Source organism: Lagenorhynchus albirostris, chromosome 5 (assembly GCF_949774975.1).
Source record: "Lagenorhynchus albirostris chromosome 5, mLagAlb1.1, whole genome shotgun sequence".
Lineage (NCBI taxonomy): Eukaryota > Metazoa > Chordata > Mammalia > Artiodactyla > Delphinidae > Lagenorhynchus > Lagenorhynchus albirostris.
The window spans coordinates 78,622,450-79,127,555 of record NC_083099.1 but is presented as its reverse complement, the minus strand read 5'-3'; the positions used below and the strand labels follow the sequence as shown (position 1 = coordinate 79,127,555).

Genomic DNA, 505,106 nt, shown 5'->3' with positions numbered 1-505,106 from the left:
TTAAGCAGTTGCTCCCCATTCTCCTTTCCCCCCAGCCCTTGGCAACTACCAGTCTTCTTTCTGTCTATGCATTTACCTATTCTGGATATTTCATATAAATGGAATCACTCAATATGTGACCCTTTGTATCTGGCCTCTTTCACTTATCATAATATTTTGGAGGTTCACCCATGTTGTAGCATGTGTCAGTACTTCATTCCTTTTTATGACTGAGTTGTATTCTGTTTTGCGTATTTCTACAATTTGTTTATCCATTCATTGTTGATGGACATTTGGGTTGTTTCTACATTCTAGCTATTGTGAATAATAATGCTGCTATGAACATTCATGTACAAGTATTTGAGTACCTATTTTCAGTTTGGGGGGGTATATAACTAAGAGTGGAATTGCTGGGTTTGTGATAATTTATATCTATGTGCTATTTCTTTTTAAAGTAATACCTCTCCCAGCACTGTGTGCAGTAATTACTATCAATCACTGGGGAGAAGACAGGGCCTTGTAACCAAGATGTGAGAGTCAACAGAAAATGTCAGAACTCTAGGGTTTGTGACCAGAGAGCCTTTCCTGGCAACAGCTACAGAGGACAGAGTAATAGGAGATATGCATATGAGGTAAGAATTCAAGCATCCTTGATTTTTTTTTTAACACCTTTATTGGAGTATAATTGCTTTACAATGGTGTGTTAGTTTCTGCTCTATAACAAAGTGAATCAGCTATACATATACATATATCCCCATATCTCCTTCCTCTAGTGTCTCCTCTTACCCTCCCTATCCCACCACTCTAGGTAGTCACAGAGCAGCTAGCTGATCTCACTATGCTATGTGGCTGCTTTCCACTAGCTGTTTTACATTTGGTAGTGTATATATGTCCATGCCACTCTCTCACTTCATCCCAGCTTACCCTTCCCCCTCCCCGTGTCCTCAAGTCCATTCTCTACGTCTGCATCTTTATTCCTGTCTTGCCCCTAGGTTCTTCAGAACCATTTTTTTTTTTTAGATTCCATATATATGTGTTAGCATATGGTATTTGTTTTTCTCTTTCTGACTTATTTAACTCTGTATGACAGACTCTAGGTCCATCCACCTCACTACAAATAACTCAATTTCGTTTCTTTTTATGGCTGAGTAATATTCCATTGTATATATGTGCCACATCTTCTTTATCTATTCATCTGTCAGTGGACACTTAGGTTACTTCCATGTCCAGGCTATTGTAAATAGAGCTGCAATGAACATTGTGGTACATGACTCTTTTTGAATTATGGTTTTCTCAGGGTATATGCCCAGCAGTGAGATTGCTAGAAAATATGGTCGTATTTTATAAGGAACCTCCATACTGTTCTCCATAGTGGCTGTATCAGTTTACATTGTCACCAACAGTGCAAGAGTTTTCCCTTTTCTCCACACCATCTCCAGCATTTATTGTTTCTAGATTTTTCAATTATGGCCATTATGACTGGTGTGAGGTGATACCTCATCATGGTTTTGATTCACATTTCTCTAATGATTAGTGATGTTGAGCAGCTTTTCATGTGTTTGTTGGCAATCTGCATATCTTCTTTGGAGAAATGTCTGTTTAGGTCTTCTGCCCATTTTTGGATTGGGTTGTTTGTTTCTTTGGTATTGAGCTGCATGAGCTGCTTGTAAATTTTGGAGATTAATCCTTTGTCAGTTGCTTCATTTGCAAATATTTTATCCCATTATGAGGGTTGTCTTATTCATGGTTTCCTTTGCTATGCAAAAGCTTTTAAGTTTCATTAGGTCCCATTTGTTTATTTTTGTTTTTATTTCCATTTCTCTAGGAGGTGGGTCAGAAAGGATCTTGCTGTGATTTATGTCATAGAGTTTTCTGCCTATGTTATCCTCTAAGAGTTTGATGGTGTCTGGCCTTACATTTAGGTCTTTAATCCATTTTGAGTTTATTTTTGTGTATGGTGTTAGGGAGTGTTCTAATTTCATTCTTTTACATGTAGCTGTCCAGTTTTCCCAGCACCACTTATTGAAGAGACTCTCTTTTGTCCATTGTATACTCTTGCTTCCTTGATCAAAAATAAGGTGACCATATGTGCATGGGTTTATCTCTGGGCTTTCTATCCTGTTCCATTGATCTATATTTCTGTTTCTGTGCCAGTACCATACTGTCTTGATTACCGTAGCTTTGTAGTATAGTCTGAAGTCAGGGAGCCTGATTCCTCCAGCTCTGTTTTTCTTTCTCAAAATCACTTTGGCTATTTGGGGTCTTTTGTGTTTCCATACAAATTGTGAATTTTTTTGTTCTAGTTCTGTGAAAAATGCCATTGGTAGTTTGATAGGGATTGCATTGAATCTGTGGATTGCTTTGGATAGTATAGTCATTTTCACAGTGTTGATTCTTCCAATCCAAGAACATGGTATATCTCTCCATCTGTTTGTATCATCTTTAATTTCTTTCATCAGTGTCTTATAATTTTCTGTATACAGGTCTTTTGTCTCCTTAGGTAGGTTTATTCCTAGGTTTTTTATTCTTTTTGTTACAGTGGTAAATGGGAGTGTTTCCTTAATTTCTCTTTCAGATTTTTCATCATTAGTGTATAGGAATGCAAGAGATTTCTGTGCATTAATTTTGTATCCTGCTACTTTACCAAATTCATTGATTAGCTCTAGTAGTTTTCTGGTAGCATCTTTAGGATTCTCTATGTATAGTATCATGTCATCTGCAAACAGTGACAGTTTTACATCTTCTTTTCCAATTTGGATTCCTTTTATTTCTTTTTCTTCTCTGATTGCTGTGACTAAAACTTCCCAAACTATATTGAATAATAGTGGTGAGAGCGGACAACCTTGTCTTGTTCCTGATCTTAGTGGAAATGGTTTCAGTTTTTCACCACTGAGGACGATGTTGGCTGTGGGTTTGTCATACATGGCCTTTATTATGTTGAGGAAAGTTCCCTCTATGCCTACTTTCTGGAGAGTTTTTATCATAAATGGGTGTTGAATTTTGTTGAAAGTTTTTTCTGCATGTATTGAGATTATCATATGGTTTTTCACCTTCAATTTGTTAATATGGTGTATCACATTGATTGATTTGGGTATATTGAAGAATCCTTGTATTCCTGGGATAAACCCCACTTGTTCACGGTGTATGGTCCTTTTAATGTGATGTTGGATTCTGTTTGCTAGTATTTTGTTGAATATTTTTGCATCTATGTTCATCAGTGATATTGGCCTGTAGTTTTCTTTCTTTGTCTGGTTTTGATGTCAGGGTGTTGGTGGCCTCATAGAATGAGTTTTGCTGTGTTCCTCCCTCTGCTCTATTTTGGAAGAGTTTGAGAAGGATAGCTGTTAGCTCTTCTCTAAATGTTTGATAGAATTCGCCTGTGAAGCCATCTGGTCCTGGGCTTTTGTTTGCTGGAAGATTTTTAATTACAGTCTCAATTTCAGTGCTTGTGATTGGTCTTTTTATATTTTCCGGTTCAGTCTCGGAAGGTTGTGCTTTTCTAAGAATTTGTCCCTTTCTTCCAGGTTGTCCATTTTATTGGCATAGAGTTGCTTGTAGTAATCTCTCATGATCCTTTGTATTTCTGCAGTGTCAGTTGTTACTTCTCCTTTTTCATTTCTAATTCTATTGATTTGAGTCTTCTCCCTTTTTTTCTTGATGAGTCTGGCTAATGGTTTGTCAATTTTGTTTATCTTCTCAAAGAACCAGCTTTTAGTTTTATTGATCTTCGCTATCATTTCCTTCATTTCTTTTTCATTTATTTCTGATCTGATCTTTATGATTTCTTTCCTTCTGCTAACTTTGGGGTTTCTTGTTCTTCTTTCTCTAATTGATTTAGGTGTAAGGTTAGGTTGTTTATTTGAGATTTTTCTTGTTTCTTGAGGTAGGATTGTATTGCTATAAACTTCCCTCTTAGAACTGCTTTTGCTGCATCCCATAGGTTTGGGTCATCATGTTTTCATTGTCATTTATTTCTAGGTATTTTTTGATTTCCTCTTTGATTTCTTCAGTGATCTCTTGGTTATTTAGTAGTGTATTGTTTCACTTCCATGTGTTTGTATTTTTTACAGATTTTTTTCCTGTAATTTATATCTAGTCTCACAGCGTTATGGTCGTAAAAGATACTTGATACAATTTCAATTTTCTTAAATTTACCAAGGCTTGATTTGTGACCCAAGATATGATCTATCCTGGAGAATGTTCCATGAGCACTTGAGAAGAAAGTGTATTCTGTTGTTTTGGGGTGGAATGTCCTATAAATATCAATTAAGTCCATCTTGTTTAATGTATCATTTAAAGCTTGTGTTTCCTTATTTATTTTCATTTTGGATGATCTGTCCATTGGTGAAAGTGGGGTGTTAAATTCCCCTACTATGATTGCGTTACTGTTGATTTCCCCTTTTATGGCTGTTAGCATTTTCCTTATGTATTGAGGTGCTCTTATGTTGGGTGCATAAATATTTACAATTGTTATATCTTCTTCTTGGATTGATCCCTTGAACATTATGTAGTGTCCTTCTTTATCTCTTGTAATAGTCTTTATTTTAAAGTCTATTTTGTGTGATATGAGAATTGCTACACCAGCTTTCTTATGGTTTCCATTTGCATGGATTATCTTTTTCCATCCCCTCACTTTCAGTCTGTATGTGTCCCTAGTTCTGAAGTAGGTCTCTTGTAGACAGCATATATACGGGTTTTGTTTTTGTATCCATTTACCCAGTTTGTGTCTTTGGTTGGATCATTTAATCCATTTATTTTTAAGTTAGTTATCGATATGTATGTTTCTATTACCATTTTCTTAATTGTTTTGGGTTTATTTTTGTAGGTCTTTTCCTTCTCTTGTGTTTCCTGCCTAGAGAAGTTCCTTTAGCATTTGTTGTAATGTTTGTTTGGTGGTGCTGAATTCTCTTAGCTTTTGCTTGTCTGTAAAGCTTTTAATTTCTCCATCGAATCTGAATGAGATCCTTGCTGGGTAGAGTAATCTTGGTTGTAGGTTTTTCCCTTTCGTCACTTTAAATATGTCCTGCCCTTTCCTTCTGGCTTGCAAAGTTTCTGCTGAAAGATCAGCTGTTAACCTTATGGGCATTCCCTTGTATGTTATTTGTTGTTTTGCCTTGCTGCTTTTAATATTTTTTCTTTGTATTTAATTTTTGATAGTTTGATTAATATATGTCTTGGCATGTTTCTCCTTGGATTTATCCTGTATGGGCCTCTTTGTGCTTCCTGAACTTGATTGACTATTTCCTTTCCCATATTAGGGAAGTTTTCAACTATAATCTTTTCAAATATTTTCTCAGTCCCTTTCTTTTTCTCTTCTTCTTCTGGGACCCCTAAAATTCGAATGTTGGTGCATTTAATGTTGTCCCAGTGTTCTCTGAGACTGTCCTCAGTTCTTTTCCTTCTTTTCTCTTTGTTCTGCTCTGTGGTAGTTATTTTCACTATTTTATCTTCCAAGTCACTTATCTGTTCTTCTGCCTCAGGTATTCTGCTATTGATTCGTTCTAGAGAATTTAAATTTCATTTATTGTGTTGTTCATCACTGTTTGTTTGCTCTTTATTTCTCCTAGGTCCTTGTTAAAAGTTTCTTGTTTTTTCTCCATTCTATTTCCAAGATTTGGATCATCTTTACTATAATTACTCTGAATTCTTTTTCTGGTGGACTGCCTATTTCCTCTTCATTTGTTAGGTCAGGTGGGTTTTTGCCTTGCTCCTTCATCTGCTGTGTGTTTCTCTGTCTTCTCATTTTGCTTAACTTACTGTGTTTGGGGTCTCTTTTTCACAGGCTGCATGTTCATAGTTCCCGTTGTTTTTGGTGTCTGCCCACAGTGGCTAAGGTTGGTTCAGTGGGTTGTGTAGGATTCCTGGTGGAGGGGACTGGTGCCTGTTTTCTGGTGGATGAGGCTGGATCTTGTCTTTCTGGTGGGCAGGACTGCATCCGGTGGTGTGTTTTGGGGTGTCTGCGCTCTTATGATTTTAGGCAGCCTTTCTGCTAATGGGTGGGATTGTGTTCCTGTCTTGCTATTTGTTTTGCATAGGGTATCCAGCACTGTAGCTTGCTGGTCGTTGAGTGGAGCTGGGTCTTAGTGTTGAGATGGAGATCTCTGGGAGGTCTTTCGCCATTTGATATGTGGAGCTGGGAGGTCTCTGGTAGACCAATGTGCTGAACTCGGCTCTCCCACCTCAGAAGCACAGGCCTGCCAGCCGGCTGGAGCACCAAGACCCTGTCAGCCACATGGCTCAGAAGAAAAGGGAGAAAAAAAGAAAGAAAGAATAAAATAAAGTTATTAAAATTTTTTTAAAAATTATTAAAAATAAAAAAATTAAAAAGTAATAAGGAAAGGAAGAAAGAAGAGGGCAGCCAAACCAAAAAAGAAATCCACCAATGATAATAAGCACTAAAAACTATACTAAAAAAACAAAAACAGACAGACAGAACCCTAGGACAAATGGTAAAAGCAAAGCTACACAGACAAAATCACACAAAGAAGCTTACACATCCACACTCAAAAAAGAGAGAAAGGAAAAAAATATATATATATATTTAAAAAAAAAAGGATGAGAGCAACGAAATCAATCAACAAATCTACCAATGATAATAAACTCTAAATACTAAACTAAGATAAACATAAAACAGAAACAGAAACAATTTAGATACAGAACACAAACCCCAAGTCTACATTTGCTCCCAAAGTCCACTGCCTCAATTTTGTGATGATTTGTTGTCTATTCAGGTATTCCAGAGATTCAGGGTACATCAAGTTGTCTGTGGAGATTTAATCCACTGCTCCTGAGGGTGCTGGGAGAGATTTCCCTTTCTCTTCTTCGTTCGCACAGCTCCTGGGGTTCAGCTTTGGATTTAGCCCCGCCTCTGCATGTAGGTGGCCTGAGGGCATCTGTTCTTTGCTCAGATAGGACGGGGTTAAAGTAGCAGCTGTTTAGGGGGCTCTGGCTCACTCAGGCGGGGGGAGGGGAGGGGTACAGAGTGTGGGGCGAGCCTGCGGCAGCAGAGGCCAGCATGACGTTGCACCAGCCTGAGGTGCCCCGTGTGTTCTCCCGGGGAAGTTGTCCCTGGATCATGGGTCCCTGGCAGTGATGGGCTGCACAGGCTTCCAGGAGGGGAGGTATGGATAGTGACCTGTGCTCGCACACAGGCTTCTTGGTGGCGGCAGCAACAGCCTTAGCGTCTCATGCCGGTCTCTGGGTCCACACTGATAACCACAGCTCCTGCCCGTCTCTGGAGCTCGTTTAGGTGGTGCTCTGTGTCCCCTCTCCTTGTGAACCCTGAAACAATGGTCTCTTGCCACTTCGGCAGGTCAGACTTCTTCCCGGACTCCCTCCCGGCTAGCTGTGGTGCACTAGCCCCCTTCAGGCTGTGTTCACGCAGCCAACCCCAGTCCTCTCCCTGGGATCCGACTGAAGCCCGAGCCTCAGCCCCCAGCCCCCGCCCGCCCTGGCGGGTGACCAGACAAGCCTCTCAGGCTGGTGAGTGCTGGTCGGCACTGATCCTCTGTGCGGGAATCTCTCCACTTTGCCCTCTGCACCCCTGTGGCTGTGCTCTCCTCCTTGGTTCTGAAGTTTCCCCCCCCACCCACCCCCTACCCGTCTCCACCAGTGAAGAACTTCCTAGTGTGTGGAAACTTTTCCTCCTTTCCCCTACCCAGGTATGTGGGGAGTTTCTTGCCTTTTGGGAAGTCTGAGGTCTTCTGCCAGCATTCAGTAGGTGTTCTGTAGGAGTTGTTCTACATGTAAATGTATTTCTGATATATTTGTGGGGAGGAAGGTGATCTCCACATCTTACTCCTCTGCCATCTTGAAGGTCTCTCTGGATTTTCTTTTCTGAAGGAATTAGCTTCTCTGCATTGCCCTTTATATCCATTCCTGGGATTTAGACTCTAAGTCCTAACATAGATTCATTCTGGCCATCTGAGTACTAACCTGTGACTGTGATATCTGTGCTCCAGTTCTCTGTCACAGAGTCAAGCCTTTAAGTCCAGGGTCATAGTGGGCTAATGTCTTCTTTTGGTTAAGTATGAGGTGAAGCCCTTCTGTTTGAACATGCTTGGGAGGGTACCAATATCAGGGGTGGAGGTGATGGTAATTGTTAAGATCCAGAGGATGGATCCAGAACTAAGCATTTTCTCAGTATGAAGTCAACTTTGATCAGCCCTTTTCTACCAGATTCAAAAACGGGAGGCTGGCAGCTTTTCCTTTCAGGGTAGTGACATACCTGGGAGGTCTAATGAATGATTCTGAGAATGTTCCAAGAGAATCCTTCCCTGCTTTTATGTGCCTGTGTGCAGGTATAATGTGTATGTAGGAGGGTGGAAAAAAGGCAAGACGGGTGGGCCTTTATGTTTAGTTGGTGGGTGGAGAGGACCTAGCATGCTGTTTATGTCACATTTCACATCTCTTTGACAGGCTCTAACTGTAGTAAATTTATGGATAATTTCTTTGCTGCTTTTTCCACTGAGACTCATTAAGCTATAAAATTATGGCAGTGATATGGAGACCTCTCTCCATGTCTCCTGCATTAGTCTAGTTCCTTCAAGACTGACACAGTCTTTTTCCTCCTTCCCCCACCCCAGCAGTTAAGAACAAAAACACCTAACAAGCAAAAAACTAATTGAAAGTCTGTGACAGTGGCTGCTTTTGCCTCCTAAACTACTATTTCTCAAAGAGTGCATTGAGCTACTTTGGGGATTCTTAAACATATCCTCACAGTGTTTTGAGCAACAGATATCTTCATTTCAGCATCTGTCACATTATACCACCTCCCTATCTCCCAAAGTGCACTTGGTAAATCCCTTTTTTAAACTTGCTTTTCTCCAATAAGTGGTACTTTCCCTCTGCTGCAAATCCTCCCTTGATGTTCTTCCCTCCTGTGTCCTGTGTCCTCTTCTCCACAATCATCACTTCAGGAACAAGCCTCTTAAGCCTACTTCCTATGGTGGACGTGGGTGGTTTTCATTTGTTCTCCCACAGTTTGCATTTCTCCCCCATTCTCCATCCTTATGATTCAGCTGGGATTGATGCCAGTCATAGTGATTGATTCAGAGAGGAGCATATGATCCAGGCCAGATAATGAGAGTTACTTCAGGACTTTTGTTGAAATGAGAAAAAGGTACTGCCTTTTTCTACTAGGGTTACTCAACTGGTAGAGCATAACTGGTAGCTGCTGGGGCAATCTTTGTCACCATTTGAGGACAACCTGCCTGAAAATGAAACCAACACAGAGGAAGGCAGACACTGGAGATGGAGAGAGCGATTTCCAACCACAGCACTTGAGCACCTGAATCCTGCCATACTTGAAGCCATTTTTACCCTTGTAATTATTTCTATTATGTGGGTCAATACATTTAATTTTATTCTTATACCAGTTTGAGTTGGGTTTCTGTCTCTTGCAATTGAAAAAGTCTTGACTTATTAGACAATGCCTATCAGCCCACTGATATCTCCACTTCATCTTCACTCTGTCTTTCACTCTGGGCTCTGTTCAGTTGGAGATAGTCTCACCTATATCCTAACCACCCTCAACTCTTCCCACTGATCCACATCTCTGTTATAATCCCACACATACATTTATCTAAGGCTTTGTAGTCTACCAAGGGGCTTTCCTATCTCATTTGATTCACATAAATCACTGAGGAAGGTAGAGGAGGCATGATTATCCCCTTTCTTCAGCTGAGGAAACAAGTTGAAAGAAGTTTATGATGATTTGCCTGTATCATATTTATAGTCATTGCTGGGACTCAAATACAAGTTCCCTGACTGCTGATCTAGAAGAGTTCTTTTTTCTATATTGTGTTTCCTCCCCTGAGTAGAAACATGGCTCTAATGTAAACTCACACTCTCCTCTCCCATGGAGACCTCCTTTTTCTAACATGTATAGACTCGGTGGACAGAAGGCCTTATCTTTGTATCAGTATCTCATATTGGCTGTCCTCTGTTTTCCATCATTTGGATTCCATTTTATCTGTCTGCACCAGCTGTCACAAGTCTTTGTTGTAGGTTATTTCTCAAGGACTTAACCTAGTTTAAGAATATGACTGGTTCTGGGTTATATTATGACTTTGGCCCCACTACCCATTTGAGGACCCCTTGACTTCTTCAACTCTTCAACTTCTTTAACAACCCAAGACCTCACACAAATCCCCTCAAATCATCCACCATCCCTGCATACCTTCCTGATATACTTTTTATGTTCCCATGCCTGGGCTGGGAAGTGCAGCAGCAAAGATGCTAACTCATGCCCTGGCCCTGCTGCCTATTTTCATCTGGGCTCTTCCTGCTGTGCAGATCTCTAGATGGCTACAGTCCTACAGTGGTTCTCTCTCCCTCAACCTTTGCCAATCTGTTCATGATCTTCCTTTCTCCATTTCTGTGATGTCTGAGATCATTTTGCCTTCATATAACTTCTATAATAAACATTATTGATTGCCTATTTAGCATCCATTGCTCCCTTCCTAGTAGTACCTAATTTTTGCTAAGGGATCCCTTTCCCAAGGAAGTACATGTGCTTCAGGAGAAGTCATCTATACAGCTGGTCCTGACTGGGCCAAGAGCAATTGCAGTAGTGATTGTAGCTATTCTCAGATATTCTCATTCTCCTAGATACATAATAGAATTGCATTTCATAACTTGTTGAATGTAGGTGTGGCCATGTGACTTGCTTTGGCTAATAAGATGTGAATAGAAGTGATATATGTCATTTCCAGGTAGAAGCCTTTAAGGGCTAGTGTATGATTCACCGGGTCCCCTTCCCCTTGATACAGTGATTGCTAAAGCATATGTCAAGATGAAGCCTCCATCAGCCTGGGTCCCAGAGTGACTATAATGGTAGAGCTCCCCCTGCCAACCTATACCAGCATATAGTAAGAGCAAGACAAATTTTTGCAGTATTAAGCCACTGAGATTTGGGAGTTGGTTGTTACTGCAGTATAAGCAGGCCATTCTAACTGATATAGTAATCTCATCCTCTTAACAGTGCCTGGGTCAGAAACCTAGTCCAAGCCAAGTAGTCATGGCATTTCTTGGTCAAGGAATTGGTTGAGAAAAAGGTTGTGACTCACTTGGTACACTGAAATGAGAACGGAGATTTGCTGGGGCCTTGAGGAAAGATCTTTCCTCACTTTTAAGAGAGCCGCCAGAAGAGGTGAATTCTCTCTTTCTCTGGATGCTGTGTATAAATGTGAAGCCTACAGTTACTACAATCATCTTGCTACCAGCCTGAGGATAAAGCCAAAACAGGGGAGTGGCACCAAAAGAATCACAAAGAAATGGAGACAAAACCCTGACTGGATCATAACCACTTATTACCCTTCCTCTGGAATTTCTCAGATAAGCCAGTAAGTCCCCTTTATTGCTTAAGTCATTTGAGTTGGGTTTCCTGTTACATACCTCCAAAAGTAACCTAATAGTTATGACTTCCCTTCTTAGTTCTTATCTCTACTTCTCACTCTTTTATCCACTATCACAGAAATAATAGCTAATGATAGTTCACTTATAGAAGACTTACTATGTGTCTGGAACTGTGCTAAGTGTTTTCCAGACGGATTCTGATTCCATTTTAGAATAGAAAGTGTATGTGTGAGCTCCTTGAGAGTTCTTTTCTTATTTATATGTTTCCCTGACAGTGGTGATTTGGTGCAAAGTAGATGCTTACCAGATACTGAATAACTGAACAAATATAAATTGAGTTTTACTCTTAAAGAGCTTATAGTATTATTGACTATCCAAGTCTCACAAACCTCAAAGATTGAGACTAATACAAAACATTATGAATGCCTTTAGGTACTAAACTGAAGTTCCAAAAGGCAGGTTAAAGGCTATGAAGAAAAGATATCATTATTGGGTGAAGGCTGGGAGTGAAAAGCTTTTGGAGAAAGTCAGATCTGTTCTTTTTTTAAAAAAAAAAGGATCAGATATGGATAAGCATAGCAGAGTGGGAGAGTGATATTACTTAAAGTTAGGGCAATAACAAGCAACAGCATGGTATCAAGAAGGAACATGGTGTACTGAAGACCATTCAATACATTCAATTTAGGTGCTCAGTAAATGTTAGATCTTTTTTTTTTTTCATTTTTCTCACCATGAGACAATAGAGAGCCACTTTCCCTTGCAATGTTTGACGTAGACTTGATACAAAAGGGATGTTATGGACACTACTCTGACTACTTAGCTCCTTACCTGCTCAAACCCCTTGCACATAGTAAGCAGTCATAGATGTTTGTAAAATTACAAAGACATCCATCAATGCACTATTTCTCCATAGAGAAAGAAGTTTTTGAGGGCTTGTCTGCCAAGCATTCTACTTTTATGGCTCTTAACTCAATGCTGGGCACACACCGTTGCACAGTAGGCCCTTAGTGAAGTACTTGATTGAATGGATTCAAATTATCTGGCTTGGGAAGAAGTTCTTTACCTAGTGAGCCTGGTTTTTCAGTACATCAACGCTTCACCAAACCTCTGTCAGATCAGATTCTCAATAGGGTATCTTAAATACATGCTATTAAAATACCTAAATAGAAGTCCCATCTGTTTGAATAGACTGAGCCTGATGAATCAGCCAGAGAGGTGGGAGGTTTATCCAGCCAGACATGAACTGATCGGGCTGGGAACAGGCAGCTCTCTCTCCCTTTGCCACCCCAGAGTGCTCACATCAGAATGTACAGATTTATAAAGAGAAACCAGTTTGCAAAATATGAGGACTGAAGCATGCCACTGGGCAGGGTCTGTGGGCTAATCAACAGAGAGGTCTGGCTGGAGCCCTTTGTCGCAGCTGCAGATCATGCTGAAGAGCATGTCAGAGCAGGAGAAAGAGGAGCACAGGGACTTGCCCCTTTCATAATTCTTGCTCCTCTGGAATCTAGATTTTGTTTTCATGCAATTGCAAAAAACAGGTTTATTTTGGGAACTGTCACTGGTGAAGTCAGCAAAGACTTAAAGACCTAAGGTAAAATACAATGATGGAAAAATGTTGAGGAAGCTGCAGTCTTTTTTATTCCCCAAGAAGCATTTTGCACAAACATCCATCCCTGATGAGATGTCATCAAGACCTCATTTCCAAATGGTCTTGGCTGCCAGAGTCCTAATCAAAGTCAGCTTCTCAACTACCACAGTCTCCCTTTCCACCTCCCGAAATACACTGGGTGTGGATTATACTCTTTGGTGCTGCATTAAAGAAGGAAGAAGATTTGGGGGTGGGGTGTCACTCTTTGCCACACCAAAATACATGCTTAAAAATATTCTTTCTGAAGCTCTCCTCCTCTTGATAACACTCAGCACATGAGGGCTTGTGCACAATAGGTACTCAATTCAACTGAACCATTCCTCAGTTGTCTGGGCTAAGAAGAAAGAAAATGTGATGTGCTTTCTTATTATCCCCACTGATCTGATTTCTCTTCTGCTCTGCTGTCTACCCCTCCATACCCATGTCCTTAACCTAATCTCCCATACACATGTGCAAACACAGTCCCACTCTATCTCATTCAGGTGATTCTATTGCTTCTTTAGGGTTTTGTTTAGAGTATTTTTTAAATTAAATTAGAGGAGAAGTGAAGGGAATAATGTATAAGAGCCAAAAGATCTGGATTCTGGTCCTAACTGGGCCATTTACTTTGGATCTAAGGTAAGTGACTATGTGCTCAGATTCCTCATCTCAGGAATAATAATAATAATAATATAGGCCTGACTCACCTCACAGGTTGGTTCAAATGTCAAATGAGCTAATACATTTGAAAGCCCTTTGAGAAGAGAAAAAGCAATTTAAATGACTCTTCTTATTAGGTTAGGTTCTTACAACATAACCCCTTCTGAGCTAATGTACCCAATAACACACATGTAGTATCTAGAAAATCTAGGGAATTCCCTGGTGGCCCAGTTGTTGGGACTCCATGCTTCCACTGCAGGGGGCCCGGGTTCGATTCCTCGTCGGGGAACTAAGATCCCACAGGCCACGTGGCATGGCCAAAAAAAAGAAAAGGATAAAAGAAAATCTTCCATAGTGTGTCTCCCTGGGAAATGGGCTCCTTCTCATTTTCCTTCTCCAAGAGAGGTTAACTGGCTGGTTTCCTGGGGCCTGCATGGCATGCTTTTACTCTGATGAATTCACTGGGACCTAGGGTCAGGCCCTCAGCTTTGCAGCACCAGAATTCAATTTCTGCAGAACCTCTGAGTTGATCAGACTCAAGGATGCTGACTCATACTAACTCACAAGAGACAGATATATAACCAGAATGCCAGTTTATTAATTTACAATAGGAAACATTTGGCCTGATCTGCACCTTTTCTCCCTATAGACTAGTTGCAAGGGAAGAGAAATCATTAGAAAGTTGCTCAGTGAGCAAGGAACTTTGATAAGGGGAGTCAGTCGATTCAAATGTTTAATAACATCAGGCTCTGCTCATTTGGCTTTGCTATCTTCTCAAAAGGAATCCACCCTCCAAATAGTCTGGATGTTTCTGGAACCCTGGCAGGGCACCCAATTCTAGAATTTTGCTTACTTGAGCCAGAATGTGCCAGTTGTGCCCTTTTCTCCACATTCCCTTTGCTGACCAGCCCTCTTCAGACCTACACATTGTTCTTTATATATGTTAATCCTTTTCAGACCTCTTGCAGTGGTTCCCAAAGCCAGTCTGCTGGCTAGGCTGGGGTTTATTGCCACAAGATCACCTGGAGGGTTTGCAAAGAAAGATATTTTTTGGCTCAACTAGAAATTCTAATTTATTGGGTCTGTGGAAAGGCTTAGGCATCTGAATGTTTACAGGGATCCCAAGTGACTCTGATCATTAGCCAGGTTGGGGAACCACTTATTTGGCTAAGAATCTGTACTGTCCCTTTAAGATGACTTTGCATATTCTGATTTGATCCATTATGAATTGGTTGTATAGATTAACTCTCAGAACAAAATTTTATTTCCTAGTTCTCAAGGACCAATCACAGTTGCATCCTTGAACCAATCTTCCTGCCTCCTGCCTTCCTTCCTACCTTCCTTCCTGCCTTCTTGCCTTCTTTCTTCCCATAAATATTTATAAATATCCAATGCATAAGGAAGCTTACTAAGAGAAGATTGTGGCAATCAACCCTTCAAGTGCCAAAAGCAAAAGCTGCTTTTAGGTGATAACAGACTGTGAGGATTGGGATATATAATCCCAGTGCATAGACAGCTCTAAGGCCAGCCAATAAAAACCAAGGCCTGACATTAAACAATCTAGAGACAATTTCCCTGTGATAAGTAATCCTGGGTCTTGGTATACTTCCTGAGCTGATGTCCTCTAGGAAACAACCTTGTACCCACAAGTAGCCTTGATGGAAACTCCAAGTACCATGTCCCCATCCCACCCATGACAAAGAAAACAGGTCAGTGTCTTTCCTCTCAAACGTGGTTCTCATCTCACTAGCACCTGGCAGTGGCTTGCTCCTAGCAAAGCACCAAAATCAGGGGAATCAAGTGAGCATCATCTAAGGAGGGGTGCCAGCATGTGATGGGTATCTCAATATTCCAGGCATTGTGTCTCCATACTTGGATGAGCCTTGTGCTTCCCAAAAGCCACTGATAGGGGGTAATATTCCTGTCTTGATTAAATGACTTGCTAAAGGTCATATAAGCAGTAAGTGTTGGAATTGGGATTTGGATCCAGGCCCACTCAGTTTTCAAGTTCTATGCCCTTTCCCCATGACCCCATGCTGCTTAGTAAAGAGGTGGTTTTAAAGTAGGAGTTTTGAGCATAAGATTCATTGTGCTATAGGTAATATTTAAAATTTCTCTCTACATAATAATATATATGTATACCAATTACATATAGATATATATATTAGCATCTAAATCTGCATTTGGTTATATAGCTGATTCTGATTCCTTTCTGCTATAACTGGGGACAGGATTGAGAATCAGGATACTTGGTTTGTAGTCCTGGCTCAGCCATGCACTCACTGTGTGCCTTAAGAAGCTCCTTTTTCCTACCTGGACCTCAATTTCTTCATCTGCAAAAGGACAGGTCAGACTAGATCTCTAATATGCTAGGATTCTAAGAATCTGGTGACAACAGTTACCAACTTTCTTAATTGTTTTAGATCAAAGCATAGCAATTGAATACCAGAAAAAGTGAAAGCTGAATATATATATTAGAAAACTATTTTAAAATAACATATTTATTAAGAACTATATAGATGCCAGGGACCATAATAACTAATTTAAGACTTGATTAATTCTTATCACATCAACTCTACTTTTATGTACCCATCTCTGAGGAGCAGAAAGATAAGTAATTTGCCCAGGACCACATGGCTGATAGGTAAAGAATCCAATACTGAAATCTAGGACTGATTTTAGAGCCAGGTCCCAAGTACGGTCCTACTCTCTATTCTCTTGTTTTATGGCTCCCACTCTGACGACTGTGTAGGACATTTCTTAAAGTTCCATCTGAGATTACCTGACCTTGAAATATGAGGAAAAAGCAGCCCATATAATCCTATGTAAGGGAATCTCCTGGAGACTTTTGTTACGATTATCTCCCTTTGGGAGGGGAGATATAAAAGTCAGATTGAATATGTTTGGGTTCAGAGAAAACATTATACTGGTGAGCAGACCCTGGCCATAAAATTGTTTCTATTTGTTAGTTTTATTAGTAAACTTTGTTTTCCTAATATTAAGCTCATAAAAGTTAGCCCCAGTTCCTCTGACTGGCTCTAAATAGTAGGAACTGAATCAATGAGGGAAAAACTCCTTTTCTGTCTGGTACTGATCCTGTGGAGGTGAAGGGAAGAGGGAGGAAGAGCTGGTTGCTGGTGGGAAGATAGAGAATTATCAACAGGCTGGGTCTTGTACAGACTGGGGCTGCTGCATCTGACTTCCATCCTCTTCAAATGTTGCCTCGATACCAACCTGTTGCCTCTGATCTTCCTGGACAGGGAAGTTGGGTGGCTAGGCTGAGCACTGGTCTAGAAAGAGCTATAAACACATTGTCAGCCTCATTTACCCCAAGGGATGATGCCTGAATCAGAGCACAAGAGTGTACAATCCTGGGACTAGGGATAGGAGAATAGGGAAGATGGAGGTAGTGTCACTACTTCTTTCCTTTTTCTTTCTTGCTCACTACCCACGGGAAAGAGGCCTCTTTTTCTTCTTTGTGTGCCTTGCATTACATGTCATGCGGGTGGGTTGGAGAGAATTGAAAAATGCTGTCTATAAATTGCTCAAGCTAATTTAGAAGTCATTCTGCAACATGTACCCAAGCCTACACTTCCAATAATGTCAGAAAAGTTTGCTTTACTTTTGCAATGCATTAATAGGTTATGGCATTTTTACTAAACCTACGAGTGACACAAAGCTAGAAAGTATAGCCACAGAACTAAATCAGAATGCAAAATTGTCTAGACAGTCTGGAGTGTCTTGTCTAACTCAATAAGATAAAATGTATCAGAAATAATTGCAGAATTCTACATTTAAGGTAAAAAAGAAACACAGCTATTAAGGATGGACGAGATTACCTAGACAGTGTTTATTCATATGAAAGAACTGGGAATTTTAATTAACCACAAGTTGAATATTTGCCAAGACTATGATGTGTCTGCTGAAAAAAACCAACCCAACCTTTGACTGCATGAAGGGAAGTGAGGTGGAGATCACAGGCAACCCTGGTCCTATTGCAGTGGGCTGTGGTCAGACCACACTGAAGTACTGGGTTCCGTGGTAGGTACCACAATTCTTGGGGGATATTGACCAACTAGAGCAAGGCAAATTGAATGGTGAGAGTCAGGAAGTCAGAGATAGTTGATAAAAATGGTCACATTTAGCCTGGAGAAGAAAAAAAAGTCAACCAAAGGAACAGCAGATTGTTGTCTGCAAATGTTTCAAAGGCTCTTATGTGACAGGCAGAATAAATTTGTTCTTCCCTATCAAGATGTAGAACTAGATCAAGGAGTAGAAATTAAAAGGCAGATTTCAGTTCAGCATGAAAGCTGTTCAACAGCTGAGCCATTGCCCTAGAGAGAGGGAGCTCCCAGATTCCAGAAGTACTATGGCTAAGGCTATCTTGGAGGAGAATTTTACACTGGGCAGTGGTGAGGTGAGAAGTGAGGAAGCATTATTTGTTTGACTTATGTTCCCTACACCAAAGAGACCACCATTTTCTCTGTTTTCCTCCAGTTGGATTCACTTCTCTGATTTCACCTGATACGTATTTCATAGTTTTTCTTCGGCCTTAATTTGGGAGCCACTGACATCTGCTGGAGGTCCAGGATTCAAGGCCCGTGACTTCCTGAGGAGGGACCACCATTCTGGAAAACCTGAGTGCCTTAGGAATTCTCCCCACAGTGAAACTTAAGTTCTTGTACTCATCCATTAGCTTAATAAGAGAAAGACTCACTTTACTTTTTGAGCATATATTAGGCAATTATTTTTTCTGCTGGAGAAATATTTTTATTATTTCATATATTGTACTTTTATTTATTTGAGTTTCATTAGGTAATTCTTAGACACTTTTTCCCCTGCTTTTAAAAATGATGAACAGACCTTTGATAATACAATAATTTTAATTGATTACACGAAGGAAAAAGAAGATGAACAGGAAATTTCTGCTCTGAGTGTTCACTGTGTAGTTAAAATGATACCAGGAGACTTCTCTCTGCAAAGTGCATCCATTCAGCCCCAAAAAAGATTGACCACCATGCCCCCTTCATCCCTTACCTCACAGCTATCCCGCTAGGAAAGGTCAGGCAGTCTCATTCTTAAAATCCTTGATCCAGGAGCTTAGGAGAATTATAGCCCAGATTTCTTTTCAGGAGGATACAAGCCTGGCTTCAAAATATCTTGGAATAAAATAATAATAATAATAACAATAAGGACAGCAATACTTTCATAGTACTTACTATGTGCCAGGCACTACTTAAGCATTTTATGTAATATAACAGATTTAATCTTCACAATAACCCCATAGTAGGTGCTATTATCTCCATTATGTGGATGGAGAAAATATGGCATGGAGAAGTTATGTAACTTGCCCAGGGTCATGGAGGTAGCAAGACTGTACACTGAGAGTTGAACTCGTGAGTTCTGGCTCCAAAATCCAGGCTCTTAACCACCATGCTATATATACTACCATGCCATGTACCCTCTCGTTTTTAGAACAGTACAATTCCTTGAGATAAATCCATGACTAAATTTCTAGTTTCAACATCTTATAGTCTTTTTTTAATGTGTACTTTTTCCGTTATAAAAATAATATTGTGGTAGCTAAGAGTCCTGACTTTAATGTCAGCTAGACCTGGACTTAGATGCAGGCTACTCACTGATAAGTTACTTAATTTCTTTAGTTTCCTTATATGTAAATCCATAGATTTTTAAAGAGGATTAAGTGAGATAAAATATGTAATGTGCTTAGCAGAGTGCCTGGCCCAGAGTCAGTACTCAGGAAATGTTAATGTTTATTAATATGTATTATAATCAAAGAAAGTATGGGAAGACTGCAAGTAGAAAGAAGAAAAAAATAAACCACCCAGAATTCTACCACCTGAACTGAGCTATTTTCATTTTGTCTTTTATCTATGTGTAAAAGAAATTAATGTTTTGTTGTTTATAATTCTGAGAGGAGGTCCTGGTAGCTAGAATACTGTCTGTTTGCCAAGTCATCATGGGTGGTGGGGAGAAAATTTGGAGGTAGAAGTTGGGCTGTATGTGTGTGTAGAATTGCTCTGCATAACACAGAAGGTAAATGAGATTTCCTAGGGAAGAAATAATTTAATCTCTGGATTAGATCTTATAAGCAGCCTCTATTAAGATAGAGAAGGAAGCTATTGAGGGTCCCAAGTTTTAGAACTGCCCCTGTCAGAATGGACTTCCTTTGTAATGTCTTTATAGCAGTTCTTTTTTTTAATTTTTATTTCTTTTTTATACAGCAGATTCTTATTAGTTATCCATTTTATACATATTAGTGTATATATATATAGCAGTTCTTAATTCATTGAGAGTAATATGACTCTCTGAAAACCAAGCCTCAGATACTCATGCCCAGAGATGTTTATCTAGCCTTCCATCTCTGCCAAGTCATTCTTCTCTGACCCATTCCTCCCAGGGCCAGCCAAGCAGGTCTCTTCTGTGTTTTCCTATCTCAAACCAGGCTCTTATGCAAGTGGGAGCACACATGAGCCAAGTTAAATCACATTAGTCAATAGTCCTGTGAATGCTTTATTAGTAGGGAATCTGGACCAGGAAGATTGCTTCCCTGAGGGTTTGGGTTAAGGATAGCCATGAGAATCCAAGGAGAAAATACTTGACCAGACTAATTTATAGTCACAAGCTAATGTTGCTGAGTGATAGTTTAGGATAGAATTGTACTTACCACTAAAATCCAGGCACCGAGTTACTATTTAATAATTTACTTTGCTTATTTTTATCCACAAGTTGGATATTTTAGATTGGCTTAAAAGTTATCACTTATCCATTAAGTAAATCTACATCTTAAAAATTTCAGATCCTGTGTGTTGCTAGAATAATAACTCAAGGAGAAAGATAAGGGGTAAAAATAATATCATGGAACAAGGGCCTCTCTAGTTCTATGGCTAAACTTTGGGGGGAAATTTTCCCCCAAAAGCTTCTTCATTAGCCACCTATGGATAGATTTTTTTTCAGCTGGGTCTAATCAGCAATGATCACCCCTTGCTGGAACTATGGGGACTAGTCACTCGATTTGATAGAGACTGTTAGGAAGGGAAAATATATATCTGGAAATAGATAAAATTTAAGCACATCTTAGGTGATGTTCTACAAAGAAATATTACATGTAAATCTTCTGTTAAGCATTTAGTATAAAATTGTCTAGGCTGACCCCCAGCAGGTGCAGACACTAAATTGAGGAGGGGGTGGAATGAGGAGGGGCGGGTTTAGAAGGAGCAGCAGCTTCCCAGGCAAAGCCAGGCCTTTTCAGCAAATGCAACGGGAAACGGGCAAAGGTAAGAGGAAAAGAACCTAGCCCTGGGTGTCAAGAGAGTCAAGTCTAAAGAGTCCAAAGGGTGAGGTTGTGGCCTTGCCAAGGCACCAATGTGGGAGGCGGAGGTGTGTAGAGAGGACTGAGAAACCCCAAGTAACCAAAGGATCCAGACTTAGAGGAACCATTAGGGCATTCAAAGAGAGCATTCAAGGGAAGCTATCTGAAAGCATTTCAGAGTTGTTTGGCTCTTGTGTCAGTAATTTTTGGCTTCAAGTAAAAAAAAATTCTGATAAAAACATAGCTTAAACAAGATGGACATATACTTTTCTGTCAAAGAACATAAAGTTGGAAAGTTGGTAGTCCAGAGCTGGTATAGCAGCACCACAATGCCAAGGTTGGCCTTATTCCTTAGCCTGTAGTTTTCATCTTCAGGATTGCCTTATGGTCACAGTTGGTTTCTGCAGCTCCAGCCATCACATCTACCATACAGGTAGGAAGAGGGAGGAATTGGGGAGAACAAAACAAATGTTTATCAACTGAGTCAGCCAGTCCCCTTTAAAGAGCATTCCCTGCACTATTCCCCCCTGTGACTGCTGATTACATCTTTTCACCAGGTCTGTTTCATTTGACCAATCCTAACTAAAAGAGAGGCTGCAGAAATATAGTTTTTTAAGCTTGGTATTAAGTTGCTTTAAATAAAATTGGGGTTCTCTTAGTAAGATAAAAGGGGATTATGGATATTCAATAGAAAATTAGCAGGCTATACCACAAACCCCAACCATATAATGACAGAAAATTGATAACTCCCAGTTATGTGCTGGGTGAAGCTCTAAGATTTATTCGTGTTCTGTGGATGTCCTTTCACTGATTCTGAGGAAGAACAAGACAGTTTGTAGACAGCTTATTCCAGCACCAATTTAGAGCTAAGTCAGATTAAGGACATATAACAATGATATGAAAAAGAGATGCCTATGAGAACAGCCCGGAGGAAGTACATCATAGTGATTACAATGGTGGGTAAAGTGATAGGATCACGACTTTCCCAGTTTTCTGTTATGCATTTGTTGTATTTTCCATTTTCTTTAAAAAGAAAAAGAGAGGATTTTCTGTTGAGTTCTTTTTTCCTGTTTTAAGACTCCTTTTAGAAAGAAGGAATTTGGGCCAGCCTACTTAAAGTGAAACATATGTCCAATGTGCAAAGTAAGCCAAAAGGCCACAAAATGTGTTTAGGAAACAAACCAGGGCATTTGAGATCGCCCTTGCATAAACATATTGTGTGTGTGTCATACTGAGCTCCCTGTCATCTATAAAGATGCTATAAAGAGCTGTCAAAGGCCCCCAGGAGGGAAAATTAGAAGATAGAGAGCTGCCCAAGGAAAGCTACTGAAGACCAGGCATGACAGTAGGAGGCCTGTGGGAGGGGGACCTGGGTTCTATGTCTTTCCCCACCCCTGCCTTTAACTGGCTATATGATCCTGGGAAAATTAACCTATCTTGTCCTGGTTTCCTTATCTAAAAAATGAGAGAAGGGGCTTCCCTGGTGGTGCAGTGGTTAAGAATCCGCCTGCCATTGCAGGGGACATGGGTTCGAGCCCTGGTCCGGGAAGATCCCACATGCCACGGAGCAACCAAGCCTGTGTGCCACAACTACTGAGCCTGTGCTCTAGAGCCCACGTGCCACAACTACTGAGCCTGCGTGCCACAACTACTGAACCCTGAATGCCTAGAGCCCGTGCTCTACAACAAGAGAAGCCACCGCAATGAGAAGCCCGCACACTGCAATGAAGAGTAGCCCCTGCTTGATGCAACTACAGAAGGCCTGCATGCAGCAACGAAGACCCAACACAGCCAAATTAATTAATTAATTTAAAAGAGAAAAGAAAATGAGAGAATAGGACAAGATGATCATTAAGGATCCTTGCAGTCCTAAATAGTTTATCTTCTGTAATTGTGCAACCAAGAGAGAAAACAGAAATATTTTGTAAGGTAAGTGTAAGGGGGAATGAAAGTAAGCAAGTTGCCTAACATGTGAGCATGTTTAGCCAAAAGTAAGGACTTGGAAGTGGAACACGAAAGCAAGGAAACCATTTGGGGGTGGTTTTAGGTACGTGGTAGCTATATGGAACCCCTTTGAATTGGGGGATTTACCATCCCCCATTGATGAATTGAACATGCTGACTGCAATTCTAGCACTAGGAGGGGTTCCCCATGTGTATACGGTTGTAGCCACCCAATTAAAATTCCTGAAAAAAGGGATTACTTTTGTAATCACCTAAGTCCGTGAAATGGACTAATTCCCTGAGAAAGATTTTTAACACAATTATTTTTAAACAGCATTAATTCCACAGTTCTCTTAAACTTGTCATATAGCTTTCCTTAATGTCTGTTCATCCAAACTCCCAGTCCTTTTCTCTCTAAACTTCCACGGGTCTTTCCGCCTTAAATTTAGGAACATCTAGTGATCAGTTTATATTACTTTCTGGTTGCTTTTTAACTTGAAAAGTATGTATGTACTTTTAATTGGAAAATTAAGGGTATATGTCTGTGTCTGTTTGTGTGTGTACATGCAAGGCATCGCTATGGTTCTTCTGAAATGTTTTCCTGGAAAATATCTTATAATCTAATACACTGTTCTAATGAGATTGTTTTTCAAATGCAAATAAGGCCCTGAATTCAGCAGAAGAAATGGAGCTTCTCTCCCTGCACTACCACGCTAATTATAGTTATTTTGTTATAATAGCTCTTCCTTGAGCAAAGCTTTGCTCGTTCTTCTTGCCACCAGCAACTTGGGGATCAGGACATAAAGTCTGTTCTTGGGTGGGTGGGTAAGTCAATGAGCTGAATGTTAAGGAAGAGGAAGCAGAACAGTGCCGATTTAGCTACAATTTGCTGGAAATTAAGGCTTTTCACCTTCACTGTGGCCTCAGTGTAGACTCCACTCCTTGGCTCTCCTGAGCCTTCGGGACTACTTTGATCAACATGGGAATTCTAAAGCTTCTGCACAAAGTCCCTGCTTTCATTTCCTTGGCACCGACATTCCATGAAACTACTCTTTCAAAATTGCCCTTCACTGTGACAGAGAAAACCCTTCCCAACTGTGTTCCCTCATCCTACCCTCCAGATCTAGAGAAAGAGGTGCCTCTCCATTTAAAGTTAATGTCTGTAATGTACACTTCTCCAGAGTTCCCAGAGACCATACCTTTAGGGAAATCTGAAGGAGCTGGGCTATCTAGCTTTCATCAAGGCCAGACTTGGCACATTATTGAAGACTAAAAAAACCTGAGGTAGAAAATTCTAAAGGGCAATGTAGATCTTCATTAAAAATTCTTGAGGACGTTGAGAAGGGATATGCAAAACTTCCTTAAAGTATCTTGTAAACTTTTCACCTTTCCAAATCACACTTCCTTCTTCCTTGCCTCTCCTCCCTCTACTTCCCACTACCCAGTCTTTCCCTCTGGGGGTCAACTTCATCTTCTAAGCCATTTGGCTTCTATCAGCTTTTCCAGTGACCCTCTCCCCTCCGACCACATGACATAACTAAGGCTCAAAAATTAGCTGCCCAGGAAAATGTTCTTTCTCTTTAGAGCTCAGGGGACTGGGTGATGCTCATCATTCAACATTACAAAATAGGGGTAAGAATCATACTTCATACAGTTGTTGTGAAAATTAAATGAGATAATATATATTAAGTTCTTTGGACAGTAACTGATACAATGTAAGTGCTAAATACATTTTAGTTCCTATTACTACTAGCTGTCTTTTCCTAGCACATCGCATTTATTTTTTTCCTTTTCTAGCAGTTTTCCCATTTGCTCCTGTTCTCCATCGTAAACAATCTATATTGACCATTTCTGACTATTTTTTTAAACAATAAGTTTTTGGGAAATATAAGCTATTCCTCTACATTTTCATTTTCTAAGTGCCTGTTACTCCTCAAGCCCTTGATTTCTACAAGTCAAAAGAGGGGAAAATACCATGAAAAGAACACATTGCAATACATACCTCTGCCTTACAAAGTTTTTAGTGCCAGAAGGAGGATGGGATGGAGGGCATATTAGGCTAAGTGGAGTGGTCTGGGACAACTTTAGCAGGGTTTGAGAAGAGGGGAAGATAATTTTTGCAGAGGGTGGGGAAGGGCATCCAGATGGGCATGAACTGTGGTTTGGAGCAGAAATGTATAAAGTGTTCAGGGAATAGTAAGGTTGTTATGATGAAGTAAAATGTCTGAAACAGAGCAATGGGATGTGAGCTTATTGAACAGTATAATTTGTGATGAATGAAGACTAGGCTGGAGGTAATTGGTAGAGAGCTTAAAGCAAATGCAAAAGTGTCTAGATTTAATACAAAGAGCAAGAGTAAGAGTACATAATTCAGGCTTGTAAGTATTAATAATAACGATGATTGGTCTTATATTTGGAGGGCTTTCTGTGTCCAAGTCATTGTGCAAGAACCTCCTAAATGGTCTCCGTGCACTTTTTCTTGTTCTTCTGTTAATTCTTGCCTCAACAGAGCAGCCACAGTAATTTAAAAAAACTGCAAATCTGATCGTGTTGTTGACTTCTCCCTCACCCTTCTTAAAATTCTTCACCAGCTTCTCTTTGCTCTTCTGAAAAAGACCAAAATCCTTTTTCATGGCCTACTAGGTCCTGCCAGATCTGGCTCCAGCTTCTTCAGCTTCAAATCTTGTTCTCTTTTGGTTCCTTAACCCAAATCCTCCCTCTCCTGGCAGAGTGCTTTCACAGATGCTCTTTCTTACCCTGGACAGCTCCTGCTGGTACCTCTTGGTCTGGTTAACACTACTTTATCCTCTACATCTCCATGTAAATGATACATTGTCAGGGAAGCCTAGGTTAGGTTCTGCATTAACCTCTCTTAGAGTTTTCCTTCATAGCATGGACAACCATGGAGGTACACCAAGTGGATCTTCCTTCAAGAATTTGCTATGCAGCTGCAAAGAGTACAGATGACTGAATGCCTTGTTTTAGTGACTTCAGGACTTGCCCCAGCTTTCTAGCCACGGCCACACTCTTCCAGGAAGCCCCAGTCTAATGAGTGGACATAGCAGATAGTCCTACTGCCTGGTCATTTCTATCCAATGTGGGATTCCTCTAATGGACAATCTTTTTTCCTAAGTCCCTCTTGACCTGGCCGAGCCTTTGGCAGATCTGCATTTCAGTCTGAGACTCTTCTGCCCTATTCTGCTTTCTCTGCCCTTAATGTTTCTCAGGCATTAACCTCCCCCCAAAATCTCTTTTGCTTATAATTCTGTCTTTGCATCTGTTCCCTGGAGGGTCCAAATGACACATAGCACTTATCGCTTTTTAAACTATATATTTACTTGTATGACATCTAATTAATGTTTGCACCACTGAAAAATTCATGAGGGGCACTTCTGCACTCAAAACTGTATCCTTAGTTATCTTCCAAAATATATAAAAACCCTCAAAAACTATTTATGACAAGAAAGTAAAGAACTTTTACTTGCATTATTATCTCACTAATCCTTTGAGAGAGGTTCTATTTTTGTGATATTTTGAAGATGAGGAAACTAAATGGGAGAGATTAATTTGCCCAAATTTGAATCCAGGTGTGTCTGATGTCAAAGATCTTCTGAACCACTACTTAATTCCCTTCCTGAGCAGGTGAAAAAGAGGATCAGAATGATTCTTCAAGTAGGATCCTTGGGTTTTTGCCTTGCTGGGTCCTTGCGCTCCTACCAAATATTGTAAGCTTGATTTGAAAGGAATCTTGCCAAATTAATTTTTATATTTCTAATAGTGCCTGACATAGAAAAGTACTCGCTCCATGTGTAGTAAGCTGGATGGGCAGTGGAGGACAGGGATGATGCTTAAAGAAGATGATTCTTGCTGCCTCTGTAGATGCCAGTAGAGGAATGTGTGTCAACTCTATGAATTCTCAAGAGGAATCGATGCCCAGGACTCTGGAGCACAATTTTCTTTGCTCACAACTCTCCTCCCCCCATGTCTAAGGCAGTATGGCAGTGTCCTCAGTAAATTTTCCATTCATGCTGCAAAGAGAAATCAGTGCATCTGAGAGCCAGTCATTTCTCTCTTGCCTTCAGAGTTGTGATGCACTTGACGCAGTTAAGAATGAATTATTGCAGCAGAGCCTGGAAGGAATCTTAGAGAAAGACTTAGCCTACTTATTTTGTATGGAGAAGAAATCGAGGGCCAGAGAGGTGAAGAAACTTGCTCAAGTAGCTGAGGTAGAACTGAAACCAAATCACATGTTTCTCCATTCCTGACTTCCAGCTTGCAGAAGAATCTACGGATCTTCATTTTTCTTCCTAGCAAGAAAGCTAAACTTTGCTTCAGAGAGAGTCACACAACTCCCTTTTGCTAGGATGTGGCCCAGGGGGAGAGGAATGGGGGTAAATAAAGGATTCTAGAACAGCAATACTATGCAAGAATCAGTATTTCCAAGTCTGACTTCTGAAAATAAGATATATTTGCTGGAAAGAGAAGTGTAATTGCTTGACTACAGAGCTAATCTAGTTTGGATCTTATTGTTGGAAAGTCTGAGCAAATTTGAGTTCTCCTGTACTGCTTTCTCAAATCTTTAATAGTTCTAGCCTAAAGCAATCACTGCTTTCTTTCAAGGAGCTCTTGCCACTGCTCTGACATTGAGTGTCTCTGTGTGAAGATTTGTGACTTCTGGTGTTGTTTTCATCTTATAAATAAAAAAGGAGACAAGAATAGATCCTGCCAAAGGTCACACCACCTCAATATTAGGACCAGTCTCTCTTCATTTACAAAGGGATTCTCAGACTAGGAGGGATGGACCAGGTAGCCTTGGTTCTTTTCCAGCTGCTGGTCCTCTCTGGTGCCTGTCAGCCTGCCAAGAACCAGTGCTGCAAGGCTCTTACTGCTCATGATTATCCTGGTTGGTGAGGAGGCCCTGCTAGGTTTGGAGAGGGTCAGGGCACAGGGCCAGCCAAGATGAGAGGCCAGAGAGAAAAAATGAGGGGGAAAATCCTGGAGAAATGCATTAAAACAATGCTGAGAGCACAACTCTGGCTATGGACTGAGGACTGGCAAGAAACTGAAATAGCCTTGTTCAAGGTCGGAGCAGTGAGGACATTCTGTAGCTGGAAACTGAAATCAATTCTTCTTTCCTTTCAGCCTGGCAGCTGAATCTGGTGGGTGCCTAGGAAGCTGGAACACTAAGAGGCAGCACTGGCAGCAGCACAAGTAAAAGGTAAAAGGCTCACAAATACAAGGCTGGGCCAGAAAGGATCCCTTCTTTGACCCTTTTCATGGGTCCCTTGCTAATAAAGGCAGAGCTACTCCATGGCCTGTGAAGGGCATCAGGGGAGTATCTATTCTTGTGGGCTCCCATTTTCATCACAATTAGTTTTTCATAAGTTTGTTTTTAAAATACAGGAATCATATGTCCTTGTAGCTAAGGCCATGTTTTGATAAGAGTGGGGGTGGGAAGAGGCTCTTCCTTTCTCATGAGTTTTAAAATTCAGGGCAGGCTAGAACAAAAAATTTTACAATTTGTATGGAAACACAAAAGACCCCAAATAGCCAAAACAATCTTGAGAAAGAAAAACAGAGCTGGAGGAATCAGGCCCCCTGACTTCAGACTATACTGCAAAGCTACAGTAATCAAGATAGTATGGTATTGGCACAAAAACAGAAATATGAATAAATGGAACAGGATAGAAAGCCCAGAGATTAACCCACGCACATATGGTCACCTTATCTTTGATAAAGGAGGCAAGAATATACAGTGGAGAAAAGACAGCCTCTTCAATAAGTGGTGCTGGGAAAACTGGACAGCTACATGTAAAAGAATGAAATTAGAACACTCTCTAACACCATACACAAAAATAAACTCAAAATGGGTTAAAGACCTAAATGTAAGGCCATACATTATCAAACTCTTAGAGGAAAACATAGGCAGAACACTCTATGACATAAATCACAGCAAGATCCTTTTTGACCCACCTCCTAGAGAAATGGAGATAAAAACAAAAATAAACAAATGGGACCTAATGAAACTTCAAAGCTTTTGCACAGCAAAGGAAACCATAAATAAGACAAAAAGACAACCCACAGAATGGGAGAGAATATTTGCAAATGAAGCAACTGACAAAGGATTAATCTCCAAAATTTACAAGCAGCTCATGCAGCTCAATATCAAAAAAACAAACAACCCAATCCAAAAATGGGCAGAAGACCTAAATAGACATTTCTCCAAGGAAGATATACAGGTTGCCAACAAACACATGAAAGAATGCTCAACATCATTAATCATTAGAGAAATGCAAATCAAAACTACAATGTGATATCATCTCACACCGGTCAGAATGGTCATCATCAAAAAATATACAAACAATAAATGCTGGAAAGGGTGTGGAGAAAAGGGAGCCCTCTGCACTGTTGGTGAGAATGTAAATTGATACAGCCACTATGGAGAACAGTATGGAGGTTCCTTAAAAAACTAAAAAAAGGAATTACCATATGACCCAGCAATCCCACTCCTGGGCATATACCCAGAGAAAACCATAATTCAGAAAGGCACATGCATCCCAATGTTCATTGCAGCACTATTTACAATAGCCAGGTTGTGGAAGCAACCTAAATGCCCATCGACAGACGAATGGATAAAGAAGATGTGGCACATATATACAATGGAATATTACTCAGCCATAAAAAGAAACGAAATTGAGTTATTTGTAGTGAGGTGGATGGTCCTAGAGTCTGTCATACAGAGTGAAGTAAGTCAGAAAGAGAAAAACAAATACCGTATGCTAATACATATATATGGAATCTAAAAAAAAAAAATGAAGAACCTAGGGGCAAGATGGGAATAAAGATGCAGACCTAGTAGAGAATGGACTTGAGGACACGGGGAGGGGGAAGGGTAAGCTGGGACAAAGTGAGAGAGTGGCATGGACATATATACACTACCAAACGTAAAATAAATAGCTAGTGAGAAGCAGCCTCATAGCACAGGGAGATCAGCTCGGTGCTTTGTGTCCACCTAGAGGGGTGGGATAGGGAGGGTGGGAGGGAGGGAGAAGCAAGAGGGAAGAGATATGGGGACATATGTATATGTATAACTGATTCACTTTGTTATAAAACAGAAACTAACACACCATTATAAAGCAATTATACTCCAATAAAGATGTTAAAAAAGTAAAATAAAGTTCAGGGCAGGAAAGCTGCTGCACTTCTTACCAGAGTCAATTCTTGCCAAGACAGGTTCAAGTGTTTTGGGTTAGTGGAGCAAGAGTAAGGGAGGTGGCGGAATATAGAAAAAGCAAGCCCCTTTTCTCTCTCTTCTGCTTCACTGCTTAGTGGGTGCATAAAGGAGGATATAATTTAGGAGTGGAGAAGGGGTTGAGGGAAAATAATGTCCAGAGGAAAAAAGTATCACAGAACGAGAATTTTTAGAGAAAGAAGAAAATCCATATTTGGAGAATTTCAGCATGAAAGACACATTTTCCACACACAAACAGTTTATGTAGATCTGTAATTGAGCAAATAAACTAAGAAGGGAAAGGGAAAGACAATACAGTGGCCAGAACAAGGTGGGCTGGTGGCAGGTCTGCCAGCCTCTGTAATGGAGAAGAAAGAGAAAAGATGTGGTGGTGAGAGCACATTTTCACGTTTCAATTCAACATTTACTGAGCACATATTAGGTGCCAGGCAATGTGCTGGACGCTGGGTGTTCACAAACTAACAAGATAAAAGTTATACCCCTAAGGATTTCACATTCTAGAAGAGGAGAGAGATCTGTTCACAGACAATCTCAAAACAAGGCATAATGTGACAGATTCAATAGAGCTACACACTGCTTGCTACAGAAGACAGATGAGGCTGACAATAATTCCATCTAGCAGAGCACGGATACCATCACAGAGGAAGTAACATTTGCTCTGGAATGTGAAAGATGATTTTATTTTTCCTTTTCACTGTGCTTTGATGCTTTCCTTATATGTAAAGGTAAAGTTATTACCTTAAGAAAATTATATCTCTCCATTTTGCATTATAACAACAGCAGGGACAATATGTGAGATGACTCCTTGGGGATGTTATCATTATCTATCAAAGGGAAGGTCCACATTCAGTTGCTCCAGTAGCCAGGCAAAAGGTCTTATGGAAACAAAAGAATGCAGAATCCAGAGAGAACTCAACTAGCTACAATAAGAAATAGGAATTTCTCCAAGGCAAAGACAACTCATTATTTAAGACAAGCAATATTGCCCCTCCCTCAATAATATCCAGCTATTACATTCTTGTAATTACGTCTCAGATCATATTTACAATCCACTATTATTTTTACATGTGAAATTGCTTTAAGAACATAGCCAAGTATTAAAGTCAGGGACTGGACTGCCTTACGCAGGTGATTTAACCAGAGGTCAGCAAACGTTTTCTGTAAAGGCCCAGATAGCAAATATTTTCAGCTTTGCAGGTCGCATGGTCTCTGTTGCAACTACAGGGCTCTACCCTTATAAGCATGAAGACAGCCATAGGCAGTATGTAAATGAATGAACATGATTGGTTTCTAATAAAACTTTATTTACAAAAAGAGTGAGCTGCATTTAGTCCTAAGGCCATAGTTTGTCAACTTCAGCTTTTAACCCTCAGTTTAACACGACTCTCCACAAACCCTCCCACGTCTGTAGCATGAAGGGCAGAGGAGGTATCCATTAAAAGCATAACCACCTTTCCAGCCCCTCATCAGTATTTTCTAATCAATAATTTATTTTTATATTTTAAAATCAAAGCATTCTATACCTACTTTTTCACCTAAATTTCCACCTCCATTTTTTCTACCTCTAGCCAGGCATATCTTAATAGCTACATGGATTAATCTTCTCATCCCTAGCAACAACTGTGGCTAAGCTGCTCTAGAATCAGAATTTCCAGAGCTCTATCCTGAAATGTGGCATAGATTGCCAGTTGTTAGCCTCAATATTTATTCTTCTCTTTCCTTAGTAATATAACCCCCAATATTTACCTAGGCATATAGCCTCCCAGAATATAGACATTTTCCAGTTTCCTTGTAGCTGACCCCCAGGACAAGGTAATTATGATCTTGCTAATATGAGGTAAACAGAAATATTGTTCAGCACCTTTCAGGAAACCATTTTAAAAAGCAGCTGATGGGTATCTTCTGCCCTTCTCCTTCATCCCTTTCTCTATTATTCTGCCTGGAAATATGATGTGATGACTGAATTCTAGCTATCCTCTTGGACCATGAGGACAAAGACTTTGTCATAGAATGTCAAAGCAGTGATCTGGAAAAAGCATTAATACTTGAAGACTGTGGATTCTCATACAAGCCCTGGGCCACCTTACTTTTACCTGATAGAGAAATAAACTTCTACCTTGTTTAAGTCACTGTTACTTGCAGCCATACCTAATTATAATGAATACGTTCCGTTGCTTTAAATTTTTAAATAAGGAAAAAATTTTTTGAAACAACTGAGATGAGCTTCACTGTAGTTCTTAAAATGACTATTTTTTTTAAAAAATGATAATTTTAAGTCTTAAATCACCGAATATTTATGATTGTTAATTGTGGCAGAAGAGAGCACAGATGACTATTTGAATTTATTGCAAGTTTGTACTATAGCCTGTAAACTTTTTGCTTCTTACGAATTCAGATAACAAATAGAGGCAATGGAGAAACATTTACTAATACATTAAGTAATCCTGGGATCTGGAGCCTGCCTGGATCTCTCAGCAACAGGGCAAAGGTTATGCTATGTAACCAGGTTAAATTGACACCATCAGAGTGCTGAATAGAGCTGAGAGTGTACATCTACAGTTCCCTGTTGCCTACTTGCACTCCACACTTGCAATCTGCAGCAAAGCCTGTCCCCTCCCACCCCAAACTTGTATTCTAAGGGCAGTTTGTTGGAGGAGGTAATCAAAAGGACATGCCCTAGCACAAGGAGATCAGCTGGATGCTTTGTGACCACCTAGAGGGGTGGGATAGGGAGGGTGGGAGGGAGACGCAAGAAGGAGGGGATATGGGGATATATGTATACGTATAGCTGATTCACTTTGCTATATAGCAGAAACTAACACAACATTGTAAAGCAATTATACTCCAATAAAGATGTTTAAAAGAAAAGAAAAGAATGTGCTTGGCCAGCGAGAGGATCAACATGGAAATTAGCTGTGGCTGGAGTGAGGGGAGCAGGGGAAGAATTCACAGAAAAAAAGGGTTGAAACTACAAAGCTACACTAATCAAGACAGTATGGTACTGGCATAAAAACAGAAATATATATCAATGGAACAGGATAGAAAGCCCAGAGATAAACCCACGCACATATGGTCACCTTATCTTTGATAAAGGAGGCAAGAATATACAGTGGAGAAAAGACAGCCTCTTCAATAAGTGGTGCTGGGAAAACTGGACAGCTACATATAAAAGTATGAGATTAGAACACTCCCTAACACCATATACAAAAATAAGCTCAAAATGGATTAAAGATCTAAATGTAAGGCCATACACTATCAAACTCTTAGAGGAAAACATAGGCAGAACACTCTATGACATAAATCACAGCAAGATCCTTTCTGACCCACCTCCTAGAGAAATGGAAATAAAAACAAAAATAAACAAATGAGACCTAATGAAACTTAAAAGCTTTTGCATAGCAAAGGAAACCATAAACAAGACCAAAAGACAACCCTCAGAATGGGAGAAAATATTTGCCAATGAATCAACTGACAAAGGATTAATCTCCAAAATTTACAAGCAGCTCATGCAGCTCAATATCAAAAAAACAACCCAGTCCAAAAATGAGCAGAAGACCTAAATAGACATTTCTCCAAGGAAGATATACAGATTGCCAACAAACACATGAAAGAATGCTCAACATCATTAATCATTAGAGAAATGCAAATCAAAATTACAATGAGGTATCATTTCACACCAGTCAGAATGGCCATCCTCAAAAAATCTAAAAACAATAAATGCTGGAGAGGGTGTGGAGAAAAGGGAACCCTCTTGCACTGTTGGTGACAATGTAAACTGATACAGCCACTATGGAGAACAATATGGAGGTTCCTAAAAAACTAAAAATAAAACTACCATATGACCCAGCAATCCCACTCTTGGGCATATACCCTGAGAAAACCATAATTCAAAAATTGTCATGTACCAAAATGTTCATTGCAGTTCTATTTACAATAGCCAGGACATGGAAGCAACCTAAGTGTCCATTGACAGATAAATGGATAAAGAAGATGTGGCACATATATACAGTGGAATATTACTCAGCCATAAAAAGGAACGAAACTGAGTTATTTGTAATGAGGTGGATGCACCTAGAGACTGTCATTCAGAGTGAAGTAAGTCAGAAAGAGTGAAACAAATACTGTATGCTAACACGTATATATGGAATCTAAGAAAAAAAAAAAGGTCATGAAGAACCTAGGGGTAAGACAGGAATAAAGACACAGACCTACTAGAGAATGGACTTGAGGATATGGGGAGGGGGAAGGGTAAGCTGTGATAAAGTGAGAGAGTGGCATGGACATATATACACTACCAAACATAAAACAGATAGCTAGTGGGCAGTAGCTGCATAGCACAGGGAGATCAGCTCCGTGCTTTGTGACCACCTAGGGGGGTGGGACAGGGAAGGTTGGAGGGAGGGAGATGCAAGAGGGAAGAGATATGGGAACATATGTATATGTATAACTGATTCACTTTGTTATAAAGCAGAAACTAACACACAATTGTAAAGCAATTATACTGCAAAAAAGATGTTAAAAAAAAAGGTGGTGTCCTGGGGCCAGATTATGTAGGGCCCTGTAAGGCATGGAATAAACAGTCGTGATCTGATTTACAGTTTTAAAGTGTTGTTCTGGCTGTTGTGTGGAGACTAGACTGTAGAGGAGCAGGAGTGAAATGCCAGTCAGGTGGTGAGTACGTATAGTAATCCAAAGAGGGGTGATGACAGCTCAGACTAACATGCTACTGCTGGGAAGGTAGGAAGTGGATGGATTGGGATAAATTTTGAAGAATTTGCTTTTGCACTGGATATTGAATATGAGGGGGAAAAGAAAGCAAGGTTGACTTAAATCTTTTTTTGGCCTGAGAAACTGGGTTTTGTCATTTTCTGAGAAGGAAAACATTGGAGGATGAATAGGTTTAAGTAGGGGATATCAAGATTTTGATTATGGTAAACTTTTTTCTTAGATTGATGAGTTTATTTTAATCTCTGAAAGCATCTGTTAATTCTCAACATCATTTCTATAACATATAGTAAGTAAGTAAGTAAGTAAGATAGTAAATTAAGTATGTCAGTTTATATACTTGTTGCACAGCAGCAAATATAATTTGGAGTTAGATAAGTCATAATTTTCATGATCTTTAATAAATTTAGTAATAAAAAATAGTAAAATAATAACAACAGAAAGTACTTGACTAGCACTTACTATGTATCAGACACTATTCTAAGTGCTTTACATTCTACTAACTTAATCCTCAAAATAACCGAGGGGGAAACAGGCATAGAAAATTTCTGACTTGCCCTAGATCACACAACTAGCTAGTGGTGGAGCTACTATAGAAACCTATATAGCTGGTTCCAGGGACTGCGCTCTTAGCCATTATGCTCTACTACCTCATGTGGTTTTGTTTCTTGGTCTATTAATATGGTGTATTACATTGATTTTCATATGTCAAGCTACCTATACATTCCTCGGATGGATCCCACTTAGTTGTGACATATGATTCTGCTTTCTGGTATTTTGTTGAAGAGTTTTGCTTCTGTATTCGTAAGGGATATTAGTCCCTAGTTTTCTTTCTTGGGATTTCTTTGTCTCCTTTTGATATTACGGGCCTCATAGAATTAGTCAGGAAGTATTTCTCCCTGTTTTATTTTTTGGGAGAATTTGTGAAGTGTTGACAACCTGGGCTTTTCTTTTGGGAATTCTGTCAATTACTAATTCAATTTCTCTACTTATTATAGGTCTATTCAAATTTTCTACTTCTTCTTGAGTGAGTTTTGGTAGTTTGTGTCTTTCTAGGGCTTTGTCCATTTTCATCTATATTATGTATTTTACTGGCATACAATTGTTCATAGTATTTCTTTATAATCCTTTTTATTTCTGTAAGTTTGGTAGTAATGCTCCCTCTTTTACTCCTGATTTTAGAAATTTAGATATTTTTTTCTTGATAAATAAATACTTGTCAATTTGTTGAATTTTTCAAAGACTCAACTTTTAATTTTGTTAATTTTCTGTATTGTTTTTCTATTACCTATTCCATTTATTTCTACTATGATATTTATTATTTCCTTCCTTTTACTTGCCTTAGGTTGAGTTTCTTTAGTTTCTTAAGGTGGAAGTTTAGATTACTGATTTGTGATCTTTTATCCTTTTTTCCCCAGCTTTATTAAGGTATAATTGACAAATAAAATTGTATTATACCTAAAGTATACAATGTGATGATTTGATTCATGTATATGTATGAAAGAACTCACACTATCAAGTTAACTAACACATTCATCATCTCATGTGTTTAATTTTTTTGATGAGAACACTTAAGATCTACTCTCTTAGCAAATTTCAATTATACAATAAAGTATTATCAACTATAGTCACCATGTTATGTATTAGATTCTCAGACCTTATTCATCTTATAGATTAAAGTTTGCACCCTTTTACCATCTTTCCCCATTTCATCCATGCCAAGCCCATGGCAACATTCACTCTACCATCTCTTTCTATGAGTTAAAAAAATTTTTTTAAAGATTCTACATATTGTGATACCATGCAGTATTTGTCTTTATCTGTCTGATTTAGTTCATTTATCATAATGCCCTCCAGGTTAATTCATGTTATTGAAGATGGCAGGATTTCCTTCTTTTTGGGTCTGAATAATATTCCATTGTATATATATACCACATTTTCCTTATCCATTCACCCATTGATGGACACTTAGGTTGTTTCCATACCTTGACTATTGAGAATAATACTGCAATGAACAGGGAGTGCTGATATCTCTTCAATATCCTATTTTCACTTCCTTTGGATATATCCCCAGAAGTGGGATTGGTGAATCATATGGTAGTTCTAATTTTTCATTTTGTGAGGAACCACCATACTGGATTTCCAGGTTTTCTAACACCGTTTACTGAAGAGATTATTCTTTCCCCATTGTACGTTCTTGGCACCTTTTTTGAAAATTGACCATATCTGTGTGGGTTTATTTATGGGCTTTGCATTCTGTTCTATTAGTCTATGTGTCTGTTTATATGCTAATACTGTACCATTTTGATTACTATGGCTTTATAATATAGTTTGAAATCAGGAATTGTGATACCTCCTGCTTTGTTCTTCTTTCTCAAGATTGCTTTGGCTATTTGGAGTCTTTTGTGGTTCCATAAGAATTTTAGGGTTATTTTTCCTTTTTCTGTGAAACAGGCACTGGAATTTTGAAGGAGCTTGCATTGAATTTGTGGATTGCTTTGTGTAGAATGTATATTTTAACAATAGTAATTCTTCAAATCCATGAACATGAAATATCATTCCTTTATTTGTGTCTTCCTAAATTTCCTTCATCAATGTTTTATAGTTTTCAATGTACAGATTTTTCATCTCCTTGATTAAATTTATGCCTGAGTACTTTATTCTTTTTGATGTTATTTTAAATGGGATTGTTTTCTTAAAATTTCTCTTTCCAGTAGTTTGTTTGTGTATACAAACACAACTGAGTTTTGCATAATGATTTTACATCTGCAACTTTACTGAATTCATTTATTAGTTCTAACAATGTTTTTTTTTGGTGGAGTCTTTTGAATGTTCCATATATAATAGCATGTCTTTCTGGGACATCTATAATACATATATTGGCCTTCATGATGTTGTCCCATAAGTTATTTAAGTTATCTTCACTCTTTTTTATTCTTTTTTCTTTTTGGTCTTCTGATTGGATGATTTCTACTGCCCTGTCTTTGAGTTTGCTATTTTTTTCTTCCACTTGATCTAGTATGTTGTTGAACCCCTCTATTGAATTCTTTAGTTCAATTATTGTATTCTTGAGCTCTATGATTTGTGTTTGATAGTTTTCAATATTTTCTATCTTTGTGGAAATTATCACTTTGTTCGTGCATTCTTCTCCCGACCTCAGTGAGCTTCTTTATCATCAATAGTTTCAACTCTCTATCATATAAATCACTTATCTCTGTTTTATTAAGGTCAGTTTCTGGAGATCTATCTTGTTCTTTTGTTTGGAATGTGTTCCTATTTCTTCATTTTCCTTGACTCTACGTGTTGTTTTCTGCACATTAGATAAAACCACCTCTTCTAGTCTTGACAGACTGGTCTTGTGTAGGAGAAGAAGCTCATCAATCAACCCGGCTAGAATTCCTGCTTACCTATCAAACTTTTGTCAAAATTGCTATCTTTGTTCTTAGTGGCTGTCTGTAGTTGAGGTTTTGCCAGGACCTGTCAGTGTCCGAACAGCATGGAGAATGCCCATACTTATGCCTGTTCAGACTCCCAGAGGACTACAAATTGCCTGCACCTTCAGCTCCATGATGCAAGAAACCTGACCTTCAGGCAGTGTCTAGGAAAGTCAGCACATTAGATATGTACTTTAGGCCCTATCAAGGAGAAACTGGGAGCAGCATTTTCTTTGCTACTCATTCTGTGCTGAACCAGAAGGAATAGTTTCTGGGAGTGCTTACAAACCAAATAGAATCACCTCTTTGTTTTGTGTGGCTCTGGGAGACTGTGAATGCTGAGCCTTGATAGCTCTCAGAGCTAAGTGATTTGGGAGTCAGTACCTTGGGTGACAGCCATAAAAGTTGGGGTCCTAGATATGCGGACAAGCTTCTCTCAGGGAGAAGATAGTGGCTTGATTTTATTACTGGAGTGAGCCAGGGGGTGACAGCAGGAACATGCCTACTCAGACTCCTTGAAGGAGTCTAGTCAGCTTCCATAGGCAGGCTGATTAGAAACCAGGACTTCAAGAAGCATCTGGTGAAGTGTGCAGTCAAACTCCTTCCAGGGAAAAACTGGGAGATGGGCTTTTTTGCTTGTTTCCTCTGTGTTGAGCCTGGTGAGGGAATAGCTGCATCAAGTGTTTCTGTGCCTCTTTGAAAACTCCTTTTTAAAAATTAATATGGTTCTGTGGGACTTGTGAAGGCCAAGCCCTTTTGGCAATCAGAACTAGGTGATTTGAAGGCCCATATCTCAGATGGCACACAAAATTTGGGGTGCTAGGTATGTGGACAAGCTTTTACCAGGTAGAAGCTGGAGACTTGGTTCTTTTGTTGGAATGAGCAAGAGGGAGAATGTGGGGTAAGTGACTACTAGCCCACCAGTTCTTTTTGGTTCCTGGGAGGATTCCAGTCCTTGCCTAGGTGCAGACTGATTAGAAGCTAGCCCCTCAGGCAGCAGCTAGTAAAGTGTAAGTAAACTTCTTCTGGGGAGAAACTGGGAGATGAACAATTTTGCCTGCTCCTTCTACACTGAGCCTACGTATATAGCTGCAGACAGGGCTCACATGCCTGTTTAAATACTGCTTCTTTGGGAATTTCCTGGTGGTGCAGTAGTTGGGACTCTGTGCTTTCACTGACAAGGGCCCGGGCTCAGCCCCTGGCCAAGGAACTAAGATCCTGCAGACCATGTGGTACAGCCCAAACAAACAAACAAAACAAAACAAAACAAAAAAACCCACCTGCTTCTTTGTTGGCTAAAGTCCTGTGGAACTCATGAATGAATGCAAGCCAGACTGGTTATCACAGCTAGGTGATTTGAGGGTCTGACACTTAGGTGGCAACCATAAAAGTTGGGGTGCTAAATGTATGGACACGTTTCTTCCAGGTAGATCCTGGTGAATTGGTTTTACCATTGGAGTTAGCCACAGAGAGAAGGTGGGAGAAGGTACCCACTGGCTGTTTTGGGGTCTGGGCACGATCTCAGTCAGCATACAGATGTGAGCTTATTAGAAGCTGGACCCTCAGATAGCAGCTGATAATCAGATAGGAGAAGAGAAGTGTTATAATTCTTTTTAAAATTTTTAAATTAAATTTAATTTATTTTTTAATACAGCAGGTTCTTATTAGTCATCAGTTTTATACACATCAGTGTATACATGTCAATCCCAATCGCCCAATTCATCACACCACCATCCCCTCCCACCCGCAGCTTTCCCCCCTTGGTGTCCATATGTTTGTTCTCTACATCTGTGTCTGAACTTCTGCCCTGCAAACGAGTTCATCTGTACCATTTTTCTAGGTTCCACTTACATGCGTTAATATACGGTATTTGTTTTTCTCTTTCTGACTTACTTTACTCTGTATGACAGTCTCTAGATCCATCCACATCTCAACAAATGACCCAATTTCGTTCCTTTTTATGGCTGAGTAATATTCCATTGTATATATGTATCACATCTTCTTTATCCATTCGTCTGTTGATGGGCATTTAGGTTACTTCCATGACCTGGCTACTGTAAATAGTGCTGCAATGGACATTGGGGTGCATATGTCTTTTTGAATAATGGTTTTCTTTGGGTATATGCCCAGGAGTGGGATTGCTGGGTCATACGGTAATTCCTTTTTTTTAGTTTTTTAAGGAACCTCCATACTGTTCTCCATAGTGGCTGTATCAATTTACATTCCCACCAACAGTGCAAGAGGTTTCCCTTTTCTCCACACCCTCTCCAGCATTTGTTGTTTGTAGATTTTCTGATGATGCCCATTCTAACTGGTGTGAGGTAATACCTCACTGTAGTTTTGATTTGCATTTCTCTAATAATTAGTGATGTTGAGCAGCTTTTCATGTGCTTCTTGGCCATCTGTATGTCTTCTTTGGAGAAATGTCTATTTAGATCTTCTGCCCATTTTTGGATTGGGTTGTTTGTTTCTTTAATATTGAGGTGCATGAGCTGTTTATATATTTTGGAGAATAATCCTTTGTCCGTTGATTCACTTGCAAATATTTTATTCCATTCTGAGGGTTGTCTTTTTGTCTTGTTTATGGTTTCCTTTGCTGTGCAGAAGGTTTGAACTTTCATTAGGTGCCATTTGTTTATTTTTGTTTTTATTTCCATTACTGTAGGAAGTGTATCAAAAAAGATCTTGCTGTGATTTATGTCAAAGAGTGTTCTTCCTATGATTTCCTCCAAGAGTTTTATAGTGTCCGGTCTTACATTTAGGTCTCTAATCCATTTTTTTTTTTTTTTTGTGGTACGCGGACCTCTCATTGTTGTGGTCTCTCCTGTTGCGGCCTCTCCCGTTGCAGAGCACAGGTTCCGGACGTGCAGGCTCAGTGGCCATGGCTCATGGCCTTAGCCACTCCGTGGCATGCAGGATCTTCCCAGACTGGGGCATGAACCCGTGTCCCCTGCATTGTCAGGCGGACGCTCAACCACTGCGCCACTAGGGAAGCCCCTCTAATCCATTTTGAGTTTATTTTTGTGTATGGTGTTAGGGAGTGTTTTAATTTCATTCTTTTACGTGTAGCTGTCCAGTTTTCTCAGCACCACTTATTGAAGGGACTGTCTTTTCTCCATTGTATATCCTTACCTCCTTTGTCATAGATTAGTTGACCACAGGTGCATGGGTTTATCTCTGGGCTTTCTATCTTGTTCCATTGATCTATGTTTCTGTTTTTGTGCCAGTACCATATTGTCTTGATTACTGTAGCTTTGTAGTATAGTCTGAAGTCAGGGAGACTGATTCCTCCAGCTCCGTTTTTTCCCCTCAAGACCGCTTTGGCTATTTGGGGTCTTTTGCGTCTCCATACAAATTTTAAGATTTTTTGTTCTAGTTCCATAAAAAATGCCATTGACAATTTGATAGGGATTGCATTGAACCTGTAGATTGCTTTGGATAGTATAGTCATTTTCACAATGTTGATTCTTCCAATCCAAGAACATGGTATATATCTCCATCTGTTGGTATCATGTTTAATTTCTTTCATCAGTGTCTTATAGTTTTCTGCATACAGGTCTTTTGTCTCCCTAAGTAAGTTTATTCCTAGGTATTTTATAAGTTTATTCCTAGGTATTTTATTCTTTTTGTTGCAGTGGTAAATGGGAGTGTTTCCTTAATTTCTCTTTCAGATTTTTCATCTTTAGTGTATAGGAATGCCAGAGATTTCTGTGTATTGATTTTGTATCCTGCAACTTTACCAAATTCATTGATGAGCTGTAGTAGTTTTCTGGTAGCATTTTTAGGATTCTGTATGTATAGTATCATGTCATCTGCAAACAGAAGACAGTTTTACTTCTTCTTGTCCAATTTGTATTCCTTTTATTTCTTTTTCTTCTCTGATTGCCATGGCTAGGACTTCTAAAACTGTGTTGAATAATAATGGTGAGAGAGGACATCCTTGTCTTGTTACTGATCTTAGAGGAAATGCTTTCAGTTTTTCACCATTGAGAATGATGTTTGCTGTGGGTTTGTCATCTATGGCCTTTATTATGTTGATGTAGGTTCCCTCTGTGCCCACTTTCTGGAGAGTTTTTATCATAAATGGGTGTTGAATTTTGTCAAAAGCTTTTTCTGCATCTATTGAGATGATCATATGGTTTTTATTCTTCAATTTGTTAATATGGTGTATCACATTGATTGATTTGCATATACTGAAGAATCCTTGTATCCCTGGGATAAATCCCACTTGATTATGGTGTATGATCCTTTTAATGTGTTGTTGGATTCTGTTTGCTAGTATTTTGTTGAGGATTTTTGCATCTATATTCATCAGTTATATTGGTCTGTAATTTTCTTTTCTTGAAGTATCTTTGTCTGGTTTTGGTATCAGGGTAATGGTGGCCTCATAGAATGAGTTTGGGAATGTTCCTCCCTCTGCAATATTTTTGGAAGAATTTGAGAAGGATGGGTGTTAGCTCTTGTCTAAATGTTTGATAGAATTCACCTGTGAAGCCATCTGGTTCTGGACTTTTGCTTGTTGGAAAATTTTTAATCACAGTTTCAACTTCATTACTTGTGATTTGTCTGTTCATAGTTTCTATTTCTTCCTGGTTCAGTCTTGGAAGGTAATACCTTTCTAAGAATTTGTCCATTTCTTCCAGGTTGTCCATTTTATTGGCATAGGATTGCTTGTAGTAGTCTCTTAGGATGCTTTGTATTTCTGTGGTGTCTGTTGTAACTTCTCCTTTTTCATTTCTAATTTTATTGATTTGAGTCCTCTCCCTCTTTTTCTTGATGAGTCTGGCTAATGGTTTTTCAATTTTGTTTATCTTCTCAAAGAACCAGCTTTTAGTTTTATTGATCTTTGCTACTGTTTTCTTTGTTTCTATTTCATTTATTTCTGCTCTGATCTTTATGATTTCTTTCCTTCTGCTAATTTTGGGTTTTGTTTGTTCTTCTTTCTCTAGTTCCTTTAGGTGTAAGTTTAGATTGTTTATTTGAGTTTTTTCTTGTTTCTTGAGGTAGGCTTGTATAGCTATAAACTTCCCTCTTAGAACTGCTTTTGCTGCATCCCATGGGTTTTGGATTGTCGTTTTTTCATTGTCATTTGTCTCTAGGTATGTTTTGATTTCCTCTTTGATTTCTTCAGTGATCTCTTGGTTATTTAGTAACGTATTGTTTAGTCTCCATGTGTTTGTGTTTTTCACATTTTTTCCCTTGTAATCCATTTCTAATCTCATAGCATTGTGGTCAGAAAAGATGCTTGATATGATTTCAATTTTCTTAAATTTACTGAGGCTTGATTTGTGACCCAAGATGTGATCTATCCTGGAGAATGTTCCGTGTGCACTTGAGAAGAAAGTATAATCTGCTGTTTTGGGATGGAATGTCCTATAAATATCAATTAAATCTATATGGTCTATTGTGTCATTTAAAACTTCTGTTTCCTTATTTATTTTCATTTTTGATGATCTGTCCATTGGTATAAGTGAGGTGTTAATGTCCCCCACTATTATTTTGTTACTGTCAGTTTCCTCTTTTATAGCTGTTAGCAGTTGCCATATGTATTGAGGTCCCCCTATGTTGGGTGCATTTATATTTATAATTGTTATATCTTCTTCTTGGATTGATCCCTTGATCATTAAGAGTGTCCTTCCTTGTCTCTTGTAACATTCTTTATTTTAAAGTCTATTTTATCTGATATGAGTATTGCTAGTACACCTGTCTTTTGATTTCCATTTGCATGGAATATCTTTTCAATTCCCTCACTTTCAGTCTGTATGTGTCCCTAAGTCTGAAGTGGGTCTTTTGTACACAGCCTATATATGGGTCTTGTTTTTGTATCCATTCCGCAAGCCTTTGTCTTTTGGGTGGAGCATTTAATTCATTCACGTTTAAGGTAATTATTGATATGTATGTTCCTATGACCATTTTCTTAATTGTTTTGGGTTTGTTTTTGTAGGTCCTTTTCTTCTCTTGTGTTTCCCACTAAGAGAAGTTCCTTTAACATTTGTTGTAGAGCTGGTTTGGTGGTGCTGAATTCTCTTAGCTTTTGCTTGTCTGTAAAGCTTTTGATTTCTCCATCGAATCTGAATGAGATCTTTGCCACATAGAGTAATCTTGGTTGTAGGTTCTTCCCTTTCATCACTTTAGGTATATCATGCCACTCCCTTCTGGCTTGTAGAGTTTCTGCTGAGAAATCAGCTGTTAACCTTATGGGCGTTCCCTTGTATGTTACTTGTTGTTTTTCCCTTGCTGCTTTCAATAATTTTTCTTTGTCTCTAATTTTTGCCAATTTGATTACTATGTGTCTCGGCATGTTTCTCCTTGGGTTTATCCTGTAAGGAACTCACTGTACTTCCTGGACTTGGGTGGTTATTTCCTTTCCCATGTTAGGGAAGTTTTCGACTATAATCTCTTCAAATATTTCTCGGGTCCTTTCTCTCTCTCTTGTCCTTCTTGGACCCCTATAATGTGAATGTTGTTGCGTTTAATGTTGTCCCAGAGGTCTCTAAGGCTGTCTTCATTTCTTTTCATTCTTTTTTCTTTAGTCTGTTCTGCAGCAGTGAATTCCACCATTCTGTCTTCCAGGTCACTTATCCTTCTTCTGCCTCAGTTATTCTGCTATTGATTCCTTCTAGTGTAGTTTTCATTTCTGTTATTGTATTGTTCATCTCTGTTTGTTTGTTCTTTAATTCTTCTAGGTCTTCGTTAAACATTTCTTGCATCTTCTCGATCTTTGCCTCCATTCTTTTCCCAAGGTCCTGGATCATCTTCACTATCATTCTGAATTCCTTTTCTGGAAGGTTGCCTATCTCCACATCATTTAGTTGTTTTTCTGAGGTTTTATCTTGTTCCTTCATCTGGTACATAGCCCTCTGCCTTTTCATCTTGTCTATCTTTCTGTGAAGGTGGTTTTTGTTCCACAGGCTGCAGGATTGTAGTTCTTCTTGCTTCTGCTCTCTGCCTTCTGGTGGATGAGGCTACCTAAGAGGGTTAAGCAAGCTTCCTGATGGGAGGGACTGGTGGTGGGTAGAGCTGTGTGTTGCTCTGGTGGGCAGAGCTCAGTAAAACTTTAATCCGCTTGACTGCTTATGGGTGGGGCTGGTTTCCCTCCCTGTTGGTTGTTTGGCTTGAGGCAACCCAACACTGGCACCTACCTGGGTTCTTTGGTGGGGCTAATTTCAGTCTCTGGGAAGGCTCACGCCAAGGAGTACTTCCCAGAACTTCTGCTGCCATTGTCCTTGTCCTCACTGTGAGCCACAGCCACCCCTCACCTCTGCAGGAGACCCTCCAACACTAGCCGGTGGGTCTGGTTCAGTCTCCCCTGGGGTCACTGCTCTTTCCCCTGGGTCCCGATGTGCACAGTACTTTGTGTGCGCCCTCCAAGAGTGGAGTCTCTGTTTCCCCCAGTCCTGTCAGAGTCCTGCAGTCCAATCCTACTAGCCTTCAAATTCTGATTCTCTAGGAATTCCTCCTTCCGTTGCCGGACCCCAGGTTGGGAAGCCTGACGTGGGGCTCAGAACCTTCACTCCAGTGGGTGGACTTCTGTGATATAAGTGTTCTCCAGTGTGTGAGTCACCCACCAAGCAGTTATGGGATTTGATTTTACTGTGATTGTGCCCCTCCTACCATCTCATTGTGGCTTCTCCTTTGTCTTTGGATGTGGGGTATCTTTTTTGGCGAGTTCCAGTGTCTTCCTGTGGATAATTGTCCAGCAGCTAGTTGTGATTCTGGTGTTCTCACAAGAGGGAGTTAGAGCATGTCCTTCTACTCTGCCATCTTGGTTCTTCTCCAAGTGTTATAATTTTTAAATATATTTATAATTTTTATAATTACCTAAATAATTAATGTTACTGGTTCTCTTTATTTTTTATGTGGATTTGAGTTATTTTCTTGTATCCTTCACTTTAGCCTAAAGGTCTCCCTTTAGTATTTCTTGTAAGGTAGGTCTGTTAGTGATGCATTTTCTCAGTTTTTTGTTTATCTGGACTTTCTTTATTTCACTGTTTCTGAAAGAAAATTTTGCTGGGTGTAGAATTCTTGGGTGACTGTGGTTTTCTTTTAGTCCTTTGAGTATATCAACTCACTGTCTTCTGGCCTCCACAGTTTCTGATAAGAAATCAGTTGTTAATTTTATTACAGCTTCCTTGTACATGATAAATTGCTTGCCTTACTGATTTCAAGATTCATTATCTTTGGCTTCCAACAGTTTGATTACAATGTGTTTCAGTATGGATCTCTTTGAGTTTATCCTACTTGGACTTTTTTGAGTTTGATTATGGATATGTTGATTAATGTTTTTCATCAAATTTTGGAAATTTCCAGCAAATATTTCTTCAAATATTCTTTCTGCCCTTTCTCTCTCTGTCTCTGTCTCTCGCGCGTGCACGCTCTCCCTCACTCCCTCCCTCCTACCCTTCCTCCTTCCTGGGACTCCTGTTGTGCCCATGTTGATATTTTTGATGTGTCCTACAGGTTTCTGACACTCTGTTCATTTACTTCTACTTCTAGAAGCATGTATACATTCTATTTTCTCTGCAAACTGGATAATCTTGATCTATCTTCAAGTTCATTGATAATTTTTCTTCTGCCATCTCAAATCAGCTGTTGAGTCAGTAACAGCTGAGGTAGTAAATTTTTTATTTCAGTACTGTACTTTTCAACTCTAGAATTTATATTTGCTTTTTAGAAAATCATAATTTCTATCTCTTGATAGTTCTTATTTGGTAAGACATTCTTCTTTTATTTTCCTTTAGTTATTTGAACATATTTCTACTAGGTTATATAAAGTCTTTGTTTAGAAAGTCCAATGCAGTATTCATAGATTGCTTTTCTTGTTTCTTTGTATGTATCTTAATTTTTTTTGTTCATAACTAGGCATTTAAAATAATGTGTCAACTTTGCACATCAGATTGCCCCTCTTTCCTGGGGTTTGTTGTTTTTCCCCTTATTGTTGTTATTGCTTCTTATTTGTTTAGTAACTTTTATAAACTAATTCTGTAAATTTTGCACATGTTCCATTACTAAACTCTCTACTTGATTATCTTAGTGGTCAGCTAATAATTGCACAGTGATTTTCTTAAATGCTTTGAACTAATATGTCTCCTATCCTTTGCTAATGAGCTCTGTGTGTGTGTTGGGGCACACCTTCAGTTCTCTGGTAGTTCACAACTCTGCTTTATCCCTCACTACCTGTTTATGTAGAACCTCAGTGTCACCCAGAGTCAAGAATTTAGGAGCTTCTCAATTCTTTCCTGGGCATGTTCACAGCCTTGCACATGTGTGTAGCCTTCTAGATTTCTAAGAATATTATGGAGCTTTTCAAAGCCCCCTAATGATATCTTATTCCCCAGCTTTTCTTCTTAGGTTTTTTTGATAACCTCTTATTTGTCCCAACAATTATCTTCCTTGCAGGCATTTGTGACATTAAACAACTACCACAAATTGTTTTTGACAGATGCCTCAGGGAAAAGACTATATAAACTGAATGAGTTCTGGGCCAGATCAAATAAAGCCCTGTGAGTTGGGGCTTCCAGGGAGCTGTCAAACAAGTAAGATAATGGTAATTCTCTGATAAGGTGGTGTTCCAAACCAATTTTGTCTCCTACCAGTGGCTTCTAGGCTGATATTCACAGCTATGTATTCACAAGGTTGTTAATATTCAAGGCTACTGAGGAGCTGGGAAGAGTGGGGTGGGAATAGGACAACTTAAACACTAAAAAACCTCACCTGTTTTTTGACCACTTTTCTTAAATAAATGCCTCTCAGATTATAGCAAGTCTTTGGTTAATTTCCAGAGTTCTGAAACAGTTGATTTTGACTATTTTTTTTGCTAGTGTTCTCTTTGCTTTTATGGAGGAAAGGAATTTTACTCTACCATTTCTTATACCACCATTCCATAAGGGCTCTCTTGAATATGTTAAATTTGAATTATTTATTAGCATAAGGCAAGATTGCAAAATTAACAGCATGTAATCTAGAACCAGATTTGCTTGGTCTGCTGATTTCTAGCTGTGATAATTTTGCCTTAGTTTCCTCTTCTATGAAGGGAACATATTAATAGTAACTATCTCATAGGTTTGTTGAGAGTATTACAAGAGTTAATTGCAAGTACAGTATGTAGACTAGTAGTTGGCAAACCATCGTTTGTAGGCCAGTCTTGCTATTTTGCTTTTTAAGGTCCATAAACTAAGAATATTTTTTTCATTTTTAAATGGTTTTAAAATCAAAAGAATATTTCCTGACACATGAACATATGAAATTCAAATTTCAGTGTCCATAAATAAAGTTTTGTTGATACACAGCCACACTCATTCATTTACATATTGTCTATGTCATCTTTTGCACGAAAAAAGCAGGGTTGAGTAGTTGTGACCAAGGCTGTATGGCCTACAAAGTCTCAAATACTTACTATATGGCTATTTGTAGGAAAAGTTTGCTGGCCTCTAATATAGTACACTAAAAGGCATCAAAGAACTCAATAATTGTTAGCTATGATTTTTTACTAGACAGCTCATAGTTACTGCTCAGTCTCTGCTCTTTTTTAAAGGTATCTTTCACTTAGTCCACAGAGGTCTCAACTTTGTTTCATTAGGTCACATTGTACTCACCATGGCCTCCCAATCTCAGCATGGTCTGGCTCCTGTCTCCCTCTCTGGGCTCATCTTTCTGTCTTTCTCACTCTGATCTAGTTGCCCTGGCCGTCTGTCAGTTCTGGGAATGTGCCAAGCAATTTCCTTCCTCAGGGTCTTTGCATTTGCTTTTATCTATGTTTGGAACATTCTCTCCCTGACTCTTCACAAATCTGGATCTATGTCATTTTTCAGGTCTCAGTTTAAAAATCACACATCAACAAGTCCTTCCCAGACCCTAGAGTAGGGTCTCTCTCCCTTGCTATTCCTTATTCAAATATTCTATTCACTTTCTTTGTGGCAATAATAATACTCTGTCATTATCTTATTTATTTATTTATTTTTAACTGCTTTTTGTCTGCTTCCCCACTAGAACATTAGCTCCTTGAGAACAAGGACTTCATATTTCTTATTCCTTATTATAGCGTGGTAGTGCCCTCGCAAAATATTTGTTCAATGAATGAATGATATTTTAGCTCCAACTCCCATGGTTAAGTATATTCATTCTCTCCTTTTTCTTATATTCACATGCCAAGGAAACTGATAGCCCTTACATATCTTTTTGCTCAAGGGCATGTCATAGTCTCTGGCTGAGCTATTGTTTGGCTGACTGCTGCTGAAGGTTGTCTTGTTCCTCACAGAAAACCCTCCTCGGCACTGTTCTAACCAGTTCCAGGTCAATAGCCTCTTTCCTGTGTTGTCCACAACTGACTCACAGCAAACAAGCACCTTGGCTATGCTGTCAGTGGGGATGTAGTTACCTACCAGCTGCAGTGCTCTATTCTCTGCCTCAGGGTACTTCCGTCAGTCTCTAACCCTTTAGATACCTCACCGTTGACCTGGAGATGCATTCTGAACTCTGGTGTTCTCCCTGATACTCCTCTCACTGGGCTTGAGGTGGAATAGAGGGTTCCATGTTGGTGCGAGGTGGGCATGATGGGGAAGGAGAATGTCATCCCACTTCCACAGCTCATTCTAGAAGAAATCTTTTTCTCAGTCTCCAAAAACTCTCTCAGCATCTCCAGCCTTATTTTCCTAGGTAGGGAATGGGTGATCAACTAATGGTTACAAAACAGCAAGCCCTGCTTAGGGGATCTAGCACCTCACGTTGGAATATGGGAGTGGTTGGTGTTCGTTATCCTTGGAACTTTGGCCAAAGGCCGAGTCTTATTTTAACATCTCATTACACATGTCTGGTACCCTCTGAAACATTACGTCTCATGCATGAAACATTCACTTAACTTGTGTGAGTGTATGTTTTGTGTGTGTATGTGTGTGTGGCAGTTTTTATTAATTCTAAAGTTTGCACCATATGCTTTTCAATCTGCTCTGGAGGGTTTGCAAAGGTCTGTGGCCAAAATGTTTTAGCCTCATTTATGATCTAACTTAGACTATTGAGTTAATATTTTAAAAATCATGAGCAAAAATTAATTTTTTTTTTTTTTGCAGTACATGAGCCTCTCACTGTTGTGGCCTCTCCTGTTGCGGAGCATGCACAGCCTCAGCGGCCATGGCTCATGGGCCTAGCCACTCCGTGGCATGTGGGATCCTCCCGGACCAGGGCACGAACCCGTGTCCCCTGCATTGGCAGGCGGACTCTCAGCCACTGCGCCACCAGGGAAGCCCCCCAAAATTAAATATTTTAAAAATAGTTTCAGGTGTGTTAGGTGGGGTGGTAGAGTTTTACTGCATGGCAGATTCTACTTGTATCCCTTGAGGCATCTTTTCTGTAACACAGTTTATAAAGGCAGCAGAAGGTAGTTCTGCGTTTATTACTTATGTGTTGGTGGAGTGAGAAAGAACAATTTCTAATTTCTGCCAGTGAAATTCTTTTCTGTTCCTGTCTGTTGAGCTTGTTCTGGCAGTAATCATATTCTCCCTCCCGTTTTCTCCCCCTAGCCTTAACAGAGATACATTTGTGCTCATGCTGGATTGATGTAGGAAAAGTGGAAAAACTCTTCTTTTTTGGAACCATTAATTTCTTCTTGAATTCAGAAATTAGGATTGAGCAGCCTACACATCTAATTGTCTTCTCTGCTATAAAGTAGAGAGAGCTTATGAAGACAGATGAAGAGTTAAATGCTTTGCGTCATCTTATTAGCAGCCTGTATCTCTTTAGCTCTTACTAATTATTTTCTTTCCACTTCCTTGTCTATTCAGTGACTTACCCCTTCTTAGAACCTTCTTTTTTTGAATGTGGATGACATTGGGCCTGGATCAGAGTCGGTACTCAATATACGTTAACAAATGGATAAATGATTTTCTAGGAGTAACTCGCTATATGGGTACCATGGGTACTATGGCATTTAAGACGTCTCATGTTAGGGCTGCTTGACTAGAGAGCTGTCCAGGTACAGAGTGCTGAGGTCAAGTGGCCATAAAGTTGGAGGAGCACTACAAAGTGGAAGTCCCTGTTCCATTTGATGCTAACTGCCCTTGGACTTAACTCAAGCAAGAATAATTTGTGCAGGCTTCCCTGGTGGCGCAGTGGTTGAGAGTCTGCCTGCCGATGCAGGGGACACAGGTTCATGCCCTGGTCCAGGAAGATCCCACATGCCGCGGAGTGGCTAGGCCCATGAGCCATGGCCGCTAAGCCTGCGCGTCTGGAGCCTGTGCTCCGCAACGGGAAAGGCCACAGCAGTGAGAGGCCTGCATACCGCAAAAAAAAAAAAAAAAAAAAAAGTTTGTGGCCCCAAGGTTGATCTTAACTGGCTAGGAGAATAATAATGGTAGACTCAAACTCTGGCTTAAAAAAAATATCTGTGGGTCATATTTTACATCACTTCCAGTTAATGCCTGAATGAACAATTACTACTTCTCTCAGGAATTCAACCCACCAACAATATTAGCTGTTAATATTCAGCTCTTTCCTATAGTTCGTAAGGAGTTTTGTGAAAGATGATTCTCAGGAGCCCTGGGGCATCCTTGCACTGAAGGCTGACTCCCTTACCATGGAGACTGCACTCTCTAATCAGATAGGGGAGCTGCTGTGGTTTACCATGCATGCCTCTCTCCTTTGAAAGCTCCTTGTCTGCCTTATCTTTTAAATCTGTGTTCTTAACTATAGTAAAAGCTGCCATTTATTGATCTCTTACTATATGCCTGCCACTTTACATACATAATCGTATTTAATCCGCCAGTGTTCCATCTTAAATCCTGAGTTATGCTCTGTCTTTCTCTATTCACCAGGAGAGCTTATCTGTTCCAATGGCTTCAACTATCATCGTCATACTTAATCTGGATATAGCCACATCACTGGGTCCACACATGAAAACCTCAATCAATGTTTCCCCATGGATGACTCGCCATCACCATTCTAATTCAACATTTTGGAAACCCTTTCATTTTCCTCCCCCATCTTCTTTTTCTGTGTGTGGAATCATCATCTTTGCTATCACCCAGACTTAAAACTTGTAGTCATCCTTGACTCATCCTTCTCCTCCTTTCATTCATGTATGTATATATATATGTGTATATATATATATATATATATATATATATATAAAAAAGAGACTCACCAAGTCCTACTGATTTTCTTCCCTCCATTCCCTCTACCAGAATGTTACTTCAGATCTCCTCACCTCGCAGATGAATTATTGCAGATCACTTTTGGGGGCCTTCCCAATTCCAGGTACTTTGCTCTTTGATGCATACTGCTACCACACTTGGCCAATCTTTACACACTGTTTTCTCACATTACTCTGGTTGCCAGTGGCCCCCTGAGTGAAGTTCACACCCTTATTCTGACCCTATTTATCTAACTTTATCCATGGCACCTTCTTCTTTTATTTACAATATGTAGTCTCTGCCTCAGTCAAGCCCAAGATCTTCTATGACTTTCACCTCCAGGTCTCTGGTCATAAGGTTCCCTTCATCTAGAATTTTCTCCCTTCCCTCACTTGGGATAAAAAATCCAAGGCTCAAAGAAGTTGAATGATTTTCCTGAGCTTGTATTGCAAGTGACTGAGCTGGATTTAAATCTATTCTTCTGACTCTCAAGACAGTGCTTTCTTTCCTTAGCCACACTGCTTGTTTCAGAATCAGATTAATATAGGATGGAACCATAAATGGAAACTCAAATTGCATTTTTATAGCACCTGCCTGACAATAAAATACAGGAAAACATTAGCCTCTGAAGACTCTCTCCCTTATACTGGACCCTAGTCCTGGCAAATGAAGATATTTTAACATATCCAGCCAAATTACTCTGTAAAATATGGCTTAATTTTTATGGCTTTTCAATCTGTAATCCTTAAAGAAAACTTAAAATTCAAAAAAATGATAGTGGGATGCCCACAATTTGTTTTAAAATTACTAAAAATTCTCTATTCAAATTCAATTACAGAGGCATTGCTCCGAGTTGTCCTGGGTTTGTACTTTAAGATGCACCCAAAGTTCCAGCACTGTTTTTTTTTTTTATGATTCTAAAAAAGGATCAGATAGCACATGTTCAAGCTGAGCAAGCTACTAGGATGCCAATAGTATGTTTCTGTAAACTTTTGATTGTGGATTTCCTATGCAAATGGGATTTCTCAGGGTCCTGGCTAGTATTGCTTTTAAATGAGGATATGACCTTCAGTTCAAACGGATATCAAAGATCACTGGACGCTTATTCAAAGTCTTTCTTAGGTGTCCTTAGAATGCAGAGATTTGGATTTGTGATCTGGCTGCTAACTTGCTGAATAACCAACAGATATCTTTCTTCATCTCTGTTTCCTTCTCTAGGGAAGAAAGGTAACAACTGTCTCTTTCTATTCTCCCAGGGGTATCAAGGATTAAGGATGTTGTGAACATTCTTAAAAGAGAGGTTGTATTTTATTGCATAAAAATATCATAAATGTAATCACATCATGACAATAGCTAAGTTTTATTACAGGTACATACAAAGGGCAGTTCTTGTTGCTCATTTATTCAGCTTCATTATTTACCATCACCACATTGATTTCCATCTAAAAAGCCAGAATCTCAGGAACATACATAAAATTTGATTCAAACTATCAACACTTATGCAAATGTCAGATCTTTAGAGAGAATTAGAAACTAGACATTGTTAAAATCTGCCTCCGAGTCACCTTCTTTTTTCTTAGATTTTAGTGGTTCAGCTACACAGGCTAGTTGCTGATAGTAGCAGAAGATATGTCAGCCTCATCCTGAGCTCTCCAAGCCATGATGAAAAGCTAGTAACTTTCTGTGGTGAACACAGCAACTTCTCTCTACTGCTTTCCCAATAAAAGAAAACCACACATTATACAACAAACCAGATACCACTGACCGCTAATTCTGTTATTAATTCAGTACCTACAATGTATAAAACATTCTTTGCAATGATGGGGCTGGGGAAGAGGTTCAATGCTGAATAAGAACACAGTCTCTGCCTTCTAGGAACCCATAATCCAATGCAAATTTGTTGCACTAGCAATACTGTTAATTTGTAATTCATATCTAATAACTGAATTATTTTTCTGCGTTTCTTTTTATACATGGAGTGGTGTAAAAAGCTTCATATGAGTGGTTCAAAAGCTTGGGTCTTAGGACTGGCTCTGCCATTGACCAGCTTATTTGACCTCGACAAGTCACTTTACTTCTCTGGACCCCAATGTCTTTAAAATCCAAGCTTTAAAGTTCTGCTCATTCCTCCAACATTCATCAGAACCTACTATATGCCAGGCACTGGTCCAGTTACTTGGGTTACCTTAGTGACCTAAACAGACGTATATCCTGCCCTCTCTTCTCTTATATTCTATAGGGGAGGAAGACAGACAATGAACAACATGATAATAAATATATAATATAATATATTAGAAGGTTATAGTGCTATGGAATAAAGAGCATAATGAAGAGGGAGTGTGGTGTGGGGAAGAGTTGCAATTTTATATAGAGTGATCAGGTGGGACTGAGAAAGTACCATTTAAGCAAAGATGTGGCAATGTCCTGTCCAATGCCCTCTCAAAGTATTTTTTCCTATATGGTAAGAGGGAAAAGAATTAGTGAAGTGCTAGGGCAAATACCACAGAGCAGGTCCACCCTTTCCTTGCTTTGCTCTTTCCTTTCCTTGCAGCTGAAGTTAGATATATGATCTAGAACTTCTCTGACCAACATAGTAGCTGCTAGATATATGTGGCTATTGAGCTCTGGAAATGTGGCTAGTCCAAATTGGGATATTCTGTACGTGTGAAATGCACACCAGATTTCAAAGAATGTAGAATACCTCATTAATGCTTTTACATCGATTGCATGTTGAAATGATAATATTGTGTGTATACTGGGTTAAATAAAATATATTTTAGTGTAGCTACCAGAAAATTTAAAGTTATCCATGTAGTTCACATGATATTTCTCTTGGGTAGCTCATACCTAGAACTTGAAATGGGGGGTTTGCTATTAGAGTGAATGTCATTCTTGCTTTGCTAGGTAAGTCATCTCTCATTTTGTTGAATGTCTTCCCTTCGGTGTCTCCTCACCCCCACCACCGTGGCCTCTGGGTCAATAAATGCAATCACAGGGTTCACATTTCTAGAACTCAGGATACTTCAGAGCTACAATTAAGATGTGGTAGGACCAGGGAAGGAAAAGGAATTTAGGTTCCAGAATAGAACATAGATTCACAAGGGCATGTTTTAGAAACTATAAGACAGAACATTTTTATTTAGTTATTATGCTAATTAGACTGAATTATTTCTATCTTTAATATTCATTCTGAACTTGATGACAGTTGAAAATGTTAGTGGTCACAAGTGGTAAATGAGGGCAAAACTGGTATAAAATAGGAACCATTTCTCCAAACCGCAACTAGTCATGGAAGTCAACAAACTTTGGAAAGTCAAATTTAAAATTAAGAGAAGGGCCCATATAAAATACAGATACCTCTTTTTGTTTTTTATTTTAGAAAGTCAGGTTATAGCATGGGATCAATTCAGCATACAGCTCTAAACAATTCACTTTCTAGAATCCTGAATTCCCCTGAATCATGTTTTTGGAAGTATTCTAAAGTCAGGCAGAATCTGAAAGATTGTTCAGCTACCTTTCTTTAAGAAGGCAAAGAATTAAATCTTCCAGCTCAGGGAGTTGTCTGTCCTCTTTATGATGATTCCCTAAGGATAGCAATAAATATTTATTGAATAATTAGAGATTTTACAGTCCCCTTAGGAGCCTGTTTCAGTATTTTATCCATCTGAGAGTAAGGAAAGCTTTGCTGGTATACAACTAAAAATAATATTCTTTATTCTAAGCCAATTTCTTTCCTTTCCCTTCCTTTTTTTTCCTGTCCCTGGAGAATGCCTGACGAGCACTAGTCTCTTAAAATTTTTCCAGTATGTAAGAAGTCTATGCAGTTCATCCCTCTCTTTTTCCCTTTGCAAATCATTCTATTAGCTGAAAAGCTCTACACAGTTGCACAGTATTGTTCCCTACCTTGTATTTATATATTTGTGCCTCTGTCTATAAATCAACTACTTTGAATTTTCTTTATTGAATTTCATTTTATTGTTCTATTTTCACATTTATCAGAGTCATTATCAACGTTTTTTTCCTTTCACCTCATCTTACCAAATAGATGTATTTCTGAACCTGCAGTATCAGAATGCCATGAACCATGACACTCACACTCCTAAAATATATGTTCCAACAGGGAATCAAGACAAACCAGTTTCCACTGAAGATCATAGAAGAGAAGGAACAAAGAATATGAGATTATGAGGAAGTCAATAACTGAAAATCAGATAGGAGTCACTTACCACAGAACACCAGGGAAGAGGAAAAGACAGAACTTGTTGAAAATAAAATGATTCCTGGATATCTCAATTTAAATTACATAATTTGGATCATCTCAAGAAATAGGCTATTTAGAAGTCCCCAGCCCATTCAGTTTAGAACAATTCAGTTTGGGCTCTTTTATTCAGAGCACGTTTCCTTGAGAAAAACAGAGAGTAAATCTTGTTCAGGTCCCAAAGTTTCTTCTAGTCATTTTTTTTAGACCAGTATCACCACTGGTGAGTTAGTCAATCTAACTGCTGTTGTCTTGCTGGGCACCAAATACAACTCTGACTGAATGATATATAACTTTTTACTGCTGGACTTAAGAATCATTTCTTCAATAAAAATGTAAAATACTCACGAGATAATTGCTTACTAGGGTAGGGTAATACTGCCTTTTGTGACTATGTGGGTCAGGGAGGGGAATTCCTAGAAAAGTAGCTGACAATTCCAGGTGTCTGATATAATTGCAATTATCTAGTTTTTTCTCTGTCTCCTCACTGGTCTGTAAGCTCCTTGAGCGTATTGATAGTGTCTTATTCATCTTGGGATCTCCAGATCACACTTCAGTTTCAGAACAATAGGTGCTCAATAAGTAAGTAGTTGATCAGTGAATGAATGAATCTGTAGATGTATGGATCAAGTAATCTATTTATGAAGAAAAACAAATGGCAACAGCAATATTTCAAAGCAAAATTATTCATTTATTTCCTCTAAAATCATTAGTAATAATCTAGTTTCTGTATAATTCTACGTTAAAACATTAAAGTAATAAAGTCCCTTAATTTTATATAAATTAGTTTGGTTGATAAAATAAGCAATATTAATATATAAAAAGAATTATATACATAATTTATGTGTATATATATATATATGAAAGTACTTGGAAATGAAAATCAAGGTGATTATCAGTGTAACCTAAGCTTAACCAAAGAAGGTAGCAAGTCAGTCTTGAATCTGACTTCAATTGAATGCTGGTCATGAATTGATGGAGAGATGTTGAGAGCCATGCAGGCAAAGAGAAAAATCATTAAAAAATGAACAAAAATGGGAATTATCAAGAGTTGGTAGGGGGGAATGGTAAGAATATCAGTTTGACTTATACCATGCAGAGATACTAAGAAATGAGGAAATATTAATACATAAACATCTATCTACCTGTCTATTTATATTTGAGTCAATAGACAAGTGGAAGAAATTGGTTGTTCTTAAGAGAATGACAAGATGAAAACTTTTTTTGAAAGCTTTTCTGGGAAGAGTTGGAGACCAGAGGAAGAAAGTCCAGTCAGGGGGATATTATGATGATATGATAGTGAAATGATTAGTGTTTGTACAAGAATGACAACTATGGGATAAGATAGGAAAGAAGAGATATGAAAGACATTCAGTAAAACAAACCACAGAACTTTGTACAAGGATGTACATGGAACAAAGAAAAGAAAGTAAATTTGAGATTGTGAGTAAGGGGAAACTGAAGATACATGTGTCATCAATAATAACGGAGAATTTAGGAAGGTATAATATTTTGAAGGGGATAATTTTTGACCTGTTAAGTTTGTGTCATTAAAATAGGTACCTCTGGAAGTAGCTGGAAATTTAGGACTAACAAGAGGAAGTCAGGGCTGATTTTTGCATATTCCTTCCTCTCAGCCTGATTGTTTCTCTGCTCCAGGGATGATTTTCTATTTATTTGTTTGTTTATATGTTTTATTTACTGGCTTTGGACCAATTTGGAGACTGATATTTGCCTTTACAGGAAGCCTGTGTGAGCCTCTGAGCCAAGACAAATCTTTCATTTATTCATTCTTCCAAGTGATATGAACTGAGTACTTTCTCTGTGTTAGGAACAAAGCTGAGTGCTGTAGACACAAAGACAAAAAGATGATCTCTTAGTAGTCAACCAAACAAATAATTATAAAAATATAATAATCACCAGTGAAACCCAGGTTACTTATTCATCCTTGCTTGAGGGTAAAATTCAGAGTACAAAATTCATCATGAAACTAAGTCCCTAGTTTTGTCCCTAACATGCTCAGCAGAAAATCTGGCCTTTTCAAAAGCCTTTATAATAGTTTAGGATTCCTTATTAGTGTCACACGTTTTCCCTTACCTACCACATGGCATCTCCTTTACACACTAAGGTGTGTGGAAATTTCTGGATCTAAACCCACCTCAGTATTGCTAGAATATAAAGTATGAAGTGAAGCCTAGTAGGATATGAGGCTGCACAAGTAGGGATGGTCAGATATCCACCTGGACTTCTCTGACTTCATAGTTTGCTTTTATGAAATGGTACCTAGTCTTCATAGGAATATTCCACAGGACTGCTGTTTGTTCAGAGGAACAAAGAAAAGCAAACAGATTTCTTTGTTTTGCATACTTGGAAATCTTTTGGTGTGAGTTGGGCTTGCTTCCTCTGATGGAATGCAGCCATTTGCCTCCTTTGGATGCTCCATCTCTCTTTTTCTCTTCTTTTTTTGTCTTATAACAGAGTCTGTTACCAAATTAATCCCTGGCTCTTCATGGCTAAGTATCTTCTCCCAGTCATCTAGAACTTTCTCCTGAGAGGATCTTTAGAGTTGCCTGATATTTTTTAAACTCTTACCTGCTTTGCTGGCCAAGGAAAGGAATCTGTTCACTCACCAAGAGGTTTCACCCTTCCCCCTACAGTAGTGCTGTGCTGGGCCTTCCCTCTCGGATTTTTCCCAGTCTAGCTTTGGTTCAAACTGCAATTCATCATCTGTCTCCAGTTCCACAGATGAGCTTCTTCCTCCTGTCCTCTCTTTATATAGTCTGTAATGCTCTTTTGGATTCTCCAAGGATGTCCTAGACCAGTATTTTTCAAGCTTTAAATTACATAGAAATCACCTGTAATTTAAAATGCAGATTCTAATTTAGTAGGTCTGGGCTGGAGCCTGAGATTCTGAATCTCTAATAGTATCCTTAGGTGAAACTGATGCTGCTGGTCTATGCATCAGACTCTAAGTAGCAAGGTTCTGAAGATTGTCTTCTTGGGGGTCTATCCTAGCTCAGGTTTAAGTAAGCCACCTCAACTGAAGATGAGATGGTGGCCACCACTACATCTGCCTGGCTGAATTATGCTTTCATTCACCTGCATTCCTGGGTCCCTGAGTTTCCAACCAGGCCTCATGAGATTCAGCATGAGTCCAAGTGGAATTAACCTCATATCTGGTCACCAAATGTCAGGGAACCTCATATAGGCCCTTCTACCACTCAGCCCCAAGGTTTCCAAAGCAGCTCTCTGTGCTCTCCTGTTTTTCTTTCTGTAGCTATTGCCATCTCTGGAGATCTGTCCCCCTACCCACCCCAGTCTGGCTACAGAGACACAGACTCCTTAGCTCCCCAGTCTCTTGAGGATCACAGGCTGTGTAGGTTTTAAGGGTGTTCCTTCTAATTGTTTTGAAAATAGTTTTTTACTACATTTATAGTAAAAAGTATAAACATAAAGAAGTTACAGAGATTAAAGCTCTTAAAATCCTGGTCCCTGTTTTGCAACAGCAGCTATCTTCCTCTGAGATGGTGAAATGGATGCCTAAAATCCCTTCTCTCTGTTATCAAAGTCCTGCATTCCTCTGGTTGCCTCATACCTGTCTTTTGGTTTCTCCCTGTTTCTCTGTTTATGTGACTTTCTTCCTTAGTTGCTGTCCAATATCTGACCCACTGTCTCATGACCCTCTCACTTCTTGTACATTCCAACTCTAACTTCCTACTTCTGGTCCCTTGCCTGCTCCAGCCTGTCCAACTCGCCATTTTGCTTCCTCCAAGGAGGCAAGGGACCAGGAAACCCTGTTGGTTTGAGAGCAATCTTTTAGATGTTTTAGAATGCTGGCTCTGCCAATATTACTTGACTTTGTTCCCTTAGACTGAAGCTCTGGCTCCTGACAAACACTTTGAACCTCAGCTGTGTTAGCGCTATGCCTTTGTCAACTGCCCTGGTGTTCCATTATTTCTGCCACTGATTATTTTCTGTCACTTAATTTGGACTCCTTGTTCCTATCCCCATTTTCCAGTTCTAATCCACACACCTGCTGCCAAACTACAAGTATTTAGCATAGAGCAATTAGGGCTATCTCTCACATTTATACAAGATTTACTATTAACAAATTGACTGTCCTTGCTACATTTTAAACGAGTTGGAAAATCCAAAGTTTGTATCATAAATTCAAAATAAATTCAGAGGGAATATGCATTTCTTTAAAAGTTGACCAGCCATTCCTCAGCTGCACTGGCCTTTTTGCATATGCTGTTCCCTTCCAACACTTCCTCCCATGGGTCTGTAAGTGGCTGGTTCCTTCTCATCATTTACATTTTTGTTTAAATATTACCTTCCATAGACCCAAATGTCCTTCTTGTTTCATTATGCTTGGATACTTTATTCTGTTTATTTTCTTCTTAGGCTAATCACAAGCTGTGCTTATATATTTACTCATCTCCATTTTTTAAAACTATTCACTAGGCTATAAATTCTACAAGGACACATGAACTATATCTGATTAGTCCAATATTAAATCAGCAGCAGGCTGATTTAAATAAATATATAAATGAGCATGCTATGTTGCAGGTGTTCAATAACTACTTGGAGAATGGATACTCGAATTGGATCTAACCTTGGTTGGGGGCAAATATGCCAGCATTATGTTATCTACCAAAAGAGTGTTTTAAGGCTTCTCAGTGATGGTGGAGGTCCAAAACTTTGAGTTGAAACAGACTGAATGGGAAGCCTGAAGAATCATGGGAGTTCTGTAATTCCAGAAACCTCACAAAGGTTTCAAGGCTAATCAGCAATTGAGCATAGTTCATCCCTTGACCTACTTTTTGCTGAAATCCTTCCTGAGACCATCAAACAATTATTGGATTAATAGACAAAGGATTAATGGGGCCTCTTGTTCAAATGGTTTGAAAAGCTGATATAAGGCATTCATATTCTCTTAGTCTGTCCCTTGAAAGATTATCTTTTTTCTCTGTCCTTAAATTATTTGCTGTAGCTCCTATATATAGTTCAGTATAGTTAAAAAACAGATGTGATGTCTCTAGGTGAATCAAGAGGTGAGTGGAGAGAAGTACAAACTGGTATGATTAGGGAATGGAACTATGCATGATTTCAGAAAATTTAAATATATGGTTAGAGCTCCTGAAAATAGCGCTGAAGAAAATTAAAATAATTTTCTGCCATGGTTGTGAAAAGGGCAAACAGGAGCACAGTGAAGAGTTTTATACAACATTCTCAGTCTCTCTTCTCAGAAGAAGGCTCTGTTAACCTTAGACTATCCAACTTTTATTAAATCTAGGAAAAGCAAATAAGCTTCATGTAAAAGAATAAAACATATATGAATGCAGGGAAGTTTAACTATAAGAGGGAAGGAAGAGGAAAGTTATTCTTTGTGTGCAAAGCAAAAACCAAATTCTTTCCCTGAAGTGTGAAACCATTATATCCCCAAAAGTACTTGGTAGAACTGAAGCCAAAAATGTGCATATGACTCAGCAATTCCAGTCCCAGGATATAACCAATAGAAAGGCATACACATATTCACCAAAAAAACACGCACTTGAATGTATATAGAAACACTATTTATAATAGCCTCAAACTGGAAACTACCCAAATGTCCAACAAAAATAGAAAGGAAAAATAAATTGTGGCATATTCACACAATGGAATACTATCTTGCCATGGAGAATTAAGATCTAAAACTGAACACAACAATATGAATAAACTTCACAAATGTAGCATTGAGCAAAAGAAAACAGTCACAAAGAATATATATGATATGATTCAAATGATATAAAATATGAATACAGGCAAATCTCTGCTATTAGGAAATAGGATAGCAGTTACCTTTGAAGAGGAAAATAAGGACTAGAAGGGGCCTTGGGGTTTAGGCTTTCTGGAATGCTGCTAATATTCTGTTTCTTGATCAGAGTATTGGTTAAATGGTTGTATTCAATTTGTGAAAATTAATCAAGCTATATGCTTATCACATATGCATTTTTCTATAGGTATACATTACGTATTAATTTTTAAAAAGATAGTTCTCCTTTGGAGCTAAGTTTTTTTTTCTCCCCAGCTATCAGATAGTTACACTTTCCCCCCTGCTTTCATCCTTTTTGGTTGGCATCTTGAAAATTTAAAAGAGGAACAAGAAGCAGTGATTTAAATGGCTAAGCCCAAGTGAAAGGAATGATAATCAAAGAAAGCTTTTTCAAAAAGGAGAAGGAAAGAAAGCAAGATTAAAAAAAGAAAGAAAAGCAATCCCATCACCTAGTGTCAGCCCCTATAACTCCCTTTTTGTGACTGGGCTACTAGATCTCCCATAAACAGCTGCCATCTTCCTGTAGCCTCTCCATCACAGAGAAGCCAAGTCCTACACAGTCTGGGGGCTTGTCAGGAAGACATGGCTGAATGGAGAAAGGAGAAAGAAAAAAAGGGGAGGAAAGGATAGAAGGAAAAGGAGTCACCATCTTCAGTGAGGCTCTTTATAAATCACTACCTGCACAATGTTTTGAAAATTTTACTTATTTTCTTGTCATTTAACTATCCAATGGACACTTTGAAAAATACACTCAGTAAAAAACATTAGATTGTGGTTTTCAAATCAAACACATTTAAGCTAGATATAAATTCTCCACTTATTCCTAAATATAACAAAAATACAAAACTTACTTCGCCTTTCAATACCATGATCAAATTTTATTTTTTATCTATTTCAAACTGTATTTCTGGAAGTAAATTGCTTTCATTCTCAAAAATGTCAATGGCGGGCTTCCCTGGTGGCACAGTGGTTGAGAGTTCGCCTGCCAATGCAGGGGACACGGGTTCGTGACCCGGTCCGGGAAGATCCCACATACTGCGGAGTGGCTGGGCCCGTGAGCCATGGCCGCTGGGCCTGTGCGTCCGGAGCCTGTGCTCCGCAACGGGAGAGGCCACAACAGTGAGAGGCCCGCGTACTGCAAAAAAAAAAAAAAAATGTCAATGGCCTACAGGAGATAAAACTAAAAATTACTTTCTGACAAGATTCTTTTGAGCGACTAAAACTTGATCTGGCTGAGGCTGAGTTAAGCAACAGAGTAAAAAGACAAGAGTCAGTTTGATCCCAGATATTACTGATGTATATGGTAATTTGTGATGGCTCTTACCTGTTCCTGAATTGTTTACATATTAACTTCTATATGAAAAAGCCCAGTTGGCTCTTTTGTCTTCACAATACCAAAACTTCAGGAACATCTCAATGATCTCTTTTCCATCCAGAAATAAAGCATTAACATAAACATTGTTACTGTTCTCCAATAAACTGGAAAACAAACTCTCAGAAGTCAAAAGAAGTCCCATGGCCTGGAGTCCTAGGTAAAGAAACTCCAGTGATTACCAGGTGCCAATTCCTCATTTTTATAGATGAGGAGGCAGAGGTGAAATAGCTCACTTAAGGTTAGACAGGAGTTGGTAACTGGAACCCAGGCCAATCCAGTCGTGGCATCCCTGGATAATATGTGATGCATGCTATCAAATATTGTTTTTCAGAATCTGGTTTCAGTTCAGGGCACAGGAGAGAATTAAACTACTTTCAGTTTTTAAACTTTAGATACAATTATCATGGAACTAGGAGTATAGATTATAGAATAAATGTCCCCCTAAAACTTCTTTTAAAAAATGTGTTCCTACAAGGATATTTTCTCTGTGTGTCATCTTTTCTTCCATAATATTTTTTCTGCCCTTTTCCCAAATCACTCAGTCTTGCCTTATCTATTTTTATTCATTCATTCTTCTCATTTCTGGGTTCAACTGGGAGATGATTTAAAAATAAATATATGGTTGAAATGTTCACGTATAGACCTTTCACTAGTTTAAAGGGCCTACTTATAAGAATATTGAAGTAGAAATAAAAGTTTATCTTACATAAAATTTTACTCAAATTCTATTTCCTTTTGAAAAATATTTTGATACAGAACATCATTCTGAATTTTTTTTTCATTCTGAATTTTTAAAAATAAATTATTCTCCTCCTTAATCTAGAATAATTGTGGAAATTTAAAGAATATTGGGTAGTAAATAAATATTTTGTTATGTAAGTAAATTTTTTACAAAGCCTTTAAAAGAAGAAAGCATTTATTTTTCTCCTTTGGGAAAAAAGAGTTTAAAAGAGTTGTCTTAGACACTAGGGTATCATGAGATGAGGATGTAATCTTTTACAGTTTACAGAGTATTTTAACACATATTAAACTTGCTTGATCCTTGTTAAAGTATGAGAAATAAGCAAGAGAAACATTATTATTACCGTTTCACAGATGAGGAAACTAAGACCAGGAGAAGTGAAGAGATTTTTGCACAGTCAACTAGCAATTTAGTGGCAAGAAACAATTTGAAACTAGATTTTTGATCTCTTAGGTTCTGTGTTCTGTGACACATGGCTGCTGCCCCTTTTCCCCCTCACCTCCCCCGTACCCCTCCACCTTGTCAACTGCCCTTCCCATAGTGCTTATAAGGTGGCCAGTTCAGAGAATATACTCAGGAAGATATATTGAATTAAGAATTCTGGCTGTACAAGCCTCCACCCTCCTACCCAAGTGAAAAAATTCTGGATGGCCATCTGTTTAGTCAAGCATGTGCCTGATGGCTGTGGGAGGATCGACAACTGTACCACCATGGATTCAGGCCCCAGAGAGTAAATATTGAAACATGTGTTTGTTTCTGTACATGTGTCTCAGGGCTCAGTGATGGGCACATTTCAAAGATCTAAATAATAATAGTGATGGTGATGCTTCCAGCCCCAGTACTATTGCAGTATCTGAGCTTCACTTGAAGAGCTGTGGCCATTTTGCTGATTACACAGTCTCTCTCCCTTTCATGCTATATCTCCAAAAATCCCTGCTGTTCCCATACTTGCCTTGGTTCTCTTCTTCCTACTCTCACAGCCATATTTTCTCTTTTGAAGGGGCCACTGTGTATTCCCAAGGATTCTTGACAATTGATTTCTTCCAAGGAGATGCCTAAATTCCCATTTTTTCTCCTCTATATGTTGGGCTACCTCACTCCATGTATCAGTTAGAATCAAATAACACATCATCAGGATTTTATGAGTATGGTATGTATCGGGTGTTATGGGAGTATGCAAAACAAATGGAAAGCTGTATCTTCCCTCATTACAACTGGTTTAGAAAGTAAAGGATGAGATCACCTAAGAAAAGCAACATTTAAATGGGTGCCAAGTGTTATATGTGATGGCACTTGTAGGAGAATCAAGGGAATTCTGAGTAAAGGTATCAAGTGGGGTTACACAGGGGTAGATTTAAGGAAGAAGAGAAAAGAGTGTCAAGTAGTGATTTAAGTGTGCTTAGACTCAATAATTTCCATGAGCACTCATTCCCAAACTACCCCAAATAAACATACTATCCAAGCTAAGAAAAACAAGTTTCCTATACAATTTCAGCAGTAAAATAAGACCCGTAACTACTCCCCTCAGATCAGGTTGCCATATAACCTGAGTTCCTCAAATTTAAAAGTCCTGGAGGTATACTGAGAAGAAATGAATTTCAAAGAAAATGATGCATGTAGAATTTTATTTATTTATTTATTATTTATTTAAGCAGCAAAAGGTAGATTATTAAATTATGTAACTGAAAAGTCCAGGGGATGTTGTTGTTGTGTGTTTGTTTTTCGTTTTGATGCATGTAGAATTTTAGAAAAAAGGTTAAGGAAGATTTTTCCATTTGGAGATAGAGGTTTGTACAAAGCCAGTAACAAGCATGGAGAAAGGAGATATGGCTAAAGCAAAAAGAAAGCCATGTCAGGTTGTAGGGAGAAAAAAAATGGAGATTGGAAAAGGGTAAACTGATGGAGGTTCCTGAAAGCCAGATAAATGATAACAAAGGCTAACACTTCTCAAGCCTCAGTTATATACTGGGCTCCATGTTACGTATCACAATAAGATAGGGTACTATCTTAGCTCTACAACAATCCTACTGTTTTGCCGAAAGATTTATGTTCTGCTGGAAGACTTACTTTCGGTTTTAGGTTTAGAGGATTTACCGGCAAAATAACCACTCCACACTGCAATAAGCAAGAAATAAGGAAATTTATTATATTAGTAGTAGGTTACAGTATAAGGACAAGCTATATATATATATATATATATATATATATATATATATATATATATACATACATCATTGACTTGGGAGCACTTACATCGCCACATACATTACTAGTTTGAGAGAACTTTCATCACCAAATTGAGAGAAAAAGCATCATCATCAACCTGGGAGAATTTGCATCACCAGGTTGGGAGAACAAGCAATATATAAAGAGACAGAAGCGCATACATCAGCAATTTGGGAGAACTTCATCCAGATCCAAGCAATGCTGGGGAGTCCCTGGAATAGCAATCTGAAGTCACAGTTGGGAAGGTCCTGGGTGGTGCTTCCACCCAAAGGGTGAGACTCTAGAGTGTCGTCCAAAGGAATCCTGCTTTTATCGCCAATCTGCAAACTGATAATCATCAGCTTACATGCAAATGTGTAGCTCTGGCTATTATGTTAAATGCTTGTATTTCTAATCATAAGTCTCAGAATGTTCACTGATCCCCAGGAACTGGCCAGATTCCCAGGGCCCAGGAAGCTTTGTGACTTACTCCCTTTGCTGGTTCTCAAAACCTGCCAGACTTACTCCCTCCCCTATCTGTTGGTTCTCAAGACCTACTTTCGTGGCTTCTGCTGGTCAGCAGTTTGGCATGTAACTCTTTTAAGGTCTCTGTTCAGTCAAAGGCCTATTATTGCCTATGAAGCCTAAACAAGACTATTTTTATTAACTTCCCTTACACCTACCAGAAAGTATTATGAATCCTGTTTTAGATGATGCAATAAAAGGCTTAAAAAGGGTGACCAAAGTCACACAGCTAAAAAGTGACACATCTGTCTGAATCTGCAGTTCATGTTCTTTCCCCTTTTCAAAATTTGAGTGACAAGTAGTTTAGATTGACTATGCTAGGAAGCTGGGGGTATTTACAGGTTTTATTTTTCAATTCAATTTTACTTTTGTCAGAATAATATGTGCAAATTGTTTTGAAAGTCAAATATAAGACATAACAAAATTTATCAGTTCCCTGTCCACTTCTCCCTCCCTGCCTCTGGTACTGCTCCTCAAAGGCAACCATGCCCATTTCTTTTAGTTTTTTTTCATTCTATTCTGTTTCCTATATTTCAAAATGAAATACTTGACTGCTGTTTATTGTTTCATCATTTTAAAACATTATCTATCGATATCTTGTTTTTGTAGATGAGGATTTATCTTTTATATACCTCTACCTCTTCTTCCTCTGTCTACTCCATCCTCTCAACAATCATATAATTTGGGAGGGGTAAATTAATACTTAATGTTTACATTATGATGATGATATAAATAATGTTTACTGCTTAGCTAGGTATTGTACCCTGATTATGTTTCCTTCTTGTATACCTCTTTGCCTTTTTTTTTTTGAGTAAGAAATTTCCTTGTTTTTTTAATGACTTTGTTTCTTATCCACTTACTGCTAATTCTTTCTAAATGAACCATAGATATTTAGAAACATCTCACAGTACTATTTCTATATGGTCAATTTCATCAGATAACCTATCAGTTCCCCACCCCCCCTTTTTGTGGTCTTTGAGAACCTTCTTTCTGCCCCCATCTCTGCTCAAATCTGGACTTGTTATCCTACTATCATCTTTCACTGCTCCCTTGTGTTAGAGTTCATGTTTCCTGAATTATGTAACTCTTTATTTCTCAGTTTACTCTGTTGCTTTTAGTGGTGCACATCTCCCAGAAGCGTCCTAAGAAAGGGTATATGGAAGGTCCAGTTTTGAGTCCTTGAATGCCTAAAAACATCATTAGTCTGTTCTTATAATTGATTGATAATTTAATTTAGCATAGAATTAAGGTTAAAATTTCCCTTAGACTTTTGAAGGTATTTCTCCAGTATCTTACAGCTTTTGGTGTTGATGTTGAAAAGTCCAGTCATTTCCAATCCTTTCTTTGTGATTTGTTTTTTTCATCACAATTTTCTCTTTATCTCTTATGCTATCATTTTCTATGAGCCTTGGTACTTGGCTCTTTTCTTTTTAATCTTTTCCCTTCTATTATTCATCTTTGTCATTTATTCTATATTTGAGCGCTTTCCACATCTTTGTCTTCCAAGCCTTTTATTGCATTTTTATTTTTATCATATTTTTGTTTATCAAAAGTTCTTAGCCTCTAATTGTTCTTCCCTTCCCATTTTTGCTTCATAAGTGCAATAACTTTTCCTTTTTTCCCACAGATATTAAATCATGAGTATTTTGTTCTTGGAAATTTTTTTCTTTTCCTTGCATTTTCTTCTATGCTCTTTTTTTTCCTGTTTGTTTTGGTCTATTTTTCATGTTGAAGGCTTTCTTTACATGTCTGGTCACCCTAGCCTGACCATTCATATTTAAGAATGACATACTATAAAACTGGAAACTCCATAAGTGGGGGCAGTGTAGGGTGATAGAGCAGTCAGATAGCTTCTTCATTGAGGACCTTCAAATGCCAGTATTGAGTAATTATGTTTTTTCTGAAGTCATTCAGTTTCTACAGAGAAAAATCCCCAATCTGTTTTTTGAGGTCAACACTCCAGCCTTTGTGAAGAGAACTTATAGGAGTAAGCAGAGGGGAGGGGAGCAGTCTTCCTATTCAACATTCAAATTTTCATTTGTTTCCAATATTTTCAGCTCTGAACCTCACTCCTCCTCTAGTGATCCTAGGATTCACAAATTCAGAGTCTCCCTACTCTGTTTTTTCTAGGAAATAAATCTCTAGTCTTAAGCAAAGATAAAAGAAGAAGCCTAGGAGCTGTAAGCATTTGGCATATTGATTTCAATCAGTCCCCTCTTGTCAACGTCGTTTTTGCATCTGCATCCAGAGGCTCCTGTCCTTCCAAGTCCTGAAACTTTCAGCGGTCTTCTGGAAGAAATCGTCCAAATTCTCATTGGTATCCCACTCTACAAGCATTTTTACTGCTTCCTCTTTTCTGCTAAAACAACTGTTATCCCTTCATAGACAGAGCTTCTTTTCTTTTCACCTGAGTTAAAAACAAGACCAATATTACTTTACCTTCATTTTAATGGAGTTTCTGAGATATAGAATACATATGTGTATGCCTAATCTGTCATGTTTAACATAGTCACAGTTTGGTTTCCCTGGAAACAGATGCTGAGTTAGTTTGAGGTTCAAGGTTAGAGATCAATACTTGTGAAAGGAAAGAGGAGGAAGCAGGATTGAGCAGAGGGAGAAGTCAAACCATGATGCAGGTCTGACAAAGCCTCAGACAACCCAGCAAGGAGCTCTGTAGTGAGCACTGCTAGTCAGAACTGTTCTTGATCCAGTGGCAATAGCTGGGTCTTTATACTCCTGCCTTACTGGAATGTGGGCTGCCCTGGGAAGGGTGGGACCTTGGATGTAAAGGAAAAGCTCATTTTTCCACCTGTGCTTTTCTCCTGTGAGTCTCCTTTACTACTCACACAGAACACTTCACTTCTGACACTTCTGGTCACCGAATGTGTGGAAGTTTACTCCCACAGCAAGCAAGTCTCTGCAACACCAGCTGGGCGTCCCACAATTTAACTCAATTATGACACTATCTACCGAAGATAGTGCCAGATCCCACAGGATAAGGGCTCAGACCCACCACCTCCTACCTTACTTTAGATGCCTACTCACAGGGAGTAGGCCCCCAGGTTACCCACAGCTTCTGTCCAATTTGGCTACAAATCAGAAGTTCCCACGACCCCCTCCTCCACTTCAGTTAATTTCCTAGAGTGGCTTGCAGAACTCAGGGAAACATTTATATTTAACAGTTTATTAAAGGATATGATAAAGGACACAGATGTACAGCCAAATGAAGAGATATATAGGGTGTGGTCTGGGAAGGTCTGCAGCACAGGAGCTGTGGTCTCCATGGAGGTGGGGTGTGTCACCCTCTCAGTAGGTGGATGTGTTCACCAACCTGGAAGCTCTCCAAACCCGGTGCTATTGGGATTTTTATGGAGGTTTCCTCATGCACTCATGGTCAATTACTAACTCCATTTCCAGCTTCTCTCCCCTCTCTGGAGAAAGGGAGCAGGGGGATGGGGCTGAAAATTCCAAGCTTCTAATCATGGCTTAGTTTTTCTGGTTACCAGCCCCCATCCAGGAGCCACCCAGAGTCACCTCATTAGAACAAAAAATACTCCTAGTGCTCTTTTCACTTAGGAATTTACAAGAGTTTTAGGAGCCCTGTGTTAGGGATGGGGTCAAAGAACAAGAGGCGCTCCAGGTGTTCTTACCACTTAAAAAATTACAAGGGTTTTAGGAGCTTTGTGCCAGGAACCAGGGGCAGAGACCAATGTATATATTTTCTATCATCTCACATTGGGCAAGGCAGCTCCCTAAATCTGAGGGTAACCCTGAAGGACCTGATAGCTGTAGGCTCTCTGCTGACTATGCCCCTCACAGCTGGGCAGCAAGTCCTTCCTTGAAGGGGGATGTGGGTAATGTATCTCCATGTCTATGATAAACAGGAGGCCCACAATAGGTTTTCTTTTAAAACAGCTTAATAGAGGTATAATCCACATACTAAGTGATTCACCTACGTAAAGTATACAATTCAATGGCTTTTAGTATATTCACAGAGTTGTGCATCCATTACCATAATTTTAGAACATTCTCTTTACTACAAAAAGAAACACTGCTTCCCTTATCTGTTACCCTTCAGTCCTCCTGTCATCTCCAGCCCTAGGCAACCACTAACCTACTTTCAATTTCTATACATCTGCCTATACTGGACATTTCATATAAATGGAATCATACAATATGTAGTTCTTTGTGACTGGCTTCTTTCACACAACATAATGTTTTCAAGGTTCATCAATGTTATAGCATACATCAGTTCTCAGTTCTTTTTATTGCTGAAGAATATTCCATTGTATGGATATTATTTATCCATTTATCAGTTGATGGACATTTCACTTATTTTCACTTTTTGGCTATTGTGAATAATGCTGCTATAAATATTCATGTACAATTTTTGGTGTGGACATATGTTTTCATTTCTCTTAGATATATACCTAGGAGTAGAATTGCTGGATCATATGGTAACTCTATGTTTAACCGTTTGGGGACCCGCCAAACTATTTTCCAAAGTGGCTACACCATTTTCATTCCCACCAGCTGTTTATAAGGGTTCCAACTTCTCTATATCATTGCTAACATTTGTTATTGTCTATCTTTTTAAAATTATAGTCATTCTAACGGTGTGAAGTGGTATCTCCTTGTAGTTTTGTCTGGCATTTCCTTGATGGCTAATAATGTTGAGCTTCTTTTCATGTGTTTATGGGCCATTTATACAACTCTTTGGAGAAATGTCTATTCAAAGTCTTTGCCCATTTTAAATTGAATTATTTGTCCTCCTGTTATTGAGTTGTAGTAGTTCTTTATAGACTCTAGATACAAGTCCTTTGTCAGATATATGACAAGCAAATATTTTCTCTCATTCCATAGTTGTCTTTTCACTTCCTTTATGATGTCCACTGAAGTACAAATGTTTTAAAATTTTGGTGGTGTCCAGTTTAATGTATTTTTTCTTTTGTTGTTCATGCTTTTGGTGTTATATATAAGAAACCATTCTGTAATCCAAGGTCATGAACATTTACATCTTTGTTTTCTTCTATGAGTTTTATAGTTTTAGCTCTCACATGCAGGCCTTTGACCCATTTTGAGTAATTTTCGAATATTGTGTGAGATAGGGGGGCCAAATGTGGATATCTACTTGTCCCAACCACCATAAATGTTAAAGCTTGAGAATGGCATGATTAATTTTTTAAAAAGTTAAGAAAATAGCTATTGAACACCTATTCTGTATGCGGCACTATAATAGACATTATGAGATATAGGACCACAATCCTCTTTCTGGTTATGAGTTTCTGATTCTTATGCACTAGACGACTTGCCTTTAAAATTTTACTTGTTGATTGCTAGTATGAGAGTGTTGAAAAGGATAATGGTCATGCACAGGGCATTTAAAACATGCCACTTAATAATTCTGCTGTGGTTGACCTCTATCTGTTCTGCTGTGGTTGACCTCTATCTGTTAAAAAGTTCATTTTGAGTAGACTTGTTTAAGTGCCTATGAATTCAGGAAAAATGGCTTGGGTACTTAGTATTTGTCAAGCATTGAATTAAGTACCGGTGATACAAAGACATATGAAATATGTTCCATTCTGTCATTGCGCTCACAGTACAGTGGGAGAGAGTGACACATTCTGAAGAAATTTCAACCCACTGTAAACCATCATCCTATCTCACAACAAATCATCTTGTCCATGACAGTCTAAAAGCCTTACTGAAATCATAATTTGTCTTTAGAATTTCTTTTATTTAGCAAACCTCTAATCTTAATGAAAGAAAATAATTTTTTTTTTAAGATCCCATACTGGGTCCTGATGGTCACTACTTCTTTATCTATGTGCTTATTCACCATTGTAAATAAATCTGTTTGTAATTTCATACTTGTTTGTCCATAGTTCCAAGTCATAGAAAAAGTTGTTCTCTTTTACCTTGCCACTTTTGTTAATTAGGTAAAGTTATCTTTTTCTAATCTCTAGGCTTCTTTACTATCTTCTATGATTACTAAACATTAATCTGTAATGGTTCTGTAAAATTGACTTTTCTTGCTAATTTAGTTAGGAAAAAATTTCAACCTTACGTATGACTTTTTACATAAGAGTCTTCTTTTCCATTTTAGTAAATGCAGTCACTTCATAGTGGACCAAGTAGGGCAGGGAGATATAGTCCAAAATCAAGAGCTATAATGAACAAGAATTTACCTTATATGAGGTAGGAAAAACAATTTAAAAAAATAATGGATGATGGTGACTCTGTAATTTAATGGAATGGAAAAATAAATAAGAATGAGTATAAAGACATTTACAATGTTCTAATTTTTAAAGCACAGCATATATTTTTGGTGCTAAGGATCCTAGTAAAGGTAGCAAAAGCTTATCTGAGCCTCAAATCTCCTTATCCTAAAATAAACATACTTTGGTCTGAAGACATGGTGCAAGTTCATAAGTGTCTTTCCTACCATTTCTCTCAAATTCCGGCCTCGCCTTGGCTATATGGATTCTGGGAGTCTGATTATAACCTGTTTCCTAGGAACTGGCCTAACTGGCTTTCTCAATCCCTCTCAGAGCAAATTTCTTTTCTTCTGGCTCAAAAGTCCCAGAATTGTTTGAGTTCTTGCATTTAACTTGGATTTCTCATCCCAGAGATGTGCTTTATTTACAGGCATGGCAAAAGTAATTGACATGAGTTCCCCTCTTGAGCTCAGGTTATTGATTCTCACAACTCTGGGTAATTTGAAGACATGGAATTACCAGAGAACGTAATGTTTCTTCAAAGTTTGAGGATTTTGTAGAATGAGTGAATCTTCCTGACTGTCTATCACCTATTATTGCAGATGATGTACCCAGCAGAGGTTTATAAGATTGCACCAATTCATTATGGACTTCCGAACATGCTTTAAAGTTAGTCTTTTAAAAAAATTAAATCCATGATGTCTAATTTTTTCTTGTACTTGGTCTCCTTCTAAAAATATAAAGCTATAGTAAATATCCGCAAGTGAACTCAGTCTCAGTAGCTGGGTTCCTATTAACAAAGATTTTACTATAAGAATACTCATGAAGTAGAAAATGTTATTTTTTTAAAAAAGTGATTATAAGCCAAACTCTACCAGTGCTCCCAACTCATGATTAGAAGTGAAATATCTTGTCTTTCCCCTGATTTTCATGTGCAAACAAAGAATTGTGTAAGCAGTATTTTCTGTTTATCATTTTTATTATAATTTCACTGTTTATGCTGCACCATGTTGAGAGGAGCATTATATGTGAAATCACTATGAATTATTGTTGGCAGAAAGAAGAACAGCCAGAATAAATGATTAGAAAAAGAATGAGGCAAGGGTCTGGTGGAGATAGGTTGCAGTGCTGCAGCTGCTACCTCAGCATGAGAACAGAGACGTGTTATGCACGTGGTGGGGAACACATGGTCTGCTTCCATCCTTGCAGAGTTCCTATTTCCGCTGAGTTCTCTGCTGACCCTAGTTCTCAGCCCAGAAAGAACTGGCACAATGTTTACTGCCTGGAGGGATCAGAAATAAAGACCAAGGCCCCCATGGTGCCTTTGAATAAGTAAGCTTAGAAAGCCACAGAAGGGTGGACAGATTGCTAATAGCAGTGGGAGGTGGGTGTGCCTTCTATAGTATGGTCCTAAGTGAGTACTGTCTATGGGCAACCAGAAAGAAGAGTCAGATCTCTGCTAGAAAAAAAAATTTCATTGCCTGGGTAGGGACTGATCAGAGACACTGGCCCTCTGTATATGTACTGTTGAGAGGACTGCTTAGGAAGAATGAGCACACATAAGCAGCCATTCCCCTGTTGGAAATTGCCTCTTGGCATGGTGAGCTCCTCATTTTTCGCATATAACATGTTGGCACCTAGACACAAAGCTCCTTGGAAATTCTTCAAGTGCACTTTCTGGGACATGCCAGGTTCATAGCAGTCACTTGGGATCACAGAATCTTAGAATTTAAAAGTCAGAAGGGACCTTAGAGGTCATCCAGTTAGCTGTGTATGCCCAACAGACATGGAGTGAATCATGAGTTTTCATCAAGTTTGGCATCTGCTTGTGAATTTACATGATGTCACTTCAATGCTGACAAAAGAACAGCCCAGCTAGAGCCAACACTTGTGTGGGATGCTTCATCCACAGGCGTTAGCTGGTTAATTTGATGAGAAATCAGTTCTTTTTGACTCAATGGACTGCAGCATCAGACTGTTGCCTGGTCTGGGCTTCATTTTCCTGTCACTGTCACCATGATTGCTGGGGCTCTGATCCTATCCTTTCTCCACTCTCCTGCTGACTTTCTGGTGGCTAGCTAATTGGCTCACTCTTCTCTCCTCTGTCCAGCTCCCCTTGCACTCTGTATTCTCAAATTTCTCCTCTCAAATCAGGGAGAAAGAGGGGCATAGATCAGGCCTCCTGTCTCAGGATGAAGGTTGATTGTCCATCTTCCCTCAACCTGAAGTTCCTCCCTTCTCTTCCCCTCATTCTCTCCCTCATCAGCACACTGGGAGGATTAGGCAATGGGAACACCTACACTGATCCTGATTTCAGCCTGTGGGTCAGGGCCTGAGACCAGGCCAGACATGGAGAGGGAACTGCAGAGATTTAGTTCCAAAGAAGACCTTTGAGTAGGGTAAAGACACAGGAGTCTGCAACCTTAAATTAAGGGGACCTGCAGCTATAGCAACAATGAACCAGAGGTGGGATAAGCTGCAGACCTTTCTCTTAAAATCACTTGGCCAAAACCTGTCTCCTCACCTGAGGCCATGAGCCCGAGAGAAAGATACATACACATCAGAGAGATGAACATTAAGGTCAAAACCAGAGAGACAAGTGTGACTGAGATAAACTAAAACAGGGAGACAAATTTTACCTTGGGGATGAATAAAAGCAACGTTCGTCCATTCCATTTCTAAATGAATAAGTAATCCTAATCTTGTTGGAGAAGCTTGAGAGTTATGATAGTTAAACATTTGTACTAAGGGGGAAAATCCCCATAAATTCTGAATCTGTGATTTTCAACCTTGGCTGCACATTGGAATCATCTGGGGAGCTTTAAAAATACTGATGTCTGGGTCCTAGTCTCAGAAATTCTGATTTATTTGGTCTGGGGTGCTGCCTGAGCCTTGGAATCTTTAAAATCTGTCTAGGTAAATCTAACTTAACAGTCAGGGATGAGAACCAATGTTCTGAAAAGGAATGATGATAAGTAGCAGGGAAACTTTCCAGAGATTAAGTTTTTTTTTCTTTATTCTAGGAAGAGAGATACAATGAAGCATCTTGGAAATTACTTCAGGACTCTTTTAGAAGGCAAATTACCTTGGAATCTGAAGTTGGTTCCTTTCAGACTGGCAGGTGTATAGGAGCCCTGGAGTCTGAACTCAGCAGTCACTGTCTAGATAAAAGGGGATATGACATTAGATGCTTTAGGTTTTGAAAGTTCAAAAGAAAAGTCTACTCAATCCTCAGTTTCAGATCCTCAGAGAAAAGAGATAGTGGTTCAGGGTTGACTGATGTCCTGGCAGGTGTCTGTATATGATTTGCTTTTGCTGCTCTGTGCCTGAAATTCCATTCTCTCTCTTATCAAGTTCCCAGCTCAAATATCAACTCTCCTCCCTGTAGTTTTCCCTGACCACCTCAGGGAAAATTAATCTACCTTGCATTCCTAGAGTACCATATGCATATTTCTATTCACGTACTTGTCACATTGTATTACAGTTATTTCTTTACCTGCCTGTCCTCTTTCCCAGCTAGACTGTGAACTTCCTAAACTCAGTGACCTTTTCATCTTTATGTAATAAATGTTGAGAGTACCTGACATATGATAGGTGCCTCACAAATATTTTAGAAACTAATCAGAACAACAGATTATGTTCCTAGACTAGTTCAAAATCCTGTTTCACTTACAATGTAATTGAAATAGATATACATTAACAATAGAATGGTAGAAAGCAATCATATGAAATCATCTCCATATTTAAAGTACTATGACATTGGTTTAAATACACAGAATAAATAAGAACATAAAATATAGAATATATAAATTTCTCAGCATGTTACCAGTCAGTGGTCCAGGCATCATGTGGAGTGGCTGGAGGTGAGGCTGGGAAGACTGACTGCAGCCTACTGTGAGAAGCTGTGTGTGCTGTAGGAAGCATTTGGAATTTACACCAAAGTGTTAAGGAGCCAGAGAAGTCCTCCAAGCAGGAAATAACAAAATCAGATTAGTAATTTAGAAAAGGATCAATGAGTTTAGAAAAGGGTCAGTCTCATGGCTTTCTGACAGATTTAAAATAGTGCAGCAAAGTGTGATATCAGGTAGGAGGCTACTGTCCAATTAAGAGATGGCAAAACGTGTCCTCTATTCTTAGTTCCAAATAATAGACTTACCAGTTGTTATGGGCTGAATTGTGTACACCCCAAAATTCATATGTTGAAGTCCTAACCACCCTCCTCTACTACTTCAGCATGTGATTATGTTAGGAGATAGTGTCTTCAAAGTGGTACTTAAAAAAAAATGAGGTTATTAGGTTAGGCCTTAACCGATGTGACTGGTGTCCTTATAAGAAGAGGACATAAGAACACATACATACACACAGAGGGGAGACCATGTGAAAATACAGGGAGAAAACAGCCATCTGCAGCCAAGGAGAAAGGCCATAAGAAACCAATTCTCATGACAACTTAATCTCAGACTTCTAGCCTCTAAAATTGTGAGAAAATAAATTTCTGTAGTTTAAACCACCCAGTCTATGTTATGTGTTATGGCAGCCCTAGAAAACTAATACACCAATAAACTCTTAGGACACAACCCATTGGTAAGTTGTATACTGCTGTTATGTATTATTTTTCATGATTGGCTGCTCTAGGGCTTGGTACAGTTTAGGGGCTGGAGAACAGAAATTTTAACATACAGTGTGTGACTAAATTGTAAGATAAGAACATCCTAGAAACCTAGGGTTTGAAAGCACAATATGAACCTTTCAAAATCCTTGAATAAAGATATTTTTCATCCATTTTAGCTTTCCCTCAATGAATATATTAGAAATTGATATTTTTCACTTTCTCTCCCCCTCCCCTCCCATTCAACTTCAAACATGCACTCACATCCACTTAAATGTATAACCTATTGAGAGGATCTGCAGTATGACTCTGTTGGTAGCAAGTAACCCTGTCCCACCATGGCTACAGTGACCACAGGAGAAGTAGTCATCTGACTCAAAGAGATCTAATGTATAGGCAAGGCTGACCAATCAGCCTCTCTGTCTCTCTCTCTCACACACACATGCATTAAGAACCAAGAAGCCTAGAAGTTGAGGGCATTGGCAGCTGAATACTGTTTATGGTGGAATCCTAGACTGAAAACTAGGAATGACTGTTACTGAGGTTGATTTGACTTTTCTGAGGCCTCTAGGTTTGTAAGAGATCTGTATCATTATAATAAACTCCAAATCCCCCCTATTTTTAAAAATTTAAGTATAGTTGATTTCTAATGTTTTGGGTGTACAGCAAAGTGATTCAGTAAGAATATATATATATATATATATATATTCTTTTTCAGATTCTTTTCCATTATAGGTTATTACAAAATATTGAGTATAGTTCCCTGTGCTATACAGTAGGTCCTTGTTGTTTACCTATTTTATATATAGTAGTGTGTATCTGTTAATCCCAAATTCCCGATTTATCCCTCCCCCCCCTTTCCCCTTTGGTAACCATAAGTTTATTTTCTATGTCTGTGAGTCTATTTCTGTTTTGTAAATAAGTTCATTTGTATCATTTTTTTCAGATTCCACATATAAGTGATATCATATGATATTTGTCTTTCTCTGACTTACTTCATTTTGTATGATAATCTCTATGTCCATCCATGTTACTGCAAATGGCATTATTTCATTCTTTTTATGGCTGAATAATATTCCACTGTGTGTGTGTTTGTGTATGTGTGTATATATATATATACCTTATCTTCTTTATCCATTCATCTGTCAGTGGACATTTAGGTTGCTTCCATGTCTTGGCTATTGTAAACAGTGCTGGTATGAATTGGGGTGCATGTACCTTTTCAAATTAGAGTTTTCGGCTTTTCCAGTTGTATGCTCAGAAGATTACTTGAGTCATTTTAAGAAGCCTTCTCTTCCCTGCAACCACATGTGACCTAATACAAAGGATAAAATTACTTCTGTGGATGAGATTAAGCTTTAGAGACCAAAACCATGAATAACTATTGATATATGCCAAAATGTGTGTAATTCTACATATCCTTTTATTCTTTAGAATAGAGGACAAAGTTCATACCATATAGAGGGGGCAGAGTAGAGAAAGAAAAACAAAGGTGGTTAAATAGCTGCTTCCATGATTCATGTAAACTTTCTTTTGAATCTTTTAAAAATAGTATTTTCGGGCTTCCCTGGTGGTGCAGCAGTTGGGGGTCCGCCTGCCGATGCAGGGGACACGGGTTCGTGCCACAGTCTGGGAAGATCTCACATTGCTGTGGAGCGGCTGGACCTGTGAGCCATGGCTGCTGAGCCTGCACATCCGGAGCCTGTGCTCCACAACGGGAGAGGCCACAACAGTGAGAAGTCTGCATACCGCAGAAAAAAAAACCATAGTATTTTCATTTATACATGAAAGAGCACATATGTATGCATATATGCATATGCCAAATTTACCAGAATACTGGATAGAGTGTTACTTAGAAAAGAAAGAAGGCAGAAGATATGGAATTGAAGCATGAAGTTCCATGATATATATAGAAAGCAAACAATTTAAAATCTATTCCTATAAATACTAAAATGTACATGTGAAACATGAGCATAGTCTAAATTTTTTTTCAAGAAACTCTAAACAGATGCCTGAAGTTTTCATTTTCTTCAGCAATTTTAAGTGTTATGACTAATCAATTGAAAGGCTTTATCTAAACCCATGTATTATTTTAATCAAGGAAAATTTAGTAAATTTCTGAATTATAATTGAATTCCTGTACATGAGTATTTAAGTCATCCTTAATTCTCTGAAAATACCTGGTGGGATGATTCTGGAGTGTGATTCATTTTCCTCTTCTCTCTGACTCAGTTCTGCCACAGGAGCATTGCTTTCTATGGGCATTGCCATAGATTCTGACTAATGGCCCAGCTTCCTTTTCCTTCTAAGAGGGTTTGGGGAAGCTTTCTGGACTTAGTGGAACATTTCTGGCAGGGTTCTGCATTCAAGGTTAGGATCTGAAAATGGGATTCTAAGCTGATGAGGTGTGGCTCTCCAGGAAGAGGCCTGAGTGCTTCATCCCTCACTGACCCAGGACCCGCTGCGCCTCAGGGTGGCCCTCCAACTGGCTCTCATTACGAGCAGAGAGAAGCCAAATGAAGTGAATCTGACCTTCCCTTCTCAGCATCTGTGACAGAGGAAATAATTGGAAATCAAAGATTAAGTGATCAGTCCAGGGTCAGAAACATGGAGGCCAGGCTGGCTCAGAGAACAGAAGCAGCAAAGCAAATGTCCATGTAAGGACAGGATAGGATGGTCTAGCAGTTAAGTGCACAGATACTGAAGTCAGGCTACTGAGGCTTGCACTCCAGCCTGCCATTTATTTACTGAGTCTCTTGACGTCCCCAAGTCCTAATGCCCCCATCTGAATAGACATATGGTAATCATAGAACACACCTCATAAAGTTACTTTCAGTACTAAATGTGATAATATATGTAAAATGAGTTGAGTCTATCTCATGTGTGACAAATGTTTTATGCTAGTAATATAAGGCTTGCCAACCTAGAGGAGAGACACACCATGAGGCGGAAGGGCCAGGGGCCGTAGCACAGAGGGGATACAGGATAGGTATAGGCTGCAGGTCATACCACCTTGCTCTCTACCTGTCATAGGTGTAGCCTGTGCTCTTCTTGTCTGGGCAGCTGCACCAACACAGAATAAAATAAAAGGTGTGTAAACTCCTCAGAAAGGAAAGAACAGCTGTGATTTTCTCCTCAACTCAGCTTATTTTTGTTCCCATGAAGGCCATTATAGCTACTGAGATTAAAAACAACCCCCCTCCCCACAAAAAAGCCTCTCTCCAGTGAACCAAGAGATTTAAGTGGCAGCACCAGTGACAGAATATTTGGTTGTTTGGCTCCTGTGTGCTGGCGTTTCTCCACCCCACCCATCTCCATCCTAGTTTTGGCTTCCTTAGTCAGACTTCTCTGCATAGCAGCAGAGGGTATGTGCAGCAGCTTTGTCCAATGACTGATGGACCTGCTGCAGCCCCCGCTGGGGAGGCCAGGCTGAGATTCAGACTTCAGAGCACATTTGGAGGGTATTGCTTCTCAGCTGCCAGTAACAGTATTAGATGTTGTGTTCTGTTTGTGATGGGCACTCCGTGGTCATTTTTCTTTTCTTTTTAATATTTACTTATTTATTTTTGGCTGTGTTGGGTCTTCATTGCTGCATGTGGCTTTTCTTTAGTTGTGGTGAGCGGGGGCTACTCTGCTGTGGTGCGCGGGCTTCTCATTGCGGTGGCTTCTCTTGTTGTGGAGCATGGGCTCTAGGCACATGGGCTTCAGTAGTTGTGGCACACGGGCTCAGTAGTTGTGGCTCACGGGCTCTAGAGTGCAGGCTCAGTAGTTGCCGCGCACGGGCTTAGTTGCTCTATGGCATGTGGGATCTTCTGGGACCAGGGCTCGAACCCGTGTCCTCTGCATTGGCAGGTGGATTCTTAACCACCAGGGAAGCCCTGTGGTCATTTTTCTGATTAATCACTTCTCTTGTCTACCTAACCCTCTTCCCAATGACCCTGTATCTTTACCCCATCTCCCTTTTCTTTCACCTCCTTATTTGCCCTTGTGAACAACTACGCATTTCAGTGTATTTGGATATAAAGTTCTCTCTCTAATCAGATGGACAATGAAACTTAAATGTGAATCACTTTGGAAGGGTTCTACTTAAAGACAAATGAGGCTACTCAAAAGAAGCCCCTTAGCCTACAACCAAAGCCCGTCCAGGGGTATATGAGTTTCTTCAGCTGGAGGACCTATAGACATTTCATTGAGCCCTCAGGTTCCCAGATTCGTGGGCCCCTCAGAATGATCATGTGTGTAATCAGACTATTCTTTTCAGAGCCTGGGACCCTGAACCTTCAGAGACATGTCTGGTGCCCCTCATCATCCTATGGTAAGTCCAAGTTATCTTATTCACATGCATATTGTATTTTTGCAAAGCACACAGACCTGTTGTTTATTGTGACTAAGGTATTTATAACATAAGTAGTAGACCAGAACACTGGGGTTTGACAAAGGTGCCCTAGAGATTGCTGTGGTCACAATGAGCAAGATTAGAGAGAGGCAAGCTGGCAGACCGCCCTCCCCCACCCCGCCACCACCCAATTCAACAAGAGTAGCTCTGCTTTATGAGTTTTGCATATTTGGTTTTGCACTGGATATTCTCTGTTTGCCTGTTTAAATCCATTCTCTGCCCTTCTCCATTTTGCTCTTTGCCCCCAAGAAGCTGACTTCCATGGATTGCATCATCTGGTCTTCCTTGCCCTCAAGCTGGGTTCAGCCAAAGGGAGGAGCAGTAGGAGACTGTAGGGCAGAGGAGAGAGAATCAGGGGTGTTTATTTCCCTGACTCCTTCCCTTCTAGGTTGTGGTTTGGCAATGGCTACATTCCTCTATAAAAGTCCACAGCTCCTATCTGCTGGTGCCTTCCTATAGCTACAATTCTTGCCAGATTCTGGTAACCATTCTATCTCCTCCTTTGCCCCTTCAAGCCTAGGGGTGGCCATTGCATTCCACTGTGGTTAGTCCTGTGTTATTTTTACCATCCCTTGCTGGTTTCTCTTTACCCTATCCAGTCTTTCGTGAATAGTCCATTCATTAAACCCTTTTCAGTCACCCTTTTTGAGTTTTCCATCTGTGTTTGAATTTTCCATGCTAGGACTATGACTGATTCAGTCTTCTATTGTAAGATCTTGTTTAGTAGAGGATTCTACTGCTAAATAAAACCACAAAATTCTACTGCAAAATAAAACCACTTGGAGAACCACAACACTGGATCAATCAGAAGCATTGTAAGAACAAATGTCACATTCTTTGTGAATGTGAATTACCCAAGATGGAGCAAAGTCTTCAAAAAACTGTTGAATTAGATAATCTTTACCATACATTTTAAAGTTTCTATTGAAGAATACATTTAATTCAGTACTAAATTTAGTTACTAAATAGAGGCTAAAATGACTCTGGAGTCAGACAGACTGAATCCTGACTCTGGCACTTATCATCTGTATGATTTTGAGTAAGTTATTTAACCTCGCTAAGCCTCCGCTTTCTCATCTGTAAAATGGAAGTAATAACATTCTCTATCTCATGGAATTGTTGTGAGAATTAAGTTAGATACTATATATACAGTGCTCAATACTAAGCTTGATACTTAGCTTGATACCCAATAAACTTTAACTCTTGCTACTATGATTTATAATAATAAAATACAGAAGAATATATCAAACTAGTATAAGTCAACAGTTTGAAGAAACAATAGTTTGAAAATCTAAAAGTCTGGACAGGGAAGCAACAAGTGCTTCACTCACAAAAATGCCAGACCTGTTTCTTCCTGGAGCTTGTAGGAGTTTAAATCAGTCTTCCTGTTCAAAGACCCATGGTGAACCAACATGCATCCTGGGCCAGCAGAGATTCACTGGTGCCATCAGTAAATTCAGCCAGGCGTACAAAAGGCAGTGAAAGTAGAAGTTACCTGAGGAAGTTACCAATGTTGGAGATCCTTCTTCAAATCTTGGCTCAAATGTTGCCAATCTGTTTATTTATTACATTTTTGGTTTACTGTCTGTCTCTTCCAGTTGGAATATAAACTGTGTAAAGGCAGGTTTTTTTTGTCTTATACACTGATGTTTGCCAGCTTGGTACTCGGTAAATATTTGGTGAATGTGGTTGAGTCATCTCTGCATTACACTGTGTGTGAGATTTGGCTAACGCAGTATGCTAAATGATAACCTCTGGGTAATTATTTAATTGTATTCAATAGATGTTTACACCAGTTTAACAGGTCAGTTGTCATTTATCGCTTGTGTCTGGCCTGTACTTGAACTGTTTCTGTTTAGCCGTCTCGCACAAAGTAGACACTCAGGTGTGTTAGTCCCCTTGTGTGTTTAACTTTTTGTTGGATATAGCTTTTTTTTTTTTTTAAAGATTATTCTTTGTGTACATGTATCATTGCAGGTGGGTATACCTCAAGGTGCATCTGTGCTTGAGAGCAGTGTTAAAAGTCCTCAGCTATCTATTTGCAGCTTAGCAGAGAGAAGACATTAATTACCTCTTTAGTATTCCCTCTAACTTTGAGTGTTCCCCCTCATTTCCTTCTTCTCCACAAGAGTGACACATTTAGTTTTCTAAATTTTAACCATTTAGGTTTTTTTCCTCATTGAATGCTTGATAGGACAGAAGCAAGCAAAGTCCAGCATAATTTTTCTTTGTCAGTCTGGGGACTGTTTGTACTGTCCCACCCACTGTTAGAAAACCCTGTGATTCCTGTCCAAATTATCTTCTAGGGGTAGCAGATACCCCTTCACTGCTTTCTTCTGATCAAAGGTGAGATTGGAAATTAACTTGATAGTTCACATATTCAGTCCAAAGGCATAGTACAAAAAGCTGGATCTAAGTCCAAGACAAAGGACATGAGATGGAGAATACATGATACTGAGTAGAAGCATCTTGGAAGGAGAAACCAGAAGTTTTGTGAATCAAAGGGAGGAGAGCTTTTATAGGATACCTGTAATATGAACTGTTAAGGGTTCTCATCTGCTCTGGAGAGCAGTTACCTGTTTTCTGAAGACCCATGGGGATAAGGTATCCTAACAAGTGATAGCAAATAGGGTCCGTCTTAGGGCCAACTGTGTTCAGTTATGGTAGTAACTGACTGAAGTAGTGTTTCTCACAGTGTGGCCCACCAACCAGCAACATTAGTATCACCTGGCAACTTGTTAGAAATGCAAATACTTGGTCCTTACCCCAGACCTACTGCCTCAGAAACTCTGAGGTAATCTCTATTTTAATAAGTCATCTAGATGATTCTGATGCACATCAGTGTTTGAGAACAACTGGTCTGGAGTAGTGTGTTGAGCTCAGGGGAGAAAAAAATGCAGTAATCCACTGGTGATGTTACCACGAACGTGGGTGGGAGGGGTAACAGTGAGTAGACCATGTAATTTGTGATCTCATTTCTAGACAGAGTTTATAAATATAATGCAAATGAGTGATCTAAACAAGCCACCAAACTTTGACAACCCAAAAGTTCTGAAGAACTAAAAGAACAATTGGTCAAAGTAAATAACAAATGCAGATGGAATGGTGGCAGTGGACTGAAGGAGAGTCACATGACTCCTCATCTATGAACATCTATAAACAGGTAAGAGAAGATGGTTATTGGGCGGATAACATAATAGGCCAGAAAGTGAAAGGAGTAAGAACCAGAATGGGCTGGTTTGGGAAAAAGATTTATTCTGAGTTTTTAAAGCAGTTTGGAGATAGAATTGAGGGAGGTGAAAAGTACATATAGAGAGAGATGGAGAGAGAAAACTTAAAGAAATTTTGCTATGTGTTAGGATAAAATTGATATTTTTGAGAGACTTCTGTAAAGATTTAAATTTTTTAAAATTATTATTATCACAATAATTTCTATTTTGGTTGTTGAACTGTTGTTTTTTTCTGAGTGATACCATATTAAAACTGAGCTTTATTGGATTAAGTATTTGTATATTTATTTGTTACTTTGTTTTTCCTCTGTCTTCCTCTAAAAATACTTTATTTAAGGTAGCTTATAGACAACAGTAGTGCTAATAACTTGCATTTGCTTAAAGTTTTGTAATTATAAAACTTTATAATCTTTGATTATCTTTTTGGTAGAACATTATGATGAGGCAGGTGGTGAGGGGACATTATTATCCCCATTCTCCAGATGAGGACACTGAAACTTAGTGAAGTTATGTACCTTGTTCTGAGTGAAACAACTAATAAATGATGGATTTGGGATTCAAACTTGGGTCTCCTAACTCCAGATTTGGCATTCTGTTTATTACCTCATATAGTAACAAAGAGTAGTGTAAAGAAACGTCTCCTGTTGGGAAGGGTAATTTGTTTTAAACTTTAAATTTACACCATGTCTCATAAAATATGGTTCTACTTTTAAAGCTTTTTTTTTTTTTTGGCCATGTCGTTCGGCTTGTGGGATCTTAGTTCTCTGACCAGGGATCAAACCCGGGCCCTCGGCAGTGAAAGCGTGGAGCCCTAATCACTGGACCGCCAGGGAATTCCCTTGGTTATACTTTTAGTCACACCTTGTAAGGAATTAGGGTCTCATTTGAAAGGTGAGATTACTGCAGGTTTTTGTAATGGGAACAAGGAAAGTTTTTCATTACCAGAACTGGAGCAATGACAGTTTGAAAGCAGAAGGCACTCAGTCTAGCTTAGTCTAGTTTACAGAGGATTAAAATGACCTCTTGGTGAGAGTTATTAAGAGAGGGCTTTGAGGCTCAGTATATGTCTTAATAGAGAGGGTACAGATGGAATAGGATAGAAAGCAAGCTGGCTACAAGACTGTCAGAAACTGCTGCATTGTTTTTATCCTTTTGTACTCTGCTTATTTTCTTTTTCTTCTTCTCTTCCTATTTAATAGAGTTGTGTTGAAGGTTCCATCCTGCCTAGCCAAGCCAAAGGGAACCAAGGAAAGGGATTTGGTCTTACTGGGTTGGATCTTTACCTGCAGACCTCTGAGAATTCAAAATGGTGGTGTGGATGGAAAGGTCAATTTCTAGGATTTAGAGTTGGGGTGATGTGGTCAGTTGGCTCTTCTTACATAGAGATACCCCTTCCTTGGATAAAATGTTGGAGGAATGTGGTCTTTTAATTTTTATCTGTTATTTCCCCCTTAAGAGAGAGAGAATCTTCACATGATTTGATGAGAATTGAAACAGCGTAAAGGAGTGGGTGGGAGGAAAAATTAATAATTATCTTATAAACTCAGGAATTTTTAAAATGTTCTTTTAAAAGAAAACTGACGCTAAAACTGTTTTAAAAAATAAATGTTTAGAATGAGGCTTTTTTCTATTGATGGCTGGTCTTTGTGCATTCCAAATTCAAAAGGAATATTTTAAAAATGTAAACCTCTGTACAGTGTCAGGTGACAAGTAATACAGCACAGCTCTCAAAAGCAAAAATAAAATAAATTTCAGAATATCTTTCTATTTTTCCAAGCTGAAGAGAACAAAGAATTAAGGGCTTTCTTTGCTTATAGTCTTCTAATTTAAAAGTTGGGGAGCTTTCCTATTCTGCTGATTAGGCTTTGAAGTCTAGAGTGAAACAGTGATTACAACAAACATCTACCCGCTTAGAGACTGGAATCAAGAAGCATATTGCCCTAATTCTTCAAAGACTATTGAGGAAGAGAGAAAGTGAAAAAGAGAGAGAGAGAGGGAGAGGGAGAAAGAAAGAGAGAGAGAGAGGAAGGTGAATAAATAAATCTAAAGATATAATAATTGGAATATGGCTTTTCCTGATCCACCAAGGAGTTGAAAGATCACCACTGACAAATAAAGAGTTCAAATATACACAAATGGGAATACTAGACTATATTTTAACAACATTAGCATATTTTCCTAGCCTTAAAAATTGTCATTGAAGTTCTGTTTACCAAGTGTTATTGCATAATCACCTACTCAAACTTGGCAGTGAAATGAAGCCTAGACTTCATTTGTTTACATTTAACTTTGTGGGGACCCATCCCTATATTGGCACATGCTGTAGGTTGGCATTTACATGCAAATTAGCCAATTATTTATATATTTTTTTGTTACCCCCACAGCAGAATGGTGAAACCAATTCCTTGGATGTATAATTCTAAGAAGAAATGTAATTCTAATGAAAAAAAATTCACAAATGCTGTCCAATAAAATGTACAATTCCAATGCTACCAGGATGACCAAGCACATTTTTATATATAGGAAGTGTACTGCCGTTTTTTTTTTTTAAAGGAATCCTTCATGGATATAGGAGAGAAAGAGTCATAAAGAAGAGAGACAAGTTGCTTTGCCACTATTCTATCACCACATGTTCTGTTGCTACTTTTGCAAAATGAATAGAGAGGTACCCAATTAACTTCCTTGAGTAATCAAATATTTAAAACAAGTGAATACACAAAAACCTTTCAGTGACCTTCATTTGTAGGCAAGGTAACCACAGAGAATCAATAAATATATTGACCAAACACTTGTAAGAAGAATGAATTTGTCACAGGGCAGTGTTGTTTACTGACAGTACACCTGACTTTCTTCCTGCCCCCAGATTCCCCTCACCTAAATCTACCTGGAGGCTTTGCTTCCTCTCAGATCTTGGAATGAGTTTATCCAACTCATTGATTTGAGATCAAGTCAGGTTTGTTGATGGCCCCTCTCTAACCCTAGTGTCTGTTCTAACTGTTCCGGGTTAGGTTCATTTCCTATTTCCTAATTACACAAGTGACTGAGCTTCTTGTCAATTTCTCCATATCTCATGTTTTTCTGTTCTCTGAAGCTTATATATTAGTTTGCTAGGGCTGCTGTAACAAAGTACCACCAACTAGGTGGCTTAAACAACAGAAATTTATTCTCTCACAGTTTTCTGGAAGCTAGAAGTCCAAGATCAAAGTGTCAGCAGTGTTGGTTTCTTCTGAGGGCTGTGAGAGAGAATGTTCCATGCCTCCTAGCTTCTGGTGGGTTGTTGGAAATCTTTGGTGGTCCTTGGCTTGTGGAGGTATCACCCCAATCTCTGCCTTTATGTTCACATGGTGTTCTCCTTGTGTGTGTATGTCTATCTCTTCATATGGCATTCTTTTTATAGGGACAACAGTCTTATTGGATTAGGAGCCCAACCTACTTCAGTATGACCTCATCTTAACTAGTTGTATCTGCTGTATCTTTCTGGGCTTCAACTACCTTTCCCTTATCTACAAAAGGGAGGTAAAAAGGCATACCTTTTACTATGAGGATTAGTAATAATATCTGTAAATGCAACTAACACAATGAATTGTACATTCATTGTACAATTAGGTACATTGTACATTAGGTACTCAGAATGTGGTAGTTATTATTATGGCATTTTAACTTCTTAAGACCACTCTTCCATTTTTCTACTGCATGCTCTATTTAATCAAGGCACATCTTGGAGTCAGAATATAAACAGGTCATGGGATCTTGAAAGGAAGAATCAGTGAGGAATTGTATCTTCTATGAATCCTAGCCTTTGAGAGTTTTAAAAAACTTCAAAAAATAGCATTAGTTATTAATAATCTTACCGTACTCAGAAAAACAGGGGCAAATCACCTAAGGCAGTATTTTGAGTTTAACTACAAAATTTAGCTACGAACTACAGAATATTTTAAAACCACAGTATTTAGTAATCATTGCCTCTGAATCAAGTAGCAGTTTTGTTAGGTACTTGTCAACTAAATTATGGGTAAAGTCAACTTAAAATATATTTGGGATTCAAAATGTGTTTCTAATTTTAAGAACCAAAGAACATAAATAATAGACTTTTATTAAGAAACAGGAGTAATTGTTGTTAGTTAATTCCTGCTGCTGCAAGTTTCTTAAATCCCAGATTCAAAAAAGAAATATGGAGCCACCTCTATGATCACATTTTACAAGACTAGAAAGCAAGTGGTATCACTCTTGGAGGAACAGATGGGATCCAATGGGTAATTCCAGTTGCAGAGAGCAAGCGCAATGACTGGAGTGAAGCCAGAATAACAGTTGTAAGAAAGAGGCTCTCCAGAATTTAGGGGAAGCTCCAGGATGGAAGTGGAGTACCTGGAAGAAATACACACCTTCCACCTGGGGAGGAGCCAGATGCCCTGTTCAGACAGGTTGAAGATCAAAGTATGACACCAGAACGTGTGTAATGCACAAGGAAGTAAGTGGGATTTATGAGGAAGTAGAAAGTTTCTGGGTGTGTCTAGAGGAGAGAGGACTGAAAAAACAGAGTCAGGAACAGCATGACATCACTCAGGATCACTGATCAAGAGCAAAGTAGGGGATACACAAGGGGACTTCAGAATCCAGCAGGCAGTTACTTCTAAAGATGAGCTTGTAGGCATGGCCTAATTTCCACACTGTCAACCAGGACCTTCTGCCCACTATTCTCAATTCTTAAAGTGGTCAGGCCTGGCCAGGTGGACAACAGTGTGAGTCTTGGCAAGCAGCATCCTTATGATTTGATACTGCAAAGACAGAATATCTTCAGGTGGTAGGTCCCAGAATACAGGCTAGGATTCTGCTAAACCAATATGTCCTGAAATATGCTGAAAAGGCCTTTGCACAGCAAGGCTGTTGGCATCTCCTGCTTCTTGTCTGACTAAGATGTCCCTGACTTCTTCATCCAGTGACAAAATTAAATGTTCACTCCAAACCAAGCTATAACCTGGCTTGCCATGAAGCAGAAAATTGTTTCAATTTGAGCAATCCTGTAATTTTTAGAAGTCTATAAAATGAGAAAAGTGAGATATCAGATGACCAGAGTCAATTGGAAACTTCCTAATTCATCTCAGTTATTGATTTATGTAATGATTTCAGTCAATTGGCCTTGCACGAGAAGTAAAGTCCTCAACTGCATTTATAATTCTAAATGTAATATATTGGTGTGATACCTTGCTCTTTGAGTTGGGAATACCCCAACCTCATTCCAGGGTTGATAAATGGTTGTGATATGAACTAGGAGTGTTTGCTGTATCTTACCTAGATGAATAAGTAAGTATACCTAGATAAAATACAGAAAAATATCTGAAACGTTGCAGGTTGCTGCTACATGCAACCCACATTTAATTAGAAACCATATTGTTTCAATTCTGCCTCCTAAATATCTCCCAAAACAATCCACATTTTTTCGAGGACTTTTAGTCACATTATCCTAGTTTAGAGTCCATCATCTGGATTATTGAAACAGCTTCTTAATTAACCTCCAGTCTTGCTCTCTCTCATTTATTCCAATTCTTTTCACACTACAGGAATTATGGTTTTTCTAAATATTTGGTCTAGTCATTTCACTTCCTTGGGTAACACATTTAATGGAACTTCACTTTTCTTGGGATAAAATATTCTTTTCTCCTATATTTCTTAAAGTGGTCTGCAAAGATGTTCATGACCTGCCCATCATTCACTTCACCAATTTGAATTCCATAATCCAGCCCTAATGGACAACTTTCAAGTCCCACATGCTAAGCTCTCTCACCTCCGTGTTTTCTATTTTATGTTCTCTCACCCTATAACGTGCTTCATTACCTCTCGCCCAGTCCTCTTCCCCTTCAACTTTCACAGCTACTGCTACTCTCCCTTCAGATGTGGTAGGCACTACCTGTGCTCACCAGCATCGACCTTTCCCTCTTCATCCTTGGCTCATGGCTACACTACATTCCTAGCCTCCATTGCAGTTAAATGTGACCATGTAACTTAATAAAATGTGGTGGAAGTGATGTGCCACTGTCAGGACTGGTCCATAAAACCCTGCCACAAGCAAACCTTGTTCTATTTTGCCATCCACCATCTGACTGAAAAGGATTCAGAGAACTTGGAAGAGGACAGAGGCCAAAGATGAAGGTGCCTGGGACTTTCATTTGGCTGTAACATGAACAAGGGTAAATCACTAGTGTATTAAATTGCCCAGAAATTGGGGTTTGTTTCAGCAGCTGGTATTACTTTCCTAAGCAATACAAGGTTTTAGCTTAGTTTTAAATTTCCTTGATAAACCTTCTTTGACCGACAATGTCTGTTTCTCCACTCTACTGTAAGCTCGGTAAGAGTAAGGGCAGAGTCCATTATTTTATTCACTATTGTAGCTTCAGTTCTTATTACAGTGTCTGTATACAATGCATGAACAAACAAAAATATCTGTTGAAACTTTAACGAATTGGCTTTATATTGAAGCTTAGAAAATTCAAATTTGAGTTTTCAGAGGTTAAACATGTATGATTAAATTTGGAAAAGTACATTTAATTTCTTTACAGAACAAAGAGAAAACTATGAAACACTGGAAAATTCTTACATACTTGCAAACAAATAACTTAAAAGACCAAATCAGCATGTTGGGGACAAGAACTTTAATACAAAGTGCCTCACTTTGCCACTCTAGCTTGTCTGATTTTTTATTTTACTTAGAAGAGAAAACCATGATAAGGATATCTGTCACCTAGAGTGTCAAGAAGCTTTTGAAAAGCTGAAATAAGCTCTGATTTTTCTTATCAGTTTTTAGAGCTCCAGGCATTTCAAACCTGTTCAAACTGGCAGTTGACATGTCTGATAATGGTTGGAGCACTTTATTACAAGACCACAAAGTAATAATCATCTACTTATGAGAAAAAAGTTGCCAAGAGAAGGAAACTTGTTTTCTCTATAGCATTAATATGAAGCAATTTCTACTTGGACAAACCAAATCTCTAAATTTGGCCAAGATTTTTTTGTGTGTGTTAAGTGATTGTTAGGCTCTCTCTTAATTAGGATGTGCTGGGCTTAACAGTGGCATATAAAAAATATTCTGGAATGACAGTGTGAATGATTTTCAGAGAGGGAAAGAAGAGAGAGAGAGAGGGAGAGAACATACTAGAAAATTCTCTGTGTGACTAGAAAGCCTAAGGTTTTCATGTTTCCTAGAACTCCTTCAGCTAATAGAAGTTATACAATTGAGCGTCGAGGGACATATGGCCAAGATGGCAGAGTAAGAAGACCCTGCACTCACCTCCACCCACCGGCACACCGAAGTTACAACTATCTGCAGAGCAGCTATCTATGAGAACAACCTGAAGACTAACAGAAAAGTTTTCCCACAATTAAAGATGTAAGGAAGGAACCACAAGATGGGTAGGAGGGGTGGAGATGCAGTATAGTAAAAACCACACCCTTAGCTAGATGACCTACAAACAGGAGGATAATCACAACTGCAGAGGTTCTCCCCAAGGAGTGAAGGGGTTTGAGCCCCACATCGGGTTCCCCAGCCTGGGGGTCTTGCATTGGGAAGACAAGCCTCAGAACACCAGGCTTTGAAGAACAATGGGGCTTGTGTACAGGAGGACTGGAGGGCTGTTAGAAACAGAGATTCCACTCTTAAAGGGTTTGCACAAAATCTCATGTGATCTGAGTATCAGCACAGAATTAGTAATTTGAAAGGAGACTGGGTCAGACCTATTTGCTGATTTTGGAGAGCTGCCTGGAGAGACAAGAGGCAACTGAGATCCACCTGGGGACATAAATGTTGGTGGCAGCCATTTTGGGGAGCTTGTTCTACCAGGACACTGATGCTGGAAAGCACCATTTTTTTTAAAAAAAGACTTTTATTTATTTATACAATTAATTAATTAATAATCGAAATAGTTTACTTACAATATTATATTAGTCTCAGGTGTACAACATAATGATTCAATATTTTTATAGATTATACTCCATTTAAAGTTATAAAATGTTGGCTATATTCCCTGTGTTATACAATATATCCTTCTAATTTATTTTATGCATAATAGTTTGTACCTCTTAAACCCATACCCCTATCCTGCCCCTCCCCCATTCCTTTTCCCACTGGTAATCACTAGTTTGTTCTCTTTATATGTGGGTCTGTTTTGTTATATTAACTTGTTTTATTTTTTTATATTCCACTCATAAGAGACAACATATAGTATTTATCTTTCCTGTCTCACTTATTTTGCTAATTATAATGCCCTCCAGGCCCATCATGTTGCTGCAAATGGCAAAATTTTGTTCATTTTTATGGCTGAGTAATATTCCATTGTGTATGTATACCACATCTCCTTTATCTATTCATCTGTTGATGGATGTTAATGTTGCTTCCATACCTTCGCTATTGTAAATAATGCTGCTATAAACATTGGTGTGCATATATTTTTTCAAATCAGTGTTTTCATTTTCCTGGGATTTACTCCCAGACATGGAATTGCTGGATCATATGGCAGTTCTATTTTTAGTTTTTTTGAGGAAACTCTGTACTGTTTTCCATAAGGGCTGTACTAGTTTACATTCCCACCAACAGTGCACTAGTGTTCTCTTTTCTCCACATCTTTATCCACACTTGTTATTTGTGGTCTTTTTGACAATAGCCATTCTGACCAGTGTGAGGAGATATCACATTGTTGTTTTGATTTGTATTTCCCTGATGATTAGTGATGTTGAACATCTTTTAATGTACCTGTTGACCAACGGTATGTCTTCTTTGGAAAAATATCTATTCAGGTTTTCTGCCCCTTGTTTAATTGGGTTGTTTGTTTTTTTAATATTGCGTGATACTGAGTTGTATAAGCTGTTTATGTATTTTGGATATTAACCCCTTGTCAGTCATATCATTTCCAAATATTGATTTATTAGTTCTAATAATTTTTTGATGGTGACTTTAGGGTTTTCTATATATAGTATTATGTCATCTACAGTTAGTGAGAGTTTTACTTCTTCCCTTTCAATTTGAATTCCTTTCATTTCTTTTCCTTGTCTGATTGGTGTAGGTAGGACTTCCAATACTATGTTAAATAGAAGTGATGAGAGTAGGCAACCTTGTTTTGTTCCTGATATTAGGGAAAAGCTTTCAGTTTCTCACTATTGAGTATGATGTTAACAGTAGGTTTGTCATAAATGGGCTTTATTATGTTGAGATATGTTCCCTCTATACAAACTTTGATGAGAGTTTTTACCATGAATGGATGTTGAATTTTATCAAATGCTTTTTCTGTGTCTATGAGATAATCATTGACTTTTATCCTTCTTTTTGTTAATGTGGTGTATCACATTATTGATTTGAGGATATTGAACCATCCTTTCATTCCTGGAATAAAATACCAAGATACATTATAATTAAAAATGATAAAATTTATAGATAGAGAATCTTAAAAGCAACAGGAGAAAAGTAACTGGTTACATACAAAGGGACTCCTATATGTATCTCTGCCGACTTTTCAGCAGAAACTTTGCAAGATAGAAGGGAGTGGCATGATATATTCAAAGTGATGAAAGGAAAAAACCTACAACCAAGAGTATGCTACCCAGCTAGGCTATCATTCATATTTGAAGAAGAGATAGTCAAAAGCTAAGAGTTGGCAACACTAAACCAGCTTTACAAGAAGTCCCTTTAGGGACTTCTCTAAGAAGAAAAGATCACAACTAGAAATATGAAAATTATGAAAGGAAAAGTCTCATTGGTGAAGGCAAACACACAGTAAAAGTGGTAGATTGTACAAAGAACTCATACAACTCAATATCAAAAAAACAAACAACCTGATTTTAAAAATGGATAGAGGACCTGAATAGACATTTTTCTAAAGGAGACATACAGATGGTCAACAGTCATATGAAAAGATGCTCAACATCATTAATCATCAGGGTAATGCAAATCAAAATCACAATGAGATATCACCTTACACCTGTTAGAATGACTTTTATAAAAAAGACAAGAGATAAAAAATGTTATCAAGGATGTAGAGAAAAGGGAACTTTTATACACTGTTGGTGGAAAAGTAAATTGGTATAGCCATTAAGGAAAACAGTATGGAGGCTATTCAAAAACTGAAAAATAGAACTGCCGGGCTTCCCTGGTGGCACAGTGGTTGAAAATCTGCCTGCTAATGCAGGGGACACAGGTTTGAGCCCTGGTCTGGGAGGATCCCACATGCCGTGGAGCAACTAGGCCCGTGAGCCACAACTACTGAGCCTGCGCGTCTGGAGCCTGTGCTCCGCAACAAGAGAGGCTGCGATAGTGAGAGGCCTGCGCACTGTGATGAAGAGTGGCCCCCACTTGCCACAACTAGAGAAAGCCCTCACACAGAAACAAAGACCCAACACAGCCAAAAGTAAATAAATAAATAAATAAATTAAAAAAAAATAGAACTGCCATATAATTCAGCAATTTTACTTCTGGGTATTTACCCAAATATACCAAAAACATTATTTTGAAAAGAGATATGTACTTCAATGTTCATTGCAGCATTATTTACAATAGCCAAGATATGGAAGCAACTGGTAGATAAAGTGTCTACTGGTAGATAAAGGGATAAAGAGTATGTGGTATAAATATACAATGGAATATTACTTAGCCATAAAAAAGAAAAAGCAAAAATAAACGAGTAGGAGTACATCAAATTAAAAAGCTTCTGTATAGCAAAAGAAATAATCGGCAAATTGAGAAAGCAACCTATGCAATGGGAGAAAATACCTGCAAATCATCTATCTGATAAGGGGTTAATAACGAAAATATATAACAAACTCATACAACTCAATAGCAAGAAAATAAACAATCTGATCAAAAAATGGGCAGAGGACTTGAATAGACTTTTCTCTATAGAAGACATACAAAGTGCCAACAGGTATATGAAAAGATGCTCAACGTCAGGAAAATGCAAATCAAAACTACACTGAGATATCACCTCACACTTGTTAAAATGACTGTCATTAAGAAGATAAGAGATAACAATTGCTGGTGAGTATGTGGAGAAAAGGGAATGCTTGTGCACTATTGGTGAGAATGTAAACAGTATAGAGGTTCCTCAAAAGATTAAAAATAGAACTACATATAATCCAGCAATACCACTTCTGGGTATTGATCTGGAGAAATTAAAATCACTATCTTGAAGAGATATCTGCACCTCTATGTTCATTGCAGGATTATTTACAAACACATTGATAATGAATAAAGAAGTTATGGTATATATGGTATATGTATATTATATATATATGGCATATATATGATATATATATATCATATATATATATGGTGGAATATTACTGAGTCATGAGAAAGAAGAGAATCCTGCCATTTGTGACAACATGGGTGCACCTTGAGGGTGTTATGCTAAGTGAATAAGTCAGACAAAGACAGATACTCTATGTTCTCACTTATATATGGAATCTGAAAATGTCAAACTCATAGAAATAGAGAGTAGAATGGTATTTGTCATGGGCTTGGGATTGGGGGTAATGGGGCGATGTTGGTCAAAGGGTACAACCAGCTATAAGATGAATAAGTCCTGGGGATATAATGTACAGCATGATGACTGTAATTCACAACACTGTATTATACACTTTAAAGTTATTAAAAGAGTAGATCCTAAATGTTCTAACCACACACAAAAATAATGTGAGAGGATAGAAGTTATAACCTTATGTGGTAATCATTTCACAACATATTCACGTATCAAATCATGTTGTACACCTTAAACTTATATATGTTATATGTCTACAGTATCTCAAAAAACTAGAAAACACACACTCTCTCCCTCAGAGAGGAGAAGCAGGTACATACTTCCTCAAGCTGCTAGTGAAGTTCCTCATCACACCAGAAGCATCTTAATGAGGATTCACTGAGGAACCCCTGCTAGTCAGGAACATGTCAAGGTTGCCCCCTGTAACCACTACTAGTTAATGTTTCACTGGAGGTATTACTCATTTCAACTATATAAGAGAAAAAAACTAGTGATATAAAATCTGAGAGAATATGTAAAATTATGACTATTTACAGAGGATATCATTGTATGATTGTAAAACACATGAGAATCAAATGACAAAAACCACTACAAATAAGAAGGTAAGTATGTTGCTGGGATATAGAATTAAAACAAAAATAAATAATTTGTAAAAAAAACCAAGTCTTATAGTTATAAGAACATGGGCACCATATTAGATGGGACTAGCAGTTAGACAGATAATACTGGAATGGTAAGATATTATTCTCACATGTAAGAATTTTTTTTAAATTACCCATGATAAGAACAGGACTGGTCATCAAGTCTGGGGCATGGCCAAACATTTGGTCCAAGCCAGGTAGGTAGACTCAAATTGTGGCATTAGGGAAAATGAGTCACTGGTAGGCAATTGTGTAGAAAGAGTTTTGATAAAGTTATGGCTATAGATCTCTATTAACCTATTATGGGGACTAGAGATGTTTGATTAATTATGTTTTGAGGGTTAGAATCTCAGGACCTCCTTATCAAATACCTCTCAGTATCAGAAGTTAGGCGAGCTCAACCATTCAGCTGACCCAGAGCATAGTAAGAAAAAATAAATGCTTGGAATCAGAAAATCTGGATTTGAGTTCAGTGTTGTGACACTTAATAGCTCATTGACCTTGGAAAAATTACTCTGTTACTCAGTTTTCTCCATGAATGTAATACTCCTTTTCCTCAGTTCCTTCCAGGGTTTTTGCTAGGCTCAGATAATATAATGTATATAAGATCTTTTTGTATACTTTTAAATGCTACATGAATGTTGCTTGTCATGATGATGGTGATGATGATAGCAATTCATATGCCCACTGTGGTGCCTGGATATTACTCAGGAATTACTAATCTCAATTACCTCCTTCTAAAAACCACAGCAGGCTCTTCAGCACTGTCATTCATAAACATCTCTGTCTGGATTCAGACAGCAAACAGATATCTAGGGTCTAATTGCTGGAGTCATGGCTGGGCTATTGGCTAGCACATTTCTGGTAAACTCTCAATGTTACTGCCAACCTGAGGTGTGTTTTTCAGCTCACAGACTCCTGTCATCTGTCAGAGGCTGAGAGATTTTTAGTGAGGGAAGAAAAGTCTAAGGGCCATTTGCCTTCTTGCCCTTGAAAAGAAAATATAATTGTTTGGTAGAAAAAACATTCAGAGGTCTGACAAAGGCCTAACGTTCTTTCAAAATGTGCTTATTATGAAATAGTTCAGACATATAGGAATTCATACCAATTTATAGTGGACATTCACAAACCTACTGCCCATTTTAAGAAATAAAACGCCAGCAATACAATTAAAGCCCTCTGGTACCCCTCTCAGATTGCATCTCAGGTAACTAGTATCTTGAATTATTTTGTTGTTTATCATAGAGGGAATTTCTCTATATTTTTGCTACTAACCAACCTCAATTCTTTATAAGCACAGCTCTTACTAGATTTATCACAGTTGTATATCCCAATATTCTTCTTTATCTTCTTTATCTCAAGAACTCAGTTTGGTGGAATATATATATTTTGGTAAAAAGTAAAGCATCAATACTTATTATCTTTATACAGTGCAGAATGTTTCCCCCACTCACCTCCCTCTTCCCGAACCTCTTCTCCCTTCTTTATTTGCATTGGCATGTGGACTTCTTGTTCCCACCAGATGAGTCAGTCAAGATAGAACGGATGTCAATGTCTCCTGAAAAAAAGATGCCATACTTTCTTGTAAAGTCACGAAAAAGCATTAGTTTGAGCCAACGCTGAAAACAATTGGGAGAGCTCACATAAAAGTCTGGATTTCTGGCTTCTTTTGAAAAATTGAAAAGACTGATAACATAGTGCCCATGTTCCTAAGTGGCAATAATCCACCTGAGCCAAAGAGCAGCTGCCTCTTTTAGATGGGGCCCTCTTCATTTTGCCATATTCCTGTCACTCCTTTTTGATCCCTGAGACTAAGACCAATAACATTTGCCATTTATTATCCTACACGGACTGCTGATGATCCACATGGTAGAGAAAAAATTTTTCCTTTACCCATATCAGTACTATCAAAAGTGGTGAAACAAAAAAATCTATCAAAAAGGCCACCTCTACTCTCACTCTACCCTTAAATAAACACAGGTGCCTAGAAAAAACAGTGTTCCTTTCACAATCACAATGTTAAGAGAAGTCCCCTTATCATTCAGATGGTTGCCTCTGAGGTCCTCTGCTGTAAAAATGTACTCTGGTCATTCCCTTCCCCTGCCCTGCCCCCGCACACACAATCACCAGCCTCTTCTCTTGTCTAGATTCATATGTAGTTTTCATAGACTTGAGGCAATGGGTGTGGAAAATGAGGCAAGAGAAATATAAGAAGAAGATAAATGTCAAAACACTCCCAATGTAAGCTAGAGCTTTAAATTTAGGAGTGAGACACAGGAATCAACACTTGGTAGATAGCACTCTTTGCAAAACAATTTCACAGGGGAGACCCACTTTAAATATCATTTATAAAGTGTTGCTGGTGAGATTAAGGTGTCCGGTCTCCTAACGTCTCATCAGGAAGCCAGTCTAAAATGTGATGATGAAGGCTAAGCTCTAACCTTGGAAATTATATTGAGAAGTAAGGCTGTAATGACTGAAGCACTTTATGGACTAATAGGGAATATTAAAAAGGAAGAGAAGGAAAGTGAAAAAAAAATGATGAGTCTTCAGCTAGTTGTGTCCAAGGGCAAAAAGCACTGTCTGTCTGGCAGGTAGACATAAGAATTCTAGTCTCTAGCAAGGTTTTCTCTGGGCAGAGCAGGTATAAATCTTTTGGCTTTTGCACAAATTATTCAGATACCTTCTCTCTGGCTTCAGGTTTAAGAAAAATCTTATAATTATTATTTTGGGAAGAATATGTCTTAACTAATAGATATGAGATCAAGTACTCCCAGATCTGAGAATATCTGATTTACAAACAACTGGAACCTTTGGAATATTTTCTCAATATTACTCACAACCCTGTTTCATGTACCATCCTTCCCATCTCTGATACCCCTGCTATTTGTTCTCCTATTGTAGAGCACATGAGAAGTGAGGTGTAGGTGGGAAATTAAACGTTATGTGTGTCTAGAAGTATCAACCTAGCATCGGGTGACTGCTCCTATGTCACTTCTCCTCCTTCCACTTCTTCCCTAGGTCCCTGTACCATCTCTGTCATGGGAGGGGGAGTGTCACGGAAAAGCTGCTGTCACAGGATAAATGTATTCTTGGTGTCTTTATGTAGAATTCAGAATGTCTTTTTGTCTATAAATAATATTATAAACTGTGGCTAAGTGTAGTCAAAATAATATGGAAAGCACCATACTCAAGCATGTTTTGGGGTGGATCAATCTTTTAAAATTAGCCTGGGACTTCAAGTATTATTGAAAAACATACCCCACACTTAAAAAAATAAGATCTATGTACACATGAGATTTGGGGAACAACCAGTTTCGGAATTTGGGAAATGTCTTTGCTCTATCACTATTATAAATTACTGCTCATCATTAATTTATAATAACCCTATTTTCATTATTTTTGATTTTTTAAACAAATGAATGTAATTAGGAGACCTGACATCCTCCAGGAGTTAGGGAAGACTAAGGAGGGCTAATTGGGGACCTGAAAGATGTGAGGAGTTAGCCACTTAACCAAATAGAGAACAGGTATCCCCATTAAAGGAGCAAGTATCTGCAAAGAATCTGAAGTGAGGAGGAGCTTGAGGTACTGGAAGGACCGAAAGGAGGCCAGTGTGGCTAAAGTATATGAGCTAAGGCTGGAAGGTAGGCAAGGACTAGATCAGACAGGATGTTGCAGGCCTTGTCACAGATTTTAGACTTCACTCTAAGATCCATGGAAAACCACTGGAGTATGTTAGTCAGGAGAATGACACGACGACATGACTAGATTTAGGTTTAGATCCAGTATCAGGTCTACAGTGACCCCACGAAGGTTTAGCTGTCCCCCTAATTTAGCCTGTAGCAAATAGCTGCCTCAGTCCACTATACTGCAACCAGTAGCATTCTGTATAATGCATTTTTATAGTGTAACCAGTAGCATTGTATATAATGCATTTCTTAGTCCATTCTTGGAGTAAGTCCTTAAAATTTAAGATCACTGTGCTGCACATTGCTTCTTAGAAAAATTGACTTTAACTTCTTGGCCTAAGGCATGAATGCAGGGACTAATGTTTTCTTTATTTCATCTTTAGTCTTTTAAAATCTAAATAATTTATCATTTTTTTCCTACTAGCCTCTAAGTTCCTTTCCTAGAAGTCTGACAGGGTTTAGAGTCAATGTCAACTCTTTTAGGCCACTAGGAATTCATTTAGGGAACTGAAGAGGCAATTTATTAGCAAACTGGCAGGGAAGCCCGTTTCTTTACTTTATATTTGTTTCTGCATTTGGGCCATTCTGCAAAGTAGCAGTTACTTAAGGTCTGAGAGATCACGTGCAGCAACCAGATTGCTTAATTTATGACTAGTGAGATATTCTACTGGGAGAATTTGGTTCATTATAAAATGCTTTATAAGCATATCTAGAGACTCTTTGGCATCAGTCTCCTTAAAAAGATTAAATAAATAAAAGTAACTAAATATAACCCACCCCAGACTTGAGCTATTGTCTTTTTCTCACATGTGCAGAACTATCTCTGATTATGCAGAGAGTTCAGCCTGCAGAAGCAGTGTGGCAGGGGGGCTGGGCGGACAGAATGAAGTCTTGGCCCTCCATTGCAAACTGTTGCCTTTCCAAATGATGCACACATGCTTGGTCCATCTGTCTTCAAGGACTCGGCAGAGTAGTCAGTAAAACTTTCTATTTAGTGTTTGAAGCTGCATTGCCAAATATTAATAACTCATTTTATTTATAACTGAGTCTCGAGAGTAGGAAAAACAGGTGGTACTCATGGAAAACTCAATAGTAGCCAAATTTCAAAGGTCAGATGCTGCAAGTGTGGAACGAGAGAAAGAATTTTGTGTTCATTCTCTTCCTGTAAAAATGTTTCCTGTGGTTCCTTTTCCCAATCATAAAACTTGTACTTAAGACTGCCCAGGACTTCTCTCTAGAACTGCCCCCCACCCCCAAATCATCATTCTCAAGAAGTTCCCCAGAATGCAGACTTTTAAAAATGTCCCCATCATCCTTCATTTCCTTCCCACATGGTCTTGCTCTGAAAAATTATGGCCATCTAATCTCACAAATTTATCCATAAATTGTTTTAGTGATGATTGATGTTAAACCCCTCCTGGAGATGATGACTGTACAACACAATGTCTATAGTGGTGAAAGATTTCAGCTATGTGGCATGTCAGTAGGAAAGATAATTGTGGGCAGACAGGATCTTTCTCTTAGTCTCCCATCCTATGACCATGAGAATATTAATAAACTTCTGAGGGATCAAGAACTGAAGGGATGCCAGGAGACAGCATAATGAAGCTCAGATTTTCAACAGGGAAAAAAAGGTTACTTTTTGGTTTTCCAGTGTCCCTCTATCCTTCTTTTCATTAAAACACTGATACTTCTTTTGAGAAATTACCTCTTTCCCCACTGACATGGGATATTAGGGGTACTTGATGTCCCCTAGCCATGGGGTGGGCATGTAACTGATTATAACCAAGCTATTCCCAACCCCTGGATGAGCATCAAAAACACTGAATTTGTGTGGATTTCATTCACCCTAATAGGGACACCTTGAAGAGGCCGTTCATTTATTTTTACTACTGAGACACCCAGAATGGCTCTGATTTTCTATCTTTCTGAACCTGGTTATTTAATCTTCTCTTTTTAGTCCTTTCTATGAATTCCTTTTTGTTGCTTAAGATAGCTAGAGTCAATTTCTGTTGTTTGCAACTAAAGAACTCTGATTGACACAAATGTTAATTCTAAACTGGTGAATATGGTATTCATCCTGTAAGACTCTAGGGATGTGGACAGTCATTAGTATTATCTTTCCATTTCCCCTGCTACTTACTTGGTAGGACTGGCCTTCCTCGTCTCCTTAGAAGGAAAGTCATATGACTTTTTTTTCATTTTGGCCAATGAAACATGATTGGAAACGATATGGAGCATTTCCAGGTGGAAACTTTAAAGAGCCTGTGTGCAATTTGCCACTGTTCTGGTGATCAGGGAAGCTCCTGTCCAGATGAAGTCTGTTAGCTTGGGTGTCTGAGTGACTATGATGAGGAGAGATTCTCTCCTGTTCTACATGAGACTTGTAGTGTGAGGAACATAGAAACTTTTGTTATGTTAAGTTATTGAGATTAAGGAGTGGGGAGTGTTACTGACAATACTACAAGAGTGACTTTATAGGATGTAGAAAAGTGGATAGTTTTCTGGTTGCCAGCATGGGGTGATAAAGGACATGTCTCTCACTTTTTAAAATCAGAGTCATTAGACTAGAAATATAAGGAAAATGGAAAAGACTGGTGTTTCTCCAACTTTAGTAATAATTAAATCTAAATTATTTTTATTTTAATGATAATCAAATATAGATAAGACTATATACCAAGATCATCCAATGTGAATCTAATAAAGCTACAAAACCAGAATTATTTAAATTCATCCCATTAATTTCATGTGGCAGTTGGCATTGTTTAGATGAGCTAAAATCACTGTTTAGCAATGTGAATGTGGTACTAACTTCCATGGGTTTGATCTTCCAATCCTACCACATGCCATGTGATGATTCAGGTCACCCACGTCTTTTCTTTATTTGAAACACTGCAGAATCATCACTTACAGAGGACACAATGATGTCATTTGGCCTGCTTTTTGTGTGCATGCGTCATTTAAGTATTAGGGCATCCTCTGTGTTTTTTTTTTTAAACTAACAATTAAAGTAGTACTTCTTGGTATCAATGTGAGGATAAATGCAGACCCAGAAACAGAAGTGTAGCAGTCTTAACTTATAAAGAGGTCATCCAAATTATATTGAATATGTCTGTATTAATTTAAAAAATTTAAATAAAAGGACACTAGAATAGTTCCCATATGGAACTTGAGGACCTCTGAGGATATATCTGCGGACTACTAGGGGCAGCATATGCTAAGCTGAGAAACACTGAACTTGATATAAAATATCAAAATTTCAATAAGGCATGCCTTGTCTCACAATACTGGACATCCTTATGGATGCACAAGATACTTATATTATTAAACCATAGCAATAATTAGTTGGATGTTTATTAATGGGTCAGTATCAACCTGGAGGGAGGTTTCTAGTGGCATGGTTTGGAGCTCTATCCTTAGATTTATTTTGTTCTATCATTTCATCTAAGTCACAAATAAAAATGTAGAATATGTGTTAAACAAAGATCAATGATAATCTGAAGATGAAAACAAGTATGTTGCGTACAGAAATATCCAAAACAACCTCTAAACCATCTCCTCTTAAGATTTGATTTTTATGTCATCAGATGTCTATTCCACCCACTACCCCACCTGTTTGCAGTCATGTACTGACCCCCGGTAGATCACTCCTCCTCATTTTTGTCACTCTTTCCAGTAACACTGCTGTCTTGATTCTTCGTAATTTCTTTGTACACATAGATGATCCTTCCAGTTGCCTGATTTTTCAGTTTCTCAACTTCCTCTCTTCCAATGACCTTGTCTTTCACCTTACCTCACTCACCCCATAGGTCACAACTTAAACCCTGTGCTTGTCAATAACTGAAACCTCTGCATGATTTCAATGTCAAACTTTACACACCGACTACCTCTTTCTCTAACCTTTCTAGTTCATTTCTTTTAGTACCTCAATTCCAACAATCCCTTGAACTCACCAAGACCAATAAAGTATCTAGCCTGTTTCCTTTTCACTATCTCATCATTTATGTCTTCACTTCCTTAGTTATTCAGCTTGAATTCTATAGTCAATCACTATACTAACTCCTTGCCTATACTCTCAGCCTCTTTCTACTTTCTCACTAAGTTGTTTTCACTTGTCTTCAGTCCTAGTTAAATCCAATTTTATGCTTCTTGCATGCCTGTACTTGTGTAGTTGATATGTCTAAAGAAAAACACACAACCAAGCTGGCCAGTCTCCATTAATATTCATTACCATTAATCTTAAATGGGCCCTTAATGTTGCCTAGCAATTATACTCCCACTCTGTTAGACTTAGATAATTATTTCATACTTCTTTCTTGTTAAACCTCCAACACTTCTTCCTTCATCCTCGCTTTTAGTTTATGATCTTTCTTCCTCTTTTCCTGAGAAAATAGAAGCAATAATTAAAGAACTTTCAAAAGCAACACCACCTTTTCTATCTACCCTCACGCGTCTGTAACCATATACTCTGCTTTCTCCCCTGTTATTATGGATAAATTCTATGTACTTCTAGATAAGATCAGGCCCTCAACCTGTGTTCTCAATGTTTTCCCTTCTCTCCCACTCAAGGATATTCTCCAACTACTCTCCCCACTTTTCATGCATCATTGATTTCCTCCTCTCTAATGGATTTTTCCTAATGGTAAACAAACATGCTGTTTTTATTCTATCTCAAAAAAAAATCACTCTTCTCTCAATCTCAGTTTCTTCCAGCTCCATGCTACTTCTCTTCTTCTTTTTGCAGAAAACCCAAAGAAAAAGTATTTATACACTTGATCTCCAATTCCTCTATTCCCATTCTTTGTTGAATCTGCTCTAAATAAGCTTTTGCTCTTGACACTGCATCACAACCACCCTTGTCAATGTCATTCATGACCTCAAGTCTTCATCTTACAGACTTTCAGCAGTATTTGACATACTTGAGCACACTGGCATGCAGAACACACTCTTATCAGTTTTTCAGCTATCTCATTGCTCCTTTTCATTCTTGTTTCCTGGTTATTACCTACTACTTTATGTCAGAATGCCCTAGGGCTCAGTCTTTGCATCTCTTCTCTTTTCTATCTATACTCATTCCCTTAGTGGTCTCATCCAAAATCATGTCTTGAAATGCCATCTAAACACTGGTGACTCACAAATTTATATCTTTCTACTACTCATAGCTCAGACCTCTTCCTTGAATACCTGACTTAAATATCCAACTACCAACTAACAGGGACCAAAATAGTAACAGGTCCAAAATTAAGTCCTGTTCTGCCCTTCCTTCAAAACTTTCTCCTTCCTAAGTTTTTCCCTGACTAGTTAATGGCAACTCTATTCTTTTAATTGTTCAGGCCTGAGACTATAGCCTTTCATTCATAGTATACCATTATATACTAGAGGAGTATCACTTATTTAATGGTTCTTCATATTACTAAACTTTTTAAATTGTTGATCAACTACTTATCTTAATACTTTAAGTAAGATGACCTTTATTTTATGGTATCTAGGATCAAGAAGATAATCTCCATATTTCTGGGAACAATAATTTAAGAGGGCTACAGGTATTTGGAAAGTAATAGGAGTAAAATGACCAAGATATTGAAGGAAAGTAACATGTTTTATGAGGAATAGTTGAAGAATTTGAGGGTATATTTAACCTAGAAAAGAAATTGAATAAGAAGTGGTATCTATTATTAAATATTTCTAGAGTCCTTCGTGTGAAAATGTGATTACCATACTTGGACTGTCCATTTTGGTTCACTTAGATCATTAAAGATGTGACAATGCTTTCTTCTTCTGAGAATGGATGGACTTGATAATCAGGAGAACACGATACTGTAAGACTTAGGTCATTTAGTTCCCAAGATATCTTTTATATACTTATAACAAAAAAGGAAGTAAACAATACCTTGAGATGTTTTACAGTCTTAATATCTTGCTCTATGTTCTAAGGATTTTTGTATGGTTGTTACTTTGCAATATCTCTGCTAGGTACAGAGGAAGCCCATCATTCGTTGTCCTAAAAGAAAATGTTTACTTGGATGTTATCACATCTCACATGAGAAAGAGATGGGCAGGCATCTCATGGGTAGAGAAGCAGTGACAGGGTCATGTCCATGGACCCAGACTCTACATGAAATTTTTCTGTCTAATCCTCTTTAGACAGGGGCTTCTCTTCCACTCAAATATGCAAAAGTTTAAGGAAAGAGATATTTCCTTCAAGGGCTAAAAACAAATGGGTATCAATGTGATGTCTTCACTTATAGTTTTGAAACTTTCACTCATGCTTATAAATATAACCTATTATTTAATTTTTGATCTGACAAGGAGATGAGAGTCTTTCCCTGCACTTCAGCTGAGAATTCTCAAGAAAGCTGCTTTTAGGACCAGTAGGCGAAAGTTGCAGCGTGACCAACTTTGGCTTCCAGTAAAAATCTTACCATTTTCAGGACGTATTGCCTCTAGAGAGGTGATTCTCAACCTTGGCTGCATTTGGAATCACTTGGGAAGTATTAAAAAATTTTGATTTCTGGGTCCCATCCCCAGAGGTTGATTTAGTTGACCTGGTCTGTAGCCTCAGTGTGGAGATTTTAACAATCTCCCATGGATGTTCCATTGTGCAGCCAAGGTTGAAAACCTCTTCTCTAGACATGTTTTACTCCTTCTTGCTGTTGCAGGGGATAGGTAAGGGTAGGATACTGGGAAGAGGAGGGTAACGTTTCAGATACCTGCTGGAAGACCACTTGGAGCAAATATTGTTGAGATAGTTTAAATAATAAACAGTTGATTGCAGTAGATGACCTTTTATATCTTTCCCAACCTTGAGATTCTATTATTTTATATCAGCCCACCACAATGCATGTATATGGAATCAAAGAATTATACACAAGGACACAAATTCCACTGAGCTATATTAATGAGGATGATTTTGCTAGTATAGCTGTGTTCCTAGTTGCTGCCTCTTTGGGTGGGTGAGCTATTCTTTTATTCTGGCTGCTTTTCAGTGTACATGACACCATTTTATTAGATTACGTTATGCACAGCATCCCTGAGTCAAATAGATGTTATTAGCTTGCTAGAAGAAGCTTCTTAACCAGCTGTGAGGGCTTGTTAATATACATTATGATGTTAATAGTGCACATGAATATATGTGAGTAGGTGGTAGGGGACAGAAATTTAAACCAAATAAAAAATGTGAGAGACTGCAGCACATGGGAAATAAATGCTCATTGCCACGAGTCTCAATTATTTTTCATTATTTTCAAGGTCAAGTTGGCAATTTTTCACTTCTACCCACAAATGCCCTTCCCGATTGATTGACTCTTACAGCTAGAAGCTCTCCTTACACCCAGGAAGCAAGCCTGCTTTCTTATTGTATAAAAAAATCTAAATGCCAAAGCAAAAAGAATACTGGGCTTCTGTTTATTTTTATCTGAATATCAAAACACCATGCAAATTCTAAAGCAATTAATTTAGTAGTAATCTGGGATTTTAAAAAAAGTTTCAATGATTTAAAAAATAATATGTTGAGGAAATTGTTATTCTTACTGAGAAGCCGAATAAAGCCTATTATAATCCTCCTAGGTAGGAATCTTCTAAATCTTCCTTCCCATGCTCCCTGGCATTGCAAAAGAAAATCTTTCCTTCACCATTACTTCACCATTTCTACTGTAGAATGAAGAAATATCTTATGTTCACTTATAACTGTGTAGGACTTTTTCTCATGAATATTTTTGTCCTAAAAATCAACCATAACTTGGAAAATTAGGGTAAATGATCTTTTTTTTTTTTTTTTTTTTTTTTTTTTTTTTTTTTTTTTTTGCGGTACGCGGACCTCTCACTGTTGTGGCTTCTCCCGTTGCGGAGCACAGGCTCCGGACACGCAGGCTCAGCGGCCATGGCTCATGGGCCCAGCTGCTCCGCGGCATGTGGGATCTTCTCAGACCGGGACACGAACCCGTGTCCCCTGCATCGGCAGGCGGCCTCTCAACCACTGCGCCACCAGGGAAGCCCTGATCATACTTTTGCATGTAGAGAAGGCGCGAGGTTCCCAGGGATTCTTAATTGTCATACTGATAAACAAAGAGAAAGACATATGTGAAGCTTGGTAGAAGCAGGAGAGTGTAGCTAAATGTGAGAAGGAGGGAACAAGGTGGGAGGTAAGGGCTGTTAGTAGGAGAATTCCCTCTTCAATTAACAAAGGGGTGGGATGAGAGTGTGAAGGCACAGAGGGTGCTGATGTTATTATCTATTATTGCCTTGAAGATGATGGTAGGAGGACGAGAATATTCTCATTTAATGGCTTCCATTTTCTCTGTTAAGGGCAAAACCATCTGCTAAGGTTGTAATGAGAGGGGAGAAGTTGGAGGGTTGGGGAAAGTACAAAGATTATGAAATTGTTGTTATGGACTATGACCTTGTTTCACTGGTTATCTTATTTTACTCTTGAATCTTTAATATTTTTCTTTCTGGTTTTACCTCTCTGTCCAAGAATATTCTTCATTTCTATCCCCTCCAGCCCCTCTCTTTTCACTTTTAAATTTTCTCTACTTTCTTCTTTTCCCTTACTACCAAACTTCTTGAAATAGTAATTTATGATAACTACCAATTCTTGCTCATATTCCATTTGCTCCTTAAATCCTTAGGGGTTGGGAAAAGATGACTCAGTGAAGGAGGTGAAAAACACCTCAAAGCAGTAGAAGGAAAATCAACATAGACCTGTGTTGAGGAAGCTAAGTATACAAAAAGATTCAGGGAGAGCTAAAATCAACCTTCTCAATTCTTTCAGCTCTTCTTCACTGAGGCACCTGTAAGAAATAATTGTTTATTCTTTCAATGCAATCACAGGGCTCTGCTTATACCATTCACATTACTCTCAAAATTCTGTTTATAAGTAATTGTTTGCATGTCTGTCACTTTCCATACTCAATTATTGTAGGTCTTTTGAGTCAGTATTACTCTTTCTCTTTCTTTTGTGCCCTATAACATCCAGCATTCTACCTAGTGCAAAATAGGCATGCGACACATACTTGTTAAATAACTGAAGCCTTTTATCTAATTTGTGGCTTAATTACATTTTCAAAAAATTCAGACCTGAAATTCTTGCATGGAGCATGAATATCATACACTAGTATTCATTTGTTCAGCAAATCTAAACACCTACCACGTGCCAGCCACTACTGTAAGTGCCAAGGATATAACCATGAACAAAATAGACAAAATTGATGTTTGTAAGCCATTTTACAGATTATAAAACTGACTCATATCTATTCTTGGTATTTTTCCTCTTTTCTCATCCTGTACTATAAAAGGCTAAGGCCTTCAATAGGCCTGGTATATATAAGGGAAATTAAGCTCCTTCCTCATTCTCTGCTTTGCTTCTCACATCCTTTGGAACATATGCTTTTGTAGCTACCACCCTTGATTCCTTTAGCTTCTTTCTTTCTTGGATTGTGGAAATCTCTGTAAGAGTTGATGAATTATAAATATGGTAACCACATTTTAAGATTTATAAATAAGGGCATATATTCTTACAAAAGGTTTATTTTTTCTTATTTGTAAACAAATTGACATCAAAAGTCTTACAGTGGCGTAAGTCTTTATATCACATTAGATTATACATATAATGTATAACTTTCATTTAAAAAGTATACAATTACGTGAAGAGAAATTTAAAAATTCAGCCAAAAGATAATATTAGTTAATACAATATTTGCATTGTCAGTTTCATCATCTGCTGTTGAAATGATGGCACATTATTTTCCTCATACTTGTTTAAAGAACTCAGTTTGCTTAATAATTATTTATTCTTTCCAGTTTTTTTCCAGCATTTCTTGGCAAGTCTCTGAGTACTTCATGTGGATTATCAGGAAAGAGTTTATAATACCCAGTGGCTGCCAATGGTTATTCCAATTTCCAAAAGTTGTTAATGAGGAAAAAAAGACAAAGCACAAAACAACAACAAAGAGTAAGCAAGTAAACAATTACAGCAACAACTTTTCTCCATCTGGAGTTTGGACAAAGAGAGACTGAGTTTATACATTTTCTTTCTGTTTAGAGGAACAATGTTTCCTTGTTGAAAACCTTTAAACATATTCAACCATCTTTGATCTATAGATACATTTTCCTTCCCATATTTCACTAGCAAGTTCTCATTAAGATGTGACTTAAGGATACAGTGTTCATTAAAAAGATAATATGACTAAATTAATTGCCTATTTTCCAAGATTTACCATTCTGGGCCTCCCCAACTGAACCCAGCCAAGCTTATAGCTTCTACGAAGATTTCCTTTTCAAAGGGCTAGTTAATTATTAATCTACAAATACCCAGCTGCCTACTTCCCAAGGTCCTAATCACAACAAATGGCATTTTAGTAGTTTTCATGTTAAGATATTTTACTTTAGCAGTAGAATTAAATTTTTTTCTTACAATTCTTTTATGATCACTAATATTCATATGAGACTTCTGGTGCTGAAAAAATAATAGCTAACATGTATAGAGGGTTTCCTATGTGCCAGGCAGTGTGCTGAGTGCCAGCATGAATTCTCTCACTTAATCTTTACAACCATCCTATGAGGTTGGTAATTTTATCTTCCTTTTATAGATAAGAAAATTGAAACACAGAAAAGATAAATAACTTGTCCAAGGTCTCATGCTGAATAACTAGCAGACCTGATTTCAGGTCTGTCTGAAATCAGAGTTCCTGCTCTTAAAAATATATTATTGTGTATCCTCCTTCTCCACAGGTTTTGCCAAATTTTAAAATGGCATCATGGAAAACAGTGGTATTTGTTGAGTAGCTGGAAAGTTTTTTGAAGTGGTTTTAATGGTTTGTGAGAAGAGTGGCATAGAATATTTTAAATAGAAACTGTTCCAGAAAATCCAAGAAATTTGGTCTCCATAATTAAAGAACATTAGATAGACACAGACATGCTTGAAAAACTACGCAAAACAAAGTAATATTTGCATTAAATAAAGGATTATGGCTGAAGACAATAGAGAGTGTGATAATGGGGAGGAAGGAGTGATGCAGAGAAATAAAATTTGTTTTTCTAACTGAGGAGAGCTAGAAGAAGCCATAAATCACTCTGGATGTTACTGAAAAAATACTTGTAAGTTTCCTCTACTTTGTAAAAGTTAAGAGAACAACAATGTTTTGTCAGCCCAAGCTAGCCAAGGAGCTGATTGAAAGGGAAAGCTTATCCTGCAGGGCCAGAGAGGACACACAGGGTTTTCTCTTGTCTTAGAGTCTGCAACTGGGCAGACAAGAAGTCACTCATCCTTCTACACTCCTCTCTTTGGGAACTTTTGTTTATGGGAAAGCAAAGTCAGGCTGGCACCCTGGCTTATACTCTGAAATTCTAGGGTGCCAATTTTTGCAGAGCTAATAACTAATATGGACATTTTATTGTCCATATTATAAAAATCTTATCTTAACCCTTTGTTAGCCATTATAAAAAATTAGGTAATGGCATTATTAAATTTTGTGATTGCCATCACAAAAACAAATGCATATTCCTACTTAAATTGGTCCAAGCATCATGAGTCATGGTGAATCAAAGCTTCAGGAAACAAGAGGCTGGTCATAAAAGAAACTGTTTCCACTTATCTCCATATTCCAAACCCAGGAAAGGCTGTCAACACTTTATAGTTGTTATCATCTACATTAGGGACAGAGCATCTATGGTCTGTGGTCTGAATCTTTTTCTCCTGTTCAATTTGTATAACAAATTCCAAGAGTTCGCATCTCTATTTAGTCTATAGTGGCAAAAATCCAACCTATTTTTAAAAGCCTTAAATATTCTTTTAAGATTTGGTTGTTTTCCTGTGAATTTATGATTCTGTAGGTCTATCTGTATTTCTTTTTTATCCTTTAAGCTCTCCCTGTGCTTATTTTCTCATTTTCCTCCTCAAATAACAATAGCATATGACAAAATTATAATTTTAATTTGTTGATATAACTGAATGGAAGTTTATGTTATTTCTTTTTTTTTTTAAATTAATTAATTTATTTTTGGCTGCGTCGGGTCTTTGCTGCTGTGTGTGGGCTTTCTTTAGTTGTGGCGAGCAGGGGCTACTTTTCATTGCGGTGCATGGGCTTCTCATTGCTGTGGCTTCTCTTGTTGCAGAGCATGGGCTCTAGGCGTGCAGGCTTCAGTAGTTGTGGTACGTGGGTTGCAGTAGTCGTGGCTCAAGGGCTCTAGAGCGCAGGCTCAGTAGCTGTGGTGCACGGGCTTAGTTGCCTCCTGGCATGTGGGATCTTCCCAGACCAGGGCTGAAACCTGTGTCCCGTGCATTGGCAAGTGGATTCTTAACCACTGTGCCACCAGGGAAGCCCCTGTGTTATTATTTCTTAAATTTCAAAATCAAACATGTGAATTACTGTTTCTTTCTAAGTTTAAAGTTCTATGAAAACTTTTATATTTTCTTCCTCCAAACTGAAATTACAAGCATTACTCAAATTATATGTTTTACCTTGTCATATTTTTCTGCTCTGTTTAGTTGATTATGCTTACCAAGTCTTATAATTTTAAAACCTTATTAATTTTTTTCAACATCTAAACAAAAATGTCAATGTAGCTGGTATGGGATATCACTTTACAAAAATGTTTATTGTAACTTGAGTTCTCCACAGGAACATAAGCTCATAATGAGGGTATAATGACGGTGCAACCTTTTAAAAATAAAATGTAGAAATAAGTTTGAAGACATATTATTTTGACACAGTAATATTCCCTAAAAAAATCTGATTGAAGAGTTCCTGTCTGAGGAATTAATATCATGCAAAAATTTAATATACAAGGCACATTTATGAAAAAATGATCTGAAACTTTGCCAAAGATCTAGTATAAAAGTCTTCTCACCATTATCATTTATAATAGTGTAAAATTAGAAATAAATGAAATATCCAAGAATGTGGAAATGATTAAACACATTGTATAAATATCTGTATGACTGAATGTATACTGACATTCAAAACAGTATTTCTGAAGAATATTTAATGAAATACAGAACACAAAATTTTGAGTTCACAACAAAATGTTTAGTTAAAAAACCCCCAAAATCAAAGTGGTATATACTGGACACTTCCAATTTGTTCAAAAATGTCCTGAAATGGACTAGAAATAAATGCTTAAATTTTGTAAAGTTTCTATAACAAGCACACCTTACTTTTATAATCATATATATGAGACATTCATATTAATAGAAATATTAATAAAAAATGTGATCTCCAAGTATGTCTAACTGGTAGACAGAAGGTTTTTAGGATTCCTGTGTTTTTTTGCCTACTGTAGGCTGCAGTTCAACTCTGTTGGCCTGTACCTAAATGGATATCTTTTAAATTACTTTTTCAGTGATGCTTTATAGTATTTAGGAAGAGAATGCAGTGAACCTTGACTAAATAAATTATATAAAGACAGAATTCTGGATTGGAAAGAACCTTAAAGATCATCTAGTCCAAACCTCTCCTTCAATTTCAGCAACAGTAAATCCAGAGATGCTAGCATCTTTTATATTAATAATAATGGGAAAATAAATTCAACTCTAAAGTAAGTTCCTGTGAACTATTTCACTAAAGCAAAAGAATAATGAAAATAATAACAATATATTTGTATAGTGGTTTGCATTCTACAAATTCATACATAATCCCATTTTTTTCTTAAAATAACCTACATATATAAAGGAAAAACCGAGGGTAGGAGGCTGAAAGGAATTTTTAGTGCTTCAGTTAGTAAACTTAGTCCTGTCTCAAGACTAAATCCCTTTCTCTTACCACATCCCAACGTGATGGATGGATATGTGAAAATCTATTTTTAAATATGCACGAAGAGCTGACTTTAATTACATGTTTAATGGCAAATATTTGCGTTTTGCCCTAGAAGGCATGAGTTCTGTTTGCAATTCTGTCATTGATTGTGTGCTGAGCCATACTTTGTATGTTTTGGGTCTATCCTAATGACACTTGTCTGTTTATCTAAAACCCATGAGGGCTATGACATTATTTAATTAACCCTGTGGTTTCTCCCTTTGTGGGCTTGGAGTAGGCTGAATAAGGGATTTTAATGCCGGTTGCTATTTCCTGCCATATGACAGAAAGCTGACAATTACCAATCAGTACCCCTCCTGAAGGATATATAATAAAGTCAGAAAAAAGTCAGACGAAGATTTAGGAAGGAAATATAATTCCTAATTCTTTTGGAAGTTTTGCCAGAAAGGCTATAGGTGGAACCTGCTTTTCAACTGTGTTCTCTTAATGAAATTCTAATTCTTAGACTGGCAAATACTAAAGGATGGTGCTATAACTTGACTGAGGAGTCAGAAACGGGTGATAAGTTAAGTTGCTCAGTCCAAAAGCCAGTATCTCTAGTAAGCAGATTGGAAACGTTCACACTTGCTAATGTAAATAATTCCCAGCCTGGCCTTATGGTAAGTCTTGCGTCATCATCCAGCTGTTATGATATTTCTGAGACTACGGCCTCTCTGAGCAATGTCTAATTAGTTACAGAATAACTGATTTTCTTTGGTGGGAATACTCCCCTGGGACTCTTAATATACTTCAAATTATACTGAGATTTATTGTGAGATAAGACTTCCTATTATCTTGCCATCCCAAATGTTCTCTGCTGCTAGTTCTCACTCCCCCGCCAACTCTCAAATGTCTTTTTAGGTCTAGTATCCAAACTCCTTAGCATATATTTTTCCTTTCTTTTATCTCTTCTGTCTGTTTTATCCTAATATTTATATTCTATAATAATTTCATTTTCTGATATCAAATATCTATATAATGGGATTTCTTTTTTTTCTCTAAAGAAAGCTAATAGCATGAGGAAAGAGCTTTGAGGTATGATTTATAGGAGTCCAAATTCCTATTTCACAACCTACTAAATGTATGATATTGGACATACTACTTAACCCTTCTTTGCTTCCATTTTCTCACCTGTAAAATAGAGTTATCAATAGCTACCATACATGACTGTGTGAGAATTAAATAAGAAATGAAATGTAAAATTGTTTACACAGTCCCAGGTCATAATAGATGCTCTCCTCAAAGAACCTTGAATTTGATTGCCACATTATTGTGGGCTGAATTGTTTCCCTCCTACCCCCAAATTCTTATTTGAAGCCCTAACACCCAGTACCTCATAATGTGACTGTATTTGGAGATAGGGCATTTAAGAGAGTAAGTTAAAATGAGACCATTAGGGTGGGCCTTAATCCAATCTGAATGGTGTCCTTATAGAAGAAAATTTGGACACACAGAGACACCAGTGATGCACACCACAGAAGAAAGACCATGTGAGGATACAGTAAGAAGGAAGTAATATACAAGCCAAGGACAGAGGCCTCAGAAGAAACCAACCCTGCTGACACTTTGATCTCGGACTTCTAGCCTACAGAACTGTGAGATACTTAGTTTCTGTGTTTTAAGCCACCCAGTCTGTAGTATTTTGTTATGGCAGCCCTAGCAAACTAGTACACATATATTCACTATTTCAGAGGAATTGACCCCCACACTTCTCCTGTTCCTGTTTTTATTTAATCCTCCACTTAGTGATAGGGCAGTGATTAAGAGCATAATCTTAGAAGTTAGCCTTGAATTTGAAGACTGGGTTATATACATAAGTGAACTCAGGTGAACTTCTCAAATGTTTTTGAGTCGCAAATTTCTTCACGTGTGAAATGGGGATAATACCTATCTCATAGAGTTATAGTAAGGATGAAGTTTAAAAAGATGTTTATAAATTTCATAGTGTACTGTCTGGCATACAAGTGCTAAATAAGTGGTAGAATTTATCAACTTTATGTATGATGGACCATTTGCCTGCGTTTTGTCAATTTGGCTTAGTTTTCTCCAAGCCTGGTCAGTTTAGTAAATCTTCTCTTTATGAAGTGCCACACACATACATACTTTCTACGATTATTTGATTATTTTTGGGGTGTAGAAAAGCAGCATCTGTTAGCTTCCTTGTTGGCTTGAAGCCAAGATCACAAACCCATAAAGTGAGTTGTAATATATTTTAAACATATATCCGAAAAATCCTTCTAATGTATTAGACTTGTTTAAATTATCTGATAACTTTTCTCCAAGGACCAAGTTAGGCTATTTTTCTTTCTTGAAGTTCTTCAAACTTTTCATTTTAGGAAAACATCATGGCTTATCAGAAACTCCACTCCATGAGGTATTCTAGTTTGCAGTAGAAAGAACATAGTTCTACAATTTCAGTATCTGACTCAATTCTAAAGTTCTCTATATTATTTATAAGGTATATTTCATAGTCTGGTCTCATTCCCTTTACCAGATGGTTTATAGAATAACATCTTATTTCTCTTTAATTAATTAAGAATGGAATTTGCTTCCATAGATATTTCACTATGCTTCTCTTACCTAGTAAGAATTTTAGGCTGTAAATGTTTATGCTGTCTCTTCATGTACATAATTCACCCTATCTCTTGCTCATTTCTATCTTTTGCTCACAGTTTGTAAACTGGCATCATAATATCCTTTGTCCCCAGTGTCTCTCTCTCTCTCTCTCTGTGAGACTGCAATTATGTGAAGATTTTTACTTGCTATAATTTATTCAAATTAATATTTACTGAGCACTTACTATGTATAAGACACTGTGTTACGTATCTACTGTGGAGGAAGAAGAATATTTAGAATAGCCTCAAAGAGTCCACAGTCTCATTCTAATCATATTTTTTAGGCTTCTAATATTTGTTTGAAAACATTTATATATTCTGATGACTTTTCTTCCACTTCCCATTCCTATTTGTTGTCCCATCTGAAGAGATATCTACTCTGTCACCTCTTTTTTTTTTTTTGTGGTACGCGGGCCTCTCAGTGTTGTGGCCTCTCCCGTTGTGGAGCACAGGCTCCGGACACGCAGGCTCAGCGGGCATGGCTCATGGGCCCAGCCGCTCCGTGGCATGTGGGATCTTCCCGGACCGGGGCACGAACCCGTGTCCCTTGCATCGGCAGGCGGACTCTCAACCACTGCGCCACCAGGGAAGCCCTGTCACCTCTTTTTAACTCAAGAAAGCCAATGAATTCCCTCCAGGTCCTCAAGCAGAGTCTTTGTCTATCTGTTTTGTGTGCTTTTTCATTCTCAGTTCTCCCATAATATTTAGAATAAAACCACCACTTAGTTTGCTAAGATAGTATAGTGTTAGTGATTAGCAGCTTAGGGGGTTTTCTTGCAAACGTTACCTGTCACTTTGCTGACTTAGGATATCTTCTTTCTTCATTCTCATCAAAAGACCAAACGATCACTTGCTATAGGTTTGTTTCCCTTTATTTGAAAATTAAGGAGTTGCCAATAGATTTTCTGATGAAGGAGAGGAGGGCATCTAAATCCATTATTTTAGACCACAATGCCTACTTCTCAAAGAGTTGAAGCAATTCCCCTCTCCCCTTTTTAAAAGAAAAGCAAGACATAAAAAAGAGGAAAGCAAACTCTTCAGCCTCAATAGGCACCCATGCTTAGAGGTGAAATGGGCCAGGAAGAAGAGAAGAAAAAGAAGAAAAAGAGAGTAAGGACAGATACACATTGTTAGGAATCCAATATAAAATTTGGAACCCTACTAAAATGAGTTTACATCAGACATGGCATTTGCTTCACCCTTATTTTTACCCCTCCAAAACCAGATATAATTGGGTGCCATCTCATAAATCTTTTACTAACGACTGTCAATAACCCAATTGTTCAAAACCCTTTAAGCACCTCTTATGTGTGAAACATTGTGTCAGGTGCTGAATAAGATAGGAGAAATATACAATACCATGTCTGACTACAAGAGCATTACTTTCTAACTGTGGCAATAAGAGACTACTAGGCAGTATTGGAGGGGTCCTTGGGAGGTCTCCAAAGGAGTAAAATAGTACTAAAAAAATAAAAAAGAACATGAGCATTGAGCTGAGGATCCAAAAAAACTGTGCTCTATTCTATCTCTGCCATTTCCTTGCTATGTGACCTTGGGCAACTCATTTCTCTTTCAGGTCTCCCCTTTCATCCCTCATCCCTTCCATTCCCTTCCTCCAAAGGAAAAAAAAAGAGAGAAAAGAAAAGAAAGAAAAAGAAGAGGTTATCCTAGAAGATCGCTAAAATGTAAGAATATATGGGATGATTACTAATAAGCTCTGTTGCATTGCCCAGATTGTAGTCTACAGCTTGCTATGGTCCCCTGAGCTGCCCTTCATTTTCGGAGATGAAGAAATCGAGGTCCAAAACTCCCCAAATTCAGTAGCAAGTTAGGACTCAGAACCACATCTTCCCATGCATCTTTCAAAATGATTATAGTGACTCATAGAAAAAGCTTAAAAAATATTTTTGACATGGCTTACTAAGTGAGAGAGATGTTTCTTAAAAAATTTTTTTTGTATATATGAAAATGGGAGGAAGGGACAAGTCTACGTATTGGAACAAGGTGAGCGATTCATTCCTCAGGATCTGAAAGGCTGTATATTCCAAAACTCTATTGCAATAACATTCCATTTGGCAGATGTGACCTGTTAAGCAATTATACAAGTAGCACGGCAGTGAGGGAAGCCCATAGATGCACCTGGAGAGCGGGAAGAGGCTCAGAGGTGGTAAACTGCAAAATAGTTGCCCAAATCACAATATTGTCCAGAGTCAGACCTAGGGAAACCCTTCCTGTAGCCTTGAAGGCGCCCAAGTTCTCACGCTTCCTGGCATTCTATTGATTCACACTTGCGTCCTTCAACAGGTAGCGCCAATTACAGCCCACAAAGCACGGCCCCCCAGCATAGTGGCCAATACCGCTGTCAATCAAATACTTCACCTGCCTTTCTAAATTTTCCCCTCCCCCTTTCATTGGCGCTTCTTTCGACCTATCCACAAATTTCTTCCGCGCCTCGCACCGCGGAACTTGGCTATTTGGAGCCTAGGATTGGAGCCGAGGCTACTCCCGCCCTTTGACGTACCGGAGCTCTCCGCCCCTTTCGCGGGCCCCTAGCAGCCAGGGGAGAAAGGGCGGGCGAGCGAGGGGGTGGTTTGGGGGCGGGGCTTGCCTCCCACGGCGGGAGGGCGGAGCCTGCGGTGGAGACTGCCTGCTCCGGTAGGACCTCGGAGAGCGCCGGACGCCGCTACCAGAGGGACTGGAGAAGCGGCCGGAGCCGGGCCGGACCGACGCCTGCGAGCCCGCATCCCTCCGCACCCACAGCTTTCCGGGCTGGCAGGCGGATAGTAGCGGCTGAGTAAGGTGCCTAAGTCGGGAGTCAGTCATCCCTCTGGGACGCCGACGCCGCCGTCCAACCTTGGCTCCCTCACACCTGTGTGTGTGTCTGTGCGCGTGAGCGCCCGCGCGCGTATGTCTGCGTGAGGGTGTTTGCGTGTGCTCCGGCTGGGCGCGCGAATGTCTGTGTGAGGGTGTTTGCGTGTTAGCGCGCCCGCGGGCGAGAGCCCGGCGCCTAGGCGCTCGGTCCGGGGAGGGACCGCGGGAGCGGCGGCTCTCCTTGCCCAGCAGGCTGTGGCGGGACTCGGGCCGCAACCGTCGTCACCACTGCCTCATGTCCCCCAAGAGCCACCAACGTGCTGCGGGGAGAGCGGACGGGCGGGCTAGCGAGGCGGCGGCTGCGGGCAGAGCGGGGCGGGGGTGGTGGTGGTGGTGGTGGTGGTGTGGAGGGTGAGAGCAGCGGGGTGGGGGCAGAGACTCGGGGAGGGAAGGGGGAGACGGAGGGGGAAGCGGAGGCAGTCGGCGCCGCTGCTGGCCCCTCCCGTCGGCTGTTGCTGTGGGTCACCTGCAAGTGTTTTGGGGTCCGGGCTGTACCGGGTGGAAATGGTAAAAGGCACCCTCACCACCCCGCGTTTCCTGTTGAGAAAAAGGGAGCGTTGAAGATGATGAGGGAAAGCCCAGAAGGTGGTGGCAGAATAAATACGAGCTCTTCCCCACCACCATTTTTCTGAAAATAAAATACTGAGCTCAACCTTTAGGAGGAAAGCCCACCTTTAAGAAAGAGAGTCTTGGTCTGATGGACTCTGATTTGATTGTATAATAATGATGATATAATGCTAATGACGATGATGACACTGCCTTTTATTTTTACCCCGGTGCTGATAAAGCGTAGCTACAGCTGGGGATAAAGCCCTTGAAAATTTGGTGTCTGAGGAGGGAATACTGGTGCTTTTGGAGTTGTGTTTTCTTTTTCTTTTTCAAGGATATGCATTTTAGAATTAAAATTTGACCAAAGGTTGATTTTTTTCCTTTTTTTTTTACTCATTGAAAGCCAATGCTCGTAAAATGCGGACTGGCTACTGCCATGACTGATGAAAAGCTAAACACTTTTACCCACGTATAATTCCATGTGTTAAGTCACCCTTTCCTTTGAATTTCTCAACAGTTTTTAAAATGAAGAAGTTTAATTTCCGAAAAGTTTTGGATGGCTTAACTGCCTCCTCCCCTGGCAGTAGTAGCAGCAGTGGCAGTAACAGTGGTGGCGGGGCTGGAAGTGGTTCCATGCATCCAGGAGGGACTGCAGGGGTTCTCAGAGAGGAGATTCAGGAAACCTTGACTTCAGACTATTTCCAGATTTGTAAGGTAAGTTTTGAATTGGCTTAAAGCTTATTATTTCTTTATTTTACTACTGTGAGGAAAGAATTAAAACACTCCAGGGACTGGAAATTGTTGAGATGCCAGTATCAGAGAGTCTGGTGCAGAGAATTTTGTGGGTAGGTCAGTTTGAATTAAGATATTCCAAGCATCAACTTAAAAAGCAATGATAGTTTAAGAGGGAAACAAGCAAACATAAAAAGTAGACTCTGCAAGATAATATTAAGGCCCATTAATGGACTACTTTTTAAATTTAATATTTATGTATAAATAGTTAATCCCATTCTGTCATTCAGAGAAACTAATTTTATTTCACTGTTCAGTATAAAATGATTAAAGCTATTAAGATGTTGCTAGAATTAAGTGGATAAGAGCTAGATGAATATGTCCATTTTAAAATATCTAGTGGCAGTGTTTAAAATTCTGAATAAAAACACACCCAGATTCTTAAATTCTTAATAAACAAACAAACAAACGCTATGGGCTTAATACTTGTAAGAACGCAAAAATAGCCTGTGTTCTGGTTTAGTGAGGAAGCATTTTCGGTAATTATACTTTAATATTGAACTTCTAATAAATAAGCAAAAGAAAGAGTTTCTGATGGGGAGAGATGAGAATTTACAAAACAAGCATTGTGTTAATATATAGAGATAATTGTTTTATTTTCTGACATCAAGTGATTTATAATTTGTATTGTCCTTTTTTGGGGGGTGGCCTAAGAATGTGCTTTTGACGTGTCATGTGCAGTAAGAAAGTTACCAAGTCATTCATATGATGCAGATGAATATAGTTTTATAAATGTGTTTGAATACATGAGAAGAAATAGTAAATTTTTGAAATTAAGTATTAAATTTTTCAGTAATTCAACACAAATTTTTTTGAAATTATTAAAATTATTTTTGTAGTAAACAGATTATGTGTCATGGGATAAGTTTCAATTATTCCCTTAATTTCTGTTCCCAGTAGGGTCATTATAAAAACAAATCTATAATTACTAAAATATTATAGATTACATAAAAGCAAGTTTATTTAGAATTAGGTTAAACAGATTTAATTCTAATCTACCCTGTGAAATTTGTATACAATACAATTTTGTATACAAAGTTGTATACAATTTTGTCCTCACTTTGAAATAATAGATATTTTGTCAGATTAGGGAGGAGCTTAACAGTGGTCATGAGGCAAATATGTGAAAGGGTCCTAAAGGCCAAATTTGAACTGCTAAGCAGGGAACTTAGGCCCTGATTCTCTAATCTTTGATGTATTACTATTACCATTCCAAGAATCTTAAAAAATTTCCAAAGTCTCTCAGTTCGTGAATATGATAGTAATGCAGGATAGTTTTAGTAGAGGTAAACTTGATATAGAAAAGATAAATTTCTGAAACAGAATGGCATTGGACTGTTGATGGTATAAACTGGTAGAGAAGGTTTTAAGTAAAACATTTCAGGGGAAATGGGTGAATGCAAGAGAGGAAAATGGGATAGATAATCACCTTCCTATTTATTTAGGCAAGACAGTCATGCAAAGTGGCTGAAGTTAAATATGTATTACTTCAAAAACATATGGGATGGTAGGTAGAGCACTGGCCTAGGAATCAGAAAATTTATATTTTATTTAAAGCTCTGCCACTTGCCAGCCACATATTCTTTGGAAAGCCATTTATCTGCCTTGTGACTTGATTTTCTCATCTGTAGTATGGTAATAAGTATTTCTGCTCTTCTTACCTAAGAGGGTAGTTGGGAAGATCAAACAAGACAATTAGGTGAAGGCAATGTATAAGTTGGAAAAGGCAGTGAAACGCATATTTATATGATTGTTAAAGTTTTAAAATCACCTTGTTCTTGGTGGAATGACTATAACCAGTGGGTTATAAAATATTAGGTAACAATATTCAAAGAAATTATAAGGATAGAAAGCTATGTGAGCTGAACACTAATAGTATTGAAATCTCACTAAATGGGGAAAGTTCTGTGACATCTTTAGATAGGAATATAGTTAATTTTAAAAAGTGGTTATATGACTTTAGGTTACCTGGACTGTAATAAAATGTGTAAAGATGCATTAAAGAAACTCCAAAATTAAAACTGTTACTAAAATGGGGAATTAATTTGGACTCACTGATTAGATGTGCAAAGAACATTCTATTCTGAGTACTAAGCAGTTGGTACCTTCTGAGTACTTCTACCTTTTTAATATGGCCAAAATTAAAGTACAAATCAAGAATCTGCTCTTTTGAAAACTATCTTCCTCTCTATTATTTGATTGGTTGTCAAATTCTGTCCTATTTCCTTAGTATTTTTACAATTTATTTCCTTCTCACCATCTCCAGTACTTGTTCATTCCACCATATTTTCTTGCCTGGTCTCTTCTTTTTTGTGTGTGTGTATGTAAAATTTATTTTGGATCTATAACATGTTTACTGATTTGAATAAGGCTTATTTCATTAACATGTAATTTCCCCCCTGTAACTGTTACTAACAATGCACTCTGTTGAATCTCTCTCTGGTATCAGGTTCTCTTTAACAATTCAGTCCAATTTCATAACCTTAAAAAACACCTTTATTGTGAAAAGGAGGGATAAAGTGTTTAAAAAGCTTCTCTGACTGCACCTTGTTTTATAGTTTTGATTTTGGAACAAGTGAACATTTCATATAATTAAAAAATTTGGATCAAAAAGGAAAAAAACTCCTACAAATCTGAAACAAATGGATACAAATGAACCTAGGAGTATATAAAATCGATAGTATATACCACAACCTAGGAGTATATAAAATTGATAGTATAAACCACACAGAAAAAAAGTTATTTCAAATGACATTAAAACTCAAACTTTTGGGCTTCCCTGGTGGCGCAGTGGTTGAGAGTCCGCCTGCCGGTGCAGGGGACACGGGTTCGTGCCCTGGTCCGGGAAGATCCCACATTTCACGGAGCGGCTGGGCCCGTGAGCCATGGCTGCTGAGCCTGCGCGTCCGGAGCCTGTGCTCTGCAACGGGAGAGGCCACAACAGTGAGAGGCCTGCGTACTGCAAAAAAAAACCAAAAAACAAAAAACTCAAACTTTTAATGGACCTCCATGGTGAGGTATATCCTAAAGAGCAAAAAGAACCACAATGAAATATTCAGTTGCAATTCATAGTTCTTTTTTTTTTTTTTGACCACACAGCTTGTGCAAGTGAAAGCATGCAAGTGAAAGCTTGAAGTCCTAACCACTGGACCACCAGGGAAGTCCCACAATTGATAGTTCTGTTGTTAGTAGTAATACTAGTCTTGTAGCTTTGAAACTATTTTATGCATAATATACATTATATATGTATATGTTATGTATATGCATAAGCAAATACGCAATCATGTTAATGTCATTAAAACCAAGATTTTCAGTGTGAAAGCAAAGGGATACAAATATAATAATTGATGATTTAATTGTTCACTTAAATTGGAAATATCCATATGAATGCATGATTTAGTTTTCTTTCTGAAATTCACATATTTCCTAGCTTTATTTACTGAGAGGGCATAGAAATAATAATGACAGTCTGGTAGAAGTGAGCATCCCCAGTGCTGATCATAGTCTCTGAAAGCCATTTACCAACAAAAGGAAGAAGGGCTCCTTGAAAAGAATGGCTGATTCTAGGTCCAGGGCAGGAAATGTACCAGATGAGCTTGATACCTCTTGCTATGCCAGAAAGCAGGAATGCTTTCAATACCACTGGGGTTGTGTGGATACAGGGGTCAACTTCAAGGAGTTCACATTGGCCAAATTTGGGACAATTTGAGCCTTGAATACTGCAGTGTATAAAGCATAACGTATACAGGCATACCTCATTTTATTGTGCTTTGCTTAATTGCGCTTTGCAGATACTGTGCTTTTTACAAATTGAAAGTTTGTGGCAGCCCTGCGTCAAGTAATTCTATTGGAACAATTTTTCCAACAGCATTTGCTCATTCCATGTCTCTGTGTCACGTTTAGGTAATTCTCACAATAATTCAAACTTTTTCATTATAATTATATTTGTTGTGATCTGTGATCTTTGATGTTACTATTGTAATTGTTTTGGGGCACCACGAACCTGTGCCCATTTTTTTTAACATCTTTATTGGAGTATAATTGTTTAATGGTGTGTTAGTTTCTGCTGTCTAACAAAGTGAATCAGCTGTACATATACATATATCCCCATATCTCTTCCTTCTTGTGTCTCCCTCCCTCCCACCCTCCCTATCCCATCCCTCTAGGTGGTCACAAAGCACAGAGCTGATCTCCCTGTGCTATGCGGCTGCTTCCCACTAGCTATCGATTTTACACTTGGTAGCGTATATATGTCCATGCCACTCTCTCACTTTGTCCCAGCTTACCCTTCCCCCTCCCCGTGTCCTCAAGTCCATTCTCTAGTAGGTCTGTGTCTTTATTTCCGTCCTGCCTCTAGGTTCTTTATGACCATTTTTTTTTTTTTTAGATTCCATATATATGTGTTAGCATACGGTATTTGTTTTTCTCTTTCTGACTTACTTCACTCTGTATGACAGACTCTAGGTCCATCCACCTCACTACAAATAACTCGATTTCATTTCTTTTTATGGCTGAGTAATATTCCATTGTATATATGTGCCACATCTTTTTTATCCATTCATCTGTCGATGGACACTTAGGTTGCTTCCATGTCCTGGCTATTGTAAATAGAGCTGCAATGAACATTGTGGTGCATGACTCCTTTTGAATTATGGTTTTCTCAGGGTATGTGCCCAGTAGTGGGATTGCTGGGTCATATGGTAGTTCTATTTTTAGTTTTTTAAGGAACCTCCATACTGTTCTCCATAGTGGCTGTATCAATTTACATTCCCACCAACAGTGCAAGAGGGTTCCCTTTTCTCCACACTCTCTCCAGCATTTATTGTTTGTAGATTTTTTGATGATGGCCATTCTGACCCGTGTGAGGTGATACCTCATTGTAGTTTTTATTTTCATTTCTCTAATTAATGATGTTGAGTATTCTTTCATGTGTTTGTTTTGCCTGGTCTCTTGAAATCACTTCCTAACTGATTTTGTCACCTCTTGTTTTACCCTATTCCAATTCATTTTGTTATAATAATGGTTATTTCTGAATTATAATGTAATTATGTCATTTTCCCTGCTAAAAATTCTATGTTGGTTTCCCTAGAGCAGTGGTGATCTAGAAACAAGGGTCTTATGTGAAATCCAAGCAAAATAACACCTATTAAAACAAATAAATATGGTACTTTATTGGTGTACATTAAAAAAATAAATTATAATAAATTATTCAGCCAATAAATAAAAAACTGTTTTTTTATATTTGGTTTTGTTGTATGATATTATCCATAGACAGGTCGTAGGATATTTGCTAACCTTAAAAAAGTAAAAGTACAGCCTTTATAATCAGTGACACATCTATATGAAGTTCAAAAAGAGAAATGGTAGAAGAAATTTTTGTTCAAGGTCAGCAAAAAACAGGTTAATGGCATCGGTTTACTGCAATGTTTTAAGTTCAGTATGTATGCATTTGAATGCCCATGATGTTTGGCAGTAATGAACTGCCTTTTCCAAACTTGAATTCCATGAACACAATTTGAAACCACTGCTCTATACACTAAACTTCAAACTGTTTAATTGATCTTTATATAGTTCCTTTCAGAAGGGGCTCATGTTTACCTTTCCATCCTCATTTCCTTGATACCCTAAATATATTGTATTCCCTGAAAGCACCATATTTTCTCATATCTCAACGCCTTTTCTTAGCTTATTGCTACAGATTAGAATATCTCTTCCAGCTTTAATATAATTAGAGAATTCCAGTTACTTTTCATTACTTTGTAGTTGAAACACCATCTATATGAAACCAGCTCTGACCACTGCCTTCCTCATCTACCCACCCCAGGCAGAGTTAGGTTTTTTTTCCTCCTCTTCTCTGTTTGCTTATAGGATCTGCTATAGTGTGAATTTAGCAACTTATTGTGGTTAAAAAAGATTTTTTTGTCACTACTATTATACTATGAACTCTGGGAGACAATTATATTTTATTTTCTTATTATTGTTAGGGTGCTCACTACCTGTTAGGCCACTGGTTCTTAACTCTGTCTAAAAGAAAGATTTCTAGCTCTACCCAGTCTTAGAAAATCAGAGTTTCTAGGAATTGGGCCTAGGCACATGCATTTTTAAAAAAGACCCCACAGGAGATTCTGATGCACAGTCAATATTGAGAACCAGTATAGCAGGCACTTGATATACTTTATAAATGAAGTAGCATATACATGGTTGGTTGATTAATTGAAAAGAGATTAAAGCATAAAGTCATTAATAATGATATATGTCTTAAACATTTTATTTTAAATGAAAACATTTAAATATGCATCAATTTACAAATCACTTGATAAATGACCAAAATTATTTTGTTGCACACTGGTTCTCTGATTAGAGTTCTATGTGAACTTCTCATCCATAAACCGTCCCAAATTCATTACGTGCAATTTTCAGTTTTTGTTTGTTTAAAGTAGAATAAGGAGGAAACTTCAGTGTCAGATGAGATATATATTTCAACAAGCAAATAAATTATATATATATATATATATACACACGTATATATATCAGCTGACAGTTTATACACATGGGTGTATAATCTAGATGAATATATATGTATATATATATACACATATATATACACAGACCTATATACAAAGTATAGATGAACATACATATGTGTGTGTGTATATATATATACATATATTTTTTTTCTAGATTTATTTTGTGTTCATCCCTATAGCTACCTGGCCCACACCTAGTTAGTCTGGGAGCAGGAGGGTGTGAGTATTCTAGCTACAAGTTTACTAGTTTCAAGCATTTAATGAACCATTAGTATCAATCTGTGTTTTACAAAGAGAATGGAGAGTTTTTGTTAATCTAGTAATTTGCTTAAGTTAAAATTAGAAAGCTTCATCTGCAAAATATCCCATCTGACCTTCGTAACAGTCCTATAAAGAAGCCAAGGATAGTGTTAATATTTTCCTTTTACTGAGAAGATATCTGAGACCAGAGAATTTAAGTGGTATCCTTACATCTCCAAGTTGGTAAGAGACATAGATAAGTTTAATGCTCTGGTTTTTGATTCTCAAATCCAGTACTTTTTCTGCTTCATTTTTCTTACTTATTAGAAAAGGCAACATGATTAATTCCTTAGGAAACATAGAGACTTTGAGAAGATAAAGACTATTCTGTTGCCTCTCCCTTAAAAATACATCTCAAATCTGACCATGTCTCTTCCACCACATGTCTTGCCTGGGCTACTATTTTATGGCCTTTTCGGGTTTCCCCTGCTTTCACTCAGTCTTCACCACAGTCTCATAATAGGTAGAAGAATCCTTTTAAAATTTAAATCATATCATGTCATTCCTGCTCAGAGTTCTTCAATGGCTTTTCATTTCTCTTAAAAATAAAATCAAAAGTCCTGTTATGTCTTACAAAGCTCTAAATGATCTGGCCCCTGACAAGACATGATTTTCAACTGTTTTCTGTTACTTATTCTGCACCAGCTACACTTGCTTTCTTACTGTTTCTCAGACATGATTCCTGCCTCAGGGCTTTTTGCATTTGCTATTTCCTTTACATGGAACATTTTCCCCCCAAATAATTATATTACTTGTTCCCTTTACATCATTTAATTCTTAGTTCAACTATTAACTTCTCCGAGAGATCTTCATTGACCACTGCTCATCCCCTTTACTCTCTACCCTTATCCTGATATTTTTTCTTGATAACACTTATAACTACCTGTTATTAAATTATATATTATTTGCTTGGTTTTTTGCTTCTCCTATTATAATGTAATTCCATGAGGACAACTATCTCTAATTCCTAGAGCAGAGCTTGCCACATAGAAGGCAGTCAAATATTTGTTGAGTGAATAAATGAGAGCAAGGAATCTGATAGAGTGATGTATTAAGAGCAAAATAGATATATTTTGAACAATTTTTTGGAAAAGGCTTTTATTAAATACATTTTATATTACATAAACACAAGGAAACCACTGAGCAAAAGAGTGACACCACTTTAGGAACATGGTATATATTTTTTAGAAAGATATGGAAAAGAAGATTGTAGAAAGATTCAGTTAAATTTATTTCAATTTTATTTTTGTTTCCAAATGATCTTTTTAGGGGAACAATTCAGAAATATTAGACTGACAGTGACAAACATACAGGATGTTCTAGACCTAATTAACAAAATAGACAAAATAAATACATCACTAGAACCAGATGGCATAATAGCTGAAGTTTGAATAAACTCTTAAATTAACCAACTCACTATTCATCAACATTTATAAGTTGAATTTATAAATGGTCATGGTGTCAGAGACAATGTGTAGATAACTAGTGTAACTTCTTACATGGAAATGGATTTGTAATCATGATATTCATACCAAACATAATATCAGATCTTTCCAGATAAACTGGTGTAAGCTCAGAAACATGGTCGTGGACTGTGGAGAGTTGGGCTTTCCAGGACCCTGGAAAGCTGAAAGGAGATTAATTGCCTAGATATCCCTTCCTCAGGTTTTTCATTGTCCCATATTCTTCCAATTTCATATCATTTTACTTGGGAGATTCTGTACCTGAGATTGGCACAAGACCATGATCATAGTTCCACATTTCTGCAGTTTTCATTCATTAAAAGAACTATACAAGATTCCCTGAGATGTGTGGACTTGTCTCATTCTATACTTATAAATGGGTTGAATAAAACATAGTACAGTTGATACTGCAGGATAACTTATTATGGATAAAGCATCTGACAAAGACTTCATGCTCCCGTCACTAGAATGTACAGTAGCGAATAGACATCTTTAAGAACAGTAATGGAGGCAAACCAGAAGAATTAAGCTCTCTTGTTAGGATTGAGGTGTTAACAAATTTAAGAACCAAAAAGAATTAAAATAAAATTTTTTTAAGAGCTAGAAAAACCAAAGCCAAGTTATTCAGTACTCTAGGCTCTCTACTTTGCCTATCCTGAGAGCATAAGGGTGCAGGGGCAGGCTTGAGTAAGAAATTATAGATTTGTGGGAAGTATGATTACAAATTTTTTAGGTTACCATAGAGAACAATTATGTTTTCTCACAAAAGGTCCTTTGGTACTAGTATATTTTCAGCAAATTGAGCTGTTGGTCTCATTTAGTATGGCAGTTCTTATGTCCTTAAAAACAAACGGTGTCGTGCTTTGTGTATGTCTCAATATAGAACTGATTTAAAATCTTATGTAATTTCTGACTTTGGCTATCTGTAGGATTCTCAGTAATGATTAGAGTAGATTCCTATCTCTTGAAGTTTAGTGCATTTCTGTAGACCCCTTCCGACTTTACTTGAAGATATGCCTGTGAAAAACCATAGTTAAGTTTCATAGTTTACTTGTAATGATAGAATGATTATATTGATTTCCTACATTATGGTTCCATGAACCATTTACATATTAGTTTAATAGCAATAACTTTGTATCCATTAAAGGTTTCAAGTACAATAGAAGTCCTGTTCTAAGCTTTTAAATTGAGTTTTTCTTCAGAGAAAATTGAGTTTTTGTTCCTAATTAATTGTCAAAATAATAATCTTTATAAAAGATCTTAGTTATAGCAAGAGTTCTTTTCTTTTTTAATTTAAAAAAGAAGACAACTTTTCTTCTTTTTATTATTTGAAGGCTAATCTTTTGATGTGTGTTAAACACAAGTGTTTTTATTTAAAAATATATATTAAGCATACCGGGGAATCATTTCTACTTATCTAAGTAAAGCTAAAAGTTATTTATAAGGACTGGTAGAAAATCAGTGATTAAGTTTTAGAAAAAAAAAATAGAAATTGTATTTAAAGGATTTATAGAAGGTAGTTGTAAACAATAGAATATAAGACTTCCAAAAAGTGCATAATAGGCCTACTGTGATACATGTAGAGAGGCTTGGTTAAATGGAGCATTCATAGTCACTGAAGGAATACAAGAAGATATTTTGACAAGTTTATTATTCAAAAAATATTTATTATACAGAGTTAAAAATGATTAGGTCATAAACCATTCTCAGCCAACTGACTCTAATGAGTGAAATAGTGTGTTTTGGTTGACTTATCAGAGAAATCACTTATGGTACTTTCTGGACTTACGTAAGATATTAGAAAGAAAGTATGATTTTAGTTCTATTGGAGGCCCCAAATTACCAATTGTTGTTGATGGTGTAGAGAATGACTTTGAGTATATTATGTAATGATGATATATTATCAATATAATGAATTTTAATTAAAATATATAATATTTAATGTATTAATTTTAGTTGTGTCTTATAATTGGATTATGTATATACAGTAAGTATCTCTTGGATTGAAAATAGCATAAAAGCAACAAATAATGGTGGTTTTAGATGTAGGTTTAATACCTGGATTTAAAAGGTAGGGTAGCTAGAGAAAACTGTTATATTTCTTCAGTTTTTCTCCTCTGTTAATCACCTATAGATTTCAGTCACATTAGAAATCTAGTACTTTACCTAAATGAACACAATAACATTAGACTGTCATGAAAATTTATTGGATGGCTTAATGTTCAGTCTAATTTGTTCATTATAAATTGACTAAAAACCTGTCTATAAGTCTGCAAACCAAAGAAAGTTTGAAAATAAGCAGTACAGTATTGAGAAGTTAGGTTGAGTCTGGGGGAAATGCTTAGTTTGTCAACATTTAAGTAGATGGAAAATGTAAAGCTAGCAAAGGAGACATAGGAGAACTGAGCAGAATGATATGAGGAAAACTCAAAAGTAGAAGCAGATAATCTGAAGCTTTCTTAAGAAAGATTATTAAGAGACAAATTCAAGAGTATCTCAGCATTGTAAAGAGATCAAGGATGGTGAAAACGAAACAAATGAAAAACAAGCAAACAAACCAAGAACTACCAAGAGACAGCTGAATTAGACCAAGAGGAAGTTGATTAGGGTAAAAATATTTATGGTAAAATGATGGACAGAATTAAGGTCACACTATAATAGAGAGTAGAATTGATAGGATTAGTACTTTTAAGAGTAAGCGTGTAAATTGATTTTAAATAAGAGAAAAGTGTTGGGAAAGTAGCAGAGATGGTAGATTCTGATAGCATTTTGGTATATTGTAGGGGGGTAATGCAGTCTATCCACAGAAGAGAAATTGAGGCTACCAGAAAAGGAAGAGTAGGGTGGGAAATAGAGGTATGATTTGCCCTTTAAAGTAGTAAGGGTATCTTCCTAACAGAGTTTACTGTTGTTTAGAAATTTGCAAGGGCTTCTTTTCCACAATGCCACCAGCAGATTATACTTTTGTCAGCAGTGCTCTGTTTTCTCCTTTTAGTACCACCAAACTTAGACCTGCATCATTCATGGTATAAATTTTACTCTTGCAAGATAATTCCCTCTCTCTCTTAAGACAAGACAAGGTTAGCATGATATAAAAGCCTTGTTATTTTGTTTTTCAAGACAAAGGCAAGCTTCCCTAATTGAATTTATAGTTATTAAAAAAGAAAACAAAAACAAACAAAATAAGACACAAGAAAAAGAAATATCCTGAGCAGTAAAATATTATTTTAAACGAAAAAAACAACAAAAAAAGTAAGGGTATCTGATTTGGAAATTTTTCTTTACTTGAGGAGAATACATATTTCATTTGAATTCTCAGTAAACTCTGTGCTTTATCTCCATATAAAAATATGTGGTTCTACTAGAAGATTGTATTAGTTTCTATCTCTGCTGCAACAAAGTACCAAAAACTTAGTGGCTTAAAACAACACAAATTTATTATCTTATAGTTCAGGAGGTAAGAAGTTTGAAATGGGCATCACTGGGCTAAGATCCAGGCATTGGTAGGACTGCATCCCTTTCTGGAGGGTCTAGGAGAGAGTGTTTTCTTTCCTTTTCCAGCTTTTATAGGCTGCTCACAATTCCTTGACTGGTGGCCCCCTTCTGTAGTCAAAGCCAACAATGGCCAGTTGAATCTTTCTCGCATTGTATCACTTTACCTCTCCTGCTTTCCTCTTCCACGTTTAAAGACAGTCGTGATTACATTGGGCCCACCAGGATAATCCAGATTAATTTCCCCATCTCAAGGTCCACTGATTAGCAGTCTTCATTCCATCTGCAACCCTTAACTCCCCTTTGCCATATAACCTAACATATTCACAGGTTCTTTGGGGAGCCATTATTCTGCCTTTCACAAAGATGCTCATTACTTTCACCTGTCTTTTGTTTTCAGTTACTTTATGGAAAACAAAATAACAACAGAGACAATAGTATAATAAACTCTTAGCTTCAACGATTATCAACTTTGTAAATCTTCATCTCCCATTTCATTATTTTAATGCAAACCCCAGACATTATACCATTTTATCTGTAAAAACTTCAGAGATCAGATAAGGGCTCCCTCTCTCTTTTAAAAGCTATGAACCCCAAACCATTGTCACATCTAAAAACATTAACAAAATTTCTTTATATAATCTAATATGCAGTTAATGTTTAAACTTCCTAAATTGTTCCATAGTATCATTTTATAATTGAATTGTTTGGATTGGGATCCAAACAAGGTCCACATTTCATTTTCATCTGACTTTAACTTATCTTTAGTTCAATTTGTGTGCTGTTAGAGTCTGTTGGTTTGTTTTGAGATCAGCTATCCTGTGCTTTTGTGTGTGTTGTTGAGAACAAAGCTCTCTGATTCATTTCTGAACTGGATGACTATATGTGAGGAAGTGGGTGGGCTGTGCAGTGTACCACAAGATGAAAAGTAGACTTAAAAGTTATTTTCTAGAGATGGTCACATCTTTTAAGGAATTGGAAAATAATATTTTAAGTCAGCCTGAGCTATTCCTACTGTTTGTTGCTACTGTGGGGTATATTTCCCTGAGAATATTAGAAAAGAGGAAAATATTAAAGACATAGGATATATCAAGGTGAATAAGAGTGGAGTAGATTTTTTAGGTTGCACTCAACAGTATTAATTTTTATCTATGAAATAACTTACTGGAGGGATAGGATGGGATCCCGTTGCACGTCTCTTTTTTTAAGTGAATATTTAAAAGACAGGTGAAAAAAGAAAACATTTGCAAGGACTCACGCTACTTAGAATTATGTAGCAAGAAGCTGAAAGTGCATTGGTTAAGTCTATTAATGTAGATTTCTTCTACATTATAGGATATCAGATTAATAGACTAAATATACTTGAAGAACTGAATTAGAGTGCATTAAGAGGAGGAGCAGAATACTGATGAGGAACGTACTTTGATTTATTGAGAAATCCATTTATAAATAATTTGTACACTATTTTTATTGGTTACTTATATAATTCAAAAGCCTCCTGGTAGTTTATTTATTATAGGATCTTTCTTTGCTTTTTCCAGTTCTATCTTAACCAAAATTCCGTTGCTATTTGAGGTAATATTCAATACTCTTTTTTTAAATTCTGGTTTTAATGAGATATAATTGACATGCAGCACTGTATAAGTTTAAAGTGTACAACATAATGATGCGATTTACATCTATTATTGATTAGCACAGTAAGTTTAGTGAATATCCATCGTCTCATATAGGTTCAAAATTAAAGAAATAAAAAATTTTTTCTTATGATGACAACTTTTAGGATTTACTATTAACAACTTTCACATATAATTAGCAGTGTTAATTATATTTATCATTTTGTACATTACATCCCTGGTACTTATTTATTTTATAACCAGAAGTTTGTACCTTTTGACTGCCTTCATCCAACGTCCACCCCCCACCCCACCTCTGGTAACCACAAATCTGATCTCTTTTTCTATGAGTTTGTTTGTTGGTTTGTTTGTTTTTGAAGTATAACTGACCTACAACACTATGTTAGTTCCTGTTACACAACATAGTGATTCAGTATTTCTCTACATTTCAAACTGATCAATATTCAGTACTCCTTTGTTCTGACACAGGTATTAGTATTAGCCTAGGCATTAGGTGAATTCATTTACTTATTATGTATATTACTTATTATGTACTTATTTATTAAAGACCTATATTATGTATAACTCTATATTAGGCACTTTTTAACTAGGTCATCATTTTTTTGGAATGAGTTTGCAAGGCCAGCACACACTATATGAACCATTTATATTTTTATGGGATTAATGATTTGCATCATGTGTACTTCATTTTTTTGGCAAGTTTTATAAAACTTCCTCTTTTATTTTCTTTAATGAAATTTAAAAAAATGGCTTAAATTCTTTGCTTCTTCCCTCCTCTTTATTTGTACTTCTACTATTTTTGCATCATTTTTAACATATGTATTGTCTTTCTCTTTCTCTTTCTATTCTCTTGACTAAAAGCTCTTTTATTCTAAAATGAAAGAACCTGGAAAATGTTAAAAACATATTTCTTTTGCCACAATTTTCATTCTCCTAACAAGTCTAATGGTTTTATTGGGACTATTAATATACCAAAATAGCTGTTTAAATCACAGATTCTCTTTTATTTATCAGTATTCTCTTTAAAGGATTGAAAGGTGTTTAAACTTGGTATGCTCAGTGTAATCCTCAAAGAATTATCTTCAAATCATGCTATTTGATAACTAACCTGATTTCTGTCTTCATACAAAGCACGATTATACATTTATGATAAAAATTTTATTTAATTTAAACATTTTTCACATGCCCATGTATTTTATTCTGAGGAGAGCTATAGGTTTAAGAAGCTTGGAGTAAAAGATAAATATTGAGAGGATTGGATACTAGGAGCAGAACACTCGAGAGCTGACAGCTGAAAGCAACATAAGAAAGAGCAGGGAAGCAATAATTTGAGGTATAATTTACACATCATAAAATTAACAGATTTTAAGTGCTCAATTCAATGAGTTTTCAGTTATAAACACTATGTAACCATCAGTCAAATTTTATATATTTTATATTTATAAAATATATAAAATTTATAAATTTATAAATTTATTTTATATTTATAAATTTTATATATCTTAAATTTTTAAAAAGTTTCTTCCTGCCCCTTTCCAGTCAGTTTCTACTTCCACCACTTTCCAGAGGCAATGAATTCTTAACTTTTATCACCATAGCTTAGTTTTGCCTGTTTTTGGACTTCATATAAATAGAATCACACAGTATGTATTGTGTGTATGTGTCTACGTGTGTGTGTATGTCTTCTTTCATGCAACATAATGTTTTTGATATATGTCTGTGTTGTTGAATCTATCAGCAATTTTTCTCTTTTTTATTGCTGAGTAATAGTCCATCAGATATTTTTATTGAAAAATTACATTTCTATTACAAATATAAACATGCTCATAACAGAAAATACAACAGGTAGAGAGAAAACACTCCTAAATTATTCAAATTTGTAGTTTGAATACTCAGATACAGATAATGATTAGTGATTTCTTTGAGGTACATTTTATATCAGAATTTTTTGTTTAGTTTTTTGTTATGTGGAAATAAATGACCACCCATATGAGAAGAGATGTTGTTTTTTCAAAGCTTGCTATAGCAAGGGAGTCAGTGACCATTACTTGCTTTTGGCAAAGACTCAAAGACCAGCAAGGGAGTGGGGAAAGCTTTATACTGAAAAAAAGGGTAGGCTTCAGGTATGCTCCTTTTTTTTTTTTTAAACTGAAGTACAGTTGATTTACCATGTTGTGTTAGTTTCAGGTATACAACAAAGTGATTCAGTTATATATATGTATATGTATATACATATGTTCTTTTTTCAGATTCTTTTCCATTATAGGTTATTATAAGATACTGAGTATAGTTTCCTATGATATACTTGTTTATTTTATACATAGTAGTATGTATCTGTTGATCCCCAACTCCTAATTTATCCCTCCCCCCCTTCCCCTTTGGTAAGCGTAAGTTTGCTTTCTACGTCTGTGAGTCTATTTCTGATCTGTAAATATGTTCATTTGAATCATTTTTTTAGATTCCACATATAAGTGGTATCATATGATATTTGTCTTTCTCTGTTTGAGCTACTTCACCTAGTATGATAATCTCTAGGTCCATCCGTGTTGCTTCAAATGGCATTATTTCACTCTTTTTTATGGCTGAGTAAGGTCTGCTCTTATTGGAGGTTGTTGGCATGAGAAGCTGGAGGCAGACTAACTATAAGTAGGGCATCCTATATGATGGGTTTGGGAATCATATTTGCCTTTCTTATTAGTACTGAGTTTGAAGTGTTGTGGAGGAGGGGTCTGCAAAAATTAGGAAGCCCAGCAGTCATTGACCAAATCTTAATGTTCTGGGCTGATAGCTGCAGACGTTGTGGTTTGGCTCCCTGGAATGATTGCTGCAGGGATTGTGGTTTGGTTTTCTGAGCTTACTTGCTGCTGCAGAGTTGTGGACCAGAGCTCTGTTGTCATACCTGGTCCAGCATTATATATTGTATTGTATGTTCAGTCTCTCAGTTGTATTTTGGTTTGTGTTGTGGATCCTATATAGAATTCTACATCCTAGGATTTTTTTGCTTATTATTAAACATTAATATTTTTTTCATGTTGTTAAGATTTTTTTCTTTGCATAAGTTTAATGGCTTTAGAACAGTCCATCTAGTGGATGCACTCTTCCTTTATTATTGGAAATTCAGGTTGTTTCAGTTTTCCATTCTTTTAATAATGCTGTTATGAATGTCTGTGAGCATTAAACCTTCAGCATATTTATTATTATTTCTTCAGACTAGATTCCTAGAGGTAAAATAGTTGGGTTATATAGACATATATATATATATATATATATATATGAGTTGGGTTATATATCTTGCTGAATTACTTTCCAAAAGGATTCACCAATTTAAACTCACTTTAGTAATATATAACTGACAGTTAAATAATAGTCACCAGCTTTAGATATTTTAAAATATTTTTTCTAATTCAGTAGATGAAAAATAGAATTTATTTTAATTTGTATTTTTTGATTATTAGTGACCGTGATTATTTTTCCATATATTTATTAACCAGTTGAGTTTCTTCTTTCATGAATTATTTTTTCATATCCTTTACCCTCTTATCTATTTGTTCTTAGTAATTTTCTATTAGTTTGTATAACATTTTTATAAAGCATACTAATCAATTGTCTTATATTTTTGTGAAAATATTCCCTAGTTCATGATTTTCATTTATATATATACATATATATATTTACATGTATTTATTGATTTATTTTTTGTATGGTTAAATCTATTGGTCCCTTTTTTTTTTTATCTCCTAAGCAAGGAAGTGCCTCTAAAATTCAGAGTTTTGGTTAAATACCTATTTCTATTTTTTTTCTGGTGCTTTGATATTCTATATTTTAATGTTTTTATCCAAACAGAATTTGGCTGCATAGTGTGACTCTAAAATGATTTTTCCTCCAAATAGACAGTCAGTTTTAACATACCACTTAATAACTGATTCTTCCTTTTTCTACTGTTTGTGATACTCCTTTGTCATATATTAACATTTGATATGTATTAGGATTTGTATCTGGGATTACAATGTTTTTACATCTTTCTGCCTGTTCTTATACCAATACCATACTGACAATTTTCAGGCAAAAGACTGATCAAAATAATGTGTAGGCTGGGTTTTGGAATATTTGAAAGGAAATGCAGTGTCTGTGCCCATCAACCAAAGACTGTATAAATATGATCAAACAAATCTGGGTTTATTACAACAAAGGAGATTGCATACCATAGGGAGCCATGAGACATCCCAGTAAGAGGATGTTAGGAAGGGCTTGTTATAGGATAACGGGCTTGGGTCAGGTGATTTTAGCAAAGTTCAAAGAAACATGAATTGAGTGTTGTTAGAAAGTTGGGGACATTTCTGTCATTTGGTATCCTAAGAATTTTTATCCAGGAAGCAAGAGGAATGGCATAAAACTATAATTGCTAAAGAGCAGCAGTTGCTTGTGTTAGCTAGATGAGGGGAACGTTTAATCATTAGTGTGGTTTGCGCAATGTTCTTGTATTTATCTGACCTAGACATGGTTCTGCAGTGGTTTTGTTTTTATCTTGCTTCATAGAGTGGCCTTGTTTGATATCTGTTCTGTGAAATTGTACATGTTCAACAGGAGAACACCATGGCCTGCCTAGCTGTTAGTGCCAGGCAAGCTCCAGCTGACAGCTGTTAGAGGCTGCTTTTTTTCTCTTTTAGCAATTTATTACTTTAAAAGTAGCTTTTGTAGCTAAAGTTCCTACAATATGTTGCTAAGCAGGCCTGGTTCAATACTTAGACAAGAGAAATTTTTCTTATTGACAACCAACAATCCATGTTGGTTGATTTGAGTTTGTTATATAATTGTTGGACAACAGCTATTGTTTAGTATAATTATATAGTTGAAATAGTGTACTTGAAAACAACTATCCTAAATAAGTATAATTTCTTGTTTTCTTTTCATTTGCACTATTTCTCCATTTATTCACATTTTCTTTTCCTCTCCATTTTGAGAAAATAACGCAGATTTTATTTCCTCTGTAAAATGCTCCCTGGCAGGCAGCCAGGTAACTCTCTTTTTAGGTTTTTTTTAAAAAAATAATTAATTTATTTTTGGCTGCGTTGGGTCTTCATTGCTGTGCATGGACTTTCTCTAGTTGTGGTGAGCAGGGGCTACTCTTCGTTGAGGTAGCTTCTCTAGTTGCAGAGCGTGGGCTCTAGGCATGCGGGCTCCAGTAGTTGTGGCTTTCAGGCTCTAGAGCACAGGCTCAGTAGTTGTGGCACATGGGCTTCGTTGATCTGTGGCATTTGGGATCTTCCCGGACCAGGGATTGAACCTGTGTCCCCTGCATTGGCAGGTGTTTCTTAACCACTGTACCACCAGGGAAGTCCTCTTTTTAGTTTTTTAAGGAACTTCTATACTGTTCTCCATGGTGGCTGTACCAATTTACATTCCCACCAACAGCGTAGGAGGGTTTCTTTTTTTTCCACACCCTCTTCAGCATTTATTATTTGTAGACTTTTTGATGATGGCCATTCTGACCAGAGTGAGGTGGTACCGCATTGTAGTTTTGATTTGCGTTTCTCTAATAGCGATGTTGAGCATTTTTTCATGTGCCTTTTGACCATCTGTATGTTTTCCTTGGAGAAATGTCTATGTAGGTCTTCTGCCTATTTTTTGATTGGGTTGTTTGTTTTTTTGTTATTGAGTTATATGGGCTGTTTGTATATTTTGGAGATTAAACCTCATTTGCAAACATTTTCTCCCATTCTGAGGGTTGTCTTTTCGTCTTGTGTATGGTTTCCTTTGCTGTACAAAGCTTTTGAGTTTAATTAGATCCCATTTGTTTATTTTTGTTTTTATTTTCATTACTCTAGGAGACGGATCCAAAAAGATATTCCTGTGATTTATGTAAAAGAGTGTTCTGCCTTTGTTTTCTTTTAGGACTTTTATAGTATCTGGTCTTACATTTAGGTCTTTAATCCATTTTGAGTTTATTTTGGTGTATGGTGTTGGAGAATGTTCTAATTTCATTCTTTTACATGTAGCTGTTCAGTTTTCCCAGCACCACTTATTGAAGAGACTGTCTTTTCTCCATTGTATATTCTTGCTTCCTTTGTCACAGATTAATTGACCATAGGTGCATGGGTTTATTTCTGGGCTTTCTATCCTGTTCCATTGATCTATATTTCTGTTTTTGTGCCAGTACCATACTATTTTGATGACTGTAGCTTTGTAATGTAGTCTGAAGCTAGGGACCCTGATTCCTCCAGCTCCATTTTTCTTTCTCAAGATTGCTTTGGCTATTCGGGGTCCTTGTGTTTCCATACAAATTAAATTTTTTTTGTTCTAGTTCTGTGAAAAATGCCATTGATAATTTGATAGGGATTGCATTGAATCTGTAGATTGCCTTGGGTAGTATAGTAACTTTAACAATATTGTTTCTTCCAATCTGAGAACACAGTATTTCTTTCCATCTGTTTGTGTCATTTTCAGTTTCTTTCATCAGTGTCTTACAGTTTTCTGAGTACAGTTCTTTTGCCTCCTTAGGTAGATTTATTCCTAGGTATTTTATTCCTTTTGATGTGATGGTTACTAGGGTTATTTCCTTAATTTCTCTTTCTGATTTTTCATTGTTAGTGTATATAAATGCAACACATTTCTGTGTATTAATTTTATATCCTGCAACTTTACCAAGTTCACTGATGAGCTCTAGTAGTTTTCTGGTAGCATCTTTAGGATTTTCTACGTGGAGTATCATGTCATCTGTAGGCAGTGGAAGTTTTACCTCTTCTTTTCCAACTTGGGTTCCTTTTATTTCTTTTTCTTCTTAGATAGCTGTGGCTATCACTTCCAAAACTATGTTGAATAAAAATGATAAGAATGGGCATCCTTGTCTTGGTTCTGATCTTGGAGGAAATGCTTTCAGCTTTCACTGTTGAATATGATATTAGCTGTATGTTTGTCATATATGGCTTTTATTATGCTGAGGTATGTTCCCTCTATGCCCAGGAGAGTTTTTATCATAAATGGATGTTGAATTTTATCAAAAGCTTTTTCCACATCTATTGAGATGCAGCCATTTTTAAGTTCCAGCAGGTTAAAAAGAAGATTTGAAGTAACTCTTGCTTTTCTGAGAGTTCAACCCAGCAAATTAATTTAGTATTTTTGTATAGCTGGGTGGATATGCAAAATTCCATTTACTGTGGAAATAAAACTGATTTTCAAAAATACACTATTTATAGAAATAAAGCTAATTTTTGAAAATCCTTTGGGAAGCTCTGTTGTGTATGAGTGAAGTAAGCTGTCTATAATACTCTGATTTTTCTTCTGAACTCTGTGACATCAGCTAAACTAGTTATTTTAACTAAGTTCCAGAGAGAAATTATTATCTGTCCTACATCACTGCAAACATTTTACAATGCTGAAACAGTCTCACTTCTATTTTTCGAACCCTTTCTTTTTAGTCACTCCTATACTGGCAAACATAGATTATTTGATAAAAGAAAATTATGTAAGGTAAAATAATATCCTTAGCAATTATGTATTTTGAGGATAGAATTGTATTTGGGAACAGGATGGCCAGGCTGTTGAATGAATCATACTCAAAAACTTAACTTACTGAGTCTGGTGGAGATGCAGGCAAGGAAGTGCATAGGGCATAGTCACAGAAAGCAGTTAATTTGTCTAAAGATTGTATTTGCTAGCTTTAGTGTGATCATATATAGTTAGAGATTAAGATTCAAGATGAAGGCTTGGAGGGAAGAGTGATGCAGGAGAACTGTGATATCACTTGGTACCTTTCTCCATTCATTTATTTTTAATTGATCGGTGTCTTTACAAATAAAGTAGGTTACTTGTGGAAAAAGTATAGTTGAGCTCTTATTTTCTTTTAATCCACTTTGACAGTCTCTGTCTTTTAATTGGTATTTTGTCTACTGATATTTAAAATCGTTATTAATGTAGTTGGATTAACATATACTTGTTACTGTTTTCTATTTGTTGCTCTTGTTCTTTGGTCATTTTTTTTTTTTTGTCTTAGACTTTTTCCCTACCTTTCCTGGTTTTAACTGAGCATTTTATATGATTCAATTTTCTCTCTTTAACTTATCAATTATACTTCTTTTTATGCTTCTTTAGTGATTGTCCTTGAGTTTGCAGTATACATTTACAACTAATCCAAGTCCTCTTTTAAATAACACTCTGTCACTTCATGGGTAGTACAAGTTCCTTATAACAGTGTATTGCAAATTTCTCCCTCCTGTCCTTTATAACATTGCTCTTGTTCATTTCACTTATCTGTAGGTTATAATCACCGAATTCATTGTCGCTATTATTATTTTGAACAAACTATCATCTGTTAGATCGATTAAGAATAAGAAAAATAAAAGTATTTTTTAACCTCTATTTATTCCTTCTCTTACACATTACTTTTCTATATGTAGATTTAAGTTTCTGACCATTTTCCTTCTTTCTGAAGAAATTCTTTTAACATTTCTTGCGAGGTGACAAATTCACTCAGTTTTTGTTTGTCTTAGAAAAATTTTATTTCTCATTCACTTTTGAAGAATAATTTCACAGGATACAGAATTACAGGCTGGTGGTTTTTTTCTTTAAACACTTTAAATATTTTACTCCACTAATGGTTTCTGAAGAGAAGTCTGATATAGTTCTTATCCTTGATTCTTTACAGGTAAGGTTTTGTTTCTCTGGCTTCTTTCAAGATTTTTCTCCTGGTCTTTGACTTTCCACAGTTTTAATATGATATGCCTATGTGTAGATTGTTTTGGTATTTATCCTGCTTAGAATTCTCTAAGTTTCCTGGAACTATGATTTGGTGTCTGTCATTAATTTTTGGAAATTTTCAGTCATTGTTGTTTCAAGTATTTGTTCTGTTTCTTTCTCTCTTCTCTTTCTCATATTCTCATTACATGTATTACACCTTCTGTAATTGTTCCATAGTTCTTGGATATTCTATTCTGATTTCTTCATTCCTTCTTCTCTTTGTATTTCAGCTTTGGAAGTTTCTGTTGACATTTCTTCAAGCTCACTTATTCAGTTCTCAGCTGTGTCCAGTTTATTGATGAACCCACCAAAAGTGTTCTTCCTTTTCATTTTATAGTGTGCTTTATTTCTAGCATTTTTTTTATTCTTAGAGTTTCAATTGTTATACTTACATTACCCACCTATTCTTGTGTACTATTTTTCTTTTAGAGCCCTTAGCATATTATCATAGTTGTTTTACATTCCTGGACTGATAGTTACAAAATTTCTGCCATATCTGAAACTGGTTCTGATGTTTGTTGTCTCTTCAAACTGTGGTTTTTTTGGTTTTTAAGTATGTCTTATAATTCTTGTTAAGGGCCAGACATGATATACAGTGTGTTTTCCCCATGATTAGGTAACCTCCTTATATAATACATTATGGAATATAGGAATACACAGATTGAATTCAGGACTATTTTACTTGGCTCATGCAACTGGGATGCAGATTGAAGACTTCCAAATCTTGGGGAAACCATTGAATCCCTTGGAGATAATTTGAAATCATCACAAGATTTTAGACATGGAAGAGAATTTAGAGATAATAAAGTTGAATGTATGCCTTTTACAAGTGCAGAAATCAAGTTCAAAGACATTAAGATTACATTAAAGTAACATTAAGGTTAGACAGTGTTGACTATTGTTATATTTTTGCCAAGTTTTTTGCAAAGGAAAATAACCCATTCTGTGCTCTTGAACTAGAGATATAGTTTGAACTCTATTTTAATAAACACCTCATAATGTTTTATTCAGTATAACACATCTATTCCCATATTTCATTAATGTCTTTTTATTAATGTTAATCTCTTGAATGCCAGTTCTTATTCAAATAATGCTTTCATATGTCTCTTTGCCTTTAACAAGCTGTTCAATAAAGCTGTACTTTTTTTTTTTTTTTTTTTTTGCGGTACATGGGCCTCTCACTGTTGTGGCCTCTCCCGTTGCGGAGCACAGGCTCCGGACGCGCAGGCTCAGCGGCCATGGCTCACGGGTCTAGCCGCTCCACGGCATGTGGGATCTTCCTGGACCGGGGCACGAACCCGTGTCCCCTGCATCGACAGGCGGACTCTCACCCACTGCGCCACCTTAATTTTCATAGTAAATTAGCAACGGATAACTACTTTGCAAACAACTCAATGTTTACTTCATTTTTATATTTGAAATTTGTTCTGAAAGGAAAGCTAGATAGCCTCCTTACTCTCCTTAACAAAATAAATAAAAAGAATTTAAGTCTTAGGAATTAAGATTCTGTGCATATTTGGTGAATGAACTCCACCGCTTTTTATGAGATGGAAATAGTAAGAGAACTTTATGGGCAAACCCAGCCAGCCTACAAGGACTATGGGTGAGGAATTGGGTAAACTAAAGTTATATTTTGGGGAAATACCGGTGTTTTTGAGCTCTTGATGTAAATTTTATTTTTGTTTTCTTGGAATTGTTCCTCATTGTCTCTGTGATAAAAGTGGTGCTCAAGAATGTGAGCAGGTCTTTGTTTTGGATGAAACAATAGCACTATAACACAATAGTTACTATAGCACTGTTTGCTAATAGGAAACACTATGGATACATGATGTGGTAATTTACAAAGTAATTTGGGTGAGTTTTAGTTGTTTTTTATCTTGCTGAACCCACAATTGCTACCTGAAAGCTGACCAATGCCACCTTCAGTTTTAGCTTTTGTTGGTATTGAGTTAAAACAATTTCTAAAAGCAAAATACCCTGTATTAAACCCTAAGATAGTGTTGTGAAATTAATTAAATAGTGTTGTGAAAAGTACGCAGGGGGGAATACACCCCTGCTATAGGAACACCCCTTTATACAATATCCTTCTTACCCCTACTTATTTGAAGATATGTGGTATATTTGATGTTTTCCTTATGGAAACCAATACTAATAAGAAGCATATGAATCTATTCTACATAGTATAGTGCTGGACAACTATTTTTAGTAAGACTTTTGAAGTTTCTTTGAATTCTTAAAAGGTATTTCAATTTTTTTCAGATTTCTCTAAAAGACAGTACTAATCTGGCTGGTCGAATAGTATATATGCCAGAGGATTCTTGAGACAGATAAAGAAATTGAAAGACAGGGAAAGCTTATTTACCCTCTGATCTATCTATTTGGCCAGCTGAGCATTCTTTTTTTTTTTTTTTTTTTGCTGTACGCGGGCCTCTCACTGTTGTAGCCTCTCCCGTTAGGGAACACAGGCTCCGGACGCGCAGGCTCAGCGGCCATGGCTCAAGGGCCCAGCCGCTCCACGGCATGTGGGATCTTTCCGGACTGGGGCATGAACCTGCGTCCCCTGCATCGGCAGGCAGACTCTCAACCACTGTGCCACCAGGGAAGCCCTAGCTGAGCATTCTTTAACAAAAATATTATAGGGAAGAATTTTAATATAGACAAAAATAGAAGAATATAAAAAACTATATGTATCCCTCACTCAGTTTCAATAGTTATCACATTTTGCTGTTATTATTTTGTCTATTACCCCTTTCCTCAAACACACGACTTTTTTGTTGGAATATTTTATTTTATTAAATTTCATTTAAGTATAATTTCAGATATACAGAAAGATTGCAAAAGTAGTACAAAGAATTCCATATATCTTCACCCAGATTCCACAAATATTATTTTATCACATTTGAGTTACTATTCTTTCTCATTTTCTGTACTGTTTGAAAGTATGTTACAGACATGATGCCCCTTTGTCCCTAAATACATAAGCTTTTATTTTCTTGAAATAAAGACTTAAAAAAACCAACACAGTACAATTATCAAAATCAGGACATCTGCATTGGTATAATATTACTATCTAATCTATAGACTTTATCCAAATTTTGCCGGTTGTCTCACTAATGTCTTTTATGACAAGATAAAAATAAATTTATTTCTGAGCCAGGATCTAATCCAAGATCATATGTTATATTTAGCTGTCATGTCTTTTTAGTTTCCTTTAAAATGGGGCAATTACTCAGTCTTTGACTTCTCTCATCTTGATATTTTTGAAGAGATCAGGTCAGTTATTCTGTAGAACTTAGAAACAATTTACTGGAGTTATTGGTTTACTGGAGTAATTTAAAACAAATCCTAGAGCCTTTGTGGAGCATCTGCCCTGCTCCTTCCCCATCTTCAGCAGTCAGAGCTCCCCACCCTTCACCCCTAGCAGCCTCCCAGAGAGAGGACTACAGAGGCAGAAGCCCTTCTGCATGTTTTTAGTCCCTGCCTTTCCCCTGGAATCTGGGAAGTGCTTTTGTTTGTACTTTTATAGGTCAGCATTGTATTCAAGACAGAAGCTGTGACTGACTGTCAATGCCAAGGAAAGGGGTTTCCTGTGTGTCCCTGGGGTTTTGGGCTCTTCCCAGAGAGAGAGGTGTTCAGTGTCCCCCACTGTCACACCCCACACAGCTCATGAGATGTGTGACCTGTGTTGGATGTTCAGTGTTTGGTAGCAAAGAGGTGGGGGATGGTGGCAAGGAGGTGGCACCCTCTTGGGAAGCCAGGCAGTGTCCCCTGTGGGTAACACCATGAGTCTGCCAGAGAAGCCCACCACGCTGGCATGTAGTGTTTCTCATTGAAAGCTGTTTCTCAGGCATTCTTTCTAGCCCTTTTTCCCCTTCAGTGTGCCTCAATTGTCTCCTTCACAGAGTGAGAGGGCTGTGACCCTCCCTCTACTGGACTAATTAAAGAAAGACACTTGTGTTCCCAAGTGGTGGTTTTATTTTTTTTAGTTCTTATGTTTGTGTGGGAAATTGTGGATAAAGTGAAAGAATTGTAAATAAATAATGTATTTCCTCCTCCAAAAAGTAAAAATAAAACAAGTCCTAGATATTTATTATTTCACCCAATAGTACTTAAGTATATATTACTAACATGTAAGGATTTAAAAGAAGCAACCATAGTGATACTATCTTAGCAAAATTAATTCCTTAATATTATTTAATATCTAATACTTGTTTAGTTTTTCCCGATTGTCTCAAAAATGTCTTTTTATAATAGATTTGTTAGTATAATGATACAAAGGCCATGCGTCCTTTTTCTTTGCATATGTCCCTTAAGATTATTTTAATTTATAATAGTTCCCTTTCCTTTTCTTCCATGCTATTGATAGTTGAAGAAACCAGGTCATTTGTCTTAGAATTTCCCACATTCTGTATTTCGCTGGTTGCTCAACTGAGTGCTCTTAACCTCAGACTTTTTAAAAAGGTGAGCAGTGGCTTAAGAAGGAAATATTGGTGCAAACCACTTCCCCTTGGTCAGCTCTCTTGGTTCCAGAGCATGTTGTTTTCATGGTGGAGGCATTCTTCTTTATAATTGTTATAATGTTGATGATGACTCTTGAATCATGATTTGGCTCTGCTCTTCAGTGTCTGCCTAAGGTGCTCTTTTTACAGTCAGGCATAGGGATCAAGTCCAGTCTAAAAGTATCAACTGAACTAGCATGATGGTCACTGTAAGAATTTTAGTATATGATCAGGGCTTATTTTGTCTCATAATTCTATTTCACTCCATCTAATACAAATATGACTTGCTTTGTTCCTAGTCCTAAAATTGTTACAACAAAAATGAAGGCTTATTTTTCATTAGCTTGTTCTACTTCTGAGACTAATTTATTTAGAAGCAGGGGCCTGATTCTTATTGACTCATCTGCTTTATCTTGCCTAGGGAAAGACAGTTGAATAAAGTAGAACATAAACTATTTTTGCCAGTACTGACCAGTTCAAGCTAATGCCTTTCTGCCACTCCATAGGATTTAGGTAACTTGGCATTTAAATATTTTTTCATCATTTTTTTTCATGTTTCATCACACACACAGACATAAATATACCCACATTTTCCACTAACTAGACTAAATCATCAGCCTGTCAGGAGGAGAAGGTAACAGTAAATTTAGAGATGCTAAACATAGAGTAAGTGGATTTTAAGGACCTGACAAAGCCAAGGATAGTCAAAATGAATATCTGGTATCATTTTTAACATTAAATTATAAAAGAAGGCAATGATAATAGTTAAAATTTATTTAGTGCCTACTTCTGGTCATGCACCAGAAATACAGTAAGTATGCAGAAAGTATGAAGCACTTTGGAGGGATTACGTCTTTTGGTTGTCATCATAACAACCCTATGAAGTAAGAATTGTTCTTATTCTCATGAATCAGATAAGAAAATTAAAGTTTAGAGAGGTTATATGAATTGTCTAAAGTCACATGACTAATAAGTGTAGGGCTATGATTCAAAATCCAGTCTGTTTAACCTGAGAGTTACACTCTAAGCCAGGTCAGATTTGCCAGTTTTTATGAGTTGTTTCACTATTGCCAAGTCATTTATCACTAGTAGTTCTCTTAATTTCTGCTTATTTATCTGAAAATAACCTCCAACCACTTAAATACTTGAATACTATCTTGGGTGTTTTCAGACAGACCTGCCTAGTAACAAAGGCAGTCCTGTCTGTAAAATAGGCAGGTCTATCTACAAAATCTTGTTACTGACAATCCAAAGGCTTTGTTTCCTTTTTTCTTTTCCTTTTCTGGCTTTACAAATAATCTTTTACTTTGCTCATGATTCTGTGAGTTAGCTGGGCAGGTTTTCTGCTGTGGACCCACCAGCTAACCACAGACACAGGCTCAGCTCTCTCCCATGTTTGGGATCAGCTGTTGGGTTGGCTGGTGGATTAATGATCTAGCATGGCCTCACTCATATGTCTGGAGTTTGTGCTGGCTGTCAACTATGATTGGTTTTCCTCCCTGTGGCTGCTCATTCTCCATTAAGCTAGTTTGGGCTGGATCACATGATGATCTTGAGGTTCTAAGAGCAGCAAAAGACCAGTTCCCAGTGCACAACACTTTTCAAATGTTGGGTCATATGTACTGTTGTCCTATTGGTCAAAGCAAATCACATGACTAAGATAGAGAGGAGGGGAGGATATAGGCTCTACTCATTGATTGGAGGGAAAGAATTTTTGGTCATTTTTCCATCTATCAAAGAACTCCAGGGTGAGAAATACAGTGGCACTTTTGAAACATTTTAGCCAAGACTTAGAGTTCAATCAAACATCAAGACTTTGTGTGGTGTGATTGAGAACCTAAAATTATTTTTCTGAGTAGTTATTTAATTTCCTGAATTCCAATTCCTGAATAATTAATTCCCTTCCTAGTAATTCTTGATGTTTTCTTTATCATATGTTAAATTCAACCAAAAATCATGGTCTGCTTCTGAGATATCAATTCTATTTCATTCATTGGTATCTAGTCCTACCCTAGTAGCATATGGATTTATTTAATCATTACACATTTAGAACATGTTTTATTAAGTGGTAGACCTAGTTTTTTCTTACTACACTTTTTAAAAGTGTATATATTTCTTGCTAAACTTAAGAATCTTAATCTACCTCCTCCAGTACATGTAAAATGCATTGAGATTTTGATTTTAAAAATATATTAAATCCATAAGTTAATTTGAGAAATAAGTAGTACCTTAATATTTTTCCTATCCATGCAGGTATGTGGATCTCTTTCTGCATTTGTTCAAATCTTTTATCTTGGTCTTTTTATCCCATATATTTCTTGTTATAATGAATCCTGATTCCGATATTATGCATTGTTAGTTTTTGCTACTATGAATAAGCATATTTATCCTGAATCCAGATCCTTTAATGAAATTGATGAGTAGATTTAAAAATTTTATTTCTTTCTTTCTTTTTGAAAAATAAAAATTGTATATAAGATATACAACATGATGTTTTGATATATGTGTGCATTGTGAAATGATTACTACAAACAAACTGATACATCACTTCCCATAGTTGCCATTTTGTGTGTGAGTGTGATGAGAATCCTTGAGAATTACTCCCTTAGCAAATTTCAGAGATACATATATTATCATTAATTATAGTCACCATGTTGTATATTAGGTCTCCAGACCTTATTCGTCTTATAATTGAAAGTTTGTACCATTAAATATCTCCCCTTTTTCCCCATCCCACCAGCCTCCTGTAACCACTGTTCTACTCTCTGTTTCTATGGGTTTGACTTCTTTTAGATTCCACATATATGTAAGATCATGTAATATTTGTCTTCTGTGTTTGGCTTATTTCACTTAGTATAATGTCCTCCAGGTTCATCCATGTTGTCACATATGGCAGAATTTCCTTCCTCTTAAAGGCCAAATAATATTCCATCGTGTGTGTGCACATGTGTGTGTGTGTACATAGTATTTTCTTTATCCATTCATCCATCAACAGACACTTAGGTTGTTTCTGTATCTCGTGAATAATGCTGCAGTGAATATGGGAGTGCATATAACTCTTTGAGATAATGTTTTTATTTTCTTTGGATATATACCCAGAAGTAGGATTGCTGAGTCATATCATAGTTCTATTTTTTTTTTTTTTTTTTTTTTTTTTTTTGCGGTACATGGGCCTCTCACTGTTGTGGCCTCTCCCGTTGCAGAGCACAGGCTCCGGACGCGCAGGCTCAGCAGCCATGGTTCACGGGGCCTAGCTGCTCCACGGCATGTGGGATCTTCCCGGACCGGGGCACGAACCCGTGTCCCCTGCATCGGCGGGCGGACTCTCAACCACTGCACCACCAGGGAAGCCCCCTTAGCCCATTTTGTTTAGCTGGGTTATTAGTTTAGTTTTGTTTTTTTGCTCTTGAGTTATATGAATTCCTTATATATTCTGGATATTAACCCCTTATCAGATAGATGGTTTGCAAATATTTTCTCCCATTTTGTAGATTGCCTGTCAATGGCTTTCTTTGCAGTGCAGAGGCTTTTTAGTTTGATGTAGTCCCACTTGTTTATTTTTGGTTTTGTTGCTTGTGCTTTTGGTGTCAATTCCAAACAATTGTTGCCAAGACTAATGTCAAGGAGCTTTTCCTGTATCTTTTCTTTTAGGAGTTTTATGGTTTCAGGTCTTATGTTTAAGCCTTTAATCCATTTTGAGTTGATTTTTGTATATGGTATGAGATAAAGGTCTAGTTTCATACTTTTGCATGTGACTATCCAGTTTTCCCAATACCGTTTATTGAAGAGACTATTCTTTCCCTATTGAACATTCTTGGCACCTATGTTGAAAATTGATTATATATGCATGGGTTTATTTTTGGACTCTCTATTCTGTTCCATTGGTCTATGTGTCTGTTTTTATGCCTGTACCATACTGTTTTGATTACTACAGACTTGTAATATAGTTTGAAATCAGGAATTGTGACACCTCCCACTTAGTTCTTCTCTCTCAAGATTGCTTTGGCTATTTGGAGTCTTTTGTGATTCCATATAAATTTTAGGATTTTTAAAATTTTTGTGAAAATGCAATTGGAATTTTGATGGGAAATTGACTTGAATCTGTAGATCATTTTGTGAAGAATGGACATTTTAACAATATTAATTATTCCAATCCATGAACACAGGATATCTCTCCATTTATTTGTGTCTTCTTTGATTTCTTTCACCAGTGTTTTAAGAGAATTATGAGCCAATATCCATGATGAACATAGATGCAAAAATTCTCAACATAATAGAATCAAACAGAATTCAACAGTACGTTAAAAGGATTATATACCATGGTCAAGTCAGATGATAAATCCCTAGTAAGCAAGGATGCTTAACATACACAAAGCAATAAATGTGATACACCACATTAACAAATTGAAGGATGTAAATGATATGATCATTTCAATAGATGCAGAAAAAGCATTTGACAACATTTAATATACTCTCATGATAAAAACTCTCAACAAATTAGGTATAGAAGAGTGTACCTCAGTATAATAAAAGCCATATATGACAAGCCCACAGCTAACATTGTACTCAATGGTGAAAAGCTAAAATCTTTTCCTCTAAGATTAGAATGAGACAAGGGTACCCACTCTCACCTCTTCTCTTCAACATAATACTGGAAGTCCTAGCCAGACTAATTAGGAAAGAAAAAGAAAGAAAAGGCATTCAAGTTGGAAAGGAGGAAGTAAAATTGTCTCTGTTTGTAGGTGACATGATCTTATTATATATAGAAAACCCTGAAGACTCTCCTAAAAATCCTGTTCAAACTAATAAATTCAGTGAAGTTGCAGCATAAAAAAAAACAACATATAAAAACCAGTTGCATTTCTATATGCTAACAATGAACTATCTGAAAAAGACATTAAGAAAACAATCCTGTTTAGAATAGCAAGAAAAAGAATAAAATACTTAGGGATGAATTTGATCAAGGAAGTGAAAGATCTGTACACCAAAGGTGTTTGTTCTTAAGGTTTCTTTTTCTTCATCTTTCTACTGCTACTACCCAAGGATCAGGGATTATAAATCTTTAAGTATTACCTTTGGGATTAATGTTTTTCAACATGAAAACATCTTTCATAGCTTCTATTTCAGTAGATGAGGTTGGTATTCAGCTTCCAGTCTTCTCTTTCTTAACTTTTTCCCTACTATTATCTTGACATCCCTCCCACACTTTAGGAGTATAAACACTGCTATCATTATGATAGTCCCATTGTGAAAAGGTGTTTAGTCAATGTGTTGTTTTATAAAATGTGTCTCCCAGGTGTTGTCTTTACTAGGTATTTGTCTTTTGAGTTTTTGTTGCTGTGGTATTAAAAAATGTGTTGACCTTCTGAGAGTTATATTTTGGGCAGCGGACTAAATTAATGGAAATTATGGGGGTATATGGAGCCAAAAAATATTTACACTGCTTCTGAAATTCTGCTTTGGTGGGTAGAACTCTTAGAGTCAGCATAAATAGCTCACATTTTGCCCTCTCAAGCATCCACCTGTTTCTCAGTTTTTACCTAATGGACTGACTGCTGGCTATAGTTGAGGCCTATTACCAGCAGCAACTTGAGGTGGAGGCCTGACAGAGCGCAGGGTCACTGGCCTATATTTTTTCCCTTTGGTGATCTCTGCCAGCCTTTTTCTTTCCCCTTTGAGTGTGGACCTTGTTCTCCTATTCCTTCTTTTTTTTTTAAACCATTAAAAAAAAATTTAAGTATAATTAATGTACAATGTTTTGTTAGTTTCAGGTGTACAGCAAAGTGATTCAATTATACATATACATATATATCTATTTTTTCACATTCTTTTCCATTAGAGATTATTACAAGATATTGAATAGAGTTCCCTGTGCTATACAGTAGGTCCTTGTTGTTTATTGCATATACAGTAGTGTGTATATATTAATCCCAAACTCCTAATTTATCTCTCCCCCTCTGCCCCTGCTATCCCTTTTTGTTCTCCCATTCTTAATTATAAATTTCTGAGTTCTTGTATCCATTTTTACTGTACCCTGAACCACCATACTTTTGCTATCACCATGCTCTTGTTTTTTTCTGCCCTATTTTTTTGTAAAATGAACTGTTTTTACACATTCCAAGAAAATTAATAAGCTAACACTTTAGATTTTTATAAGTACCTTGAGGTATAAAGCCATAAGAACTTAAAGGTTGGCATGGATCAGTTTCTTCTTAACATGAAATAGCTTATTCCAGAATGGCTCTGAGTAGTGGGAGGAAAAAAAAAACATTTTTAGCATTTTGGGGACTTCCCTGGTGATGCAGTGGTTAAGAATCCACCTGCCAATGCAAGGGACACGGGTTTGAGCTCTGGTCCGGGAAGATCCCACATGCTGTGGAGCAACTAAGCCCGTGCGCCACAACTACTGAGCCTGCGCTCTAGAGCTCGTGAGCCACAACTGCTGAGCCTGTGTGCCACAACTACTGAAACCCGGACGCCTAGAGCCTGTGCTCCACAACAAGAGAAGCATCACGCACCACAACAAAGAGTAGCCCCCGCTCGCTGCAACTAGAGAAAGCCCACGCGCAGCAACAAAGATGAAGACTAAATAAATGAATAAAAAGGGGGAAAAAAACATTTTGCTGGTTTGTAATGCCCCTTTTTCCATACCCTATGACTCAAAGATCAGGGGTGACCACAGCTCCTCCTTTTTTTGATACAATCTTAATATTTTCTTGATTGAAGCATGAAGCATCCTTCACTTGATTTTATTTACACAACTTAGTGAAGTTAGGAGCAGAAGTGTTTGGTTATTGTCTTTGTGGTTTCCCTTGATATTGATTCTACCCCAAGTTGAAACTCTGATATTTCTTATGATCCTTTTGAAAGGCATTTCTTGTTCTGATTTTAAATTCTTATCATGCAAATCAGAAGGTTACATTCTTTCATCCTGAGATAAGATTAGAGTACCAAAAAGCTACATGGCTCTCATTTCCAAAGCTATCAATCGAACTGTTTATCCATTAGCTTGGTGACTTTGGATAGGTTGATTAACTTTACTAAGCCTCAATTTCTTCCTCTGTAATGACACCACCTACCTCATGGGGCTACAGAAATAAATGCAAATTGTAAAGTGTTCTTCACTATATCCTGTACATAGTAAACAAATGGTGGTGACAGCGACCCTGGGGGCAAGGACTGTATACATATAGTCTTCATTGTCTATTTCTAATGTAGCAAGAGGAAAATTTTCATTTTCACATTCTTTGCAATTGACAGTAAATAGGCTGAGGAAAGAAAGACATCAGCTCTGCATTACTTCTTTGGTAGAGAGCAAAATGCTGTTTCTGCAAGTAGATTGTAAATTTAGATCTTATTTTATTTGTAATGGAGGCTCAAAATGTCTACCCTTCCTATTATTGGAAATTTAAGAAGGTGCCATCTGAGGAAGAGAGGTGGCCCTCAAATACTTAAAGACTATTTATACTAATAGAAATAACAATAGTATCAGCTATCTCAGTGGACTGTTTGAAATCCAAGTATGTAGCTCACAAGGGAATCAAACTAAATAAACAGCAAATCATTTTTAATAGTCTAACACAGTAACTAAGTAGATAATTAGTCCTTTTGAATCAGGGAATATGCCACTAAATATAAGCCCATTGTTTGTTTCTTTTAAGGAATACATTCTTTGTGAGAAATATCTATTGGTCTATCATGTGTCTTTAAGTCTGCCATTGTTTCTAGTACAAGTATTTGTATTAGGAGTATAGTATGGAATTGGAAAACACCTTGAAATAATTTAGTTCATTCCCTTTATTTTATAGATGAAGAAACTGAGAACTTAAGTAATGTGTACAGGTTAGATAGTCAGTGACAGAGTTAGGACCTGGACTAGCTCTTCTAACTCCTAGTGCAATATTCTTCCACATCATCCTACCTGTAATTTTGCTTCACAAGATTTTTATTTTCTTTTCTTTTAAAAGTGATTTTTATTTTACCCCTAGTCCAAATTATTTTTCTATGACTACTGATTTCCATTTTTCTTATTTATCAATGGGAAAAGATCTTTAAGTTCCCAGAAATTTGTTTGATAGCTATATAGACATATAAAATAGTTTCAAAAAAGATGTATATATTTCCTTTAAGCATGATACAGAATTAAGTTGAAATGTTAAATAAGTTGGGAATAGACACTAGTGTAGCCAGAAAGAAAATAAGGGTATCAAATAAGTAGGGTTTAAGCGGAAATACTAGGATAGTAAGAAAGATGGAATAGAAGTGATGACAGGAAAGGTACTGTGAGTGAATATAGAGAATGCCAAATCTGGGTTCTTGAAAGAGGTCTGGAAGTCTATGATGATGAGGCTGTGTTCATTTGAGGCTGGTGATGTTAATTGTGGTGCTCAGTTGAATTTAAAGGGAAGGAAGAATGATGTAGTCAAGGTGTATGATAGATTGAAGCAAGGATATTGAAGACATAAGGCTGTTAATAGGGCTCAGAGTAGAAAGAAAATATATAAGCCAGATGGTAAAATCACCTAGAAGATAAAAATGAGTCCTGTGGATGGAAGAAACAAAACATAAACGGTGGAAGTACTTTGGAGAGAACAATCTGGCCACATTGAAGACATTCTATCCTTCAGTTGTGTCCTTTATTAAATAGTAAAGATGATAGATTTGGATACCTTTGGGTATACCCATGGTTACTTGTTATTAGTGTGCTCGTATTCATATTACTTATGTCAATACATATTTGTATATATATCTCTATACGTTTCTGTAGTGAGAATTAGGCCTGTTCATGTTACTTGGTGTGTTTTTTTGAAGGTATATTTTAGCATACCTACGTGATATTATGAGAGACCGTGATGATATGAGAGATAATGAGATAGTATTAGAGAAGATAAATTCATTTAATTTGAACGTGATTCCCTCATGTTTTGAAAGGACACCTTTCTATTAAGTTTAAATACTATAAACATATATTTACATAGTATGCTCAATTTATAAAGCACATTTACATGCATTACCTCATTTATGAGTCAGATTTTTTTGGTAAGATTAACAGTGTGAATTATAGAGTCCAAGTTACTCACTATATGTGTTAAACTGTTGTAATAAAAATCAGTAGTTTTTTGAATGCCTGTAAGGCTGTTAAGCTTGAAACAACAATCTCTAACCTCAAGTAGTTTGTAATACAATATGGTAGGAAGAAACACAATTAGGTAGTAAAGAATAACCTACTTTTACATTAGATTTAAGGATACATTAGTATCTATAACATATTCCCAATTAAATATATATAAAATATATTATCCAAGTGTGGGTTCTTTTTCTGTTCTAACACCTTAGCATTATGTAATTGCATGTGGTTATAATAATTCACGAAGGTGCTCAGAGGGAAAAGGGTGAGAATGATAACTATTGAACATTTAAAGTAAAATCTCAAGTGTGCTTTCATTACTATGGAAAGTTGAGACAATAGCTCCAGATACAGAGATATTCTAGATAAAGATTTTATTTCAATACTTATAAAATATTTGGTTGTAATTATTCATCTTTCTTAAAAATATAAGAGAATAGTTTTTGCAGGAACTACTGCTTACATGGACAAATCATATTGATGAACTTTAAAAAGCCTAACTATTTAATCATAGCACTAAACTTAGTGAAGGGGACACATTAAAGGCATGGTCCCTGCTCACAAAGGAGTTAGAACTTATTTGGGGAGATCAAAGGGCAATAATCATTCTTCAATAAGTGCTACACTGTGGTGTTGGTTTAGAATTTTAGTAAATATTTCATGTAGGAGTGAGAACTTGACTTGGAATTTGAGAGATAAGTAGGTAAATACTTTATTTTTGAAAAACACTAATAATTAGGACCTCATTTGTTTATTACTATGTATAAATAAAATTTCCAGTTTTTCCTATGTGTAAATATATTTTCCTACAAAAAACTAGGTTTTTGTAGATACTTTGGAAAGAGATGCTTTTAGCAGCTTAAATCACACAACAATAATGAAAAAGTTTCTGAAGTATATAAACAAATAATTGCTTCTTGAATACTAAATCCTGATGGGATTTTGTTGTCCTAGCTACAACAGAAACTACATCAACTCTGCATTTCTAATAGAATTTTAACAGTTGTGTTGTAACTTCTGTAGTATTAAATAAACATTGATACATATGAATATAATTCTATTATTAATCACTAAGTTCTAGTCTAGTGAAAAATATTTTGTCTCCCTAACCATTTTATATATTAGAAAATATATTATTCAATGCTACTGAATAAAACATTTATTTTTAGACTTTTAAAAAATTTGACAGACTTCAAATTAACAACCAAAAATAAAAATGGGTATTTCTCCCCCAATTTTATTGGTAATTGGTTACTTTTAGTGGAGGGAAAAGTTGCTGATTTTTGTCTGCTTATCATGTATCTAGACGACTTACCAGATTCTTTTTCTTCCAAAAAATTTTAGTAATTTGTTTTTTACTTTCCTATATTTATATATTATTTCAATTTCTTGTCTTACTAAATTAGCTTGAATCTCTAAAACAAAGCTGAACAATAATGGGAATAATGAACATGTATTTCTTCTTCCTGACTTTACTGGGAATACTATACCTTTCTGCCGTTTAGTATTTTATTTGTTGTTATTTTTGTTATTGTTAATATTTATCGTATATAAGTAGTTTTCCTCTAATCCTATTTTACATAAGATGTTTACTTGGATTGACTGCTGAAGTTTATCAAATGTCTTTCCAGAACGTACTGATATAATCATGAGGTTTTATCTTTTTATTTGTTGATTTAATGAATGTCAGTATATATCCTCATATTGAGCTGTCTTTGTGTTAATTTAAATGAGATTAGGCAACCAAACTCTATCTAAACCCAACAGAGACATACTTTAAAATTTTATTTTTTCTTCCATCCTTATGAAAGAAAAAGTACTAACGATCTTCTTATGGCTTTTTCAAGAAAACTCACATGTATTTATATTTTTCTGAAAATGCTATGTCAATTTAAATATTATTGTCAGGGGAACACATTAATAAATAAAACAACCAATCAGAATTAGAGACTGCTTAAAAACTAAAGATTGCATTCACAAGAGGTAGCATCAATTTGTAGGGTATAGGCTCCTTTTTAGAAATGGCATTTGCAAAGACATTTATATGATGAAGAATATTATTTGCTTTTCTGTGTCTGTATCTTGTCAAGGTTTATTTTGTAAGCCGAAGTGCCCCCAGTTTCAAGGCTAAGGCCTGAAAAACTTAAAATTTAAATTAAGGAAAAGAAAAGGATGAAATATGTTAGTAACAAATGAAATATGAGGTATATATACTTACTTAAATTTTTGGGATAAACAATAATTTGGTCTTGGTTTATCATTGTTAGTATACATTACTGGATTGGATTTACTAGTATCTTATTTAGTATTTTGTACCTATATTCATAAGTATTTACTTTATAATGCTTAAAACAGTCTGAAATTATGTATACTGTACTATGTGATGTGTTTCCTGTGAAATCACTAGGACAGACATTTTCATCACTTGTGGCCTTTGCAGCAGCCCATCCCTTTCTGTTCCTGGACCCAGGCAACAGCTGATTTGCTTTTAAGTCATTAGGAATTGTTTGAATTTTATGTAAATAGTCTGTCCCTTTCTCTCTCTTTCCCTCTCTGTCTCTTTCTCCTTCCTCTCTCTGAATCTATATACCTGTTGTGTTTAACATATTGAAAGATAATGTGGGCAATTGGGGAAAAGTTTGGGGTTGAATTAGTGACAAAAGCACATAAAAACTTAGCAAATGCAACTTAAAAAAATGTAACCTCAGGGAATAAAACATTTGTGAGGCAAAATAAGAGAGCAGTATTAATAGAGTGTTAACACTAACTGCTATGATTTATTGAGAAGATAGGGATATGGCAAGTGTGCTTTTATGTGTAATGAGGAGGTGGGAGAAAAGAGAGAGAATTTTTTGAAGTCAGTGAATAGCAATATAAAAATGTTATTTTCAGGGCTTCCCTGGTGGCGCAGTGGTTGAGAGTCCGCCTGCTGATGCAGGGGACATGGGTTCGTGCCCTGGTCCGGGAAGATCCCACATGCTGCGCAGTGGCTGGGCCCGAGAGCCATGGCCGCTGAGCCTGCGCGTCTGGAGCCTGTGCTCCGCAACGGGAGAGGCCACAACAGTGAGAGGCCCGCCTACCGAAATGTTATTTTCAGACTCATTAGGTAAATGCCAAAACAAATAGCAAAAAGATCCTCTAGAAAGCAGGAAATGGGCGAGGGAAGGGGACAGATTATTTCTAACTTTCGTGACATGTCCTATAGAATTATCTGACTTTTTAAATTATGTGGCGTGATTGAGTTTGATGAAAATAAAACTAAAATGAATATAAAATTTTAAAATATTAATGATAAAATCACATTTCTGTTATATCTACTTCCAAATATCTTATCAAATGGGGGTATATTTGGGCATTATTCTAATTTAATTTTTTTTTTTAATTTTTTGGCCACGCTACACAGCATGTGGGATCTCAGTTCCCCAACCAAGGATAGAACCCGCGCCCCCTGCATTGGAAGGGTGGAGTCTTAACTACTGTACCGCCAGGGAAGTCCCTCTCCTTTAATTTTAATATCAACCGCCTTTTAGATCTTTGAGCATGGTGGTTTTCTCAATCTTTCAAGAGATTTAAAAGTCTTAATGAGAAACTGGTACCAATACATCAATTGCCAAGGGCATTTGCATGAGTAGGTATTTTGCCATACTTGTGCATATAGCACAATCTTACCTTTCTATCGCAAAGTGACAGGGTTTCATAGGAACTTGTTATTTTTGTTACCATTATGCCACTCCATGGTGTCATATGCCTATCATAGTTCTCTTAGTCTTATTCTTCATCTAAGGGAGCAGGAAATCATTCAGCAATATTTTCAGGGATCTAAGATGACATCACATCTAGAGAAGAGCTATGGACATACACACATATCCCTAAAAACCCTCAAAGTTCAAGTAATTTGGCTGTTATTGGAAACAAATATCATTGAAATTGAGGGACTTTTCCCATCAATGGGAGTTGCTCCAGTTACAGTAATAATTGGTTTTTGCTTACCAAAATATGTGTGTCCATGTGAACGTTCTTTTTTGTAGTAGAACAGCCCAGATATTTTATCTCAGATTATATGACTTTATGACTTACTGAACAAATTTTGAGACTGTGGTTAATTTCCAGTTTCTGGATCCAAGATCAGGAATGATTTACCCCACTCTACCCTTTGCCAAGATTGTAACATTTGTAGACCTAACCAGGCAAGTGAACTTATATCAGAAAAAGTACATATTATGTAATCATAAATATTGAGAGGCAAATTGTCTATCTAGAGGAAGTTTAAATAGAATTAATTTATTTCATAATTGTAATATTCTATCTTCTGTAATCTATAGGTAGTTTTATTTTCTATATATGGTAGTTTTCAATTGTTGCATTCATGTTATTAGATGAAAACTGGTATATGATATTAGGAATTCTATGCTCAGATTATAGAAATGATAGCTTTGGCATATCAGTAGTATAGAGATGATAAGTATAAGCATGAATCACCAATACAGTAGCAAGTTGGAATCCTAGTAGTATACAATCAAAAGCCATATTTGTATCTTTTTAAAAATTAATTTATTTAGTTTTGGCTGCCTTGGGTCTTTGTTGCTGTGTGTGGGCTTTTTCTAGTTGTGGTGAGCGGGGGCTACTCTTCATTGTGGTGCACAGGCTTCTTATTGAGGTGGCTTCTCTTGTTGCAGAGCACCGGCTCTAGGTGTGAGGGCTTCAGTAGTTGTGGCACGTGGGCTCAGTAGTTGTGGCTCGCAAGCTCTAGAGCACAGGTTCAGTAGTTGTGGCACATGGGCTTAGTTGCTCCCCGGCATGTGGGATCTTCCCGGACCATGGCTCGAACCCGTGTCCCCTGCATTGGCATGTGGATTCTTAACTACTGGGCCACCAGGGAAGTCCCATATTTGCTTCTTTCATTTTTCACACTAATGAGCAATACTAGGGAACATTCCCCATAAACTAACTTGTTGGTTTAAAAAATATTTACTTCTTTTTAGGAATGAATGGTTGGTATGGGTGTTAGGATGACAGTTAAGATGTTTTAACAGGCCATAATAACTGCAGCTTAAACAATGTAGAAGTTTATTTCTCTTTCGTGAAATCTGTCTAATTTTAAGCAACCAAGGACTGATTCAATGGCTTTATGGTATCTAGAACCCAACAAGGTCTTTCTATCTTGGTGCTCTACTGTCCTTGACATATGGCTTTCATCTCATGTTCTAAGTTGGCTGATCCAATTCCTGCCATTGAATCCATTTTCCAGTTAGTAGAAAGGTGAGAAAAATAAGTTGTATTTGCCCTTATGTTTATGGGTTTATATCATTTCTGCTCTCACTCCTTTGTTTAGAATCTAATCTCGGCTGTGGAGGCTGGGAACTGTAGTGTGAACTGGATTGCCATGTGCTGAACTCAAAATTTTAGTACTATAGAAAAAGGGGAGAAGAAGATAGTGGGAAGCAACAGACAGTCTCTGTCATAGGTGGTTTTGAGGCTGTTTTGAAATATTATGATAATATTAAGCCCAGTCAGCCAGGCCTAATATGAGTTCTTCTTTGTCTCATACTGCCCTTGTTCCATACTGGCCCTTCGGTGTTCTCATTTGTATACTGAGGAAATTAAAATGAAAACTAAACTAAAGCTAAATGTTCAGAATTCCTTCCTAGCTGTGTTGTGGTTAGATTCTGCCAATGGAAGGTGCCAGATTAAAAGACACGAAGAAAGTAAGTCATTTTATTTCTGCTAGTGCCTTTTGCAGTGTCAGCAATGAGTACAAGTTTGTGTCTTTCATTTCAGAGATAGTAACAGCTTCCTAACTCAGGGTGACATGACCAGCATTTCCACCTATTTGTAACCATCTTTTTTTGCTCCAGATATCTAGAGAGATTTGTGTAACTTTTGGTACAGTTGGCCACCTTACCTCATCCCCTGTAATGTTTTGAAGGGAGAATGCTATGGACTGAATTGTGTTCTCCCAAAATTCATATGTTGAAACCCTAACCCCCAGGGTGATAGTATTTGGATATGGGGCCTTTGGGAGTTAATTAGAATTAGATGAGGTCATAAGGATAAGGCCTCATGATGAGATTTGTGGCTTTGTAAGAGGAAGAGACAGAGATGCTTATCTCCCCATCATATGAGGACACAGTGAGAAGGTGGCCATCTGCAACCCAGGAAGAGGGCTCTTACCAGCAACTGAATTGGCTAGTAACTTGATCTTGACTTCCTAGCCTTGGGAACTGTGAGAAATAAACATCTTGTTTAAGCTACCCAGTATTTTGTTATAGCAGCCTGAGCAGACAAATAGAGAGCAAAACAAAGCAAGAGAAACAAAATAATATTAGGAAAAATTAGATATTTAAGAACCTCATTTTATTTGTTGCTTATCAGCTTTGCTTATTTCACCAGCTGAACATAAACTATAGTATTTCAACAACCCTTTCTGACTCTGTCTAAAATTGAGAATTTTTCACCTTGACAAGTTGTCTTCAGTTGTCCTACATTTTTCTCTGCTTCAATTTTTTTTTTTTTTACCACATCTATGCCATTCCAATTGATAGCCTTGATTCTTTTGAAATCAGCCAGGTATCCCAACTGATCCTAACTTCTTATTGTATACATTGTCTGATGATGCAATATCAGAATATTTGATATTCTTGAGGAGAACAGTATTTTTTCTTTCAAATTACAATAAAATTCACCCAGTTAAAGCATACATTTCACTAGTTTTTAGTATATTCACAGTTATGTAACAACTACCATAATCAGTTTTAGAACATTTCATCACACCCAAAACAACTCTGTACTCATTAGCAGTAAATGCCCATTATCCAGAGCCCCTCTCCCCCATTCCTAGGCAACCAGTAATATATGGGTTGGCCAAAAAGTGCCTTCAGTTTTTAAGTAAAAATAAAAGATACATTTTCATTTTCAACAAGAACTTTATGGAACAACCTATTCACCCTTTTGTTCCCCTACCTTCTGCCATTTTTCAGGCAACTTCATAATTCCATCTTCCCAAAACTTTTTATCTTTTTGAGCAAAGAACTTTTCCAGGTGCCTTTTACAGTCTTCCAGGGAATTGAAATTTCTTCTATTAAGAGAATTTTGTAAAGACCTAAATAAATGGAAATCTGAAGGTGCAATGTCTGGTGAATATGGTGGATGAATCAGAACTTCCCAGCCAAGCTGTAACAGTTTTTGCCTAGTTGTCAAAGAAACATGCAGCCTTGCATTATCCTGATGAAAGATTGTGCGTTTTCTGTTGACTAATTCTAGATGCTTTTCATCAAGTGCTTCTTTCAGTTGGTCTGACTGGGAGCAGTACTTGTTGGAACTGTTTCATTTTCCAGAAGGAGCTCATAATAGAGGACTCCCTTCCAATCCCACCATATAAACAACATCAACTTCTTTGGATGAAGACTGGCCTTTGGTGTGGTTGGTGGTGGTTCATTTCATTTGCCCCAGGATCTCTTCCATTCCACATTATTGTACAGTACCCACTTTTCATCACCCGTCATAATTTGTTTGTTTGTTTGTTTTTGCGGTATGTGGGCCTCTCACTGTTGTGGCCTCTCCCGTTGCGGAGCACAGACTCCAGACACGCAGGCTCAGCGGCCATGGCTCACGGGCCCAGCCGCTCCGCGGCATGCGGGATCTTCCCGGACCCGGGCACGAACCCATGTCCCCTGCATCGGCAGGCGGACTCTCAACTACTGCACCACCAGGGAAGCCCCATAATTTGTTTTAAAAACGGAAGTTTTCATTATGTTTAAGTAGAGAATCGCATGGGAAATATGGTCAAGAAGTTTTTTTTCACTTAACTTATGTGGCACCCAAACATCAAAGCAATTAACATAACCAAGCTGGTGCAAATGATTTTCAACACTTGATTTGGATATTTTGAGTATGTCGGCTATCTCCAGAGGGGTATAACGTTGATTGTTCTCAATTAATGTCTTGATTTGATTGCTGTCACCTTCAACTGGTCTAATGACTGTGGAGCATCGTCCAGTGAGAAATCTCCAGCATAAAACTTCGCAAACCACTTTTGACACATTTGATCAGTCACAGCACCTTCTCCGTACACTGCACAAATCTTTTTTGCGTTTCAGTTGCGTTTTTACCTTTCTTGAAATAATGCAGCGTAATATGCTGAAAATGTTGCTTTCTTTCTTCCATCTTCAATTTTAAAATGGCTACACAAAAATTCACCAATTTTGGGCTTCCCTGGTGGCGCAGTGGTTGAGAGTCTGCCTGCCGGTGTAGGGGACACGGGTTCGTGCCCTGGTCTGGGAAGATTCCACATGCCGCGGAGCGGCTGGGCCCGTGAGCCATGGCCGCTGAGCCTGTGTGTCCGGAGCCTGTGCTCTGCAACGGGAGAGGCCACAACAGTGAGAGGCCCGCATACAGCAAAAAAAAAAAAAAAAAAAAAATTCACCAATTTTGTTGGCTTTTTTTAAATGCACACTGATATGACAGCTGTCACATACAATCTAACAAAATTGTTTTGAATGGAGTTAAAGATGACTAAGAGCTATTAGAGCCATCTTACAGAAAAAACTGAATGAACCTTTTGGCCAACCCAATAATTTCTGTCTCTATAGATTTTTCTATTCTGTACATTCCACGTAAATGGAATTATACAATATATGACTGGCTTCTTTCATCTTCAAGGTACATCCCTGTTGTAGCATGTATCATACTTCAGTTGCTTTTATTGATGAATAATATTCCATTGTACAGACATACAAATTTCATCTACTCATTCATCAGTTGATGAATGTTTGAGTTGTTTCTACTTTTTGAATATTTTGAGTCATGTTGCTATGAATATTTGTATAAAAGTTTTATATGGATTTCTTTTTTATTTTCCTTGGTTATATACCCAGGAGTGGAATCCCTGGGTTATAGTGTAACTCTATTTCACATTTTGAGGAAATGCCGAACTATTTTCTAAAGAAACTACATGATTTTACATTTCTACCAGTAATGTATTAAGGCTCCAATTTCTCTACATCTTAGTCAGCCTGTATTAATATCTTTTTTTGTATCCATCCTAGTGAGTATGCCGTTATAGCTCATTGTGGATACGATTTGCAGTTTACTAATGGCTAATGATGTTGAGCATCTTACCATGTGCTTATTGGTCATTTATATATATATTTTTGGATAAGTGTCTATTAAGATCCTTTGCCCATTTTTTCAATTGAGTTATTTGTCTTTTTATTATTGAGTTGTAAGAGTTCTTTATTTATTCTGGATATAAATTCCTTATCAGATATATGCTTTGCAAATATTTTCTCCCATTCTTTGGGTTGTCTTTTTACTTTCTTGATAGTATCCTCTACAGCACAAAAGTTTTTAAGTCTCACGAGGTTCAATTTATCTATTTTTAATTTTATTGCTTGTGCCTTTTGGGTCATATGTAAGAAACCATTGCCTAATCCTAAGTCACTAAGATTTAAGCATATGTTTTCTTCTAAAATTTTTATAGTTTTGGTCCTTACATTTAGGTCTATGATCCATTTTGAGTTAGTTTGTATATATTAGTCCAACTTGATTCTTTTGCATGTTGATATCCAGTTGTTGCAGTATCATTTGTTAAAAGACTGTTCATTTCTCATTGAATTGTCTTAGCACCCTTGGCAGTAATCGACTGAAAATGTGAACATTTATTTGTGGAATCTCAATGCTGTTCCATTGATCTAAATGTTTATCCTATGCCAGTGCCTCATTGTCTTGATTACTGTAGATTTGTCTAAATTTAAAAAATGTGAATGCTCCAACTTTGTTCTTCTTTTTCAAGATCATTTTGGTGTTCTGGGCCTCTTGAATACCCATATGAATCTTAGGGTCGACTTGTCAATTTCTGCAAAAAAAAGCCAGCTGGGGTTTTGTTAGGGATTGCATTGATTCTGAAGATCAATCTGTGGAGTATTGTCACCTTAACAATAGTATTTTAATCCATGGGTATGAGAAGCCTTTCTTTTTATTTAGGTTGTCTTAAATTTTTTTCAAAAGTGTTTTGTAGTTTTTAGCATGTAAGTTTTGTACTTCTTTTGTTCATTTTATTACTGAATATTTTATTCCTTTGGCTGCTATTGTAAATGAAATTGTTCTCTTAATTTCATTTTTGGATAGTGCATTGCTAGTATATAGAAATATAATTGATTTGTACATTAATTTTGTAATCTTGCTTAACTTCTTTATTAGTTCTAATAATTTTTCAGTGTATTTCTTAGGCTTATATACACAAGATCATGTCATCTGCAGATAGTTTTAGTTCTTTTTTCAAAAAAATCTGATGTCTTTCTTTTTTTCTTGCCTAATCGCCCTGGATAGGATGTAGAAGTGGCAAGAGCGGACATACTTGTTTCATTCCTGATCTTAGAGGGAAAGCACTTATTCTTTCACTAATTAGTATGATGTTAGCTGTAGGTTTTTTGTACATGCCATTTATCAGATTGAGGAAGTTCTCTACAGTTCTGTTTATTCAGTGCTTTTTAACATGAGCGGGTGTTGGATTTTCTGAAATAATTTTTCTGCATCTATTGAGGTGACCATGTGATTTTTGTCCTATGTTCTATTGAGATAGGATATTACATTAATTTTTTGATGTTAAACCAACCTTGCATTCCTGGCTACCAAGTCACATTGTATTTCCTTTTTATATGTTGCTGGAATTGGTTTGCTAATATTTTATTGGGGATTTTTATACCTATATTAATTAAGAATTAGTGGTATTTAGTTTTCTTTTCTTGTGATGATTTTGTTTCTGGGATCAGGGTAATACTGGCCATAGAGTGAGTTGGGAAGTGTTCCCACCTGTTCTGTTTTTTTTTGAGAGAAACTATATTCGATTATTGTTATCCACATTGATCTGCATGAAGATTATGAATATCTTCCTGTTGACAATTCTGTTTATAAGTCAAAATAAGAAGGACAGTTCAGAATCAAAGGGAAACACCTCAGTTAAAGATCATGAATAGAAAATGGGTCTTCTTAGTAATAATTTTTTAACCAACTTAGTTGAGAATTCTTTGGAGGCTATAGAACAGTAGTTGGTTGGTTAAAGACATTGTGGTATATTCATACTATAATAAGCTCTGCAACTTTTAAATAGGTTGAAGCATTATACATCTAAACATATTTTTTTGTGGAAATATTTCTATGATATACTGCTAAGGGAGAAAACCAGATTACAGATCTGGTTATATATTAGTTAATATGCATATGCATATATGTTCATATATGCTTTAAAAGAAAATGAGGAGTTTATGCAATGAACTCCTTACCGTGTTTTCTCTGGGGAATGAGTTTTAGATAAACTACATGCTATAGTTAATCTTTTCATCTTCAAATGTTTACAAAAGCCATATTTTATTATAAAGATATTTCCATTAAAAATAGTTTTTGGAGCACTAAATATGTGGCTGAACAAGGTATAGAATCCCTTTTATCCTGACCTATGTGGGTCCTCTATTTTTTTGGAAAAGTTATAGCACATTTCATATTGAAATTAGCTCCTGTCTAATATTGCATATTCCTTTTTTACATGTTAGTCTTATCTCTTTTGTGATATTATGAACTATTTATATTTTCTTTCCTTTCTTTCCCGCTGTGTTATTATGAAAGCTTTCAAACATACAGAGGAGTTGAAAGAATTATACTGGAACACTCATATATGTATTTATATGTTGTCACAATTTTATTGTACTGTTTGATGAGTTTTGACTAAAGTATACATGTTTGTAATTCAAACCTTGTCAAAATAAAGTTCCTTCATACCCCTTCCAGTCAGTTCTCCTCAAATCAACCACTGTTCTGATTTTTTTCACCATAGGTTAGTTTTACTTGTTTAGAATTTAATATAAATGTAATCATACTATATGTACTCTTTGTGTATTGCTTCTTTTACTTAGCATAATATATTTGAGAATCATCCATGTTTTGGCTTCTGTCATTAGTTTATCTTTTAGTTGTTGAGTAGTATTCTATTGTATGCATATACCACAGTTTTGTTTTTGAATTCTCTTGTTGATTGTCACCTGGGCTGTTTCTAGGTTGTTATGTATAAAGCTGTTAGGGACATATACAAATTATTATGTGGGTATATGCTCTTCATTTCCTTGGGTACATACACAGGAGTGGAATTTCTAGGTCATAGGACAGGTATATGTTTAAAGAACTACAGCACATTTTTCTAAAGTGGTTGTGTCATTTTACACTTCTACCAACAATACTTGGTAGTAGTTTTTAAAAAATAAATAATTATTTTAGTCATTCTGGTGGTTGGATAGTGGTATCTTGTTGTGATTTTAATTTTTATTTCCCTGATGACTATTTTCACTGTTTTCTCTCTTTCAGACAGTTCGGCATGGTTTTCCTTATCAGCCCACAGCATTAGCCTTTGATCCAGTTCAGAAAATCTTGGCTATTGGGACAAGAACTGGTGCTATACGAATGTATCCTTATTTTTTGGTTCATTATTTGCTATATTAATACGAATTACATTTCCTTAAATATTTAGGTAAGTGAAATATTTATGACCAAATAAAGTTTACTGTTTCTTTAGCAATGAGTAACCCACATCATCAAATTTATTGGCATATATTTAATGTCTGTGAGATAAGTATTGATGCTCCTTTTAAAATCCCTGATATTGGTGATTTGTGTCTTCTACTTTTTCCTGATTAGTCTGGCTAGAAGCTTATCAGCTGCACTGATTTTCATAAGAACCAACTTTTGGTTTCATTGCTTTTCTGTATTGTTTTCCTATATTTTATTTCATTGATTCCTGGTTTGATTTTTTTTATTTCCCCTCTTTTGATTAATTTTGGGTTTCATTTTATCTTTTTCTAGTGTTTTAAGGTGGAAACTGAAGTCACAGATTTGAGAACTTTCTTCTTTTCTAATATATGCCTGTAGGGCTCTGAATTTCCTCCCAAATTTTGTTTTAGTGTCATCCCGTTTCTGTAAATGTTTTCCTCTAAAAGTTTTATAGTGTCTGGCCTTACATTTAGGTCTTTAATCCATTTTGAGTTTATTTTGGTGTATGGTGTTAGGAAGTGTCCTAATTTCATTCTTTTACATGTAGCTGTCCAGTTTTCCCAGCACCACTTATTGAAGAGGCTGTATTTTCTACATTGTATATTCTTGCCTCCTTTATCAAAGATAAGGTGACCCTATGTGCATGTGTTTATCTCTGGGCTTTCTCTCCTGTTCCATTGATCAATATTTCTGTTTTTGTGCCAGTACCATACTGTCTTGATTACTGTAGCTTTGTAGTTTAGTCTGAAGTCAGGGAGCCTGATTCCTCCAGCTCCGTTTTTCTTTCTCAAGACTGCTTTGGCTATGCGGGGTCTTTTGTGTTTCTATACAAATAGTGAAATTTTTTGTTCTAGTTCTGTGAAAAATGCCATTGGTAGTTTGATAGGGATTGCATTGAATCTGTAGATTGCTTTAGGTAGTAGAGTCATTTTCACAATATTGATTCTTCCAATTCAAGAACATGGTATATCTCTGCATCTGTTGGTATCATTTTTAATTTCTTTCATCAGTGTCTTATAATTTTCTGCATACAGGTCTTTTGTATCTTTAGGTAGGTTAATCCCTAGGTATTTTATTCTTTTTGTTACAGTGGTAAATGGGAGTGTTTCTTTAATTTCTCTTTCATATTTTTCATCATTAGTGTATAGGAATGCAAGAGATTTCTGTGCATTAATTTTGTATCCTGCTACTTTACTAAATTCATTGATTAGCTCTAGTAGTTTTCTGGTAGCATCTTTAGGATTCTCTACGTAAAGTACATCATCTGCAAACAGTGACAATTTTACTTCTTCTTTTTCGATTTGTATTCCTTTTATTTCTTTTTCTTCTCTGATTGCTGTGGCTAAAACTTCCAAAACTATGTTGAATAATAGTGGTGACAGTGGACATTCTTGTCTTGTTCCTGATTTTAGAGGAAATGGTTTCAGTTTTTCACCATTGAGAATGATGTTGGCTGTGGGTTTGTCATATATGGCATTTATTATGTTGACGTAAGTTCCCTCTATGCCTACTTTCTGGAGAGTTTTTATCATAAATGGGTGTTGAATTTTGTCGAAAGCTTTTTCTGCACCTATTGAGATAATCATATGGCTTTTATCCTTCAGTTTGTTATTGTGGTGTATCACATTGATTGAATTGCGTATATTGAAGAATCATTGCATTCCTGGGATAAACCCCACTTGATCATGGTGTATGATCCTTTTAATGTGTTGTTGGATTCTGTTTGCTAGTATTTTGTTGAGGATTTTTGCATCTATGTTCATTAGGGATATTGGTATGTAGTTTTCTTTTTTTGTGACATCTTTGTCTCGTTTTGGTATCAGGGTGGTGGCCTCGTAGAATGAGTTTGGGAGTGTTCCTCCCTCTACTATTTTTTGGAAGAGTTTGAGAAGGATAGGTGTTAGCTCTTCTCTAAATGTTTGATAGAATTTGCCTGTGAAGCCATCTGGTCCTGGGCTTTTGTTTGAAGATTTTTAATCGCAGTTTCAATTTCAGTGCTTGTGATTGGTCTGTTTATATTTTCTGTTTCTTCCTGGTTCAATTTCGGAAGGTTGTGCTTTTCTACAAATTTGTCTATTTCTTCCAGGTTGTCCATTTTACTGGCATATAGTTGCTTGTAGTAATCTCTCATGATTCTATGTATTTCTTTTTTTTAAAAAAAACATCATTATTGGCGTATAATTGCTCTACAATGGTGTGTTAGTTTCTGCTTTATAGCAAAGTGAATCAGCCATACATATACATATATCCCCATATATCCTCCCTCTTGTGTCTCCCCCCACCCTCCCTATCCCACCCCTCTAGGTGGTCACAAACCTTTATGTATTTCTGCACTGTCAGTTTTCACTTCTTTTTCATTTCTAATTCTGTTGATTTGAGTCTTCTCCCTTTTTTCTTGATGAGTCTGGCTAATGGTTTATCAATTTTGTTTATCTTCTCAAAGAACCAGCTTTTTGTTTTCTTGATCTTTGCTATTGTTTCCTTCATTTATTTTTTATTTTTTTTTGCTCTCATTTATGATTTCTTTCCTTCTGCCAACTTTGCTTTTTTTTTTTGTTCTTCTCTAATTGCTTTAGGAATAAGGTTAGGTTGTTTGAGATTGTTCTTGTTTCTTGAGGTAGGATCGTATTGCTATAAACTTCCGTCTTAGAACTGCTTTTGCTGCATCACATAGATTTTGAGTCATTGTGTTTTCATTTTCATTTGTTTCTAGATATTTTTGATTTCCTCTCTGATTTCTTCAGTGATCACTTGGTTATTTAGTAGCGTATTGTTTAGCCTCCATGTGTTTGTATTTTTTACATTTTTTTTCCTGTAATTGATATCTAGTCTCATAGCGTTGTGGTCAGGAAAGATAATTGATATGATATCAATTTTCTTAAATTTACAAAGGCTTAACTTGTGACCCAAGATATGGTCTATCCTGGAGAATGTTCCATAAGCACTTGAGAAGAAAGTGTGTTCTGTTGTTTTTGGATGGAATGTCCTATAAATATCAATTAAGTCCATCTTGTTTAATGTGTCATTTAAAGCTTGTGTGTCCTTATTTATTTTTATTTTGGATGATCTGTCCATTGGTGAAAGTGGGATGTTAAAATCCCCTACTATTATTGTGTTTCTGTCGATTTCCCCTTTTCTGGCTGTTAGCATTTGCCTTATGTACTGAGGTGCTCCTGTGCTGGGTGCATAAATATTTGCATTTGTTATATCTTCTTTGATTGATCCCTTGATCATTATGTAGTGTCTTTCTTTGTTTCTTGTAATAGTCTTTATTTTAAAGTCTTTTTTGTCTGATATGAGAATTGCTACTCCAGCTTTCTTTTGATTTCCATTTGCATGGAATATCTTTTTCCATCCCCTCACTTTCAGTCTGTATGTGTCCCTAGGTCTGAAGTGGGTCTCTTGTAGACAACATATATATGGGTCTTGTTTTTGTATCCATTTAGCCTGTCTATGTCTTTCGGTTGGAGCATTTAATTCATTTACATTTTAGGTAATTATTTATATGTATGTTCCTATTACCAGTTTCTTAATTGTTTTGGCTTTGTTTCTGTAGGTCTTTTCCTTCTCTTGTGTTTCCTGCCTAGAGAAGTTCCTTTAGCATTTGTTGTAAAGCTGGTTTGGTGGTGCTGAATTCCCTTAACTTTTGCTTATTTGTAAAGGTTTTAATTTCTCCATCGAATCTGAATGGCATCCTTGCTGGCTAATCTTTTTTGTAGATTTTTCCCTTTCATCACTTAAAATATGTCCTGCCACTTCCTCTGGCTTGCAGAGTTTCTGCTGAAAGATCAGCTGTTAACCTTATGGGGATTCCCTTGTATGTTATTTGTTGTTTTTCCCTTGCTGTTTTTAATATTCTTTCTTTGTATTTAATTTTGATAGTTTGATTAATTTGTGTCTTGGTGTGTTTCTCCTTGGATTTATCCTGTATGAGACTCTCTGTGCTTTCTGGACTTCATTGAGTATTTCCTTTCCCATGTTAAGGAAATTTTCAACTATAATCTCTTCAAATATTTTCTCAGTCCCTTTCTTTTTCTCTTCTTCTTCTGGAACCCCTATAATTCGAATGTTGGTGCATTTAATGTTGTCCCAGAGGTCTCTGAGACTGTCCTCAATTCTTTTCATTCTTTTTTTCTTTATTCTGCTCTGCAGTAGTTATTTCCACTATTTTATCTTCCAGGTTACCTATCCGTTCTTCTGCCTCAGTTATTCTGCTATTGAAACCTTCTAGAGAATTTTTGTTGTTGTTGTTGTTGTTGTTGTACACGGGCCTCTTACTGTTGTGGCCTCTCCCATTGCAGAGCACAGGCTCTGGACACACAGGCCCAGCGGCCATGGCTCACGGGCCCAGTCTCTCCGTGGCATGTGGGATCTTCTCGGACTGGGGCACGAACCCATGTCCCCTGCATTGGCAGGCGGACTCTCAGCCACTGTAGCACCTGGGAAGCCCCCTTCTAGAGAATTTTAAATTTCATTATTGTGTTCATCATTGTTTCTTTGCCCTTTAGTTCTCCTACATCCTTGTTAAACATTTCTTGTATTTTCTCCATTCTATTTCCAAGATTTTGTATTATCTTTACTATCATTACTCTGAATTCTTTTTCAGGTAGACTGCCTATTTCCTCTCATTTGTTTGGTCTGGTTGTTTTTTACCTTGCTCCCTCATCTGTTGCCTATTTTCTGTCTTCTCATTTTGCTTAACTTACTGTGTTTGGAGTCTCCTTTCACAGGCTGCAGATTTGTAGTTCCCGTTGTTTTTGGTGTCTGCCCCCAATGGGTAAGGTTGGTTCAGTGGCTTGTGTAGGCTTCCTGGTGGAGGACACTGGTGACTGTGTCCTGGTGGCTGTGGCTGGATATTGTCTTTCTGGTGGGCAGTGCTGAATCCAGTGGTGTGTTTTGCAGTGTCTGTGAACTTAGTATTAGTTTAGGCATCCTCTCTGCTAATGGGTGGGATTGTGTTCCTGTCTTGGTAGTTGTTTGCCATGGGGCGTCCAGCACTGGAGCTTGCCTGCCATTGGGTGGAGCTGGGTCTTAGTGCTGAGATGGAGATCTCTGGGAGAGCTCTCGCCGATTGATATTACATGGGGCTCGAGGTCTCTGGTGGTCCAATGTCCTGAACACAGCTCTCCTCAGAAGCTCAGGCCTGACACCAGCCTGGAGTACCAAGATCCTGTCAGCCACACGACTCAGAAGAAAAGGAAGAAAAAAAGAGAAATATAATAATTAATAATAAATAAAGAAATAAACTTAAATAACATTAAAAATTATTAAAATAAAAAAAAAGTAATGAAAAAAGAAGAGAGCAACCAAACCAATAAAAAAAAATCCACTAATGGTAACAAGCGCTTAAAACTATACTGAGATAAACATAAAAATCAGAAACAAGTCAGTCACAGACAGCAAACCCCAAGTCTGCAGTTGCTACCAAAGTCCACTGCCTCAATTTTGGATTGATTTGTTGTTTATTCAGGTATTCCACAGATGCAGCGTACCTCAAGTTGATTGGGGACAATTAATCCACTGCTCCTGAGGCTGCATGGAGAAATTTCCCTTTCTCTTCTTTGTTCCCACAGCTCCTGGGGTTCAGCTTTGGTTTGGGCCCCACCTCTGTGTATAGGTTGCCCTCAGGCTTCTATTCCCACCCAGACAAGATGGGGTTAAAGCACCAGCTGATTAGGGGGCTCTGACTCACTCATGCAGTTTGGAGGGAGGGGTACGGTTATTATAATTGGAATGCGGGGTGAGCCTGCAGCAGCAGAGGCCACTGTGACACTTCAACAGCCTGAGGCGTGCCGTGTGTTCTCCTGGGAAATTTGTCCCTGGATCATGGGACCCTGGCAGTGGCAGGCTGCACAGGCTCCCGGAGAGTGGGTGGGTGGGGAGGGCATGTAGATAGTGATCTGTGCTTGCCCACAGGATTCTTGATGGCTGCAGCAGCAGTGTTAGTGTTTCATGCCAGTCTCTGGTGTCCGAGCTGATAGCTGCAGCTCATGCCCATGTCTGGAGCTCGTTTAGGCGGTGCTCTGCCTTCTGTGGGCAGACAGGGAAGGAATCCCCTCTCCTCGCACACCCCGAAACAATGGTCTCTTGCCTCTTAGGCTGGTCCAGAGTTTTTCCTGGACTCCCTCCCAGCTAGCTGTGGTGCACTAGCCCCCTTCAGGCTGTATTCATGCAGCCAACCCCAGTCCTCTTCCTGGGGTCTGACTTCCAAAGCCCGAGTCTCAGCTCCCAGCCCCCACCCGCCCCGGTGGGTGAGCAGACAAATTTCTCAGGGTGGTGAGTGCTGGCCGGCACTGATCCTTTGTGTTGGAATCTCTCTGCTTCGCCCTCTGCACCCCTGTTGCTGCCCACTCCTCCGTGGCTCTGGAGCTTCCCCCGCCCACTCCCTGTCTCCGCCAGTGAAGGGGTTTCCTATTGAGTGGAAACTTTTCCTCCTTCACAGCTCCCTCCCAGAGGTGCAGGTCCCATCCCTATTCTTTTGTCTCTGTTAACTTCTTTTTTTCTTTTGCCCTACCCAGGTACGTGGGGATTTTCTTGCCTTTTGGGAAGTCTGAGGTCTTCTGCCAGCATTCAGTAGGTGTTCTACAGGAGTTCTTCCACATGTAGATGTATTTCTGATATATTTGTGGGTAGGAAGGTGATCGTCACGTCTTACTCCTCCGCCATCTTGAAGGTCCCTTGTTTATCTATTTTATATATGCTAGTTTATATCTGCTAATCCCAAACTCCTAATTTATCCCTCCCTCTCTTTTCCCCTTTGGTAACCATGTTTGTTTTCTATGTCTGTGAGTCTGTTTCTGTTTTGTAAATAAATCCATTTGTATCATATTTTAGATTCCACATATAAGTGATAATATGATATTTGTCTTCTTTGTCTTTAACTTGTCTTTTCACCCTCTTAACAGGGCCTTTCAGAGTTCAGTTTATCAGTTTTTCCTTTATAGGTGCTGGGAGCTGAGGCTAGGGCTTCAGAGGTCAGACCCCAGGGATAGGACTGGGGTTGGCTGCGTGAACACAGCCTGAAGGGGGCTAGTGCACTACAGCTAGCCGGGAGGGAGTCCAGGAAAAACTCTGGACCTGCCTAAGAGGCAAGAGACCTTTGTTTCGGGGTGCGTGAGGGGAGGGGATTCCTTCCCTGTCTGCCCACAGAAGGCAGAGCACCGCCTAAATGAGCTCCAGAGATGGGCGTGACCCATGGCTATCAGCTCGGACACCAGAGACTGGCATGTGCTCTTTTGGAATCACCTTTTAGAACTCTTTGTCTAACCTTGGATCTTAATTATTTTCTTTCATTTTTTTCTAAAAATTTTATAGTTAAACATTTTATATTTAAATACAGGTTCCATTTTGAGTTAACTTTTTATTTCTATTGTCTTTATCTGCTTTTGGTATTAGGGTAATACTGGGTTCATAAAATGAATTGAGAAGTGTTCCCTCTGCTTCTGTTTTCTGTAATAGTTTGTATAAAATTGGTGTTAATTCTTTAAGTGTTTGGAAGAGTTTTCTAATGAGAGTACCTGGGCCTAGAGATTGTGAGATTTTTTTTATTACAGATTCACTTTTAAAAATTAGTTTTAGGACTATTTTAGCTTTCTCTTTTATCTTGTTAAATTTGCATAGTTTGTAGTCTTACTAGTGGTTTTTAAATTTTACTGATTTTTTGTTTTTGAGGAGCTAGGCTTTTGTTTAATTGATTTTTCTCTGTTTTATTCTTTTCAATTTTTTTCTGAATTATCTTTATTATTTCCTTTCTTTACTTTTCTTTGAGATTATTTTGCTCTTTTTTCCTAGTTTTTTGAAGTAGGAACCTACGTTACTGATTTGTTCCCTTTCTCTTTTCTAAGGTATACATTTAGTGTTATTAATTCTCCTCTCAGCATGGCTTTAACTGGATTCCACAGATTTTGATATGTGCATTTGAATTTTCATTCAATCATATGTAGTTTTAAAAATTGCCTTTGAGACTCCTTTGAACCATCAGTTACTTAGAAGTATTTTAATTAATTGGCAACTGTTTGGAAGTTTTCTTGTTATTGATTTTTAGTTTTGATATCATTATGGTCAGAAAACACACTCTTTATGATTTCAGTTCTTTTAAATTTGTTAAGATTTGTTTTGTGGCCTAGGATATGATCTGTCTTGGTGGATACTCTATGGACTAAGGAAAAACATGTGCATTCTTTTCTTGTTGAGTGGAATGTTTTCTATTTGTCAACTAGATATTGTTGGTTGATTGTGTTGTTGAGTTCCATATTCTTGCTAATTTTTTGTCTGAAAATTCCTGTCAAATTCTGAAAGTAGAGTGAATTAGTTCTCCAGACTCTAATTTTGGATATATTTATCTCTTTCTAACTTCATTAGTTTTTGCTTTCTGTATTTTGAGACTCTGTGGTTTGGTGTGCACACATTTAGGATTGTTATATCTTCCATGGATTGATCCCTTTACCATTATGTAATGTCTTTACTTATCTCCAGTAATTCTCTTTGCTCTATAATTGACTTTATGTGATCTTAGTATAACCACTCCTACTTTTTAAAAACAAGTTAATGTTTACATGTTATATCTATTTCCATTCTTTTACTGTAAATTTATGTCATTGTACTTGAAGTGAGTTTATTGTATACAGCATATTGCTGGATCATTTTCTTTCTTTTTTTATTGAGGTGTAATTGACATATAACATTATCTTAAGTTCAGGTGTACAACATAATGATTTGGTATCTGTACATATTGTGAAATAATCACCACAATAAGTCTAGTTAACATGCATCACCACACATAGTTACAAACATTTTTTTTCTTCTGATGAGAACTTTAAAGATCTACTCTCTTAGTAACTTTCAAATATACAATAGAGTATTATTAACTATAATCACCACGCTATGCATTATGTCCTCAGATCTTATTTGTTTTACAATGGAAGTTTGACCTTTTGACCACCTTCATTGATTCTGCCCACCCCACACCTCCCACCTTTGGCAACCACCAATCTGTTCTCTATATCTACGTGTTCAGTATTTCTGTTTGTTTGTTTTTTAGATTCCACTACAAATGAGATTGTACAGTATTTGTCTTTCTCTGTCTGACTTATTTCAGTCAGCATTTGCCTTTAGTGTCCATCCATGTTATCACAAATGGCTAGATTTCATTCTTTTAATATGGCTGAATAACACTCTGTTCTCTATGTATACCACATTTCTTTGTCTATTCATCCATCATTGGACACTTAGGCTGTTTCCATATCTTGGCTATTGTAAATAATGCTGCAATGAATATGGGAGTATAGATATCTTTTTAAGTTAGGTTTTCATTTCCTTCTGATAAATACCCCAAAGTGGAATTGCTGGATTGTATGGTAGTTCTATTTTATTTTATTCTTAAAAAAATTATTTTATTTTATATTGGAGTATAGTTGATTAACAATGATGTGTTAGTTTCAGGTGTACAGCACAGTGATTCAGTTATACACATGCAAGTATCCATTCTTTTTCACATTCTTTTCCCATTTTGATTATTAAAGAATACTGAGCCGAGTTCGCTGTGCTATACAGTAGGTCCTTGTTGGTTAACTATTTTAAATATAGTAGTGTTTACATGTCAATTGCAAACTTCCATACTGTTTTTCATAGTGCCTGCACCAATTTACAGTCTCACTAACAGTGCACAAGGGTTCTCTTTTCTCTACATCCTTGCTAACACTTGTTATTCCTTGTCTTTCTGGTAATAGCCATTTTAACAGGTGTGAGCTGGTTTCCCATTGTGGTTTTAAGTTGCATTTCCCTGATGATTAGTGATGTTGAATACCTTTTCATGTACCTCTTGGCCATCTGTATATCTTCTTTGGAAAAATGTCCATTCAGCTCCTCTGCCAATTTTTTAATTGAATTGTTTGGGTTTTTTTTGCTATTGAGTCATATGAATTCTTTATATATTTTGGATATTAATCCCTTATCAGACATGATTTGCAAATATTTTCTCCCATATGATAGGTTTCTTTTTCATTTTGTTGACAGTTTGCTTTGCTGTGCCGGAGCTTTTTAGTTTGATGTAGTCCCACTTAGTTTTGTATTTTGTTGTTGTTTTTTTGCTTTTGGTGTCAACTCTAAAAAATCATTGCCAATAATGATTTACAGGAGCTTACTGCTTATATTTTCTTCTAGGAGTTTTATGGTTTCAGGTCTTTTGTTCAAGTTCTTAATCCATTTTGAGTTAGTTTTTGTGTGTAGTGTAAGATAATGTCCAGCTTCATTCTTTTGCATATGGCTGTCCAGTTTTCCCAGCATCATTTATTGAAGAGACTGCCTTTTCCCCATTAAGTATTCTTGGCTTCCTTGTCAAATATTAGTTGACCATATATGCATGGGTGTATTTCTGGAATCTTGATTCTGTTCCATTGGTTTATGTGTCTGCTTTTATGCCAGTATCGTATTGTTTTGATTACTTATAGCTTTGTAATATAGTCTGAAACCAGGGAGCATGACACCTCCAGCTTTGCTCTTCTTTCTCAAGATTGCTTTCACTATTTGAGGTCTTCTGTGGTTCCGTACAAATTTTAGGATTATTTGTTCTAGTTCTGTGAAAAATGCCATGGGTATTTTGATAGGGATTGCATTGAATCTTTAGATTGCTTTGGATAGTATGGACATTTTAGCAGTATTAATTCTTCCACCCAAGAGTATAGTATATCTATCCATTTATTTCTGTTTTCAGTTTCTTCCATCAATGTCTTATAGTTTCCAGTATATAAGTGTTTTACCTCCTTGGGTAAACTTATTCCTAGATCTTTTATTCTTTTTGATGCAATTGCAAATGGGATTGTCTTCTTAATTTCTCTTTCTGGTAGTGTATAGAGATGTAACAGATTCCTGTATATTAATTTTGTATCCTGCAACTTTACTGAATTTATTTATTAGTTCTAGTAGTTTTCTGATAGAGACTTTAGGATGTTATACATTTAGTATCATGTCATCTGCAAATAGTGACAGTTTTACTTCTTCATTTGCAGTTTGAGTGCCAGGTGGGTGTGCATGTTCAGTTACTTGGTGAGCCCTGTCAACATACCCCCAGAAAAAGGATAGTGACTGACACTGCCTCACTTAAAATGGATGGGGTGGAAGTTCATCTTCCCACCGTGCTCCAGTGACATCAGGAGATATAAGAAGCATAGCATCAATCACTTCTCCCTGCACCACCTTGTTTTGCCTCATCAATGTGAATAGAGGTTCAGCTCCTACTAGGATTCTCTGATACAGTGTGGTTGCTGACTAGCCCTGCTTCACCCACCTTGTTCAGTCTTGTTGCTGTCAGGTGGAAGTGAGGATTCTGGTTCTGAATGACCACCTTGCTGACTTGGAGTGCTAGGAGGGTGTGAGTGAAGGCTAATGATGACTAGCCCCACCTTATACTACCTCATTCAATCTTGTTGCCCCTGGACTCCACTGATGCTATCTTGGTGGGGGAATTAGAACAACTTTTCCTTATGCTTGTAAGGGGATGGAAGATCAACTGCTAATTTAGACTCACTACTACTACTGCGTCAGGACTGGATTGCTGCCACCTGCCTCCGCTTGTATGGAGATGGGTGATCAGCATCCTGCTGAGTGCACTGATACAACCTGGCAGTGGAACAAAGTGCTACCTGCTTCTTCCAGGCAGGGGATGGGTGATTAGCAACCTGCTTGTGACCTTAAATACTACCTTCTGGGGGAGTTGAAGTGTGCTCTCTGCAGCGTGGGAGTGAGATGAGGTAGAAGATCAGCTCTGCAGTCAGCTCTGTTGAACTCCCATGGAGTGGGAAAGAGAAGAGTATGGTTTTCTCATTGTTGTTTGGCTAGAGTATGGTTTTCTCATTGTTTGGCTAGAATTGTGGGTAATGCCACAATTTGCTTTTAGCCTACCCTCTTCTCTGTCCTTTGACTGGGAGAACAGCCTTTTCTTGGATTGTTTTTTGTTTTTGTCTTTATTTTTTGCTTGTGCTAGTTGGTGGTCCTGGGTTGGAAACTTCTGCAGCGTCCTGTCCAGGACATATAGGACACAATAAGGAAACTCAAGGAACTCACTGCTGTGTCACTCCCCATTTCCTGAGATGCCTAGGCATTTCTCCCTTCTACCTCAGAGTTTCCTTTCACTTGTTTATAATATTATCTCCAGGGCAGGGTTTTTATTTTTGTTTTCAGTTGTGAAAGACAGAAACTGGGAGGAATAGGGCTCTTCCATCTTGGCAGAATTGTAATTCTCCATCCCCAGATTTTAACATGTTGTTTTTTCCTTCCATTTAACTTAAAATATTTTCTAATTTCTGCTTGATTTCTTTTCTTTATGTGTAGGTTATTTATAAGTGTTTTATTTAGTTTCTAAACATTAGAGATTTTTTCAGAGATCTTTCTGTTATTGATTTCTAATTTAATTCAATTGTGGTCAGACAATATACTTTATATGACCTGAATACTTTTAAATTAATTGAAGCTTGGTTTATGGCCCTGTCTGTGGTCTATCATGACAAATGTTAAATATGCATTTGAAATGAATGTGTATTCTGCTATTGTTGGGTGGATTTATCTGTAAGTATTAATCAGGTAAAATTGATAGTGTTCCCTAATACCATACACAAAAATAAGCTCAAAATGGATTAACGACCTAAATGTAAGGCCAGAAACTATCAAACTCTTAGAGGAAAACATAGGCAGAACACTCTATGACATAAATCACAGCAAGATCCTTTTTGACCCACCTCCCAGAGAAATGGAAATAAAAACAAAAATAAACAAATGGGACCTAATGAAACTTCAAAGCTTTTGCACAGCAAAGGAAACCATAAACAAGACCAAAAGAAAACCCTAAGAATGGGAGAAAATATTTGCAAATGAAGCAACTGACAAAGGATTAATTTCCAAAATTTACAAGCAGCTCATGCAGCTCAATAACAAAAAAACAAACAACCCAATCCAAAAATGGGCAGAAGACCTAAATAGACATTTCTCCAAAGAAGATATACAGATTGCTAACAAACACATGAAAGAATGCTCAACATCATTATCATTAGAGAAATGCAAATCAAAACTACAATGAGGTATCATCTCACACCAGTCAGAATGGCCATCATCAAAAAATCTAGAAACAATAAATGCTGGAGAGGGTGTGGAGAAAAGGGAACACTCTTGCACTGCTGGTGGGAATGTGAATTGGTTCAGCCACTATGGAGAACAGTATGGAGGTTCCTTAAAAAACTACAAATAGGGGCTTCCCTGGTGGCGCAGTGGTTCAGAGTCCGCCTGCCCGACGCAGGGGACACGGGTTCGTGCCCCGGTCTGGGAAGATCCCACATGCCGCGGAGTGGCTGGGCCCGTGAGCCATGGCCACTGAGCCTGCGCGTCCGGAGCCTGTGCTCCGCAACGGGAGAGGCCACAACAGTGAGAGGCCCTCATACCACAAAAAAAAAAAAAAAAAAAAAAAAAAAAAACTACAAATAGAACTACCATATGACCCAGCAATCCCACTACTGGGCATATACCCTGAGAAAACCAAAATTCAAAAAGAGTCATGTACCAAAATGTTCATTGCAGCTCTATTTACAATAGCCCGGAGATGGAAACAACCTAAGTGCCCATCATCGGATGAATGGATAAAGAAGATGTGGCACATATATACAATGGAATATTACTCAGCCATAAAAAGAAACGAAATTGAGCTATTTGTAATGAGGTGGATAGACCTAGAGTCTGTCATACAGAGTGAAGTAAGTCAGAAAGAGAAAGACAAATACCGTATGCTAACACATATATACGGAATTTAAGAAAAAAAAATGCCATGAAGAACCTAGGGGTAAGACAGGAATAAAGACACAGACCTACTGGAGAATGGACTTGAGGATATGGGGAGGGGGAAGGGTGAGCTGTGACAGGGCGAGAGGGAGGCATGGACATATATACACTAACAAACGTAAGGTAGATAGCTAGTGGGAAGCAGCCGCATGGCACAGGGATATCGGCTCGGTGCTTTGTGACTGCCTGGAGGGGTGGGATAGGGAGGGTGGGAGGGAGGGAGACGCAAGAGGGAAGAGATATGGGAACATATGTATACGTATAACTGATTCACTTTGTTATAAAGCAGAAACTAACACACCATTGTAAAGCAATTATACCCCAATAAAGATGTTAAAAAAATTGATAGTGTTATTCAAATCTATATTTATGCTGGTTTTTTATCCACTTCTATCTATTACTGAGACAGAGGTATTGAAATCTCCCACTATCATTTTAGAATGATCTGTTTATCATTGAAGTTCTATCAGTTTTGTTTTATTTCATGTATTTTGAAGCTCTGTTTTTAGCTGTCTGAACAGTTAGGAGTATTAAGTTATTTTGTTGAGTTAACTCTTTTAACATTATGAAATGACCTTCTTTGTCTTTGGTAATATTCTTTGATCTGAAATTTACTTTGTCTGATATGGATATAGCCGCTGAAGCTTTCTTTTGATTATTCTTAGCATGGTGCATCTTTTTCCGTCTCTTTTACTTTAACCTATTTGTGTCTTCATATTTAGTGTGTTCTTGTAGGCAGCATATAGTTGGGTATTGCTTTTCTGCCTAATTTGACAGTCTCTGTCCTTTATAATTTTTTGATTCATTTTTATATTAAAGATAGATTTATGTTTTAACATAATAGTTATTTTTAAGAGATGTTACTTTTCTTGTTAGAGAATACATTAATCAATTTAAATTTCATCTTTTAATATTATCATATAGTAAATTTGACTTTTCTTTTAATAATATACAGTTCTATGAATTAAGTACAGGTATACCTCATTTTATTTTGCTTTGCAGGTATTCGTTTTTTATAAATTGAAGGTTTGTGGCAACCCTGTGTCTTCAGGTCTATCAGCACCATTTTTCCAACAGGATTTGTTCACTTACTGTCTCTGTGTCACTTTTTGGTAATTTTCTCAATATTTCAAGTCCTCCACCAGCAAGAAGAGTGCGACTCACTGAAGGCTCAGATGATGGTTAGCACTTCCTAGCAATAAAATATTTTTAATTAAGGTATGTACATTTTTTTAGACATAATGCTATTGCACACTTAATAGACTACAGTATAGTGTAAACAACATTTATACACACTGGAAAATCAGAAAGTTCGTGTGACTCCCTTTACTGTGACTGCCTTCCTCTATTAGTTTTATAGTTTTAGCTTTTTAATTTAAGCTGTGATTCATTTTGAGTTAATTTTTGTATATGGTATTAGGATGGGATCTACATCCTTTCGCATGTGGATATTCAGTTGTTGTAGCACTATTTCCTAAAAACAAATAATCTGTCTCCATTAAATTGTCTTGATATCCTTGTTGAGAATCAGTTGACTAAGTATGTGAGGGTTTATTTCTAGAATCTCAATTCTGTTCCAATTAACTCTATGTCTGCCTTATTCCAGTACCTTATTGTTTTGATTACTGTAGCTTTCTATACAATTTTAAGTTAGAATCTTCCAACTTTATTCTTGTTTTTTAAGATTATTTTTATATTCTGTGTCTCTTAAATATCCATATGAATCTTTGGATCATCTTGTCTGTTGCTGCAAAAATGCAGCTGGGATTTTGATAGGGATTGAACTGATTCTGAATTTGGGGAGTACTACCACCTTAATAATATTGTCTTTTGATCTATAGGTATGAGATGTCTTTCCATTTATTAGGTCTTTAATTATTTTCATCAATGTTTATAGTTTTTAGAATATAAGTTTTATACTTTTGTTCAGTTTATTCCTATTTTATTACTTTGGATGCTACTATAAATGGTATTATTTTCTTAATTTAATTTTTGGATAGTGCTTTGCTAGTATATAGAGAAACATAATTGATTTTTGTACATTGATTTTGTTACCTGCAGCCTTAATGAACTCTTTTATTAGTTGTAATAATTTTTCAGTATATTTCTTAGGATTGTGTACAGACATACCTTGGATATACTGTGGGCTCAGTTCCAGACCATTGCAATAAAGCAAATATTGCAATAAAGTGTCACATGAATATTTTGGTTTCCCAATGGATATAAAAGTTATGTTTACACTCTGCTATTGCCTATGAAGTATGCAATAGCATTATATCTAAAAAAATAATGTGTATGCCTTAATTGAAAAACATGTGTACATGCCTTTATTGCTAAAAAGGCTAATCATCATCTGACAATGCAGGGTTGCCATAAACCTTACATTTGTAAAAAAAAACTCAGTATCTGAGAAGTGCAATAAAGCAAAGCACAATAAAAGAAGGTATTCATGTGTGTACAAGATCATGTTACCTACAAGTAATTTTAGTTCTTCCTTTGTAATCTGGGTGTCCTTTATTTCTCTTGTTTAATTGCCATTGATAAAACCTTTAGTATATATTTGTCTCATTTCTGATCTTAGAAGGAAAGCATTCATTGTTTCACTAGTATGACATTAGCTAGCAATGGGTTTTTTGTACACACCCTTTATCAGATTGAAGAAATTTCTTTCTATTGTTAATTCATTGAGAGTTTTTTATCATGAAGGTGTACAAAATTTTCTCAAATACTTTTTCTGCACCTACTGAGATGACCAGGTGACTTTTGTTCTTTATTCTATTGATATGGTATATTACATTAATTGATTTTTTAATGTTAAACCAGTGTTGGAATCCTGGAATAAATCTCACCGGGTCATGATAAATGACCCTTTTTAGATGTTGCTGTATTCAGTTTGCTTATATTTTGCTGAGAATTTTTGTGTCTATATTAATAAATTATTGGTCTTAAGTTTTCTTTCTTTGTAATATCTTTGTCTGTTTCTGATTTCAGGGTAGTCTGGCCTAATAGAATAAGTTGGAAAGTGTTTTCTCTTCTGATTTTTAAGAGAGTTAATGAAGAATAAGTATTAATCTTAACTTTTTGGTAGAATTCACCAATGAAGCCATCTGGGCTTTTCATCCTGAGAAGTTATTTGATTACTAAATCAATCGCTTTAAAGGTCTATTCAGATTTTTAAACTTCTTTTCTAATCAATTAGCTTATGTCTTTCTAGGAATTTTTTCATTTTATCTATATTATCTAATTTGTTGGCATATAATTGTTTATAGTATCCCCTTATAATCTTTATTTTTGTAAGATTTGTAGTCTGTCCCATTTTTTACTTCCTGATTTTAATTATTTGTGTGTTTTCTTTATGGTTGATCTAGATGAATGTTTGTAAATTTTGATGTTTTTTTAAAGAACCAACTTTTGGTTTCATTGATTTTCTTTATTTTTGTTTTATACTCCATTTTAGTAATATCAGCTCATCTTTTTCATTTCCTTTCTTCTGATTGCTTGGGTTTAGTTTACTCTGCTTTTGTTGTTTCTTATGGTGCAATTTTAGGTTATTAAATTGAGATCTTTTTTTTGTATAGATGCTTAATTTCCATCTAAGAACTTCTTTAGCTGTATCCCCTAAGTTTTATTATGTTGTGTTTTCATTTTTATTCATCTAAAATTATTTTAAAGTTTCCCTTGTGACTCTTTGACCTGTTGGTTATTTAGGGATATGCTCTTTAATTTCCACATATTTGTGAATTTCCCAAATTTCTTTCTGTAACTGATTTCTAACTTCACTCCATTGTGGCCAGAGAACATAATTTATATGATTTCAATCCTTTTAAATGTATTAAGGCTTGTTTTATGGCCTATCTGGTTTCAACTTCTATATGTGAAGAGCTTGGAAGTTGTCAAATGAAATAAAATGAAGTTAAAATGTTGGTCAAACCTAAAATCAACAACCTTTCCTGAACCTGTTAGAGAAATAAGGTTGCAGGGCATACTTCCACCCCAAAATCTGAAGAGAACAGCAAATCTAGAGAGTCACAGACATTTCAGAAGCCGCTGGAACCATAAGCTGGTAGGAACACTCAAATAGTAATTTTTTTTCCAAATTGTTAGATGCTGAATGTGTGATTAGCATGAAAACATGAAACTCCTGAGGGCCAAAGTGTTAGGGGAGCCCCCATACTTTCATGTCTGACTTTCAACAAAAAATTGTAAGCCATTCCAACAATAAGACATGCCGTCTAAACAGCAATAAGAAATGCAATCTAAATAGATAAAGCAAGCATCATAACCAGACTCAGCTATGACACAGATTATAGAATTATTAGATAAGAAATTAAAAATAACTATGATTAATATGCTAAGAGTTCTAATGTAAACATTAGACAATGTGTCTAAAAGTTAACCACATGTAAGATGGGTAATCTAAGCAGGGAGATGGAAACTCTAAGAAATAGTCCAAAGGAAATGCCAGAAATCAAAAACACTGTACAGAAATGAAGAGAATACCTTTGATGAACTTATCAATGGACAAGACTCAGGCAAAGAAAGAATCATTGAGTTTGAACGTGGGTCAATAGAAATTAAAGAGTAAAGAGAGAAAATAATTGAAGAAAAAGCATGGTAGAATATCCAAGAGCTGTGTGCCAGTTTCAAAAGGTGTAAAGTAAATGTTCTTGGACTACCAGAAAGAGAAGAAAGAGTGAGAAGAACAGAAGAACTATATTTGAAGTAAACTATGGCTGAGAACTTTTCAGAATTAATAACATACACCAAATCACAGATTGAGGAATCTCAGGGAACAACAAACAGGATAAATACAAAAAAGAAAACTGCATGAGGCATGTAATATTCACTTTAGATAAGAAAATACAGAAAATCTTGAAGGAAGCCAGAGGAAGGAAACTGCCTTACTAGTAGAGGAACAAGGATAAGAGTGAAATATATAAAGTGTTGAAAGGAAAAGCCAGCAACATATAATTCTGTATCTAGGAAATTATATTTCACAAGTGAAGTGGAAACCGTGAAAATTAAAAAGAAATGTTAGAACTAATAAATAAATCCAGCAGAGCTTCAGGATACAAAATCAACACCAAAAAATCAGTTTTTTCTATATACTAACAATGAATAATCTGAAAAGGAAATTAAGAAGACAATTCCAATTACAGTAGCATCAAAAAGAATAAAATATTTGGGAATAAATTTAACCAAGGAGACAAAAGACTTGTACACTGAAAACTACAAAATGTTTCTGAAATAAGTTTAAGAAGATCTAAATAAATGGAAAGAAATCCTGTGTTCTTGGGTTAGAAGGCTTAATATTGTTAAGATGTCAGTACTACCCAAAGTGATCTACAGATTCAGTGTAATCCCTATCAACTCAATATGTTTTTCAGAAAGAGAAAAATTCATCCTAAATTTCATATGGAATTTCCAGGGACTCCAAATAGCTAAAACAATCTTGAAAGAGGACAAAGTTGGAGGTCTCAAACTTCCTGATTTTGAAACTTATTACAAAGCTATGGTCATCAAAGCAGTGTGGTAATAGTGCAAAGACAGACATATAGACCAATGGAATAGAATAGAGAGCCTACAAATAAACCCTTGAATACATGGTCAAATGATTTTTGGTAAGAGTGCCAATACCATTCAATTGGAAAAGGACAGTCCTCTCAACAAGTGGTTCTGGGAAAACTGGATATCCACATACAAATAATAGAGTTGGAATCTTACCTTAAACCATATACAAAAATTAAGTCAATATGGATCAAAGACCTAAAAGCTAAACCTATAAAACTCTTAGAAAGAAATAAAGGAAAAATTCATGACAATGGATTTAGCAATGATTTTTGCTTATGGTGTCCAAAGCATAGGCAACCAAAGAAAAAAATAGATGTATTAGACTTCTTCAATATTAAAAACTTTTGTGCATCAAAGGACACTATTAAGAGAGTGAAAAGGCAACCCGTGGAATGGGAGAAAATATTGGCAAATCATATATTTGATAAGGGATTGATATCAGAATATGTGAAGAACGCTTACAACTTAACAGCAAGAAACCAAACCCAGCTAAAAATGGGCAAAGGACTGGAATAGACATTTCTCCAAAGAAGATATACAGATGGCCATTAAATATATGAAAACATGCTCAATATTAGGGAAATGCAAATCAAAACCACAATGAAATACCACTTCACACTTACTAGGAAAGATATTATTTAAAAAAATTTAAAACGTGGATGGATGAGCAGAAAGTAGTACATATACATGGTGGAATATTATTCAGCCTTGAAAAGAAAGGAAATTTTGATACATGCTACAACATGAATGGACCTTAAAGACATTATGTTAAGTGAAAGAAGCCAGTCACAAAAGGACATGTATTGTCATTATATGAAGTTCTTTGAGTAATGAAATTCATAAAGACAGAAACTAGAATGGTAACTTCCAAGGCTAGGAATGGAGAGCGTAATGGGGAGTTATTGTTTAATAGGTACAGAGTTTCAGTTGGGGAAGAACAAAAAAGTTCTGGTGATGGATGGTGGTGATGGTTCCCAACAATGTGATTGTACTTAATGCCACAGAACTGTGTACTTGATAATGGTTAAAATGGTAAATTTTATGTTATATATATTTTATCACAATGAAAAAATAAAATAAGAAAATAATTAAAATTTTTCAAAAAGAAATAAAATTTGGGGAGAGAAGTAAGTAGAAATAAAGAGTTCCTCAGACAAACAAAAAATTAGAGAATTCACTGCCATCAGAGCTGCACCTAAAAATGTTAAAAAGAAGTGTTTTAGGGAAGAAGAAAATGATATGTCAGAAATGTAAATCTATGTAAAGGAAGAGTGTTGGGGAAGGAATAAATGAAGGTAAAGCAGAATCTCCTATTTTTTCTTCTTATTTTTTTATTGAGATATAATCAGAGTATAACATTGTATAAATTTAAGGTATACAGTATGTTTGATACATTTACATATTGCAATATGATTACAATGTAGTATTAGGTATTGTTCCCAAACTCAGGAGCACCCCAGGTGAAATTCAAAACTGGGTTCCATACACAGAGGGCAAAGAGAGGCCAAAGAAAGAGGCAGACCAGTCCAGATTGGTAGGTGGTAGTTTTAATCAGCAAGGCAATTTGCATACAAGGCTTGTCCTGAAAGACTGCAAGATGAATAGATGACCACTCTGGCCCACCAGAATCCCGAAAGTTTATATAGAGGGCTTAACTGGGTTCAGCCATGTATTCAATCTGGATGGTCTCAATAATACATTACTCTCTCAAAGCTGCATCTTTGAAATGGCTACTAGTATGAGAATAGCAGTTGGGTGGACCTTACATTCCAAGGACAATGGAGGGTGTGTGGAGCCTCTAATTGCCTGGATAGACTGGTGGTTTTATCTTCTTGATGATATCCTCCAACATACCTTCATCATATCCCATAATTATCTTTTTATTTTTGTGATCTAGTTTCTTTATAACTTTGTAAAGAGTTTCTTTACAACTTTGAAGTATATAATACAGTATTTTTAACTATAATGACAGTGTTATACATTAGATCTCCAGAACTTATTCATCTTCTAACTGCAAGTTTGTACCTCTTGATCAACATCTCCCCAATTCCTCCACCTCCTCAGACCCTGGTAACAACCATTCTAAGTTTCTACAAGTTCAGGTTTATTAGAGTCTACATATAAGTGATAATATACAGTATTTTTCCTTCTCTGTCTGACTTATTTCACTTAGCATAATGCCAACAAAGTCCATTCATGTTGTTGCAAATGGTAGGATTTCCTTCTTTCTCATGGCTGAATGATATTCTATTGTGTGTGTGTGTATGTGTATACATGCATTACATATATATGTATATATGTACATATATTTATACACACATATATAAAAAATGTTTTCTTTATCCATTCATCTGTTGATGGACACATAGTTTGTTTCCATGTCTTGGCTGTTGTGAATAATGCTGCAGAGCATGGGGCATGGGGATACTGATATCATTTTGAGAGAGTGATTTCATTTCCTTAGTATATATATACACCCAGAAGTGGAATTGCTGGATCATATGGTATCTCTATTTTTATCTTTTGAGGAACCTCCAAACTGTTTTCCATAATAGCTGTACCAATTTACATTTCCAGCAACAGTGCACAAGGGTTCCCTTTTCTCCACATCCTTGCCAATGCTTTTTGATTACAGTCATTCTGACAGATGTGAGATGATAGCTCATTGTGGTTTAGATTTGCATTTCCTTGATGATTAGTGATGTTGAGCATGTTTTCATGCTGTTGGCCATTTGTATGTCTTTTCTGGAAAAATGTCAGAAAAAATTCAGGTCCTTTGCCCCTCCCCTCCTCTTGTGGCTGTTGATTTCTATGAATATTTTGGTACATTTTGGATATTAACCTCTTACCTGATATATGGCATGCAAGTATGTTCTCTAGTTCTGTAGGTTTCTTCTTCATTCTGTTGATTACATCTTTTGCTGTACAGAAGCTTTTTTGTTTGCTGTAGTGCCACTTGTTTATTTTTGCTTTTGTTGCTTGTGCTTTTGGTGGTATCCAAAAAATCATTGCCAAAACCAATGTCAAGGAGATTGTGGTGTATATTTTCTTCCAGGAGTTTTATAGTTCCAGGTCTTACGTTGAAATCATTAATTCATTTCAAGTTACTTTCTGTGAATGATATAAGATAGGGATCCATTTCACTCTCTTGCATCAGAATATTTATTTCTATGTATAGAAAACACCCAATGTCATTTTTTGAAAATACTATCCTTTCTTCATGGTGTATTCTAGGCTCCCTTGTCAAATATTAGTTGACTGTATGTGTGTGGGCTTATTTCTAGGCTCTTGATTCTGTTTCATTGGTCTCTGTGTCTGTTTCTGCACCAGTATCATACTGTTTTGGTTACTGTAGCTTTGTAATATAGTTTGAAATCAAGAAGTGTGGTGGCTGCAGCTTTGTTCTTTTTTTTAGGGGGTTTGAAAAATGTAATAGTTGAAATAAAATTCTTTTTTTATACATCTTTATTGGAGTATAATTGCTTCACAGTGCTGTGCTGGTTTCTGTTGTACAGCAAAGTGAATCAGCCATATGCATACATATATCCCCATATCCCCTCCCTCTTGAGCCTCCCTCCCACCCTCCCTATCCCACCCCTCTAGGTTGTCGCAAAGCATTGAGCTGATCTCTCTGTACTCTGCTGCTTTCCACTAGCTATCTGTTTTACATTTGGTAGTGTATATATGTTGATGCTTCTCTCACTTTGCCCCAGCTTCCCCCTCCCCCACCATGTCCTCAAGTCCATTCTCTATATCTCCATCTTTATTCCTGCTCTGCCACTAGGTTCATCAGTACCATTTTTTTAAGATTCCATTTATATGCATTAGCATATGGTATTTGTTCTCTCTTTCTGACTTACTTCACTCTATGACAGACTCTAGGTCCATCCACCTCATTAAAAATTACTCAATTTCGTTTATTTTTATGGCTGAGTAATATTCCATTGTATATATGTGCCACATCTTCTTTCTCCATTCATCTGTTGATAGACATTTAGATTGCTTCCATGTCCTGGCTACTGTAAATAGTGCTGCAGTGAACGTTGTGGTACATGTCCCTTTTTGAATTATGGTTTTCTCAGGGTATATGCCAAGTAGTGGGATTGCTTGGTCATATGGTAGTTATATTTTTAGTTTTTTAAGGAACCTCCATACTGTTTTCCATAGTGGTTGTATCACTTTACATTCCCACCAACAGTGCAGGAGGGTTCCCTTTTCACACACGCTATTCAGCATTTATTGTTTCTAGATTTTTTGATAATGGCCTTTTTGACCAGTGTGAGGTGATACCTCATTCTAGTTTTGATATGCATTGCTCTAATAATTAGTGATGTTGAGCATCTTTTCATGTGCCTCTTGGCCATCTGTATGTATTCTTTGGTGAAATGTCTATTTAGGTCTTCCACCCATTTTTTAATTGGATTGTTTGTTTTTTTGAGGTTGAGCTCCATGAGCTGTTTGTATATATTGGAGGTTAATCCTTTGTCCGTTGGAGATTAATCCTTAGTCCATTGTTTCATTTGCAAATATTTTCTCCCATTCTGAGGGTTGTCTTTACATTTTGTTTATGGTTTCCTTTGCTGTGCAAAAACTTTTAAGTTTAATTAGGTCCCATTTGTTTATTTTTGTTTTTATTTACATTACTTTAGGAGGTGGGTCAAAAAAAGATCTTGCTGTGGTTTTATGTCAAAGAATGTTTTTCCTATGTTTTCCTCTACGAGTTTTATAGTGTCCAGTCTTACATTTAAGTCCTTGATCCATTTTGAGTTTATTTTTGTGTATGGTTTCTAATTCTAATTTCATTTCATTCTTGTACATGTAGCTGTCCAGTTTTCCCAGCACCACTTATTGAAGAGGCTTTCTTTACTCCATTGTATGTTCTTGCTTCCTTTGTCGTAAATTAGGTGACCATATGTGCATGGTTTATCTCTGGGCTTTCTGTCCTATACCATTGATCTATATTCCTGTTTTTGTGCCAGTACCATACTTTCTTGATTACTGTAACTTTGTAGTATAGTTTGAAGTTGGGGAGCCTGATTCCTCTGGCTCCATTTTTCTTTCACAAGATTGCTTTTCCTTTTCAGGGTCTTTTGTGTTTCCATACAAATTGTAAAATTTTTTGTTCTAATTCTGTGAAGAATGCCATTTTCTCCACATCCTTGCCAACACATTATTTGTGGTCTTTTTGAAGATAGCTATTCTGACAGGTGTGAGGTGATATCTCATTGTGGTTTTAATTTGCATTTCCCTGATGATTAGCAATGTTGAGCATCTTTTTTTTTTTTTTTTTTTTTTGTGATACGTGGGCCTCTCACTGTTGTGGCCTCTCCCGTTGTGGAGCACAGGCTCCAGACGCGCAGGCTCAGCAGCCATGGCTCACGGGCCCAGCTGCTCCGTGGCATGTGGGATCTTCCTGGCCTGGGGCACGAACCCGTCTCCCCTGCATCGGCAGGCGGATTCTCAACCACTGCGCCACCAGGGAAGCCCGAGCATCTTTTTATGTGCCTGTTGGCCATCTGTGTGTCTTCTTTGGAAAAATGTCTATTCAGGTCTTCTGACATTTTTAATTGGGTTGTTTGTTTTTTTGATATTGCATTGTATGACCTTTTTATATATTTGGAATATTAACCCTTATTGGTCATATTTTCAGTTTTTTCTCCCATTAAGTAGGTTATCATTTCCTTTTGCCAATGGTTCCCTTTGCTATGCAAAAGCTTTTAAGTTTAATTAGGTCCCATTTGTTATTTTTCCTTTGTTTCCTTTGCCTGAGGAGATTGATCCAAAAAAATATTGCTATGACTTATGTCAAAGAATGTCCTGCCTGTCTTTTTTTTTTTTTTTTTTTTTTTGTTTTGTGGTACACGGGCCTCTCACTGTTGTGGCCTCTTTCGTTGCAGAGCACAGGCTCCGGACGCGCAGGATCAGTGGCCATGGCTCACGGGTCTAGCCGCTCTGCGGCATGTGGGATCTTCCCGGACCGGGGCACAAACCCGTGTCCCCTGCAATGGCAGGCGGACTCTCAACCACTGCGCCACCAGGGAAGCCCCCTGCCTGTCTTTTATACTAGGAATTTTATGGTTTCTGGTCTTATATTTATATATTTAATCCATTTTGAGTTTATTTTTGTATAAGGTGTGAGAAAATGTTCTGATTTATTTCTTTTACATGTAGCTATCCAGTTTTCCCAGCACCACTTTTTGAAGGGACTTTTTTCCTATTGCATATTTTTGCCATATTTCTCATAGATTAATTGATCATATGTACATGGGTTTATTTCTGGCCTTTCTCTTCTGTTCCATTGATCTGTGCACCTGTTTTTATGCCAGTGCCATATTGTTTTGATGACTGTAGTTTTGTAGTGTGTCTAAAGTAAGGGGGTGTGATACCTCTAGCTTTGTTTTCTTTTTTTTTCCCTCAAGATTGCTTTAGCTATTTGGGGTCTTTAGTGGTTCCATATAAATTTTAGAATGATTTATTCTAGATCTGTGAAAAACTTCATGGGTATTTTGATAGGGATTGCATTAAATCTGTAGATTACTTTGAGTAGTATGGATACTTTATCAATATCAATTATTCCAGCCCATGAACACAGGATATCTTTTCTTTGTATCAGCCTCAACTTGCTTCGTGTTTTATAATTTTCAGAGTATAGGTCTTTTACCTCCTTGGTTAAGTTTATTCTAAGGTATTTTGTTTTTCTTGATATGATTTCAAATGGAATTGTTTCCTTACTTTCACTTTCTGTTATTTCATTCTTAGTGTATAGAAAAGCAACAGATTTCTGTATGTTAATCTTGTATCCTACAACTTAAGTGAATTAGTCTGTAAGTTCTAATAGTTCTTTTTTTTTTTGGTGGGCGACACTTTAGGGTTTTCTCTATATTGTCTCATGTCTTCTGCAAATAGTGACAGTTTTGTTTCTTCCCTTCCAATTTGGATGCCTTTTTCTTTCTTTTCTTTTTTTTTTGTCTGATTGCTGTTGCTAGGAATTCCAATACTATGTTAAATAGAAGTGGTGAGAGTGGGCATCCTTGTCTTGTTCCTGATTTTAAAGGAAAAGCTTTCAGCTTTTCAACATTGAGTATGGTGTTAGCTGTGGGTTTGTCATAAATGGACTTTATTATGTGGATATATCTTCCCTCCATACCAACTTTGATGAGAGTTTTTATCATGAATGGATGTTGCATTTTGTCAAATGCTTTTCTGCACCTATTGAGATGATTATGTGATTTTTATTCTTTAATTTGTTAACATGGTGTATTACATTGATTGATTTGTGGATATTGTAACCTTCCTTGCATCCCTGGAATAAATCCTATTGATCACAGTATATTGTCCTTTTTATATATTAAGTTTGGTTTGTTAATATTTTTGAGGATTTTTATATACACATTCATCAGAGATATTGGCCTATAATTTTCTTTTTTAGTTTCATTTTAGAGTATACTTCTTTAACAATGTTGTGTTAGTTTTAGGTGTACAGTGAACTGTAACTGATTCAGTTATACACATACAAGTATCCATTCTTTTTCAAATTCTTTTCCCATTTAGGTTATTACAGAATATTGAGCCAAGTTCCCTGTGCTATACAGTAGGTCCTTGTTGGTTAACTATTTTAAATATAGTAGTGTGTACATGTCAACCCCAAACTACCAATCTATCCTTGCCACCACCACCTGTTCCCCCTGGAAACCATAAGTTCATTGTCTAAGTCTGTGAGTATTTCTGTTTCATAAATTAGTTCATTTGTATCATTTTTTTTAGATTCCACATATAAGCAATATCATATGATACTTGTCTTTCTCTGTCTGACTTAACTTCACTTAGTATGATAATCTCCAGGTCCATCCATGTTGCTGCAAATGGCAGTATTTTATTCTTTTTAATGGTTTAATCATACTCCATTGTATATATGTACCACATCTTCTTTATCCATTCATCTGTCAGTGGATATTTAGGTTGCTTCCATGTCTTGGCTATTGTAAACAGTGCTGCAGTGAACATTGGGGTATGTGTATCCTTTCGAACCATGTTTTTCTCCAGGTATATGCCCAGGAGTGGGATTGCTGAATCATATGGTAGCTGTATTTGTAGTTTTTGGAGGAACCTTCATACTGTTCTCCATAGTGGCTGTACCAATTTACATTCCCAGTGGTGTAGGAGGGTTCCTTTTTTTCCCACACTCTCTCCAGCATTCATTGTTTGTAGACTTTTTGATGATGGCCATTCTGAGTGGAGTGAGCTGGTACCTCATTGTAGTCCTGATTTGCATTTCTCTAATAATTCGTGATGTTCAGCATCTTTTCATGTGCTTCTTGGCCATCTGTACATTTCTTTAGCGAAATGTATATTTAGATCCTCTGCCCATTTTTTGATTGGTTTGTCTGTTTTTTTCTTTTTTTTTTAATATATTGAGCTCATGAGCTGTTTGTAGATTTTGGAGATTAATGCCTTGTTGGTTGCATGGTTTGCAAATATTTTCTCCCAACCTGTGGGTTGTCTTTTTGTTTCGTTTATGGTTTCCTTTGCTGTGCAAAGGCTTTTGAGCTTAATTAGTCCCATTTGTTTATTTTTATTTCCATTACTCTTGAGAAAGATATTGCTGTGATTTATGTCAAAAAGTGTTCTGCCTATGTTTTCCTCTAAGAGTTTTATAGTATGTGGTCTTACAATTAGGGCTTTAATCCATTTTATTTTTGTGTATCATCTTAAAGAATGTTCTAATTTCATTCTTTTACATGTAGCTGTCCAGTTTTCCCTGCACAATTTGTTGTAGAGACTGTCTTTTCTGTTTGTATACTCTTGCCTCCTTTGTTGTGGATTAATTGACCATAGGTGCATGGGTTTATTTCTAGGCTTTCTATCCTGTTCTATTGATCTATATTTCAGTTTTGTGCCAGTGCCATACTGTTGTGATGACTGTAGCTTTGTAGTGTAGTCTGAAGTGAGGGGAACTGATTCCTCCAGCTCGGTTTTTCTTTCTCAAGTTTGCTTTGGTTATTTGGGCTCTTTTGTGTCTCCATACAAATTTTAAGATTTTTTGTTCCAGTTCTGTAAAAATTGTCACTGGTAATTTGATAGGGATTGCATTGAATCTGTACATTGCCTTGGGTAGTGTAGTCATTTTCACAATGTTGATTCTTCCAATCCAAGAACATGGATATCGTTCCATCTGTTTGTGTCATCTTCAATTTCTTTCATCAGCATCTTATAGTTTTCTGTGTACAGGTCTTCTGCCTCCTTAGGTAAGTTTATTCCTAGGTATTTTATTCTTTTTTATGCAGTGGTAAATGGGAGTGTTTCTTTAATTTCTTTATCTGATCTTTTATTGTTAGTGTATAAAATGCAACAGATTTCTGTGTATTAATTTTGTATCCTGCAACTTTACAGAATTCATTGATGAGCTCTAGTAGTTTTCTGGTAGCTGCTTTGGGATTTTCTACGTATAGGATCATGTCATCTGCAAACAGTGAGTTTTACTTCTTCTTTTCCAGTTTGGATTCCTTTTATTTTTCTTCTCTGATTGCCATGGCTAGGACTTCTAAAACTATGTTGAATAAAGGTGGCGAGAGTGGACATCCTTCTATTGTTCCTGAACTTAGGTAAAATGCTTTTAGCTTTTTGCCTTTGACTGTGATGTTAGCTGTAGGTTTGTCATATATGGCCTTTATTATGTTGAGATATGTTCCTCAGTGCCCACGTTCTGGAGAGTTTTTATCATAAATGGGTGTTGGATTTTGTTAAAATCTTTTTCTGCATCTATTGAGATGATCATATGGTTTCTATTCTTTAATTTGTTGATGTGGTGTATCACACTAATGGCTTTGCAGATATTGAAAAACCCTTGCATCTCTGGGATAAATCCCACTTGATCATGGGGTATGATCCTTTTAATGTATTGTTAGATTCAGTTTGCTAGTATTTTGTTGAGGATTTTTGCATGTATGTTCATCAGTGATATTGGCCTATAGTTTTCTTTTTTTGTGACATCTTTGTCTGGTTTTGGTATCAGAGTGATGGTGGCCTCATAGAATGAGTTTGCGAGTGTTCCTTCCTCTGCATTTTTTGGAAGAGTTTCAGAAGGATAGGTGTTAACTCTTCTCTAAATGTTTGATAGAATTCACCTGTGAAGCCATATGGTCCTGGTCTTTTGTTTGCTAGGAGTTTTTAAATCACAGTTTCAATTTCAGTACTTGTGATTGGTGTGTTCTTATTTTCTGTTTCTTCCTGGTTCAGTCTTGGAAGGTTGTGGCTTTCTAAAAATTTGTCCATTTCTTCTAGGTTGTCCATTTTGTTGGCATATAGTTGCTTATAGTAGTCTCTTAGGATGCTTTGTATTTCTGTGGTGTCCATTTTAACTTCTTTTTCATTTCTCATTGTATTGATTTGAACTCTATCCCTTTTTATCTTCATGAGTCTGGCTAAAGGTTTATCAATTTTGCTTATATTCTCAAAGAACCAGCTTTTAGTTTCATTGATCTTTTCTATTGTTTTATTTGTCTCTATTTCACTTATTTCTCCTCTGATCCTTATGATCTCTTTCCTTCTACTAACTTTGGGTTTTGTTTGTTCTTCTTTCTCTAGTTGCTTCAGGTGTAAGGTTAGGTTATTCATTTGAGATTTTCCTTGTTTCGTTAGGTAGGATTGTATTGCTATAAACTTCCCTCTTAGAACTGCTTTTGCTGTGTCTCATAGGTTTTGGATCATCATGCTTTCATTTTCATTTGTCTCTAGGTATTTTTTGATTTCCTCTTTGATTTCTTTAGTGATCCATTGATTTTTTAGTAGCATATTGTTCAGCCTTCACGTGCTTTGTTTTTTACAATTTTTTTTTATTGTAGTTGATATTTAATCTCTTAGCATTGTGGTCAGTAAAAATGCTTGGTATGATTTCAGTTTTCTTAAATTTTCCATTGCTTGCTTTGTGGTCCAGCATGTGATCTATCCTGAACAACGTTCCATGTGCATTTGAAAAGAATGTGTATTCTGCTGCTTTTGGATGGAATGCTCTATAACTATCAGTTAAGTCCATCTGGTTTAACGTGTCATTTAAGGCCTGTGTTTCCTTACTGGTTTTCTTTCTGGATGATCTGGCCATTGATGAAAGTGGGGTGTTAAACTCCCCCACTATTATTGTGTTACTGTTGATTTCTCCTTTTATGGCTGTTAGCATTTGCCTTATATATTGAGGTGCTCCTATGTTGGGTGCATATATATTTTCCACTGTTATATCTTCTTCTTGGATTGATCCCTTGATTTTTATGTAGTGTCCTTCTTTGTCTCTGTTTCAGTCTTTGTTTTAATGTTTTTTTGTCTTATATGAGTATTGCTACTCTGGCTTTCTTTTGATTTCCATTTTTATGGAATACCTTTCCATTCCCTCACTTTCAGTCTGTATGTGTCCCTAGATCTGAAGTTTGTCTCTTGTAGACAGCATATATATGGGTCTTGTTTTTGTATCCATTCAACAAGTATATGTCTTTTCATTGGGGCATTTAATCCGTTTACGTTTGAGGTAATTACTGATATGTATGTTCTTATTGCCATTTTGTTAATTGTTTAGGATTTGTTTTTGTAGGTCTTTTTTCTTCCCTTACTCTTTTATTCTCTTCTTTTGTGATTTGATGACTAATTTTAACATTGTATTTGGGTTTCTTTTTCTTTTTTGCATGTGTATCGTAGATTTTTCGGTTTGGGGTTACCATGAGGTCTTTTTTTTTTTACCATGAGGTTTTGATATAAGTCTATATAGGAACAATATTGTTTTACGTTGCTGGTCTTTTGATTTCAAATGCATTTTCAATATCCTGCATTTGTGCTTTCCTCTTCTCACGAATGCTGGTTTTGATATCTTATTTGTTAGTGGATGATTTCCTACCTTTACTGTGTGTTTTTCTTTACCAGAGAGGTTTTCCATTCGTAATTTTTTTGTGTCTAGTTTTGGTCTCTTCTTTTCCCTATAGAGAAGTTCCTTAAGCATCTGTTGCAGAGCTGTTCTGGTGGTGCTGAATTCTCTTAGCTTTTGCTTTTCTATAAAGCTTTCATTTCTCTGTGGAATCTGAATGAGAGCCTTGCTGGGTAGAGTATTCTTGGTTGTAGGTTCTTTCCTTTCATCACTTTAAATATATCATGCCACTCCCTTCTGGCCTGCAGAGCTTCTCCTGAGAAACAGCTGATAACCTTTTGGGATTCCTTGTAAGTTATTTGTTGCTTTTCCCTTGATGCTTTTAATATGTTTTCTTTGTCTTTAATTTTTGTAATTTGATTACTATGTGTCTCGGCATGTTCCTCCTTGGGTTTATCCTGCCTTTGACTCACTGCGCTTCTTGGGCTTGGGTGACTGTTTCCTTTCCCATGTCAGGGAAGTTTTCACCTGTTATCTCTTTAAATATTTTCTGACGGCCTTTTTCTCTCTCTTCTCCCTCTGGGACCCCTGTAATGCAAATGTTGGTGCATTTTATGTTGTCCCAGAAGTCTCTTAGACTGTCCTTGTTTCTTTTCATTCTTTTTACTTTATTCTGTTCTGCAGCAGTGATTTCCACCACTCTGTCTTCCAGTTCACTTATCTGTTCTGCCTCAGTTATTCTGTTATTGATTCCTTCTAGTGTATTTTTCATTTCAGTTATCATGTTGTTCATCTCTGTTTGTTTATTCTTTAGTTCTTCTAGATCTTTTTTAAACATTTCTTGTGTCTTCTCGAGCTATGCCTCCACTCCCTTTCTGAGATCTTGGATCATCTTTACTGTTATTACTGTGAATTCATTTTTGGGTAGATTGCCTATCTCCACCTTGCTTTGTTGTTCTGGGGTTTTATCTTGTTCCTTCATCTGGGACTTATTCTTCTGCCATATATCATTTTGTCTAACTTTCTGTGATTGTGGTTTCCTTTACATTGGCTGCAGGGTTTTACATTGGCTGCTGTAGTTTTTCTTGCTTCTGCTGTCTGCTCCCTAGTGGATGAGGCTGTCTAAGAGGCTTATGCAGGACACTGGTTCTTGCCCACTGGTGGGTGGAGCTGTGCCTTGTCCCTCTGGTGGGTAGGGCTGTGCCAAGGGATGTGTCTAGAGAGCTGTGGGTTCAGGAAGACTTTATGCACCCTGTCTGCTGATGGGTGGAGCTGTTTTCCCATCTTGTTGGTTGTTTGGCCTGGGTATTCCAGCACTGGAGGCTGCAGGCTATAAGGTGGGGCCAGGTGTTAAGAAAATGACAGTCTCTAGGAGGGCTCACACCAATGAGTACTCTCCAGAACTGCCATCGCCAGTGTCTTTGTCCCTGTAATGAGCACAGCCTTCTCCCACCTCCACAGGAGACCCTCCAATACCAGAAGATAGGTCTGGCACAGTCTTTTATGAGATCACTGCTTTTTCCATGCGTTCTGATGCACACGAGACCTTGCATGCACCCTCCAAGAGTGGTGTTTGTGTTTCCCCCAGTCCTGGAATTCCTGTGATCAAACCCTGATGGCCTTCAAAGCCAGATTCTCTGGGGGCTCCTCCTCCCCTTGCCACCATTGTCAGACCCCCAGGCTGGGGAGCCTGATGTGGGGCTCAGAACTTTCACTTCTGTGGTAAAATTATTTTCCAGTTTGTGGGTCACCCACCTGGTGGGTATGGGATTTGATTTTATAGCAGTTGCACCACTCTTACTGTCTCATGGTGGCTTCTTCTTTGTCTTTGGATATAGGCGATTTTTTTGGTAGGTTCCAGCTTTTTTTGTTTATTTTGTTTTGTTTTTTGTCGATAGTTGTTTAGCAGTTAGTTGTGATTTTGGTGTTTTCATAAGAGCAGTAAGCTCATGTCCCTCTACACCATCTTGTCTCCGTCCTTTGTAATTTTCTTTTTTTTTCTTTGCGGTGTCTTTGGTTTAGGTATTAGGATAACAATGGCCTCATAGAGTGAACTTGGAAGTGTTCCCTCTTCTTGACTATTTTGGAATAGTTTTTGAAGGACAGGTATTGATATTAGTTCTTCTTTTTATGTTTGTAGAATTTCCTGGTGAAGTGGTTTGGTCCTGGAGCCTTGTTTGCTGGGAGCTTTTAAAAATTATAAATTCAATTTCACTACAAGTGATAGTTTGTTCAGATTGTCTGTCTCTTCCTGAATCAGTCTTGGAAGGATATGGTTCTAAGAATTTATTTATTTTATCTAGGTTGTTCAATTTATTGGCATATAACTGTAGTATTCTCTTATGTTTTTTTGTACCTTTGTGATATGAATTATAAATTTTCCTGTTTCTTATGTTGTTAATTTGGATCTTGTCTTTTTTTTTTCTTGATGAGCCTAGCTATAAACTTATCAATTTTGTTTATCTTTTCAAAAAATAAGTTCTTGGTTTTATTGATTTTTCTGGTTTTTCTTTGGGGGGGGTCACTATTTTATTTATTTCCTTTCTGATCTTTATTATCTCCTTCCTTCTCCTGACTTTGGGCTTTGTTCCTTTTTTTTTTTTTTTAATTCTTTCAGATGGTACATTAGGTTGTTCATGTGAGATTTTTCTTATTTCTTGATGAAGGCCTATATCACTGTAAACTTCCCTCTTAAAACGGCTTTTTTTGTGTGTGTGTCCCATAGATTTGGAAAGTTGAATTTTTAGTTTTATTTGTCTTGAGGTATTTTACGATTTCTTCATTGATCTATTGGCTTTTTAGTTGCATGTTGTTTAGTCTCCATTTTTTTTTTTTTACCTATTTTTCTTTCTGTGATTGATCTCTAGTTTTGTATTAGTTTCTAGTTTTGTTTTTTTTTTCAGAAAAAATGCTTGATGTCTTTTTATCCTTTTAAATTTGTTTAAACATGTTTTGTGGCATAGCGTGTAATATGTCCTGGAGAACATTCCATGCGCCCTTGAAAAGAATGTGTAGTCTGCTGTTTGGTGATGTAAAGTCCTTTAGATACCTATTAAGTCCAGTTGGTCTAATGTGTCATTTAAGACTACTGTTTCTTAATTTTTTTTCTGGATAATCTGTTTATTGATGTAAGAAGATGTTAAAGTACCCTACTATTATTGTATTATTGTCAATTTCTCCCTTTACGTCTGTTAAAATTTGCTTCATTTACTTATGTGCTCCTATATTAGCTGTATATATGCTAACGAGTCTTATATCCTCTACTTGTATTGATCCCTTTATCATTATATGATGCCCTTCTTTTTCTTCTGTGGTTGATTTTGTCTGATGAGAGTATTGCTACTCCATCTTTCCTGTCGTTTGCATTTGCATGAAATATCGTTTTCTATTCCCTCGCTTTTAGTCTGAGTGCCTTTAGCTTTGAAGTGAGTCTCTTATAGCCAGGATATAGATGTGTCCTGGGTTTTTTTTAAGTACAATCAGCACTTTATGTCTTTTGATTTGAGCATTTAATCCATTGACATATAAAGAGAGCATTGATTGGTATGTACTTATTTCCATTTTGTTACTTGTTTTTTGTTACTTGTTTGTTGTTTTTGTTCTTTTCTGTTCTTTTCTTCTTCTTTTAATTTCTTCTCCTGTGGTTTGATGGGTGTGTGTGGTATGCTTGTGTTCCTTTCTCTCTAGTTTTTGTGTACCTATTGCCTATTGTATGGTTTTGATTTGTGGTTAACATGGAGTTTATATATGTTGACCTATAACTATGTCTACTTCTTCCAAAGCAGTAGTCATTTAAGTTTAAACACATTCTAAAAGATCTACATCTTTTACTCCCCTCCCCCGTGTTTTTTGTTTTTGATGTCATATTTTACATCTTCATATTTATCCCTTAACTGTTTATTGCAGTTATAGTTGATTTTGCAATTTTTGTCTTTTAATCTTCACATTAGCTTATTTAAGTGGTTGATCCACAGTCTTTACTATATATTTGCCTTTACTAGTGGGATTTTTCCTTTCCTATAAATTCTTACTTGTTGTAGCCATTTCTTTTCCATTTAGGGAAGATGCTTTAACATTTCTTTTAGGGTCAATTTAGTTAGTATTGATGAACTCTTTTAGTTTTTGCTTGTCTGAGAAATTTTTTTCTCTCCTTCATTTATGAATGATAATCTTGTGGGACAGAGTATCTCAGGTTGTAGGTTTCCCCTTTCAGCACTTTAAATATATCATGCCACTCCCTTCTGGCCTGCAAAATCTGTAGAATAATAAGCTGATAGCCTTATGGGTATTCCCTTGTATGTGACTCTTTGTTTTTCATTTGCTGCCTTTAGAATTCTCTATCTTTAACTTTTTCCATTTTAATTATGATATCTCTTGGTGTGGGTCTCTTCAGTTCATTTTGTTTGGGACCCTCTGTGCTTCCTGTATCTGGATGTCTGTTTCCTTCTTCAGGCTTGAAAATTTTTTAGCCATAATTTCATCAAACACATTTTCAACCCCTTTCTCTATCGCTCCTTCTTGAACCCCTATAATGCAAATGTTAGTATGCTTGATGTTGCCTCAGTGATCCCTTAAACTATCCTTACCTTTTTTTTTTTTTTTTTTTTGTGGTATGAGGGCCTCTCACTGCTGTGGCCTCTCCCGCTGCGGAGCACAGGCTCCAGACGCGCAGGCCCAGCGGCCATGGCTCATGGGCCCAGCCGCTTCGTGGCACGTGGGATCCTCCCAGACCGGGACACAAACCCACGTCCCCTGCATCTGCAGGCGGACTCTCAACCACTGCGCCAAAGGATAGGTAAGCCCTATCCTTACCTTTTAAAATTTATTTTTCTTTTTACTGTTATGATTGGGTGATTTCCATTATTCTTTCTTACAGATTGCTTATGCATTCTTCTGCATCACCTAGTCTGCTGTTAAATCCTTCTAGTATGTTTTTCATTCCAGTTATTTTATTCTTTTTCTCTGACTGGTTCTTTTTTATATTTTCTAGTTCCCTGTTAAAATTCTCATTGTGTTCATCTATTCTCTTCCCAAGTTCAGTTAGCATTCTTATTACTAATGCTTTGAACTCTTTATCTGGCAAATTATTTATCTCTGTTTCATTAGTTGTTTTTTCAGGGCTTTGTTTCTTGTTCTTTTGCTTGAAACAAATTCCTTTGTCTTCTCATTTTACTTAACTTTCTTTGTCTTTACAAAATTAGGTGAAACATTTACCTATTTCAGTCTTGCAGGGGTGTCCTGTGTGACAGCATCCCCATGCAGTCTTCACATGCTGAGTGGCTTTCTTGGGATTGCTAATCTGAAGTGAGCACAGGTCACATCTTCCCTTTGGGTGTGCTGGCAGCTACCACCTTGCTGGGAGGCAGGGGTGGACGTGGAGGGGCTAGAGCCAGAGCCAGGTGTGAGCCTGGGTTTCTTCTATGCTCAGTGGCTGTCACCACCCTATGGGAGTGGGTTTGGGGCCCAAGATGCTGGAGCTGAAGTCCCATGTGTCGATTGGAGCTGGTTCCATTCCCTGTAAGTGTGCACTCTCCCCTGCCCTCGGTGTTGGCACCTCCATCCCAGTGGAAGGGAACATAAGAGGAAGAGGGGCTTGAGCGGCCCCCAGTGGGGCTGGGTTATGCCCTGGTATGGTCCCAGCAAGCCAGTCAGAGCCCCAGGCCATTTCTGATCCGCTGCCTTCATGTGCTCACCAGAAACATTCTCCCTTGCCCTGTTTAGAAGCGGGGCCTGGCCCTAGCTGGCTCTGCTTCCTCCAAATGTGTGTACCTTCACCCTAGTGGAGAGCAGCTCTGGAGCAAGAGGAGCTGGAGCAACTGCCTGCCGTGGGCCAGGATGCCTGCTGGGTTGATTCCCATACAGGAGTCAGAGCCCCAGGCTGCTCCCAAACTGCTTCCTTCCCACACACCAGCAGTGGCCGCCCTCACCCTGTTCAGATTCAGGGCTGGTTGCACACCAGCTCCATCACCTCCAAGTATGTTATTCCTTAGCAGTGGCAGCCTTTGCCCTAGTGGAGAGGTGTGCTGGAGCAAGAGGGGCTGCAGCAGTCTCCAGATGCAGGCTGGGGTGCACTGGGGCAGTAGTGGGAAACTGGCATGAGCCCTGGGGCGTTTTCAGCCTACTTTCTCCACCTTGTTCCTGGGAGTAAGCAAGCATGTGTGAGTGGAGTCTCAGTTTCTTTCAACTCTCTGGTACATCCCACTGGTTTTTAAACCTGCTCAGGGGACTCATCTACCTGATGTCCAACCCAGTGGCTGGGGTGCCCAATATGTAGTTCAAACCCCTCAGTCCCCAGGGAGGATCTCCCAACCTGTGATATCTCCTTCCTCTTGTCTGTTTCCTGCTACAAGAACTGGTCCCAGCCTGATCCCCTCTCCTCCCTTCCTACCTGACTCCATGTGGGTCTTTCTTTATAGCCTTGGTTGTAAAAGAGCCTTTCTGCCAGTCTCTAGTTTGTTTTCAGCTAGAGTTGCCCCACACATAGATCTGTTTTTGATGCATTCATTGGGGGAGGTGAGCCCAATGTCCTACTCCACCATCTTGATTTCTCCATTTCTTTATTAAATGCATTTAGTTCATGAATTGTTTTCCTGATTTTGCTTAGTTGTATATCTGTGTTTTCTTGCATTTCATACAGTTTAAGATGATGATTTTACATTCTTTGTCAGGGAAATCATAAATTTCCATTTCCTTGGGGTCAGTTGCTGGAGCTCTATTACTTTCCTTTGGTGGCATCATATTTGTATAATTCTTTGTTGTCTATGTAGCCTTATATTAGTGTCTGTGCATTTGTGAAGCAAGCACCTCTTCCAGTCTTTACAGACTGGTTTCAGAAGATAAAGACGTTCTGTTTGTTTCCCGAGCTGATAGGATTACTTCCATAATTGCAGTTGTGCTGCACTGGAGCCAGTTGTGAGGCTTTTGCTGGGTCTGCAGTAGCATCTATGATTTGTGGGCTTGCTACTGGGTCTTATGCTGGTGTGGATCCCTTCCAGTCCCCAGGTAGATGTGACTACCTGCAGTACCTTGTTCAGTAGGGTGGGACTGGGACAAGGGTCTGCTTTGGGGTCCACGTGTGGGTCCCCAGGTAGCAAGCCTATTACCAGGTAAATGGTGGGTGTGCCTCCTGCCAGATCTTGGGTGGACTGCTGCCTGGTCACTGGATGGGTCCCTGGATGGACAGGACTGACCCTGGACTGTAGCTGAGAGGTACTGGAACTGAGCCTCAATGCTGTTTCAGATTCCACAGCCAAGATTTGCTCTGCAGTCATGGATGGGTATGTCTCCCTCCAGATCACTGGATGGGCTGAATTGGTCCCTGACTGTGGCCAGAGGGGCTGGAGTTGAGTATAGGGCCCTTCCAGGATCTCTTGGAGTGCAGTTATGTTTTCTGACAGGTTCCTGTGCCAGGACTGCTTGGGGATTGTGGTTGGGAGTATTAGGCCCTTTCAGGATCTCTGGGAGTACATACAGGAGTGTGTCCTGTTGGGTACCTGTGGCAGCAGAACTGTTCACAGCCTCCAGTTGGAAGGGGCTAGGACTCAGTGTAGGGCCCTTTCAGTTCTCCAGGGTTGCAGCCAGGTGTGTTTCCTACTGAGACCTTGGACCCTCAGGACTGCTGTAGACTGGCAGACTGTAGTTATGAGGAAGCTGGAGTCACATACAGGGCCTTTTCAGGAACTCCAGGGGACAGAGACAGGAGTGTCTCCTGCCTGGTCTTTGTGCAAGCAGAAATTCTAGAAGACTGTCAGTGAGGGGGCTTGAGCTGAGTATAAACCCCTTTTAGGATCTTAGAGGGTACAGACAAGCGTGTTTCCTATAGGGTTCCTTTGCCAGCATGATTGTTCCTAGACTGTGGCTGGGACTTGCTGGAGCCCTGTTACAGGCTGCTTCAGAATCCACAGTCTGACGGACTGTACCTCACTTCCAGGGGCTTACCTTCAGGGGTTCCCACACCGCAGCCTAGTGAGACTGGAGCTGGTTCAAAGGTCACTTCCTGTTCTACAGCCAGGAACAAGTTCTTTAAGTTCTTTATTATGCCTGTTACCTGATACATGAATGAGTGTGACTCCTTTGGGTCCCTTGACATGTGGCATATACTGGTGACAGACCCAGAGCCAAATGGAGCTGTAGCTAAGTTCTCAGGGGTACAGAGCTATTTCTGTTTCTATAGCTGAGACCACAGTCAGTGAGTCAGCTGCCTAAGTGCAAGCCTGTCTCCTCAAAATGGCTGTCTTCATTCTTGGACTGCACCAGGGTTTCACAATCTCCAACCTGGATCCTGAAGCTCCTGTGAAGACACTTTTGTCTGTGAGTGTAGATGCAAAATTACTGTTCTTGAGGGGGGTTGATTATGTACGAGGGACATTTTTCTGACAAGCAATGCTATATAATGTAATTTCCATCAACTAAGACCAAGATTTTTCAACTCTTTATTTACAAAAATAAAGATAACTAGTAAGCCAAATGTCAGTTGCTAAGTAAGTTAGTTTTTTCTTTACACATTAGTATTAATGCTAATTAAAATGTTAGAATCCTTGACTTTTATTATTTTAGACTTGGGAGACCTGGCGTTGATTGTTATTGTCAACATGAAAGTGGTGCAGCTGTTCTGCAGCTCCAATTCTTGATCAATGAGGTAAGGATTTTCTTAGATATTTCTATCTCACACACACATTGTGTAATCTTTTTAATATTATTTTTCTACATGCTTAAAGATATATACGTATGCAATATTGTTCATGGTCACAGTTTTCATAAAAGACTGTACTCCTGTATTTGTCAGTTTATTAAATTTTAAAGGAAAAATTTTGTATGTACCAGAAGATCCTGTTATTGTGATTGTGTAGTATAATTTATAGATTAATTGTTTAAATGGTTTTTAAAAAATTACTAAAATCCTTTGATTGCTACACTGACCATTAAACTCTCCCTCTACACACTCTCCTCCCACCAATTTGTTTTCTAATCCAGCATTAATTTTCATGTTTTGTCTTTATCTTCCATTAAATAATCTTTTCAGTTATCTACTTTGGGCTTCTTTGTCTGTATATATCTCCATATTCATTTGTTGGTATACATATGCATAGCTTTATAACAATTGGCTGCCTACCCTACTCCTATTTTTATAGACCTATGGTGATGAGGAACTCCCTAAAGACAAAGTTTGTAAAGCTCAGAAAGTTTGCAGATCTTGCAGTAGTTGAAGCCTACTTAAGGCCTTCTTTTTTTTTTTTTTTTTTTGCGGTACGCGGGCCTCTCACTGTTGTGGCCTCTCCCGTTGCGGAGCACAGGCTCCGGACGCACAGGCTCCGGACGCACAGGCTCAGCGGCAACGGCTCACGGGCCCAGCCGCTCTGCGGCATGTGGGATCTTCCCGGACCGGGGCACGAACCTGTGTCCCCTGCATCGGCAGGCGGACTCTCAACCACTGCACCACCAGGGAAGTCCCTTAAGGCCTTCTTGACTCATATTTTTACAATGGATCCTTGAGTCTTTTGAACTCTTTTATATTAAGTGATTCAGTCAATGCAAAAATGTTTTAAGAGTTTATGCCATACCAAATTTGGGCACTTAGGAGATTGAACTCAGTGTATTGAAAGAAAAAAAAAAGAGGTATCACTGGTTGTTTCTTGTGGCATGAATGGTGATCTTTTATTCAGTATCTCTATATATTTGCATATATATATTCTAAGAACTTTTACTCATAAACATGGGTGAAATGTTTCATATAACTTTACACCAGAGATACCTGAGGCATGAAAAATTTGTGATACTGGGAAATGTCCACTTTTTACTTCTCTTAGCTCAAAAATCTTTCTCATAAGGCTGTGAGATTCTCCTTGTTGACCAGCCTAGCATATTTCATGTTGTAGGCATACTTGCTGTGGGGTACCAAAACAAGAGAGGGAAATAAGGAAGAGCAGGGGAAACATTAAAAAAATATTTTATCGTAATAACTAGTCTTTAGTATCTAGACTGACAACCTTTTTGAAGTCTCAGTGTTACTCTATAGCTCCTAGTTGAGAGATCTCAGCCTTTTGCCTTCTGCATGGATGTTTACTGGCAGGCATAAATTGTTCCCAGGTGATTTTCTGTGTGTCCTGTCCTCTGAGAATTGTCTTCAAGGCCATAAGTTTGCCTCTGTGCTGTTACATAACTAAGAAGAAATAAAAGCAAGCCTTCAACATCTTTCCAGTGTTTACATTGTCTGTCCTGAACTGCTCACCTCGATCTGCCTTATACTCAACTTCTGTACCTTTTTCCAAACTTCCCAGCTTCTGACCTCTTGACCTGTGTTTTTATTCAGTTTTTAATCTTTTCACAGATCTTCATTAGTAGTGCTTTTTATGGATTTGCTTTTGTAAATGAGCCCTAGACACCCTGCCAATGTGCTTACTTTCATGTGTCTTATGTTTCTGTTGGTGTTGTTCAGTGGTTCTGTTCACCTCCCTCAAATGCTAAGTTATCTCCTAGTTTTATCATAGAATTATTAATACTGACTTCCTTCCTAGATTTATTCAGCTATTACACTAAGATATTATTGAACATCTGCTGATTTATTTTACTTTCATTGCCGTTGGCATATTATATTATATCTTTTGTATAACACATAACTATTTACTGTAGACAATGTTTTATTTTATATATCATAGTCTATCTTCACCCTATCCCAAATGAGTTTCCACTTTCCTGAGAAATGAGATCACTATTCTATATCTCAAAAAAAAAAATTGTAGTTCATCAAGTACTTCCAAGCAGTCCTAATAATTTTCTAATTTGAATATGTAGAACACTTGAGAACAGTTTACAAAAAAAAGCAGACAAACACAAAAATCCTCAAGGCATGTGTAGGATACATTTTATTGCATGAATGTAATTATCTATGAGTTCATTTTAAAATATATATATCAATGTATACCTCTTTGAATATGTGTATTAACATTTATATACAAATATGCAATTTGTACACATTTTAAAACATTTTAATGGTTATACTCTCTGGTTATGATTATTGTTTTAAAAGTTATTTTTCTTTGAGACTAAAATCATAGGTATATAATATCGAGAACCATCATAGGCAACATGAGCATATGTTTGTTGTAGGAATTGTTATGGAAGAGCATTTAGATTCCTATATTCTCTCTAATTCCTAAAGAAGAAGTAAATTCTAGGAATTTCAGTATAGTTCTTCCTAACATCTACATGGTTTATCATTTTTATATCTGTGATTGATTTAATAAACTGTGAAAGCTTACTTGTAACCGAGTACTTTGTAAAGTATGAAAAGAATTTTAGGTATCTCCAGACTACCATAATTGTGCAAGATCACTTTTACAGAACACATTCAATACTCTAGAGTAGCTTCAGGCTCTGACAGGGCAAGCATTGATGTTTTTTTGCTGGGAAACTCAATGGCAAAAGTTCTGACATAGTTTAAGATGATCTTAACTCAGTAAAATAAATAGTTTATAATAGTTTAAGATGATCTTACTTAACTCAGTAAAATAAATAATTTAAAATATGTATATGAAGTCATACATGGCAGCTAATTTTCTGCCCATATGGTGTCTGCCATACTAATAGGTAGAACCCATCCTATTGTATTTGAAGTAGGATCCATTTTTATTTGGAGGCTTTGTATAAAAAGGATCTTAGTATTATTTTTGTAGTTATACTGAATTCTAGTTGGAGAAATGTTTTCTTTTATTACAGATGTTTTCTTTTGTCATAGATGAAGCTTTTTGAAGTAAGAAAACAAATTAAATTATGTCAAATATACTATATAGGAAGACTATATACTTCTTAACTATACAGAAAATTTTAAGGAAGACTATATACTTCTTTTAGGAAGACTATACACTTCTTAACTATACAGAAAATGTTTACAAACAGTGTATTTTTATATGACCAGATTGCAATTTAAAACTGGGTTGGATATTTGCTTTTCTGTAGAGCTACATGGTATATGTATAAATAGTAAAAACAACAAAAAAATTAAACTTAGTTTTTCCCAAAGAAAATATAAGAAATCTTTAATAGTCACAATGATTCTTATAATAATAATCCCTCTATTGATAAATGCATATTCCTTGAACTAATCATTCTCACCAATCCATATACAGTAGTTTACCTGCTTCTTCTACTGTTAGCATTCTTAGGCTTCCTGACTGAAGTATGTGCATTGTCCTTCCTTGTATTTCTACATTATATAAATACAAATAACATTAAAAGCAGTGAAAAATTCAGTAAATTAGCTTGTTTTTGCTTCGCAAAAAACCCCCCATAAATTAGTAAATCGCTCACTTTGTCTTCATTTTGTTCCAGGGTGCTTTGGTCAGTGCAGGTTCAGATGATACACTTCATTTGTGGAACCTTAGACAAAAAAGGCCAGCAGTTCTTCATTCTCTTAAATTTAACAGAGAACGGTAAGAATGTAAGAGTTAAACAATTTTTTAACGTGTAAGAAAATTATTTCCCGATCAAGTTTCAGGTTAATTTTTGAAAGAATTAAAAAAATAATATTAATAGCTAGAAATAATATTTATGCTTACTTTTATAATAGTTTATTTTCATAGAAAATTCATAATTGATATAGATTCAGTCCTTTTCTAATGGGAACTCCTAGCATCCTTGTTCTCCTTGCTATAAACTAGGACTTCACCAATGATGTGTTCTTTTCCTTAGGTCAAGGTGCTGAAAAGCCAGACCTAAAATTTAAAAGTCAAGTAAATACTAAATGTATTTCCACACCTTTTGATCATGGAAGTTACATCCTACACTTTCACCCTTTTGCTTAAATATTTTTTACCTTAAAAAAATATGAGACAGAGGTTTTAGACATCCAAAAATGTTGGTACTAAATGTTGCGCAACATTGCACATCCAAGATTGATATTTTCAAAGATGGTGAATTGATCAGAATTCAAATTCTCCCATTTTAGAATGAAATAATAATTAGAAAAAGAAAATTTTATGAATGGATATGGAAAATGTTACTAGATTTTATTTGTAACAAATTGTCCCAAATTTTAATGTTTCTAGTGTTGGTTTCAACCAGAGCTAGAATATAACAGACATCTACTTAGCTGATAATCCACCTTGAGATGAAGTAAAATTTGTATTTTATTATCTGTATCTGTTATTTAACTATTAAATGATCTGATATTTGTTTATTATTTGGGAAACAGTCAAACTTTTTGGTGTGATTGAGAAGGGCTATCACAGGAAAAATTGATATTAATGAAAGAAAAAGAAACCTCTGAGAAGTAAATTTACACAGATTAGCAAGTACTAGTCAAAACTGAGTTAGGTAGATGATAGAGACAGGCAGCCACTGCTGAGAGCTCAAGAAAGTGCTTATTTTATTTTGTTGAATGGTAATAGTTCATAAGGAATCATCACTGTATGGGCAGAGCTTAATGAAGTAAACCTGTTTTTATAGGTTTGTTGAGAAAAAAGGATGGCAGCTATAGACATTCTTCCTTTTTCTATTTGGAGCGTTTTCTTTTTCTTCTTATATGTGTACTGTAATATTTGAATCATTAACCTTCAATATTCTGAGTAGTATTCATGAGTATTATGTCCACAGTATTTTGGGATTCAGCATCAATGGAAGTTTTTGTTAATCCAGTATTTTTTTGAGAGGAGGAAATTTATATTTTAGCTATTTGCTAAAACTAGATAGGACTTCTTTCTTTATATTATATCTAATTTTGGTTATTTTATCTTAAATTTTAAAATAAGTAATGTAGCAAATATTTCAGGATATAAAAAGTTGAAAGATCAGTCAAGAGTTGTTATACTGTTCCTTGTACCTTTACCACTAAAAATATTACCTACCTCAGATATTGCCATATTGATTTTATCTCTTTCTCTACTTGTAAGATTTTTTGTTTGTCAATGTTTTGAGTAGATCTGGCCCTACCCTTTTGTGTAGATGGGCAGAATGAGTTTTTTTCCCCTCACAATTGGAATGTTGAAGGAAATGTTCTGGCCTCTTTTATAGCCATTTTGGGGAGAAGAAATGATTGATGGTGATGATTTCCAGTTATAATTTTATTAACTCATTTGAGGTATATTTAACTGGTAGGAACGTAAAAGACCAAGCTGACAGATTTTGGACAAGTTTAAATCTTAGGAACTTTGCAGGCACTGCCTATTTTTTTAAATTAATTTTTATTGGAGTATAGTTGCTTTACAATGTTTTGTTAGTTTCTGCTGTACAGGAAAGTGAATCAGTCTTACGTATACATATATCCCCTCTTTTTTAGATTTCTTTCCCATTTAGGTCACCACAGAGCATTGAGTAGAGTTCCCTGTGCTATACAGTAGGTTCTCATTAGTTACCTATTTTATACCTAGTAGTGTATATATGTCAATCCCAATCTCCTACTTCATCCCACCCACCCACCTTGGTATCCATAAGTTTGTTCTCTACATCTGTGTCTCTATTTCTTCTTTGCAAATAAGTTCATCTATACCATTTTTCTAGATTCCACATGTAAGTGATATTATACGGTGTTTGTTTTTCTCCTTCTGACTTATTTCACCCTGTATGACAGTCTCTGGGTCTGTCCACATCTCTGCAAATGGCACTATTTCATTCCTTTTATGGCTGAGTAATATTCCACTGTATATATGTAGCACATCTTCTTTATTCATTCTTCTGTTGATGGACATTTAGGTTGCTTTCATGTCCTAGCTATTGTAAATAGTGCTGTAATGAACATTGGGGTGCATGTATCTTTTTGAATTATGGTTTTCTCTGGGTATATGCCCAGGAGTGGGATTACTGAGTCAAATGTAGTTCTGTTTTTAGTTTTTTGAGGAATCTCTGTACTGTTCTCCATAGTGGCTGTGCCAATTTGCATTCCCACCAACAGTATAGGAGAGTTCCCTTTTCTCTACACACTCTCCAGCGTTTATTGTTTGTAGGTTTTTTTGATAATGGCCATTCTGACCAGTGTGAGGTGATACCTCATTGTAGTTTTGATTTGCATTTTTCTAACAATTAGTGATGTTGAGCATCTTTTCATGTGCCTCTTGGCCATCTGTATGTCTATCTAGGTCTTCCGCCCATTTTTTCTTTGGGCTATTTGTTTTTTTGATATTGAGCTGCATGAGCTGTTTGTAGACTTTGGAGATTAATCCCTTGTCAGTTGCTTCGTTTGCAAATATTTTCTCCAATTTTGAGGGTTGTCTTTTCATTTTTTTAATGGTTTCCTTTGCTGTGCAAAAGCTTTTAAGTTTAATTAGGTCCCATTTGTTTATTTTTGTTTTTATTTTCATTACTTTAGGAGATGGTTCAAAAAAGATCTTGCTGCGATTTATATCAAAGAGTGTTCTGCTTATGTTTTCCTCTAAGAGCTTTATAGTGTCTGGTCTTACATTTAGGTCTTTAATCCATTTGGAGTTTATTTTTGTGTATGGTGTTAGGGAGTGTTCTAATTTTATTCTTTCACATGAAATTAAAAGACAGTGCTGTCTGACATTGCCTGTTTTAATGCTTACAAAAATGTGATATTTATCTTTTTGTGAAAGTTTAATTATCTTGAACTTGAGAATAATAATTAATATCACAATTTATTGTGGAGCAGAAAATATCTTTAAATGTATCATGAATGCAAGGCTTAAGTCAATGAAGGAGAATTTAACCAAGTGTCTTTGGGAACTCTAAGCCCTCTTAAATCGGCCATTTAACTGTATACATTTCTATATACTTGTCAACTGGAAGAAAGACACACAATATGAGAGTTGGGAGTGAAGTTTTATTGAGGGTCTTACTGAGGACTATAGCTGGGAGATAGCCTCTCAGATAGCTCTGAGGAACTGCTCCAAAACCACAGGGGAGGAGCCAGTATATAAATTTTTTGGCTGGGAAATACAAGTAGCAAGCATAAAAGATTACTGCTAATCACAAGGAACAGACATCTCAAGTTAATGATTTAAGTGCTTTTCTATGTATGGGAAGATGCAAGAATCTGGGGTCATTCAAATTCTTCCTTAGATATGAATCTTAACTGTCTAGGGACCATATATCTAAAACACAGAATGTTCCATCCTGTTTTTCTCTGTCCTGAATTCCCCTCTGGGGGCCCTGTCAGTGGGTGACTGCAGTGGGTTGTAACTTAATCCTTGTAGAACTGGAATGTTGGGCAATATTCTTTGTTTATGTATCCTTGTGCTTATGCCATATACATATTTAGTTTATATAGTCTGTAAATTTTAGGTTTTTTTAATTAGGGCAACTTCAGTCTTTGGTTTTATAGTCTTTGAAGGTAGCAACCAGGCTTAGATTGTTGAGAAGTAGGTTTAGATATTCCAGCTGCTTCTGGTGGATGATCTTTGGGTTCCTCTCATATCAGAGTTTATAAACTTAAATATGGAAGAAAAACTTTTGATTTCTGTGGTACATGATCTGAAAAATGAATAAAATCAAGCATTTACATTTCAGGCATATTAACAGTCCTTGTTATCACTGATCATAAATCATGTAATGTTGGGGAAAGCCTAGAATTGTTCTATATGGTTTTCAAGTAAAATTCAACAGATAGGCTATAATATACAGATCATAAAGTATTTGTACTAATTATATCAGAGTTTATTTTTTCTGTCAGTGGTGTTCTGCTAATTAATATTGTCAAAATACTTCTAAGGAATATTAGCTAAACCGCCAGGAAGGAATATGTTATTAAGAACCTTATTTCTGAAATCTCTAGCAAACTTGACCCATCAGAGTTGGCTTTGGGGGACACTATTTATAACCCAAATTTAAAATATTTTATTGCTTTATAAAGATAATCTGAATTACTTTTCTTTTAAAATTTTCTTAAGTAATTAGCATATTTGCCTGGTTTGACAGTCAAAAGATAAAAGTTGTATGTACAGTGAAGGATCTTTCTTCCCCTCCTGTCCCCTGGACACTCTGTCTATCCGCAGAGCCAAGCAGTGTTATTAATTTCTTGTGTCTTTCTAGAGATTCATTCTGTACACATATAAGCAAATATTATATGTAACATAATTTTCTTCTTTATGTATTTATAGACAAATATGAAAGTATCATATATTTCTGTTACATAAGTTGTAGCACATTATACAAACAGTTTTGTACCTTGTTTTTTTCCCTTTACATGTTCTCAAGATCATTCCTTATTAGTACATAAAAAGTTTCCTTATTCTTTTTTTGGTGTGTGTGCAAATGTTACCAAACTGCCAAGAAACTGTGTAAATATTAAAGTGTATGCCTTGAAATAATTTTACATCCATGTAACAAATGCACAATTCAAGAAACAGAAAATTGCTAAAGCCACAGAAATCCCTCTGTGTTACCTTCTAATCACTACCTAACCCCCAAGTGTGACACTATTCTGATTTCAAACATTATAGATTAGTTTTGCCTGTTGTTTTTCACAGTTATAGGAATGGAATTGTACATATCTACTTACTTGTATTTGGCTTCTTTTTTTAAAAATAAATTTAATTAATTAATTAATTAGGCTGCATTGGGTCTTTGTTGCTCTGCGTGGGCTTTCTCTAGTTGTGGCGAGTGGGGGCTACTCTTCATTGCTGTGCGTGGGCTTCTCACTGAAGTGGCTTCTCTTGTTGCGGAGCATGGGCTCTAGGCACGTGGGCTTCAGTAGTTGTGGCTCGTGGGCTCTAGAGCACAGGCTCAGTAGTTGTGGCACACGGGCTTAGTTGCTCCCCGGCATGTGGGATCTTCCCGGACCAGGGCTCGAACCTGTGTCCCCTGCATTGGCAGGTGGATTCTTAACCACTGTGCCATCAGGGAAGTCCCTATTTGGCTTCTTTTGCTCAACATTATATTTGTAAGTTTCATTCATGTTGCATGTAGCCATAGTTTATTATTTTCATTGTTATGTAGTATTCAATTTAATGGATATTCTTTAATTTGATTCTTTAATTTTAAAAATTTAATTCTTTAATTTAAAAACTTTTAAAATTTTGTAAATTTTAGAAATAACTTGTCAAATTCCACAAACACATCTGAGATTTTGATTAGAAATATCTTGAATCTGTAGATCAATTTGGGGAGAACTGACATTCCCCGTGATGATGGGGAATGGCAATATCGATTGATTGTCATTAACAATGATGACATATTGATTCATTGCCTGAATCACACACAGTCAGGGAATCAAACATGGTATATATCCCACCACTTACTTAGGTATTCTTTGATTTCTCTAAATGACATTTATGGATTTCTCGGTAGAGGTCTTCTATATTTTTATGTTTAGTCATAAATATTTGATAATTTTAAATGCTATTGAAAATTGTACATAATGATAAAAGGATAATATATTGTAAATTGTATGTAATGATAATTATATTACAGTATATTATTTTTAATATTTTTGTTGGAATATGAAAATATAATTTATTTTTATATGTTGACTTTGTGTCCAATGACTTTACTTAAATTCAAATTGCTTATCTATTGTAGATTTTCCTATGTACACAGTCATGCCATCTTCAAATAATGACAGTTTTATTTCCTTCTTTAGTTTTATGTCTTTATATTTATTTTTTTATTATTGCACTGGGGTTAGGACCTTCTATTAGTTTTTTTTTTTTGCACTGTTGGAGTACTGAAGCATTTATTTATTTATTATTATTAATTTTTTTTACATCTTTATTGGAGTATAATTGCTTTACAGTGTTGTTAGTTGCTGTTGTACAACAAAGTGAGTCAGCTATATGTATACATATATCCCCGTATCCCTTCCCTCTTGAGCCTCACTCCCACCCTCCCTATCCCACCCCTCTAGGTCGTCACAAAGCATCGAGCTGATCTCCCTGTGCTATGCAGTGGCTTCCCACTAGCCTTCCATTTTACATTTGGTAGTGTATATGTGTCAATGCTACTCTCTCACTTCGTCGCAGCTTCCCCTTCCCCCGCCTGTTGTATTAGTTATTTATTGCTGTGTGACAAAATTACACAAACTTAGTGGCTTAAAACAACATGCATTTCTTATCTCAGAGTTTGTAGGTCAGGAAACCAGGTGTGGCTTAGATGAGTTTCTGTTTCAGGATCTCACAAACTACAGTTAAGGTGACTGCCAGGGCTGTGACCTCATCTGAGGCTTGATTGGGAAAGGATCCATTTTCAAAACTTATTTGGTTGTTGGCAGCATTCTGTTCCCTAACAAGTTGATGCATCGAGAGCCTTAGTTTTTACTGGCTGTTGACCAGAGACCACTGTCAATTGCTTCCAATATGCCTTTCTCCATAGGACATCTGACAACCTGGCAGCTTCCTTCTTCAGAGTCAATAAGGGAGAGAGTCTTCTCACAAGATGAATGTTACAATCACATGTGATTTAGTAATGAAAGTGGCATCTCATGACCCTTGCTATATTCCGTTGGTTATAAGCAAATCACAGGTCCTGTGCACACAGAAGGGGAAGGGGATTATGCAAGGGCAAGGATATCAGGAGGTGGTGATTGTGGGGACTACCTTGGAATCTGTCCATCATAGACTTCCAGTACAATATTGAATAAAATGTCCAAGGACAATGCTTTTCTTGTCTACTTACTGATCTTAGGGAAAATATTTTTATTATTTCACCTTTAAGTGTATGTTTGCTGCACGTTTTTAAATAGATATTCTTCATTAGTTTAAGAAAGTTTCTTGTGCTCCTAATTTGTTATAAGCATATATATTTTAAAATTATGAATGGTGTTAAATTTTATCACATAGTTCTTATGCATCTTTTGTGATGATCATATTATTTTTTTCTTTTTTATCTATTAATGTGGTAAATAACATCACTTGATTTTTGCGTGTTAAATGACCCTTGTATTCCCAGAATAAATACAACTTTTGTGATGTATTAGCATTAATATATGTGCTGAATTTGCTAATATTTTGCTAATAAGTTGGTTAAGAGTTTTATATTTATGTTAAAAAGACCTTTGCATGTAAGTTTCCTTTCTTTTGAATTCCCTGCTAGGTTCTTAAGTCATAGTTATTTTGACCTTATAAAATGGAGGGGAATGAGGGAATGTTTCCTCTTTTCTATACTCTACAAATACTTGTGAAAGATTGGTATTATTTCTTCCTTAAAATTTGAAAAAAACTTCATCAGTAAAGCAATCTGGGCCTGGGTTTTTCTCTGTGGGAAGATTTTAAATGGCATATTCATTTCTTTAATAGGTTTAGGAATATTCAGATATTCTTTTTTTCCTTGAGTCAGTTTTGGTAAGTTATGTTTTGATAGAAATTTATCCTGTTCATCAAAACTTTTAAATTTATTGGCCTTAACAGTAGTGTCTATAGTAATTTTCTGTTTTTCATTCATTTTTTTCTCTCTTTTAAATTGAGGTATAGCTGATTTAAAATATTGTGTTAGTTTCAGGTATAAAGCAAAGTGATTCAGTTATATATTTCAGATTATTTTCCATTATAGGTTATTATAAGATATTGAATATTGTTCCCTGAGTTATACAGTAAATCCATATTGCTTATCTGTTTTATATATAGTAGTGTATATTCATTAATCCCATACTCCTAATTTATCCCTCCCCTCTTCCCTTTCCCCTTTGGTAACCCATAAATTTGTTTTTTAAGTCTGTTAGTCTGTTTTGTAAATAAGTTCATTTATATCATTTTTTTTAGATTCCACATATAAGTGATATTATATGATATTTTTCTTTCTCTGTCTGACTTACTTCACGTAGTATGATAATCTCCAGTCCATCCATGTTGCTGCAAATGGCATTATTTCATTCTTTTTAATTCCATTGTATATATGTACCACATCTTCTTTTTCCATTCTTGTCGATGGACATTTAGGTTGCTTCCATGTCTTGGCTATTGTAAACAGTGCTGCAGTGAACATTGGGGGTGCATGTATCCTTTCGAACCATGGTTTTCACTTTTCTCCACACCGTTTCCAGCATTTGTTGTTTGTAGACTTTTTGATGATGGCCATTCTGACCAGTGTGAGGTGATATCTCGTGGTTTTGATTTGCTTTTCTCTGATAATTAGTGATGTTGAGCATCTTTTCATGTGCCTCTTGGTCATCTGTATGTCTTCTTTGGAGAAATGTCTATTTAGGTCTTCTGCCCATTTTTGCATTGGGTTGTTTGTGGTTTTTTTGGTATTGAACTGCATGAGCTGTTTGTAGATTTTGGAGAGTAATCCCTTGTCAGTTGATTCATTTGCAAATATTTTCTCCCATTCTGTGGGTTGTCTTTTCATTTTGTTTATGATTTCCTTTGCTGTGCCAAAGTTTTTGAGTTTAATTACGTCCCATTTGTTTACTTTTGTTTTATTTCCATTACTCTAGGAGATGGATCGAAAAAGATATTGCTACGATTTATGTCAAAGGCTGTTCTTCTGTTTTCCTCTGAGAGTTTTATAGTATCAGTCTTAAATTAGGTCTTTAATCCATTTTTAGTTTATTTTTGTGTATGGTGTTAAAGAATGTTCTAATTTCATTCTTTTTTATAGCTGAGTAATATCCCATTGTGTGTGTGTGTGTATATATATATATATATATATATATATACATGCACCACATGTTCTTTATAGATGGCCAACAGGCACATGAAAAGATGCTCAGCATCGCTAATTATTAGAGAAAAGCAAGTCAAAACCACAATGAGGTATCACCTCACACTGGTCAGAATGCCATCATCAAAAAGTCTACAAATAATAAATGCTGCAGAGGGTATGGAGAAAAGCAAACCCTCCTACACTGTTGGTGGGACTGTAAATTGGTGCAGCCACTATGAAAAATCAGTATGGAGGTTCCTTAAAAAAGTAAAAACAGAGCTATTATATGATCTAGCAATTCCACTCTGGGCATATACCCAGAAAAGCTGAAAACTCGATTCAAAAAGATACATGCACCCCAATGTTCATAGCAGCGCTATTTACAATAGCCAAGACATGAAAGCAACCTAAGTGTCCATCAACTGATGAATGGATAGAGAAGATCTGTTCTTCATTCTTGATATTGGTGATTTTTGAGTTATCATTTTTCATGATCAATCTGCATATTTATCATTTTTGTGATTTTGATAGATTTATCATTTTGATGGATTTGTTGACTTCCTCAGTTGAACAACGTATGTTACTCTAGTTCATTGATGACTACTCTTTGCAACTTTTGTTGTGTCTGATTAACTATCTTTTAACTAGATTCTTGAGATGGAATCTCATGTAATTAATTTAATATTTCTTCATTATAACAAATGAATTTAAGGCTAAAATTTTTCCTGTAAATTATACTGTTTTAGCTGTATTTGGAGATTGTAGGTATGTCTTATCCTTATTAATGTGAAGCTAAAATCTGTTATAATTTCTCCATGATTTCTTGTGTTATTTATAAATGACTTAATTTCCAAGCAGTTGGAGGTTTTCTATTTATCTTTTTATTGTTAGTAAACAATGAAATACTACTGTGGAGAGATTATAGTCTATATGATTTTAGTTCTTTTTTCATTTGTTAAGACTTGTTTTATGATTCTGAATATAGACAATTTTGGTAAATGTGCACAAAAACTGAATTTTTACTCATCTGTTATTGGGTGCATGTTATATATGTAAATTAGACCAGGTTTGTTAATTGTGTTGTTTGGATTTTTAAATTATTACTGGCTTCTATTTGTATTTGTTCCAGGTAGTATTGAGGAGTGTTAAAATATCCCACTATGATTATAGATCTGACTACCTCTCTTTCTCTCTCTTTTTTTTAGTTGGGGTATAGTTGTTTACAATGTTGTTAGTTTCTGCTGCACAGGGAAGTGTAGGGATACTTCTCTTTTTAATGCTAACAATTTATATGTTTTGAAGCTAAATTGTTGGATGCATACAGATTTGGAATTGTTATATATATTTATTTATTCCTTTATCAGTATGAAATATCCCCTTTCTCTTTAGTAATGTATCTTGTTTTAAAATATACATTGTTGATATTTATATAGCTATACCAGCTTTCTTTGGTTAGTTTTTGCATGGTGTGTATTTTTCTATTTTTTTACTGTCAATTTCTCTATGTTCTTTTTTGTAAACATATACTTTAAAAAATTAGTCTGACAATCTTGGTCTTGTACTTGGTATATTTACATTTAATATAGTTTACTGATATATCTGGGTTTATATCTACTATCTTAATGTTTTTTATTTCACTCTAATTTTTATATTTCTTTTTAATTTCCCTTGCTTTCGATTTAAACTTTTGATTATCCTATTTTCTCTATGTGAAGTTAATATGTATTTTTTCCCTTTTGTTTGAGGGTTTAACTTAGAGGTTTCAACATAGAAGCTTCACTTATTTCAGTCTAAAACAGTATTTCTTTTGTCACTTCTTTGATAATGACAGTAACTTAACGTTTATCTCCATTTACCATCCCTCTTGCCTTTTGCATAATTGATACCATGTGTTTTATTTCTAGATTCACTTTAAACTCCATAATGTATTGCTAATATAGTTTATAATCTCAATATTCAGTTTATATTAATATATTTTTAGCATTATATGTTTATTCTTTCTTCTGATCCTTATCTCTTTCTGTAATTCTGTTTGGATTCATTTTCTTCTTCTTAAGAATATTCTTTATTCTTTATTTTACTGTAGGTTTATTGGGATGAATTCTCTCAGGCTTTGTTTGTTGTTATTTCACTTTTTAGAAAACTTATTTTGAAATAATTGTATATTTGCAGCAAGTTGCAAAAATAGTACAGAGAGGTTCTGTGTTCCCTTCACCCAGTTTTCTCCAATTATAATATCTTATATAACTATAGTACAATATTAACCAAGAGATCAACATTGTACTACTCACAGTTTCAGATTTCACTCACTTTACATGTACTCATTTGTGTGTGTGTGTGTGTGTTTGTAGTTGAGTCTGCCCTAAATAATGCAATTTTATCATATGTGGACACTCATGTAAACACCACTACAATCAAAATAAGAAACTGTTCTATTATTTCAGAGATCTTTTTTGTGCTGTACCTTTGTAGTTACACTCACTCTCCTCCCTCCCTGTCCCATTACTAATCCATGGAAATTTTCTGCATATAGATCTTGTACATATGTTGTTAGAATTATATCCATGCATCTCATTTTTTGGTGCTATTATAGATGATATTGTGTTTTTAAATTTAAATTTCATTTGTTTATTTCTGGTACATAGTAAAGCAATTGACAGCAATTGTCCTGTATCCTGAAACCTTACTAAAATTGCTTATTAGTTTTAGGAGGTTGTTTTTGTCAGTTCTTTGGAATTTTCTACATAGAGAATCATGTCTTCTATGAACGTAGACATTTTTATTTCTTTTTTCCCAATCTATATATCATTTATTTCTTTTTAATTTTCATATTACATTAGCTACGTCATCTAATACAATGTTGAATAGGAGTGATGAGAGGGGACATCATTCCCTTGTTTCTGATCTTAGGGGACAAGCATGTATTCTCACCATTAAGTGTGATGTTGAAGCATTTTTGTAGCTATTCTTTTTTTTTTTTTTTGCTGTACGCGGGCCTCTCACTGTTGTGGCCTCTCCTGTTGCGGAGCACAGGCTCCGGAAGCACAGACTCAGCAGCCATGGCTCACGAGCCTAGCCGCTCCGTGGCATGTGGGATCTTCCCGGACCGGGGCACGAACCCGTGTCCCCTGCATCGGCAGGTGGACTCTCAACCACTGCGCCACCAGGGAAGCCCCTGTAGCTATTCTTTATCAAGTTGAAGAAGTTCCTTTTTATTCCTAGTTTATTGAGAGTTTTTGTTATTGAGCAAGGGCTCGTGTGCCCACGGCGCAGAAAGCCAAACTCTGACAGTGGTTGTTTGAAGCCAAGTTAGGGCTTATTTGTAGGGCGGCAAGCAAGGAAGTGGGAGACGTGTCTCAGATTTACTCCAACTTGGTCTTTGAATTAGAGTTTTTTTTATAAGGGGGAAGAACATAGAGGCTGGATTAATCATCATCTCGTGACATTTCTTAATCTTTGTTTCAGGAGAAAGGATGTCTCTAGTTTATGATTCTCAGGCCACGTGGTCCATGGCTCAGGGGTCTGTTAGCTCATCTTGCCCTGGAGAAACAACCTCAGTTTGTACGTTAATGATGATATCTATAGTAGCAATTTTAGTATATTAATGATGTCATCAACAATAGCAATTTTAGTCATTTGACTCTGGTTGATTAGTTTTCAGTTAGCACCAAATTGATGTCAGAGGGGACAAGAAAGGGAATAATGTTTTTGATGGAGAGGTTAATCATAAACTCAGTAAGGGAACTCAGATTTAGCAAGAGTTGGTTTCATTTTTGTTATGAATGAGCGCTGGATTTTTTCAAATGTTTTTCCTGCATCTATTGACAATATCCTTCTTCTTTCGACTGGTGGTATAATTCATTACATTAATTGATTTTCAAATACTGAACTAGCCTTGCATACCTAGAATAAATCACGTTGAGTTGTAGTGTAGAATTATTTTTATACAGTTTAAAAATTTTATTTGTTAATATTTTGTTGAAGACTTTTGCAGGTATGCTCATGAGAATCATTGGTCTATTGTTTTCCTTTCTTGTGATGTCTTTGTCTGGTTTTGGTATTAGGCTAATGTTAGCCTCATAGCATGAGTTAGAAAGTGTTACCTCCGCTTCTATTTTCTGGAAGAGATTATAGATAATTGGTATTTTCTTTTCCTTAAATGTTTAGTGGAGTTCACTGATGAACCCATCTGGGCCTGTTGCTTTCTTTTATTTTTTTAAAGGTTATTAATTCATTCAGTTTCTTTAATAGGTATAGTCCTACCGTGTGACTGAACCACACAGATTCCATTTTGTTAGCTCCATCTTAGGCCTGAAGTCCTAATTCTTCCTCTTTCTGTGGGACTGAGCTTTAGCCTACTCACAAGGAATATGCCCAAACCAGATAAGTCCCCAATCAACTTCTACCCTTATACCCTTATGAAAACTAGGAGAATGCCTTTTGCTGATACAGATGCTTAATGGTCATGAGGCCCCCGGGGTGGGGGCAAACCCTTGTTCCTGTTGGTACGGACATGCTTCTCACTTGGTAGGCAGATTCTATTCTTACCTTTGGCCCTTTTATATCTCTAGGCACCCCTTTCATCCTCTTGGAGTGCAGCTGCAAATGCCTCTGAATCATTGTCCACCCAGTCCTGCCTTTGTGTAAGATAACTACAGTAAACTTCATAATTACACTTTCTGGAGATGCCTGCTTCATTTTTTGGTCCTAAAGTTCCCTCTCAGTTCAAAGGATATTATTCAATATCTCCACCTCCCAACACCTATTCAGATTATCTACTTTTCTTTGTGTGAGTTTTAGTAGTTTGTGTCTTTCAAGGACTCAGGCCATTTCTTATAGGTTATAAAACTTGTGGACATAGAATTTTTCATAGTATTCCTTAATGATCCTTTTAATATTCATGGGAGTAGCATGATGATCCTCCTTTGTTTCTGACATTGGTAATTTGTGTTTTCTCTCTTTTGCTCTTGATTAGCCTGGCTAGAGGTTTATCAATTTTATTAATCTTTTTAAAGAACAATATTTTGGTTTTGTTGATTTTCTCTATTTTTTACTTTTTTTACTTTTGCTCTAATTTTTTACTCTTTCCTTTATTCTTCTTGCTTTAATATTAAATTGCTCTTCTTTCTCTAGTTTCCCAAAGTGTAATATTAGATTATTGGTTTTAAAACTCTTTTTTTTAAGTTTTATTTTAAATTGAGGTATAGTTGATTTACAGCATATTATGTTGTGTTAGTTTCAGGTGTACAGCAAAGTGGTTCAGTTATATATATATATATACACACACATATATTCATCCTTTTTCAGATTCTTTTCCCATATAGGTTATTACACAATATTGAGTATAGTTCCTTGTGCTATACAGTAGGTACTTGTTGATTATCTATTTTGTGTATACTAGTATGTATATGTTAATCCCAAATTCTTAATTTATCCCCGCACCACCACCTTTCCCCTTTGGTAACCATGTGTTTGTTTTATTTTCTCAAATATTCACTTTGGTGCTATAAATTTTCCTCTTAGCCCTGCTTTCACTGTGTCCTATAAATTTTGAGTAGTTCTGCTTTCATTTAGTTAAAATATATAAAAAAATCTTCTTGAGATGTCTTCTTTGAACCATGCTTTATTTAGATATGTATCTGTAAATGTGTGGGAATTTCCCAGCTATCTTTCTGTATTTGATTTCTAGTTCAGTTCCATCATATTTTGAAAACACACTTTATGTAATTCCTACTTTTAGAATTTGTTAAGGTGTGTTTTATTCCAGAATGTGTTTGTCTTAGTGAATATTTCATGTGAGCCTAAACAGAATATAATTTTGCTGTTTTTATTTGGAGTAATATATAAATGTCAATTACATCAAGTTGATTGATGCTGCTATTCTGGTCACCTGTATTCTGACTTTCTGCCTCGGTGTTAGAGTCTCCAGCTATATTAATAAATTCTTCTCTTCATACTTGCATTTCTATCAGTTTTTTTCATGTATTTTAATGTTTGTTGTTAATTAATTAATTTATTTTTGCTGTGTTGGGTCTTTGTTTCTGTGCGAGGACTTTCTCCAGTTATGGCAAGCGGAGGCCGCTCTTCATCGTGGTGCACGGGCCTCTCACTATGGCAGCCTCTCTTGTTGCGGAGCACAGGCTCCAGACGTGCAGGCTCAGTAGTTGTGGGTCACGGGCCTAGTTGCTCCGCGGCATGTGGGATCCTCCCAGACCAGGGCTCCAACCCGTGTCCCCTGCATTAGCAGGCAGATTCTCAACCACTGCGCCACCAGGGAAGCCCTTAATGTCTGTTGTTACGTGCATATACATTAAGATGTTACATCTTCTTGGAGAATTGACCTTTTTATCATTATCTTATGCCCATCCTTATCCCTGATAATATTTATTGTTCTGATGTCTGCTTTGTCTTAAGTTAATATAGCTACTTCAGCTTTCTTTTGATTAGTGTTAGCATCATATGTATATCTTTCTCCTTTCACATATAAGTGAAAACATGCAGTATTTGTCTTTCTCTGACTTCACTAAATATAGTACCCTCCAGGTCCATCCATGTTGTCACAAATGACAAAATTTCATTCTTTCTATGGCTGAGTAATATTCCATTGTATATATCTCCCACATCTTTATTTACTCATCCGTTGTTGGGCACTTAGGTTGCTTCCGTATCTTGGCTGTTGTAAGTAATGTTGTTATGAACCTTGAGGTGTGTATATTTTTTGAATTAGTGTTTTCATTTTCTTTGGATAAATATCACAGAGTGGAACACTGTCAGTATTTTTAAGAGTTTTTGTTTCAATAACCCATAGTTATTTTTCTTATCTACTTTGAAAATCTCTATCTTTTAATTTGTCAACAAAGACATTTACATGTAATTGTTGAATAGTTGAATTAATATCTACCATATTTGTAACTGTTTTCTAAACATTGCACTTATTCTTTAAATCTTTTCTTCCCCCTTTTCTACCTTTTCTGGTTTTAATTGGGCATTTTGTATGATTTTGTTTTCTCTCTTCTCCTAGCATATCAGTTATACTTCTTTAGAAAGTTTGTAGTGGTTTTTCAATATGCATTTACAATGCATGTAAGTCTGCTTTCCAATACCATACACTAAGGACACTAACAGGTTGTAAGTGAAGGGATGGAAAAAGATATGTCAAGAAAATGGAAACCAAAAAAGAGCAAGGGTAGCTATACCTGTATCAGCAAAATATACTTTAAGTCCAACACTAACAAAAGACAAATAGTTCATTATATAATGATAAAGGGGTCAATTTATCAAGAGGATATAACAGTTGTAAACATATACATATTAAATACTGGAGCAGTTAAGTATATTAAGCAATTGTTAACAGATATGAAGGGAAAAATAGCAATTCAATAATAGTAGGGGACTTCAGTACCTACTTTTTTAGCAATGAGTAAATCATTCAGACAGAAGATCATTGCAGAAATAATGGACCTGAATGACACTTTAGACTAAATGGATCTAACAGACATACACAGAACATTCCACCCAACAGGAGCAGAATATACATTCTTCTCAAGTGCACATGGAACATACATACTTTAGGAGAGATCACATGATACATCACAAAACATGTCTTAGCATTTAAGAAGATTGAAATCATACCAAATATCTCCTGACCACAACAGTATGAAACTAAAAATCAATAACAAGAGGAAAGCTGGAAAATTCACAAATATGTGGAGATTAAACAACATGATCTTGAACAGCCAATGGGTTGAAGAAGAAATCAATAGAGAAATCAAGAAATATCTTGAAACAAATGAAATTGGAAACATAATATATCAAAACTTATGAAAGTCTGCAAAAGCAGTTCTAAGAGGGAAGTTTGTAGTGATAAATGCCTACATTACAAAATGAGACAGACCTTAATAATTTCACTTTACACTTCAAGGAACTAGAAATAGAAGAACTTGCCTTGTTCTTGATCTTAGAGGGAAAGCATTCATTCTTTCACCATTAAGTATAATGTTTCTGTAGGCTTTTTGTAGCTGATCTTTATGAAGTTGAGAGAATACTCTCTAATACTATTTTTGATAGCTTTTATCATGAGTGCATGTTGAATTTTGTCAAATGCTATTTCTGCATCAATTGATATGATCATATTTTCTGTTTTAGCCTGTTACTATGGTGAATTACATTGACCGATTTCCAAATATTGAGCTAGCCTTGCATTCCTGGAATAAGCTTCTCTTGGTCTTTTTATATATTGCTGAATTCTATTTGCTAATCTTTTGTTAAGGATTTTTACATCAGTATTCATGAGGAGTATTGGTGCATACTTTTTCCCCCTTCCAGCTTTATTGAGTTAAAATGACAAGTAAAAGTTATATATTTTTAGGGTATACACTTTGTGGGTTTCTTTATTGTATTGTCTTTATCTGATTTCACTCTCAGGTAATCCTATCTTTATAGAATGAATTGGGAAGATTTCCCTCTTGTATTTTCTGGAAGAGATTGTTAGAATTGGTGATATTTTTTCTTTAAATATTTGATAGAATTCTCTTGTGAAACCATATGGACCTGAAGATTTCTTTTCTGGAAATTTTTAAATTACTAATTAAATTTTCTTACTAGTTATAGAACTATTCAATCTACTTCAGATTTGGGGAATTGCTCTAATTTGTGCTTTTTTTTGGTTTGTTTTTTGTTTGCTTTTTTTTTGCGGTATGTGGGCCTCTCACTGTTGTGGCCTCTCCCATTGTGGAGCACAGGCTCCTGACGCGCAGGCTCAGCGGCCATGGCTCACAGGCGCAGCTGCTCCACGGCATGTGGGATCTTCCCGGACCAGGGCACGAACCCGTGTCCCCTGCATCAGCAGGCGGACTCTCAACCACTGCGCCACCAGGGAAGCCCTCTAATTTGTGCTTTTTGAGGAATCAGTTCATTTCATAAGTTGTCAGAATTACTTGTGTAAAATTGTTACTGTCATATTTAAGTTTGCATGATCTGTAGTGATATTCCTTTTTAATTCCTAATATTGCTAAATGGTCTTCCCTTTTTTTTTCTTGTCAGTTTTGCTGGAGATTTTTCAGTTTTATTGACCGTTTCAAGGAAACTGCTTTTTGTTTCATTGATTATTTCCATTGCTTTACTGTTTTCAATTTCATTAATTTCTGCTTTTTATTATTATTTTTTTTTGTCTACTTGGTTTAGATTTATTTTGCTCTTATTTCTCTAGGTTCTTGAGAGTGGGAACTTAGACATAGATTCGAAACTTTTCCTTTTTTCTAGTGTAAGTATTTAGTGCTATAAATTCCCTTTTGGCATTGCTTTAGGAAAAGTTTCAAATCAATGTCTAAGCTCCCACATATTTTGATTAATTGTATTTCCAGTGTCATTCAGTTCAGTGTATTTTTTGAATTCCCTTGTGATGACTTCTTAGGCCCATGGATTAGAAGTGTGTTGCTTAATTCTAAGTATTTGGAGATTTTTTTCCTATTATCTTTCTTTTATTGATTTCTAGTTTGATTCCATTGTGTTTAGAGAACACATTGTATATGATCTGAATTATTTTAAATTTACTGAGGTTTTTTAGCCCAGGATATCATCTATCTTAGTATATGTTTTATGGCTGCTAGGAAAGAATGCCTATTTTGTTGTTGTTTAGCAGATTATTCTATAAATGTTGATTAGTTTCTGTTGGCTGATGGTTGTGTTGAGTTCTTCTGTATCCTTACTGATTTGCTAGAGACAGGTGTTGAAATCTACTAGCATCATGGAGTCTCTCTTTTTTTCTTTTCAGTTTTATCAGTTTTTGCTTCATGTATTTTGCAACCTGTTGTTTGGTGCATGCACATTTGGGATTGCTCTGTCTTCTTGGTGGACTGACCTTTTATCTTTACATAATGTCCTTCTCTGTCTCTGGTTATCTGAACTCTTTTTTATCTGAACTCTTTTTTTAATCTGATATTAATATAACCTCTTCTGCTTTCTTTTGATTAATGTTTGCATGATATATCTTGTCATTCTTGTTACTTTCAGCTTTTCCATGTCATATAATTGAAGTAAGTTTCTTGTAGACAGTGTATAGTTTGGTTATGTTTTTTCAATTCACTCTGTCAATCTGTGTATTTTAATTGGTGTTTACATTTTCTGTAATTATTGATATCTCAGGACTTAAGATCTCATTTTATTTTTTGTTGTCTGCTTGATCTCTCTGTTTTTAACCTACTTGGTATTTTTTTCTTGCCATCCTGTTTTTACTTGAACATTTTTTTAGAATTTCATTTTGATTTATCTTTATTATTTAGTGTCTTTTTGTATCACTTCACTTCTTTAGAGGTTGCTGTAGACATTTCATTATACATAAACAATTTACCACAGTCTTTTGCTATTGCATTTTCCCAGTTTGAATGAAGTATAAAGACCTTTTCTTTTTTATTTCCCTCATTTATAATAAATTTTCCTCTCTCTATATTTAGAACCAAATCAGACTGTGTTATAATTTTTCCTTCAACTGTCAAACATAATTTAGGAAATTATGAGAAGGAAAATATATTGTATTTACCCATAGTTTTACGTTTTGTTGTTTTTTATTCACACTTGATATTCAAATATTCCTATTTTAAAAAAAATTATTCCTTTTTGTTTAGTAAACTCCCTTTAACCATTCTCTTAGAGTTGATCTTTTAGTGACAAATTCTTGGCTTTCCTTCATCTAATAAAAGCAGAAATATATTTGGCATGTATAGAATTCTGGGTTGACAGTTCTTTTCTTTAAGCCCTTGAGTAATGTTCTACTTCCTTTTGGTCCCCTGTTTTCTGATGAGAAATCTGCTATCATCGGAATTTTTCCCCTGTAGTTAAAGTGTTGTTGCTCTCTTGCCACGTTCAAGATTTTTTTCTTTTCATTTTTAGTTTTCAGATATGTGGTTGTGATCTGTCTTGGTTTTATTTCTTTGGGTTTATCCTTTTCAGTTTTTTCAGCTTCTTGAATCCTTTGTTTTGCCTTTTACCAATTTGGGAAGATTTTGGACATTATTTTTTTGACTCCTTTTTCAGTCCCATCCTTTTCCTTCTGGGACCCTGATAACATGATTGTTATCACATGTTTTGTTTTTGTCCCACAGGTTTCTGAGTCTCTGATTTTTTTTTTTTACATCTGTTTTCTGTCTGTTTTACAGATTGGATAATTTATATTGCTTTATATTTGAGTTTACTGCCTCTTCTGTTTCCTCCATTATGCTATTCAGTTTATCCGTAGGTTTTAAAATTTTCTTTATTGTACTTTTTAGTAGTAAAATTTGCATTTGATTCTTCTTTTTATCTTCTGTTTCTTTGCTGAGACTTTCTGGTTTTTGTTTTTTTTTCATTTTATTCATAATTGCTTGTTCCATTTTATGATAGCTTCTTTTAAATATTTTTCAGTGAATTTTAACATCTGTATCATCTTGATATTGGTATCTATTTTTTAATTCAAACTGTGATTTTTCTATTTCTTGGTATGAGTGATTTTTTAATACAAACTGAACACTTTCAGTATAATGTTATGGCACCCTAGGTCTTATTTAAACCTCCTGTTTTGGGTGGGTTGTTTTGACCTTGCTCTGGCAACAGAAGGGCAGATGACCTCTTGTTGCTAACTGGTGGGAATAGAAGTTCAGGTTCCCTATTTGGCCTTCAACTAACACCTGAGGTTGGGAGAGGCATCTTACTGGGGTGGGGTTATGGCTCCCCATCATACTTCTACTTTTATCACCCTGACCAGAAGACCTGTGATTCATTCCTGCTCCCCACGTGGCCTCCACTAATTCAGTTCTCCCGTTCAGAAATTGAAATATTCTATGAATTTAAATGATGATAGAAAATGTTATTTCTTTCACTGTAGGAGAATGAAAATAAGCTTCTCAGAATTGCATTTGCCAAAAATCATTGTTATTCCCTATGCAAATGCAGATTTGACTTATTTTTAAAATTTGACTTACATTTGTTAGTTTTTCAACTAATTATGGGCAATAAAATTCAGTGAATTTTTTACTGTCTGGTTAATTAGAGCCCATTAAGACAATGAATGAAATTTAACTAAAATGTCACTACCTATTTAATTTTATCTCTTGTATTATAATTCAGCTAGATATAGGTTGTCTAAAATTATCAGATTCTTTTTCATAAAGAAAATTTAATTCCTTATTTTTGCTTTTTATATGATTTGAGTTTTTCCACTAAAACTCCTAAATATCAGCCTTTGACTTAAGATGTTGAGGGAATCTTTCCCTAGCTGTTGTTGTGCTTCACCTTATCATCATTATTATAACCATCATTAGCTGTTTGGGGGGTACTACATAGCTTTATCCCTACTACTAACTTAGTAATTTAGGTTCTTATCCTAAAACTTGAAGAGTAAGTAAGCAGCAGTCATTCAGCCACAGAACTACATTTCTTAAAATGTAGTTCATGAATTGTCTGTATCAGAATCACCTAGAGAAGTGCTTCCTAAACTTTCATGTGTGTGTGACTCACCTGGGGGTTCTTCATAAAATTCAAATTCTAATTCTGGGATTGGGCCTGAGATTCTGAATTTCTACTAAGCTTCCAGGTAACATCCATGCTGCTGGTCTATGGACTTCATTTTGAATAGCAAAATATTTGTTAAAATATCAGTCATATGTTCCATCCCAAGTCCAAGGAGTCACAGTTTGTGTGACTGGAATCTGGGATATGCATTTTAATGAGATATTTATCTATACTAAAAATTTAAGGTTGTTGTTATAATTTAGTAGTTCTTAACTGTGGTTATGTATCAGAACCACCCAGAAAGAGTTTTAAAACAGTATTCCTAGATATTACTCCAGAACTATTGAATCGTCATCTCTGGTTTGTATTTTTAATATGCAGAATCATATACCTGATTCTGAGTATAACCAGGTTATAAAGAATGATTATAAATATTATAGAAGGGACTGGTGCCAGAGTCATCATGCCCGGTACTAGAAGTTTCACCTGGAATCCAGACAAAAAATAAGATTAAAATTGAACTATGTTAGAACTTAGTGGGGGGGAAGGTTTCAAAACTGAAATCTTCCACTAAATTTTATACAGCATAATTTTTGTAATTTTAAGCCATTTTCCTTTTTACAGTATATTTTTGGCTTGTGTATTGACAGTGTTTCTCAAAATAGGATTTATAGTCTTGGGGTTGTGAATTATCCACAGTAATTTATAATCAGACTAATGGAAATATTCTGAATGATTTGAATAAACCCTCTTATGTAAAAATACTGCCATACAATTTCAATATGTGAAGTTATATTTGCATTTATGGTTGTGTTGATACCAAGTAGTATTACTTTAATTGTTATGGGTTAATAAAAAATCAAAGTGGACTATGCACATGTATTATGTATTCATACCAAATGATTATAAAATTATGTGATGGTATACTATGGAACAGAATTCAAAGGTATTCAAGTAGAGGCAAGTGGTGAAAGAGAGACACAGAGTAAGTATAGACATAAAAGAACCTGTGGAGTCAGAATCATATCCATATTGTGAGATTGTTTTATTTTTGTAAAAAAAAATTCATATGTCATGTAAATTAATTGTCATTTGAATTCTAGTTTTATTTGTATTTAATTTGTTTTTTGTTTTATGTATATATGAGTCATAAGTATGAGGAATTTCTTATTTTTATATATAAGTTAAAGAAGTTATAAAAGTAAGTCAAAGTGAGGATCAGCAAAAATTTTTTTAAAGATCTGTATATTATTCAAGCTTGAGAAACATGTATTTTGTTTATTTAATATGCTTATGTAAAAAATATATCAAATTACAGAGTCCTTTGGCCCAATTCAAATACTGTACAGTTTTCTACCTTAGCTTTCCTTGATTTCCCTTGAATTAATCCCTCCCTCCTTTGAACTCTTTATAGCAATTAACACATTTTACTTTTATTTTTCTTGTCAACTTGTCTTATCTCTCCTGTTAGATGTTATATTTTTTTAAGGAAAAAGATTAGGTATGTTGTAATCAAGGACAGTACTTTTTATAAAGAATTATTCAGTGAAGCTTGAATAAATGGATGAATGGAAGGAAGACAATGTGTTAGATGATTTACTACGAAAGAATGAGTGAATATGGATATAGGAACAATATTATTTTTCCAAGGCCCACATATAATAGAAAATCCTTCATCTTGCAGGTGGTGGTGGTAGAAATACATTATAAATGAAAATGTAGCTATTAAGTACAGTAAATTAAGTTCTATAAGGATATTGATTAGTCACTTATGGTTATCAAACACACAGCACAAGTTTAATGATGCCCTCTCCTTCACCTATGTCAATCATCTTAAATAAATCACATTACTTTTTTTTTTAATTTTAAGAGTTAATTTGAGCGAAAATCAATTTGAATTGGGCAGAGCCAACAGAGGTGGTTAAGAGTGCTCCACAGATAGCTAGGGGCAAGACTTTTATAGATAAGACATGAAAGCAAAGCAAAGGATTATGGGATTGGCTATAGCTTAAGTAGTTGCTTTATTTAGGAAAGCATAGCTGGCTTTTTCGAGTGGTTGTCCTTAGGTTTCAGTTTCTTTTTTTTCCTTGCAGTTTTATTGCGATAAAATGGACATACGGCACTGTGTAACTTTAAGGTATACAGCATAATGACTTGACTTACATACATCATGAAGTGATTATGACAATAAGAAGAGTGAACATCCATAATTTCATATAGATACTAAATAAAAGAAAAAGTATAATTGACCTACAACCCAATGTTAGTTCCAGGTGCACAACATAGTGATTTGATATTTCTATATATAATGATCACCACGATAAGTTTAGGTATCATCTGTCACCATACAGAGATATTACATTGTTGACTCTATTTACCATGCTATACATTTCATCCCTATGACTCATATGTTTTGTAACTAGAAGTTTGTACCTCTTAATTTTCTTCACCTATTTCACTCATCCTCCCATCTTCCTCCCCTCTGGCAACCACCTGTTTGTTCTCTGTATCTATAACTGTGTTTCTGTTTTGTTATGTTCATTTGTTTTTTAGATACCACATATAAGTGAAATCATATAATAGTTGTATTTCTGTCTGACTTATTTCACTTAGCAAAAGTCCATCCATGTTGTCACAAATGGCAAGATTTCATCCATTTTGTAGCTGAGTAATATTCCATTGTACATGTATATACCACATGTTCTCTATCCATTCATCTACTGATGGGCACTTACATTGCTCCTGTATCTTGGCTATTGTCAGTAATGCTGCAGTGAACATAGGGGTGCATATATCTTTTCAAATTAGTGTTTTTATTGTTTTATTGTTCTACTTTTCAAACTGGGTTCAGATTAATTCTGGGAATCTCTTACTTGTTTAACCATGACCCATCAGTTGGACTTTGGACATAAGATGAAACCCTTTTGTCATAAAGGGTCTAGTTTCTTATCAATAAGAATGAGGAATACAGTAGTGTTGGTCCAAGGAATATTTATATTTCTGTTTGGATCTTCATGTATTCCACTGTTCTTGTACTTAACTGTAAAGTCTGTCTATATTGGAATTTTGCTGCTTGCTTCAGGTCTCATTACTGAAACCTGGCAGTTCTTAGACTTTTCTTCTTAACCTTATAAATGACCATGTAATATTTAAGTTTGCTCCTTTTCTATCTGAACTCCTGTATTTGTGTCTACTTTAATGGGATTGGTGTTTTTTCTACTCTCCCAGTATTCAGAAAGGGTGATCATAGATCCTTTTTAAAATGAGCTTCCTCTTTCTACATGGATTGAATTGAAAATTGATTGTTCATTGCCTAGAAACATGACTATCAAGTTATTTTCTGTGGAACATTATTGAGTATCTCTTGGCAACAGCAATTCTAGACTTTAGGTTTTAATCAAAATTGTCCAATGTCATATATGTTATACTTTAATTAGATTGTCAATTGACTCTGTAAATGTGTATGTAATAACAAGGCTTCTAGTTTTTTGGATTGTAGTGTGCAAGGTGCCTTCAACAGAATACTTTTGAATAGATAAAGTTTGGTGTAGAGAAAGTCAATGAACCAGATTGAAAATATAAATTTGACATACTGCATGTTCACTCTTATATAAAGAGGTACAAGATGGAATCCTTTTTGGAATTTACCATTCATTTTCCTTTTTTTTTTCCATAGTTGTGTGTCTGCTTGGTGTCAGAATTCTGTTTTGCTCTGCTAACAATTTACCAGCTCCTTTTCTAAATAAACTCTAGGAAATATTATGATTTAGTAACAAGTTCAGATAAGGAATAACTGTGAACTTATCCCCCCATGTCTTTTTAAGAGTGGTTAGGGAGCCTAAGTAGGCCCAACTAGAAAAAGTGATGATGCTGTGGATAGAAGACTCTGATAAATTCCCAAATTTCATATATAGGAGTCATGGTTGCTTTGGCTGTGGAACAGTTTCCCAGAATTGGTCAGAAAGCCCATTGTGAAGATGAAGGCAGAACAAAAGAATAAGGGAATAGTATAATGGATCTCTGACCTTATAAGTTTTCGTTATACTACTTAGATGCCAAACATCAGAATAAAAAGTAAATAATTCATCACCTCATGTAGACAAAGCTACAGACTCTCTGACCTCTGAAATTTATGTTTCATATATACCTAATTTTTATTTCAAGTGAAAAAAAGCAAACAGTGTAGCATTGTAGAAATATGGCAGTTTTTCAACCAAACAGGAATGGATTTGAATCCCAGTTTTGCCACTTATTAGCTGTCAGTCCTAGGCAAGTAAAAGCAAATATTTTTGTGAAACAGAAATATATATATGTCTTGAAGTGCTATTTTCAGTTAGAAATAATATATATCAATGCCCATGTTAGATACTTAATAGTGGTTGTTTTATCATTATTATTTTTAATGACATACTATTGTTATTTATCCTATAAACTCTAACTAATAACTAAGGGCTACTGAGTATATGGTAAATTTTATTGTTTATATAGGTATCGCTATGTTATAAGCATAAGGAAAATATAATGCTGACCAGATATAAAATTTAGATATTTTAATTGTAATTTTCTTTCTTTCAGAATTACTTACTGTCATCTACCTTTCCAGAGTAAATGGCTCTATGTTGGAACAGAAAGAGGAAATACACATATTGTAAATATTGAATCTTTCATTCTTTCTGGATATGTTATCATGTGGAACAAGGCAATTGAACTGTAAGTTTGAACTTGAATACCACTTTATTTGGATTAAATATATCTTATGGTTATGCAGTATATATATCAAATTGCAGAGTTATTTGAAACATCAATGGCTAATTTATGATGACTTTGAGTGAAAAGTTCATCTAAAATAATTTAAAACTCGAAAGGCTTTTAAAAATAGATATTGTAGTATTAACATATGCTAATTTTAGACTTTCCAAATACTGTAAATAATTAAGGGTTATTATGTATACAAAATTTGATGGCAAAATATTAAAGCTCATTCTAAAACTTATACATGAAAATCATCTCATTTCTTTATAGTCAACCTTAGTATAGCCACTTCCAGTGGGAATGGCAAGTGGATTATGACCACATTTAGCTTTATGTAAAAATAATTATGATCAGTTCACATATTTTTAAATGCTGGTAGCTTATTCTTCACTTGCCTCATTAACATATTGTTCTGAGTTCCAAGAAGAATCAGTTCATCAGTATCTTTCATGTTGTGATGTATACAGCTCTTTGGGTATGTGGCTGATGGCAATTACCACTTTCATTTGGCACTGATATTTACGTTTCTACACATGTGAAATGTGAAATCCCTCGAATGTGAAATTTCATGGAATTCCAAGCCATCTTTTGTAGCATATACAGAGACAATTTTCCTGGTCAATGTGTTAATTGGAAAAACAATTTTTCTTTAATAAATGTTTGTGCTCTGTACATATTAGGTCCTTAATAAGGTACGTTTGACTTGAGGTTGGCTCATTCTCTCACGTATATATACATTCTAAATTGCATAATTAGTTTTCTCTAAAACTCTGATTAAAACAGCCTATTTTCGTGAAACTTGACTGTGGTCTTTAAAATAAATCTACTGTTCCCTATTCCCAATGTTTCAATGTTCATGTATATTACTTGATAGGGAAGGTTGTTACTAGTTATATTCTTATTAAAATATTCCTCTTATATTATGTCCTAATGAGTTTTTTTAATTAATGATAATTCTTCCTCATTAGATTAAGAACTGCTCCAGGGAAGAATCCTTTGTTCATTGCTCTTTTTTTCTTCATATTTGGCTTATTTTGGTGCTTTCCACAGAGTGGCTACTAAATAACTAATGACAGTGAAAATTAGTATGATAAATAGATACAAGTGCTGTTGACTTACAGCTTTCATTTATAATTATAATTGGTGTGAGCTATTTTGCTCATATATATTTTAATATTCTATGTGTATATTTTTAAAAACACTTGTCCGGTAGACAATTATGTGTCTCCCAAAAAGTTACCTATTTTTTCAGCTATTTGGGAAAGGCTTTTCCCCCTATAATCTTAGTTCTATAAAAGCACTAAATAGGGCTGAACTTAATATTTGTTTTCATAATATTGTTTTGGGATATTGATAAAGTAAACTTGAGAGATCAAACATAGAGATTTTATATAAATTTAATATTAGTACAGATAGTAATAGGTGTATCATTTGTGGTCAATTCAATGCTGATAAAGTAATTAAGAAGAGTTTTTTATCTAAACAGATCAAATATTTCACCACATTTGCAATGTTGTTTCTATATTCATTTACTTAACAAATCCTTTTCATAGTTCAGATTAATACGACCTGAACTATGACTTACACCCTATATGTATTTACATAGTCCATACTTTATGATTTCAGAACTAATGAAAATTTTAAAATGTATATTATAAAGGAGGGTAAAATTAGGAGAAATTAAAGAAATAAAATAAGGCATTTTATTTTTTCATAATATTTTCTTATGCATGTGATTCTGAATAGAATCTCACATTTATATAAATCCGGTGTTTTATAGAGTTGTATGTGCCTCTGAAAATGACTTTGAAATATCCTCAAGAAATCATTAGTAGCCACCTTATCTCCTGACTGTTTCTTGCTTTATTTACACCAGATTTCCAGAAGTCTTTTCCATGAAATTATAGTCCCACTGTGATAGATATAATTTTAAATGCTAACTTCCAGTCTCCCTGAGCAGTCAGTCTTTTAATTGCTCTCTACCTCTTGAGATACATTAGAAAATGCATGCCACTTATTAATATGTGTTAAGGGTATGGGATAATAATAAAATACATATTTAATTAAGAAGAATCATTTTATAATTAGAAATTTAAACAAATTTTAACAGTACATGTTTTAAGTGTGAGAAATGCAGAATTATCTTTGAGCTATATGAGATTATTTCTGTTTTAAGTTCTTACATGAAATACTTTTCATTCAATGTTTGTTATTTTTTTAGCTTGTTTGTGTTTTTAGTGAAGTCTCCTAATTGTAATTGTAGGCAGTTCCCATAATTATAAATAGCTTGTGTTCTCATAATGTGTATATTGGTTATTTGGAAACTGGAAGCCATTTTTGTGATGTTTGTAGAAACGGTAATGTTTGTAGAATACCTTATAAAATAGTAGTATAGAACAAAAATGACATTAAAAAATTTTATATGGGAAAATATGTTCCAGGTTATAGCACAGAAATAGCTGTTTCTGAAGGACAGCCCTAGCTTTAAAAGAAAAAAAAATAACCAGTTTTTTCTACATGTGATTAAAAATTTGAGCATGAAATTTAGAACTAAATCATAGATGTAAGGCATACAGACTTCAAATATATTTATTGAGCACTATGATATACTAGCTCCTGGAAACAAGTATAAACTGAGAAGACATAGTTTCTCTCCTCTCGGGATTCCAGTGTAATAAAGGTGAGATTAAGTAAAAAGGCAATTACAATATATTGGAAATATAAAGTGAAAATTCTATAAGAAGGATACCTAATATAGACATGAAGTCTCAGAGAAGTATCTGTGAAGGAAGTTACATCCATGAGATCTGAAGGATGAGTTTCAGTTAGGTGAGTGGAGAACTGGAGGAGAGGGCTTCCAGGAAGAGGGAACAGAAGTTTTAAAGGATAGAATGTGAGAGTTTTTGTTCCATGCACAGAAATTTTAAGTAGTTTAGTTGGTTGGAAAGGCTGGGGGAAAGGATGGCAAGAGATAAGGTTGAGAAGATAATAAAAATATATAGTATGAAAGGCTTGTAAGCCAGTTTGAGCATTTAGACTTTATCTAAGGTCGGGAGCTAGATTTTGAAGAGTTTTAAGCAAAGAATTGACTTGACCAAATTTGCATTTAGGAAGTCCACTCTGAATGCAGGTATGGAGAAATCATTGAAAAGAGAAAAGACTGTATTCTTGGTAAAAATTAGGGTGGATTTAGGAGTGAAGATAAGCTGACATATTAAACAAATAGTTAGAAGATAGAAGAGGCAATACTTGGGTATTGTGGGAAGATGTAAGAATAATATATTAAGAATTAAGAGTGACCCAAAGCGTTTGACCTGAGTAACTGTGTTGATAAGGGTGCCATTTAGTGAAAGAATGCAGGAGATGGAGTAGGTTGGGAGTAAAATAATGAGTTCAATTTTAGGTAGGTTGAGTTGTATGTGTTTTTAAGTTATTCAAATGGAATTGGTATGGGAGAATGGTAGGATGTAGGATATATGAATCTGAACCTAATGAGATCAGAATTTACATGGTCATTGAAATTATAAGAATATTTGAGATTGTGCATGAAAAGTGTATATAAATGAGGTAGCAAACTTGTAGACAGTGAACCAATTCTGACTCACAGATATGTTTTGTTTGCCCATCAGAGTATTTAAATATATTCTGAATTATTAGTTTCCAATATTTAAGAACTGGTAGAGTAGAGATAAAAATTCGGATTTCCATCTTTTCATGAAAAAATTCCTGATGAAACAATCCCAGTCCAGTATTCTTGCATGGAAGTCAGTAATCAACAGGAACTGACAACTTTCGTTTTGTAGGTGGGTAATGTGCTATCCAGTTTGGCACAGTTCTTATTCAGCCTGTTGAACTCATTTGCAGTACCTGCCTGGCTCCTGTGGGCTCTTGAATTCATGACCATATATAATATGGGAATACATTGCAGTCTAGGACAGAATACAAAGGAATACCAGTATTTAAGATAAGGGAAGAGTAAGTCCACAAAGAAAACTATCGAGAAGCCATTCTGGTGAATGGGAGGGAGAGAAATAAATAGGGATATTAGAAAAATTGTTTAGATGACTATCCCATGAAGTTAATTTCATTGATAATTCTATCTAAAGTAATTTTTATGGGATTTATAGAATCCAGGGTACACAGTTGCTTTTTAAAGTCAATTTCTAATGGCCGTAAATTTTGCAAGTAATGCTTGGTAGTTTTTGGAAATTTAATATTAGGGAAAAAGTCAGAAAAAATATCAAAATGTTAACAGTCATATCTAGGCAGTGAAATAATATGAGAGATTTTTTCTCTTAAATTTTGTTATCTTCTGAGTTTCAGGGTTTTTTTTTTTTACAATTAAAAAGAAGTCTCTTCTATAGTCTGAAAAAGTTATTACAAATACCTGAAGATTAATTGTAGATTTTTTTCCTGAACTTGAGTGTTTTATAGAGTCATAAGCTAAATGGAAGAGTCTTTCATATGGTCTAAGTAGTGTTTCTCAACGTGTATTTCAGTGATTCCCTCAATAGAGGATCAATGAAAAAGGATTCTATGGACCAAAATTTTGGAAAATATTGAAGATTTGCAATGGTGATTTGCATATTATGGCTCTAAGAAGTTCTGTAAAAGAACTTTAATATTATTAAATAAAAATATTTAATTTTAATTCAAGGTTTCCCAAACTTTTTTTTTTTTGATATGGGACAGTCTTTATGTGAAACACCTTATATATATTCACTAGTTTATCATGGTGTACACTTTGGGTATTTGTTGTTCCAATCAAACCCAAAAGACAGATAGGGTTTTTGGTTTGTTGGATACTATTAGTTTCCAAAAGATAATTGAAAAACATTGTCTTTTATCAGAGGCATTTATACTGTAATAAAGCACTGCATTTATATGTGAATAATATATTACATATAAACATAAAAGAAATGCAAAAAACCCTGTAAACGTTTTATGAAGCCTTTTCTTCCTGCACATATCCCAGAATGCAAATAGTAACTCTAATTTCTAATTATTCCAATGATTTACAACAATCATAATACATACTATTTATTGAGTACTATGTTTTGGCATTATGTTAGATGCTATATGTATATTTTAACCCTCACAGTTATTCAGTAGGTACACTGCTATCATCTCCATTTTTTTTTTTTTTTTTTTTTTTTTTGTGGTATGAGGGCCTCTCACTGTTGTGGCCTCTCCCGTTGCGGAGCACAGGCTCCGGACGCGCAGGCTCAGTGGTCATGGCTCACAGGCCCAGCTGCTCTGCAGCATGTGGGATCCTCCCGGACCAGGGCACGAACCCGTGTCCCCTGCATCAGCAGGCAGACTCTCAACCACTGCGCCACCAGGGAAGCCCTATCATCTCCATTTTTAAGTGAGAAAATTTAGGATAAAGCCACTAACAAAATATCTAAAAAAGATGTATTTTTCTGAGTTACTCTGGTGAGTCAGTATCTAGGGAACCTGGAGTTACTTAATTTGTCACTTTTGTCTGAGTCCAAAGAATTTCTAAAATTTAAATCTTCATTATTTTTTTGTGCAGAATATTTGATGATTTTCATGTGTGCTTAAGAAATAAATTATAAATATGTCAATATACTTATACTAGGGTTAATCTGGCACAATTAGGTCATTGAAGAAAGGATTTGGAAAAAAGCAATAATAAATCTATGTCATATCCGTTCATGTCATATTTAACCATGACATATTCATACTCAACGGTGACATCAGTTAAAGTAGGAAATATAAAAGAAACATGCCAGATATTAGAATAGAATAAATTTAAAGTCAGATTAACAGAGCAAAGATCCCTTTAACAATACGCTGTTACACTATTATTGATTACCCTAGTTAACCAGATAAATGAGACAGAACCAGTGAACTAGGTTTCCCTAGTTGCTCAGTTTTCTGTAAGATGGCTATCACTAGAAAGGGTCTATTTGTAAATAAAAGGAGCCACTGTACTTTCCTTTAGGAGCAAAATCAGAGATTTCATGTCAAAGGAAATTTTAAATTTGGTATGTAATTTGCAGTTTGGTTGAAACAGGTTTGCAGCATTAGCCTTGTGGCTGTATAAGTAAAACTTCATTGTCAAATTTTCAGAGAACCAGATCTGGCAACAAACATATAAGCATATAAGATAATAAAGAATCCCATTGTTATGTGGATCTATGTCCTTAAACCTGATTTTTAAAAATAGACCTACTTTAATAGAGTTAGTAGGAGAAAAAAAAGTAGTCTTAAAGAAAAACAACCAAAGACTCAAATCAGTCTAAGCTAAACTCTAGAATATTGGGAGTGTATTCCAGTATAATCTTAATTTCTTTGTTTCAGTTTCTAACGGTAAGGTGTTTTAATGTTTTTTTTTTAATTACTCTTTTGAATTGATTTAACAGATCCACAAAGACTCATCCAGGTCCAGTTGTACATTTAAGTGATAGCCCAAGAGATGAAGGGAAAGTGAGTATTACAATACCACTATTCTTGAATTTATTTTCCTTATTCTTGAATAAAGGTGTTTCTTACTATTATTTTATACCTAACATCTACCACAGTGCATTCAGTGTAATCTAAAATTAAAATATGTTGAATGAATGAATGAGCAAATAAATGAACATATTATTTACACTAATAATGGTCCCAAATTGAGTCTTTAGTTTCACCTAAAGTTGATATTTAATTCTAGAATTTTGAGGAAGGCATGTAACACATAGAACAACTTTAATTTTCAAATATTCAATGCCTGAAGTTAAAAATATTGTCAATATCATTAATCATTGGTCCCTGATATTCAGTAATGGTAATGATAAACAACCAATATTTAATAATCATAAATTAGCTAATCTTAATTTTATAAATAGGTAATAATATAGAAAATGTTCTAAGATTACAGAAATAATCCTTATTAATTTTGATTATTCATAATTTTCCTTTAATTATGAGAAACAAAGTTGATAATGTGAAAATCTCTAGAGTGTCACTTTCATTATAAATATCCCTTCAAGTATATAATTTTTGCTAAGTACTATATAAAACACCTAAATAAATTATTTAGTATGGGTTTGGTTCTTTATTTTTAAATGATAGAAACTGAATTAGCCTAATAAATATTGAACCTGAAAGACAAGTCCCCTGATGGTGAGAGAAAAAACATTGAATTTCTTTAAACTGATTTATAAATACAGTGTAATTCCAATCAGATGTCATTAGAATTTACTTTTTTAATTGAATTATAGTTGATTTACATTATTATATTACTTTCAGGTGTACAACATAGTGATTAAGTATGTTTACAGATTATACTCCATTCAAAGTTATTGAAAGATAATGGCTCTAATTCCCTGTGCTATACAATATATCCCTGTTGCTTATCTATTTTATACATAGCAGTTTGTATCTCTTAATCCCATACCCCTAACTTGCCCCTCTGCCCTTCCCGCTCCCATCTGGTAATCACTAGTTTATTCTCTATATCTGTGCATCTGTTTCTGTTTTGCTATACACACTCATTTGTATTATTTTTTAGATTCCAAATATAAGTAATATATATTTTTGTTTGTTTGAATAATTTCACTAAGCATAATATTCTGTAGGTCCATCCATGTTGCTGAAAATGGCAGGATTTCATTCCTTTCTATGGCTGAATAATATTTCATTGTGCATATATGTATATATACCACATCATTTTTATCTGTTCATCTGTTCATGGGCACTTGGGTTGCTTCCATATCTTAGCTATTGTAAATAATGCTGCTATGAAGATTGGGGTACATGTATTTTTTTGAGTTAGTGTTTTCATTTTCTTAAGATATATACCCAGGAGTGGAATTGCTGGATGATATGGTTGTTCTATTTTTAGTTTTTTGAGAAACCTCCTTACTGTTTTCCATAGTGGCTACACCAATTTACATTCCCACCAACAATATACAAGAGTTCCATTTTTTCCATATCCTCTCCAACATTTGTTATTTATGGACTTTTTTTTAATAGCTTTTAAAAAAATTTATTTAATTTACTATTTATTTATTTTTGGCTGCTTTGGGTCTTCATTGCTGCGCGCGGGCTTTCTCTAGTCGCGGTGAACAGGGGCTACTCTTGATTGCCGTGCATGGGCTTCTCATTGTGGTGACTTCTCTTGTTGCGGGGCACAGGCTCTAGGCGATGGACTTCAGTAGTTGTGGCTCATGGGCTCAGTAGTTGTGGCTCATGGGCTCTGTAGTTGTGGCTCATGGGCTCTAGAGCCCAGGCTCAGTAGTTGTGGCACACGGGCTTAGTTGCTCTGCTGCAGGTAGGATCTTCCTGGACCAGGGCTCGAACCCGCATCCTCTGCATTGGCAGGCAGATTCTTAACCACTGTACCACCAGGGAAGCCCTATTTATGGACTTTTTTTTTTTTTTTTTTGCGGTATACGGGCCTCTCACTGTTGTGGCCTCTCCTGTTGCGGAGCACAGGCTCCAGACACGCAGGCCTAGTGGCCATGGCTCACGGGCCTCGCCGCTCCGCGGCATGTGCGATCTTCCCGGACCGGGGCATGAACCCGTGACCCCTGCATCGGCAGGCGGACTCTCAACCACTGCGCCACCAGGGAAGCCCTTTTTATGGACTTTTTGATGGACAACCTAGATGAAATGGACAAATTTCTAGAAACATACAACCTACCAGGACCGGATCAAGAAGAAACATAATTTGAACAGACCAATCACTAGGAGTGAAGTTGCATTTGTAATTAAAAATAAAGAAACCGTGCAGCAAAAATGTCTAGGATTGTACAGCTTCATAGGAAAATTCTGACAGACATATAAAGAAGAACTTATACCTATCATTCCCAAACTATTGCAAAAAAATTGAAGAGGACAGAACACTCCAAAAATCATTCTACTAGTCTAGCACTACCCTGATACCAAAAACCATAAAAAGACATTACAAAAAAAAGAAAATTACAGGCCAATATCTCTGATGGATATACATGTAAAAATCCTCAACAAAATGTTAGGAAGCGGAATCCAACAGTGTGCAAAAAAAATCATGCACTATGATCAAATGGGATTTATTCCAGGAATGCAAGGATGGTTCAACATTTGCAAATCAATTGATGTGATACACAACATTAACAAAAGGAAAAATAAAAATCACATGATCATCTCAATAGATGCAGAAAAAAGCATTTGGCAAAATTCAACATCCTTTCATGAAAAAAACTCTCATCAAAGTGGATATAGAGAATTTACTTACATTTTTAAAGAATTTACAAGCTGATTTTAAAATTCATAAGAAAAATGAAATGTTTAAGAATAGGCAAAACATTTTTTCAGAATGAATAACATTGTGATATTGGTACAGGGGAATATAAGAAGACCAATAGATCTAAACAGATATTCCAGAAATGGTTCAGGTGTTTGGGAGGATTTTGTATATTTTGAGAAGATGTTTCAGGGTATGATAAACTATTGAATAAATGGCTTTGGCCAATTAGTATCCATTTTGGAAAAAATATAAGACCTCTACCTTATACCATTCACAGAAGTAAATTCCAGATGGAGAAAATACACAGATATTCAAATAGCAACTCAGAGAGTTTTAGAAGAAACAATAAGAAACAGGTTGTTACTGTGGAGTAGGGACCTCTTTAGGAAAGCTTTAAGGAATATGCCATAAGATAAGAGACAGGCAACAAACTGGGAGACAGTGTTTTCTAGATATATAGCAGGCAAATAATGAATATGCAAAATCTATAAAGATCTTTTGCTAAATCCTCATCTTTCATAATAAGAAATCAATAGATAATGTCTAATTAATAAATCAAGAAATGGCATTATAAATATAATTAGAAATATGAAACTAAGTCTACTAGAAAAGATGATTTTAAGAGTTGAAGGTGTGGTTGCCTCTTACCTCTGAAGATAAGGGTTTGGCAGTGAGGAGGAACCAGCCTCATTAGTAATCACTAGGGAAATGCAGTATGCCCCTTGTCCCCCATTAGACTGGCAAAATATTAAAAGTTGAAAATATTAAAATATCAGGTAATGGAAAAGGCATTGAAAAATGGGCATCTAGATGCAGCAATCATGGGTATACATACCAGTATGGGCAATTTGTTATCAACATTTACAACATGTTGATAGATAGAAAATCCATTTCAGATATCTATCCTGTTTATATGACCAAAGGTCAAAATACTGAAAACAGCCTAAAGATCTATTAATAGAAAATTGAATAAATGAATGATGATGTATACTTACTGTGGAAGGCAGTGATGATAAGGAAAGTTCTTCAAACCACATTTTTAAAAGAAAAGATGTAGAATACTAAGTGTAGTATAAAACCACTTGAATAATGAATTTATGTTTTTACTTATATATTCAGATACTCAAGGAAAAAAGCCTAAAAGGAAATGTATAAATCTGGGGAGGATACTAGTGATTAGAATTGCGGAAAATGGTCAAAGTTATTCTTATTTTACTTGTGTTCAAATTTTTATGAAAGAATATAATATGTGTTAATTATGTAATTAAAAATTAAAAGGAATGCAAAATAAATTAGTATTACAGGCAGAAGACTGTGTTTGAATTGTGGCTCCACTGCTTATTAGCATATAACCTTAAATAAATCACTTGACTTCCTGTTGACTAGTTTTTCCATCCGTAGCCTTTTGTCACATACAAATTCTTGATTTGAATGTACTCAGCCTTTTCAGTCTTTTTATTTGACTCCTGCATTTTGTTTGTTACCCAGTAGATCTTTCCCTTCCTGAGGGAAAATATAATTCTATTTTTTCTATCAGTTTTAAGGCTTTCCATTTCACAATTCGATTTTAATCTATGTGTAATTTATTTTATGTTGGTTTGAAATAAGGGTATACTTTCATTTTTACATATGAATAATTCATTTATTGAATAGTCAGTTCAGTTTCCACTGATTTATAAGGACATCTCACTTATATATCAAGTTCCCATATTTGGGTGGGTCTTTTTCTGGATTTTTTTCCTCTATTGCACTGATATATTTATCTATTATTCTACTAATAGCACACTTTATTAATTATAATAACTTTACAAAATATCTTGATATTTGGTAGGTCTCCTCTTCTCCCTCTCTCATCTTGGCTTTTTATGACCATTTATTCTGCTATATGAATTTTAGGATTAGCTTATCAAGCTCTGTGTAAATCCTTGTTGGGATTTTGTTTGAAACTTGAACATATTGACGTATTTAGAGAAGATTTACATAGTTAAGACATGAGTGTTCCATCTTTCCATCTTATAAACACGGTATATTTACTTTGGCTTTCTTTTATGTTTTTTATATGGCTTCATAACTTGTTCACGAAAGTCATACATATCTTTTGTTACCTTAAATTTAAGTATCTTATAGATTTTATTGCTCTTATGAATTAGTTTTCTTAAAATCAGTTTCATAATTAATTGTTAGTATATAATATATTGTTCATTTTTGTTATTTTATATTTGACTACATCACGGAATGTTTTGTTTTTAGTAGCTGTCTTTAGATTATCTGAAATATTTTGTGTATAAAAGCATAGCAATTGTAGACAAATTTTGTTTCATATATATGTTGATGGAAAATTAACCAATAGTCAATTTTTGAAAGAGATGGAAAATATTATTCGAGGCAAATTGAAGATTATAACCTGGGAACAGCTTCTCAGAAAACTCTGAGAACTGTTCTACCCATTAGAGGTCAAAGCACAGTTGTATAGGTTTTTGAGACAGAGGGCTATACACTTAATGATGTAGATAGTTTACACAATCCAGATCTGCAAGTACAAAGTGATGGGTCATTGTGACCCCTTACAAGATTAAAAAAGAATGTTATCTTTTAAGGAGTTGTCTAGTTGGTGCTAGGAGAATGTTGCTCTTTATCGTTGAGCAGGTATTTCTGCCGATGCGGTGAGGGGGGGCGTTGGTCAATGCGTAATGCAGGTGCACAAAGTACAGTAGAGGGGAGAGAGGAGGCCAAAGGGCAGGAAAAATTTTTGTGTTTAAATTTTCCTTGACTTGCCTTAAAATATATGTATTATATATATATTTGTTTTGTTGGATAGGAACCCAGTGTAGTGCTGAATATAAATTGTTTTAATGGGAACTGTCTTTTGTTTCTAATTGCAAAGCAAATGCCTCCAAGGTTTCAACTTTAAGATGTTTGCTGCAGGCCTTTGATTGATGAAGTTAGAAAGTTTCCACCTCTTTCCAGTATTCCAAGGGCTTTACATTATGAATGGTGTGGAATTTTATTTAATGCTTTTTCTATAGTATCAAGATGTGTTTTGTACCAGTCTCAGCCTATTGATAAAGATGGTATTGACAGTGATAGTAGAAATGCCTGGTGATACTCAATTGGGTGAGTCTTCACAAATGTTAACCCTTTTGAAGCCAGTGTTGAGGCTGGAACAGCCCTTGTGATTCTTACTATGATTGCAAGACACACCTCAGCAACAACTATCTGAGAACTTTGAAAAACATGGTTTATTACTCATAGCTCCTGGAGAGTACATGGCATGCCTGGGGCCACACAGGGATGTCGTGGTCAGGGAGAGAGGGAAATAGGGAGGGGGAGACAGAGAGAGAGAGAGAGAGAGAGAGAGAGAGAGAGAGAGAGGGAAAGAGAGAGAGAGAGAGAGAGAGAGAGAGAGAGAGAGAGAGAGAGAGGGAGGGAGGGAGGGAGGGAGGGAGGGAGGGAGGGAGAGAGGGAGGGAGGGAGGGAACATGGACCTGGAGTTTTATTGAGATCGGGGTGGGATACCTATGGTTTCACAGGTTCACTTTATTGGTGAATTTAAAACAAGAGGAGGAATTAAAGTGCAAGAAGGGAAATGCAAGCAGTCAGTCAAATGGCCAGTTTATCTAAGTCAACCAGAGCTTTCTTAAGGAAAAAAAAAGGAAACTTCCTGGGTGGCTCATCCTGGCTCTTTATCTAGTAGTGTAGCTGGCAATGGGTTTATTTCAGATGGAGGTCTTTGCAATAGATGCCTCAGTAATCAAAAGCTTAGTGTCAGGCACTTACATTGCAATTTAAAAAGCTAACTGTCAGGTACTTACACTACAAAATGACTGTTCCTTAATTATTTGTTGAAATATGTAAATAGATTTTCTAATGTAAATATTTTTGCATTTCTGGGATAAATTCAACCTGGAAGGGGAAAACTTTCATGGAGGCTTGTTGGTACAGTGAAAGAAGAAACAAATTACTTATGTTAAGGTTCCTGCTGAAACAAAATAGTATCATAAAATCAGAAAATAGAACCCCCTGTCCCTGAGACACCATTTACTAAAGAAACTGCATATTAGCCTATCAAATACAAGAAGGTGCTCTTGGACTGAGAGGTACCTGTATTGGGCATGTTACTGTGTACATCTCCTTAGATTCTCTCAGCTTTGCATATCTCTCAAACCCTTGGCTGCTTACTTCATCTCAGTTTTGTCAGGGTTAATCAGCTTCATGCAGTACTACTTTTTGAAGCTGACTGGCTATACCCAGAGTCTTTGGCTCCTCTCTTTAATTCTGGATTTAGATAATGTGCCATACTGTAAGGCATGAGATCTGGCTTCCCTAACAGATGCCAAAGGGGTCAAATGACACAGCCCTGGAGTGAAGGGGTGTTAATTTCCCATGGAGAAAACCTTGACCAATATTATTAGATAAGACACAAGAAATAAATTCTCCCTCCCTGCCTTCCTATGGTTGGGCTATTCTGAATCATGGTTTTTCCCTGTAAGCTGTTAGAGACATCCTGCAAGCCAAGTAAATACACCTGCTGGGTTATTGGCTATGTCTCTTCTGCTTCTCCCCAAGAAATAGTGGTTAGTATGATAATGAATCATCTTTTACTTCTTTGCTTTACTTCACTTTTCCTTTATTATTGCAGCCCTGAGATTATACTTCTTAGTGAAACATTAGCACTTAGGCCTTGCCTCAGTCTATTTTCTATAGAACCCCAGTTAAGATAATAGTATCAGAATTGTTCTAGATCAGGGATAGGAAACTGTAGCCCATGGGACAAATCTAGTGTACTGCCTGTTTTTGTAAAATGATTTCTTGGAACACAGCCATGCTCATGCATTAACATGTTTTTCTGTGGTTGTTTTCTTACTACAAAAGCAAAGCTGAACAGTTGTGACAGAACTATATGCCTGCAAAGCCTAACATATTTGCTGTCTCTCCCTGCATAAAAAGTTTGTTGACCCCTGTTCTAGACTGTAGACCTTCAGGATGGGATTTTAGAGTTGGGTTATCTCCTACCTAAAATCAAAGGACCCAGTGAAGGTGTCAAGTGAAGTATTAAACCCTATCATGTGGTGACATCAAAATTACTCAAACATTCTCCTTTGATTAATTAGGATGAGGGGCTAATGGAAAGGCAAGCCAACAGGAGATTGAATATTTGTGGTGCTTAATTCATAAAGGGCAATGATAATTATAATGATGATGGAATAAAATAGCTTGCTTTGATGCCATTTGTGTTATTTTCTATTCCAATTTAAATTATGACAAATTTGGTAGTTTGAAACAACACAAATGTATTGTCTTACAGTTCTGTAGGCCAGAAGTCCAACACAGGTCTCACTAGGATAAAATCAAAATATTACAGGGTTGCATTACTTTCTGGTAGCTCTAGAGGAGAACTTTTCTTGCCTTTTTCAGATTTTATAGGCTTTACACATTTCTAAGCTTGTAGCCACCTTCCTCCATCTATAAAGACAATAATTTAGCATCTCTTTGACTTCCTTCCATCATCAAACCTCTTTCTAACCACAGCTGGGAAAGGTTCATCACTCTTAAGGACTCGTATGTTCAGATTGGGCCCACTTGGATAATCCAGGATACTCTCTCCATCTCAACAAACCTTAATTACATCTAAAGTCTTTTTTTGTAATATCAGGTAATATATTTATGGGTTCTGAGGATTAAGGCATAGACAGTTTTGGAGGGAGCATTATTTCACCTACCAAAACACAGAGACTGTATGAAAATAAAATGATCAACTTAGAACAGTTCATTACTGATTTAAGGCATTCCAGAGGCCCTCTAAAACAACTTAAAGGAACTCTTAGCTTCTGCAGCTCTAGGGCAGACTGTGCTAAAAATAGGCCCAGGATCTTTTTATAAGGAGACTGAACACATAGTTTGAAAGGTCTTATTTGTTAAAGTCAAAGCCCTGATAGGAAAGAGTATGACCCTGACACCTGGTATAGCTTTCTAGGGCTGCCATAACAACGTTGTATAAACTGGGTAGCTTAAAACAACAGAAATTTACTAATTCACAGTTTGCACGCCAGAAGTCTTGGTTGGGCCATTCTCTCTCTGAAGGCTCTGGAAGAGAATCCTTCTTTGCCTTTTCCAGCTTCCGGTGCCGCCTAATGTTCCTTGATTTTTGGCAGGATAACTCCAATCTCTTTCTCTGTCTTTACATGGCCTTTTCCTCTGTGTCTCTGTATCCTCTCTTCTTCTTTTATAAGGACACCAGTCATTTGATTTTAGGGCCCACCCTAAATTAAGGATGATTTTGTTGCAAAATTCTTAACTAATTACATCTTCAAAGACCCTATTTCCAAGTAAGGACACTTTCTGAGGTCTTCCAACTCTCATCTGGTGAGCAGAAGTGGCAAGTAGCTATATAGCTCATAAGATTCATATGTCAGAGACTCATGTGTCCTAAGGCTTTATCCCATAAATATCTAGGACCTGGCCCTATATGTGATGATTTTGAAGGTCTAATGGTCTGGGGATGGAGGGGCATCTCCTCTAAGGTAAAATGTAAGCTTTTGTATTTCTCCTTATTAAGAAAGTGTCATGTCACTTGGTGGGTGCTTTTGGATTTAGATAATAGTATATAAGGCCCTAGAAATTACTGTTCCAAATCAGTTTTTTAGGTTATCCAAAATTCTGCCACTTTTGAGTAGAGCCTAGAGAAAAAAAGGTCTCTTCCCTAAGTCCAAGTGCAGCCTACCCTACCATTTGGTATCTATGATCTGCTAGAGCTTAATGTATTTGGTAGTTAAGAACACTCTATTGGAAAGCCCCATAAGAGAGGAACAACAGTTGCTCTCCATTTTCAAAGTAACTTCTGGTATGCTAATGGGCCCTTGTGGAGACTGAACACCTAACGATGGGACACCAAGTGACTGTGACTTGACCTGTCCAGCATGAGTTGGATGTCATCATATTCATTGATTCCTAGGATTGGGTGAGGGATGTGACAGTCCATTTTACAATGGAAGAGGTATATTTGGGAAATCAACCTTGAACTGTCCAAAAGGCCTAAGTGAATTGGATAAATGGGGAACCAAGAATTCCTATGTTGCAACAATGCCTTTCTCTCAACCCACATATATGGTCTTATGGAGTAGGAGGGGAATATCTAAAACAAACTAATGGAGTAGGACAGAATTCAGGCCTGGTTCATAGACAGGGTCAGATGATTGGTTGGTACTATCTGGGCAAGGAGTACTGCTCAATTATGTCTCCACTTAGGGGGTGACATGGAGTGACCTGATGAAGAAAAATTCTTACAGTGCATAGATCCCCACACACTATACTTGATTGTGCATTTCGTATTGAGAATGAAACACAATAATAAAAAAATCCAGAAACAAAAATTTCTTTCCATTCGATGGGAATGTACATTGATGCAGCCACTATGGAAGGCATAGTGGTTTTCCACTATGAAGGCGCCTCAAAAAATTAAAAATAAATTGATCTTGTAATTCCACTCCTGGATATTTATCCAAAGAAAGCATAGACACTAATTAGAAAGGATATGTGCACCTCTATGTTTATTGCAGCATTATTTACAATAGGCAAGGTTTGGAAGCAACCTAAGTGCCCATTAATAGATGAAAGGATTAAGATGTGGTACACACACACACACACACACACACACACACACACACACAGAGGAATATTTTTCAGTAATGAAAAGAATGAAATCTTGTCATTTGCAACAACATGGGTAGACCTAAAGTGTATCATGCTAAATAAAATAAGTCAGACAGAGAAAGACAAATATTGTTGTGAATCACTTATATGTGGAATCTAAAATACAAAACAAATGAACAAATATAACAAAACAGAAACAGAGTTACAAATACAGAGAACAAACAAGTGGTTGCAAGAGAGGAGAGTTTGGCGTGAGGAAAGAAATAGGTGGGGGAGATTAAGCTTAACAAACCTCCAGTTGCAAAATAAATGAGTCATGTGAGGAATACAGTCAATAACTATGACTCATTGTGGTGATCATTTTGAAATGTATAGAAATACCAAATCACTATGTTGTGTAATAGGAACTAACAAAATGTGGTAGGTCAATTATACTTCAAAATAACAAAAAACTCATAGAAAAAATGATCAAATTTATGGTTACCAGAGACAGGGAGTGGAAGGAGGGGGAATTGGATGAAGGCTGTCAAAAGGTAGAACCATCCAGTTATAAGATAAATAAGTACTAGGGATGTAATGTACAACATAATAAATATAATTAACACTGTTGTATGTTATATATGAAAGTTGTTAAATAAGCAAAACCTAAGAGGTCTCATCAAAAGAAAAAAATTTTTCTATTTTATTTTATATCTGTATGAGATGATGGATGTTCACTAAACTTATTTGATGAACATTTCATGATGTATCTAAGTCAAGTCATTATGTGGTACACCTGAAACTTATACAGTGCTCTATGTCAATTATGTCTCAAAATTGGAAGAAAAAAATTAAATGTCATTACTAAAGAAAGACACAGCTGTAATTTGTGTACTTTTCTATATGTATATTTCAATAAAAATATTAAAAAATTAAACATCTATTCCTGATAAAATAAATTTATAAAATATTGAATGAATTCATACTTCTTTAATGATATATGTTATATATATTATATATGTATGTATAATTATATAATAATAATATATATATATATAAAATCTGGGATTTTATTTAATAGGGAAACACCAAGAGACATTGTCACTAAAGTTAGGAAGAAAGCAAGGATGCTCATCCCCTCCACTATTTTTAACACTATAGGATGTTTTAGTAATGCAGTTAGACAAGTACAAACAATTAGAGGTATAAAAATTGGAAAGGAAGAAGTAAAATAGTCTCTATTTTAGATTATATGATAATATAACCTGGAATGCCTAAGAAAATCAACATTAAATTTAATACAAAGAATAAAATAATTTAGAAGGTAGCATACTAAAATCCAACTATAGAAACAGTACCCTCTTAGAAAACATAATAAAGAGAAGATCCTGTACAAAATAGCAACAAAAGTTTTAAAAATAATTTGCTATAAGATTAACAAGAAAATCTATATGTGGAAAACTCAAAATTCCTGAAAACTTGAATAAGTGAAAGGTATGCTTTGCTCCTAGATAAGATGACTCATTTTTTCTTCTATTTGTTGGACTTTATTCTTTTTCTTGACATTCTACTGTTAAATGCTTATATTTATTAAAAATTTATACTTTTCTCCTTTTAATATGTACAGGCATGCCTCGATTTATTGTGCTTCACTTAATTGCACTTCACAGATATTGCATTTTTTTCAAATTGAAGATTTGTGGCAACCATGAGTCGAGCAAGTCTATTGACACCATTTTCCCAACAGCATTTGCTCACTTTATGTCTCTGTGTCACATTTTGGTAATTCTCACAGTATTTCAAACTTTTTCGTTATTATATTTCTTAAGGTGGTCTGTCATCAGTGATTATTTTTAATTGAAATATAGTTTACTTATATTAATTTCAGCTGTACAACATAGCGATTTGATACTTTTATAGATTATGCACCATACAAAGTTACTACGATATTATTGACTGTGTTCCCTGTGCTGTATATCACATGCCTATGACTTATTTTAAAACTGGTAGTTTGTGCCTCTTAATCCCCTTCACCTATTTTGCAACCCTTCCCTCTGGCAACCACTAGTTTGTTCTCTGTTGTGAGTCTGTTTCTGTTTTGTTGTATTTGATTGTTTTGTTTTTTAGATTCCACATATATAAGTAAAAACATATACTATTTGTCTTTCTTAGTCTGACTTATTTCACTTAGCATACTACCCTCCAGGTCCATTCATGCTGTCACAGATGGCATTATTTCATTCCTTTTTATGGCTGAGAAATATTGCAGTGTGTGTGTGTATATGTGTGTGTGTGTGTGTGTGTGTGTGTGTGTGTGTGTGTACCACATCTTTATCCATTCATCTGTTTATGGACATTTAAGTTGCTTCATATCTTGGCTATTGTATATAATGCTACAGTGAACATTGGGGTGCATATATGTTTTTGAATTAGTGTTTTCCTTTTCTTTAAATAAATACCCAGGAGTGGAATTGCTGGATTGTATGGTAGTTCAATTTTTAATTTTTTTGAGGAACCTCCATACTGCTTTCCATAGCGGCTGCACCAGTTTATGTTCTCCCCAACAATGCACGAGTGTTCCCTTTTCTCCACATCCTTGCCAACACTTGTTAATTATTTGTTGTCTTTTTGATGATAGCCATTTTGACAGGTTGAGGTGATATCTCATTGTGGTTGTGACTTGCATTTTCCTGTTGATTAGTGATGTTGAGCGTCTTTTCATGTGCCTGTTGGACATCTGTATAGCTTCTTTGGAAAAATGCCATTTTTTAATCGGATAGTTTGTTTTTTTGATATTGAGTTGTATGAGTTCTTTATATATTTTGAATGTCAGTCACATCATTTGCAAATATTTTCTCCTATTCCGTACTTGTCTTTTAATTTTGTTGATGCTTTCCTTAACTGTGCAAAAGATTTTTAGTTTGATGTGGTCCTGTTTGCTTATTTTTGCTTTTGTTGTCCTTGCCTGAGGAGACAGATCCAAATAAATATTGCTAAGACTGATTTCAAAGAACATACTGCCTATGTTTTCTTCTAGGAGTTTTGTTGTTTCAGGTCTTATATTTAAGTCTTTTGTACATTTATTTATTTATTTTTTAATGGTATGCCCATTGCTATGGCTTTTTAAAAAAAATATTTATTGGGCTGCATCAGGTCTTTGTTGTGGCACATGGGATCTTCATTGCGGCATGTGGGATCTTTCGTTGCAGTGCTCATTGTGGTGCATGGGCTCTTCATTGCAGCACGTGGGCTTCTCTCTAGTAGTGGCATGAGGGTTTTCTCTCTCTAGTTTTGGCATGCAGGCTCCAGGGTGAGTGGGCTCTGTAGTTGTGGTGCACGGGTTCCAGAGCATCTGGGCTCTGTAGTTTGCAGCATGCAGGCTCTCCCGTTGAGGTGCATGAGCTTAATAGTTGTGGCGTGCAGGCTTAGTTGCCCCACAGCATGTGGGATCTTAGTTCCCCGACCAGAGATTGAACCCCCGTCCCCTGCATTGGAAGGCAGATTCTTTACCACTGGACCACCAGGGAAGTCCTCTTTTGTCCATTTAGAGTTTATTTTTTTATATGTTGTGAGAAAATGGTCTAGTTTCATTCTTTTACATGTAGCTGTCCAGTTTTCCCCAAACCACTTATGTGAAGAAACTGTCTTTTTCCCATTGTATATTGTTGCCTCCTTTGTTGTTGATTAATTGACCATATGTGTGTGAGTTTATTTCTAGGCTCTCTATTCTGTTCCATTGATCTATGTGTCTGTTTTTGTGCAGTGTCATACTGTTTTGATTACTTTAGCTTTATAGTATATTTTGAAGTCAGGGAGTGTGTGTGATACCTCCAGCTTTGTTCTCCTTTCTCAAGATGGCTTTGATTATTCAGGGTCTTTTATGGTTCATTGAAATTTTAGGATTATTTGTTCTAGTTCTGTGAGAAATGCCATCAGTATTTTGATAGGGATTTCATTGAATATGTAGATTGCTTTGGGTGGTATAGACTTTTTTTTTTTTTTGCGGTATGCGGGCCTCTCACTGATGTGGCCTCTCCCACCACGGAGCACAGGCTCCAGATGTGCAGGCCCAGTGGCCATGGCTCACGGGCCCAGCCGCTCCATGGCACGTGGGATCCTCCTGGACAGGGGCACGAACCCGCGTCTCTTGCATCGGCAGTTGGACTCTCAACCACTGTGCCACCAGGAAAGCCCCTAGACTTTTTAACACTATTAATTCTTCCAATCCATGAACATAGAATATCTTTATTTATGTTGTCTTCAGTTTCTTTCATCAGTGTCATATAGTTTTCAGAGTGTAGGTCTTTCACCTCCTTGGTTAACTTTATTCCTAAATATTTTATATTTTTTTGATGCAATTTTAAGTGGGATTGCTTTCTTGCATTCTCTTTCTGATAGTTCATTTTTAATGTATAGAAATGAAGATTTATGTATATTAATTTTGTATCCTGCATCTTTACTGAATTTATTTATTAGTTCTAATAGTCTTTAGGGATTTTTATATAAAGTATCATGTCATCTGCAAATAGTGACAATTTTACTTTTTCCCTTCTAATTTAGATGACTTTCATTTATTTTTCTTGTCTGATTCCTGGGGCTAGGACTTCCAATACTATGTAGAATAAGAGTGGACATTCTTGTCTTGTTCCTGAACTTAGAGGAAAAGCTTTTAGCTTGTCACCATTGAGTGTGATGTTAGCTGTGGTTCTGTCACAAATGGCTTTTTTTATATTGAGATATATTTCCTCTATACCAACTTGGATAAGGATTTTTATCATGAATAGTTGTTGAATTTTGTCAAATGCTTTTTCTGCACTGATTGTAATGATCATGTGATTTTATCCTTCCTTTAGTTAATATGGTGTATCACATTGATTGATTTGCAGATACTGAACCAAACTTGCACCGTTGGGATAAATCCCATTTGATCATGGTGTATGATCCTTTTTATATATTGTTGAATTTTGTTTGCTAATATTTTTTTGAGGATCTTTGCATCTATATTTTTCAGATTTATTGACATGTAATTTCCTTTTGTTGTAGTGTCTTTGCCTGGCTTTGGTATCAGTGTAATGCTGGATTCAAAGAATGAGTTTGGAAGTGTTCCCTTCTCTTCAGTTTTTTAAAAGAGTTTGAAAAGGATAGATAGTAAATCTTCTTTCAGTGTTTGGTAGAATTCCAGTGTGAAGCTATGTGATACTGGACTTTTGTTTGTTGGGAGTTTTGGTTTTGTTTTTTATTACTGATTCAATTTCATTACTGGTAATTGGTGTCTGTTCATACTTTCTATTTTTTCCTGGGATATTGTACATTTATGAGTTTGTCCATTTCTTCTAGATTGTTCAAGTTGTTGTCGTGTAAATGTTTGTAGTATTCTTCAATTACTGTATTCCTGTGATATCTTGTATAACTTCATGTTCATTTTTGATTGTATTTAATTGGACCTTCTCTCTTTTTTCTTGATGAGTCTGGCTAAAGTTTCATCAATTTTCTTTATCTTAAAAATAACCTCTTAGTTTCATTGATCTTTTTCTCCTTTTTTTTGTCTCTATTTTATTTATTTCTCCCCTGATCTTTATTATTTCCTTCCTTCTACTAACTCTGAGTTTTTTCTTTTTGTAATTCCTTTAGGTTTCAAGTTAGGTTTTTTGAGATTTTTAAAATTTCTTGAGATAGGCCTGTACTGCTACAAACTTCCCCCTAAGAACTGCATTTGCTGCATCCCACAGATTTTGAAAAGTTGTGTTTCAATTTTCATTCATCTCAAGACATTTAAAAAAATTTTTCTCTTTGATTTCTTCATTGACCCATTATTTTTTTTAGCAGCCCATTGTTTAGCCTTCATGTGTTTGTGTCTTTTCCACCTCTCATTCTGTAATTGATATCTAGTTTCATACCACTGTGGTCAGAAAAGATACTTTATATGATTTTACTCTTTAAATTACTGAGATTAGTTTTGTGGCCTACCATGTGATCTATCCTGGAGAATGTTCCATGTGTACTTGAAGAAGATGTGTATTCTATAGTTTTTGGATGGAATACTCTGTAGATATCTATTAAGTCGAACTGCTCAAAGTATCATTGAAGGCCAACGTTTTCTTATAGATTTTCTGTCTGGATGATTTATTCATTGATATTAAATCCCCTACTAATACTGTGTTACTGTCAATTTCTCCTTTTATGTCTGTTAATATTTGGTTTATATATTTAGTTGCTCCTATGTTAGGTGCATATATGTTATGAATATTAGTTCCTCTTTTTGGATTGACCCCCCTCTTAACATTATGTAATGCCCTTCTTTGCCTTTTGTTACAATCTTTGTTTTAAAGTCTATTTTGTTTGATATGAGTTATATTACCCCTGCTTTCTTTTCATTTCCATTTCCATGGAATATCTTTTCCCATCCTTTCACTTTCAGTCTATGTGTGTCTTTAGCTCAGAATTGAGTCTCTTATAGGCAGCATATAGATGTCTTGTTTTTTTTTATCCATTCAGCCACACTGTGTCTTTTGATTGGGGCATTTAGTTCATTTACACTTAAAGTGATTATTGATAGGCATGTCCTTTTTGCCATTTTGTTATATGTTTTCTGGTTGTTTTTGTAGTTCTTCTCTATTCTTTTCTTCTTCTTTTAGTCTCTTCCCTATGGTTTGATGATTTTTTTTAGTATTATGTTTGGGTTTCTTTCTCTTTGTATTTGTGTATCTAGTCTAGGTTTTTGGTTTTTGGTTACTATGCAATAAATAGGTAGGTAGGTAGATAGATATTTGTTTTAAACTGATAGTCATTTAAATTCAAACACATTCTTAAAGTTCTACAGTTTTTATAATCCCATCACCATGTTTTATGTTTTTGACATTATATTTTACATCTTTTTGTTTATCCTTTAATTACTCATTGTAATTAGAATTGATTTTACAACTTTTGTCATCTAACCTCCATATCAGCTTTTTAAGCAGTTGATCCACTGCCTTTACTATTATATTTGCTTCTACCAATGAGATTTATTTTCTTCATGTATTTTCTCATTTCTTGTTATGGCCTTTTCTTTTTTGCGTAAAGAAGATCCTTTAACATTTCTTGTGTGGCCTGCTTAGCGGCGATAAACTCTTTTACTTTTTGCTCGTCTTGGGAACCTTTATATCGCCTTCAATTCTGAATGCCTAACCTTGTTGTGTAGAGTATCCTTGGTTTAGGTTTTTCCCTTTTAGCACTTTAAATATATCATGCCACTGTCTTCTGGCCTACAGTTTCTGCTGAAAAATCAATGAGAGCCTTATGGGGGTTCCCTTTTGTTTGATTCTTTGTTTTTCTCTTGTTACCTTTAGAATTCTCTCTCTTTAACTCTGGCTGTTTTTCTTGTGATGTGTCTTGGTGTTGATTCTTTGGGTTCATCTTTTTAGGACTGTCTCTGATTCCTGGACCTGGATATCTATTTCATTCCCAGGGTAGAGAATTTGTCAGCCCTTATTTCATCAAATATATTTTCTGCCCCTTTTCCTCTCTTTTCTCCTCCTGGGACTAAATCCTATAACATGAATATTGTGACACTCAGTGTTGTCTCAGAGGTCCCTTAAACTATCCTCATTTTAAAAACTTTTTCTTTTTACTGTTCTGATTGGGTAATTTCCACTATTCTGTTTTCCAACTCATTTATTAATTCTTCTTTACCACTTAATCTGCTTTTTATTCTCTCTGGTATATTTTTCATTTCAGTTATTGTATTCTTCAGCTCTGATTGGTTCTTTTTTAATATTTTCTAATTTTTTATTGAAGTTCTCACTGTGATCCTCTATTCTTCTGAGTTTGGTAAGCATTTTTATGACATTGCTTTGAAATCTTTATCATGTAAATTACTTATCTTCATTTCATTAGGAGTTTTATCTTGTTATTTCATTTGGAACATATTCCTCTGCCTTCTTAATTTGTTTCACTTTCAGTGTTTGTCTTTATTAGTTAGGCAAAACATTTGTCTCACCTGGTGTGGAAAGTGTGTCATTGTGTAGGAGTGTCCCTTTGCAGACTGTGTGTGCTTGGTGGCTTTGGTGGGAGGGCTGGAGCTGAAGTGAGCATTGGCTGGGGCCTCTGAGTTTGTAATATCCCCTTTGTCTTTTGGGTGACCTGCTGGGGGTGTGGGTCCTGACTAGATCACTTCTTTCACCCTTGTACCTGTCTCTGTGTGATTAAAAAAATATATATCCTTAATTGTAAAAAAGCTGTACAGCCAGTCTTCAGGTTGTTCTGAGAGAGAGTTATTTTATATATATGTTGTAGTTTTGGTGTGTGCACAGGAGGAGGTGAGCTCAGGGTCTTCCTACTCTTCCATCTTGATCCCATCTCTGCCCAGTGATCTTTGATATTACTCTTGAAAAAATATGAGTCACTGAAGACTCAGATCATGGTTAGCATTTTTTAGCTATAAAGTACTTTTAATTAAGTTATGTGCATTGCTTTTTTAGACATAATGCTATTGTACACTTAATAGATTACAGTATAGAAGTCTACATGCACTGAGAAACCAAAAAAAACTTGTATAACTCACTTTATTTTGATATTACATTCTGTTGAGGTGGTCTGGAACTGAACCCACAATATCTTCAAGGTATGCCTGTATTTATAAAACCATATATTTCCCTCTTGATGAGGATCATCTGTATCCCACAAGGTTCAATATGAGGCATTTTTGTTCTTTTCTGTTTCATACTTTTCATTATGATTTCTTGTTTGGCCATAATTACTTAAATGCATATTTTTTAGTTTCCAAAATATTTTTGTCAGTGAGTTCTAATTTTATTTCATGTTTGTTAGAGAATATATAGTATCTTTGATTTTGATTATTTGGTATTTACTAACTAATTTAACAGATATTTTTGCAGATACCTATTTTCTTCAGAAACTTTTCCAGGTCCTGATAATATGTAGTGAAGAAATCACCTACTTCTTTGCCTATATATATATATATATATATATACACACACACACACACACACACACACACACACACACACACACATATATATGTACACACACACACGTACATATATGATATGTATTTGTGATGTGGGCAATATTCCTGTTTTGATGTGATCAGGCATGATTACAGAGGGATCTTATTTTTGTCTTGATTCATCATGGTCACAGAATGACTTTGTCTGGTGTCTCCTGGATGTCAGGGGCTGTTTTTCTCATTCTCAATTCTTTAAGTGTTTCTAATATATTTTCATATTTCCTATATCACAATCTTGTATAGTTATCTCAATTTTTTGATACTTTGAGGTTTATTATTTTATATTTTGTGATTTACTGGGGCTATTGCTTATAATGTTTTATAAACAAAATGACTTCTATCTTATGTTTATTATAAAAAATATAATAGCATTTTAGAATATCATTCCATTACATCTTGAGGCTCAATTTCTGAAAGGTTATATTATTCATTTTCTTGCTTAGGTCAGATTTTCCAAACTTTTTAGACTTATAAATCTTCTTTTCATACATTTCATAGAAACTTTTATCATACACCTCATAGGATTTGGTTTTATTGTTTATCATTTTCTCTGGTATATAAAAAAAAGTTGAAGTTAATACATATCTTAGTACAGTATATATTACTTTATATAAATTTTATTTTAAGAAAGTCTTTGTTTACACTAATTTTGACTTTTTAAATTTATGAAGTCATTATGCCATTTACTTTAACTTAATATGTAGAAAGCTCAATTTTTTAAGTCAATTTTAGAATTTATTGTTTGCAGTTTAATAATAAAACATTTAAGTATATGCTATGCCTTCAAAAGTAATATGCATTGCTTTCATGATCTGATATTTGAAATTTTGTTTCCTGTTAAAACTACTAGCTGGCTTATTTTTGTTGTTTTTTTGTGTTCTGTTATAAAATTTCTAGGGAAATGATTAGGTCTCAAGAAGCTATGTAGGAGTAACTTATAACTACCATTATATTTTCTGTTTTTACCACTGTGTTTTGGAGTTACTGAAACATCTTTATTAACAGTATAAGAATTTTCACCAGAGAAATACTAATGGATTTCAAGAAAATCATCTTAAGGCACATTCCTGTGAAATATTATTTGAACGTTGGCTTATTTTTATCCTTTCTGGGTTTTTTTTAACTAATGGTAGATTAAATTTAACAAAATATAACTACAAATAAAACTCAGAATCATAGTAAAAACCATCAGCACAGCTAGCAGTATTTAGCTGAATGACTGAGTGTTGAATATGATCATCTAGTAATCATTTTCTGTTCTCAAATCCTTTTCTTTTGAAATGAAGAATGTATATTTTGTTAATTGTCTTATTTATTGATTTATAAATCAGTATCAACTATATTTAATGATGTGAATCTCTAGAATACCTTTTTGAACTGCAGAGAGTTCATAAATCACCAATTTAAAATACTGACGTAAGTCAGAAAATTGGATTTGATAGAAAGAAATTTGAAGCCAAATTTGTGGCCACATTTTTCAAGTGCAAAAAACTGAATGGCATATACACTGTTTGTTAAAGTTATCACATTTCATCCTTTATTTCATCTTCATTTTCAATCCCATTTTTCTTTTGTTCCAATGTTCTCATTTATTTTTATGTTGTTTCATATATACTTACGTATTTTCTCAGTGTACTCTTTGGAATGAGGTAGATTTCATTGGTAAATGTTTATATTGAAGTAGAGTTCATTTGCCAATTTTTTTCAATTTAGAAAACCTGTATTCAGGTTTGGAAAAATTGGTATTCTAAATAAAGTTGTATAATGTAGTATGATTATACTTTATTGTATTAACATTAATCTTTATTTGGAGCAAGGTAAAATTAATGTTAGAATTACAAAAATGATTGTTCTAATGTTTTCCAGCTGCTAATAGGTTATGAAAATGGTACTGTAGTATTCTGGGACTTGAAATCTAAAAGAGCAGAACTGAGAGTTTATTATGATGAGGTAAGTGATTTCTACTGGAATATTTGAAAAGAGTATTGTGATTTTATGCCTGTTTTCTACATTTAAGCCTTGTATGTTACCAGTATTTTTATCATTGGAAAACTGCCTAGTTCTGATCCAGTGCCTCACACTGCCTGTTGGTATTTGCACGAGTTCCACCTCTGGGTTGTTCTCCTGAGTGGAAATTTTGCCTTGACGGATTATTTTTAAGCCTTTTTTGGGCATTTACATATGTTGGTGTCTATTACCTATCTTTTTCTTTCCTTTACGCTCTATGTTTGTTTCTTTCTTTTTTTTTTGTGGTACACGGTCCTCTCACTGTTGTGGCCTCTCCCGTTGCGGAGCACAGGCTCCAGACGCGCAGGCTCAGCGGCCACGGCTCATGGGCCCAGCCACTCCGCGGCATGTGGGATCCTCCCGGACTGGGGCACGAACCCGTGTCCCCTGCATCGGCAGGCGGACTCTCAACCACTGCGCCACCAGGGAAGCCCTATGCTTATTTCTTAACCTTTTTGTCCTTAAGGTCTCTAAATATACTATTCACATCTTTAGAAAATTGTTTTTCTGTGGCAGAAAGTTTAAGTAGTCAGTTTGAAAGGCCTTATCTTCTAATACTTGCCTTCTTACAGTAAAGAGAGATTTTTAAAATAGTAATACTTAATAATAAAAGTCAGATCTTGAAGTACATTTTATCGTACAGAATTGAGATTCTAGGTTTTCATGTAGAGAAAACAATGAACTCTTATCAAGGATAGTCTGTTAATTGATACTTCGGTTGTTCGAAGATTGATTCTAGGCTATTATTTCCTTCTTAAGAAGAAGCTAATGTGAAAAGAGTGAGGCTAGGGGCAAAAGGTGAGAAAGGGAAATTATATCTTGTAGCTGTGGAAATAAAGGGTATCATCTAGGCTCTCAATTAAACTAAAAATTGTTACAGTGATGAGAGATAGGAAAATACAGGTCAAAAATCAGTGTTTAGAATTACCCAGGCTTAAATGGGAAGAGTGCCAAAGAATTTAAGGCAACACTAAGATAAATAGAGAAATAAATTTGAAAGGAAAACACATTTTTTTAGAACAGTTTCTTTTTATGCCCTCTTCCATCCCCTTATAAAAGTAAAATTTAAATTTTGGTGCTTAAAGGTACAAGCCTTCGGCTATCCCATAACCCCCACCCCCCATTCATTTCTTAGTGGTTCTGGAAAACTAAGATTTTATGATATATACAAGATTATTGTCATGGTGATAAAGAATTCAGAAGTAAATGATATAACAGCTGGGTAATTTGGTCATGATTAGTGAACAGTACTCTGGCAAGCAATGTCATACAATTATGCTCTTTATGATCAATTTACGAGGCACCTTGAATCATAAGGCAAGAAGGTCCTAGAGAGCTAAGCTAGGGTTTTCCTTTTGTTAAATACATAAAATACAAAGATGAGTATGAAGATCACTTCCTCTCTTAAGACTAGCAGTTAGGGCTTCCTAACCGGATGCCTGGGTCCGGGAAGATCCCACATGCTGCAGAGCGGCTAGGCCCGTGAGCCATGGCCACTGAGCTTGTGTGTCCAGAGCCTGTGCTCCACAACGGGAGAGGCCACAACAGTGAGAGGCCCGCGTACTGCAAAAAAAAAAAAAAAAAAAAAGACTAGCAGTTAGATAAGAGTCCAAATACCATCTGTGTATTTAGCCAGTTGGAACTAGAGTGGAGCAGCTGAAATGGAAATCCAGATGAGAATGCTCAATCAGCTAGTTTTCCTGTGGCCTTAAAAAGTGTGGAAGGAAGATTTCTAACTTTAAAAAGTAAGTGAAAGTAATTTTGCAATGAAATGTTTAAATAAAGATTAACAATGTTTAAGTCAGTAGAATACTACACTTTATACTTAGAATTATATGAATATATATAAAATTGATTTACTTTAATGCATAATTATATGTCCTATCATTTTAATAAAGATAGTTGTATACTTCATGTTATTACCAAACTTTTCAAACTTTCCTCATCACTTTACGTCTCATATTTTGAAATCATCTGTCCTGAAATGGTTTCTCATAAGTCACCAATGATCAGTGACCCCTTCCTTAGTCTTTTAAGTTCCTCACTAAACCTGTGACTTTACATCAGTCCTTCCTTCTTAAAATGGTTTCTTCCCTTGTTTGTGTTTTTCCACCTCATTTTTCACCCCTCCTTTCTCCATCACTGGTTCTTTCCTTAACTCTCCTTTACATTATAGATACTTTTCAGGATTCTACGTCTTCACCCTCTCTTCATTTCTCCTTCAGTTTACATTTATGTTCATATCCCCTCCCCCCATTTCAAATATTACCTATATTATGCTGATAAATTAAAAATTCATGTATCTTTAACTCTTACCTCTCTCCTGAGATCTAGATCCAAATATCTAATAATCTATAAGTCCAGATGAATATTCCATTGGCACTGAATTTATATTTACAGGTCTGAACCTCTTTTTCAGTTTTTCAATTTTGATTTAGTTATTTTAATTTATAACCCTCAGAGTCATATTTGACCCTTTTTTGTTCTTCATATATCATATGCAATCACTTTTGTGGTCTTCTTGATCCAATTTTTATATTGTCTCTGATTTATTTCTTCTCCTTTTTCATTCCCACATTCAGCATCCTAGTTGAGGATGTTATCTTTTGCCTGGAAGACTTACAGTAGCCTTTTAACTAATCATGTTTCCTCAGATATCTTACCTTTTCAATATATCTTTCACTAACAAGATTATCATTTTAAGACATAGCAGATCAGGTAATTCTCTACCTCAAAACCTTTGAATGGCTTCCAGTTGTCAACAGTACAAAGTCTTATTCCTTGACAGGAGGTTTAAGGCCCTGGTGCTTTTTCCCTTGAATTTAATTTACTGCATCCTTCTACACACTTCTACACTTCAGACATGTTACTCACTGTCTCCTAAACATACCATTTACTTCCTACCTCCAGGCCTTTGCTTCTGCTAATACCTTATCATGAACTCCCTTCTTTCCTCTTATGCATATCAAAATTCTATTATTTAGCTACTGTAAAGCTATTTGGACTATCTAACTAGCCACTTGATAAATAACCACTGATGAATTCAGAGTTTTGTTTTGGAAATCCAAGATCATTTTCAGAAATAACCATATGAATTTTACTTCCACATTAGCTGTGAAATTTTTGTTTCATTACATCAATATTTCTTAAATAATCTCTGATACAGAAATCTCTCAGAGTCTGACATGAGGATAACTTTTTAATTCCTTACTAACTGCTGTTTTTCCTTTTTTCAGATTTTTACCTAGCTTTTTGGGTTTCCTTTGTCTTTTTCGTTTACAAGAAATTCAGTCACAGCCACTGAGTTTATTTTCCATATTGTTCTTCATTAAAAATTTTTTTCTTTAATTAGTTGTATTATATTTGGTTTTTCAGCAAATGCTTAAGGTCCTTTTTAAAGAAAAGAGTGGGGTATAATCAAATAAATAGAAATTGAATTTTTACCCATTAAGTCAGTTCAAATTCCAGCTGTTCAGTCTCTTCAATGATGGGCTATTTGACATCCTATTATTTAATAACAAGTTGGTTTTACATGCCTACTCTTCTGTACAATAAATGTACTTCTTTTATAGTACTTATCTTGGTTTTATGTTATATATTTCATTTTTATATCTGTCTTCTCCAGTAGACAGAAATGCAGTGGAATAGAAAGAAAGGTTAGGGCTGGGGCTCTGTGCCTACCATTTATAGCAAAGTAGTCTGAGAGAACTTTAAATTGACTAAGGTTCATCCAGGTTAACATGTAGAGGAGGCAAGAAGTGACATTTCCCTTTAGTCACATAAAAAATGAGAAGAAATACGCAGAGGAGAAGACAAAGAAGAGCGTTTTTTCCCTCTCACTGCCTCTGCTGAACCCTGGCAATAAAGAAGTCTTCTCTGCCCAGTAATAAAGACCAGGGTGAGAGAAAACATAAGTCCAGTGTGTCATGGTATCTTTTGCAATTAACCAAATCTTACTTATCTTGAGGTCCACTCATATACTATTTCATTTCTGATATGTCTAATGACTGCTCTAGTCATCATTTATTTATAACTCTAACAATACTTATTGTTTGGAAATATGTGTGTGTGTGTGTATATATATGTATAAGTTTGGTATAAAATAAATATATACATAACTTAGTTTTATAAATATAGATTAAAAAACTAAACGTTAAAAGTTCCAAACAATAAGTAGTATTAATATTGGTATAAATGTTTCCTACCTCGCAGTTGTTTAAGTTCTTTTAAGGAAAGGATCATGCTGTCTGTATATACATCTGTTCAACTTTTATGCCTACTAGAGTTTCTTTCATTCTGCTTATTAGCACATTACCCAAGTTCCATATATACTTTATTAATTTTGAAAGAATACCAAGAGTGTGGAAATATTTGATAACATTAATTACTTATTCATTTAACAGATATTTTGAATACCTACTTTATGCAAGACACTGTGCAACCACTGGGAATAAAACAAATTAGGAAAATGTAATGATCACTTTTTAATTTTATTTAATTCACATCTACAGAATGAATCTGTAAATACAAAAATTTTAAACTCTTCTTGCTTTAAGTCAAATTAAATAGTATATGTTAGAGTTAATATAGTCCAATGATTCCAAATATGGGTTTTGTAGTCAGACACTGGCTTTGAGTGGTGTAACCTGAGCAAGTATCTCAATCTTTCTAGGCCTATTTCACCACGTGTAATTTGGAAAAACATAATATCTGTTTTGTAGGATTAAATGAGATAATGTACATAAACTGCTTACCCTGGGGTCTGTCATGTAGTAAGCCTTCAAATTGCAACTCTTATGTAAACTACCTTTTAAGTTGGCTATTTTAAGTGGAACTAGCCTTCTACCTCACCAGAGATTATTTTCTGATAACCTTGCTTTTACTTCTGTGTAATAATTTTCAAAGAAGCATTAAAGGGTACGGGGAGGACCTAGAATTTACAACAAAAGGTTCTGGGATCTAACAATACTATGAAATTTACTTAACTTTTCTTTATCTTAGGAGGTGAGTTTTTGTAGCCTTCTATAAGCCTATAGAAGGTTGAAACCAAAGGTAGTATGACCTAGGTCAGAAAAATTACATATGTTTCCTAAGTGTTATTGCTATAATAATTCTGTGTTAAAATATTTTTCCTTTGGAATATAGAATGATATATCAACTTTTCCCCTCCTCTACTTGTTTTTAATTGTTATTTCATTAGGCTATTCATTCAATTGATTGGCATCATGAGGGCAAACAATTCATGTGCAGCCATTCAGATGGTAGCTTGACTTTATGGAACCTGAAAAGCCCAAGTCGTCCTTTCCAGACCACAATTCCACATGGTAAGATGTATGCTTTCAAAAGAAATCAACTCTGGACATTGAGTGCCGTTACTTGAAGTAGGAAAGTTGGTATCATTATCACTAGAAAGAGGTAATAGCACATAGCTTCTGATTCTAAATACCCCTTTATACCTCCTTCAGATCCCTACATTATGACCCAAAGTTTCTATACTTCCCTTCCTCCTATCTATCAACTTTCCTACATTGTAAGTGATACCTATTCAATTTTGATACCAAAAATTGAATAACTGATGGTTGATGTACCTGAAGCAGAGGAGATAATATAGGATATTTGACGAATTTTAAGGGGTAAGGAGCTAGTGAGAGAATGGCACTTTATAGATCTGACTCTTGGACCTAATTTCTATACTGCTTTAGAGTCTGTTGTTTTCTAAATTCTCCCATTTATTTCCATTTCTGCCATTTGATTCCACTAAATTATGACTACATGGTTTTTATCGTAGGTTGTATTTATCTTATTATATTCCTCATTGAAAGGAGATATTTAGGATTTATGTTGGATCTGTCTAACTAGGCAGAATAAAAATTTCAAATGTATGAATATTTTTTATTCAGAGGCCATATTATTTTCCCTAATATTGGTGATGATCTGAGTTTTGTGTTTATCTCTTACCATTGGTTGGTTGTAAGAATAAAGAGGTCAAAACCTAGAGGTTAATGAAATACATTCTATTTCATAGTTTCTGAGTGTTTATTATAGTTTCACATTGAGAAAATAGTGGTATGTTTTTATAGTGGGTGAAATCAAAAGATGGAACTATTCCAGCTTGGGTTGGTTTGCCATTTTTTGTACCACAGTTGCATGTTCCACCACAAAAGATTACATTATTGCAACATTTACCTTAGCAGTTTACTTAGCGATTACGTTACATTTAAAAACTTACTTAGAGATGCTTTATTTATTTATTTATTTATTTAAATAGAAGTACAGTTGATATATTATTTATATCAGTTTCAGGTGTACAACATAGTTTTTCAATATTTTTATAGATTACACTCCAGTTAAAGTTTTTACAAAATAATGGCTATAATTCCCTGTGCTATACAATATTCCTTATTGCTTATTTATTGTATACATATAAATAAATGTATATGTATCTCTTAATCTCATACCCCTAATTTGCCCCTCCCCCCTTCCGTCTCTACTCTGGTAACCACTAGTTTGTTCTCTATATCTGTGAGTCTGTTTCTGCTTTGTTTTTGTTTTATTTTTTGGTTCCACGTATAAGTGATAACATAGAGTATTTGTCTTTCTTTGAATTATTTAACTTAGCATAGTACTCTATGCTATTCTGCCATCCCTGTTGTTGCAAATGGCAGAATTTCATTCTTTTACATGGCTGAGTAATATCCATTATATAGATGTGAGATATACACACACACACACACACACACACATATATGATCTGAGTCAAATTTGAAATTCTCATTTTTACTTTGTACTGTTTAAATCTTCACTGTTTTTTATTATTGGTTGATTTTTCAATTCTTAGAGAAGTAAGTTAAAATATGTGTTATGAATATTTTCCTTGTACTTCTATTTATTTTTGTTTTTATACTCTAAAAATCAAATAGCTAAATGTGGCTGATATCGTTTATCAGATATTCTGTGATTTAACTGGTGTTTGACTAGGAATCAATTTCTGAGAAAGCGGTATTAAAATTTAATGATTATAGAATTGTCTACTTTTCACTTTAATTCTGTACTTTTTTGTTTCATGTATTTTAAGGTTTTATTGTTAGGTAGCTATTATGTCTCCTGTAGAGAACATATAGTTGGGTCTTGCTTTTTTATTCAGTCTTACATAATTTAGTTGGAGTGTTTAGTCCGTTAATATTAAATATAATTACTGATGGGACTGGATTTAGGTATACCAGTTTATTTTTTGTTGTTGTTGGTCCTATCATTTTTTGTTCCTTTTATCTCCCCTTTTTGCCTTCTTTTGGATTATTTGAAAGTTTTTATTATGATTCCATTTGAATTTACATATAGGCAATTTATCTTCACATATTCTTTTTAATCTGTTGCTCTAGGGATTACAATATATTGTACTTCCTTAGCTTTCCATATTCTATTAGGGTTAATTGTAACACTTCACATAAAATGTAGAAATTTCACTACCACATATATTTATTTATCTTCACCCATTGTCCTTCATGCAACAGCTATCATATGTATTACATCTAAATACAATGTTACAATTTTTGCTTTCAATACTCTTTAAGTATTTTTTTATTGATGTATAGTTAACTTACAATGTTTTGTTAGTTTCAGGTGTACAGTGTAGTGATTCAGTTATTTTTATTTTCATATTATATTCCAGTATAGGTTATTACAAGATACTGAATATAATTCACTGTTTGATGCAGTAAATCCTTGTTGCTTATCTATTTTATGTATAGTAGTTTATATCTGTTAATCCAATACATGTAATTTGTCCCTCCCAACCTCCCTCCCCTTTGGTAACCATAGATTTGTTTTTTATATTTATAAGTCTGTTTCTGTTTTGTATATAGATTAATTTTTAGATTCCACATATAAGTGATATCATATAGTATTTGTCTTTCTCTGTCTGACTTACTTCACTAAGTATAATATTCTCTAGGTCCATCCATGTTGCTTCAAATGACAATATTTCATTCTTTTTTATGGATGAGTCAATATTCCATTGTATTTATATACCACATCTTCTTTATCGATTCATCTGTTGGTGGACATTTAGGTTGTTTCCATGTCTTGGCTATTGTAAATAGTGCTGCTATGAACATTGCAGCGCATGTATCTTTTCAAATTAGAGTTTTCATTTTTTTTCTGGATATATACCCAGGAGTGGGATTGTTGGATCATATGGGTAGCTCTATTTTTAGTTTTTTGAAGAACCTCCATACTATTTTCCATAATGGCTGCACCAATTTATATTCCTTCCAACAACATACAAGGGTTCCCTTTCCTCCACATCCTCTCCAGCATATATTATTTGTAGACATTTTGATGATAACCATTCTAACCAGTGTGAGGTGATAACTCATTGTGGTTTTGACTTGCATTTCTCTAATAATTAGCAATGTTGAGCATCTTTTCATGTGCCTGTTAGCTATATGTATGTCTTCCTTGGAAAAATGTCTATTTAGGTTTTTGCCCATGTTTTGATTGGGGTTTTTTTTTGATATTGAGTTATATGAGCTGCTTGTATATATTGGATATTAACCCCTTGTCAGTTGCATCATTTACAAACATTTTCTCCCATTTTGTAGGTTGTCTTTTTATTTTGTTGATGGTTTCCTTTACTCTGTAAAAGCTTTTAAGTTTGATTAAGTGCCATTTGTTTATTTTTGCTTGGATTTCTTTTGCCTTGGGAGACTGATCTAAGATAATATTGCTAGGATTTATATCAGAGAATATTTTGCCTATGTTCTGTTCTGGGAGTTTTATGGTGTCAAGTCTTGTATTTAAGTCTTTAAACCATTTTGAGTTTATATTTGTATCTGGTGTGAGGAAGTGTTCAAATTTCATTGATTTATATGTAGCTGTCCAGCTTTCCAAGCACCCCTTGCTGAAGAGACTATTTTTTCTCCATTGTATATTCTTGCCTCCTTTCTTGTAGATTAATTGACCATAAGTTGTGGGTTTATTTCTGGGCTCTCTGTCCTGTTCCATTGATCTATGTGCCTTTTTTAGTGTGTGCAAGTACCACATTGTTTTGATGACTGTAGCTTTTTCTGAAGTCTGTAAGGGTTATACCTCCAGCTTTGTACTTTTTCCTCAGAATTGCTTTGACAATTCTGGGCCTTTTGTGGTTCCATATAAATTTTAGGATTGATCTAGTTCTGTGAAAAATGTCATGGATATTTTGATAAAGATTGCACTAAATCTGTAGTTTGCTTTGGGTAGTATGGCCATTTTTAACAATATTAATTCTTCCAATCCAAGAGCATGGAATATATATTTTTTTAAATCACTTTTAGTTTCATTTATCAAAGTTTTATAGTTTTCAGTGTAAGGTCTTTCACCTCCTTGGTTAAGTTTATCCCTAGGTATTTTATATTTTTGATGCAATTTTAAACAGGATTTTTCTTTTATTTTCTCTTTCTGACATTTCAGTGTTAATATAAAGAAATACAACAGATTTATGTATATTAATCTTGTATTCTGCTACCTTGCTGACTTCTTTTATTAGTTCTGATAGTTTCTGTGTGGAAACTTTAGGGTTGTCTACATACAGTACCATGTCATCTTCATAGAGTGACAGTTTTACCACTTCCTTTCCAGTTTCTTATTGCTGTGGTTAGGTTAGGACTTCCAATACTATGTTAAATAGAAGTGGTGAGAGTGAACATCCTTGTCTTGCTCCTGAGTTTAGCAGGAAGTCTGTCAGCTTTTCACTGTTGAGTATTATATTGGCTCTGTGTTTGGTGTAAATGGCCTTTATTATGTTGAGATATGTTCCTTATACCCACTTTTATGAGAGTTTTTATTATGAATGGATGTTGAATTTTGCCAAATGCTTTTTCTGTGTCTGTTGAGATTATGATGTGATTTTTATTTTTTCTTTTGTTAATGTGGTGTATCACATTGATTGGTTTGTGAATATTGAACAATCCTCATGACCCTGGAATAAAACAAACTTGATCATGGTGTATGATCCTTTTTATGTATTGTTGGATTTGATTTGCTAATATTTTGGTGGGGATTTTTGCATCTATATTCATCAGAGATATTGGCCTGTAATTTTCTTTTCTTTCTTTCTTTTTTTTTTTAGTGTATTTGTTTGGTTTTGGTATCAGGGTGATGGTGGCCCTATAGAATGAATTAGAGAGTGTTCTATTCTCTTCAGTTTTTTGGAATAGTTTGAAAAGGATAGGAATAAGTTATTCTTTGTATGTTTGGTAGATTTCCCCAGTGAACCTGTCCAGTACTGGACTTCTATTTGCAGGGAATTTTTTTTTTTAAGATTTATTCATTATTTATTTATTTATTTTTGGTTGCATCGGGTCTTAGTTGCAGCACTCGGGACCTTCATTGAGGCATGTGGGCTCTTCATCATGGTGCATGGGCCTGTCTCTTGTTGCTGCATGTGGGTTTCTCTCTAGTTGTGGCGTGTAGGTTTTCTCTCTCTAGTTGTGGTGCGCAGGCTCCAGGGCGAGTGGGCTCTGTAGTTTGCAGCACGTGGGCTCTCTCGTTGAGGTACATGAGCTCAGTAGTTGTGACACACAGGCTTAGTTGCCCCATGGCATGTGGGATCTTAGTTCCTTGACCAGGGATCAAACCCCTGTCCCCTGCATTGTAAGGTGGATTCTTTGCCACTGGACCACCAGGGAAGTCCCTAATTTTTTTTTTTTATTTATTACAGATTCTATTTTACTTCTAGTGATTGGTCTGTCCACATTATCTGTTTCTTCTTGACTAAGTTTTGGCAGGCTGTATGTTTCTAGAAACTCGTCCATTTTTTCCAAGTTGTCTAGTTTTTGGCATATAATAGTTGTTCATAGTATTTTCTTATGATGTTTTGTATTTCTGTGCTATCAGTTATTATTTCTCCTCTTTCCTTTCTTATTTTGTTTATTTGGGTCCTCTTTCTTTTCTTCTTTGTGACCTTGGCTAGTGAATTGTCGATTTTGTTTATCTTTCAAAAAAAACGGCTCTTGGTTTCATTGCTCTTTTCTGTTATTTTTTAAATCTTTATTTATTTCTTCTCTGATCTTTATTATTTCTTTTTTTTTCTGATAACCTTAGGGTTTTTTGTTCTTTTTTTCTAATTCTTTAAGGTGGTCACTTAGGCTGTTTGAGATTTTTCTTGTTTCTTGACGAAGAGCTGTATCAGTATAAACTGCCCTCTTAGAAATGCTTTTGCTGCATCCCATAGATTTTGTAAGGTTCTGTATTCATTGCTATTTGTCTTGAGGTATTTTCTGATTTCTTCTTTGATTTCATCATTGACCGATTGGTTTTTTTAGTAGCATGTTGTTTCGTCTCCATATGTTTCTTATTTTTCCATTTTTCTTTGTATTGTTTATTTCTAGTTTCATACTGTTGTGGTCAGAAAAGATGCTTGAAATAATTTCTGTCCTCTTAAATTTGTTGAAACTTTGTTTTGTGAGCTAATATGTGCTCTATCCTAGAGAGTGTTCCATAAATACTTGAAAATAATGTGTTTTCTATTTTTTTTTGGATGTAGTGTCCTGTAGATATAAACTAAGTCCACCTGGTCTCTTGTGTCATTTAGGACCTGTATTGCTTTATTGATTTTCTCTCTGCATGATCTGTCCATTGATGTCAGTCGGGTGTTAACTTCTCCTATTATTATTGTATCCCTGTAAATTTCTCCCTTTATGTCTCTTAGTATTTGTTTTATATATTTAGGTGTGCCTGTATTGTATGCTTATATGTTGATGTGTGTAATATCCTCTTCTTATGTTGATTCTGTTATCATTATGTAATTCCCTTCTTTGTCTTTGTTATAGACTTTGTTTTAAAGTCTATTTTGCCTGATATGAGTATTGCTACCATCTCTTTCTTCTCATTTCCATTTGCATGAAATATCATTTTCCATCCCCTCACTTTCAGTCTCTGTCTTTAGCCCTGAAGTGAATCTCTAGTAGGCAGCATATGGTAGGCTCTTGTGTTATTTATTTTTTATCAACTCTGCCACTCCATGTGTTTTGATCAGAGCATTTATTCCATGTATTGATAGGTATGCATTTATTGTCATTTTATTCCTTGATTTCAAGTTGATTTTGTAATTTTTCTTTGTTTATTCTTTTTTTTAACATCTTTATTGGGGTATAATTGCTTTACAATGGTGTGTTAGTTTCTGCTTTATAACAAAGTGAATCAGTCATACATATACATATGTTCCCATATCTCTTCCCTCTTGCGTCTCCCTCCCTCCCACCCTCCCTATCCCACCCCTCCAGGCAGTCACAAAGCACCGAGCCGATCGATATCCCTGTGCCATGCAGCTGCTTCCCACTAGCTATCTACCTTACTATGTTTGTTAGTGTGTATATGTCCATGACTCTCTCTCGCCCTGTCGCAGCTCACCTTTCCCCCTCCCCATATCCTCAAGTCCATTCTCCAGTAGGTCTGTGTCTTTATTCCTGTCTTACCCCTAGGTTCTTCTGACATTTTTTTCCTTAAATTCCATATATATGTGTTAGCATACGGTATTTGTCTTTTTCTTTCTGACTTACTTCACTCTGTATGACCGATGCTAGGTCTATCCACCTCATTACAAATAGCTCAATTTCGTTTCTTTTTACGGCTGAGTAATATTCCATTGTATATATGTGCCACATCTTCTTTATCCATTCATCCGATGATGGGCACTTAGGTTGTTTCCATCTCCGGGCTATTGTAAATAGAGCTGCAATGAACATTTTGGTACATGACTCTTTTTGAATTATGCTTTTCTCAGGGTATATGCCCAGTAGTAGGATTGCTGGATCATATGGTAGTTCTATTTGTAGTTTTTTAAGGAACTTCCATACTGTTCTCCATAGTGGCTGAACCAATTCACATTCCCACCAGCAGTGCAAGAGTGTTCCCTTTTCTCCACACCCTCTCCAGCATTTATTGTTTCTAGATTTTTTGATGATGGCCATTCTGACTGGTGTGAGATGATATCTCATTGTAGTTTTGATTTGCATTTCTCTAATGATTAATGATGTTGAGCATTCTTTCATTTGTTTCTTGGCAGTCTGTATATCTTCTTTGGAGAAATGTCTATTTAGGTCTTCTGCCCATTTTTGGATTGGGTTGTTTGTTTTTTTGTTATTGAGCTGCATGAGCTGTTTGTAAATTTTGGAGATTAATCCTTTGTCTGTTGCTTCATTTGCAAATATTTTCTCCCATTCTGAGGGTTGTCTTTTGGTCTTGTTTATGGTTACCTTTGCTGTGCAAAAGCTTTGAAGTTTCATTAGGTCCCATTTATTTATTTTTGTTTTTACTTCTATTTCTCTGGGAGGTGGGTCAAAAAGGATCTTGTTGTGATTTATGTCATAGAGTGTTCTGCCTATGTTTTCCTCTAAGAGTTTGATAGTTTCTGGCCTTACACTTAGGTCTTTAATCCATTTTGAGCTTATTTTTGTGTATGGTGTTAGGAAGTGACCTAATCTCATAATTTTACGTGTACCTGTCCAGTTTTCCCAGCACCACTTATTGAAGAGGCTGTCCTTTCTCCACTGTACATTCCTGCCTCCTTTAACAAAGATAAGGTGACCATATGTGCATGGGTTTATCTCTGGGCTTTCTATCCTGTTCCATTGATCTATATTTCTGTTTTTGTGCCAGTACCATATTCTCTTAATTACTATAGCTTTGTAGTATAGTCTGAAGTCAGGGAGCCTGATTCCTCCAGCTCCGTTTTTCGTTCTCAAGATTGCTTTGGCTATTCGGGGTCTTTTGTGTTTCCATACAAATTGTGAAATTTTTTGTTCTAGTTCTGTGGAAAATGCCAGTGGTAGTTTGATAGAGATTGCATTGAATCTGTAGATTGCTTTGGGCTGTAGAGTCATTTTCACAATGTTGATTCTTCCAGTCGAAGAACATGGTATCTCTCTCCATCTATTTGTATTATCTTTAATTTCTTTCATCAGTGTCTTATAATTTTCTGCATACAGGTCTTTTATCTCCTTAGGTAGGTTTAATCCTAGATATTTTATTCTTTTTGTTTCAATGGTAAATGGGAGTGTTTTCTTCATTTCAATTTCAGATTTTTCATCATTAGTGTATAGGAATGCCAGAGATTTCTGTGCATTAATTTTGTATCCTGCTACTTTACCAAATTCATTGATTTGCTCTAGTAGTTTTCTAGTAGCATCTTTAGGATTCTCTATGTATAGTATCATGTCATCTGCAAACAGTGACAGCTTTACTTCTTTTTTTCTGATTTGGATTCCTTTTATTTCCTTTTCTTCTCTGATTGCTGTTCCTAAAACTTCCAAAACTATGTTGAATAAGGGTGGTGAGAGTGGGCGACCTTGTCTTTTTCCTGATCTTAGTGGAAATCCTTTTAGTTTTTCACCCTTGAGGACAATGTTGGCTGTGTGTTTGTCATAGTCATATATGGCCTTTATTATGTTGGGGAAAGTTCCCTGTATGTCTACTTTCTGCAGGGTTTTTATCATAAATGGGTGTTGAATTTTGTCGAAAGCTTTCTCTGCATCTGTTGAGATGATCATATGGTTTTTCTCCTTCAATTTGTTAATATGGTGTATCACATTGATTGATTTGCGTATATTGAAGAATCCTTGCATTCCTGGAATGAGCCCCACTTGATCATGGTGTATGATGCTTTTAATGTGCTTTTGGGTTCTGTTTGCTAGTATCTTGTTGAGGATTTTTGCATCTATGTTCATCAGTGATATTGGCCTGTAGTTTTCTTTCTTTCTGACATCCTTGTCTGGTTTTGGTATCAGGGTGATGGTGGCCTCGTAGAATGAGTTTGGGAGTGTTCCTCCCTCTGCTATATTTTGGAAGAGTTTGAGAAGGATAGGTGTTAGCTCTTCTCTAAATGTAGATAGAATTCGCCTGTGAAGCCATCTGGTCCTGGGCTTTTGTTTGTTGCAAGATTTTTAATCACAGTTTCAATTTTAGTGCTTGTGATTGGTCTGTTCATATTTTCTATTTCTTCCTGATTCAGTCTTGGCAGGTTGTGCTTTTCTAAGAATTTGTCTATTTCTTCCAGGTTGTCCTTTTTATTGGCATATAGTTGCTTGTTGTAATCTCTCATGATCCTTTGTATTTCTGCACTGTCAGTTGTTACTTCTCCTTTTTCATTTTTAGTTCTATTGATTTGAGTCTTCTCCCTTTTTTTCTTGATGAGTCTGGCTAATGGTTTATCAATTTTGTTTATCTTCTCAAAGAACCAGCTTTTAGTTTTATTGACCTTTACTATCGTTTCCTTCATTTCTTTTTCATTTATTTCTGATCTGATCTTTATGATTTCTTTCCTTCTGCTAACTTTGGAGTTCTTTTGTTCTTCTTTCTCTAATTGCTTTAGGTGCAAGGTTAGATTGTTTATTCGAGATGTTTCCTGTTTCTTAAGGTGGGATTGTATTGCTATAAACTTCCCTCTTAGAACTGCTTTTGCTGCATCCCATAGGTTTGGGTCGTCGTGTCTCCATTGTCATTTGTTTCCAGGTATTTTTTTATTTCCTCTTTGATTTCATCAGTGATCACTTCGTTATTAAGTAGTGTATTGTTTAGCCTCCATGTGTTTGTATTTTTTACAGATCTTTTCCTCTAATTGATATCTAGTCTCATAGCGTTATGGTCAGAAAAGATACTTGATACAATTTCAATTTTCTTAAATTTATCAAGGCTTTATTTGTGACACAAGATATGATCTATCCTGGAGAATGTTCCATGAGCACTTGAGAAAAATGTGTATTCTGTTGTTTTTGGATCAAATGTCCTCTAAATATCCATTAAGTCCATCTTGTTTAATGTATCATTTAAAGTTTGTGTTTCCTTATGTATTTTCACTTTGGACGATCTGTCCGTTGGTGAAAGTGGGGTGTTAAAGTCCCCTACTATGAATGTGTTACTGTTGATTTCCCCTTTTATGGCTGTTAGTATTTGCCTTATGTATTGAGGTGCTCCTATGTTGGGTGCATAAATATTTATAATTGTTATATCATCTTCTTGGATTGATCCCTTGGTCATAATTTAGTGTCGTTCTTTGTGTCTTCTAATAGTCTTTATTTTAAACTCTATTTTGTCTGATATGAGAATTGCTACTCCAGCTTTGTTTTGGTTTCCATTTGCATGGCATATCTTTTTCCATCCCCTCACTTTCAGTCTATTTGTGTCTCTAGGTCTGAAGTGGGTCTCTTGTAGACAGCATATATATGGGTCTTGTTTTTGTATCCATTCAGCCCATCTGTGTCTTTTGGTGGGAACATTTAATCCATTTACATTTAATGTAATTATCGATATGTATGGTCCTATTCCGATTTTCTTAATTGTTTTGGGTTTGTTATTGTAGGTCTTTCCCTTCTCTTGTGTTTCTTGCCTAGAGCAGGTCCTATAGCATTTGTTATAAAGCTGATTTGGTGGTGCTGAACTCTCTCAGCTTTTGCTTGTCTGTAAAGGTTTTAATTTCTCCATCAAATCTGAATGAGATCCTTGCTGGGTAGAGTAATCTTGGTTGTAGGTTTTTCTCCTTCATCACTTCAAATATGTCCTGCCAGTCCCTTCTGGCTTGCAGAGTTTCTGCTGAAAGATCAGCTGTTAACCTTATTGGGATTCTGTTGTGTGTTATTTTTCCCTTGCTGCTTTTAATATGTTTTCTTTGTATTTAATTTTTGACCGTTTGATTAACGTGTGTCTTGGCGTGTTTCTCCTTGGATTTATCCTGTATGGGACTCTCTGTGCTTCCTGGACTTGATTAACTATTTCCTTTCCCATATTAGGGAAGTTTTCAACTACAATCTCTTCAAATATTTTCTCAGTCCCTTTCTTTTTCTCTTCTTCTGGAACCGCTATAATTCGATTGTTGGTGCGTTTAATATTGTCCCAGAGGTCTCTGAGACTGTCCTTAGTTCTTTTCATTCTTTTTTCTTTATTCTGCTCTGCAGTAGTTATTTCCACTATTTTATCTTCCAGGTCACTTATCCGTTCTTCTGCCTCAGTTATTCTGCTATTGATCCCATCTAGAGTATTTTTAATTTCATTTATTGTGTTGTTCATCATTGCTTGCTTCATCTTTAGTTCTTCTAGGTCCTTGTTAAATGTGTCTTGCATTTTGTCTATTCTATTTCCAAGATTTTGGATCATGTTTACTATCATTATTCTGAATTGTTTTTCAGGTAGACTGCCTAATTCCTCTTCATTTGTTAGGTCTGGTGGGTTTTTATCTTGCTTCTTCATCTGCTGTGTGTTTTTCTGTCTTCTCATTTTGCTTATCTTACTGTGTTTGGGGTCTCCTTTTTGCAGGCTGCAGGTTCGTAGTTCCTGTTGTTTTTGGTGTCTTTCCCCAGTGGCTAAAGTTGTTTCAGTGGGTTGTGTAGGCTTCCTGGTGGAGGGGACTAGTGCCTGTGTTGTGGTGGATGAGGCTGGATCTTGTCTTTCTGGTGGGCAAGTCCACATCTGGTGGTGTGTTTTGGGGTGTCTGTGGACTTATGATTTTAGGCAGCCTCTCTGCTAATGGGTGGGGTTGTGTTCCTGTCTTGCTAGTTGTTTGGCATAGGGTGTCCAGCACTGTAGCTTGCTGGTCGTTGAGTGAAGCTGGGTGCTGGTGTTGAGATGGAGATCTCTGGGAGATTTTCACCGTTTGATATTACATGGAGCTGGGAGGTCTCTTGTGGACCAGTGTCCTGAAGTTGGCTCTCCTACCTCAGGGGCACAGCACTGACTCCTGGCTGCAGCACCAAGAGCCTTTCATCCACATGGCTCAGAATAAAAGGGAGAAAAAGTAGAAAGAAAGAAAGAAGGAAAGAAGGAAAGAAAGGAAGGAAGGAGGGAAGGAAGAAAGGAGGGAAGGAGGGAAGGAAGGAAGCAAGAAAGGAAGGAAAGAAAGAGGAAAGAGGATAAAATAAAATAAGATAAAATAAAATAAAGTTATTAAAATAAAAATAATTATTAAGAAAAAAATTTTTAAAAAGAAAAAAAAAACGGATAGATAGAACCCTAGGACAGATGGTGACAGCAAAACTATAGAGACAAAATCTCACACGGAAGCATACACATACACACTCACAAAAAGAGGAAAAGGGGAAAAAATAGTCAGTCTTGCTCTCAAAGTCCACCTCCTCAATATGGGATGATTCGTTGTCTATTCATGCATTCCACAGATGCAGGGTACATCAAGTTGATTGTGGAGCTTTAATCCGCTGCTTCTGAGGCTGCTGGGAGAGATTTCCCTTTCTGTTCTTTGTTCGCACAGCTCCCGGCGTTCAGCCTTGGATTTGGCCCTGCCTCTGCGTGTAGGTCGCCGGAGGGCATCTGTTCTTCGGTCAGACAGGACGGGGTTAAAGGAGCAGCTGCTTCGGGGACTCTGGCTCACTCAGGCCAGGGGGAGGGAGGGGTGCGGATGCGGGACGAGCTTGCGGCGGCAGAGGCCGGCGTGACGTTGCACCAGCTGGCGGCACGCCGTGCGTCTCCCATGGAAATTGTCCCTGGATCACAGGACCCTGGTAGTGGCGGGCTGCAGAAGTTCCCGGGAGGGGAGGTGGGGATAGTGACCTGTGCTCGCACACAGGCTTCTTGGTGGCAGCAGCAGCAGCCTTAGCATCTCATTTCCGTCTCTGGGGTCCGCGCTGTTAGCTTCGGCTCGTGCCCGTCTCTGGAGCTCCTTTAAGCAGAGCTCTTAACCCCCTCTCCTCGCGCACCAGGAAACAAAGAGGGAAGAAAAAGTCTCTTGCCTCTCTGGCAGGTCCAGACTTTTCCCCGGACTCCCTCCCAGCTAGCCGTGGTGCACTAACCACTGCAGGCAGTGTTCACTGCGCCAACCCCAGTCCTTTCCCTGGGATCCTACCGAAGCCAGAACCTCAGCTCCCAGCCCCGGCAGGTGAGCAGACAAGACTCTCGGGCTGGTGAGTGCCAGTTGGCACCAATCCTCTGTGTGGGAATCTCTCCACTTTGCCCTTCGCACCCCTGTTGCTGTGCTCTCCTTCGTGGCCCCGAAGCTTCCCCCTCCGCCACCCGCTGTCTCCGCCCATGAAGCAGCTTCCTAGTGTGTGAAAACTTTTCCTCCTTCACAGCTTCCTCCCACTGGTGCAGGTCCCGTCCCTATTCTTTTGTCTCTGTTTATGCTTTTTTCTTTTGCCCTACCCAGGTACGTGGGGAGTTTCTTGCCTTTTGAGAGGTCTGAGGTCTTTTGCCATTGTTCAGTAGGTGTTCTGTAGTAGTTGTTCCACATGTAGATGTATTTCTGGTGTATCTGTGGGGAGCAAGGTGATCTCCACATCTTACTCTTCCACCATCTTCCCGATTCCCCCCACTCTGTGGTTTTGATTGGCATTTCCCTAATGAGTAAAGATGTTGAGCGTCTGTTCATGTGCTTGTTGCCTGTTTCTGTGTATTTTTTGGAGAAATGTCTATTCAGTTGCTTTGCCCATTTAGAAACTGAAGGTTTTTTTTTTTAAATTATGGAGTTGTAACAGTTCACTGTACATTCTGAATACATATCTCTTATTAAATATATGATTTGAAAATATTTTCTCCTGTTCTGTATGTTGTCTTTTCACTTTCTTAATGGTGCCCTTTAAGCACAAAACTTTTAATTTTGATAAAGCTCATTTTATCTGCTTTTGATTTTATTGTTTATGCCTTTAGTATAGTATCTAAGAAATAATTGCCTAACCTAAGGTCACAAAGATTTATTCCTGTTTTCCTGTAACAGTATATAATTTTTTTTTTTTTTTTTTTTTTTTTTTTTTTGCGATACGTGGGCCGCTCACTGTTGTGGCCTCTCCCGTTGCGGAGCACAGGCTCCGGACGCGCAGGCTCAGTGGCCATGGCTCACGGGCCCAGCCACTCCGCGGCATGTGGGATCTTCCTGGATCAGGGCACGAACCCGTGTCCCCTGCATCGGCAGGCGGACTCTGAACCACTGCACCACCAGGGAAGCCCTAACAGTATATAATTTTAGCTCTTGTATTTAGGTCTGTGATCCATTTTGAGCTAGTTTTTATGAATGGTGTAAGGAAGAGGTTCAGTATCGTTCTTTTGCATGAGGATATTTTATTGTTCCAGCATCATTTGTGAAAAAGATTATTTACCCATTGAATTTTGTTGGCACCCTTTTTGAAAATTAATTTACAAATAATGTAAGAGTTTATTTTTGTATTCTCAGTTCCATTCCGTTAATCTATATGCCAGCACCACACTGTCTTGATTACTGTAGTTTTTTGGTAGGTTTTGGAATCAACAAATACAAATACTCCAAATGCAAACTTAAACGTTTGCTCCAAAGGCTCCATGGAGTAGAATGGAGGGGAGTAGGTAAAACCTAGAGGCCTACTTGAGGTGAATAGTCTAATAAGAAACACTTGTGTAAAGCCTGTACTCAAGGTGGTTGTACAGTTAGTGAAACTAGTTAACAAGAAGTAAGTTCTACCTTTCAAAAATGCACAAAAGTAAAACTTGATTGCCTGCATCAAAACTAGTGCTTATTAGGAAGGGAGATAAAAGTAACCTGAGAACTGCCAACCAGAAACCTGCTTTAAAAATGCCATTGTGTGCACTGCAAATTTATATTACCTGTTCTCAGAAGGAGAATTTAATTTTATTAATTTATTCAAGTTTAGAATTTTTAGGATGTAAGAAACCATTGGTCATTTTGTAAATCATCTCTATGCCTAATAATGCTTGTTGTCTTAAAACATTTTGTCTGATAAGAAATACGGCTGTACTAGCTTTCCTTTGAACAGTAGTTGCCTGATATATATAGTTTTTTTTGTTATTATATGATTCTTTATTCATGTAGTCAACAAGCACAATAAAATTCCTGTTTTTCATGTTCATGTATTGTTTTATTAATTTTCCTATTGAACAAACTATTTGATTTTTATTTTATAATAATTTTTTATATAGCAGGTTCTTATTAGTTATCTATTTTATATATATTAGTGTATATATGTCAATCTGAATCTCCCAATTCATCCCACCACCACCATCCCACTCCCGCTTTATCCCCTTGGTGTCCGTATGTTTGTTCTCTACATCTGTGTCTCTATTTCTGCCGTGCAATCCAGTTCATCTGTACCATTTCTCTAGATTCCACATATATGCATTAATATACAATATTTGTTTTTATCTTCCTGACTTACTTCATTTTGTATGACAGTCTCTAGTTCCATCCATGTCTCTACAAATGACCCAGTTTTGTTCCTTTTTATGGCTGAGTAATATTCCATTGTATATATGTACCACATCTTCTTTATCCATTCATCACTTGATCGGAATTTTGGTTGCTTCCATGACCTGGCTATTGTAAATAGTGCTGCAGTGAACATTGGGGTTCAATGTCGTTTTGAATTGTGGTTTTCTCAGGGTCTATGCCCAGCAGTGGGATTGCTGGGTCATATGGCAATTCTATTTTAAGTTTTTTTTTGTTTTTTTTTTTTGGTACATGGGCCTCTCACTGTTGTGGCCTCTCCTGTTGAGGAGCACAGGCTCAGCGGCTATGGCTCACAGTCCCAGCCGCTCCACGGCATGTGGGATCTTTCTGGACTGTGGCACAAACCCGTGTCCCCTGCATCAGCAGGCGGACTCTCAACCACTGTGCCACCAGGGAAGCCCTATTTTTAGTTTTTTAAGGAACCTCCATACTGTTCTCCATAGTGGCTGTATCCATACTGTTCTCCATAGTGGCTGTATCAATTTACATTCCCACCAACAGTGCAAGAGGGTTCCCTTTTCTTCACACTCTCTCCAGCATTTGGTTTTTGTAGATTTTCTGATGATGCCAATTCTAACTGGTGTGAGGTGGTACCTCATTGTAGTTTTGATTTGCATTTCTCTAATAATTAGTGATGTTGAGCAGCTTTTCATGTGCCTCTTGGCCATCTGTATGTCTTCTTTGGAGAAATGTCTATTTAGGTCTTCTGCCCATTTTTTGATTGGGTTGTTTGTTTTTTTAATATTGAGCTGCATGAGCTGTTTATATATTTTGGAGGTCAGTCCTTTGTCCACTGATTCATTTGCAAATATTTTCTCCCATTCTGAAGGCTGTCTTTTTGTCTTGTTTATAGTTTCATTTGCTGTGCAAAAGCTTTTAAGTTTCATTAGGGCCCATTTGTTTATTTTTGTTTTTATTTGCAGTACTCTTGGAGGTGGGTCAAAAAGATTTTGCTGTATTTTATATCAAAGAGTGTTCTTCCTATGTTTTCCTCTAAGAGTTTTATAGTGTCTGGTCTTACATTTAGGTCTTTAATCCACTTTGAGTTTATTTTTCTGTATGGTGTTAAGGAGTGTTCTAATTTCATTCTTTTGCATATAACTCTCCAGTTTTCCCAGCACCACTTATTGACGAGACTGTCTTTTCTCCACTGTATATCCTTGCCTTCTTTGTCGTAGGTTAGTTGACCATAGGGGTGTGGGTTTATCTCTGGGCTTTCTATCCTGTTCCATTGATCTATACTTCACTTTTTGTGCCAGTACCATATTGTCTTGATGACTGTAGCTTTGTAGTATAGTCTGAGATCAGGAGTCTGATTACTCCAGCTCCAGTTTTCTTTCTCAAGATTGCTTTGGCTACTTGCGGTCTTTTGTATCTCCATACAAATTTTAAGTTTTTTTGTTCTAGTTCTGTAAAAAATACCATTGGTAATTTGTTAGGGATTGAATTGAATCTGTAGATTGCTGTGTGTAGTATAGTCATTTTCACAATATTGATTCTTCCAATTCAAGAACATAGTATATCTCTCCAGCTGTTTGTGTCATCTTTGATTTCTTTCATCAATGTCGTATAGTTTTCTGAGTACAGGTCTTTTACCTTCTTAGGTAGGTTTATTCCTAGGTATTTTATTCTTTTTGTTGCAATGGTGAATGGGATTGTTTCCTTAATTTCCTTTCTGATTTTTCATTGTTAGTGTATAAGAATGCAAGAGATTTCTGTGCGTTAATTTTGTATCCTGCAACTTTACCAAATTCATTGAATAGCTCTAGTAGTTTTCTGGTGGCATCTTTAGGATTCTCTATCTATAGTATCATGTCATCTGCAAACAGTGACAGTTTTACTTCTTGTTGTCCAATTTGTATTCCTTTTATTTCTTTTTCTTCTCTGATTGCCATGGCTAGGAGATCCTAAACTATGTTGAATCATAGTGGACATCCTTCTCTTGTTCCTGATCTTAGAGGAAATGGTTTCAGTGTTTCACCATTGAGAATAATGACCTTTATTATGTTGAGGTAGGTATCTTCTGTGCCCACTTTCTGGAGAGTTTTTATATAAATAGTGGTGAATTTTGTCAAAAGCATTTTCTGCATCTGTTGAGATGATCATATGGTTTTTATTCTTCAGTTTGTTAATATGATGTAATCACAGTGATTGATTTGCATATTTTGAAGAATTCTTGCATCTGTGGGATAAATCCTACTTGATCATGGTGTATGATCCTTTTAATGTGTTGTTGGATTCTGTTTGCTAGTATTTTGTTGAGGATTTTTGCATCTATATTCCTCAGTGATATTGGTCTGTAATTTTCTTTTTTTGTAGTATCTTTGTCTGGTTTTGGTGTCAGGGTGATGGTGACCTTGTAGAATGAGTTCAGGATGTTCCTTCCTCTGCAAGTTTTTGGAAGAGTTTGAGAAGCCTGGGTGTTAGCTGTTCTCTGAATGTTTGATAGAATTCACCTGTGAAGCCCTCTGATCCTGAACTTTGTTGGAAAATTTTTAATTCCAGTTTCAATTTCATTACTTGTGATTGGTCTGTTCATATTTTCTATTTCTTCCTGGTTAAGTCTTGGAAGGTTATACCTTTCTAAGTATTTGTCCGTTTCTTCCAGGTTGTCCAATTTATTGGCATAGAGTTGCTTGTAGCAGTCGCTTATGATTCTTCTGTATTTCTACAGTTTCCGTTGTAACTTCTCCTTTTTCCTAATTTTATTGATTTGAGTTCTCTTCCTCTTTTTCTTGATGAGTCTGGCTAAAGGTTTATCAATTTTATTTATCTTCTCAAGAATCAGCTTTTTGTTTTATTGATCTTTCCTATTGTTTTCTTTGTTTCTATTTCATTTATTTCTGCTCTGATCTTTATGGTTTCTTTCCTTCTACTAACTTTGGGTTTTGTTTGTTCTTCTTTCTCTAGTTCCTTTAGGTGTAAGTTTAGATTGTTTATTTGAGATGTTTATTGTTTCTTGAGGTAGGATTGTATTGCTATAAACTTCCCCCTTAGAACTGCTTTTGCTGCATTCCATAGGTTTTGGGTCATCGTGTTTTCATTGTCATTTGTTTCTAGGTATTTTTTGATTTCCTGTTTGATTTCTTCAGTGATCTCTCGGTTATTTAGTAGCATATTGTTCAGCCTCCACGTGTTTGGTTTTTTACAGTTTTTTCCCCCTGTATTTGATAGCTAGTCTCATAGCGTTGTGGTTGGAAAAGATACTTGATACAATTTCAATTTTCTTAAATTTACCAAGGCTTAATTTTTGACCCAAGATATGATCTATCCTGGAGAATGTTCAATGAACACTTGAGAAGGAAGTGTATTCTGTTGTTTTTGGATGGAATGTCCTATAAATATCAATTAAGTCCATGTTGTTTAATGTGTCATTTAAAGCTTGTGTTTCCTTGTTTATTTTTATTTTGGATGATCTGTCCATTGGTGAAAGTGGGGTGTTAAAGTCCCCCAATATTATTGTGTTACTGTTGATTTTCCCTTTTACAGCTGTTAACATTTGCCTTATGTATTGAGGTGCTCATATGATGGGTGCGTATATATTTATAATTGGTATATCTTCTTGGATTGATCCTTTGATCATTATGTAGTGCCCTTCCTTGTCTCTTGTAACATTCTTTATATTTAAAGTCTATTTTATTTGATATAAGTATTGCTACTCTAGCTTTCTTTTGATTTCCATTTTCATGGAATATCTTCTTCCATCCCCTCACTTTCAGTCTGATTGTGTCCCTAGGTCTGAAGTGGGTCTCTTGTAGACAGCATATATATGGGTCTTATATTAGTATCCATTCAGCAAGTCTTTTTTTTTCATTGGAGTATTTAGTCCATTCACATTTAAGATAATTTTCAATATTTATGTTCCTGTTACCATTTTCTTAATTGTTTTGGGTTTGTTTTTGTAGGTCCTTTTCTTCTCTTGTGTTTCCCCCTTAGAGAAGTTCCCTTAGCACTTTCTGTAGAGCTGGTTTGGTGGTGCTGAATTCTCTTAGCTTTTGCTTGTCTGTAAAGCTTTTGATTTCTCCATCGAATCTGAATGAGATCCTTGCCGGGTAGAGTAATCTTGGTTTTAGGTTCTTCCCTTTCATCACTTTAAGTATATCATGTACTCCCTTCTGGCTTGTAGAGTTTCTGCTGAGAAATCAGCTGTTAACCTTATGGGAGTTCCCTTGTATGTTATTTGTCATTTGTCTCTTGTTGCTTTTAACAGTTTTTCTTTGTCTTTAGTTTTTGTCAATTTGATTACTATGTGTCTCTGCGTGTTTCTTCTTGGGTTTATCCTGTTTGGGACTCTCTGCGCTTCCTGGACTTGGGTGGCTATTTCCTTTCCCATGTTAGGGAACTTTTCGACTATAATCTCTTCAAATATTTTCTCGGGTCCTTTCTCTCTCTCTTCTCCTTCTGCGACCCCTATAGTGTGAATGTTGGTGCATTTAATGTTGTCCCAGAGGCCTCTTAGGCTGTCTTCATTTCTTTTCATTTTTGTTTCTTTATTCTGTTCTACGGCAGTGAATTCCACCATTCTGTCTTCCAGGTCACTTATCCATTCTTCTGCCTCAGTTTTTCTGCTATTGATTCCTTCTAGTGTATTTTTCATTTCAGTTATTATATTGTTCATCTGTTTGTTTGTTCTTTAATTCTTCTAGGTGTTTGTTCTTTAATTCTTCTATTCTTTGTTAACCATTTGTTGCATCTTCTCAATCTTTGCCTCCATATTTTTCCAGGTCCTGGATCATCTTCACTATCATTATTCTGAATTCTTTTTCTGGAAGGTTGCCTGTCTCAACTTCATTTATTTGTTTTTGGGGGGCTTTATCTTATTCCTTCATCTGGTATATAGTCCTCTACCTTTTCATTTTTTCTATCTTTCTGTGAATGTGGTTTTCATTCCCCGGGCTGCAGGATTGTAGTTCTTGCTTCTGTTGTCTGCCTTCTGGTGAATGAGGCTCTCAAACAGGCTTGTGCAAGTTTCCTGATTGGAGGGACTAGTGGTGGGTAGAGCTGGGTGTTGCTCTGGTGGACAGAGCTCATTAAAATTTTAATCTGCTTGTCTCCTGATTGGTTGGGCTGAGTTCCTTCTCTGTCGGTTGTTTGGCCTGAGGCGACCCAGCACTGGAGCCTACAGGCCCTTTGGTGGGGCTAATGGCGGACTCTGGCAGGGTTCCCACCAAGGAGTACTTCCCAGAACCTCTGCTGCCAGTGTCCTTGTCCCTTTGGTGAGCCACAGCCACCCCCCGCCTCTGCAGAAGACACTCCAACACTAGCAGGTAGGTCTGGTTCAGTCTCCTATGGGTTCACTCCTTCATCCCCCTGGGCCCTGATGCACACACTACTTTCTGTGTGTCCTCCAAGAGTGGAGTCTCTGTTTTCCCTAGACCTGTAGAAGTTCTGCAATCAAATCCTGCTAGCCTTCAAAGTCTGATTCTCTGGGAATTCCTCCTCCAGTTGCCGGACCCCCAGCTTGGGAAGCCTGACGTGGGGCTCAGAACCTTCACTCCAGTGGGTGGACTTCTCTGATATAATTGTTCTCCAGTTTGTGAGTCACCCACCCACTGGTTATGGGATTTGATTTTATTGTAATTTCACCCCTCTTACCATCTCATTGCAGCTTCTTCTTTGTCTTTGGATGTGGGATATCTTTTTTAGTGAGTTCCAGTGTCTTCCTGTTGATGATTGTTCAGCAGTTATTTGTGATTACGGTGCTCTCGCAAGAGGGAGTGAGCACATGTCCTTCTACTGATATATTTAGTTTTAAAGACAATTTTTAGAGCAGTTTTAGGTTCACAGCAAAATTAAGAAGGAGATACAAATGTTTCCCATAAACCCCCTGCCCCGCACACATGAGTAGCCTCTTCCATTATCAACATCCTCAAGCAAAGTGGTACATATGTTATAACTGATGAACCTATATTTCCACATCATAATCACCCAAAGTCCATAGTTTACCTTAGGGTTCACTCTTGGTGTTGTGCATTCTGTGGATTTGCACAAATGTATAATGACTATATCCATCATTCTAGTATCATACAAAGTAGTTTTAATAACTTAAAAATCCTCATGCTCTGCCTATTCATCTCTCTCTCACCCTCTTTCCCCACAACCCCTGGCATTTTTACTTTCGCCGTAATTTTGCCTTTTCCAGAATATAGTAGGAATCATACAATATTTAGCCTTTTCAGATTGTCTTCTTTCACTTAGTAACATACATTTAAGGTTTTCCATATCTTTCATGGCTTGATAGCTCATTATTTTTAGTGCCAAATATTATTCCATTATCTGGTTGTACCACCATTGATTTATGCATTCACCTATTTTAGGACATCTTGGTTGCCTCCAAGTTTTGGCAGTTTTGAACAAAGTTGCTATTAGCATCCATGTGTGAGTTTTATGTAGATGTACGTTTTCAGCTTCTTTGGGTACATACTAAGGAGTGAAATTCCTGGATCCTATGGTAACAGTATGTTTAGTTTTTTACAAAATTGCCAAATTGTCCCGTTTTCCAAAGTGGTGTACCATTTTGCATTCCCATCAGCAATGAAAGAGAGTTCCTGTTATTGCACATCCTCTTCAGCATTTGATGTTGTCAGTATTCCAGATTTTGGCCATACTAATAAATGTGTCCTGGTATCTCATTGTGGTTTTAATTTGCATTCCCCTTGTAACATATGGTGTGGAGCATATTTTCATATGCTCATTTACCATCTGTATATCTTCTTTGGTGAGGTATCTGTCAAGACCTTTGGCTCAGTTTTTGTTGGGTTGGTTGTCTTATTGCTGCCTTTTAAGAGTTCTGTGTAAATTTTGGATAACAATCCTTTATCAGCTGTGCCTTAGCAAATATTTTCTCTCAGTCTGTGGCTTGTCTTTAATTCTCTTATCTTCCACAGAGCAGAAGCTTTTAATTTTAATGAAGTCCAACTTACCCATTATTTCTTTCATAGATTATGTCTTCGGTGTTGTATCTAAAACGTCATACCAAAGGTCAGATAGGTTTTTTCCTATGTTATCTTCTAGGAGTTACGTAGTTTTGTGTTTACACAAATTAATCTATGACCCATTTTTAGTTAATTTTTGTAAAAAGTGTAACATCTGTGTCTAGATTCATTTTTTTGCATGTAGGTGTCTAGTTGTTCCAACATCATTTGTTGAAAAGACTGTCTTTGCTCCATTGTATTGCTTTTGCTCTTTTGTCAAAGGTCAGTTGGCTATATTTACAGAGGTCTATTTCTGGGATCCCTATTCTGTTGTATTGATCTATTTGTCTATCTTTCTCCACATTGTTTTGATCATTTTAGCTTTATAGTAAATCTTGAAGTCCCGGTACTTTCAGCCCTCCCATTTTGTTCTTCAGTATTGTGTTGGCTATGCTAGATATTTTGCCTTTCCATATAAACTTTAAAAATCAGTTTGTTGGTATCCACAAAATCCCAAATTCGATTGGGATTGCATTGAATCTATAGACTACATTGGGAAAACTGACATCTTGACAATATAGTGTCTAACTATCCGTGAACATGAAATATCTCTCCATTTATTTAGTTCTTTGATTTCATCATCAGCATTTTTTAGTTTTACTCCTGTAGATCTTGTACATATTCAGTAGACTTATACCTAAGTATTTCATTTTTTTGGATGCTAATGTAAATGGTATTGTGTTTCAATTTCAAATTCCAGTTAGTTTTTGCTGGTATATAGGAAATAAATTGACTTTTGTATATTAGCAATGTATCCTGCAACCTTGCTATAATCATTTCTTAGTTCCAGAAGATTTTTTGTCAATGCTTTTGGATTTTCTACATAGGTGATTATGTTATCTATGGATGGATAGTTTTATTTCTTCCTTCCCAGTCTGTATACCTTTTATTTCATATTTTTGTCTTATTTCATTAGCTAGAACTTCAGTACAATGTTGAAAAACAGTAGTGAGAGGTGACAGCCTGGCCTTGTTCCTAATCTTAGTGGGAAAGATTTGAGTTTCTCACCATTAAGTACCATATTACCTATAGAATTTTTGGTAGGTATTATCAAGTTAACAATTTTCCCATCTATTTCTGTTAGTGAACCAAACTTGGGTACACTTGCCTGTGTGCAGTAAAGTCAATCTGCTGATACTGGGTTTTTGTGAAGAAAAGTACAGTATTTATTGCAAAGCGCCCAATGTGGGGCAAGCAAGGAGAATGGGCAGCTCATGCTCAAAAGACCTGAACTCCCCATTGGCCTTTAGGGCTTTTAAAGACAGTGTGTGGGAGAGGGTTGCAGAGTACATGATCAGCTTGTGCTCTGGCTGGTTGATGGTGACATTACAGGGTGATGTTTCTAAAATCTCGATCATCAACTTTCTGGTTCCAGCTAGTCTGGGGTCTACATGCTGGTTGTCAGCATGCAGTTAACTTCTTCCACCTGGTGGGTTTTTTTTAGTATCTGCAAAACAACTTAAGGATATGGCTCTAAATATTATCTATGGCTCTTGTGGAGGAGCTAAGTATCCTCATGATGTTTTATGGCTAATTAATATTATTTTGTCTTGCTTGGTGGTTTTCCTTTGTTCCTGTATTTTCTCACTTCTTTAATTAAAGTTGCTCTTTGGAACTCGGCAAAGGCCTAGGAGGCTAAACCTTCTTCTACAAACAAAAGGCAGGGGACACAGTGGGGTGTCTGTGTCTGAGAAGGCCTCTCAGGGTCCTGCTCAGTTTCATTCTAGTTTACTGAGAGTTTTTGTCATGAATGGGTGTTGGATTTTGTCACATGCTTTTTATGCATCTATTTATATGATGATGTGGTTTTTCTTTTTTAGCCTATTGATATGATGGATTTATCAATTGGTTTTTGAATGTTGAACCAGCCTTGCACACTTGGGATAAATAGCACTTAGTCATGGTGTAGAATTCTTTTTACTACACTCTCTTTCTTCTCATATCTATTTTCATGAAATACCTTTTTCCATCGCTTCAATTTCAGTCTGTGTCTTTAGCCCTGAAATGAATCTCTTATAGACAGCATATTGTGGGCTCTTGTTTTATTATCCAATCTGCCACTCTGTGCCTTTTGATTGGAATGTTTAGTGCATTGACATTTAAGGTAATTTTTGATGATTGCCATTTTAAACCTTGTTTTCCAGTTGATTTTATATTTCTGTTTTGTTCCTTTCTTTTAGTTTTTCTTTCCTTTTATGGTTTGATAATCTTTTGTATTATGCTTGTGTTCTTTTTGGGTTTTGTGAATCTATTTTATGTTTTTGATTTGTGGTTAGTGTTTTTCAAGTGTATTAACCCATTACTATACCTACTTGCTTTAGACTTGTAGTCATATAGGCTCAAACACATTTTTTAAAAATTCTCCATTTTCTTACACCCCTCCTCAACATTTTATTATTTTGATGCACTGTTTTACATCTTCATGTTTATCCTTTTGCTATTCATTGTAGTTTCATCACGTTCAAATTTTTTTATCTTTATTTTTAAAATTTATGTACTGGCTTTTTAAAGTGATTTGCTTTCCAACTGTGATTTTCTCTTTCCTATAGATTCTTGCTTCTTTTCTGTTTACATAAGTCCTTTCAATAGTTCTTTTGGGTTACATGTAGTATTGCTGTATTCCTTTAGTTTTTGCTTATCTGAGAAATTCTTTATCTCTCCTTCTAGTCTAAATGCTAATCTTGCTGGATAGAGTATCCTAGGTTGCAGGCTTTTCCCTTCTAGGGCTTTGAATATATCTTGCCACTCCCCTCTGGTCTGTGTTTCTGTAGAGAAATCAGATGATAGCCTTATGGGGGTTCCCTTGTAACTGACTCTTTGTTTTTCTCTTGCTGCCTTTAGAATCCTCTCTTTAACTATAACTTTTGCCATTTTAATTATAATATATCTTGGTGTAGGTCTATTTGGGTTCATTTTTTTTGGGACCCTCTGTACTTCTTGTACCTAGATATAATTTCCTTCTTTAGATTTGGGAAGTTTTCAGCCAATTTATTTGTAACTTCTTCAAATACATTTTCAATCCTCTTTTCTCTTTCTTCTCCTTCTGGGATCCCTATTAAGTGTAAATTTGTTTGCTTTATATTATCCCATAGGTCTTGTATGTTGCTTTCACTTTGTTTGTTTTTTTTTTCATTTGTCTTTCTGTCTGTTGTTCTGACTGGGTGATTTCCATTCTAATCTTCCAGATCACTTATTCGTTCTTCTGAATTATGTAGTTTGGTATTTATTGCTTTAGCTCAGCAAATTAGTTTTCTAATTTTAATTGGCTCCTCTTTATAGTTTCTAGTTCCTTGTTACAGTGGTCTGCATTTCTATTAATAGCCTTTCTTAATTCCTTCAGTATTTTTATTACATCCTTTTTGAACTCAGGATCTGGTAGACTGGAGAGATCTGTTTAATTGTTTTTTCATTCAGGGGATTTCTCTTGTTCTTTTAATTGGAAGTGGTTCCTCTGATTCTTCATTTTATATTTCTGTGACTCTACGAATTTAGGAGAAACAGTTATCTACTGTGGTCTTGAAGGGCTGTTTTTATGTGGGACCCTCCCTGTCTAGCCTGTGTGAGTCTAATATTTTTGGTTAGAGGGCTGTTTTTAGTATGGATGCCTTCCTTGGCTTTCCTCAGTGTGTGCTGCCTGTTATCCTCTTGATGTGGGGTGTGGCTGGTGTTGGGGTGATCAGAGCCTGCACTGGATGTTGAGTGGGGCCTCCGTTTTGCTCTGTGGTTTACACAGCCCTGTTGCGGGTAGGGTCTGTTCCCCAACTGTTGGAGTAGAAGCTTCCTGATCCGTTTCTAAGCTGTGGTGTGAGGTAGGTGGGACTGAAACACTTCCACTGGAAGAAGAGCCACTGAGTGTTCCTCCACAGGAGCTGTCTATTGGGAAGTGCACTCTGTGGTCTAGCCCATTACCTGTTGTGTGGGCTCACAAAGTATACTGTTGTTGGCACTGCCCTTGGCCCTGCCTCAGCCTTGAGAATGCAAGCAATCAGCCCAGATGTCTCTCAGGCGCTGTGCTCACCAGTCCACCAGCATAGATAGGCTGGCACAGATCCACTGAAATCAGGCACTGGGACCAGCCGAGACTTATGGAGTCAACCCACACCTCGACCCTGCCTCTGTGTGTTTTGGAAGCTGCTAATGCTGGATCCACCCAGCCACAGGAGTACCAGTAGTCTGCTCGAATGTTCCGTAGGCACTGAGCTTACAAAGGAGATGATGGCATAAAACCTCAAAAGCCACCAGGACACTGCTCAAATTTCAGCCCCGCTTCGAAAGTTGTGCGGTTCCTGGGGATCAGCACAGATTTCAGCCTTGCCTCTGAGTGTGGACAGCCCATGGTGCTTGTGTACTCCCAGAGCTCACAGAGGCAGAGCTGTGCCCACTGCAAGCATGTTTTGGTGGGGCTCCACCCTTCCCTTCTTGCACACACTAACAATGGGGCTTCAATGGGAGACTTGGGCTCTGTCCTGCGTACCCCCAGTTGCAGCCTAAGGCACACTCCAGCCCCTTCAGGCTGAAATAGGTAATTATGTTCCATCTTTTGTGTGTGTGTGTAAGTCTTTTATCTCTGTCTGTCTCTTTTCTGGTCAGTTTAGCTAAAGGATTGTCAACTTTCTTGATCTCTTTAGAGAATCAAATTTTAGTTTAATTGATTTTCTATATTTTTTCTTTTCTATGTCATTAATTTCTGCTCAAACCTTTATTATCTCTTTCTTTCTTTTTGCTTCAGCTTCAGGTTGTTCTTTTATTCTGTGACTTAAGGTGAATGGTTAGGTTAGTGATTTCATATATTCTTTTTTAATATAGCTGCTCGTAGGTATAAATTTCCCTCTCTGCTCTGCTTAGGCTTCGTCTCAGAAGTTTTGATGTGTTGTATTATACATTGTTCTACAATTGTTGAACGATGTTGTGAACACTGTTCATTGTATGAATGGCATTGTAGCATACACTGTTCTACAATATTCTTGTTTTTTTCTTTCACCCATTTGTTATTTAGTCAAGGGTATATATTATATATATATATGTGTGTGTGTGTGTGTATATATATATATATATATATACACACTCACATATGTATAAAATTTGTTACATTAGCCTTTCTGCTTCTGATTTGTGGTTCTCTTCCTTTGTTCTGTGGACTCAGGTTGCCATTTGGTGTCATTTTCTTCCTCCAGTGTAACCTTGTTCCCATACACCTTCTTTGTGTTATTATTTTCAAATATATTATATATCCCATATTACAATTATATACATATTACTTTTTACATTGCTTTTTTAACCAGTTAAGATTGGAGAGGAAATATGCAATTATACTGTCTTTTATAATTATCTACGTTAATTACTTTTCCTTGTAATCTTTTTTTTTGTGTGTAGATTCATATTACTCTCTTTCAGCCTGAAGAACTTAAGTATTTTTTGAAAGGGAGCTCTGCTAGCAACACATTCTGTCAGTTTTTGTTATCTGGAAACATCTTTATTTCACCTCCATTTTTTTTTTTTTTTTTTTTTTTTTTTGCGGTACGCGGGCCTCTCACTGTTGTGGCCTCTCCAGTTGCGGAGCACAGGCTCCGGACGCGCAGGCTCAGCGGCCATGGCTCACGGGCCCAGCCACTCCGCGGCATGCGGGATCTTCCTGGACCGGGGCACGAACCCGTGTCCCTTGCATCGGCAGGCGGACTCTCAACCACTCCGCCACCAGGGAAGCCCTCACCTCCATTTTTGAAAGATAATTTTGATGAACTTTGATTCTTGGTTAACAGGGTTGTTGTTTTTTTTCCCAGTACATTAAGTATGTCATTCCACTACCTTTTGGCTTCATTGTCTTTGGTAAGAAAGTCAGCTATTAATCTTATTGGGGCTCCCTTGTATACAATGAATCATTTTCCTCTTGCTGCTTTCAATATATTTTTTTTTGATTTTAGCATTTTTACCTTGATGTGTCTGGGAGTAGGTTTCTTTGATTTTATCCTACATGGAGTTTATTGAGGTTCTTAGATGTATAAATAATGCTTTTCAAAAAATTTAGAACATTTTCAACCAATATTTCTGAGTGTTTTTCTCCTCCTTTCTCTCCTTTCCTTCCACTACTCTCAAGATGCACATGTTGGTGTGATTAATAGTATCCCACTTTTCTTTGAGACTGTTCACTTTTCTTCAGTTTTTCCTGCACAGTTGTGATTATCTTCTCCTTGTTTTCCATTATCAGTATCTTACATCCTCAAAATTTCTTTATTAAATAAATCCATATTAATATTTCTGAGGCATTGCTTACACATATTATTTCCCAACTTGAAAGCTTCCAGTGACTCTCCCTTGTCTATACTGCAAATCAGTTTTATAGATTGCCATTGTATGGCTCATCATACCTCATCAGCCTTTTTGTACTCTTCTTCTACATTAATCTTTTAATCTGCCCAATTTGGCTTATCCATTATTCTCTCAACATACTAGGCACATTCTGCCTTCATGTCTTTTCTTATGCTCTCCTAGCCAACTTCTATCTTTTAATGTTTAATCTAGCTTCTAGGAAGTCTTCTGTGAAAATCTAGGTAAGTCTGTTGTAAAAGGAAGCCACAGTTTTATTCTCAACTCCTACAACACTTCATGTCTATCACTTGTTTATGGTACCGCGTGTTGTCATTTTCAAAAATTGTTTTGTTCAGTTTAGTAAATTTTAAGCTTTTTGGTAGTTAGTTATTTCTTTGCATCTTCCCACTTAATACAGTACTCTGAACATAAGGAAAAGCAATAAATGCAGTTGTTGATAATGTTTTATGCAACATGACATTTAAGCATATTTCAATTACTGACAGGCAATGAATATAATCAAAACAGAAAAGCTTTACCCCCAAATTAATTATTAGAGTTGGAAATTGAAGTAAAACATTAATTAATTAAACAATTACTCTTTTCTACTAAAATCAGTGCATGATAGTGGTGTTTATTGATTGAAAAATAGTAGTTGGTCCCATATATATAAACAACTGCAAATATACTGTTTTGGTCAACTAATGGTTTGGCGATTATTAGAGAAGCTCTGGATAGAAAAAACATCAACTGAGAAGAATGGGTCTCTTTGCTGACTCTGTCATTTCCTTCAGTTCTCTCTATTTCCATTCATTATCAAAACTAGTAATCACCAACCAGATGTTCCTCACCTCTAAGACCACTGTTCAGAGTGAGTCCCTGAGCCAAAGTTGTCTCTTTGTAATGATCTATATTTAATATCAGCAATTGTTTTTCATATATAATACAGTTAATGTCAGCACTTCTTTTTCACATATAATATAGATACTTTTAATCCTATTTTACAATGTGAATGATACTGACCAGTATTTTATTATTGGGTTGCCTCTTTAGTTGACATAAAAGAAAGAGAAGGCAATTTCAGAAAGCATGCCATGGAGCAGATAAGGTGTATTCTATGCTGATAGCCCGTTAAGCAAATTGGATAAAATTGTCCTGACATCCTAGTTGGATTTGGCTTTGCCATTCTGAAATTTTAACTTATATGCATGTAAACATCTATCTACATAATAGGTTTCTGTGTCTATAAACAGCTATGGCAATACAAGAATAAATAGGGTACTTATTAAAATAACAAACATATCTTGAAAAACAGATGAATTTTATCAAAATGAGATGTAGAATTATAAGTAAAATCATAACTAGAAAGATAAGTATGTTATAGGCAGAAGCAGCTTTATTTCCATTTTCAACTCTTCTTGATCTTTCATTTAGACTCTTATGGAGTCTAAACAACATAATCCTTCCCTTATAAGAAACTATTATTTTTGTTTTATGCAAATAGAGGACATCATTAAAATTTTAAAAAATCATGAAATATACCATCAGTGTTCATTGTCTAATGGACTTTCCTTTAAATAAATTTGATGAAAATGCAAAGATTTTCATAAGTTTTAAATGGCAAATCTTTCTGCATAAGAAAGGGATTTGCTTGTTTTATAGGTAAAATTTTCAGCCTAGTATGGATTTTCATTATACATTTCATTATGCAGATAAGTATGTATGTGTATGTCTTCAATTCTGAAGTTGTTTATCTTGAAACTTAAATAATTAAGATAACTTTATATGATACTATATTTATACATGGAGAATGTGAAGCAATACAAATATGTTTACAAATAACTTTATTGTTTATATAACAGTCAATTATTAGGGTTCAACAAATTGTTTATAAATTTAACAAATATGTTAGGATGTGTAGAAATGTGTTTATTGTATTATGAAAAACACATAATTACATTTAAAAATATTCCTTTAATTAAGCTTTTAAAATTCTCATGGGTTAGTAGAATTTAAATCATATTTAATAAAGTCCTTTTTCTTTCTTTAGGAAAAACTCAAAGAGAAGGAAGAAAATCTGAATCTTGCAAACCAATTCTTAAAGTAGAATACAAAACCTGTAGAAACAGGTATGCATTTTTACTTTGAGAGTTATGGGAAAATATGTAAGAAACAGAGACAAGAAATTCAGATAACCTTTAATGTTTATATATTGTTTAAAGTTTTACATAATTATATTAACTGGCTGAATCTTCTTCATTGATAATAACAGATTTCTTATTGTTCAAGTGGCAAATGTATTATGTCAACGTTATTATAAATAGCAAATAAGTTATTTTAAAATTTATATGAATATTCAGATGAGTATTATATACATTAATTTTAACAATATAGGGCTTTTGGGCCATGCAATTACAAGCAGCAGTCATTCAACATTATTAAACAGCAGAAGCTATGTACCTGTTGGTATTACACATGAATTAAATACATAACCAAGTCTCTGTACTTTAGGATCTTACATTCTGAAGTTGGAAAGACTATAGTTAGTTGTGAAGGTAAACATTTATGTATATTGCCATAATACAATAGTGCTAAATTTTAAGATACAGAAAATTAAATAAAAAATAATATTTAATAGAAATTTATCTTGTATATACAGCAGCCATATCCTATGCATCAGCAATGTTTATACTTACAGTAATTATTAGTGGCAATACTCTCATCCAGAATTACCATAATTACAAATCTTGCCTAGACCTTAGTTTTATTTTAAGTCTAAATTGGATAATTCTACTTTATATTACTTAAATGTTCACACTAGAATATTTTCCTGTTGTCATAGGTGCATTTAATGTTTGCTTATAGCTGCTCTTCTCAAGGTATAGTAGATAGATGGATCAATACCTCTTTAGTTCAGCCTAATGTTACTATGTATAACTAGTAAAAATCATCATGATTTTATTACTATTGTAACTAAAGTATTAAAACACTTAAAATTTAATCATTATGGATGAAAATATTTTACATATATTCTTTTCCTTCTTAAATCAGTGTTTATAACTTAAACTTTGCTTGAGTCTTCAGGCTCAATGTTATTTACATCCATTGTTATACAGTGTCACACTTAAAGGACTATTGAAGCAGTTGACCACTTCACACTTATTAACTGTTCCTAGCAGCTTGTGGTTTCTTTTTTTTCTTTTCTTTTCATGTATGTATTTGTTTTTGAAAGTTTTCCTCTATCCTTCAGTTTTGGGCTTTTGGGACTTCTAATTTCCATTGTGTTTATCCACTAGTATCTAGTCTTTTATTTGCTATAGACTAAGAAATTTGAAACCCTAGTTTGTAAAATGAGAATGAAGAGGTTCATGTGAAGGCGTGAGAGGTTTTTCCCTGATAAAGTACATGATCCATGGACTTTATGACATGTATTTTGTTATATATAAATGTATTTTTTATGAGGTGCTCAACAATATGTAGCTTAATTCAATTAAAACAAAATGTATTAAGTTATTACTGCATAATGTGCATTGAGCAATTTGTTTGGCACACTAAAATAGAAATTACCGCCTGCTTTTGAATCTGTTATGGTCTAGTACCAGAAGTAAGCCCATAAACTCGTGGTTTCTATACAACATGTAAGGTGCTTTTATAGAGACATGCTATGAGAGCACAGCAAAAGGACAGCTAACCTTGCCTAAAGGGAGTAGGGAGGACAACAGTGAAGAGAGAAATCACTGAAATTCTTCTTAGGCAAGGAGATGCCTGAGATGGGATTTAAGGGATGGAAGATAGGATGGTGCCAGATGAAGGGAGAAAAGGGTAAACATGAAGAAAATGTACTTCAGAAATCAAGAATTCAAGGCAAGGCAGTTTAAAATAATGATTAAGATCATTGCGGCACTAATTACAATAGCTAGGACATGGAAGCAACCTAAATGTCCATCAACAGATGAATGGATAAAGAAGATATGGCACATAAATACAATGGAATATTACTCAGCCATAAAAAGGAATGAAATTGAGTTATTTGTAATGAGATGGATGGACCTAGAGCCTGGCATACAGAGTGAAGTAAGTCAGAAAGAGAAAAACAAATACTGTGTGCTAACGCACATATATGGAATCTAAAAAAATAAATTAGAGCATTTTCCCTTTTTTAGCTTACAACACAAATATTTATATGAAAATATTAAGACAGAACTTTAAATAAAAAGTAGTGAAGGCATTTTATATGTAGGTTTTGATGGAAACTTTTTAAAAGGGTTTTTTATTGTTACTACATAGCCAGCATAAGATTAGCAAATGTCCCTTTGGTAATGTTTGGTATTATGTATGATACAAAATGGAAAAGAAAGGGAAATTTTATGGAGTGAGTTCTAGAAACAAGTAGATTCTTCAGGTTAGTAGATGGATAGAAGTGAATTATTTAGAGAAACATGTTCTCAAGGAATTTGGTACAATAAAAGTGTCTAGTTCCTTTAAAAAAATTTTGGAGAGTATTTTCAGTTTGGTCTTATTGAAAAATACTTCATATCAACACACATTTTCTTTTATATACATATACTAGAGATACAGATATTTGAGAAAAGGAAAATGAAAACTTTTGGAGATATTTCATAGCTATGATATTTTATGGTCATTTCAGCCCCACTCTGTTATCTAACTGTAACCTGCAGTTAACAGAAATGAAAAAATTTGTTCGAAGTTAGTTTTACAAGCTAAATAGAACTGGCTGACCCTAGGTAAAGTTGAGAAGAAGGTCACATTTACTTTTGGTGAATCATTTTCCCGTTATATATTCGTTTTCTCCATCTGTTTGTCATAACCCTTTCCCACAGAAACTCTATTATGTAGACTTTTCATGTTACCTTCTACCATTCTGGGCTTGCCACTGTCACATTTCATTTCATGTTGAAATTTGCCTCTATTTCTTAGTGATTTGGGGTCCCACATGCCTACTGGTTAATATGATAAAGTAACATAGCCTAATATTCTAATAGTAGTAATTTAGAGTTTGGTAACCAACTAATATATGTGAAGATGTTCTGTTGAGTCAGTCAGCATCTTCCCCTCTCACCAACCTCACTGCCTTTCCCCCATCTCACCTCAACATCTTTAGATTGATTCATTAGTAATTTTAATGGTGAGAATATACATCCAGAAAAAAGGAAATGGTAGAATAGTAAATTGTTGGGTGAGATATTTGGGGCCAGGAAAGGCTTTTACTCTCTGTCAAATTATTGTATATAATCCCTACTAAGCCCATTCCTTTTTGCCTCAATACTGTGAGATTGTGTCATTTTAAAGAACTCAGTCTCATTAACTTTTTTTCCTCTGTAGTGAACCATTCATAATATTTTCTGGTGGGCTGTCCTATGACAAAGCTTGCAGAAGACCAAGTTTAACCATCATGCATGGAAAAGCAATTACAGTGCTTGAAATGGATCATCCTATTGTTGAATTTCTAACTTTATGTGAAACACCCTATCCAAATGGTAAGTAACTAAAATGAAACTATTAATGTTGAAAAATCATTTTTGAAATGATAAGTTCCTAACAAAATTAAGCTTAAATATTTTTAGTTTTAGCAGCTGATATCGACTGTGATACAACACGGTGAGCTACAGGTGCTGGAGCAGGTTCTGCAGCTGTACCTACTTGAGAAAATGGAAGTAAGACAGATGTAGTGCAACAGTGCTGGAGTTTCAGGTTCTAATATCAGGTAAGTGCTTTAAACTTTGATAAGGATGGTGGAAGCTGAGCTGGGAGGGTCCACTCAGGGTCCGGGGTGAAATCACTTGGAGAAACTGAGGTCTCCTAATAGCCTTTCCTAGGCCAGCTCCACCCATCCCAATCCTGTGCCAATCAAAGTTAAAGCACTTACCTGATATCAGTGATCTGTAACTCTGGTGGTGCTGCATCTGTTTCACATCTGGCTTTGCTTCAGATGCAACTGTAGCACCTGTGATTACTCTAGGATTGCTGATGTATGGTTAGTGATTTATTCCAATTTTGGAAATAATTAGAAGAGCCTTTGGGAGGAGAGGTGCTTATGTATTTTTATTATCCCAAATATAAAGACTTCGTAAACGTAAAAAAACAGTCTAAACTTATATGCAAACTGTATAATGGAATCTAATGATGAAATATTTTAATAATGGAATCTAAAAATTGAGAAGGGTGAAATATAAAAAGGGAAATATGAGTTTATGATTACAAAAGGTAGTATGTATATATATATATTACTACATTTTCAAGAGGGAACATAGATGTAGGGAAAGGAGCACTGTACTTGGAGACAGAGTATTTGGGCTTATGATTTAGCTCTGTCACTTACTAGCTATGTGACCTTGGACAAGTCACTTCATATTTACAAGTTTGATTAATCATTTGAAGAAAGAATATAATATTGATACCACATGATTACTGGAAGGCCAAAGGGAATATACCTTATAAACTATGAAGATAAATAGCTATTAGTTTTATTATAAATGTATTCATTGTTTTAAATTATTGAGTTTCATATTTAAAAACTGAAATAAAGTGATATAAAATAACAATCAGTGTGGCACTTTATTCCCAGAGTTTCCAGGGGCAGACAAATTACTTGTGTTGTAAATTAACCAACAAATATTTATTGGATGCTTCTATGGCCTCAGTATGACAAGAACTTGTTGAGAATATGGATGAAGTATGAAACTGATCTCTGATGTCAAATCAGAAAATCTGGCCACATGAGGAAGATAATTATGACTTAAGTTTAAAAAACATAATGGCTTAATTAAGCGCTGAGTTATACGAATCAGAGTTTAAATAATGTACCAATTTATAGGCTAGTCAGGTAGTCGATGACTGAAATATTCATGCAAAGCTTCATGGAACAAGTAGGATTTAGATAGGGCTTGAAGAATGACTTGGGCCTTGAAAATAATATTGAGTAAAGGTTTTAGAAATTGTGAGGTTTTGCTAGAGTGAGATCAATTCAGAGAAAAATTTGAAAGCCTTTTGTAGGTATTTGGAAATAGGGAACTACAGAGGAATTTTGAGGAAATATTAAGTGAAAGAAAGCAATGTTCTAGTGTGTGGGTTTGAAGAGAGAGACCCTGAAATCTAAAACTTCAGATTCCAACTGGGAGGCTTTTGTGGTAGTGTACATTAAAATGGTCAAGATCTGAAACAGAGTGCTGCTTGTAGGAATGGAAGATGAAAACCCATTGAATTTGGTCAACAACTGGATTAGGGAGTGATATGAGAGATGAGTCAAAGACAACATTTTAGGAATAGTGATTTCATATGAAGTAATAACAGTTCTTGGAAAGAGAGAAAAATAAGTTTGAGTCAGTAGAGTTGTTTAGAGAGCAGAAAAGGAGAGAGAAAAGGTCTTTAATATTTATTTTTGAGTCATCAGAATATAGATGCTCTTTGGAGTTGTGAGAATGAATGATAAAGGAACAAAGAAAGAAAGAAAGAACAGAGGACCAAAAGCTGAGCTTAGGAAAATGCCTTCTACTAAGGAGCCTCAAGAAAAAAGGTGTGCATACCAGTAATAGAAACTGAAAATGTGCGGTTGCCAAGATCAAACACTATAGGTATATGTGTATATACATTTGTGCACATCAGTAGAGATGTTAGGACAGTTTCTAATAATGTTAACCAAATTATAAATGTACTGTAACCAAGCCTAATCACTTCCAAGCCACATATATTACTTTGCTTTTCAGAGAAGTGGTAATGAGGATGGAACTTTTTACTTACTAGGAGCTGGGAGAAATAGTTTAACTTTACTCAGTAAAATATAAGTGTATTTTATTAACTATTTCTGATTAAAACAATAGTACATGAAAATGCCAGAAAAGAACCCTACAATACACAACAGTATATAGTGAAAACTTTCTCACTGCCCTTCCAGGGGCAACCACTATTACTAAGTTTCTTATGTATTCTCCCCAAATAATGCATTACCTTTTTTATACAAATGACAGCATACTCTATATGTTGTTCTGTATCACACTTTTTTCACTTAACAGTATACAGTATTTTGATTATGATTCCATATTAGTAAATATGGAACTTTAATCTCCTTTATAGCCACATAATGATAAGTGTTATGCATATGTTAAACAAAATACACTTATTAACAGTTTTTAATATTGCTGAATCATTTGTGACATCTAACAATTCAGCCTATTTCTCAAAGAACACAAATGCCTAATCCTCTTATCTCAGGGGGCATTGCCCAGAGTAACTAACCAACTATACTCCGAATTTGTCAGTTTTGCATCTATATTTAATTGTATCTGGTCTTCTACAAGTGTCATAAATAATGCATTTCTCTTCAGAGAAGTAGTATTTATGATAGAGCTTTTCCATCTTGTTGGGGGCTAGGGTTAAAAGGCTGAGCCTGCTCAAAAACAACCAATCTAATAAAAAAAGTAATACAGTTGGCATCTGTTGAGTACTTACTATAAGCCAGCCTTTGCATCAAACATTTTTATATACATCTAATCTTTATTAACAGTCTAAGGTAGTATTATTTTGCCATTTCAATGGGTAGAGAAATTGAAAATCAAAGAAGTTAACTAATTTGCTTAGGATCAAACTGTTAATAAATAATAGACACAAATTGAACCTAACACTGACTCCACAAGAAATCTTTTTATTCGGTGGTTACCACAGCACACCAAGTACTTCTACAAACGTGAAACTTTTGCTACCAGTTTTTATTATTTGAAAAGAAACAATAATCTAAAACAGGTGTTATTACCTAAAATAAAAATTTATTTAAGACTTTTGCTCATTCATGCCAATGTCTCAGCTGTTTTATTTTTGTAGCCATTGCTTCCCAACCAGTGATTTTCCTAGAGAGGGATGAGAAGACAAAGAGGAAACTAGTAGTATTCTTCAAACTGAAAAACAAACAAAAAAATCCCCAAACCCCAAAACGTTTTGAAATAATGTTGAAAACTTAAAACAGCTCTAAGAGATAAGGGAGAAGAGGGGAAATGCCTCAGTTTGAAAAAGTTTGAGTAGCAAATAGTTTGAGGACTGTATACTGTTGTATAAATATGCACCTAAACAAGGTCAGGCTCCTCAGTTTTTGTTCTTTTGTGTTTTTTTGATTCTAGTTTTTCTCTCATAGCTTGTGACTTAAAAAATAAATATGAATAGGTTCTGTAGCTTCTCAGGACTGGAAGGACTGTGAAGGCCATCTATTTTAATTTACCATTCAAGACTTGAATACTCTTGAATACAAAATTCCTGCCAAGTGATTGTTGAGTTTAGGATTAAATACCTCTTAAACTAGCCAGTAGAAACTGCTGGTATAATGAAAACAGCATGCATTAAAGTTTCAGGTCTATAACTTACTAGTTTTGTAACCTTGTGCCAATCTCATAACCTCTTTGGACTCCAGTTTTCTTTGTGAAATGAAAAAATGATGATACATGCTCTAGCTACTGAGAATCAAATACCATGTATGTAAAATGTTTTTGTAAATACTTTTTTCCTTAAATTGAGCTAACACTGTAACTGTGGCTTTCCTTTATTAGTCCTTTATTACAGATGGAAAGCAATGTCTTCCTTGACCACTATAACTAAATTAGTGTTCCCCCACCAACCAGAAGTCATTTCTTATACTATTACCCTTGTTATTTTTTTCATAGTTCACTTTACTTTCTGAATTAATCTTATTTGTTTACTTGTTCATTGTTTGTATGTACCCCTAGATTGTAAACTTTATTAGAACAAAGACCTTGTCATTCTTATTCCCCATATATCCTTTGTTCTTAAGACAGTTTCTGAAACATCTTGAAGGAAGGAAGGGAGGATGGAGAAAGGGAGAAAGGAAGGGTTGAATTTTAAGAACTTGAAAATCCTAGGCTATCTTCAGACTCTGATTGAGATATATACTCCTGGGCACATAGTAGGAAGTCTTTAAGTACCTGTTAAATCACATTGAATTGAAAGTAATTTTTTTAGTATAAGGAGTGTTGCTCTCATAGGGAGGTGAATATGTATCACAACTGAGAGAAGCAGAACTGTTTCCTTAGTATATCTCCTGTAGGCATGAAATCAGATCTGAAATGGAAGGTTATGGAAGACTAAGATAAATGTGAGATGGAGGTGACAGACTCACTCTCTTCAAATAATCTACTACTATCATGATTATTGAGATAATATTTAACTCTATGCTATGCAACTTCTCATTTTTTCCTTGTTTCCTATAATGGTCTTAAACATTGTTTGAGAAACACAACATATATATATATTTTTTGAGTCCCACGTTTTTCTTTTTCTCTTTTTTTTAAACATCTTTATTGGAGTATCATTGCTTTACAATGGACAACATATATTTTTAAAAAGTGCTCTTTGTTACTTCTTATTTTAGCTCATACTTTGGTCTTCTCAAATCATTTAAATAACATTTATACAGGAGATAAAGGAAATACAAGTTTGGTGATTTTATAAAATGTTAAATATGAAAACTTTTCCATTTTTCTTTTCTACTTGTAGAATTTCAAGAACCCTATGCCGTTGCTGTACTTCTGGAGAAAGATCTCATTGTAGTTGATCTGACACAAAGCAAGTAAGTTGTCCATGTACGGATTAACACTATTTTAGACTCTATTTATTGCAATTAAAATATAGGAGGACATTATAGATAATTGGCATTAGAATTCTTTAGATGGTAAATATTCTTTATGTGTAATATTGTTTTGCTAGAATTACAAAAATGTAATTTGGTTCAATAATGAAAACTAAACCAGGAGAGTTTAGGGGACACTGAGAATATTGTAAGATATTTTAAAGGCAACACCTAATGTTTAAAAAGATGCCTTTGGGGACTCCAAACACATAAAATGGATCACATTTCTGCTATTTCCCTAAGCAAAAAACAATTGTTACAAAAATTACATAATGTACTGTTTGTCCATCTGCTCTATTGACTAAAGAAAAATGGCACATGATAAAAGTATTATTGAACTACTGTGGCAGACGATACAGAAGATCAGGATCTCGAGGCAAGAGATGATAGATGCCTTCTTTTACTTTCTTTTCTTTTTCATTATGTTGTGGGCAGTAGAAACAAATATTAAATATTGCTGTTAGAGTGGTGCTCTCCACTACTTTACATGTACAGTAAAAGTAGACTTGAAACTGATGAACACTGTCTTCCTGCTACATATTTTCATTATCAATGATGATCGGCATGAAGCTCATTTTCCCTCATTCTTTGTTCTAGACTCACTGATCATTTTTTAGCCCGTTATATTTGCAGAGCTTTTGTACTTTCTCTCTTCTCTGCATGGAATAATCTTCCATTCCTTTTTCTCCTTACTAACATCTATAAGAATCTCAACTCAGATATCGTTTTCTCATTAAAGAAAATCTTTCATTATCTGTATAATTTGGTCAAATATCCTATTAAGGGCTGTCTTAGATCCATGTTCCTATCCTTCATAGCTTTGACACAGATGAAATTTTCCATTTGTTATTGTTTTAAAGATTGTCTCCCTACTAGACTGTAGGCCTCATGAAGGACAGGTTTTGTCTCCACATGAAGTAGGTTCTTAATAAATTTTTGTTGGATGAAGTACAGTCTGAGTTTTACTCTCAGTGTAGTTTGTGAATGTAAGAGCCAAAGTTCTTCTTTGTGATAATTTGCATCACATAGTATTTCAATATTTTGAAAGGGAATAGGGTTGGTCCATAATATCACCATAACTGAATTCTGCCTAGCTGCTGTATTTATCAGCATAAAACCTGATTAAGTTTTGTGTACGAGTGTGGATTTATGCCTCTTTCTCTAAGTTCTAATATAGGTTTTATTAAAATATACTTTTCTGATCTCACTGGTAGTCACTTCTTCCTTCTGTGCCATATTTGTTGGTTCCTCATACCTTGTCTAATTGTCTAACATCCTCCAAGGCCCACTATACTTCGTCTTTAATACTCACATTCTTTAGCATATACATTTATTCTTTTTAAAACTTTTTTATTGTGGTAAAATACATATAACATAAAAGTTACTATTTTTATACACTAATTCTTATGCTTTTCATTACCTTATATAAATATGTGAATTGACGTTTTGTTTGCACGTTTTTATCTAATATTTTGCCTTCTTCAGCACCATGTTTTAAAATCTATGTGACATTCCTATTTTGTTGTCTATTACAAGAAGTTTAATGTGGAAAAACTGAACATGTTCTCTTTCCCTCCAAATAGTTACTTTTAGCCATGTTTAATGTTAACAATTAAATTGCAGGTTTGTACTCATTTTTCAAATTAATTTATTCCTTCCTTCCTTCTTTTCCAGTTAATCCTCTACATGAAAGCAAGCATTAGGGCTTAAAAATTTTTCCTCTTCTTGGATTTACATCTTTGTTTACATTTCTACAACAACCAGTTCACACTTTCACATGTAAATTTTTGTAATACATTTTTAGTTATTTCTTTCTTAAATGTCATTTTTCTACTCTTTGCCAATATAATAAAGTTATTTTCCCCAAACATTTCCATGATATTGTTCACCTTCTCAGGAGTCTATCATTGTAATCTCTTGCTATTATCAAATCCCAAATTGTAGATCTGATCTTTAAGGTGATGCACTTATTTTACTTCTAATTCTTCAATATCAGAAATATTGATAATTTCTGCTCTGAAACAGGGAACCTCTGATCCATTCAGTTTAAACTACTTGCCATTTATTAAACACAACTTTCTCCTTTCCATGTGATTTTGCATATACTACTATTCTTATCTGGGAAACCATTAAGATTGGAGGGAAGAGAACCGCTGTCAACACACACATACACACACACACACACACACACACACACACACCAAACTCTTTCTGGTGTTTGAACTAAGTTTCTGATTATATCCTATAATATGGGGAAAATTATTTTTAATAGTCCTCCCCACCCCCCAAAAGCACGCTGTATCAGAAGTAACATGATCACACAGACTGAGAACGGATGCAGCATAGAATAATACTCCATTCCATCTACTACAGTACCTGGTACATCTGGTACATGAGAAGTGTACAATATATTGTGGTTCTAAGAATTCTTAATTTGGTTCTTACTGATACCCCTTTTAAAAATGATATATGGCTTGAGGATATGAAATTTACTACAGCCATAGGTCTGCATTTCCCCTGTTTTCTAGTTTACATAGGAAACAATCTTAAACATGTGTAATCACACACATACCTACATTGCACACACAACTTTCAGTTACTCCCTATAAAAATACAAAACCAAAATACTTGTCTATGTATTATGTCCCTTGGAGAGCATGTAAAATTTTCTAAGATATTTTAATACTTGTATTATATAAATATATAGATAAAATTGTATGTAGATAAAGTACCTAGTTGATAATGTTTTAATAACTGACTGATAAGTCAACTTGCTACATATTTTCAATTTAACATAATTTAGTCTATCCATTTTAGAAAGTGATATCACTGTGCAATTTTGAAATTACTGGAAAGAAAATGAGTTTATTCAAGTAAAATTCTACCAGTATTCATATTACATTTTATAGATATATATTTTTAAAAGAGAATTCTTATTCAGGTGATCATTGTTTTATGATGCTTAAAAAACAATTATGTGAAATATATTCAATATAATCAATATTTAGAAGAGTTTAGGGTTTGTTTTATAAAAGTTATTTCATTTTTATATCAGTGCAAAATGACACTAATATATTATCTTTATCTATTAGCTTTCCTATCTTTGAAAATCCATATCCCATGGACATTCATGAATCACCAGTTACGTGCACAGCATACTTTGCTGATTGCCCACCAGATTTGATTCTAGTGCTCTACTCTATAGGAGTCAAGCATAAAAAACAAGGATACAGTAATAAGGTAAAAGCAACAATTAGAAATTTTCTTGTATTCATATCCATATCATATGATCATACTTTTTTCTGTTATTTTCTGACTTTCCGTAGAAGAAAACTTGAACTAAATTCTTTTCAAGTCATAAGCTGGCACCTATAAAAGACATAATTTCTGAAATTCAAATTTCCTAAATGCTACATAGCTTTAAGTCTACGAGAATATAAATTTCTTATATAAAAGGTATACAATTATCTACTAAGATATACTTACCTATCATATATATTTATATACTAAATATATGTTTAAACTAACATATGCTTGAATCATAAGATGTTACTTTTGATTATTTTAGGTGAAGGATTACGTTTTAAGAAATTCAGGAGTCAACTCTCTCTAGTTATTTCTTATCAATCAATGGTTAATAAGACATAATTGTCAAAGACTTTCATTAAATAACTTTCTAGAATTCCATTTTGTTATATTTAACTACAGGATTCAAATACTTACAATTATAATAGACCCCCCTATTATGATTTCTGTTATTTGAACAGGACTGTTGAGATGGACAACTCCAGGGGGCACAATTTACATAGTATTTTGTGTTAAATGGCACCACCATAGTTTGGCGGTACATAGACTACATGGAAGATGTAGCAACACCACATTTGTATGATTAAAGATACTTCTTTGCATTTTTAATATGAATGGTAATATCTGTTAAAATCTATATTTTTAAAGGATATGAAATTTTGCATTTGGAATTGTTTGTTCAATGAAGGAGTTAAAAAATAGGTACACATTTCATTCTTCATTACTTAACAGCTATTTATTTTTAAGTGAAACTTTTACTGTTATTTTAAAATATTTTTATTTTAAATTTCTAAGTTATTTAAATTTAAAAAATAAAACTTATAAATTCTTCCCACATAATCTGTTTAGGAGTGGCCAATCAGTGGAGGAGCTTGGAACCTTGGCACACAGACATATCCAGAAATTATTATTACTGGGTAAGTGGGATGTGATTTATGAGTTTATCAATTTATCATCAAAAAGATTTCATTGAATTTTCACACTTTCCCATAATTGTGCTGTAGGAATGCTGACAGTTTAAATTAAAATATAAGACACAGCTTCTATCCAAAGATTATAACCTTTATAGAAGATAAAATCAAATCATTGAAAACATAGACATATAACAAAAATAAGTAAGTATAGATTATAAGACCAGAAGAAAGTCAGAGATAGAAAAATCATGAGAGATTAGTCAAAGAAGAATTTCTGTAGAAATCATAGATTATTAGCCTTAGACAGGCCCTTACCAATATCTCTTGATTCCATCTAAATCCAGGAATCAGTGCTCTGTATCTCCATCAAGTGGCTATTTAAAGTATACTTCAAAACTTATAGCACCGGAAATGTTGTTACTTCCTATAGCAACCCATTTCATGCTCTAATATTAGGAATGAAAATGGAAACATAGCAACAGATAAAGATAAGACTTAAAAGATCACAAGGAGTTCTGCTTATGAGGTATGGAATAGATGTACTTTTCCCTATTCTTCCCACTAAGTACAATTAAAACCCCTGGATATTATTATAATATGACTGGAAAAGATGGAGAGAAGTCAGACTGGATAGGTCCCCAAAGACTCAAGGAATGACAGGGAAGTGAGTTTCCTGGCTTTTCTTTTTGCCTCATATATCCCAGAATTGGAGCTGAAGAAGCTGGCAACCTGGAGCTCCAGGCACAAACCTAAAAAGCCCAACGAAAGCTAGCTCTCTCTAGCCAAAAGGTGAGGAAAGGAGAAGCCTATAAAGACAGTAAACTTTTAGAAAATAATCTTTCTATTATAGCTAACCAACACAGAAAAAAACTATGACTCCACCCCTACCCACTTCATCAAAGGTTGAGTGGAGAGCGTGGACTTTCACCCTCATCAGGCCATAATAAGGTGCCTCAACTTGCCCATGAAGGGGGTGTCAGTTTCTGACACTGAGCTAAGGCTGAGTAGGGTGCTGGGGCTTTTAACCCTGCTGAATGGTAGTGAAACTCTTTACCTGTGGTGACAGAGATAATGTGGGGAGAGAATTCCCAGCACTGCCCAGCAGTAATGAGGAGCCATATACCCTCCCCTTTTTTGTCAATGGAAGTCCAGTGAGGAAGGAGGAAAGAACAGAGCTTAAAAAGTTCATCAGGAAATAATGGTTGAAAACTTCCCAAATTTGGCAAAAGACATGAACCTAGAGATTGCAGAAGGTGAGCGAACCACAAGAAATTCACAATAAGACACATCATAGTCAAACTTTTGAATACTAAACACCAAGGAAAAAAATATGAAAACAGCAAAAGAGAAATCACACCTCACCGACAGGGCAAAACCAATTTGAATGATGGCATATTTCCATTAGAAACCATGGAGGCCAGAGGAAACCTGAATCTTTTTCAAGTGCTGAAAGAAAAGAACTGGCAACCTAGAATAATATACCCAGCAAAAATATTTTCCAGGAATTAATTAGAAATTAATACATTCTAAAATGAGGGAAACTAAGAGTATGTCAACATCAGACTACTATGAAAGAATGGCTAAAGGAAATTCTGTAAACAGAAAGCAAATGATAAAAGAAGGAACCTTGGAATATGAGGAAGGAAGGAAGAACACAGTAAGCAAAAATATGGGTTAATACAATAGGCTTTCTTTCTCTTGAGTTGCTAAAATTATATTTGATGGTTGAAGAAAATATTATGGTTACATTGTTTGATGTGGTTCTACATATGTATAGAGGAAATATTTAAGGTAATTATAAATGGGTGAGGGTAAACTGGTATAAAGAAAGGTAAGGTTTTTATACTTCCCTTGAAATGGTAGTATGATAACACCAGTAGACTGTGACAAGTTAAATGAATATTACAATGCAGTACCTAAAGCAACGCTGTAAAAAGATCTGGGCTAAGAGATACACTGAAAAACATTATTGACACATAAAAATGGATGTACTAAAATAATTCAATTAACCTACAGGAAAGCAGGGGGAAAAAACAGTGACAATAAAAGAGGGGAAAATAGAAAAGAAAAAAAAAAGACGGACTTAATTAATCATGGAAGTGTTAAGGCTTAAATGTAAATGGTCTAAATACATCAATTCAAATGCATTGATTAGCGGAGTGGATTAAAAAACATAAACCAATGCTATGCCATTAACAATACACTCACTTCAAATACCACAGTATAATCAGGTTTAGAGAAGAAGGACAGAAAAATACTTTATAAAAGAATCAATGGAGGGCTTCCCTGGTGGCGCAATGGTTGAGAGTCCGCCTGCCGATGCAGGGGACACGGGTTCATGCCCCGTTCTGGGAGGATCCCACATGCCACGGAGCGGCTGGGCCCGTGAGCGATGGCCGCTGAGCCTGCGCGTCTGGAGCCTGTGCTCTGCAATGGGAGAGGCCACGACAGTGAGAGGCCCGCGTACCGCAAAAAAAAAAAAAAGAATCAATGGAGAGTGACATCAGCAAGATGTCAAAATAACTAGCCCCAGACCTCGTTCTCCCACAGACACACTGATGCAACAATATATGGTCCAAAAACCTTTATGAAAACTCTAGAAACCAATTAGGAAATCACAGTACCCCAGGGGAGCTCAAAGCCAAGAGTAGCCACACTGAAATGGGTAAAAACAGCCATTTTATTTCAACTATATCAGCTTCTTCCCCAAATTGGCACAGCTCTTGTTCAGGAGGAATCTTCTCTCATGAGAGGGAAGTAGTGGAGTAGACTGTACATCCAGTGTTCCTGCTTTTCAGGGGACTTCCAAAGAGACTAGTTTTTATCTCCCCTGAGTCAGAGTACTGATGGAACCTGGATGCCTGGGGGCTGCAGAGAACAAAAGAGAGCTCAGTGGCTTATTGAAGTGCTAAGAAACTTGCAGAACTAAGACAGATAATAGAAGGAGCAAGAGATGCAAGCTCCTGAAAAAGAAACCAGTAAACCTCTCTAATTGGGAAATTACACATACAGTCCCAGAGAAGATGCATCCCCATTGAAGGTTTGAGAGACCCCAAGGATCTTGAGCTTGGAGAAGGTCTTCCCCTGTATAAAGCCGTCCATAACAGGTGGCTGTTTTCCAAATGCTAAATTCACAGTAAAAAATAACAAGGTGCAGGAAGAAACAGACAAACACAACCCAATCAAAGGAACAAGATAATTATCTAGAAACTGACCCTAAACAATTTGGTATCTGTGAATTACCTGACAAGCAGTTGAAAATAACTGTCTTAAAGAAGCTCAATGCATGAAAAGAGAACACAGGTAGACAACTAAATGAAATCAGGAAAATGATGTATGAATGAAATGAAAATATCAACAAAGAGGTAGAAACTTTTAAAAAGAACCAGAAAGAAACTCTTAAAGAGAAGAATACAATAACTGAATTGAAAATTTTACTAGAAGGGATTAACAGCAGATTTAATCAGAAGAAAGAACCAGCAAACTTGAAGATAGGTAATAAGAAATCACTGAGTCAGAGGAACAAAAGGAAAAAGAATGAAGAAAAGTGGTGAATGCCTAAAGGACTTATGGGAAACCATCAAACATACCAGTATAGCATTATGGAAGTCCCAGAGGACTAGAGAGAGAATGGGACAGAGAACCAATTTGAAGAAATCTTGGCTAAAAACTTCTCAAATCTGAGGAGGTAAATGGACTTCCATATTCATTGGATATGTATCAGAATATTCTAATGAGGATGAACCCAAAGAGGTCCACACTGAGACACATTATAATTGAATTGTCAAAGACAAAGAAACAGTCTTAAAAGCAGCAACAGAAAAGCTACTCATTATCTGTATGAAAAATGTCATGAGATTATCATTGCATTTCTCAGCAGAAATATTACAGGCTAGAAGGGAGAAGGATGATATATTTAAAGTGCATAAAGAAAAAAGAAAAGCCAGCCATGGGACACTATATCTGGAAAACTGTACTTCAAAAAAAAAAGGAGAAATAAAGACCTTCCAAGATAAACAAAAATTGAAACCAGGGCTTCCCTGGTGGCGCAGTGGTTGAGAGTCCGCCTGCCAATGCAGGGGACACGGGTTCGTGCCCCGGTCCAGGAATATCCCACGTGCCACGGAGCGGCTGGGCCCGTGAGCCATGGCCGCTGAGCCTGCGTGTCCGGAGCCTGTGCTCCGCAATGGGAGAGGCCATGACAGTGATAGGCCGTGTACTGCAAAAACAAAAAACAAAAAAAACAAACTGAAACCATTTATTACCACTATACCTGCCTCACAAGAATTGATAAAGGGAGTCCTTTGAGTTGAAATGGATGAACACTAGACAACAAAATGAAAGCATATGAAAATATAAAGCTCTCTGGTAAAAGTAAATACACAGACAAAAACAGTATCCTGTAACACTGTAGTGGTGGTGCATGAATCACTTTAAATTCAGGTATAGAATTTAAAAGATAAAAGCATTTTTAAAAACTATAACTATAGGAGGGAAAGCTTCGGAGCCGCAGAGGAGAGCACAGCAACAGGGGTGCGGAGGGCAAAGCGGAGAGATTCCCGCACAGAGGATCAGTGCCGACCAGCACTCACTCACCAGGCCGAGAGGCTTGTCTGCTCACCTGCAGGGGCGGGCGGGGCTGGGAGCTGAGGCTTGGGCTTCAGTCGGAGCGCAGGGAGAGGGCTGGGGTTGGTAGAGTGAACACAGCCAGAAGGGGTTAGTGCACCACGGCTAGCCGGGAGGGAGTCCGGGGAAAAGTCTGGACCTGCCGAAGAGGCAAGAGACTTTTTCTTCCCTCTTTGTTTCCTGGTGCGCGAGGAGAGGGGATTAAGAGCGCTGCTTAAAGGAGCTCCAGAGACGGGCGCGAGCTGCGGCTAAAAGCGCGGACCCCACAGACGGGCATGAGACGCTAAGGCTGCTGCTGCCGCCACCAAGACACCTGTGTGCGAGCACAGGTTACTATCCACACCTCCCTTCCAGGGAGCCTGTGCAGCCCGCCACTGCCAGGGTCCCGGGATCCAGGGACAATTTCCCCGGGAGAATGCACAGCGCGCCTCAGGCTGGTGCAACGTCCCACCGGCCTCTGCCACCGCAGGCTCGCCCCGCATCCGCACCCCTCCCGCGCACCGTCCTGAGTGAGCCAGAGTCCCCGAAGCAGCTGCTCCTTTAACCCCGTCCTGTCTGAGCGAAGAACAGACACCCTCCGGCAACCTACACGCAGAGGCAGGGCCAAATCCAAAGCTGAGCCATGGGAACTGTGCAAACAAAGAAGAGAAAGGGAAATCTCTCCCAGCAGCCTCAGATGCAGCAGATTAAAGCTCCACAATCAACTTGATATACCCTGCATCTGTGGAATACATGAATAGACAACGAATCATCCCAAATTGAGGAGGTGGAGTTTGAGAGCAAGATTGACTCTTTTTTCCTCCTTTTCCTCTTTTTGTGAGTGTGTATGTTTCTGTGTGAGATTTTGTCTGTATAGCTTAGCTGTCACCATTTATCCTACGGTTCTATCCGTTTTTTTTGTTCCTTCTTGTTTTTTTTTTCTTAAAAAAAATTGTTTTTCTTAATTTTTATTTTAATAACTTTAGTTTATTTTATCTTACTTTATTTTATCCTCTTTCTTTTCTTTCTTCCTTCCTTCCCTCCTTCCTTCCTTCCTTCCCTCCTTCCTTCCTTCCCTCCCTCCCTCCCTCCTTTCTCTTCCTTCCTTCCTTCCTTTCTTTCTTTTCTTTCTTTCTTTCTTTCTTTCTTTCTTTCTTTCTTTCTTTCTTTCTTTCTTTCTTTCTCTTCTTTCTCTCTTTCTCTCTTTCTTTCTCTCTTTCTACTTTTTCACGCTTTTATTCTGAGCCATGTGGATGAAAGGCTCTTGGTGCTGCAGCCAGGAGTCAGTGCTGTGCCTTTGACGTGGGAGAGCCAACTTCAAGACACTGGTCCACAAGAGACCTCCTAGCTCCACATAATATCAAATGGTGAAAATCTCCCAGAGATCTCCATCTCAACACCAGCACCCAGCTTCACTCAATGACCAGCAAGCTACAGTGCTGGACACCCTATGCCAAACAACTAGCAAGACAGGAACACAACCCCACCCATTAGCAGAGAGGCTGCCTAAAATCATAATAAGTCCACAGACACCCCAAAACACACCACCAGACGTGGATCTGCCCACCAGAAAGACAAGATCCAGCCTCATCCACCAGAACACAGGCAATAGTCTCCTCCACCAGGAAGCCTACACAACCCACTGAAACAACTTTAGGCACTGGGGAAAGACACCAAAAACAACAGGAACTACGAACCTGCAGCCTGCAAAAAGGAGACCCCAAATACAGTAAGATAAGCAAAATGAGAAGACAGAAAAACACAGCAGATGAAGGAGCAGACTAAAAACCCACCAGACCTAACAAATGAAGAGGAAATAGGCAGTCTACCTGAAAAAGAATTCAGAATAATGATAGTAAAGAGGACCCAAAATCTTGGATATAGAATAGAGAAAATGCAAGAAACATTTAATGAGGATCTAGAAGAACTAAAGATGAAGCAAGCAATGATGAACAACACCATAAATGAAATTAAAAATACTCTAGATGGGATCAATAGCAGAATAACTGAGGCAGAAGAACGAATAAGTGACCTGGAAGATAAAATAGTGGAAATAACTACTGCAGAGCAGAATAAAGAAAAAAGAATGAAAAGAACTGAGGACAGTCTCAGAGACCTCTGGGACAACATTAAACGCACCAACATTTGAATTATAGGGGTTCCAGAAGAAGAGAAAAAGAAAGGGACTGAGAAAATATTTGAAGAGATTATAGTTGAAAACTTCCCTAATATGGGAAAGGAAATAGTTAATCAAGTCCAGGAAGCACAGAGAGTCCCATACAGGATAAATCCAAGGAGAAACATGCCAAGACACATATTAATCAAACTGTCAAAAATTAAATACAAAGAAAACATATTAAAAGCAGCAAGGGAAAAACAACAAATAACACACAACAGAATCCCCATAAGGTTAACAGCTGATCTTTCAGCAGAAACTCTGCAAGCCAGAAGGGACTGGCAGGACATATTTAAAGTGATGAAGGAGAAAAACCTACAACCAAGATTACTCTACCCAGCAAGGATCTTATTCAGATTTGATGGAGAAATTAAAACCTTTACAGACAAGCAAAAGCCGATAGAGTTCAGCCCCACCAAACCAGCTTTACAACAAATGCTAAAGGACCTTCACTAGGCAAGAAACACAAGAGAAGGAAAAGACCTACAATAATAAACCCAAAACAGTTAAGAAAATGGGAATAGGAACATACATATCGATAATTACCTTAAATGTAAATGGATTAAATGCTCTCACCAAAAGACACAGACTGGGGCTTCCCTGGTATCTCAGTAGTTGAGAGTCCCCCTGCCTATGCAGGGAACACGGGTTCGTTGCCTGGTCCGGGAAAATCCCACGTGGCGCGGAGCGGCTGGGCTCGTGAGCCATGGCCGCTGAACCTGCGCATCCGGAGCCTGTGCTCTGCTACTGCAAAAAAAAAAAAAAGACACAGATGGGCTGAATGGATACAAAAACAAGACCCATTTATATGCTGTCTACAAGAGACCCACTTCAGACCTAGAGACACATACAGACTCAAAGTGAGGGGATGGAAAAAGATATTCCATGCAAATGGAAACCAAAAGAAAGCTGGAGTAGCAATTCTCATATCAGACAAAATAGACTTTAAAATAAAAACTATTAGAAGAGACAAAGAAGGACACTACATAATGATCAATCCAAGAAGAAGATATAACAATTGTAAATATTTATGCACCCAATATAGGAGCACCTCAATACATAAGGCAAATACTAACAGCCATAAAAGGAGAAATCGACAGTAACACATTCATAGTAGGGGACTTTAACACCCCACTTTCACCAATGGACAGATCGTCCAAAATGAAAATAAATAAGGAAACACAAGCTTTAAATGATACATTAAACAAGATGGACTTAATGGATATTTAGAGGACATTTGATCCAAAAACAACAGAATACACATTTTTCTCAAGTGCTCATGGAACATTCTCCAGGATAGATCATATCTTGCGTCACAAATGAAGCCTTGGTAAATTTAAGAAAATTGAAATTGTATCGAGTATTTTTTCTGACCACAATGCTATGAGACTAGATATCAAGTACAGGAAAAGATCTGTAAAAAATACAAACACATGGAGGCTAAACAACACACTACTTAATAACGAAGTGATCACTGATGAAATCAAAGAGGAAATCAAAAAATACCTAGAAACAAATGACACTGGAGACACGACGACTCAAAACCTATGGGATGCAGCAAAAGCAGTTCTAAGAGGGTAGTTTATAGCTATACAATCCTACCTTAAGAAACAGGAAACATCTCAAATAAACAACCTAACCTTGCACCTAAAGCAATTAGAGAAAGAAGAACAAACAAAACCCAAAATTAGCAGAAGGAAGGAAATCATAAAGATCAGATCAGAAATAAATGAAAAAGAAATGAAGGAAACGATAGCAAAGGTCAGTAAAACTAAAAGCTGGTTCTTTGAGAAGATAAACAAAATGGATAAACCGTTAGCCAGACTCATCAAGAAAAAAAGGGAGAAGACTCAAATCAATAGAATTAAAAAGGAGAAGGAACAACTGACACTGCAGAAATACAAAGGATCATGAGAGATCACAACAAGCAATTCTTTGCCAGTAAAATGGACAACCTGGAAGAAATGGACACATTCTTAGAAATGCACAACCTGCCAAGACTGAATCAGGAAGAAATAGAAAATATGAACAGGCCAATCACAAACACGGAAATTGAAACTGTGATTAAAAATCTTCCAACAAACAAAAGCCCAGGACCAGATGGCTTCACAGGCGAATTCTATCAAACATTTAAAGAAGAGCTAACACCTATCCTTCTCAAACTCCTCCAAAATGTAGCAGAGGGAGGAACACTCCCAAACTCATTCTACGAGGCCACCATCACTCTGATACCAAAACCAGACAAGGATGTCACAAAGAAAGAAAACTACAGGCCAATATCACTGATGAACATAGATGCAAAAATCCTCAACAAAATGCTAGCAAACAGAATCCAAAAGCACATTAAAAGGATCATACACCATGAGCAAGTGGGGTTTATTTCAGGAATGCAAGGATTCTTCAGTATATGCAAATCAATCAACGTGATGCACCATATTAACAAATTGAAGGAGAAAAAACATATGATCATCTCAATAGATGCAGAGAAAGCTTTTGACAAAAAAAACCCAACTATTTATGATTAAAACCCTGCAGAAAGTAGGCATAGAGTGATTTTTCCTCAACATAATAAAGCCATATATGACTAACCCACAGCCAACATCGTCTTCAATGGTGAAAAACTGAACGCATTTCCACTAAGATCAGGAACAAGACAAGGGTGTCCACTCTCAACACTCTTATTCAACGTAGTTTTGGAAGTTTTAGCCACAGCAATCAGAGAAGAAAAGGAAATAAAAGGAATCCAAATCAGAAAAGAAGTAAAGCTGTCACTGTTTGCAGATGACATGATACTATACATAGAGACTCCTAAAGATGCTATTAGAAAGCTACTAGAGCTAATCAATGAATTTGGTAAAGTAGCAGGATACAAAATTAATGCACAGAAATCTCTGGCATTCCTATACATAAATGATGAAAAATCTGAAAGTGAAATGAAGAAAACACTCCCATTTACCATTGCAACAAAAAGAATAAAATATCTAGGAATAAACCTACCTAAGGAGACAAAAGACCTGTATGCAGAAAATTATAAGACACTGATGAAAGAAATTAAAGATAATACAAATAGATGGAGAGAGATACCATGTTCTTGGATTGGAAGAATCAACATTGTGAAAATGACTCTACTACCCAAAGCAATCTACAGATTCAATGCAATCCCTATCAAACTACCACTGGCATTTTTCACAGAACTACAACAAAAAATTTCACAATTTGTATGGAAACACAAAAGACCCCGAATAGCCAAAGCAATCTTGAGAACGAAAAACGGAGCTGGAGGAATCAGGCTCCGTGACTTCAGATTATACTACAAAGCTACAGTAATCAAGACAGTATGGTACTGGCACAAAAACAGAAAGATAGATCAATGGAACAGGATAGAAAGCCCAGAGATAAAACCACACACATATGGTCACCTTATCTTTAATAGCGGAGGCAGGAATGTACAGTGGAGAAAGTACAGTCTCTACAATAAGTAGTGCTGGAAGAACTGGACAGGTACATGTAGAGGTATGAGATTAGGTCACTTCCTAACACCATACACAAAAATAAGCTCAAAATGGATTAACAACCTAAATGTTAGGCCAGAAACTATCAAACTCTTAGAAGAAAACATAGGCAGAACACTCTATGACATAAATCACAACAAGATCCTTTTTGACCCACCTCCCAGAGAAATAGAAATAAAAAGAAAAATAAACAATGGGACCTAATGAAACTTCAAAGCTTTTGCACAGCAAAGGAAACCATAAACAAGACCAAAAGACAACCCTCAGAATGGGTGAAAATATTTGCAAATGAAGCAACTGACAAAGGATTAATCTCCAAAATTTACAAGCAGCTCATGCAGCTCAATAACAAAAGAACGAACAACCCAATCCAAAAATGGGCCGAAGACCTAAATAGACATTTCTCCAAAGAAGATATACAGACTGCCAAGAAACAGATGAAAGAATGCTCAACATCATTAATCATTAGAGAAATGCAAATCAAAACTATGATGAGATATCATCTCATACCAGTCAGAATGGCCATCATCAAAACATCTAGAAACAATAAATGCTGGAGAGGGTGTGGAGAAAAGGGAACACTCTTGCACTGCTGGTGGGAATGTGAACTGGTACAGCCACTATGGAGAATAGTATGGAGGTTCCTTAAAAAACTAAAAATAGAACTACCATATGACCCAGCAATCCCACTCCTGGGCATATACTTTGAGAAAACCATAATTCAAAAAGAGTCATGTACCAAAATGTTCATTGCAGCTCTATTTACAATAGCCAGGAGATGGAAACAACCTAAGTGTCCATCATCAGATGAACGGATAAAGAGGATGTGGCACATATATACAATGGAATATTACTCAGCCATAAAAAGAAACGAAATTGAGCTGTTTGTAATGAGGTGGATGGACCCAGAGTCTGTCATACAGAGTGAAGTAAGTCAGAAAGAGAAAGACAAATACCGTATGCTAACACATATATATGGAATTTAAGAAAAAAAAATGTCATGAAGAACCTAGGGGTAAGACAGGAATAAAGACACAGACCTACTAGAGAATGGACTTAAGGATATGGGGAGGGGGAAGGGTAAGCTGTGACAAAGCGAGAGAGTGGCATGGACATATATGCACTACCAAACGTAAAATAGATAGCCAGTGGGAAGCAGCGGCGTAGCATAGGGAGATCAGTTCGGTGCTTTGTGACTGCCTGGAGGGTGGGCGGGAGGGAGACACAAGAGGGAAGAGATATGGGAATATATGTATATGTATAACTGATCACTTTGTTATAAAGCAGAAACTAGCACACCATTGTAAAGCAATTATAGTCCAATAAAGATGTAAAAAAAAATCAAAAAGAAACTATAACTATAAAGGTGTGTTAATGGTTACAAAATATAAAGAGATGTATTGATAATTTACAGCATCATTAACATTAAAGTGAGGGGAGAGAGAAAGGAGTAGTGTTTTTTTCAGTTATAATGTGCTGTATTACTTAACGTAGATCATATCTTCCGTTGTTAATCCTCAAATATGCATTCATGGCATCGTTTTCAAAGGCTTCTGTCCATTCCCAACACAAAATATTAATCCACCCTCCACTGAAACCTTTGGTTTATTTTCAAACAGATCTGTGATGTAAACAGCTTCATGCTCTGGATCTTATGGGGAATGGAGGCTCAGCTCACCTGAGGACAGGTGGTCATGCCTTGCCCCCGGGGATTCCTGTGGGTCAAGTGGGCCCTGAGAGGAGAGGGGGCTAAAGGCCCTGAGGACTAAGGGTATTTTGGGGTAGATTTCTAAGGGTGACCCCTCACACAACCCTAAACCTTAAATACACCATGTGATTTCCACTAACCCAGCAGCATCTACCCTAGGCAACAACAAGGCCACACCTATTCCAGGAGGAGCTCAGCCACTAGGAAACAGGCCCTGGAAAAACTACTCAGTGGTCTCAGGTGTGCTATGCGTGATATCTCTAGCTCAGTGCTACTGAATACGGGCCTGAGGGAATAATATCTGCACCAATAAGAAAACTTGTTAAAGGTGCCATTTCATGAGCCCCACAGGAGAATCATAACTTACAGTGGGGCCCTGATTCCCTCCAAATTTGTATGCACTTTAAAGAATCAGAAGAAATGTTTGCTATGTGGTTGCCATGCAGTTTCCCACTAGTATTACATGATGAGTATTTAGAAATTACATCACATGTGCCCTCCCCACAGAGTCTGTCTATTGATCTGGGTGGGAGCATCCATGTTGTTTTAACTCCAGGTGATTCTAAGTTTAGACCAGGTTTAAGCCCAAGGGCTGCTGGGTACATTGGTGAGAGTTGCTTCCAGTCTTTAGTCCCTTTGCCTTTGGGAAGACATCAGTGTCTGCTCTACATGGTATTGGAATGGGCAGGTCAGTGTAGCCCACTTAAGGAGTAGGGTTTTTGTATGCAATTGAAGTTAAATTGTCACTTTAAAATAGATCAGTATAACTATAAGATGTTTTACATAATACACAAGGTAACTGCAAAGAAATTGAACAAAAGAAAGTGAGAAACAAATCAAAACATGTCACTATAAAAAATCAATGAAACAAAAGGAGGGCAGCAAGAAAGGAAACAAGGGGCAAAATAAATACAATATAAGCATAAAACAACTTTTAAATGGCAGTGGTAAGTCCTATACTATCATTTCTTTAAAGATAAATGAATTAAACTCCCAAATCAAAAGACACAGAGTAGAAGAATGGAAAAAGAAACAAGATCCAACTGTATGCTGTCTACAGGAGACTCACTTTAGATATAAGGGTGGACATAGCCTGAAATGAAAGGATGGGTAAAGATACTGCATGCAAATGCTAACAAAAAAAGGCATCGGGGTGAGCATGCTTTTATCAGACAAAATAGACTTTATGCCAAAAACTGTCAAAAAGACACAGGAGGATAATATATGATGATAAAATAGTCAATTCACCAGAAAGAAATAAAAATTATAAATGTATATTCACCTAACAACATATTGCCCAAATATATAAAGCAAACACTGACAGAATTGAAGGGAGAAATAGGAAATAGTGCAAAAATAGTAGTTTTCAATACCCCACTTTCAATAATGGATAGAGAGCACCCAGACAGAAGTTCAATAAGGAACAGAAGACTTGAAAAACAGTATAGAACAATTGGACCTCATAGCCATGTACAGCACACTCTACCCAACAACAGCAGAATATACATTCTCCTCAAGTACACGTGAAACATTCTCCAGGATAGATCACATGTTAGGCCATAAAACAAGTCTTAAAATTTTTAAGAAGATTGAAATCATAACAAGTATTTTTTTTATAACCACAATGAAATGAAATTAGAAATGAATAGCAAAAGGAAGACTGGAAAATCCACAAAATATGTGGAAATTAGGCAATACCCTCTTGAACAACCAATGGGTTAAAGAAATCACAAGGAAGTTGGAAAATGTCTTGAGAGAAATGATAAAGAAGACAACATATCAAACTTATGGGATGCAACAAAAGCACAACTAAGAGGTTTACAAGTAAACCTCTAAGAAGTTTATAGTAGTAAATGCCAACATTAAAAAAAGATCTAAAATCAACAATTTAACTGTACACCTCAAGGGATTAGAAAAAACTAAACCCAAATTTAGCAGAAGGAAGGAAATAACAAAGATTAGAACAGAAATAAAAACAAAATAGAGGGTAGAAAAACAATAGAAAATATTAAAAACTGAGATTTTTAAAGATCAACAAAATTGACAAACTCTTAGCTAGACTAAGAAAAAAAGAAAAGACTCAACAAATATCAGAAATGAAAAAGGAGACATTACAACTGATGCCACAGAAATAAAAAAGGTTCGTAAGAGACTACTCTGAAGAATTATATGCCAACAAAATGGATAACTTAAAAGAAATGGATAAATTTCTGGAAACATACAACCGACCAAGACTGAATAATGAAGAAATTTAAAAATCTGACAGACTTATAATCAGTAAGAACATTGAATCAGTAATAAAAAAATCTCCCAACAAAGAAAAGCCCAGAAGTAGAGGGCTTAACTGGAGAATTCTACCTAACATTTAAAGAATTAACAGTAGTTCTTTTTAAACTCCTCAAAAAATTGAAGAGGGAACACTTCCAAACTCATTGTATGAGACCAGCATTACATGATGTCAAAATCAGACAAAGATACTACCAGAAAAGAAAACTACAGAGCAATATCCCCAGTGACTATTATTGCAAAAATCCTTAACAAAATACGAGCAAAACAAATTCAACTACACATTAAAATGATCATAAACAAGTGGGATATATCCTCAGGATGCAAGGATGGTTCAACATGAAAAGCAATCAGTGTGATATACCACACCAACAAAATGAAGGACAAAAACCACATGAACATCTCAGATGAAGCAGAAAAAGCATTTGACAAAATTCAACACTCTTTAATGATAAAAACATTCAACAATCTAGTAATAGAAGGAAATTACCACAACATAATAAACGTCATGTGTGAAAAGCACATAGCTAACATCATACTCAATGGTGAATAACTACAAGTTTTCCCTCTAAGATCAGAAACAAAGGAAGGATACCCACTCACACAACTTGATTCAACATAAAGCTGGAGTCCTTACACTTCCTGATTTCAAAACATGATACAAAGCTAATCAAAAATATTACAAAGTAATCAGAACAGTATGGTACTCACATAAAGACAGAGATATTGACCACTGAAACAGAATAAAGAACTTATAAATAAACCATCACCTGTATGGTCAAATCTTTGATAAAGATACCAAGGCTATACAAAGGGGATAGGATAGCCTCTTCAACAAATGATGTTGGTAAAACATTATTTGCACATGTGAAAGAATGAAATTGGACCTTTACCATATACCATACACAAAATCAACTGAAAACAAAAACCCCTAAATCTAAGACCTGAAGCTAAAGAACACCCAAAAGAAAATGGGAAATATTTCATGACACTGGATTTGGCAATTATTTCTTAGTTGTGACACCAAAAACACAGGCAACAAAAGCAAAAATAGACAAATGGGACTACGTCAACTTAAAACCTTCTGTGAAAAAAAGGGAACAATCAACAGAGTGAAAAGACATCCTACAGAGTCAGAGAAGTTATTTTCAAACCATATATCTGATAAGGGGTTAATATCCAAACTATATAAAGAACTCCTGTAACTCAACAAGAAAAACATACAATTCAATTAAAATGGGCAAAGGACTCGAATTAGGTATTTCTCCAGAGATACACAATTGGCTTATAAGCGTATGAAAAGATGTTCAACATCACTACTCATCAGGGAAATGCAAGTCAAATCCACAATGAGATATCACTTTACAACTGTTAAGATAGCACTATGCAGCACCAACAGGAAAATAAGTGTTGGTGAAGATGTGGAGAAATTGAAACCTTTGTTCACTGTTGGTTGAAATGTAAACTGAGGTAGCTGCTATGGAAAACGATATGGAGTTTCCTCAAAAAAGTAAAATTAGAATTACCATATAATCCAGCAATCCCATTTCTAAGCACATATTCAAAAGAATTGAAAACAGGATGTCAAAGGTGTTCCATGTTTATTGCACATCCATGTTTATTGCAGCATTTATTCACAGTATCCAAGAGGTGGAAGCAACATAAATGTCCATCAAAAAATGAATGGGTTTCTTAAATGCATTGTATACAATGGAATACTATTTAGTTTAGCCTTAGAAAAGAAGGAAATCTTTCTATTACATGGATGAACCAGAAAGAAATTATGCTAAGTGAAATAAGCCAGTCTCAAAAAGACAAATACTGCATGATTCCACTTATATCAGGTACTTAGAATAGACAAATTCATAAAGACAGAAGACAGAAAGGATGGTGGTTCTCAGGAGAGAGGGTAAAAGGGAGTTGTTGTTCAATGGATGTGGAGTTCAATTTTTCTAGATGAAAAAATTCTAGAGATTTGCTGCACAACAATGTGCATATCGTTAATACTATTGTATTATACACTTTAAAATGGTTAACATAGTAAACTTTATGTTATGTGCTTTTTACCACAATAAAAAAAATCAATATGTAACTAAAAGTTACCCTAACTGAAAATAAGAACTAAATAAATTGGCTTAACAGCATGTAGTGACAGCTGAAAAAAGGATTCGTAATCTGGAAGATAGTGAGTAGAAAATATCTAGATGGAATCACAGAGAAAAAAGAAAACCATAAGAGATATACGATACTTGGTGAAGAAGTTTGAACATATATATAACTGGAGACACAAACAAAAGAGAGAGAGAATAAAGCAGAATAAATTATTGAATGATAATGGCTCAGATTTTTTCCATTGAGAACACAAATTCAAAATGTGCTAAAAACTAAAAGCAGAGTAAATAAAAGGAAAACCATCTACACAGATTGTAGTAAAACTGATGAAAACAAAGGGTAATGAAAAAATTCTCGAAAGCGGCCAAGGTAGACACTTTACAATAAAACAAACAGTAATAAGATTGAGAGTTGATATTTTAACAGAAATGGTGAAAAGAGAAGGTATTGGTATAAAATCTCTATACTACTGGGAAAAATGCTAATATAGAATTTCATACTTAGCAAAAATATTCTTCAACTATAAAGGCAAATTTTTTTTCAAACAAATGTTGAGAGAATTAAAGTGAATACTTTAAATAGAAGGAAAACAATACCAGATAGAATAATAGAAATGCAGAAATTAAATAATAACAACAGAAAAAGGTAAATGCAAGAATAAATCTAAATAAATAGCAATAATATTATGTTTTGGTATAAGTATTAAAATGTCAATAATTTTTAATAATATTGTGATGTAGAATGAAAATATATCATAATGCTAGCACAAAAGGTGGGAGAAAGGAAAATAGAGATAAAATATTTAACATTCTTGCTTTGTCTGGGTAGGTGTCAAATTAACAACTGAAGGATCAACAATTTAAGGGTCAGTTTTGTAATATCTGTGTTAGCCACTAAAATAATAGTGCAAGAATATAATACTCAAAAACTAATAAAATAGAGTAATATTTTAAAATGTGATTAATCCTTAAAAGGACAGAAAAGAGAGAGAAAGAAGACAGAATTGGTTAGACAAATAGAATATAATTGTGAGGTTGGCAGATTTAAATTCCAATGTATCAGTAATTACACTAAATATAATTTGACTGTATTCTGCAGTCATAAGCAAAGACTGTCAGTCTAAATAAAAAAAATTCTAAATCACTTATGAGACACATTAAGTATATGTATGCTAAAAATTTGAAAGTAAATACATGAAAAATTGTAACATGAACAATTTAAAATTTTGGTACATCTCTACTTATATCTACTTATACCAGTAGTTTTCCATTGCTGCATAACAAATCACCACAAACTTAACAGCTGAAAACTCATTTAATAACTCACAGCTCTATAGGTCAGACATCTGGCACTGTATGATTGAGATATTTGCTCAGTGTACCATAAGACTGAAATCAAGGGGTCAACAAGGCTGAGTTGTCATCTGGAGGTTCTGAGGGAAAATCTGCTTCCAAACTCATTGTTTTTATTAGAAAAATTTAGTTCCTTGTGGTTGTGGGACTGAGCTCCCAATTTCCTTGCTAGGTGTCATGGGGGGAGAGCATGTTAGCTACCTAAGTCTGCCTGCATTTCTTGCCACGTGGCCCCTTCTTACTTCAAGCCAGTAACAATGCATCTAGTACTTCTCATGCTTCAAATTTCAAAATTCTTTCATCTTTGACCTCTAGATCTATATTTATAGGTTTCATGTGATAGGTTCACCCAAATAGTATCCTTTTCTTAAAGTCAACATAATATAACTGTCATGGGAGTGATATATTCTCTATTATATCCACAGTCCCAGAGAATATACAGGATTATCCAGAAGGCAGGAATCCTGGGGAATATTTTAGAATTCTGCCTACCACAGTAAACTTTAAAGCAAGAAGCATTATCAAATGTAAAAGGGACTATTTTAAAATAATAAAAGGATGAATCCATAAGAATTTTGAGTTCAGGGCCCCAAAATACACAAAGAGATAGACAATTCTGCAATAAGTGGAAGAAAATATAACAAACCTCTCTCTGCAACTGATTTTAAAATTAAAGGAAAAATCCATAACAATAAAGAAAGTTTTGAACAGCATGATTAATAAGTCTGACTTAACTGACATATTTAAAACATTACACTCTACAGTTCAAGAATGTACATTCTTTTCAAGTGCACATGAGACACAGGCCAAAATTGACCATATGCAGGACCATAATAAAAGTGCCAATAAATGTCACAGGATTGTAATCATATATAACATGTTCTCTGACCACAGGGGAATTAAACTAGGAACGAATGACAAAAATATATAAAGAACATTCACAAGTTTTCAAAATTAAGCAGTCTATTCCCAACTAGCTTACTGGTTAATAAGCAAATCACAATGTAAAATTTTAATATATCACAAACAGAAAGATAGTGAAACTAAAATATAACATGTGGATAAATCTAAATTTATGTTTAGAGGTAAGCTTATACCCATGTTATATGTTTGTATAAGTTAATATAAATTTATACCCATGCATGTTAATAAGAAGACTAAAAATTTAATGATCTAATTATCTATCTTAAGAAGTTAAAAAGGATAAAAAATTATTCCCCCAAAAGTAAAAAGGAAAATAATACTGTTAAGAACAAAAATTAATGAAATAGAAAGAAAATGTACAATAGCAAAGATTTACAAAGCCAAAGTTGGTTTATGGAAATAAATAATAAAGTTGCTAAAGGTATGTACAAGATTGTCAAGAAACACAGAAGAAACAAAATGGAACAATCATAAATTTATGGAAATCAAGCAACACACTCTTAAACAACCAACAGACCAAATGAGAAATCACAAGGGAAATTAGAAAATACTTTGATATAAATAAAAAGAAAAATAATAGCATGGAGATGTAGCAAAAACAGTACTCATAGGGGAATTTATAGCTGTAATCACCTACATTAAAGGAAGAAGAAAGTTCAATAACCTATCTTTACACCTTGAGGAACTAGAAGAAAAACTGATACCAGCAGATATAAGAAATAATAAAAATTCTAGCAGAGATAAACAAAACAGAGAACAGAAAAGCAATAAAGGAATTCAATGAAACCAAAAGTTTGTTCTTTGAAAATTTCAACAGAATTGACAAAACTTCAGTTAGAGTGACTCAAGAAAAAAAATGGGGGACAATTATTAAAATCACAATGAAAAATGAGTATAATACTGTCAATCTTACAAAAATAAAAAGGATTATAAGAGAATACTGTAAACAGTTCTATGCCAACAAATTAAATAACCGAAATGAATGAATAAATTCTGAGAAATTCACAAACTATCAAAACTGACTCAAGAAGAAATAGATAATCTGAACAGTTTTATAACGAGTAAAGAGATTAAATCAGTAATTGAAACCTTCCATCAAAGGAAAGACCAGGACCAGATGGCTTTGTGATGAATTCTATCAGTCATTTAAATAGGTAACACCAAATGCTTTTCAAACTTTTCCAAAAAATAGAAGGGAAAACGTCCTAACTCATTATCTGAGGCATCATTCTAATACCAAACTAGACAAAGACACTGAATGAAAAGAAAACTGCAACAATGTTCCTTATAAATATAGATTCAAGTATACTAAACAAAATATTAGCAAACTGAATCTTACAGCATATTAAAAGGATTATAAACTGTGATCAAGTGGGATTTATCCTAGGAATACAAGAGTGTTTCAACATATAAAAATCAATGTAATACCTACACTAATAGAATAAAGGGGAAAAAACGCATAGTCATCTCACGCATAAAAAAAGCATTTGACAAAATTAAACACCACTTTCACGATTTAAAACTGCAACAACAGCAACATGCAGAAAACTAGGAGCAGAATGGAACTTCCTTAACCTGGTAAAGGGCATTTTTGCAAAACCCACAGGTAACGTCATATTCAATGGTGAAAGACTAAAAGCTTTCCCTCTGAGATCAGGAACAAGACAAAGATTTCTGCATTTGCTACTTCTATTTCTTATTGAACCAGAAATTCTAGCCAGAGGAGTGAGGCAGGAAAAATAAAAGGGCATTTGCAAGAAAAATAAAAGGGCATTTGCAAAAATGCCCTTTACCAGGTTAAGGAAGTTCTATTCTACTCCTAGTTTTCTGAGTGTTGCTGTTGTTGCAGTTTTAAATAAAAGACATCACAATGGAAAGGAAGAAGTAAAATTATATCTATTTGCAGATGACATAATCTTATATATATGTTAGTGTGTTTCTATATACTAACAATGAACAATCTGCAAAGAAAATTAAGAAAGCGATTTTATTTACAATAGCATCAAAAAATAAAATACTTATAAATAAATTTAACCAAGGAGATAAAAGGCTTGTGCACTGGAAACTATAAAACTTTGCTGAAAAAAATTAATACACAAATAAGTGGAATCATTCCATGTTTATGAATTAGAAGGCAATATTATTAAGATGGCAGTATCTCAAAGTGATACAGATTCACTACAATTCATATCAAAATCCCAATGATCTTTTTGCAGAAATGAAAAAAGTTTATCCTAAAATTCATATGAGATGGCAAGTGACCCAAAATAGCCAAAATCATCTTAAAATAGACCAAAATTGAAGGACTTACACTTCTCAATTGTAAAATTACCTACACAGCTACAGTAATCAAAACAGTGTGGTACTGACATAAGATCAGATTTATAATTTAATGGAATGGAATTGGGAGTCCAGAAATAAAACCATACATCTATGACTAATTGGTTTTTCACAATGGTGTCAAGCCTATTTAATGGGGCAAACAATAATCTCATCAACAAATGGTGTTGGGAGAATTGAATATCCACATGCTAAAGAATAAAGTTGGACCCTTATTACCTCCTGGCATATACAAAAATTAACTCAGATGTGGTCAAAGATGTAAATTTACAGCTAAGACTATAAAACTCAAGAAAACAGGGATAATATTTCCTGAATATGATTGTGGCTGTGGCTCTTAGATATTACACCAAAACATAGAAATTATAGGAAATGGATGCTGGATTACTAGCATGGCAGCTCAGACAGCAGGAGAATTTTCAGGGAAAAAAAAAGGAAGCAGAAAAATGCTCCTAAACACCAAGGGGCTCCTCTATGGAATCCATGACCAAGTCAGTAAAAAGCAACTCCTGTCTCCCCCAGTCTCTCTGGCTTTCTTTTCTATTATCTACCTGCTTCATCCCAGCCAGAAGAGAGCCTGTAAGCTCCCCATCTGTCTTCAGAGCAAAAGAGCTTGGACACCAGGAAGAATAGGCTGTTAAGATCACTTCCTTGGGAGGGTGGCTCAGTGCCCTCACTCCTGGCTCCATTCCAGTTCAGCAGAATCTTGCTGTGGGATATTTACCCACTCCTTCGCAGGCCATAGAACTGGCCCAACTATGAGCAGTAGCTGCTCTGCCAACATGAGAAAGGGGCAGCAGTTTTCCTAGTTTTAGCTATGCACTGAACCCTTTAATGGCCCATACACAGCTCAGGCTTCATGCAATTATGCATTTAATAAATGTACTGAAGAAAAAGGGGAAAAAGCATAAGCAACAAAGAAAAAAATAGATAAAATGGTCTTCACTATCAGGTGAAAAGGTAACAGTGAATGGAAGAAACTTTTAAAAATCATATATCTGATAAGGGTTTAGTATTCAGGATATATAAAGAACCCTTACAGCTCAAAAACAAAAAGACAAATATACCAATTTTTTAAAAGTGGGCAAAGGATTTGTATAGATTTTTTTCAAAAAAAGATATACAAATGGTTAATGAAAAGATGCTCAACATCATTAGTCATTGGGGAAATGACGATTATTTGTAGACGATTTCTTATAGAATTACCATTATACCTATTATCAAATAATGATACAACTCTAGATAGGTTTAAGGATTTGCTTTTTATATTTTTATGCTCAACTTTAATTCTGCTATGATATTCATTTCAAAATTATTTTAATGTAATCTAACTCAGGTCTCTTTATTCAGTGAAAACAATTTTATATAAAATTATACTGTTCATTCTTCACAGATCAGTTTTCATTGTTATTACATATAAAATATTCTTACAATAAATCTAAGTAATTATTGTCTTTTTCTAAAATTTAGATTCTTGTGTGGTATTTAAAAAATAAACCATTGTTTTAAGCTTAGAAATGGTTTAGCATACATTAGTTTTCATTGAAATGGTATTTTTAAACCAAATTTTAATAGTAATTCAAGTTTTTATACATTTAGAACAATTGTGATTTTTATTTACCATACTTAATGCTAATTTATTTCTTATCTAGTCATGCAGATGGATCGATAAAGTTTTGGGATGCTTCTGCAAGTAAGTTTTAAGTTTCTCCTTATATTACAGAAAACACTTAGTTAATATTTACTCATAGCCATTGACCACTTTTTAGTTTGGACAGTTAATATTTTTGATACATATTTAGCATACACATATGGCTGTGTTACAAACATGCATTTCCTATATTATTGAATCAGTCTAAAGTATTATCTCTACTGTACTTTTATGATATAAACAGACACAACTGAAATCACTCTTTATCAGCAACCTATTATATTTATGAGGTAATGTACATTGGAAAAAGTACCAAACTTTGTCAGACTAACTCTTTTCAAGGAATTTCCTTCACCTCCTCACTCTTAGAAAAGTGCTTTTATCCCACTAGTCTTCACTTTTCTTTGCCACTTGTCTACCAAGTCCGTGAGAATCAAAAGAAATAATTTGATAAATGTAAAACTTCTTTTGAAATCTTGAGAATTACATAATTTAAGGACTACAGGTACTCTGTTCAGTGTTGAAGGGCATGCAAAGATTTAAGACTTGATTATACCCATACATACCCTTCAGAGAACTTACAGGGCAAACAATATGATAAGAACTCTAAATGTAGTACAACCCAAATTCTATTTTTTATCGGAAATGGGAGATTTATTTGAACCAGGTAGATCCAGGAAGGGTATTTTGGTGGGGTGACATTTAATCTGAGTTTTGGGAGATAGTTAAGATTTTGATAGTCAGGACTAGGAGGAGAAGAAGTGAGCAATGTCTCTAAGTTTCTGAGTAACCATCAAGATAGAGATAACTCTTTGGAAATAAGGATACAGAAGAGTTCTGGAAGTTTGGATTTTGTTGGAACACCAGGAAATTCAAGTAAAACTGTCTATCAGGTAGGGAGAACAGTCAAGAATGGTAACTAATTAAGAAGCAGCATAGAAGTGATACTTGAAGCTATAGAAGTGAACTGAGAAAGACTGATAAACAGAAAAGCAGAGGGAAGAAGGTTGAACATTAGTGATAATCTTCGTCTGCAATCTAGAGTCCTTTAGCAGTGGAGCAAAGCATCAGCAAGAGGAAATGATTAAAAGATTTAAAGCCATGAAATCTGAGGGCCCTTTCTGACCTCACACAATAAAGATCAATTGTTCAGGGGGAAATTCCAAGGGACAACAGATTTTTTATTTTTATGAACCTTTTCATGTAAATCTGAGTTTGTTCCACGAACACAGTTAATTGTATAGTTACAATTACAACGAGCAAACATCTTTGCTCGTTTTCCACCACCTCAGAGTCACTCCTTAGCTTCTAAAATGTGAGAAGACACTTTAACACTCTAATGACTGAAGTGCATACCACCCTTAAGCATGCACGATAATATTTTAAGAAGTTAATTTTAAATAAAATATTTTATTACATTCAGAACATATGTTGCAGAGGTTTGCAGCATGTTTAATATTTTTACTGTAATCAATTATAAGGGCATATCTCCAAATCGATGGATGTCATTGGAGAAATATCACTTAATTTGCCAATTTTGTGGGATAAGGTCCAGTACAGGAAATGAGGTTATACCGAATTTGAAAGTTGAGTTTATGTTAATATGTGTACCGTTGACCTTGAACAACATGGGAGTCAGTCAGATTGTGCCAACCCTCTACACAATCTGAGCATAACTTATAGTTGGGGCATAATTTATAGTTGGCCCTCACTATACACTATTTCTCTGTATCTGTGGTTCAGCATCTGAGGATTCTATCAACCTCAGATTGTGTAATACTGTAGAATTTACTATTGAAAATTATCTGAGAATAAGTGGACCAATGCATTTCAAACCCATACTCTTCAAGGGTCAACTGTATTCATCTTCAGTTGCTGAGTATTAAATTACCACAATTTAGCAATTTAAAACAAAACCCATATACTGTCTCACAGTTTCCGTGTGTCATGAATCTGGTTCAGGTTAGCTGAGTTCTTTGCTCAGGGTCTCAGAGACTGCAGTTGAGGTGTTGGCTAGGACTGCAGTTTCACCTGCAGCTCAGAGTTCTGTTCCAAGCTTTTGTGGTTGTTGGCAGAATTCATTTTCTTGCAGCTTTAAAACTCGTGATTTGTTTCTTCAAGGCCAGCAAGGGAGTGTCTCTCTAACTTCAGGGAAGGCCCTGATCCCTCTTTTAAAGGGCTCACCTGATTCTGTCAGGCCTACTAAGGATAATCTCTGTTGATTAACTCAAAGTTAAATAATTATGTCTGCAATATTCTTTAATATTTCCATGTCACATCAGGCTTACAGAAAAATCATAAAAACATACTATGAACTGTTGTATAGCCTTCAGCCAGATTCCCCAAATATCTATGTATGCATGTGTTCCCTTCACCCGCCCTCCTCTCAATCTAGCACTTGCTTGCTCCCTCTCTCTCTCTTCCCTTCCCTCCCCGCTTCCTCCCTCCCCCTCCCTCCTGTCCTCCCCCACCCTTTAGTCTTCCTCTCTTCCCTCCATTTTCACACACACACACACACACACACACACACATATACATATATACATATATATATAGCTTTTTATAATCATTTGAGAGTAAGTTGCAAACATCATGCTCCTCTAACAGTACATGCCCCCCTAAATACTTCAGTGTATACGTCCTACAAACAAGGGCATTCTTCTATATAATCGAATTATAGTTATCAAAATCAGGAGCTTAATATTAATACAATACTATTATCTAACTTCCACATCTGACTCAGTTTTAGCCAGTTGTTCCAATAATATCTCTCATAATAAAAGAAAATCTAGGATTATTTGTTGGATTTAGTTATCGTATCTGTTGAGTTTTCTTTAGTCTGGAATGGTTGCTGAGTATTTGAAATTGACATTTTTAGGAGTTCAAGCCAGTTATTTTGTAGAATCTCTTCCAATTTGTGTTTGACTAATGTTTCTCATGATTAGGTTCAGATTATGCACTTTTGGCAGGAACTCCTAGAGTTTTAGAATGTTTCTCAAGGATCCTTTGTAGAATCAGAGCTTTTATATAGCGGAGTTATCATCAGGTTCTAAAATGGAAATAATATTCCCCCAAATAAATATTCCCAAAAACAATTCACAAAACCAGACTTTTTTAGCAATTACAACTGACCATTTCCTAACACAGAGCCACTCAGAAAAGATTCTTTCTAAAAGAGTCCAGATCATTGGACTCCCAATATTACTAACTGGTACTGGTAAATTACAAATGTTTCTCATCTGAAGGAGTGTCTAAAAATCTGTTGAGAGGAATAAACCCTCGAAGAATAGCATCAACCTCTCATCTAACAATCAAAGGAAAAAATTGTGAAATAGTATTGAGGAGTCCCCCTTAAGAGAGAAGTAGGCTCAGTAGTTTCATTTAAAAGTTTCTGAACCCAAGTATTTTTGTCAATAAACAAGGATAAAAATACTTCGCAGGACTTTTCTGAGGAGTTCATGAGACAATGCATACAAAGGTCCTACATGTTCTTTGGTATGTAGTATATGTTCAATAAATGTTTATTTTTTCCCTATAGTCTTCCTCCAGCTAAATGGTACTGATATGAGAGCATGACATTGAATGATTCCTTGTTAAAATGTAGTTTATTTTGTTCAGTTGGGTTTTACTTTTGTGATTTAATACGTATATTTAAAAGGCTTCGACAACATCTATGAATTAAGTTCAAATTAGAAGATAACTATGATTCAATATCTTATAGTAACACTGCAGATGCTGTACAAGCTAAAAACTTCAAAAGTGTTTGAAAAACAGAAGGTAGGAGAAGGAAAACAAACATGTGAAATTGTAGAGGAAGATCCATATGCCATTCAGATGATCCACTGGTGTCCAGAGAGCAGAATATTCTGTGTATCAGGAGTCTCTGCATATGTCATAATTTATAAATTCAGCAGACATGAAATTACAACAGAAATAGTGGTAAGTCATTTAAAATTTAACTTTCACACTTAGAGTTATTAAAAGAAAACAGTTATCATAGATCTTAACTAGTGCTTGGTATGGTTTTAAGCCACCAAGAGTACAGTATGTGGCCAGTAATCCAATTCATAGAATTTTTAATTGTTCTTGTTACTTATTATAACATATTAAAAAAATTTGGCTTAAAATGACAAAAACAGTTCTCTATCAAAATTTAGTATATTAAATAGGATAGATTGTGCCTATAGGTTTTATATAGATAGTTACTGATTTATTTTATATATAAATGTCAAATTAATGCAAGCTTTGTTCTATATCTTTATTAAATTTTTTAAAAATTTATCTTTTTGCCAACTAATTGCCATAAATGATTATTTCTCAACTACAATAAGATTACTTTGAATGATTTTTTAAATAGCAACATATTTGTAGGGTGGAAATAATTATGGGCCTGCCTTACGTAATCTTAATTTTTAAACTGATGAAATAATTTAATTATTCAAAATAATGATGCTCTCATGGGATAAATTAAATCTAACTTAAGGCACCTGTAGATAATGGGTCTTCTCTACCCAGTCCATTTTACCATTTTATCAGAAAATAAAGATTATCTATTAAAGGCCTATGTATAACTGTTTTTACCTCAACGGCTAAAATTAAACATTGCCCTTAAAGTATATATTAGTTAAAACCCAGGCTTTGGAGTCAGATGAGCCTAGCTTTTAATTCTGGCTTTACCAATGAATATCTGTGTGATTCTGAACAAGTCACAAGGCCCATTAGTCAGTAGTACAGTCTGGGTAAGTCTCAACTTCATCACTCATATAACTTCCTGTGTAAATAAAATAGAAAAACAGAAAATAATCATAAACTAGAAATTGTAATGCCACGTTCATAGAGTTCTTGTGATGATTATATAAAGTCATTAGCAGAGTGTCTTAGTAAGCACTCAATAATTGGTAATTGTTATTGTCACCAGAGGTTTTAAGTTTTAAGATAATTATGACAATCATTTTGATAATATTGCTGTATTCACTACTCCATAATTACACTTTTTGTAAGCAATTGTTTTTAATCTCAAAAATTCTTATTTTTACATTGAAAAGTGAATGTTTATGTTATAAAATAGATTTTATTTGAGCATTGAATGCAGTCATAAAGTAATTTTAAAACATTTTCAGCTTTAAAAAAAAAGGGTGTGGATCACCTTTTTATTCCAGTATAAATTATCATATGTTTTTCATTAAGCAATTCTGACCAAGCTAATGAAATTATATAAGAGCTAAACTAATGAAACAAACAAAAATATGGAATTTATTTTGGAAAATTTATACTGAAGTAATTCAAAGTCAAGATTGAATGAAGGTTTTTTAAAGCTAAGAAGCTTTGTACAAATAACAATTTGTGTGTTGCGTGTGTGTGTGTTTTTACAGACACACACATCCAATTTAGTTTCTTTCATTGGAATAACCATGACCAGTTTCTCCTTTTATTTTATCATATATGGAATTGTAATTTATACTTTATCTTAAGGAATATTTATTATACAGAAAATTTATCTCCACTGGTAGGTATTTTCTTATAATTCTGAAGAATTAAAAAACATTTTAAGGACTTCCCTGGTGGCGCAGTGGTTAAGAATCCGCCTGCCAATGCAGGGAACATGGGTACAAGCCCTGGTCCAGGAAGATCCCACATGCCGCAGAGCAACTAAGCCCATGTGCCATAACTACTGAGCCCGTGTGCCACACAACTGCTGAAGCCCACGTGCCTAGAGCCCATGCTCTGCAACAAGAGAAGCCACCGCAGTGAGAAGCCCGCACACCACAATGAAGAGTAGCCCCTGCTCGCCACAACTAGAGAAAGCCGTGCACAGCAACGAAGACCCAACACAGCCAAAAATAAATAAATTTATTTATTTTTTTAATTTACATTTTTTTGTGAATGCCACTGAATATTCTATATAATTTATTATTTAATTCAGTTTGGGGTATCTCAACTTTACTATGAATTGAACTAATTAATCTGAAAAAAATAATGAATAATTACTGAAAGAGTACCAGATATTTTAATGTGATTGTTATGAAAATCTAGGTTAAATCAAAACTTGATTTTTCTTTTTTTAAGTCATTAGAGGTACGACTTCAGTGTGATATTGAAGATATTATTACGCCAGAACCAGACACAAGTCCTCCATTTCCTGATCTCTCATCCCAGCTTCCTTCTTCAAGGAGTCTTTCTGGGAGCACTAACACTGTGGCTAGTGAAGGAGTAACGAAGGATAGTATCCCATGCCTCAAGTAAGAGTTGCTACCAAATTTTAAAACAATTTTACATGTTAATTGTATAATTCATTGAAACTGTACCAAATAAAATCATCCTCCTCTTTTATTAAGTTGTTGTCAAGTGGTCTACAGTCCACCAAGGGGTACCTTTGTCTTCTTTTTTTGGAATATCTATGAAGAGGGCACAATATTTCCATTCTTCATTACTAATTAATATATTTCCTTCCCTGACCGACCCTAAAGAAAACATAGCTTTGATAGAATGGGAAAACGTTTGGCAGAGCAGAAACTTGCCACTTGCCTGGTACTTCTCAACTGATAAAGTATTTTTAGGGAACGTCTTCAGCCTTCTTGTAATCCAAAAGTTAAACCAAGTTTACTACAAGAATACTATGTCAGAAAAAAGGCTTTTTTTCTCTCATGGTTACTAGGATATTGCATAATATTTCTTTCTCTTTTTTCAACTGATACTATTTTGTAATAAACTGCATTGTCTCAGTATATCTAAACAAATTTAGTGTCATGCTCAAATAAAACTTAAAGTTAATCAAGCCTATAATGATGTTTATCTTGTTTTTATGCTTTCTGGTAATAGGGTACAAAAGAATGCAGTTTCCTTAAGTTACCACTTACTGCTTCTACATCGTCAAACCAAATGTTTCTAGTATTAGCTGGTTGGAGAATTTAGCCTAAGCAAGGAATTTCTCTGAGCCTCATATGAAACTATCTGAGTCTGCTACTCAAGAAACTGTGGATAACTAGTTTCCTCATTTCCTATAAAAACACTTATGGGAAATTTAAAGATGAGGTTTCAGGAGAAAAATAAGCTTACCATACAGTTAGCAGTTGCTGTACTTTTGTAATCATTGCTTCTGCCCCGCACCCCAAATTTTTCTTGTGAAATTAAAAAAGGAAGTATAAGTAGGCATTACTGAGAGGAAAATCTATGAAGGGGAAACAAAATCATTAAACTTTAGCAAATGGAAAACTTTCATAATGTTATAATTTTACACATTTAATTTTTCCTTCATATCACTTTGCTTCACTTAATTGATTTATATTAAAATGAAAGACAGAAAGAGAACAAAAAATTAAACAAAGCTTAAGAAAGCACTGTAGATTTATTAGCTAAGAAGACCCATCACTAAAGTGGGTCCTGCAATGACCTGAGTATTTTTCTATAAAATTTAAAAAATATAAAAGATAGGGATAAAAGAGAAAAACCAGTAAAATCAGCAGAAATCTGATAGTGGAGATGAAGTAAATAATACCATGTGTTGTAGCATTTAATGCAGACTTGTAAAGTAGTAGTGACAATCTTAAGGATTATCAAGAGAACCAAGGGGATTCAGTATAATCCTCTATGTATATAAGCTCCAAAGGACCAAGCAGCAGAAGTATATTATTCTTTGAGTTACAGTATATTACAAGTGGTTCTTGAGTTGCATATAATCTATGCTTTACTAAATTATATGTTGGCATCCATCCCTAAATGACTTTCCTTTGCTGGATTTAGATATCCATATATATAAGCTAATAAATAAGCCTTTCAATACTGCCAGCTCTTCATTTTTAGCAATATTACAATTCTTATCAATATACACATGTTTGTGCAATTATCTGATTTTCTTTTGACTTTGTATGAGGTCATCATAGGCCTCATTAGGAGGATGAGACTTAAACCAAATGTAGATGAGGGAGTTATCTGAAGAATATCTGGTGGAAAAGTATTCCAGGCAGCAGGAACAGCTAAAGCAAAGGTCTTAAAGTGCCTGGCATATAAGGAGGTCAGTGTAGCTAGAACAAGGAAAGGATGGTGGGCAGTAGAGGACAGGTAGTAGGAGATGAAGTCAGATGGGTAATAGAGGGCAAATTATAGGCCATTGTAAGGACCTTGACTTTTATTCCTAATTAAATGGGGATGATTATAGGGTTTTAAATACAGAAGTGATATGATCAGACTTAAATTTTAAACTGGTCACTTTGGTCACTATGGTGAAGGTAGATTTGGGAATGGAAGGGAAAGGTAAAAGATGGGAGACCAATAAGGAGGCTATTGCACCTACCTAGAGATAATGTTAAGGTCTGGCAGATTCAGCAAAACAGAAGAAAACAAAACAGAACAGGATACACTAATTTGAATTTCAGAGAAACAATGAACATTTTTAGTATCAGTATATCCCAAGTATTACATGGGAAATACAGTAAAAAAAAAAAAAACCAAATAAACAAAATAAACCCATTATTTATTGTTTATTTGAAATTCAGATTTAAATGGATATCCCATATTTTTATTTGTCAACTGTAACTAGGATGGTAGCAGTACTAAAGTATTATAAAAAGTGGTCAGCTTCTGCATATATTTTGAAGGTAGCACCAATACATTTGATAATTGGTTGGATGTGAGATATGAGATGCAAGGTATAAGAATATTAGTCAAGGATTACTTTAAGGTTTTTAAACTCAATAACTAGAAGGATAAGAGCTGCTATCAGCTGGAATAGAGAAGGATGCAAGTGGAGCAAATTCATAGAGAAAGCAGGAATTCAGCTTTTGAATATGTTGAACTCTTAAGTTGGGTGGTAGATTAATGGTCATAGTTTTTATTGTTATGCATTATAACTTACATATATGTAACAAATATTATGTAAGAAAAATAAATAATAAAAATAATTAAAAATACTACTATCACAAGAGAAAAAGGAACTGATGAAAGCCAGGTGAAGTTGTGGATCTGACTGAAAAACTACTTAAAGGAAAGGCTAAGAAATCACAAGTGTCTTGGTTTATTTTGAGACACCTAGAGAAGATACTGCCTACCTGCATAATGTCCTCAATGCCTGGTGTTGTATATTTCTGTAGGAAGATTTGTTGTAAATTCTGAAAATAAGCATGAACATACGTATTTGAACTGTATATGATGCAATTACTTTTTCTGTTTTCTAGTGTTAAGACACGACCAGTGCGGATGCCTCCAGGGTATCAAGCAGAACTTGTTATTCAGTTGGTCTGGGTGGATGGTGAACCTCCACAACAGATTACTAGCCTTGCTGTAAGCTCGGCATATGGAATGTAAGTAGTTAATAGTCTTCTAATGTGTACTGTTTATCTGATATGTTTGATATATTTAAATGTTTCTTTTAAAATACTTAAGTGAAATCCTAAAAATGGAAAGAAGCCCTTACCTGGATTTTTATTAGATTGAAAATGGTACTAAGAAAAATAATAATTTAAATATAAACTGTGATTCTGTGTTCTTTCTTGATGTCAAACTTTAATAGTATCCCCACTTTTAATGTTGTTGGGAGGTTGTTAGGATGTTAATACACTCATACATGTTTGTTTGTTTGCTTTGTATTTTCTGTCCTTTCCCTCCTTGTGTTTCATTTTGGATACTTTCTTCTGACTTGTCTTTAAAAGTTCACTAATTCTTCAGTGCTGTCTAATCTAATGGTAGATTGACTCATGGAGTTCAATTTCAGTTATTTTTTAGTTCTAGACCTTCCATTTGGTTCTTTTTAAAGCTTTCTGTTACCTTCTTAAATTATCACTCTTGTCTTTTATTTCCTTGAACATGTCGAATATAGTTACTTTAAATATGTGTTTGATAACTCCATAACTGGTTTCTAGCTTAGCATTTGTCTTGGTTTTTGGTCACATTATATTGTCTTCATGTAACCTACGTTTGCTTTTTGATTTTGTTTCCGTTTTTTTTTTAATTCAAAATTATATGAACATTATATACTCCCATATATATATATATATTATAGAGAATATTATAGAGATAATTTGAGGTTCTAAATGATGTTATCATTCTCCAAAAAGTATTTTTCATTTCCTCTGACAGGCTAAACTGAGAGTCAGTAGAAAGTGCAGAACAGCATAATCCAGTCAGACATCCTGTCTTTGAAAGTTGGATTGTATTCCCTTTAAAAGCTAATTTAGTTCTAATTAATCCTTATTCCTAGGTTGTTGCCCTGCATAGAAGTTGTACCAAATTCTACTCCCACCAGCAATGTTTGAGAATACCTGATTCCCTACAACCTTTCTAACAATAGTATATAACCAAACTTTTAATCCCTGTCATTTTAAGTAAAAGGGAGTATATTATTATAATACTAACACTTCCCTTGTATCTTAAGTGAAATTGGACATCTTTTTCTCTATTGTGACATTTCTGTTTCTATTCTTTGTCCATTTTTTGGCAGAGTTGTTGTCTTTTAGATTTGTGAAAAATATTTACATAGTAAGTAAGTTAGCTTTCTCTGTGATGTAACCTATAGATACTTTCCTTTCTTTTGTTTCTTTTATGACTTTGTTTAGGATGGTTTTTTCTATGCAAAAATTAAAAATTTTTTAATTTAATTTTTAAATTCTATTTTTTTCTTTTATGGCTCTGGATTTTGTGTCATACTTAGAAAAGCCTTTTTCACTTCAAAATAATGAAGAATATTGTCCTATATCATTGTTTCTTTAATATATTTAAGTCTTTATCTGGAGTTTATTTAGGTATGAGGTATGAAATAGGGATTAAACTTTATTTCTTACCTGATGACTAAGAGTTATGCCAATACCACTTCCTGGATATTTCATCTTTCCCCTCTAAATTTGGAATCATCTTTTATCAAATAATACATTAATATATATATATATTTGGCTCTATTTCTATACTTCCCAGTCTGCCCCTAAGCTAAGTCTCATGATCTCTAAGAGAACTCCTTGAAGCCAGCTGAAAGGGTGAATATCTGAAGAAAACCTGTGTTCCTAGAATTTGGGGCGGGGGTAGATGTATGTGAATATGATATTGGGAGCTTGCTTCTTGGCTGAAAAATTCTTTGGTAGGAAAGCTGGCAGGAACAGTCCATGGATGAGGGGAGGAAAGGAAGGGAGTGTGGGGACAGCTGATAATCCCGTTGTTTGATATGGCAAGAAGATATGCTTATCTTTTAACCCGGGTAGTTATCACTGAAGTTGGCTGAGCTCAAGCCATTTTCAGGGTTCCCTACTTAGAGACTGACCTACAAAGGCAAGGCAATGCCAAAATTAAGAGCTATGAAGGTGTATTGCCAGGTTCAGGAGCTGAAGGTTGTTGGAATAAGTAAGTCAGGTAGAGAGCATATTTCCCTTATAAAGTTACTGTGGGGTTGACAGTCATTACAAAGCCTCTGAAGAACCTACACTTGTATGAGAAAGCTTGGACGCCTGCCTCATAGATACTCTCAACTGCCAAAAAACTCCAGTTCAATTGGCTATCCATGTATATTCCACCAAAGTTTTAGGAAATAAGTAACAACAGTACTTATTTTCTTTCTGAGAACTTATTCCTCTTTCTGAGAATTGTGAAAGAAAAAAATCATATTCCTCTCATTTTATGAGGCCAACATAACCTGATGTCAAAACTTGAAAAGGGATTGGATCAAGATGGCAGAGTAGGAGGATGTGGAACTCATCACCCCCCACAAACAACTCAAAAATTCACCTACATGTGGAACAAGTCTCATGGAACTGGAAACTGTCAGAAGAATTCCTATACAACTAAAGCTGCAAGAAAGATTTCCATGTAACAGGGTAGGATGGAAAAAAGTCATAGGGTTGGGACCTCCACCCTGGGTAGGGAGCTGAAAGGTTGAGAAGGTCTGCACCTGTGGACCCTTACCCTGGGGGCTGAGTAGGTCAAGCCACAGACTGGAATTCCCAGTCCTGGGGCCCTACACAGAGGAGACAAGCCCCTTTGGCTGTAGATAGAACTGCCTGCCAAAACTGAATCAAGAAGAAACAGATAATTTGAACAGACTGATCACTAGAAGTGAAGTAGAATCTGTAATTAAAAAAACAAAAACAAACAAACAAAACAACCTCCCTGCACAGAAGTCAAGGACTGGATGGCTTCAGTGGGGAATTCTACCAAAATTACAAAGAAGGACTTATACCTGTCCTTCTCAAACTATTCCAGAAAATTGAAGAAGAGGGAACACTCCCAAATTCATTCTATGAAGCCACCATCACCCTGACACCAAAACCAGACAAATATACTACAAGACAAGAAAATTATAGGCCAATATCACTGATGAATATAGATGCAAAAATCCTTGACAAAATATTAGCAAACCAAATCCAACAATACGTAAAAAGGATCATACAACATGATCGAGTTGAATTCATTCCAGAGTCACAAGGATGATGGTTCAACATACACAACTCAATCAATATGATACACCACATTAACAAAAGGAAAGACAAAAACCATGTGATCATCTCAGTAGACAAAGAAAGAGCATTTGACAAAATTCAATATCCATTTATGATAAAAACTCTCATCAAAGTGGGTATAGAGGGAACATATCTCAACATCATAAAGGCCATTTATGACAAACCCACAACTCACATAATACTCAATGGTTAAAAGCTAAAAATTTTCCTATTAAATTCAGGAAGAAGACAAGGATACCCACTCTCACCACTTCTGTTCAACATAGTATTGGAAGTTCTAGCCACAGCCATCAGGCAAGAAAAAGAAATAAAAGGTATCCAAGTTGGAAGGGGAGAGGTAAAACTGTCACTATTTACAGGTGACATGATACTCTGTATAGAGAACCCTAAAGTCTTCACCCCAAAACTATTAGAACTAATAAATGTATTCAGCAAGGTCACAGGATACAAGATTAATATGCAGAAATTTGCTGCATTTCTATACACTAATAATGAAATATCAGAAAGAGAAATTTTTAAAAATCCCATGTAAAATTGCATCCAAAAAACAAAAAAAAAAACCCTAGGAATAAACTTAACTGAAGAGGTGAAATACCTATATGCTGAAAGTATAAAACATTGATGTAGGAAATTGAAGATTATTCAAAGAAACAGAAATGTATCCCATGCTCTTGGATTGGAAGAATTAATATTGTTAAAATGGCCATACTACCCAAAGCAATCTACAGATTTATATGGAACCAGAAAAGACCCATAATTGCCAAAGCAATCCTGGGGGGAAAAAACAAGGCATACCCTTCCAGATTCTATACTATACTACAAATCGACTGTGATCAAAACAGTGTGGTAGGGCTTCCCTGGTGGCGCAGTGGTTGAGAGTCCGCCTGCCGATGCAGGGGACACGGGTTTGTGCCCCGGTCCGGGAAGATCCCACATGCCACGGAGCGGCTGGGCGCATGAGCCATGGCCACTGAGCCTGTGCGTCTGGAGCCTGTGCTTTGCAACGGGAGAGGCCACAACAGTGAGAAGCCCGCGTACCGCAAAAAAAAAAAAACAACAGTGTGGTATTGGCACAAAAATAGACATATAGAACAATGGAACAGAATAGAGAGCCCAGAATAAACCTACACACCTATGGTCAATTAATCTATGACAAAAGAGGCAGGAATATACAATAGAGAAAAGACCGTTTCTTCAACAAGTGGTGTTGGGAAAGCTGGACAACTGCATATAAAACAATGAAATTAGAACATTCCCTCACACCATCTACAAAAATAAACTTAAAATAGTTTAAAAACCTGAATGTAAGACATGACACCAAAACTCCTAGAAGAGAACATAGGCAAAACATTCTTTGACATAAAGTGTAGCAATATTTTCTTTGATTAGTCTCCCAAGGCAAAAGAAATCAATGCAAATGTAAAAGCTTTTGCACAGCAAAGGAAACCATCAATAAAATGAAAAGACAACCTATGGAATAGGAGAAAATATTTGCAAACTGTGCCTCCAACAAGGGGTTAATATCCAAAATATACAAACAGCTCATACAACTCAATATCAAACACACACACACACACACACACACACACACACACACAAAGAATCCAATTTAAAAAATGGGCAGAAGACCTAAATAAACATGTTTCTAAAGAAGAGGTACAGATTGCTAACAGGCATGTGAAAAGATGCTCAACATCGTTGATTATTAGAGAAATGCAAATCAAAACCACAATGGGTTATCACCTCACACTAATCAGAATGGCTGTCATCAAAAGGTCTACAAATAATAAATGTTGGAGAGGATGTGGAGAAAAGAGAACCCTTGTACAGTGTTGGAGAGAATGTAAATTGGTGCAGCTGCTATGGAAAATAGAATGGAGGTTTCTTAAAAAGCTAAAAGTAGAACTACCATATGATAAGCAATTCTACTACTGGGTATATATCCAGAAAAAATGAAAACTCTAATTTGAAAAGATACATGCACACCAATCAATGTTCATAGCAGCACTATTTACAATAGCCAAGACATGGAAGCAACCCAAATGCCCATCAATAGATGATTGGCTTAAGAAGATGTGGTACATATATACCATGGAATATTACTCAGACATAAAAAATGAATGAAATATTGCCATTTGCAGCAACATGGATGGGCCTAAAGAATATTATGCTTTGTGAAATAAGTCAGAGAAAGACAAATACTATATGATATCACTTGTATTGTAGAATCTAAAAAATATACACACGAATCTATATACAAAACAGAAACAGACTCACATACATAGAAAACAAATGTGTGGTTGCCAAAGGGTAGAGGGAAGAGGGGAGGGACAAATTAGGAGAATGGGGTTAACAAACACAACTACTATACATAAAATAGATAAGCACAAGGTTTTTACTGTATACCACATGGAATTATATGCAGTATCTTGTAATAACCTATAATGGAATATAATCTACAAAAAACCCAAATTACCATGCTGAAACTAACACAATACTATAAATCAACTATAGTTGAATTTAAAATTTTTTAAAATTAAAAAATAAAAATTTGAAAAAAGCATTACAAAAAGTGAAAATTATAAGTCCATATCATGCATGAACATAGATACAAAAATCCCAGCCAAACTATAGATAAATATAGCAATAAAAATATCATAATCGAGTTTGGTTTTATACCAGGAATGCAAGGTTTATTCAACATTTGAAATGAATCAGTGTAAATCATCACATTAATAGGATAACGTAGAAAACCATAATGATTAAGCCATAGATGAGAAAAGCAAAATAAACATTTACTAACAACTAACTAAAACAAGAAGGGAATTTCTTTAGTGTGATATATGGCAGCAAATATTATTCATACTTAAAAATGTTAAAAGCTTTACCTCTGGGATAAAAACAAGACAAGGATGACTGCTGTGACCACTTCTATTTTCATTGTACTGAGAAAGGTAAATAAATCAGTCGTATGGATTGGAAACAAAGGAAATGTAAAAAAAAATCATTTAGCAGATAAATTATTAGAATTAGTAATTGAGTTTAACAAGGTTACTGGATACAGAGTCCAGGTAAAAAATAGACTATATTTTCATATACTTACAAAATAGTTAGAAACTAAAATTGTATAAAGATTTCATCTACAATAAAATAAAAATAATAAAAGATCTAGGAATAAATCTAATAAAAGATATTTAAGACTTCTACCCAGAAAACTATAAAACTTAAGATAAATTTAAGAACCTAAACCATGGAATGAAAAATTCAGCAGTAGTGTAAAGATGACAATTTTTCACAAATTGATCTATAGATATACCAGAATACCAATATAAATTTCAGCTGATATTTTCCCTTCTAAAACATACAGAGAAATGCAAAGGGCCACAACTAGCTGAGACAGTATTAAAGAAAAACAGAATTAGAAGACTGCTCTACTTGAAAACAAGACTTACTAAATAAAGCTGTATTAGTCATGACAGTGTTCTTATTGGTGCAGGATAGACAAATAGACCAATGAACAGAATAAAGAGCACAGAAATAGATACAAGCATATTTAGCCAAATTGGTTCTGCAGAGCAATGGAGGAAATGACAGGTTCCCTGCCACCCAATAAGTAGTACAAAGTCAATTGAAAAATTATATAGAAAAAATGAAATTTGACTCTTCCACTGTACACAAAGATTCTAGAAAGTGTAATAGGAGAGTTTCTTCATAATACTTGGGTTAAGGAATTATTTCTTAAACAGTACTCAAAAAGTATAAACCATAGAGGAAAACATTAAGAATTTCTTGGGGGCTTCCCTGGTGGTGCAGTGGTTGAGAGTCCGCCTGCCGATGCAGGGGACACGGGTTCGTGCCCCGGTCCGGGAGGATCCCACATGCCACGGAGCGGCTGGGCCCGTGAGCCATGGTCGCTGAGCCTGCGCGTCTGGAGCCTGAGCTCCGCAATGGGAGAGGCCACAGCAGTGAGAGGCCTGCGTACCGCAAAAAAACAAACAAAAAAAACAAACAAAAAAAAGAATTTCTTGGAAAAAAATGCACAATTAAGAGAGTGAAATGGCAGGACAAGGAAGAGATATTTGGATTAATTTTATCTGACAGTGGACTCCTATCCAGAGTGTAAACAGAATCATCAATAAGGAAAATATAACTCAATAGCAAAAAATGCAGAAGAAATTTGAACAAACATGTCATAAAAGAGAGTATCTAAATGACATATATTTTCATATTTATATGAAAAGGTACACCATTACCATTGGTAATGTTGGTAGTGTTTGCAATGATATTGGGTATCAAGAACTCTCAAACGCTGCTGCTAAGAGGGTAAATTGGTGAATCTACTTTATAAAGTTGTTAACTTTATTTACTTCATTTTAGCATACCTATGTATGCATGCCCTACAACCCAGAAGTTTCATTTCTAGGTATATACCCAATGAAATGCAAGCACATATGCACCAAATGACAGTAGCATTATTTGCAATGGCAGTTTTATATTTATAATAGTCCCAAACTACAAACAAATGACCATCAGAGTAGACTGAATAAATAAATTGTATTATATTAATCCAATTGAATTCTACAGCAATGAAATGAATTAACTTCATTTATGTGCAACAATATTTTAGAAAAAAGTGAAACATTTATCAACAGCAAGCAAAACTGATTTTTGGTGTATGTAGGAAGTCAGATTTGGGGAGACGAGAGAGGAGCAAAAATCAGGAGATGCACAGCACAGCTGCTGGTAACATTCTATTTCTTGATGTAGTGGTAATTATTTAAGGTTGTTCACTTTCTGATAATTCATTGAAGTGTACAATTTCATTTATGTGTCTTATACTTGAATTAAAGAGTAAAATATAAAGTTTTTTTCAAATAATTGAGTAATTTTATTTCTAGAAATTTATCCTGTAAATATACTCAATATTTGAATGCAAAGTAATTTATAAAGGATATTCATTATTGTGTTGTTAATAGCAAAAGACTAGAAGCAACCTTGTTGTCTGTAACAAAATTCTAAGTAAATAAATTAGAGTATACACAAATATTTTGAAGCCATTTAAAAAACTAGCTTCCTATGAATTTATATAAATAATTACCAAAATATATAGTAAACTTTATAAAATCAAGATTCATGATATTATTTGCACCAGGCAAAATTTGTTTATCTGTAATATGCTATAAACATCCGGAATACATTTCTATATGCTATAAGCTCCCAGAATACATTAAAAATTTCTGTAAATTGATATGAAAAATAACCCAATCAAAAGTAAGCAAAGTATGTAAACAAAAGAAATACAAATGGCTAACAAACCTGAAAAGATTCTCAACGACACTAACAACAAGGAAAAAGAAAAATGAAATAACAAAATAGTGATTTTTGCTTATTATATGAGCAAATTTTTAAAGATTACTAGTATTTTCTGTTAACAGTGTTAGAAAGTAGATCCTCACATATACATAAATTTTATTTTTTTAAATAAAACTAAGCATATCTTTTGACTCTAAAAATCTAACCTTACTGAAATTTTAATAATTCCTGGAGACTGTCACTTATGCACAAAGTTTGTCGAAGGATGTTCTTTGCATCATTATATATAATAGCAAGATATTTGGAACCTATGTAAAAGTCCATAAATAGGAAGATATTTTTTTAATGTTACTTTTATACTATAGAATACAATGCAAAAGTTAAAAAACACAGCAAGGAAATACCTCTTAGACATATTTTAGTGAAAACAAGAAAGTTATAGAACAAATATCTACTTGTTAAAATATAGAAAAAGGCCAAGAGGATATAAACAAAACTGTTCGTGGAAGTAATCTGAAAAGGGGATTGGCATACAGTGGGTTGATTTAAGGGAACTTTCATTTTATAGTTATTGTTTCAATTTTTTAAAGTAAGAATATTTTCAAGTGTAATTTTTAAAACTTAACCAAGAAGAAATAGCACTATGCCTCTGAAAAGTACCTTCCTTTGGGAGTTGGGGATGTGAGGTGGTGAGAATCATCAGATATCAAAAATGACTATAAAAGCTTGGACCTTTGAAAATAATTACTCCCTAGAATTCAGGGGGAAAAATGCGCTACCCTCATTCAGTTTATATTCTAGTCAGGGTATTTAATAATGGAAATATTAATATACTGTGACTTGAAAGTCATTTAAAAGAGTAAATATAGAAATTGATAGAATGCAGCAAAGTAACTGAGAGAACAAAATGAGTGTAAAAAAGAGCGTGAGAAATCAAAGTCATTGAAGGAATCTTATGAGAAGATAAAGTGTGACTACTTCACTTTTATTCCAAAGATAAAAGGAATTATGTTGAGTCAGCTTTTCTATTATTATCAGCTCTTTCTCCTCCCATCATTTCCAGAGGATACAGAACCATGGAGCTTTGATAATTAGGCTTAGTGGAGAGCTCTGTTTTTTTATTTGTTTGTTTTTACTTACTAAGATAGTCTAGTATAGAGTTAAAGAGCATTAACACTAGAGTCAGATTCTTTGAGACTCAAATCCTAATTCTGCTTCTTTCTAGCTGTTGGATCTTAGAAAAGTTACTTAAGCTTTTTGTGCTCAGTTTCTTTTTCTGTAAAATGACAATAAAATGTTGAGAGGATTAAATAAATATATTAACACATATAAAGTATAATCTGTTAGGCTTAGAGCAGGATACACATGACATATTCAAAATAGAATAATTTGAGGAGTTTTTATAAATTGATTATTTATCTAGGATGTAGAGAAACAACATGAGCTAATGTAGTGTTCCAGAGCTAGAAAGAACAGTACTTTATTACCACCTGTCAAAGGATAACTCAGACATACTTAATTGTTACCACATTATTTACTTGAATACAAAGTAAACCAATATGTCGATTTTGTCTAATACTTACAAAACAGAATTTATATACGAGAAAGGAGAAAGCAGAGAAAGAAAAACCACAGACACTTTCTAAATAATGAACTTTGCGTTTTCCATTAAAATGGTAATGGGTTAGCAGCTAACAAAGAGACCAGTCAGGGTATTTGCTGTTGGGCAACTGTATGAATCATTAACTAAAGCAGTTTTAGTTATATATGGCATCTCCAGAAGACCTTAGCTGTTTAATTTGTGACCTATATGTAAAAGACATTTTCTGCATTATGTTTGTCATCATTTAGGAATACTTCCATCTGAAATATGCCAGGTCTGTACCATTTTTCTTGTTAGAATTTCTCAATTCCACCCTTTTGGTCAAACTCAACCCCCTCAGCTGACTGACTACGAGGGCCTCAGCCTCTTTACAAAGCAGATAATTTGTTGAATAGTGCCCCAGATCAGTGATTTTGTAGCAGCATTTAAGTACCTGGATATCAGACATCAAAGAAGGAGAAAAACATAAGGACAATCACAATTATTATAAAAAAGATTTGAAACCACTTGCTGTCCAATATCCTAGTTGGCCTAAGTCTAACCCAGAGAATAAGTCCCAAGGATTAGTGTAATCAAGTTTAGCCAACTGAGTAGCCCTATTTTCCCATTGATTATTGATTGTTCTACTCTTTTGAGCAATTTATCAAAGGTCAACTCTTAAGTCAGAAACTTTGCAAGATTAAGATTTTCCCCTCTTACAAGCTAGTTAATTAGCCTTGCCACACTTTTGTGTGTATAGTGACAGAAGACAGGCATATGTATCAGAGACAAAGATAGTTTATTATTGATAGCAAAACCAGCAGCTAGAGCAACATCTTGCATCAGTTCCTGACCCTCAGTCCCAACATGTTAACATGGTGAGGAACAGAAGATTCCTGCATGTGCAGTGGTATAACGAGAACGCAAGTTTTTAAAACTCAGATCTGAAAATAGTTCTGCTGGTGGTCTATCCATTCTCCCATCTGGAGAAAGAAACCTTATCTTTACTCTGGAATGTAAGAAAATCTTCTCTGGGGAAGAAAGGGAGAGGTCTTTATCTTTACTCCCTTGGAGTGTCTTCAGGGAGGGAGCTACCTCGAAGCCTGGGATGTCTGGGAACGTTATACAAACGTCCTTAACTTGGCTGTAAATGCCTTCACTAAGAAGACCCGGAGGATTAACGGAATTATTCGTGGAGAATGGTCTGCAAACAACAGTGTGATGTGGTACCTATTGTACATTGTTATTTAGGAATAATTTACTCAATTTGGTTATGTTAGTCTGTGAGGCCCTTAAAGCTTGAATTATTTTACTTGCCGTTTGAGTCTATGATCAGAGACAATTTGTAGATCTCTCCTTTTTCTTTAGGAATTTTTTTTTGCTGTAATAGAGATTCTTGTAAGAACCTTTGAAATCTAGATTTGGGGGTATATTACCATATTGGACTTTTAATAAGATGTGAGTAACTGAGGGTTTTTCTCTGAACTTGGAAAGATAACAAATTTAAGAGTTGAAAAGTGATCTATATCACTGTGTATTTCTTAAGAACAAGGACATTCTTTTACAGCATAAGTATAGTACATTCCCAGAACAGAATCAAATCCAGGCTCTTATATCTTAGTTTTCATTTCTTAATTTCCTTTAATCTGGGATAGTTCCTCAGCATTTGTTTTTTTTTTTACTTTGATATTTTTTAAGAGTACAGACCAGTTATTTTGTTTAATGTACTTCAGTTGGAGTTTGTCTGATACTTTCTCGTGATTAGAATCAAATTAAGCATTTTGGCAGGTATAGCACAGAAGGCAGTGTCTTCCTTAGTTTGTCATATCAAAAGGCACTTGAAAATAGTTTATCCTAACATTAGTCGTGATAATTTTGATTGTTTGGTGAAGATGATGCCCACTAGGTTTCACGGTTATAACGTTATTATTTTCCTTTGTAAATGGTAAGTAATTTATGGGGAGATTTGTGAAATTATGTAAAAATTTTATCCAAGTTTCACTCATTAGTTTTAGTATCCGTTGGTGATTTTCTAACTCCATTATTTCCTCTACATTTATTCATAAGCATTTTACTGGTTAGAGAGTATAACCTCCTATCTTACATAAATATTTACTTATTCATTTGTTTATATCACTATGGAATCATGAATTTCTATTTTATTCAATGAGATAAGATCTGTTATTATCATTTGTTATTGTGATGCTCAAATTGTTCCAGATTCAGCCCTATGGGACCCTATCAAGATGGCTTCTGTGTCCTTTTTATACATACCCATCATTTTTTCAGCAGGTTCTTATTTTCTCGTGCTCCATAACATTTCATATTTATCTTTTTTTTTTCTTTTTGTGACTGGTTTATTTTCACTTAGCATTATGTGCTCAAGGTTTATCCATGTTGTGGCATATTGCAGAATTTCCTTCCTTTTTATATTTTTATATTTATATATTTTTAATTGAAGTGTAGTTGATTTACAATGTTGTGCCAATCACTGCTGTGCAGCAATGACTCAGTTATACACATACATTCTTTTTCTAATATTCTTTTTCATTATGGTTTATCACAGGATATTAAATATAGTTCCCTGTCCTATACAGTAGGACCTTGTTGTTTATCTGTCCTTATATATAGTAGTTTACATCTGCTAATCCCAAACTCCCAGCCCTTCCGACCCTCCCCCTCCCGCTTGGCAACCACAAGTCCGTTCTCTATGTCTGTTTCTGTTTCCTAGGTAGGTTCATTTGTGTCCTATTTTAGATTCCACATGTAAGTGATATCATATGGTATTTGTCTTTCTCTTTCTGACTTACTTCACTTAGTATGATAATCTCTAGTTGCATCCATGTTGCTGCAAATGGCATTATTTCATTTTTTATGGCTGAGTAGTATTCCATAGTATATATGTACCACATCTTCTTTATCCATTCATCTGTCAATGGACATTTAGGTTGTTTCTGTGTTTTGGCTATTGTGAATAGTGCTGCTGTGAACATAAGAGTGCATGTATCTTTTTGAATTATAGTTTGTTCAGGTATATGCACAGGAGTGGGATTGCTGGATCATATGGTAATTTTTTTTTTTTTTACATCTTTATTGGGGTATAATTGCTTTACAATGGTGTGTTAGTTTCTGCTTTATAACAAAGTGAATCAGTCATACATAAACATATGTTCCCATATGTCTTCCCTGTTGCGTCTCCCTCCCTCCCACCCTCCCCATCCCACCCCTCCAGGCTGTCACAAAGCACCGAGCCAATATCCCTGTGCCATGCAGCTGCTTCCCACTAGCTATCTACCTTACTGCGTTTGTTAGTGTGTATATGCCCATGACTCTCTCTCGCCCTGTCACAGCTCACCCTTCCCCCTCCCCATAACCTCAAGTCTGTTCTCTAAGAGGTCTGCGTCTTTATTCCTGCTTTACCCCTAGGTTTTTCATGACATTTTTTTTTCTTAAATTCCATATATATGTGTTAGCATACGGTATTTGTCTCTCTCTTTCTGACTTACTTCACTCTGTATGACAGACTCTAGGTCTATCCACCTCATTACAAATAGCTCAATTTCGTTTCTTTTTATGGCTGAGTAATATTCCATTGTATATATGTGCCACATCTTCTTTATCCATTCATCCGATGACGGGCATTTAGGTTGTTTCCATCTCCGGGCTATTGTAAATAGAGCTGCAATGAACATTTTGGTACATGTCTCTTTTTGAATTATGGTTTTCTCAGGGTATATGCCCAGTAGTGGGATTGCTGGGTCATATGGTAGTTCTATTTGTAGCTTTTTAAGGAACCTCCATACTGTTCTCCACAGTGGCTGTATCAATTTACATTCCCACCAACAGTGTAAGAGGGTTCCCTTTTCTCCACACCCTCTCCAGCATCTATTGTTTCTAGATTTTTTGATGATGGCCATTCTGACTGGTGTGAGATGATATCTCATTGTAGTTTTGATTTGCATTTCTCTAATGATTAGTGATGTTGAGCATTCTTTCATGTGTTTGTTGGCACTCTGTATATCTTCTTTGGAGAAATGTCTATTTAGGTCTTCTGCCCATTTTTGGATTGGGTTGTTTGTTTTCTTGTTATTGAGCTGCATGAGCTGCTTGTAAATTTTGGAGATTAATCCTTTGTCGGTTGCTTCATTTGCAAATATTTTCTCCCATTCTGAGGGTTGTCTTTTGGTCTTGTTTATGGTTTCCTTTGCTGTGCAAAAGCTTTGAAGTTTCATTAGGTCCCATTTGTTTATTTTTGTTTTTATTCCCATTACTCTAGGAGGTGGGTCAGAAAGGATCTTGCTTTGATTTATGTCATAGAGTGTTCTGCCTATGTTTTCCTCTAAGAGTTTGATAGTTTCTGGCCTTACATTTAGGTCTTTAATCCATTTTGAGCTTATTTTTGTGTATGGTGTTAGGGAGTGATCTAATCTCATACTTTTACATGTACCTGTCCAGTTTTCCCAGCACCACTTATTGAAGAGGCTGTCCTTTCTCCATTGTACATTACTGCCACCTTTATCAAAGATAAGGTGTCCATATGTGCATGGGTTTATCTCTGGGCTTTCTATCCTGTTCCATTTATCTATCTTTCTGTTTTTCTGCCAGTACCATACCGTCTTGATGACTGTAGCTGTGTAGTATAGTCTGAAGTCAGGGAGCCTGATTCCTCCAGTTCCTTCTTTCGTTCTCAAGATTGCTTTGGCTATTCAGGGTCTTTTGTGTTTCCATACAAATTGTGAAATTTTTTGTTCTAGTTCTGTGAAAAATGCCAGTGGTAGTTTGATAGGGATTGCATTGAATCTATAGATTGCTTTGGGTAGTAGAGTCATTTTCACAATGTTGATTCTTCCAATCCAAGAACATGGTATATCTCTCCATCTATTTATATCATCTTTAATTTCTTTCATCAGTGTCTTATAATTTTCTGCATACAGGTCTTTTGTCTCCTTAGGTAGGTTTATTCCTAGATATTTTATTCTTTTTGTTGCAATGGTAAATGGGAGTGTTTTCTTGATTTCACTTTCAGATTTTTATCATTAGTATATAGGAATGCCAGAGATTTCTGTGCATTAATTTTGTATCCTGCTACTTTACCAAATTCATTGATTAGCTCTAGTAGTTTTCTGGTAGCATCTTTAGGGTTCTCTATGTATAGGATCATGTCATCTGCAAACAGTGACAGCTTTACTTCTTCTTTTCCAATTTGGATTCCTTTTATTTCCTTTTCTTCTCTGATTGCTGTGGCTAAAACTTCCAAAACAATGTTGAATAATAGTGGTGAGAGTGGGCAACCTTGTCTTGTTCCTGATCTTAGTGGAAATGCTTTCAGTTTTTCACCATTGAGGATGATGTTTGCTGTGGGCTTGTCATATATGGCCTTTATTATGTTGAGGAAAGTTCCCTCTATGCCTACTTTCTGCAGGGTTTTTATCATAAATGGGTGTTGAATTTTGTCAAAAGCTTTCTCTGCATCTATTGAGATGATCATATGGTTTTTCTCCTTCAATTTGTTAATATGGTTTATCACATTGATAGATTTGCGTATATTGAAGAATCCTTGCATTCCTGGAATAAACCCCACTTGATCATGGTGTATGATCCTTTTAATGTGTTGTTGGATTCTGTTTGCTAGTATTTTGTTGAGGATTTTTGCATCTATGTTCATCAGTGATATTGGCCTGTAGTTTTCTTTCTTTGTGACATCCTTGTCTGGTTTTGGTATCAAGGTGATGGTGGCCTCGTAGAAGGAGTTAGGGAGTGGTCCTCCCTCTGCTATATTTTGGAAGAGTTTGAGAAGGATAGGTGTTAGCTCTTCTCTAAATGTTTGATAGAATTCGCCTGTGAAGCCATCTGGTCCTGGGCTTTTCTTTGTTGGAAGATTTTTAATCACAGTTTCAATTTCCGTGCTTGTGATTGGTCTGTTCATATTTTCTATTTCTTCCTGATTCAGTCTTGGCAGGTTGTGCATTTCTAAGAATTTGTCCATTTCTTCCAGATTGTCCATTTTATTGGCATAGAGTTGCTTGTAGTAATCTCTCATGATCTCTTTTATCTCTGCAGTGTCAGTTGTTACCTCTCCTTTTCATTTCTAATTCTATTGATTTGAGTCTTCTCCCTTTTTTTCTTGATGAGTCTGGCTAGTGGTTTATCTATTTTGTTTATCTTCTCAAAGAACCAGCTTTTAGTTTTATTGATCTTTGCTGTTGTTTCCTTCATTTCTTTTTCATTTATTTCTGATCTGATTTTTATGATTTCTTTCCTTCTGCTAGCTTTGGGGTTTTGTTTGTTCTTCTTTCTCTAATTGCTTGAGGTGCAAGGTTAGGTTGTTTATTCGAGATGTTTCCTGCTTCTTAAGGTGGGCTTGTATTGCTATAAACTTCCCCCTTAGAACTGCTTTTGCTGCATCCCACAGGTTTTGGGTCGTTGTATCTCCATTGTCATTTGTTTCTAGGTATTTTTTGATTTCCTCTTTGATTTCTTCAGTGATCTCTTCATTATTAAGTAGTGTATTGTTTAGCCTCCATGTGTTTGTATTTTTTACAGATCTTTTCCTGTAATTGATATCTAGTCTCATGGCGTTGTGGTCAGAAAAGATACTTGATACAATTTCAATTTTCTTAAATTTACCAAGGCTTGATTTGTGACCTAAGATATGATCTATCCTGGAGAATGTTCCATGAGCACTTGAGAAAAATGTGTATTCTGTTGTTTTTGGATGGAGTGTCCTATAAATATCAATTAAGTCCATCTTGTTTAATGTGTCATTTAAAGCTTGTGTTTCCTTATTTATTTTCATTTTGGATGATCTGTCCATGGGTGAAAGTGGGGTGTTTAAGTCCCCTACTATGAATGTGTTACTGTCGATTTCCCCTTTTATGGCTGTTAGTATTTGCCTAATGTATTGAGGTGCTCCTATGTTGGGTGCATAAATATTTACAATTGTTATATCTTCTTCTTGGATCGATCCCTTGATCATTATGTAGTGTCCTTCTTTGTCTCTTTTAATAGTCCTTATTTTAAAGTCTATTTTGTCTGATATGAGAATTGCTACTCCAGCTTTCTTTTGGCTTCCATTTGCATGGAATATCTTTTTCCATCCCCTTACTTTCAGTCTGTATGTGTCTCTAGGTCTGAAGTGGGTCTCTTGTAGACAGCATATTTAAGGGTCTTGTTTTTGTATCCATTCAGCTAATCTGTGTCTTTTGGTGGGAGCATTTAGTCCATTTACATTTAAGGTAATTATCGATATGTATGTTCCTATTCCCATTTTCTAAATTGTTTTGGGTTCGTTATTATAGGTCTTTTCCTTCTCTTGTGTTTCTTGCCTAGAGAAGATCCTTTAGCATTTGTTGTAAAGCTGGTTTGGTGGTGCTGAACTCTCTCAGCTTTTGCTTGTCTGTAAAGGTTTTAATTTCTCCATCAAATCTGAATGAGATCCTTGCTGGGTAGAGTAGTCTTGGCTGCATGTTTTTCTCCTTCATCACTTTCAGTATGTCCTGCCACTCCCTTCTGGCTTGTAGGGTTTCTGCTGAGAGATCAGCTGTTAACCTTATGGGGATTCCCTTGTGTGTTATTTGTTGTTTTTCCCTTGCTGCTTTTAATATGCTTTCTTTGTATTTAATTTTTGACAGTTTGATTAATATGTGTCTTGGCGTATTTCTCCTTGTATTTATCTTGTATGGGACTCTCTGTGCTTCCTGGACTTGATTAACTATTTCCTTTCCCATATTAGGGAAGTTTTCAACTATAATCTCTTCAAATATTTTCTCAGTCCCTTTCTTTTTCTCTTCTTCTTCTGGAACCCCTATAATTCGAATGTTGGTGCGTTTAATGTTGTCCCAGAGGTCTCTGAGACTGTCCTCAGTTCTTTTCATTCTTTTTTCTTTATTCTGCTCTGCAGTAGTTATTTCCACTATTTTATCTTCCAGGTCACTTATCCGTTCTTCTGCCTCAGTTATTCTGCTATTGATCCCATCTAGAGTACTTTTAATTTCATTTATTGTGTTGTTCATCGTTGCTTGTTTCATCTTTAGTTCTTCTAGGTCCTTGTTAACTGATTCTTGCATTTTGTCCAATCTATTGTCCATTCTATCTCCAAGATTTCGGATCAACCTTACTATCATTATTCTGAATTCTCTTTCAGGTAGACTGCCTATTTCATCTTCATTTGTTAGGTCTGGTGCATTTTTATCTTGCTCCTTTATCTGCTGTGTGTTTTTCTGTCTTCTCATTTTGCTTATCTTACTGTGTTTGGGGTCTCCTTTTTGCAGGCTGCAGGTTTGTAGTTCCTCCTGTTTTTGATGTCTGTCTCCAGTGGCTAAGGTTGGTTCAGTGGGTTGTGTAGGCTTCCTGGTGGAGGGGGCTAGTGCCTGTGTTGTGGTGGATGAGGCTGGATCTTGTCTCTCTAGTGGGCAGGTTCACGTCTGGTGGTGTGTTTGGGGGCGTCTGTGGCCTTATTATGATTTTAGGCAGCCTCTCTGCTAATGGGTGGGGTTGTGTTCCTGTTTTGCTAGTTGTTTGGCATAGGTTTTCCAGCACTGTGGCTTGCTGGTCGTTGAGTGAAGCTGGGTGCTGGTGTTAAGATGAAGGTCTCTGGGAGATTTTCGCCGTTTGATATTATGTGGAGCTGGGAGGTCTCTTGTTGATCAGTGTCCTGAAGTTGGCTGTCCTACCTCAGAGGCAGAGCCCTGCCTCCTGGCTGGAGCACCAAAAGCTTTTCATCCACAGGCTCAGGATAAAAGGGAGAAAAAGTAGAGGGAATTAGTAGAAGTATGAGGAAAGAAAGAAGGAAAGGAGGGTAGGAAGGAAGGAAGAAAGAAAGAAAGAAGCAAAGAAGGCAAGAAGGCAAGAAGGAAAGAAAGGAGGGAGGGAGGGAGGAAGGAAGGAAGGAGGGAAAGAAGGAAAAAAGACAGAAAGAAAGAAGATACAGTAAAAATAAAATAAAGTATAATAAAGTTATTGAATTAAAAACTTATTTAGGAAAAAAAAAAGGGACAGAAAGAACCTTAGGACAAATGTTGGAAGCAAAGCTATACAGACAAAATCTTACACAGAAGCATACACATACACCCTCACTAAAAGAGGTAAATGGGGAAAAATCCTAAATCTTGCTGTCAGAGACCACCTCCTCAATTTGGGATGATTCGTTGTCTAAAGGAGGGAAGGAAGGACGGAAAGAAAGAAAGAAAGAACGAAGGTAAAGTATAATAAGGTTATTAAAATTAATTATTAAGAAAAAAATTAAAAAAAAAACATGGACGGATAGACCTAGGACAAATGGTGGAAGCAAGACTATACAGACAAGATCTCACACAGAAGCATACACATACACATTCACAAAAAGAGGAAAGGGGAAAAAATCATAGATCTTGCTCCTAAAGTCCACTTCCTTAATTTGGGATGATTGGTTGTCTATTCAGGTATTCCACAGATGCAGGGTACATCAAGTTGATTGTGGAGCTTTAATCCGCTGCTTCTGAGGCTGCTGGGAGAGATTTCCCTTTCTCTTCTTTGTTCTCACAGCTCCCAGGGCTAAGCTTTGGATTTGGCCCTGCCACTGCGTGTAGATCGCTGGAGGGCGTCTGTTTTTTGCTCAGACAGGATGGGGTTAAAAGAGCCGCTGATTGGGGGCTCTGGCGCACTCAGGCCGGCGGGGACGGAGGGGCACAGAGTGCGGGGCGGACCTGCGGTGGCAAAGGCCGGCGTGACTTTGCACCAGCCTGAGGCGCGCTGTGCGCTCTCCCGGGGAAGTTGTCCCTGGATCCCGGGAACCCGGCAGTGGCGGGCTGCACAGGCTCCGCGGAAGAGGGGTGTGGAGAGTGACCTGTGCTCGCACACAGGCCCCTCGGTGGCGGCAGCAGCAGCCTTAACGTCTCCCACCCGCCTCTGGGGTCCGCGCTTTTAGCCGCGGCTTGCGCCCGTCTCTGGATTCCGCGCTTTCAGCCGCGGCTTGCGCCCGTCTCTGGATTCCGCACTTTCAGCCGCGGCTCGCGCCCGTCTCTGAATTCCGCGCTTTCAGCCGCGGCTCACGCCCGTCTCTGGGGTCCGCGCTTTCAGCCGCGGCTCGCGCCCGTCTCTGGAGTTCCTTTAGGCAGCGTTCTTAAACCCCTCTCCTCACGCCCCAGGAAACAAAGAGGGAAGGAAAAGTCTCCTGCCTCTTCTGCAGGTGCAGGCTTTTCCCCGGACTCCCTCCCGGCTAGCTGTGGTGCACTAACCCCTTCAGGCTATGTTCAAGCCGCCAACCCCAGTCCTCTCCCTGCGCTCCGGCCTCAGCTCGCAGCCCCGCCCGCCCCGGCGGGTGAGCAGACAAGCCTCTTGGGCTGGTGAGTGACGGTCGGCACCGATCCTCTGTGCGGGAATATCCCCGCTTTGCCCTCCGCACCCCTGTGGCTGTGCTCTCCTCCGCAGCTTCGAAGCTCCCCCCTCCGCCTCCCGCAGTCTCTGCCCGCGAAGGGGCTTCCTAGAGTGTGGAAACTTTTCCTCCTTCACCGCTCCCTCCCACTGGTGCAGGTGCCGTCCCTATTCTTTTGTCTCTGTTTTTTCTTTTGCCCTACCCAGGTACGTGGGGAGTTTCTTGCCTTTTGGGAGGTCTGAGGTCTTCTGCCAGCCTTCAGTAGGTGTTCTGTAGGAGTTGTTCCACGTGTAGATGTATTTCTGGTGTATCTGTGGGGAGGAAGGTGATCTCCGCGTCTTACTCTTCCGCCATCTTCCGCCTTCTCATATGGTAATTTTATTTTTAGTTTTCTGAGGAACCTCCACACTGTTTTCCATAGTGCCTGCACCAACTTACATTCCCACCAACAGTGTAGGAGGGTTCCCTTTTCTCCACACCCTCTCCAGCATTTGTTATTTGTAGACTTTTTAATGATGGCCATTCTGAATGGTGTGAGGTGGTACCTCATTGTAGTTTTGACTTGCATTTCTCTAATAATTAATGATGTTGAGCATCTTTTCATGTGCCTACTGGCCATCTGTATGTCATCTTTGGAGAAATGTCTATTAAGGTCTTCTGCCCATTTTTTGATTGTTTTGTTGTTGTTCACTGGTATGAGCTGTTTGTATATTTTGGAGATTAAGCCTCTGTCTGTACCATCATTTGCAAATATTTTCTCCCATTCTGTAGGTTGTCTTTTTTTTTTTATGGTTTCCTTTGCTGTGCAAAAGCCTGTAGGTTTGATTAGGTCCCATTTGTTTATTTTTGTTTTTATTTCTATTGCCTTGGGAGACTGACCTAAGAAAACATTGGTTCTATTTATGTCAGAGAATGTTTTGCCTGTGCTCTCTTCTAGGAGTTTTATGGTGTCATGTGTTATGTTTAAGTCTTTAAGCCATTTTGACTTTACTTTTGTGCATGGTGTGAGGGTGTAGTCTAACTACATTGATTTACATGCAGCTGTCCAACTTTCCCAGCAGCACTTGCTGAAGAGACTGTCTTTTTCCCATTTTATATTCTTGCCTCCTTTGTCGAAGATTGACTGTAGGTGTGTGGGTTTATTTCTGGGCTCTCTATTCTGTTCTGTTGATCCATATGTCTGCTTTTGTACCAATACCATACTGTTTTGATTACTTTAGCATTGTAGTATTGTCTGAAGTATGGGAGAGTTATGCCTCCTGCTTTTTTTTTTCCCCTCAGGATTGCTTTGGCAATTCTGGGTCTTCTATGGTTCTGTAAAAATATTTAGATTGTTTTATATTTATCTTATAGATTCCTTGCCCTAACCCTGGAATCAAATTTTTGCAAGGAACTCTGGTTCCTTTTATTAGAGAATTATAAACCAGTATGTATGTGGGTATATGTGTATGTGTATATATGTATATATGCACACACACACATACTCAAATATATGTATATATATAGTTGATCCTTGAACAACATGGATTTGAACTGCACGGGTCCACTTATCCATGGAATTTTTTCAATAAATACTACAATACTACACCATTGTGGTTTATTGAATCCAAGGATATGGACCCACAGATATAGAGGGCCAACTACAAAGTTATATGGGAATTTCAATGCAGAGGGTTGGCACCCCTAACCCATCTTCCATGTTGTTCAAGGATCAACTGTATAAATATGTTTGTATGTGTGTATATGTATACATATATATATATATACACACACACACACACATATGTATACACACAAGTTTGTATCAGATACTGGTTTCTAAATAATATTCACCAATATATAAAAACATATACATATGTATGTATATGTGTGTGCATGAGTGTCCAATCCTTTCATTGCTTGGAAGTTTACCAATATATGAATACGTCACGATTTGTGAATACGTGAATTCCAACATGTGAATACGTCACATTCTCCTGTTAATGGACATTTGGGCTATTTCTATTTGGAGGCTATTGTACATGAAGCTTCTAAGAATATTCTTGTACAAGTTTTAAGGGACTTGTACAGTCATCCCTTGGTATCCATGAGGGGGTTGGCTCCAGGACTCTACACAGATACCAAAATCTGTGTATGCTTAAGTCCCATAGTCACCCCTCCATATATGTGGGTTCCATATCCACGGATTCAACCAGCTAAGGATCATGTATTACAGTTTACAATCCACAGTTGGTTGAATCAACAAATGTGGAATCCATGGATACAGAGAGCTGACTGTATTTATTGAAAAAATCTGCATATAAGTGAATCTGCACAATTCAAACCTGTTTTGTTCAAGGGTCAACTGTATTTTCATTTCTATCAGTAAATACCTAGGATTGGAATCACAGGGTAATAGGATAGATGTATGTTTAATTTTTATAAAAAATACTTTAAAAAATTTCAAAGTGGTTGTACAATCTACATTACAGCCAGCAGTATGTAAACATTCAGTTGTTCTATATCCTCAACAATCAATTTGGTGTTGTAAGTCTTCTTAATTAACTTTTCCACACGGTCTAACTCATGATGTTGAACACTTTTTTCACACGTCTGTTGATCATTTATATATCTTCCCTTATGGACAGTGTGTTCAAAATTTTACCCATTGTTTTTCTTTTTATTATTGAATGCAGAATGTTTTAAAAGTTAATTCTGTATTCAAGTCTCTTTGTTAAGTATATGTATTGCTAATATTCACCCCCCAATCTGTGGCTTACCTGTTTTTAATGGTGTCTTTTTATGAGCAGATTTTAATTTTGAAGTAGCTTAAGTTATCAATTTTTTTCTTTTATGTTTATTGCTTTTTGTGTTCTAAGAAATCTTTGCCTACCTCAGGAGATTTTTTTGAACCAGAAGTTTTATAACTGTAGGATTTATGTTTAGGTGTATGAGCAATCTCAAATTAATTTTGAGTATGATGTGTAGCAGTTGATTTCTTTTCTGTTCCTCATATATTCAGCTGTTCCAATACTATTTGATAAAAAAGATCCTCTGTTCCCCATTGACTTCTTTTGGCATGGTTGTCAAAAAATCAGCTGTGAATCTATTTCCAGAATCTCTACTCTGCTCCATTAATCTATTTTATTCCCTATGCCAGTATCACAGTGTCTTGATTAATGTAGCTTTGTAGTAAGTCTTGAAATCAGGTAGTATAAGGCCTTTGAATTTGTACTACTTTTTCAGAATTGTTCTGGCTATTCCAGGTCTTCTGAATTTCTGTCAGAAACACAGCTGGGCTAGAGAGAGAGCTGAGCTCCTTAGGTATCAGAGTAGCTGATTAACACAATGAGCCAAAATGAAGCCTTCAATCACTTACTTTGATAGAGTAAGCAAAAAGTAAAACTGGAAAAAGCACCAACTGCCCCCTGTTCTATTTTCCCCCTATGGAACAGCACATCAGTGGAGGATCAAGTGAATCAGCACAGGAATAAGGGTCTTCTCACTGTTGGGATTGCCCCAAACAGAAGGCTCTGGCAGTGCTATGGACCTTGAGGTCAGAGGAGAGGGCAAAGGGGGAGGGCTAGGAGTGGAAGAGTACTAGGTACAGAGTCAGAGTGGGGAAAAAGTATATTCAGAGTACCACCTCATCCCCAATGAGGAGGCATCAGCAGAGGTGCTTGAAGACTTCTGCAAAGGCCTCAGAAAAAAATACCTACCAGTGAAGGCACTTGAGCTAGGAATGAAAATGGGCGTAAGAGCATAACCTGCTAGAGGGGCCTGGATCCTTGACCGCACCTCCCTTCAGAGACTGCAGTGCATTGGCTCTGCACTAAATCTGGTCTTGCGAGGGCAGCTTTCCCTTGAGAAGCCTACCAAGTAAAGCCTTTGTAATTGCCTATGGTCAGACTGAAAAATCACACAAAGGTTTTTAGCCCGGAACTGGACTCCTCAATTTCCATATACATTTTAGAATCAGCCTGTCAGTTTCATCCAAAACAGCTTGCTGGGTTTATGATTCAGGTTATATTGATTCCATGGAAAAATTTGGGGAAAATTGGCATGTTGATATTATTGTCTTCCCATCTATAAACATGGTGTAGCATTCTATTTATTTGGCATCTTTAATTTCTCTCAGCAATGCTTTATAATTTTGCAAGTATACTGTTATTGCATATATTTTGTTAAATTTATTTCAAAGTATTTTGCATATGTTGATAATATTGCAAATGGTATTATTTTTAAATTCATTTTCTAATTGTTCACTGCTTGTATTTAGAAACACTAGTGTTTTTGTATACTTAACTTGTATCCTATAGCTTTGTTAGTTAACTTATTGGTCTTAGTACTTACATGTGGTTTCCCTAAGATTTTATATATAGTCAATTATGTTTCTATGAATAGAAATCAGTTCTACTTTTGACTTTCTAGTTTTTTTGTCTAGTACAGTGTTGAATAGACATGGTAAGAATGGACACTTTGCTTTATTACCAACCTTGGGGGAGAGTATTCAGTATTTCACCATTAAGAATATCATTAGCTGTAGATTTGTCAGAGATGCCTTTTAATCCTTATTTGCTGAAAAATTTTATCGTGAGTGACTTGTACATTCAGTCAAATTTGTTCACCGTATCTATTAAGATGGTTGTATTATTTTCTCCTTTATTTTGTTACTTTGGTGAATTACACTGATTAATTTTCAAATAGTATACTATTATTGCAGTCTTAGAATAAAATCCATTTTGTTATAATGTATTATGCTTTTAATATATTACTCTGTCTGATATGGCAGTGTTTTATCAGGGATTTCTTAGAGGTTTTTTTTTTTTTTTTTTGTGGTACGCGGGCCTCTCACTGTTGGGGCCTCTCCCGTTGCGGAGCACAGGCTCCGGATGCGCAGGCTCAGCGGCCATGGCTCACAGGCCCAGCTGCTCCACGGCATATGGGATCTTCCCGGACCAGGGCACGAACCCGTGTCCTCTGCATCGGCAGGCATACTCTCAACCACTGCGCCACCAGGGAAGCCGTCTTAGAGCTTTTTGATGAGGAATGTTAACCTTTAATCTTCTGTTTCTGTAATGTGTTTGTCAGGTTTTGGTATCAAGGTTTTTAGGCCTCATAAAATGAATTGAAAAGTGTTCTCACCTCCTCTGTTTTCAGAAAAATTTGTATAAGATTTGTATTATTTCTCTCCTAGGTATTTGAACTAGCCAGGAAAGCCATGTGGCCTAGAGTTTTCTTTGTGGGAAGGTTTTAAATTACAGATCAATTTTTAAAACAGATATAGGGCTATTCAGATTTTCTTTTTTTTTCTGGTTGTAATATATAATTGTATTCATGAAATCAATTTAACAATACTATAAAAATCTATTAAAATGTCCTTTTTTCATTTATTTTTTAATTGACTGGAATATTCTTTAAGTTCTGTAGTGCTTTACAATTTTCTTTTTTTTGGCTGCATTGGGTCTTCGTTGCTGCACATGGACATTCTCTAGTTGCGGTGCACAGGCTTCTCATTTGCAGTGGCTTCTCGTTGCGGAGCACAGGCTCTAGATGCGTGGGCTTCAGTAGTTGCAGCATGCGGGCTCATTAGTTGTGGCACGTGGGCCCTAGAGCATGCAGGCTTCAGTAGTTGCAGCACGTTGGCCCTAGAGTGCGTGGGCTTCAGTAGTTGTGGCATGTGGGCTCAGTAGTTGTGGCTTGCGGGCTCTAGATTGCAGGCTCTATAGTTGTGGCACACGGGATTAGTTGCTCCATGGCATGTGGGATCTTCCAGGACCAGGGATTGAACCCATGTCCCCTGCATTGGCAGGCAGATTCTTAGCCACTGCGCCACCAGGGAAGTTCAGCTTTACAATTTTCAAGTTTCACACACATGATTTCATATAATTCCATAATAACCCTTTTATTTATCACCTACCCCTATCTCGCCCTCTCCCCACTGGTAACAACTAGTTTATTCTCTGTATCTGCGATTCTGCTTCTTTTTTGTCTTATTCACTAGTTTTTATATTTTTTAGATTCCACATATAAGTGATATCATACAGTATTTGTCTTTCTTTGTCTGACTTATTTCACTTAGCATAATGCCCTCCAAGTCCATCCATGTTGCTGCAAGTGGCAAAATTTCATTCTTTTTTATGGCTGAGTAGTATTCCATTGTATATATCTATCTGCCAGATCTTCTTTATTTATTCATCTGTTGTTGAACACTAAGGTTGCTTTAATACCTTGGCAGTTGTAAAGAATGCTGCTATGAACACTAGGGTGCCTTTATCTTTTCAAATTAGTGGGGGTTTTTTTGTTTTGTATTGTTTTGTTTTTGGATTATATACCTAGAAGCAGAATTGCTGGCCACATGGTAGTTCTATTTTTAGTTTTTGAGAAACCTCCACACTGTTATCCACAGTGGCTGCACCAGGGGCTATTTAGGTTTTCTATTTCTCTTTGTGTCCATTTTAGTAATATGTGATTTTCAAGGGACTTGTCATACATGTGAGACATGAAAAAAGCAATAAACATAATGATAGTTTGAAGTGGTTTTCAAAATTATTTTAATATAATTTTTATAACTTAAAATTTACCCATTTAAATTTACAGTTCAGTTATTTTGCAGAGTTGTCAAAACCATAAACACAATCAAGTTTTATAACTTTTTAACCACTCCCCCAAAAGACCCTCACTTTAATTTGTCATCAATTCTTATTCCTACCACTAATTTCTTTTTCATCTCTATAGATTTGGCTTTTCTGGACATATGGCATACATGAAATCATTTAATATGTGGTCATTTCATCCAGCTTCCTTAACTTAGCATAATGTTTCTGAGATTCATCAATGTTGTAGAATCTATCAGTATTTCATTTCCTTTTATTGCTAAATAATATTTCATTTTATAGATATGCTATATTTTATTTTTCTACTCAAAGCTCATGTACATTTAGATTGTTAATACTTTTTGGATATTATGAATAATGTTGCTATGAAAATTTATGAATAAGTCTTTGTGTAGACATAAGTTTTCATTTCTCTTGGGGATTTACCTAGAAGTGGAACTGATCTAGTTTTCTTGGGATATCTTTATCTAACTTTGATATGAGGGTAATACTGACTATGTAGAATGAATTCCATCTTGTATTTTCTGGCAAAGTTTGTAAAGGATTGGTCTTTTTCCTTAAATGTTTGATAGAATTCAACACTAAAGACATCTGGGCTTGGGTTTGCTCTGGTAGAACCCAGGCCGTGAAACTGGGGAGGGAGGAATCAGAGCAGCCCCTGGCCAAAATTCCACAGACTTCCACTGTTTTTACTCAGTTTCAGTAGATTTTCTTCAACAAACAATTCTCAATTTGATGTATGCTTTGGGAAATTTCCAGAGGCCTAAATACTGGTTTATGTCAATTTTGTCCACTTTTATCATTGCTTTTTGAGGAAAGGGCTTCTTGAGCTCCATATGCAGCCATTTCTATAAGTCCTGCTGACATAAAATTTATATATAACATTTCCTCATTATCCTTTTTATGTCACTGGGATTCTCATTTCTGATGTTGGTAACTTACATCTTCTCTCTTTTTTTTTTCTTGATCCATCTTATTAGAGACTTTCAATTTTATGAATATATTCAGAGAACCAACTTTTGGCTTCTGAATAGTCCCAATTGTTTTTCTGTTGTCTATATCATTAATTTAACCTCTTATTTTTATTTTCTTCCTTCTACTTAGTTTGGATTTAATTTCCTCTTCTTTTTGTAGCTTCTTAAGCTGGAAGATTGCATAATTGCTTTCAGGTCTTTCTTTCATTTTTTCTTCTTTTTTTAATTGGGGTATGGTTGTTTTCTTTCTTATATTACCATTTAGAGTAATACATTTTTTCCTGCAAGCACTGCTTGAGCTACCTCCCATAAATATTGCCTTGTTATTTTCAATATCATTTAGTTTAAAATATTTCTTTCCTTTTTGCTCTTGGGTTATTTAGAACTGTGTTGTTTAATTTCCAAATGTTTGGGACTTTTCTATATACCTAATGATTATTGATTACCAATTTAATTACGTGTTTGAAAGAACATATTTTGTCATTTTTCATTCCTTTAACATTTATTGAAAATTTTGTTATGACCCAGCATATGATTTATTTTGGTAAATGTTCTGTTCCTTGTTTAGCCCCCAATTCTATAGTTTTAATCTGGTGTCATTTCCTTTTAGCCTCAGTAACTTATTTAGTATTCTTGTAGTAGAGTCTGATGACAGTGAATCTTCTTTCTATTTAATGGTGTAAATGCATGTAGGACTACTTATTTGTAAATCAACTAGAGAACTTTATTAATCTGGGCTTTATTCTTAATAATTGAGGGAATTTTTTTCCCCAGGTGTTAGATTACTTCCAATAGTCATAATTTCTTTTCCTTTTTTAAAAACTGAAATATCCAAATAAGATATTCCTTTTATTTTTACAGTATATCAAAATCATGTGCCTCCCTGAATGCACATCTACTATCAGTACATTAAAGTGGATCTAAATAAAATAAGTATAGGTGATAGAATATTTTATTTTAGATACTTTATATTAAAATTATAATATTTAACTATAAGATATATCTGATTTCTTAAGTATACAAACCACAATCAATTAATAGTATATTAGAGTTGAACATCGGTCAAGTCAGGATGAGACAAGTTAAAAGTTTCAATAGCTATTAGATGATCATGTGATTCACCTTCATCAGGAAGGGAAGTAGTTTAGCTGGGTTTAGATTACAGCTATATTTAACAGTTATATGGGAAACAAATATTAACAATTTCATCAGCACTACTGTGACCAGCTGACAAATATTGAATATTGTTTGGTCATCACTTTAAGCAGGTAAAAAATAAATAAACTTTTTCTGAGTGTTAAGAGAAATATTAGGCTAAGCAGAAAACTTGTAATACGTTTCTCATTTTGAATTAGAAACCCTAAAACATAACCTTGTCTTTTATACATAGTGAAAAGTGTTTAACATAATTAGAAAGGTCCATCTGCTTAAGAAAAAAAACAGATTTTATGAATACCTGAATACCTATCTGTATGTCTTTTTCTTGTAAATTATCCAGGTATCCTAAATTATCAGTAAATTCAGTTTGACACTAAACTAAGTTCTTGAATATAATTAAAGATCTAGAAATTATAATTTGAGCCAATACATGAAGGCCTAATGATTTGTAGTGTTATAAGTCCATTTTATTCAGGTCTTGTCTTTTATAATTTCTTTAAATACAGAATTTTATAATATTAAAATAGTATTTGTTTCTTTGACCAAGACAATTGATATTGGGAATTTAGGAAATTACAATTAATTAGACTTTTTATGAGAAAATAAACCTAAGGCTTACATAACTTACAGCTGTCCAATAGAACTTTGTGCAGTAAGGAAATGTTCTATAATCTGTGCAGTAAAATATGGTACTGCTAGCTACACTGAGCACTTGAAATAAAGCTACTAAGACTAAGGAACTGAGCTTTCAATTCTGTTTGATTGGGCTTAAATGTTTAATTTTAATTTAACTTAATGTTAGCACTACTTGTTTATTTTTACATGGTGGTAAAATCAGAGAGAAAACACAAAGCTGTTTTAAAGATGAAATTATTAAATCAGTCTAATTTTTCCAGAGTGTATCAACTACATATCATGAGCATTTTTCCTGAGTATATATCAATAACAAAAATGTTAAGGTACTTAAAAGCAAATTTTTGCTTTTCATGTTGTGACCTAGTATCCAGTCATTAAATAAACTCATATTTAAACTTGTTTTTTGTCAATATTTTGAGTTACAGCTTTAGAAAGAAAAGTAATTTCTTTTTTAAAATTTAATTTTATTTATTTTTGGCTATATCGGGTCTTAGTTGCGGCACGTGGGATCTTCTTTGAGGCATGCGGGATGTTTCATTGAGGTGTGCGGGCTCTTCATTGTGGCACACAGGCTCTTTGTTGTGGCACAGGTGTCTCTCGTTGTGGCGCAGAGGCTCCAGGGCACGTGGGCTCTCTAGTTGTGGTGCGTGGATTCCAGAGCACGTGGGCTCTGTAGTTTATGGCACACAGGCTCTCTAGTTGAGGCACGAGAGGTCAGTAGTTCTGGTGTCCTGGCTTAGTTGCCCTGTGGCATGTGGGATCTTAGTTACCTGACAGGGATCAAACCCGCATCCACTGCATTGTAGGGTGGATTCTTTACCACTCGACCACCAGAGAAGTCTCAGGAAAGTAATTTCTTGAAGCACCAACATACATTTAAAGATATGAAATAGGAATATTTTTAAAATATTTGATTTTCACTTATGTAAGTGCTTATACATTAACATTGTTTATAAATGGCAAATAGAACAGGATGCCCATAGGACTTGTAGAGAATTTATAATCTATACTTTTAATTCCCTTTCTAAGGTAGACAAATTATATTAATTTCTTTATTTAAAAATATTTTATACTAATAAAATAGAAAAGTTTATCAACCCATACAATTTAAAAGAGCTAATTTAATAAGACACAGACTTTAAGGTAGATGTTGATTAAAGAAACAAAGAAGGGACTAATAAAATTAGTTATTTTTATTATAAATCCCAAATCTTGAAAATATCTCCCTGTTAATTAGTATTTTCTTTTGAATTTCCTCACCTACAAAATATTGGAAGAAAAAAATCACACACTTTTTTCTCAGTGAAATTACCTTTTGTGTAGGTTAACCAAAATATCCAATTAAAAGTATTTTTTTCTCTACCTATTGTTCTCTATCCGTTTCTCTCCAGAACACTATTAGGGACCACAATCCACAACTCTATAACTCTAGCTGTGATTCTTTCAGACTGCCATTTTGGTGGTATTTTTTTTAATTTAATGTTTTTTATATTGGGGTATAGTTGATTTACAATGTTCTGTTAGTTTCAGGTGTACAGCAAAGTGGTTCAGTTATACATATACATAGATCCATTCTTTTTCAGATTCTTTTCCAATATAGATTATTACAGAATATTGAGTAGAGTTCCCTGTGCTATGCAGTAGGTCCTTGTTGATTATATATTTTATATATAGTAGTGTGTATATGTTAATCTCAACCTCCTAATTTATCCAACCCACACACCTTTCCCCTTTGAAAACCATAAGTTTGTTTCTGAAGTCTGTGAGTCTGCTTCTGTTTTGTAAATAAGTTCATTTGCATCATCTTTTTAGTTTCCACATATAAGTGATATCATATGATATTTGTCTTTCTCTGTCTGACTTAATATGATAATCTCTAGGTCCATCTGTGTTGCTGCAAATGGCATTATTTTGTTCTTTTTTTTTTTTAACATCTTTATTGGAGTATAATTGCTTTACTATGGTATGTTAGCTTCAGCTTCACAACAAAATGAATCAGTTATATACATACATATATTCCCATATCTCTTCCCGCTTGCGTCTCCCTCCCTCCCACCCTCCCTATCCCACCCCTCCAGGCGGTCACAAAGCACCGAGCTGATCTCCCTGTGCTATGCGGCTGCTTCCCACTAGCTATTTACCTTACGTTTGGTAGTGTATATATGTCCATGCCTCTTTATCGCTTTGTCACCGTTTACCCTTCCCCCTCCCCATAACCTCAAGTCCATTCTCTAGTAAGTCTGTGTCTTTATTCCTGTTTCACCCCTAGGTTTTTCATGACATATTTTTTTTTAAATTCCATATATATGTGTTAGCATACGGTATTTGTCTCTCTCTTTCTGACTTACTTCACTCTGTATGACAGACTCTAGGTCTATCCACCTCATTACAAATAGCTCAATTTCGTAATATTCCATTATATGTATGTACCATATCTTCTTTATCCATTCATCTGTCAATGGACATTTAGGTTGTTTCCAAGTCTTGGATATTGTAAATAGTGGTCTTGGATATTGTAAATAGTGCTGCAATGAACACTGGGGTGAATGTATCCTTTCGAACCATGGTTTTCTCCAGATATATGCCCAGGAGTGGGATTGCTGGATCATATGGAAGTATTATTTTTAATTTTTTTAGGAACCTCCATACTGTTCTCCATAGTGGTTATACCAATTTATCTATACATTACCACCAACATTGTCGAAGGGTCCCCTTTTCTCCACACCCTCTTCAGCATTTATTATTTGTAGACTTTTTATAATGGCCATTCCGACAGGTGTGAGGTGATACCTCATTGTGCTTTAGATTTGAATTTCTCTAGTAATTAGGAATGTTGAGCATCTTTTCACGTGCTTTTTGGCCATCTCTATAAATTCTTTGGAGAAATGTCTGTTTAGATCTTCTGCCCATTTTTTGATTAGGTTATTTGTTTTTTGTTATTGAGTGGCATGAGCTGTTTGTAGATTTTGGAGATTAATCCCTTGTCAGTGGCTTCATTTCCAAATATTTTCTCCCATTCTGTGGGTTGTCTTTTCGTTTTGTTTATGGTTTCCTTTTCTGTGCAAAAGCTTTAATTTTAATGAGGTCCCATTTGTTTATTTTTATTACTGTAGGAGGTAAATCCAAAAAGATACTGCTGCCATTTATGTCAAAGAGTCTTCTGCCTATCTTTTCCTCTAAGAGTTCTATAGTATCCAGTCTTACATTTAGGGCTTTAATCCATATTTGTGTATGGAATTAGAGAATGTTCTAATTTCATTCCTTTACCTGTAGCTGTCCAGTTTTCCCAGCATCACTTATTGAGCAGGCTGTGTTTTCTCCATTGTATATTCTTGCCTTCTTTGTTGTAGATTAATTGACCATAGGTTCATGGGTTTATTTATGGGCTTTCTATCCAGTTCCATTAATCTGTATTTCTGTTTTTCTGCCAGTACCATACTGTTTTGATGACTGTAGCTTTGTAGTATAGCCTGAAGAAGTCAGGGAGCCTGATTCATCCAGCTCTGTTTTTCTTTCTCAGGATTGCTTTGGCTATTTCAGGTCTTTTGTGTTTCCATACAAATTGTAAAATGTTTTGTTCTACTGCTGCGAAAAATGCCATTGGTAATTTGATAGGGATTGCATTAAATCTGTATATTGCCTTGAGTGTATAGTCATTTTGACAATATTGATTCTTCCAGTCCAAGAACATGGTGTATCTTTCCAACTGTTTTTGTCATCTTCAAATTCTTTCATCAGTGTCTTAGAGTTTTCAGAGTACAGCTCTTTTGCCTCCTTAGATAGGTTTATTCCTAGGTATTTTATTCTTTTTGATGCAATGGTAAATGGGATTGTTTCCTTAATTTCTCTTTCTGATCTTTCATTGTTAGTGTATAGAAATGCAACAGGTTTCTGTGTATTAATTTTGTATCCTGCAACTTTACTGAATTCATTGATGGGATCTAGTAGTTTTCTGGTAGCATCTTTAGGATTTTCTATGTATAGTATCATGTCATCTGCAAACAGTGACAGTTTTATTTCTCCTTTTCCAATTTGGAAGTATATGGCTTATATGGCCTTAATTATGTTGAGGTATGTTCCCTCTCTGTGCCCACTTGCTGGAGAGTTTTTATCATAAATCGGTATTGAATTTTGTCAAAAGCTTTTTCTACATCTATTGAGATGATCATATGGTTTTTATTCTTCAGTTTGTTGATGTATTGTATCACATTGATTGATTTGTGGATATTGAAGAATCTTTGCATCCCTGGAATAAATCCCACTTGATCATGGTGTATGATCGTCTTAATGTATTGTTGGATTTGGTTTACTAGCACTTTGTTGAGAATTTTTGTGTCTATGATCATCAGTGATATTTGCCTGTAATTTTCTTTTTTTGTGATATCTTTGTCTGGATTTGGTATCAGGATGATGGTAGCCTCATAGAATGAGTATGAGACTGTTCCTTCTGAAATTTTTTGGAAGAGTTTCAGAAGGATAGGTGTTAACTCTTCTCCAAATATTTGATAGAATTCACCCATGAAGCCATCTGGTCCTGGACTTTCGTTTGTTGGAAGTTTTTAAATCGCTGTTTCAATTTCAGTGCTGTGATTGGTCTGTTCGTATATTCTATTTCTTCCTGATTCAGTCTTTGAAGGTTGTACCTTGCTAAGAGTTTGTCCATTTCTTCTAGGTTGTCCATTTTATTGGCATACTGTTGTCTGTAGTAATCTCTTTTGATCCTTTGTATTTCTGTGGTGTCAGTTGTAACTGCACCTTTTTCATTTCTACTTTTATTGATTTGAGCACTTTCCCCTTTTTTTCTTGATGAGTCTGGATAAAGGTTTATCAATTTTATCGTTTCAAGAACCAGCTTTTAGTTTCATTGATCTTTTCTACTGTTTTCTTCATCTCTATTTCATTTATTTCTTCTCTGGTCTTTATGATTTCTTTTCCTTCTACTAACTTTGGGTTTTGTTTTTTCTTCTTTCTATAGTTGCTTAAGGTGTAAGGTTGTTTATTTTTCTTGTTTCCTGAGGTAAGATTGTATTTCTGTAAACTTCCCTCTTAGAACTGCTTTTGCTGCATCCTATAGGTTTTGGATCATTGTGTTTTTGTTTTCATATATCTCTAGGTATTTTTTTATTTCCTCTCTGATTTCTTTGGTGATCCATTGGTTTTTTAGTAACATATTGTTTAACCTCTACGTGTTTGTGATTTTTACAATTTTTCTTCTTGTAGTTGATTTCTAATCTCATAGTGTTGTGGCTGGAAAATATGCTTGATATGATTTCAGTTTTCTTAAATTTACCAAGGCTTACTTTGTGGCCCAGCATGTGATCTATCCTTGAGAATGTTCCATGTGCACTTGAGAAGAATGTGTATTCTCCTGCTTTTGGATGGAATGTTCATCTGGTCTAATGTGTCATTTAAGGCCCATGTTTCCTTACTGATTTTCTGTCTGGATGATCGGTCCATTGATGTAAGTGGGGTGTTAAAGTCCCCCACTATTATTTTTATGTTACTGTTGATTTCTCCTTTTATGGCTGTTAATATTAGCCTTACATATTGAGGTGCTCCTATGTTGGATGCATATATATTTACAATTGTTATAATTTCTTCTTGGATTGACCCCTTGATCATTATGTAGTGTCCTTCTTTGTCCCTTGTAATGGACTTTATTATAAAGTCTATTTTGTCTGATGTGAGTATTGCTACTCCAGCTTTCTTTTGATTTCCATTTGCATGGCATACCTTTTTCCATCCTCTCACTTTCAGGCTGTATGTGTCCCTAGATCTGAAGTGGGTCTCTTATAGACAGCATATATACGGGTCTTGTTTTTGTGTCCATTCAGCCAGTCTTTTGGTTGGAGCATTTACATTTAAGGTAATTATCAATATGTATGTTCTTATTGCCATTCTGTTAATTGTTTAGGATTTGTTTCTGAAGTTCTTTTTTCTTCCCTTTCTCTTTTGTTCTTGTTCTTCAGGCATCCCAGCACTGGAGTCTGTAGGCTGTTGGGTGGGGACATGTCTCAGTGCCAAAAGAGAGTTGTGTTTGGATTGATTTTTCTGTTTTGTATGTGTATCTATTGTAGGTTTTTCGTTTGCAGTTACCATGATGTTTTAATATAGCAGTCTATATATATACAAGATTTTTTTAAGTTGCTGGTTTCTTACTTTCAATTGCCTTTCCAATATCCTGCATTTGTGCTCTCCTCTTCTCACAGTTGCTGGTTTTGTGATCATATTTGTGTGTGTATATTTTCCTACCTTTACTATATGTTTGCCTTTACTGGTGTGCTTTCCCATTTGCAATGTTCTTGTTTCTAGTTGTGGCCTTTTCTTTTCTGCCTAGAGAAGTTCCTTTAGCATTTGTTGTTTGGTGGTACTGAATTCTGTTAGCTTCTGCTTATCTGTAAAGCTTTTGATTTCTCCACTGAATCTGAATGAGAGCCTTGCTGGGTAGAGTATTCTTGGTTATAGGTTTTCCCCTTTCATCACTTTAAATATATCATGCCACCACTTTCTGGCCTGCAGAGTTTCTGCTGAAAAATCAGCTGATAACCATGTGGGGCATTCCTTTGTATGTTATTTGTTGCTTTTCCCTTTTGCTTTTAATATTTTCTCTGTCTTTATTTTTTGTCAGCTTGATTAATATGTGTCTTGGGGTGTTCCTCCTTGGTTTTATCCTGTATGGGACTATCTGTGCTTCCTGGACTTGAGTATTTCCTTTCCCATGTTAGGGAATTTTTTGGCTATTATGTCTGCAAATATTTTCTCAGGGCCTTTCTCTCCTCTCCTTCTGGGATGCATATAATGTGAATGTTGGTGCATTTAATGTTATCCCAGAGGTCTTTGAGACTGTGCTCATTTCTTTTCATTCTTTTTTCTTTATTCTGTTCCATGGCCGTGATTTCCACCAATCTGTCTTCCAGTTCACTTATCCTTTCTTCTGCCTCATTTATTCTGCTACTGATTCCGTCTAGTATATTATTTCAGTTATTGTATTGTTTATCTCTGTTCTTTAAATTTTCTATCCCTTTGTTAAACATTTCTTATATCTTCTTGGTCTGCGCCTCCATTCTTTTTCTGAGATCTTGGATCATCTTTTACTCTGAATTATTTTTCAGGCAGATTGCCTATCTTCACTTATTTGTTCTTCTGGGGTTTTATCCTATTCTTTCACCTGGAACATATTTCTCTGCCATCTCATATTTCTCTGCCGTCTAACTTTCTGTGTTTCTGGTCTCCATTTCTCAGGCTGCATGTTTGTAGTTTCTCTTGCTTCTGGTTTCTCTTGCCCCCTGGTGTGTGAGGTTGGTCCAGGGGCTTGTGCAGGCTTCCTGATGGGAGGGACTAGTGCCTGCCCACTGGTGGGTGGAGCTGGGTCTTGTCCCTCTGGTGGGCAGGGCCTTGTCAAGGAATGGCTTGCACTCCAGACAACTTTATGCGGCCTGTCTGCTGATGGGTGTGGCTGTGTTCCCACCCTGTTGGTTGTTTGATCTGAGGCATCCCAGCACTGGAGTCTGTAGGCTGTTGGGTGGGGACATGTCTCAGTGCCAAAATGGCGACCTCCTGGAGCGCTCACACCAATGAATATTCCCTGGGGCCTCCACCACAAGTGTCCTTGCTCCCAGAGTGAGCTACAGCCGACCCCCACATCCCCAGGAGACCCTCCAGGACCCACAGGTAGGTCCAGCTCAGGCTCTTATGGAGTCACTGCTTTGCCATGGATCCCGGTGCACACAAGACCTTGTGTTTGCCCTCCCAAAGTGTAGTCTCTGTTTACCCCAGTTCTGTGCAGCTCCTGTACTCATGCCCCACTGGCCTTCAAAGCTAAATGCACTGGGGGCTCCTCCTCCTGATGCCAGACCTCCAGGCTGGGAAGCCTGATGTGGGGCTCAGAACTCTCACTCCTATGGGAGAACCTTTGTGATATAATTATTTTTCAGTTTGTGGGTAATCCAGATAGCAGGTATGGGATTTGACTATATTACAAAAGTGCCCCTCCTACCATCTTGTTGTGGCTTCTTTGTCTTTGGAATATAGAATATCTTTTTTGGTAGGTTCCGGTCTATTTTGTTGATGGTTGTTTAGCAGTTAATTGCAATTTTGGTGTTTTCGTGAGAAGAGCTGAGCTCAAGTCCTTCTACTCCACCATCTTGTCCTCAACCTCCCCCAGACTGCGGGTGCTGTGCCATGCCATGCCAGGGGCATAACAGCCCGTGGCTTCCCCGAGTCCAGGCTGGTGAGTTGGAGTCATTGCTCTGGCCTAGCTGCTTTTTCTGGCCTCACTGATTCAGGGCTGGGGCCACAACCCTAGGCCAGAGGTGGCACCCTCAAAGCATGGTGGGACGGTCAACCACCAGGTCAGGAAGCACGTGGGTCCATTCTGGTAATAATTTAATTAAATATTAATGTTAAAAATAAACTTTATTAAAGTATTAATGTATATGAAATAAAGTTTCCTAATTATAAGTATGTAATATGAGTTTTGACAAATATACATGACAATATAAGTTATGTAACCCCCAACAGACTAATTTTATAAAAACTATTCATCACCTTAAAAGGTTCTCTCGTGCCCTTTGCATTCAATTATTACCTCTCACTCCTTAGCCCCACAAAACCACTGATTTGCTTTGTGTCACCATAGTTTTTACATTTACTACAATTTTATATAAATAGAAACATAAATAATTTTGTTTGTTTTCTTTCACTTAGCATAATGCTTTTGTGATTCATCCTTATTTTCATTGCTGCATTATATCCCATTATGTGGATATACAAAAATGTGTTGTGTCCATTAACGGTGGAAATTTGGGTTGTTTCCAGTTTGGGGCTGTTATGAATAAATCTGCTATTAACATTCAGGTAAAAGTCCTTGTGTAACATTTATTTGTATTTTCTTGAGTAGATAAGAGGAGAATTACTGAGTCATATGGTAAGTATATGTTTATGAGACAGGATAAACTATTTTATAAAGAGGTTATATCATTTTGCTATCCCACCAGCAATGTATGAGGGTTTTGGTTTTTCCACATTCTTGTCAACACTTCCTATTGTCGATCTTTTCAATTAGATACCAGTGATGGGTTCACTGGTATCTAGTAGTGATTTTAATTTACATATTCCTAGTAACTAATGATGTTCAGCATCTTTCAAGTGCTTATTTCACATTTGTGCATCTTGTTTGGTGAAATGTCTGTTCAAAACTTTTACCTACTTTTTAAATCAAGTTGTCTTATTATTACTGGGAGTTCTGTAAATATTTTGAATAAGATATGTATTTTCCAAATATCTTCTCTCAGTCTGTGGCTAATCTTTTCATTTTGTTAATGGTATCTTTTGTAGAGCAAAATGATTTAATTTTGATGTCATGCAGGTTATCAATTTTTTATTTTATGGTTTGTGCTTTTCATGCCCTTTTAAACTGTTGTCTAACCCAAGATTACTATGATTTTCTTCCGATCCATTTTAAGTTAATTTTTGCGTTTTATGAAAGGTGAAAGTTAAGGCTCCATTTTTAATTTATGGGTATCTAATTGTTTTATCATTTATTGAAAATATTATCTTTCCTCTGAGTTGCCATAGCACTTTCGCCAAATATTGTCATTTATGTGTGTGTTTGTGGATATTGTTCCATTACACTAATATTTATATTTTTTCAATACTTTTTCAATACCAGCATATTGTGATTCCTGTAGCTTTAGAGTATGTCTTGAAATTTTATAGTGTAGCTCCTTAAACTTTTTTATTTTTCAAAACCGTTTGGGCTATTTTAGATCACTGCATTTTCATACATAGTTTAGAATCATGTTTCAATTTCTTAAACAAAAAAAGTCTGCTGGGATTTTGTTTGGAATTGCTTTCACTTTGTAGATCAATTTGGGGAAAATGAACAATATTGAGTTTTCTGACCATTGATCAAGGTACATCTCTTTATTTAGGTCTTCTTTCATTTCCCTCAGCATGGTTTATAATTTTCAGTATACATATTTTCTACATGTGTTAAATTTATATCTATTTTATAATTTGATGCTATTATGAGTATTGGATGGAGAGTTCTATAAATTTCAGTTTAGTCAAGGATGTCAATAGTGTTGTTCAGAACTTCTATATTCTAATTATTTTTTGCCTAATAATTCTGTTGATTATTGAAAGAAGAATGTTTGCAACCTCAGCCTTAATTGTAGATTTGTCTGTTTTTCCTTCTAACTCTCAGTATTTCTCCATGTATTTTGAAGGTCTGTTACCAGATGAATCCACATAAAAGGTTGCTATATCTTCTTGATGAATTGACTTCATAATCATTCTCCCTATTTATCTCTCAAAATTTTTCTTGTTCTGAAATATACTTTGTCTATATTAATGATCCATTAATACAGCCACTTCAGCCTTCATTTAATTAGTGTTTTCATGGTATACATTTTCCATTCTTTTATTTTTAAACTGTATTTGTCATAGGCAACATATATTGGATCTGAATTTTTTTTTCCACTCAGGCAATCTCTGCCCTTAATTGGAGTGTTTAGACAATTTATTGACTTTAATGTGATTATCCCTATTGTTGCCTTGAATGAAAAGATTTTTCTATTTTCTATTTGTCCCATTTGTTCTCGCATTTGTTTTTTTTATGGTACCTTTTAATGATTCTATTTTATGTCCTATTGTCCTAAGTATTTGTTTTAAATTTTAATTAAAAAACTTTTTTTTTAATTTACATTTTGCTCTTTGGTTTATTATGTATATTATATATATATCTTTAACGTCAAATAAATAAACAGCATTATACCACTTCACATATAAGAATCCTTTAACAGTATACTTCTATCTCTCTTCCCGTTCTCTCTTCCTGTTCTTAGTACTACTGTTGCCATATATTTTATTTCTATCATGTTATAAATCCCACAATACATTGTTATTTGCATTTTAAGTGATCAATGATTTTTTTAAGAAATGAGTCTTTAATATTAATCCACATATTTAACCACTTATGGTGTTCTTCATTACTTAGTGTAGATCCATATTTTAATCTGGAATCATTTTTCTTCTGCCTAAAGGACTTCCTTTATTATTTCTTTTTAATACTTCAGCTATTTTATTTAAAGATAAGTTAATACTGACAGGCCAAAAAATTCTAGAATAAGATAATGCTATGGAGAATAGGGTAGCTATTTTATATACAAGGGATTAGAAGGCATATTGTGTTCCTACAGTACAGTTGCTCTAGTTTTTATATACAATGTTTAAAGGTTACTTTCCATTTATAGTTATTACAAAATATTGGCTGCATTCCCCATGTTGTACAATACATCCTGGAGCCTATCTTACACCCAATAGTTTATACTTCCTACTCCCAGACCCCTCCCCTTCTCTCCCCACTGGTAACCACTAGTTTGTTCTCTTTATCTGTTGAGTCTGCTTCTTTTTTGTTATATTCACTAGTTTGTTGTATTTTTTTTCGATTCCACATATAAGTGATAACACACAGTATTTGTCTTTCTCTGTCTGACTTATTTCACTTAGCATAATGCCATCTGAGTCCACTCATGCTGCTGCAAATGGCAACATTTCATTCCCTTTTTTGCTCTATTTTATATTGGAAATGCTTTTTAAAATTTTAATGTTTATTATTAGTCATCCTTTTTTTTAAGAACATTAAAATGTGAAAAGTGTATATTTAGGAGTTGAGCAAATAGTACATATGTATGTGTGTGTGTGTGTGTATATATATACATATTTTTTTATTCAAACAGAAAGTCACAAAAATTATAAACATCCTCATCAGTTCACTCAGTCCCGTGTAATTAATTTTTTTTATCTTGATCTTTTGCTAGCACTTTTATGAGTTCATCAGTTTTCCATTAGAGTTCTGAAAATGCTTATTCATTCAGTTCAGCAGTATAGTCAGTTACCAGAAACCTGTACTTGTCAGAGTCTTTTCCATGAATTCCTTGAAGATGAAACCCTTTTACAGGAACATACTTTCAAAAGCATCAGAATACACCCAGAACGGTCTGTAAATGACAAAAGACTTAAAAATGACCACGGTTAAAGATTTGATGAAAGTTCATAATAATGCAATTGACAAGGAAATTTAGTTATTTCTGAGATACTTTTTAAAGTAATAACTAGAATTATGACATATAACATTATACCAGAACATATAAGATTTTTAGAAATTTCATGTGATGTCTGAAACATTTATATTAACATATTTCCATACAAATAACCCAAAGAAAGTTTAGTATTAGTTGTTTTGTTTGTTTATATTGCAGGTTCTTATTAGTCATCCATTTTATACACATCAGCGTATACATGTCAATCTCAATCTCCCACTTCAGCACACCACCACCACCACCCCCCGTCACTTTCCCCCCTTGGTGTCTATATGTTTTGTTCTCTACATCTGTGTCTCAATTTCTGCTCTGCAAACCAGTTCATCTGTACCATTTTCTAGGTTCCACATATTTGTGCTAATATACGATATTTGTTTTTCTCTTTCTGACTTACTTCACTCTGTATAACAGTCTCTAGATGTATCCACGTCTCTACAAATGACCCAATTTTGTTCCTTTTTATGGCTGAGTATATTCCATTGTATATATGTACCACATCGTCTTTATCCATTTGTCTGTCCATGGGTATTTAGGTTGCTTCCATGATCTGGCTATTGTAAATAGTGCTGCAGTGAACATTGGGATGCATGTGTTTTTTTGAATTATGGTTTCCTCTGGGTATATATATGCCCAGTAGTGGGATTGCTGGGTCATATGGTAATTCTATTTTTAGTTCTCTAAGGAACCCCTATACTGTTCTCCATAGTGGCTGTATCAATTTACATTCCCACCAACAGTGCAAGAGGGTTCCTTTTTCTCCACACCCTCTCCAGCATTTGTTGTTTGTAGATTTTCTGATGATGCCCATTCTAACTGGCGTGAGGTGATACCTCATTGTAGTTTTGATTTGATTCTCTAATGATTAGTGATGTTGAGCAGCTTTTCATGTGCTTCTTGGCCATCTGTATGTCTTCTTTGGAGAAATGTCTATTTAGGTATTCTGCCCATTTTTGGATTGGGTGTTTTGTTTTTTTAATATTGAGCTGCATGAGCTGTTTATATATTTTGCAGATTAATCCCTTGTCAGTTGCTTCGTTTGCAAATATTTTCTCCCATTCTGAGGGTTGTCTTTTCGTCTTATTTATGGTTTCCTTTGCTGTGCAAAAGCTTTTAAGTTTCATTAGGTCCCATTTGTTTATTTTTATTTCCATTACTCTAGGAGGTGGATCAAAAAATATCTTGGGTTTATTTTTGTAGGTCCGTTTCTTCTCCTGTGTTTCCCACTTAGAGAAGTTCCTTTAGCATTTGTTGTAGAGCTGGTTTGGTGGTGCTGAATTCTCTTAGCTTTTGCTTGTCTGTAAAATTTTTGATTTCTCCATCGAATCTGAATGAGATCCTTGCTGGGTAGAGTAATCTTGGTTGTACGTTCTTCCCTTTCATCACTTTAAGTATATCATGGCACTCCCTTCTGGCTTGTAGAGTTTCTGCAGAGAAATCTGCTGTTAACCTTATGGGAGTTCCCTTGTATGTTATTTGTCATTTTTCCTTTGCTGCTTTCAGTAATTTTTCTTTGTGTAATTTTTGCCAATTTGATTACTATGTGTCTCGGCATGTTTCTCCTTGGGTTTGTCCTGTATGGGACTCTCTGCACTTGCTGGATTTGGGTGGCAATTTCCTTTCCCATGTTAGGGAAGTTTTCGACTATAATCTCCTCAAATATTTTCTCGGGTCCTTTCTCTCTCTCTTCTTCTTCTGAGACCCCTATAATGCGAATGTTGTTGCGTTTGATGCTGTCCCAGAGGTCTCTTAGGCTGTCTTCATTTCTTTTCATTCTTTTTTCTTTATTCTTTTCTACAGCTGCGAATTCCACCGTTCTGTATTCCAGGTCACTTATCAGTTCTTCTGCCTCCATTATTCTGCTATTGATTCCTTCTAGTGTATTTTTCATTTCAGCTATTGTATTGTTAATCTGTTTCTTCTTTAATTCTTCTAGGTCTTTATTAAACATTTCTTGCATCTTCTGGATCTTTGCCTCTGTTCTTTTTACGAGGTCCTGGATCATCTTTGCTATCATTATTCTGAATTCTTTTTCTGCAAGGTTGCCTATCTCCACTTCATTTAGTTTTTCTGGGGTTTTATCTTGTTCCTTCATCTGGTACATAGCTGTCTGCCTTTTCATCTTATCTTTCTGTGAATGTGGTTTTTATTCCACAGGCTGCAGGACTGTAGTTCTTCTTGCTTCTGCTGTCTGCCCTCTGGTGGATGAGGCTATCTAAGAGGCTTGTAGAAGTTTCCTGATGGGAGGGACTGGTAGTGGGTAGAGCTGACTGTTGCTCTGGTGAGCAGAGCTCAGTAAAACTTTAATCCACTTGTCTGCTGATGGGTGGGGCTGGGTTCCCTCCCTGTTGCTTGTTTGGCCTGAGGTGACCCAACACTGGAGCCCTGTTTGGTGGGGCTAATGGCAGTCTCTGGGAGGTCTCACGCCAAGGAGTACTTCCCAGAACTTCTGCTGCCAGTGTCCTTGTCCCCTGGTGAACCACAGCTGCCCCCCTCCTCTGCAGGAGACCCTCCAACACTAGCAGGTAGGTCTGGTTCAGTCTCCTATGGGGGTCACTGCTCCTTCCTCTGGGTCCCGATGTGCATACTACTTTGTGTGTGCCCTCCAAGAGTGGAGTCTCTGTTTCCCCCAGTCCTGCCATCAAATCCCACTAGCCTTCACGGTCTGATTCTCTAGGAATTCCTCCTCCCATTGCCAGACCCCCAGGTTGGGAAGCCTGACATGGGGCTCAGAGCCTTCACTCCAGTGGGTGGACTTCTGTGGTATAAGTATTCTCCAGTTTGTGAATCACCCACCCAGCAGTTATGGGGTTTGATTTTATTGTGATAGCACCCCTCCTATCATCTCATTGCAGCTTGTCCTTTGTCTTTGCATGTGGGGTATCTTTTTTGGTGAGTTCCAGTGTCCTTCTGTCGATGATTGTTCAGCAGTTAGTTGTGATTCCAGTGTCCTCGAAAGAGGGAGTGAGAGCATGTCCTTCTACTTTGCCATTTTGAACCAATCTCTTCCTTTATTATTTCTTATAGTACATGTCTCCTAGTGATGAATTCCCTCAGATTTTTATTCATGAGTAAAAATCTGTATTTCACCATTTGAAAGATATGTGCTGAGTATAGAATTTTATTTTGACCCATTATAATCATTTGTTGCTTTCAAGATGTCATGTCATTTTGGACTGTGTAGTTTCCAATGAGTAGATTTCATCATTCTTATCTTTGCCTCTGTGTAGGAAATATATATTTTCTCTCTGGCTGCTTTTAACATTTTTTCTTCATCACTAGTTTTCAACAGTGTGATGATGTATTTTTCTTTGTTTATTCTGCTTAGTATCCTTTGAGTTTCTTGGATCTTTAGGTTTACTGTTACCAAGTTTGGCTATCATTTTGCTATTTTGGCTTCATTGCTGTAAATATGTTTTCTGCTGATCTTCCTTTCTGAGGCTCCAATTACATTTATTCTAGACTGCTCAATTTTGTCCCAGGGGTCAGTGATGCTTTGGGGTTTTCTTCTCTCTCATGTTTCTTTTTGGAAATTTTCTATTGCTTTTTATTCAAGTTCACTATTCTTCTCTGCTATGATGTCTAATATTCAGATAAAAATATATCTGAAATGATTAAATTACCTCTCAAAATTTGAGTCTTTTTAATATCTTCTAATTCTCACTTTATCACATTCATGTTTTCCTCAGCCTTCTTGAATATCTGGAATATATTTTCCAAAGCATTTTTAATATCCTTTTCTGCTAATTTTATCATCTCTTTTATTTCTAGGTATGTTTCTGGTGATTCACTTTTTTCCTCTGGTTATCCATCTTTTTCTTGATACCTACTACTTTTCATATAGTTAACATTGTGAATTTTACATTTATGGTGATATTTTGTTGGATTCTTTTCAATAGATAGTTATCTGGAAGGAAGTTATGTTACTTAGAATCAGTTTTTAAGCTTTTTTAGGGTGGGTCTAGAAAAGCCTTTAGTTTATGGCTAATTTGTTCCCACTACTGAAGTGACACCCCTATATCTGTTTTCCCATGTAGTTGGAGATCTCAGCAGTTTGGCTGGTAGTGACATGAAATATTCTCAGCCTTGTATGAGCTTTGTGAATTGTTCTGCTTTATCCTTTTGGTGGTTTGTTCCCAAGCCTGGGGTAGTTTATTCACATGGATGCACAGATCAGTACCCAGACAAAATTTCAAGAGAACCGTTCTATAAATCTCTGGTGTATTCTATCTATGCAGCTCTCTTCTCTCTAGTATTTTGCCTCATAAATTCTGTTTTTGCCACATTAGACTCTGATTTCTGTCTCCTTGGTTTGGTGAGACTTCTGATCTCTCCTTGAGTTTCAGTTTCCTGGGAAATCTCTCCATTCAGTAAGCTAGAACACTTAGTTTAAACTAAAGTTTACTTCGATTGTTATCCTTCTCTCATCTTATTCTATGTTGCCTGTTGACCAATATGTGAAGACTGCCGTTTAATATATTTTGTTCAGCTTCCTAGTTAAGGTAGGAGATTAAATCCAGTATCCATGTTGACTTTTCAACAACAATTGCCTAACCTCCCCAATCCTAAGGTATAACTTTCCAGGATTCTTACTTACTTACTTACTTGTTTATTTATGGCTGCGTTGAGTCTTTGTTGCTGCATGCAGGCTTTCTCAGTTGCATCAAGTGGGGGCTACTTTTCATTGTGGTGCACAGGCTTCTCATTGCGGTGGAGTTTGTTGCGGAGCACGGGCTTTAGGCACATGGGCTTCAGTAGTTGTGGCTCACAGGCTTAGTTGCTCCCCGGCACATGGGGTCTTCCCGGACCAGGGATCGAACCCGTGTCCCCTACATTGGCATGTGGATTCTTAAGCACCGCACCACCAGGGAAGTCCCCAGTATTCTTATTTTTAATTCAAAAAGAAAAATATTTTTGTTGGTGTCATACATTCTAGTTGCCTTTTTTTCTCTTCTCAGTACTGCATTTGGGAACTCTCTCATACCTGTAAGCAGAAGTAATTAACTACTTTTTAACATTAAAAGTTTAGAGATATTAATTTGCTACAATATATAGTATGTATAATATTGCACTTATAATAATATTAAGATCAGTTCTACTTTTGTGTGGAAATTTTTCAAACTACTTTAATAACAGTTGTGACTTGATGCTAATAAAAGCTCTGTGAACTAGATAAATCTAGCGTTATAATTCTCATTACAAAGTAAAGAAGCTAAGGCCTCACAAGATTCATTAATTTTTCTCAATCGCATAACCTATAAATGATGAGATAGGATCTTCTGACTTTTATAACAATGTTTTTTCCAATTTTCCAGAGTCTGTCTTCCTGGAAGATGTAGAACTTTATGTAAAATAGCAAAACATCTAGTATAGTATGGTAGCAAAACTTTTCACTTTTCGTGAGGAAGGCAATATGGTGGAATAGAAATAACTAGATTTAGAGTAAGTGGATGATTTGTCAGTCATATTCAATCTAAGTAATAAAAACAACGTGGAATTACATAAAATGAGCAAAACAACTTTTATACAACTAACTATTTTATATTTACTTTAGGAAACAAAAAGCAGATTTACAATTGTTCAGCTAAAGGGCATGTTGTAAATGGAGCAAAAAGAGAGTTTAGTGTATGCCAGTTGTTAAGGTGACCAAAATGCCTGCTTAGGAGATCCATTTTAATTTTTCAGGAGACTTAGTTAAGAAATTAATCAAATGGCCTTTGTATTTTAGTAAATGGGACAAAATAAAGAACAAAAGATTGAGAAATTTTTAAATTTTTGTGAATGAGTTAGATCTCTGTTCATACCTACTATGGTGTCAAAATCTTTGATATATGTAGTTAATCTTTATGTAAAATCTTGTGTTAAGTATACACTCTGTTTAAGAAGAGAATTAATTTCGAACCTAATAATTATTATTTTTGAAAAAAGTCACCTAATTGCATACCTAAGCAGCTGTAGCTATTGAAGTATGACATTTCTTGATCTGTTCCCCCCTTCATAGCAAAAAGATTTTATATGATTCATCTGTAAAAACATAAAATCAAGTTAAAGAGCAAGTTGAGTAATCACTACTTACATGATAAAATATATGACAAAATATGATTGCAGGTCATTCCTATTTTTTGCAGTGGTCATGGCTATTATATAAGGTTAACGTATCCTATGTAAAGGCACCATATCCTTCCTGACTTTCACCAGTCACTGCCTGACTTACCCAACCCTAAAGCATTACTTTCCAATAATCTTATTTATTTTTAAATTCAGAGATAAAAATAATAATGGTTGGTGTAATACATTCTAGTTGCATTTTTTTTTCTCTCAGAGTTGCATTTGGGAACTGCAGTGGGTTGGCTGTGGTGGATTTTATACAGAAGACAGTACTGTTAAGCATGGGGACCATTGACCTATATAGATCAAGTGACCTGTACCAACGACAACCACGGTCTCCTCGAAAAAACAAGCAGTTCGTTGCAGGTAGGAGATTAGATCATTATGAAATTGATTAGTTCACCTGTTTTCTTACCTTTAGATTTCTTGTCTTTCTTCTGTGATGCTATTCAAATGTACAGCAATATAAAGTCAACATACTTTACAATACCACGTAAGTAAAATTGGTCAGAAACATAGTAAGAATCTTTGAAAGGGTAAAGGAGGTGTTTAAACTTCAATTTGTTGTTAACGTTAGGAAGGATCTCAAGTTTCTTAAGTTGAATTCCTAAAAAATAACAAAAGATAAGAAGGTATTAAATATAAAAATGCTAAAATCAGGCTATCTAGTTGAAAAAGCTGCTTGCAATGGTTGTGTTAACTGGGATAGTTTTCTTCTAATATATGATAGCTTTAAAAATATAACTTAAGGTCATTCACTAGTTTTAATATTTTAAAGTAACTCCATTTTTTGGCTGTCACCTTTCCTTGTTGGATGGTGACTTTCTTGGAGGTATTTTCACAAATGCAGTAAACATTATTAACATCTTAAAATGCTATGAAAGATGATATTTTTCTTGACAAATTAGAAAAACATACAAAGTTAGTAAAATACAAGCCAAAATACTTTCTACGCATAACGCCAAACCTTGATATGCCAAATTATCCAAAGTTGTACTAAAATTTCAGTACATATCCAAATAGCTGGCTTTGCAAACATTGCCAACATTTTGTATATTTTCTGTCCACTGACATAGTTTAGTTGGTAAAATATTGGCTGAGCTAAAAGGTTTGCAGGTGGAAATGCATCTATAGTATTATGTGTTATTTTATACAGTTTTTAAAATTTTCTACTGTTTTTTAAAATAATCAGTTGAATATTGACACTTTTACTAAATATACCCACGTAAAGACTATTTTAAAGTAAAAAGAGTACATTATGGTAGGTGTTATTTTCTAAATAGCAAATGTGCCAAATTTAACATCTGAATGTGGTAATAAATGAAGTTTCCTTTTGAACTAATGAAAAATTACTTGATATACTGAAATTCTCCTTCTTTGTTAATCTTTCTTTTGTAAACCTATACCCTTTCCAAATTGCTAATTTAGACCCTTTTCAGGAGCACAAAAGTTCTCCTTCAGAACCTGGAGTTTCTTTGTTTTTTGTTAGGGATCTCAACTTTTAGCAATATTTTATGAGTGCTAGCAATGTAAAATTAGACAGGTTCTGCTTCTACCACTACTGGCTTTTGAAAGAAAGGCAGAGTAAGAGAAATTGTGCATGAATATACCATGAGAGCCCCTCACGATTGAGAAAGAGAAAGTTGACTTTTGAAAGTTCATGGACTCTTGATTGATAGAAAGATGTTAGGGGATAGTAGGCACTGTTTGCATGCTGAAACACTAATTCAATCAGAAAAGCTGTGGATCCTAAGACAACATCTAAATTACTTGCTGGATATACACAGTGGGATACAATTATTATTTAATTTAAACTTACTGAGCCTCAAAAATTATGATTAGAGCTCAGAATTTTAATGACTTTAAAATTAGGAAAAACTGTGATGAAGTTGTAAACTCTGCTTGTATTTAGTATATATAATGAGTACTCTGTTATTAAAAAAAAAGACTAAAATCCCTAAGCTTTCTTGTTAATACTGAAGATTAAAGACAACCATTTTTATATTTATGAGGTAACATACATATTACTTATAAGCTAAATAAGTTTACTATGTAAAAAGCATAAAGAGAAATATGCCATTTATTTTTATAAGATATTTGATTAAATAAAATTACTACAGCATTCTCATCATTCATCTATCACCTCACTTTCTAATTGATTTAATTTTTTAATATCTCCTTTCTAATTTGATTACCTAAACTTGCTGCAATTTCTTCATCTTGGCTGTTCTATATTCTGGTATGATATCACTTCCTTTCACTTTAGACTATTTTTCTCTCTTTCTTCTGCCTGCTGCTGATGCTGGTGTTCTGGCATGTTCCAAAGACAACTTTTGCATGCGTGGCCTGTCTAACTTTTATCCTGATTTAACGAAACGGATCCGTACTTCCTACCAGAGTAAGTTCAATAAAGGTTAGGCAAATAGCTTTTTTTTAAGTCATAATGCTTGAGTTAAATCCATATATCTGTGCTTAGTAATGTGTTTTTAAAAACACATTCAGCATGCATGCAAATTTTTGTTTTGTTACGGAAATGCAACCTGATAATTTTAATAAAAATTATATAAATATTTCAAATAGTTATATACCCATTTACCCATATTCATTGTTTCAGTGTTTATTTCAAACCATGTGTACCATGTGCTATTAGTCCAAGAGCCATTGTCTTTTGTTTTGAGGAGGAAGAGCCATGGTGTCCTTGTAAATAATAAACCTGATATTCTAGCATCAATAATAATTGAATGCTTATTTTGGAAACCTTATGCCTTTGGCCATTTTATAAAATTATTTTAACCAGGGCCACAATTCTTGCTTTTTCTAATGTAATTAGATTTCTTGGAGGTAGCATTTCTGATGCTTTTCATTAAAATAGAATATACAAACACACATTTCTATAGTGAATTTAGGAAACAAACATTGTGAAACTGGGGAATTAAGGTCACAAATAAAAGTCACTAATATTAACATTTACCATGGTAGCAAATGCAAATCTGAAGGTGGTGTGTCAGATAATCTATTAAATGGTGCAGAAAGAGTGGGGAGTGAGAGTATGATTGGAGGTGCAGATGATACTAGTGATATTATGGGTGAATATTTATTGACATGAGAAGATGTATATAATATGTTAGTCAATATGTTTAAAAAGAACTTAATACATATAAGACAATCTCATATTTGTATAAAATATATATATGGATACATACATGTTTGTTGCTTGTATCCTAAATTTCTTTAGACCTCACCTCACCAGCTTGTACATACTTAATGGAATTACATCACTTATAAAAACCTAAAATTTTGTGTTCCATTAGCTAAAAGAAGTCAATACCTGTGAAAGCCTTAAAGTTTTTCTGGGGTGCAGAGGGTGACTTATTTTTGCTCAGAACTATTCTTTAGTTTTCTACTCTGAGCACCCCCTTTTTCAGTGCTTCCCACTGCCTCTACTCCTGGTGCCTTGTGATAGAACACATATTTGTGTTGGCTTCTGCTGTTACCAGAACAGAAACTTATTAGGTATTATAACATTTCTTGACACCTGAAAATTATATGAAATTTTAGTTTCCATAATTAAAATTTCCATAAAAGTTGTATTGGAACACAGCCAAACTCATTCATTTACATATTGTTTCTGGCTGCTTCCAAACTACAATGGCAGAATTGAGTAGTTGCAACAGAAACCATATGGCCCCTAGAGAATGGACTTGAGGATACGGGGAAGGGAAAGGGTAAGCTGGGACAAAGTGAGAGAGTGGCATGGACATATATACACTACCAAACGTAAAATAGATAGCTAGTGGGAAGCAACTACATAGCACAGGGAGATCAGCTCGATGCTTTGTGACCACCTAGAGGGGTGGGATAGGGAGGGTGGGAGGGAGGGAGATGCAAGAGGGAAGAGATATGGGGACATATGTATATGTATAACTGATTCACTTTGTTATAAAGCAGAAACTGACACACGATTGTAAAGCAATTATACTCTAATAAAGATGTTAAGGGCTTCCCTGGTGGCACAATGGTTGAGAGTCTGCCTGCCGATGCAGGGGACACGGGTTCGTGCCCTGGTCCGGGAAGATCCCACATGCCGCAGAGCGGCTGGGTCCGTGAGCCATGGCCGCTGAGCCTGCGTGTCCGGAGCCTGTGCTCCGCAACGGGAGAGGCCACAACAGTGAGAGGCCCGTGTACAGCAAAAAAAAAAAAAGAAAAGATGTTAAAAAAAAAAAAATTGCCCACCCGAAAAAAAAAAAAGAAACCATATGGCCCATGAGACCTAAATATTTACTGTCTTGCCCCTCACATAAATTTGCTGACCTCTCCCCTATACTATTCTTCGTTACCCATCCCCTACCACCTAAATGGTTTCAGCCACAACCTTTCCTGAAAATAGTTTCCAGGTGGTTTAACACACATACATACTCAGACTTCAGAATCCTAGTTTAGCCTTCTCAAGGTAGAATCCCCCTACTGTGTGTGTGTGTGTGTGTGAGAATGCATCCATCTGTACAGATAGAAAAAGTTTCTGGAACATGAGACTGTAGATTTTATAAATTTCTTTTAATGTATTTTATGGTATTTCTATAATAAAGACATAATGCTTTTATAGTAAAAAGAAGTTGGATTCTGAGGATAAGAAGCAGGCTCTTAGTTAATCTGAATTCTACAATATCAACCATGATATTAAAGTTAATTACTTCAATAATCTTATGTTGCCTTCAGAATAAAAAAGCCAAGATTTTAAACCTTCATTCAGGGTACTCTAAAATATAATTCTTATCTGCATCTTCAAATGAATTTTCTACTACTGCTATAAAAACATTCCTCTTAAGCCAGTGTATGTATCTTACTACACTTATAATTTATTTATAAGTGAAACTTTCCTTAGATTTCACTCCCTATAGTAAACCTTTCCTGCTGCCATTAGAGCCCTTTGCACCAATTCCTTAATTTAAATGTCTATAGTGCCTACGGTGTACAGGCTTCTACACAGTAGTGTCTGAACCATTTAATTGGTACTTAGATTTATTTGTATTTTTATGCATATGCTCTACCTTTATAAATGCATGATAAAAACCTGAAAACCATATCTAAAATTGTTATTATCCTCTACACCCAGCACAAGTATGAGCTCAGCAAGTCAATGATGATGGTAGTGAGATAGAGCATGACAGGAGACTCTTTGTTCACAAGAATAGCCAGCAGAATTTTCAGATTTGATAAATGAGAGTAGACATGGCTTCTGGGTTCACTGGAATTTTGCAAAAGAAATCATAGTTTCTTCTAAACAAAGAATTAAAGTGTCAAGACAGAAGTAAAATCAAGTCCTCAGAAGGCCATAAAAGATGTTCTATGTCTTCCATGGGACTATGATTTGTGGATGCAAAGAAATGCTTTGGAAAGAGCAAGAGACATAGGATGAGAAGGTTTATATCAAGTTCTGCCTTTTCTTCTTATTGACTACTCATTACATTTATAATCTTAAGCAAGTCATTTAACTGCTCTGAGTTTCTTTTTTCTCATATATAAAGTAAAAATCATAATCCCTACTTTCCCCTTAGAGACTTTTGGAACTTTGCAAGATTAGTGTTTATAATTGCACTTCTATAAATATTAGATATTATTATTATAATAGAAGATGAAACCACGTCACACGTTAAATAACCTTTCCAGAATACAACAAATCTATGGAAGAATTTAGGGCTAACATCCAGTCAGCTGCCTCATCACCTAGTGCTCTTTCTACTTGTTATAATGACAAATTCTGCTAGTTAATGCTTTGTGGTTAAAGGTTTTTGTTTGTTGGTAATATCTATAATTTGACTACATAGTAGAAGTGCACATTTGAGAAAAGTTCACAATGTACATAAACAAAAGGACATGCTTGCTTGACAACTTAAAAGGTAGTTGAGAAAGAACATTATTAGAACAACCTTACCAGTGTTGAAGAGGTATTTACTTAAAAAAAAAATTTGATAATATACCATTTGCACCAAAGGAGGTTTGGAAGGTATGCTTAAGGTAGAACATTGTCAGAAAAGGTGCTTATGCATCAATTTCTAGTTATGCATTGGGAAATCCTTTGGAAAGTTTCAGTCCTATCTACAGACATTTTCTCTCTTTCACTGCATAGTTTGTTCAGAATGTGGGGAGTCATAACAGATCTTGGAAATACAAATCAGTAACATAAAGAAAAATTGAACGAAAAGGGGAAGATAAGAGAAAACTAGCAAAGAGAGGCAAATAAACATTTTCAAAAATGAATGGAGCGGGCTTCCCTGGTGGCACAGTGGTTAAGAATCTGCCTGCCAATGCAGGGGATACAGGTTCGAGCCCTGGTCCGGGAAGATCCCACATGCCATGGAGCAACTAAATCCGTGAGCCACAACTACTGAGCCCACATGCCACAACTGAAGCCCACGAGCCTAGAGCCCATGCTCCACAACGAGAAGCCACCGTGATGAGAAGCCTGTGCACCGCAACAAAGAGTAGCCCCCACTTGCTGCAACTAGAGAAAGCCCACGCGCAGCAACAAAGACCCAACACAGCCAAAAATAAATAAATAAAATAAATTTATTTTTTTAAAAATGGAGAAAGTCAAGAATGGAGGAGGAGTAAAACAAATAAGAGGAATGCCTCAAGGAACAAAAACTAGCAAAAATTATGGTAAACAATGAATGGGAAAAGTCCATTTATTTAAAAAATATTTATTAAGCATCCTCTGTATAAAACATTTTTTAGGCAGTAGATATATAATGATGAATGAAATAATTATAGTCTCTTCCCTCAATTTATAAGAGAAAACATATAAAGAAATTCATAGATATACAATTACAGTTGAAAAAAGAAAGCAATCCTATGAAAGAGAAAAATTAGACGTGGAAAAGTTGGACCTGTTTTTGAGAGTGTTGTTAGGGAAGGGCCTATCTGAGGAGGAAACATTTAAGTGAATCCTTACAAGATAAGAAGGAATCAGACAAAGCTTTGAACTTACACTTCTGACCAAGGTAGAGTAACAGGGACAAGATTTAACATCCTGCCTCAAACAAACAGAAACAGCCATAATAAATGAAGCTGTGGTTTTTAAGACATGGGACATCAGACAATGAAGAAGAGTAATTTCTGACAGATAAGAAACAATTGAACCCTATAACCATACCTCTTTATTGCCCTGAGAGAGTTTCTAGAACGCAGCAAAGGGAGAAGGGGAAACCCAAGAGGAAACCAGTCAACTCCCTATGCTGAGAAGATGGAGATGAGAAACTGGGGACACCAAAGCAGCTACAGATCCTAAAGAGAGGATCCCAGATATCTACAGTTTCCTCCTCCAACAGATCAACACATACCTATGATGTAGCTACACAGGGACAGGTAAAGAACCATCTGAAAGGATTAAAGGAAATGGTATCCAACACTCAAAGGGAATAGTGCCTATTTTTTCCCACCAGGCAGACTAAAAAAAAAAAAAATATATATATATATATATGAAATTCACATCTGCTTCTAATTAACATTGTACTGGGGATTCTAGCCAGTGTAGTCAGGCAAGAAAAAGAAAAGTTATCCAGACTGGAAAAGAAGTTAAATCATCCTTTTTCATAGACAACATGATCATCTATGAAGAAAATCTAATGAAGTCTACAAAAGAGCTACTAGAACTAGTAAGTGAGTTTAACAAAGTACAGGATATAAGGTCAGTATACAAAAATCAATTTTATTTCTGTCAACCTGCAACACTTAGCCATAAATTAAACAACAGATGTGAAAGACCCATGCGTTGAAAACTGGAAAACATTTCTGAGAGAAGTTAAAGAAGACCTTAAAAAATGAAAAATTACATGTCTCAATATTATTAAGATATCAGTTCTCTCCCAATTGATCTGTAGTTCAATACAATCCCAATAAATATCCAGCAGACTTTTTAATAGAAATTGACAAACTGATTTCTAAAGTCCATATAGAAATGCAAAGGATTTATAGTAGTCAAAACAGCTTTGAAAAGAACAATCTTGGAGAACCAACACTACCTAATTTCAAGACTTTTTAAAAAATTAGTATGTTATTGAGTCAGGTTGGTATTGGTCCAAAGACAGATATGTTAATGGAACTCAACAGACTCCAGAAATACATCTACACATATATGGACAACCGATTTTTTTACAAAGATGCAAAGGTAATTAAGCAGAGAAAGAATAATCTTTTCTACAAATGATATTTAAACAGTTGAATATCCTTTTGTAAAAAAAATAACTTTGATCCATACTTTGTACTATATTTTTAACAGTTAACTTACAGTGGATCATAAGCTTTAATATAAAACCTAAAACCATAAATCTAGGAAGAAAGAAGAAAAATTTTGTTACCTTAGGTTAGGCAAAAGTGTTTTAGGTAATATACCAATGACATACTCCATAAAAGAACAAATGTATGGATAAATTGGATTTTTTCAAAAGTAAAAATTTCTGCTCTTTATAAGACACTGTTTTGAGAGTGAAAAGTTAAGCCATGGACTAGGAGAAAATATTTGCAAAGCATATATCTGATAAAGGACTTGTATCTAGAATAACATTTTTTAATTTCTCAGAACTCAATAATAAGCAAACAACCCAATAAAAATATAGGCCAAAAATTTGAATAAATAATTCACAAATGAAAATATAGTGATAAAAATAAGAATATGAAAAGATACTCAAAAACATTCATTATTAAGAAAATCAAATTAAAACTACAATGAGATATAATAATACATCTATTATCATGACTATAATTTAAAAGACTGATCATACCAAGTACTGGCAAGAATGTAGAAAAAATAGAATCTCTTACACGCTACTGGTGGGAATGTACAATGGTATAACCATTTGTCAGGTTCTAAAGATTTAAACATACACTTATAATATGACCTAGCCACTTTAATCTAGTTATTTACCCTAGATAAATGAAAGCATATATCCATACAAAGACATTCATAGCAGCCAAAAATTCAAATACCTTTAGTAATCAAAAACTAAAACAACTAAAATCTCCATCAAAAACTAAATGAATAAACAAATCTCGTATGTTTGTTCATTGGTCTACTACGCAGTAATAAAAATGTATGCACTATTGATATGTGCTATACCATGGATTAATCTCAAAATAATGAATCTTACATTGAATTAGAGAAACCAGACAAAAAGGGCAGATACTGTATGATTCCATTTATATAAAATTCTAGGAACTGAAAACTAATGCAGAGTGACAGAAAGCAGACCAGTGGTTGCCTGGGGATGGGGAAGGGGCTGATATGGAGAGGGCTGGAAGGGAGGGTTACAAAAGGACACAAAGAAACTCTTGGATACATTTATTATCTTGATTGTAGAGATGGTTTCACAGGGGTATACATATGTCAAGATTTATCAAATTAAATACTTTATAAATATGTCAGTTGAACCTCAAAGAGTTATTTTTTAAAAGAGAACTAGGCACATAAAGGGCAGGGAGCAGTGTATTCCAGGCAGAATGAACAGCTTATAAGAAGGTTCTAAGGTGGTTCTAAGGTGGTCAAGGACTTTAACTATCTTCTAGAAATAGAAGGTCAAGGAGGCTTGGGGTGTAGTGATTGAGAGGGAAAGTGGGTTAAGATTTTGATGTCTAGATGAGCAGGGACAGGATCATACAAACTTCTAAAGCAATTATAAGAAATTCTGTTTTGAGCAAGAAAATGATATGCTTTGACTTATATCTTAAAAATGTTATCCACACTGCTGAATGAAGAAAATATTGTGGGGCCAAAAAGAATGAAAGCCAGTATACCAGTTGGGAGGCCAATATTATACTCCAGGCAGGAAAAGGTAGCTTTGGCCAGGGTGATAGCACTGTTGTTGGAGAAAAAAGATAGGTGCAAGAATCACTTACAGAGCTACTAATTATAATTCAATTTGGGAGATCAGAAAGTGGAATCAAAGATTATTTCCAAATTTGGGCTTGAGCCAATGACTGTCATGATATTATTTACAAAGATGAAGAAACTAGGGTTGAGGCACAGTATGTTGGTAGGGAATAGAGTTTGGTTTTAGACATGTTAAATTTTGGTGTGTATTGTTTATCCAAGTGAAGACGATAAGTGGATAGGTAAACAAATCTGAATATCAGGGCTGTAATTTAGTATGTAATGTTATGGGAATGAAGTTATGTAGGCATGGAGGGAGCAGAAGAAGGGAAGAGGGGACTTGTGGATAAAGAAACAGGAATTTCAACATTTAATTTCCAAAGGAAGAAGAATAGCTGGCAGAGAGGACTTGCCAGAGAGAAGAGAAGAAATGAGACTATTGCAGAAGCCAAATTAAAGGGGAGTGTTTCAAGAAGTGGTCAACCACATCAAATGCTACAGATAGGATAAGTAGGGTAAGCTTAGAAAAGGGTCTAGTGCGTGCTGTGCTGTGAAGGTTATTAGTGACTCTCTAAAAAGTAGTTTTGAAAAATATTGGGATAGAAGCTACAATTATATTAGACTAAGGAGTGGCAAGTGAGGAAACAGCACAACTAAATAACTCTTTTGAGATGTTTGGTTATGAAGGGGTGCCAAAAAATAGGTCAGTACCTGCATTGGAATAAAGTGTTAAAAGAAGGATTTTTTTCATTTTAGATAAAGAGCATATTTTAAAGTTGATGTGAATATTGAATGATCCATAGAGAAAGAGAGATTGGTGGTAGGGGACAGAGGGAATAATAACTAAAGAAGCAAAATCCTTCAGAAAGTTACAGGAGAGGAAATCAGAGCATATGTACAAAGATTAGTATTTAATAGGAAGTTTTCTCTATTGTAATAGAGAGGTACATAAAAGAAAAGGAGAAAGCTACAGAATCAGAGGGATAAGTTACAAAATGTATGATTTGGTTGAGAAATGAAACAAGTGATTTTCACATCTCTGCTTTTCAGTTCTGTATTTTAATAGGTTTCTTTTTGAAATCAGTTTGACAGTGTTTTCTTACTCCAAACTTTGTACTGAAAAGCACACTGATAAAAATATAAGGTTCCATCTTTGAATTCTAAAAAAATGAACAAAGAAATTAAAAATAGGGGAGATATTACTTAGTAATTTATGTGAGTTTTCTAGAGTTTAGTTTAATAGTAATTTCAGTGTGACTCGAACAAATAAAACAGCTAATATAACTTAGGGCAGTGGTTCTCAACCCGGCATGATTTTGTCCCCCAGAGGATATTTGGCAATGTCTGGAAACATTTTTTGTTGTCACAATTGCGGGGAGGAGTACTCTACTGGCATCTAGTGGGTAGAAGCCATAGATGCTGATAAACATCCTGCAATATATCACCCCACAACAAAAAAATGATTTGGCTAAAATGTCAATCAAATTTGAAAGCATTGAGACCAGAGAAGTTTATATGGTAAATGGTAATTTGGTAAGAACATTCCCAAAGTGTAGACTATTTATATATGTGAAGACATTTGTACACTGGGTATTAGTCTCCTAAAGAATATTGGTATTTTATTTAACATTCACAAGTTGCTACTTCAAATAAGATATTGATTAAATTATCCATTAAGACACATTATAGGTATATATTCTTAGAAATCTTTAAATAAATGTTGATATAATTCATTGTACCCAAGGGGGTTTTGTCTTCTGATATTCAATTATTTATTTACCATAAAATATCTCTATCTGATCTTAACCGGGATTTACTATTTTCTAATGAATCACCATACAAATCTTCCAAATTTAGTTGTCCATTTGCTTTACTTATCCATATATCAAACATAACTTTCTCCACATAATCTTTGGGAAATCTCACCATTGAGTGTTCAATATATTATGAGGAAAAACACAATTATTTGGCATTACCCTGAGCACTTCAATGAATACCTACTAGTGTCAGTAATGGATTAACCAGTTTACCTGGTTTCCATTCCTTTGTTCCACATGCCTTCAATACAGCTTTAACAGTATTTCCAAGAGATTAGACATAAATGGAGGGGCTTTCCATTTCCAGATAGGATGTTGAAAGATATAAAAATTCTTCATCCCCGTGGTAACAATGATGACACAACAATAATAAAATCCTGTGATAATAACAATGATAAAATTAAAATTATACTTTTCTACGAGGCTTCTGAAGAGTGGATTCAAAGAAGCCTTGATTAACTGAATTCCAGAGAGATAAGAGCCATTCATAGATAAGCAGAACCCCCAGCTGCTTTTATACCTGGGGCAAGTGACTGAGCTGGACACAGGTCAGGAAAGGAATGGGCCTTCTATAGATGGACAGACTGCAAAGAATAGGAACAACTATAGGTTTAATGACTATCTGGACTGAACTGTTGAATGGGAATCTGAAATAGCTCTAAACACAAAATTATTCAGTTTGGCAATTCTCTGCCAACTAACCCCACCACTCTCAGAATTTTTCTGAGAAAGTGGCAGCAAATGAGAAAGCACAGAGAATTTATGCACTCTCAAAGTGCTTGCATTCAGGGGTTATTATAGAATTTGACCCAAGCTGAATTAAACTATCTGAAACTGCATCTCAACCCTCTTTCTGCACAAATACTGGGAAAATTAGGAATCAGCCCCTTGAGGAAGGGTTAGGGAAGTTTGAGTGTTGGATTGAGGAGCAAAGAGATTTTGAAGGGAAACCTAATCTAATTAAAGCTGCAGACCAGCCCTAGTTCAATTCAGTACTGTGTAGAATCTGATTGATTAGCACTTCACTTGAGTTGTCTAAGGACAAAAATTGGTAAGGCTATAAAAAACTTAAGCAACTCTCTTAACCAAATTGACCTGACATAAATAGACACCTACACCACACTAATGAAAATGTGCATTTTTTTCATTAGATGTGGAATATTCACAAATATAGACTGAGTCATGAAACAATAAAGAATTAAAATCAAGCAGAGTAAGTTCTCTGATCATAAAAGAAATTAAATTAGAAATCAGTAACAAATATGTCTTAAAATCCCCAAATATTTGAAAATTAAGAATAGCTCATGACTTAAAAAAGAAATCACAAGGGAATTTTAAAAATATTTTTAACTTAGTGAAAGTATAAACACAAAATATCAAAATTTGTGATATTGAGATGTTACTAAAGTAGTGCCTAATGGAAAATTTACAACATTAGAAGCTTAAATTAGAAAAAAGATCTCAGATCAGTAATCTAATAGCTCTACCAATATCAGACAAAATAGATTTTAAATCAAAAAATTTCACTAAAGAGGGACAATTTAAAATGATTAAATGGTCAATATATCAAAAAGATATAACAATTATAAATATATGCACCTGACAACAGAGCTACAAAGTACATGAAGCAATATCTGACAGAATCAAAGGGATAGACAATTCAACAATTATTGGTAATTTTAATACTCCACTTTTAAATATAATACGAGAACTAGGCAGAAGGCCAAAGAGGAAATAGAAGACTTGAAAAATGCCATGTATAAGACCTGTACACTCAAATCTACAGAAAGAAAATGTTTAAACATTATTGAAATGGAGGAGATACCATCTTTATGGGTTGGAAGACTCAATATTTTTAAGATATTTATTCTACCAAATTATCTATAGATTTATCACAACTCAATAATAATCTAACATATCTTTTTATAGAAATTGACAAACTGATTTTAAAATGTATGTAGAAATGCAAAGAATCTAGAATAACTAAAACACTTTTGCAAAAGAACAAAGTTGGAAGATTTCACTTCCTGATTACAAGATGTAATATAAACCTGCATTAATTAGATAGTGTGGTAGTCAAAAAAAAAAAGACAAATAGGCCAATGATTACAGAATAGAGAATCCAGAACTTGACCCACACATACATGGTCAATTTATTTTTGACTAAGGCACTAACACAAATCAATGAGGAGGGAAAATCTTTTTAATAAATAATCATGAACAACTGGGCAAATAGGGGGAAAATGGACCTTAATCCCTACCTCACACCATAATCAAAATTAACTTGAGATTAATTATAGCCCTGAAAATGAAAGCTAAAAATTAAAAAAGTTTCTTGAGAAAACAAAGAGTGATATTTTCATTACCATGGGGTAGGCAATGATTACTTATATAGGAACCAAAAAAAAAAAAATTCTAAAGAAAAGAAAAAAATCAATAAATTGCCCTTAAGGCAAATTAATCTTTTGCTCATCAAAAGACATCTTATTGTCACCAAGAAAATGGAAAGTTAAGTCACAAATGGAAGAAAATATTCACAATACCTACTTCCGACAAAAGACTCTTAAGCAAAATATATAAAGATTTCTATTGAAGATTTGGCACTACTCAGTTCTGTAACCTTAAATAGTTTAAGCTCTCCGAACTTACAGTTTCTTATTTATAAAATGTAAGGGTTGGGATAGAGTGTGACAATGGACATTTTCTAAAATTCTATGATTTTTTTGAACCTACAGCAAGTTTATTGGTACAAATTATATAAAGGAGGTGGTGGAAAGGAATATGAATAAAGATGGTTTGGGTAATTGACAATGGCTCTTAAGTACCCCTGGGTATGGGATTTACATTAAAGTAGAAACTCTGAATACTTATTTACAAAGAAAAAATATGAAACTCTCCAATAAGGGTAGGAAAACCCTAAGGATATTTTGTGAATGACACAGGAAAGCAGACTGGCAGATAGTGGGAATTACAAAATGTTTATTAATCTATTGTGCCTATCCTTATATTTTTCAGGAAAGTGACAACAGAATATAAGAAATATTAGAAATGAGGAAAATATAGTGCTTATTATAAGAAGGAATTTGATACCATTGAACAAATCATTTAGTATTTACTATACAATACTGCATTTTTATAAATAGGTATAATATTTAAAATTTGTTATATCTCCTTGAAGGTCTTTTAAAAAGCCAATAACCGTTTCTCTTGGAAGTGGAAGATTTGATTAGATCTTTTTAAAAACCCCTTCTACTTCATGTTTTTCTTGGTTTATTTTCAGATGAAACTACATCATTTACTAGAACAGTTACTTCATATGAAAAAATAAGAAAAGGACTTTTATATCTTTCCACCATCATATTCAGTTACCCTTTATATATCAGTTATTGCTTATTTTTTCCTATGTCATTGTTAAAATTTTTCAAAATAATTGTCATAACATAAGCATAGAAAAGTTCTCACAGGGGAAAAATAAAACCTTTTAAAACTTATAGGAATTAATAAGAATTATCTGCGAAATTTTAGCAAATTTTCTCATTTTTTGTCATTTTATTTTCAGGTTTAACTGAGCTGAATGACAGTCCAGTTCCCCTGGAACTTGAGCGTTGCAAGTCTCCCACTTCAGGTAAACATGAGTGGTATTTTTCAATCTTCTGAAGATTACTTCATTGCAGTAATCTACTGCTTTATCTTCATAATTCTTGAGAAATTCATAATTTTGGTAATTAGGTGTAATTTCATTTTGAAATTTAACCATTAGCAAATTCTATTCCAAAATAAAATAGAAATAAATGTCTTAAAATATTTATTACTTCCCAAAAATTAAGATCAGAGGTATGAGTATAATACTTCTAAAAACATTTTAAAGAAGTTATTTTGCAGATATATTAATAATGCTAAGTAAAAATTGTAATATTATACAGAAACTGTCTCATAGCTAGAGCTGAATTAGTGGGAAATATATACTGTAGGTGCAGTAACATTTGAAACCATCCCTCTGGATCATAGTTTTGAAACATGTATATTCATTGGCAAAAGAAAAATGATAATATATGTTGTGAGCCCATTATATTAAAAATATGAGTATAAAGCTTCTTAGGAATAAGTTTTTAAGGTCTGTGAAAAAAAAAGGTATAGTACAAATTGTTGGGTGTCAGCATTGTGAATAATTTGCTTTTTAAAAATTTTTTATTTACCTGATTTTTCTGTAATATACACATAGTAATGTGTAAATTTTTAAGCACCAAAAAATTAGGTATATCTTTGACATTGAATTGTAGATCTGTTTTCATAGAGTATCAAAAAATTATTTTTTTATTTAAATTATTTTATTTTATTTTTAACTTCATGCAAATTTATAAACATTTAGTTATCTCTTTATAAAGCAATGAATTTTGACTTTTAGAAATTCAGCTGGAATTGTGACATTCTTCAATCTACTTCCTTAAGAGTTGTTAGTTGTTTATTGTTATTCTTCAGGAATGTAGGCTGAATAGAATCTAGTTGTGTCCTGTGTAAATCTCTGTTTTAATCATATCCATCTAATCCTTATTTTACTGCTTTCATGTTAAGCATGGTCTCATACATTTACCCTTTCTTTTGCATTCCCATTGGCACCATCCTAATGTAGGTATTTATTACACCATACCTAGAATATTACAAAATTATTCTAACAGGTGTCTCTATTTTCCATCTCTCCCTCTTAGAATTCATTTTGCATATCATGTTGCAAAATTAATCTCCTTAAAATATTACTTTGATATTTTCCCGTGTCAGAAATCTTCAATTAAAATATAATTTAATATTCTATATCAAATTCAATTAATTTAACCTCACTTTAAATTCTCATCCATAATCTGAATTTGAATAGTAATACATTTATTAGGTTCTAATATCAAAAAGAAATAGAATAAAAATAAATTTCCCTCCCATCCTTCCCCATACATTGTTTCTACTCTCTTGAAAAATTAAACATTATTGGTAGTTTCTTGTTTATCCTTCCAGGCAATTTGTGTTTGTAAACAAACCAAAAAGAAACAGACTTTTGCCTTCTGTTTTGTACAAAAATAGTAATATTATGCACTTCGTTGTACTTTGCTTGTTTCACTTTACAGTGTATCTTGCTTTCCATTTCATTACATAAAGTATTTTCTTATTATTTACATTTATATGATATTGAATTACATGTGTGTATTATAATTTATTTAATCATTTTACCAATTAAAGGACATATAGTTTAGTGCCAGTCTACTGCTATGTCAAACAATGCCACAGTGACTAACCTTGGTACATTCCTCACTTTAAATGTGTGCAGGTATATCTATCAGATAAATTCCTAAAATTGAAGTTGCTGGGTCAAAGAATATACACCTGTTTAATCTTTATAGATACTCCCCAACTGCTCTTCTTGGGGTTTGCACAGTTCTCTCTCCTTCTAGCAATAACATGAAAATATTGGTTATCAAATTTTTTTATCTTTGCAAGTCTGTTTGGTAAAAAGAATATGTCAATGCAGTTTCAATTTACCTCTCACATATTATAAGTGATGTTGAACACCCTTTTATATATTTAAGAGTTCTTTAAATATTTTTTGTAAATTATCTATTCATATACTTTGCCCATTTTCTATAGGGTTGTTCATTCTTTTTAAATTAATTAGTCCTCTTCATAAGTTAAGAAGATTTTCCCTTTATGACATGAGATCCAAATATTTTTCTCAATTTTAACTTTTAACTTTGCTTGTGGTATATCTTGCCTTAGAGCAGTTTTTTTCTAATCATTGATCTTTTCTTTTAAGGACTTCTTTATGCCCAACAATTTAAATACTATTGGTTATCTACTTTTTAACATTTTAGTAGAATTCCCCTGTCATTTACCCTTTATAGTTACTTATCTTGTATGTTTGTACTTTCTCTGAAAAATTTTTTCATTACGGAACATTTCTAAAAATATACAATACACATATGAAAAGATTGAGAGCCTTTCTTTAATTAGGGTAACTAAATTGATCTATTTTGCTGTTTAAACCCAAACAGTGGTTTTACTGGTTTTTTTAAATTTGTTTTTTAGCTTACTGATTTCTGCTTTATCTTGATTAGTCTCCTCTGTTTTCCTTCATTTTACTTTTTCCTTTTTCACCTTTTTGTGGTAGATGCTTAATTCATTTATATTTATTGTTTCTTACATATTGATAAAACAAGGCTAAATTTCTCTTTGAACTCTGTTTTAACATGTAATAGCTTTTGATATATTATGATTGCATTAACAGTATTTTCTATATAGTAAACAGTTTGTTTATATTTCTTTGACCCAAGAGTTATTTAATGTAAATATGTGGCATTAGGTAGCTGTAAGTTTTACCTTATTAATCATGTTATTTAAGTCTCTCATGTCATTACTTATATTTTGATTACTTGACTTGTCAAAGATGGGGAAAAGGTGAATTAAAATATTGTATTAATCATGTGTTTCTATTTTTCCTTGTATCTGCTGTTTATTTTTTAAAATATTCATGTGTAAATATTCAAAGATATATCCATACATTCTTTACCATTAATCACCATTGTTCATTTCATATTGTGTCCTTCACCTGAATTCACCTTGTTTGCTATTAATACCACAACTCTTGCTTTTATTTGTAATTTCTTTTTGTATTCCTTGGCCTTACCTCTTTTGAGGTAAACTTTTTTTAAACTGAGGTGCAATATGTAAACCTCAAAGTGCATAATTCTTAAGAGTTCAGGTAGACTAGTTTTTACAAATGAATACACCAAGTAAACTTACCCAGATCAAGATATAGAATGTTACTGGAACCCCGGGCACCTCCCCTTATGCCCCTTTCAGCCACTAACCCCCACAAAGTTACCTACTATTCTGACTTTTATCATCATAGATTAGTTTTGTGGGTTTTGGACTCTCAGATGAATGGAATCATTCAGTATTTACTTTTATTTTTTGCTTATTTTGTTCAACATTATGTGTATGATATCTATGTTGCTGAATGATTTTTATTGATGTGTAATGATCCATTATATGAATATATCTCAATTTATGCAGTTTATTATTGCTGAACATTTTAGGTGGTTTTCAGCTGGGGGCTATTATAAGTAAAGCTTTTATGACCAATCTTGTCTAATTTTTAATACAAATATAACTCATTTCTGTGTTACATGTATCTGGGAGTGAGTTTTGAGGTCATAGGGTATGCATATGTTCAGCTTCAGGAAATACTACCAAGTTTTCTAAAGTGGTTGCACCAATTTTACTTCCATTAACGGTGTATAAAAGTTCTATTTGTTCCACATACTTTCCAATTTTCTTTTTTCAGTTTCAATCATTCTGGAGTGTATATAGTGCTGTCTTGCTGTAGAATTAACTTGCAGTGCATATCCCTGATGTCTAATGATTTTGATGAACTTTTACATTTATTGACTATTTTTAATATCCTCTTTTATAAGATATTCAAGTATTTTACTCATTGTTATTATGTTGCCAACTTTCTTTGATATATAAGAAATTCTGCATATGTATGTAGATAGGTAGATACATACATAAAAAGAAGTACTTTTGTTGGATGTATATAGGGCAAAATATCTTTTCCCATTCTGTGCCTTGCTTTTACTCTCTTAAAGGTGATCTTATCATGAGCAGAAGTTTTTAATGCTAATGTTATTCAATTGATCAATACTTTCTTTTATTATTAGTGCTTTATGTGCTTTGTTTTATTTTTAAGAAAATCTTTGCCCACCCCAAGTTCATAAAACTATTTCCCTATCTTCTAGGAGGCTTATTGTTGTACCTTCACTTTTAAGTTCAAGTTCCATTTGAAATGTATTTCTGTGTCTAATGTGAGGAAAGAGTCAAGGTTTATTACTTTCATTTAGGTATCCAGTTGACAAGGACCATTTATGAGAAAACTATCATTTCCCCCACTACACTGAAATGGTACTTTTGCCACAAATTAGTGTACTCTACCATGTATGTGCATGTTTCTAGACTTTATGTTCTATTTCATTTGTGTGTTTACCATTAATCCGATTCCACACTGTTTTAATTGCTGTAGCTTTATAGTATTGCTGGTTGTATAGGTCCTCAATTTTGTTTTTGTAGCTCTTTTTCAAGAATGCTATAGCTATTTTAGGTCTTTTCTTTTCATATAACTTTTAGAAAAAACGTCAGTTTGCACACAAACAAATATGTCTGGATAGTGATTGTAATTTTATTTCATCTATAGATCAGTTGGTCAGAAATGACATTCAACAATGAATTTTCAACTTGGTATCTCTCCATTTATGTGTCTTCTTTAATATTTTTAGTCTTCTTTGTAGAGGTCTTACACATCTTTCATTAGCTTTATTACTCAGTATTTGATATTTTTATGTTGTAAATTTTTAAATATCTTTATTATTTTTTATGGCTAGAATATAAAAATAATTAATTTTTGTATATTGACCTCATGTCCGGAATATTTGATAAACTTATTTCAGTAATTTGTCAATTCTTTTAGATTATCTATGTATCCAATTATGCTCCCCCCTGTTAAAATGACAGTTCCATTTCTTCTTTCTAAGGGAAAAAATTAGCTAGGACCTCCAAAACAATGCTGAATAGATGTGGTGTTAGCAGATATCTTTTCTTTTTTCCAGTCTCAGGTATGAGTCTTTCAAGATTTCAGAGTTAATTATGAGGAATATCTCTAAGTAAGAGAGGTCAGAAATTAGGAGAGCCAGAAACTGATAATCATTTTATAACTCTGCTTTCCTACATGGATCTTAAACTCCCTTTTAGCCCAATAAACCACAAGTAATATAGGGTGAAGTTTAATGTTTTATTAAATTAAATATTAATAGAATAATAATTCTAATTAATAGAATGACTATTAAATATTTCCTTTAGGATGATGAGAGAGACAAGAGTAGGGATTGGGAGCTGAAAGTGTCCCAGTGAGCCAACCAGAATGCTGATGTTCTCAGCTTCCAGGATAACAATCATTTCATATTATTCATTCACCCAACTATTTAACAAGTAATTTACAATATCTACAGTTAGAGTGATATTATGATATCCACTGAGAATAAACTAATGAACAAAATTAACATACCCCATGCCAAATGGAACTGACAGTCTATCTGCAGAAACCAACATTAAAGCAATAGTTATACAAATTGTTATTATTTTTCCTTAAAGCTATGTAACCATTTTTCCCTCACCAGGTAAGCTTGTGCATTTTGTGCACTGCATAAACATACATCCCAGGGGGGTGAGCAGAAGCTAACATGAGCCCTAGCTCCACTTACCTGGAACAGAACTGCAGTCCCCTAAAGGAAACAGCCCCTTTTTCTTTGGCCCAAGAAACTAACCAAGCCTTCAACTGTATATCTGCCCACAAGGTGTGCATTTTTCTAATTTGTCCTACTTGAAGGTTTGCCTTTAAAAATCATTTTCCCAGTTCAACATCATTTTCTAGGTTAGCATTATGTCCTAATACAGCTGCTACCTATGCAGCTATCCATCCTCATGATTCTCACTGTCCACAATATACAACAGACTTATAATGCTACCAAATTCAAGTGAAGACTAGGGTGATAGAAATATTTATCCTTAAAAATATCTTGGGCTTCCCTGGTGGCGCAGTGGTTGAGAGTCCGCCTGCTGATGCAGGGGACGCGGGTTCGTGCCCCGGTCCGGGAATATCCCACATGCCACGGAGTGGCTGGGCCCGTGAGCCATGGCCGCTGAGCCTGTGCATCTGGAGCCTGTGCTCCACAACGGGAGAGGCCACAACAGTGAGAGGCCCACATACCGCAAAAAAAAAAAAAAAAATCTTTATTAAAAAATATCACAAAAAATAATGTCACAAAATACTAAAAAAGAAGTAATCAACTCTGTTGTTCTCAAACCTGAGTTAGAACTAGGTCTCATAGCCTAGTTTGAATGCTGCCTCTGTGTGATTCTACATGTCTAGAACCCCGTTACATCCTCTAAAGAAGAATGCTTCTTCCTTCCAAAGAGTCCTCTGTTGAGGCAGTACCAAAATACTCAGGTAAAGGCACAAAACAGACACCCTTCCAAATAGTTATCATGAAATTCACCTCTAAGGTAAAAATACTTGGTTTACTTGGGCTAAAAATTACATGCCAATAGTTTTTTATTCCCTTCCTTTAGGACTTGCTACCAGAACTCCCGAGGCAGCACCAGGCTTTTATAGGAATGAAATACCAGCTGTGAGACAGAGGAATCAAGTACATCACTTGCCAGGTGAAAGTGAAAATCTCTTTTATGAACAAAGAAGTTATTCATACTCCATAATTTTCTAGACTTCACAATTTGTCTCAAAACCTTTATTCTTACTTGTGCTGAAAACACAGGTCTCTCACGGTGAATGAAGACTAATTTTCCTAAAGCAGTGGTTAAAACTACAGACACCAACTTCAGGAGATATAAAGCAGGAATACCTAAGGCTTTTGACATTTGCCATAGAATTTAGATAGTGGTGGGTTTTTTTTTACTGTAAACCTGGATAATTTCATCAGGCCTATAAGAAAATAATGGAGTGGCCAACAGATAATTTAGGGAAAACCTAACAGCCAAAAAGTAGTTTTGTAAAAATTCTTCTTAACTCTTCATGATACAATTAAATATTTTCTGTGATCAGAAACAACTGTGATTATCATGGAAACTGCAAAGAATCACCTCAGAGGGGCACTGCTCTCTCAAAAGTAGTGAGCAGAAAAAAGGTCCTGTAAATTTTATGCAGATTCATTGAATATTTGATGCTGCTCATAGGGACCAAATCAGAATCAAACACAAGTTGTACAGCTTCTTAAATTAGGCATTCATTAAAAAATAGTTGTGACTAGATTTACAACTTTAACAAGCCTGAATTACCAATGTTCTAGACCCCAAGTAAAGTCAGTGACTAAGGAACCTAAAAATAATTGTAACCCACAATTTTCCAAGACAGCAGTTTCTTTTTTTTTCCTTGTGTAGTACAACACCCCTGTGATATGCCTTTTTTCTGATGAGAAAACTGAAGCTCAGAGTATTTAAATAAGTGGAGCTAGAATCCCAACTGAGTTTTATTTAGTTGTAAAGCCTAAGCTTTCCCCCTGATTTTCATTAATAAATTGAGAACAAAAAATATGGGAATTACAAAAAATAATCACAATTGGAATTATATGGCATCCGGTTAGTGGAGACAAGATGGCAGAGTAGAAGGATGTGAGCACACCCCTTCTTACAAAAACACCAAAATAATAACTGCTGAACAATCAACCACAAAAAATGCTGGAAAATACCAAAAATGATCCTCTACATCCTACAAGACAAAGAAACCACAGTGAGACAGTAGGAGCACAATTGTGATAAATCCCATACCCACCAAGTGGTCAGTCCACAAACTGGAAAATAATTATACCACAGAAGTTCTCCCACAGGAGTGAAAGTGTGAGCCCCACATCAGGCTCCCTAGCCTGGGGTTCTAGCAATGGAAGGAAGAGCCCACAGAGAATCTGGCTTTGAAGGGCAGTGGAGTTTGATCACAGGAATTCCACAGGACTGGGGGAGACAAAAACTCCACTCTTGGAGGCACACACAAGGGCTCGTGTGCACCAGGACCAGGAAAAAATGAAGATGCCTCATAAGAGCCTGGGGCAGACTTACCTGCTAGTATTGGGGGGGTCTCCTGTGGAGGTTGGGGGGACAGCTGTGGCTCACTGCAAGGACAAAAACACTGGTGGAAACTCATTGGTGTGATCCCTCCTGGAGGCCATCATTTCCTCTCCAAGATCTGGCCCCACCCAACAGCCTGTAGCCTCCAGTGTGGGGACACCTCAGGCCAAACAACCTACAGGGCAGGAACTCAGCCCCACGCATCATCCAACAGGCAACTTAAAGTCTTCTGAGCACACAGCTGCCCGTAAAACACATCCCCTGACATGGCCCTGCCCTCCAGAGGAAAAAGACCCAGCTCCAGCCGCCAGTGGGCAGGAAGCAGTCCCTCCCATCATGAAGCCTTCAGAAGCCTCTTAGACAGCCTCCTCCACCAGGGGGAAGACAACAGAAGCAAAAGAACTACAACCCCACAGCCTGCGGAATGGAAACCACAATCACAGAAAATTAGACAACATGAGACATCAGAGGAATATGTCCCAGATGAAGGAAGAAGATAAAACCCCAGAAGAACAGCTAAATGAAGTGGAGATAGGCAATCTACCTGAAAAACAATTCAGAGTAATGATAGTAAAGATGACCCAAGATCTCAGAAAAAGAATGGAGGCACAGATCAAAAAGATACAAGAAATGTTTAACAAAGACCTAGAAGAACTAAAGAACAAACAAACAGATGAATAATATCATAAGTGAAATACAAAATACACTGGAAGGAATCAATAGCAGAATAAGTGAGGCAGAAGAATGGATAAGTGAACTGGAAGACAGAATGGTGGAAATCACTGCTACAGAACAGAATAAAGAAAAAAGAATGAAAAGAAATGAAGACAGTCTAAGAGTCCTCTGGGACAATATAAAATGCACCAACATTCACTTTATAGGGGTCCCAGAAGGAGGAGAGAGAGAGAAAGGACCTGAGAAAACATTTGAAGAGATAATAGTTGAAAACTTCCCTAACATGGGAAAGGAAACAGTCACCCAAGTCTAGGAAGCACAGAGAGTCCCAGGCAGGATAAACCCAAGAAGGAACATGCAGAGACACACAGTAATCAAATTGAAAAAATTAAAGTCAAAGAAAAAATATTAAAAAGAACAAGAGAAAAATCAACAAATAATATACAAGGGAACTCCCATAAGGTTATCAGCTGATTTTTCAGCAGAAATTCTGCAGGCCAGAAGGGGTTGGCAAGATACATTTAAAGTGATGAAAGGGAAGAACCTACAACCAAGAATACGCTACCCAGCAAGGTTCTCATTCAGATTTGATGGAGAAGTCAAAAGCTTTACAGACAAGCAAAAGCTAAGAGAATTCAGCACTACCAGACCAGCTTTACAAAATATGCTAAAGGAACTTCTCTAGGTGGAAGAGAAAAGGCCACAACTAAAAACAAGAAAATTACAAAGGGAAAAGCTCTCTGGTAAAGGCCAACACACAGTAAAGGTAGGAAATCATCCACATACAAATACAAATTCAAAACCAGCAATTGTGAGAAGAGGAGAGTACAAATGCAGGATATTGGAAATGCATTTAAAATGAAAAGATCATCAACTTAAAACAATCTTCTTTATACATAGAGTGCTACATCAAAACCTCATGGTAACCACAAATGGAAAATCTACAAAGATACAGAAAAAAGAAAAAGCAATCCAAACACAACATGAAAGATATTCATCAAATCACAAGAGAAGAGAACAAAACAGGAAGAAAAAAGACCTTCAAAAACAAATCCAAAACAATTAACAAAATGGAAATAAGAATATGTATATCAGTAATTACCTTAAACATAAACAGATTAAATGCCCCAACCAAAAGACAGAGTGGCTGAATGGATACAAAAACAAGACCCATATATGTGCTCTCTACAAGAGACCCACCCACTTCAGATCTAGGGACAAATACAGCCTGAAAGTGAGGGGATGGAAAAAGGTATTCCATGCAAATGGAAATCAAAAGAAAGCTGGAGTAACAATACTCATATAAGAGAAAATAGACTTTGAAATAAAGACTGTTACAAGAGAAAAAGAAAGACACTACATAATGATCAAGGAATAAATCCAAGAAGAAGATACAATTGTGAAGATTTATGCACCCAACATAGGAGCATCTCAATATATAAGGCAAACACTAACAGCCATAAAAGGAGAAATACAGAATAACAATGGGGGACTTTAACACTCCACTTTCCTCATTAGAAAGATTGACAGACAGAAGATCAGTAAGGAAACACAGGCCTTAAATGACACATTAGACCAGATGGACTTAATTGAGATTTATAGACCACTCCATCCAAAAGCAAGAGAATACACATTCTTCTCAAGCACACATGGAACATTCTGAAGGATAGATCACATGCTAGGCCACAAAGTGAGCCTCGGAAAATTTAAGAAAACTGAAATCGTATCAAGCATATTTTCGAACCACAACACTATGAGATTAGAAATCAACTACAAGAAAAAAAAAACTAAAAAAACCACAAATACTTGGAGGATAAACAATATGCTACTAAACAACCAATGGCTCACTGAAGAAATCAGAAAGGAAATAATACCTAGAGACAAATGAAAACAAAAGCACAATGATCTAAAACCTATGGGATGCAGCAAAAGCAGTTCTAAGAGGAAAGTTTATAGCAATATAGTCTTACCACAGGAAACAAGAAAATCTCAAATAAACAAGTTAACCTTACAACTAAAGCAACTAGAGAAACAAGAAACAACAAAACCCAAAGTTAGTAGAAGGAAAGAAATCATAAAGCTCAGAGAGGAAATAAATGAAATAGAGACAAAGAAAACAATAGCAAAGATCAATGAAACTAAAATCTGGTTCTTTGAAAAGATAAACAATATTGATAAACCTTTAGCCAGAATCATCAAGAAAAAAAGAGAGCGGGATCAAATCAATAAAATTAGGAATGAAAAAGGAAAAGTTACAATGGACACCACAGAAATACAAAGCATCATAAGAGACCACTACAATCAACTCTATGCCAACAACATGGACAACCTACAAGAAATGGACAAATTCTTAGAAAGGTACAACCTTCCAAGACTGAACCAGGAAGAAATTGAAAATATGAACAGACCAATCACAATTACTGAAATTGAAACTGTGATTTAAAAACTCCCAACAGGGCTTTCCTGGTGGCATAGTGGTTGAGAGTCTGCCTGCCAATGCAGTGGACACGGGTTTGTGGCCCGGTCCGGGACGATCCCACGTGCTGTGGAGCAGCTGGGCCCGTGAGCCATGGCCGCTGAGCCTGCACATCCAGAGCCTGTGCTCCGCAACGGGAGAGGCCACAACAGTGAGAGGCCCGCATACCGAAAAAAACAATAATAATAAATAAATAATAAAAACTCCCAACAAAAGTCCACAACCAGATGGCTTCACAGGTGAATTCTATCAAACATTTAGAGAAGAGGTAACACCTATCCTTCTGAAACTCTTCCAAAAAATTGCAGAGGAAGGAACACTACCAAACTCATTCTATGAGGCCACCATCACCCTGATACCAAAACCAGACAAAGATATCACACAAAAAAGAAAACTACAGATCAATATTGCTGATGAACATAGATGCAAAAATTCTCAACAAAGTACTAGCAAACCGAATCCAACAATACAATAAAAAGATCATACACCATGATCAAGTGGGATTTATCCCAGGGATGCAAAGATTCTTCAATATCTACAAATCAATGTGATACACCACATCAACAGATTGAAGAATATAAGCCATATAATCATCTCAATAGATGCAGAAAAAGCTTTTCACAAAATTCAACACTGATTTATGGTAAAAGCTCTCCAGAAAGTGGGCACACAGGCAACATACCTCAACATAATAAAGGCCATATATGACAAACCTACAGATAACATCATACTCAATGGTGAAAAGCTGAAAGCATTTCCTCTAAGAACAGGAACAAGACAAGGATGTCCACTGTTGCCACTTTTATTAAACATAGTTTTGGAAGTCCTAGCCATGGCAGTCAGAGAAGAAAAAGAAATAAAAAGAATACAAATTGGAAAAGAAGTAAAACTGTCACTGTTTGCAGATGACATGATAGTATACATAGAAAATCCTAAAGATGCTACCAGAAAACTACTAGATCTCATCAATGAATTTGGTAGTTGCAGGATACAAAATTTATACACAGAAATCTGTTGCATTTCTATACACTAACAACGAAAGATCAGAAAGAGAAATTAAGGAAACAATCCCATTTACCATTGCATCAAAAAGAATAAAATAACTAGGAATAAACCTACCTAAGGAAGCAAAAGACTTGTACTCTGACAACTATAAGATGCTAATGAAAGAAATCAAAGATGACACAAATAGGATGAAAAGATATACCATGTTCTTGGATTGGAAGAATCAATATTGTCAAAATGACCATACTACAGCTTCAGTGCAATCTCTATCAAATTACCAATGGCATTTTTCACAGAACTAGAATTAAAAATTTCACAATTTGTATGGAGACACAAAAGACCATGAATAGCCAAAGCAATCTTGAGAAAGAAAAATGGAGCTGGAAGAATCAGGCTCCCTGACTTCAGACTATACTACAAAGCTACAGCCATCAAAACAGTATGGAACTGGCACAAAAACAGAAATATAGATCAGTGAAACAGATAGAAAGCCTAGAAATAAACCCAGCACCTATGGTCAATTAATCTATGACAAAGGAGGCAAGACTATACAATGGATAAAAGACAGTCTCTTCAATAAATTGTGCTGGGAAAACTGGACAGCTACATGTACAAGAATGAAATTAGAACATTCTTTAACACCATACACAAAAATAAACTCAAAATGGATTAAAGACCTATATATAAGGCCTGATACTATAAAACTCTTAGAGGAAAACAATTGAAGAACACTTTTTGACATAAATCACAGCAATATATTTTCAATCCATCTCCTAGCATAATGGAAATAAAAACAAAAATAAACAAATGGGAACTAATTAAAGTCAAAAGCTTTTGCACAGCAAAGGAAACCATAAACAAGATGAAAAGACAACCCTCAGAATGGGAGAAAATATTTGCAAACGAAGCAACTGACAAGGGATTAATCTCCAAAATCTAAAAACAGCTCATGCAGCTCAATACCAAAAAAACGAACATCCCAATAAAAAAATGGCCATAAGACCTAAATAGACATTTCTCCAAAGAAGACATTCAGATGGCCAAGAGGCACATAAAAAGATGCTCAACACTGCTAATTATTAGAGAAATGCAAATCAAATTACAATGAGATATTACTGCACACCAGTCAGAGCAGCCATCATTAAAAAGGCTACAAACAATAAATGCTGGAGAGGGTGTGGAGAAAAGGAAATCCTCCTACACTGTTGGTGGGAATGTAAATTGGTATAGCCACTATGGAGGACAGTATGGAGGTTCCTTTACAAACTAAAAATAGAGCTACCATATGACCCAGCAATCCCACTCCTGGGCATATACCTGGAGAAAACCATGGTTTGAAAGGATACATGCACCCCAATGTTCATTGCAGCACTGTTTACAATAGCCAAGGCATGGAAGCAACCTAAATGTCCATTGACAGATAAATGGATAAAGAAGCTGTGATACATTTATACAATGGAATGTTACTCAGCCATTAAAAAGAATGAAACAACGCCCTTTGCAGCAACGTGGATGGACCTGGAGCTTATCACACTAAGTGAAGTAAGTCATACAGAGAAATACAATTATCATATGATACCACTTTTATGTGGAATCTAAAAAAATGATATAAATTTATTTACAAAACAGAAACAGACTCACAGAGTTGGAGGATGGACTTGTGGTTGCCGGGGTGGAGGAATGGGAGGGGATGGATTGGGAGTTTGAGATTGACATATACACACTACTATGTGTTGAACAGATGGCCAACGGGGACCTGCTATGTAGTGAAGGGAGCTCTGTTCAATATTCTGTGGTGGCCTAGATGGGAAAGGAATTTGAAAAAGAATAAATACACGTACATGTATGGCTGAGTCACTTTGCTGTACACTGAGGCTGATGCATCATTGTTAATCAACTATACCCCAATATAAAATAGAAATTTTTTAAAAGAGCTGGAAAGGGCTTCCCTGGTGGCGCAGTGATTGAGAGTCCGCCTGCCAATGCAGGGGACACAGGTTCATGCCCCAGTCCAGGAAGATCCCACATGCTGCGGAGCAGCTAAGCCCATGAGCCATGGCTGCTGAGCCTGCGTGTCCGGAGCCTGTGATCGGCAACGGGAGAGGACACAAAAGTGAGAGGCCCGCGTACTGCAAAAAAAAAAAAAAAAAAAAGCTGGAAAAAAAAAACCCAAGCAATTATGACATCCAAGCAGAGAGAAGTTGCTAAATTATAAAGAGACAATGTTTTAACAAAAAAATTAAAAAGAACTTAGATATATTTTTCATGAAACATCAGAAACACTGTTTACCATTTAAGTTCCAGGAAAAACTGGTTTTGAAAGTAGTTTTTATAATTTATATAATCAAATTATCACAATCTGAATTTATTAAACCTTGTTTGCTAAAAACAGTAATCAACATTGGTATAGTACTTTAAAGTACTCAAGGTATTTTTCATGAGTATTATCATATTTAGTTCTATAGCAATCCTGTAAGGTTGGTATAGTTCTCATTTTATATGAGTGGAGAATTATGGCTAAGAAAAATAATTCTATAACTTGCCCAAGTTTATCGTGCTAGTACATGGCTTAGCTGGAACCAAACTAATCTTTAGACCTCAAGTTCCTCTCACTCCACAAATTACTTGACCTCCTTTTGTATGCTTTCAAAAAGGTGTGTTGAAGAACCTAGTTCTCTCTAGGAGTTTATAATTCAAGATAGACAAGAACAGAAATAAAGTTTCATAATCAGTTAACATTTGCTCATATGGAGCTTATCATATGACACTAACATTTGCTCATATGACACTAAGAAAAAGTCACTGATTCACTAACATCATTTAGATAGAAATGTAATACATATTTTCAGGTGGCAAGAAAGCTAGAGTCATGACATTAAAATTTTGTATGCTGGGGCAAATTCTAATAAATATACCTCTTTGCCTGGCTATATCATAACCACTTATAAAAAATGGGGGGTGGGAAATGGCAACAAAATTAGAGGTGTATAGGTCTTTCAGGACTCCACCATGGCACGGTAACTCCAAAATATTTTTATGTGTGTGTTTTTTAACTACACTTGCACATATATATATGTATATGTATATATGCATATATATGTATATTTATATATGTGTATATATATACACATACATACACACACACACACACACACACACACACACACACCAGGTGTTTTTGTCCTATCTTCGTTTCTAGCATAGGGAAGATAGAGACAAATGAAATTAATTAACTGACCGGTTGGAATATAGTAATGAATCAATAGATAGATAAACTTCACAAACATTTTAATCTAAACAACTTTTTATTTTAATTTAGTGTTAGGTTTATTTATTTTATAGAAGATGTCTAGGATACATAGGTATCTTCTATGTCAGGAAGATTGTATTGCTTAGTGCAAAGGGCATAGCTTTGGAGTCTTAGAAATTTGACCTTACCCTACCTCTTTCTACCATTATAACTTTAGCCAAGTTTCTTAATCTTAACTGTGTGCTAGTGACCAGAACAGAGATTCTCAATAATATACAATAGTGGTTATATTATAAAAGCAATGATGAACTCCCATGGCCTAAAGAGACTAAACTTGTTCTCCTTGACCATTCTAAATTTCCAATTAATAGTTGTAGCTTAGGCTTAAAGTAGAAATCCTTCATGGGAAATCAAAAAGTCAATCCAGTTGTTTCTAATCAACAAACAGCTTATCAAAGATTTGAGTTAGAAACTTCTAACCTAGCTTTTTATGATATTTCCCATTAAAGTAGTAGCCATATTCAGACTGATTGAGGGTTCATCTCTGTTGCTAAAATTTTGATTCAAATGTGGAACCAAGGATCTGAATAAAAAATTATTTGAAGCCAATACGACATTCCTCTGATAAGCCAGGCTGCACTAATTATTTACTTTAAATTGAATCAGGACTTAGGAAAAAGGCATATGAATATACAGGCAATGATACAGTCAAGATATACTGAAGCCTCCTAGGCAAAACCCTGTTGTAATACCTGAACTTCTGTTTATATTTAGGGCTGAGCATATGACCCCATTCTGGCATAAGCTATGGTAAACCATCACAGTACCATGTCTCATTACTGTAAATGAACCTGAATTTGGGAGGCAGATAATCTAGGAGTAGAGATGAATAGTTTTGCAAAGGTTTATAATCTGGTCCTATTGTAGCGCTTGGCTGTCACCAAATCTTTAGGCCTGAATTTATAAATATTAATATGTATTTTGCCATCAGCTAATCCTTTTACTCATTTGCATCATCTTTGGTCTCTTATGACATCCTACCTAACAATTTCTAGGTGATTCATAAGGTGATAGATATGGTTAGGTAAGTGAATAAAACTATCTGTGGGGATGCTTCAAATTTTTTAAAACTCAGATTTAGTGGCATGTAATTTACATTAGAATAAAATTCACCTTTTTAAATGTACAGTTATTCATTTTCTTTCCTTTGTTTTTATTTTCAAAAATGTAAGCCACAACATGTTAAGGTAGCAAGAATTTCCTGACAATTTTCCCAGAATCTAACAGGACTAGGATAATAAGAAATCAAACTGTTCTAATACTTGCTGCAGCAATATTCCCTGCCCCGCAGCTGGATTACAGTATGGTACTGTTTTCTGTATTACTGTCTGTGAGCCAAGACAGGCAGCTTTTCAAGGTGTTGAGGGATTGTGCAGAGGAAAGAAATAATGGTACCATATGCAACTGGAGGCATTATCAAACGTGCTGTATTTAATACTAGACACTAGATTGCAAAAAGGACATGTTGTCTGGGTAAGTCATTTTTGATACAGAATACCACAGAATGACAAGCTTTCTTGCCAACTAAGTTTAATAATGAATATAATACCTAATATTATTTACCACACCATGTTAAGTACTTTACACATATTTCTTTAATACTGACAAGATCCCTTTGAAGTAGGGACTAATTATCAAACCCATTCTACAAAGGAAGAGAAACAGTCATCCTGAGATTTAAGTAACTACCAGACCAGGGTCACTCAGCTGGCAAATGTTTGAGTTATGGTTTGACTTCAGCTATGGTTTTGATCACTGGGCTTCATTTCGCCAGACCCTAGGAAACTCACCTTGGAGAAAAGCAGAAGTCTTTGTGGAGCTTTACAGAAGGGAAAAAACATATCTATTCTCTTCTAATAGGAGCATTACTATCCTTGTAACTATCAACTTCTCTTCCTCTTTAGAAAATGGAAGATCAAAGACAGATACGAAAAAAATTGCTCAAAAGGAACTAAAAAAGTACCTGTTAACTTTATATATATATATATATATATATATAATCATAATCACCTTAAAATGCTCAGCAGCATAATATCTATATCAAACTTAACAACTAAGGACAACATGGCATCTCTTTAATGGAAAATCTGAGATGCATCACAGGATGTACTTTTTTGTGGAAGGGTCTTGAGTGAAAGTCCCATAGGTTGGTTAAAGTTTATAAAACAGTAAAACATGATTTCTCAAAATGTGATCTATCTGCCAACCTCTTTTATTAGTATTGCCTGCAACACTTATTAAAATACAGATTCCTGCTGACCAAATGAGAGTACCTAGAGATGGCCCGTAATGCTTTAAGGACTGGCATATGAGAGCAAAAATGAGTTACTTCTTTTTTTTTTTTTAATTGTGCCAGAGGTTAGAACTGGAACAAACTAGTAAATGGTAAAGGAAAGTAGTTTGAGCTCAAATGGAAGGAAATTTTGTAGCAATTATAGCAACCCAAAATTGGATTTTTTTATACTTTGAAGGTTTCTATCACAAACAGGTATGATGTCAAGAATGTTGTAAGAGAATACTTATATTGAGTAGGATATTGGACTATGTGACCTTAAAGATTCCTTTGAGCCAGGATTCTCCACCTCTCTTAGTGCAGTGTGCTAAGACAATGAGTAATGTGAAGTTTCTATTTCCCATTTTCTCCTCTTTGGCTAACAATATGAAATGATAGTGGTATGTATGCTTTTGCTAGGTAACAGTAAAAATGAAGAAATTCAGAGAGCTGCATTCCCAAGGGCACATTGCACAGGTTAATATGTACTGTTTTCATTCAGTTTATTTCCAGGACTACTTGCCTCTTATTCCCTCTTGCCTTACTCCTCTTCCAACCCAAATTCCTCAAATGTTAATGTGTAACATATTCTTGTACCACTTGAAACATGCTTTCTGTCTGTTTAGGCCTCTTCAGAATAACCCTTCACCCCTACCTTCCGACTTTACTGTTTTTTTTTTAAACTTTCATTCAGCAAACACTTATTGTACATCTATTCTATGCCAATAATTAATTAGGTATTGGGAATATAATCCCCATCCCTAGAGAACGCAAAGTTTCAGTATTTTAGTCGATAGTAGACAGAGTAAAAAAAAATCAAGTATAATAAAATGTGTTATAAAAGATGTGTACAAGGTGCTATGAAAGTTAAGATAATGGCACCAAATGAAGCCTTAAGGCTGAGGCTGCCTTCGAGGAGGTGGTGATTTTTCAGCTGTCTTAAAGGATGAGTATGAGTTTACTAGTAGCTGGACAAGTGAAGATTTTTCTGTGCATAAATAACAGACACCTGTTATTAACATTGTTATTAAAGAAGTTTGTCAATCAATCCCACCATCTAATTGCTCCCTTTTCCTCCCCCATTTATACAATTGAGGTTGGGGTTTGTTACGGGCCCCCAATTTTTAGGTAGGAAGCAGTCTACAGGAAGCCAAGAAGGTTGGTGGTGAAGTGGAAGGGGTATCCCAAAAAGTGGAGATTTGAGAGCCAGAGTAAATTAGATACTAGACTAATAGAAAGGAACTGTTTGACTTCTTTCTGAAAGCATCTTTATAATCCATTTTTGAATTTATACTATATAGATATATTGAAATACCCTATTTAAAAACAAAATAGAAACAATTAAAAAGAAATTCTGAAACAAATCCTTACATTATAAAGAATTAGTTCCTATTTTAAAAATTAAGTGAAAGATTTAAAATAGTAACATCCCACTTCCTCAGTCTATCTGAATTGTGAATCAATTTACAAAATATACTTTATTTGCAACCTGTTCTGGCATAATTATTACATATATTTATTTAGTTTGACATATTTTTATATAAATACAATCTTTTTGTTGTGCTGCTGATTCTAAACCCAAATTGCTCAAATTTGATTTGATTTCTCCTTAATAGAATTATTTAATATCTTTTTTATAGAGACAACTGCCTGTTGCTATTATTTTTATTAGAATGATAATGCTTAGATTTCCTTTAATAAGTAGTTTAGCATGGCATATTGTAGTCAGCAAGCTACAGCCCACAGGCCAAATCCAGTTTGCAACCTATTTTGGTATGACTTGTGAATTAAGAATGGGTTTTTTAAATGGTTGGAAAAAAATCAAAAGATGAGTAATATTTCATGACACACAAAAAGTATATTTAGGTTTCTATTATATTTAGGTTTTATAAAATATATTCCAATAATTCCAGCTGAAATATTAGAGATACTATCAAACATGTTATTTGACAGATGGGAAGATTAAGCTGAAAATTGATGAAGGGATTTTTATAAAACTTTTTCAAAGTTTTTTAATTAGGTGGTAACAATTCAGAAATTTGTGACTCATGTTTTCTGATTTTAAATTGAGTATTCTTTCTACTGTATCATACTGCATCTTTATTTTAAAATATCTTTCCTAATTGTAAAGAAAATCACTCATTAGAAGGTATAAATTAATTGATAGTATCAATTTGAGTCTTAATAAAGTATTAACTGACAGAAAATATTTCTAACATGATTTCCCCTAATGCAATTTCTTTCTATTATAACATTCCAGTTAAATATTTTATGAGATGCCCAATGTAAAATTTTTATTAACAGATAATGAGGCAAATTTTCAATAAATTGTAGGAGTTTTCTTGGTTTATTCAAACATTTTATGACAGCTTGATTTATAATAATATAATTAAATTTATTTTCAAATATTTTTTATTTAAGATTTTTTTATCTATTGAATTTAACATTGTAGTATTCAATATATAAGTCATTTCACCTGCCATAGGTATGGTAAAGTTTCCTTCACTATATCATACACATCTATAATAGAATTTTCTTTCTATTTCAAAAAATGCTTACAGAGTTAATCAGTTTTCCCCCTTACCATTGTTATTTATGATCTGAACTTATACATTTGTTGCAGTACTTCTTTATCTATCAGATTTATCTGGAATTGATTTTTGGTTCTTTCCAAAATAAGAAATCACTTCTCATGCTACATGTGAAAAAAACTATGCAAAGATGCACTTAATTATTTACTGTAATAACAATTGCTTTTCTCATGTTTCTGTTTGCATATTATTTATTCCTGAATGACAACAAACTAACACTGAACAATATTTCTGCTTCCATAATGCTCACTAAATGTAACGTTCACAATACTTATACTGTAAAACATACTGTTCCCTCACACTCCTCTTTAATTTTATATAATTAACAACTGCCTTTTTCCTTTTTCTGTTGTTTCAGTTAAAGGATCAAGAAAGTTAAGTCTGCCAACAGATCTTAAGGCTGATCTTGGTACGGTAGGCAAAAGCCAACAATTTTAAGTTTTCTTACATTCATTTGGCTGAACATTTTAACCAACCAGTCCATGAATAACAAGTTTCCTAGATGGCAGTGTTTAATGGCTTTCCAAAAAGCCTTTCTTAAAAATCACCATACAGTTCTGTTGGCAGCATTCAACATTTTGTTTGTTAATCATTTTATAAAATTATGTTTCATAAATCATTACACACCAAGGTATATAATGTTTTCGGGTTTTTGTTTTTTATCATGAGAATGGTTTTAAACATTAACTAGTCATGCATATGGACCCTTGTGACTGTAACCATGTAAATGAACATCACTTTTTCTGGAACTATTTTTCCCATTTTGTATATTAATATCATTTAGAATTAATGCTATTTAACAACAACAACAACAAAGTCCGATACATAAAAGAATAGAGTTCTCTCCATTTAAGAAAGTTATAGAAGATTTTATTCACTTTTAGTTTATTTTTTGTGGTGGTTAAGGGCTTATTCATAATTCTAGCTCTGAAATAAATAGGCTTTCATAAATTTTTCTTTCAGAACTTTTATCTGCTTGTGCCAAGAGTTTTTTTTTCTGAAATTTAATTGAATTACTTTTATTTTCATCTCCTTTATTCTGACTTAAAGTCATAGCATTAAATCCTACTAATGTCATGGTTGAAATAAGAAAAATACAATAATTAGTCTTTGCATTATTTTTTACTGTACAAAGCTGTTTCACATACATTATTTTATTTGACTTTCTTAGCAACTCTTTAAGATAGTTATTATTGTTCCCAGTCTTTTTTTTCAGAGTAGAAACTGAGGTTATATTGTTAATAAATTGTAGAATTAAGATTTTAACCTAGATCACAGAACATAATACCCAAAGTTTATGGAGCATATTCACATACCTCATCTCATTGTATCTAAATTAAATAACTTTTAGTCAAATAGTTTGTTACATTCAAAATCTGATTACATATCATCTTAGACGAATTTGATTAAATTGGACAATTATGTTATTGTATTTTTAAATGCAAAGCACTAACATATTTAGTATTATTATTAGTTTAATATTAACAAAATTGTTATGAAGTTAATTAGTATTTTGCCAATGTAATTGATGTCAGAGGAAGAATCAACATTCTAGTTCCATTTATTGACCTGCTACTACATGTCAGACATTATGCTACATAATTTGTACAAATTATCCGAGATAGATCAGTAATATTGTTCCCACTTTACAAATAAATTAAGGCTATGAAAAATTCAAATTTGTCTAAGGTCATACAACTATAGCAAAACTGAATTTAAATCAGGTATATATCATTGCAAAACTTATAATCTTATAATTACCTATCATTTTGTATAGCATGTACTGTGACAAATGTCAAATGAAGACTAAAGAATGAGAATGCTTTTCTCTAGAAAAATATGCATTCTGATATTTATTCACATAATTTCCACATATCATAATTTCTTTCCTAGAATGTTGAAAAGGAATAATAAAAAAAAATAGAAGATTCTCAGCCCACTTCCATATTTATTGGAAGTAGCAAAGAAAGCTCTTAGTTTTAATTCTAATCTGGAGGTCAGTTAGGCATGATTGTTATTAATAAACATATTAATAAACAATTCCTAAAACTGTCAGTCGCCAATTATCTCCTTCCCAGTTGCTTCATTCTATTTTTACACATACTTTAGACAAAGATGATTATGAAAACTCACATCTATAAAAGATAAAATAGTCAAGTGCTTATCACTTTACTAAAGGATTTTTTGCAATTAAAAGTATTCACAATAAAATTTCATTAAATCCCTATTTCTAAGTATGTTGTCAATGTAATTTCATTTTTAAAACTTGTTTCCCACAAATCTCCAGAAAAAAAATTGTAAGGATTCTGAAAGAGGATAAATGTCTTTATGTATGTAAATTCTTCCAATGTAAAACTTTGCTGTAAAATATATCCTGGGTTGCTTGTAACATGGTTTCAGGAAGAATATTCTCCAGTGGTGTATAACCCTTTAGTGAAGGAGGAAAATGTGTAAGAAGCTATTGTAGTACACCAAATAAGGACCAAAGTAGGATAACAACAGTGAAAATGAAGAGGTGTTACCATGGGAGACTTTACAACTGGGATTGGGAACAGTGAGGGAACAGGGCTGGTAAGGCATAAGGAAATAGGGGGAGTCAAGGATGACTACAGAGTGCAGAAAATGGAGAATACCATTCTCATGGAGAATACCTGGTTTGAGAGGAAAGGAAAATGAGTTTGAGTTGCTCAGGGACATTCATGTTAACCACTCAGTGAGCAATTAGAAATGTAGGACTGTTTACCATATAGCACAGGGAACAATATTCAAAATCTTACAATAACCTATAATGAAAAATAATCTGAAAAAAATATATGTATATATCATTTTGCTGTACACCTAAAACTAACACAAATTGTAAGTCAACTATACTTCAATTAAAAAAATAAGGAAAAAAAAGAAATGTAGGGCTAGAGTGTAGAGGGGAAATCTCAAGCCCAAAGTAATAGATAACAGTCATCTGTGTAAAGGTATTAGTGACTGTGTATATGAGCTGTTCACTGAAGACAAAAGAAAGATGACAACGTGTTGGAGAGCGTTGGGTACTAATGTAATAACTTCTTTGTTACAAAAATCCTTATCTGGAGTGGCAGTATAACAGTAAAAGTAAAATAATAGTAATAACAGTAAAAACCTCATACGTTGGACAGTTATGCAATTAGAACCCTCAAGTTGTTAGCCTTTTATGAAGTAGTTACCAGAATCATGGTAAATTGCTTTATTCCCTAACATTTTAACATTCAGTGAAAAACTATCTTGTTTCTCAATTTTTAACAAAAAATACAGACATTTCTCTTTCTTAATAAAGACTTTGAATTAATGACCTAAAAATGAATTGATAATTCAAACCCTGAATGCACATAATCCAGGGGCTGGCACAACGTTATGAATATAGTGTTATATATGCATTATAGAATACTGTAAATGAAACACAGGCCCCCGTGAACCCTTAAAAATATCTACTACAGGATGGCCTCCAGCCAATGAAAAGATGCGTGGAGAGGCCATGGTCAAAGGACAAGTAGTGATAATTTAATTTATTTAATTGTAAAACTAAAGTTAAATGACAGTGGCAAATATTATTATAAAATAAAATGTAAACATAAAATCCATAATGATATAGAAATACCTTAACTTTTATTTTTTTGAGAGGGAAAAGAGAGGTTAAAGTTGCTAACAAGAGTTAGTATTTCTATAGCTAAGTGTGGTGGTTAATCGGTGATGAACTGAGAGCAAAGATAAGCAGAGGAAGAGGAATTATACTTAATTTCACCTTTCACAAGGGGAAATAAATTGACATTATGCATATATAGCAATTCAAGAAGAATTAAAATTATATCTTCAAGATAACCACTAAAAAAATTAATACCCCAAATAAATCAGGCAAAGGATAATACATATAAAAAAGAAAATAAGAAAATACAGGCCATATAGTGAAAGAAGCTACAGAAACTAGAGAAGGAAAAAGAAGAAGGAAGAGGAAGAAGGGGGGAAGAGGAGGAGGAGAAGGAAGAGGAAGATGAAATAATCTACATAAAACTTGCAGAATGGAACACAGCCTGTTCCTGTTGACTGACCAGAGTCTTCAAATTCTACACTCTGAGCCTGTCAGGACTGCCCTGACCCCAGCTTTCTAACCTTTAAAAACACCAAAAATATTGTCCCTGAAACAATTTTTACTGGAGCCAGTTGCCGTGCCATACTCAGATTGCCCTTAGCCACAATACCCACAAAGTTCTCACCTATAAGAGGAATGGGAGCCAGTGGGTGAAACCTCATGCACTCCAGGAGCACAGTGGAGACATCACAGGTAGGGATAGAGCTCTCGAGCATGATCACACTGTCCTTTGCAGGAGTTGGAAAGATGGGGTTTGGACGCTAACCCTGGTAACCTTGAGAATTAATCATGCAGCCACTTTTGTGAAGTGGTCCCCTCTAAAGAACAAATTTGCTGTGGAGAGTGAAAAACAATTCATTTCTGTCTGTCACTTGGATATAAAAATGACGAGTGGGTAAGCAAGCACATTAAAAAGGCAGTTCATTCACTGTCCTTAGTTTGGACCGGTATCTCCGTGTTTTGCTGACAGCAGGATCATGTGACTTCAAATGCAGAGTGCTTCTACATACAATTAAAAAGTGGATGAAAAGCCAACCAGCATGCCATGGAGCAGCAAGATGCATTTTGGTTAACTGATGTCACAGTTTGGTGGCACTGGAGGCTGGGTCCCTGGTTCAACTTCTCTACCACTGGGAGCCTGAGTAAGCACCACATGCAGTCCTGATGTCTCAAATAGTGTTCAGGTTGCAATCTGAAAACAGAGTTCCTGTCACTCCTGAGTGTATTATTTGTCTCAGAGAACAGTGGTGTTGTAGCTCCTGGCCAAGAATGCTGCCCAGTGCTTTTTAACTAAGATGACCATGGCTGCTTGACCTTAGTCTCCAAACTAGACTTTCCAAAACACAGCATGCAGCACATGTTAGCCATGGAACACTTCCACAACATAGACAAGAGTCACAATCAAGGACCATAATACAGCCTCAGAGATGGTACACCAGAATAGCATCACTCAAGTACCTATTTGCAAGATAGACAAGCAAGATGATCAGAAATTTTGCCCTATAGGAATCAATGGAGCCATGATGATTTGGCATTTCAAGACCTTAGAGTCCTCCACCCAGGGCCTTCAACTAATATGAAGCTGAGTGAACCTCTATGATCTAGCATGACAGACTACAACTGACTGCAGCTCTGTTTGTAACTTGCAAGATGGTGAGGAAAGCCAACCACAAGGAAACACTAAAAATGCATATGCCGATATCATTTGAGTGTTGTTTGAATATAACTGGTGAAAATGTCGGATTTTTAAACAGTCTTTTAAAGTTTTTAATCTATTTTTTTGTACGTTTGGTTTTTGGCTGTTTCATTCCATTCTAGACCAAAGCTTCTCTTTAAGCAGTTCATTATGGAAAATTGTCACATTAACTTAAGAAGGGGGTTAGTATATAAATTGTCTCCCAGAAAATTAAGTAAAAATACTAAATGTGTTTTTTTAAATGACAGAACTATAATGAAATGTCTCTGTCAATAGACATAAAAAGTGAATTACTTTACTTACAAGAAAAAGGCTTTCAGCATGTATAGCAAAACAAAATTCACAAGAGAGACATCTAAAGCAAAGTGATTCAAAGGCTAGTAGTAGGACATATAAGACAACTACTAGCAAAAATAAAACAGGAATTATGATGTTAATATCAGCTGAGTTCAAGGCAAAATACATTAAATTAGAAAAGTGCTGATATTTATAGTGCAGAAATGTACCATCTACAATGAAACTGTTTACAAATTTTAATAAACCAAATAATGTAGGATAATAATTACATTTCTTACAGTTCTTGATGTACAAGAAACATTAAACAGAAATGTGATAACCATAAGAGATTCTAACATAATTTAATGACAACTCAAGGAGGCAAAAAGTAAGAAAAACCATATGGGAACAAAGAAACATAATTTACTTGGAAGATTTATTTAATATATCCTGAGCTTTATGCCTTGAAAATGTGTTATAATTTCAAGTGCCCACTGAAAAACTTATAAAAGTTAAACCAATGTTAAAACCACAAAGAAGACCTTAATCTGTAAAAGTAGAATCTTACAAACCACATTTTTAAATCAAATTAATGACCTAAGAAATTAAAACAAAAAAATAGAGAAAACAACAACAACCCCTACCACCTGCATGATTTTAAAACCCTCAAACAATTCTTGGGCCTGGTTTCTGACTTACTAGGTGAGTAGCTAGCTCTTTTTTCTTTTTCTTTTTTTGGCCGTGCCGTGCATTTTACAGGATCTCAGTTCCCTGACCAAGGATCGAACCCAGGCCCACAGCAGTGAAAGCACCAAGTCATGACCACTGGACCGACAGGATTTCCCACTAGCTTTTTTTTCATAGCTCCTGCAATATCAGGGATCAAGAACTCTGAAAATTATAGACTTAAAGATCTGGAAACTAGTGGAAAGCAACTATAAAACTACTTACCCAGAGTAGAGAACAAAGAAGGGGGAGCTGGAGAAAAAATTCCAGACTACATAAAAAAAAATCTCGTGCTAAAAGAGACAAAAGTTAAGTACTACAATAGTTCATTCTATATGAGATTAATTTTATTAAAAGAATAACAAAGACTTATTTTAAAGACTTTTAGGATACTCAAAGGGAGCAATGAAACAATTTTTTAGAAGATTATGAAGCTAAAACAAGCACAAATGAAAAAGCCAATTAAGAATTGGATAACAATGGATGAACAAATAGAGACTATTAATAAAGAAATAGAAATTATAAAAAGGAACTAAGTAGAAATTCTGGAGCTAAAAATTACAAAGGCTAAAGTGAAAAATTCACCAGAAAGGTTTAACAGCAGATTTGAGCTGGCAGAAGAAAGTGGCCAATTGAAATTATCAACTCAGAGGAGCAAAAAAATATGAAAGAAAATGAACAAAGGTTAAGTGACTTGTGAGACACCATTGAGTATGCCAGTATATTATGGGAGTACCAGAAGAAGAGAAGGAGAAAAAAGGGAAGAAAGAATATTTGAGGAAATGGCTGAAAACATCCCAAACTTGAGGAAAGATGTGAATCTCTACAGCCAAGAAAGTCAATGAGCTCCAAATGTGAAAAACTCAAAGAGACCCACACTGGGACACATTACAATCAAACTTTACACAGAGAATCTTAAAAGCAGCAAGAGAGAAGCGACTCATCATGTATAAGGGCTCCTCAATAAGATTAAAAGCCAGTTGCACATCAGAAACCATAAAAGCCAAAATGCAGTAAAATGACATATTTAAAGTGCTGAAAGAAAAGAAAAATGTCGACAAAGAATTCTATAACTGGCAAAATTTTCCTTCAAAACTGAAAGAGAAATTAAGACATTCCCAGATAAACAAAAGCAAAGAGAGTTTATCACTAGTAGACCCCCCCCCCACACACACACACACACAAGAAATACTAACGGGAGTCTGCCGGCTGAAGTGAAAAGACACTAGACAGTAACTTGAAGCCATTTAAGGAAATAAAGAACACTGGTAAAGGTAACTAAATAGGCAGATACAAAAGCCAGTATTATTATATTTTTCTTAACCCCTCTATTTTGTTTCCTACATGACTTAAGAGACAAATGTATAAAACTGTTATAAATCTTTTTTAATGGGCATGCAATGTATAAAGATACTAAGGCAACAACAACATAAGGGGAGGTGAGGGAGCTCTATAAGAGCTGAGTTTTGTATGCTATTGAAGCTAAGTTGGTATCAATTCAAAATAGATTGTTATAAATTTATGATGTTAATTATAATCACCAGAATAACCATTTGAAAATAACTAAAAAATACACAGAAAAGGAAATGTGGAGGGATAAAAAAGGTATATTAGAAAAAAAAATGAATCAAAAAAGAAGGCAGTATTGGAGCAATTCAGAAAGATATTTTTTGAAAACAAATATAAAAATGGCAGAAGTGCTTCTTTATTAGTAATTATTTTTTTAAGTAATTACTTTAAATGGATTAAACTCACCATTTAAAAGTCAAATTGGCAGACTAAAAAGTATATAAGATCCAACTATACAAGAGACTCATTTTAGATTAAAAAAACAAATATATTAAAATTAAAATGATAGAAAATGATATTCCATGCAAATAGTAAACAAAGCTTGGGTGGCAATATTAATACTAACAGACAAAGTAGACTTTAAGTCAAAAACTAACAAAGAAGGACATTATATATTGATAAAGGCATCAATTCAGTGAGAAGATAAAACAATTGTAAATAAATATGCACCAAATAGCAGAGTCCCAAATATATGAATCAAACATTAACAGAATTGAAGGGAGAATTAGACAATTCTACAATAATAGTTGGAGAATTCAATAGGCTGCTTTCAATGAGGATAGAAAATTTACACAGGTGATCAAAAAAGAGGATGTGAATAACACTGTAAACCAATTAGTCCTAATAGACATATATAAAGTACTCTACACAATAATAGTAGAAGACATATTCTTCTCAAGGGCTCATGGAACACTGTCCAGGACAGGACATATTTTAGGCCACAAAACAAGACTCAGTAAATTTAAGAAGATTAAAATCATACAAAGTTTTCTCTTTAACCACAATGGAAAGAAACTAGAAGTCAGAAATAAAGCTGGAAGGCTTCCCTGGTGGCGCAGTGGTTGAGAATCTGCCTGCCAATGCAGGGGACACGGGTTCGAGCCCTGGTCTGGGAAGATCCCACATGCCATGGAGCAACTAGGCCTGTGAGCCACAACTACTGAGCCTGCACGTCTGGAGCCTGTGCTCCGCAACGAGAGGCCGCGACAGTGAGGCCCGCGCACCGTGATGAAGAGTGGCTCCCGCTTGCCGCAACTAGAGAAAGCCCTTGCACAGAAACGAAGACCCAACACAGCCAAAAATAAATTAATTAATTTTTAAAAAGGAAAAGAAAAGAAATAAAGCTGGAAAATTCATAAAACTTGGAAATTAAATAGAACACTCTTAAACAACTAATGGATCAAAGAGGAAATTAAAAGGGAAATTGGAGATACTTTGAGACGAATGAAAACAAACAACTAAATCTATAGGTTACACCGTAGACACATCTCAGAGGAAAATTATAGTTATAAATGCCTATATTAAAAAGAAGAAGGCTCCTATTTACAATAGCCAGGACATGGAAGCAACCTCAGTGTCCATCGACAGATGAATGGATAAAGAAGATGCGGCACATATATACAATGGAATATTACTCAGCCATAAAAAGAAACAAAATTGAGTTATTTGTAGTGAGGTGGATAGACCTAGAGTCTGTCATACAGAGTGAAGTAAGTCAGAAAGAGAAAAACAAATACCGTATGCTAATACATATATATGGAATCTAAAAAAAAAAAAAATGGTTATGAAGAACCTAGGGGCAGGACAGGAATAAAGATGCAGACGTAGAGAATGGACTTGAGGACATGGGGAGGGGGAAGGGTAAGCTGGGATGAAGTGAGAGAGTGGCATGGACTTATATATACTACTAAATGTAAAATAGATAGCTAGGGGGAAGCAGCTGTATAGCACAGGGAGATCAGCTCAGTGCTTTGTGACCACCTAGAGGGGTGGGATAGGGAGGGTGGGAGGGATACACAAGAGGGAGGAGATATGGGGATATATGTATATGTATAACTGATTCACTTTGTTATAAAGCAGAAACTAACACACCATTGTAAAGCAATTTTACTCCAATAAAGATGTTAAAAAGAAAAAAGAAGAAAGCTCTCAGAACAATAATCCAACTCTACACCTTAACAAACTAGAAAAGATCAGCCAATTAAACCCAAAGCTAGCAGAGTAAGAAAAAAAATAAAGATGAAAGAAAATAAAATAGATAATGGAAAATCAATAATCAAGCCATAAGTTGACTCTGAAAAGATCAACAAATTGACAAACCCTCACCTAGACTAAGAAAAAAAAAGAGAATACAAACAGTTATAATCAGGAATAAAAGTGGGTACATTACTATCAACCTTACAGAAGTTAGAGGATTATAAGAGAATACTATGAACAACTGTATGCCAACATTAATCTAGATGAAATAGGCAAATTCCTAGAAATACATGAATTACCAAAACTGACTTAAGAAGAAAGAAAATCTGAGCTTAGCTATTCAATGTCAAGTAAGGACATTGAATCAGTACTCAGAAACCTCCTGACAAAGAAAAGTCCAGGATGAGATGGCTTCACTGGTGAATTCTACCAAATATGTAAAGAAGAATTAACACGTATCCTTATCAAACTCTTGCAAAAAAATAGAAGAGGGAACCTTTCCTAATGCATTCTATGAACCAGCATTACTCTGATTACAAACCTAGACAAAGAACACCCAAGATAATAAAATTAAAGACCACTATCCCTTATGAATATACATGCAAATATTCTCAAAGTATTAGCAAACAAAATCCAACAGCATATTAAAAGGAGTATATACCATAATCAAGTGAGATTTATCTCAGAAATACAAGAGTGGTTCAACAGAAGAAAATTAAAAAGGTAAAAAAACCACACTAACAGAATGAAGGAAAAATCCCACACATGATCATCTCAATTGGTGCAGAAAAAGGATTTGACAAAATTGAATACCGTTTCATGATTCAAAAAAAAAAACCACACAAAACAAAAAAATTCAGAAAACTAGAAATAGAAGGGAACGTCCTTAAACTGATAAAAGTCATTCATGGTAAGCCCACAGTCATTCTACTCAAGGGTGAAAGACTGAAAACTTTCTTCATTAAGATCAAGAACAAGACAAGGATGCCTTTGTTTACCACTTCTATTTTGTACTGGAAGTTCTAGCCAGAGATATTAAGCAAAATAAATAAGTAAAGAGCATCCAAATTAATAAAGAAGTAAAACTATCCCTGTGGCAGATGGCATGATCCTCTATACAGAAAATCCCAAAGAATCCACAAAAGAACTAGAACTAATAATTTAGCAAAGTTGCAGCATATAAGATAAACACACAGAAATCAGCTGCATTTCTATACATCAGCAATGAAAATTTTGAAAAAGAAATTTTAAAAAATTCCATTTGTAATCTCCCAAATAATAAAATACCTAGAAATAAATTTAACCAAGGAGATGTAAAACTTGTACACTGAAAACTACAAAACATTGCTAAAAGAAATTAAAGAAGACCTATGTAAGTGAAAATACATCCCTTGTTCATGAATTGAAATGCTTAATATTGTTTAAGTCATACCCAAAACAATCTAACAGATTTAATGCAGTCACAGCCAAAATACCAATAGCCATTTTAAATAATGAAAAAGCTTATCCTAAAATTCATGTGGAAATGACAAAGCAAAAATAGACAAAACAATACTGAAAAAAGGAGAAAGTTGGAAGACTCACACTTCCCAATTTCAAAACTTCCTGCATAGGTACACATATCAAAACAGTGTGATATTGGCATAAAGATAGACATATAGATCGATGATAGAACTGAGAGTCCAGAAATAAAACCATACATCTATGACCAATTGATTTTTCAACAAGTTACCAGGACAATTCAGTGAGGTTTGGGGTGGGGGGCAGGGAATAGTCTCTTCAACAAATGATACTGAGACAACTGGAAATCCACATGCAAAATATTGGAGATGGACCACTACCTCATACCACTTCCAAAAGAAAAAAAAAATGGATCAATGACTTAACTTTAAGAGATAAAGCTAAAAAACTCTTAGAAGAAAACATAAGGGAAAATGTTCATGACACTGAATTTGGCGATGGATTCTCAAATATGACACCAAAAACACAAGCAACAAAAGAAAAATTGGACTTCAAAATTAAAAATTTTTGCACAAAGGACATTATCAAGAAAGTGAAAAGACCACCTACAGGGAAAATATTTACAAATCGTATGTCTGATAAGGTTCTACTATCCAATATTCAGAGAACTCCTAAAGTTCCATAACAAACAACTCAATTTAAAAATGGGAAAAAGAGTTATATAGATATTTCTCCAAAGAAGATATACAGATGGCCAATAAGCACATGAAAAGATCTTCAACTCACTAATCATCGGGGAAATGCAAATCAAAACCACAATGAAATATCACATACCCAATAGGTGGTGGCTACCATTAAAAAATAAAACCAGAAAATAATGTGTTGACGAGGATGTGGAGAAGTTAGAAACCTTGTGTACTGTTGGTGGGAATGTGAAATTGTACAGCTGCCATGGAAAACACATTATTGACAATAGCTAAAATATGGAAGCAACCTAATCCACAGTCTATCAGTGGATGAATGGATAAACAAAATATGTGTAAAACATACAGTGGAATTTGTTCAGCCTTAGAAAGGAAGGAAATTCTGACATACGCTACAACATGAATGAACCTTGAGGATACTATGCTAAGTAAACTAAGCCAGTCACAAAAAGAGAAAAATTGTATGATTCCAATTGTATGAGGTACCCAGAGTAGTCATATGTATAGATAAAGAAAGAATTGTGGTTGCCAGGAGCTGGGGGAGAGGGAAATGGGGAGTTATTTTTTAATGGGTAATGTGCTTCATTTTTACAAGGTGAAAAGAGTTCTGGAGATGGCCGGTGCACAGTACAAATGTGCTTAATACCACTGAGTTGTACACTTAAGATTGGTTAAGATGGTAAATTTTATGTGTATTTTACAATCTTAAAATATTTTATCTTAAAAAGGCATTACTGATTCATGCTACGTAGATGAACCTCAAAAACATTACATGAAGTGAAAGAAGCCAGACAAAAGGCCACATATTGTATGATTCCATTTATATGAAATATGCGGAATAAGTAAATCCTTAGAAACAGAGAGCAGATTAATGGTCATCAGTGGCTAGGGAAGAGTAGAGTGGGCAGTGACTGCTTAATGGGTCAGTGCTGTTTTTTGTGGTGATGAAAATGTTTTGGAGCTATATAGTGGTAGTTGTTGCACAACATTGTGAATGTACTAAATGCCACTGAACTGTACATTTTAAAATGGTTTTATATGAATTTCACCTCAATAAAAACTGTAGGAAAAAAATTTTTAAAACTGGTGAAATATGAATGAAGTCTAGAGTTCAGCCAATAGTAGTGCACCAAGGTGACACTGGGAAAGGAGAATGAGAAATTTATGTATTCTATTTGCTACTTTCCTCTAAATGTAAAATTATTCCAAAATGAAATATTTCCTTTAAAAAAAAATGGGCAAACTACTTGAAAAGACTCTTTGCCAAAGAAGATAGATGGCAAATAAGCACATGAAAAGATATTCAACATCATTAGCCACTAGAGGAATGCAAATTTAAACAAGAATGGAATGCCACTAAATACGCATTAGAATGGCTAAAATTAAGCATACTGGCAAAAACGAAGTGATGATGAGGATAACACAGATCAACTGAAACTCTCATACTCTGCTGGTGGGAATGCAAAATGGTATAAGCATTGTAGAAAAAAGATTGGCATTTTCTTATAAAGTTGAAACACAATTACTCTATTATCTAACAATCCCATTCCTGGGTACTTACTCTAGAGCAGCAGTCCCCAGCCTTTTTGGCAACAGGGAAAAAACAATTTTTCCACAGATGAGGGGAGGGGATAGTTCAGGCAGTAATGCGAGGTATGGGGAGTAATGGGGAGTGGCAGATGAAGCTTCACTGGCTCGCCCGCCGCTCACCTACTACTGTGTGGCCTGGTTCCTAACAGGCCATGGACTGGTACCTGGGGGTTGGGGACCCTTGTTCTACACAATGAAAAGTGATCTTCACTCAAAAATTTATATATAGATTTCATAGCAGCTTTAATTGTAATAGCCAAAAGCTAGAAACAACCCACATGTCCTTCAACTGGTGGATGGTTAAACAAAATGTGGCACCTTATACCATTAAATGCTATTCAGCAATAAAAGAGAACAAACTGTTGATATTCACAACTTGTATGGATCTCAAGATAATTGCACTGAGTGAAATAAAGCTGATCTTAAAAGGTTAAGTACTATATGAATCCATTTATATAGCAGTCTTGAAATAAAATTATAGAGCTGGAAAACTGATTAGTGTTTGCCAAAAGTTAGGAATGGGTGAGGGAAGGACTAGTGTGGCTATAAAGAAGTAACACGGGAGATCCTGTTGATGATGGAACAGTTCTGAATCTTGATTATAGTGGTAGTTCCCCAAATTGACACATGTGACAAAATTATTTGGAACTACACATACATACAAATAAGTACATCTAAAACTGACAAATTTGAGTAAGCTCTGTGAATTGTACAAATGTCATCTTGGTTTTGATTTTAAACTATAGTTATGCAAGATATTAGTGATGGGGAAATGGGTGAAGGGTACATGGAAACTCCCTGTACGCTTTTAAAAATAACATATATATATATATATATATATTACTTTTTATACAATTTTTAAAGGTTATACCCAATTTAGTTATTACAAAATATTGGTTATATCCTCTGTGTTGTACAATACATCCTTGTAGCCTATAATACACCCAATAGTTTATAACACCCACTCCCCCACCCCTATGTTGCCCCTCCCACCTCCCCACTGGTAACCACTAGATTGTTCTCTGTATCTGAGTCTGCTTCCTTTTTGTTATATTCACTAGTTCGTTGTATTTTTTAGATTGCACATATAAGTGATATCATACAGTATTTGTCTTTGTCTGACTGACTTCATTTAGCAAATGCCCTCCAAGACAAACCATGTTGCAGCAAATGGCAAAATTTTTTTATGGCTGTGTAGTATTCCACTGTGTGTGTGCATGGGTGTGTGTTTTATATATATATATTTATATATATAACATCTTCCTTATCTATTCATCTGTCGATGGACACTTAAGTTGCTTCCATATCTTAGCAATTGTAAATAATGCTGCTATGTACATTGGGGTGCATGTATCTTTTCAAATTAGTGTTTTGGGTTTTTTTTGGATATCTACCTAGGAGTGGAATTGCTCGTTCATATGGTAGTTCTATTTTTAGTTTTTTGAGAAACCCTCATGCCATTTTCCACAGTGGCTGCACCAATTTACATTCCCACTAACAGTGTATGAGGGTTCCCTTTTCATATTTTTAATATAATTAATGTTTTAAAGCAATTTTACATATTGCGTATTCCCCTTCCCTCCCCCCCCGAGAGCCTTCCCCACTCTTAACATCCTCCACCAGAACGGTACGTTTGTTATAACTGATGAACCTATATGAATACATCATCATCTCCCCAAATCCATAGTTTGCAATGGGGCTTACACTTGATGTTTTAACATATGTATAATGACATGTATCCATCATTATAATACATTACAGTGTAATACAGAATAGTTTTACTGCTCTGAAAATCTTGCATCACCCTGCTCATCCCTCCTTCCCCCTTAACTGCTAGCAACCACAGATCTTTTTACTGTCTCCATAATTTTGCCTTTTTGAGACTATCATACAGTTGGAATCACACAGTATGCAGTCTGTTCAGATTGACTTCCTTCCTTTAGTAATATGTAAGTAAGTTTCCTTTATGTTATTTTCATGGCTTGATAGCTCATTTCTTTTCAGCACTGAATAATATTCCATTGTCTGGATGTACCACAGTTTATTTATCCATTCAGGCTTTTGTATGGACATAAGTTTAACCTCTTTGGGTAAATACCAAGGAGTATGATTGCTGATCATATGGTAAAATTATGTTTAGCTTTTTAAGAAATTAGCAAACTGTCTTTCCACAATCAATTTAGCATTCCCACCATCAATGAGAGTTCCTGTTGTTACACATCCATTCTAGCATTTGGTGTTGACAGTGTCTTAGATTTTTGCCATTCTAATAGCTGTGTAGTGGTTTCTCATTCTTGTTTTGATTTGAAATTTAAAATATTTTTGTGTGGTCATTTGCCATCTATCTTCTGGTGTGGTATCTGTTTAGACCTTTTGCCCATTTTTTAGTCAGGTTGTTTTCTTTTTGTTGAATTTTAAGAGTTCTTTGTGTATTTTGGTTAACGGTCCTTTATCAGATATATATTTTGCAACCATTTTCTTCTAGTCTGCGGCTTGCCTTCTCATTTTCTTGATAATGTCTTTTACAAAGTAGAAGTTTTCAATTTTAGTGAAGTCAAACTTACCAATCTTTCTTTCATGGATTGTGCCTTTGTGTTTGATAATGTCTTTTTAGATGTAACAACAAAATCATCTACATTTTCTCCTATGTTCTCTTCTAGTAGTTTTACAATTTTGTATTTAACATTTAGGACTATGATCAATTTTGAGTTAACTTTTGTGAAGGGTGTAAAGTCTGTCTAGATTTGTTTTTTATGTATGTATATGTCTAGTTGTTCCAGTACCATTTGTTGAGAAGACTATCTTTTCTCCATTGTATTGCTTTTGCTCCTTTGTCAAGGATCAGTTAACTATATTTGTTGAATCTGTTTCTAGGCTATTTCATTCCAATGATATATTTATCTTTTTACCAATATCATCTGTCTGCACTACTTTAGGTTTATAATAAGTCTTAAAGTCAAGTAGCATCAGTCCTAAGACTTTGTTCTTCTCCTTTAGTATCCTATTGGGTATTCTGGGTCTTTCTCCTCTCCATATAAACTTTAGAATCAGTTTGTCAACATCCACAAAGTAACTTGCTGGAATTTTTATTGGGATTGTGTTGAATCTATAGATCAAGTTGGGAAGAAGTGATGGCTTGACAGTATTGAGCCCTCCTATCCATGAACATGGAATCTCTCTCCATTTATTTGTTCTTCAGTTTCTTTTATCAGTAAGGAATTTTTGTAATTTTATAGTTTTCTTCATATAGATCATGCACATATTTTGTTAGATTTATATAACATGCTTTGTTAGATTTATACCTAAGTATTTTATTTTTCAGGATACTAGTGTAAATGTTAATTGCTTTTAATTTCAAATTCTGTTGCTAGTATATAGGAAGGTTTTTGTCCCATGTGAATGCTTACCAAAGGGTGACCTCAGCTGGGGAGGATTTTAACACTCAAGTAGATAGAACGACCCATTCTGTGGATACCAGTCAGCTTCTTTCCCAGCCACCCTGTCATCGCCAAATGTGCTCATGAACAGAGTAACCATGGTCGCAGGGATGCAGGTTATGCAAAGGCTCAGCAACATGGACTTCCACTCACCAAGGTCATCTTGACTACAACCACTGTTGAGTGCCCATTATGACAACAGCAAAAATCAACACTGTCTCCAATATGGCACCATGTCTCAGGTGATCAGTTACCTGGTGGCAGGTTGATGACCCTGAACTTTCATCATGGAAGGAACAGCATGTTGTTCTTACTAGAATAGACACTTACACTGGATATGGATCTGCCTTCCCTGAATGGAATGCTTCTACTAGAACTATTAGCCCTAACTAGGGCTAACAGAATGCCTTATTATGATATTCTGCATAGCATTACTTTTCATCAAGGAACTCATTTCACAACAAATGAAGTATGGCATCGGGCCAATGCTTATGGGGGGCATTGGGCCAATGCTTATGGGGTCACTGGTCTAACAATGTTCCTCACCATCCTTAAGCAAATATATATATATATATATATATATATATATATATATATACACAGCTATTAATCTATTGATTAATGTTAGGGTGGTATATCTTTCTCTATCCGTTTACTTTTAATCTATATATGTATCCTTAAATTTCTTGTAGACAACATAAAGTTGGGTCCCTTTTTTTTTTTTTTTTTGGCGGTACGCAGGCCTCTCACTGTTGTGGCCTCTCCCGCTGTGGAGCACAGTCTCCGGATGCGCAGGCTCAGCGGCCATGGCTCACGGGCCCAGCCGCTCTGCAGCATGTGGGATTCTCCCAGACCGGGGCACGAACCCATGTCCCCTGCATCGGCAGGCGGACTCTAAACCACTGTACCACCATGGAAGCCCTGGGTCCCATTTTTTGAATCACTTTGATAGTCTGTCTTTTAATTGATGTATTTAGACAATTGACATTTAAAGTGGTTATATAGTTGGAATAATGTCTACCACAGTTGTTACTTTCTATTCATTTCCCTTCTTCTTTGTTTCTGTTTTCTTCTTCCACTTATTTCTTCTTTTTGTGGTTTGAATTGGGCATTTTATATGATTCCTTTTCCTCTCCTTTCTTAGCTTATCAATTATACTTCTTTTTTACTTTTTTTTTTAGCAGTTGCCCTAAAGTTTGCAATATACATTTACAACAGATATAAGTCCACTTTTAAATAATACTGTACTGCTTCATGGATAGTGAAAGTATCTTATAATAACAAAATATTCCTAATTTCTCCCTCCTGTTACTTGTATTACTACTGCCATTCATTTCACTTATCCACAAGCTATACTGCTATCCTGTATACTTTTTGGGAACTTGGTGTGGTTATATATTTATTTCAAAATAAAAAGCAAAAAACTGTACCATTTCTAAAAAACACTGTGCCCTGGAACAAAAATCAATATCTAAAGAATAGAAAACAAATAGCACTTAATAACACAGGCATCCAGGCAATGATACCATGTCAACAGGAAAATACAATCCATGATAAATGGAAAATACAATTGATAAAGACAAAATATCAGTCAGTAGAAACTGACCCAGAAGTGACACACAGGATAAAATTAGTGGACAAGGACATTAAATCAGCTATTGTAAATATACAGATGATCCTTGACTTACAGTGGTTCAACTTACAGTTTTTCAACTTTATGATGATGCAAATGCAATACACATTCAGTAGAAACCATACCTCAAATTTTGAATTTTGATCTCTTCCCAGGCTAGAAATGTGCAGTACAATACTCTCTTGTGATGCTGGGCAGCAACAGTGAGCCACAGCTCCCAGTCAACCACATCATCATGAGGGTTAACAACTGATACACTTCTAATCATTCAGTGCCCATACTAACATTTTGTTTTTTACTGTCAGCATAGTATTCAATAAATTACATGAGATATTCAACACTTTATTATAAAATAGGCTTCGTGTTAAATTATTTTGCCCAACTGTAGGCTAATATAAGTGTTCTGAGCATATTTAAGGTAGGCTAGGCTAAGCTATGATGTTTGGTAGGTTAGGTGTATTAAATGCATTTTTGACATAGGATATATTCAATTTATGATGGCTTTATTGGGACTTAACCCCCTCATAACTCGAAGATCTATACCTCATATATTCAAGGAGATAGAGGAAAGCACCAGCATGTTAAGAAGAGACATGGAAAATATAAAAAAGACCTGAATTAAACTTCTAGAAGTGAAAAATACATATGAGATGAAATATACACTGGACGGGATTAACATCAGAATTGACACTGAAAAAGAAAACATTGCTGAAATCAAAGATTTACCATCCAAAATGACACAAAGGAAGAAAAAGACCAAAATCAGTGAACAGAGAATGAGCAATCTATTGTTCAACTTCAAGTTGCCTAATAAACATGCAATAGGATTCCTAGGAGAGGAAAGAAATGATGGGACAGAAAAAATGTTTGAAAAACTAATGCCAAAAATCTTTCTAATTTGATGAACATGTAAATCCACAGATCAAAAAAATTCAATGAACTTCAAGCATAAGAAACATGAAGAAAATTACGCCAAAGCACATCATAATCAAGTCATAAAAAACCAGCCAGCCAAAAAAATATATATATATATTAACATATAGAGGAACAAATAACAGCAGACTTCTCCTCAAATTATACAAGCTAGAAGACAGTGGAAGAACATATTTAAAGTACTGAAAGAAATTGTCAATCTACATTTCTATACTTGACAAAATATCATTGAAAAGTGAAGGTAAAATATATTACAGACCCAAAAGCTAAAAGAATCCAGCACTAGAAAATCAGCACTACAAGAAATATTATAGGAAGTCCTTCTGGAAAGAAAGGAAAATAATACCAGAGGGAAATCTAGATCTACACAGAAATGAAGAGCACTGGAAATGGTAAATGCATGAGTAAGTAAAAACAATTACTTACTTAGTTTGTAAATCTCTTTAAAAGATAATTGATGACTGGAAACACCCCAAATATTCATCAGCAGGTAAATAGTTAAGCAAATTGTGGCATATCCATACAGTCAAATACTCCTCAGCGATAAAAAGAAATGAGCTCTTAATACATACAACAACATGGTGGAATCTCAAACTAATCACAGTGAGTAAAAGAAGCCAGACAAAATCAAGTATAAGTTGTATGATGCTCTAATATAAAATTCTATGAAATGTAAATTAATGTATAGTAACAGAAAGTACATCAGTGGTTGTTGAGAGTAGAGCACCAATAGGGAGAGGCAGGATAGAGGGATTACAAATAGAAATGAGAAAACTGACCAGAGGTGATGGATATATTTATTATTTTTACTGTGAGATTAAGAACAGATTAGTGGTTGTCAATTTTAAATATGTGCAGTATGTCAATTATATCTCAACCTGTGCTGAGGAATGTAATTGTCAAATAAGAATCTATCATCCAAGAATGAAGGGGAGCAATGACTTGTTCAGACATCCAAAAATTAAGAGTTTACCATCTGTAGACTGTTAGCTTACATTTTAAGTTCTAGCCAATGAAATTATATAAAAGATATATTATGTATATGTATTCAAAAGAATGCAATAAAAAGTATTATACTTACAGGGGATAAAATTTTATACCTGAAATCTCAAGAGAATCAACTGAAAACTAATAAAAATAGAGTATTCAGTGATGTGGCTGATTACAGATTCATACCCCAGTAGTAAATAAACAAACATCAACTTTAAAATGGGGAAAACCACGTTTATAATGCTATCAAAAAGATAATATGTAGTAATAAACTTGAATCCATAGGATCTATGTGAAAATGATTTTAACCTCTATTAAAGAACATTTAAAGGACTTGAATTAATGATAAGACATACATTGCTTTCTTCCTTTTGGATAAGAAGACTTGAAATTGGTGTACATTTTATGCTTTAGAAATAAATAATTCTACTGAAAATAACAGTAGAAAAATCTACTGATTTTTCAGAGGAGTAAAAGGTGATTTTAACATTCATCTGAAAATGTCAACATGTAAGATAGCCAGGAAAATTCTGAAAAACAAGTCATAACTATCTGGTCTAGCCCCACCAGATAGTTAAATACAGTATTAAATTACTGTTTAAAATATATTATGTATCTACTAATAATTATACCAATTTTGGTACTGATGTATAGAAAGTTCAATCAGTAGAACAAAGCAGAAAATTCAGAAAGAGACCCAAATGCATACATAAATTTTGTCATTGTAAATAAGTAGTCTTGAAAATCAGGTAGGCCATTCAATAAATAAAGATTGGTCATTTAATAAATGTTTTGGGGATGAGTAACCGGGCATCAGAAAAGTAATCTCCTTAAGCCAAAATAAATTCTAGATGATAAAAATATAAATGTATAGAGAAAAACCATGAAAAGTGCTAGAAGAAAACATGAGAAATATTTAGGCTTTGCTAAAGATGGCATAAAATTCAATACCCATGTAAAAACAAAACAAAAAAGTTGATAAATTTGATTATATAAAAATATAGAAAAAATACAAATGACAGTCTGCAATAACTTGACAAATAAGACTAGTTTCTATAATGTGCAAAGTGCTCATACATAAACAAGAAATGGAAGAAAACACTGGACAAATTTACAAAGGTTAAGTACTGGTAGTTCACAAAGAAATATAAGTGTCTTTAGAATAAAAAGGTGTCCAACACTCATTATTAAAGAAATGAATATTAAAACAGTATTTTTCCTATTAGATCAACAAATATCAAAGAATTGTATAAAGCAAAATGTTAGTGAAAATGTTGGGAGACTGGAGTTCTCATATACTGTTGGTGTGAATGTAAATTGGTTAACCATTTTTGGAAACCATTTGCGATCAAAACTTAAAATGCATATTCTTTTGCCAAGCAATTTCAATTCTGAGAATTCATTCTACAGATATAATCATGCATGTGTACAAAGAAGTATTACTATGGTCATTAAAGTTTGTTTTGAAATAGTAAATGCTGAAAGCCTAATGTTCATTAATAAGAAAATAGTCAAATTAATTGTTATATAGCCCTAAAAATGGATACTTTTTTCCTTTGTAAACTATTATACTATACTAAAAACAATTATGTATATCTATATGGAATGGCCTCCAAGGCACAGTGTGAAATGGAAAAAATACTAAGGTACAAAATATTGTGAAATGTGCTTCCACTTCTTTTGAAAAATGATTAGATTAATTCTGGAAGGATACTCAACGAAAATGTTAACACTCTGTCTAAATGGGAGGTGGGACTCTGAGGGAATTAAGCTAAAATTTTAAAATTAAAAGTTATTTTAAAGAAAAGTAAATTGGAGATGGATACTACAGTATCCAGAGAACACTGTTAGAGCATAACATTGCATAGTATATACAATAATAAAACTCAGTCTTAATCTTTTTAACCAAACAATTTAAACTCAACGTATTAGGATATTTCCCCCTCAAAAGGAATAGATTCAAATTATTCATTATAAGTTTTCACATGACTTAGAAAATATATACTGTATGTACAGTTCATTGTGAAAGGAATATTCAGACACAAAAACATTAAGAAGTGATTATTGGTTTGCAAGTGTTTTACAAGGAAGTTCAGAATTTGAAGAACTGGCTCACTGAATGTAAATTACAGCAGGTGTTTCAAAGAAACAAAAAACTCATAAGCTTTTTCAAAGTTGAGGTAAATTTGTTCATACTGGGAGAGGGGGGATGATTTTACCCACATGATTATTATATCTTTAGACATTAGTTTTGCAAATTTCAGGAATTACAACATTTTGTTAAGCAATGAGCAATTTAGCAACACAAGATTTCATCTCTTTGGAGACTATTTAGATAGACTAACTTCTTTCTTATTTGTTTCTCAGCATACACTGTGGGTTCACCCACACACACACACTCTTCCCACTCTTAACATGGGACTTGAAGTGAACACTTACTTATGTGGTGCAGGGTAAGGTGTCAGTTTGCTTCTTCATCATCAATCAGGATATACTGGTGTTTTAATGTTACAATTTTTTGTTATTTCAAGTTATGGTCCAAGATGACAACATAGCAGACTTTTGAACTCACCTCCTCCCACTGATACACCAAATCTAAAGCTCTAAATGGAGCAATTTCCTCTGAAAGATGTCCAGAAGTAGCTGATTAACTTCTAAACATTGGATGAATGAGAAAATACCCATGCGGAAACAGGTCTTGGCATACTCTCAAATACTGGGAGCCACTAAGAACAAAAATGAGCTTGGACAATCACAAAGGATTTAGAGACTACCAAGAGCTCATGCCAGGCTGAATGCTAAGGGTCACCTCCTGTAAAATGCCACTCCATCAAGCCTGGGGGAGGCCACAGCTTTGTCTATTGTGTAGAAACCAACACAAGGAAAACAAAGAAGGAGGAACATAATCCAAACAAAAGAAAAAGGTAAACTCCAGAAACAGAACTTAGTGAAACAGAGATAAGTGACTTACCTGATAAAGTGTTCAAAATAAGAACAATGCATTGAACAATGAATTTAAACAAAGAGATACAAAATATATGAAAGTACCAAAAAGAAATCACAAACCTGAAGAATACAATAACTGCACAGAAAAATAGAGGCATTCAACAGACTGGATGGAGCAGAAAAGGATCAGTGAACTGTAAGACAGGAGAGTGGATTACATATAATCAGAAAAAAAAAGAGAGTGAAGATTACTTAGGGGACTTATAGGACAACATCCAGTGGACCAGTATTTGCATTATAGGGATCCCAGATGGAGAAGAAAGAGAAAAGGAAGAAACTTATTTGAAGAAATACTGGCTGAAAACTTCCGTAATTTGGGGAAGGAAACAGACATCTAGATCCAGGAAGCCCAGAAAGTTCAAAATAAGATAAATCCAAAGAGACCTATATCAAGACACATAATTGTCCAAAGTTAAAGACAAGGACAGAACCTTAAAAGTAACAAAAGAAAAACAACTTGTTATCTACAATGGAATTTCCCATAAGACTATTAGCAGATTAGCAGAAAATTTGTAGGCCATCATGGAGTGGCATGATATATTCAAAGTGCTAAAAGAAGGAAAAAAACCTGCCAAATAAGTAACCTCTACCCAGAAAAGTTGTTCTTCAGAATTGAAGTAGAGATAAAGAGTTTTCCAAACAAGCAAAAGCAGAAAGAGTTCATCACCACTAGACTGGCCTTGAAAATGTTATTAAAGGGATTTCTTTAATTTGAAACAAAAGGGTGTTAATTAGTAACAGGAAAACATATGAAAGTATAAATCTCACTAAGTAAATATATAGTAGAATTAAGAATAATCTAATGTTGTAATGGAGGTGGGTAAATCAGTTATAAATCTAGTATGAAGGCTAAAAGACAAAAGTAGTAAAAATAACTATAGCTAAAATAATTCCTTAAAGGATACACAAGATAAAAAGATGTAAATTATGATGCCAAAAATACAAAATTTGGGAGGGAGGGTAAAAATATACAGCTTCAGAATGCATTTGAACTTAAGTTGTTATGAACTTAAAACAGACTGTTATAAATATGTTTGTATACCTAAAACTAATACAGTTGTTCCTTGGTATCACTGGGGGATTGGTTCTAGGACTCCATGCTGATACCAGAATCTGCAGATGCTCAAGTCCTTTCTATAAAATGTCATAGTATGGTTGGCCCTCCATACCTGAGGGTTCCGTGGTTGGTTGAATCCATGGATGTGGAACCCATGGACACAGAGGTACAATGTTATGTGTCAAAAAATACATCAGGTTTTAAGGAATTAAAATAATGGTTTATATAAGCCTCATGGTAACCACAAAGCAAAAACTTGTATTATATACATAAAAGAGAAAGGAAATCTAATCATACCACTACAGGAAAGCATCCAATCACAAAGGAAGAGAGCAAGAAAAGAAAGAAACAGCACTTATAAACAGCCAGAAAACAATTAACAAAATGGCAGTAAGTTCATACCTATCAATAGTTCCTCTAAATACAAATGGACTAAATTATTCAATGAAAAGACAAAGAGTGGCTTGAATGGTTTTATTGGGTTAGCCAAATAGTTTATTTGGGTTTTCCCCGTAACAGCTTATGGAAAAACCTGAATGAACTTTTTGGCCAGCCCAACTTAAAAATAAATAAATAAATATTAAGAGTTATAGAGGCAGAAATAGACAACAGTAGAAATAGTAGGGGAATATCCCAATTTCATCAAATGACAGTTCATCCAGACAGAAAATCAACTAATGTGTCAAATAAGAAATCAAAAGAAAAATTAAAAATCTCTTGACACAAATGAAAATGGAAATACAATATAACAAAACTTACGGTATGCAGCAAAAGCAGTTCTAAGAGGGAAGTTCATAGTGATAAATGCCTACATTAAGAAACAAAATCTCAAACAACCCAATATACCTCAGGAACTGGAAAAAAGAAGGACAAATGAAGCCCAAAATTAGTAGAAGGAAGGAAATAAAGATCAGAACAGAAATAAATGAAATAGAGACTAAAAAGACAGTAGAAAAGATCAAAGAGCTGGTTTTTGAAAATACAAAATATATAAACCTTTAGCCAGATTCAAAGAAGAGAGGACTAAAATAAATAGTCAGAAATGAAAGAGGAGATGTTACAACTGGTACCACAAAAATACAAAGAATCGTAACATTCTACTATGAGAAATTGTATGCCAACAATTTGGAGAACCTAGAAGAAATAGATCAATTCTTAGATACAACCTCCTGGGACCAAGTCATGAAGAAATACAAAATCTGAACAGACCAGTTACTAGTAAAGAGATTAAATTAGTAATCAAACACCTCTTCACTGGTCAATTCTACCAAACATTAAAAGAATTAACAACACTCTTTCTCAAATTCTTCCAAAAAATAAAGATGAGGGAACACTTCCAAACTCATTTTACAAGGCCAATATTACCCTGATACCAAAACCAGAAAAGGACACTACAAGAGAAGAAAATAACAGGCTAATATCACTGATGAACATAGATACAAAATCCTCAACAAAATATTATCAAACCAAATTCAGCAGTACATTAAGAGGATCTTATGATCAAGTAGAATTTATTCCAGGGATGAAAGGATGTTTCAACATATGCAAATTAATGTGATATATCATATTAACAAAATGAAGAAAAATTATATGATCATCTTGATAGATGCAGGAAAAACGTTTGACAAAATTCAGTATCTGTTTTTAATAAAAATTCACAACCAAGAGAGCATAGAGGGAATGTGCCTCAACACATACTGAAGACCATAAATTGACAAGGCCACAACTAACACCGTACTTAGAAGTGAAAAGCTGAAAGCTTTTCCTCCAAGATCAGGAATAAGACAAGGATGCCCATTCTTGCCACTTTCATTTAACATAATACTGGAAGTTCTAGCCAGAGCAATAAGGCAAGAAATATAAAGGGCATCCAAATCAGAATAGAAGAAGTAAAACTTTCTCTATTTGCAGATGACATAATCTTTACAGAAAACCACAAAGACTCCACCAAAAACTGTTAGAACTAATCAACAAATTCAGCAAAATTCCAAGATAGAAAATCAATATATAAAAGTCAATTGCGGGCTTCCCTGGTGGCATAGTGGTTGAGAGTCCACCTGCCGATGCAGGGGACACAGGTTCGTGCCCCAGTCCGGGAAGATCCCACATGCTGCGGAGCGGCTAGGCCCGTGAGCCATGGCCGCTGAGCCTGCGCATTCAGAGCCTGTGCTCCGCAACGGGAGAGGCCACAACAGTGAGAGGCCCGCGTACCAAAAAAAAAATTTTAAAAAGTCAATTGCCCAGCTTCCCTGGTGGTGCAGTAGTTGAGAGTCCGCCTGCCGATGCAGGGGACACGAGTTCGTGCCCCGGTCCGGGAAGATCCCACATGCCGCAGAGCGGCTGGGCCCGTGAGTCATGGCCGCTGAGCCTGCGCGTCTGGAGCCTGTGCTCCGCAATGGGAGAGGCCACAACAGTGAGAGGCCCGCATACCGCAACAAACAAACAAAAAAGTCAATTACCTTTCTATACACCAACAACAAATTATCAGAGAAATTAAGAAAAGAATAAAATATCCAGGAATAGATTTTACTGGGGAGTTGAAAGATCTAGACACTGAAAATAAGATGTTAATGAAAGAAACTGAATAAAACACAAATAAATGGAAAGATATTCTGTGCTCATGGATTGGAAGAACTAATATTTTTTAAACGTCCATACAGATTTAATGCAACCCCCTATGAAAATTCCAGTGGTATTTTTCACAGAAATAGAACAATCCTAAAATTTGTATGGAACCACGAAGGACCCCAAAGAGTCAAAGCAATCTTGAGAAAGAAGAACAAAGCTAGAGGCATCACATTTTCTGGTTTCAAACTGTTTCAAAGTTATAGCAATCAAAACAATATGGTATTGGCACAAAAACAGACACAGATCAATGGAACAGAAGAGAGATCCCAGAAATAAATTTATGCATATATCGTCAATTGATTTACAACAAAGAAGCCAAGAGTATACAATAGGGAAAGTATTCTCTTTCAAAATATTCTGGTGCTGGGAAAACTGGACAGCCACATGCAAAAGAATGAAACTTAACCTCTGTTTTACACCATACAGAAAAGCAACTCAAAATGGATTAAAGACTTGAATGTAAGACCTGAAACCTTAAAACTTCTAGAAGAAAACATAGGCAATATGCTCTTTGACATCAGTCTTAGCATTATTTTTTTTGGATTTGACACTAAAAGCAAAATTAAACTACATCAAACTAAAAAAGCTTCTGCACAACAAATGAAACCATCAATAAATGAAAAGTCACCCTACAGAATGGGAGAAAATATTTGCAAATCATATATCTTATAAGGGATAATATTCAAACTATATAAAGAGGTCATACAACTCAGTAACAAAAATCAAACAATCTGATTTAAAAAATGGGCAAAGGTATTGGGGTGCTGGTGTGATGAACTGGGAGATTGGGATTGACATATATACACTAATATGTATAAAATAGATAATAAGAACCTACTGTATAAAAAATAAAATAAAATTCAAATAAAAAAAATAATAAGGGAAGGAGGGAAAGAAGAGTTACCTCTGAACTATAAAAGTAAGCAAGGGTAAAGTTATGTGGGTTTTCATATATTTTAACTAACTGTTTGATACTGGCAACATTTTATATAGTTCAAAGCAAAGCCTTTTTATTTCATTTGTTTTCATGAATTTTAAAATCCAATACTTATTTTGATTTAGTATTATGTTGAACATTTATTTCACCATAGAATCACCCTCTGTGGCATAGGCATAATACTAATTTTCATTTTCTAGGAATCATATGGTATATTAAAAAGTTTAACAAGACTAGTGTATCAAGTATTAAATTAAATCTTCATTTACATACTACTATAAAGCTTTGGCAAGGACTATGTTAAAAACAATTTCAACTGGAGTCAATAAGCCATTTTTCAGTAAATTACTATTGTACCTTACTCTATATAATATATACAATAAATCAAATACTGATTTAAAGATACAAGAGAATCAGCTAATTTAAAGAAACTTGTAATTTTTTTAGATTTGAGAATCTTTCTGTAAAATAAAGAATAACAATTTCCCATTTGCTCTAATCTGCTTATTGTTTTAAGGTTGAATTTTTTAGAATGTTGAATTTTCTCTAAATGGCATAGAGCACTACAGCTGAGATAAAACTTCATTGTAATCAGGAAGCAGTTGTAGGAAACAAACCATTCCATTTATATTATGCAGAAAGTGACTTAATACAAGAAACTAGGTGCTTATCAAGTCATTGAAAGATGGAGACGTAAACTCTAAGCTTGGCCTACAGGTATGACTTTCAGAATAAGGCCACCAAACAGACATACCAGGGAAGCAGACAACTTTGCTACTGTTAGAAACAGAATCAGAAGACTACTGCCAATCAATTGTTGAACTGAAGAGCACATTGTTATAAGATCAGCATTCTACTACAACTGCCTCTTGACATACAGAAAGCTTGTGACTGGACACTGGAATGTTGCTTCCAAAAACAAAGTAAAATCTCCATTGCAATAACACCAAAGCAGCATAAATATTGCTTCCATCCCATTTTCAAAATCACTTGCCAGACATTTTGAAGCCCTGAGCCACTATGTAAAAATGGCCACCATGCTATGAGGAAGCCCAAGCCTTCTAAAGAAGGCACCATTGACAGTCCCAACTGAGCTCAACCTTTGCATCATTCTAGCCCAGGCCATGTGAGTAAAGAAGCCTCCAAAAGGGGCTTCCCTGGTGGCGCAGTGGTTGAGAATCTGCCTGCTAATGCAGGGGACACGGGTTCGAGCCCTGGTCTGGGAAGATCCCACATGCCGTGGAGCAACTGGGCCTGTGAGCCACAACTACTGAGCCTGTGCGTCTGGAGCCTGTGCTCTGCAACAAGAGGCCACGATAGTGAGAGGCCTGCGCACCGCGATGAAGAGTGGCCCCCGCTTGCCACAACTAGAGAAAGCCCTCACACAGAAACGAAGACCCAACACAGCAAAAATAAATAATAAACTCCTAACCCCAACATCTTCTTAAAAAAAAAAAAAAAAAAGAAGCCTCGAAAAGATTCTAAGCCCTCAGCCATTCAAGCATTCCTGACTAATGCCACAGACATCATGGATATAATATCCCCACCTTGCCTTAGTCTAAGTCCTTGCCCACAGAATCTGTAAGCATAATAAAATGATTGTTATTTTACATTATTAACATTTGGAGTGGTTTTTATGCAACAAGAGCTAAGCGAAACACATCATAGATATTTTATAAGTTTCAACAAGCATTTCAAAAACATTTTTAAAGATTATAATACTCTATTATGTAATATATACCACAGTGTACCTAAAAGTTTATGCTAAATTGTAAAGGAGAGCTGGTTTCCAATTTTTATCTATAACTTAAACTATACTGAATAATTTTATCAATAGAGGTTTTTGTTTCTCTTTTGTATTTAGCATTATTTCTTTATCATAAATTTCCAGAATGACTGTGTCCGGGCTATAACCAAATTTCTTTATAAGTGTTTTGTATCTACTCATATCTATCTTGAATATTTACTGTGGTTTTAAAAAAATTAAAGCAAATTAACTTCCATATATTTAAAAATTTTTAGCAACAACAAAAAAAATCCTTTAAGTTAATCAGCCCTATTGAAAACAGAAGAATATGGCCAAAAACTCTGGGCTACCCATGTATAGTAATTTCAGCCAGACCTCATGAGTCAATCATGAGGAGCTGGGGAAAATGTGGCCATACAGTGGGTAGGGGGAAAAAAAGACCAGCATATTGAGTAATCTAATAATTGATACTGCCCTATTATGAGCTCAAATGAAACAATATTCACATGAAACAGCCACCAAATGATGGTAATAGATAGGCAGGGACCTTGGCTTAGCAAGTCCAGAGTCCTGGCTAAGTGAACAAATTTTACTGTTCTCAGAGCTCTGCTATATACTTTTGTACCTAGATAAGAGAACGTGAAGAGGACTGTAATCCATCCCACATTACTCTGGATAAGCCCTAGAACAAGGCTTCACACCTGTGGAAGGGGCAACTTTTCCTAACTGGTATGCCCAGAGGGGGGCAATTTGTACCTCCAAAGTAGTCACTCTAAGTCTTTGTTACTGGCAGCTATTGCCCTCAGTGTTCTTCCTATTTATAAGACTAGATTTGTTAGCAAAGGAGGGCTAGAGCTCTTGACTTCTGCTTCCCCCTAGCTAACTCATTGTGTGATATTTGTGCCTTTCCATTCAGGAAATCTGATTTCAGAGATCTAGGTTAATATGGAAGATGACTGGTCCCAAAGGGCTTGGATCTCAATGTACATTATACAGGCTACTCCTAAACCCTACGAAATATGCCATCAAAATTGCTACTCCTTACCAAATATTTTAGCTGACCCTGTGGCCTAGTTTTTAAGCATACAGACACTAAGTGAGAAAAATCTGGATTGGAATCCTGTCTCCATGAATACTACTTATGTAATATTAGATGATTTTCTGAACCCTTTATTCTGACCTTCATTTTCCTCACCTGCAAAAATCAGGATAATAAAGCACCTACCTTGCATAGTTGTTGTGAAGATTAAATGAATAATGTGTATAAAATACCTAGCATTTAAGTATTCAATAAATGTTAACTCATTTTAAAAAAATAGTAAAACAGGGCTTCCCTGGTGGCGCAGTGGTTGAGGGTCTGCCTGCCGATGCAGGGGACACGGGTTCGTGCCCCGGTCCAGGAAGATCCCACATGCTGCGGAGCAGCTGGGCCCGTGAGCCATGGCCGCTGAGCCTGCGCGTCCGGAGCCTGTGCTCCGCAACAGGAGAGGCCACAACAGTGAGAGGCCCGCATACAGCAAAAAAAAAAAAAAAAAATTATGCAAAAGAAAGTCTAATACTATAACCTATTTTGTATTGCTATTAAATGGCAGAATACATAATGAGGACATAGAATAAATTTTAAACTATGTTAACTAGTCAAATTTTAAAAACGAATCTTATATTTAATAAATATCATGAAAAATTTGGCTAAATACTTTGGCAAAATTGAAATTGTGACTAAATACTAAAATAGCACAGACTTAGCCATCTTTATATGTTTTGAAAAAAGGAATTCTCTTCATTTATTAATCTACACACTTAGGTTCCTTTATATTAAGATTTAATTATGATATTTATGCTGCCTTCTTCCTCTTGGTACAGATCATGTAAATGGACACTGCACAAGTCCAACTTCTCAGAGTTGCAGTTCTGGAAAACGTCTTTCCAGTGCTGATGTTTCAAAAGTAAATCGCTGGGGTCCTGGAAGACCACCATTTCGAAAAGCACAGTCAGCTGCTTGCATGGAGATTTCTTTGCCAGTTACAACAGAAGGTAGGTTAAACATACAAATTTTTGTGGATACAATTAAAATTTGACATACCATAGTAACAGGAGCTGGAGGATAAGGGATGGTGGTCAGGTGTGAAAGATCTGAAAAACTATGGTCAGCTAGACAGTGAGCAGCTGAGAACCTGGTCGAGCCGTGGCCATGACTCCAAATCCATTCCTCACTACACCTCTTTCATCTCTAAAACCAGAATGGCTGTTTATGAGTAGGCTTTCACCTCCTCTGTACAAAGTGAGACCTATGTCTTAATCTGCACTCCCAGTTTCTTTCCATCTCAATGGTAAGCCTCTTAGTGTCTCTATCTGTAGATAGTTATTTAATGTCTTATAACCTTAGTTTCCTCAACTGTTAAGTGAATGTGACCAAGAAAAAGGGAAGACATTAAATTCTAAAGTTTGCAATCTCATCTTCGTATGTTTGAAAAAGGGAGGATTATTTGCTTACTTATGGAATTACTGTTAGGGGCAGGGAGTAAAGCACAAGAGCCAGAAGGCCTAAAATTAAGACACACACACACACACACACACACACACACACACACACACACACACACACACACACACACACACACACACACGGGAGTCCTGTAACTGCTGCTATTGTCTTGCTGATAAAAAGCTTTGGGACTAGAAATAGGAAAAAATAATCTTAGGAATATGCTATGGTAATTCTATGCTATAAAGTAATTCACCATTACCACCCCTCAAAAAACTTGGTAGTAATGATCTATATTATTCTTCCAATTTTTAAAATAAAATTTTTAGGGACTTCCCTGGTTGTCCAGTGGTTAAGGCTCTGCACTTCCACTGGAGGGAGCGTGGGTTCGATCCCTGGTTGGGGAACTAAGATCCCACATGCCATGCAGCTTGGCCAAGTAAAAAAAGAAAATTTTTAGTTTTTTCCTTTAACACTATGCCATACTAAATTTGGTCCAGATGATCTTCTCTCACAGGTGCCTATGAATAGCAACCTAGAAACATTAGCTAGGAATGTTATAATGGAAGCAAAATGTAAAGGTTATAAAGGAAGTAGTACTTTTAATCACTGGATTGAATTGGGAATTTTGAGTTTTAGACTTTTCTGCCTCTAACTTGTTGATTCTGGGAAAATTACTTAACTCTATGTCTCTGTCTCCAAATCTGTAAAATATATAGATTATTTCCAAGCTCCCTCTCAGATCTAAATTCTATTACAAACAATTATTTGTATAAACTTGCTGAGGGATAGAAGGGGGAAATTAGGAATATTATATTTTGGTTTGTAGAAAAAGGGATAGTCTGGGGAACTTATATTTGGTTTTATTGTATATTATTTTATTTATATATTATATTATCTCTTTTTATAAAAATGAGTCACACTTATACCTATCAAAAAGGAAAGGAGAGGGAAGGCAGTAGAAAGAGGAATATGAGGAACTTGTACTCTGGAGTGATTATATGAACAATACAACCTTCCTAATATTTACCTGAGGTGGTGAGTTTCTGCTTGTTGGAGTGTTACACATGTGTAAGAGTTGATGAGCAGGAGAACCTGAAACCACCTTGTTTCCTTTAAGTGGGCTGAAGCCCTCTCAGAAAGATTATTGGTGGGGTGGCATTGTCTAGGACTCTGTATTTGGCCCTAGGCAAAGCCAAGACTGTATTTGCATTCAAAGTAGGCAGCTTGTAACTAGTTCAGGGAGATAACATTTGCTCTTTAGTCTTGGTGTAAATATAAATAGTTCAATTTTTACAATTTTAATTACTCCAAATATAACAAACTCAGAGGAATGTATTTACCACAGAACATTTGTGACCCTTCAGGTAAGTAGCCACAATGTTGTCAGTAAGTGGGAATTGTCAAGAAATCATTAGAAGTACTTCCAACAATTGAGAGATAGGAGGGAAACATAATTAAAACTGCACCAGAAGTTCTTGTAACCTTAACTATTCAGACTAAACATCTTTTTTTTCTAGATTAGAGAATTTCAACTAACTTGTGAGGTGAGGTAGAGAGAAAAACACAGTGGACTGGATCTCTGGAGACTCAAGGTCTAGTTCCAGCTCTTCCTAAGTTTATGATTTACACTTCTGGACTTGTCTCTTCATCTTCAAAATAAGCTGGTGAACTGGATAAACTGCCTTACAGATCAGTTAACAACGAATCAAGTTCTACTTCTCCCCCATAATTTTGGTTTTCACTTACTAAGTTTGACTTTACTTGTTCTGGAAACACACTAAAACTAAATTTTTGGTTTTTAAATTCCCATAGAAAGTCGAGAAAATTCCTATAATCGCTCGAGAAGTTCTAGCATCTCCAGTATTGACAAAGATTCTAAAGAAGCGATTACAGCACTATACTTCATGGAGTCCTTTGTTCGGAAAAATGACTGTACTATCTCCCCTTGTTTGTTTGTTGGAACTAGTCTGGGAATGGTGTTAATCATCTCCCTAAACCTACCTTCAGCAGATGAACAAAGATTTACAGAGCCAGTCATGGTATTGCCAAGTGGTAAGAGTTTTTATTTATTCCTTCATTGCTACTTTTTCAAATTTAAATATATGGTATTTTAAAACATTTAATTTGTATTGATCTGGAGCAAAGATTTAAGGATTCTGTATAATAGGAACTATTAAGAATTATATAAATCATATACTATCCCAAGTATTGCAGCTTACTTGCAGGGTGAAATAGTCAACCATTTCTATGGTAATAAATTGTGGAACTCCCAACCTAAACAACGCCTTGGGAAATAAGTTTCTGAAAAGCATTTAGGAAAGCCTTAAAGCGAAAGTTTAAAATTTTTAATGAATTGAAGCATTTCTCCAAAGTTACATGCCAGATCAGAGCCTATGAGTGTTTTACATCATCCTTAAAGAACTCAGATGATTAAGTTGGAAGCAGTCTGACTTGAGGTGGCTTTCTGAATTCATTGATAATCTGTGCCCATCTTGTTTTGAAGCCATGCCACACAATTTCTTCCCTTTTTATCCTAGTACCTAGAGAATTTGACCCACGTTATGAGTATTGTTGCTAAAGTATATGTTGTATTCTCTTCCTACTTGACTTGTCTTTTTCCTTTTAAAGAGATGTGTGATTCCTCCTGTTATTCCTTTGAGTATTTTAAAATTTATTCTGATCAATAGTTTTTTCATATATAGAAAAGAGAGTAAAAGTTATCTGAAAAACATTTCTTAAGTAAAAATAATTTTATTAATATATAGGATAAGGGATTTTATTTTAAAAGAACACATATATGGCATGGTAGGTTAGATAGAGTTCTGTTTTCTTTGTTAACTGGTATGCTAAATTCATATAGATGGATTGTAACTTACTGTAGGTAGAACAGTCAGCTCTCTACTAGTGAGGCAAATTCAGATAAACATATTGTATTTTGTGTGTGTATGGCTTAAAAAACAGAAGTTTATTTTCTCACACTTCTGGAGGCCCAAGATTAAGGTGTTGGCAGGGCTGGTTTCTTCTGAGGCTTCTCTACTTGGCTTGCAGTTGGCCACACTCTCACCATATTCTCACGTGGCTGTCCCTCTGTGTGCTTGTACCCCTGGTGTCTCCCCATGTTTCCTAACCTCTTCTTGGAAAGGCATTTGACAGTTTGGATGAGGGCCCACCCTATCAGCCTCATTTTAATTTAATCACCTCTTTAAAGGCTCTGTCTCAAATATGGTCACATTCTAAGTCAATGGAGTTTAGGCCTTCAACATATGAATTTGGCGTGGGGGAGGACAAAATGCAGCCCATTAACATGCACCATATTTTAAAAGTTAATCTGTTAGGATCACTAGATTTTAATTGTAAACATATTTCACAATAAGAAAATATCTTTTATTATAGTTCTAATTTTAAGGAAATATGTATAATTCTCTTATACTGGTTGAGAGAGAGCCAGATCAGTAAGGTCAAAATGAATTTTTAAGTATTAATTCAATCCATTATTTAACTCAATAAATTTGTATACAGATTGGATACCTAATATATGCCATGTATTCATCAAATTTAAAGGTAAAAATCAAACTCCTGTATACACAAGTTTACAACTGTGAGTGAAAGACAGTTTTCTAATAAGAGATTTTCTAACGAATGTGGTTTTCTATGCCACAAGCATAGAAATAAACAAGTGTCTGGAACTAATTTAATGGATCTCTCAGTACTATAAGAAAGTTCTTCAACATTCTTAGCAAATAGACTTAGACTTAAAATGATGGCAAAATACAAAATAAGTATATATTTAACTTAATATTCTGGCATCTGGTTCATAAATATTTGCGTACTCTTTCCTTATCCATTTAAAGAGAGATAATGAGAAGCTATCTTCAAGTTTCTATGTCAGTATTCCATTCTTTCAAGATGTTAGTTAATATATCAGTATCACTTCATCAGTTGTAACGAATGTACCACACTAATACAAGACCTTAATAACAGGAAAGGACAAAGGGGGCATATGGGAACTCTCTGTACTATCTGCTCAATTTTCTGTAAACCTAAGATTGCTCTAAAAATATTAAGTCTATTAAGCAGTACCTGTAAGGGAGGAAACTATGAGTCTAGGTTCAGATCTGTTTTATAATTAACCACTGAAAGAGAAATAGCCTAATTGGAAGCCATAATTTATGACAATAAAAAGAAAAAGGAAGGTGGAGTTTCATAAGAAAATATAGAGGAACTTCCCTGGTGGTCCAGTGGTTAAGAATCCGTCTTGCAATGCAGGGGACACTGGTTCGATCCCTGGTCGGGGAACTAAGATCCCACGTGCTGCGGGGAACTAAGCCCGCGTGCCGCAACTACTGAGCCCATGCGCCACAACTAGAGAGCCCACGTGCTCTGGAGCCTGTGCACCACAACTAGAGAGAGAAGCCAGCACACCCGCGCACTGCAACAAGATCCCGGGTGCCACAACTAAGACCTGACGCAGCAATCAATCAATACATACTACAACAAGAAAGGGTTGCAAGTGGAATAGTCTGATAGAACTTAAAAAAGAAAGAAAAAGAAAAACTATAGAGATGACAGAAAGCCAATTCAAATTTAAAGTAGAAAACTTGTCCCCTCTTCCTCACATCTCACTTCCTGACTCCTTCTTCACCTTCTTTCCAGTATCTACTCTCCACTAGTCTCCACTGTTCCACTAGTCCCTGCCCTATCGGTACTGCTCTAGATTATGGGAACCATTTTTAAAGGTTTGGAATCGGAGGCATTTCCCTCTTCTGTTGCCAGTGCTAAAGTGGGTGACATGTTCTCAGGCTCTGAAGGCATTCTTCCCATCAAAACATTGTTAAATTACCTTTTATCAGTTGGCCTAGCAAAATTTATCTGAGTCTAGCAATTTCCTCAAAGTTGAATACAATCTATTTTGAAATTTATTCATCCATTCATTCAACATACATTTCCCAAGCTCATACTAATTAATTAGTCACTGGGGATACAATGGTGATCAGGACACAGAATGATCTTTATTCCCAGATTATATGTAGGGAAGAACAAAAGTAAACAGAAAATTACAATCAGGAAAGTAAAGAATACTGTGCAGCATAGGAGGCGGGGGTTTGGGGAAGACCTCTCTAACACAGCAGCCATCTGAAATGGGACCGGTTTGGAAGGGAGCTGTGCACAGTACTGATGTTTAAGAGTAATTTAAAGCAGCATGAGTAAAAACCTAGAGGTAAAAAAGAGCATGGCACAGCCAAAGCCTAGAGATAGAATGGTGCTAGTTGAGGCTGGAAAAGCAGGCAGGGGAAGATTAGAGGGCCTTACAACCATGTTAAGGAGCTGGAAAAGACTTCCTAGATCTGTGGGGTTTTTGTTTGTACAAAAAAAAAAATTGTGACGTGGTATGCTTTTTTATCTCAACCGCTGGTGCTTAAATTTTCTAATTGTAAAAAAATCCAAATACAGATGAAGATAAATGAAAATTATGCCACCAGCAAACATTCCCCCTTCTCTGTCGCATCTCCCCCTCCACACTTCTGCCCCTAGAAATTTTACTCTCCAACAGTAATTCTTTGAGAAATTTGCTGAGATTCTAATTTTAAAGCCACTTTATTGAAGTATGATTGACATATAAAAAGCTGTACATATTTAACGTAAACACCTTGATGAGTTTGGAGACAAGTATACATCCATGAAACCATGACCAAAATCTATGCCATAAACTTATTTATAACCTCCAAAAGTTTCCTACCCCTCTAATTTTTTGAGACTCACTTTAAATCCTATTTCATTTCCATGTAATGCTTTGTGCTACCAGCTACAAATTATTCTGTAATTACCAATCCTGCTACATGAAGTGCCTATCACTGCTTTGTAAAAAAAAATTATTTTCATGCTTCATGATCAAACTAGAGATTTAAACTCATGATTAAACTAAAGATTTTCCATAATAAATTCATTCTCTTTACCCCCGAACTATTTCTTCTTGCTCTTCTCCCCATTTCTGTTAATAGTGCCATGATACTACCTAGATGACTTCCATCACTTCTGTTTCTTTTCTGATCCCTTTACTTACTGCCTCTGTACTGGTCTTATTACAATATTGTCTTCATCACCTAATTTCTATACACCATATTCTCTGATACCTTTCACTTACCCATAGAAGCAATTTCTTGAAAATCTTGGAAGTCAGTGATCTCTATAAGCTCAGCTTTGTTCTACCTTTCTAATCTGATTTCCTGCTACTTCCCAGCACCAGCTCTCTGGTCCAACCAGTCTTATTTCCTCACTTCCCTTTTCTCTTTGCTACCTGTCAATCATCTATCATTGGTGGATATCATATGAACTTCATGTTTGTTGCCAAAATTTTGGAAAACGTGTATCAAGTTTCTTGGGAGCTGTAAGATTTGGAAGAATTTTCTACAGACTAGCTCTTGGATCCAGACATTTCAAATTTCAAATCTTGTTTCTTCTACATTATCTATATATTTCTAATATTGACATAGTATATAATTTGTAATATGATCTTCAGCCCTGCACTTCCATGTCAGATTAATGCTGAGTTGCATCAGGGTGGTGGGAGTTTTCCTAGGAGCCATTCCTATACCTAAAAGGCTTTCAATAACCTAGACATGGTAGTGATTGTGAATCACGTACATAAGTCTACTAAATTCTAGATGTACCCCCATCTTAATTTCCCCTTGTCCAGATTCCTGAAATGCCTATTCACTACAATGTCACTTAACTGGAAAAAAATTACAGTGGAAAGAGAAAGGAGTTTAACTTGATTGTGGTTAAAATATTTTAGTTTCACAAACTTAAAACCCATGAACACATGCCTCACTTAAAGAAGGGCTGATAAAGAAAAATTAAAAATGTAAGAGATAAAGATTTGTGTAGATGGACTTACCTCATTTTCTCTAGATTTTCCTTTTTGTATACTAAGGATATGATTTTAACTTACTAATTCAGTTTTTTATTACATATTATCTAAGCTTAGATATATTTGTTTACATATCATCTAAGCTTAGATATATTTGTTTTCATATGCAAAAGTATATCAGAGATGATCTTCTTGCCTTTATTCTTTTTCTTACAGTATTCTTGTGTTGTCCTTTGCCTGCTGACAAGAAATATCTCCTAGACTTACCCTCTACTCTAGACTTTTCCCAGCCCACTCCCTATGTCAGACTTACTTGCTAGCATTTAATTCCTTTAAAATCTAGCTCTCTGATGAAGAACAATTAACTTATGCAAATGTATAGATGAGTGAATGTGCTATCTCACAGATATAATATGAAACTAGTTAATAGGTTTTGTCTGGAGATCAAATGAGAAAGATGTAGTTTTTCATCTTAAGTCTAAACCTTGATGAGAAATTTCGCTCTATGCAAGTATTTAGTTAGGGCCTTTCCATGTAAGATGTGTATATTTCAAACATATTTGTGAAATTCATGCATTATATCTTAAAAACTAATACAGTAAGAATATAGTTCAAGCATAATGATTGTATTTGACTGAAGTATAATCACAGCTTAATACAGGAAAACAAATATACACACTCCACTTATAGGTAGCAGCTCTATTAGTTGTTTACAGTTCTTATTACTAGTTGTATTGAATGTGTTTGTAGCAATTCTATTTTCCCCAAAGTAGATATACTGTCACTTGAAACTGCTGAATATAGCATGGAATCTGTCTAAGCCCTTAATAGCTAGACACGTGGGAAGCTATTAAGATTTTTAGATATTTTAAAATTCATTGAATTAAAAAAGCAAAATACAATTCTCTACAGGTACTATCAAAAAAATGAAATTTTGTCACATGCTACTGTCATGAATTCAAACTCTTGCCAGACTCCCTTCTTTTATGGAGAGATTAAAAGAATGTACTTCTTTGGGAAAATCCAATGATCTAGATACATAGTTCTTAATATAGTAGGATAACCTAGAAGAAATGGATAAACTCCTAGAAACATATAACCGACCAAGACTGAATCATGAAGAAACAGACAGTCTCAACAGACCTGTAACTAATAAGGAGATTTAATCAGTAATCAAAAATCTCTCAACAAAGAAAAGCCCACTTATCTTTTTAAATTTAATTTCACATTAATTTATCTTGATTGTCTTGACAACAAATTCTCATCAATGATACGGAAATTTGAACTAAAGCACTAAATCACTGAATTTTAGAGTGAGAAAACACCTAAAGATTATCCATCCCAGTAGCCATCACTTTAGTCTGTATCAGAATCACTTGGAGGGTTTGTTACAACCATTCTCAGAGTTTCTAATTCAGTAGGTCTGGGATGGAGTCTGAGAATTTGCTTTTAAATAAGCCGCAGGTGATAATAGTACAAATGCAGTTTTGCATGCTGGGATGGAGAAAACAATGTTCTTTCCTCCTGTATAGGGAAAAAGCCAGTCCTTCCTCCTTCCATGTTTCTCCTGTGCGTTTCCTTTACTTTCACACGACTACCACACTCACAACACTTCTGACACCAGATGAGTGGAGGTTTTCTCCACAAACAAGCAAGTCTCTGAGACACCAGCTGGGTGTTCCACAATTTAACGCAATTCGGACACTATCTACATGGAAATAGTGTCAGATCACACAGGGTAAGTTCTCAGTCCAATGAGACTGTCCCCTCCCGCTCTTTCAGATGCCAATCCCAAGTCACCTGTTCTTCCGACCTGAGGTTTCCACAACCTCCTCCTCGGGTTCAATTAATTTGCTACAGCAGCTCACAGAAATCAAAAAAACTGTTTACTTACTGCTTAGCAGTTTCCTATAAAAGGATATAGCTGAACATCCGATGGAAGAGATGCCTAGGGCAAGGAACGTAGGATGGGACGTGGAGCTTCCATGCCTTCTCCAAGAGCTCTCTCCCACAGCTCTGCCTGCTCAACCCGGAAGCTCTCCAAACCCCCACCTTTTGGGTTTTTAATGGAAGTTTCCTTACACAGGTGTGATTAATTAAACCATTGCCCATTGGTGATTGAACTCAATCTCCTGCTTCTTTCTTGGCCCCAAAAGTAGGGGGGTGGGGCTGAAAGTGCTAACCCTCTAATCACCTGGTTGGTTCCCCAGCAAGAAGCCCCTATCCTTAGGTGAGGCCCCCAATCACCTAATTAACAAAATGAAAGACACCTGTGTTGCTCTTGTCAGGAAATTCCAAGGATTTTAGAGCACTGTGCCAGAAACAGGAATAAAGACCAAATAGATATTTATCATAAATCATAACATACATACGTAATATGGTTAATCACAATCCTGGTTAAATTTAATTCTACCTACATTATTTCTGTATCTGTGTAGCTGGATATGGCTGGAGAATATATAACCAGACTAAAAAGTCTCATTTTGAAATAAATCATCATTAACCTCAAGTGGGTTCCTGTGCTGCTGGGTAGTCCTCTGTCCACCCTCTTGAACAATAATTACATATTTTCTCCACTCTCCTCAGAGCTCCCATACCTCCTCCACTGTTTTCAATCTTAGCTAATGACCATGTGTCCTCCTTCACTGAGAAAACTGAAACGATCAGATAAGAACTTCAGCAGCTGCCACCACCATGTCTACCAACCTGTCTGTCTGTATCTCCATGGTCTCTACCTTTTTTCCTGTTGTGACTGAACTGTAAGCTCCTGACTTGGTGAATGTCTCCAGTTGTACACTAGATTCTACTCCCTTTCACCTACACAAGAAAGTCAATCCAGCAATTTTTCCTGTTTCCTTTATATAATTATAATAAATATTCATCATTTTACTAGATCAGCATACAAACATGCTGATATTTCTCCCATTAAAAGAGAAAAACCCTCCTTGAATCTATTCTCCTACAATGCCCCATTTCACTTCTTTTTCTTTAGTGCAAAATTCCTTGAAATAGTTATGTTATATTCACTATTTCCAGTTTTACTCTCCCATTCTCTCTTGAGTGCATTCTAATCAAACTTTCCCCCACACCAATCAACAAAAAGCTCTATATAGGTCATCACTGACCTCACTGCTAAATCCAATGGTCAATTCTCAAGTCACATCTTACCTGACACATCAGCAACATATTGCAGTTTACCATTTTCCCTACCTTATAACATTGCACTTTTTGCTTAGATTCCAGGATACTTTATTTACCTAGTTTTCTTCCACCTTTATAGCCATTCTTTTTCAGTCCCCTTTGCTCACTCCTCTACATTTCATTGGACTTAAAACACCAGCATGCTCAAAGACAGACTCCTTAAACCTCTTCTGTTTTCTATTTATATTCAAGCCCTACATGAAATCAGCCAGCCTCATTACCTTAAATGCCTTTTGTAATCTAATGGGTCATATATTTATACTTATAGTCTGGCCTATCCCCAAATTCCTGACATAGGTATCCAGTTATAGGTATATGACATACACTTGGATGTCTAATAAGTATCTCAAACTTATGTCCCAAACTGAGTTCCTAATATTCCTTTCCTTTCTCCCACAGTGTTTCCCATATCTGTTAATGGCAATTCCATCCTTCCAGTTTCTCAGGTCAAAAGCATTAGAATCAATCTTGACCACTGTATCTCTTTCACACTCTAACCCCAACTTATTGGCATATTCTGTTGGCTTGACCTTTATAATATACTCAGATTCTGACCATTTCTCACCCTTTATACTATTACCACCTGGTTTGAGCAAGCCTCTATCCATTTCTCACCTGAATTATTGTACTAACCTTTTAACTGCTCTCCTTTCTTCCAACCTTGACTCCCTTTAGGATATACCCAGCACGAAGAGTGATCCTGTTAAATGGAAATTAGATTATATTACTCTATTCTCAAAATCTTCCCATCTCATACCAAGTAAAAGTCTAAGTCTTTACTGTGTCCTACAAGAACCTACATGACTTAGCTCCGTATTATCTCTGATCTCATCTCCTATAAGTCTGCCCGTAACTGCTCCAGAAGGTCAAGATCTGTGAATAGTTTGAGATTTTACTTTACTTGCAAGCTAATAAATTTAAGTTGCCAGTTTCATGGATGCTGATAGAAGACGTGAGACTCTTGGATCAGAGATAAAGGATAATCACAGTTGCCAGAATATTTTGTGCTGGTTTCCTGAGCCTTAATTCCACAGTACAATGCAAAGAAGCCTCCTCTTCTGTATAAATCTGCTCAGGCTGCCTTAACAAAATACCACAAACTGGGTGACTTCAACAACAGAATTTTATTTTCTCACACTTCTGGAGACTGGAAGTCTCAAATCAACATACCTGCAGTGTTGGTATCTGGTGAGAGCTCTCTCCCTGAGTTGCAGACACCTTCTCACTGTGTACTCATGTGACCTTTCCTATGTGTGGGGGAGGGGAGGGGAGGGGAGGGGGGAGAGAGAGAGAGAGGGAGAGAGAGAAAGAAAGAGCTAGGTCTCTGGGTGTCTCTTCTTATAAGGACACCAATTCTATCAGATCAGGGCCCTACCCTTATGACCTCCTTTAACCTTAAATATTCCCATAGAGGGCCCATCTCCAACTATCAATATTCACACTGGGGGAGGGGGGAGGGGTTTAATATATGAATTTGGGGAGGGGAAATGAACAAACATTAGTCCTTAACATCTTCTACTCTATTTAAAATTTAATCACACCCTTTTCCAAGAATTTCTATCCCCTTTTCTGCTTTATTTTTTCCTTAGTACTTATTGCTATCTAATCTCATATATATACTTATCGTATATATTGTCTGTCTCTATCATAGAAAGTTAGTTCTGTGAAGGTACGGATTTTTATCTGTTTTATTCACTATTTTATTCCCCTGTGCCTAAAACAGAGCCTAGAACACATGGTAAACCCTCAATAAGTATTTGTTGATTGAATGAATTAAGATTTTAGTGGGGAAGACTGGTAATTTGGAAAGCTGGAGAAGGTACACTTCTAGCCAGTAAGACCTCTTTTAGGAGGAAAATCCTCATTAATTGTCTGGTGAATTATTTACTGTAGACCGAATTGTTAATATCTTACTATAGAAGTCCTTAAATTTAAGCTTCCTTTGTAATGTGTATTTCTGAAATAGTAGAGGCTATATTTTGGACTTACTGAACTTTTTTTAAAAAATCATGTTACATCATCTAAACATGTTATTTTTAATTTTAAATACTTTATAAAGTACTTTCTAAATGGAATGTATTTTTATAACACCCTTCCTAAGTCTCTGGTACATGTACACTCCTGAGGTATATCAGCCTGGGATAACTTCCTTACTCTCTCTACATGATGTCAAAGGAGAAAGGAAAGAAAAGGCTGCTAGGGCGCTGCTTAGGGGAGAATCTGCAAATGTCCAAAGGTCAGTCTACCCCAAGTTACTTCCCAAGCTTCATTGTATCTTGTCTCTGGGACTGGTAAAAATCACCCATAGGTAATAGTTTGGCATGGATATTCAACCTTGGAGACTCTAGGTGAGTAAAACCATTTTTCTGTATAAAAGATGCATAAGCCTGCCTAAACACCAAAGCTAGTTTGGATTTTTTTTAATACAATCAAAATTGCTAGCATGAACTCTAGATATTTAAATTTCATGAAATATTCTGAGTGTTCATTTTCAGAAGAAGAAAAATAGCATTTTCTAGTGAATGAGTCTATAAAATAAAGAAGTGGAATCAGTTGGCATTATTTTTTCAGCTGGTTATTCAATAAATTAAAATTATAAATTTTCTAAAATTTGCTCTTTAAGAAAGTATTTTAATGAATACTATATAGTATAATGAAAGGATACTGGATTAGGAATTAGGAAACCTGAGTTCTAGTCCAGGCTCAGCCACTGACTTGCTATGTGACCTGGCCCAAGTCTCATCATTTTTCTGGGTCTCTGTTTTCTCATTAATATAATGAGAGGATTTGACAAGTTGATGTCTTAGACTCCTTTTAGACCCCACCTTTTATGATTCCAAGTTATTGCAACTGACGAACTCACAAATCTACTGATTTATGTATAATACTGCAATATTATGACACTATAGATATGAATTATCATAATATAAAACATTTATCACCCATAGATGAATAGCAGCTGTTTTAGAATTTCATGTGCCAGTGATATGAAATTGTTTTTATAGGTACATTCCTCTCATTGAAAGGAGCTGTCCTAACATTCTCCTGTATGGACCGAACTGGCAGATTAATGCAACCACCATATGAAGTCTGGAGGGATCCAAACAACATAGATGAAAATGAGAAATCTTGGAGAAGAAAGCTGGTCATGAACTGCCCCTCTCCATCCCAAGAAATAGGAGATCATCAGTATACAATAATCTGCTCAGAAAAACAAGCCAAAGTCTTCTCACTGCCTTCTCAGACTTGCCTCTATGTTCACAACATCACCGAGACATCTTTTATACTGCAAGCAGATGTGGTGGTCATGTGTAACAGTGCCTGCTTGGCATGCTTTTGTGCCAATGGGCATATCATGATAATGAGGTACTTGCCTTCTTTATAAATTATCTGGTAATCATAACAGTGCAAACAAGGTACAATTATGAAAAGTATATGTGTAATGTGCAAGATGTTATCAAGAAGCAACCTGAGATCACTGTTTCATTATGTTTGTGAATATTTTATTGCTCAAAAGTTTGAGGAGACTTTGAGTTTTTATTTGTTTTTCTTTGCTTTTTGTCTGTTTTTTGTTTTTGCTAAAAATGCTTTGCATTGTGAATGAAATATGTTAATTGACATCAAGGAATCTAAGGAAAGAGTGATTCTCCAGTCATTCACACATTCATTCAACATTTATTGAGCACATGTTATCTCCCAGATGCTATGCTAGGCACGGGATATATGAAGATGAATAAACTACAAGGAAAAGAAATGAACTGTTACCTTTACTATGTTTCATAGTACACACAAGAATTTTCCATACAGAATTTAATTTTATCCTTATAACTTCTCTAGGACATAGGAAAATAAAGTGTTATTTGCATCCTCCATTTTACATATGTTAACAAATTTGCCTGAGGTTGCAAGTCTAGGAAAAAGTGAGATCAATACTGAACAGTATACTAAAAGTCATTTTATTTTAACCTGCTCTAGCTATGTATTAAGAAATATACATGGAGGGAGAGCTTGGATGCGCTTTTGAACTGAAGTCGTAACTATATTGAAGGCTAGGTGGAAACAGATGTGAGGGATAATTGAGGGAAATTTGCTGAATGTAAAACCAATTGGTTGTGAAAGGTAATGGAGGTCTTTAAATCTCAGGGTTAGAAAAGAACTTAAAGGTTAAAAAGTTTTATCATGAACTTGGATAATAGTGAGGTCATTAGCAGATAAGAAAGTCAGAATTTAGAAAGACTGATAATGAGAAGTTTGGGAATGAATTGAGAATGAATGCTTGGAATGTGAGGTGCTTATATGCCAGCCTGCAGAAGTTTAGCCAGCAATTTAAGGTCTGGACTCTTAAAAAAATAGGGATGGAAGATACAGCTCTGGAAACCATTTACGTAAATGCATTAGTGAAAGTTGTAGCCGTGAATGAAATCATCAAAGAGGACACTATAAAAAAAGCGGAGAAATAGACTGGTCTTAGGACAAAAATTGAGGGGGAGGGGTGCATATGTCTACATTTATGTAGTGGAGAAAAAAGAAACTCCAGCAAAGGAGATTGAGAAGTCATCAGAGAGCTAGGAAAAGGATCAGAGTAGCAGAACTTCATGAAATGAAAACGACAGCAGAGTATCAAAACGATGGTCAAGAGGTAGTACAAGAAAAAACCCTAGATCTGGCACCTAGATATTAGTGATCTTTGAGAAAGCAAATCTTAGGAGCACGGTGGAGGTAAGACTAAATTTCAAGGGGGCAAGAAGAGGCAGTGGCATAGATCAGGGGCTGACAGACTACAGCCCCAGGCCATATCTACCCTGCCCTCCCCCCAATCTGATATTGTAAAGCTTGCAAGCTAAGAATGGTTTTTACATTTTCAAATTGTTGAAAGAAATCAGAGAAGAATATTTCATGATATGTGAAAAGTATATGAAATTCAAATTTTCAATGGCCATAAACAAAGGTTCGGGGAACACAACCACACCCATTTGCTTACGTACTGCCCAGAGGGGCTTGTGCACAGTAGGGCAGAGTCGAGTAGTTGCACTGGAGGCCTAAAATATTTACTATCTGGCTCTTTAAAAAAAAGTTTGCCAACCCCTGAGACAGTATTCTTTGGGGAAATTTTGGTAAAAAGAGAGATGAGAGACAGGAAAGTAGTTCGAGAGCAAACCTGGGTGTTTGAGAGTGTTTTTATTGTTATGTTTTATTTAATAGGGGAGACATGAGTAGATTTGTAAGCCAAGAAGTAGTTAATGAAGGAGAAAGTTTTGAAAACATAAAATCATTTATGGCCTGCTCATTCTCTTACATATTTCTTACTCTTTCTCTCTTCATCTGGTTTCTCTTTCTCAAGCTCTTTTTAAAGATTTCTGAAGGCCATTCCAGTCTTGTTTGAAAATAACGACTTAACTCCTAGACATGCCTTAGTTTAGAAGGAAAAAAAAATGTGTGTATACACTCCTCTGAGCTCACGTTTAGTCACTCAAAAATGTTATTTCGCAATTGAGTTTTTAGCTTGATAGTGACTACTTACCCTGTTTTTGCAAACTTTTAGTATGTCTTCTTTTCTTAAATGGTACATCTGAAAATTAATTTCTACTTAAATGAATACATGCTACATCTACATTTATGAGGAGGGGAATTTCTTGAGAAATGAAAAGCAAGAGTTTAAAAAGCAACAGGAGTCATAGCAATAGGAAAGATAAAATGATCTCTCTGTCTCTGCCCTTTGTAAAAGCTGTTTTACATGATAATGACTACTTTAATATTATGTCCTAGTGGAAACTCTTTGTGTTCACGAGGATCTCAAAAATATTTGAAAAGTGATTTTGACATGATTTTAGTAATGTGTAAGGTGTGGCTAGGAAACATGTGGCTTGAGTAACTGGAGTCTACAAATTGGCATGCTCCTGACCTTGCTAAGCATATTCCCAGATCTTTCCAGACCCTGTCAGAACTTAACTATGGGATTTTCCTGGCAGTCCAGTGGTTAGGACTCCGTACTTCCAATGCAGAACTTAACTACACTGAGCCCAATCTCCTCAAGTCCTAGTTTTCAGATAGTTGCTAGGTAGGTATGATTGCTCATGTGCCAATGTACCCAGACCTAGAAAAGAGTAGAGAGAGATGCAAGAGGCTTATCTATGTATAAAGTTCTCAAATTGGGCTGAGAGAGCCATTTTTAGTGGGAACCATCTTTAGTTACCTGACACTATTTCCTTATAAAAATGTCCTTGCACAGAAAAAAACTTTTTTTTTTTCATCTTTAAGAATACTTGTTTCCTAGACCTTAGCAATTGACTTACTCTTTCCTTTTCCTACCAAAAGTGATTACACCTGTTGTATTTTGTTGGCTTACTTTTATTATGCTACATAGACAACACAACTTATCAGGAAAGTCCATAGGAACCTCTTCCCCACTACAGCCCATTAATCTGAATGAATGGAAGTCTGTTTAACTGGGTGTGTTTTGGACTCATCCTAAGGATCTTTGTTACTTCAAACGCCATCACATGTATTTTTAATATATTTTTTTCATACTAAATCTTTGAAATTCAGTATATAATTTACACTTACAGAATATCTCAAATCAGACAAGCCATATATCAACTGCTCAATAGCCACATGTGGCTAGTGGCTACCATATTGGACAGCACAGCGCTAGGACCTCATGAAAAACTTATTCCTATAGCACAGATTTCAGGTCCCATTTTATATGGTAAGATTCTAGGGCTTAAGTTGTAATTACAAACTACTTTGATAAGAGAAATAAGTACTTTTTTTTCAAGGTGCTGGTTTTATGATCTGGGTTAATTTAAAATCATTGTGCACACTACAATTAGTAGAATGATTTCAAAGCTTGAGATTTAACTACAAGTTTATTTTTCTCTTTTTGGCATTAGAGATGTGCTTTAAAAGCATCGAGATTGGTTTTCTTTAGTAGTTTGTAAATCTGGCTCCAGTGACAGTATCCAAAAGTACATTTTTATAAATATGTAAGCAGAATCATTTGACTACAACATTAGGATAAGCATAGAGCCAATCAGTAAGACACTTGAGATGTGGTATTAGCTTGGATGTGCAAATTTTGATCTATTATTTGTAACTAATTCTGTTACAGCCCCCAGCCATGTTTGTTTATTAATCATCCCTTCAGTGCAGGTGCCCTAAGTCATAGGTGATTTTCACTTTCTGTGTATAGAGGAAGTAAAGGAATGGGGAGCAAAGCCACTCCATTCCCAGGCACAGTGAACAAGACCCACTTCATCAGTGTATAACCTCCTCAGACCCAGTTCTGCCTTAAAAAGAGACAATAGACCAAGTATGCAGGCAGCCACTTTCTAGCTGTGGTGTTTCTGCCATAATCAAAGATTATAACTGTACTGTAGGAACCTGTGAAATGCTCCAAAAAGCATTTTGAAATTGCTGGCCACTGCGTTTAATCCATCCTTCAAAGACATTTGCTAAGTATCTGTGTGGATTAAGATAGAAGAACTGTGCCCATAATTTTTTGTGAATATGATTTTATGTGAAAGTCTAGTTTACTACCATTGAAAATTCAAGAGGATAAAGAAACAACCATAAAGTAGTGGTATAAAAAGTATTGTTTCATGTAAGGATCTGCACATTTTATACGAAGAAATTAAAAGCTTCTAACAACTTGAAAATGAAATGTGGATTTGTTTTTTTCCATTCAGCCTACCTAGTCTTCGCCCAATGTTGGATGTTAATTATTTGCCACTGACAGACATGAGGATAGCACGGACGTTTTGTTTTACCAATGAAGGACAGGCATTATACCTTGTCTCTCCTACTGAAATTCAGCGGTTAACATACAGCCAAGAGATGTGTGATAATCTACAGGTAGGTCAGGCACATTTATGAATAAACATAGGACACAGTTGTAAAAAGAGAAAAAGTTAGAAAGATGTCTAAAAGCTAAAATATTATTGAGCCAGACAATAAATATGCCTGCCCTAGAACATGTTTTGAATATATGTTCATCATTGTGATGCTACCAAGTTCTAGTGTGGTTCCAGATATACACAGAAAAAAATAAGAAAAAACGGGATGTGCGAAGAATGTGATCATACATATCAATGGTTGTTTTGTGTGTTTTATTGGTTTTTTTGCCTATGGAGAATCCTCTGAAAGATTATGAAAATCTTCCTCCAGGGTGGGGAATATGTATGTACACACAAAAATTCTGCATACAATTCAGGGAGTTAATGAAATTTTTTTGAAGAAATCTTAATTGTGATTAAGAGCCATACAAAATAAATACATATCCTGTAGGTTAGAATTGGGCATTTGTCTTTGATCATAGCGGTTAAGCAGAACCTAGAAACAAATATAAAAGCCTATCTAACCTTGGAAGTAAATGTGGTCACAAAATGTTAAAAGGCATCTTAGCGATTTAATTGGTTTCTCCTCCTTATTTTAGAAATAAGAAAACTAAAACCCATTCATTACAATATGGAGGTTCAGAGCATAAGCTCTGAACTATTTAAGTAGCATTTTGCTCACTTATATAACTTTGGCCATTTTACTTAATCTACTACCTTGAAGCACTGCTGTGAGAATTAAGAAAGAATTCATATAAAGCACTGAGCACAGTGCCTGGAACATAATAAGCTTTAAAAATAAATAATAATAAATGTTATTCAACAAATACTTAGAGTTTTTTATATGCCTGGTACTTGGCTGGGCTCTAGGAACACAATCATAAACAAGATACGAGTCCCTACCTGTTAGTGTGGAGGGAGAGATAAGTAAACAGACAACCACAATACTCTGGAAAATGCTGTTATATGGCTGTGCCGGTGCTGGGGAGACATGTGAGAGGGGCACCTGGGTTGATGGAACAAAAGGGAAGGGGTAGTTAGAAAAAGGTTGTGAAGGATGAATAGGAGTTATCCATAGGAATGGATGGCTGGAGATGGAAAAGGTAATAATATTCTTGACAGAGCAGAGGCATGCAACAGCCCCAAGGTTCAGGCAACTTCCAACAAAGTGCTGAGTTGGGAAGTGGAGAGAGTGAAGGGTTGATGCTGGAGAGTTAGTCAGGAACAGAGCTTGGAACACCTTGTAAGCTCCTTAAGGAATCTGGCATTTATCCCCAGGGCAATAGCAAGTCATTGAAAAGGTTTAACAAATTTGTTTATTAAAGCTAATATTCTGGTTGCAGTATGGCAATTAGTTTTGTGGAATTAAGACTAAAAGTAGGGAGAAAAATTTGGAGGCTTTTTAAAATAATTAAGGCCAAAAATAATAGTGGTTTGAAATAAGGCAGCCAACAGTGAGGAGAGAGAAAAGTTAGCAGATTCAATGGCTATAAAGTGTAATCAGTCGGATTGGAGGGTTATTAGATGTAGGAGTGAAGGAAAGGAAGGAATTAATAATTATTCCTGTATTTCTGGGTTGGGGAACTAAGTAGATGGTGCAGCCATTTCCAAAGAGAAGGGATTCGGAGGAAGAGCACAGGTCTGGGGAGTAGAGGTGAAAGGGGATGATGATGACAGTCATGGTGCAAGTTCACAGACAAACTGATATTAGGTCAACGGTCTGACTTTGGGTTGAAGTTCCTTCCTCCAAACCAATGGTTCTCAAATTTTGGTCTGCTTTAGAAAGACCAAAGCAAGTTAAAACTTTTTAGGGCAAGTTAAAAGTTAGGAAAAGTTAGAGCAAGTTAAAAATACAGATAACCAGAACACATCTATGCAAATTTTGATTTAGCGCATGTGGAATAAAGCCAGTGCATCTGTGTTTCTAACAAGATATCTCCCCAGTCATTCTAAATTACATCAAATATTAAGAACAATTTTACCTCACCATGCAGTAGCTGCCTACTTTGACTCATTTAAATTATCTTGAGCTACTTCATTATTTTGTACGTGATATAAAAATAAATCCAGCCTTTCTCTACACACCACCTGGTTCCAGAAAGGGAACTAGGACAGGAAAGACGCTATGGTAATTGAAAAAGAATCAGAAGTCTAGATTGGCAGTCACTGATCAAGTGTAAATTAATCCTAGGGTGAATATTAGCTTCCCATGCTTTCTAATTGTAGAAGGAAGAAACGAAGAGGGCAGAAAAGTGAAAATTTTAGGATGTCAGTTCTTGGAGAAGGGAAGGGAAAGGAAGGAGATGGAGAAAGAAAGGCCAGAGAGAACTGGGAGCAAAGCAAAAATCACCAGGAAAATATATGGAGAACAGACTGCCTTTTCATGACATGCTCTAACCTGCCACCATGTTATCTTTTGATCTGTTACTTTACTCTTAGTCTAATGCTGTTTTCTTTTGATCTGATATAGGACATGCTAGGAGATTTGTTTACTCCCATAGAGACACCAGAAGCTCAAAACAGAGGCTTTCTCAAAGGACTGTTTGGTGGAAGTGGACAAACATTTGACAGAGAAGAGCTCTGTGAGTAACAGAAGACCTATTTCTAGACTAGCATTTTGCTTCTATACCATGAAAACTATTTGTTTACCAAACATGAATAAAATTGGTCACTTTCTATTAGATGCAATTCTAATAGTATATGCAATTCATAGTACATGCAATTCATACAAAAAATGAGTAAGCTAATAAATGTGTCATTTGCAGGTAGATCATACCTGCAAGGCAGGGTGAAGACATTTGATTACTAAAATCTGAAAAAATGTTTTTGAATCTGCCTGCCTTTACTTCTAGGAAACAGATTATTTATTCAGAATTCAAGGTTTACCAATGGTACAGAATAAATTACTTTAAAAAAATCTACCTGCGAAACTCTGATGAACAATAATCAAAATGCAGTAGAAAGATACTAGGGAATATTTTCAGAGATAAATTAAGAATACATTTTCCAGAATATCTCACCCACCATTTGGTCTTACAGATCAAAACTCCTTTTTTGAATTTTTAACTATGCAAAAGATCTAGGTACCTCCATACAATGGAATAGTATTCAGCCATAAAAGGGAATGACGTTTGATACATACTACAACATGGATGAACCTTGAAAACATCATGCTAAATTAAAGAAGGAAGACAAAAATGGCCACATATTGTATGATTCCTTTTATACAAAATGTTCTGAATAGACAAATCCATAGAGACAGAAAGTAAATTAATAGTTGCCAGGGACTGAGGCAAGGAGGGACTAGAAAGGGACTGCTAATAGGTACAGAGTTTTCTTTTTGGGGTGATGAAAATGTTCTAAAATTAGACAGTGGTGATAGTTGCACAAATCTGTGAATATGCTAAAAACCACTGAATTGTACACTTAAAAAGGGTGAGTTTTGGGAATCTCCTGGCAGTCCAGTGGTTAGGATTTGGAGCTTTCACTGCCGGGGCCAGGAGTTCGATCGCTGTTGTGGAAACCAAGATCCCGCAAGCTGTGCAGCATGGCCAAAAATTAAAAAAAGGGGTGGTGGTGAATTTTATGATATGTGAATTTTATCTCAATAAGCCTCTTATTTTTTAAAAAACTGATCTAGATTCCATTCCTAATGTTATATCCTTGGGAATTCTCACTAAATTTTTACTAAGAGAGCTGTTTTTCAATATTTAAAAGTTACTTCATTAAAATTAAGTGAAAATGCGCTTTGTAAATGATGGGGAAATTTTTAGTCTTTTATAAAGTTCCTACAAATGTTTATTAATGCCCATCATGCATACACCCCATTCTCTAGTATTTACATACACACACACACAGAGATTTTTGAAAAAACGACAACTGCGGCCTACAAAGACTGACAGCAAGATGAATACAGAAGATTGGAATGCCAACTTGGGCAGAAATTTAAATAAATGATCAGGCCTGAGATTGGAACAGACACTAATATGGGTTAAATATGAGGTCACAATAAAATTGTGAGCATCCCAATTCAGCAATGTCAAGAAATGCAATTGGGCTTCCCTGGTGGCGCAGTGGTTGAGAGTCCGCCTGCCGGTGCAGGGGACACGGGTTCGTGCCCTGGTCCGGGGGGATCCCACATGCCACGGAGTGGCTGGGCCCGTGAGCCATGGCCGCTGGGCCTGTGCGTCCGGAGCCTGTGCTCCACAAGGGGAGAGGCCACGGCAGTGGGAGGCCCGTGTACCGCAAAAAAAAAAAAAAAAAGAAATGCAATTATGCCGTATTGTATGGAACACCCCCCCACACACACACATAATAAGGCATATGGTACCAATATCTCTCTCAGTCTCTTTCATGGGCATTTTTCTTCGGTAAATGCTAACATCTGCAAATATATGTCTCTTCATGAGAATTATGACAGTAGAATTCAATGTAAGTACTTTGGTGATAAACTTGACTATAATTACTTGAATTACTGACAGAATGTTTTAAATTGCTATGGCTTGAACTCCCAGTTGGGGAAGCTTCAGCAGGAAAAGCATCACGCAGCCTCGCACAGCACATTCCTGGACCAGGTGGTATAGAAGGGATGAAAGGTGCTGCCGGAGGGGTGATGGGAGAGCTGACTCGTGCACGGATCGCACTTGATGAGAGAGGACAGAGGCTGGGAGAGCTGGAAGAGAAAACTGCAGGCATGATGACCAGTGCAGAAGCATTTTCCAAACATGCACATGAGGTAAACTGCCTAATAAAGGCATCTTCATACAGTAATAACTTTAAACATTTAGGTCCTGCAAAAGAAAGCCTAAACAGAGATGTCACTGAAAGTAATCCTGTGTGAGAGCCAAGGTAACTGGGATCTCATTATAAGTATTATAACTCCCCTCATATTGGGGGGAAAAAATTTTTTTAATACTATATTGATACTTCTTTACCTTAGAGGATTACTTAAAAGAAAATTATCCACTGGTTCTGGTACACTGGGTCTATATTGTGCATCAGCTGCTAAAAAGGTACTTAGGTTGATTACATGATCTCCCCCAACAAGGTGTGAGGGGGCAGTAGAGGCTGGGATCCACACACCCCTTTTTGTCTCAATCATTAAAAATCATTTCCTGTCAGGCAAATCTTTAGAGCTTGATTGGTTTTTTAAAAAGTCTTTCTATATGCACTTTATTTTAAAAAATAAAGGAAGTCTTATAAGTTTTGAGATTTTGATATGCATGATTAGCTCAATATGAGCTTGCTTTGATTAGCACTTTTAAATAATTTTTTAACATCTTATGGTGACTATTTTTTCTTTGCAGTTAATGCTGAAATATAAGGATAAGAAATGGTACCAATTCTAAACTTCTAAAGAAGCTATGACTGCTTTGAGAAACCATTATTCAGGGAAACCATATTTATTCCCGGCATCACTATTCAACTGCTAGAAGACAGTTTCTTCCACAAAATGTTCCATTACAGTCCATCTGAAGTTATCATAAGGGAGACTTATCAGAGACACTGTACAACCCAAAGGCTGGAACCCTGGTTAAAACCCCAAGATATGGCTGAATTTGCCTCTTCCCACGTGGAATGGAGCTATCATCTTGGCATGTCGTTTGCTAAGGATTTACATTTAGGAACTACGGGGAGTCCTGATTTGAAAAAATCCTGTACAAACAAAAACCATTAATGCACTTAATGAAAAAAAATTTTGCATGATAAATTAACATCTTAAGAGGAAAAGAAAAAAAAAGCATGTTGTGACAGAAGAAAAAAAGATTTATGGTAAACTATTTTTATAAATTGGACCACACCTGACAATTTAAAAAAAATCTGTGTTAGAAGATATCAGTGCATTTCAAGTACATTTGCAATACCCAACTGAAAAAACAAACAAAACCAGACTTTTCTTTTCATCTGTAACTTTCATTATCTAGAACATTATTGAATTCTTATGGCAAGAGTCTGATTAACATTCTTCTCTCTCCATAATATTTTACATTATTCACAGTTCTTGGTCATAATCAAATATTGCCAGTACAGTAAATTATTCCTAACACAATTATATCCATTTCTATCACCTTCAGAACAAGTTGCTATTTTTAGTCACAAACCGTGCAGGGTTGGGTCACCTCGAAGCATTTTTTCAGCCTGGCTTATACTCTGCAGGGGAGTTGACAATAGGTTTGGGGAGACTAGACTTACAGGAACAATGTAGTTAGCTTTGAGAACTGATTTCACTCACTCTGGTTTCAGGTTCTAAAGTGATATATTTTTAATGCTCCATTTGTATCCTTGTCTGCCAATTACACAGTATATTACTGTTCAATCCCAGTGGGGTCTTCAATTCAAAGGTGCTCTTGCAGCCTGACACTCACAGACCAAACTGGTCATTCTCTTTAGTCTGATTCAGTAAAACCTCAGTTAATGTTTTAGGAAAGGGATTCTGACATTTCTGATTAACAAGGGCTTTCATTAGAAATTACTTTTTGGTTCAATACTTACTATTAAAAATTGTTATAAAGTGGTGGTGTTTTTGCTATCTTGGCTTTAGTCACCATTATGGACAACAGAAATTTTGTCACTCAACAGGCTAAATAACATAAGCCACAGGATTATGTCAACAGGTACCAAATACCTATTCCTTATTAAAAGCTCTTTTAAAAATGGAATGAAGAGGCTTCCCTGGTGGCGCAGTGGTTGAGAATCTGCCTGCTAATGCAGGGGACACAGGTTCGAGCCCTGGTCTGGGAAGATCCCACATGCCGTGGAGCAACTAGCCCCGTGAGCCACAACTGCTGAGCCTGCGCGTCTGGAGCCTGTGCTCCGCAACAAGAGAGGCCACAATAATGAGAGGCCCGCGTACCGCGATGAGGAGTGGCCCCCGCTTGCCACAACTAGAGAAAGCCCTCGCACAGAAACGAAGACCTAACACAGCAAAAATAAATAAATTAATAAACTCCTACCCCCAACATCTAAAAAAAAAAGGAATAAAGAATATCCTTAACATGATAAAAGATTATCTATTATAACTCAACAGAGAGCTAGTAGAGGCAAACAAAATAAAGATGTCTGCTATCATCATTTAATATGATTCTGGAAGTCAAAAGTCTTAGGAAATGAACATATGCAGATTCTGGGACCCATCCTATAATATGTATGTTATTCTTTCAAAAAGAATCTTTTTAAAGAAAATTAATGGGTTCGGCTCATTGAATTTTGATTAATCAAGGTCTTACCAGACTCACATTGTTTCTTAAGAATTCACCATTTTCCTGAAGTCCAGGCTATTTGAGTAGCCAAAAATAGTATTTCTGCTTGTTTTTTTAGTTTTTAAATTTTTAGTGAATTTGTTTAAAGTGGCACTTCTTTCAAATGTTCTCAGTAATTTTGAGAAGAACAAATTAATCTTTGAGAAGAGTAATCTTTGAAAAGAGATGGGGGAAAGAGTCAGAAAATGTATACCAGGATAGCATTTCTCAGAGTCCTTGAATTCTCCTGATTTCTCAAAAAAGCCTCTCTAGGAATCTCTCCAGACTCCTGTGAACAGCCTTAGGGTAACAGAACCTGACTTTGAAATACAAACATGATACATAAGATTATATAGTAAAAATACTGAAGAAACTTGAGACCAGGATTTGGAAAACACTGGTAGGCAAATTGCACTGCACTATTTGTACCATCAGTTTTAAGGACCCAGTTTTCTGATTTTCTGAACAAATACTTTATCATTTCTATACTTAAAAAAAAACCTAAGAGTAAAATATTGGTTTATTTTAGAAGCAATGAAATAAAGCCCAAAGTGGCATTAAATTCAATGACTATCTCTAAAGCCCCAATAGGATGTGACTTAACTTGTTCTGTATCAGGGTTTCTCAACAATGGCACTGTTAACAGAAAATTCTTTGTTATGTGGCACTGTCCTTTGCACTGCAGGTGTCTAGCAGCACCCCTGGCCTCTCTCCACTAGATGCCACTAGCAACCCCCACTCCCACCCGCCCCAAAATGACAATCAAAAATGTCTCCAGCCATTGACAAAATTACCCCCAGTTGAGAGCCACTGTTCTACATCATTTGGAGACAGATTAAGTGTGAATATGTAATATGTCTTGTATAAAATTAAACATCGTTAGTACACAGTAACAAATTATTATACCCAAAATTACATGTGTGGTTCATATGCAATAAAATGCTATTTTGGGGAAAGCTTACATGAATCACTGAAAGATAACAATTACAGAATATTTTAAAGCATACAGAAAAAATACCAGAAAGGACAAAATAGCATTTCACAGAAGTGCTTAAAACTGGCTTTAATGAATAGATCAAAAGTTTATAATTGGCACGTCAATTGGAAGTAAGGTGCTTCTGAAATGCTTGAAAAGAATAGGTTCTTTTCGTCTTTCAATATTGTTTTTATAAACCCTTTCTTAATGTAAGGGTAACTTCATCCCACAAACTCCTGATTAGTGGAATACAAATTAATGAGGTTTTACTGTATCAAAATTATTTTTCTAATTCAGAGATAGCAATAACAAGAATCTAATATGGACGTGATTTTTCTCTTTGAACATTTCTGTTGCACTGACCTTAGCATGCGCGTGCACGCACACACACACACACACACCACCATCATCTTTAGAAAATGAGTACTGTTGATCCATGTAATACTTTACATCTCTCTTCTCTACTATTTAAATGTCTTGCCTCTATCTTAGAACATAAGAAAAATACTCCTAGTAACTTGAACAATGATAGAGAAAATGACTCTGAGCCTTAGTTGTCATCAAAATTACATTTTGTCTGCTTAAGGTGACATCAGAAGATAAGGCTTGCAAATCACAGTCTCTCTACAAGTTGACCATATCTCATTATGATTCCCTGAAGAGATAACCCCTTCTTAGTGTCCCAGGAGAAAATGGGCCTTTAGCATTATAATTCATCATGGAGCTAGAGGTATTTTTTTTCCTGGTTCTAATATGCGAGCAATAATCCCTACCAAGAAATCATCCATTAACCTTGGAGTTTGGAGGGATGGATGATTGATTTATCATTTATTTTAATCCACTGCAAAAGCAGTACTGCCAGCTCTGCTTTCTACACTTCATTGAGACCCAGACTTAGTGCCCGTCATCATCATGGCCATTATCTGACTAACTTTGGAAGGATGGTGACAGAACTGAGTGAGATGTTTTCTGATAATTCAGTCATAAAGATAATGTTTCAAATCTTTCATATAGCATTTGAATGATTCTCCAGTTAATAAATCAGAATCCAGGTCTCTAGTACTCAAAGATCTTAAGGGATTGTAAAGGAAAAAGTTTACCGTTGGAGTCCTTTTTTAAAATGTGAACCATGTGTCTGCTATCTGCATTAAGGGATCACCATGGCTTTGAGGAAGGAAAAGGAAAATAAAGATTATGCCCAAGGTTGGTTGAAGAAGATTAAGATTAGCTCTTTGAGATACTTGGTTTTAAAATGTTTGGCAGAAGGGAAAAATGAAGCATATTTAGAAGAGTAAGCTAAAAGCCCTCTCATTGGTTTAGGGTCATTGGTACAACCCAGGAGTATCTGTGTGATTATAGCCCGTGTCCATGGGAAGGCATTGTTAACTTGACCACTTTTGCTCTGAGAGGGCAATGTCAAGAGTCAGATGTTTCTGCGAGGCCTGCCCTTTGCATCAGGAGAAAAGTGGTAGCCTTTGCAGCTTCTTCACCTATGTCTTCTGTAGCCCCAACCCCACTTGTGACGTTACTGTTTCACAGACACACTGCTCCAGGGGCCAGAAATACTTGCCAGTAAGTCATGTATTTGGATTGCACCGTTCCAGGGAGCATGGCTGTAGAAGTTTATTGTGTATATGTGCAGACAACATAGCCCTGAAAGGACAAAATTCAAAATAGGAAAGGTCTGACTTAGGAAAGAAGAGGAAGTGCAATTTGGTACAAGCGGGCTGGGGTAAAAAGGGACATGGGAGCCAGAGTGAAGCATAAGAAGCTTTGATGAGGAACCGAGGCACAGTTGGTCTATTTATACATTTATGTAGGGAAGTGATTCTCAACTTTGGCTGTGCATAAGCATCACCTAAGGCGCTTCTAAAATTCCCAGTTACACCAAAATCTTTCAGAGTGGGTACCAAACATCAGTGTTTTTGAAAGCCTCCAAGATAGTTCCAATGTCCAGCCAAGGTTGATAACTATTACTAAGGAAGACACATTTGTCTACCCTGACTGGCGTCTCAGCCCCACTTCTGAGGGGTCAAGGAAAACAAGATATTGGAGATATTGGCCAGATTGATATTTATTCTGTGTCGCAACCCAAAACAAATGTTCTGTAAAAATTTCTGACCAGGCAGTGCCCCATTAATTCTTAACATCTCTGTCTTTATGATTTTCTCCTATATGACTGGCCACTAATTATTCCAATTCAAACATCTAGGTTTCGATTGCCTTATACATGTGACATCACCAGACACCAAAGATATCATAAGAAATTTAATACCATGCAACGTGAAGTGGAAAACTAATTCTCAATAGTGGGATAGTAGAAATTCTCAAAACAATCATTTACCAAATCAGGTCCAAATTTATTACTCATTCTTCATTTGGAGGAGACATGGGTACCAGGTACCTGGTTCTGCCACAGCTATATTTTATTGGATTTGATCTTAGCAAGAAGGGAGAGCAACTCTCCCTTTTTGATTTTTGTCTTTGCTCTCAGGGCAAAGGAGTTTGGATTTATTTTCTTAGTTACTGGACATGTGTTTAAAGGGAGAAGAATGCCTGCAGCTGACTATGTGGCCTCCAGTGCCCTGAAAGAGTGATTTCACCTTCAAAAACGGGAGAGTCCGCCTATCCAACGCAATACTAGTCAATGAGAAAACAGAAGAGTTCTCTCCTCTCACACTGCTCCCCTCTGGTATTGGCCCATCCTTCTCAACTGCAAAGCCAGAAAATAAACTAGGTGGTAGTTATGGACAAGTGTGCACAGGATCAAAATCTCTAATAACCTATAATTTTTAGTACTTAATTATGTGATGTTTTATTCTAGGAAATAAGAAACAGATGACATCATTGATGTATCTTTCTTTCATCTTAAGAATTTTTGCATCTTTTCAGAAAATGACAAATTACTATTTTTCTGTTGTACTCAGCAATTGTGACTATACTTAAAATTCTTGTAGTCTGTAGAGATATCAATAAAATTGTATATGTTTGTACATAGATGCTCTCTTATGTTATGTCATACACCACTAATGATTGTTGCCAAGATTAAATGTGGACAGAGGTAAGACCCTCATTTGCAACAGTGTGAACTATGGTTTTGCAAACTAAAATTGTTTTAAAAAGGGGAGGTGGGTGGGGGAGCGATGTAAAGCATATGTATTGGAACTAAAATAAAGGGGTTAAAAAAAAAAAACTGAACACAAGTTCCCCAAACTGAAAGATTTTACTAGTTTATTAATCTAAAATGGTAGAAATAAATAAGATGTACTTACAAATTCAACATTCATACCTACTTCCTCACTTTTTTAAAGTTCAGACTTTAATCCAATGCAGGCAAAAAAAATAAGCTATTATGGGCTTACACCACCACCTACTGGTTATTATGAACATACATTAACCAGCACCTCCAAAAGTCCCCCAGAAAGCCTGCACTCTTCTGCTCCTCTGGCTTTCAGCTGCATGGTTAATTCCTCTTCATGCACTTTCTTTATATTTACCTCCACTGTGGCCTTGGCCAACTACTCTTACTCTTCCAAATGCTGTCTAAGTATTTCAGAAAAAATTTCCCACCACCACCAAATTTCCCTCCTAGTTTCGGTCTATATAAAAATGGGAAAAAAACCGAACCAACCCTAGGCTAAAGAATGTTTTCTGATTTAAAGTTAAAACTATTAAGATAGACTCTTTAAAAATCCAAATACCCAGTCTCCCCTTCGCAATTTTCTCAAAAGGATCCATTTACTTCCTCACCCTCTTTGAATTACAATCACTCAGGCTTCACGTAGCTGTAATTCAGTGTTTAAAATACTGATTTGACATTTTTCCTTCCTTCTCTCCCTCCCTCTTTTCTTTGTCCATTCATTCAGTCCAAAAGTCAACCAACCTGAGCAAGTTCTGACCACAGCCCCACGTAGGGACTGCACTGGAGCAGGGTGAGAGGGACAGCCCACAGGAGGACAGAGCTGGAGCGAAGGGCAGGGTCAGCCCTCAGGTGGTCAGTAGCGGTGCCTGTGTGAGGGAGGCGGTGGAACAGGGCAGAAGCCAGCCCAGCAGGTCAGGAGATTAGGGACTGAGCAATTGGGTGAATACACTGAGGAGGCAAGAGGCAGGTTTCTCACTGATGGAGAAGAACAAGTAAAAGGGAAAGTGAGAATAACCTCTGTAGCACTGGACTAGAATTTGAACTGTCAGTATGAGTTTTATATATACACATAAACACACATATATATGATGTAACTAAGTGTGTGCGTGTGTTGTACACATGCATATCCTAAGTCCGAACACCGAGAGGACTGGGAACACCACCTGAGGAAAAAGGAACATACCTAGTGCCTAGATTTTTATTTCTAAACACTATTCTCTGTTAAAAGGAACTGGGGCTCCTTGAAGAAATAGCTGATTTCAAGGGTGAAGCATGTTTTTGTGCCAGAAAATATTCAAAGAATCATGGGGATGTGTCAAAAGGACACAGAAGTCAGCTTGAAAAGGAATATACAGGCCAAATCAGGGATAATTTGTATCAAAAAGTAATGATAGGAATTGAATAAAATAGGAACTCATGAGTCCACATTGACATTAATTGATTAATTAGGAAAAGAGAAAGCTCTTCTTTACTGCAGAATGTCAATAAATGTGGATGGAATTTTCAGATTTCTCTTTGGCAACCACTGTAGTGATAATATGGACAACAGATACCAGTGGATGCTAAAACTAGCGAGTTAACGTGGGATAGAGGAATAGGATATTTACATTGTCTCAAAGTATCTTCACAAAAAGTACTTACTAATCACCATACACACACACACACACACACACACACACACACACACACAATATATGTAAATAATTTTACACTGGAGAAACCCGGCAGACAATATTTAATCAGGTGATCAATGTTACCATCACCAGTAGGGGAACAATCATGTGCCATCTGACAGCATGTAATGAAAAGAACACAGCATCACCTCTGTGATAATTCTGACAAAAATGAACAATATGGAAATATTGGATAAAACCAAACTGAGAGACATTCTATAAAATGACTACCTTGTATTCCAACTTTCCAAGGTCACGAAAGTAGAGGAAAGATGGATGTTCCAGATTTAAGGAGACGTGACAAGTGGGTGCAACACATGATCTGGAATTGGACCGATTTGCTATATAAGACATAATTGGCCCAAATCACAAAACTTAAGTGTGGTTTCCCACTTAAGTGGGAATGTTTGTGCTATTCTTGAAACTTTTATTTAGGTTTGAAATTATTTCAAAATAAAATTATAAAAATAAAAAATACTAAATAAATAAATAAATAAAAATTAAAAAATACTTTCAATTTTGTTGATTTACTTGCATTTCAAAAACATTGTCTTCTACCTTTCACAGCAAATGAACAGCTGCTTTATGGATTAAAGAGTAGTTCTGAGCTGGTTTGGGAATCCAAACATTATTTAAAATTTTTCTTTCAAAAATGTGTTTTAATTACACATGTAATACATGAATACATATTTGTAGTGACACCAAATAATAAATTTAGACAAGATAAAAGTGCAATTTCCCTTGGTCACCTCCTTATCTGTACTAGTTATTGGTTTGTTTCCTTCCAAACATTCTTCCCTGCTGCAACTTGCTTATTCAAATACTGTGTCTGAGATACCTTTCCAGGTCAGTACTTCAAACATCAATCATTCTTTTTAACTTACTTATATTATTGCATGGTGTCAATAAAGCATACTTTGTTACTATTACTCTACTAGTAAACATTTAGATATTTCCCAATCCCTCAATATTACAAACAAGACTGCAGTGAACATTGTTGCACATGCATTTAGCATATCTGCAAGTGTTTCTCCAGGGAAGATACTGTGGAATTCAGTCAAAGGGTGTGCTGGTTTAAACCTCTTAAATAGATGTTGCCAATTAAACTATTCTTCACCAGTATATGAGAACTACTGTTGCCCTACATCTTTGCCCACTCTCAATATTAATTTTTTCTCAATCTGAAAGGTGAAAATGGCATCTTGTTTTTATTATTCCTGATTAGTGAAATTGAACACCTTTTTATGTTTACGTTCTTACCCCCTCTTTTGTGACTTGTCTGTTTGTAATTTTTTATTATGTTCTCTTAATAGTTCCGTTGTGGTAATCCTACAGAAGTAGACTAGACACCCTACCCAAAATTTGGTTTGGATATTAAGACTAATGACACATACACACACCCTAGGAGGACACAAAAAAGATTTACTATTGACATAAAGAGGCTTTCTGGGGAGAGGAGGGTAGCACTCAAAATGGTCTAAAATGGCTTGAGAGCACAGGTAAAGAGACTGGTTCAGGGTTTTTATTGTGGTTGGGAGTGGGACCAGAGTTTGCAGAGAGAGGCTGCACTGGAAAGAGGGAAGCACTCAGGCTTTCTTCTCAGTTCACCCAGACATGGGGCTGGAGGGGAAAAGAGGGGGTGAGGCTTGAAACTTGTCAGCAAACATCAAGAGATGGAGTCAGACTCTTTACCACAGGTTATCTATTATTGATTTTTAGTATAACTCTGGAAATTAGTGTAGTTACTTTTTATAACTGCTTTTTCCTTATTTTTGAGTCTTCCTAAAGATGATTGGTTTCTGGGTTTAGAGGAAGGCTTACATGAACTCGGTGTAAAGGAAGAAGGGTCCTGGTCCTTGTGCTTCACTCTGAGTCCTCTGTGATTCCCTCTATAACAGTGGCAGGTCTGTTCGAGACACTTGAGCACCTTTCACTGATTTGTGCTAAAGTATACTTAGTGAATGTGTGCCTTGCTCTCTTGTTTGGGGCAGGGCCCTGTGGTCTCACTTGCTAACTCAGACTCATCTAGGCTATGGAGCCCTCTGGCGTTATCTATGCCCTTCTCCTGGATTAGGCTGTTCAGTATCTTGATGTCATCACTTTTTCATATTGAGGATTTTTTTCTTTTAATGTAGTCAAATTTTATCATCTTTTAGCTTTATGATTTTTGAACTTTGTTTTAAAGGCCTTTACATCTATAAAATAATAAACTCTCATATCTCCTTTACTTTCAAAGTTTTATTTTTTATATTTAAGCCTTTAATCCATCTGGAGTCTCCATACTTTTACAAATGGAAAACATATCATTACACCCCTATTTTTAAATGACTTATCCTTTCACCTCTAATTTGAAGTGCCATTTAAATCATTTCCCATATACACCTAAGTCTGTTTTCTAAATTTTTAGTCTGCCCAAGTAATCTATTTGTCTATTTCTAGGTCCTTATCAAACAGTTAAATTACTACAATCTTTATAATATGTCCTAATATTGATCTTTTTTAGTTTAATAGGTATTGAGTTTTTTTCTCTAGGTGAATTTTAGTATATAATCTATCTCAAAAAAAAAAAATTCCTGTTGAGACTTTGATTGGAATTACAGTAAGTTTGGAGGTTAATAAATAACAAAGATTTTTGCTGAAATCGCTTCCCCTAGGATATCTTCATCCTCTTTGTCACAACCATTTTCCTCATTTATGTTGATAATTTTGCCTTCTAGGTTTTTCAAGTTGCATATCTAGAGTATCTAGAATGGCATCAGTGTCAATACTTCCACAGTCAACTACTTCTTATATAACTCTACATCCAATTTGAAGTTCACTTTATACTGCTGTCATTTTTCATTTCATTTCATTTTTCATTTCATGGTGCACCTGCATCTTAATTAGCTAATTTCCTCTTCTGGTTAACCATTTTTATAAAATGTCACATGGATTTAACACTGGGAGACCAGGAGTCAACACTGCTACGTGCTTTATTGTCTGTATGTAAAGTAAATGACAGATGTACAGTGACCAGTCATTGACAGACTTTGAAAGAAATGACGCAATTGGTAACTCACCATGTGTATTAGTTTCCTATTACTGCTATAACAAATGACTACAAACTTACTGGCTTAAAACAACACAAATTTAGGGGTGACATCACCAAGATGGTGACATAGGTCATTCCCAACTTCACTCCTCCTCACAAGAACAACTAACAACTATTCATGGACAAGACACCACTGAGAAAATCCTAGAATGTGGGGTGAGAATGAAGCATCCCCTGTACCACAGAGACTGAGACAGACCATGTTAGAAGGATGAGAGGAGCTGCTACATGCTGACCATACTGCCTCTCCCCCAGGCCAGCACAGCATGGGTCTCCCCTGAACTTACAGTTCTTCCAGTGGGAAAAGAGATCCCAGTGGACATCCAGCTCTTCCAGTGTTTTGGGTCCCTTCTTAGGAGTCCCACTGGGGTCTTGCCTTATGGGGATAACAAGGGAATCTGCAGGGCTTGACCTCTGAGAATCAGATCCTGATGAAGAAGGGGTGAGAGGCCTGCAACAACCAGCACTCAGATCTTGCAGACCCAGGTCCTACTTACAACACCCAGGTGGTAGTCCCAACTAGTGGCTTTGCTCATCAGCATAGCCAAGACAGTGGTGCAGTCTGACCAGGGAACTCAGCAAGGTGCAGGTCTGCCTGACTTGGGACCTCAAACAAATGCCCCTACCCACCCTGGAGCCTGGTCTGCCTCCCCTCACCCTCCACTCTCCCCATCCAGGTAGGGGAGCAGAATCATAGCTCCACTCACTGTTCAGTGTAGCTCCCAGTCCTGCCCAACCAGAAAGCATCCGGGTGCAATAATTACTTTCATGGATTAAATTATCCAATCAAAACATGAATGGATTAAAAAAAAAAAAAGAACACTACATGACCCTCACTTTAGCCTTAAAGACACACATAGACTAACAGCAAAGGGATGGAAAAAGATACGTCAAGCAAATGATAAACGCTGCCCCCCCTCCAAAAAAAAAAGCAGGGGGTATCTAGACTTATATCAGACAAAATAGACTTTAACGTAAAAATGACAAAAAAAATGATTATTATATAATGTTAAAGAGGCCAATTCATCAAGAGGATGTAACAATTGTAAATATTTATGCATCCAGTATTGGAGCACCTATATATGTTAGCAGAAACTAACAGAACTGAATGGAGAAATAAACAGTAATACAAATATAGTCGGGGACATTAATACCCCACTCTCAAAAATGGATTCTCATCCAAAAAGAGAATCATTAAAGAAGAGCGAATTTGAACAATACTATTGATCAAATGTCTCTAACCGCCATATACAGAACTTTCTATCCAACAACAGCAAAATATACACACTTCTCAAGCACAAATGGAACATTTTCTAGGATAGATCACAGGTTAGGCCACAAAACAAGTCTTAACAAATTCAACAAGACTGAAATTATACCAAATACCTTCTATGACCACAATGGTATAGAAACTAGAAATCAGCAACAGGAGAAAAACTGGAAAACTCACAATTACAAGGAAATTAAACAATACTTTCCTGAACAACCAATGGATCAAAGAAGAAATTAAAGGGGAAATAAAAGAGAAGCTTGAGAAAAATGAAAAAGGAAACACAATTTATCAAGATGTATGAGATGCAGTAAAAGTTCTAAGAGAGAAGTTCACAGCAAAAAATGCCTACGTTAAGAAACAAGACAAACTCACAAATATTGTGTATTTTACAAATTAAAGGTTTGTGGCAACCCTGTGTCAAACAAGTCTATCGACACCATTTATCCAATAGCATTTATTCATTTTGTGTCTCTGTGTCACATTTTGGTAATTCTCCCAATATTTCCAACTTTTTCATTATGATTATATTTGTTACAGTGATCTGTGATCAATGATCTTTGACATTACCATTGCAAAAAGATTATAGCTCACTGAAGGCTCAGATGATGGTCAGCATTTTTTAGCAATAAAGTATTTTTTAATTAAAGAAAAATAAAAACCAAGATCTCAAATAATCAACCTAACTCTACAGCTCAAGAAACTAGAAAAGGAAGTGCAAACTAAGCCCAAATTTAGCAGAAGGAAGTAAATAATAAAGATTAGAGCAGAAATAAATGAAACAGAAAACAGGAACAATAGAAAAGATTAACAAAACTAAGAATTGGTTCTTTAAAAAGATAAAACTGACAAATCATCAGTTACACTAACCAAGGAAAAAAGAGGACCCAAATCAACAAAATTATAAATGAAAGAGGAGACATTACAAATGATACCACAGAAATACAAAGGATCGTAAGAGGCTACTATGAACAACTATATTCCAACAAACTGGGTAATCTAAAGAAATGGAAAAACTACTAGAAACATAAAACCTACCAAGACCGAATCATGAAAATTTGGACAGAGCAATTACTAGTAAGGATACTAATTCAGTAATAAAAAAAAAAACCTCCCAACAAACAAAAGCCCAGAACCAGATGACTTCACTGGTGAATTTTACCAAACATTTAGAGAAAAATTAATGCCAATCCCTCTCAAAGTCTTCGGAAAAAAATCAAAGAGAAGGGAACACTTCCAAACTCATTTTATAAGGTCAGCATTACCCTGATACCAAAGCCAGAAAAGGACACTACAAGAGAAGAAAATTACAAGCCAATATAACTGATATACCTAGATGCAAATATCCTCAACAAAATACTAGCAGACTGACTTCAACAGCACATTAAAGGGATTATACCGCATTATCAACTGAAATTTATACCTGGGATGCAAAGATGTTTCAACATATGCAAATCAATAAGTGTGATACATCATGTTAACAGAATGAAGGATAAAAGTCATACAATTGGGCTTCCCTGGTGGCGCAGTGGTTGAGAGTTCGCCTGCCGATGCAGGGGACACGGGTTCGTGCCCCGGTCTGGGAAGATCCCACATGCCACGGAGCAGCTGGGCCCATGAGCCATGGCCGCTGAGCCTGCGCGTCCGGAGCCTGTGCTCCGCAACGGGAGAGGCCACAACAGTGAGAGGCCCGCGTACTGCATTAAAAAAAAAAAAAATCATACAATCATCTCAATAGATGCAGAAAAAGCATGACAATATTCAACGTCTATTCATAATAAAAACTCTTAATAAATTAGGTATGGAAGGAATGTACCTCAACAGAATAAATGCCATATATGACAAGCCCAAAGCTAACATCATGCTCAATGGTGAAAGGTTAAAAGCTTTTCCTCTAAGATTTGGAATAAGACAGGTGTGCCAACTCTCAACCACTCCTGTTAAAAACAGTACTGGAAGGGGGCTTCCTTGGCAGCACAGTGGTTAAGAATCCACCTGCCAATGCACGGGACACGGGTCAAAGCCCTGGTCCAGGAAGATCCCACACGCCACAGAGCAACTAAGCCCATGCCCCACAACTACTGAGCCTGCAAGCCACAACTACTGAGTCTGCATGCCACAACTACTGAGCCTGCATGCCACAACTACTGAAGCCCACACACCTAGAGCCTGTGCTCCGTAATAAGAGAAGCCACCGCAACGAGAAGCCCACGCAGCACAATGAAGAGTAGCAACTAGAGAAAGCCCGCGCACAGCAACAAAGACCCAACACAGCCAAAAATAAATAAATTAATTAATTAATAGAAAAAAATAGTACTGGAAGTCCTATACTAGACATCAGCCAAGAAAAAGAAAGAAACAGCTTCTAAATTGGAAAGGAAGAAGGAAAATTGTCTCTATTTGCAGATCACATGATTTTATATATAGAAAATAGGGATGTAATGAACAGAATGAAGACTATAGTTAACACTACTGGATGGTATATTTGAAAGTTGCTAAGAGAGTAGATCCTAAAAGTTCTCATCACAAGGAAAAAAAAGTTTTCATATCTAATGAGATGATGAATGCTAACTAAACTTATAGTAGAAATCATTTCACAATATATGTAAGTCATGTTGTACACAAACTTACACAGTGCTGTATGTCAATTATATCTCAATAAAACTGAAAAACAAACAAAAACACAAATTAGTATCTTACAGTTCTGAAGGTCAGAAGTCCAATATGATCTTATTGGGCTAAAATCAAGGTGCTGCCAGGGCTGTGTCCCTTCTGGAGGCTGTACATTCCACTGCCTTTTCCAGTTTTTAGAGGTTGTCTGCATTCCTTGGCTCATGGCTCCTTCTTCCATCTTTAAAGTCAGCAGTGCAGCATCTTCAAACCTCAATCTCACTCTTTCCATCGTCACATTTCCTCCTCCGACTCTGATCATCTGTCTGCCTCTCACAAGGACCCTTGTGTTCACATTGGAACCACCCAGATAATCTCCCCATTTCATGATCTCTAACTTAATCACATCAGCAATGTTCCTTTTGCCATGTGACGAAAATGTTCACAGGTTTTGGGGATTAGGATGTGAGCAGTTGGGGAGGGGAGGTGCATTATTCTGCCTACAACAAAGGGCATCTGTTACTAACATAGTGATTTGTAGACTGAAGAGCTACCATTGAAGTTTGAACTTTATGCGATTATTAAGTTAATATACCATGCCAACTGAAATTTGAATTGTGTTGTATGGACACTAGTGTTATTTAAGTAAACCATGGTAACTTGAATTTTTTCATAACTGAATCATGCAAAGCAAGGAGTTCCTGTTTTAAGCCCAGCTGAAGGTCAAAAAGGATGAGAAAATGCATGTAACCACACATGCAGAGCCATGGCTGCAGAAGATGAGGTGGAAGTGATCTATATGTCTGCGCTCATATTTGGAGAACACTCATGTAAATAGGCTGAGGTTTCTCTTGTGCTGGATTCTCAAGGCCACCAGAATACTAACAGCACTGCAACTCTTCTGAGAAACGTGGTACAGGTGAATATGGAAAAAACTCGAGAAATAATGATATAACTTCCCTCTTACCTCTGTCGTCTTCTGCCACTTCCCCCCAGCACCAAAATATCTGAGGATTTTGTGCACTAATATCCAACTACTAATAGTGTATTACACTTTGTTTATAAAGCAACTGTCTTTTAAAATTCTGATGAATAAACATAAAAGAGCTCTTTGATAACTGATTAAGAATATAATAAACACTTCCTATGTGTACACTGTTGAGCAAACTATAGAATAAGTAAATGGATACACAGGCTTCTGATACTTAGACCAAACACAATTTTGAAAACTGAACTGCTGGTATAAAGTTTCTCATAAGTTAATTTTATTAAAACAGCAAAAAAAAAAGGTCAGTTATTCACCTCTGACTGGGATTATAAAGTACAATCTTTTAGC

General features: G+C 36.0%; 1 protein-coding gene, 1 long non-coding RNA gene and 1 pseudogene across 2 annotated transcripts; 2 read left to right on the top strand and 1 right to left on the bottom strand.

Annotated features, from left to right (window-relative positions):
* Positions 1 to 120,766: 120,766 nt before the first annotated feature.
* Positions 120,767 to 489,514, top strand: STXBP5L (syntaxin binding protein 5L). The gene is made up of 28 exons (XM_060149320.1): positions 120,767 to 120,863; positions 122,002 to 122,198; positions 170,403 to 170,500; positions 210,379 to 210,460; positions 214,150 to 214,250; positions 240,403 to 240,537; positions 246,969 to 247,032; positions 268,320 to 268,403; positions 273,661 to 273,784; positions 304,981 to 305,059; positions 308,274 to 308,428; positions 313,446 to 313,518; positions 316,671 to 316,818; positions 317,734 to 317,801; positions 340,466 to 340,506; positions 344,186 to 344,403; positions 346,531 to 346,703; positions 349,635 to 349,760; positions 397,932 to 398,083; positions 412,959 to 413,024; positions 419,564 to 419,656; positions 465,245 to 465,415; positions 467,682 to 467,921; positions 478,944 to 479,304; positions 483,624 to 483,789; positions 486,241 to 486,352; positions 488,285 to 488,505; positions 489,077 to 489,514. Exons 2-28 carry the CDS (start codon positions 122,010 to 122,012, stop codon positions 489,116 to 489,118), a joined length of 3,582 nt encoding a protein of 1,193 aa, XP_060005303.1. The 5' UTR covers positions 120,767 to 120,863; positions 122,002 to 122,009; the 3' UTR covers positions 489,119 to 489,514.
* Positions 396,221 to 398,317, bottom strand: LOC132520582 (uncharacterized). Its single transcript, XR_009540573.1, has 3 exons — positions 398,133 to 398,317; positions 397,554 to 397,633; positions 396,221 to 396,593 (listed from the first exon to the last, which is right to left on the bottom strand). It is a non-coding gene; the product is annotated as an uncharacterized LOC132520582 (long non-coding RNA).
* LOC132520776 (actin-related protein 2/3 complex subunit 1A-like) lies at positions 437,445 to 438,594 on the top strand (annotated as a pseudogene).
* Positions 489,515 to 505,106: the final 15,592 nt, after the last annotated feature.

Coding starts and splice junctions, on each gene's coding strand:
- STXBP5L (XM_060149320.1), top strand. CDS start 122,010: ATGAAGAAGTTTAATTTCCGAAAAGTTTTGGATGGCTTAACTGCCTCC. Junction 316,819..317,733: donor AACAAGGATACAGTAATAAG/GTAAAAGCAACA, acceptor TAATCTGTTTAG/GAGTGGCCAATCAGTGGAGG. Junction 465,416..467,681: donor TTTGCCAGTTACAACAGAAG/GTAGGTTAAACA, acceptor AAATTCCCATAG/AAAGTCGAGAAAATTCCTAT.